A 576,716-nucleotide genomic window follows, 5' to 3' on the forward strand; every position below is an offset into this window, starting at 1 on the left:
TTCCAAATCAGTGCAGAAGACAAATCTGTGTTTACTTGTGATTTCAAGTCATTCTTCTATTTTCTTACATCTACTTTCTTCTCATCAATCCCCAACTCCTCTTTGTTAAAAGGGCATTGCTTCAGATTGTATCGTTTAGCACTGATGCAGCATGTGCTGTCTTGACTGCAGGAAGGTATTGTCAGAAAATTTCTCCTATAATTATCAGAAAGACTAGCAACCTCAGAGGATGTCCTCCGAAAAAATTTCATTTTTAATGAACACTGTATTACCAGCCTGTGCCTGCTTGCGTGTTCTGATTAAACATGGCATCTTGAGGCTCTGTTGTTAAAATTTTGATAGGAATTATTGCCTCTGAGGGTATACAGGTTTTTTCTTTAGCTATCCTGACTTCTTTAATAGTGTCAGCTTTTGTTACAGAAAAAAGCCAAGCAGTGTGGACCTTCTGTTCTCACCTAGTGGCTAAATTCTTTGCCATCCTCCACCACTTCCCACTTCATCACTAATATTCATTTTGGCCATCATTTTTTTTAAATACTAAAGACCCCTTCAAACCTAATTCAAGCAGGAATAAGAAAGGTGTCCAGCATAAAGCAATTCAACATACAGACTTTGTGGTTACTCATCAAAAGTAGACACGGCTCTGAAATAGCAGCAAGATCCACAGCTCCTGCTTCCAGAGGGTGCTTTCCCGTTCAAATTCCTGGCCCCATTTCAGGTGGGGGCCAGGAAATTTCATTTCGTCCCTTGAGGGGAAGAACCAGTTTTCCTCCCAAAGTGCTCAAAGCACTACACTCTGCAGAGCGTTCTGTACCTGTGTGGAGACCATTAGGAATATTCCAAGAGAATCCCAGGGAAGAATACTCCCTACAGCCTCACTTTCTTGCAAACTATTCTGTTTCTCTGCCCTAGACCCTTCTTAGCATATGCTTCAGGAATTTTCAGTGAGTAAATAATGGTCTACTGTCATCGGTGCTTGGCATCAAATACCTCAGCAGTGAGACAGATCTGCCAGAGAGCTGAAAGCTGTTAATCCTACACACAGATCCACCACCCATAACTTCAGTCAAGTGTCTTTTCAAGGATAGACTGACAGATTTAAATCCTAATGGAAGTCTATAAATTCTGCAAGACAGGCTTTTAATATCCTAGGCTATGGCTATACTTTCTAATTCTTGAGAATACTTCAATCTATTCCTCCTTCCTCATCCACTTTCTAAGAAATCATCACAGGATCTTGAAATCCTATCATTATTTTATCTAGGTGCTCTAAAATGGATCCCCTGTACCATTTGATGCAAATGAGTTTTCAGAAACTTCTCCCCAGTTAAGGGTAGAAAATGTTTTGAATTTTTTGATCAAAAACTTCTCATTTGGAACAGTGCTGCTTCTGTTGAAGAAACAAGTTAATTCTCAGGCTACAGGATATATATACATCTATATCTGCAACAGATCATTGCATTAATTCTCAGCAAGTCAAAACCAGTATCAGTCAGCTCAGAGCTCTGCTTTTCATTTTTCTTGTGGCCCATTTGTAGAGATTTTGCTTCCTGTTAACAGACACATTGGAAATCAGATGACATAGGACCTTCTTGATCTGGACAATTACTTGTTAACAAAGCACTGTTTCTGCCTTAGTGATGAACTCAGTATAATTTAGGGTGAAGTAAGATCATTGAAATTACACTGTACTCTTACCTTAGCATCTGGAAATTACAGGAGTATTCACCTCTCAGTGTCATTTCCAGGCCTCCTGAAACTCAGCAGGTAATTTTGACACCAAACATAAATTAAAACTCCCTCAAGATTACATCTCCAGGTGTTGTATGAGATGGGAACATGACATAGCCTGCCATGCTCCCCCCAGCCCTTGCAGAATAGCACTGATTTTCTCCTGTCAAAACAGAGAGATGTTAGCCAGTTATCCACGCGAAAGTCTCAGGGAACAAAGTCTTGAGCAAATAATTCAGTTTATTTTTGTGGTTATTCATTTGGATTTTAATCTAATTAATGTCGAGCGCTTTGAAATAATTCTGCATTTACTGTTCTTTTCTATCTGGGGAATCAATATCTCTCTTGTGAATTCTCACAAGTAGCCTGAGCAGGATCCAACTGTGAACTACAAAATGTGTAAATCAAAATTCCCACTGCTCTTTTTATCTAAACTACTCAGTAAGGAACAGAATACAATTTAATTTCACAAATGATTGCAAAGAACCTGTTTGTGAAGATAATTTCTGAATGTCTTATGCAAATTAATATTGATTAATAAATCTATTCAACAATTTTTCACAAGATGTGAATTTCATCACATTTATGAAATCATTCCTTTAGAATTCTAAGGTTTCCAGTAGGAATTGTGAATATGCCAAGAGAATTTGCTGTTAAGGCCATGAGCTAGAACTTTGACCTCAGTTTCCCCTGTATAAAATTGACTTTATCACTACAAGCTTTTTCTCAAGCTTCAAATCAGGGCCAGTCTTTTATTCTGTGTTCGTAAAATGCAACAGCAAAATACCTCTGTTTTCCAAATAATTCTTTTAATAACTGAAGAAAAAAAAAATTAAACAACAACAGACTGAAAAAGAATTATCTGTTTCCCCAGAATTAGTAAAAATGTTGTTTACAATAGATGCCTTCCCAAAACATCTTCACATTTAAGAATGACAAATCCTATTGAAAAGTCAATGGGAATTTAGAATACCAAATCTCTCACATAATTTTAAAAACTCCTTTAATATATACTTAGAGTTATATAATCATAATGAAATAATAATTTTATAATTATTATGTATTTGAGCAGTCTTGTGCTGAACCACTGTGTTCATTAGCAAGGACTTGGCTAAGTAAACTCCTGATCTGTTCCACTGCAATGTTCTTTGTCTTCTATCCAAAAGAGAAAACTCTTTGGTGTATTACACTCAGAAGTTCAGCAAGACATAAGAAGTTTATGAGGTGCCATGAGAAATACAGGGAGCTTTTATACACCATTACATGAAATAGGATTAAAAATTTTAAGGAAATAACCTACAATTAAGCAAAAATACAGAAAGCATGCTTGAGATCAATTGTTGAAGAAAGTACCCTCAACAAAAAAGCTGATTTTTTTTTGTTCAGGAAGCTGCTGCTTAAAGTAAAACACTTTGCTTCTAAAATTTATGCTTTCTTCGTGTTCACTGTAGCAGTAAATTGCAAATTCATTATAACTTATAGTTCAGAAAACAATTCACTTTTGAAGTATGGTAGAAAAGAGGCAATGAGAAAGAAAATAACTATATATGCATAACACAGAGATAACATTTTAATACGTGTCCATCAGCAATTTAGATAAACACTTTTATGTGATAAATCCTAGGGGTTTAAGGCCAGATATTGTAACTGTTCTATGTGGGACTGTCATGGCTTTACCCCAGCCAGCAGCTAAGCTGGTTCTAATTTTTAAAATAAATTCTAATTTTTTAATGATCTTTTTACTCTCGTACTGTCTCATCTCATCACACCAGCTCTGGTTGGGTCCAGCTTGCTGAAGTTCATCTTACAGAGCAAAGTTTTATGATAAAGAAAAAATTCGTGTAACTTCTTTTTGGTATTTCATGCTCTATGGAATTTAGGAACTGTAGCTTGAACTGTGCTGAAGTCAGAAACGGGGTGCTAGAAACCTTGTGGAATTCAACATGAGTAAATGCAGAGACCTAATAAACTGAAATAAGTTCAGAAATCCACCAGGATTGATCCAGTGCACCAGCATCTCTGGAAATCACTATGACATAATGGATGCTGGTCTAAGAGCACAGATATTATTTTTCATAGAATATTTAGGTGAGAGTTTTTCTCTTTTCTTCTGTCCGCTTCTAAATGTGTCTTTTACATTTTTGCACAAACCTCTTTATGCCTTGGTTTTACTCCATGGAATTTAGCAACTCTTCTTCTTTACATCAGCATCTAGAAACACATTTTTCATATGAGGAAGCTTTGAGATGTAAAAAAAAGAATATCAAAAACTAACCCTCCAAATGTATTCCGTTCTTTTTTAAACTGGTTAAAAGCACAGCAGTAAGAGTTAGCTGGCTGATAAGAAGAGCAACCATTAAGGGCTTTTTTAAGGGTTTTATAAAGTTGAAAGGATTTTTTAGATTAGAGTTTTCACTTAGACAAATCTGTAATTCACCTCCTCAAATCAAAATTCAAGGGGAAATAGATACACAGCTAAAAATATGCTCTTAAAAAACTAACTCTTAGAACTTCTAATTTTGCTTCAGGTGCACTTATAAAAGGAAAAAAATTAATTTGGAAGGACTGATGTTTAAATGTAAGTAGACTTAGGAGGCAGTGTGACAAATGGGCTGGTTGTCTGTGTGTCAGGCTGCCTTATGTTCTGTGCTGTAGGAACTGCCTCATCCAGCCCTATTCTTTTGTGCTAGGACAGCTTGGTTTTCCTGTTTATTTATACAAATCTTGTTCTTATTTATATAGGTGCCAGTACTTTTCTGTTTATCACAGACTTGCTGTTTAGCTTTCAATGTGATAGTTGAATATTCAAAGAGCTCTTGGTGTTTGGGATTACAGATACGGTGTTTTGGTAAAGCATTTTTGCTTGAATTCAATGCTTATACAAAAAATATACACTTAATCAGCAAATTTCTAAATTTAAGAGTGTCTTGGCTAGATCTCTTTCTAAGAATTGTAATATATTTTACTGTTTATTTTTATTGTTTAACTGGTCATAATTACAGTCCTCATTCTTAAATGGAGATTATCCTGTAAAATTTTAGCAGCTGATCATGGTTTTCAACCTAAATGTAGCAAACTATAAATGTGGCTCCTGCATATTCCTTCTCTAGCTCTCCTGTTTGATTGGACTGTTCCAAGGTGCCCTTTCTCTACTTGTTTCAGTGTTTTCCTTGTCATCATTATTACACCTGCAATTTTCTCCCAGCAGAGTGTGAGATTGTAATCTTAGATTCTTCATATCAACTGAACCTTTATTTCATGAATCCCATCTCTACTACCAACCAATTATATGATGCAAATCACAGGAGGAGATGAAGCACATTCAGGACAGATAGATGGGTAGACTTATGTATAAAGTACTTTTTTGTGTTATTTAAGTCAAACACAGGATAGTCATATCTCTTCACCAAACATAGAAAACAAAAAGGTAATTTCAATAAAATGTTAAACCCCAGTTAATCCTAATATGACCTAAAATCAGCATGGAGTCATGTTTTATGAGATGCTTGCCTATGAAAAAGGTTAGAATTACTTTTTCTTTGTGAGTGTTTCCATTTAACTGCTAACTGATTTTTTAAGTACTCTCAGAACACATACTCATACCTGCCAAAAAAAGACTGCTGTACAACATTTAGGATTATTTCCTCCCATTGACTTGGAGAATTATAACTTTCTATTGCAAAGAAGCAACTCCAGTTTTGCTTGTAATTTTTTAGAAATGCTGTCAGCCATTGCATTTTCTCTAGCTCTGAGATACTCTTGTTAATGTCAGCTAGTATTGTTAACAAAAGAAAGGCAGTATTCCTCTCAGTTTTTAAGCAGGGACTGAAATACTGCTAAAAACTATTCATACATTTTTTAAGAAACACACATTATACTCAGTAGCATTGCAGAAAACTGGTAATTCAGAACAGACTTTCCTCTGAAGACAAAGTGCTCCGAGCCTACAGTATAAAGCAGAAGATCACCTGATGGGAGTGGAGGCGGGGGAAGATATGAAATCAAGTCAGTCAGAGATCCTCTGATTAAACTGACAATAAACTTCTTTCCTGTTCAGTAACCACGAGCAAAAAGCCGAAGTCTTGCAGGAGAACCATAAGCATCTGCTCAACTCTGCTGAACAGTTTCCTGAAGTTCAGTGAGAACAGACACAGAAGTCAAAAATAATTTATGAAATGATCCTACTACTGACTAAAATGCTGAGCAGCTTGTCACAGGGAAAGATCCTTAAGGAAGGTTTACAGTGCTCCAGGTTAGGAAGGGTTGTAACAGATAAAGGTATTCTATGATTTTAAGGGGGGTTTTCTGTACTGATTTTGGTTTTTTTTTTTCAGTGATCCGTGTATTACATCAGTTACTTTACTTTTAGATCGTTATTTTAATATGATATTTAACAGAGTTTTATTTGGGCAGGAAGAAAAAAATCCCAGCATGAAAGGGAAGTGGAGAATGTATCCATAGTTCCCTTTAGAGGAATGGTGGAGATGCCACCCTTCTACTATGCACTCCCCTTTCTGTGTAACACAAAATTACCTGTTCCACAGGTCAGACAGTAGAAACGCAGCTGAAGTTTGTATGGCTCCCCAAAGCAGAAAGTTTAGAAGTCTTTCAGGACTCCCCTAAGGTGGAAAGCGGAAAACAACACATAGAAAGGTTAATCTAAAAACTATTCCAGAGCATATGTATTATTTAAGTATCTAAACCTGCATTTTTTTTTGGTCAGTCTGACACCAAAAAAACATACTGGAAGGAAACTGGGACTAGAAAATGCACAGATAAGACACATGTAAAAATTGAGTTTGCCTTACCAACAAAGAGTATGATTTGATTAGGAAGATTTAGTACATCATTATTAATGCTACATGTTGAAGGTTATATTGGTAATTAATTTGACAAGTAGGACGTGTTTCTTGCCCCTTGTTTGCAATGTGTTTATCAGTAATCTTTGATTCCAAACCATCTGAAAATCATTTTCTGACCATTCAAAAGAGTAGCTACTTATTTTTCCTGATCTTATTCTCTCTTTAATGACTGTTATGGAAGGAAACATTTTATTATCCAGCTGGTGACTCTAAATAGAGTTTCCTTTTTTTCTTGAATCAGACTTAGAATTAAAGCAAAGGATTACAAAAAAAAAAAGGTTTTGACTTCCGGTAAGCTTTCCATATTATGGGAATTTATTGCAACAATACATGAACCTTCATCCAGAATGCGGTAACTCAGGATATCCACTTGTGGTGGGTTGAGCCAGGCTGGACACCAGGTGCCCACCAAAGCCACTGTCACTGCCCTCCTCAGCTGGGCAGGGGAGAGAAACAGTGAAAGGCTCATGGGGAGATCAGGACAGAGATCGATCACTCAGCAGCTACTGTCACAGGCAAAACAGACTCAGCTTGGAAAAATCAGTTTAATTTATTACCAAGGTAGTAAATCCAAATCTTAAACCACTTTTCCCCCACCCCAGACTCAACTTCTCTTCTGAATTCTCCACCTCCTCCTCACCAGTGACACCGGGGGCAGGAATGGAGTTATGCTCAGTTAATCTAATGTTGTTTCTGCCACTCCTTCCTCCTTAGGGGAAAGACTCCTCATACTCTTTCCCTGTTCCAGTGGGGGGGGGTCTCTTCCATGGGGCACAGTCCTCCCTGAACTGCTCCAGTGCGAGTCCTTCCCACAAGCTGCAGTTGTTCATGAACTGCTCCAGTGTTGGTCACTTCCCACGGGGTGCACTCCTTCAGGAACAGGCTGCTCCACCATGGGATCCCTGCAGGAGCACAAGTCCCAGCGTGGGCTGCTCCTTCCACGGGGCTCCTGCCAGGACCCTGCTCCAGCACAGGCCTTCCATGGGGTCACAGCCTCCTTTGGGCTCCACCACGGGCTGCAGGGACACAGCTGCCTCACCACAGTCTTCATTCACCACAGGCTGCAGGGGAATCTGTTCCAGCAACTGGAGCACCTCCTCCTGCTCCTCCACTGACCCTGGTGTCTGCAGAGTTCTTTCCCAGTCTCCTCCACAGAGGCAAAACACTGAAAGCAAATCTTGTAGAGTAAAACTCTCGTATGCCAGTAGTCCCTAACAAGCAGAATTTGGATGGTGTACGTATGAGAGAAGAGAGAGAAAGTATAGAAGGCAGATTTAAAACTCTTCAAAAAGTATAATGTTACTTTTTTGCACAAATATTTATGTATTTATTTATTTCATCCTGCACTGGTATAATACTTGTAGCTGAGAACCCTTTAAAAGTTTAAGATTGACTATAAGAAATATTTAATAAGGCAACTTGTATGTAGAAGCTATGATTAAAAAAGCCCAGACTACTGCAATATTTTGAAAACTATTATGAAACAGAAAAGAGGGGTTTTTTTCTTACACTATTTCACACACTGAAGAGGGCAAGACAGTTAACTCCAAACTGTCTTTATAAGCATAGAATTTTAATGAGAAATCTAATGTAAACCAATAATCTAAGCAAGTATAAAAATCAACACTACACATTCTGTTCATGCTGGTCTTGAAAAAAAAAGAGTAGCCTGTTCTCTTTAGCTCAGTGTGAATTATAAGAGGCGTGTATGAATCACACCAGGCTGATCTACTCCAAAATTTATCGTTTCTATTTCCAGCAAAGACTTGCCCATGTAATACCAGGAGCCTTCACAGCCTCAAGACTCTCCATTTCCAAGACTGCTCCAAAATTCAGGACAGAGCTCCCTTCTGCTGCATTGAGACTGATGACCACACTACTCTCTGTTTCCTCACAGCTGTCCCATATTGTGTTAAAATAAACAATGAACGCCGTGACAGGGGCATGGCTTTTAATATCTGGATCCCTAGGGTGTGTTCTTATTCAAATTCTTTTCTCTGTGAGCCAGTAAATGTATACATTTGACCGTGGAATGTGGAGCAGCTCCCACAGATAAGCTTAACAGGTGGAAAGCTCAGACAAAAAAAGGCATAGGTTGCATGGACTATAAAACAGTGATTTTCCCAAAACTATACTGAAGAGATTTTCAAAAGAAAAAATTATTACTATTCTATAACTACTCCTCTGTTAAAAAGCATGTCCTACCCTGAGCTTTTTTATACTATTTATTGAATGGAAAAAAAGACTGAATGTAGCTAAAAGCAGCACGAGCAGAGTTGGCAAAAACCTAAGGTGATTGATATATAAGAAGGTAACTTCAAATTTCAGAAGGTAACTTCAGAAAACAAAAAGGTCTGACATACAAACATCCTATCACCCAGTGGAAAACATAACCCTAATCTAGCCCTGCATGTTCCCTGTGGATGAGTGTTTCAGTTGCCTTGCTGAGTTGACTCCTAATTCATGAGCATCTCTTCAGAAATAGCCCAAATAAAACCAGATTTTTTAATCTTCCTGATAAATTAACTTTTAATTTAATTTAAAGAAATTCAGTAGGTCGAATATCAGGTTTCAACCTCCTCTTTTTGACTGAGAACTTGTTTAAGACTGGAAATGGACTTAATTTGTTTCTGGTTATATAATTCCATGATTACAGCTCCTTATGTGTACTACTTATTAAAACAAGTCTTAGCAGAGCATCAGTACTCATAGTGAAATACTGCAGCACTGTCGATGTTATACCATGACCTTATGTAACTACAAACTAGAATGGTCAGCTACTCAATGACATCAAACCAAGAAACATTTCTGCTTTGTTTATAAATGAAAGCAGACATTTAAGATTTTGCTGCATTTTTACTGTTGTCTACATCAAAGAATAAAATTTCATAAACACTGGTGTAACTAAAATTTCTTTTAAGATGTAAAGCATTATTTCTTTTAATGTAAAGCACTACATAGATCAGAGCCTCTTATTGTATATTCAGACCAACTGAATATTCCAGCTCAACTGGGAAAACTTCCTTTTTAAATGTTTAAACTTTAAGAAATCTAAAAGCCAAATTACCTTGGACAGCCTGTAGTGCTTGTAGAACAGATTAATATATCTCAGAATGAATACATTAGCAATGAAGTCCCAGAATGCCTACAACATTTCATGGTATATTAAATAATTGGTGCCACAGAGTAAAGCAGAAACACAGAAGTGTATTTCCAGAAAGATAGAAATAATGCACATAAGTCTGTATTACATGTGCACTGCTGTGCATTTTAAAAATTCAGTGGATTGTGGAAGCACCATCCACTAAACTCAGTACATTCACTGTACCTCAAATATGGGAATTAAAACTGGAAGTCAGAGGTATGACATGACTCACAAAACCTCAAGAGCAGCCTGTGTGATCGAAACCTTTATTGTTCCTACCTCCAAACAGGTAACATGGTACCTGAGCAAGTCTACTTGGATGCTTGGTAACTTCTAGATACAAACTGCACATTGAAACAAATATTGATTCTGGACGTATATTGATTAACTTGATTAACAATACTGTTGAGACTTGGTTATAAGAGGGAAACATGAGAAACAAAAACAAACAAACAAGCCAAACAACACACACACTCAACAAATTCAAAATCTAAAAAGAACTCCACAGCTAAACTACGCATAATAACGTAAGGAAGCTCGAGAAGGAATAGCTGGGCAGCTGCCAAGGAAGGCCTGCAGAAGTACATTAAATCATGAGAGGACAGTGGAAAGGAACTGGAGGAAAAAAGATTAGGCATTAGAAGGAAAGAAGACAGACAGACTGACTTCTGGGTCATTGGTTAAAGACCTAAATAGGAAAGTGAGTGACTGAGGATGAACATCAGGGACTTGATTAGGAAAAGAATTCCATTCCTTTTCTTTCCATGTAGGGAAAGTAGCATTTTAAAAACAGAAGAATATAAGGAATTGACAAGGTAAAATAAAACACATCTGGGACAAGAAGGAACAATTAGTCAGTTGTTACCCCTGCGCAGATCAATCTAAATTTTCAGTTTGTAGGTTCTTAATATACATTTAAAAACTATGTAATGGAACATCATCTCTTTCTAGTGCCTGACTGCTTCTTTCTCTTCTCCCCTCCACCAACCCCTAAATAATAAAATCCAATGTCAATTGAAATCCATGTTAGTACACTGGATCCAAGACTCAGTATCTACAAATGGCAGGCACAGAGATGCACCGTTCCATCCTTTACCTTCTTCGTTCGAAGCTCTCTCTTCTCTTTCCAGAGCTCACAGAAAAGGTGATGGTCCTCTCCTGCTGTGTCAGGACAGAGTTGTATCAGCATCAATGCAACTGGAGCACAGAATTTCAGCTGAAAAGCAGCATTCCAAAGAATATTTGCAATAAGAGACAGTGACAGACGTAATTTCTGAGGAATGTTCTTTGTACCATGCCCATCTTCCAGCTGGTTATATGGATGTCAGCTGTAGCTACCTTTGCTTTAAATTCTTCTAGGTTTTTGCCATTCTCCCATCCTATTTCTTTTCTGTTCCTCTACCTTCTCTTTCTAACCATTCCCCATGATTTGTTTTATGTTATTTGCTTCCTCTCAAATATTACTTTTTTCCTTCCCAGATGATTTTTTCCAGATACTCTATTGCTCCTCATTCGGTGAGACAACCATGGAAGGTAATGTTTGCAAATGTTACCCTCCATATATCCTACAAGCCTCAAGTCCAACATATTTTAGTAAATCTCAGGGTCAATAATTGGTCAATCTTTTTTTTTTCCCTTTATACTTAAGACAGGGACAATCATCCACCACAGATAAAACAAGGCCTTGACAGCTCAAGTTTCTGAGTTACTTGAGTTGCATTTCCCTGAGCTATTTAGTGGCCAGCCTGAGAATTTCGTAACACTACAGAATTTCATCTGATTTTTAAACACATTGTGTGTGTGTGTATGTGTTACCTGTTATTTTGGCTTTCCAACAAAAGGTCCTAATTAATCATTTTGCCAGTATCAAATGTATTGCTCAATTGCTCAGAAATCAAAATTCATTTATGCTAGCATTAGCTATTGAAAATTGGCAGAAACACCATTAACAGATGAAGCATCATTTAAATTAAATGCTTCATTTGTATTTTTTTCCTATCAAAATTAATGCATAGGAAATGGGCATACCCAGCTTCAGAAATAATACTTCTTTTCTGGTGAGGAAGAAAGTGAAAATGAATTTCCCATTGGATTAAACTCAATTACATTTGTTTTGTTACATGTAATTTTAGAAACGGAAACGAATACTTGACCTACTAATTTTCAACATAAATGCAGACACTTTTGAAAGAAATGTAAGTGGTTTCCAAGATGAATTTAGATATCTAACTTTGGATATCTCAAGTTGAAAAGCTCTTACTAGCATTTTCTACTATAGTATGTATGATTCATAATTTGTATGATTCAGTATTTTATTATAATCTTGCCAAGTGACAGGTTAAAAATAAACAAAATGAAGGGGGTTTTATTCAGCTTATAATGTTGGAATTTACTGCCATGAAATGTCGTGGTAACTAAGAATATAAGTGGGTTAAAAAGGAAAAATATTGGAGGAATAATAAAAATAAAAAGGAGAAATAGGGTTGCCTCATAGATGTTAACATAATGGATGGGCAAATCCCTTGATCAGAATTAACTTCTTTCAGGGATATTTTCCCACTTTCCAGCAAAGAATCCTGTTATATATGTCCTGCTCATACACAAATTGCCTTTGAATTTGCTACTGCACACTTTCACAAGGTATGAGCCAGACGAACCTCTATTTAGTCAGAGCTGAATGGGGAAGTTTTATAATTAAACAATAATGTCCAGCAACTACAGTAGGACTAAGCTACCCTTGCAGAAGGCACAGATACAGGGAATTGCAACAGTTAGAATGTTCTGATAATCAAGAATAATGTTTTGTGTCCTTAAGGTAATGTAGGTAACGTAGCTGTTCGTATTTGTGTCACCCTCAGTGGCACTGAAGAGTTTCCTTCGTGTTGAACCTCTATAAAGCAGAAGCTGGGGATGTTTCAGAGGCATTGCAGAACTGTATCCTGCTCAGGGATTTCTGTAAGGGCTGTCAAAAACTGAGCTGCGAGATTATGTTCAATAATTAGCCAAGTAATAGACTATTTTCATTGCAGTTGTACAGATTCCCTTGGGGTTTTTTTCCTAGCGGGGAACAGGAGGGATTTATTGTAAGAAAAAATACCTACCATATTCTCAGGCAACTGTATATGAAAGAAATTAGATGCAATGTAAGTAAATTCTAATTATACTGGAGGGTTTTAAAATCTTAATAAAAACCTCAATATCAAGATCAAATAAGGGTCAAATTAATACATCAATAGGTTAGTTTTGATGTTGTTTGAATTAAATGAAATAAATTAGAGCAAAAGATTAATACCATGAGTAATCAAGCTCTGTAAACACTAAAGTTGACAATAAGCTAACTTAGTTGGCTGGTTATATACTCAGCTAAAGAATTTAATTTGTTTTGGTCATAACTCAGCTTAGGAGTTTATTAAATATCTTGAAACTGAAAGCAGAGTCTAAGCCAATAACAAAACCAACTCTTCTCAACTAACAGTGTTTTTGCTCTAGTCCCACAGTCTCCCTCCCCCAACAGGAGCAAAAAAAGTATTAAAAGTAGTCTCTAAAAAGCAAAAATGTTATAACCTTTGTGACTTAGGACATACCATAATAAGAACTTTTATGGCACACACTCTGTAGGAACTTTTCCCTATTTTCCTACATCAGTTTGAAGCCAGTTTCTGTAAGCTGTGTTCAAGTACCAGCACTCACATGCACATGACTACAGATTCCTATAGTAAAGTTGATGACTAAAAAAGGCTGGATTCTCTCTCACTGTTTATATTTTTAAAGAAGTTAAATAAAATAGCCATGAAATAGAAATAGCATGAAACTTCCTCAATCACTGACCTCTCACAGGCCTCTTGCCTGGGAGCACAAACTGCAGCTACAAAGCATATTCTCCTGGCACAGAGCATTCTGATCAAAGATTTTTTTTCCCCAGAAGGAGGGACACAGGTCAAATACTCAGGAATAAAGTTTCTAAATTTCTAAATTTTCACCACTACTTCCACCTAAGGCAGATTAGGTGTTCTGAGAGATTATGAAGTTTACCAGTATCACTTGACATTTTTAACTACTACAGAAGGCAACAAGGGAACTTTTCTGTTGTCAAAGTTTAACTTGCTCTCAATGATGCCAAGGGCTTCAGAGAAATCTGGTAAAATCTCTGGAACCACAGAACTTGGTACAAACTGGAATCAGATCAGCTGCTGAACTTCTCAGCTGTCTTGAAAGTAGATTATTAGTGTCTATCTCTTCCTTCCAGTTGTATCTTTGGCAGTCTCATATAGGAAGGTGGATGATTCATGTGCTTGTTCAACTATTTGCTGAAAAAACTATCAAAATGAAAATAACATGGAAAATACAGACCAAAAAATGGGTCAAATTATGGAAACTCAGGTGCAAGTTCCACCTTAGAACCTCTAGCCACTAGAGACATCCCTAAAAATCATTTATTCCCCTACTGGATTTTGGATTTTAAAGCAAAATCCAAACATATCACTTTCAATTAGCTTACCAAAAGTTCTGGTTACATATGGTACAAAATGAGCATTTTAAAATCCTCTAACCATGTATTTACGTTACAGGAGTTATTTTGCTTTTTGTGTCATCAAGTGAAAAAAGACCAACCAAAAAATGAAGACAGTTTTCGCTAGTGATATGAAACCGACAGCTGTGTAAATAGAAAAAACACCACTCATTTCCATGTCTGTAACAAAAATACTGTTTGCAGCGTGTCTTGCTTGGTGGGAGGTTTGGTGTCAACAAGCCCGCTAACAATGGACAAATATTTGAATAATTATCTCCCTTCCTGCCTACCCAGAGAGAAAGGAGGAGCTTCAACCTGAGCTTTATAGGACAAACTCATCACTGGGGCTCAGCCAAGCCAGAAGTATGACCCCGTGGTTTTGTCTGTTTTTATAAAAATACTCCAGATACATCAGTGAGAAGGGACAAAAAAGAAAAAAGGCAATATTGGAACTAAGATCCCATAGTAAATAAAGGCATGAAACAATACTGTAGTCATTAATGTAATTCATGTATTGATTACATGAAGCTTAACATTGTAACTCACTGATTTTTTGGTAGATGTCAAGCCAGCACTTCGAAGTTCTTAGTCTGTTTTTATAAAAATATCCCAGATTTACAGGGGTAGGAAAGGTCACAGGGCAAATCAATTTGTTTTTGAAAACTATATAATAAAACAAGCCAAGAAGGAATCACCAAAACCAAACAGATGTTTCATATACATATTTGGCTTAACATCCAAAACTGAACAAAAGCAGTTCTACACAGAAAGGCACCCTGGAGTTACCCATATTTCACTGACTGCTTTATCAAAGCAACAATATGTATTTATAAGTAGAAAAGCATTTATTTGAAATTTATATTTGGCAATGTGATCTGGATTTGAACTTTCTATGAAACATGTCAAAGGACACTGAAACCATATGGTAACCTTCCAATAAGCTGGTTTTGTACATCTGCTGGTTTCTGCGTGTCAAGTGTTCCAAATAACTTTACTTGTGTCTCTTAATCACACACAAAATTAGTGTAAAAAAACAATTCAATGGGTACATGTAACAACACCTGGCATATATCCAAAGTTGCCCAATAGAGAGCTCCTACATTTATTTTTATTTTCATTTTTCACTGAGTGTATCTTCACTGCAAGGATCGGTTACACATTATTTTATATGTAAATATATAGCATATCATATATCACATTTCATATTTCATATATCATATATAATTAGTACCTAATTTAATATAATCACCTTGCAGGCTGTTTTAAATTGACAATTTAGTAATGTTCTTTTTTGATATCAAGAAATTATAAACATAGAGCTGTAAGTATCCTACAGGCTGAGAGAGACAAACCAATCTCCTTTTGAAAACAGGGGTTTTGGACAAGCTGCTATGCCAAACATCAGTTTTCACATCAAAATGGCTGCCATGTTTTCCCCCACTCTGTTCTTGTTAGAATGCAGGAAAACTCCAGAAGCACCTTTTGAGTTTTAAGACTTGAATGTTTTAGCACTGAGGCTCCTATAGGAGACTCTCACAAGAGCATTGCCTCAGAAGGGAGAAGGAAAAGACTCAGAGGTAACTGAAAGGAGGGCTGGGAACAGTGTATTTTTAATAATAAAAAGTTCAGAAAATTATAGGGTAAGTGTGCAAAATCCAATGTATTTTTTAAAACTGTAGGCTGTCCAATCTGATTTTTTTAAAAAAATGAGCATCCCATTCCTGAAACTATACAAGTTTGTAAACAGCTCTGCAACGTACCTGAAAATTTTGTCATGGTTCTGATTCGAAGGCTAAAGAGAGAAATCTCAAAGCTGCAATGTTTCCCTCTAGAGAGCACAGTATTTCCATTGAAATTACCATCACACATGAGAGCACACATGCTATGCACATGCTATAAGAAACCAACTAGGCCCCATAAAGGAATAAAGGCCAAGACAACTTGAAAGCAAAATTTAGCAAATACCACAGCAATGAAAATAAAAACACCCAAAACCAAAAAAACCCTTCCAGCTCAGACAGCAGATGAAATGAAGGTGTGTCATATTTTCTACCCATTTAATGACTGAATGGTGCATGAGACAGAGGCTAAGAAATCATCCAGGTGAAGTAAAAAATCACACAATCAACAGTTCTGGCATAGATATTCCTTAAGTGTGATGCACATACAAACAATAACCTGAAAGAGAATTTCTGAAAACAATCAGAGGGATAGTGGGATACCTCCAGGACTAGCTTCAGGCTGACTGAAGGCAAATACATGCTTTTCCCTCTGGACTGCAACACTGCCTCAAAACTGCCATTATCATCCCTCTACTGTTGGAATTAATTTTATCTGGACTTCAAATGCTGGTATGAATCTTGTATTTGATTTCTGTTTCAGAAGCAGAACCACGAGGTAGATCAAAAGCATCAGTTAGTGATACATAATTATTTAAGTACTATTTTTTTGAACTTTCTAACTGAATGTGGACTCAAGCTGACTTAGGAAGTTAGAAGTTGGATTCAAGTCCAAATCTCAAAACCCTGTAAGTTAAATCCTCTCTGGAGCCAGTGCTCTGGTTTGCAGGTCTCAGAGTCTGTGAGCCTTGTTTTGAAGGATGTCTTTGTTGTTTCAGATAGCTGCTGCCACCAACCTTCACAGCATAAAGCTCTCAGCGTGAGAGATCAGATATAGTGTGGCATTCTACTTGGAAGAGTAGGTATCAGGCTAGATAGCATTATTTTTGAGGTCCATGTTATCCATTTTTACATCATCATCAACACTAATCCCTGCTCCTATAAGTAAGCAGGAGGGAAAAATGAGTATAAACTGCACTTCAAATCACTGTAGTGGCATTTTCTGTTGTAGGCAGAGCTCATTCTGATACGTAATCAATGCAGCTTCTTCTTCGACTAGAAAAAATATTTCTTGGTGACAAATAGAAATTTTGGTCTTTAGATCCTGGCTACATTCATTATTCTATTGACATCAATGATTCAGTGAACACTTGTGTTGCCAATACTCTTTAAAATTAAAGCACACTTTTGAAGCAGTGGTTTCGTAACTATAGGTTTTTCAGTTCTGTGTTTAAAAAAAAAAATAAAAAAGTATTCAAGAGCCTTTATCCAAACACTTTGCACATGTAGTAAAAAGGAATAAACATTTTTGTCTTATTTGACATCTCAAGGATATTCCCAACATTTGTAATAAGAGTAAACCAGGTGGAACAAATCTCTGAAGAGTATAAAACAGAATATCCAATCTCTCCTAATTACTTTACAAAATCTTTATGTCTACTTCGCATCTGCCTCCTCCATGCAAGCTGAATTTTCCCCCAAGTAAACCTTGAAGCAGTTGTTGCATTCTCTGACTACTAAGAACTGTGACATATGGATCCGAAGTCAGCCAGATGGCAGTTATTCATTGAGGACAAAATTTCACTTCCCACTTGACCTGCTTTAATCCATGATGCCAACCCCAGCAATAAGGGATGTTTGGCTCTCCTGTGCTCTTTCAGTTCTCCTCTTTTTTGTCCCTTATGCCTCAAAGAAAACCGAATTGTAACGCTGGTTCTCTGCTTCACACAGTCTTGCTCAGGAGACTGGATAAACTCTAATGTAGAGGAGTGGTGATTCAGAAAGAGAAAAGCTATGAAAATAAAACCAGATTTCTGGTACTTAAAACCTTTCATCACTCACATTCAGGTTTTAAATAAATATGTTCCTAGAGAAAATAATTATACTCATTAAAGAATCTATGCATAACTGCCCACAATAGAAGCAGAAGCAAGTTCTTTGCCTTTCCCAATGTTCAGGAAGTCAATATTCTGTTAGGGCAGACTGAAATGCTTTACCTGATAGACTCAAAGAAGAGCAGAACTCACTGAGATTTCCCTCAATCCTGTCCTTCTCTCATTGAAGTATGAAAGCAGCAGTATAATGATGGAAGATTAGGGTTAGGCTTTGAGAAAGCATTTTTGCTTTATGATGTAGTAACTTGGACAAATTCAGCTGTAGTGGCTATTGAGTAAAGAAAAATCAAAAATAGAGCAAATTTAAGAAAACACACTAATGGGTGAAACTCTTAAGTATCTTGCACTGCAGTAACTGCATTAACTGTAAAAGAATTAAAATTAAAGATAGCAGATATGTCAGGAAATGTGGCCATGAGTCACATCAAAATAATTTAAACACATCAGTAAAGAACACTGATATTTTATACCACTGCAGGGAGTCATAACCTACATGGCTACTTCTGCATTATGAATGAATGAAGGAATGAGTTAAACAGTTATATTTTCAAAGGGAGAGGTTGTTGTGTTTTACCGCGATGAATGCCAAAGTTGGGAAAGATGAAGAAAAAAAAAGTCAAAAATGAAAGAAAAATGAAAGGAAAGGCTAGTAACTACTGGAATGCTGTATTGGAAGCCTGTCCAAGCAAAGCATTTATAACCTGACACAACCAAACCTGGTACAGTTCATGATTCTTTAGCTGTACTTGAGATTCAGAAGGTAGAAGGAAGAGAAGTCCTTGATATTATAAATTTCAACTTCATGTATGTAACAGAACACAGACTCTAAAACCTGCTTTTAAGCACTGTTGAGACTGAAATAAAATCGAAATCCAACATAAAGTAGCAGACCAAATTTTAGTAAGAAAATATTGCTAATGTTCTTGACATACATGACATTAGAACATTACTGAGAAAAAGGGCTCCCTCCAAAATAAGCTACTAAACGTTGTTTAGTTTTAAAAAAATATAATTAGAGAATAATTCATAGAAGCTCGACAATAATTTGAAAAATCTGCAATGAGTAGATCAAAAGGCATATGAAGAATCAGATGTCATAGCAGTTGACTCGGGATACTTTTAGCACTGTCTATGTAGTGTTGCTGAAAACCTCCCATCATAGGTACTCAGTCAAAGGTGACAGGATCCGGGTAGAAGAAAAGCAAGTAATCACAGATAGAAAGGATATTGGCAGAAACTGTGTAAAAAAAAGAGCAGATGGGTGATATCAATTGAGCAGGTAAAGCTGAACCACCACCGTTACAGTCTAAAGCAGCACATGCTACTTAAAGAATGAAGAATGGAAAAGTTCAAAGACAAGATGATGCACCAATAAAGCTTCTTGGGCAGCAACAGTAGCAAAGTTCCTTTCTATACTCCTGTGGTTGTGAGAAACTGGAGGGCAGCCAGATTCCTGGAAAAGATCAATGTACATTCCAGGACCTAAGAAAGAGTACTGAAAGAAACATACAATTACAAATCAATCCCGTTGATACTGCATGAAAGCAAGGTCATGATTCTGGAAAGGATTCAAAAGTTAAAAAACCAGCTCAGACTATCAATGTGAATTGGTATGACATACACTGGGACAAGGCACAAGGGACAAACCTGAAGCTCATGATCAGTCACATTCAAAGATTTCAGTAATCATCTCTTGTTTGTTGACTTCACTAAGGCATTTGACTCACTGAGAAATGATTGGCTGTGACTGACGATGCTTGAAATGGGTTTTCTATCACACCTAGACAAGCTACTTTTTCTCTCTTTGTTATTTTCTTTTTCACTACTATTTGTATTATCATTATACTATTTTATTACCATTGTTAAACTCTTCTTTTCTAAACACACATTTTTTCTCACTTTTGCCCTTCCACTTCTCTTCCCCCACCCTGCTGGCCTGGAGTGAGCCAGCAGCTGTGAGGGGCTCAGTTCCTTGCTGGGCACAACAAGAAGAGATCATTCTATGGTTCTGATGGAGGAGAAAGAGCATCAGCAGGTTGAAGAGTTTTCACATCTAGGCTCAAGCGCTGACCAAAATGATTCCCACATAAATACTATTTGAATAAATCAAGTACAAGAGAACCAAAAAAAGACAAATGTATGCGGAAAAAATAGGGGCCAGTATGTAAAACAGAAATCTACGCTTTCTGAGGACAATAGACTGCTAAAAAACATACCTATAAGAATTGGAGTCTGAGACAAAGGGTCCTTCAGGGATTGCATTTTGAATGTTGTTTGTTTTATAGAAAAAATAACAGAGAGAGATACTTAGGGGAGAAATAGTAATTTTAGCTAGATCAGGTAAGATTGATTTCAGATCCCAGACTTCAGAGCTGCTGTAACTACAGTTTCAGCAACAATTTTATAACCGGATTTTAAAAAAAAGAGTGTCATGACAACAGACCCTGTTAGTATGATTAGCAGAGAAATTACAGAGATCATGTGATCAGGAGGGGGAAAAAAGGCAACAGCCAAAAGAGGTAACCATTCAAGAACAAATTGCACTGAGGAAGAAGAGAGGAAGAGCACAGATAAAAGATATAGAGTGCTGGACTAAACTGCAAATCAATCAAGTAAAAAAACTAGCAAGAGGAAGACTGTGGAAACTACTGGTTTTCATGACCAAGTTAAGGAGAAATCATATGGATAAGAAAATTCCTCAAAGAGAGTGCACACAGAAGCCTCACCGAATTCCAAGGTCTTAAATAAGAAGTCCCTTTTCTTCTATCTGCTTAATGAGATACAAACCCCAATGTCAGCTCTTCATCCAGGTGACCTGATTGCACGGCTGCAATGCTGTGCAGAGGTACCAGTGCTGCCTGGACCCTCCCAGCAGGAATGCTGGGGTGCCCAAGGAGGCCTATTTGGGTTAATGTGTCTTGACAGACCCAGAAAGCCAGTGTGGACAGGATGCCAATTTTCTCTTTTATAGGCACTGCTCTTGATTTTACTTTCTAACTAGCTTTTCCCTGTCGGTTCTTCACCTCATTGGTGCACTCTACACGGACAAATAGCAGTTTTAAAATAGAGAAAATAGTGATGCCTTAAGCCCCTAATGTTTTTTTTTGTTTTTCTAATATTGGTAAGCCTTATAAGTTTTATAAGTAGATTTTAAAAGCAGCAACCCTCCCTCCTTTGTCCCTTGTTCCTTTCCTTTCCCTCTAACACCCTTAGTTTACACATTCCTTAACCCTCTTTCCCCATTCTATGCTCCCTATATCACTCATACCCCTGAATACAGCAGAAATGTTTAGTCTTTTGTCAAGGCAAGGCCTAGATTGTTGACAGAACAGTATATCAGGGCCTAAACCACAGAACACGGTCAAGAATTGGGTGACTATGTACCCTTTGTGCTCTGATGAAGATGAAGATGGGATGAACGGAGGGTCCCGAAATGCATCCCAGACCCATTTTCAGGGGGTGGACCCGGGGCGGGCCAGAGTAAAGGCCACAGGGTGGACACATCTGGGATTGGATGGATGGTATTATAAAATGGAACATCTCAGGCACCGCCTGTGTGCGTCTTGTAACATCTTAGCCTTGGCAAAATAAACCCTTTCTTATCTCACCCCTAATTAACTGCTCCTGGAGATTTTTTTCAGCACCTAATTCCCACGGCAACATAGTATATGCAATGAAACAGCATAGTGATATTGGGACTTCAGTGAGAAGTCCCAATAGTTCAGTGACAGTAGTTAAGTCCTAAAGCCTGCCACCCTGCCATGCAGCTTCAACTAATCTCACTAAGAGCTAGGACTGGATATCATTGGACCTTTTAAATCTCCACATTTTATGATCCTTGAAATTTTTAAGTATCCTGCAAGTTGTTGAAGATTGATTAGTTGAACACTATGATTTCATTGACGAGATGAATTTTATGATGCTATTCTACATGTATATGTATATGAAAGATGAATTTTATGATGCTACACGTACTATACTTTGCCTTTAACTGTAAAGCTCAATTAAATAATCTGTTTCCCTCTGTCCAGTGACGGTGCTACTTAGACATTCTGACTCACACTTAAATTTGAACATCGAAACAATCACTGCTCATGTGAATATAAATACAGAAGACAACAAAGTTAGAGGCCTGTGTGTTTAACCATGTCAGATTGCAAGTCCTCATAAAAGAAACAAACCAAAAATTGCAATGCATAGGTTTTCTTTCAAACCCACAGAATATTTTTCTGTTTGTTTATGGATGCATCCCATAATGCACGTATGAATTCTATATGCATCCATGTATATTTAAAATTTATAATATTTACATAACCTTATGATTGCATTATAGGAAATCCATTTCCATGACTTAGACTTACCAACTGAAGTCCTAAATAACATTTAATTCACTGAAATAAACAGTGTTTTACAGTGATCATAAGCAGGTCCAAAGCAGTTCATATTTCCTTCATTACAAGTGGCACTTCTGAGGTTGTTCTTCCTTCCTTACCTTCACCTGTAACAGAATTGCACCAGGCATTTGGAACAAGCACCGTCCCAGCTCTACTATGGACAGAATTCCTGTTAATGTTTATGGACACTTTGCTATTAGAGTACTAATTTGCCTGAGTTTTAGCCATTCTTTGCACTTAGCGTGGCTATTCAATCTCCTCATACCTGGATGAATAAGCTCTAACCTCATTTCCATCAGTATCTGGAATAGCTCCAACAAAGCAAAAAATAGTTACCCTTTTTTATGTACCAGTGTAATGAAGTAGAATGTATGCCAGGAACGTGCCCATAAACCATGCCAAAGGTCTCTTAGCATTACAGAATGTACGCCATGGAAACAACTTTCAGCATACCTTCAATAGCATGTTTGAACGGAGTCACATGAAAAGATCACATGCAGCAAGTCTCAAGCTGAGCTATAAGGAATTAATAACATGCTGTCACGGCCACAGGTCTCGAGGTCAAAAGAAAAAACACCAGGCTAATTGCATCTTAATGATCTATTAATACAGTCCTTTATTTTGTTAGTTCTGCATTCAGAAATGTATTTAAGCAATTATTTGAATTTGTTAATAGCCTCATTAAATTCTCTGGGGCTCCTCTGATACTGGTCATTTAAACCTCTCTGGGTTAAATCTCTTTGGATCTGGGACCCGAGACAAGTGGAGAGGTGAAGAATTCAGCAGAGAGAAGGTTATGACACTGCAACACTTTAAGAATGCTTTTATCATCCATTGGGTGCAAAATATTCAGCAACATGAGTGAGTCACAGGTGGGGAGTGAAGCTCTAGTGGACCTCGATTAGATTCCAGGAAGTACAACTCTGTCAAAGTAATAACACAGGAAATATCTAAACCAAAATTATACAGGTAAAGACATCTTTGCACTACAAGAAATTTGTGTGTAATATACACATGTAACATCCTTTCTCCCTCAAACAGAAATTGATGCAATTTGCCAATTATTTCAGATGAAAGTCTCGTTCCTTAAGTATCCTGCAGCAACAATCTGAGAAGCTAATCTGATAAGAAAGCAGAAAATAAAAAGGGCATCTTCAACTCCTAAAATTAAAATGAGCAAATGTGACAAGTCAAGTGTGAGACCAAAGAGCAAACATTAAGAGAATGAAGAAGTTTAATAAATAAAAAGCAACATAACTGAGTAAAGAGAGAAGGATTATTTAATTAATTTTTTAGAATGAATGAGGGGGAAAATGCATCATAGTAACTAATTGTATGACTTTTTTATGTTTTTTACCTATTCTTCTAAAATAAATTTGCCTTCCTCTCTCTTACTGAAACATCCCTGCTTCTGAGAATGCAGAAATTTTATATATTTAAAGAAAAATTATTCAAACAAGACCAATGATCCTTATCATCATATTTATATATTTCCATGTAGCAATCCCCCCAAAATGCAGTAGACATGATATGTCTTCTAAGCGGCAGCTGCTTGGGTGAAAATAGAATTGTCCACCAAGGGTTTTATAGTGATCAAAAATATCAAGAAATTCTTTGTGATGCACAGTTTGTCAATACATTCATGCCATAGGTGAGCACAAGCAAAACAAGTTCCATTTTACTGCTACATTTTAGCCCTATCACAGTACCTGAACGGTGTGCTTATCTTATTATCACAAGTGCACTCTTGTATGAGCAGAGATCAATCCCAGACCAGTAAAACAGAAAGATTCCAGGACTGAAAAAAAAAAAAAAAAAAGTGTGTAGAAAGAGTAATTTTAAGAAAATGTCAGGGTAAGTCAAAGTAACCCATTTCCATTTTCACAGTGACTGTTCATATGCACATCTTGGTGACTGTTACCAGTGTAAACCCAACCTGCGGATGTTACAAACAGGAAAATTTCCTTAGGAAAACAGTAGCTGGAAAGTCTCCTTCAGAAAGTTGTGTCAGGCCTGGTAGCTTCCACAAAGCACGGCAAAGGTTTGCACAAAGCTTCAGACAAGTCTTGGGAATGAAGACATTCATCAGAGGCGCTCTAAGGCTGCCTGTATTCTCCTGAACAATGTTCAGGTCATGGATGTAGCTTGACTTTTCCAGAAAAGACTTGATATAGTCCTGCTGTTCAGTGGAACAGCCTGTGACCCTGGTTAACTGAATGTTACAGACACCAGAAGTTAAGCCTCTCCCAAAATGGCTTCCTTCTATAGGGATAGAAATGGAAAGTATCACCAAATATACTATAATTCTATAATTTTTTTGGTAGTCAGGCAGCATAAGGTTTAGGGACACAGGGAGTTGAAGAGTTTTTTCACTTCAGTGATAGTTTGAGAAATGATCTGGTGTTGGCAGAAAAGAACAGGTAAAGAAGATGTATTGTTATAATACCCTTCAGTGTCTCATATTTACAATGTTTGGTGATAGTAAACTGGAGGGAATGGAAAGTATCTACTCATTCTCCTCCACAGGATTACTTTTGAAATAAAAACAGGTACACAAAACATTACTTGTTTAGTTTTGGATCTTAAGAAACCTTGTCCCTGTAGGCTCATTTGGGGGTATTTAATTGGAAATCTACTGGTTTTACTCAAAACAGTTTTAGGTAAGTATTAACTTTATTCTACAACATTTATGTACAAGATACTCATCACTGAATATAGAACTTTGTCATTTTCTTGGGAGTCAAAACCTCCTGGATCTGCCACAGAATTAATGTGTGACTAGGTGAGCTGTTTAAACTACATGTCCTCGCGTTCAGAACTTAAAACTAGGGCTTCTATCAAATCTCAGATGTGTTGGGGAAGGATTTAATTAACCTTTATGGGAAACACTCCAACATCCTGTATAGAGAACAAGCGATATTCTTGAACAAGCCCCAGGAAAAAAGCAGGACATGCCCTGTGTAGGCACCGAAGATAAAGCCCCTGACCTAAATGCGCAAATATGCTCAAACCAAATATGCCCAAATATGAGAACATGGACCACCAAAGCTAGTGGACCATCTTCTAAAGCTAATTTTTATTAAGACATAAACCAAACTCAAATCTGTTTAATACCAGAGCACCTATGAGTGACTTGCTGGTCTAATAAATCCATTATTTTAATCTCTTTAAAAAAAAAGAGGGAGAGGAGTAGAAATAGAGCAATGAAAGTAGTGCCTAAGCAAAACTCTACAACCAGTAATTTCCACTTACCTGTGTAAAAATGCTTTAAATTCTGATAAGACATTCCAAGTTAATACAGTTTGACAGAAATTCAGGATGTATTTTAGCAGGTCAGTTGAGTGGATGAGGTTGCAAGATGCCAATGGTTAGAAAACAAGCCAGATCACAACATTTCTGTTCAAAAAACACGTCATAGTGAGTCCTCTCCATCTCGGACAGGTAAGTATTTCAATCCCTGGGGCCCCTAAGACTTGCTTTTGTAATAAATCTTACCTAAGCTGGCATACAGAAGGGACCCAAACTCCTCTGACAGTAGCAGCTGCAAAATGAGAATGGAAGTATAACATCAGAAAAGCAGTACTGTTGTGAGAGCCAATATCCTGCCTCCAAGAGTGACAATGAGCACTTTAAGGCGAAACTCCTATAACTCATTTAGCTTTTAAAGTAGAACTCTCCTAAAAGTCAACTATTTTTGGCCTGGGGACTTCCTGACTTGGATGGTGTTTTTATAAATTTAGCATCCCTTCTCAGACATATCTTCCATTAATTCATTTATTGAATTCATCCAAAATTTTAGAATCCACAACTTCTTTGCTCAGGCTATCCACAGCTCAATTACTTTGGGTATAGGAAACCCTGGCTGCCTCTGTTTTGAACCTGGCTCTTACCACCTTCACTTGATCCACTTCACTCTCGTACTGAAATTAGAGCAGCAACAACTGATCCCTGTTCACACTCTTCTTTTGGTTTCATGCATCAGCACCAAATCACCATTGAGTTCTCTTAGTATATTCAGGAACCCAGAGAAAGGAATATGCAAGTCACCTGTAGTACTCAAAGGAAATGAGGCACCACTGTGTCAGTGATTTAATTTATTCCTAAGCTCTCAGTGCCAGCACAGCCAGAGCTGGCCACGTGCTATAACCCCAGCACAGTAATTGCTTTCACAGCCCGTGGGAGTGACCCCTTCCTTCATCAGAAGCCCTCATTATTTGATGCATTTATAATGAACTTTTGAACCACTACTCTGTTGATTTTTGGTTTTCAGATTGCTTTCTGACAGATGAAATATGAATAAACTTGGGTTGCTTCTCCATTTTTCTAATTATAAGACAGTTGTTAATGATTTATTTGATCCAGCTGTCTATTTGCATTCCTTACTGTATTTGGAAGCTTTGATTTAAAGAGGGATTCAGACAAAACAAAGTGTGCAAGCCCGTCAGTGTTTTATCACTTACTGGGAAAATTTGTACTCCCTTCGTGCAAAATAACTAAATGCACTGAATTTGTGCTGCAATTTTATAAAACACAAATAAGACAAAGGCATAATAGCCAGTTCCTCAAGTACTGAACAGAAAACTGCTCTTTAGGCTGTATAAGGCAAAGCTCTGGTCCATGTCTGTTGCTGTCTGTAATACAGAGTATCACAGACACTGTGCTGGTGATGTGGAAAAAGCTTTCCTGAAAGGGCAACTTCCTTGAATTCATAATGTCAGAGATATGCCTATGCAATAAGTGGTTTTTAACAATGCACATAATGAAATAAGACTGTTTTTAGCCAAGTTTAAAATATCTGTTAAGTTTCATGATATTATTTTTTCTGATTTTACAGGGTAACACATCCCTTAACTGAAAACTGAGATTTACAAAAACATTTCAATAAAGACTGGCATTGTATTTCCATTGGAAATTTCTCCTACGTAATTCATTCCTCAATAAATAACCTACAAATTCTGAAAACCAGTTTTGTATGCTCACCAGCAGACTTGCAAATACATACATGAGATATTTCCTCCATTCAAAGGATTTCAAATCACTTAACTGCTTATTCAGAAAAAAACAACTCCTAACCCATCGCCATGGCATTCACAAGCCAAATACATTTAATTAAAAAAGAGTGTAATTGCTATTAATGGAGAGCCAAAAAATATCTTCCCTAAAGGGGGCTGTGTTTCCACAGAAACAACCTACATGTTGTTACATACACCCCCACCTGCAGAGTGTCTCTGCATCTTCTGCTGAAGCTAATACACCTCCTACTTCCACCTTTTCCAAAACTCATAAAAAATGCAATTTTCAAAATCAAATTATACAGGAAGATGAATCTCAAAGGACAGAAAAAGACACCACTCCTAAAATTGTATCAGTTACTGCACTGATTTGAGTGTGGCATGTAAAAGAATCATGTAAAAATGCCAACCCCATACTTTTCAGGAGGAGACTATTCATTGTCTTCTTGTTTGTCAGTGAGCAATAAAATACAAAGGTAAGAGTGACTGTAACATTTGTTTGAGAAAAAACCCACAACCACAGCAGATACAATTATTGTTATCTATAAACACGAGAGAAGTACTGGGGTCTGAAAAATGAGCACTGTGAGGTTGCCTGCTTTTCTCATCTGTCTCTGCTCATCATTGCAGCTACTACAACTCTTGACTTTTTCATGGCCTTTTGGCAGAAATCATAGTGACCAGTATCTACAAGTTTCTCTGATTCAGGAACCATGAGGAAGTCCCAGATTCTTACAAGTTAAAAATAAATGAAACAACACCAAAAACATTTGCTTGCTCAAAGGATAATTTGCTTGACTTCAGTACTATGAGTGGAAATTAAAATGGCTAAAGCTATGAAATGAACCAAATACACTATGAATACTTTCAAGCTTTCAAATATCAGCTTTGGACAACCAGATTCTAGAAATACATAAAAACATTTAAGACCAGAAAAGACTGGCTCTTACACTAGCTGGCCCAAAGTCACTTCATGGTGGGTGTGAACCATGAATTGATCACAGCACACTGAAAATACATTACTGCAGTCACTGCACCTGAGACAGCCAGAAAAATGCCCCTGACATCTCAAACCTACGAATTTACTTGAACTCTAAAGAGAGGGAAGTCACTGGTGAATATCATTAAAGCTCAGATTAATAAAAAGTCACATCTCCTGTACAGGTAAAGAGCTGAAAGGTATTGTATGGACCGTACCAGGTATCTAATGCTCAGTCTGCAGTGACAATGCCTGTCCCTGGGCTTTGTCTCTGCACTGTACTGCTACTGTTCTAATTAAGTGTGACAGAGTGGTTTTCTTTGCTCAGGCACTCCCCAAACTGCAGTGAGCTCCTGCAGGAGCTGTCTCCATTCTCACGGCTCTGATGCCATGCTGTCTGTAATGCTCTCTTGTCCAGTTTATTTCATAAAGCCATCTGCCAACAACTGAGCATGAATAACAAGATTCAGTCCATCTCTAATAGAAGTGTAGTGCTCATCTGTACCATTTCCACTCATTTGCTTTCCTTCCATTTCTGTTCAGCATGGGAAGGATTACAAACACATATATTATTTCAAAATTCAGCCTAATCTAAACATAATCTCTTTTATTTACTTCAGCTGAGTAAGACACAAGAAAGGCTGTGGGCTGTGCCACCTACTGAGAAGTGAACTGGGACATGGTGAGTTGGAATAAATCTTACAGCCCAATCTTTTGTTTGACACACACTACACCTGGCAAGTCCATATTCCAGGGTCCAAGATACTATTCACTTCCTGTTTTTCCAACCTAAATTGCAGGAGGAGATGAATAACGTTCATCAGAAGAGATAACTTAAGTTTTTGGGCAGGTTGACAGTATGGTTATAGGAGGAATCCCAGGAAAACCTATTCCACACAAACATCACTGTGTGCTGATCCAGTATTTTACCCTATTTTATTAAAAGATTTTGAATCTGACCATGAAGATTCAGGATCTAGAGAAGCACTAACAATAGCAGTAAGAAAAAACATTAGGCCAGTCCTTCAAAGCAGCATGATCTGAAAAACCCACTGTCAGGGTTCTGAAGATGAAGCACTTCCTCTCAGTGGGAATCCCAGTGCAGGGGCTGGGTGCTCCTACCAAAGAGTATAAATTACACCTTCAGCCATGGGTCAGCTCTTGGCACTCCTGAAGCAATTTAAAGATATCTTAGTATGAATAAGAATCAGAACGTGTGAGACATTTCTGATATAGATTCTGTTGGAAAACTGTGTTCTGCTGTTCTAGCTGCTTGGACACACTATTTTCACATTTTCTGCTACTTGTATGTCAGGACAGTCTAGCGTGAATATAAGACACACATCGGCTTCTCCACTGTAAAGAAGAGAAAAGTTAATTTTCTGCTTCACAAAACAGAACTGCTGGTTCAGGAGGTCATCAAATACCATTCTCACTCCTCTCTTCCCTCTGCTGTTGTGTAGTTTTCTTCTTCCTCTTCTTAACTGCTTTATCACAGAGGCACTACCACTGTCACTGACGGGCACAGCCTCAGCCAGCAGTGGATCCATCCCAAAGCTGGCCAGCATTGGCTCCATCGGAGATGGGGGAAGCTTCCAGCAGCTTCTCATAGAAGCCACCCTGCCACTCAAACCTTGTCATGCAAACCCAGTGCACCGATTCTTTGCAGTCAAGACAATTTATCCAACTTTTTTTAGATCTCAACATCCAGGAGTTAAAGATAACATATTTAGGAATATTTTACTCTTTCCTTATTCTGTCCTATTTCCTGCATTCTGTCCAAGCTATTTGATGATGATGATTATCTATACGTAGACAGACATTGATCAGAAAGTTTTGTCTTTTTATTCTAGGAGAGAATTCCTAGATCTCTCGTGCATCAAAGTAAAATAATCAATTACTGTAAAAACTTGAGGAAAAACAATATTTTTAAAATATCTTCAATGTAAATTAATAACAAGATTTTGAGTAATTGGTTATAAATTATGCTAGGGAGCATGTACATATGGAGTTGGTTGTTTGAGGCAAACAGGGCTTTGATTTGGTTGTGCTGGCAGTGAAGATCCCTGCAGCCCATACTGCAGAGGAGCTGGGGCTGGCTGTGTCAGGCTGGTGTTCACTGCAGCCCCTGAGCCCTCCCGAGAGGCAGAAGGTGTGAGCACAGGCACAGCACACCACGAGCACGTGGGCACTGTGCTGTGCATGGGTACCCATCTGCACTGCCATGGCCTCTCTGCACTGCCATGTGCACTCGGCTTTGATTTGAGTTTTCAAAGTGAATTCCGAGTGGATTTGGGTTACAAAGAGACTTCAAGAAGTGGTGACTGAGACAGATGTCTAAATCTGGAACAACAGCTTGAAGAGCTGTGACCTACTTGTCCTTTTCATTGCAGAGTGGTGCTGGCTCTGCTGCAGTGACAAAGGCAGTACCATATAGTACTATTCCTTACAGAAGGAAATAGTGAATGAAAGAATCGTGTCCTTGCTTGAGGCTTTGTTTAGGAACAGAAAAGTCCTCACAACAGTTTTACGACTGTCCAGCTCCTGGTTGTAAGCAAGGTTAGATGGGAGAGAGGTGATTTAAGCCTCCTGTTCAGTCTGCTAGTGGTCCTGTATCAAGATATATCACAGAAATATTTCACATCTAAAACACTCTGTAAAAGTGTGTAGAAGAACTAGAGGAACTGGAACTGGAGAGACCATGAGCAGCTATTTTACAAGAAACTTGTCTTTTAGTTGATATCTGATAATACTTATAATTTTTTATAGTGTAAATGCCTGATCTATATAACAAATGTCTGGCAGAAAAGGTGAAGTGTGTAGCAGTTTGCAAGAAGTACCAGCAATACAAGCAGGATAGATTTCAAAGGTTAGAAATGCGTGGGTAGGACAGGAATTACCAAGAATCTTTAGTCCTTGATGATAAAGACAGCTTTCTCAAGCATTCCTTCCAGCCCCATCCAAACTACTTCCTCACAGAGGGGAGCAGAGGGTGTGTCTTTTGAATCAGCTTAACCAGAAGTTACAGTTTTGATGGAGGAATTGTCAGTGAAGTTCAGCAGATGACTTGTGAAGAAGGTCAGGCAAACTATCTAGCCATCCAATTCTGCCATTCAAGTGTCTTGTGCAAAACTCTCCATAGCTGTTAAGGTTTTCTTGGAGAGGGGATCATTTCCAGTGAAATTTCAGTAGTTAAGTACTCATTACACATCTGATCAGGCTTTAAATTTTGTTTTAGCTTTACTGTTGCCAGTAGGCAAAGGGTGGCAAAGAACCCTGCCATCTCCGAGGGTAAGCTCAGTGTGAGTCAGGATGTGGAAATCTCACATTTCTGCTGCACTGAGCAGAAATATCCTACACTGGAGAGTTTGAGGTGTTGTGTGTCTACTCAGGACACTCATATTTTGAATGAAATGAATATGACCATATTTACCTATGTCTGTTTTTTTCCCATCCACTCCATCTAGGGCTATTCATCTTATTCACCTCTTGAAAGACTTTGACCTACAAGTGCTTCTAATGTTCGTGCAGCATCAGTCACTTCTGTACAGCTCTGTCTGCAGAAAATATCCCCTTAAATTGCCTTCCATTCGCTCACTGAAAGCCACATTCTGTTGGAGAAAGATTTGGACTGATTTGAATAGAGAAGAATGGTAAAACTGTGAAAATGGATTAGTAATTAGACTTTGCAAGGTGTGTGCATTGAAGTAGTAAGTCAGAGCTGTATTCAAGTAATACTACAATCAGAAATATATCTTGACTTCGAAATAACTATTTCTGCTGTAAAAACTGCTACTCTGTGTGTATTTATACGTGCACTCTCTCCCCTCTCCCTGTGTCTTCTCAACCTTCAAATTTTCTAGGTCATTCTTTGTCTTTTTGCTGGTTTAAGTATAGGTAGTTTGAAAGTTTTATGTTTCTAAAATTTCCATTTAATGTAGAGCTCAAAGGCTAACTGGAATTATCTTAGACTGTATTATGGGCAAAATACACTTCAAAGTAATTTTCATATAGGTTAGCTCAATAAAAATGACTCTTGCACTTTAAAAAGGAGTGCATGTTCCATCATAACTCCTTATTTCTCTCAGGATTTAGGTTTATCAGCCAAATAAGGTAAAGCAAGTGCTTCTGGAGACACAAATTTATCATTGTTTATATGGTTTTGTTGCATATGACAATTACTAAAATTTCCAAGGTTCATAATTAATAATGCTGGCACTGAGAAAGAGGGAGAAAAGTAATCAGGAGAGGTAACATTGAAACCAAGTAAGACTGGTAAGGAGAAAGGCTACTTGAGGAAGAGTCATTAAAAATAGCCAGCACGGAGACATTTTCATATTAATCTCAATAAAAATAAATCTTGAAGATGACAGCTGAGAATTGAAGCATTGGAGTCAAGAAAATGTCTCAGGAATAACTAAGTTGGAAAAAAAAAGGAGGGGATATGTTTAAAAATCTTAACAGCTGAGAATCAGTAAGTTAATATATTATACAAAGTTTTTTCACAACCTCAGTTGCTATTATGGGATTAAATCAAGACTGCTTACAACAGATAAAGTGTTGTATAATTTTATTTATAAGAAACCCTCGGCCTCTTTCTCACCATCTGTAAAAGATATATATTAAAGGATTTACAGTTTTGTATAAATTTAAGAGACAACAGGACATCATCTTTTTACAACTTGTTAATAATATGGGTGGTTTACAGTTTTTCAAAAAAGCAACATTATTTTCATCAGCAGTCTGCCTCCTCAGACACTGTCTGTCCAACTCTTAGGACAGCAGTGGGAATGCTTAGTTCTGTTTTAAACCAGAATTTCTAAAATACTGACCATTAGAACAGGCATGGTAGATATATTTTATTCTTCAATATAACGTAAGTTGGCTACAGCTACTTCGATAGATAGGGGCAACCATATTAATATTGAATATTAACAGGATGCCAGTTGTCACTCACTGTTTGGTCTCTTCAAGACCAAAGGCACAGGACTTCCTTAACAAGTCTTTCAAAGCAGTTGGACAAGCACACATTCAGCAATGTTCTCCGTGGGGCACAATAGCATTGTAAGCACTGGCACCATGATTTTTTAAAGGCAACTTTGTATTTTGCTCTTTTGTTTTCTGATTGTCATGCAATTGGTCAGCCTTCAGTGTATCCACTTCATTCACAAAAATACCAAATGTTGCACAACTGGCAGGTACCCAAGATCTTGGATGTCCCTGGAAGCTAAAATAGCTCTTCTTCTTACAGCTTAATTTAAGAGCCCTCACATACTGTCATGTGTATCCTACCTTTCTTCTCACTGAGAGAATTCAACTCTTCCATTTTAAAAATATTTTGCATATATTTTAATTATCATAGATGAGTCATGTACTTTTCCTCTGCTTCACAATGCAGCAAAACTCCACATGCTTTCACTAAGAATTTACCTTGATGAAGCAAATCACAAGTTGCCGAAAGACATTTTAAGTTTGCAATATCATAGAGAAGTTTCTTCCATACATTTATCTATGTATGACTTGCAAAGTCTTTTTTTAAAAATTTATTAATTAATTTCTTTATGATATTAAGAAACCTGCTTTTTCTAATCTTAATTCAATCTTTCTTATGTTGCAGTGCCTTTTCAATTCCAGCTTTGGTGTTGCTGAATATTTTGTTTGCTAATTGTAGTGCTGAAGGTATGGAATCTTTAACCAATAGGGCATTTCCTCAGTATGTTTAACAAGCAAATTCAAAGCTCTTTCTAAACACTAAGTACTTTGAATTTCTGCCATCTTGCTCTGCTTCTTCTCCCTCAAAACAGGTAAGAGTTTCATTTTTTTTATTGCAGTCTATTCTATACTGCTCAGAATTTATTCTTTACTGCAAGAACATCTCATTTGTTGTCCAGTCATCAGAGAATCATCAGAGAATGAAGACCTGCCACGTCACATTAAGGCACATTCCTTTTACCTTACCTTCTCTTATGAGGGATTTCATCTGAACTTTTGGTTTATATGTGGCTGGTTTTCAGCTGAAATATGTTCTCCATGGCTTTATTTTGGTTTTTGTATGTGTGTGAAACAATGTATTGAATAAAGTTCATTTAACTTCGGAGACAGTTGGAAAAATGAGCATGGTGATATTATAATTTCCTAATACTTAGTTACAGCAATTAAGGCATCCCAGCAATGGTGGAGTGACTGTTTACTTTCATGAGGAACTATATATAGTTCTTGTATATATATATATATATATATATTGCCTATATATTCCTAAAAAGAGAGAGAAAAATTATTTAAGGTGCAGACATATGGAGTAAAAATAACCCGTACAAATGGTTGCAATGTCAAAATTACTATTTTTGCTTTACTCTTTAAATTTAATTTTAATGACTTTACAGAAATCAATTATATACATTTTATAATCACATCACTTGTGTTGCCTTATAATAAATCTCAGAAAGGCCAAGTGGCTTTCCTAAGGTCATATGTAAAAAAAAAATGAGACAAGAGTGTCAAATTATACCTCATTTTCTGGACAAAAAATAAGGAGCTTAATTGGAAAAACCTTGCTACAGAATAAAACTTAGATAAATTGTGTGCATATTAAAAATTAAGCATAAAATCTAACACAGATCTGGTTATTCTTTGTATAGTCTTGTTAACGTGAAAATAAGTGCATGTGGGCAGAACAGACAGACAAGGACTCATTTATTCCAATGTCTCCCTCCTCCAACAGTATTAAACAGAATAGGGTGAAAAATTCTTCTACTGTACTGCAATGTTAGCACAAAAATCAATTTCTTTTGCTTGGGAGATGCCAGGTGCTTTCTGAATATGGTACTAAGTGATCCTGCAAAGATAGTGGAAAAACTGAAAGGGATGTCAGGAGAAAATCCATCTTTAGAGGAAAAATCAATGGGTTTAGTTCATTTCAATTTCTTATTTTGCAAACTTCATTATGTCCAATTCTATTATAAAAATCCAGTCTCTCAATCTAGCAAATAATTGGAAGAAGAAAGTTCAACTGGGTTAGATAATTAATTTATCTAAGTCTTCAAATGTTGCCATCATGTTTCAGTAAAATATAACAAAATTACAGAAGCTGATATTATCAGTCCAGATAAAGTCTTGTGTGGAAAAGACTTATCCAAGTCAGTCATTCTTGCCTGTACTTTGTATAAATTCATACTAGACTAATTTGTCACCACCAAAACAATTTAAATGTTTGCAGGAGTTCACACAGTTCCAATATACTTCCAGTCTAGCTGTTCCTAATCCGTTCCTCTGTTGGAATAATGCACACTACACCTTAGGAGGCAAGACATGGCCTGCTGCTTATGTGGCCCAACAAAACATGCAGTAAAATTATCTTAATTTTGAGACAGAGTACACAAATCCTGGCTTTGTTTTGCTGCCATGCATTTAGTAGGAATCCTTGTTATGTCCATATTTTGCTCTCCTGCAACAAAATGTCCACAGTTGTCCCGTTCCTACCCAATTATTCTACTCCTGTGAGATAATACAAAGTTGTTTTGGTGTGCCTGAAAGCTGGGAACACAGTCCCCTCGGGTGCCTTCCTGCTCCTGGAAACTGGAGCAGCATGAGGTCAGTTGGGCAGGAGTGGGAGGCTGGGTGGAAGCTCACAGACCACTCCCGAGCTGCAGGAGGAGACGCTCTTCCAGTCATCTCCCTTCTCCTGCTCACTTCAGGCAGGCACTAACATTTTGAAAGCTCCTTTAAGTCTTCCTTAACATGTGTTAGAGAAACATGGTAAGATTACCAAATATGCTAGAGGAAGGACTTTCCCTTCTTCTCAGGAAGCAAATGGTTTCTGCTCACAGTTGGTTGCTTGGCACGGGAGATCTTGGGAGGATTGCCTATGTCCTACTGGCATTGTGACGAAGAGCAATAGGCAATGGCCCTTTTCCTATGCCAGGTGTTTCTTAGAACTGCCCTGCAATGTTGCATATCTGTTACATCCTTACTTATCTGGCTAAGAGAGAAATAAAGTGGCTCCCTCAGAGAGGTAGAAGGAATGAAATAAAAAATAATTTTAAAAATAAAAATAATAATAATAATAATATAATTAAAAACAAACAAAAACCAAACAACCAACCAAACAAAGTAAAACTCTGTTCTGGAAAGAGTTAAACTTTCAGTGATCACAGAATACTGAAACTCAGAGACAGCTACAGAAGTAAGCACTGACAGAGAGGTGGTCGAAGTCTTTTAGAAATTTCTTATTATCCCCTTGTTGCTGTAACTCTCAGGTTCCTTTGAGACCTTGTTGTGTTAGCTTATCTAACAAGGGGTTGCAGTGCAGTGGCTTCAGGGGTCCAGTGAAGAATTCCTATTTTTAAAGGAGAAATCTTATTTTTATCCTCTCTTTCTAAAATTCTTCTTTTGTTTTTTGACACGTGGTTTGCCATCTGTTCTCAGAGCACACAAGTTTAGGGATGGGAGATTAAAGACAATAACCTTTTTCTAAAGAAGGGATTGCTGTTGCCAAATTACAGATCAGAGGGAGAGAAGTTTTTGGCCACTGCAGTTAGTTTGTTGACTTTGCAAGTGGAGCCTGCCCTCTTTGCAGTCTAAGGTTATGAGTGTTTTGTAAGGTCTTCTGTATGTGCTGCTTTAATTCTTTATTATTTTGCTGCTAATCCCTCTTTTATCCTCCCTTTAGATATCAGAATCTTTAGGCTTTCCAGTGGGCAATTAACACAGCTTGCCAAAACAGCTTGCCACTTCAGTAAAAAAACAAAAGTTGGAGTCTTACTGCCGGGGAGGCTGTGCTGTGAATGATTAAAATTAGGCTGAAGCTGGTCAGTGGATCTTTTATTTATTTATGGAGACCTATTTGTAAGGGAAAAAAGATCTCTTGAAGAAATATGGGGAGTTTACATCTACCTGCTTCTGCCAGGTTAGAAAAGCAGGAGGGCATGAGCAGGGCAGGATCATATGGATTTGACAAGAGGTAGAAAGACCTTTCACTCCATAGGCAGGGAGAGGTTTCAGGTAAATATTGGAGCTGTATAAATAACAGCAGCACTAAAAGCAGACCAAAGTGCTCTGACTGCTGTCCCAGCTCACCTGCTTCTGGTAGGTTTGCTCATTAGGTTACTTTTTGTCCAGTACTTAAGGATGTGACAGTCCTAACACTGCCTTTTTCCTTGGTGAAAAAGCAAAGTGTCCCTTGAATCCCTTCTTTACAGAGCAATTCAGTTAAAGTGAATTTAGGAAGGAGATTGGTGGTTACTTTCAAAATCTTTACTCTGTGCTGATAATTGGTGGCCTCGAAACGCTGAGTACAAGGTGGGCTCATGTAGGAGACTCCATACAGAGATGGGTTTTTTCAGAGGCATTTCTGGAGGAAAATAGCACTTTGCTTCCTTGGGAAACGCTGATTTAACTTCTGGTTTGTAATTCCATTGTTTTCATGTTATGTCATTACATGTCCAGCTCCAAGGGGTCTTACTGATCCTGAGTCTGGTTAGGGACTGAATTTCCAAAAAAACAAACTTCTGTTTTGATAAGAAGCTGAACCCATTTTATTCTGAGAACTATATCTAGGAATATCCAGTGATAGGCAGTGTCTTACATACAAACTGAAAAGGCAAAATAGAATATAGAATGTCTGGGACAAGAAGAGCGAATACAGAATAGTTTGGCAGTTTTGAGTCTTGAATGTCATTCCAGTGACAAGGTTGCCTACACTCTATTTTTAGCCAAGATTTTGGTTTTAATTCATAGTAACTGTTTCAGATGAAACATCTTGAACGGATAAACTTGCTGAAATGTTAGTACATTTGTACAGGTTGTATTCCTTCCAGAGCCCTGAGAACAAGAGGTTCTTCTGGGAGGAAGATAAGGAAGAATAGTCGGGGGACAGGATGCTGGGAGAAGTCATGGAGTCACAGAATATGCTGAGTTGGAAGAGACCCAAAAGGATCATGGAGTTCAACCCTTGGCCCTGCACAGGACCATTCCCAAGAGTCACAGCATGTGCCTGGGAGTATCATCCAAATGCCTCTTGAACTGTCACTTGGTGCCATGACCCCTGCCCTGGGGAGCCTGTTTCAGTGCCCAACCACCCTCTAAGCTGGACCTTCTTTGTAATATCCAACCTAAACCTCCTCTGACACAACTTCAGGCCATTCCCTCAGATCCTGTCACTGATCCCCACAGAGCAGAGCTCAGTGCCTGCCCCTCCTCATCCCCTCACAAGGAAGTTGTAACTGCAGTGAGGTCTCCCCTCAGCCTCATCTTCTCCAGCTGAACACACCAAGTGCCCTCAGCTGCTTCTCATATGGCTTCCCCTCCAGGCCCTTCACCATCTTCATTGCCCTGCTTTATACACTCTCTAATGTCTTAATATCTTTCTTATATACTACCTGTGCCCAAAACTGCCCCAGTGTTGCAGGTGAGGCCTCCCCAGATCAGAGCAGAGCAGGACAATCCCCTCCCTGGCCAGCTGGCGATGCTTTGCCCGATGCCCCCCAGGACAGGGTTGGCCCTCCCGGCTGCCAGGGCACTGCTGACTCATGGACAACTGGCCATCAACCAGGACCCCCAGGGCCCTTTCCTGGCACTGTTTTCCAGCCTCTCATTCCCCAGTCTGTCCGTCCATCCAGGGTTGGCCCATCCCAGGGCGGAATCCGGCACTTCCCTTGTTGAGCTTCCTCTGGTTGGTGATTGCCCAGTTCTGGGATCTGTCCAGGTCTCTCTGCAGGGCCTCCCTGCCCTCAAGGGAGTCAACAGCTCCTCCCAGTTTTGTGTTATCTGCCGACTTGCTCATTGTCCCTTCCAGTCCTGCATCCAAGTCACTGATGAAGACGTTGGAGAGCACAGGGCCCAACATGGAGCCCTGTGGAAGCCCACTAGTGACGGGTCACCAGTCCGGTGTTAAGCATCTTAGTCACTCTCATTTTCATAACAACTCCTTGTCTTGAAATTGCATTGGCTTGTGTAATGTTTGCAGTTAGGCAAAGATGATTACAGTGGAATTAGAGTTCATCATTAGCCAGAAGGTTGTCTTGTTTCACTTTTTTATATTTTACTAAATATGAATATTCTATTCAAACTCTTCAAAGGTTTGTAGACATATTTCGTCTGTGTTGTCTTTAAGTACTGTGGGTTTAAGTTCCAGTTTACTTTCTGACTGACTAGGCGTAGTTGCTATACTTTTGCCATAAGTTGCATTTTTTTTCCTGTCAGAAAACTAAGGTTACATTCACATACTTCTGATAATCCTGGTTATGAATTTTAACCAATTTTGTTTATCAATAGCTAAATATTACATAATTACATAAATATGTTATTCATATTTTAAAAATGTATTATAGTATGAATGCATTACTAATGTGTTTTGCAATAGATATAAAGTATATAATAAATAAGTAAATTATATCATTATATAAATAAGTTAAATGATAGAGAAAGAGTTATTTTTCAGTCAGGTCAGGGCAAAGATCAGCTAAGCATTAAGGCAACCAGATCAAGGGCAAATAGTGTGCATGTGGTCTTCCTCTGTTTGTATTTACTTTATTTGTATATGAAATTTGTATAGTCCACATAGAATCACACAATGTTAAAGGGTTGGAATGGACCTTAAAGATCATCTAGTCCCAACCCCCCTGCCATGGTAGGGACCCCTCCCACTGGGTTGTTCAAGGCCTTATCCAGTCTGGCTTTGAACACTGCCAGGGTTGGGCCTGTTCCCTGTCTCACCACTCTCACAGCAAAATATTTCTTCCTAATATCTAACCTAAATTTCCTCTCTTTAAATTTGTACCCAACATGTAAAGTAGCAGAGCTTCCCACTCTGGTGAGATTGCTCACCAGGAGTGAAATCTTAGTCATAAGATCCCACTTTATTTTGACACATTTTCTGTACTGACCCCTATAACTTGCGGGTAATGGATGTTTCTCTTGGTAACTGCTGATTCCTGGGACAAGTTGTTACCTAAACATGCCTAGCTTTGCAGCATGGCCTTGATTCAGCAAAGCACTTACACACAATCTTCAGGCCAGGCCTGCTGAACAGATCATTTAAGCACAGGTTTAATTATATTGTTTGCAGTGCTGGCAGACCCATGAGAGTTCTTCTCAGTGGGATTCATCGCTCAGGCTCGCTATGATGAAATGAGGTATTATATGTTGGAAGGTGAAGAAGGTTTACATACACCTACCTAACATTTCACCTAAAGTTTGCATGTTGGAGGGAATAATACATCTGAAGTGTCTAATTCCTTTTTTCATTACAACAAACTACATGAGTCTGTTAAAAAAAAAAAATCAAACCAACAAAGAAGTGAGGAGTCTAGAATATGTTATCCAGTAACTTGGCACGATGCCTGTTTAACTAAGTCTGTATCCATTGTCTAGGCAGAATATTCCTTTTGAGTTTTTGTGAAGTCTGCTTATATTAAAGTCAAATACGGATGATAATAAGATTTAATTAGTACTCCAAAAGTGTAGTCTTTAAGTCTTGAGTGCCTTTTTCAGTCTTCCTTCATTGGAAATAAGTTTTGGAAAGTTTAGATACTTGGTGAAAAATTTGATGCCAAAGTGTGGGTCTCATAGCTAAATGTGTTTGGATAACCAGTCCTGTTTAGATGAAAAGGAGGACTTTATACCCTGCTACTTTTTAGGAAAAAGTAGCAGGGTATAAAGTTTCTGGATGAGGAATTAAGATTTGGCCAGAAAAGGGGCTATATAAAAAACCTCTCGCAAATTGTTCCATTTAAAATATGGCTGAACCTGCTTTTGTTAACAAAAGAGACATACTGTTTCACCCAATAAGTAGCCAGCCAGAATTAATTGGCAGAAAACCCTTTGCAGAATGACACACATCTCTTAATGCCCAAGTCACAAGTGGAGGATGTATTCCATGTGATAAGTACCTTAAGCAAAAACACAGGAAGAGTTGCTCACATTCTCTGCTTTCTACCTTGGAAAATCAAAGCACATGAATTTATTTTAGCACATTCAGACTCTAACAATCCACTTAGCAGTGAAAAAGAGAGCTGCTTGGGAGTGGTAATACTGTGTTAATGAAAAACAATATTGTAAGGGCTCTTACACTCAGGAACAATTTTCTTTGTATTCCTTCTTTTGTTGTGTATTTTCTATCTGTTCTATTCTGCTGTTAATATTTTAGGAGGTGATGGGAAGGTTTGTTTGTCATATATTTTGCTTGCAGTGGACTCATGTATTATTGGCTGTCAGTTTTGGTGCTCAGCTGCTGGTGATGCAGAAAATTAATAGAGTCTTCAGCCCAGGCAGGATGATAACAGAGTGCTGGGGGATGTGCCATCCCCACCCATGTGACTCAATAGCTCACACTACCAATAAGCTGTTTGCCCTTTGGAGTGCTGTATTAATAACCTTCATATTTTGTATGTTGGTATTTTAAAGTTGGCCCTGACATGCCTAAATAAAGACAAGTTGCTAAAAATGCAGCAAAAGGAAAGGGCAAGGAAGACATATTTTCTTTTGGGGAGCATATCTCTTTACTGATGGTGTGCTTGTTACCTGTTCAAAAGCAAACTTCAAGGTGATGAATCAGTTTTAGCCCGTCTGAATGAGGGACAACATTTTTAGAGAGCTGCTGCAGAAGAAGGACTACAGTAACTACTGTCAAGGGGATATTTTCCCACTGAACTCAGAATAGCTGTGCTGATTTAACTGGCTGCTGAGCTGGCCACACACCATTTGTCCTTGTTCTTCTGTTGTAGTGTTTTGAGAAGAAGAAATAGTGAAATGGGATCTTGGGTGATGGGGGTGGGGGTGCTGAAAACTTTCATGCTGTTAAAAAAATTGCAGAGTCCAGGACAGAAGACAGGAAGTTAATGCTGAGGGACAGCACAGATATCACAGTGATATGAGAATAGGATAGAGGGAAACTAAAAGGTGGATCAGAAGGGAACAGGACAGGTGGGTACAAAAAATGCCGGGAAGTTGTGGGGAATTGATTTTTTTTTTTGGCTAATCTTTCATACCAGCCAGCCAAGTACCTCTGTGGAGCCATTGAGGACCCACTCTCAATTAAATTCCTGAACATCATATGAGCTCTGGCTTCTCTGAAGGACACAGAGTCTGCACCGTGTAGGTACGGTGTGTCAGATGATGAACACTTATAAAAGGTGTTAGTCCAAGAAAATCCATTCCCACACCTGACCGTAAGGGGCAAAATACAGAAAGCTGGGAAAGCAGCCGCCTCCCAGATGTGTAGGGCTTCAGCTGCTGGTGCTTAGAGAGAAACCCTGCCAAGACAGTTTGAATATTTGTGTGACTAGATAATATCTACACAGAACGTTCCATCTGCAGGGCCGTTTCCTTTCCTTTAGAAGAGGGCTTAGCTATGGCTGTGAAACAGTCACTGCTGAGCAGAGGAATATGGTACAAACCATGCAACATTTTTGCACCCAATATTTGCACAAGAAGCAGTGGAAATGGTTAACTCCCTGTTTCTCCTGGTTGCTGCTTGGTCAAGCTCTGAGAGACCTCAGTGAGGGTTTGGGCTTTGCAGCTTGCCAGGAGTGAGGTCCTTAGTACCTCAAAAAAAAGTAAGTAAGTTAAAATAATAACTTGCAACTTGCTCTTAGGAAGGTTAGCAGTGTGTGCATCAGTTTCTGTAAGGTAACATCTGGGTGGATAATGCAAAATTTATATTTAGCTCAGCTGCACTTAGGAGCAAGTTTAGGACAGAGAAAAGAGAGGACTAAATTGGATTTGTAGAGGGAATGGAAAGCAGAGAAGAGCCTTTTCTTTGCTCCTTGTAAAGCCTTCGCTCCGGAGAATTTCTGCTTTCCTGGACAAATCGTTCCTTTGAATGATTTTAGCTTCTGCATCAGAGAAGCTAAAAAACTCCACCAAAAACCTTAGTTTTCTTCCTTTCGCCCATCCTCTCAGCTCAGAACAGAGTACCGTGCTGGCTGGTTGGGCATGGTACTCTGTTCTGCATTTTGGAAGACTGGGAGTCATTTCCTATCCTGTTTCCATCTAATGAGGGAGCTCTGGGAACTAAGCAGCCCAAGCACATACCAGCAGGCCTGCTGGAGCACTTAGCACCAGCTCCTTTAACATCCTGCCTCCCTGAGAGAGCAGTGCCAGAAAGCCAGGCTGCCCCACAGCTCATGAGCTGCCGGACTGTTTTTGGCTGCTGTTGAGTCATTTGCTGTCTTCTGTGAAAACAGAGAATCACAGCAGAAAAATCAATGGCTGTAAAATGACCAGGCTGATAAAAGACTTGAGAGTCCAGAGGAAACATCATCCTGCACGACAAGGCATCTCTGAAGTGTCCATCCTGCTGAAACACGGTTGTTTTCATCATCAGGAAGTACAACATGAATATTTCCTATCCTGTAAAAACTCCTTAAACATAAAATTGCTAGATACACCTCTTGAAGTGCAAGCTTTCATCTTAACTATTGCTTGTATGCCGGAGTCAAAAATTGGTCCCTCAGCTTTCAGTTCCTTGTACAATAGCAGCACATTTCTCCTGTTGAACACAGACAACAGGGGCTTTAAAGCATTTTCATGGTTTGTTTGCCATTTCTGCTTTGGGTGTATTTTCTTTTTCTTTATGCCAAAAAGAGTTTCCACAAAATTGTAGTTTATTATTTGAAAGGTGATATTTTTCAGTGAAGCAACACAACACAAAATCCACGACTTTTTAATCAACAGTGTTGGTGTATTTTCTTCCCTTTAAGAATTAGTTCTGCAAAAAAACAAGCCCAGTAACCACCTTAGGAGAAAGAGTAAACCAGTTCTAATGATCTCCCAGGGAAACCAAAAATGAAGTGCATAGCATCATTTGCTTGATCTTCAATTATTATTTAATTATCCTGCTGATGGGCTCCTAAATTGTCTCTATTGGACAATTTCAGATGACTGCTTTTGTTATTCACTTTTTCTCAAATGCTTCAACTGTGGACTCGCAGAAAAAAAAAAAAGAACACAAACCACCTTTCAAAAAGAGATACAGACCTGTAAAAACCCTGTTAAAACATCATGATCCTAAGCTGCTTGGTTGTGTTCTTCAGCAGAGATGCAGCTTTAGGGCTTCCTAAGTGGTATCAAAGTTAATTTGGGGGGAAAAGTACATTGGTGTGAGTGCACCTTCCCTTCAAAGCCCAGCCAGTTTCCCTTACGCACCAGGAATGGCTCACTAAGTTGAGGCAATAATGAAGTACTGAGCTATGCTCAGCACAGTCTGCAATGTCAGAAGCTGTTGTTTGCAGATTAGAATTGCTAAATACTAAAGGAAGCGAGAACAGCAGTAATAAGAGCAGAGTGACACAACTAAGCTGTTTATTAAAAAGAAAATAAAAAATTCATCAGCTTTGAGATTCATGGAAATGATGCGAGTGTGTCCTCTTGTACTAATGTGCTTCAACAACAACAGTCTGTCTCATTTTTTAGTGCTCTAGCGAAATTTTTTATATCAAATTGCCTTCAATGATCCATCATTACTTCATAATGTGGTAATGGTAAGAGACCAAAGCAGGCTAATGAAATAATCCAAGCTGCTGAGGTGGGAAAGCCTCTCAAAGCTGCAGCTGAGAGCAGAATTTTCAAGGCTGATACACCACGGACAAACACAGAGGCAAGGCAGGAACAACAGAGTGAAAAGCTACGCTCTGGAACCTGGGGCTAGGAAGGAATGAGTAGGTTGCAGGATGAATTGACTAGCTGCTTTTGAATAAAACTTACTGAGCAGTACATCCCCCTTCAGAATTACCAGTAGTGGCAGGGAAGTGGTGGTTCCCTGCTTCCCTGAGTGGGTCATAAGCTCATACACTGGGCTTTCTACAGCTCCAGGACTTCTTATCCCTCTGCCTCCTTAGCCAGGAATAAACTTTATGTTTTCATTTGGTATTGAACTTTACCCAAGAGAAAAAGCCTGGATATAATTAACTTATCATTCTTTTGTCTCTTTTCCAAAACCAGCAGTGTTTTTTTGATTTTTGTGTTCATTTAGAGGTGGGTTTTTTTTGCCTAATATATTCCTATGTTGAGATCAAACTGGCGACCGAGTATGGCCAGGAGAAAAGTGGCATTGCAGGAAGGAGCATTAAATTAAGCAGTAAAGTGTACTTTAGTGATACTAATGCTAGAAAAACTCTCACTTAAAGCAGACTAATAGAGTACATGTGGTGCGCTGGAAGGCTGGTGCTCCTATTAGTAAACCTGACAGGCTTCTGAACTGGGTTTTGGAGACCAAAGATAAGACACATTGGAAAAAAAAAATCCCACAAGACTAAAGACCTTTTATCAGTGGTGCATGTGCTTTTTTATTAATAATACAATAACAAGGCATTAGTTACAAATGTTTGGTATCAAGGTGACCTGTATCCTGACAGACATGAGGGTTTAAAGACAGTAACACCTGCTGGCTCTGTCACCCTAAGAGTATTAGCAAAGCCCAATACATATTACTAAGAGCTTCATGCAAACACACTGGAGGGAACTTTAGTTGGCAAGAGGTGATTTTCTTTCAAACTTCTCCTTTGGTTTCATTTAACAGACAGCAAAGTTTGGGAAGGTGGAATCATCACCTAGAACATTTTTAATTCATGAGCACTATAGGTTTCATGGAGTTCCTTAATTAACAGCCTAGAAATTGTACTGCCCCACCATCCTGAGCTTAGAAACAGAGCAGCCCCCAAGAGGAAAGGCACCATTTATGGTTATTTTTGCTGCCCACACTGTGCCAGGTCAGGGCACTGATGTGCAAAGCATGGTAATAAATGACATGGAGCAGCAGCCCATAGTCTGGAGCTGCCTCACAAAGGCAGTGAGTGACACATCATGAAGTTCTGGCCTTTTAGGGAGCCCTTTCACCTTAGCAAATGCAAAAAAAAACCATAGCAAGGGATTTACTGAATTGCCAGGCAAAGACATTCTGAGTAACAAGGGTAGCGTGGGAGAACTTCATGACATGGCAGGGAAGGCAAGTTAGATTCTTCAGAAAAAAAATTGTCCAAGTGGATTTCAGATTCAAATGGATTTAGAAACATTATATTTCTCTTAAGTTGCAGAGGTCTGGACTAACAGCTTTTACCTTCATTATGTAGTTTGAGACAAGAGTGCAGCCATTCAGCAGGTCACTTACCAGCACAGTCCTGCATTTAGGACTCTACTGTCATAAGAAAAGTAGCTTAAATCCCTACAGTTACCTTGCAAAAATCTCACCATTCTTAAGATCCAAGATGTGTATTTCACACACTGATCTCATTTCATGTTTGTTCTTTTGTGCAGCAATTAGAAAAGTTTTGTTGTTAATGTCTGATTTATCTGAACTACCGAATACAACAGCCAGCAGATTTCTTAGGGCTCACAGGGAGCAGAACACAGATCCATGTTAATGCTTCCTAAGGCCCTTTAAAGAGCTGTCATTATTGCTGTGTTGCAGTCAGTGCTTTTTTTATTACATTAGTACATCCACATTGTTATAATACTTTGTGTGTTTCATCAAACATTTTCAGACTTAGATTTCCAAGGCTCAGCCTTAGCCAAGGGGATGTCTTTAGATGTTTCAGTGTAGACCCCAGTTTAGGGCCCAGACTCTCAGTTCACATCAAATCATGACTTGATCATGGTGTAATGATGCCGAGCAAGGATCTGGCCCTGTGGCACTGTGTTTAAAAAGCTGTATGTCATAAAATACATACTGTTTAGTAGTGGCCACACTCATCCCTGGCACAGGAACACCTAAAGCCTCATGAATGCAGTATGATTCTGGGCATGTTGGCACATTGCTTCCTCCTTTCCAGCTACAGCACAGTCCCAAAGTGCATCACTAAAAGTGCTCTGTTGAAAACAGGCCAGTGCAAAAACATGAGAGTTTGTCACTGCAAGAAAATGGTTTTTGTTTGTCTTTTTTTTTTTCAACTGTGTGCTTTTAATTAATCCAACAGCATTTTCAAATAATTTAAGCAAGTGTTATCTTACAGAATTAGAGAAAAGCAAAACATTAACATATATAATTATTAAATAAGTGGAGGAAAAGATGAAAAATCATCAACAATTCAAGATAGGAACACACAAAGTGGCAAAATATTAGACTATTTCTCTGCCTCTAAATTCACTCATGACTTGAACAGGATGGATTCTCTTCTTTGCAGAACCTTTTCTGACAGCGGCATAGATTTCTTCTGGCTTCTCTCTTTTAATGAGGGGCTTCTTCTCTGGAGCCTTCATTCTCCACATGACAACTGGATGTCGTGGGCCAGTGGGACTCTGAATCTTGATAATCTTTGTGGATGCAATATAGGACATCTTCACTGTCTGCACCACAGCATTCATTAGATTTTTAGCGGCCTGAATTAGCGAAGTGACGCTGTCCAACTGTAACAAGGAAAGGACACATCAACCTGGGAAATTGGTGTGCTTTTAATCACAGCATCAGCAGGAATAAACAACAATTAAAAAATAAGGCTACCATACTAAATCCTAATTTCCTTACTTTCCCTTGGTGTGTTTGATCACTATATCCATGTTCCCCCGCTCAGATTTAAAGTGATATACAGAAATTTGTGCTGGTGGAATATATGAAGGCTTATGTAGACAATGTTAATAGTTTTCTTGGTTTTTAATGTGAATTCACCATGCTTGTCCACAGAGTTTCACTGCAATTACTACTGGTGGTTAATGAAACCAATTCAAAGAAGAGCTGTGAAAATCTAACCCATTACTTCCACACATGCTCATGAGCAATGCTGGGATACTACAAAGTGCCTGGATTTGTCAGGAGCCAAGTCAGCAGCCAAGAGCTGTAAGGGTAATTAAGAGTAGGATAGCACACAGAAATCACAGTGACTGTGTGGCCTCTCCAGCTGCTTACAGAGTGCCAACCTAAGAGGCAGAATGTAGAACAAACTAATCCCCATCACTGCTACCACCTTCAGCAGCACACAACACAGGCATGCAAGAGGTACAGCAAAGGTATTTTCCATCAGTACTCATGGAAACACAAAACAGTAACACAGAGGAAGCTCTCTATGGTTTGGATGTTAAAAATAGCAGGACTAATCTATATAAATGGAGAGCCTACAATTCACCTTCTAAACATCTCATTTGTTGAAGCATTTGCCTTCTGTAAAAGCACTGAGGCCAGTTCTCTAAAGGGCCATGAGTTTGTGCTTTGCCATCCAACCCAAGCCCACAGCCTAAGGCAACATAGCTTTGCAAACTGAGTCATTAGGAAAGGTTAAAGGGCTTCTCCCCTTTGCCAGGTCAACTGAATTGATCACGTTCTCAACTGGAGCATGCTATTGTCTGTCTTCATTGTCTTTGGGTAACACTTAGGAACACATGCTGGTTGTGTAACACAAATGCAAATAAGGCAGAAATAAAAAATACAGCCAAGTGTCTGGATTCAGTTGCAATTTGGAATCACAGGAAAACCCTCCAGTTAACACAACACTTACTGCTCCTCTCTGGAAGTGCCAAAAAAAAATACCCCTTGCTACTCCCACCCCACCTCACAGTTAAAACAGTTAGAGGCCTGGTTGAATGCACACCTATGTGTGATGGCAAACTGAAATTACCTCTGTGCTCCAAGAAAAGGTGTTAAATTTACCAGATGGTTGCTAAAGTTCACTCCTTGTTGGAGCGTGGGAGCTTTCTACAAAGGACAGTCTGTAAGAGCCCTGTGATCTGTGCAGGGCAGTGTGTGGCCATCACATTGTGGGGGTTGTGGGTTATAAACTGAATTAGGGAAGCCACTCAGCTCAGCTTGGCAGGACAGCACAGCTCCTATGAAACCATTTGACATGAAGTTCAAAGCACATGCTGACCCCCAAGCCTAATTTCAAATACTGCCTTTAAACCTAACATTTTACAAACTTCCAGGCTGTCAGTAAGGTTTCTGCTCACAGGCCCTGTCCTTACACTCCTGACAAGTCTGCAGTTCCCAGCACATCCATTTTTCTAGGGATGCTGACTGGGGTGTAGCAGTAGCTCTGTGGCAGATGAACTCAAGTCCTGGCCAAATTTCACACTGCTGAATACTGTCACAATAAATTTACTTGATGAGAAGGAGAGAGACAAAAGTTCACATGAACTTCTTTCTTTCCTGCTAACCAGAGGATTAATTATAACAGACACACCCATGCATACACACACAAAATTTTTTTATTAATTGAATTAACACTGACAACACTGACAACACTGTAGTCTTCACAGTTTCTTAAAAGCTTTGAATAATCTTTTTGCCTCCCTAAACAGTCAATATGTACACACTCACTTTTCTAGCACTGGCAGTATAGCAACACCAAGGTGAAACTGTTGGGTGAAAGGAAAAGATAGCTTTGGTTCTATTGTAGACTTAAAAGGCAGTTTTTCACCTTGAAGTTTGTCAGTGGTTGTAAGTGTTCCACCTTTTTAAAGCCGTGTTAGAGGCACACGAGGAGAATGACAGGCTGGGCAGCAAGATGGGCTGGGGTGTCAGTGGCAGGTCCAGTGAAAGCTGCTCCAGGAGTAGGGAAAAAAAAAATCTGTTTGCATGGAAGGGAAAAGGCTTCTAGAAGAAATTGGCAGCATCCAGGCAGGATAAAGGTCATCACAAAACTTCAGTTGTTTTTTTATTGTGACTTCAGTGTAACTGTGAAACATGGATAATGAAATGGGATCCTTTCAGGTGAGCATTACAATTTACTTGGCCTTTCCTCTCCTGTGGAAACTGAACAGTTACCACCTTGTTCTGGCATCTGGGGCTCCTTTAACCAAATGCTTGTGGTTCTGAAACAGTCCACAGCTCCCTCACCCCACCACCGTGATCAAGAAATTTTTATGTCTTAAACTATAATCATATATATCTACTATAAACAACAAATAAACTTCATGGGCCCCTAATTTTGATGAGGTTATAACTGGAAACCAATATGTGGAATGTCAGCCTCACAGTCTGACACGGGCTCTGGGAGTGCACACCTGCCAAGTCCAGCATTTTAAACGCTAAAGCTCCAAAGACTGACTTCCAAACCCAATTGTACCGAACTGAGGTGGCTGAGTTCCACTTGTCATGCCAGAGGAACCAAACTCTTTAAGCTCTACAAAAGATGCCCTGAGATACAAACAGGCTTGCAGATACCTAAACCAAAGATATAAGAAATAGCTGCTGAAGGGCAGATGACCTACAGACTACTAAGGATGTTTAAATAAGGGGAGTGCAGTTTAAATTAGGGTGCTGCAGCTACCACAGGGATGGAGTGGGTGGGTGTGTAGGTGGTGTATGTCAGGACAGGCAGCAATCCACATTAATTCTACTTTCCTCTTGGCGTAGGCAGTGAGACACAGGGAGATTCAGTTAATGCTACCCTTCAGGCTCTGTCCACATTACTTGCAGCATCCTACTGCCCATATTTTCCCCTCAGCTTCCTGGATGCATCTCACACTTGTCTTCTAAACAGGAAGGCGGTGGCGGTGGTGGTGGGGATATTAATGGCATCCAATATTTTGGAGAAGCTTTTAAAAGATGTTCTTGGACATGTACTATGGATTACAAGAATCAAGCCATACATTGAATCTTTTTTTCTGTCTCTAGAGAGCAGCTGTTTTTATACCTCAATGCCAGTAGCATTATAGAATTTGGTGGAAACCTGTTGTTCTTCTGTAAAACTGATGTACTCAAGGGCTGTCTTCGCTTGGATGCTTTTATCTCAGATATTCAGCAGGCTCTTCAAGGTCTCATATCCAGGAAAATTGATGAAATGAAACTTGGCATAAATGAAAGACTGATAAAATATTCATTGAACGTTTAAATTCATTTCATTTACAGAAATGTAGCTGCAAACTCCTCAATGCACAGCAAGTGGTACATAAAGATTCAGTAGCAAAACAAACAAAACAACCCCAAACGAAAAGCTGTTTTATTTTTGCCTGACTCCACTTTTACTCTTTCAGCATTTTCCATGGAGATGCAACATTCCAGCCTCCACATTTCACAGGTCTGACTCTGTCAGTTAAGATAGTAATTCATTAAAGGCTTTAGGAAAAACATCCTTTGCCATATCTTTACTCACCTGTCCTGTTATTTTCCATTGCAAAACAAACACAGAATGATTCTATAACAGTGATTATAGAACCACACTGGGGTGAAACACAGAAGATATAGACCTGATCATATTTTTTTACCCAAGCCCCACCACCACTACCAAAAATCCTACTGGTAACCCTCCTGCTGAAATGGACTCTCATCTCCAGCACTTTTACTCTTCCTCTGCAATGAGTCCTGAATGCAAGTAAGCAAAGTCTCCAATGAGTAATAAAGCTGAAGAAAAGGGAGTTTAGGGGGAAAAAAAGTAATTTTTAAAGTTTATTTTCAATTTGTTTACATGCATTGTATTTTTCTCATTTTTGGTAAAATAATTTCATGTCTTGGCAGTAGTAGCAACCCATTACTGTAATAAAATATTGAACAGTATAATAACTGGTATGGCCAGTTATTTTTAATATTCAGAGTGACTAGGAGAATTGTGACTTAGAATTTGAAGAAACTCTTTTGCTGTTGAAATATTTTCTGTTCAGTGCACTAAGAAATGCTTGCCTTGTCATGCGTCACCAGGAGTCGTTTCTGTAGCAGTTAAATACAAAATTTCCCTACTCCCAAAGCACCTAAATAAGCCAGTGTCCCACTCCCATTCTTCGCATAGATTTCAGGTGCTGCCTCTTTGCCATAAAGAAGTGACAGCCTTTATTCCTTCCTTCTGGAATAAAGCTGTGAGGGACTGCACAAAACAGTCCTCACAAAGCATTGGACATGTACAGTACCAGTGTTTGGAGCCCCAGTTGGGACACCCCGACTGCTGTGCTCTGAGCATTCTTGTTTTCTTTACAGGGAACTAAGGTTTTGCTATTTGAGAACAGATTATCAGTTGGCTGTTTACCATCTCCCAAGTTGTTTTTGCAGTTCAACCAGACTTTTGGATTTTGTACAGGTGGGAGCTGAGAACTGAATATGAAATACACAGTTCTTTTGTCAGCATTTGAAGCCTGAACTTAAAATTCTTTTGGAAGCAAGGTCAGTTATTAAAAATTAATCTTAATTGAACCACAAGGTTCATTAAATACATTCCTAGAAGCAAATTTCCTTTGTTACACTATACTGAGAGACTAAGACTGAATTTTTAATTCTTTGACAGCTCAAAAATAACACGAATTCTACATTTCTGTAAAGAGCAGTGAGTGTCTGAGTAGTGCTCCATTTAAGGTAAGGAGTACTTACTACACTGTGCTTTTGATTTTAGTCCTGCTTTTTTTACTATGCTTTTACTATTTGATTTTGTGAATTTCTTTCTTGTGCTTTCACTAAGGTTGCTATATAAAATAAAGTGATTTAATCCCTTAAGATTAAAAGTAGAAGAAAATCCAAATAGGTTAATTATTAAGAGTGAAATCTTGACTGTTGAAGACATCAGAGTTTTTCCTTGTCCTTGGCCAGGATTTGAACACAAGTTACTCGACCTGTTTTCTGAGCCACACTAGTGATAATTTCATTTTAACGGAGATCTTGATGTAGCAGCGACACTAAGAGATGGGTGTTCAAGGAAGCACAGAAAAAAGTTAAAAGAGTCGGAAGCACATCATTTCTTCACACAACTTCATTCAACATACCACTTCATAGATTCAATCCCAGTTCAGGTTGTATAGAAAATAAGCCAAAGGGAGACTTGCCATCGTGATTTTTTTTTTTAATCTGGAAACTGTTCACCTCTGCTTTGCCATGTTCTCCCTTGGGATATTGGAGAGATTTCATCCCCATTCATGGAACTGGCCTCAGGAAATCTGCTTCACCCTTTGGGTTGTTTATTTTCAATGAACTGAGTTTTCCTAAAAATGCAGCAATCCTGTTGGTTATCTATGTCTGTTTGTCCATCCAATGATTGCATTTTATACCTCAAGAGTTTCTGGGGTTTGATCTGTGTTTTACTCATTTTTCAGGTGGGGAAATTGAATATAATGAACTAAATAACCAACCATGACCAGAATCTGCTTCAGGCTAAGTAGGATTCAAAGAACTGAAACTGAGTCCTGTAATTAGACCAGGCCTGTGGCCAAGTTAAATGATAAACAACTTACATTAAGGGCTGTAAAACTGTTCCTATGCAACACCATAATGGAGTAGATGCTTAGCCAGGCAGTTATCTCAGTCCCTCCCAAGTACTCACTTCCAGGGAGGTTTTAAAAAAAAGGGTTCTATCTTTTTTTGAAAACAGGTCTTGAGAAAAATCCTTTATAAAGGATAATATAAATCCTTTCCTTGCTGTTTATGAAGAAATCGAGTGCTTGTCACAATATATTTTACATGCATTGAGGTTCAGAACTATAAAACACATCCAGATTTTTGGTAATTACCAAAGTAATTATTATTAGGAAAAGTAAACTGGCTTGTAGTGTACCTCACCAGCAATACTTGCTACTCCTTTGAATTAGTTCTTCTCAGTAGATGCAGTTAAGAAAGGAACAGTAAATGAGATGCCCGGAATTGACAGGAAAACCTGCTTTGCTTTGCTTCCAAAGGCCAGGAGTTCTATATACACACACCTGCCAGCACATACTAGGCAAAAGTAGAGAAAACTGTAGTGTTATTACATTAAAAAAAACCAACCAAACAGTGAAACATTTCTTCACTTCTCAGTAGAAGAAAATTTTAATATATCAGCTCTTGAGGGCTAACATCAGCTTTTAGAAAATGGATGTTTTAGTATTTTCAGGGTCAGACATCAAAATAAGAAGTCATTTTAAGCATGGTGTAAGGCCCTATAAGTAACCTTCCACCATCCTTTCAAACAAACTGAACTACACGTTCCAATGACGTGGAGGAATACCAACCAGGAGAAACAAACTGGCTGAACAGGGAGCAGTGGACACTCCCCTGATGCACAGAGGCATCAGCTTTGCCAGAACAGCTGCTGTGGACCTAAAGCAAGGCAGAAGGAACGTTTTTCCACTGAAGGTCACGCAGCAGTGAAAGCAGGACAGCAGCACTGAAGGCGGTGGAACAAACCATCTATGTGTAGTAAATGCAGTGGGCTGTAACAGCAGCCCATATTTCAGCAGGACTGCCAGCATGCTGCTTAGTCCTTCATTCCCTCTCTTCAGTCCTACCGGGGCTGCAGCTGAGAAGAGGTTCTGCCCATCTCGACTTCTCTTTTAGGGGGGAAAAGAACGTCTAGAAACCCTAAAAGGAACGGAAATGCACTGCTCCCATCTCCCTTGCCAAAGGAGCAGCTCTTCAGGAGTTGAGCACAGTGCCAGCTCTTCTCCAGCAGCAGCTGAAACCCTCCAAGTGGAGCGAAGGCGTGGAGCCACTTGCCAGCTGCCACAGCGCTCACACATTGGCCAAGACATCACTCTCCTGGGGTATGGATATCCAAGGATTGGGACTGCGTCAGCCAAAGGCCTGGTGGCAGACACCCTGCCTTGTATTTTGCTACCTGCTGCCTTATATTTATAGCTCTGACTGTGTTTTCACCTGCAGCACAGCCTTCAAAGCTGAAGGCCGTTCATAGCGATGCAGGGAACTTTTGATTTAACAGCCATGGGAACTCAGTGGTAACTCAGGAAGTAGAGCAGACATTTAAATCCAGCCTCGAGGCATGAAGTTGGAAGTATTAAAGCACTTACATTTGGCACAAAAGCTGACTTACGTCACTGTTTAAGGTAAAGTCTGGCTCTTGAGATACCAAGAGGAAGAGCTGAAGATAAATGAGACATTTGGAGAAAAACTAGAGTGACAAAGCCTTCAGTGCACAGGTAAGGCTGGCTAACCTGAGAGGGCTTTTCTGTGCCAGTTAGCAAATGTAACTCTGTAACTCTGGATACTGTAACTCTTGAGAACTCTCTCTTCACACATTTCCTTGTTAAGGTCAAAAAGCTCTATCTCCCTTGCCAAATACAATATAAAATGAAATACAGGAAGATAATGAGTATAAACAGCACAAAACAGAATTGCCTGGCATAAGTCAGGGAGAATGATATTAATATGTAAGGATCTGTTAATTTTCTGCTCTGTGATATAATTTGCTTTACTTAAAGCCACTGCTGGGGAAAAAACCCAGCAAACTGGTAGGTAAGGTGCAAGCCTATCACTGTGCAGTACTTGAGAATGAATTATCAGCTTATCTATATAAATGAATGCAATTATTGTCAATCTGCATACTGCAAATGTTACCCCATTATTTTGTGCCTGAAGAGGCACAAATTTATTCCAATTAATAGAAAGAAGTGTCCGTTTCCTGTTTAATCACTCCTAATGAAGATGCAGTGAATCCTTACCATTTTTTCTTGTGCAGCTCACAAACAGGAAATGTAAGCTGCATTATTGAAAAATGTAAGTATTTTATGGGAGCATGAAAGACTAAACACTGATCAAGGAATTATTAATGAGTGATAATAACAAAACTGCAGTGAGTGGAGAATTAGAAGCTAATGATCTACATCTCCTCTTTTTCTGTACATGACCTTTATAACCTCCATAACTGGGGCTCTGACTAGAATGAAGTTACTGGAGCTTGGGGAAGGACAGTGAGAAAGGTGGACTACAAGATTATATGGCCTGAAGTAAAAAAAGCCACTAAATGAGGAGAGAATTCTTAGTTCTCTCCTAAGAGAGAACTTTTAGTTAAGAGAACTCTCAGCTGGATACTCCCCAAAGCATCCCAACTGGCCCAGGCAAACTGGCCTATTTAACCTACGCTAATGATATGGGGGGAGTTATTAATTTTGGGCAAGAAACCCTCCAGGGGAAGTTGTTAGAGGAATGTTACACGGAAGACAAGGTTACAGGGGACACAGCTGAAAAGCAGCTGAAGAAGGTAATGTGGTACCAAGAATTAATGACTATGAACTGTGTTCATGGATTTAAACATACTTTTTCCTATGCATAATGTTTGCTCTTTTTTGTCATGCAGTAAGTCCCAAACTGAGCTGTGCTGGCAGTCAGCAGTACCTCCCCAGCTACAGTGCTTATATAGGTGAGAATACAGAGACATAGGTGCCCTTATACCATGGCACTGCTGACCACTGTTATATCGTCCTAAACAATGTTCATCTGTAATGCCATTTATACCTACTTTACTTGCTCTGCCATAGCATCATCCAGAAGCAGATACTGGTAAGACAGATGATGTGACTTAACACTTAACTCTATTTCAAGCAGATAGATCTACAAATATGGGATAATATATCCTTCATCATTTCCTCCTGACCTGGAAGTACATCTCTGGGGGATTTCTTTTTGTGTTCAGACACACGTATGTGCATATTCCATGTGTGTAAGTAAATGAACCACCATCTTAAAGTGTGTTACAGTACTTAAAACCAAACTACTTCAGAATAACAGTGATAATACATAATATGTTTTGAGAATTAAAAAGAAAAAAAAACAAACAAGTGATTGCTATTCCTTCTAAGCAATTGGTCTTATGCTTCACTGTCTTAGATTCTCTGTATTGTGTATAAAAAACACGAAAAAAAATGAGATTTGAGGCTACATTGGAACATTTCTTGTGGGTCCCTTCCAACTCAGTATATTCTGTGATTCCATGATATTACAAGTACAGGAAAGTCCAAATGAAATGCAACACTTATGTCAATCAAGAGAGTAATTTATACCATTTTTCTACTTACAGCAGACATGATAAGCTCTCCACCAAGATTCTGGATTTCTGCTTTAACTTGACTGCAGATTTTGAGCTGGTGGGAGTAGAGCTTGATCTGTTCTAGGTAAGCCAATAAATCCTGTTTGCACGACTGGTCTGGACACTGAAAAGAACAATTAATAAAGCATTTCAGCAATTGCTGATTCAAACATGTCTCAGGAATCATGTCAATACTTCACTGAGGAGTATTCAAATTGTACATTAATTTAGGCTTGTCTTTCACTGCAGCTGTATCAGGCTGCACAGTTCATTCCTCTTGTGAAGGTTTTTAATGTAATAATTGGAGGATCAGAATAATCTTAGAATTCCTCATATTCCCTTTTAACACTGCTGCACTTGCCTTAGCAATATTTCTAAACACATTCTTTACTGTATGGAATAATTACTTTTCCTTCAATTCCACAGAGGCTGTGTTTTTTATTTAAGAAAATACCTACATTAACAGTGATGTGGGGAATATAAACATGCATTTTGTGGGCAAATGTAAACATAGACGCAGAGACAAGTTAACATTTATATATTATGCTTTATCTTGTAATATGAACTATGGGGGTTTTTTGTGTTCCATCCAGAGTGAATTCAACTCAATCCACAGATCATCTGTATCAGTGGGAACAGGATCATCTGTATCAGTGGGAACAGGAAAATAAAGTCTTACAGAAAACTCATTGATTGCAATACTTCTAACACCACAGATTTTTTTCCCTAATATTATTTTTTTAAATAAAAGTAGGGTCTTTCCAACCTCATTTTTGTGAACTGCCAAAATACAGGGAGTACTTGGAGGGGAAATATTGCTTTGAGGTACCAAAGGCCATGTACGTGTTTGTTCTGAAGCTGCTTCTCACTGCTCTGGCAGAATAAAGGCATCTTCAGGGGAATAGTGAGTCCCTATTTTGCTACCACAGCTGTAAAAATTAAGTGTGATAAATAAGCAATGGATCCCTACAGTTTTTCAGAGATGTGTTTTTAGCCTGTGTGCTGTACTTACATAATAAATACAGTCACTTTTTTCTGATAGGAAACTGTGTTCAGCTTTGTATATTAAAAAAACAAATATACATTCCCACCAACCACTGTGTTGACTGTCAATGATCAGTCAACAATCTATGCTTTTATATTTATGGTTTTATTTAAACTTTTGACCTTATGGAATTGTGGTCAATGGACTTAAATCAAAAACCTGCCAGAAGTCAGCAAAAGCACCAATTCTACTTAATTCATAAAATGTTTTATCTACTGGCTTTGCTGAAGAAACCTGGTATATGTTTAAAGGGGTAGCGTGACAATGCTATCTTCGTGGCTATGCAATATGTTTGCTTAAGCAAACAAGGTCATGCTTTAGACTTAGGAAAACATAAGAGTAAATAAGGAAGGCCAGACTGAACAATTTAAAATTAAGTAATACAACTTGGGTATCAGTCCTTACAGTGTGTTCTGCTACATCTGTTACTAAAATGTTTTCTGTGCTTTGACACAGAACAAAACTTGTTTTGTTCTTTGTTTTTAGAACAAAAACAGAAGTCTTTCTTGACATCTTCTCTTGCTGCGTGTGACATTTTCAAAGTGTTAGCATGTATACTAAAATATGTCTTTGTTTCTTCCTTACTCAGCACTGCTTTAAGAACTGTCCAAATCAATATTTAAATACTGGTATTTCATTGACTGCTTAGAAAACACTAATTGTGTATTTTATTTTAATTAGTAAAAATTTATACTTCCAGTCAAATACTACGGTAATACCTCTAAGCATCAGAATTAATTATATCAACATGAAGTGTATTCCTGGAAAGATATTCTTTCTCCTCCCTTTTTTTCTTTCCTTAACTACACTGTGACTTTGTCCTCTCAGCCAGAAAAACTCAATATATAGGGTGGTAGGGTGGTAATATGCCAATATAGTGTCTCATGCACTTAAAACAGTGACAATGTCAATTAGAGAAGTTCAGTGACAAGAATAATTATTATATAGTACTCTTTTATATAATAATATTGTCAGGCTTGTCACATTTACTATCTTCCTTACATAGCATTAGAGAAGAAATGTGTACCATTTTAGGAATTCTAAAGATGATATGAACCAAAGTCTGGGAAATGGCCACTCAAGAACAAGACCTTGAGGTCAAAATAGTTCTATGAGAACACTGTTTCAAGGCCAGGAGCATTCAAAACAACAAATGCTTGGCCTTAAATAGGAAAAGTCTTCTGAAACGTAATAATGCAACTGTACAACTCTGTGGCATACCCACAGCTTTACCACCCTGAGTAGATACAGTGCATCTTTCCCCTCCAATGCCCACACCAAGGCACATAAGAAGGACAAGAAAGATTTTAATGGATACAGGTATTCTTTCCTCCATTACAAATCCAAGGGGTTATTGAAAGTAATTAGACTGTGTTCAAAACAAAGGAAACGGTTTTTAACACTGGGTGTTAAGTTGCAGAAATTTTTGGTACAGAATGATTATATGAAAAGCTTAAGTGGCTTAAAGAAGTTACTGGACAAATTAATGGACTATTCTGTGTGCCTGGTTTTATAGGTTTGGTTAAGTAAATTCTGGAGTGGCTGCTGAGTGCTGGGAGACCTTATTGTGTGAGTATCGTGCCATTATCCCACAGAGTTCTGTAAGTATTCTCTATTAACTGTAAGTATTCACTATTAACTGTGTCAGCAACAGGGTACTGGCCTGAACGTACCTGTGGTCTGGCCAAATGGGCTCATTTTTGTTATTCACCCATAAAACTTCACCAGATGAGATGACAAAGACAGGGACTAACACAACAGAAGAGCAGGCATTTGCAAGGGTAAAGATAACATTCTGCACTACTTTAAGCAGGATAAAATATTACAAAAAAACCTAAAGCCTTATAGCATATCTAAATCAACCATGGACAGATGTTAGGAAGAAATGTACTGTGTAGGACATTCCATAAGGAATCTTCTACATATTGCTCAGAAGCATCTGGTACAAGCAACACTTGCTCACTAGTGAAACCAAAATCTGGGCTGCAACAGAAGGACAACTAATAAATTCTGCATTTAATCAACTCACAGGCCACTGATGATTACCAGTTTAATGCCTCACATTCTTAGCTAGAAATGCAAACACATTATGAGAGGGTTTTTTTCCCATACATATCACAGGGATCAGAGCAGACCCACATCCAAAAAACGCAGTGGCATTTTACCTAATAGAAAGAATATCCACAGGAACCTTGAAGTGATTTGATAAATTCAAATTACGCAGTGATTAAAACCATATTGAAATCAAGATTCACAATTGCAAGTGAAGAAGCCACTGGCACAGTAGTGGCACAAGAGGTCTAGACAAACAATTCTGCTGGAAATTCTGATTGTAGACAATACTGTTCTTGCTTTAATTTCATCCCTTTGCTAAAAAGCCAGTAGCATTTCTCTAGAATCCAAATCTGTCTTCATGGTGATTAATATGGGGTATAATCACCCACAGACCCACTACTATAAATGTTTGTTGTGCCTTTTGGGTGCTGTACCACGTGGGGTTCCCTTCACTGACAGGGATGTAAGATTATTTACACTGTGCTTTCCTTACTGTGTTAATTAGGTCTGGCAAACAACATATTAAATGACACCTCACAGTCCAAGTGCCTGTCTTACTGGGATAGTAGTGGATGCAAAACAACTGGAACACCAAGGAGGCTCTTAATAAAACCTTAATCTTCAGCACATTCCATCAAACCAGGATGTACTAACCAACAGCCTTAATTATCTCATGGCTTCCAGGTCACAAATTTGACAATGAATTTATAAAATCTTATTTTAAACTACATTTATTATCAATGTACTTGTGATTCATTTGCCTAGGCTGATGTTGATGCTGTACTGTGATTATTTTCACAGTTGTTAACTCTAAGCCATTTTAAAAGTGCCGTGAGCACAGACTGAAATATAACTGAATTCTGCCAATTGTACCACACTGTATCCCTTTCCTTCAAACACAGGAAGAGAGAATCATAAAAAAATATGAAATCAAAGAAAAATGATATCAGAGAGGTTCTATTGTGGCTGATGAGTTATAAAAAGACTGCAAATACAGTTACAGGGTAGAGTTTACTGTGGAGTTTTTCCTTTTTTCCTAACAGAAAAACAGTAAGAATGATGTAATTACACAGTTCTCTGAAATTACATGGAGTATGAATCAAAATTATTCATTTGAAAATGTTTCAATGACAGGAAAAGTCCAAAGAGACACAACAGTGATTCTTCATTATGCAGAGGTTGCTTCTGTTGGGTCTGAGCAAGATGGAGGAAGCAGAGTGATGGTTTTGCTTTTCTTCCTTTTGTGTAGCTTTGAACACTGAAAATCCTGTCACACATTACTGTGGTCCTGGTAACTCCAAAGGCAGAGGAAGAGCTGTCATGGAAGCTGAACACTAAAGTGATGCACCCTAATAAAATGACAGTATCAGAGGTGGTAACAAAGACTTAGATGGAAGCCTAAGCTTGATAGCAAGTGGTGGGACAGCATCCAGAAGAGTATGTGCAGGAATAATGGAAGGACCTATATCTTGAAAGATCAGCTAATTGAAAATTGAAGCAAATAACACAAATCCATTTTTTTCCATGTAATAGAAATTCCACATAATTTAAATGTTACTAAAAGGCGCCATGTGAAAAATTCCACTAAAAAGTCTAAATGCTGCTAAGGAAGGCATTAGTAAAAACCTTATTGACATTCATGTTCTACTCTGGGCACTAAATTCTTGAAGGGTTCCTCCAGTTTGGCTGAAATTCAGAGAAGGACTAGAGAAAAAAGCCCAGGGGATTGTAAAGTTTATTTTATTTTAAGACCCCGAGATAGAAGAGCATAGGAAATTCGCCAAAATAACAGCTGTCTTTGAAAATACTTTTGAGATTAGAAAAACACCACAGTGAGAAAATAGCTTTCTAAGTTAAAGGATGACTTGGCACAGGCAAAAAGAGGTTATAGAAGTTAAAAGATTTCTAGCCATCTGAGGAATGAGAGGATCATATGGTTGTAATAGGAGGAATAAAATGGGAGGATTCCCTTTTTTTACTAAGTTTGACACATATCTAACAATGACTTGTAGTTGTGTTCACCACAGCTGGAAGGGCTGCTTTGGTTCATGTTTTGATTTGTGTTTGGGTTTTTTAATTGCCTGTGTTCCTTTGCTTCTAGTGCTTGTAACCTGAAATTGCATCTAAAATACAAACACCACTCATAAGTAACGAGTGTCCTTCAGATGCACACAAGATGCCACAGGAATAAATACCAGGGCTCAGGTGGCTCATGAGTATCAACTGTGTAAGCTCTGAGCGAGGACAAATGGAAATAATTTGAGTGAATTCAGTAAAATGATTCCCATAACTTGAATGATGTCACATTTCCCAGCAACTATGAGGGTCCACACGAATTATTAGCACTTATGGTTCATGAATACTTTTTCCTCACACATGAGATTTGTTCATGTTTCTAGTCTAGAGTCACTGTAATAACACAGATGAAATATTTCTTCCCTAAAATTTTCCTTTATCTACAAGAAATATTTCAGCAAGAGTGGATTTTCTGTTCTAAAACCGGCAAGGATTTATGACCCTTACTCATCTTTGCCTTTGATATCACAATGGTTTCTGCAATATATAAGTGACAGTCTTGAATTTTAATTTGTAATTGATAAAATCTTGAAAGGAGTTATTGTCCAATGCCCCTGAAAAGAGAGATGTGCTGGGAGAATATCTGTCAAGATCAGAAATGGGGACTCAAGACATTTTACCTAGTTTTTCCACAAATCTGATCACAACTGTAGAGATGCAAAATAGAAATTCTTCATCTTGTTATCTGGAATTCAGGGAGACACACGACAACAAGTAACAGACTGTTGCTGCTTCCTAGATACTAGAAGAGCAAGCCTTGTGTATGAAAATAAAAAGTGAAGGTAAAAAGATAGAGTACTTAAGGGTGTGGAAACAGTGACCATACCATGCTACACCAGGCCTAAAAGGCACAGGAAGAGAAATGTTTTAAATGTGATATTTGCACACTGCCATTTCCCTACACTGCTGGTAGTGCCTGGCCCTAAAACAACCAACCCCACCTAGTGAGGAGGTGTGTTCAGTTCCTAAGCCACCACTGCAGCTCTCAGCCAGGCTCTGTTACCCTGCTCCTGGTGAGGGGGTTCTGATGCGGGGTTTTCAGCCGTCGGATGTTCTAAAAATCCAGTGGAAATAAAGTAGACCTTGCGTTTGATGATGAGATATAATTCTTTTAAATGCTAAAAAAAAAAAAAAAATAAAATCACCTCAAGACTGCGAGTATTCAGAAGCTGGAACAGCCACTGCTGAGGGGCAGAGGTGGAAGGAAGATAATCCAAGTACAAGACAACCCAAGTTTTATTCCTCTCTCTCCCTCTCTTTCATTATTGTTATCATTGTTCTTATTACTACGACTTACATTTTATTTTGTTTAAATTATTAAGCTTTTTATCTCAACCCATGAGGTTTATTGTTTTTTCCAGGTGACTGAGAATGGTTCTTAGTTGCCAGCTGGGGTTAAACTGGGACAATAGTTCTTATGTATATATATTTGTATGTATGTATATGTATATTATATATAATATGTATTTTATATCTATTTGTATGTATGTATAATATATGTTATATATATTCGTAGGTATGTGTATGTATATTATATATATGTATTTATATATATTTGTATATATGTATAATATATGTTATATATATTCGTAGGTAAGTATATGTATACTATATATAATATGCATTTTATATCTATTTGTATGTATGTATAATATATGTTATATATATATGTAGGTATGTATATGTATATTATATATAATATGTATTTTATCTATATTCGTATGTATTTGTATGTATATTTTATATATATTAATATTTGTATGTATGTATACGTTCACTGTTGTTCCAATATATAAATATACACATATACATATATATATATGAATGCAGACACATTTATATATACATACATACATACAATATGTCTAAAATGTTGCATTCATAGCTTAAGGGAGCTCACAAACATTCACACATACATACAAATGCATCTGTAGATAAATATATGTCCATACATATTTGTGAATGTACACTTATATTTAAGAGTGTGTGTGTGTGTGTGTGTAAGTGTATATAAACATTAATATGTATGAAGAAGAGAATCCACACATATATTAAGACAGGATCTATATATCCACGGCTTCAGAAAGGGAGAACAGAAGGAAAATTAGAGAGCAGATCTAAAACTGTCACTTAAGTAAGTGACCTTCTTAGGTGTCAGAGGTTCTGTGGATGGATGGGTGTGGAACAAACTTTACTGCACTGCTGCCTGAACAACCCACCTGATCCGCAATGAGCCGCGCCAGGACGTCCATCCTGGAGCCTGACTCCGAGATCATCTTCGCTGCGTTGATCACATCGGATGTGTGCTTCAGTGGGCCTCTTCCCCTGCAAAGGAAACAAATGAAACTCTGCTATTCAACAACTGAGGATAAATCCTATCCATGCACACCAGGCACAGAAGAACTCAAAGCAGCTAATCCACACAAGCGACATTAATTAAATTTCCCCCCGGCCCCAACTGTTTTGTTTTCACATCCCACAAATTTGTATTGTTTGGCATCAACTGGATGCAGAAGTACCAGAAAGATGTCCCACAGTTTTTTTCATACTGGAAGCGCAACCTAGTCCAAATCAGGATTTTAAGAGATTTCTTGTGCAGTTTGGTTTTCCCAGGCTTATATGAAGTTCCTCAAATATGAAGTTCCTTCCACAAATTTTCTTGTAAATACGGTCAAAGGAAGTTCAGCACAGAGATGTATTCAGAGAGTCATTATGGATACCTGTTGTTTTCTGGGTTGTTTTTTTAATTTATTTGGTGCACCCAAGAGAAAATAGAGATAATGAACAGAGCTGCAAATCAACTGGCATACGCCACTCAAAATACAGATATGCCACATCTGAAAATACTTTCCAAACAATTTCACAATTTCTTCAGAATTTTCAGCCTAGGAAAACAGTAAAGTTCTTGCGAACAATTTGCCAAGAAGTGAATACCTTTAGTTTTATTATGTGCACATTTAATTCCTGAATGCCCACATCAATTTATAAGTTCTGCATTGGACAAAGGAAGTAGACAATATGAAAAAAATTAATATAGTTCTTTGTTCAAATGAGAAGACCCTTTTCCTCAAAGTCAGTATGGTTTCATGTATAAAGAAGATTTACCATTCATTCCAGTAAAAAATTCATTTAGACTAAAAGTATTATCATATACAACTATACAAACACTTCATTCAGTAAAAAGACAGTGATGACAACGTGGCAGACATGTTTAATCTCATCCTGATTAATCATGTTGCTTAGCAAAGAACTATTTTTTAATCCTTGGGAGTAAGGTGGACTAATTACAGTTCCTTATTCTCAACTTTTGAAGCTCACATTTGGAACAACCTAGAATCAGGTATTTTACACATTATTTTTTCTACAGAAAGGCATCTTCTTGTTATGAAAAACCTACTTAGCAAGTTGATTAATAGGGTTTAAAACAGATTAATAGGGTATGTGTCCAGGATGAAGTACTTCAACTTTTACCCTTACCCTTCATTTTCCTTTCCTGCTCTTTTCCCTTCGAACCCTTAGGTGCACAACTGAATCCTTACAACTGCATATTGGCCCTCCCCACCATATCAGGCCACTAATTAGTTTTTCATTATAATTTTCACTGTGGCAGGTTCCAAAGCCCAGAGGTCTGTCAGTCATCCATAGCAAGTCCCTCAGGTGCTCCACAAACTATCAGCAGTCCGGTACCCTCCTGGAAAGGTCCAACCCTGTCACCAGCAAGATAACATTAAAGGTGAACACAACCCAGAATTAAAGCAGCCAGGAAAGGAGAGATGTAACAATCCAAGGCTATTTCTGTTAAGGAAATTCTTGTGAGTATCAGCCAGCAGCTTTTTTGACATCTGAAGCTATGCTGAACGGGTATTTTGAAGGTGAAGTTCTTCAATTAAACTAGCAATTTCTTGAACCTGTGCAAGTCCCTCAGAGATCTAATGAGAATGAAGCAATTCTACCCAAGAAAGGTTATTTCAACCAAATGAACAGGAAGTATTTCCTTTCCCCACAAATACGGCCACCAGGAGAGCCATTAGAGGAACCTCAGCAAGGACTGTTCTGGACACTTCTGCTCCACTTGCCACCTAATTGCACCAATGGTTCAAGTTCTCTATTGGAGTCTTTAAACAATGTGGGGCAGGATGCTTCTGAGCTCTAAGCCACAGCTCAGTCTTGAAATGAAGGTTTAGTGTTTAGGAATGCCTCAGCCTTGTAATAAAAATGCTGAAATCCCAGCATGCTAAATTACACATACAAGGAGGGCTCCTTTGCTATACAACCAAGAACTATCCGTACTCCTTTTTTTACCTTCAGGTAAAATGCAGAGCCTTTGACATAAAGCACAGGTGTAACTGCCTCAGAGTATGGCATAATGAGCCATTATGATGTTTGGCAATTCTAAGTACTTAGAAAAGAATACTTGGGAGAGTACACCAAGTCTGCTGAATCACCAGGCAAACAGAAGAAACAGAAAGAAAAAAGACAAATCAGGATGATACTTCAATGGGAACAGCTGCAAACATTAAATTTGGACATTACATATTAAGTGCTTAGAGAGAGAGAAAGAGAGAGCCTATATAGTAGTTTTTTACAGAGCCAGAGGGGCTAATACAGTGGGTTAGCCTGAACAGGAGTTTGTGAGGCGGTTGCTGTTATGAAAACAGCAGATGCCACACCCAAGGTGGACAAAGCAAGCTTTCCTTCTGCTTTCTCCATTTGGGTAAGACTGCAACTGCAGTTCAGGGAGGGGGGTTCCATGAAGAACGTTTTTGACATGATGAAAAATGTGCAAAAAGGATGATCAGACATGTCATAAACATAAGGAGAGACAGAAGGGTTCAGTGGGGCAAAGGAGGAAGCACGAGCAGGAGAAGCTGTAGGACACAGATGGTAACAGTCTTCAAAGGAGCTTCGTAGGGGATAGGGGAGGTGGGATGGAGCTCACATTCTGGAAAAGCAGGTTCAGGTGAGGTGCTGAGCTCGGGGGGGAACCAGAGCAGAGCAGCCAGGAGGCTTTGGCATCACTGCCAATGGACAAGACCAGACAGACATCTGTTGTGAGGGACAGGGTGGTGTCAGTCCCCTTCTGAGGTCTCTTCCAGCCCAATGATTTTATAATTTTAAATTTAACAAAGAAGTTGTATGTTTTTTGGTGAATGATTACCAGTTGCAATGCATGTTGCCTTCTAATGTTATCAATGCAGATGTGCACTTTTGAATTCCCAGTTTTCCTGATTTACCACCAGATCAGCAGATTCAGAATGCCACTTACTCAGATTAACTCCCTGGATCCAGATGTTAGAAACACAAAAAGTCCATTAAATCATCTAGGTTGTTTTCCCCAGCCATTACACAGCTCCCTACCAGTTTTATATTCACTTGCATTTTTTCTGGCAAGTTTGAAGTATGAAAAACACTTTGCTTGGAAGGCTGTTTCCCTGAGCTATCCATTTCACTCTCTGGAACATTTTTCCAGATATTTCACTTAGTTCTTTCTCCATGTCATTGTAACAGCATCCCTTTCCTTCTATAGATGTAGTCCCCGATCCTCCTCCACCACGTGCTGAAGCATCCCAAATTGTGGTAATAGTACAGACCTGCATGCATTAGCTTGGCTCATGCACCTACAGCCAATAAAGAAACTAGACAGATAAAAAAATCCTCCCACCAAGTACCATCTGCTGGTCAACAGCATCACAAAATTGCTCCTTCATAGAGTTTTCCACCTTTTCCTCTGCATAAATTTCTGTGCTATGGCAACCATGTAATTTATTTTGTTATTTTTGAGTCAGCCTTATCTTACTGTTTTTTCCCTGCTTCCAGTCTCTGAAATGTTTAAAGCCAAACCTCATCCACACACTCAGTTATTGAAATTGTTTCCCAATGATTTCACTAATTCATAGCCTATAGTAGACTCTAAATTCCTGATCTGGATCGATTGCATGGAAGATCTAATACACCTATTTTCCTCACACTTGACTATTTCCAAGCATGAAGCCTTACTGGCTAAGCAAGCTGATAACACAGTCAAGGTTGTGAAAACAAAGAGGAGACACAAAGTACTACATTTACAAGCAGTTACATCCCCAAGGTAGTGATGGATTGTTACTACAGCTCAAATCACTGCTCTATCCAACAAGAAAACTGGGAATAGGCCAAAAATAATATGAGAGAGAAACGTCCAGCTAAGTCTAACTAGAAGGAAAACAGTTGGATTGTGTACAAAGAAAGCAGTTTAGAATATCTTCAATAGGTATAGGAGAAAAAAACCCCAACAAACTTCACATAAATGTTTCTTGCAAGGTACAATCATAACAAGAAAAAAGTTGGACTGTGTTAATTAGTACAACACCAAGGGGTTTGGATAAATGTAAAAGACAGACTGAAGCTGCTCAATCTAATCATTCTTGCTCCAAGCCCTGAGAAACTGTGTGCCTGAAGAGAAACTCCATCCCCGTCTGCATAAACTTAACTGCAATGATTAGCAGACATCAGTTTTGGGCATTATTTCCTGTTGTCCTTCACACTGAAAAGCAATGATGCTCTCTCAATTCTTACTAAAAAAGAAACTTGTATTCTTATTTCAAATCCAAGAAGCTTTTGCCATCCATCACCTTTTCCAAGAAAAGCCTCCTGTCTTGGAGCAAAGCTGAGTGGCTTCTCCCTCCTCACTGTGTTCACCTCAGCAAATGTTTTGTACTTCCCCTGCATCAGAAACAGCAATGGGGAGCTCGACTGACTAGTCAGTCTCAAGAGAGAAACTCCTCCCTAACACACACCCACCACCACAAACCACCATCACACGTAAGGAGTGAGTTCAAAGCACTTCAAGGTGTGAACTCGAAGCTTCACGAGCACTGTCACAGGTCAGTGGCCACTGTCACATTAAAGTCTTGAGCTCCACACACTGACCACCCCATCATCGGTCCTAGTTTCTAGATCAGCAACTCCTGACAGCTCCCACTGGTTAGTTTTATAAGAAACATCCCTTACTTTACTCACAGAGACAGAATGATACTCCCAAACACAATTATTACATTTTATATATACTACTGTATTTAGTCAATTCACAAATCACTACATTCCAAGGTACCAACTTGTGCCTCCTGCAGTTCTTCTCCAAACATATCATGTGTTTCTCCTTTCTTCTGCCTTCCCACTGCTGCTCTGCCTGTAATACTGGCATGGTAAGAAATCTAGATTCCAGTCAGACATTCTGTTCCATGAGCTGTTTCTGAAGTTTGCTTTTTCTTTTATTAACCTACTGATTGTGTGCAGGCCTGGGAGCAGGGATAAGGAAGCAGGATTCACACCTCACTCGTTATAAATGCTCTATTAACTTACTGAGTGAATAATTTTTTCCTGTAAATTGCTTTGCCTGCCCCTCCCAGCTCTATGTGCACAGTTTTAGATGAAATCTGTGAAATGCTTGGTGTTAAAGGATGAAAAACTTTGCTTTTTAGAATCATGTCTATAAACAAAAACCCCTTTTATTACACCTGGCTGCACATCTCTACCAGTTACACCCAGAAAAACAGTAGACAGCAGAGCTCCTCAGGAAACCCACTTAGAGAAAAGGTAATTGTAGATTGTACAGGTGGATCACCAAACTAACCTTTGCCATTTCTTTATAGCTGTAGATATAAAGCAAGAAAGATTCTAGTTTCACTCATTTGCTATCCCTGTCTGAGTTTAAAGGTTTGGAAATCAGGAGAAATGAATTCTTAATGTCAGCAAAACTAACTGGCTAAGGCCAAATGCCCACTCAACATTTACAGATGCAACAGCTGAAGCAGGTCTACTCCCTAACAAAATAAATGTAATGCAAATAAAAGTGTAGCCACATAAGAAAAGGATGGTGTGAAGAAACATTAAAAGGCATGAAGTAAATGGCCATAAACTCTCTGCAATAAATAGTATTTTGCAGGTAGAAATACCTTTTTTGAGTAAAGGAATTTAAAACTTACAAAAATACCTGAATTATACGGACCCAGGAATGGGACAGTGAAGTTCCAGGTAACATGAACACAGCATATATATTGCTATCTGTTCTGTAATTCTGGAAATGAAAATGAGATTAATACAGAAGTTTCTTTTTCTTCTTCCTTTCTCCCCTCCTGCCCTGGCAATGTATCAGGTCCATGTCTCACTCGAAGAGCAGTAAGGGAGAGGAGGTCCAAAAGCACAGCTGGAGTGGGGCAAATACAAACTAAATCTGCTTTGTAAATGAGTATTACACGGGTTGATCTGAGTGGGACTGGATTTTATTGGGTACCTTTGATTGCACAGAAGCTGTCCCAGCCCCTGCTGTCCTGGGCAATGCTGGCACAGCAACTGGTCCCATTTTGTCTATCAGTTCCACACGGTGTCTGCTCAGGACCAATAAATCCTATCAATTTGTAACCAAAAAAGTTGGAAGCATCCAGAATATAACAATGAGATAAGCAAGAGCCCACGTGATTTTTCAAGCATAAATATTGTCAGAGCAATGGAAAATAAGCTTTTATAGCTTCTGGAAAGAACAGGAGCTGTAAATACCATGTATCTTCAGAGAGGCTTCTGAAACTGTCTTCTGTTGCATTTTCATTAACTGTCTGTAGAATACATGGAATATAGATAAAATAATTGCAAAGGAGATGCAAAACTTGGAAGAGCACACTCCAAGACAGACTGGTTATCAAAGGGTTGCTGTCACAGTGTAGGGAAAAATAGAAGGAACCTGGGTTATCTGAGATCTGCCCTGGTGTCTGAGCTGCTCAGTTCTTTATTTATGAATTGAATGAAGGGAAAAAAGAGAATGCTTAATGAGCTTAAACTTGATACTGATGTGGAAAAAGAAGGAAATAGGCTAAGAGGCCAGATATGGAACTAAGAATTACTTTGAGAAAAGTATGGAAGAAAAAGTAGGTACAATTAAAAAAGGATACATGCACTCAGGTAGGAAAATCAAATGCAGAGGTACAAACGGAGAGTCAGTCCCTACAGAAGAGGACAGTGAGAAGCAATGAGTTTTAGTGGATCACAAATCCATCAGGAATTGACACTAACATGCTGCAGAAGAAAAGGTATTGGGAAAGTCATAAACCCCAAGGAAAGGTAACATTTCTGCTCATTTTTACATTTGATTATACCTTTCTAGGCAGATGCCATCCATAAAATTCAAGTTTTGTTTAGTTCCAGAGGAAACAGTTTACAGATTTAGAGAGACGCTCCCCCAGACAGCTTTTTTCCTGTGCCACCACAAATCTCTCCCCAGATCTCCCTCTGCCCTGCTTCTCACAGCCATACCCAAACATTGTTAGTATAATGAGGGAATACCACAACATCCCAAGTGAGCAACTTCTGGTACCTAAACTAGGCATCAACTGTATGTATCTCAACCCTTTCTATTCTCATTATCTCTGAGATGCTTCTCCATCTCTTTCTGCTTCCAAATCCAGCTTTTCAAAGGACAGTTTCATTTTTTAGCACTAAGGTCAGCAGACCTCACCACTCATGGGCTTTAATTTGGCTGCCCACTATTTTTAATCACTATGTTACACACCTACAGTTACCGTTTCAGTGACTGCAGGAAATCTCTGCGATTTGCCTCATCAATCTCCCTTACTCTATTCTTTCTGTCTCGAGCAGAAATTACTCAGAGATTTTAACATCTCTAAAACCATCCAACAGCCTCCCAAACTGTGCATTTGAGGTAAAATCTTTCCATGAGCATAAACTATTTGCTTATGAATAAATAACGTTAAAATTGTATGCACACTTTGGCCTATAAATGCACAGCTCCCCTGTAGTGTGACCTGGATTGTGCAAAAGGGGGTGTCAAGTCTTGTCCTTTACTGACAGGCCAGGCACTGTGTGTGGTACTTCTGTGGGCACTGCCAGCCTGCCTGCAGGCAGGTTCTTCAGGTTGTCTCCTGCGCACACTGGCAGAGGTGTTTGGCTATGTGGAATGTGTTTCAAATGTAACCACACTGCAGCTCCAAACTGCACCTTCTCAAAGCACCAAGGTGAATTACAGCCCAGACAGAAAGTCAGCATTATCTCTAAGGACTTCCACTGCAGAGAGGCCCATCTGCTTCCCACTCTTGTGCATTACGTGTTGAATTTTCAACATGAGTTATAACTTGGTCTAGAAAAAGCAAGTCTTAACAGCCTGGAAGCAGAAAAAAGGCATGGGAGGGTTCGTAATGAAAGGAAATATGAATGTGAGCAGTACAGTGCAAACAGAGAGCAATGCCACTTAAGCATGCCAATATTGTCTTCTAAAATCCTCTTGCTATGCTGTAACCTTTAAAAAATGAAACATTCCCTTTGTTTTTCAAGGTGTATTTCTTCTAGTTGCCCAATAAGAGAAAGCAAATAGATCCTTCTGAAAATCACTGCTACCATTTAAAAGAATTCAGGCACATGTATACCCAGACTACTTCCTTAACCTTTCAGAACATGCCTTGCAGCAAGGCCTGTTACAGCAACTTAAACTTGGTGAATCTCAAAAGGTAGAGGTTATGGCTTCATGACCACTATACTATTATTTTTTTAGGATATTTATTCCTCATTTAATTGTGTCACTAAAAACAATTACATGAATGGCAGACCTTTTTAGCACAAAGCAGGGATGGAGTGCATGGTAGGATCTGACCCCACATATTTTAGCACTTAATGAATGAATGGCATATATGAAGGAGCAGAAAGCACTTCCTCCTCTTGCCTCAAGCAGGCATGAACATTTCTGGATGTAGAAAATAAACTAATACAAAGTATATCAATGCAATTTAAAAACACAAACTACTTGAAGAAGACCACTAGGTACTCTGGCAGATGCATAATTAAACACTTAATTTCAGAAAGGCCGAGCTAAAGGTTGAGGGTGCCAACCACCCTCTGCACAGGGAGCTGAAGAGAAGCTTTTAATTACACCATCATAAACCCTGAGTAAAATATACGATACCCTTTAAATAATCCTGGAAAAAAATGGATGGCAGCAAAAGAAGATGTAGACACTGTGAAGAACTGACTTCTAATGGATTTTTAGATTTTTGAACATGAAAGTAAACAAAGCAGATAGTAAACTGATTATCCGAAACCAGACATGGAAACCCCAAAATTTGGAGTTTAGAGAGCTCTTTTTTATGAACTATAGTAAGACAAAAACGTTGTCATGAATTTGAGTCACAGAATGAGACCTCCAGTTCAGGAATGTAGGGTAATAGTGCCAGCTTTTTGATATACCCAAATAGCTGTAATTATGCATTTATATGTGCTCTATGACCAATCTGTTGTTCTTGAGCTTGAACTTTTGATCTGGTTTTTCCAATTGACTGCAATCACACTAATCAGCCGACAGTAGAAATTGCAAAGGAAGGTAAATTAAGGATTTCAGTTTGATCTCAGCTATGTCATAACTCATTAAACACCACATAACATTTTGGGGCAAGACAACCACACTCACACATTTTGGAGCAACTGCTGGAGACTATCTCGCAAGTAAAGACAGTGTACCTGGGTTTAGAGGGTCACATGTTTCCTGAGATACATGTTCCCTTCAGAGGGTATGTCAGAGACTACCTGAAGACAGAAAAACAAGACTGACCCTGGCTGTGCAGTCCATGCAGGTGTGAACACTGCTGAGAAGTCTTTTAACACATTTAAGCTAAGAGCTGTATTAACAACACAGTTTTAATTCTGAACTCTTCTTATCTCAAATTTTCTCATTCCCCTTGACTGTCCCTTCAATCATAGTAATAAGAAAAACCTCATCCAGATCTCAAAAATCACAAAACTGGCCAAAAAATATGCTGTTTGAATTATTTTGGGGGGGTGGAGGGGTTTATTTCTAAAGCTCAAGGCTGCACACTAGTCATGACTTCAAGCTTTTAATGTCTAATCATGAAAGTCCAAACCACTTTGCAAGGTTATTGAACTGCCACGACTGCTGTCACTGGGGACCCCTCTGCAAGAACAGAGGGGAGAGACGGCAGCTGGAAGGAAAAAAATCATCTTCCCATGTGAAGCAGAGCCCTGGGAAGCTCACCTACCCACAGGTCTTCAGAAGTAGTTATTTTAGGGAAAAAGGAAAAGAAACTGCTATTCTTAGATGCAGCAGAAAATTGGGAGAACTGGCAAAACTGATTAATGGCAGTAATATCAAGGGCTAGAAAGGAGGCCACGCTGTGGTCACATCTGTCTCATGGCATTTAAAGCTCTACACAGTGAGCCTCTGCAAACCTCTTTTTCACCTTCCCTCTATCATTTTTCAAATTCTTTAAGTTGATTCACAGCTCAACAGTTTCACCTCTTTCATGCCAGTACTTCCTGTTGTTCTATATTTTACTGAAGAGTTTGTCATCCCCCTGAAATGTTGATTCCAAAAGGAATCTTTCTGAATGCCTTTGCCACACGTAACACCATCTTGCTGATGGCCAGCTGGGCTATTTTCAGAGTTTACATGTGCCATCCTACTTCTAGTGTTAACATGGGCTATTAATAATCATATTTTTCAACACTTGTGCCCACAAGCTATCATTAATAGCTTTTAAATGTTACTTGAAAAACAAGACCTCCCAGTGGTACAATTATAATTTCAACTACCCAGTATGTCACAATAAAGGAATCCGTCTTCTGAAAAATCCTTGAAAAATACAAATTAATATCAAAGTTTGATTAAAAAGCTCACCTGGGCTGCCAGTAAGTTGCTAACATTTTTAATCCAAAAGATGTGTTTGGCTAATGGTATATATAACATTACTGCAAAATTGTCTTTCTGAGTGCCCATCTAGTGTTTTGCAAAGAAAAAAAAAATCTCAATGATAAAAGCCTTTGCACATGTGATTAATGGATTTTAAATTGAATGAAGTTTAGGATACAGAAAATGGGAATCGAAGAATTTTTTGGAGCTAGGGAGTCAGCTTTCTGGTATTTAACTGCTGTAACCTTATAACTGCATTTATTAAGTTTTCAAGTTCCATCTTCAGAAAACAATGGCAATTTTTGCCCAATTGGGACATCTGCCATCTACAAAAGGGAGTCATGAAGCTGTACCCTTCTCATGCTCTGCATTACAAATTTAACAGCAATTGGAATTAAGGGTGTTATTGAACCTAAAGAGGAACCATATCAGGACTATCAAAATCAAAAGGCTCTAGGCTGGTAGTGGAAGACAATAAAATTCACCTTTCGAAATGAGTTCATTCCATTAGCAGAATCATATTTTAGAATTCATCAGAAAACTGTCCTCACACCATTGCTGGGTTTCTTTTTTAAAACCTACGTTTTTAGTGTTGCAAACTGAAATAAATGGCACGATCTAGATGTAATTAAAACATTTTATAGTAAAAAAAGAATGAAGTACTCATCAAAAATTTATATTTTATGTTATATATGCACCTAGCACATCTGCTATGCCATTGGGACAGATGTTTATTAATATGGATATCTGATCATATTGCTAGACTGCTAATGGCTCAGTCATCCATCTTCTAAATACCACACAAGTTTCTGACTATATGTTGAATCAATTATCAAAATATTTCCAAAAAAGTCCTTCTTTACTGCTATTGTCTCTGAAAAGCACCATTAACTCACAGTTTTGTTTCAACAACGATGTTACAACATATGGTGTTTATAACATGTATGTTGTACAAAAGACTCACTTTAAAGAAACTTCCTTTAATATGGTAACAGGTATGAAAATCAGCCAAAATTAATATAGATGTGTTTTGATAAGAGTGATCCCTTGAAATAATACACTCTCTGGTAAGGCTGGTGACCATGAAACAGGTGACTCAACTGGAAACTGGTCCTTTCAGTTATCTTCAGGAACACACAGATCCTAAATTCTGCTTCCTCATGCAACAGCACACCCTAAATTTGTTAGGCATTGCATGCTGCAATCTGTTTTTATTTCTCTGTTTAGTTCTGCTGTCTAGAGGAAACGATAAAAATAGGATATTCATATTCAAATTCCTTTTCTTGTTCAACTTCAAAATCTTTTGAGTAGAAAAATCTCACCTCTTCCTGCCAGAGTACTGCACTTGTCTTGAAATGCTGATTTTCTTAGTGGCAGTTTAGTCAGACAATTTGACAATTCAGTTAAATATTGAAATATTTGGCTACAGCCAAGCATCAGTGTTTTATGATTTCTCAAACTGTGTAAATAATAATGGTTTATTAAATTAAATATATCCTTTTCTGTCTATCCCAGCACTACTGATGTCCACTACACATTCGTACTCACCTTTACTGTGGACATATTCTCCTACCATCTCTCCTCCTGATTTCTAAGCCCTCATGCAGGTAGAGACAAAGCTTACCTTATTACAAGTTCACTGAAGATGAACAGGCTGGACTCAATGGGCTTGAATTTTTAAATTCCCTTCCCAGTATTTTTCTGATACTACTTTAGCCTCATTTATTTTCTCCTAGACTGACAAGTTGCAGTTTCATGTGGCACTGCCTCAGAATCAGACTACAAGGCCACAGAAGCTCTAGAAGGAGCTCAGACACCTGATATAATCAGAATCCTTCAGATTAAACTCCTGAGCTAAACCAGCACATGGTGTCACCCTATTTGTTGCATTTCAAGGGTTTAGGGGTTTGGGTTTGTTTGTGTTTTGTTTTGAGGGGTTTTTTGAGTGAAAACAATAAGGAAGTTTCTTACTTATCTTTACTCCATTTTACAATTGCCTAATGAACACGACCAGAAGAAGCAATTTCAGCCCTAGGCAGAAGTCTTCATCTCTGCACTATTTACTTGACTCTCACTGAAAAAGAACCTGGCTTTAAAATACTATGCAAAGAGGAAACTAATTTCAGATTTTCAGAATAAAAATATATACTTTGCATGATAAAAAAGAAAACTTTTAGAATGAAATGCATTTTCTTTGCACTTGATCAATTTGATATGTGCCTTCCTCACACTTTGGGAAAAAAAAAGTAAACTAATTCTCATTTACACTGTTGACTCACAGAGTTATCAACAACCCTACGGCACCAAAGGAAAAGTGTTATGATGTTTCCATCCTCTCAAATCTCCCGTATTTTTCACGGTGAGCTCTCCTTATTGCTCTACTTATGCAGACATAGTGTAACGTTGAGGCTGTGTGAATGAAATCTTTGTACTGTCAGCCTCAAGCACTCAAATACCATGAGTCAGGCTCCAAAATACCACAGAGCTGGAATAAATATCATGAGACTTGAAATAGTACATCTGCAGTTCTTCGTATTTACTTTTTTCTTCTTTTTTTTCCCAAGATTTCAGGGTCACATTTTCAAGATTTGCTCAGCAGCCATGAAAGTTAATTAAAAATGCTGGAGGTAAGTAAGTTTCTCCTACAATAACAAACCTCAAGTGCCAAGACACAAAGTAATAGACATGCAAAGATTTTTAATAACACTCTGAATTACCAACACTAACATATGAATGCAAGAAAAGAGCAGTTAAAACACGGGAAGTCTTAATTTCTGCCTGCTCATCAAATGTCAGTAAGAAAGTTCTCTTGCAGTCACACAGTGGTGAGAGGTAAGTGGGAATGAGAGAAGAGAACATGATCACTGGCTAGAATACATCACTGATGCCAAGAAAAATAAAGAACAGAGGAAAGACATGGGAAAAACTATTACCACAGGTGCTGTTTGCTAGCATGTGTAGCCTTTAGCAGACAGTACTGTCTGCTTGTAGTGCTGTACAAAGCTGCTTAACTCACTTTACTTTTGCCTCCCTCATTTTAAGAGTAAGGAATTTGCTACAGACTGGCATTAGAGAGCATTCCTCACTCCTGCTGCAGAACACCTGGGGTGAGGAAGGGATTTCCTTCCCCACAGTGATGCAAGAATTCACCTGCTGAAATGCCTGGCTGCAGAGACTGCAAACTAGAGCCAGAATCTGGGGCTTACATAGATCATTCCTTACTGTTTTGAACTTCCTGGTGTAACCTCAGCCATTCCTGATTACATTAATTATGCACTTTCAAGGTTTTCTTAACAACCAAGAAGGCAGGAAACTTTTCTTAAGTGGCACACAGTTTCTGCAGAAAACTGCATTCAACACACTTGACACAATTCAATCAGGCAAGTTACTTGTCATGAGCAAGTGTCATTGTCACTTTGCTGTGTCAAGATGAAAGCATTTGAAAATATGTTTGGCACAGGCTCTACAGTGAATGAAACTGTGTAATTGTATCATGGTGGGTGAAATCTCCTAGGACTGAAAAGAGAAAGTATCCTCTGAGAGTGTTTTAAGTTGAATACAACATTCCCCAAATATAATGTGATAGTCCTGAATAAAAACACCACTTTGTCTGATTTTTTATCTGTATTAAACCACATTTTAGTCCAAGGTCTGACTATAGCTGCAGCTTGCTTCCTCATCCAACAGTACTTAAAACTGAAGAGAACTCCTGGAACAAGTTACTGCCTTGGCAGGGAACACAGTACAGACAGCTGCTTGTTCACTGAAATACTGACAGAATTTTGAGGGTTTCTGCTCTGAGGCTTATGTTCTGTCCCAGCCCACAAGAAGTTCTCTTTCTGTGCTAATAACCCCGCTTTACTGATAGGAAAAGCTGCTTTTATCACAGTTCAGCAACCATTAAACAGCCACATTTACTTATATATTTATATCTTTACATTTATAACAGTCCTCTCATTATATCAGCAGTATCAAGGGGCTGTACAGCTTTATAGCATGGCTTGTCTTAGGACTGGTTGGGAAGAAAACTCTTCCAAATTTTGTGAAAATACTAGTAAAATTCACTCAGTCAAAACCACTGCCCAGCCTGACTGAAAAGGAAACACAAGATGAAGGCTCCACACTGCAGCAAGGGTGTAAAGAATGGCACTGTCAATGAGAAACTTAGTGAGGACTTCCCTCTAAAACATCCGCATAATCATTTTTCCTTGCACCCTCCTTCTGTTTGGTTTGCTTACTGTCAGAAGCCAAGGGGAGATGTTATCCGAGTGGTTCTCCCTTGGGAATGTGGGGGAACACGGAGGTGATGTGCATTCTCAATGAACTGTCTGTTCTTCAAACACCAACCAGACAGCACCTGAGCCCACTGAGAGCTTTATGATCAGGGGGAGGCCTCAGGGCCTGCCATCCTGACAAGAAACAGCTCTTGGAAAGAATTTGATGGACGAGTCTGAAGGTGCCCTTTGAAGAAAAAGTCCAAACAAATCCCACAGTCAGTTAAAAAAGATATGAGAAATGAAAGACTCATTCATTCTTATTAATCCAGGCTAAACTGCAAATCCCAAAAGCAAAATTATGGTTTGTGCAGAGAAAAGCTGCAAAAAAAACCCCATGTGAAAAACAGAACATTCCTAACACAGGTAAAGTGCAATGATTAATCTGGGTAGGACTGCACATTTATAGCCACTGAATACTTGGAAATGTAAACAACATTTTTTAGGCATAAAAGCAAAATTAAAGGCAGTACCGACTGAACACTTACAATACCCTTTCCAACAGCAGCAACTCGTTTGGCAGCAACTTTTTCCTGCTACATCCTGTGTTTCCCACACCATGCCAAACCCTTGGTGTAACACAGCACCAAGCTCTCACGGCTGCTGGTAACAGATGTCCAGCATCTGGTGCCTGCAGCTCGTGTCTTCCTGTACAAGAACTGAGAACTCTTTAAGGAAATCACTTTTAGAATACTCATGTTATCATCATCTGCTACCTCTGACTGGCCCACTTGAAAAGCAATATCGACAGAGACCAGCCAGCAATAAGGAAGACATTCCAGAGAGAGGAATGGAATCATGTATATTCCAGCACAGAAACCTTGAAGTGCTAAATTAACTGCGACCTATGATCTGTTTATAACTATTTAGCCAAAAAAAAAAAGTTATTTAAGAGCAGAGCATTACCATATGTCTAGCAATTACCACAGGCCTATACATACAGAAGAGGCTTCTAAGCCATTACTCACTGAAGAACATCCTGCTCTGCACAGATGATTCAGCCAACAGGAAAAAGATGCTAAAACCAATGAACAAAATTGAAAACAAACCACTGCTTAACGCTAAAAATAAATCAAAGGTGTTAGTGTAAATGGCCAAGTATTGTCTTAATTTTAGACCCAGCTTACACAGTTTACCTTCAGCTCTAGGAAAAAAAGAGACAGACACCTCAGGACAGCAACAGAACTAGTGATAAGTCATCCAGGTGGAAGTGGGAAGCTGACCTGAATAGTGAAAAGCAGAAACTACATTATTCTGCTTTCTCTTTCTCTGACACTGCACTAATCAGAAGCACACTATCTCCAGGACAGCACTCATTCCTGGGGTTAGGCCTGTGGGAAGAAGTGTGCTCACAACATCCCTTCCCTCCTCCTTTACAGCTCTGGTTGTATTTTTGGTTATTTCATTTCGCTTCTCAGTTTATTGAGGACCTGTGGCCTTTTCATCAATTTAAAGAAGACCTCAGTGTCAGCTACTTATTTTAGGGGAATAATAGAGGTGCCTATGTAGGGATGATCTCAATTGTCTGTGAAACAGGTATGACTACAGCAGGTATATTTAAACAGTAACTTTTCAATAAGTTTACAATGAAATGAAGAAAAAACCCTACTGACCTCTGAAACTCCTTCCATTAGCTCACACCCACCCCGGGTATACTGGAGAGTGTCACTCCTTCCCTCTGCCATCCCAGAGCACCCAGAACTATTGGAATTGTTTGATTCACTGCTTCCTAACAGTAAGAATAGACCTCAGATGACCTTAACAGTTCAGGACTGAGACAGGTATGAGAAAATACGGTGAAAAGGGATCTTATGTTTGCAGTCTGCCATGTAGATTCCTCTACATTTCTACCTTCAGCCGTCTTCTGAGCAGCTCAGGTAAGATCCATGGTGCAACCTTTCAGTGAAGACCTGTGGTGCAGGGAGGCAGCACTGTGCTGAGCAGGTATTTTTGGGAACATGCCTCAGCTGAACATCACTACCAGTGCCATTTGGAGGAGAAACACAGAGTTTGAATCCCCCAACAGGACCCAAACAGCAGCTGCCAAAGGTACTGAATAAAAAGCGTGTGTTAGAAAATGCTGTACAGTGTTGGAAGGAAAATAGTGTGAAAACCATTGGCAGGCTGTGTGAACCATGAAAGGTCCTGGTTTAATTAAAAAAGGCTGGAACAGACTCCAGTCATAATTTTAGCAGAAAACAGCAGTTCAGCACTGTTTCTATTGTTCACCATGCTCCCAAGGTGAGCATTTTCAAATAGTTTGTTCTCAGAAGTATGCATACTCCAAAAAGAAAACTAAACTAAAAGGTTACTAAATAAAATTAACTACATAGAAAATACAGTAAGGTTTCTTGCAACCCTGCAGCTTCTGGGAATAATTATATTTTGTTAGATGGCAACTCCATCCTAGATTGACTCTTGACCATAAAAAAATCAAAGGTTCAATTGAAATTAGTTCCTGTGGACTGATCACTCAGAGAGAAGAAAGCCAGACATTTGGTAGGGTGAAGACAAATAATACAGGAGCAGTGATTTGAGAAAGATGAAAGCCTTATCTCTCGGAAATAACCATGGCTTCATCTGCACAGAGAAGGGTGACCATAGCAAATGCTGCAGTGCTCTCAAACAACTGATCTGTAACCCGGTAGAGGGAAGAAGGGAAAATAAAAGTAAAATAATAATTTAGGAACAACTGAAGTAATATACTCCAGCAGAGAAAAATATAACCATACATCTTCTTCCCAGCCTATAATGTACTACTGGTATATCAAATGATCAAAGCCAGACACACAAATTTGGGAGCCTCTGGCTGATTTGGATATGTCTGGGTACCATAAAAACATGGGGTTTAGGCTGTGCTGTGCCTTCACCTCATCTACATGTTAAACAATGAGATACATCCACAACACAAAGGGACAAAACTTGATTTTTCTCCAATGCTTACGAATTACTGTACATGCGAATGTAAAAGAAGATAATTTGTTTTACAAAATCTCTTTGCTTTGGAAAATGTGTCTTATGGCCTCAAAAATTTTTCACGTTTTATACTCTGATAGAAAAGCCTTGATGTACGAAGTTAATAGCGTTGCTTCTAAGGGAAAAGAGCAGAGGAGAAGAGAGAAGTCCCTGACAATAAGTCTTCCTCAATCCCTTCTCCAGACTGCCCCCTTGCCTCCTCACCAAGATCAGAGTGACAGTCCCAAAAACAACATCCCTTTACTTGATTCATCTCCTCCTGGCAACCACAAGGAACCCTCTGAAGAGCAAATTCTGGTGACCAGCACTGCAAAGCCTGTACAGCATCAAAAGCACTCTCTTTTGCTTTATAAAACAACAACCCAGTGATCTGGTTCCCTTTTATTTCACTGTCTGCCTTCTTTCTTTTAACAGTTACTACTCATTTTTATGTACCCTTATTGGGTACTATCTGTCACTATCAAGTTCACAAACTCTGCCTTGACAATTACACTTCAGACTTCTATTTCATGAACACCAGCCAGGCCAACAGTCAGTAACTGCCATAAATCCATTTTTTTTTTTCACTCTTGGACCATAAATTGTCAAGAGAAATGTGGGTGTACATCATACTCTGAAAGCAACTGATCTCTTGTAGAAGTAAGCAAAACTTTCACTTGAATCAGCATTAAATTCACAGGAAAAAAAGTAACTAATATTTTATGTCGAATTTCTGGTCATAATTAATTCACTGCTGTGCCTACCCTTCCAATGAAGGGGCTGCAAAAGTTCCCAGTCTTATTTCCTGGAAACTCTCCAAAGGTTTAAGCTTCTAACTTCTGCTAATTAATTCAGGAGGAACCTGAACATATGGCGTTATAGCCAAAAATATATAGCACGTACAAAATATAGCAAATAAATTCCATAAAAATAGGCCTATATTTTAAAGGGAGGGGAAAAGCTGGGAGAGGTGCTTTGACTTTTTAATGACTGCTTCTTTATTTTCCTAGGAGACATTGCTGGGTGCTCTTACCCAACAACAGCTTGAGCGAAATAAACATAAAAACAAGTCTAGTGTCAAGGCAGTGAGGTTCAAAAGGCAGATTCAGTGATGTGCCAGTTGGAGAATGCTCCCAAAGCTGACACTTCCCTGAGCACTACCATAAGAACAGCAAATCATAACACGTTTCGCTGTGTAACCTCATATCCAGTTTGGACATTACCTTGGCTTCCCCTTCTGAGTGGAGCTGAGCCATCAGGATGGACTAAGAATCAGCTCCCTCTATTCCAGGTGCCATGGCCTGAGTGCACTAATGGGCCTTAATAATGCTGACCAGGCTCACCCTCCCACGGCCCTGCCCACTGGCCCAAGACCTTCATTTAAGATCTGGCCTGCACCCCACCCCAGTCCCTGATCTGACTCACACGCACACCTGTCTCCAGCCTTGCCCTCAGGTTGGATGTTGGACCTATTTTGCCAGTATCCTGTCTCCTGGATGGACTGCTCATGGACATACTGGAGTGTGACTTTGACCCCTTCTCCTTTTTGCCCCTCAATGGACCATAGAGCTGCTTGGCTGCTTACCTTGTCTGGGATGCCAGTGGTTATGGGCATCCTGTGCTCCTTTGAAATCCCAACACTGCTGAGCTGAGCAGTGCTCAGTGCAAGGGCTGTCTGCACTGGGATTACCCTTGGATCTTGGCTTGCCTCCCTTAGAGAGCAGCTGGCATTGCTGCTCCCTGACAATAGCTCATATCCTCACAGTCTTGGGATCTCACTCCTGCTGGCCCAAGGACAAGGAGGAAGATGCCCGTGGATGGAACCGGAGCAGCCCCAGTCAGAGTGTGGCTGACCCTGTGGAACCCCACAGTTGAGGGGTACCTGTCACCTCTGGGGGCTGAGGAGCTGACACGCCCTCTGGCCACCCCTGATAGGTGATGAAAGCACAACTTAAACTGCTGCAAGGCACACCTGCCTTCATGCTGGGCCTAATGCTGCTCTTACAGGTACTGCTATTCCTTGTTCCATCATGCTCTAAGGAGATCGTCCCACCACAGCCTTCCCAGCTGCCTAGGAAAACTGGCCTGGAAGCTGTTAAATTACTGCCTGAACTACTCTTGCTTTACACTCCTCATGTCTCTGCTGACAGGAGCTGTTATTTGGGAGTTCTGAACACACCTTGTCCTCCGAGTGTTGTAGTCCCTGAAGACAGAAGGCAAAAGACAGCTCTTTTTGGCACAGGAGATACAACTTGTCACTTAATTATGATTGTATTTGCTGTAAGGTATACTGGGACTTTATAGTTAACTTGCTTCTAGTCCTGGATGGATTCCTGCCAATGGATAGGTAGATCCATGTCTCTGCCTTATTTATGATTTCTTATGTCTGAATTTTACTAAGTTGTCTCTGACTTGCCCAACCAACAACCATCTCTTTATCTCTTCACTTTCTTACCTCAGCTTTTATGCTATTTTAGAACTGGGATCAAGAAGTGCTAGGTACTCTGAAATAAATGTTAGACTAATTCTAAGATTTCAATGAATTCCTTGCATTTTTTGCAATCTTATATGGGACTACAGGAAAAATAACAAAGCAACAACTGTTACTTCTCTGATTTTTTTGAGGACCAACTGTTTTTAAGGAAATACTAGTTACACCTAGAGATGCTCAGACAGGGAGGTTGTGTCAGTAGGTTGTTTTGCCCTATGTATACAATTTGTTTACACATACATGGGGTGCAACCATCAGCACAAACCAAGTATTTCCACAGAAACAGCAGAATTAAGAGGCTCATTGTTTCAAATGGAACACATTTTCTTGGACTTAAATTTATAAAATACTTTTAGGATGTGGAGCATGTAATTGCTCTATCAGAGGAATTAATCTTCACAGCTTCCATGACTATGAGGCATTCTGCAGGATGCAAGAAATGATTCAGAAGCGGCTTCGTACAGTCCAGCACTAAGTCAACTAAAAACATCAAAAAAGCAAACCACCACCAGAATTTTTAAGATGAGGACTTTTACATAAAATTTTAACTAGACAACTGGTAGAATTTTCTTTGTGATAATGGGTCTGAACTTCTAGCTGTATACATGAAATGTAGGAGTCATTTTCCATTGCAGCCGGGAAGTGACTGTTTGTTTCAACTCAATTAAAACATCATTCTAATGAACTTTATGTCTACACTGAAAAGGCTGCCTTTCTGAGTCCTGTTGCTTTTATCAATACCTGGTTTTCTTGCAGGAAATACAGGAATTAAAAAAACAGTTTGAAAGCATTGACAATATAGAAGTTGAAATTAGGAGGGTTGACTGTTAGGCTAAAGTAAGTTTTTATCACCTTTCTATTAAAAGTTTAAGTTCAATAATTGTTAAGCTCAATAATAGGAAAGTACTATGTTCACTTTCATTTCCGTTCCAAAGAAATGAAAGTTGCACAAATAACATGTCTTTTTTAAAAAAATAGTTTTTAAATGAAATGCCTCATCCTTCCAAGGAAAGGGGCAATTATATGAACAGTGAAATAATTACACATGCTTGTAGTGTAGATAGATATCCACAATGTAATTATGTCACTGAGAGAAGGAAGAGAGAGTAACAGAACCTCCTTCTGTCCTGATGTTTTGCTAAAGAGCTTGTATTTTCCCAGTATGACTGCTCTGAGGACATTTTCAGGGACTGGGAATCTATCCTGCCCATCCAGGGGCATTGTGAATGTCACGTGCTGACTGCAGCCAGCAGCAGTACCAAGAGATGGGAGAAAATGTGTCTTTTAGGGTTATGACAGTGAAGGCAGGTGCTTTACTTAATGCAGCAGAAGTGAGAATAGAAGTGGGTGAAATGGCTGTGGTTAAAGAACAACAGATGACACAAAAGGAACAGAAGACTGTAAAAACAAAGCCAATCCACACAGGCCTGTGTATTATCTGTCCTCTTCCTAGTTTGATGCTGACATGGAGCTTCAGTTTATCTATTCCCTTGAGTATTTCTAGACCAAGTTATGAGCAATAGTAAAAAAACTGTTAAGTGAATGCAGCTGTACATGAGTCAGCTGCATTTTGTCACAGTAATGTTGCAGAGGAAAGGAAGAAATGTTATGCTCATTATTTTGGTAATTAGCTGTTGGCTGTATTGGTTTACAAGTGTTTAACATGCTTTGTTAACCTGCAAAATAGCAAGGATCTGAAAGTTGTGCTTGTTTGTCTTATCACCCAACATCCTCTTCAGCTGCACACTGTCATCCATTTAGAACCTCCTTGTGTCACAGTCTGAGAGTAAATTCTGACCTTGGAATCCCTAACAGAAGTATCTGAACCAGACTAGGTGTCCATGATTTATTGTGTTTGTTTAATAAGAATACTATTGATGTTAATTATGCATACTACAGGAAAATAAATCCACTGAGCCTGAAGGCAAATTGGATATCTAAATACTTAGAGTAATACTGAGTCATAAAACCAAACTGTTAATGATTTTTGGGGTTTTTTGCCTGAAATGTTCCTCTTCTGGTTCTAAGACTTCAACTCACCAGGTGATTTTCACTTTGAAATACACGGTATTATAAAGTAACTAATATATTTGGATACTATAATTTCTTTTTAGAAATTTTACTATCAAAGGATATCTAGCACTTACCTTTTAGAGCTATATTGAGTAGCAATTGCCAATTATTATTAATTATTTGCTGATGTATGTATTTAGGAATCAGCTGAAACTATTTTTAGTATAGAAGTGGCAGAAGCATCCACAGGAGTATCGTATGAACTACCGTATTCTATGTAAGTATCATTAATCAAGACACAGTAGTACCATGAAGGAAATTCAGACTCAGTCAAAAGCTTTTGAGATGGACAGGAGGACACAAATACTTGATTTTTTTGCCTTCAAAATCCTCACTTATTTGTGAAAGTTGCATTTGTGCAAATTTTAGAAGCTCTGTGACATTCAGGAAGAATGAGCAGTACCAGCTGATTCTGTGTTACATGGTATGATTTAACCTGACACACTTCAACAATCCATCACAAACCTGAGAGCCCGTGTTTCTATTTGAGAGCAACAACTGCCTGAGGCTACTACACGTAGTTCTGGCAGGACAGTCAGTATCCTGAAGTACTGCAAAATCTTAAACAACATTTACAACTACTGTAGCTAATGCAATTCTGCTGCTCATTTTAACAGTAAAAGTTATCTGCTTCATCTACTGTGCTGTAACAAGTAAATCCTGCTGGTTCTGTTTGACAAGGCCTGTATGATAAAACACGTGCGAGTATGCACACACAACTAAACTGTACCTGCTCTATAAATTTACCTTAAATAACAACTTTATATACTTAACACAAGTAGAAGTTGCTGATAATATAGAATCCTAAGGAAGGTTCATCATCATCCTTGCCCAAAGTAATTTTCTCCAAAATAACTCTGTCCTTTCTGATGCCTCAGTTGTACAACACCCCTGTTGACAAAACTGTCACAGTCTTTGGGTGATTTGTCATGACATAATCTTACAGTGAAAGTTGTTTGTTCTCATATGCAGGTTACGATGCAAACACTGAGTAGATATGGACTCTCAAAAGCATCCCAATTGCTTAATGAAATAATGCCAATCAATGAATTCCCTGATAGGAGCAGGGAGGGGAGGGAAAGGGGAAATTCATGCTTGTATCTGAAGTTGAACTGTAGCTGTAATGGCAATTAATCAGTTCAGGGGGTTTAGTAATAAAGGTACCATTATCTTTTGTGGCAGTGACAAACTGGGTTGGTAACTGGGAAGAAGACAGAGTGGGAGAGCTGGGACACGTGATTTCCAGATGGGTGAGAGAAGCTGGATGCAACTGCTGGAAATCTGAGGGTTAGAAGGGGCCAAAAAAAAGGCAATAAGTCAGTGGATTTTAGGGTGCAATGAAAAAGCTCCACAGAATTTCAGAACCATCCGAAATGAGCTGAACGGGAAATAGTAGCATCCTGGGTAACTCTGAAGTGGAAAGGGGTACCAGGAAAAGCAAATCAAATAGTGAGTTATGGTGAGAAGTTTCATGGACAAACTTGACTAGGAATAGAATCCCTCCTTGGTCCTCTTTCTTCATTATCTTTTTGTCCCATAGTCTCTTCCAATCCCAGTAACTACATGACTGCCATCTTTGACCTCCCATCTTCTTTTTGGATCCCTCTTTTGCTTTCCCAAGCAAAGACTAGAAGACCAGATGAACTAAGGTTGCAGACTATTCTCTGGTGAGGAGACTTGCCTGATGGGGCAGCTGCACTTGGTCTTAAACAAGAGTGCAACAGAGAGAAAAGATTAGGTGAAGCTGCAATCCTTGGAACTAGAGGTAAAAGCAGAATTACATTTAGTCTTACTGTAAGAATAAAGGGGGACAGCTTTGGGAGGATGATTTTGCTAGATTTATTTTTTTTCAAGTCTTGCTGATTTGTTTTGCTATTTCTCATATTAACTCTGATATTGATGCCATTTTAGAAGCAAGCGTCAAGCAGCAAGAGCAAATATGAGACACTTTCTGAACAGTTTGCTAAGGGCTGAACTCTTTATTTAAAGGAAGTGTTTATACAGCCCCATTTGGAATCTAACAACCTACAAAATGGGTGAGGGGTAAAAAGCCCAGTGACTCTCATTTACTGCTTATACTAAAGAATACTGAGAGGGATTGTCACAGAGGCTTCAATCCTGAATCCATGGACTCCATGCCATTAGGACATGCTGTGAAACAGCCTGGCAAAGTCAGGTACCAGCACGAGTCTCTCCCTGGCGTATCTTCGAAATCACCTCTCACATGGCAGTGAGCTCTGCCTTGTACATCAGAATCTCACCTGAGTCCTGGTGGTACCTTTCCTATCACCAAAGTGTGTGAAAATCTTGCATGAGGACATCCTGCAGTTCTCTGTGTGAAGGAACTTTCCTTGGTGCACAACAGTCAAACACTGAGGCTGTCCACCAAAACTATTCTCAACAAGTTCTGACTCTCAGGAGCTCCCTTTATGCTTAAACCATCAACCCTTCTTGCTGCTTTCTCAAGGTGAATTAAAAATTCCAGTGTTGTGATCCTAAGCACTGCTTGAATTAGATACACATGTGAGCAAAGAAAACTTATGTCTAATTATTGGTAAATACCTTTTTAATTATAAATGTGCTGTGGCAATGGAAAACAAAAATCCTGTTCCATTTACACATAAAGCTTTGGGAAAAACAAACCAAACCAAACGCAACCCTATGATTTTTCTTGTACCTTTTTAGCCAATCAGCAGAGAATTTAGAATATTTTCACCACAATATTATCAAAACTGTTATGGCAGGTCAGGCAATTTTTTGATATTTACTTCTATAGAAAACACAGCAAAAGGACGGAACACTGATGTGTGATTGACCCATGTGACTAAATACATTTTCCTCATAAAATTAAAGGTTATAACTTCTCTTTAAACTTATGACTATTCTCTGATTGAAAATGTGTGTGTTTGCACTAGGAAAATGTAACAGGACACAAGGAAGAAACAAAAATTTGAATTATGTGAGCACACATGGCTGTTTATACATAACAAAATCCCTATTCTTTCACACCCCCCCTTCCTTTTACAGGTAATTCTGCCTGCTGTATGTTGAAAAACACCAGTGGAGTCTTCTTGATCAAATGCCAGTACTTTTCTAATCTCTCATTCAGATACCACCCATCAATACAATGTCACAGTGTCACATATGCTGAAGTCTAAGCAGTGAATTAAATTAACTGACTGTACTACATTTATACAGATTATTACCAGGAATTATGTTTGCTTAAAAGCTCAGTTTAAAGGAAGAAAACTCATTAATTGCCAAGACAGAAGCTATTCCTTAAAATTAGTATGTTCCCATACAGCAGGCCAGATATGCCACTGGAATAAGTGGAAGCTCAAAACCAGAAGGAACTTCCATTTTGAAACCAGTAGGTGTAATTTTTGTACTGAGTTTTCAAGTGTGTAATGGTCCTTGTACAGCTAAAACATTTCAGATGTTGGATGCCTCAGAGTACAAAGGTACTTGGTACTTTAGGTGCAAGCAAGTGAATCTCATAGCACTGAAATAACCTGCAGCAACCATCACATTGCACACACTGCACTGCCAGGGACACCCTGTCCCTGAGAATTCAGTAATCCAAAATGGGACCCACACTAAACACTCATCTTGAAGTCATCCAAGATGGCCAACAGGAAAAACTATGGACAAAGCAATCCTCATTAGCTCATTCTTGCCCAGGAAACTGAAATCCTTTCAAAAGCTGAACCAAGAACTGAAATCCTGTTTCCCTGCTCCATAACACAGATCAACACTCACAACGCTGACAGAGTTTGGGCCAAGACGGAGTTCCGTGGATAGAGATGTAAATCCATATCTATCACCTCCACCCACTCCTTGCTGGGCTACACAGTATGTGGTGTGAGGGATACAGACATGATGGCTTCGTGGAAAGAAGGAAGCATCTCCCATTCCTGATAATTTTTAGCCTAATACTCTTGAAGTTGAAAAGTAAGCCTAAAGCCCTTCCAGCTCAAGAAAACAAATGTCCTGCTATCCTGGGTGAATCCCAAGGTATCAGAAAACCAAACAAACCCTGTTGTGTACAGTTCTGCACAGTAGGTAGATTCGGAGGAGGTGCAGACAAGCACTTTGGATAGATCCTGACCCAGTAAGGTACCCTGGAAGCACCCAGCTCCTCTGAACAGAGAAGTGACAAAGCACTTCTGCACATTCAGAGGAAGATGAGAAGTGACAGTCACACAGGAACTATCTCCCAGGCTTTGCTCATGTTGGCACAAGGCCAGTGGTAGAAGTGCAGGTTTCTGATCAGCCATGGGGGGAGCCAGCAGAGCCGAGCTGAGATGGAATGCTGTGAGAAGGACAGGGATGTGGCTGCAGCTCCAGATTGAGGATAGAAAACATAATCAGACCCACTGATAGCTCATTTGTTTCTCAGCTTTGCTGAATGCCTTCACCGTTAAAGCCATGGCAACAGGAACATTTTGCCTCATTCACTGTAGCCCTCCTAAAGAAACTAAAACTACAATCCAGTTCATTTTCAGAAAAGTAAAATTCAGGAAAGAAACCTCTACCAAATTCTCTTATTTCTAGCAGCAATAACCTTCAGCAAGAGAATTAAATTGGCAGGAACTTTGTATGTTGTCCCCAACAAGCAAGTGTGCTGGATTCCAAAGGGAACAGAGAGCCACACTTTCAGCAGAGCAAATGCCTGGTGTCCACTGCCTCCACTTCTGCCCGTCAGGGCCAAAGCTTATTACTGCAAATATGATGTGGTTTTTACAGAAGTTTTAACAGATTAATAGATTCCAGTAATCAATATAACCAGTTTTCCATAATCAGGCCTCATTATCATGTCCATGCTACCGATGAGCAGCTGCTGCCAGCTGCTACAAACTTCCAACAATGCCTTTCTGCTCTTGTAAATTCCTTTTCCATCTGTCAAGCATAAGCTCACGATGACAATGATGTACAGTCATTGTGGTGAATGGATAGTTCACCACAGCAAAGTCCATCATCATCAAGTTTCAGTAAGCTTATGTCATGTATCACAAACAAAGTTTAAAAAAAAAAGCTGGAAAAATATGTATTACATATAATTACAGTTGTCTGCTCTAGTGTCTGCAGAGGACATGCTCAGGACTGTTCAGTAGGACAAGAATTGTTTCAAATGAGGTTCTGCAGGTCCCTTCTGCCAAGACTCAAAAAAATCAGAGGCATCTGCCCTATAATCAAATAAGGAAGTTAAGCCATAATGAGCTACTTCAGATGGTTACAATTTACCGCAGTCCTAACTTCCACTGAGTAATCACTGATTATAACTGGCCTTCACTGAAGTCATCCTGAAGTATTTTTGTTAATGATCCAAGCTATACACACCAACAATTTATGCCAACATCATTCCCAATTACCTTCTGTCTGAATAATGAGTTATTTTGATACCAACATTAACTTGGTTTTAGTTGAAAATATTACTGTTGCATAAATGGTCAAGGTAACACACAAATGCAAAAGGTGACCTTGAAAAACTAAAACTTTGAAAAGCTCTCATTGAGATTAAATAACAATGAATGCATGGTAATACCATTTGAAGAAAAACAGAAATCAGCTTATGTAACAAGTGACTCAAATACAGAAATTTACTATTTGTCTGAGTAGTTTCTGATGTTACAAATACAAAATGTCAGAATCTTTTATTTCTTCCATGTTCAAGAACTTGGAGTTACAGATTGGAGAGCTCAAACCCTAAGGGGAGCTGGTGCTTGCTGTACATGTACTTGCTGCAAATCTTCTGTGTGTCCAGAGAAGGGAACGGAGCTGGGGACGTTCAGCCTGGAGAAAAAGAGGCTCAGGGGGGATCTTCTCACTCACTACAACTCCTTGACAGGAGGATGTAGCCAGGTGGGGTTGGTCTCTTCTTCCAGGTTACAAGAGATAGGACGAGAGGAAAGGGCCCCAAGTTCCACCAGAAGAGGTTTATTTTAGATATTAGGAAAAAAATTCTCTTCTGAAAGGGTGGTCCAGCACTGGAACAGGCTGCCCAGGGAAGTGGGGGAATCCCTATCCCTGGAAGTGTTCAAAAAACACGTGGATATGGCACTTGAGGACACGGTTTAACTATGAACAAGGCAGTGCTGGGTTAATGGTTGGACTCGATGATCTTAAAGGACTTTTCCACCTTAAACAATTCTATGATTCTATTCCCAGATTTCTACAGAGCAGGAATTGAAAAAGCCAGCTGGCACTTAACTGCCACCTTTGGTAAACAAGAGGAAGAGCCAGAGGAGTTCACCTATTGCTCAGATAGACACAAAACTTGTAACCATATTACTAAAGGACATGTTCAAAACCAGCTTTATAAAGGTGTGAGACAAAGTTAGGTAAGATAGAAAGTATCTCATAAGACCATTTCTGTATTACAGGGTGACTTGATTTCTGTTACCAAGGGCCCTAGACACTGAAGAAAACACTTGGTAGGATAGTCCTCCCCCCAAGAAATAACAACTTGAGTATTAAACACATAACATAGGAATATATACTTGTATGTACTTGCACACCTCAAGTTATAATCTAAACATCTGTGAAGTAAAAAGATTAATACAATCCCTAAAATTTGGAAGAGAATAACAGACTCCATCTTCCAACAATGTACCATATTCCCTACCACACTCTGAAGTGCAGACTAGGATTTTCACTCTCTCTCCACAAAACATTTTAACTTTACCTTCAAGTAAATTATTGTACCAGAGTAATTTCAGAGTTCTCCATGGACTCTCTGGATATCAGCAGCACTTCATAAAGAGCTTCTCTTTGACTCAAAACTGCAGATTATGCCGTGTTCAACTGAGAGCCATATATATAAAATTAAGACTTTGAGCTCGCCTTTTTAATTTTGATTATCTAAAGCTGGTAATATAAAGAATTTTGGCGAGAGAGGTGACTTTAATTGTAAAGATTGACTTTATGGCATAGAATGTTCTTTTTCAAAGGTCTCCATACAAATCATATACTCTTAAAAAGAACAAGGTTGCAGAGTCCCCCATGCAGGTCTTTAAATCTTTCTCACACGAAGGGGAATTTGGAAGGTGCCAGTGTGATAAAATGCAACAGCTGTCTTCCCCAGAATGAGCCTAGAGCAGAGCCCAGCTTTGTTACCTGGTCCAGCTCTATGCAACGCTGCTCATTTACACACCTGAGGAATTTGTCTAAGAGGCTGAGATTTTTCTTCATACCTTGCATGAATGGACTTATTTTATGAGACATTAAGTGTTTTGCAGGAGTGGTTGTGTTTTAAGGCTTCCACCTGTCAGCGACTATTTTACTTCTAACCAGACTGGGGAGGGGGTAAGGAGGGCAGACAACACCATCACCATCTTCCTTTGGTATAATTACATTGATGAAATTTACTGAACATTTAATTCAGTGCATGGCAGAGAAAGCTCCTGAATTTAAGATTGTTTCCTGCTAAACGAGCATCATGGAACATATACTGGCAGCAGAAAAAACTGCCAGCTTTGACAGCTATTTGCTACAGGACACTTCATTCTTCAAAACTACATATAGCAGCATGATAGAGTTCTGATGAAAGCAAGAGCAGGTAATGTGATATAAAATATGCATGAGTATGAAAGTGCACTGCCACGGGTAGGCTCTGTATAGTGTTTTTCATGCTTGACAGCATGGTCTGATACAAGTAGAAAGGAAACAGATGAGACAAAACTACGGCCTAAAATCAAGATTATTTCGGGAGTTTTTTCCCTTTCAGTGAGAACAGAAATAGAGTGCTAAAAGATGTACAAAAACCCTACCAACCAAATTAATAAAAGAGGACAAACAAAAAAAAAAATAAGGACAAGCACAGTTCAAAAATTCAGATCTCCCCACACTTCAGTACCACTCCCTAGTGCATTACATTAGCTTATTCACTCAATTTTGTAAAGATGTTGTCACCTGATATTAAAAACTCAGTATTTGCTGCCTGAACAATATGACAGTGGTCTCCAACATTTATAAATATTGAAGACTCTTTTTTTGCATAATTACCTTGTGAAGTCAGTCATCTCCATCATAATCACACACATCCGCTTGGCCAGAACAATTATGTCATTGCTGGTATCATCCCATATTTCAATCTCTGCATCAAGCTTACTCTTGACTTTTTTGAAGTCAGCCACTTGCTCAGCTATCTTTTCCTTTTCAGCTTCTGGCAGTTGAGTCATCTTGGCCTAAAACATAGAATAAATTGATTTGTAAAACATCTACGTCAGAGTATTTTTCTTTTTTAAAATGAAACCGCTGTACATTATTAAATATATAGTTTAAAACCACTGTGGCCTGGGCCAACTGTTCAAGTTTGAGCACTTCTAAATTTCAAAATCTGTATGCTATCATCTGGTTGTGCCAAATAAATTATCTCAGTGTGATGGGGTCAGTGGTGTTTGTGAAACCATTAATATTAACATAGTGAGAGAAAGAATACATTCTTCCACAGAGCCTTTATGAAATATGACTAACAGTTGCTCCTATTTCTTAGGGTTAAGGAGCCTAAGTGTTTTTAAGTATGATATATGTGCAAGTTACAAAATGCAGTGTTGATTCGGGTAGGAAATAATGAAAAGGGTTAATTGTCCTAGAAATTTCAGGTATGCATGTTCTCTCTCCTGAGAAGGTTCTACATTACCATTTGAAGAGCCAAAAAAGACTTAATTGTTCAAATATGGATATTCTGTCTTTGCAGAAGATAAACAGATGAGCACGTCAGAAATCAGTATGTGAATAAGGTTACCAAAAACTCCTGAAAATGGCAAGAGAAATATTTTACTTAACGTTCTTCTTCATGACCAAGATCATCAGCCTTCTCCAGACAAGGGGTAGATAAACCTTCTGTGTCAGGAACAGGCCAGGAGGCAGACAGGGGCCAAGATATTATGTGGCCACATGGAAGTCCTGGCCCTTCATAATACCTCCTATCCCAGGAAGCAGGGAGACCTTTGGGCTTGTTGGTCTTGATGGCTCTACTGCCACTGTGGTTCTTATCCAGCACCTTCCCTGGAAAGCAGTCCCCTTCAGGCCACCAGGAACTCACAACTACATGCAGCAACTATTAACACACTGAAATTACTCTGCAATTAAACAGTAAATATTTTGTGACTTATTCTTGTTTATAAAACATTACCTACCATCAATAAAATAGAAAGTTAAGGCAGTGGCTGAATTACTTATAATTAACATAACAGGCAATCAGTCTTATACGTAATGCATATGTTTTTCAAGCCATGTCTTTTCAGAGATCTTATTTATGCTAGAATCACTCTGGCATAGGGTTAATTTTCTCTTTTATACAAATTACTGGAAATTACAGGTTTCCCAACATGTAACTATGTTATAATTTGCAGTCACAGAATCACAGAGAATCATAGAATGGTTAATGGTGGAAGGAATCACCATACAGTGGTCAGAATTACCCTATAGTCACAGACTTAGAAAGTGAAACTGTTTTGAGGACTACTTCTCTTGTTTTGTTAAAAAACCCCACAAAACTAAATAGACCAGAGAAGACCAAGACACACTTTCCCCATGGCTGTAGGATAAGCTTGCTGGGTGTGCTGTTTTTTGGCTGGGGTAGTTAATTTTCTCCACAGTAGTTAGCACAGGCTGTTTTGGATTTGTGCCGGAACACATGTTGGTAAAATAACCACGTTTTTGTTATTGTTGAGAAGAGCTCACACAGAGCCAAGGCCTCACCTGCCCCTCACCTCACCCCACCAGCAAGGAGGCTGTGGGGACACAAGCAGCTGGGAGAGGACACAGCTGAGACAGCTGATCCCAACTGACCCAAGGGATATCCCAGCACATAAAGCTGGGGGAAAAACAAGGAAGGGGACATTCAGAGGCATTTGCCTTCCCAAGTCACCACTGCACATGATGGAGCCCTGCTGTCCTGGGGATGGCTGAACACCTGCCTGCCCAGGGGAAGTGGGGAATGAATTCCTTGTTTTGCTTTGCTTATATGCACGGCTTTTGCTTTACCTACTTAACTGACTTTATCTCAAGTATTCCCACTGTTACTCTTCCTATTCCCTGCCCCTTACCAAGGTGGGGAGGTGAGCAAGCAGCTGTGTGGGGCTGAGTTGCCAGCTGGGGTTAAACCACAACAATGGGAAAGGTATGAAACATAAAAATAAAGAGCTGGGCTACAGAGGGAAGAGACCTTTTTATGCTCTGATGCATGTTTGCTGATTGGTGGATGTCTATGTTATTTCCCAGCCCCCAGCTTCCGTACTGGTTTGAGTTCAAGATCACAGGCCTGGATCTTGAAACCACAAGAAAGATGACATTTTAATGAGGGAGCTGTGACATACAGTATCCTGCTATCTGCCAACAATAATGAGCTTCAGGTGGAATGAGACACATTATCCACTGGAACAAAGGGGCAAAGGAGACTATAATTCTGACCTTGTCTTTTCTCTCCTTTCCCTCATAATGCTTTAAAACCATGCACAGCAACAAAATAAAACAATTGGATACACACCCTTTTAAGCACAGATTTGATTTTGTATCAAAAGAGGCAACATAATGGTAATTGTGAAATAAAGATCTAAATTGAATGACTGCTATTACATGACTACAGGTTTATTTTGTCCACCAGGAGAAAATTACTTTTTCATTACTTCCAAGACAAAAATGTTTTTATTGCAGTAGCAGATAACAGAATTAAGACTAGGTGAGAGGAGCAGTTTTATTTTTGATATTTTCTTTCTTCTATTACAAAAAAGGTATAGATTTTTGTCTTTAATTTCCCTGAATTAACTCCTCAGAAGGCTATTTATTTTAGCTGGATTCTCCAGCACTGGGTTTATGCTATTTGCATTCTTCCATTTGCAACTTGACTTACCCTGTGAGATTGGTGTTTCTTTTCATTCCAGCCCCTTTCAAGTTTCAGTCAATTCTCCATCAGAGAAACTGAACTTTTAAGGCCATTTAAGGACACATGTGGAGTAACTTCTTGGTGAAGATTTTGACTCTCCTCTCGCTGGTGCATTGCTTGCCAGTAAGATCCCAACCCAAAGAACTGGCCTTTTGCCTACCTTTGTCCCTGGCTTCCCTCTAAGGATGTGACTTCTATATAAATTTAAGATTATTGTCCCTAAGTCTCAGATTGACATGCCTTTTTTTTTTTTCTTTCCTGACCCCTAAAACCTGGCCAGATCCACCCCACCAAAATTCTTACCACTTACAGGAACCAGGAAGGAAAGAAAAGCAACCTAAAGTAGCACAATACATTAAAGCAAGAGCAAAGAACCTCTCTTTGAAAATTATTTAACACTACTTGCTTTGTAGGCTGCAATATGTCATGTAACTACAGAGAAGAAAAGAGGAAAACTCTGTTTTTCTGCAATTTTGTAGGATGCAGAGAAACAAACCCCACTCTCCTGACTGAGCATGTGAAAAACTCTTCAGAGCTTGTAGAAGCAAAAACACAAAATAACCTGCTTTTCACATAGTGTGGTTATAAGATAATGGCAGAGATCCCAAAAGACCTGATTCATGTCCCTGCCTTGCCTTATTTGAGAGCTAAGCTTTTCCTTCCACCACAGACTCAGCAGCCACAAGGAGCCACCTCACCTCTGTCCCTGTTCTCCTGCTGCAGCCAGCTGAATATCTGGTGGAAGTGAACAGGATCCCTCCAAGTCACTCAAAGGACAGCAACATATTTCAATCAAATTGTTGCAAAACAGTTCCAGTCATGACCTTAAATTGCTTTTTTTCTTGAACAAACCTGGCATTCCTGCCTGTGGCAGGGTTTAGAACTAGATGGTCTTTAAGGTCCCTTCCAATCCAAAGCATTCTGTGATTCGATGATTCCATTTTATCAGGAAAGTGAGCATGAGACCAAAACTAATCTAAGGAATCCTACTTTTTCTCCTGATAGAATAATTTTTTTGAGTTTGGATAAAGAAGTGAAAAAGAGAATGGTGGATATTCAGCAATTTATAGCAAAGGGAACACATGTCCCAGAAGATGAAGTCTGTGGGTGTGTGACACTGACAGCAGGGAGAGGCTGTGTTTCTTTTGATAAGTTTACTACCTGCTGTCCCCAGTTGTCTTCTCCCAGTTTTAAGACTTGTAGCAAGCCTGTTGAAGTCCAGCATTCTTTGAACAAGTTCAGAGAATGCCTCATTTGTGCTGCCATGACAGTCCCCCTCTATATTTAGATAGAATATAATTGGATAAATTGATAGGGAGATAACAGAAAAAAACCATTTAATACCATTTTTGCATCAGCCTCTGCTAAAAAGGTGGACTAAGATGATGCAACTGTGTCATATTAATCTCATTTCTCTTTGTCCCAGGTCTAACAGGGCTACACATGAAAAAACAACACGTCATAAATCTGGACTTCACTAGAGTTTTGCCACCGGTTCTCATGTCATCCTTATAAATAATCTAGGGAAATACGATCTAGATGGAGTTGCCATTGGTTGGACGTGATACTGGTCAGAAAATTGCTCACAGAATACTTATGAAGAACAGACACCAAACCAGAGGGCAAAGTCCTGAAGGGAATGCCCTGACTCTGGCATTAGTCAGTATTTTCACTAATGGCGTGGATGACCCAGAATACACACCACACCTTTGCAGGGGAAGAGGCCTGGTTTACAATTCAAAGCAGTCTTGAGAAACTTGAGAACTGACCTGAAAAAAATCATGGGACGTATTTCAGCTGAGAAAAGCACGAGGCTTCACACCTAAGAAAGTTGCCAAAACGCACAGACCTGAGACAAAACCAGTTATTGGCAGTTCTGTGGGTGGGGATCTGTAGTCGGTAAAAAGGCAAACCTCGTCCAAAACTCTCCTACAGAAGAAAACAGTGTAAACCTTACACTAGTGCTTGTTGCTGAGACCACTGCTGGCTGAATGAGTTCAGCAATATAAACAGTCTGGACACCAAATTTAAGAAGTTATTAAGAAGCTGCAGAGCATCCAGAGGAAAGAAAAAACAGACCAAAAGGACACAGAGAAACCACTATCTTAAAGGATAAGTTAAGGTTATTGGAGTTATTTAACCTGGAGTTTTCAAAAGAGAGAGGACATAGGAAAAGGATGTACAAGTACAAAAAAAAAATTATACATGCAGAAAAGAAATGTCACATATCTGTGTCCATTGCAGATAAGACTAGTACTAACATGCCTAATTGCCACATATGAAGTATAAAGAAAAAAACTTTGTAATAGTATATAATATACTACAACCTTGAGACCTTAACTTAATCTCTCCCCTTTACTGAAATTGGGTTAAAAATTGGCTAGAAAATTAAATACTTTTGATAGATCATGACTACTTTTGCTATGTATGAAGTGCCAAAATTACTACTCATAGAACCTACTCAAAATTACAGTAGTTATTTTCATTATGTTTGAATTCTTATTATTAGTATTTCATGCTTGTGAGTGGCTTTGTTAAAAATTAAACCAATTAAATATTCTAAAATTGGCTTTTTTATTTACAAAATAGCACATGCTTCCTGTTAATGTATACCAGCATTTCTACTAATGCAGGAACTTAGATGTAAAGTATTTGCTACTTGAATAAGAATAGCTAATTCATTTGATGGCAAACTTAACTTCCCCTCTAACTATTTTTTATGCAAGTATCAACAGTTCTTGGTGTTTGCTTTTATATATCTTCTCTCTTCTTAGAGTTCGGTATATTTTTAGACATATATAATTGATCACTGTATTTAAAATGCAATGCAAACAAAACAGTGAAATAATTCAGCCTGGATTTTCTCACTCACAATACACACTGAGCCAATTTTTTATCAGCCCAGAATTGTTGCACAAACATAGTATGGAACAAACCTGTACAAAACATGATCCTACTCTCAGATGTTTTTGTCAGTGCATTCAACAAAACTGCCTGCAGAACTCTGAAAAAAACAATGTGGGTGGGTGGTTGCCTGAAAGCAGTTCTGCTCTTGTCATCCCTAAGTGGATTATGTTATGAGGTAAAACATTTCGCCTCTTCTTCAATATGATCACCTCATCCTGCAGCAGTAACTCTGAAATGAAGCTATGCTGTTCTCTTCACTAATTTAGTAACTTTAAACACTAAGAATATTTTTTCTCTGACCATTAACATGTACATTGTCTTCTAAGCCTGAAAATGAATGGGGCAAATTCTGAGTTGACCTTCCCTTCAACACAAAAATCATATGATAATAAGACAGTAACTACCTCAGTGGAATTACTCTGATCATGATGGCATGAATTTCCTCAGGCAAAATTAGTGTGTGATAAGCCTGCAGAGCTGACTACACAAATTAGACACAACAACCAGAGGGAGGTCTAACTTTCAGCTGAGAAAAACTGCATTAGCCCCTGGATCCATAAGCAGTACCTGTTTTTATAGTAGCTAAGGATTTGATCCTAAGGATCTTCCTCAAGAATATAAAATCACCCTACAAAAAACAATGAGTATTTCTATGCAGTTTAAACACTGAGAGATCTCACAGCACATTGCCCAAGTTAACTTGTATCCCACAGAGTGAGCCGGTGCCACAGGCACTATCATATTCATCTCAGAAAAATGGAATTATCTGAGGGAAGAGATCAAGGAAGTAACATTTTCAAGATGAGTCAGGTACATAAATACAAGGTCAAATCTCAGTTCTGATATCTCACCACTAACCTATACTCTCTCTTTATAGACATAGATTCTGAAGAAGATGTGATTAATAATACATGACTGTTTCCTGCATAAGGGAAATGAGATTTGCTAGTTAAGATGTAGCCTTTGTTACAATTGGCATACACACATCACATCTGGTTTTATATGTTGTGATAAAAACAGAAAGAAAAAAGGCACTAGTTCCCTGTTGGAGCAGTGAGAGATGTGACACAGAAGAAATTACAACACTCTTGACAAAGCAAGAGGAATCAAGAGTGCTGTTATGCAGAACTAGTATGGAGTCAGATATGTATAAATAAAATTGAATTATTGTAGTTGAAATGCCCAAGAGAAAGAAACTCAAGGAGGAAAAAAGGTTACTCTGCGATCCTGCCAAACCACTTCTGGAACACAGTCATTCCTGGTGTCAGCCCTGCATGGAACAGCTTCCCAACAGCACAGAAATCTGCTGCAGAACACAAAATGGCACAAACTCTGTCTAAACCTCAAAATCTATCTTCTCTATACAGACTCTTCATATTGCTAAACAGGTTCTAGGTATAAATCTTCAAATATCAATATCAATATCAAATAGGAGTCCAAATAAAGAGGCCTTAAATCATTGTTCTTATTTGCTGCAGCAGCAAAAGGATTTGTTCAAACATCTGTCAAAAAAAAAGTGTATGCAGGTTTCTGTCAATATGTTGATTTAGGCTGAGTGGGTATGTATGTAATTTAGCCAAAGCTATAATTTTCTATTACTCTGGGAGGTAATGTGCCATTTATGGCCCTGATAGCTTGGAAATTTAGGAAAACTTTTTCCAAGATGCAGAATCAGGCTTTAAGTCATGACTGCTATCTAGATCCCACAAAAAAAGAACACTCACAGCAATTGCATTACTTTAGGGAGAAATGGAAGAAAAAATAGTACATACTATAATGTTATAATAAAGGTTCTTTTCAGATATATTAACCATAGTTTATCTGTAACAGTCCCTTCCACCTCCCCACCAAATTCACTGACACTGCAGACTAAACAAATACCCCGTGGCAGCACAAGGAAAAGCACATCCCAGAGATATCTCTCCACAGCAGTAACTCTGCCATAGCTCTGGTTCTGGACAGCCACCTCCCTACCTACAACTGTCTTCAGCACTTTGTGCAGTTGTCTGGAATGTGTTATTTATGGCTTTCTTTTCACAAAAAGCATTCCCTTTGAAATCCGTTTTATTTGAGAAGTAGAAGACCGAGTATGAAAATGTGATCCTTAAAGTTTTAGTGGATCTTTTGTTACTACATTTTGATAGTAAATATCTACAAACTACTACTTCTGCTTTCCCAGTGAGAAAAAACCTTCAACTGCATTCATTACGGGATATTTATGAAAATATGCAAGCACACCCTCTGTACCTGTTCCAAAAAAATTCATGACGTTCTGTATGGATGACATTTTGATGGAAAACCCTGCCTTTTTTAACTACAATACAAATTTTAGCCTTTAATTTGGGGAAAATGTGCTAACATTCACAAAGATTGATTTAAATTGCAAAGGGCAGCTAGTATAATTTAATTGCCAGTTAAGTTTATTGAAAAATAAGACTGTATGAGGTGGTCTTTCACACAGTTATTACACTTCTCACAACGTTTTAAGAATTAACTGACAGTTAATTAAAAAATGATATGCACAAGTGCAACACAAGTGAACTGCATTCATTTTGGTTAATGTTTTTTCATTAGTATCTAGAGTGTTAACAAAGAAAATATTTGTTGAATAAAAAAATGTGTTTGCTGAAAAGCAGACATGAATTAAACCACCATTTTTTGACATAATTCTTTTCATGCGGAAAAGTTTGCCTTTTTCCCAACTAGTTCTATCATTTATAATTTCCATTACAGGAGTAATACTAGAATCAATCAAGAGTGAGAGATCCATTACTGCTCTAGGTATTGAGCAAACAAGTAATGAAGTAGACACTTCTGGCCCCATGGATCTTTCCATGTCAGAAAGCTGTGAATAGAGAACAGTTTTGCTGAAACATTATTTAAAATGGAAACATAAAGAAGACGAATGTTTGCTAAATACTTTGACTTTGTACTAAGAAAACTATAGCTGTCTCAAAAATGTTCTCAAGCTCTTCAAAATGTTTTAGTGTAAACAACAAACAAAACCAAGCAATGCAGTCGAGTCCTGAGGTTAAATGATGCTACAACAGGAATGCCAGATTTTGAACCTCTAGAAATACAGACATTGTCCAATGCTGTAGGAAGTTCTTCATACCTCCTCATGAATTCCCTAGTTAAGCAATAAACTACAGAACAGGTGCACACATGAACACAGCAGGAAATGTCTGTAACTCACATACTGCAGTGGTTCAGGTTCCAGATATATCCCTTTCTCTTCTGTGCATGTGAAGTCTCTCATATGCAGAGCTTATTTTTGGTTAACACACACTGCAGGTTTCAGTAAGACCCTTGTAAAAACCATTCCTTATTAATTCAGCCTCTATTAGACCAAGCCACATTTATGAAACTGTAACCTGCTGGAATTTTATTCAGTAACTTTCGGTTTAATTGTACGTTCACAAAGTATTTCCAACTTAATTGCAGTCTCTTTCTGTTTCAGGTCATACACATCAGCTTTATGTCCTCCACACACTTTCAGAAATCTATTAAGAGCTGAAAAAGATTTTAATGATTCACTGGATGACTTTAAATGGCTTCACAGGAACAGTAACACAGTAGCATTTTTCCCTGGTCCCAGCTCTTTGAGCATCAGCTGGTGTGATACGTACCCTGTCAGTCTTCCCTTCAGTCTGGATACTGGTACGACTACGTGCATCATGGTCTTCTTCCAGGTCAGACACATCTTCCAGTTCCTCAGGTGTCTGCAGAAAAAATGCAGAAATGGGTTATTTTCCTTTGTGGTTGGTAACTTTGCTACTCGTGTCGAACTAAGATAACGTCTGACAAACAAAAACCAACCCCCTTCCAGCAGCTACCAAACTTTGTGTTTCAATATCGTGCTGTTGCTGCTAGAAACTTAAATGACTTACATGTCTTACAAGAAACCTTTACATGGCAAAAAGGGATTCTGAATGTGTCACTTATCAATTCCATCAAGCAGCACAAGTTCCTGCACTACAGGAAAAATTAAGTGGCCCTAATTTGCTATTTGTATACGTGGCATTATTTCATATGTCACTGTCTGTTCCTCCTAGCCACCTAAAGTGCCATTTAATCCTGTGAGTCTGTTTAATTTATGCAAGAGCATTTTTCTATACAATCAAGATCTTCAGATTTATTTACTCCTTCCCACTTATCAAAAAATATTAAAAGAAAGGGGGGTTATGCAGAATTCTGACATTTTATCATAAATAATATAGTAAGAAAATCACAATGACCATGACTTTATAAAGGACAATAAATAAAACATTAAAAGCAAGTTTACTTACATTAAAAAAACACAGCACAATAAAGCACACAAAAATTTCCAGGATTATGAACTATTTAAAGCATAATATTGGTTCTGCCAATGCAACAGGGCACTGAAGAAATTTTCCTTTATCAAGTAACTTCACATTTTTAAGAACCAAAAATACATAGAACCAAATTCTACTTAAGTAGTGAGAAATCTACTACTGAATGATCTACTATCAGCTTGAGATCTAGAAGATCCAGGTGTTCTTAGCACCCCAAAAGTCTGACGTGCCAAGAGAAACATGCCAAGGGCAGGACTAACCTTACCAAAAGACAGGCAGAAAGAAACTCAGTCATTACTTTTACCCAATTATCAAAAAAGTCGAATATAATTTTTTTAATCCGGAATTGCTTTATGTTCTCACCTTCATATTTTTACTGTCAAGTTATATACAAAGAAGATCTGTTGTGAGGGGCACTGTAGGGTTCTGTCATTTTATTTCTGGGTCCACAGAATGGTAATTATATTAAATATATTAAACTGAATAAATCCACCTGCGTGCATGTGTACCATTTGGGAAAGAACTGTGAGGTAACACTGTAAGAAATAAAGAACCCCAAGCTGGTGCACAAGGTGGTAGAAATAATAAAAGACACCTACCACTTTACCAAGGTGGTAAAAAAGACACCTAAACTTCCTCAAGAAAACAGACCACCAATTTTTGGGGTGAAGATGAGCGTGGCGCTACACTGGTGAAGTGGGAAAAGGAACATCTTATTTTCAGGCAAAGACTACCAGTGTTGTGAAGTCTCAATTTTAAACCTGGAATTAGACATGGTAAGAATTCCACAGTATCCAAAGGCTGTTACTAGACAAAAGTTGTTTGAAAAATTTGCAGTGTGGAAGCAAAATAAGATTTTGTTGTGGGTGGATGTCCCTGCAATAAAAAAAAAAATCACAAACTCACTTGAATTGAAACACATACAGACACTTATTAGAGGACCAATAACAGAAAGGTTATTAAAACAGAGTAACTTCAGCTTCTCAGGATTACACTGACCAGGGCCCTCAGGCAGATAATAGCCTTGATTCAGCTTCTATATAAAAAAGTCACTTTCTTTTAAAGCTACACTATACTTGGGTCATTATTTAAAAAAAAAAAAAATTAGACTATTGTCATTCTTAGGTTTTAATAAATTAGTTACAATTTTTTTCCCCCAGTGATTATAAAGCTGGATTCAGGATAGCAGAGCACCATTTCTTCCTAGGTGAACAGACACCTTGGGAATCTTTGACAATCCCACATTTCCAGGATAGGGTTTCTTCTGTAAAACATGGAATATAAAATGTTGGGACAGGGCAGAATGGTTAATCATTTAAAGACAGTCACATTAATACTATTTTTCTGTGAAGTTGAGCTGTGTAAATATTACCAGCCTCATCATGGAAACCTTGAAAGCAAAGAGGTCAGCAAAATGACTCTGGTATAATACACCTATAAACAAGTCTCAGGAAAGCTTCCCAAAGAAAAAATCATCATTATATTGATCTGATCTGGCACTTTCAAAACTGCAGATCATAGAACAGAGATCTCTTTCCAGCTGCACTGGCACAGGGATTCCCTCTCCAACTCTTTATTCATCTGCAGAATGATGGCTCAGGGTCTAAGTGCAAGTGTGCTCACCTAACCCCCTCCTGTTATATATGTTGTCAGAAAACTAATTTTTTTTTAAAACAATGTATATGCGCTTTTCAGGTTAGTAAAATTTATTTGCGGATGGGACAAGAAGTTCTTCGCAGAAAGCCCATTTTTCCAGCCAGAAGAGTGGACTCCCATTGAATCTCTTCTCTCCAAAGTCCAGATCTCCCAGGTTTTGAATTATTGCTACTACAGAATTCAGAAAAAAAACCCAAACCTATCCAGTTATTAAAGACTAAGGACAAAATTTCAACCAGAAAGAAACGTGATTTATCAAACTTTCAATCACAAACCACAAACTATCATCATTTTCAGATACAAAGCACCAAAAACTGAAAAAAAACACCACCATAATAATGAGAACAGAAGTAGTTACTCAATTGTTTTCTCTCCTTAAAAGCTGTTTTATGTAATTTTCATGTTGCTCTCATGATTATTTATTAAATACCTGAGTCAGACATGTAACTGTTTTTATGAATATCCATTTGCAAACATGTGGATATTCAACAGGAATGTTTGATGATTGCATGTTTGAACAGGTGTGAACTGTGAGGGCTTGCAACACAAAATAGGGTGCTACCATCAATAATCAGAAATCTTGCCCAGAGAGAATAGCAGAGCTTGAGGACTGCAGTTAGAATCATGGAAGGAAGTTGGAAATATTGTTTAAGGTTGAGTATTTAGGGCTCTGACATACAGTGCAGATAACCTTCCTAAGAGGAGCCTCAGCAACAGCAAGGGACAGAAGAGGAAGAGAGTTGGGTGTTGTAGGTGGTGACAGGATGAACACAAGACAGCAAATTCCCTATTAAGACATACAAAGTATGGAATTTACAGTAAATGTTAGGAAGAACACTGAGGTAAAATGAAATCCTGCACAAGACTCCAGCCAGTAACAACCCACAAACTCATGTGTGCAGCACACTGGGAAACAGAGTTTAGAAATAAATTTAAACAGGAAAAATGTTGGCTCCAGCAGCCAAAGGAGCAGAACTCTTGAACAGTCTTCCCTTGGGGTGCTGGAGGAGGGGAGGAATTCATTAGAAAATGAAGCCTGAGCAGCCTCCAAACAAGGTAATGTAACAGTTGGCTGCAAGGGCAGAGGTGTGAGAGGGGACAGGACACTGCCACAGGCTCCTGGCACAGGGGTCCAAGAGAGATTTCCATCATTTGTGAAAAGCCTTTGTTGATCCTGACAAAAACGCATTCAAGGATATCCCTACACACACATTTAAGGCTGTAATTACATTACTACTGCTGCTGCAACTACATACAAGTTGCATGTATTCTTTTTCACATTTCAGTGATCCTAATAAATCTGCACTCTCAATGCTTTTGTTACTGAAGGCTCAGGCTGAGGACACAAAGTCATATTTATAGCAAAGTCTAATACTGACGAATTTTGCACTTTCCTGGTATTCAACTTCAAGCTGCAACAGCAAGTCATTACTACTGCACCTGGGTGATTTCAAGATATGAATTACCTTTTCATCTACGAAATGAAAAACACTCTCTGATGACAAACCTTTTCATTTGCTTTTCTACTAGGATTTTAAAGAGAATAATTAATAAAACCAAGGTCTGGCCTCAGTCTTTAGAACTCTGCCAGTTTTTCCAAACTGGTTGCAAATGGGCTTTTTGGCATGTTTGCTTTATAATCCAAGCTTTGTAGAACAACGTGCTTGACTAGGTTTCACAGCATTTTCTCTGACACAATTTTTTTAATGAAAACCCTCCTCAAAAGTGATTATGCAAACAACTTCAACTAGATCATTCTTTTTTAATATTCACATGTATCCACAAAACCATCAATCCTGCAAATAAAGGTTGTTGGAAAATAATGCAGAGCCAAGTCTAAAATCTCAAGATACACAATGCAAATGTGGAAAAAGAGGCACCATGAGGTGAAAGGGAGCTATCTACTTTTATCTAACATTCAATTAAATGCTGACCTTTAAAATGTCATTATATGCTCTTATGCTTTATCTTATGTTGGTTTCAACAGCCTCATCACTCATTGTTTTTCTCAAATCAATACTAAAATGCAGAGCAGACTAACACCTTCAGAGGAGCTGAGTTGATGAGTGATGTCTTTATTATACTCCTGCAAATGCAGCTATTTGTGTTGTGTAAATACCACAGCAGCAACAGAAATGCTTGTATGCACTCCAGGAGGATCAGAGTTCGTCTATTATGTTCTCCACTGAGCACACAATGGGTTTAAAGAGATTATCTATTCTACTGTGGGCATTTGTCTAATGCCCGCATTTTGAAAATTCCATCATGTCAAGCTGCATGTCACTCAGTGTAACAAACTATGGTACATGTATCACAACTGCTCAAATACTGTGCTCTGCAATTATTTAGCTAGTGGCTGATATTTTTGTGTGTTAGTCACAACACCACCATTATCCCACACTTAATTCTGCCAGATGACAGACTGCCAGAGCAAGAGTTTTCAAGCATCAGAAAGAGAACAAGAAAGTGCAAGTGTTATTTATTTTTGATGACTAATTTAGTAAGAACCTCATATAATTGTTGCTGTCTAGTCATTAAAAGTACTTTTCAGGTTTTCACTAAAAGCAATTACTTTGAGTGTTGAGAACAATAAACCCCACATTCTAAAGGGCAAATTAAAATCCTATGTTCTTAATCTGTCAATATTGTGACACCTCAATGCTATGGCAAATACCATCCCCTCTATTAAAAATTATCATATTGATCATTCTTGAAATCCATTCTTGGCACTCCCCTTAAAATGACATCTTTTGCATACCACATTACATGTGATATTATTAATGTAAAGCTAACAAATGATTAATTAAACCAGAGATCAGAACTCTGCCTTTGACAGCAGTATTGTCAGCAAGCTGGCAAGGAATTTGTCATCAAGTAATAGTAAAATCATTCTCCTGACGTAGCCTGTAGACATTACAAATAGTTCATTTGTAAATGTAGGGGATAAATATTTCTTGTTATTAAAGGAGAAAATTTTGCAAAATATTTTTTTTATGTTTAAGCTGTAATTCCAGGTAAGATTAGTGAGAATGTAAACTCTGGTGAAGACCAAAGAACTTTATTACTTATGAGATTAAATAACAACCTTCAACACTGAAAGATGAAAGTATTTTCAATAATAAAAGATTACATTATACAGTAAAGAGCTGAGGTTTTAAAAATAATAAATGCTGTGAACTCACAGTGTGGGACAGAAGTTGCTTTGTTATTACTGGATGCCAGGAGATTTTGTTTGCCCGTTTAACAGCAAGACAACTTACAACATTCTGCTTCAGGAGGTTAAGACAAGAAAAGTAAAGATTAGAAACAGCTAGATTTGATTCCATGTGACAATTCCTGTGCTTTTAGTCCTCACTGAGCACACATTAGGATAATAGCCTTCTCAATAAATGGCCAGGAGATCGGAAAGATCTGAGCTGAGGAGTGTAACTGAAAAGTTTAAAGTGAAATTTTTGAGTACTGCCTTCTGAAAATCCTTTTAAATAAAAACTGTGAAGTTGGCACAGCTGAGTAAATTGACACAGAGAGTTTTAGCACCCATTTTCTATCCTAAGCTACACTTTTTTTTGCTGGAAATGTGCATTTCAGCCCTGCTTTCATTCCTTCCCCTTTCCTTTCCCCGATGGTACTGTAGGCATTATGTGAGAGTGTGGCATTGCCTACAGCCATTCAAAGGGAGACTTATTCCTGAAAATACTGACCTAGTTATGCTGTGCAAAAGCTCTGAACACATATTTAAGTCCAAAAAGTTGGGCAAAACTTGAAAGCTGCCTAAAAATCCCAACTAGTAATGGTACTGTAGCCATAAGGGTCAAAAGGTACAAGAAGGGTAAAGTTATAAACAAAAAAGCAGTTTTTATAAAACCAATAGAGTGACCAGAAAAGAGGCTAAGATTTCAGGGGTACAAATCCTTGATCAGGTACCTGAGGACTCACATAGGAACCTGAAAGCTTCTTTACTTTTTTCCATTTCAAGGAAGCACTTTTTTCAGTATGACTTTTAGAAAAGAATTTCAAATCTCAAATAACAACAGCAGAAAATATGATCAAACACAGCTATTACAATCATACACCTCTTGTAACCCAAGTCCCTGCCTTCATTCCATGAAAACCATGACAACTGATACACAGTTCCATGCAAAGTGTATCCTTTGCTTATGCTTATGAAGTGGGAAACTTCACCACATGGTTTAGAAGCTTCCATTTTAAACTCAGAAAACGAATAATTAACAAGAACAGTAGTTTTTAATAGAAGTGATTTGTTGTTCTGCTGATCTAAAATGTATTCCCTGATTCCTCTGCTGGGTTGACATACATTTGCTCCATCTAGTGGGAAGTTAATTAAGACATTTCCTTCAGAATGGAAATACTTCTTAAGTTATTTGAAAACAGATAGTGAAAAGCCAATTGAGCCATTGTTCTTTTGCTAGTAAGCGTTATAAAGTAAATTATATATGGCCTACCAGTTTTATAGTTGTGTTTGAAAGAGAAGACTTCATTTCTAAACTTTACTCCAACATTTGACAACGAGAAGAGAATAAACCTTGTTTGTCTATCTCATCTGTGTGTATTAAAGGTAGCCTAAAACATCATTACTGTAGGCCTCCAAAGGCAAGCAGAGAGATGCTTTGCATTTTGACTCTGCAAAAATTCCTTATGGTTCCCATTTCTAATAAAGGACAGAAGAACAAACAGGCAAAGCATGGGTTGCTCACCCTCCTATCAGTCCTTGGGAATGTCATGGACTGATTCCTCTTGGAACACGCTTCCAGGTACATGAAGGACACGGTGGTGACTAGGAGTAGTTATCATGGATTTCCCAAGGGTAAATCATGCCTCTTCAACCTGACTGCTTCCTCCCACATTTCTAGGTGAGGGGAGAACAGTGACTATCATTTAGAAAGGCTCTCCACACCATCTCCCTGTTTCTGTAACCAAGCTGGGACATCAGACTTCAGATGGTTAACAACTGCATGGATGAAAACTGGTCGGATGGTCAGGCTCAGAGGGCAGTGGTTCAGGGGTTGTATCCCTCCTGGTGCCTGGGAACAACACCAGTCCCACAGATGTCTATCTTAAGACCAGTCCTGTATGACATTCCTACCAAGGGTCTGCAGGAGGTGATGGAGTGCACACTCAGCAGGTTTTCAGATGACACCAGATGGGGGAACACTCAAGGGCAGGGCAGCCATTGGGATGAATTTATGCACGCTGGAGGAACGGGCTGACAGGAAACTTCTAAAATTCACCACAGAAAAATACAAATACTGGCACTTAGGAAGGTAGAAGCTACAAACAAAACAAGCTGGGGCTGTCTGAGTTGGGAGCAGACCAACTGAAAAGGACTTGGGGCTCTTGGCACACAGAATACTGGGCATGAGCCAAAGTGTGTCTTGGCAGCAACGCACACAAACAGCATCCTGGGCTGTGTGAACCACAGCAGAGTGAGCACACTGAGGGACACCACTATCTGCCTCTACCTGGCTCTGGTTAGACAGACCCTGAATGCTGCTGCCAGTTTTGGCCCCCACTCAAAGCACAAGGTCAGCAAAGGACCATCAGGGCAGTTGGTGGCTGGAACACTGGTCTTACAAGGAGAGGCTGAGGCAACTGCACTTGTTCTGCCTTCTGTGGAAGGATGAAAGGTAAGAGGTGTAAGTGGGAATAAGAGTGCTTCAGCCTGGCCATAAGGAGAATGTTCACCCTGTGAGGACAGCCCAGCGTGGAGAAGGCTGCTCAGAGAGGTTGTGTGGTCTCCATCCTGAGAGGCTTTGGTGACACAGCCAGTTAACCCCCTGTTCGTGGAAACCCCTAAAGCAGAGGGAATGGTTACAATGAAGATCCCCTTAGTGAGATTGTTACTTTAAACAAAAATCTTTTCTTTCTTCCTCATCTTTCAGGCTTGTTTGCCTTTTCTTTTAATTTTAACATTTCCTTTGCATTTTCATCTCACTTTCCACAATGTTTCTTCCATGGGACAGGGAGGAGTGAGGTGTGGTAAGATAAACCTACTTCTGTGAACCAGAGATTTGAAATTACAGTTTAAAACCACCTGATACAGCCTCTGCCTTCCCACAGAAACTCCCTCTCCTATCTAGAAAACTCCTTTTTTTTTTTTTTTTTTTTTTTGGAGACAGACAGTATATCCCAAAACCTCATTCCCAAAGTCAAAACAAAAAACACTGTTTCAAGACAGACTGGCCAATGAAATGCAGATAAGAAACTGCTTTTGGAATATATCAATATGTTAAATAAAAAAGGTGCAGTGAATACCTCAAAGTTTGACTGTCTCAAATAGACATTTTGATGCTCAGAAAGGACAAGAAACAAGACAAATACCAGACAATTCATAATTCCACAAGAAATGCAGGTTTATCAGATGAATAAAGTCTGAGCAATGGTAGCTCCTTCAGCAAAGATTTTGCTCCAACACGCCAAATCAATCTGTTTCTCTTAAACGAATTATGCTAAATGATCACACTTAAAAAAAAAATTCCTTGAATAGATTAATATATCCCTTAGCAAGAGGTTGCCAATGATAAGCACATTTCTCAAACTGGAGTAGATGAAATTATTACCTACAACCTCAAGATATGTTCAAGTCTCTTCATTCTCAACTGACCCTCTCATCTGACCTGCCAGTAAAACAGATCATCTTTAAAAAAGATACACAGAATAGTCCTGTCCATCAAAAACTAATGCATAATTCAAAAATGCACAGTGTAATGCACAGCCCATTTCTCAGAGTGCAGGTACTGCTGCCGTCGTCCTTCCCACATATGACTTATTATTAAGTGGAAGTTTCTCAGTTTTAGCAGCTATTCCTCCCAGACATTAAGACAATGGAAATAAAACCACCCTAGCAATGAATCCTATATCCATTACCTTCATTCCTGCTTTTAATTATCAAGAGGCTTCAGATGCCCAGAACACTCATCCACCCACATTAAGTCACTCAGTAACCAATAATGTTCAACTGAATGATCAGTGCCAGCTGACGTGGAACTAAGTAACCCATTAGGGCCATCACTGTGCAAACCAGCCTTCATGTCACAAATCACTAATTTGATTCTGCTTTAAGAGGCTGATAGCCCTCATTCCCAAGTAGGCTCCCCAAGCAAAGTGGAATTAAACACACACACGACACACACACAACTGCCCCTCAAAGAACACTGTTTCAGGTATTGCTTCTGAACAAATTATTTATTACATTGCATTAGAATTTTTGTACATGCTGAAGAGAATCATACAACAGCTTTTCTAGTTCTATGTAAACTGCCTGTTATTACATTCAACAGGCCATGGAAAATTCTTGGATTTATATGTGAATGAATTCTTTAATCTGGGAGGGTTTTGTGACCAAATCGTGTAAAAGGCAGTAAGGAATATTCTTCTCAAAGACACCAAGTGAGAAATTTATTCAGATCAGTCCCTTCCCTTTGCACATTTTTTCACAATATGCAGCTTTGACAGCCTCTGCTGCCCAGTGAAATGAAAGGGAAGTTATTCAACACAACTCTGCAATTTGCTAACAGACTGACACAGATAAAAATGGTTCAAAGACTCACACAAGATCTGTGAAAATCAAACACAATCTTACATAGGAAATTTGGCTTTCTTCATGTCTAAACTGAGTCTTCCACATGTAGCCAGGGTTTATTCTCTTTGTAGCCACTATGAATTTGTAACACAGATTTTCTCCACTCTTGTGCAACTTTTTATACCAATGAAAACACCTCTCCTAACTTTCCCTTCTCTCTCCCCTTTGGTTCTCTGTTCCCTGGGCTAATTATGACTAACCTATTCAGTGTTTTTCTCATAGGTCACATTGTCTAATGCTCTGGTTATAGCTGCAATAAATTAGAGTGCACATGCTTAAACAACCAGGGAATTACAGGTTCTCACTGCTCATTTTGGGACCATAAAACCCCAATTCCTCTATTTTTAACTAAGTTTCCTATGAAGCAGAGTAACTGCAACCAATTGTGACTCAATAAAATCTTTCTTCGTTTCAAAGGGAGAAATCGGTCTTTAAGAGATCTCCAGTATTATCTGACTTGCACAGTAAGTGAATAGGCAAGAACTAATGAATCTAAACACAAATTAACCATAACCAGCCTAAATTCAATCAGTAACTGCACTGATAGCATATGCCATAGCAATGGATTTAGAAAAGAAAAATATAAGTCTTCCTTGATAGAACAGAATACAGGGACATTTTAAAATGCAAAATAAGTACTTGTTAGAAAAGTATTAATGAGATTTGTTCGATTTGTCATTGATGCTGCCAACCTATATTTTTAAGTTTTTGTGGAAACTGCTCAGGCACATGAGCAATTTTAGTAAAACCTTTTCAGCCAGTTAAGTGTTAAAACTAGATCTGGCTTCACATCTCCTGAAAAGGTTTAGTTTTGGCAATGAGAACAAACTTGTCTGATAAACTAACATGGGTTGAGGCATTGCAGAATGTAGTTGGAGTGATGGCCAAGGTATCTCAGTAGAGGAATGGTCTGCAAGGCATGTGAATTCCAGCTTGTACATATGTGCATAATCACACCAACTTCACTGGGGTCTGAATTACTGGTCCCCAAAAGCTGGGGTGGGAATATGGCCCTGGTGAGCGTCCTCCTGTCTACATGAACTCCCTCTGTGGGACAGCAAGGATGAAGCCAAACTCCTTCCATGAATAAACTAAGCACTTCAAAGCTTAGTGGTTTGTTAATTTATATTAACCTGCAACTCATAAAATGTAAGGCAGCAGAAAACAGAGATGTCCTGGGAACTGGGTGAACCAGAGATTATGCTTCTACAAAAGGGTAGAAGCCATAAAGAGCATCCTCCTCATCAGTGCTCAGCTTTACACAGAAAGAACACACAGTGTGGTTTAATGACACTTGCAGTTAAAAGAAAGGAAAACTTGAAAGGAAAAAAAACTGAGAAACAGCAAATATGGATTTATCAAGGTTAAATCGTGGCAAAACAATCAAACTTGCTTCTTTGATAGGATAATACCCTTTTGTGGATAATACCCTTTTGTGGATAAAAAAGCAGAAGTTTTTGTAGTGGGACCGAGGTGGAGTACAGCCATGGTGCCACTTACTTTTGTCTAGCTCAAATGACATCCCTGGCATGCAGAAACTACCAAGTACATAGACTGAGAGAGACTTCAGGGCACGTGAACATGGGCCTCTGGCCTTCAACTTTGTATTCAAGCATCCATCTTCTAACCTACATGATATGCCAAGGTAGCTTTTAGTGCAGATGTCCTCCCTTCTAACAAGATTTTTGAAGGGGATTACTGTGTTATGCAACTCCTGCACATAGTTCAGTATCTTTGAAGTTTGCAGTTGATTACAGTATTTATTTTAGCTAAGATAAAAATCAGAATTTATGCACTAGTTACCCTTTTCCAAAGAGACTGGCACCCTGTGGGAATTCCAGTTTCTGTGCTTTACAAAAGACAATTCTTACACTGTCTTAGTATCAGGCAGGAGAAGAAAATCTGCATATAAACAACACAAGACAAACTGTAAGGCAACAGGAGAGAAAATGGAAAAGGAATGAAAAAAGGAGAGGAAGGAAAAGAAATTAAGAGGACACAAAGAAACACCACAATTCCTCAAAGAATACTATCCCACATCTTCGTGGTAAGCTATTCGTGAGGGTTGCTGAATGGTCCCTGACACGAATTTCAATTGTTCCTCTTACTTCCTCTTTGTGGAGGATGGTATTTTTTGGCAATTAATAACGCTCAACTTTTTTTCTTCCCCAGGCAGCGGATAAATCTCAGAGCTCATCAACATACCCAAGAATAAACAAAAAAAAGGAGCAGAGATGTATCACAGCCTAAACCCAAACTATGCCTGATAAAAGCTGCCTGCCAAACCCTTGAGCTATCTGGCAATCCCGCAGACTGTATAAGACTGAACCATTACATCTCTAAATATCCAGGCTGCAGGTAATAGTTGCGATTGAGTTTTCTGGAACAGAAAATACCAGGAGAAAAAGAACCTATTTATTGATGAACTAAGCACAACCTAAAATTTCATCTGAATTTTACTCTACTGGGTGAGAAACATGAGATAATTTTATAGGGAGAAAACAAACCTGTAAATTACAAAGCTAGTATGTTCTACAAATGCATGGTGCCATTTGCCATTTAATAACCCAAACACAGAAACAAAACCAACAATACAGCAGCAACACTATCAGACAGGATGATCTTTTCAGTCAGGAAAAAATAACTCCCTTCATGAGGATACTTTCTGCAGGTAAAAGGCAACTAGAGCAAGTCACCTGCTTTCTGACCTGTGAGTTTCCTCTAAACAGCAAGAGCAAATCAAGCAGCCAAGCCTGAGATGGTGGAAGCTGTAAGATGCAAGGCTTAAGGCTCTGTTAATGGAATGGAACAGCCATGTGGAAAGAGAAGCCTAAGTTTAGGCAGACACAAATTTAGGTTTCATCTCTGTTGGGGACTGGCTACATTTCAGCAATAAGTGATTAATCACAAACCTCAAAACTGGTAAATTAATTCACAGCTTCCACTGGTGCTGCTCAGCTTAAAATCAGGGTAAGTTCTACTTCTGGCTTCGTTTACCAAAGTGACAAGTAAATGTTTATTTGTTACCCACTGACCAGCCAGACTGAGCTCCACACTTGCATGGGTGTGATCTTGCATCACTTCAAGCACATAACCCTTGCTTGCTGTGTTTAGCATTTCCTAAGTGAAAAAGCGAACCGTTATTCATGTCTGTTCTTTATTTCCTAAATAGTAATTAAGTCTCATACTTGGTTTTTTTACACATTTGGAATCTGACTTCTCCAAGCCCACACACCTTTTCAGAGTGTATTTGACAGCACATCCCTGTGGGGTCAGCAAAGCTCACAGCCATGCTCAGGTGGGATGCCCGATTGGTTTCTCACCAAGTCAGAAGGGACTGATTCTCTTTCTGGTAACACATCAACAGCAAATGCAGAGCTGTCTGACACCTGCTTATCTGATTTCCTCAATGAACAAACTACACGCTGACCATAAAGTAGGCAAAAGGCATGCACTGCTGTGATTAATACAGTATATATAGGGGGAAGAACAAGGGATGGTAGTTATCCAGCTGCCTCTGACCTCAATTACTGCGGCCAAGTATGTGCCTGCCCTGCAAGGCCTACACACAGTCAGCCAGTGAACTCCAGTGTCTCTGAATAACCATGATATTCCCCTGCGTGTGCTGGCCATGACCCCAACAGAGGGAACTTGATAACACTGTAATAGGGGGATGAGATTGCTGGAATGGGAGCCACAGCTGCTCTGGGTGCACAGGGGCTGAGGTGAGCATGAGCTGACAAAGCCATTCTCAGGGACACAGAATTGTACCTATGTGCATCCCCAAGCTGCCACTGCCTCACACTGAATAGTCACCAGCAGTTCTTTATTCTTTCTACTTCACATGCATATGCTTTGCTGTATCATAACATGAGAGTTATGATTATTTTTGTGGGTGAATTTAACACTGTAACAACCTGTACGATCATTTCTTATGCTCTATTTCATGCTGGGCCACATTCAGGAAAAAGGCTTCTACTTTCCGAAATAATTCTGTCCAACTTGCTGAACAACTGAGTTTTCTTATATTTTCTACAATCATTGTAAGCAGACTACTTCATGAAGGAAGTTGGAGGCACAACAAGGCACTTGGAGTAACAAACTGATCTGATGTTAATGTTACTGCTCCAATTTCCTAATAACTAAAGTACTTAGTATAACAATTACCTCTGAGGCCTCTTGCTGTTTGCTAAGTTATACTGAAGGAACGGTGCTCTAAAACGGCAATTCCAACACAATCCATGTGCTAGATGATGCACAGTACTCCCTTGCTGCAACACACTTCAGTACTCATATACACTGACTTTGTTGATAATATAATGAAGGGTCTCTTTCCTCTCTATTTTAAGACCAGGCTCTAAGTCCCAGAGTTTCTCAGGTAATTAGGTAGTATCTGTTTTGTCAACCTCCACAGAATCTTTTCAGGTAAACAATACTTTAAAATACTGTCTTTCATTTGTCAAGCTCAGTGGAAGATTTTTTTTTTTTTTTTGAATCCTCCAAAGAATTTTCTTTCAGTTTCTGGTTTTTCTGAGTCAGTTTTCCCTGTTATCACAATGCCTCCTTGCCCACCTGCCTCCAGCAACTCTGCACCCCAACTCTGAGCACACTGTCAGGAAAATAACCTGGAGCGATTCAAGTTCACAAAAGATGTTAAAAACAAAAACAAAGAAAAAAATAAAAAAAGGGCAGGAAGGTACCATTAACAGCAGAACCCGAACTCAAGCATACCCATGGAATGCTAAGGAATTATAAGAACACAAACCAAAAGAACTCAGAGTTAAATAAAGACGTCATTAATCCGAAACCTTTCTTACTGTCACAGTGCTTTTTCAGCAAGGACACGCATGACAGGAGGAGCAGATCTTACACTGCTACCCCCACGTCAGAGCACAGAATGACACAGACCACGGCACTGCGACTCCTGTGCCAGCAAAACCGAGATCTCCGTCTAACACACACAGAACCACTACTAGTTTTTTGAAGTCCAATTACATACTGAACACATTTGTAATGTACCTCATTGCTTTCCTGCATCCTGCTAAAAAAATCCATCCTACCAGATACATTGATTCCACGGGGAAAATAATGGCATTTGAGAAATTCCAACTAGGCCATGGACCTTAGAGATGGCTGTGATCAGTAAAGGGATCTGTGGCCAGATTTATACTGAGCAACAAAGAACTCTGAGCCAGAACTGGCACTAGCACTGAAAGGGCTGATATCAGAACCAGCACTACAGCCTGAGCTATTAACACTACTGAGAGCCTGCAGTCTCCATTTCCAGGCCTGCATTTCTTATACTCCAGTGAACCAGGTGGCAGGATGCATAGGAGTATCTACGATTTGTAACACTTTAGCTGTGCCCCCCAGTTTCAGTTCTGGTAATTCAGTCTTTCCCTTTTAACAGAATAATATTAATTCCATTTCTCTGGGAATATAATTTATATTAGACAGTAAGCACCAAGTGGCAAGGAAGGAATACATATCACTTTTTCTTGCTATAAGAAAAAAAAAAAAAAACACAGAAAAGATTTTAATGTTCCAGAAAAAATACTGTTATGTGCTTAAGTTTCCAATGAGCCACTTAACCAGAGCTATCAAATAATTCTGGAAAGTTCTGTTTTCTTGAAAGAGAGGGATAATTTTGTGAACAATTAAAAGCATAATCATGTGTGACAGTTGCAATGTAATTTAATCCCTAGACGGGGAAGAATTGACATTTAAAGTAGTATTAAGTCAAAACCATTCATGCCATCCATTTCTGTACAAAGCATATTGACTTCTCTGTCTGAACCAGTAATCCCAGCACTAGGAGATTCCGATGGTAAGCCATGTAGCAATTTGCTGCTGAGAAGTTCTTAATTCACAGCCTTGCATGACGCCTAAGGCTGTGTAGTTTGGGCAGAAGACAACACCAATTTGCCAGGATGGATAATTGCACACATGCCTTGCAATGGATACAGTCTGCAGCTGATGCTTCTACCACTGGTCTCTGTATGAGCATTTCTGAAATCATTTACTATTTTTATCTGTGATGTATCCATAAAGCTTTTCTTTTTTCCTTTCTTTCTTTTTTTTAAAAACCAACACAACACGACATCTTTTCCATTGGCTGACACTTTACAAAATGGAAACCTCAAACAGATTTAAGAAAATTCCATTTTTTACTGGGAGAAGATGGGTCATACATTCACGTACAGAATGTAAGCAAGGAAGCATCAACACAGCAAACAGTGGTAAAAGTATTAGAGATAGTAGTTGCATGCGATGTAGCAAGCACCTTGCTTTTATAAGTAAGATTTAACATAAACTATCACTTTGTTTGACCCATCAGTTCTCCATTACTGTCTTAACATTACAATACAAAATTAAAAAACAAACAGTAGTCAGACTTGGCTCGACAGGGCCCTGGGTAACATTGCTTTCAACAGGAGGTTGGACCAGATGATCTCCTGAGGTCCTTTCCTTCCGTGATCCTCTATGCACACTTTTCTTTCCCCTCACTGACAAGAGCGCGACATGAGTCAAATGTGTGACAGTGAAAAGTAAGGTGGGGTTCAAAGGATACTGCAGTATTTCTGTCTTAGAAAGAAGGCTCCATTAACCACAATATTTGGATAAAAATAAAACCCAACCAAATAGTATTAAAAGAATTTCTAGTAACAGGGAGAAAAAACTAATACATGTTAACATACAGTAATGATGGGTTTGAACATGGTACTAACCGAGTGGTGAGTTCCTGGCACTGATTCAAAATACCCATTTCCATTCAGTCATATCTAGAGTCACCTGGATGGTGCACATGAAATGCTGCTTTGGAGGGGAAAAAAACATCTTCCCCATCAGACCTGCATGCAAGATCTGGCCTGACAACATCAAGTGCTTTCTCATAAACTTATTAGACATGCAATTAGAGAAAGACTGCTCCTCCAGCATAGACATAAAACAACATGAGAGCTCTGCATATGCCTGCTCAGAAGGGGGCAACTCCTTTTGACATTCCTATACTAATGGATGATTTCTATGTGCAGAAATAATGTAGCGTATGGACGTAAAAGGACCATTTTGGAATTGCATATATGAGGATAAAGGGGGCACTTACAATCTTAGTTTTATATGTAAAAAGAACCCAGAATCTAAAATCCAAAATTTCCCTGTAAAACCTGAGCAACTGCCTGGAGTGTGGGAACAGGGGCAGCAACCAGAAGGACGTACAACAAACCGAAAAGTTAAAACCTGCTAGTCTGAAAGAGCAGGAACACAGAAGCACAAGCACAGGGTGTTTCTCTTATTTTTTCTTAACAAAACCAAAACCAAACCAAACATTCCACCATTTCCTAACTATGGAAATAATACTCTGTCTGTGCTCTGGCTTTCATTCCCATGCCTGTGAGGGGAAGGGTGAGCATTTGATTTTTCCTCTTCTGTCTCCCTCCCTTCTACCTAAGATGTGAACACATCATTTGTTTTAAAAATCAATAAATTATTTGTATTTCTACTAACAAAGGTTCTTTTTGTGGAAACACCTCAGCTCTTAAGAAAAGATGCTTGTGATGGCAACTGTGGCAACCCTAAACTAAAGATATTTCTTAGAGTAACATCCTGCCCACATTTTAAAGAAAAAAAAGATACAATTTCCAAGGGAAACAAGAGATGGGTTTTCTTTACAGAATCACTGCTGAGCAGCTTTTTGCTCTGTAAAGCAACAAAGTCAGCAACACTACCACAGAGAACCAGAACAGTCATTTGATTTGTCAAAGATATTAAAGGGCTTAAACTAATGAAACTTTGAGGCCTTTGAGAGTTTGTTACATGGTACATTACCATGAAATACAAGCAAATTTATATGTATAGTTGTTAGCCAGAAAAGAGGGATTGGCTTTATTCATTTGGGAACACAAACTCCCCCAGTACTAAATGGAGATTAGCATTTTAAAAAATGTCAGCATGTTAAATTGAAATGTATGCTGATTGTCCCCCAAAACTGTTGCAGTGAAAGGAACTTTGATAAGACTTCTGCAAGGTAAAGTAATAATAACAATGACTGAGTTTATGATGCTAATGCAGACGTAAATTTAAACAAGTAAGTAATTGTACAGTATGAGATGGTTTCCCAGGTAGGATAAAGAAAACAGACATTTTTTTGGAAAATATGTATGTACATGAATCAAGATATGAAATATAACCTATGTGGGATAGTACTTTGAGTTAAGTTTTCCCAATAATGGTACATCAAGGTTGGTGATCCTGACTTGAGATGTTAAAAAGCCAAGTAATATGGCAGGGACAAGTAGCTGTCAGAAGCTTTTACTTGCAAGTATGCATATTTGATCTTGGCACTAAACAGTCTTAACTCACCTCTATTTAGGGTTCTGCACCACAAATGTAACATTCCCCACTAATACCTTTTATGTGACTCAGGATAAAAATCTGAAAAAGGAACAGGTGCCCAACTATCCCTAACAGAGAACAGGTATTTCTTCTACACTATTTTTTAAAGACATCACATACTATATTTTTTTTCAGTCACACTGTTTCTAGATGTATCAATCTCTGGATGACAGGACTTAAGCTGACAAGTAGCTGAGGAAGGAAAGGTCAGCTCTGACCTACTTAGGTCACAAATGACCAGAAAGTGCTGAGAGGTGCAGGTCCAAGTGGAAAACTATTGCTGCAGAAGTTCTGCCCCTTGTGCAATTGGTGTAGGATAGGAAAAAAAAAATGAAGAAAAGGACATTTATCAAACTTCCCAATATATATTTGTAATGGGTTAGCATCACTCACAAATTTCAGACCAACCACAATGAAGTTTACCAAGGCTGTTTGAACTGTTCCTTGTCCTTCTCTCCCATGAGGCCTCAGGGCTTTCTTGGAAAAACAAACTATTAAAAGATGCAGTAAATGTCTTTTTTCCCTCAAATGCTTCCCTGCTTTGCTTTGTTTTCTCTAACTTTTAAACAGAGATCCGATTCGTGGCTGCTATTGCCTGCATCTGACAGGATCTAACTCGTTTGTACTACAGAAGTGAAAACAGGTAGAAAACTCTGCATGTGTAGGATAATTCTGGCATTAATAAAAGCCAAGGTAGAATTTAAACTAGACACTGGTTGAAGGGCTTTCACCACTTGCTGTCTTCCTTTCCAAGAGGTCCATGTTCTGAAAATTCCTCTGATTCTGCTGGGTATAAGAGAATGTAGTCTGCTGTGATGTCTCTTACTGAGAGAAATCAAATGTATCAAAGAGCTCAAAACCTCTACTAAGGATGAACTCTTACATTTCTTTAAAGCAGAATGAAAAACCACAAAGAATTTGCAACCAAAAAAAAAAGAAGAAAAAGGGAACCCCCTCCAAGAGTGTTCTCAGGAAGCCAAAACATTTTGAAAAGCATTACACTGTAGACACATGAACGTGTAGCTAAACTGAGCTTGAGTTTTCAAAGGAAATGAAAAACTACAGTAGAAGACTATCAGCTAAAGAAATAGACATACAGGGAATGGGTTGCGGATGCAGTGAAGATCTAGTTGAAATGAAAGTATCTAGGTAAGACAGAAAAGCAAAATGAATGCTTTGCCTCAGTTTTCAGGGGGGTGGAGATCATGCACAAACGGTGAAGAGAATGGCTGTGCAAAACAAACTCAGAAAATCTGACACCATAAACTCTCGAGGGAACCTACAGTCCCCAGGGCAGAATTCTGAAGGAAACAGTAGATGGAATACACATTCAGTAGATAAGATTTTTAAGAAATGCATCAAAATGATGCACTGTATCAGATAAGAACTGCAGTCTCAACATGCATTTTCCATCTCTCCTAAAAATACAGAACATGGGTTCCTCATTCACTGCTTCCATGAACATAAGTGTAGTAAAAGCATTTTGCAGAGAGTATACAAACCTTTTGCCCTCTTCTTTGTCTCTGAAAAACTTACAGCTGTTCACTTCTTTATCCTCCAATAAAAACAAAGAATTTGGTGAAACTTTTGACTCGGTGAATTCTTTTCCACTGTTCTTGGTATATTTCTGTTAGGATGACTTTATTACTGCTTCACCTATGAGTAGTTGTTATTCATTTGAAGTCACTACTTTCCACTGTGTTTAATATCCTAATGGGATATTACTAGCTGTTACTACAATCCAGCTGTCTCATATTCTTCAACTAAAAACAACTTCATACAGAAGCTCTTTTTTTTCTTTAAGACATTCTAGGATTAATCTTTAATTATGCAGCATTTAGTATGTATTGCCTCAAAAACTGTCAACCTGTTTCCTTTGACTTTGCTATATATTTCACATGGCAGAATTCTTGTCTTTAATAGTACTAATTATCTTAATCTATGTCCATAACATCAATATCCTGACTAAAACGCTATCCAGACAGAGTCCAAATGTTCCTGTGCAAAATCAAGCTGACAAAGTCTCTATAATCTAACAAAAATCAGATGTCTAATGAGTCAAAAAATGACTGAGGAATGTGGATATGTCCTGGATCACCTATCCAGTGGTTTCAAATCAACAGCTACCCTTGAATTAAGTAATCCTTGCTAGTGAAACAATGAAAACATCTTAAGGGAAGCATTGTGCAGTTCCAGAGGCATTCCTATTACAGCTCAGCAGTACAACACACCCTCCACTATTTAGCTGCTCTCAAGTGTTACTCACATTATACCTGCAGGACCAAAATGAATGTTTTATGTACCTATGGTTAAGCTTGAACATAGCAATGCATAGCTGATAATCTGCATTAACACCAGTACTGGGCAGCATTTTACAGTTAGGAACTCTATTTTTAAAAACATTCTCTCTGTGTAATTACATGCTTGAAATGCTTCCTGAGCAACTGATCTAGAGTGTTTCTGCTTTTACTTTGATGTTGAAAAATTGCCCCCCGCCCCGTGAATGAGTGGCCTTGGTTCATTTACATTTCTCAATTATATTTTGATCAACAATTTCTTATCCTGATTCAGCTTTGTAATCCCCTGTAATCAGCGACCCGTTGTTCTCTGGCACCGCCGGCAAGTCCCCGTAAGTTGGCCACAGAACACTTCTATTTCCTCACCTTGGCTGCTGTGCCAACAGCGTATGTCTGAATAACCATCAGACTTACTAAAGCTTCTTACAAGCACTGAAAGGAAACTGGCATTGTCTGGAATGTATCTAATTAGGAATGCAAATACATCCTCACTCAGAAAACGAATGCCAGGGTTTCCTCCACGCTTTCTCTGCACTGGCAGTCAGTGCCTCTAAGGGGTGGTGGAGGAGCCAGCTAACATTTCACCAAACCTCAAAAAAACGCTCTCATGACTGTGCCTGAATAATGGTATTCATTAAGCACAAAGCTGCACATGTCCCTTTTAATGATTTTTCTTTTTTTTTAGCCTCCTGAGCTTTTGTCAGGACTTGCAAAGCAGAAGCACAAGATGGTACTGACAGAAATCTTCATATTAATAGTGTCCATTTTGGTGCGCAGTGAACCCGTGATTTTAGGAATGCACTCTGCATTCACACAGTGCATGTGCACTGGGCACTGTGACTATCTACAGTTTCTTCAGAGCTCACTATTAACCCTCATGCTTCAGAAAGAAGTACAGGGGATACAATATCCTTTTCCGAGTTCACACACACACATCACAAAGGACTAAGAAAATACAGTTTCCTGCAGAGCTGTGCCTGCGTCTTCATAGAAGCTGACTGAAGCTTTGTTATGCTCCTCAGTGCATTTCCCAATTTCCCAAAAATTAAAAAATCCATAAAGGAATCAGCTGACAATCAGCTGGAGGTCAAGCCCAAGAAGACTGAACATACAGAAGATTCAGATCTCACTGAGGAACAGACAGAAGCAACTCTGCAATCATAAAAAAAAAGCAGGAGTCCCTGATTCACTAAGGGAAGGTGGGATGAGCATGTTTGTTTTGCCATGTAAATCCAGCTCACATAAACTTTTACTAGTATGGGCAAGATGTTGGATGTTTCAGGATCTTTCCTTAGTATATAAACAATTTCCTAATTGACAACTGCAATAAAGATGACACATTTTAATCATTTTGCACATCGAAATTCCTAGTGAAACATTTCAACTTATGCAATATGTTAAGACTAATATTTTTCACATCAGAACCCCAACTCTCAGTCAGCCTTTTCTCACAGGAGAAGTGCTCCATCCCTCAGATCTTTTTTGTGGCCCTCCTCTGGACTAGTCCAACAGGTCCATGTCTCTCCTGTGCTGAGGACCCCAGAGCTGGATGCAGCACTGCACGTGGGGTCTCACCAAAGTAGAGCAGAAGGGCAGGCCCACCTCCCATGACATGCTGGTCATGCCAGCCTGGAATGTTTTTGGATTTAAAGGAAAAGAAATGAGTAATAACTTTGTTCTCAACTGAAAAGTCAAGGCAGAAGACAAACCTCCTCTGAAAAAAGTCTATATATATTTTTATTAACGCTTAATTTCATTTAAAAACAAAATTGCCGAACCTCCATATATTACAGCTCAGTTTTTTTATCACTTGAAGTGAAATTTATGAACTGAAGATGTTTGGGAGAAATTCTGCGCCTGACAAAATTCTGTTTTGGATTTTAAAAATAAGTGGTTCTGAAGCAGTTTCTCAAACTGCAGGAAAAACACCAGAGTAAGTGCAGTGATTGTAATTGTGTAAGATTGACAGAAATCAGGTTGTGAAGTCATGTGATGGGAAGCTGAAAAAACTCCAAGAAGGGATTATCAGAATCACCTGAATAGACTCTCAAGTTCCTACATTCCACAGGTTGAAGCTGGAGAACTGCAGATTTGGGGTTGTAGCTGCAAGTTGATAATTAATGAAGAAAACGAAGATTTTTATCAACCAAACATAACTAATTACTTTTAAAGAACAAAAGACATTTTTATGCAACATTCTGGTTTTGTACTCAATGCAATTCTACACTTCTAGAGTTACAATCATGTGTGTTTCGGGGTAATCCAAATTTCCCAGATCAGTTCAACCTGGATATGAGCTTAGGGGCACTGATCACATACACAGTTCTAAATTCTCCTCAGAATGCCCTGATATCCTGAACTGTCTCAGAAATGAATACTAAAAGAACAAATTAAAAACTCACCCGAATCATCATGACTGAGCACCTGATGTTGTGAATCGCATCATACACCTTCTTAGAAATGTCCACAAACCGGTTATCATCAAACAGATGGACTGTGTTCTTACTTAAGCTCTCTAATGCAATATTTACTTGACTAATAAACTCTGGAATCACTGTTAAAAAAAAACAAAACAACAAAATCAAAGTTCAGTGAGCGCAAAAAAGATAGAACATAAATTTTTTTTCTTTCTGGCAAATCACATCACATTGATTAAAACCTTACTTTTAAAAAACATTATAGTAATAGCACGATTACTTTAAAGTGGGAACCCATTTGTAATTTTTATCACAGTGATAAAAGTGCCCATGGTGAGCACATAAGCTCTGGATGATTATACACTACTACAAAGAAGAAAGAAGTTTTAAAATGGGAGCTGGGGAAGCAGTTGTAAAAATTTGTTGGTAATTTCAATAGTAATTTTACCCAAAGAATCAGGATGAATAACTTGGCTTTAATTTGGAACTTCTACCAGTTCAGAATCTGCTTTCAGTCTTAATGGAGACATAACCACTAAAAGATTGATGCTTATTCTTCAAATTAAGAAGTCCCATGATTGTAACCTGAATTTACCAAGGCAGTTTACCTTGTTTGATTGAATCACACAAACAGTTTATTTTGAGCCAGTCGGATATTAACCTGTGCTTTACCCAGAATGCCCTGGGAATTTCCTTCTGATGCTCCATGGCCTTACTCTGCATAGTGACCCCGTACAACTGTATCTGCCTTGGTCCTTCCCATCAATTTGAAGCAAAGGAAACCCAATAGAGAGTGCAAAAAGAATGCAGATAGAAAATCCGTCACACACAGAAGGACCTCAAACAAGCACAGATCAAACTCATTTGCAGCAACTTATTTCCTGTCAATTGAAGTCTGAAGACAGAGAAGAAATCAAAAGTAAAGGATCAAACTGAATGTCTGTAACATTCAATATGAATAACGGAGGTACCTCGTGGTGCTAAAGCTATTTTCAGGCAATGTGTTGGTTTCAAACACAAGTATAATATGTGTTCCATCCCTTAGTCCACAATTACACACTGTGTAATTCACAAATTCATACCACATAAAAGCAACACTATTAATACCATAAGTGTGCAACATTTCAGGCAAATTTTGAAGTACATAATAAATTTGTGTGCAGACCAAGCTTCAGCTGAAGACAAATGGATTTCTAAATCAGAAAACCTGGCAACATATACTTTAAGTATTAGGAAAGATGCTCCAATCCCTAATTCTAATTCTTCAGTCCCTAATTCTAATGGAGAAACCCACATAACCCTTGGAAACATTTAAATTAATTCTTAAATTACAGTAACTTCACTGTCTTTGGTCTCAGCTGTTTGTCTCTGGAGTGGAGAACAGATACTTGATGTGCCAGTTCTCAGAAATAACAAACTTCAGTTAATTCAGTGGTAGTGGGAAGGTTCACTTTCTTCTGCAGAATAGGTCCCCACAAGTGTGAGACAAGTAGCTGCCATTTGATTTGAAAAACAGGGTCTTTAAAAATCAATGCTTCCCTCTTCAGATTATCACTTGAATTATCTTGCCTTCTGAAAAGGTCAATGGAAAGAAGATTTCTTAAATGGTACCAAAAAAAGACATGGTACATTTTTCATTAGCAACCAAATGAAGGAATAATGAAGGAGAGCAAGTTCCTATTTATTTAGTGCTTTTGGGGGGGAAAAAAAATCATGGAAACACACACACTGTTTCAGGACTTTTTTTTCTGTCAAGCAAAGATCCTGACCAACAGACTATCAAAATAATTACAAGTGTGGAGGTTTTGAACTAAACAGTCACCTCATACATCTACAAAAAGCTATTTGTATCTTCATATCTGTTGTAAAAATACACAAAGGAGAACATGAGAAGTTCCCAGGAATTCAGGATTTCCACTGGTATAGTCAGCTAGCTATTCAGGCTGCGTCCTGCACTTGATCCATATTCCATATGCTTATTAATGGCCTTTTTACAGTTCCTCCTGAGGCCAAACTCATTATCACAGTGTATTTGTTTGTCTGAATAAATACATCACTTACGAAAAAGAATTAAATGCAAATATGTGCCCTATAGCTCATATGCTACTGGCAGAGTCAGCACTAAAACACAGGCTGCACTTCGTTGCAGAAATATCATCTCAGTGCCTTCCCTTGATTTGAGATGGTTGCTTTTCATCAAATCACTTTTAGACAGACAATTAAAACAAGATTAAGCTGTAATTTTAAAATACATACACACCAATCTGCTAATGAAGTGTAAAAATATGCTTCGGCTATTATAAGGTTATCCACCAGCTCTTATTTCTTGGTCATTTTCCCTGATAATTCTCCCAAATCCAGGACTCCTTGACTGTGATTTATCTAAGTTTTGAGTTCCCAACAAAATGACTTGGGGGGGGGGGAAAAAAAAAGAAAAAAAAAGAAAAAAAAAGGAAGTAAAAACACATATGTGAGTTATTATCCATGGATCACTGGCATAAAAAAACCCCTTATTTCATAAACCTCAAATGGTTCAGGCATCCCTCTGAAATACTGCATTAAGTGGACTAGAATTACATTAATAATGTGCATTTGCTGTACTCTGCTTTGTTTTTCTATGCAGACTAAATATAGTGTAGAAGTGGATATGAGTGATAACAGGCGGAAGAGATTTATTTTTTCAGTCTTTCAAAAGCAAAGAATAATTACACAAGTTGCACATAAAATGAAAAATATCAACTGTTAGACAATTAAGAAGTATTATTATATTTTTGTGATTTTAATATTAAAATATTTTGAAGAAAACATAATTTGTTTTAAAATTTTTGTGGGGATTTTTTGCCTTTTTTTTGTTGTTATTATTGTTTTATTTGGATGTTTTATTTTTGTTCTATTTTGTTTCTCCCTCAACAACAAATGAAGGGCAAATTTCAATATGAACATCTGTAATTTTGCCTCTTGAGGGGTGAGATGTAGAAAGGAGGACATCTTGGAAAACACCAATACTGTTCATAATCATAATGTTCAAAGTCCCCAAACTAATCTACAGATTTCACGCTACCAAAAACACACTCTGTGCTCTTCTTGAAATGAAGTTTGTTTATTTTAAAATTCATCATGTATTCCCTAATTCCTCTCTTTTCTTAAATAATACTATCCACCTTTCCTTGTAGGCCATGTCTTCTTAGTTCTCTAATATTATTTGCTCGATTTTGTCATCTCCAATCAAAACCAACTAATGAATCCTGTCTCTTGTTTAATAGCAGTCAGGGCCCAGCCTTTAGCTCACAGGCTACATCTGGATGTCACTATCACATCAGGCAATACAGAGAATTAAACTTCACTAATCACTTTATTCCAATTAGCAACTCTGTGCCTGTTATTTTTAATAACAAACTGATCAGAAAAGCAGATTCCCAGCTTTGCGGAAGGCCACTGACAACAGATGAGAGCAGAAGCCACTGTGCTTGCACCTTTTAATTAGGTTAAGTGATTAATATCCCTTCAGCAGCCACCAAGACAGCTTGATACTGAAAAAGCAACAGTCTCCACAACTAAACAGTCCACGTGTGTGCAACAATCACCTAAAGAATGTTTCAATAAAAAGAACACACCTTAACAGACCTCCTAGAACTGATGAGAAAATAATTCAAAATATTTACAGTTTTTATGGGGGGAAAAAGGGGGAAAAAAAACAACAACAAAAAACCTGTTTTTTCTGTTTGACAAAGGGAAAAAAAACAAGAATCGCCTTCATAAAAAATGAAACACGGATTGCATATTTTTCATCATTCTTATACTCAGTTACTGAAAATACGGTTATTTGGTACTGTGTCACCTCTGGGGACATTTGGGTTTCGTGGGTTAAAACCAATTGTTTGTCTGTATAATCGTACTTATTGTATTATTTTATTAAATTGTTATTCTGACTTATAATCTCTCTTTTGAGTTGGGTTCATTTCCCCTGCCAGTTTACCTTTAAACCAGCACAGGAAGGATCTCAGGATCACTCATTGTGCCCACTCCCCACCTTGACTATTTAGAACATAAAGGTCTATAAATTATCCTTGTGGAAGTTTTTGCATAATGAAAGTGTAATACAACACAAAGTAGCCAAGGCAGAGGCCTGATGCACACACACACAAAAAAGAAGTTTCATAGTAAAAACAAGATATAATTAGTATCTGCTTCTCTAACTCAGACATATGCATACTGCAACTGTGTATGGGCATTTGGCAACTTGCAAGGCTGTCAGATTGGTGGCATAACCAACAAGCACACAGCTGAGCATGTACATATCTATAAAAAAAAGCATTTAGAGAATTATCAAGCTATATATGAATGTACAGAATATTCATTTATATGGATACGTTTACATTTGTATTTCTATGTAAGCTATGCCGGATACACAAGAGCACTTTTGTGGTATTGGATCTTCCCAGCTAATAGGGGTAAGGTTTTTAAGAGTTAACTGCCCTGAATATGAAAAAAGACTGATAATGAGTGAGATCTAATTATTGGTAGTGTGTATTATTAATGAATGGCAATCCAGTAAATTGTTGCATTTAAGTTAGAGAAGGTTCTAATTTATTTCTCATTTAAACACACCCATGACAGCGATTCAACTCCCTACCTGGAAAACATAGAGTTATTTTCATTTGCCCCAAGACAGCTCAGATGTACACAAAGCTGCTGTTACTCTGTAATGTACAGGTGATTGCTTATCACTTTGGAATCTCTAGACTTTCCCAATGGGGGACTTTTCCCCTCTGGACTCTCCCCACAGTCCCTGCACAGCCTGGCAAATACCTGTAACACTGCACCTGGGAATTAAGGTAGTGCCTGCAATTAAACATCAGGGGTCAAGATGCCAGTGGTGACTTAATGGGATCTTTTTTGGGTTTGGATTTGAAGGACCCCTGCATGAGGTATTTATCAGAGGCAGGTCACAGCATTCAAAAGAGAAGAAAGATAATTTAAATAATTTACATAATCCTCCTTTTCTGAAGTCTTCTACCTAATGCACTTTGCTGCCATGCTCAAGGACAGACTGACCACGAGATCTCAGATGAAAATGACATTTCCCCCTAGGACAGACTTGGGAAGAACTTCAGAACGTTTCTCTCATTTCTTAGCAGACAGTGTGGACCATGTGGGCCTGTCTCATCTCATCAGTTCCCTCCTATTTATGAGCTGTGGAAACATCCACTACTCCTGACCTACTCCTGAACTCAGTTCACAGTTCAGAACAACATGACCTTCTTTAGTCTAACTAAAGTCACTGGTCTTCATTTAGAGGCATCTGCACAAAATAGAATGTCATACGGCTACATATGATAAAATAGATGCATATAAGCTAAGACTAGCAAATAACCTAAGTCTGTACCTAAAAAAAACAAAAACCCCAAAGCTCAGCCAGCAAGAACAAGGAGACCACTACCACATGAGGCAGTTCCTACAGGCTGCTGACCAAACACTACCAGATTGGGATTTTTCAAATGTACTGAACAGGACACGGAAAATGCCATTAAAAAAACATTAAGAGGAAATTGAGGTCTTCCTGGGGGGAGTGACTTCATTATATGTAAGAGAGACTATCTGAACAGAGAACAGCTTTTCAGTAATTTAGATGGGGAAGAGAAATCCTGAGAGTTTAATAAAAACTAAAATTAAAACCACCCCAAACCCCTTTCTCTGTGAAAGTTGTTTGGTTGTATTGTGTAAGCATTATGCTATATTAAGCTAGAGAATGGTGTGAATTAGCAAAAAACTTAAACCAATCAGGCCACTGAGTATTATTATATTATTTTTTCTGTTAATTTTATGTTTATTACTAATTCCTATGAACTTTGAAGCAGTAAGAACGTTTGACAAAGCATATAAAGGGATATTTTGAGGTAACACTATTTCAGTCTTTAAAAAGACTCACCTGTGAAAAGCTCATCTAGCAGATATTTAAAGTCATTTAGGAGCATTCTAAAAGAATTACCTGTTTTGAACTGAAATAGAAAACTTATGAAGGCTGATTTGGAGAGAAGTATTGACAAGACAACAGAATTCACTGCATGCAATAAATTCACCATTGCATTAATTTACCTGTTTTGGAAACAGGCACCCTGGACCACGGAATAAACTCTACTCTGTGTGCAATCCCCAGTTTTGGCTGAGGTTTTGTACAGGAGCATTGCCATGACTGCAGTGGGGGTTTCCTCAACACTCAGGAATGCCTGGACTCACTTACTGTGTATAAACATACCAGACACATTCCATATAAGCATTTTATCTGTAAACACGATTACAAAAAAAATAGTGCAAAATTACTTTTTTGCCTTCCCTCTCACATTTTTGAAGACTGGTTTAATTTATTTTATTTTTTTTATGACTGTAACACTTTACCATTTCCAACTCCATCTCTGTAACTTTATATTCAACTGCATGAACACTGTATGTACTCAAATACACACCCTGGTATCCACTAAAGACAAGATAAAAAAATATTTGAAAGATAATACAATCACTTTGTCTCATCACTTGCAACTGCAAAAATGAAAAATGAAACCTGTTTGAAAGCAGTGGGAAGAGAATCAGCAGTCCACAGAAATGGAGAATCATCTGGAAGGATGTTAAGAATTCCTGAATTAACCTGTTTCTACCACTTGATTCTATTATCAAACAATATCAATGTGATAGCAGCCTTCTTTCAATGATTATTATTGCTGATTTTATGTCAGGATAGTCTGAGTTTTAATACTTAGTATCTGATTTCAATTCCAATTAAAAACTGTTAGAGTGAATGAATTGTGGCAAGTTACTGTTTTCATTTGAAGGCTAACTTAAGCATGTAGAAGTACTGAGGAAAGCTACCTACAACAATAAAATCAATGGACAAACACTAAATATATGTCACTAAGTATTTCTAAGTATCTATGAGCTCTGCTTAGTGAGAAGTCACAGTAAATCTACTGTATTTTTAAGTGCAGTTATATTCTTATCCTATAATCTTTCCCAAAACACAGCTTATGCTGCATGAACATACTGACTTCTCTGGAAGTGAATCCACAAGTGGAATGTGTGGCAATTCATTCTGGGAAAGGGACTTTTTTTTACAAACAAACCTGCTGTAAGATCATTCCTTAACGTCAGATATATGGATTACACCTTGTGTTTATGCAGCAAAATAGTGTTCACTGCAGACATGAGCATGTTTGTCTACAAAGTCTTTCTGTAAGCTCTTCCTAAGGCTGTACTGATCACTGTGCTAAAAGACTCTGATTATTTCATAACTATAAGCTAAACTTAAAGAATCAAACCAAAATCTGAATGTTGCCATTGTCACAGTAGGCCACAAGGCACAGTTATTTAAACTGGCATTAAATGAAGCAACCATCCTATAGGGACAGAAAAAGTAGGTTTCCAAGTGGTGAGTGTTTCACAAGCAAAGGCAAGTTGAATCTGCAGGTACACAGAGAGAGAACTGCAGCAATGCCATTCTTCAAATTTCTCTCTCTATTTACCACCCTAACCAGAGGAAACAAATGGTGCACCACAAAATGGAAATGAATGGCTACAATTAGGGTTGTGGAAGAGAGCCTTCAAAGACACCTCAAGAGATGCTGGCTCCTCTTTGCACCTTGCCTGCTTGCAGACAACCTGACACAACAGGAGCACACCTAACTTTTGGGGCTAGAACGTGTTCCAATAGCACGTTTCTGAGCATGTGGGGTCCAACTGTGGCAAGTTGTATCTTGAGAAATAGCTTTTTCACTGTATCATCAAACCGCACTGTGCAGGGCACATGCAGACAGGGCTCACACAGCTGAGGAACTCTTGGTCTCATTAAAACCCCCAAATTAAAAGCTAAATTTGCAAAGCTTGGATTTTTTTTTCTTAATGGTTTCCAGATCTGAAACATCTTGAGGAAAATAGTTCCATTCAGATACCTCCAGAGATGTGTGCACACATTACAGATCTGCTGCTCATGAGGTACTTATTCCTGTGGTGCTAATACTGGCATAAAATTAATTTATTTAGGTGCTGTTCCATATTATTTTAAGCACGATACTGAAAGGTTAGATATAATTCAGTTGTCTTGCCTAACTAATTGGTTATCTTAATAAAAATCTCATCCAAAACCAATCACTCACGAGGAAAGAGACAACAAGAAAGAAAAGCCTCACCCAAGTCCCCGACCTTGAGACCAAGAATTATAGAACGACAGGGAGAACTTCCATAATGTTTAAATTCCAAGTGACATAAAGTTTCAAAGTCTCAACAAAACTGAGGCTGCAAATGAAACAAAAACTGCCATGGGGCTGATGGGCAACAGATTTAGCAAAGTAGCAGGAAAATGGAATGCCTAAATTTCATTTAACTCCAGTCATCCTGTAAGTTAGAAAAGAAGGAAAAAACAGCTGAGCCACTTTCAGAAGTTCAGAGCATGTAACTGAGCCATATTTTCCCAGTATCACAGCCAGGCAGAATATTAGTTGGTCTTTGAAACACTAGCAGTAGATAACAATCTAAACATTTAATTTTGAAATACAGCCAGTTATTTTTGTAAATAACTAGAAATACTGCCTTTTTTATAAATCTGGTTCCCAGTGGGTGTAGCATCAACTTACAAAACCTGAACAAAATTGAATCAGCAAAAGATAAAAGATTCCAAGCTTTTTTTGGCCCGAAGACAAAAAAAAATTGCATATTCCACTGGGGAACATCAGAAATTAATACCATTTCTTAGGTAGAATAATTTTTGACATACATGTTAGCAAGCAACAAAAGCACAGAAGACAAAATGTCCTTTGGTAAAATGTATTTGGGAAAAGGATCACGCTACATTTTAGTTCTATATCTACTATAATAGTAACTTGGAATAACTGAAATAATTTAATCAAGAAGAATTGTATTTCATGGAAGACTGCTGACATATCAGAAGCAAGCACAAGACAACTACAGCTTGGTAGCCAAAATCCTCAAGTTCTTAGTTACAGTGAAATACCAGTAAACACTGTCAACTGCAGAAAAGATATTTTTCTGAATGGTGCCAGAAAAATACTGTCTCCAAATTTAAAATTAATAGCATGCCTCAAAATGACTCAGAAAACACTGCCTTGTGACAGAGACTATCTCTATGTGTGCTTCCTGCCTTTACTGGGAGCCCCCAGTGCACTGGTCCCCTGCCTGCTCTCTCCTGTCCCGTAGGACCATGAACACCAGTAACACCCAGTAAGAAAGAATAGGGACATGGGTTGTACAACCATCAGCAGAGTGAGTGGCAGTTGTTCCAGGAGTTCCAGTGGATTTGAAATTAGGTTCTAAATGCTGAAGCTGTTTAAGGAGACCACACAAGCTTTCATTATTAGAACACGGTATTCCTGAAATTGCTTTAAACCAAGAGTGATAAGGGGATGCTGGTATATTTAATGAGTATGTTCAATTATAGTATATAATCATTTGAGAGCAATAAACCTGCTAGTTGCAGGAAGTGAAGTACCATTGGACAGCTTGTTTGTGGCCATGGTGACAAAAACTCAAGAGGTTCTTCTCTCTAAGGATTTGAAGCAAGAACGTGAACGGGCTGCTGGCACTCAGTACCCTGACCATCACTGCATCCTGCATTACGTGTTTTGCCCTATAAAAGGAACCTTGTCTTACCCAACTGGCTACCAACAACATGAAAAAGAACATTCTTCAGTATTCACCTGAAACCTCTAATCAACTAGTGACTAATTAAATTAGCAACATTTACAGATACGAGTGCTAAGACTAGTATTACCAGCAGGGAAAAGTCCTTTAGGTGAAGAAAGTTCTGTGCAAGAACCCAGAGAGAAAGTGAGAATGATTAATTATAACAGGTACTGACTGTTCTGCACATACAGTCAGGGTGAACTCCAACTGCAGTGGACTGCTGACAGACAAGAAAGTGATTGTTCATTGCATCCCCTGCTAAATTCAATTCTATGCAGAGAGTACAGAAAGGCTGAAAAGGTTCTAGAAGATTTTTTTTTTGTTGTTCTTTACTTGTGGTTTAGAGTTTATGAGGGCCAACTACAAGAATAAGTCCTCCCAATCCGCAATGCAGAAACATTAACTTTTCTCCAACACACAGAATAACAGATTTTATTAAAGATTCAGGAAGTCAGTTATCAGTTAACAATGGTTAGAAACTGAATAAACTATAATGAATAAAACTAACATTTATTAAAAACTGAATAAAACTATACTGAATAGACCAGATATTTCTTCTAACACCATTAAGATACTTTTATGAAGGTGTTCTTAGGTGCAGGTACTTATTTGCCTTACTTGTCTCAGAGAATAATATATAAGCAAGACAAGTGAAGAAATTAAGCAAACACAAGATGACTGTGTTGTTATTTAAAAGAAATCTGGAGCACTGCTGAAAATTTTACTACTGGCTCTCTGGAAAAAAAGAAGTCAACATAGTTTTAAAAGAGCACACCAAAGAGTAAACAGGCACTTTGAAAAACAGGGTACCAAGAGGTTTTAAATATGCTTTTCTGCCTATCTGGAAACGCATGAGACTAAATCACAGAGATTGATTGCATGCATTGGCAATGTTGGTATGTTTGACCTCCATTTAATACACAATACTTCATATAAGAAGCCTGTATTAGCATTCAGGAGAAATTTGCAGAATCAGAATGAAGTATACGCAACCATTTTGACACTAAAAATGGTTTTCAAATACCAACACCACATATTTCTAATAACAAACAATGAAAGTACTCTTCTCGAGGAATTTGAGATTGCTACAGCAGAGTACGAATGCACATGTTAAAACATTTAATTACCCAGGAAAGATGAATAATATGAATGCAGCTGTAGTCTAACAAAAGGGAAAAAAAATCCTAAACACATTATTTGAAAAGCACTTTTGTATATCACCTGGATCGGTCTCCTCCTTAAAAAAAAAGACCAACATGACATCAGGCCAGTCACAGTTTTGTCTAGTTAAGTCTTCAAAGCCAGAAACTTCATTGCATCTCCAAAATCTACCCTTCCTAAAAAACAAGCATCTCTAAAACAATGGTCTGTTCCTTGCAGCTATATTCTAGAATCACTCACTAAACGCTTCTGACTTCAAACCAAGGAATTAGTTTTGGGGAATCATTTTAAACCTCCCTCCACACCAAAAACAAAGTTACCGGGAAAACACTAATATCCTGGTACAAGGAATGTTAACTTGAAGCCTCAGGTCAGGAAAGAAATTATAAAATCAATTCATAAGGAAAAACAAACAAACAAACAAACCCTAAACCAGCTGTTGAAACATCCATGTTTTTTCCCCGATCATTTCTGTTGATTAGGAGGGTTGTCATACAGTTTATTGCCTAACCCAGCTGTCAAGGTGTCAAGGTGTGAGTATTTCTTAAGCAAAGCATGGCTGCTACTTCATATTGCTTGGGAAGGGTGAAGAATTCTGCAATGACTTATTTGCACAACACCCAGGGTGTACAGATCTTCTCATCTCCTGGCTGAAGCCACCTGCCTTTTAATTTTTAATGCCTAACAGCAATTGCAAAGGGGAGTGAGTGACAGACAGCTGTATATTCCTGCACGAAATTCCATGACAAATGTTCAAATTCCGATGGATGCATTAATTATACATCTTCTGCTGAATTATTCCAAAATTACTCTAGCTGCAGCTGTTTAATAGCACTGGGTAAACTGAGGAGACAGTGTGGTGTTCTCAAAAACTGTGACACAAAACAGAGCATATAGTAAACAAAATGAGCTTCAGAGGTGACCTTGCCCAGCAGTGGAATTCTGGTAGGAAACAGAATAAGGTCCCCAGAAAGTAAGGAGAAGCCCTGTTTACAGAAATATTTATTTGTCATATAATGGATTCAATTCCACCTCTCCAAATACTGCAGTGGCAGACTTACTGAGACATGAGGTGAACAAAATGACCACAAGCCCATCATTTATGATTTCAGCAAGAATCAATTTTACTATGCTAACGGATTTATAATCCATACACACATACAGAGGCATACATAAATCCTACAGAATTATGCATATGCTCCCCACATCAAGATCTATGGCATCATTTCCAGGTCTAACAGTTGATAGTTACTAAGGAGGGAAGTACAAAGAGCTGAGAGCACGTTACCAGAAACGAATCACCATGAAAATCTTCAGCAGAGTTGAGTTAGCTGAATGTAGTTGGAAATATTATTGGAGGGAGAGAGGGGACACTGTATAATTTTATGATTAATATATGACATGTTATGAATTTTATTATAAAACAAAAATCTATGCCATGCAAAAATGAAAATTGTAAAAGGTGCTTTTTTTAAGTTCAGGTTGGAAAACAACAAATGATCTCTATGAAGAACTTAAGAGTGATCTAAAGCTGCAGAACAAGGAGTTACTGCAATTTTTCAGATCTAAAGAAATCCTTAATGAGACTGGGTTAACATTGAAGATTTAAACAAAAAATCCTCATAGACCATGAAATAGAGAATCAACTCTTAAGCACTAATGAGTTATAAAATAAAGCTACTCAGCCCACAATCCTGCTTAGGAGGCAGATCATGTTCTGACACGTAAATATAACTAAAGCAAATGGTTAGAAGAGTGGTAAATCCCAAAGTATTCAAAATACTTTGGTCTCTATTTGGAAAAACACGGCAGATACATCTGACCAGCTGTCTCCAGGAAGCATCAGATGAAGCCAAAGGTGCTCATTAAGAACTAAAATGTTCCTATTACAAAGAACTTACAAAATAGAGAAAAACTTCAGTTTCTGTAAGAAAAATGTATTTTCCAATGCATTACACTGTTCTAATAGACAACAGGATTCTTTGAATGTGGGATGGCAAAGGAAATAATTATTAAAGTGGTGCCTGAGACACAGCAAGTTAATCATGGACAAATGCAACAGGCACAGCATGTTTGTTTTAACTCCCCCCCAAAAAATGTAAAATAACAATAGAATCAGGGTTTGTAGGTACAAGACCACAAGGAAAACCTTAGGAAAAGAGTAAGGGGAAGAAACAGTGCTGCAGAGGCTCTGGGAAATACATTCAAAATAACTGGAAAGGTTACAAAGCTTCAAGTGAAAGGCAGACTACAGAATTGCAAATGAAATGTCCATAACATGACAAAGGTTAAGGCACTTCAGACCCTGAGCAAGAAAGTCATAGCTGAAATGAAGGTAATGGTTTTGATATGAGCATAGAGATAAAAACTGTCCAAGTTAGAGAGTCTGCTTCAGCTTAAGAATATAAAGAGCAGCAGTAGTTCCCTGATCTTGTTATAGGATTAAAGAAGGGACTCTACTGAACAAGACCAGTACAGTGGTTCTTAGGATCTAAAAGAGAAAAATATACAAAAGTTATACAGACATTGGAAAGTCATGAGTCATTGCTTAAAGCAGCCTCAAGTGAGGGAAGATTTATCCCAAAATGTCACATACAATGAACACAGAATTCTACTGAAAAAAAACCCAACAACAAAACAAATAAACAAAACTGGCTGGAGTTAAAAAAAGCAAAGACAACACCGATGTTCATTGGTGTTCCTGCTTTAAGGAAGGCTTACCCAAGTGTACTCTGCTTCAAAGTCCAGGTAAACTGGGCTTCACCAATGAACATGGCAAATCTGTTATCATGGGAGCCAGATTCAGAATTCACACATCCTCCCTATTTTGGTTTCTTCCACCAACGCCACTTAAACTGAGAGACCCTTCCCCTGACTCCCCCTCTCCCCATATAATGAGCTGGAGCAAGACCATGTGTATCAAACCCATGCAGGTAACAGAAGGGTATTTACAACCCTAACGCAGCTGCAAAAGTATCAAAACTGAATTGTGAACACTGTGAAAATAAAGTTATTGCATTCATAAACAGAAATCTATTTTATGTTAATTCCGGGTTTTAAATGCTCCTCCTATTGATTTTTCTCTTGAGAAGGAAGTTCTTGGAGACTGTGTCCAAGGACTACCCTACAGGGCGAGTGTGTGCTGGGCACTCTGAAGCTGGTACTGAGCAAGGCAGTGGCAATAGTGCACTGAAGAGCAGCTTCTTCTCCGTGCTTTAAATGATCACTAAGTGCAACAGCATTTTAAAGCAAGCAAATGTGTAGCTAAAGCCATCTTTAACACCTACACAGTGTTTATAATCAACATGAAAATTACAGTGAAGCAAAGCTATTTTTGAGGTAGAGGAAAGGAAAAAAAAATTATTATGGTCAGGGTGATTTTCTGATTACCTAGAACACAAAAAAATATTGGCATTTCCTCCTGTTTTTTAGAATGTTCTTCAAATCAGAAGCAAAACACGGTTTTAAAGCCAACATTTTTAACAGAATTTCACAGAGGGATCAGAACAGAGCCTTACAGAGAAAAAAGCTGCATACTCAACTAAATGGATGTTGTTGACTCTGTAATAAAGTAGCAGCCACAAGAATTAAGGGTTATTGCTTAATTTAGAGTCCTACAATCATCATAGAAATAAAAATGTTTTAGGCTCAGTCATGCAGACACCCTCAGCATTTTTCTTGGCTAACGTTTTTTTTCCTCCTAGTTCCTACAATAATTGTCTGTCGAAGAATTTCTTAGAAGTTATTCCTTATCTGAGTTGTGCACCTATTGCACAAGTTCACCATTTCCATAAGCTTGCACAGTAAGCCTCTCTCCAGTTCCTCTCTCAAATGTTTTGGGATTTTATTTTTTTAAAATATATTTTGAAGTAAAAAGACTCAGTCCTCTTTTAGCAGTCTTTGAGCTTCACAAGCAAGGGTAAAAACCTCTGAATACTAAACAGCAAATATTATCTTTAAATCTCATTCTGAAAGTGAGCGGTGAAAAATATTTTTTCATTAAAAACACTTGTCTTTCTAAATTAATAAAAACTTCCAATTTTTGTATGCACCCCCAAATAAATCACTTAAAATAAATTTGTCATCTTTACTACTACAAGAGGTAAGGAGCTTCAACAGCTAATTCATCCTAAGGATCCTATCTGGAGATGCACCTTAGGAAAAGTCAGTGAAGTCTCTGGAGGTGCTCCTCTCTCCCCATTCTGGGAATGCCAAAAGACAACAAAATAAGTACCAAAGGTCAGAGTGGGCAGGAGAAAACAGACCAAAAAGCTCTCCTGCATTTCCTCTTTGGAGGGTGTCTTTTGGGTGAAAGACATTCTTGAGCTGCAAAAGCAGACAATCCCTGCTGCAGAAGACTCAAGGCAGTGGACACAGGAAACTGTCAGCAATTTTGCATAAGCTGTCGTGACAAAGCTGTAAACTGTATTTGGAAAAGGCAAGTGAAGCAGCCAGGAAAATACAGTCATTAGCTTGTGCACACAGGCATGCAAAAATGGAAAAGCTGAATAAAAAGCACAAGATGGAAGGAAGCTCGTATCAGATAACATCGCTGCTTTTTTATTGCTAAGATAAATTACCTTTTCCCAGAGAAAAGCAATGCAGTAGATTTAATCCACCCTACAGAATCATTTAATAAAGTACTGTACAGGAAAGCTCTGTTTCAGGTGTAGTAGATCAGTATTAATTTGGAGGCTATACAACTGATCACATTGAAAGGGCTGGGAAGGGAGAGGAGAGACTGGAAGGTGGCCAAAATAGCAATCCTGGGACTGAGAAATAAGCAAATAAATAAATTCATTAGTGTAAATAAATTCATTCATACTGGCACACAATATGATGTTAAAACATGCTGCCAAAAAACATAACTGAACCTTGTAAAGGTTTTAAAGGAAATCACTGAACACTCCAAGGAAGGTCTAAAAGTTTTATGTCTTTGGCCCACTGGGGCCAAGTGTCTCCATCCATGGATGGAGACAAAAGAATTGTTCACATTGACACAGTAACAAAATGTACAAATAGGCCATGAATAAATGCTGGAAATTGGAGGGAAATCTTTCCTGAGAAGCAACAGGCCTACATAGCTCTCAAGGAGATCACAGGATAACAAATTCCCTTGGTATCCCCTTGATATACCAAACAATTAAGACTATGTGTGTTGGTTTTGGCCGGGGTAGAGAGAATTTTTTTCCACAGCAGCTTGCATGGGGCTGTTTTGGCTTTGTACTGGAAACACTGTTGATAATTCAGGGATGCTTTTGTTATTGCTGAGCAGAGCTCACACAGAGCTAAGGCTCCATGTTAAACTTCACATTTGACATCACCATTCTGCCTCAGAGATTAAACTCTACCTTCAGCTATACTTCCGAGGAAGCAAGAATAGTACTTGTGTCATAGCAGTATCTATCTCACAAAAATGCCTACAGCTGACCTTGAGATCAGCCAAATTCGGTTTTAGTTCCAAATGGAACTTTGTTACTATTCCTAAACTTAAGAGTTAAGATCTATCCCCATGTGAATTACAAGGTATTTCATAATCCTAGTCATAAGAAGTTGTGGACAATGGTTTGCTGTAATTCCATCAGCACTACTGGAATAAAAAATCACGGACTCAAAACTTGTGATTCAGAGAAAGATACTTCCACTAGTTCCTTGAGATAGTTAAAATATTTACAATCTTTGTCTCCACCCTTTTCCTTGTTTTTTACTAGATCTTTAGATCTCAATAACTAAAGATTTATATGTGTGTTTACACATATGTTTATGTCATTATACTTTGGCATGAAAGCACAACTGCAGAACAAATTTACAATACAGGCATTTTACTTATATCAACAGATACCTGCCATAATGTAAATTGCTGACTTAAATTTAACCACTGCGGATTCTGGCAGGCAGTAAAATAGCAGAGTAGACTGATATTTAAAGACACGGTACAAGGTTACCCTTCCAGTTTTTAAGTGGAAAGACCTTAGGGTTTTATAAACAGTGTTGTTTCTAAAGGTTTCGTTTTGCTGTCATGCAGCAGTACACCAACCCCATCAAAATGCAACAATCTATTTCAATCTAATCAACAGTGTCAGACATAAGGAATGGCAGCGAGGTATCAGTATTAATGTTTTCACAGTCTTAACCAGACCAGAATACAGCCTCAAGCTCCACTACCTTTGCACTCGTAAAATGAAATAGGAAATGCTGGTTTAAACCCAGTGACTTCACAGAGTATATACAGACCACAGGACTGAACACTGTTTTCTCCAGTAGTCAGTAAAGGTTTCATACAGACCTGTGGCATGACAGACTCACCCTGATAAGATCTAAAATCCAATCAGAGAATCCATACAATGCAAAGCCCTCATGCATTCTATCAAGCTATCATGCAAGATCAACTGCTGGTGCCAGGGTGTTGTTTCAGTAAAACCATCCTGGTTCACCAGACTTGGAATCAGATAAGCTGATAGCTGGTCTGTAAATATGTGACTAGCAGTCAGTCACTTTATACTATAAAAGTACAGTCTCCTCTCATGCAGTCAGGTTCTTCTAACATAACCCTCTTGGGCTGTATGTGTGGAGATTCCTTCCTTGGCTGGGGACACTCTCCAAGGACAGTCCTCAAGGCTGAGAGAAAGAGATCTCTCCACAAGCGTTGGTCTGGGTGAGTCACATCACATCTCTACTTTTCTATTTTCTTTTTTGCTAGCTTTAATATAATTGTTTCTATAGTTGCTTCAATATAGTACACTATCCTATCTTATGCTATACAAGTAGTTTTAGCTTTTGTATTGTGTAGTAAATAATTGTGATTAAGACCTTTTGTCTGGTCATCTGTAGTAATAAATGATTCATTTTATATAATTATTCTCATTTTGCCAGTCGTTTAAACCTGCGGGACAAAGGTGGTTCAATCACACCTCTGTAATCCCTTAAATTTAAACCACTGACATAATCCAAGGCTAAGATTGGATTCCTCTCTGAGAAGGGGTTTAGAAAACAAAGGAATCCTTTCTGCACCTTGGGACTCAATGGTGGGGCTTGTTTGATAAATTTTGTCTAAGCCTTCCACTCTCACCTGTGACAGAACCCTGGGGCAACAACATTTCCAGGGCATGACTGTCAAGGCTGACTTCCAGATGCCTAGACCAGGGATGTGGCTGGAATGCTCTGCTACTCTCTCTCCAACCCACTCCCTCTTCCCACCAAAACCTGAGACCAAGAAGGGACAGAGTATGTCCCAGTCTCATGGTGCTGTAGAACAAGGACACTGCCAGTGTGGTGCTCACTCAGAGCAGGAGCTGGGGGCACCCCTGCACCCCCCAAAGAGCTGTAGCTTCACGAACTCAGCACCATGCAGGAACTCTGTACAGACCTGGGCAGTGCCAATGAACTGCAGAATCAGAGAATCATTTAGGTTTAAAAAGACCAAGATCATCAAGTCCATCCATAACTATCCTTAATATGAGATCATATATTCTCCTCCTGCAGTCTTCTGCCTCATTACTTTCCAAATTTAGCCTGTGGACACCAGCCTCCTCCTCTAAAATGTGACCCCAGCATATGTCTAAAGCAGGTCCATCCAGTGACCTGAATAAAGCAGCTGGTTTGTAACATAACTGTGTGTGATCACATAACCACAATGTCATAATGCACGTCATGTACACAGAATGCAAATCAAAGAAAATGAAGGCTGCAAATTCAACTTCACTTCTGGTAGTATCCAGCTTCTAAAAGCTCAACTCCACACCTTAAACGGTGCTTTTGCAGAGCCTTGTTGTTAGTTGGCTTGGGGTCTGTCTTCTTGTTCAGGGAAAGGGAAGGGGTAAAACGGAGGAACAGCATAAATAAGCCTGAGAAAGCAGACACTCCATTGTATGGTGCTGTAGAGATCCATTTGGCTGTTAACAGCTCATATGTAAACAGCACTACACAACTAGGAAATTAAGCTCCAGCTTTAAATACTTATGGTACAGCAGTATTATGATATTACTGTTGAATAGCTCACTTTATCTCAAATATGTCTGATGCCATCCATCTGAAGAGACAGATTCAGTGATCTTATGCTCTTTTATTTCATACTGCAATGCAGAGAATTAAACCTCTTTCTTTTCTTATAAACTACCTCAACATATGTTCTACAATTTAACCTCAATCTTTGTTTTAACAAACAGTAAATATATCTGCTCCTCTTTATGCACATTCTCTCTTTCCTGTTACCTCCAATTTGCATCCTTCTTATTTCTGCTCCCATTCTCTCTTTTATTTTTGTTTTTATTTCTCTGCTATTTCCGTGTCTGCTACTAGTCTGTAATTTCGTTTTCAGTAATTCTATACTCTGCCTGCAATAATTTCTCTTCAGTAACACTTCACCTTTTTACTAGGCATGAAGGATGCACTTCACTGCCCCAGGTTACTTATGTAAGCTCACTGAGGAGGTGATGGCACAGCTCTGTCCTGGTGAAGTGTCACCTTGCAATCAGCTGGCACATGAAAGACTCAGCTGTGACAGAATGGTTGAGGTTACACCTCAGGGCTGCAACCTACCTGCATTTTACCTGTCAGCTGAAAAAGTTACAGCAAACCAATGAAATAAGGTCATCAAAACCAAAAAGCCCTCACCTGACTTGCTGTCTATTCATTCCAGATCATATAAACACAGGTGAAAATGAAAGGTACACGTTTGTTTTTTCTGCTCCTATTGAACAACATAAAGACAGTGGATTCTTTGGTCTGAAGTACTGCAAAGTCATTTGAGATGTCACACGCTTGATGTCTCTTGACATAGGCAAGCATTCCAACCAAAACCAGTTTTATGTCTCCCTGTCTTATGACAGGTTTAGGTACATTATATATATTACTGTTGAAGCAAGGCAACAGAACAGAAGTCAGTGTCAACTCCTAATGTCTTGAAACACTATTGGTTTCAAGAAAGATAGGCTCAGCTTTTACAATATAATCAAAACTATGCTTTTCTATGCTGCTTCCCTTGGTAGTTGTCAGAGTACTTTCAGAAGTCATGAAAAATTAATGTAATGGTGAAAATATTCAGATTTTCTCATCAAAATATCAGAAAACAAAAACAGGCAAGCCTATTTCAAACTCTTCTCACTATTCTGTCCCTTTAGCCACTTCCCTGCAACGTCAGTTTATTCTTGTTCACATGAAGACAGTTCTGCCCTGGACATATCTGAACTTATTAAGAAAGAGCTCAAACAACATTTCTGTCTTTTGTGGAGGTAAAATAAAGCAAATGTCAGTCAAATGTAAGGTACCAGACATTTGTTTAGACTGAGAGAGCTAGGATTTAGACTTCTGAGTTCATGAAGCTAAATCCTATATTTCAGACTATATGTACAGACTTTTTTAAGAGCAGTTTAACTGCCCAACCACTGAAACCACTGAAAACATGGAAGTCTTGGGAGCTCCACAGGTAATTTCTTTTTATTATTGTTAGTAAGCATACACTATGAAAGGTCAAAGATTCATTTATGTAAATAACAGGAACTATCTATAGTACAATACAGTTACATCCCTGTGGCCAGCACAGGCACTTTCCAAGATATGATACCCACTTTTTTAATATTATGAAAAAGTAAATGGAGACTACAAACCATTTCAGGTAGTTTCAAATTTGTTTAGCAGAACTGAAGATATTTTGGGATATCTGACCACTGCCCAATAGTTTTTTAAGTGGAAGTAGACACAAGTCATGCACTTGCTTCTCTCTATCTGAGTTTGCCTTTCATCTGCTGAGAACAAGTGGGGTGAGGCCACTGCAACAAAGTGAAAATCTGCTGCTTCATTAGTTACAAGTCTCCAAACATTGTTACTTGCATTGACAACTCCAGGAAAAGTCTTCCATAATTTAAACAACCTTAAGCAGACCATGTAATTAAAAAAAAAATAAATAAAAAAAAATTAAAAATTAGTTTTGAATTGAATGGCATCACCGGATTGAACAAGATGCTGACAGGAGAGTAGAGACCACAGAGTGAATTGTTAGTGAATGTAGTGAGTTCGTTTCTTGGATTATCAAGCCTTCCTTTAGCAACAGGGTCAGGAATCTATGGAAGTATTCCATATCATTCCTTTCCATAACACAGTATATAAAAAGGTGTAGATTAGAGCGTTCACTCTTTTCTCTGTTCCAGGTAGATAATTTTTGGTTGGTTTTGGTTTTACAATGATTGATTTTCTCTTTTAGTTTGCTTTTCTGTGTGTGCTTTAATCATGTATGAAGCAGCATGTATGAACCTTGCCAATGAACTTGGTCACACTTCCACTGTTCCATGAAACCTGCTTTTGCTGGGCATTCTTTGAATGGGTATATCACATTCCATATCATGCACCCACTGCAGGAAAAGTAGAAAGATGTAATGGACTGTTGAAGACAACTCTAAAGGCACTAGGTGAGGGAACTTACAAAAATTGGGATAAGCACTTAGCCAAGGCCACCTGGCTAGTCAACACTAGAGGCTCTGTCAATCGAGCTGGTCCTGCCCAAGCAGAATCTTTCCACACTGCAGATGGAGACAAAGTTCCAGCGATCCATCTAAGAGGTATGTTAGGTAAGGCCATTTGGATTACTCCTCCCTCAGGCCAAGACAGTGCAGCACATCAGAGAACCACAGGATTCACTTTAAGTGTGGCATATAAAGGAAAGGTTACAGCACTGTAAAAACTGTAGAAATCAGACTTACCATTCTTGGTCAGATCCTGAACATTTGCCATCACCCCTTCAGTGTAAGCTCCTGGTTCGTAATTGTCCATCTCGCCCGAAACAATGTGAGCGACTCTGGAAGCGCGTCCTCGGATGGCACCTGCGGCACGATCCAAACCATCCCCATCCTGCTCCCTCAAGGCAATGATGCACTTGTTCACATCCTCGAGAATGTGGCTTTCTGCAAACAGAACAACACTGCTCTCAGGGTGGCACCTCTCCCATGACCACACACCGTTTAGACACAGAGCTGGCTGCATTTTTGAATTCCCCCATTGAAAGGCCAACACAACTCAGGTGAAAAACCTACAGTAGGAAACCTCCACTGAGCTTTCTTGAAATTCTTACAGCAATTTATTGATTCCTAGCGTTCAAAGGTGCAGAAATACTCTCCTATAAGCAATAGCAACAAGAATATAGTGGGGTAGAAAGTGTTACAAAGATAGGAGAACCACAAACCCTTACATATGAAGTGAATATTTGCAGAATGAAGGAAAATTTCTAAGTATTAAGGCTGCTACTTTATTGTTGAAACCCTCTTAAGCCACTGTGACAACAGTTTCCATAAAGCAATGAGCCTCCAATGACAAACAGTTGCCCCAACAACTAAACGAACTTCTTTGACATCAATGTGTTAGGATGTTCATGCTAAATCAAACTCTTACGTGAATAGAAAAAGATGTATTTTTGCCTGGTGTTAAAATTACACTACTAATAATTAAATTTTTGCAATATTCATCGCCTTTACAAAATATATACTTCTTATATATCTTCCACACAATTTATATTTCTGTTGCAGTTCGAGGGGTTTCTGGGGGTCACAGCCAGCCGCTCTGCGAAGGTTTTCAGGGCTGGAATCACCCCCTGCCACCCGTCCCTCGTGGCAGGGACAGGTGGTGGAGGTACTTAAGCCAGGAGACAGAGACCACACAGGGAATCCAGCAGCAAATAAGAGACTTTATTCAAATTTCCCGCAGCTTATAAGGGCTGCTTGGTCAAGGATGGATTGGCCACTTGGCTAGCCAATGCAAGGAGACAATATAATAACTATGGCAACACAGAAACCAATGGTAGACAAATGAGTTAACAACTTCCAAACCCTGGCATATTTCTTCTTATTTATAGTAATACACTTGCTGTATTGCTGCATACAATTCTTGGTTTATATGCTATGACATGAGCATTTCTAAGTCTTCCATGAAAATCTGAAACGTTGAAAAAGAGCAAAGATTTCTCTAGAGGAAAGCACCAGGAGAAAATGGTTGCTTAGAGACTGATGGAAGCAACTGTTGGGTTGACATGGTGAGAAATGAAAAGGCAGACAAATGGAGAAGGGTGCCACTCAAAAGAGAATTACAAAATTCTTCTTTTAAAATAAATTATCTCCCCTTTGTCTTTCTGAACACATAATTTTCCTCAGCATTTTTCAAATGGCAATAGTAAAGTTGTATATGTGCTTAACAAACCATTTTTTGATACTCGAATATATCATAATGGGGAAAAAACAAACAAACAACAAAACACCAAAACATTAGCAGAAAGGGCAGAGATAAAGGAGAAAATACTGTGCTAAAGTAGGTAGGATTGGTCCTAAAACCAAAGAGTGACAGACATGAATAAGGGTTCAGATCAAGCTAGAAGACAGTAATGTCAACACTTGGAGAGGGAGCAGTTATGTGCTTTGTTACTATTCCCATCTATACCACAAATATGAAAGGGCATATTGCTTTTTTTCAGGCAAAATAATATAAATATAAAATTTAATTTATGGTACAAAGGGTAATACCATAAAATATAATTTAAAAATATAGCTTGTTTAGAGCTTTAAAGCTTAAACACTTCTTAAAAGCTTTCATATAAGTGTTGGTATTGAATTTCCTTTTCTATACAGATCTGCAGTCTGCTTTGTCTCTCAAGAGAACGTAATACAAGAATATTAGAAATGCATGATGTGAAAGCAATAGATTTGCTCCATCTTCAGAAATACCACTGTGATACTTCCCTTGCACTAAGCCAGGAATTAATTCAGAGCTTACATGGCTCTTGTTAATTCATGTGACTGCCATTTGGTACATCAGTATTAAATTCCATTTTATGTTACACAATAAATGGGACAATCACAGTAACTCAGACAGATAAAACACACAGTTAGGTAATCCTAAATTACATACTGGGTCTCACATGAGTATCTTGAGACTGTGTCTATGCAAAATTCTAGTTCAGTTTATGAAAGTGCTACATTACAGAATGCCTCTGTGAACATGGAATGTCCATGTCACCAATCTCCAAGGTCAGCAGGAAACAAGAAGTTTAATAATGGTGACTTCGTCAGCACTGTTGGCTCAGTCTGTGTGTATTTGGTAACTGTGCCCATGAACTGACACCTCCATGGAAACAGGACATCTTCTTCAGTTCCACCCACACCAAACACTCCACACCCAACTGGGAAAGAAAGGGGCAAGTAAGAAAGTGATCCAGGCACTAACCTGTAGCTTATCTCCCATTTTCCAGGCATCTCTTCCTGTGGGCTTCCACACGAACCAGTTTGTGAATGCGCACAAGGCTGAAGCACTGATGGAAAGAGAGGGCTGATGTGCACAGAATGCAGGAGAAAGGACTAACAAAACCCCACTTCTGCTGCCACAGTTATGTCTAAAATGAAGTAGTATGTCACCATTGTATTGAGTTTAATGTTGTTCAAGCATTGACAGAGATAACTACAGAAGTGGACAGCACGACCTCCACTTGAAGGGCTTTTGTGTGAAGAATACACTGCTCTTTGCTGTTCAGCAAAGACAGCCATTAAAGGGTTTAGTCCTGTGTAAATAGAAAGGCAGGGCTCTTCTGAGATCTACCAAGAAAAATCTCCATAATGGAAAAACACAGTTAACAGGTTATTTTGTATGATAGGAATCTCAAGTGAATTGAGAAAAAAACTTGCACACGGCTTAATGGAAATACTGTATGAATGGAACACATGGTGGAAAAGCTCCCAGTTTCCAAACCCTTCTAAGAGATGCCACAAACAACATTTTTATGGAATAGCAAGCACAGGCCCAGATGCTCAACAGAAATGCAGTCAGACCTTTATGTTGTGGCCTGAGATTCCAACCAGCAATTTTCTTCCAAAAGCCCAAAATAATATCAGGGAATATAAATTAGAATGTGGTGTTATCCTTCCAGATACTGAGTTTCAAAGAAGACAAAGATGGAAGCAGATTTTATTAACTTTATATTGTCCACCCACCTTATACTAGAAAAGCTGTGCAGCATCTTTGCCTGCTACGTCCATACACGGCCACACGTAAGGGGTCACTTGAGAACTTGAGGAACACCATAAATACACCAGAAACTCCCAAGCTCTTGTCAGTGTGACAGAATGCACAGACAATATGCCCACACAACGAGCATAAATGATCTTGTCCCCACACACAAGTACTGCACTGCAGACCTTCTGAATACCACAGCCAACACACAGCCTCTCAACTATGTTCTGAAGCTCTTCCCAGATGAAGCACTTCACAATCAATAAAACCTTGCTTAATTTCATTTTCCCAAAGCACAAACAAGCTTATATATTTGCCTTAGGAGATCTAATGGAAAAGAAAAGAAATCAGCACCGATCACAGTCCAGCTGAGGTGGTTTTAATCTCTCTCTTTCTTACAGATGCTTCCTCCTCCTATACAAAATGCATTAGGTCAGCTTCTGATTTTCATCCAAGTATCCTACTTCCCAGAGCAGAAAAGGATGATGACCCATCTCTTTGTCATGAGTCAATGTCCAATGTAAGAGTTAATTGTAACAGTGGATTGATAGATGCTTAAAGAAATTGTCAGATTGCCATGGTCACCACAGCAATTACCGTGAGTGGTGCACTGTACCTTCTGATTTTCCTTTGGGATATTGGTGTTATTCATAATGGCCAAAAATCATATCTGAGCTGAGCTAACCAATGGATAATAAAGCAGTCTGACAAAGCCATGACTCAGACTGTCTCTGGGACAAAATCAATAGCTCTTCCTTTGAATGTCATCTAAGAAAAAGACAGGTGATGCCCTTCCACTCCACTTGGCACTGATAAGGTCTCAGTTGAAGCACTTTAATTAAAGTTTATCTGCTCAGTTTAAGAAAAAAAGTGAACCAAGTGGAGACACTATAAAAAAAAAAAAAAAAAAGAAAAGAAAAATAGTTACTAGAAATTTAAAAAATATAGTATGTGAAGAAGCAATAGAAAACTCAGTTTGGTCTCCCAAAGAAAAGATGGAAAATAAAACACACTTTGCTGCAAGCCCTAAACCTAAGAATGCATGCAGTGATAGTTTAGCCTGACCAAGATGATTTTTATCTTTTACCCTCTGTTGGCATGATAGGATGGGAAACCAAGAAACTTTGTACAAGAAGTCAGCTTCCTTTCAGAAGACTCCTATTCCCTGGATGTGTTACTCAGAAAAGGATTCCAAGTTTTCCAATAATGGCACTACCCAGTATGGCAAAAGACACATGCCCACAGACTCATAATGCTTTGATGAACACCAAAAAGATGTCTGACAGCAAATAATTGTTAATAATTTAGATTTAGCAAGTTCCAGTGCCAAGTTAAGAGAACGAGATGACTAAGTGGAAAGTGCAAGTCCCAGTATACAATTCTCTGCTGTCACTCCTCCTGCATTCAGATTCAAAAAAAAAGTTACATTTAATTCCCACCTTTTTGCTGCATACTGAAGTTCAGACAATACTCAAGGCCAAATCTCCATGAGCAATCTTATGAAATAGATTTTCTTGGCACCTGTGGCTTTTTTAATAGAATATCTACATTCTACAAGCATGACAGTGTTTTAGTCACTATTCAAAAATGAAACCACTGGTAATCACTTAATGTTCAGAGTCCCTGGCAATTTCAAGAGAAGAATTTTTAAGTTAATAGAAAAGTGGAGAAAAATTACTCAGAGCAAGGAAAATGCACATCCTTCCTTCTCTGATTGCATTAACTAAATATACTTTATCTGCCAAAACTCAGTAACTAGATGATAATTGCTAATATTGTTTGTTGCTAATCCATCTGACAACACTGCCATTCTGTCTCACACTAAGAGTGGCATTGACAGGCAGGGCTCCCAGTCACCTGGTATTTACTCAAATGCATTAATGTTTCCCAAATGCTCCGGTGTTAGACACATAACATACAGGGTGCATAAATGTCTACTCTTATGTCCATCTAAAAAAAAGGCAAGGAGGATCCAGAAGGCTAGAGGTTAAAGCTTCACCTCAGTTCCTGAGAAAATTATGGATCAAGGAATGCTCCAGAAAAGCAAAGGAAACTTAGGACTTAATGTGAGAGAAAAAAAAATATTCTCTTCAAAACACTTGAACAAATCGCCTGTGGAGGCCAGAAATTAATTGATGCAGACAAGTGGATGCAAGTGATGTTGTTTTCAGGTGCTAGCTAAAATAAAATATTATTACTTTTGTGGCAGACTTTTTCAGTGCTGTTGAACTACAAAATGTCCCTCTGAAAGGGGAATTGTGATGTCAAGAGAGATCAAATACGGAAGACACATAGATGAGGAGTCTCCTGAGTTAACAGGTATGTCTCCTGTTAATGGGTACTAGGCTACAAGGACAGATGTTTCTGAAAGAAGAACACATCTACAAAATGTGCCAGAGTGTTCCAGGAAGCAGTAGGTTGACTTGGGAAAAAAGTGCAATCTAAGAATCTCCAGTATTGTGGGACATCAGCGCAGAAATCCAGTGTCTATCACAAGCAGGGAGCTGGAGGCTGCAAGACAAAAGCTACAAGACAACAGAAGAATAAAGATAGAAGATGGCTGTGGGCAGTGAAAAGAGGGAATAGCATAAAGGCATCCCCTTAGGCAAGGTTCTTCAGGACCTACCATTATCTGTGCAAGTCCTTATAGACTACTTTCGAGAGAAAAGAGACGCAATGCTTTATGTTTTTAGGAACTTGTAGTCTGAAACACTGGCTTCAGTTCTGTTCCCAGAAAATACTAACTGAAGTGTGTATTTCTTTTGGATTTTACCTTAGGGTGAACAAAGTATTGACAGAGCTGGCAGCTTCTCCTTAAGGTTCATTTTCATTTACACATGCATGAATGATTCCAAGATGTTAGTATTTAAACTCAAGAAAGCTAAGGAAAAAAAAACCAAACAACCCACACAATAAAACCAAATGCACCTAAAACCCCCTGCCACCTCACCACCAAAACAGACTCTGGAAACTAGAATATTTCCTAAAGGGAGTATCTATTAATTACGGAGTTAGCAGTCCAAAATTATCAGTTTAACCAGTTGATGAAGGTTTCAAATTACAGAAAATTTCTCTCCCTGCATGAGTGAGAATCATACAGCAATATGAATCCCTTCCAGAGTTTAATTTCTTTCCCTCATTCATTTTAACATGATTACAATAAGATTTGGTTGGTTTGAGATGCTAACTGCTTATACTTCAATCCTTACCCTCCATTTCCTGGGCACAAAATTCAGCCTACAGACAGGTTCCTGGATTGTCAGCTTCCCCATTCGGCTGATGTACTCCAGGATCTTAGGGAAAGGAAGGAATCATGATCTTAGACTCTCAGCATGTTTCAGTTTCTCTCCTTACCTAAAGCTTTACACAAGCCAAGTTTGGAGAGCTCTGCAGACAGAGCACTGCAGAAGCACAGAGGCCAACCTGATATCTAGGTAATACTCTTCAATAGTCTGTAATGTGCTGCTGACTTTGTAGGACCAGGAGGGAAAAATAAGGAATTGGAAGTGGTAGCAGGACAGGAAAGAGGAGACAATGGGGAAGTAAACGAAACAGAGCATTCTTGCTTAATCCTTGGAAATCACCATAACCACAAATCGTGTTTGCAATATGCCCCCTCTCCCTTTTCTACTGCTGCTAAGTTCCAGAATGCACATAGCAAATTTCACTCAGATTAGCCATGTCTCAGCTATGAACCCAGGTAATTATAATGTTAATAACCTAGGTAATTATTACGTTAATACCATTCTTTCCTAAAAGAGCATTCTCTTCACTGAAGCAGCTATAACCAAAATACAATGTAATTTGCCTTCCAAACAAATTCAACAACTTCAGCTTCTTGAAGTGCAGTGGAATACACCCTTTCAACCTTAATCTGACCACGCTAACCCCTCATCACAATGACCAGAATGCCATTTGGCCCAGGCAAGGCAACAATGGCCTAGAAGACCTTTTTGCATCTCAGCTACTGCAGAGAGACTGATCCTTCAAAGTGAAGTTATGTTGGAATTCTCATGGTACGTGTACATCCCGGCCTAGTGGAGCGTGTTCCTGCCTGCGGCACGGGGGGCTGGAACTAGATGAGTTTTGGACCACTCTATGATTCCATGATCTCTTACATCTGATCACAAATATGGGGACTGATGCACAGTCCCCCTTTCCTCTTCCACAGCCAGTAGTACTTGAACAGACGTGCTTTGTACACCCAGCTTTGCTAAACTGTTCTAAAAAGTAGCTCATACATTTTGAATACATTTACACCTAATACAGCAAGAGCTTCCAGACAGATCCTAGAAACCATGAGTTAATCAGCACACATCCCTCACCCCCTACTTAAATTATAGGAATTTAAGTTTTAGTGAGCATGGCATGCTGGAAGAACATTCCCAGACAACCTCAGCTGTGCATTAACAGGTTAATTGACTGTGGTCTTGCACTTCTTTACTGAGGTGTGAGGATGGTAAATAAGTGACAACAGTCAAAATGAAACAGTTGAGGATCAGGGCAGGAGGGGCAGGGAATCACTGCAAGGATAATGAGAGTCACCAGAATAAAGAACCTCAGAGAGGTTGTTCTTGGTCTCAGTGCAATATGGACCCAGCTGCGAGCAGCAGGTTGGACCAGACCTTCATGTCCCTTCCTACCACAATGATTTTGATTCTGTGATACAGAGGGAAAAAACCAGTAAGAATTGCCAGCCAAAAGGGGCATGGGCTAAGGCTGATGTATCAGGTTCCCCAGATTACTGAAATACACCTCTTTTGCATCAGCAAGGCCTTTCACAGATTTTGTCATAAAATTGTTCAGAACATTTGCCACCAACTGTCAGCTTTAACTTAGACTTTTCTTTTGAGCTAGTTATCTTAGACATAATAATTACTTTTCACTCTTCACTTTAGCTACTGGATAATGGAGAATTATTTGCCTTACAAAATAATCCTGTCACATTTTTTCTTAGTATGTGGCTGTCAGTTTAAAAAATACCAGGATAACCATTTTCTTTATACTCATCTGGGCCCGTTTCCTTCATTTCCACTGCAATGCACAACCAGAGCATTCATTACTCTCCTCAGAACATTCCCTCCCAAAAAATACAGGAGACACTTTCCCTTTCATCCTCCTTTATAAACCTCAGGTAAAAATTCTGGGAAGCTTTTTTTTTCCAGTAGATGAACTGCAAAAGGGGAGAGACTTTTCTTGGCAACTTGTTCATTTGTTTCTTCATTCCCATTAGCTTTTCAGCAGCCTGCTAGAACTGAATTCTCTGTAGGAGAATTCTTAACTACAAGAGAGGATTTTCCTCTCTTATATGAGCAGAAGAGCAGACGACTGTGTCACATGAAGAATGCTCCACAAGCTTTTGCTTGGTGTTTTGTGTGCTGCCTGCCCATTTTGAATGCAGAGTTGCCTACACACCTGATTAATTAAAGCAAATAAAAGCTACCATAACAAACCAAAACCAAAACAAAGCAAAAAACAACAGCAAAAAACCCCCAACCAACCAAAAAGAGTTGTATTCTTACTGCCTTGGAAGTTGAGATTCAATTTTCCATATCATTTGCTCTGCCAAAGGAGAAGAACTGAAGCCTGCATTTTTATTGCCTCAGGTGAAATATGAGTTGACCCTAAACAGGGAATAAATAAATTTGTTTTCTGCCCTTCTGTGGCTGGGAAATGGAAAATTTATCGGTGCTTTCTAAATTCTGCATTCAAAATCCAAATCTAGCTAAAATATTACCTAACTTCATGAAAATATCTCTTAAAAACCCAGAAAGGCCTCGATAAATCATAAATCTTTAAGACTAAAATGGCAAAGGCAATGTTTTCAGAGTAACAGATTATCTAAAGGAATTAGTTTATGCCAGAAATTACACAGAGTCTTGTCTCATTGGAAATGAAAGTCTTTCAAACAGAGAAATAACTAGCCAGGTTAGAGGGAAATAATTCACAGCATGCATCTTAAAAATCAATGCATAGCTGATATCCTGGTTCATAATTTCAGGGCGGATTCTACAGAATGAAGAGCTGGCAATCTTCCCATTTTGGACCAAACAGCATCAAAAGAAATTTGCAGTTATTGGGGAATACTCAGTGTCTTGTTTTGTATCAGTTGGAAGATCTGGTCAATTTGTCACCTTCAAAAGATTTCATTTCCTCAGTTGGAGAGAGAGGGGGAATTAAAAAATGGGAAAATGTATCAACTATTTCCTTTTGCTAGATTAGTCATGCAAAACTGGGAGATTTTTGCATTACCTGTTTTACAGTGTGTGCAACAAAGCAGAACCTATTATGTTAAATGGTGGCTACTTTATGGCTATAAAATATTGTCAAAAGATAATAACCATCTGCCACTCCTAGATAATTGTTCAGGTGAAAACACTGACTTTATGATAATATTATCTTGTAACAGCTTTATATCTGCTACAGTGAGAATCTGATGAACACATAATAATGCTGTTTGACACAACAGCCAACCCCCAGACAGGGTAAGTGTTAACAGGCACTGACAAGAAACAATTTGGGGTAGGAAACTCTGAAGTCTCCCTACAAAAATGGCAACTTCTAAGCTGTGATAAATTTGTCAGTTTTCCTGGTGGATACTCCTCTGCAAATTGTGTTGTTTACTGTTGAAAATAGTTACCTCTCCCTTGCAGAGGGGACAGCTGCCTTTTCACTAGACCAGCTTTTTCACTGAAGTCTAAGCTGGTATAATTTTTGTTGATGGTGAGGGGGGCTGGTGTTGCTGTTTTGTTTTTGACTTTTGGGGGTTTTATAAGAGTTAAAGTTTGGGGGGTTTAGTTTTAAGTTTATTTACACTACCATGAACCAAATTTATGGGACCAAATTGGAAGTATCTGCTAAACTTACAGACAAGAGAAGTCCGGACACTTAAGTCAGACCTTGTGCACCCCACAATTTCAATTAGACGCTCTCTTTTATGTCAAACTTTTTTTTTCCTCCCATGCCATGCTAATAGGCCTACATCCTGTCCAGCTGCTGGAGGTTCCAAAGGGTAGGCTGCCTTTGGATTATCAAGAAAACCTCCTTAGTATCCTACTGCTTGCAATCAAGTGCTCAAGAGGGGACCTTAAGGGAACACATTACGTTTGACAATCAGCCTTTGCTTATCTTGTGCACATAAGTAAGTCTGTTTTCTCAAGTTCCATTTTAAAGAACACATGGATTTGACAAGATGCACACAGCCAGCCTGGGTCACCAACTTCCAATAGTAAAAGCATAATTAGAAGTTACTACAACACAGTTTGAGCCTGCTCTCCCAGATAAACATTTTGTATCTTATCCTTGAAACAGAGAGTGGGGCATTCTGCACCACAGGAGCACTGTCACCATGAACTCTGTCATTGACCAAAATCTTCCCTTAACATTTGGTTGTGCTTATTTTCAAAACATTTTTTGAGACACTTGTAGATGTTTCCAGTAGGCCTCATTACAACAAGCAAACAAATCAGTTCCTGCAAAGCTGCACAAAACCATGAAAAGTTACCACCACAGCTGCAGCTGGAAAGCCATTAGCAACCAGGTTGTTAAGGAATAAATACAAAAAATTAATCCCAGTCTGCATCAAACCCATGCATCTTAGACCATGCTCCAAAGGCTGCCAAATCTCAACTCAGCCAGATCACATCCAAAGGCATCAGCCTTCAAAACTCTTGAAGAAGATGCCAGGAGTTTGCAAAGCTTGTGATGAGAAACAAATCTCACCACTAACTAGGCCTCAGCAACAACTTACTGATGATCAGTAAGAAGTGAGCTGGAATTCCACATGAAATTTCCATTTCTGAATTGGAAACAAATATTAATTTGAAACAGCAGGTTTTCACAGGACAACACTTGACAAAACTTGACAATATTTCCCAAAATCAGCCTGTGATGCGTGGTCAAAACTGGTGGCTAGGACATGGCACACCTAAACAACAGTCCCTGAGAACACATCAATACCTAAGAAGTGTAACACCATTAAAATGTTTGCCCCTGAACCTAAGTCATCAATGTGGCAAGAGCAATTTGCATTTAGATCAGTGCATCTTCTCGGACAAGGAAATGGATCCCAAAGGGAGGTAGGAGACAGCCCTAGATTTTTGATTAAACCAAAATGAATACCATGAGCATCAACAAATTTCCAGGAAGAAGACATTCCTTTAAAGGGAAGTGAAAATGAATTGTTGAGTTGTTAGTTGTGATGTGTAGCATAAATCAAGTTTGATAATAGGGTAGAAACAATTGATTACCATGGTGATAAATCTGGGGGATTTGGTAGGAATCGGTGGAAACAGAAACCTGCATATAGTATTTCTACTGGACAGACTTGTACAAATTTTTACATAAAACAGAACTGAGAGAGACTGGAATATGACATAATTAAGGAAAGTCTGAATAGCTCTGTAGAGTAGAAAGCCCTGTACCACAGACTGGAGGCACCAGCAAAGAGTGAGATAAGTAATTCATTTGACAACTGAAGACTGAATTTCCAAAAGGCTTTCAAACCACTTGTTGCCTAAAGAAATTCAGGGAGAAAAAAAAACTCCGAGACAATTAGTTTTGGAGGTGAGATAAGGAAAGGATTTTAATTTGTGCCTAGACACAAAGATTACAACCCCTCCCTCTGTAGAGATGTTACAATTTATAATATTGTCTGTCCAATCCCAGATGTTTCCACCCTCGGTCCGCCCCTGGGGAATTGGGGTTGGGGACTTTTCAAGACCTCCTTTTCATCAACCATCATCTTCTTCAGAGTATAAGGGGCATATATTCACCCAGTTCTTGACTGTACTTTTGTGGTTTAGGCCAAGGTACAAGTGTTCTCTAAACAAAATAGGCCTACTTTGACAAGAGACTAAACATTTCTACTGGAATTCAGGGGTAGAATTGATATGGGGAGCATGGAATGGGGTGATAGGGTTGGGGAATGTGTGTAGTTATTATGCTAAGGGTAAAGGAATAAATGCTGCTGCTGCTTCTAAATCTACTTCTACTATATAACTACTTATAGAGCTTATAAAAAAATAGGAAAATCAAAAAACCAGATGGACCTTAAGGCATCACACTCTGGAAAACTCCAAGATGGTACGGGATAAGATGACAGATTTTCCAGTGTTACTTCTTACAAAACAAAACAAGGGGTAGAAATAAGCAGACAGTTTTCCCAACTTCATAAGCCAGGGATCAGCTCTGAAATAGTGCAATGCAATAATTTCAAAAATAAAATTAAAAGAGAGTATTGAAGTAACAAAGGACAGAATCTTTTTCTTTTGTCTTTTGTCATTTCAGGTATTCAAAGTTGACAACAAAGAATTGAAGATGGTATCACAGTACCAAGTGATCAGTCAATAAAGCAGACCAGTTCAATGCCAACAAACGTTAAATATATATAGTGAAAAAACAGTCTATATGCCATACTGAGCTATAAATTAGTTACTAGTGTTAAGAATAGATATTTCTGAAGTTAATTAAGAAAACACTAGAGGTACACTAGTTCAACAATAACTAAAAGGCAAATAGTAAGGGTAGGATTTCTCAAGACCTGACAGTAAAGAAACATCTAAGATGCTGCATATAGTTCTTGTCCTTACTTCCATCTAAAAATATCCATTTAGATATCAGTTTAGCAGGATAAAACCCCTACTTCTTCACAAGATACATCTCTACATTGTTGAAATAATGGTTATTATAATGTTATGGAAGACAAAGTGTTTAAAAGAAAGAGGAGGGAAAGGTAGAGGATGTTCCCAGCAAGAGCAAAAATGGTATGATGTTTCTGACAGAACTTCCAGGTGGGTCATTAAACTGCTAAAAGCTATTCCAGCAGAAGCAAACTTTGCATGCTCAGTGACACACATCCAGCCTTTAGTCTTGATCAGAAAGGGAAAAATTCAAAGTCATGGTTCTCAATCCAGGTGAGAATCAGGAAGAGGAAGCTTGACCCTTTTAAGTTTTGTGAATTTATATTTATCCAGAAGCACATTACAGTCAGGCCGAACAATCTTGATATAAAAGGTATTGAAACCCACCACTTAATTTACCTTCCTGTTTGAATGCCATTTCACCCTAAGCAAGTGCAAACATCTCTACTTAGATTCTTACGTTTAATCTCTTCCAAAAAGCATGACATGTATTTTGCTGTTGCAGGTGCCAAAAAGCCAACATGAAAAGCTTATAATCTTAAGTCTCTGAATAGCATCTTGTTTTTTTTTTCCCTGATCTCCATAGCTATGCTAGGGGTCAACCTGTAATTGGCAATTTTTGTGATGCATTCATCTGTAAACATGCTACATGGACTGGAAAAGTGGTAATAAACTGAATCAGAACTTTAAACCATTGATGGAAAACAAATTGTATCAACAGAGATAAGCAAGACAGAAATCTGAATCATTCCCTTACTCCTTGCTCAAGTATTGGCAGTACATTTTGCAGTTTACCTTGAGTGACTTCAACTGTTCAGATTGCCATCTTAATAACTGCAGCTGTCCAAAGTGACTTGAAACATGAGCCTGATCAAAATCTAAAATTTAATGCTATAAGTACTTACATGCCTTATGATACATTGAAGTGCTATTCATCAAGTGCTGTTTTTTTAACATAATACAAGATGTAGTAATGTTACAAAGTAAAAAGAAGGGTGATCTCAGCTCTCCAAACAAGCACTAGGGAGCACCTTAGATCTCTTAATCCCAGAGTCTTGACTAAGAGCATTTCAGTATCCAAAAAGGAGAAAATTATTGTATTAGTAAATGGGCATTATTACAGTGTTTTTCTTTGTAAGCAGTAAACAGAATGTTCTCCCACCCAGAAATAATGTTTGGTTATTGGGGTTTGGGATTTATTTTTATTTTTTTTTTGCGGGGGGGGGACATAAACTAAAAGCATTTCTTAAGGAATGCCTGTCTCTCTTTTGCATTCTAGAACATGAAAAACATTCTAGTGTGATTGTAGTTTAAAAAACAGTTCAACAGGAACCAGAGCACGAGCTCCACCTTCCTCCAGGAAAACCTCAGGGCTATCCACTATGATCCAAATCACATTCACCAAGTAACACATAAGAGGCAGTGGGCAACAAATTCCACTGCTTACCCATGACCTGGGCACTAATACCAGGACCCATGAGGCTCCACTGACCCTCAGAACTCATCCAGGAACAGACCCTCCAACCCAGGCCTAAAAACCTCCCACACTGTCCAGCAGCAGAAACCAGCAGGGACAAGGAACAAGGTGAATTTTCCATGGTAACAGAATCAACAGGCCCAAGATTTTGCGACTCATGCTTACGTGTGTACTCACAAAAACAAAGCAGGATGTCTTTGTGTAGGTAAGTGGTACGCAAACATAGGTACAATTTGCACAAGATTTTTAAATAAAACCTTCACGTGGAATTTAAAGAAGAACATCCATGTTCCAACAGTGCATTGGTCTCTGCCGGCTTTGGCAAAGGAAGGAAATCTTAGAAGGCAACTGCTTAATCTGGCTATAGCAGTAGAGATGGCCACAGGTGACCCTCCCATGTGGACTTCATTCCACTGTGTCACACAGCTCAGTACTTCAAGCTGAAGACAAACAGTCACTTATTACATTTGATACGAAACGGACTCATTCTATGCTTTTGGAGATCTGAAGTTTTAAAAGCTGGTATTCCATAATCAGCCTTGGTTTTGTTTTCCTTCAGGGGTTAACAAAAAAGCAACCACTTAATAGAAACAATCTCACCAAAACAGAGTTCTGGGTTCATATAATCTGCTCAACTGTAACAGTCACAGGTGAAGTCATACTGCATAAAATAAAAATTACTATTGTAAAAACATATTATAAAATAGTAAAAATTGAGATGGTAGATCTTTACCCAGTCATTCAAACCCAGTTCAGGCATTCAATCCCACACATACAAATACACAACCACACAATCACTCCTATAAGTGCAGTGATGCGTGACTTGAAGTGAACAGCCTTAACATTGTGTTCACAGCTCTGATGAATTCACAGTACTTGTTATAGAGTACTACAACAGCAAAGTTACTGCAAATATCTGAAGTAGCTAAGTTTGAGGTGTTCAAACAGTCCTAGCTCTCCCGGCAACATAGCAATTTGCTGGGAGATACAGGTAGGAGATCTCACACTCATTAAAATCTGCTGGGTGATTCTCCCAGTGCAACGGAGGAAAATTTTCACTCCCCAGACTTGCTCCTCTAACACAACAGTTGGTGCTCACTGACAAATATTTTAAATGGAAGAAAAAAAAAGCCTAAGAGGCAAAAGGTGAAGCACCCAAGATAACGAAATAAAGTTCTAATCTGCTTAGCTCAGATTGCATCCAACACTTCGTATCTGACTTAAACACAACTATGTATTTTGACAAAAACCAAGTGATCAGTAAAGCATAAAAAGTTTTGCCTGTAGAAACACCTGAACTGCAATAACCTCAGACTGGTACCTTCCATAATGCAGGCTAAGTGTAGCTGTTCAGCAAGATGAAAACTAACATACATTCCTAAGTCACTGAATAAAACCACAACAGAATAAAGTGCATCCAAAAAAAAAAATAAAAGGAGAGATGTCATACACTGTTTCTGTTTGCAAATGGTTCCCCTAAATTAGCAGACAAAGCATTGAAGTTTTATAGCCTTACCCACATGCACTGGCGTGTTAGGAAGGCTTTTCTGTTTGGTTTTAATGACAATATGAGGACAGAAGGAAATTCTATAAGTTTTAGAATATAATCTTCAAACGAAAGAAATTGGAAGATTTCAGGGTGGGAGTGGAAGAAAAAGGGATTTTTTCAGTGGAAATGCACAGTAATAGAGAAGTGAGGAAATTTAGGAATAAAATGCAAAAAAATCACATATAAAATGGTTCCTAAACTTTGAAATGCTACAACACTGGATACAACCTTCAGAATTTTTAACCTGAGTTTCAGCAGTTGGCATTAAATAATTTTCTGAACGTACCTAAAACTTCCAGTGTAATATCAGTAGGGATGATCAGGCTTTCACAGAACTGCAGCAGTAATTTTCAAAGGGCACCTAGACAATGTAGAGATTGTCTTCCACCTCTTCCACTAAACTTTAACAACAGTTTCAGCACTTCTGAATGTTCTGCCATTTGCATCTATCCATGTTATTTACAGTGACCATGATTATCAATGGCACCTGTACAAAGAGCTCTTGCCCTGTTTAGCCTCATACCTGTAGCAATTTTTAACATGTAAAAATGCCTATTGATCATCAAAGGAGACAGTAGAAGGAAGAACTCAATAAATAGGTCACTGATTTTCAAAATTTTTGGTAAGATCAGAATCACAATTCAACAACACTGATGCCATCAGTATATTGCAATAACTAGTTGCACAAGTTCCCAGTTAGCAGAGGATGACAACACTCCATGTGACACATGTCACACTCTCTAGTACTGTCACAAAAGCACAAAATACAGTGTCTCCAAACACTGCTTTAGTGCAGTGAAGGACAGGGGATGCCACAAGAACTAGAACCTGTGTTTTGGCAAGTGAGCATGATAAACAATGAGCTGAAAAACTATCCAGATCTAATGTTCATTCCCCTTCCAGTCGTCATCTATCCAGAATTTATCACTCTATACAAACCAAAGGGGCAGCCAACAGTTCTTTTGATCACCCAAACCTTCTGACAATGAAGCTGAGGAAAATAAAATCAGTCATTACAGTAAAAAAAATAAAAATCTACATGTCTGAGTGTTCATATTAAAAAAAAAATCTAAGCACAAGGCAATTTAAGAACATGCAAATGAATACACATCAGACATGAACACTGTTAACAAGTTTTTTTCTCTGATATTAACTAACTTGTTTATGGTACAATGTTTCCCTACCCCACCACCAACTTACTTATGGAACTTCATTATTTACCAATTCCTGCAGTTATGAAATAATTGATACATATCAAAAATTAAGAATTCACTCAATGTTATTCCAGCACAACATGACCCCAACACAAAGAATAACCCATGTTTTAACACCTCCTTTCCTCTCACCCCTCCATCCACAAGCAGAATGTCAGGAGCTGGAACAGAGACTGCCATTTTAGGGATGCCATTTTCAGTGCTGGTCTGTGCCCATCAGTGTGAGCCATCACAGATCCTAAAAGAACCACGACCTCCTGGTAGCACAGAGGAGAACACACTGAATTATGTTAATTACTTGTGGTGCTCAGCATCCTTCTCTCTCAAAAAGTCATAAATTAAGTTAGTTTTAGCTGGAAGTTTGCTGCTTTGTTTCATACAAGAAAAAGGGAGTTTATACCAAAAGCCCAAAGTTTTCTCCTCCCTTCAAATTTAACAAAGACATTAACAACCCCTTCTCATCTTGGCCTGTTTCCATCCTCTGACTCTAATGGTAAGTATAAATTATTGTTTCAGATTATCTGAGGTTCCAAAATAATATATATATATATATATAAAAGAAAAAAGCAGCACTGGGTAGTCTACAACACCATGAATATGATATGAATATGATAACATTAAAAGCACAGGCAGCATAAAGAAAGTTATTTCTTAAGAATACCTTGATACAGAATGTCACACTGAATAATAAAGAACAACAGTTCAAGAGCAGGGTAACTACTAAAGGGCAGAGATAAGGAAGAATGTGTAGCATTCAGAGAATATTACAAAAACTGAAAGTGTAGCTGCATATAATTGCATTAAGGGATGTTAAAAGGCAAAAGAACCAAAAGGACAGCAGTTTGTTTTTTTTTAATGTATGACTGATTTCAAGTAATTTTGAAGAAATAAAGGAAAGGTCTGCCTTTATTATATGAAATTGGATAATGCTAGAGATCTACAGATTTTAAAAACCGAGCTACCAACAGGAAATATATCAGTCTGGAATATCAAGGGGAGAATTAATAAAATTTATATTAGTCTAATCTCAAAAAGGTTTTTCTGTATTTAGGAGAGAATGACTGCATCGTCCAGAACAAGCACTGACACTCTCCCAAATACCTCTAAAATGAGCCTATCTCTGCCCACTGAGTACTGAAGAAAAACAAGGGAGTCTAGGCTTAATAATCTATTCAGCTGTATGTTGAAGAATAAATGCTCATCAGGCTTTGAAAAAAAAAAAAAAAAACAGAGAGAATTATATAAAAAGGCTGTAAATCCATAACTTAAGTTCTGATAAGGATAAACTGTCATAAGATTAACTGAACTGCTCAGTGCAATCAATTGTACCCATGAGTCAAGGGGAGTAAGAGAAAAAACAGCTGTACCAAACTTAAATCAGCAATTTTATGCAATCAATTATAAACAAACATTAACAGACAGCCTACAAGGAACACCAACAATGTACACAGAAATAGCTGAGACAAAAGCTCATCTCACACAGCTCTTCCAAAGGATGCAAAAAATCCCAAACTAACCATTAAAAACCCATAACAGCTTGGAGAAGAACATTACCAACCAGAAACGGAGCTGCTGAGCAATCCAGCCAAGGATGAGTCTAACAACCCAAGAGGTTTCTGCCAGGGACCTCTTCTAAAAGTATTCAACAACTGGTTTAGTACTACATAGAAATCATAAAGCACAGGGTCCCCATTCCCCACTACTCCCCAAAAATATCTTACAGAAATACACTTACATGAAGCTACTGTTAATTGCTCTGATTCAGATCAACTGCATTCTTCTTCCAGAGACACAACTGAGAGAAGGGATTTGCCAGGCAGAGTTTCTTTAACATTTCATTGCAGTAGATTAATACTACTTAAGTGTTGCATTGCTCAAGCTTTGCTATACAATACTTAAGACCAAATTAAAGATTTGGATCACATAAACTGAAGAAGTTTCAAGTGAAATTTCTGTAGGAAATAGTTTGTACTCTGCTGTAGTAGACAATCTCTAGATTTTCCTTCTAATTTCTGTTGGTCTTTGTGTTCTTCTATTCTGTCATTTTGTACATGTTATCTCCCATGCTAATAAAGTCCATCTGACCCCCTGCTTCCTAATCAGTTACTGAAGATCTCTCACAACTGTACAAACTGCAGCAGCAGCTGGGGCTCCAGACCTGCAACTATAAATGTGAGGGAAAGAAGTGAAGGCGCATATTTGTTCCCTCTGTGTTATCAGTAAATTACTTCCCTAGAACCAGGCCTGTGGACAAAATAAAGAGGGTAGGTTCTTTTTTCCTGTTTATTTTTGCTGGTGTTCAACTGAGGAAGCTTTGCTGAAATCAAATAAAAGCTACAAAAAAAAAGCAGAAAAAAAAATGTGGTCTCTTAGCTCTTGTTGGTGGCAATAAGACTACTGGCACCCACAAAAACTGCTTTCTTCAACAGCTTTACAGAAACATCCAACCTTCTACTGCTTTCCATTAACTAAAAAGAGTTTCTTATGGCACACACTAACACTGCAGTATCACAGTTTACCATTATGCTTGAAAGACTTAACAAATTCTTAGATTTCAAGGGAAGGATTATGAGACTGGAAACAAATTTCTAGACTGCACAATTTCAGACTTTTAGGGAATTCCTTGCACATTCCACACTTGGAGTGTAATCTTCTCAACTTCATTCAGTGGAAGAGACCTGCAACGTTTCCCTGGATCTCCCCTGAAAGTCTGTACATCACATCACACTTGAACAAGAGAACTATAGGAAGGTGGATTATGGCTCTTCTCCCTCTTTCCAGAAGTCACTGATTTGTGCCGATTCTTCACTTAAAGCATTATTCCCTTTTGTCTACTCAGGTTAGTTTGAATGATGTTTAGCCTCACCAAAGAACTTCCTTAGCAGTCGCACAAGTCTTCATCTATATAAGACACTTCAGTCCAATTCTTGTAAGAAGCTGAATTGTGGGGCACCCGTGTCCACATTACAGAATATTTTTCTGCTCACAAGGCTACAAGTGGCAGATTCTCCAGATTCTACTGCAGATTGATTTGCCCATGTCCACGTTTACCATTATCAGTTTAGCAGTGGAAAACTGCACAGGGGAGTCACACAAACCCTTACCTGAGGCAGACATGTAAGTCATTGCACTCCCTGTATCACTCCATCAGGTAAATGGCAAGGAACAGAATTTCTGGTAGAGAGACAGCAAACTGGACAAAACAATCCCAGCACCTAATGACTTATTACACATTTACCTTTAAAGAAATTACAATTCAAGGTGTTGAGGAGATGACAAGAGACGAAATGCACTTTAGAAAAATTGTTTTTTAAGAAGGTATGTGAAAGGGCAGAGAGTAGAGATGTAACTACACAACAGGAAAGGCTCTCTGTTATTTGCATACACTTGCATACATTTCAGGATGGGGATTTAGTCACAAATGAGGAGGAATGAGAAAAGAAATGAACAGGGAAATGTTTTTATGAAAATATGGAACTTCCATTTAGGCAGAAGAGGAGTTACTATTATAAGGATTTAAGCATAGTGATATTAGGAATATGACAGACCAAAACTCAAGGCAGCATAGGGGAGGTTGGAGAGAAGGCCCAGCAAATGAAATAATTACAGTTTGGGCAAGGACATTAAGACTAGGACAGCAAAGCAGCACAGGGGTCTGCCATGCAAGCTTTTCAAGAAGACAACAGAAAGGAAAAAAAACCACAGGTCCTGAGAATTTGGTATATATAAACACACTTTTGATGCTTTTCTTACCTGTACCATCCTTGTAAGAATTAACTCAGGGACTAAAAGATCTAAGTCTTCTCTTACTGGTTTTCTCACATGTGATAGTACTAAAATTGACTGCAATTAACATGTCACTGCAATTACACACCATTATCAGGAGCAGAAAACATCCATACAAAAGAAGGAAATACCAACATTTCAGATTTTCCATCTATATCCAGCAGGTTTATTAAGGCACTTAATTATTAAAATAACACAGAAGAATCAACATCATAAACTATGTTTCCAGCCTAAGTGTAGGAGCAGACAATAAAGAGTCAGTTTATGAGAGCAGAGCTGAGGATAAAACTTAGGATTTACAAACATAAACGAAATTACAAGCATAACAGAACTAGTTTCCTGGAAATTCATGCATCAAATGCAACAGCACATTTTAATTTATGAATCTGGAGATTTCACATCGTCGTGATAAATGGATGACAGTAATTTTTAAACCTAATGTCAGTGGGTTGTAAAGATTAATACCCACATTCTTCCTTGCATAAATTAACTATCCAAAACCGATAGGCTGAGACTGATTCTCTGTTCTTACGAGGTGTAACAAATCTACAAACAGCAGTATCATCATTTATAATGTCTCATAATTGCAATGACATTTTCTATACAAGTCATTAACTCTTGCTCTCCCTTATAAGGAGTAGACCTCCACTTAAGCTATTTGCAATCAGACCACTTTTTCACTTGTAAAGGCCTGATTTCATTGTTTTTTTTCTTCTGTAGTTCTAGTTCTCCTTTGAACACACATATGAATAAACAGCAAGAATAGAACACGATTAAAACAAAACAGAAAACCCGATTCCATGAAGATAGGTGAATGTGAAAAGGAAAGACTAATACACTTCAAAAAGTAAGAACAGCATTATTACCATATACATTTTATTATTATTAAATGTAATTTATAAGCATTTAAAAAAAAGGGAGGGGACCCAAAAATTGATGAATTAACAAGAACAAAAAAAAAAAACCCAACCTTCCACATGCTCACAATTTACTCTTTTTGATCTGCTACAGAATTCTCCTTTCCCCAGTGCTACACCAGAGAAGTACATGTATCACAGTGGGGCAGAACTGTCCATACACAAACATCCTGTTTTGGCAACCACACAAGTGGCTTGGAAAACAGCACAAGGAGATCTTTTCAGAGGGAGCTCAGTTCCTTCCCATCCTCTACCCACAGCTCCCTTCCTCAGCTTATTTTAAGCACAGAAACATAAAAGTCTGGATTCAAGAAACATAGGGACTAACCCACTTGCTACTTAGCTCAGTGCAAAATTTTTGTGGTGACACTAAAGGGAGTCACACTGTACCTTGGAAATGCCCACAGGAGAAACTCAGCCAAAAGTAACCCAGAACAACTCATCTCAATAACATCGTTTTACAGAATTACTTGTCCTCCAAAGCTCAGATGACACTGTGTGAAAAGTTCATACAAAATGTACGTTCCAAACCTGTTTAAAGTTAGGAATATGTATTTTGTGGTTTACATGATGCATCTGGTAGAAAAATTTGACATATCAATCTGTCAGAGATGCAATTTAACATAAACTTGAAAAGTAGGCAATTCTGTTGTACGATTTAGAGTTCTGAGTCACCAGAATTACTAGGGAAGGTGTGTTTACTGTATTTACAAAGAAGTTAACTATAATTTTGAATACAGTTTTAGTATTCCAGTATTAATCACTTCCCTCGCCAACCTGAAAGATGTAAAGTCAGTCAGGGCTGCAAACTCAGCCATCCAACTCAAATGTGAAGAGCTGCCCAAAAGAGCTCAGTATCCATTTTGAAAGAAGTATGTTATTTTAAAACTATTTTTCTCCCATGTTGCCATGTGGCATAGAATACTATATTCTGCAGAAAGAACAGACCCATTACGAACCAGTTCTGGTATTCCTTTCATCTCAAGCGTGACACAAAACACTCAATGTACATTATCTTTCCTAATCACTTTTCTGGAAAAGGTAGATACTATCTTCTATTACACTTAACTTTGCTGTTTGGACACTTTTAACTTTTCTATTTAGACAACTCTTCTATCTATTCAGAGCAATGTGAATGCTTTGCTTCCTCAGAACACAGTAATGGTGCTAACACCCTGAGGAGTAGACCAAGAGTGGCTTGCACTTACAATTACTCATTACTTCTTTGTATGCGAAGGTAATAAAAATTAAAAAAAGAAGTCTTCCCAAAGCAGGAAGGTGATTCTGCCATAGGGAAACATCTACTCAGCAGATCCCCTAAGAACGAGCCTGACACTTGAAGTTCAAACAAATTAAATTAACATGTGCCAGAAGGTTCTACCAAAGCTTACAAAAGATGTTCTGCACACAGTTTAAAGAAAATACATGACTATTTACTTTTTCTGGACCCCATCACATTTAGGCCTACACATCAGTGCTACCTGAGTTACAGGTTCTGCTTTTACTGACTGTGAAATGTTGTCAATCATTCAACTGTGTTCAACCAAAGAATGTAAAATACAGCAAAAAGCTAGGAGTCTACTCTGCAATGAGCAACCACCTGATGACTGATTTTTTTTTCCACAATTATTATTGGAATGCCTAATTTTATTCTTTGAGTCAAGGAAATGTTGAAAAAAAATATCTGAAATGTGCCATTTAAATGAATCATAGCTGCACAGTTTAAAAGAGATGCTTTGCTCAATGAATTTCAAAGAAGAATTTTAAAACTCAGGAGATTTCATAGTAAGTTAAAGAAATTCATGTATTAAATTCATTAGCAATTGATTTGTTTCATCTCTTCATTGACAGCTCCAGCAACACCTGCAGAAATTTCAGTTTTACCCTAACAGGAAAGATTTGCCCTATAAGCAACAGTGTCATGGTTTGAATCTTGTTTTCCCCCAGAGGTTAGAAAAGTGGTAGACCCCAAGGGGTGGAAACCCCTGGAAGTTTTGGAATTCTGTCCAATGGGCGCTCCTGCAAAAATGTCAACATATCACAAGCTCACCGGAAGAGAGGAGTTGTAGTTTTGGTTGTTGGTTGTTGGAGAGGTGGCCATGTTGTAGAGCCACGAGGAAGGGGCTCTGAGCCCCTTGGGCCCTCTGGGGCCTCCCAGCCCCTGGCTGGGGGCTGCGGGGACCTGGAACAGCATAAAGCTGGGCTAGGTGCCTGTAGTTATGCCGGGAGATGTTTTCTCCATGGGCGCAGAGCAGCAGCCGGCACTGACCAGAGAAACAGTGGCAGAGAGCCAGAGATAAGAACCTGAACTGAAGGAGCAGCAGAAACAACATGCAGCACCAGAGAAAGGACTCCTGGAAGGAGAGCCGGGAGAAAGAGAGCCAGCAGCCTGAGAGACAGAGTTCTGGGGGTAAGACTGTACCAGCCCCCAAACTCCTTTGAGATCCCTCTGAGAAAAGAGGGAGATGGACTCCTATTTGAGAGGAGCCTTGGAGTACAGCAGTACCGGAGAGAGAGGAGCTGAGAAGCTCAGAGCGTCCCGGAGCTGGACCGGGACGGCCAGAGGAATGCGGGGGGAGTTGACCTTGGCTCCCCCCCTTGCACTGCTGCCACGGTGGCAGCCTGAGAGACAGGGCACAGAGGCCCTGCAAGGAGCTGAGTCTCCTGGAGATACCAGACCGTCACGAAGACCCCCCTGTGTCTTCGTGATATGACGTGGTGATACGACCTTGTCTGGGGTTACGAAGCCCACGGAAGACCCCTCGGTTGGAGGCGATGGGGCCGAGAGAGGCTTGAATACCTCCCTCGTGAGTGCTGGCAGAAAGCCAGCTATCAGCTGCTGCATGCATGTGAAGAAGACAGACTGCTGCCTCAGAAGATGCTGCTGCTCAGAGACTGGAAGGGATCTGTCCTTCTTTCCCTCCTGGACTTTTATTTGGAGGGGAGAAGAGATCTGATCCACTGTAAATACATATGTCATGGTAGAGATAGTTTGTGATCATGTGTATAATGTGATATGGTATTTATTTGTACAGTCATTGTAATATATTCCCTTTCCCCCACTTTGAGTCTGGTGTGTTTTGTCTGGAAAAACCCATCTCACATTAGGTTGAGATGTGGGAGGGGGGATGGAGCTAGGGAATTGGATTTTGGGGCTATCTCAAACCATGACAAACAGGAAGGTTCGTAAGTGGAAAAAGTAATCCTCAGGTTATGTTTTTGTGTACTAAGATGTTGAGATACCTGTAGGAGAGTAACTCAGTGGATAATCAAATAGCACTATTTGCAGTAAATTCTTCTCCAGTGAAACCTAAATCACTTGCCAGGTACTTTTACCACTGTAAAGGAAGGAGAACTTCCATGCCCTGAGGAAAAGTCTGCATCCACATCAGCAGACCCAGAAAGGGCCTGAACAGGCATCTCTGCTTATGGTTTCTGCACTGTAATATCCACACCCTGATCACAAGAAAAAAACCACCACTCAAGTTTTTGGGACTCCAGTCCAGCAGCTTCCAGTCACCACAGTAGAGGTGATATTTTTGAAGATACCCAAATAAACTTCAGAGCAATAAATACCCAAGCTCTGTCTCCCTTTAAGGACAGTCTACCCCCATGTTTAACGAGCGAAACATAACTTGTACTCAGTTCTGACTTTATTTACAATGTTTTCCAACTATTGACATCTGCAGTCATTTTCCGTATTGCTGCATAAACTAAATAATCCTAAAAAATGGAACTAAGCCCAAAGGACGTGCCCAGAGAGAAATGGGCAAGCACAGGGCCCACTGACCATAAAGAAACACTGAAGTTAAACCGCATTTAATGAACATGAGGCAAATTTTTCCTTCCTTCCCAGTTTACGCTACTTTAAGAGAAGTCAAAAAGGTAGAATTATACAGATTTACAAGTGCTTCAGAATTAAAGATTTCTAGGCTATGCACATGAAGGTGTATGTTAGCAGGAGCAACACAGAAAAACAGTGCAACTGAAATGCTTTTGTTGAATACTTTTCATCACTGAGGGAGGAAACTTCCTTCAGAACTGGGATCTTTCAACTGTAAGAAATGAAGCAACTGTTTTCTATCTTCTGTTTAAATGCTGAAGACACTCACTGCTTCAGTAACTACAGTTTACTATCAAGGGTCTCTTCACTGAAGAGATCTGTAAGTACAGTTTGTGTGACAAATATTTGTAACACGGAAAATTCCACAAATTCTACTGTGCATTCCACAGTAACACGAGAGTGTCCTGTTTAAGGTGTATGCACACTCGTCTGTACTTCTTCTCTTAGAAGGAGATTCTCACAGCTCCAGAGAGGATTTTGAATCTGAAGAGGTAGATGAATCCCTTGTGAGGATGCACAAATGTGCCCCTGTCACACCCATTGCACTCCCTGCAGCTGATCTGCTCAAGGAACTTCCACCCAGCTCTACATTGTGCAGAGCAGAAATATCCACTGTGTGGGGACATTTTAAACACAAGCAACGGCTTCACAAAACCTCACACAATCTAATCTTCCCCTGGTTTCCTACTGACAAGTGATGAAAAGTTTTCAAAGCACGTAAAGGAATAATTAGATTCTGAAAATTATCATACCTGATACAGCAAGAAAATCATCAATACTTGTTATATCATCCACAGCTTCAGTAAGAACATGGATGTGATTCTCCCATGTACTCCTATACATCTCCATGTTGTTTTTCACAACTTGACTTTTTGGTCTGGCAGCAAGAGCTAAAGCAGCATTAATGACCTGTACCAAAAATAAAAACAAAACCCAACTAAATAATTTTGTCTTCAGAAATCAAATGTTATGTTTTACTTAGCATTGTAGAGCAGCATTCCTGTTCTCCATGCAACACCTTTGCTCAGCTTTTGTTTCTGTTCTCAAGTAGAAATATCAGTCAGATGTTGCTTAGGCCAACTTTCATTATGGCTTCAAAAAGCTCAATGGAACAGGACAGCAAAAATCCCAACAATTTATTTTTGGTTGGAGAATTCATATTGTTCCAAGTTTGTAGAATACTAATACAAGGAGGTTTTTACTTACTCACACTTCAGGCACACACTCAGCAGTACAGCAAACATCACCACTTCAGTTTTGAGTTAAATTCTTTTACATCAAGAGCCTATTATGGAGTACCTTCACTGAAAGGTATTATCAGCCTCTGTCATGGAAAAGTGGGAGGTTTTGCCAGGCCAACAGGTATCTTTAGGATTAGAGGCATGGGACATAACACAAACTACATCTATATAAAAGCAGCAGACTGCTATTGCTAAATCAACCTGGCCTAAAAACAGGAACTATATTCACATGAAGAGGGTAGAGTTCATCTCTCCCAAGAAAGACTAACTGAATATGCAAATACTGGATTACTTCTGCAGATACTTCAGTCAGTTAATTACCTACAGAGGTTTTTTCCTAGTATTGTTTTTTTGTTGATGTTGTATCTATAAACATTTTTTAATTAAACTAACACATATCCCAGGTAGAAGCTGAACATTAACCTTTTTTCCTCTTCCCAATATTGCTTATTTATCAAGGGGAGAATGATTTTAAGACTACAAAACACAACGTAAAGCAAAATACAGGAAGAATAAAACCAACATGCCCCACCAATCCTCAGTGCTGACAGTACACATTCATGAAATATTCCTGCATATTGTGCCACTATAATCAAGTCTTGGCACCAACTAGAAAAATCCTCTTCTAAGGCCATCTGATGTGTCCTTACAATAATAACAATCCTCTTGACCCTGTTCTGGATAATAAGCTAAATCTGTAATCAGTTTTGTTTGGTCGGTATTTTTACAAACCACATGAACTTACAGAGCTAGTGAAATTTAAACAAATGACAAAATTACTAATATTTGCGCTCTCATAATGAAGGAACATACACAGTTAGGTTTTCACAAGACTACTACTGGGACGGAGTCTTTTTTGCTAATGATTTTGATGAGGAAGAATAGACCACCTCATTATTTTATCAGGCATGGAGAAGGCAGAGAGAATGTAACTACAATAAAGAAAAGGATAAGATACCTTCACCAATTTCACAGGAGATAAAAAAAAAAACCAAACAACAGAATTCTGTCCCAGAAGTACAAACATAAAAGCTTAAAAATATTTTATTCTCCAAGAAAGGAAAAAAATCCAATAGGCAAAACAAATTTGAAATTGGAAAAAAGTGGACAGGTTGTTTTAAAAATACCTGATAATAAGATCATAGGGAATGCTCTTTAAAACAAGAAAACATTTTAAAAAAAATCAAAAGCACCTCAAAATCCATGACTGCCAGCGAAGATTTTGGCAGTTTGGCTATGAAACAATCTTTTTACCAAGTACAGCTCACCAAGCCATGCAGCACACACCTAATAAAGTCTAAAGGCTCATTTCAAACAAGTCTGATTTCAGGCAGAATCCTTTAAACAAAACCACTGACTTTTGAAACAGCAGATGTTAGAAGTGGGTGATGATACTGCTCCAGCCAGGCCTATTAAGGGCTTAGACCTGACTACTCTTTTTCCTTTTTTAATTTGGTTTGTGCTAAACACAGGGTTTGCCCCATCATTTTCAGACATCCTTTTACTACAGACTTTCAGTACGTTTCATAAAACCTCATTTTATCCATACTTCAGATCTACAAAATCTTCAGCAAAAGCATTTATTGGCTGTATCATCTGGCACAAGATCTGTCTTGATCATTTATGGTTCTGCCACCTGAAAAACAGCAACAGCAATGCTGACACAGATGACATGGGGGATCACTGACATCTTATCAGAATGTTGAGATTAAAAACAAGTCACCAGGGACTTTGAAGCCCAAAAGACACCAACAAAAGGTGCCCACATCCTTGGCATAAGCAAACTACTGTCATAAACCTTCTGCCTGCGTCCCCACAGGCACTATTCAGTTGCAGCACCACTTCGGAAACAGGGGCTCTTCCTGCAGACACTTATGCTTGGATAGCTAATTGCTTCTGGCTTCTCACATCAGTCTACAGACCACACAAGCTGCTGAAGGCTTTAATTTCCATTTACATGCATTGCTTCAACTGAAGGCTGTGCAAGGACCAATTTGTTTTTGTTTTCATGAGAGTTAGAGCAAGAAATAAAAGAGATCATAGGGGTCCCTTTCTATAAAGATAAATGTTCAGCATTTTCCTGTTAGAGCATTACCTTGGTCACTAAATACACCCTTTGAATAAAAACTTCAAGGTAGGCAATAACATGCAGTGCTAAAATCAGTCTTGCATGACTTGCCATTTCACCACTAACACAAACTACTTCCTCTGTTTATTAAAACAAATGCTGGAAATTCAAAAGATGTAACTAAGCAGTTTACAAGCAGCTTTTCAATTTTGTTACCAGGAGCTGTGGTGATGGAGTCCACCGCTGAAGATTTCTACTGGGTTGAAGGTGCTTCACCAACAGGATAAAACACTTTTGTTTCTAATCTCTGAGTAACTGCAGACTGTGGCTATTGCAACTCACTTGGTAAAACTAATAAAAAAATGTACAAATGAACAAACTAAAGTAGGAAAGGGCCTGCACTAACACTTTCCCTTTCCTTTATCCCATTTAAAACAAACTGGAAGCTCACTTCCTAAACATTGTTCTCCCAGGTGTAGACTAGAGGCACAATGGCTTCTCATTAATGCCCAGTTTTAGCTCCCAGGGATGGCAAACGAGGAAGAAAACATGGTGACTCCAGACTTGCCCAAAGACCACATTTTTAAAACAATTGTTCATTTAGTACTTCAGGAGTACCACTGCTGGGAACAGCACATACCACATCCTTCAAGTCCCCACGGAAACTTGCCCAGGACAAAAGCAACCCAAAAAGTTTCAGCCCAGTGCCCAAATCTCTTGGGTCGAGAGATGTGATGTTGTTTCTATATGAAGTGTAGAATACAAACACAGAAAATTCAGTGTAGTAATAGTGCTCTTCCATATATTTTTTAAAATAACATAAGTGGTTTAACCACTTTAGGAATTAGTAATTTTAGAAATCAGCAGAAAACTGTTCCCTTTGTCCCTGAGAAAAGATTCGTTGTTTTTCAAGGTACAAGGCACACTGATAAGCATTTACACTTCAGTAATTTATTCTACTCTATCTTAGCTTTGCTTTCATCAACCAGAACACAGCATATCATCAGGGAAAAACAAACAAACAAACAAATTTTGGTAAACACAAAGAACAATTTATAAAGCAAGCAACTCTCTTAATGTCACTACTTGTCACTACTCCAAAACTATACCCAGAAAACATGCAGTAGAGCAACAACAGGACAATGTCTATGTGCACAAATATATGGAAAAGGATTAGAAAGCAGAAGAAAAACAGCATATCAGGGCATTTTTGTTATGATGTGAAACACACCCAAAAACCCAATCCAATGCCAAACCCTGTATATGTCAGGCATTTTGCAACAAATATTTTGAGCTTCCATCAAGTGGAGATCCAGCCCAGATTTTGTTTTTTAAGGTGTGAACTGCATAAATCTGCAGCAGGCAGGAAAAAATACTACTCATTTAATACAGAAGGAGAACTGCTCTGCCTCTGTTACTCTGAACATTTGAGTATTCCACAGTTGCACAGAAGAAATCACCTCCAGTTTCTCTATTTCAGTATCAATATCAAAGATACAATAACTTTCCACATGCAATGCAATATATTAAAGCCCATTTCTGTTTGTCTCTACAGCAGCTCCCCCAATCTTCTCCTAAAAGTAAGACATTTGCAGGAGTTGAGAACTTCACTGTTTTCATTCCTATCACACTTAATCCAATTTCACAGGATCAATTTTCTAAGCCAGGGGCTCAAAATTTCACCTCAATAATTCTCAGGTCACACTGGTCCTGTTTTCATTCACCACACTAACTAGTTTAGGTTTTAAAATGTGTCCAACAAGACTGGAATACTAAACAGGTAATTTCTAACTTTTCTGTTTAAACCTCTAATAAGATATATGAAAGTCAAACACTATTTCTGGTTGAATACAATAAAGTCTTTTTCTTACTCTATTTTCTTCTTTGTTTTGGTAGATTTATCAGGTTGGCCCTGCCAAAAGTCACAATGAGACTGTGTAAAAAGCTGTTTCAGTATCAGAACCAACATTTTTTATGTTGCCAAATCAACTTTTATCTTGTCAAATGCAATAAAGAGGTAAACTGCCTGGGAAGATTACCAAAACTGTTAAAGAATGTAGTCAACTTTATTAAATGGGTGAATTTAGAAAACAAGATGACCCCAGATATCTCTGGAAATGAAGTCCCAAAATCTTCAGTAAATGCAAAAGCTACAGCACAGGTAGACAGCACCCTCATCTAACAGTACAGAGACTGCACTGGTTCACAGTCTGATGGGCTGAGGGTGCACGAGAAGCCCCAAACCATCAGTCTAACCACCTAAATAACACAAACCAGAGAATTCACCTAAGGCCTCCCTCAGCAAATTTACAGCTAGAAGTTAAATCAGTTATATTATACACAAAGGTAGTTAATCCTGAATTAAGTATTTCAGGTGACACTGTTCCTCATGGTTCCTGAGGTAAATGGCTCTGATGTTAAATATCCTATGAAGAGAAGACTTCGCTCCACTTTGAATAAACATGGCTTCCATAAGCGTGACAACACCTACATTCCATAGAACAATTCAGATTGACAGTAATGAAACCAAACTCCTGTCATATCTAAGTTGGAGAGCACACTATAGACCACATCTTCGTTTTGCCTGGGAACCATGTCAAGGTGAGGGATTAAGAGTCAAGCAAGGTTCCTAAAGCTTGGCTAAGCCCAGCTGTCCTGCTGCCTTTGTCCTATCTGGAGCTGTCCCAAAAGCCATGATCCACAACACATATGATTTAGACTAGGTATTTTTAATGTGGTCTAAGAAACTTGAAGAGATACCTTATCACATAAGTAGAATGGAGATTTTAAACCTCCTTTTCCTGTAAAAAGAAGAAAAATCAGAAAAAGAAAAAAAAAAAACAACACGAGGCCTTTCACAGTCTCACCAACAGGAAACTAAGCTGAAAAAAGTTTTAGCCAGTTCCTTAGGCTTCGTGGGGCTTAGGTTTTCTACCTCATTCCAACTATCAGTCATGGAGTAAATTTACCATCTGAACTGACCACAAGAAACAATGAAAGCAAAACTAATCTGACATCACTGCTTCATCACTGCATCCCAATCTAAAACTGAGTTACAATTTGTCACTGGCCAATTAAAAACAGCCTTCCTGTACCTTATTACAGCATATTAGGCTGTTCCAATTCCATCATTACTTTTTCCCCATTTTTATTTCTGTACTGCAGATTTCAAAATTCAGGTAAATGTTCCCAGAAAGCTGGTACTCCTCCTGCTCACTGCTTGGGCATAACACTAGTTGCTAAACTAACAGTTCTCAAATATATCCTTGGACTTCTGAGCAGAAGTTAGATGAGGACTGCATTTACTATTATTAGTTGTACAGCAGTAACACACATACGTCCTCATCAAGGACAGGATACACCATATTCTACACACTCCATTGAATGCAAGCCACTCTCAAAAAGTTAACAGAGCAGTGGCAGAGGATTCTATAAATTGAGGGAATCTTGAGGACAGAGCAACATGATGACAGTTCTAAGATATCCTACACACCTCCTACTATCCAGCTTCTGAACAGCTGGTTGTTACATAAAAATACAGGTAAGTTAAAATGAAATCTGAGGCATACACAGTACAAGAAGCTTTCAGGGACCTACTCCTGTGCATGATGGGTTAAAAGGGGAGCAAGGGTGGGGAACAAAACAAAACCAAAGCAAAGCCCCAACAATCTTACAAAACATTCATGCAGCATTCATGCAGTCAGCTTAAGACTACGGCACAATTACTCCTTTACTGTAGAAATAATTTGGAGCCCAACAGACATCCACCCTGTCACACGAGGGAGGGAGGTGAAGTTCAGTGAGATGGTGCCTTTAGGTAAGGATGAATCATCCAGCTTAAGGTCAGGCAAAAGGGGACAACACAAGAGTACAAAGTTCATATGCAGGGTGTGAGTAACATTACAAGAGAAAACTTTTGTAGTGTTTTAATTAAATAAGGGAAGAAGCAATTGCAGTGATATGGCAGTGACTACAGCAGAAGAAAACTAGAAATTCATTAGAAATAAAGTAAAAGAAGATTCTGAAAACTGTTAGCCTCTCTACCCAAATCAATAAAAAGTCTTAATTAATAGCTTGAGTTTTGTTTGATGATTATCTTTTTTGCAGATTAACAGGAGCTGGCTGCCCAGATTTACATTCATCTGCACCTCCAGCAGATTAATTTCCAACAAAATTAAGAGGGCAAATACATCAACTTGACACAGTAACAGCAGAGCCCAGTTCAGTCAAATATTTCACAGATGCTAGACAAATTTACCTCCAAGAAAAGAAGGGTCAGTTCTGCCCTAGTGTAAGCTGCTACAGCAAAGTTGAAAGAGCTCACCCCAGGATATCCCCATTTAGCAATCAAATCAAAACAAGAACTTGTACACCCGTGTTTGGGAATAAGTATTCTCAAACCATTTTATCCACCTGGGTGAGTGATAATAACTCAGAAGTCTACATGTAATCACGATCTACGTGTAACAGTGTACAATTCCAGGTGATGGGGGAGAGAGCGTATTTAAGCTCCCTCTCATTCTGAGCTGAATTCTCAAACAACTCTCTCATTCATCTCACTTTTCGCAACATGTGGAACCTGCCTTTCAGTCACCTGCACCTTCATACGCCTATGCCATCGATTTTCTTACAATCCTGCCCCTACAGGAGGCTGCTACAAAGGTCAGGGTGCCACAATTCCCCTGCTCTACTGACAAACTGAAGTTAATAGTCATTAAGAAATATCCTACCACAATCAATGCACTGTGTTTTCTGCATGCAGTATCATCTCCAATTACATGCAACAACACCCCAAAAGCAGCTACCACATCACAAACAAGAACTTCAGAAACCTGTTTCTGAAACAACAGTCTTTTCTATGTAGAACTCAATTCAGCCTTAAGATCTTGTTTTGAAAAGTGTGGGGTGCCCAATAAAAAGAGGCTTCTGACACTGAATTTACATTTCTGGTTGTTTCACATTCAGCCTCTCATTTTCTTTTCTCCACTGGCCATGCTGTGCCCCCTTCACTCACCCTGAGCAGTAAACAAACCTAGAGGGACTAATATTTCAAAGAGATTTACATGAAAAGCACAATTTCTACAAGCACAGGCAACTTTGTTCTTCAGTTTTTACTGTCAAGTGGTCATCTACTTCACCCTGACCTTCAGAATACTGACACGTTCATTTGCTCTGCATGGATGGGGTGTTCATCTCTGAGAGAAAGACATGGATAACGACACAGAAAAATAACATCCAAACAATAGTATGTGTATGGAAAATGGATTGTACTCAACCTAGAGTTGAGGAAAAGCAGACTTTTAGCCACACCTACCAAAAGTTCACCACTTATGCATAGATTACAAAGCTTTAGTACCAACCTCTAGTGCAGGAATGTTAAAAACAGGCTCACAAGGCAAAGTCCGGATGAGGACTCTGCTTGTCTCTAGTTTCACCAAATTGCCAAAGAGAACAGTCTGCAAAGCTGATGTTCCTGAAGAACTGCTCGTGTTCATGGAGGATGTAAAATGACACAAAACACTCTTCATTTGCATGCAGGGTTAATGTCTCCAAGATCTGATACATGACTGAGAATCCTGGCATCAAACATAAAACTAACTCGTGTTTCTTAGCATTAAAACTGCACATCTATCATATATACGTTAATAAAATCTCTTAGGAATAAGAATTATTTTGTACCTTATTATAGGATCACTAAACGTAGTTAAAACTGGTAGGTTTAACTGCCACCCTGCTCCCTGAAAAACAGTAACAATCCATACTTGCTCCAGTGCAAAATCACCCAGAGATTTTGGAGTGAAAAGTTTTGAGCTGAATGTAGGCTGGAATTCCTTGGGAGCCAAAAGCAAAGAAATTATTTCCACTCTGTTTTTCCAGTGTATAGGATAGTGGGCTCTACATTCACATAAATAAACAGAAAAGTAATTCAAAGCATCGGACTTGACCACAGATTTTTGCTACTGGAAGATGAAACTTAGAGGGTCCATATTTTTATAGCTAAAGAAACTACAGTGGGATGTTGTGAGACACTGGATCAGTAAAAGTATTGTTTTACTGTTGGGGCAGAACCAACTCAGGGCAGCGGAAGGAAGGGCCTTCCACAGGATTCTTTGGTGGTAGCTATTTTTCTCTTAATATCTTTTCCTGATCTCTTTTCTCTCTCCAGCTATTTACTCCTGTTTCTTCTCTTAATCTCTTTCTTTCTTTACTCTTTTCTTAATCTCTTCTGGGTAACTTAAAACCAGTGGGCTGTATTCTGCTAAGTTGTGTGGGTGCTTTGTGGAATGCTCTATGTTGGTTGTAGGTCACCCCTTTTAAACCTTCGCCAAAAGCCTTATTTCCTCCTGAAATTAAAAGTGTCTCCTGGGAAATGTGTGGAGGCTTTCTCTCTTTCGGCTATCTCAACATATTAAGAACCAAATGCTCTGCAAAAGTTTGGTGGGCGAGCTCTTGGAGTCTTAAATGTAATTTTTAATCCCAATTCATTTATGTAATGTGAACAGTTTCTAAGCATACCTCAAGAAGATTAACTGGGGTATGTGCACAAGTAACACAACAAAAGAACACAGAAAACTGATTTCTGAGCTTTTAAAAGTTGGATTTTTTCCCAAGCTATTACTAAATTTATCATCTCACACCACTTCAGAAAAGAAATTGCACTGCTTGGGACCGTAAGGAAGAAAACTCGTGTCCAACTGGTTTTGATGCAAGAGAACCTGAGGTTTTTCTTCCTTCTTTCAAAAACGATCATCTGAATGTCTAAAAACCAATCTTGCAGGTGGGATGGAGTAAGTTACTTGACATGACACGGTCTGGGAACCACCTGGCTGGGGGGGCAGTTCCCCTGGAAAAGGACCTGCCTTGAGAAGAAGGCTGTACACATCCCAAGGTCCCTTCCAACCTGAACTGTTACTGTTTTCAAATGCAGTTACAAAACAACTATATGATACTTACTTAATTACTGACACTGATTCCTTCAGGGGCAAGAATGACTCACTTCTCGGGGATACTCTAAGACAGGTAATAGAAATGCAAACAGAATGCAGCAACATCATGAAATATTATTTCCTGACACAAGAGTTACTACAAAAGAAACCACAGAAACATGCTGGTAGTCTGCTATTTTTGTTCTTTAAAAAAAAAACCCAAACACACAAACATTTTGTGGAGTTTATTTCTGTCAAGCTGTGCCTTGTACTTCTCTTAAAACAGTGGGGGAGCTTAAATATCCAGATATGCCCAAGCTCTGTAAGAAAGCATATGTATTTACTACTAACTCTAGAAACAAACTTGCAAGCCAAAAAATCCCACTATAATAATAAAAAGGCACAAGATTATGTGACACTGTTGCTTTGGCATCTGCCATAAAAAGCTATTAAAATAACAAAGATATGAAAGAAACCCATAACAATTTAAAAGCTTTGAAAACTGAGTATCTTGTATACAAAATATTTAAGCATAAAATATATTTCAGTCAATATAATTAAATAAAATTGAGATCGTGTTGATAACAGCCCAAGACAATACAGACAAATTCTACCCAAGAGCTAAATGCATTCCAAGAGGAAATAAATTACTGGCTATATTTATTACTAAAATCAACTTTAATTGTTCTGTAAATTTAAAAGATGAAATCTACCTCCACAGAAAATGTCTAAAAGGAGATGCAGAGTTAAGGAATACTCTTTAATCATTATCTCAAAAGTGACATACAAGACAAAGCAAGACTGTACTTCCACAAGAAACACTTCTGAACATAGGAAAAGTTCCATCCACAGCACACTTCTCTCTTTCACAACATCCTGAAAAACTTCTACCACAGCAGCATTATCCAGTACTGATAGTTATGAGGATTTAGGTGTACACGTGTTATGTGACCATAAGGTTTCACATTATATTCAGAACAGATAAGACACCTACTGCTTCAGACAGACTCAAAAAATCCAACAAGAAACAATGATGCAATAATAAGAACACTGCAATCCCTAGAATACTATCTGCAGTGGTAAAAACACTTAGGGCAAATTACGATCCAAGACAAAATGTCAAAGTCCTATTTGCAATCTCTTTCTACCTTGGCAGAAATAGGATTTAAAGAACTTACTCTATGTTTCTCTTTCTTTCTCTTATCCCACAGTTTAAAGCAGGAAGGACGGATTGCACCGGAGGCACTTGGTTTGACTGTGACATAATTGACTATGTTTGGTAATAAGCTTTAGAAGTTATATATGGGTTTATTTGTTCTGAGATTATGAGGCAACTTTAAGCTTTGAGAACACATAACTGAACAAAGTAGAGATATATTAACCCACTGTTCAAATCTAGCAAAGGCCTTCTTGTTACCCACCATTGAGGGAAGATTTAATTTCTACATTGTTATTACAAGCTGCTGATCATGGAACTTGCGAATAAATTAAGAGCGCACAGGTAAAGCAACCCCTCAAGAACAAACAGACTTGTGGGGTAGGGGGTAAGCCAAAAATTCTACAAACATTATTGATCTGATACTCCAGGCAAGAAATTAAATAAAATCCTGCCTGGCTTTTATCTCTGATGTCTGGGCAGTGGTTGCCAGCAATACGCAGAAATATGTTCTTATTACATCGGGATAAAGTTTTTGTACTTTATTAAAAAAAAAAAAACTGTGTAATTTCACTCAAAAGCATACCTTCTAACTGCTGAGAGGCATGGTGAACTCTTGAGAAAGAAAATAAAAGCAAACACAAATCCAGCCAAACCAAAACCACACGCACCAAACAACCCTCTAAAGCTCCCCCTACCCTGCACACACCTATGCCTTGGTTTCATACAGGGACTACACACGTATTTCTGAATGCACGTTGAACCCTCCTACAGAAAAAGCACACGAGTTATCTTTAACAAAAGAGACATTGCCATTATTTTAGTTTAAAGTGTTACGGAAGTGGGATAAAACTGAAAATGCAGTAAAGTATTCAGGATTCACATTTGGGTGGACAGTTACTTTGTTTTTCAGAGACAGATGACAGAATAGGCTGAACACTTAAAGACTGCTTCTTAAACCAATCTGATGGCACCCCCCACCCAGAACTAATTCACTTGACCTGACAAGTGAAACAGACAACAAATTCCAAAATATGTTGGGCTTTTTTGCATGGAATTCCTCATTTCAGTTCTGTACCTTCACTTTCTCTATCTTGCACTACTGAAACCAAAGCAGCAAGAATAAACAAACATTTCTGTTTCTGCCTTGTGGAGTACAGCATCTGTAAATGACCTAGGGGACGTTTTGGATACGATATTCAAACCTACAGGGATGAATTTCACAAATCCCCTATTTTATTTCAAGAATAAAAAGTCCATTTTTTGACCCAAACAAAAAAAAAATTGCTATTCCTCAAACTGTATTTTCTGTATTAGATATACACCCATTATCCAGGATATAATTTAGGATCCAGCAAATCGTAACACTGGTAAACTACTTCCAGTAATTTTAGCTGCAGTCTTAACATGCTAACCAAACAATTACTTTCTTGTATCCATAGTTTGCCTACATGGGGGACAACGAGATTCTGCTCAGAAAGCATAAAACAATTCACCCAACTTCATCAAGCCTTGAGCAATGCATTCTAGAATAAAATTCTAATTTCAAGATATAGATTCTTGAAATGGATGGCTAAAATAATCCTCAAGACTTACTGATACATCAACCACAGACTATGCTGAGTTGGAAGGGACCCACAAGGATCATCGAGTCCAACCCTCAGCCCTGCACAGGACCTTCCCCAAGAGTCACATCCTGTGCCCAGGAGTATCATCCCAATGCTTCTAGAACTCTGGCAGGAAAGAGGAAACAAAAAAATATTCAAAACTGAGTTCTGCTAATAATTTTTTCCTTTGTTATTTTATACTCAAAAGCACACTGGAAGTCCTATTTCAGCAGTGCTGCATCCAGAACTGGAGCTCAGCTCCCTGCAGTTTGCTATAAACAGATTGAACTGAGAACACAAAGTCTCTTCATGGAGCAAAGCTTTTTAAGGATGACTTTTCTACATTTCTACATTTTTCTTAAGCCGTGTAAATGTTCTGTCACAGTATACCAACACTGCCCATTATAGTGGTATAAAACTTATCAGCACCAGAGATAGCTGGGTTTGCTGATCAAACTGGGATAAGGCATACTGTCAACAGCACAAGCTACAGTACAGCTTCCCAGAGGATGCAGGCATTAAGAAAAATCTCCATGGGAGTTTACAGTCTCAGGACTTAATCTCAAAAGGAGTTCAACAGAAAAAAAATCCCTGTGTTTGAATACAACAGCCATAATTATCAATTAAATTAATTGCATACTCAAATTACAACGTAAAACTGAAGTTTATATCATTTACCTTCTATGTATTGGATTTCATATCCAAGTAAACCTTTAGTCCGATTTATAATGGAATGCATATAAAATAGAAAGGTCCTTATGGATTATTCATTCATGCACCGAACTTTATAGAGATGAAATAAAACTGTATGAGACCTGGCACAATTACAGTGTAACTACACTGCAGCTACAGTCTTTGAATACATGGTAATATGAACACACATATGGATTACATTTATATACTGGGGAGGAAAGGACAGCAGTAAAGCTCAACATTTATGCCACAGTTGTTGCTTCACGTACAGTTTGAATTATATTATGCCAAATCCAAACCAAACAGCAATAATACAAATAACCTACTGAAAACGTATTAATTAGTTCCTCATTCCCTCTTGGCATTTCTAACAAAACCAGCACCATGACAAATCAGGTATATTCTATATATTCAGAAACAAGGAAGACTTTAAAATAAGAAAATTATTTTTAGTAATGTACTTCACATGAATGGAATTAGCATCGTTTGATTCTGTCATAGAAATGTAGTAAGATTTCAGTTACATTCCTATACATAAAATGGAACGTATCTTAAATGACATAAGCATTTGCTCAGGGACATACATGTCCATATACAGGAGCATCAAACTATCACTAACACCTTGAGGATTTTACAAGTTCCTCCAGAACAAATGTCATGTCACACCACTGGATGTGTTACAATGAAGCGGTTGGAAAGTGAAGCAAATATAACACAATGTTTCTTTGCCCCCTCGGTAAACAAATGTAGTAACTAAAGATCATCCCCGCTTGCTTTTCAGGGGGTTGTATTGCTGCCTCCAACAGAAAGCTGTACCACTAAGGAAATGAGAAATGGGGTAATTTTTGAAGTGTCTCTAATTATTTATACACACCATGATTTAGAAACAGGTAAAACAAATGTTGGAAGGATGCAGTGCATTACCCAGAAAAAAATTTCCTTATAAAATCATCTTTCCCAGAAAACTATGCACATATGGCTAAAATTCTGCCTTAGAGATACGGATCAGGCATCAAAAGTCTGCATTCTTAAATAATTTCAGGGATTCTACAGTAGAACACAAAGTTCATGTGAATGCAGTTATTAACTTAGAATTGTCCTGGTTTCATTTTGTATTTTTCCAGAAAAAGTGCAGAGGAGACAGAAGAAATGGTATAATGCAAACACACAGACCTGTGTTTCATGCACAAATGTGAACACATGTCACATCACACAGCAAGTTTCAAGGACATTAGAAAGAAAGCTTCCCTTGAAATTATTCTATTTTCAATAGTAGTGAGAGCTTTAGGGCAGTAAACTCAGAGGAGCAAATTAGACTCTGCATCTATATCAACAATATTGCACAATCATCTGAGAGAGACAGGAAGCAAACTGGTGTACTTGCTATTTTTATATCCAAAGCTGCTCTTACGGACACAATTCCTAATTACTTTTAATTTGGAGTTTAGTAAAGTAGATAGTCAAATTTCCAGACGTATTTTGCATTTATATTTGAAAATATAACACAGAAAACCCCCTTGCAGATCACGTTACCCCTCTTTGCCATCTTTAATGACTTTATAGCATTGTAGTTTCCAGGAAGAAATCACTAAAACACAAGAAGGGAGCACATGACCACAGTAAGTCTCCAACATTGATTTTTAATTGCTTTTCCTTCCTTCTCCAGCATTTTGCTGTGGGTCTGTCACCATAAAATGTGGAATCTCAGGAAAACTTACAAATTTAGATGAAAAAAAAGTTGAAGAGATAAAAAAAAACAAAAATACCTTTCTGGGAAACGTACTTTAAAGTTTTAAAGGTGAAAGGAAAAATAAATTGCTTTTAAAACATTCACAGCACTTTTGTGCAGTGTGAACCCCTAGCAAATGCCCTCCAGCAACTTTAAGTAACTCAATCATTCTCATGTCTTATGTCCACTAACTACAGGTGGGGCAAGAAGAGGATAAAACAGAACAGCTTCTGTATTGCTCAGGGTAGGTATTTTTGTTTAATACTACAAATTGAGAGTTTGTGAGGATTCTATTCTAACACAACAGATGCTGGAAGATGAAAGTTAAGATTGAAAACCTCAAGGCATTTTGTAGTTAATTATTCTCTCTCCAACTACTATCACAAAAGAGCCAAGCAGCCAGCATGAGGCTTTCAGGGGAATCCAAGAGTCACAGTAGGGTTTTTTCCCCTCCTTCAAACTGTTTATTGAAGAAGTTCAAGCCAAAGCAAACATCTAGCTAAGTCTATTTGAACCAAAGAATAAAGCACTATGCCTTCCAATACATTTTGGTGTCCCACAGCCTTAGCATTCCATAGCATCCCAATCACCTGAAACTGCCCCAGGCTTCATCAGCTTTTTGAAACAGCAAACCTCAATCTCCATGAACAGAGAGAACAAACTGCAACTCCTAATGTCTGGATCAGAAAACTGATGCAGCTGAGAATTACCCTGGGAAGCAAGAAGGTTAGTTTTCATTCGAGTCAGCTCCTGGTGTTGTTGTTGTGTGGATGCATGAACACTCTTGGCTGGCTCAAGGGAAGGGATAGCAGGAGTCTAGAGGAGGAGCAGCCGCTGCTCTTGGTGGCACTGCAGACTAATGCCATGAATGCCAGGTTGAGCTGACAGTGGCATTAATTAAAAGTATGTATTGTGCCTTAGTAATCTCTCAACTGAAAGGCTGGAGATGGTACCTAATAAAATGTCTGATACTGTTGGATATTAACATCCAGTTTCTGTCTTTTAAAGCAGATGGTAGAGAACACACTGATTTACCATGTTCTCCTCCATTACTTTTCCCCCATACTTTCCCAGAAAATAGGCTTAAGACAGATAAAAGGAGATGCCATGCAGGCAGTTCAACCAAGATGATGAAACTGTGGTTATTGAAGTGATATTGGTGAAGAGTTTTTATGAAACTAATAAAAAAATTCTTCAGTGTCCCCCACTATTTCATGTACCAGAGGAAATAACAAAATGGATGATTGATTTTTCTCTCATGAAAAAGTAAATATATAGGAAATGTGAATTGCTAGCTTCAAAAATCCACAGCATCATAAAACACATAATTAAACTTCAATACCTAAAAAATGCAATAGCTATCAAGTCTCATTTTTGCGAACAAGAATTTCAGGTTTGTTCGGCACATACTTTCTAGAAAATAACACAGAAGCAAATAATATCCATTTATCTGTATCAACACGAAAGGGCTAAACAATTTTAGTGCAAATCAAAACATAGCTCAAAGGAAAGACTCAATTCCTTCACTCATTTTTATAATGGAAAAACACATACAATGTTTAATTCACAGCAAAAAAAAAATAATAGGACATTCACATTTAAAGCTTGAGCAAAAACTTACAGGAAGCATAACACAGTTATGACAAATTTTTGAGAAAGAAAGCAGAGAACACACAAGCCCTGCTTGGAAAGGTGGATACTCAGGGTAGACTCTGGCATGTGTGGGGCATGTTGCTGTCACTGTTTGGGCTGCTGAAGGCACCAAATTGCAGGTGTAATCAATGTAATGTACTTTTCCTGGAAGAGGAGAGAGTACAAGCAGCTGGTGGACTGGAATGGAGATGCTTTGCCTGGATCTCTTCTACAGACAAACATACACACACTCTCTGAAAAGCACTGTCAGCTCCTCAGCTCTTTGTTCTTTCATATTTCTGAATTTAATGACAAACAGACCATTTCATATGATCCTAAAAAATATGTGATATGCTTATTATTGTCTGCTGGAGAGACACAACTTCAACAATGCTGAAATTATTAAAATTCAAAGAAAGGAAATCTGCAGGGTCTGGTTTCTTGCAAGGAATCTGGGCAGTTTTTGCCATTCTCCTCCCTGCAGGTACCGGTGTGTCAATAAACAGACCTGTAACACCAAAATACAGCAGGCAGTTCCAGACTGTCATGTTGGCACTGAAGAAACAGATGGATTATGCTGGACAAGCCAAATACAAAACGTTCAACACAGCTGTCAGATCAGTATTTCAATGGCCTAGAAATATGATATGTATAAATATATTCCCACTGATCAGCTCAGCATCTTGCTTATCCTAATACCTCTCTCAATGTTACCTGAAAAACCACACTGATTTATTTACAAACTCCCACAGTCAAAAAATCAGCTTCTATATTTAGTGGTTTATCACACAGCAAGCAGTATTAAAAATTACTAGCAGCATATTAAGTTCTAAGCAGCAAGGAAAGATGGCAATGAAAATTAGAGCTGTATCTTCCACAAATGTGCCAAGTGTTACGTGCTTTTCATTAGTTACTTGATCCATAGAATTGCTTCTCACCTAATATTATAATCAGGTGATTTCCATCTCTCTTTCTCAATACTTAAGAGAAAAACAGAACTCAGGTGAAAAGACTAATATCCAAGGTTCTGCTTATATCAGTCCATACCTCGTCTTTTTAAAATATCTGATAAAAATACTGCATGGAATTGAATGACTTCTAAATATTTTTTTATCATCATATAAAGGTTAAGCTAAGCCATGAACATTCATGTGCTTTTCCTGCATTTTCCATCCTTTTATGACACTCCAGAATTGACACTAATCACCCTGCAGCACTTTGGTAACCATCAGCAAGCTCCAGCGAGATCCCACCTTCAAAGGAAGTGAGCCTAAAATTCACATATCTAAGGCCTGATGTGCCAAGCATACATGTTGGACCATCTGGAAGCTGATCAGACTCAGACTATAAAAATGTAAAAAACCCTATAATTTAGATAGAGAAGCCAGATGCTTGACAGCTAATCTCTGGTTTCCTACATTTTGGATCATTTTCCATCTCTATATTTACCATCTATCAGGTATTCCAGAGGACTAACTGTTAGAGGAACCAGAGTCTTCTTCAAACATGCCACTGAACTGAAGCATAAATGGATATTAGCAAAACAGCTCTACAGATTAATATTCTTGCTGTTTGCTTTTGTGGGTTCTTTTTCTTCTCTTTCTTTCTCAAGCCAAGATGTTGTTTGCACACCAGGAAAGTAATATGGGGTCCCAGTTACAACAAGTGACATCATAGATTTTACCTACCTGACAAAACTGAAGAAAATTCTCCCAGTCAAAAGTGAGTTAAACGGAGAGAAATAATTCTTCCTTCATCAATTCCTATGCTAGCAGCTCTTTATTTCTTTATTCTATGATTATTGATGTAAGATTAATATTAAACTCATTTCTCATGAAGCATTCATGAAATTCCAGGAACAGGCATTACGTGTTTTGCATTGGCTCTAACACATACACTAGCTTATTTCATTTATTGAACAGTCAAATATTCACTAAGAATTTCACTTGAGAAAAAAAAATACAGTAAAGTACCAAATCAACTCTCTCCATTTTATCTACAGTAGAATCTGATTAGTGTAACAAAAGCAACAAGGCTTTCCTCCAAGGTTTGCCAGTTCTGCATCTGCCTTTCCCCCTGTGTTCCATGGGGCCTTTTGCTGGTCAAATCTGCAGAACTCCCAAGACTCTCAGATGTTTTCCGTAGGTGTTGATTTTTTTTTGGTTGGTATGTTTGGGGTGGGGAGGTTCTGTTTTAATTCTACTATTTCAGATTTCAATCCCAACCACATGTTCCTCTTCAAGAAATATATCTTTCAGAGCACATAAAATACCAAGTTTTTGACTCTAAAGATTTAAGAACATTGGGGAGTTCTACACATGAATTTCCCCATTCTGAACTCTGATTGATAAGCCTCACAGGCAACTTAAGAGATAATTATTTTCCCTATGGAAGGTTTTTAACTGATATGGTATAATCTGATTTATTGAAAAATGCTGGAGCCCGAATCTGTTATTTCTTACTTAGGTAAAATATGAATTGCTTTCACAGGGCATGGTCCTTATCTAAGAAAGCAGCAAATCCTGCACAATGAACACACCATTAGTAGCTACATAATCTTATCATGTGCATACCACATTCTCTTTTTAGACAGATCTATAATCATCAACTAATTCATCCCTGGTTTACCTCTAGGTTAAACAAAAAAAAAAAAAAAGAAATAAAACCAAGAAACTTCCATTTTACCACAGGAAATTAAAAGCCCAGAAACTTAAATGGCTGTGGAGAAAAATCAATATTTTAGTCAAAATTAGATTTTAGGAGTTTCTAGTATCAGATGTGATACCCTGAAACTGTAGGTTTCCATTTCAATTAAAAAACTGAATTGGATGCATAATAATCCATTGCAAAGGTGCACCTGAACCCCTGGACAAACAAGAAGCTGGCATGTGAAACACAGAATGGTTCAAGTTTAAGAACAGGCACTGAACCTGAATGACTCAAGAGAAAACACCGGTCTGTGGTTTTTTCAGAACATCTCATTTCCTCGATAGAACCTCCTTTCTCCAAGACTTGCAGTTATTCAACAGGATAAAATGGACTTCTCAAGTTTGCTATTGAACATATTATTAATATTTACTCTTCATCTTTTATTTCCACCACATTTAGGACAAAAGGGTGAGAAGACTTAGGCCACCGTGTAAACCACAGTGTTCTCCAAAGAACTAAAACACACAGATCAGATCCACAGAAACCCCTAAAATCTTTGCCTCAAACAGATCTAACTGCAGAGGGTTTTATACCTCTATAATACTGAACATGACAAACCAAGAGTGAATAAATTTTGTAGAATAAATCTGTAGCTGTGCCTTTTTTTCATTCATTTCCTTAAGACAAAGGTTTGATCTTTTAAATTGGTGATAATCAGAATAATTCATCCTTTGCTGTTCACATACTATTACCACTTGATTGGGATTTTGTATATTTTAAGTTAAAGGTCAAAACAGGTATTGTTTTCTAAGTGTAAAAACGTTCCAAATCTGCCTATCACATTACAGTGTTCATTCAAACAGGTTTGATTCAGAAAGAGAACAGCATATTTCTGCAATTGTAACTTTTACAGCTTTTTTGAACTCCCAATCAATACAGACTATCAACCATTCCTATGTTAAGCACAAAGAGAAAACAAATTGAGTATTTGCCCTGGATTTGCCATTTGGTCTCCATTTGCTACACTGAACTGTATAAATGGAATGTGAATTTAGACTAAAGGAGCACAGCTAAACATCTACGTTGTGTGACAATACACTGTATGGTCAGTGAGCTGTAATGGGAATTAATTGAAAAAGTCCTACCTGTGGGCACAAGGTCTCTATGTGATTAGCTGCCATCTGGACAATTTTCGTTCCATCTTCATTTGTTGACAATGAACAAGCAAGATTAGCAACCTTAAACAAAAGAAACAAACTTCAATAAACAAGGAGCCTTTTAAGCAAGCATGAATCCCCAAACCCTCAAACTTGCCAAAAACCATCTCTGCTAGAAAGCTAAAAAGGACATACTTGAACAAGGAAACACTGGGGTGAAAAAAGAGCAGTGGAAAGGGGTGACAATGACATGAAATCTCATGATCTCATCCCAGTTGAGGTTCACCAGGTAACAGCTGCAGGGTGTTGTTTAGATTACATGAGAAAATTTCAAAGTAAGAACCTAAGGCTTCAGCTAAGGTTGCTTGTGATCTCACTTGTGAGACCACAATTTTTCAGAGCCCTTCAAATCAGGTCCAGCTTTTTAACTTTTTTTTTAAAACTTATTTTTAAGACCCTAAAGCTCAAACAACATTTACCTTTATTTGTTGTAACGAAACACAGAGTAATTTCTGCCCTGAGCTATCCACAGATCATTCCTTTAATTAGAGGTACAGTTTTCTACTGAAATAGTCACATCAGTGCAGCTGACACTGTAAATGCAGATGGAAACTTGAAATCTGTGAAAGAACAAGTCTGTCTTCTGGTTTATTTTACTATACACTATGGAGATCCAGCTTCCTTTAGAGTAAAAACCTCTTCCATGATGCTCCACAGTTCCACAAGTTTAAATAGATTAAGAAAAAACAGCACTTGCTTCACTCACTGCAACTGAACATCAACAGGCTTTAGGATACTACTACTAGTTCAACCATGACCTATTGCCAAAGGCTTTTATTATTCTTACTTAATTGATGTAAAGTAATTACAAGGTATTATTTAGCACACAGACAAATTAATTACTTGTCCTACTGCAAAGTCAGAAGAGACTAAGACCCTTTGTGAAGTGGATGAGGGCCAGAATGCAGGGCCTTCCATGGTCACCTCTGCCTACATATAAATACTCCATACACCTATCCCTGGTATTCCAACAGAACTCACTGATTCCCTATGGTTAAGACTGAAGGAATCCAGTTTGCATAGATGCATTGACACTGTATTCCCTCGTTTTTGAAGCAAACCGCCATGGGTTGGTTTTTTAATGCAGTATCTGAAAAAAACACGGGTTTGATTCTATGCTTCCCCTCCTGACTCTTCACCCTAAACTACCAATAGATGATTTGGTGTCATCACAATACAACTCTAGAAGATGCTATTCCCTCCCCTCCAAAAAAAAAATCAGTTATTTTTCTTTGGATTGAAGGTCAGAGGTTTTCACTATTGGTCCCCAAAAACTAATTCATGTTGGTTTGAATATTTTCATTCCTTTGCCCTAGTCACTGAGCTGCTTCTGTATCCCTAATGTCACACTGTATTCATTCACACTCCCCTAAACAAACAAAGAACAAGGCTCAGTGCAAATATTATTGATCTATTTCTGAAAGAGCTTCTCTATGCCTAAAGCAGTAACAATTCAACGGTTAAAAAAAAAAAAGGCAATAACAGCCATTCCACCAGGACAAAATAAACCCTCAGCAGTCTTTTTTCTCTTTAGCATAAGGTTCCTCAGGTTTTTCAAATTTCATTTCACAGTTCCCAGACAAGCTACTTTTCATTCCTTAGGATCCACTGCAAACATGTGAGATACACAGCTCCTGTTTATCAGCAAGAACAGTTTTAAGACTGAGTTCTCTGCTGTAAGCAATAACTGTTTTATCCCAGTCTTGATCAGCAAGGCAGATACAGAGACAGTTTAGAACAACTTTTTATCCTGTTTCCCAGTTGCACTGGCTCCAACATTTCAGTACAAATGCAGCCCCTGATTTAAATTGTGTCACAGAGTCACAGAATAATAAATTAGGTTAAAAGAGGCTTGCAGAGATCATGCAGTTCTTCAAAATATGAGAATAAACTCTAAACCAATCCATGTTCAAAATACAAACCCCTGTTCAAAATACGAGAATGAACTCTAAACCAATCTATGTTCAAAATGCAAAGCCCTGTTCAAAATATGAGAATGAACTCTAAACAAATCCATGCCAATGGCTCTATAGAGCCCATCAGCATCTGGGGACAAACTATGTGTATGTTACCAGATCATGTTGAAAATCAGAAGGGTAAAAAAGCATGGCTCTTTTCTGACAAAGCACACTCAGGTTGGGATGGATCTCTTAGTCCACACGTATTCCCTTTTATTTGAAGTCAACAGCCATGATGCTCTTTTATAGAGAGAGGAAAAACTCTTTCTGATCTTATGCTCCCCCTCCTGATTCTTCAGCTCAGCTGTAGGTGTTCCTTGGTGATGACCCAATTCATAATACCATTCTCAAAGCACAAGCAGCCAACTAAGGATTATAAGCATTAGGAATTTATGCCAGGCAACTTTCCAACAGCAAACAGAGGTTCGTATTATTTACAACAAATGTCACAAATGCACGACAGTGGTTCAGAGTTAACTCCAAGGTGAGAACACAAATGCAAAGCCAAATGCAAAAGTGAGATTTTAAAGTAGTAAAAGTGTAAATAATCACTGCATTGCCTCACCACCTGTTTCATTCTCAGCTGAGAACAGCTTTACTGTTCTATTGTTCACACTTCACAGTAAGAACTAAATGTACCCCCAAGGATTTTTTTCTGTCAAATTCACTGCATTAACTCCCAAAAATAAGTATTTGCTTGGGAACAGACTGTCTGCCAACGAACTAAATTCCTCTTCTATAAATTGTACTAAATGAAGCAACATGTTCTTTGGATGTGATCCCTCTTGCTCCACCCACAGGAGCTCAGTTTCTTTACATTATTTTATCCTAATTCACTTATACTGTAAATTGCTAAGGATAACTAAGTTGTTAAGTTCCTCTTCTTCATAGTAAATCCTTCCTGTCAAGAAAATCTTTTGCTGAGGAGAGACCCTCCAAAGCTCTGTCTAACCTGAAGTTTACTGGGTCCTTCACCACTCTGCAGGGAAGCCCAAAGTCTGTTCTTTGTAATATTTTTAGCATACTTAAAGAACTCTCTGGCAACCCAATCCCTCCCATTGGTAATCCTATGGAAATTCTCAGTACCATACTGGGAGACTCTATAGCCTTGGATAAAAAATGCTCTGTTGATATTTAAGTGGATTTGTAATATACTCTAAATCAAAGCAAGGAAAACCAGTGATATGTCTAAAATAAAAACTGCCATGCTTCCAATTTCAAGAAAATTTAAATTGTTTGTCACAAGATTTCAAATGTAGTCTTTACTAGAAGGTTTTAAATACTGATCTGATAATTTTGCGGGTTTTTTTTTTGGTGGTTTTTGTTTGTTTGTTTTGTTGTTGTTGTTATGTTGCTGTTGTTTTGTTGTGGTTTGTTTTGTTTGGTTAATCCTGAATAATCACAATTCGGAAGGTATTTCATTTGTAGGAGAGCAACTGAATACTGAGCTGAGATATAACATTTAAATTTCAGCATTATAGCAGTCAACTTAGCTGTGGATATAAATTATGTACTCTCTGTAAACTGATTGTAACTCCCTGCTCTCCTCAAACTGCAAGTGAAAAAGCTACTTCCATATTCTTTGCTTCCAGTTTTGTGGTATGCAGAAATACCTTCTGCAAGTTTATGATGCATTCAAAGTTTCTACCACTGGCTTTACTAATGAAGCCTTAGAAAGTCTTCTGAGGAAAATGACTGTTCATACAAAAAAAGAGCCATGAAAAAACTATAAAGGGCAACATTAAATATTGACTCTATACTTTTTCAAGGGAACAGCTATATTGATGTATGTATGTCTTCTAGTCATTGCTGCATTTTTATATGCATTTATGATTACTAAATGCATTTTTATGAGCTTGATAAAACCTACATTGACTAGAATATTTGTTTATAGTGAAAAAATACATTGCTCTAGACTGAAAACTTACCTCCAGTGGGCAATAAAGTAATATCACAATGTTGCTTATTTTCCAGTCCATTTTCTACCATAAAACTTAATTTCTTTCCAGATCAACTCAAATAGTAATACTTTAGGTCAAAATTTACACTCTCAACTTTTATTAGTTTTTACTTTTGTGGAGATGAAGCTAAAAACTCTACTCAACAATCTATTTAACATACATTATGTTGCTTTCCCTGTCTCTCTTAGCTTTTCCCCTTGCACTTTTCCAGAAGGATTCTTGAGTCTGCTAAATTAACTAGTCTGGGACAGCTGCAAGTCTCTTCACTCCTTTGGCTCCTTTTGTACTTCTCTTAATTGTGCACATCTCTATCTCCTTCCATTTTCTGCAGAACTGAATCACCCAGTATTCCACTAATGCCATAATCACTCCTGATTTAACAAAATCAGCTCCACCTGGTACACCTGAGGCTTATCACTGCCCCCCTTGAGGACTAACCAACCACCTGGTTAAGATGTTACTTCTCAGAGTATTACATAACTTAAAATATTTCCCGTTAAACGTGACAATGATTCTGCTTCTGCAATTAATCAATAAAAGGGTTTTGAATACTAGCAGACCAGATTGTTGGGTTTGGGGTTCGTTTTGTTTTTTAGCAACATAACTGTAACAGGTTTACTTCAAGTTCCACGTTCTCAGACAAGTCTTCTCTCACACAAGCTCATTTAGATTTGATGAATTGGGCCTCAACAAAAATAAAAATGGGAAAAAACCACACACAATACTCTGCAGCAAATACCACACATTAGTAAGGAAGAATTCTACCCAATAACATTTTAGAAATAATTTCCTTTTCAATAAAGGTGTCAGGCTAGATGCCCCATTAAGCTCACTGCTTTGGGTCACAGTTTACAGCTGAAGAACTCAGTTAAGGATTCCCTCTCTAGACCTCGGTATGCAGAGCCCTTGTTACTACCAAGAACAGACACTCTATTTGGATTTTATCTGTGCCCTGGCAACCCAGGTTAGCTGAAGACTCCACTAAACAGAAACTGCCTGTAGCTGTGACCTGTGTCTCACTAATGGTCTCTCCAAAAAACGTACCATCCACACCAGCACCAGACTTAATCCACTGGAATAAGTGGGAAGCAGCCTCTGATACCTGGACAAAGGTCCTTCCACAGGCCCAAACACAACAGCAAGTGAAAGATCTAAAGGTAAACTGCTTGATGAAACCTCCCCTTAGCACCATTTGCTGAATGTTAACAACAGAGGGCAGTCCAGCAGTGTCATGTGAGCACAGCAATATAAAGAAAACTGCTTGAAAAGGAGAATAGGAGAGGCAAAGAACTGACTAAAACCCAGCCATTTTTACTGCCTTGTCCATGGGTCTTTTTTCATGCAGACAGAAAAAAAATAAATGTCAGTATCGAGAATAAAAAACATTTTAGCAGTAGAAAGATGCTGTGTATTGAATTAAACCAGAAAAAGGCAGGGTTTACAAAAGGACGAAGTGACTATCCAGTTCTGTAATCACGTAATTAATAACAAACCTTCTCATTTTCCTTAGCTCAGCATCACAACAAACATGGTAAATAAGACAGCAGTTACCCTGAGCAAGAGGACTCAGTCATGCACAGAATTAGCCAATTCCATAAAATATCTAAGGGAAGGAGTGATCAAAACTCCCTGTCACAGTTCTTGAGGGAAAGGGGCACACAGAAGTGCTTATAAACAGATTAGTGAACTGGCCTTAACTGTCTGACACCAGTGGGATCTGAGAAACATCACTCACCAGTGAAAGTCAGTAAAGATCGACCAGTTCTCAAAACTGCACGAAACCCTCCATCTCCTGCACTTAAATAATAAATACAGCATATATAATAAACTGTCAATACAACAGCCAAGATCTCAGGCCCATTTATTCTTTAAAACACAGGCAAGATTCAAAAATATGCATTAGTGCATCCTTAATTACTTTCTTATTACTGTTTATTCAAATATTCCACAAAACAATAAAAAAAATATAAAAACAAAGGTCATCCAACTTTATCAAGATTCTGCTTGTGGCAATATCTGAAATCCAGCACTTTGAAAGCCTTCCCAGGGAAAGTACAAGTCCATCCCCTAATTTAAAAGATGAAATTCACTGAAGAAAGCAGGTCAGAGCCCAAGGCAACTCATATTATATTCAACCACCAACCCCGCCTACCTCACGCAAGTGAACACATTAGATGTGTTTAAAGAATTCTTTCCAAGTATTGGCTTTTCAGAAAGAAGAGTCACCTCATTTCAGAACTTATCATGAGTTCATTCTCTTTTTCAGTATTCTTGGAATCTTTCTCCAACCCAACAGTCTCCCTCCAACGTCTGGGACAGCTCAGCACTAATTCAGTGCTGAATGGTATGCAACACACAGCACATTTGCAGGCAGAAAAAAAAAAAAGAAAAACCTTATTTTCAAAAAAAAAATTTGGTTTTACACTTCACAATTTATTGTGACAACTTTTTTCCCCTAGGCTTTCCAGCAGCTGAAATGCAGGAAACTGCTGTTTCCTCGACTTAAACTAAAGGAGAGTAACTCTGAGAAATCCTTGCAGAGAAGACTTAATGACTACCAGAAAGCAAAGTACAGCCCTTCACAGAGCCTCACTGAAAACAGGAAACAATGACAGAACGCAGATGTATAAATTTGTACCTACCACAAACAAAAAATGCATTCATTTCAGAGGGACAGAGGATACAATACACCATCATGATTTCTGCATGATTACAAAGACCTTTAATCTATTCTTGTCCTACTTCCACTCAACGGGAATTGAAAAGGTGATAACCAGAGGAGGATTACTGTAACACTCACCAAACAGCTTTAAGAATAACACATAATAACTAAGTCCCAACACTGATTCAAAGATCACTCCGGACTGGGTTGTACATCCCTCATCCACACCTGTGCTCCCAGAATCTCATTATCACTTAGTTGCACTCCTTCATCTCAAAAGAGGCCATTTTGTCTCCAACAAGTGAGATCGAAAATCTCCGAACCCGGGAAAATATTTCTTAACATGTTGTTTTCTGTTGTTGCCTCATGGATTGGTATTTTAGAATTTACGTGGCATGAAATTATGCCTTAAAGCAGCAAGGCAACCAAACCTCACTGCTTACAAAAGCAAAATAGTATCTCTTAAAGCAGACAATAAAGCAGAAAATACACAGCTCTGGCTGGTTTTAGCAGCCTGACCTGCCCAGCCCGTGCCATCTGCCCTCAGCACCCAGTGGCTGGAATGGTGGGATCCCCCTGCCAGGAGATCAAAAGACACCTTCAGCACTTACCATAAAAGCTCCACACGGTGCAGCCAAACCCACCTGCTCCAGAGACACAGAGCCCCCCTGCACCCACGGCGTGCCCCGAGCATCTGCACCTACAGAGCGGGTGGGGCAGGCGCTGAGCTGGTGCAGCCTGAGCCTCATCAAACACAGCTGTGTGTGAGTGTGGGGAGTCTGTGTGTGTGTGAATTTGTGTGTGTTTGTGAGTTTGTGTGTGTGAATGACTGTGTGAGTGACACTGTGTGTGACTGTGTGTGTGTGTTTGTGTGTGTGTGAGCTTGTGTGAGTTTGTGTGTGTGCGAGTGTTTGTGTGTGTTTGTGTGAATTTGTGTGTGTGTACATGAGTTTGTGTGTGTGTATGTGAGTTTGTGTGTGTGTGTATGTGAGTTTGTGTGTGTGTTTGTGAGTTTGTGTGCGCATGTGAGGTTGTGTGTGTGTGTGTGTGTGAGTTTGTGTCCATGTGTGTGTGTAGGTGAGTTTGTGTGTGTGAGTTTGTGTGTGTGAATCTGTGTGTGGGTGAGTTTGTGTGTGTGAGTTTGTGTGTGTGACTCTGTGTGTGGGTGTGGGGGTGTGTGTGTGTTTGTGTGTGTGTGTTTTTGTGTGTGTGTGTGTGAGTTTGTGTGTGTGTGCGTGTGTGTTTGTGTGTGTGTGCGTTTGTGAGTTTGTGTGTGTGTGAGTTTGTGTGCGTTTGTGAGTTTGTGTGCGTGTGCATTTGTGAGTTTGTGTGAGTTTGTGTGTGTGTGCATTTGTGAGCTTGTGTGAGTTTGTGTGTGTGTGTGTTTGTGAGTTTGTGTGCGTGAGGTTTTGTGTGTGTGACTCTGTGTGTGTTTGTGTGTGTGTTTTTGTGTGTTTGCATGTGTGTGTTTGTGAGTTTGTGTGCGCATGTGAGGTTGTGTGTGTGTGTGTGACTGTGCGTGTGACTGTGTGCGTGAGTTTGTGTGTGTGTTTGTTTCCATGTGTGTGTAAGTTTGTGTGTGAGTTTGTGTCTATGTGTGTGTGTGTTTGTATGTGTGTTTGTGTCTGTGTGTGTGTCTGTGTGTGTAAGTTTGTGTGTGTGTTTGTGTCTGTGTGTGCGTCTGTGTGTGTAAGTTTGTGTGTGTGTTTGTGAGTCTGTGTGTGTGTCTGTGAGTTTGTGTGCGCATGTGAGTGACTCTGTGCGTGTGTGTGTGTGTGTGTTTGAGCCCCGCACCACAGGAGCCGCTGCGTGTCCGCCCCGGGCCGGCAGCGCAGGGGAGAGCCCGAGCCCGGCCGGGTCTGACGGGTCCGTGCCTGGAAAGCTTTAACAGAGCCTCGTCCCGGCTGCGTGAGAAGCCGCTGTGAACACCGCGATTTCCCACCGCCCCGGGGGTTGTTTTCCTCTCGCTCACTGTCACTGACTCGCCGCACAGGGCAGGCAGGAGGTCTGCTGACTCCATTCAAAAAACTTTCCACGCCGAAGTGAATTGAAATGCGAAATTGAAATTTAAGGCTGTAAACACACTTAGGATGCTTTTTCTGAGTCGCTCAAGCCAATGGTATGTGCAGTGGCTAGGAAGTAATCCCTTACTCATTCATAATTAAGTACATACATGTGTACTGCATAACTAAATGTCTGTAAAACAAAATAAATGTTACATTGCTCCAGTGGTAAAAATCTAACCTGTGCCACAGACACATAGTATATTCTTATGCATTACATTCTTATTGCACCACAGCATATTTTTATGCATTCACTATAGGCTACATTTCAAATATCTTGTAAAAATATAATTAACCCTCTCATTAATTTTTACCCTTCCTTTATCCCTTAAATGAATAAGTAATTTTTCTCAGGTTTATTACTTTTTATTCTCCTCTTTGTGAATGGTGCATGAAAGCCATGTACAGACAGCCAATTCCAGCTGCAGTGGAGCTGGAAGTAGGCTCGTAGCTACTTCAGTTTGTATGGAATAAACGTTGTACTAGCATAAAATGTTTCTGTGCCAGTGGAAGTCTCAACTTCTGTTAACAGAGTTTAAGGGTTCATAAAACACCTTATAAGAAAGCCTTGATGAGTTTTTGGTATGTGATCTTTGGTATGTGAGACTGGTCACAAAGAAAACACTTAAAACTGTCCATCAGCCTTGCAACCAAAACTTGCATACAAAATCATATGTGATATCAGATTTCCAAGCTGCAGATCACAGTGCTGTCTGAAGCATCATGTGTGGGCTCACCCTTAAGCATGTGGATAGAATTCAAAACTGTAGGATTGTGATCCTACTAAATGCACAGAAAAACTCCTATCTTGTTTACAGTACACTGGCCTTGAAAAGGGGCAAATGAATTGACTGTTATTCACTGTAAAGTGATGCACTGATGAGGAACAATCCTCACACACAGACGTGTCCAACAACAATGGAGAAAGAGATGCAGGAGTTATGTTCCAAAGGAAAAAACAGGTGATTTACTTTCTGGTGAGGGAAACAACAAACAAATCCCTCTCATCTCTCACTCAAAATCTCCCTTCTTACATAAAATGGGAAAAAGAAGACAAAACATAGCGAACTGAAACTTTATTAACTGTTCGGTCACACCACTGTGAGGGAGAAAAATTCTCTTTGTTGCCTAAAAGCCTTTACAATTGCATTTCACTACATAAATTGGTGTCATTTTAACTAAGACTGTTTATCTCCACAAAACCAGAACACTAAAGCTTTAGAAATTTTTCCCTATTTTTTCATTAATTTCCCAGTGGCTTTATTTGAATTATTAAAGATAAAAGCTGTTAGAAGTTATTAGAATTATTAGATTCTCAAATACATCCACATACATGCAATTATTGTAACAATGTTATTCAAATAACGAGTTTTGAATTTTAAACATCCCCATTTTTGTTAATTAATACAGTCAAACATTCTCAAAATATTTTGCTATCACAAAACAGTATACATAATGTCAACAAAAGTGCAAAATAGCTGCTTGTAAGCCACAACTACCAAGAGATTGAATTAAATCTGGTTATAGTTACTCTAACTGATATTATTAAGAAATAAGGACTGTAAAATGTTCCAGAAAAAAGTCAACAAGCTCAACAATAAAATCTCTGATAGAAAGAAGACTACACAACGAAAGATCATCCCTAAAAACTTCAACTTAGAGGTAAAAGACACTATAACCTAAAATGACTCACCGCTATTGCTTCAAAAACTACAGATTCACCTGATCCTCACATCTGTTCCTGCCCACTTTTCATCTGAAATCGACTGAACTGTTATTAAAATGTTTGCCAAGATTGTTTTTAAAGGTAAAGAACAACTACAAGAAATAAATAAACAGGACACTGAGAACATCTGCATCTGGACCAACAAAAAAGGACAACTGAACAATAAGGTACAAACCTTGGACCAGGGTTCTGTACAAGTTTTACAACTTACTCATGTACGTAGCACATTTAAGTTGTTTTGTAATTAACCTATGAATATTATAACTAATTCATGCAATGCTGTAGAGTTACTTTCACATCTCAAAGCCTCCTTCCTTCAAGATTTCACTAACCCTCATTTACCTGGAAAAATACACACCATATAATTCCTTGTTAGTCACACAAAATCTAACTTTTACATAATACATATCCATTCACACACATTCCAAATAGAGTAATACAACAACACACACTAGAAAAAGGCAAAAGATGTTACCAAATACTAACTTAATTGTTTTGCAATTTCAGAAATTCCAAAAACCATAAACACAAACAATGTATATTATTCAACAAAAGCTTAAATATATCTCACAAATCTGAAGATATTCCATTCCACAGCATACTGCACTCACTCACAAAACCAACAATAATAAAAAGAACACACCACACATTAGAAAAAATGCTATAAAAATACACAAAGAAAAGGGGGAAAAGATATGGGTCTGTTCCCTATATGTGTAAATCTACATTAACACTTCTTCAGAACAGGAAGCAATCACAAAGAAGCAATAAATGATACAAGAGAACCAAAAGAAACACACAAACAGTAACCAATATAAAATCAAAATTTCATGATTTAAATAGAAACACAATAAAAGGTTTAAGAATGCATGTGTGAGGAGAGAATGAAATGGGGGCCACTGAGGCGTGAATGAGAAAGTCAAGGGGAGATATGTATGTGTGTGTGAACCCAAATACACTGCATGGAAAGATACTTTACACTCTCATTCAACAACACTACCTCAACCAGCACTACTCCAAACACAACATACAACCTAACATATTTCCCTTTCAAATAAAGATGATGCCTTTACCCAATCACACAAAAATCACCCTCAGATAAAAGGTTTTACACATCTACAAACCCTGGGTAATTTAAAGTCGCTTGGAATATGGCACGAACCAATAAAGTTGTCAACAGTTCAATAAAGGCCTTATGAGGATAGGTCCTGGTTTTTATAAATGGTTAAGATAAGACTGGTCACGATAAGAATGTTTAAAGAATGCATTGTATTACAACTTGTTAATTATATAGAGAAGGGGGAAATGCGGCAGGAAGAACATAATAAGGAACTATGGGATTTGTAGTTTTCTGGGCTCTCACACATTCTCAATGAAATACTTGATTGTCATTGGTTGAGAGATCATGTGACATGTTTAAGCGCTGTATTTAAACCAAAGTGCTTTGTAATAAACCTTAATCTCACTCCAGCACTCGGCCAGAGTGCAGAGTGGGGTTCGTGCCTTACACAACACTCCACCTGATGGTGTGTGCCTTTTGTTTCAGCCAAGCTGTCATAAACAAAAAAATACCCAACTTCCCTGCTAAAGAAAGATCACTCGCCTTCCTTGTGATCAGAAATTCCAGTCCCTGGCTTCCCACAGTGTGTTTCCTGATAATTTCCTTAGTTCTTTTTTATTTCTTCCAGCTACTCTTCTTTTAATTTATGCTGTGAAGTCTGTATTATGAAAGCATTTGCCCTACTTTTTGCTTTCTTGTCTCTAATACAAGGTATTAGATAGCTTCTCTAGGTATTGTGTACAAACTGCATTTCAGAACAAGAACATTTCTCAGTTACTCCAATGTATCCAAGAATATACATGTTATAAGGTACAATCTTAGAAAAAGCATCACCCGGGCAGCAACGGAGAAAAATACTGGTTCAAAAGCCATTTGCCAGTGGTAAAATACCACTATTGTTTGCTCTAATTGAGCAAACAAACATCTTGCCTGATCCTTTGGAAAATACTCTTAAAATCACAGAATGCTTTGGATTGGAAGGAATCATCTTGTTCCATCCCCCTGCCATGGGCAGGGACACCTTCCACTATTCCGGGTTTCTCCAAGCCCCATTCAACCTGGCCTTGGACACTTCCAGGAATGGGGCAGCCACAGCTTCTCTGAGCAACCTGTGCCAGGGCCTCATCACCCTCAGAGAGAAGAATTTTTTACTCTTACCTAATCTAAATCTACCCTCCTTCAGTGTAAAACCATTCCGAGTAAACCTCCACCTTTAACAGATATCACAGCATCCATATTCCAAGGGAAAAAAACCCAAAATGCCAGCAAACCCTAACAAGTGCACACACTCATAGACTTATTTGGTATTTAAGAAGCACAAGCTTTAGTAAAAATGATGGTAATACTTTGATGACGTGTTCCTTTTTTAGCACCTTTGCAATTATTCTGTTAAAAGTGACTGGCTCATTACAGGCCAATATATCAAAATGATGAGACTTTTGGGGATGTAATGGAATCAAAATTACCTCAATTTCTAATATTCTGAGGAAGTTCTTAGTCTGATTTTTGCAGTAATGCAAGAAAAAAAAGTCACTGCCAATGCATTTGTGTTAGCTCTCTGTAAACTATCACCAAAATCATTACCCACGTGTATCATGACGGGGAGTCCACTTCCCTTTTGGAGCCCCCATAACTTCTGGCACACCCTGTCTCACTGTACTTGGTGCCTGACATTTCTAGCTGTTGAAATATGCCCCTTACACACTGGAAGTCTGATAAATCTTTGGGTTGTTTATCTTTTGTTCCCTTGCTTCACACTTATGCAATAAAGGCTGTGATTAAGAGGATTAATGAAAATGTCACCATTTATCACCCGAAGCTCAATCAGTAATAGGAAAGTTGGACCTTATTTGATTAATTACATAAAGGTACAAAAATTCCCACATTATTAATTCAGGACTTGGCTGCAAAACGCTAGAACTCTCTGAGGCCCTAAATAGCAAGGTTCAATGTCTTAAAGTTTACATATGCTTAGAAGTATATGCTTGACTTTAAGCTAATTTATTGAATTAATTTTCTTAATTCACTGGTTTGACCCCATTAACTCTCCATTAAACACCCATCTACCAGCTCCAATACATCCAGGGAAAGTCACCTGCCCTTAAAGGCCTCCTTCCTGCCCGTCACCTCTCAGTGGCTGTTGGCAGACTGTTTCTATTAGAACATAAAGCATTTGTGCATCATTCCTGTGTTACCTTCAACTTTAGTAATAATTCCAAATGTCCCTCCCCCCAAATGCCACTTACCACCTTTAGGTAAATCATCTTTACCTGCTGCATGCTATCTGAAAAAAACCAACCCACTGGAGAAACCCCTGGCAGCAGAGGGCTTGTAAGGTGTAACCAGGAAGGCTGTCACATCCTCTTGCCAAGCAGGTCACTTTGCCTTCAGCACAGAAATGAATTCTAACTGAAATGGGAAAGCAGGGGTTTAGACCTAACTCTCGGGTCTACCAGCATTAGATTTGTGCTTCACAGAATCACATATTCTGAGTTGGAAGGGACCCACAAGGATCATCAACTCCAGCTCTTAAATTAATGGCCCCTACAGGGATCAAACCCTATTATTAGCACCGTGCTCTAACCAGTTTCAGGCATTAAAAGTTTGATTTTTAAACAGTTGCAGGAAAAAAAAGTATCTCTAAGTAAAACGAGGACGTGTATTTTTTGATTTGGTAGTTAGATTAGTACTGCTTGCTACAGAACTATCTCACCTCAGATTTGCTAAAATCAGCAAAGTCAGCAATTGGATTGTTAAAATGGATCCATTAAGATCTTTGGGTTTAACTCAACTGCAGCAATGAAGAACCTACTAAAAAGGAATCTCCACTGCCCAGATCTCATGGATGTGCCACTAATTAAACCCTGCCTGAACAGGCAGGCTGCATGCTGGGCTCTCTTGAAAGTGAGAAAGCCAGACAGGAACAGGGGAGTACTGAATGGGAATTCTGAATCACACAAAGTGAGGATGCATAGAAATTGGGTAAGTTTCCTCTCAAAAACAAAGTATTAACTCATTAATTAAGAGCTAATAAAAATTTTTAAAAGTGTGATAAGACAGGAGAGTTAATTTGTCAAGGGCAGACTGATTATAGAAATTAGTATGGTAATGTAATGAAAATCCACTTCCCATTCATAAATATTGATTGTGCTTAAAAGAGTTTATCTTATTTACAAAAATGTCATTCCAATCTGCTGATAGGTACATTTTATTCCCAAAATGCTGACCAATAGTCTACATCCATATCTCTATATGCCAACTGCTTCACAGTTAGATATATGCTCCTGGAAGCAGAAAACCACCCTCCAGTTCTGTGTCAGCAGATCTCATCTTCCAACAGGATCCTGCATCCCAGGGATGTGTTTGCTTATGGACACAGCTAACAGACACTAAACTGGAACACAAAAACAGTTGTGAAGATATACTCTCAGTTTTAGGGTCTTTAATTGGTATTTTGACACAGACGTGATTATATGATGATACCATATGATCATATGATGGGTTGAAGAAGAAGAATAACAGCAAACGTGCCAGTGAAAAAGTGACAAGCCCTTGACTGGGATCTTACATCTGGGGATGAAACTCCTTAGCATTGAACTACCTGAAACAAAAAACTTCCACAGAAGAGAATTCACGTTTCTTGCCTTCTGATTATGCTCTGAAGAAGAATGATAAAAGATTCTGCTCTCTTCTGACATCCCAAAAATTAATAAAGATGTTCCGGTAATCTGTCAGCATGACCTCTACACATGCAGTAGGGAAGCTTTGCCACTGTCAGAAGCAGTTTTGTTTTTCTATAGTTCAGTAAAATCAATATTAAAAAACAGGTAATGAAGGATTAAAATGTTATATTTATTTGGTGTTTACCAGCCTGAGATTAAAACTGATAGAAATAGAAGCAGTGCTGAGAATACTCAATTCCTTCTCTTTGAAGGTGGTTGAAAGAAATCAGGATCTTCCAGTTGACAGGACTTTGTAAATGCAATACTTTGATATGTAAAGCAAAACGAAATGATTGGTAAATACCATTTTAGATTAAGTTGCTATCAGACAGGAAACTATGGAAATGTGACTTTGGATATCAAATCGGGGGGGGGGTTGTTGGTTTTCAGAGTTCAAGTAGTTTTTTGCCATGAGCCTTAGCTCCAAGTAAAAGATAAGAAATGTTAAACAATGTAGTCCTTATGTACTGGATGTTCAGATTTGATTACCAAATACTTACTGTTATTTCCACTGTGCTGGGTTTTACAAAAATTTTGCAAACAAAATGAAAAACCTAAAAAAAAATACACTTTTAAGTGAAATTCATATTGTTCTTTCACACTGTTAGCCAAAATGGCATTGTAATTCCAATGGCATTAAATGAAAAATTATTTTTAACATATGTATATCTTAAGCCCCAATTTCCTTATGAAAATGGCACCAACTGGTTTTGAAAACCAATGGTTTTCTAAACAGAAGGAGTTAATTCAGATAAAATTTACATAGGCATTCTTAACTGAGTTTATGGTCACTGATTTTGAGTTAGCTAAATTCACTTATCTCCATTTTAATCCAGGCTCTGTCATTGACTCACGTGACAGAATGATTCTTTCTTTTTCTCTCCTTCTACAGTTTATCAGCGCCATATATTTTCCCAACTCTATGGACCCAGATATTTCTTGGACTCTCCAAAGTGCTACTGAAACACAGCTGAAATAAATGCTACCTTTGAAGCACCTAATTTCTGTGATGGATTAGGAATTCCATAAATTGGGCTGACATCCATTCAAACACATTTTCTAGGTCCAGCTCTTGGGTAAATAGGAAAGGTTCTAAATCAACAAACTAAGAAAATATTTATACTTATATTTAAAATAACAAAGGTGCCAATCCCAGACTGCTGTCATTCCCACTCACAGTAGTTTCATCACATTAAAGTGGCAAAAAGCTATGAACTCTTCAGTGAAGGTGGTTTAAGTGCATTTCCCTTACCCTTACTGTTGTGCAATGCTATCCAGAGATAGGCACAGCCTCTCTGGGAAGGGTGCAGAAACCCTATATTAAGCAAGGAATGCCTGGACCCAAATTACCACCTATTCAAGGTTTTTTTCTCCCTTATAGCTTTTAACTTCATTTAAAAAGAGTGATCTCCTAGGGAGAATTCATCTTCAATAGATGTGAATTTCCTGCACTGGAAATCTTTGTATTAACTTGCACACCTGTTTTTTGAACAACACTCTATGTCCTGCATGCCTTTGCTGTTCTGTATCAACACCTCACAACACTGATGTGCTGTCTGGAACTGTTCATTGTTCATAGCAGATTCAACCTTAGAAATCCTAATTCCTAGAAGCCAGCACTCTCATATTGCAATATAATCAAAACTGAAAAACACAAGGGCAAGAATTAGGCAATAGGCCAAACCATCAAATGTATGTATCAGTAGATCTGCAGTCAGTGTTATCAGATCAAACCACAGAGAATATGATATATTTGTGCACAGAGAGAAGAGATGAAGCACACAAAGTTCATTTCATCGTTGCCTCCACTTCTCCTATTAAATCTCTCAGCCTCTGCTTGGAACAGCTGACCTTTAAACACTGCAGTGGGAGATTTGCATCTGTGCCAAAAGACAAGATAATCAGAGGATTCTTCCCTGCTCCCATCAAATTCATTTTTTAATCTCAAGTTCACCCAGCCTATCACTCCTCCTCTCAGAAAGCATTACACCTCTGTGAGAGATCAGCTCAGAACAGTTGTCAGCTTTCCCAAACACAGAATTTCTAGTTACACAGGCCTTGCTTTTCTCCCCATGTAGATGAGACATTTCAGTCTCCCTTGTTACCTCTCTTTTGTTCACTTTTACATATGTGTTATCTCAACAGCAGAATTTGGGTTTGTCTTCAGTAGAAGTGAACCACAGGCTAGAACAATCTATTCTCTGAAAACAGACATGTCTTACAGGGAACCATAAGGTCCAACTGAGTCCCTGAAGGCTTTTCGTTATTATTTTGTCTAATTTCCATATTTTAAAATAGTGTTTCTATTCAAAGCTAATTTTAAAATGTCTTAGAAGTCAAGACTCTTAGAAAATGTTTCCATATAATCACATATGTCAACTAGATTTCCAATACAATTGTAACATTTTAAATGAAATGGTATTTCAAAGCAAAACCTAAGTATGTCAAATCTCAAAGCACTTAATTTTCATATTCTGAAATTTTTTTTTTTCAAAATTGCTGCTTCATAATAAGGAATTCCCACTAATACCAAGCATTTTCTAACAAAAACATATCTTTGGGGAATTTGTTTTAGTCAAGGTTCACAAAAAAAGACTTAGAGTAGAGACAGAGTCTTAACCCAAATCTAGTTGCCTTTTTCATCCTGCAATATATTCTAGTTTTTCAATGTCACAAAATCAATATGCAGACTTAGAAATATTTGATGCAGTAGATGAGCAATATAAGGCACTGTAGCCTAGAACAACCTCCATCTGAAGAATGTTTAACGTCACCCTTGGTACTCATGAAAATATTTCAGCAGCTGAGTGTTCATTCCATATGTGGAAATGTCCAATATCACAGCCAAAGTGGGCAGATTAACATGGGTGGTTTGGGGATTTTTTTTTTTACTTTGTAACTAGGACTGTTTCACTTCCTCCATATACCTGAACACACTATTCCCATTTACAGCTAAGAGATTCTGGTTTGTGCATTTCTTGTGTAGTCATGACAGTGCAAAGATGTTGACCAAGGTATCTCAAACACTTTGCCACTATTTGAGCTTTTTCAATACTAGTGCTGTCCACGAGGCACCAGCTGATATCGCTGCTAAGTGTGGCTCACATCCCAAGTCTGTGCACTTTCTAACAGTAGCCAGAACCTCAAGGGTAAGAGCAGAGAGCAGTTAATAAACTCAGGAGAGAGAAAAAAAAACAAAACAAAACAAAACAAAAAAACCTCCAAAACTACAAGAAAACAAGGAAGAAGATATTATCTTTAGTTGCTACTATTTCCGGAAATATTATTGCCCCAGACCTGGTGTGGTCTTCAGTCTTCCCATTGCTCTGTTTTATACCTCACTGAATTTACACACACACTTCTGAACTGTATTACTCTGCTATGTCTTAAACCAATTTTTAAAGGAAGGAATGTAGCTTCCAAATGCTAATTCAGAAGAGAGGTTTTTGTAACAGATATTACTCCTCAAGCCGATTTACAAAGGTCACTGGCCTATGAGGGTACTGTTTGTTTCTTAAATTACAATATGAGCAGCGAGTCAGAGTAGTGAGTGATTTAGCTTAGCACAATTAACATTTCATATTCAAAGAGGGGGAAAAACAGTATCTTCTTTCTCAAGACCTACTGTTTCCATTAGAGAAGTTTTCATTTTCAGATTAAAATAGAAACCACAGAAAATATGTCTTGACATTTCAAGTAGTACTTCTAATTTCCATATCAAATACACTGTTGGATTAACCTTTGTGAGAAAATGAACTTTTGTTTTTATAATATCCAACTCAGTTTATTGTGTTTATATACAAAACACTATCATAACCTATTCTTCAAACATCCTTGATCTTTCAAAAACAGATTCAAAAACTGCACCAAAAACCAGGATATGCCTGATTAAAACTGCTATATGAAGTGTTAAGAAAATGCAATATATTGTAGATCTCAAAACAGACCAACAGTCATCTCTCAAGGTACAAATCATCTCACCTCACTTCAGCTGCCTAGAAATTAGACATCCAGACTTGACTGATCATTTAGTCAAAGAAAAGACAAGCAGTAAATGTAAGCAAGAGAAATCTTTGGGAATTCTTTACCTTGGATTAAGAAAGAGTAAATGGGGTAAATAAAGTTTGAAATTGAAAAAAGACCTACACAACCAAATCCCAGAATATCTATCTGAATTTTTCAATTTTGAAAAAAGACAACATAAGCAAAATGATGAGAGGAGTGATCCTGGTGGGTGGGGGGACAGGCCAGCACTCTCAGTACAGGTTCTAACCTGAGCAGACAATTAAATGCTCAAACTGGAAACAACACAAATATCAATGGTTTGGTTTAATTAAAAATGGACTTACAACCTCATCTTGTAACATCAAAATCATTGCATCACCTGTCTTACCTATCACTGTTGGACTTGCTGGCTGCAGTACTAAAATGGGGTTTTATGTGACTGGAGCTCTGACTACACAAGTACACAGGTGTTTGTGGCCCACATTCAGAATCTTATTTCATAAATCCCTGCAATCAGGTAAAATACCATGAAAGGAAAATTAAACACAGATGGTTTTATCAAAATGGCAACAGCAGCATATTTATAACTGAGCCACAGAACAACAGTATAGGGAATACCACTATGCTGATTCAATTTATTGCTCGCTGATTATTTTGAGAATGCAGCATTATCTCTTTATTACAACATGTTGTCCTGACTCCACTTTTAAATCAGCATTATCAAATTCATCCTTGGTGCAACACTAAAATCATCAGCCCAGCTCAACAGGGTTGCTCTGAAGCCTTGTGTGTGGAACAAATTCAGCTGAACGGGATAAAGTTGAGACACTGCTTTTTATAAGAGCAAACTTACTGAACTTGAACTCATGACTGGATTCGGGAAAAGCTACATTTTTTTAAACACACTCTTTCCTTCGTTTGGAGAGCATTAAACTTCAGCAGTCATTACATACAGGTGATTTCACAGCACTTATCTTCAAGTGCCAAAACTTGCCTTTATGTGATGAAAAGGAAATAGTCATAAATCTTCCTTATGCCATAAATATCTTTTAGAACAGCAATGCTAAAATAAGCAGAAATGGACAGCCCTATTTTCATACATGGAAGCAATGGAAGAATAACCTCCCTGAGGCTGCCAAGACAGAGCTGGACTGTTGATTGTACCGCACATGGAGTACTGAGATCTGGGCATGTAGATCTCATGACTCCTCCAGGCACTGAGGTGCCTGAGTAACCAGTAATTCTCAGATGATTCAGGTAGATTAGCACCACTTTTTTCAACCCCAGGAACGAATCAGCAGGAAACTGGGAGAAAGCTGAGAACCATAAATTTCCTTGTGGTCACAGTGTCTGTATTAACTTTTCATAAATTTTTATTTACGCATTTTTTACCAAGTTGTTCACTGTACTAAATAAAAGAACTAACGAAGATTTGCAAAGGATGTCACAGTATGTGACAGACCTCAAGAGACTAGTACTAATCGGGAGTAAGATTTTGGGATTGTCATATAAACTTTCTGTGAAAATTGCAGTTTAGTGTCTGGCACCATCTCAGAAGACACACTGTCAGGAATTTATGGATGTGGAAATGGAGTACATAAAGAAAGGGAGCCTACAAGAAAGATGGAGAGTGCCTGTTTACAAGGGGGAATGGCTTCACACTAACAGAGGGCAGGATTAGACTGGATATTAGGAAGAAATTTTTCCCTTTGAGGGTGGTGAGGCCCTGGCTCAGGTTTCTCAGAGAAGCTGTGGATGCTCCATCCCTGGAAGTGTCCAAGGCCAGGTTGGATGAAGCTCTGAGTAACCTGTTCTAGTGGAAGATGTCTCTGCCCATGGCAGGGGAGTGGAATGAGGTAATATTTAAGGTCCCTTCCAACCCAAACCATTCTGGGATTCTAAGATTCTAGGAAATATCTTGAATGTATTGAATAGCATGCACAGTTCTGCCTTACCACCTCACGGGCTGCAAGGTGCTGGAAAAGGCAGAGGGAAGGTAGCAGGGGGATCCTTTTACAGCTTCCAAGTAAGGAAAATTTTAAAAGACCAGAAATACTTAACTTTGAAAGCAGACTTTGAAAGAGTAAGTGGCATGGAGAAGGAAAATAGGGACTGGTGCTCATTGTCTCTTCCAATACAGGAATTCAGGGACAGCAAAGGAAACCATGTGGGGGTTTCACTTCTCTACACAACACATAGGCTGTGAAATTCTCTACCATGGGGTGCTAGAGATGTCAAAGGTTTACAGTGGGCTCACACCCACATCTAGGGTGTTTTACAGCCAGAAAAAAAAAAGACAGTCAGAATGTAAATGGGTTTTTCTTTCAGCTTTTGTTCCCCAAGACAAAACCTAGGGATTGCCAACGTCTGAGCTGGTTTTCACCCCTCAGTGCTTGCAAGCAGCTCCACTACATCCCATGTTCCATAAAGGCTACTTCCAGCTTACAAAAGAAAAAAAAAACACCTTTTTTATTCTGATAAACAAGGTATGTTGCATTTAACAACATGGGCAGTCTTGCTTGCATCACTGGCCTTTGCCCTATCACTAGGTGCCCACAAACCATCCAACTCCTTGGATGTCACAACTACATGTAGATGGTAAAACTGATTTTACAGTTATACTACAACTTCCTGTCTCCTCTACCTCACCTACCAGCCTTCTCTGGCACAGTTAGTCCTCTATGCCATTTTTGCAACATTTCTTTCCTAAGCTATTTAGCTTTTAAAATGTTTTACCTACACTTGTTGTCTCTTAGTATTCCACAGCCAGGTACATGCCACTCATGGTCCTGCACTTCAATACCAAACACTTCCCTGGCAAAAGGCTGGGCAGCTGCCCCAAAGGGGACAAGTGCTGTTTATATATTACCATCATAACCAAAAAAATTAAATTCCTTGATAAATAAAAGGATAATAGAAATGACAAGGATTCAAAGCCAGCTCATCCCCTTTTCGACCTGCCCTTGATTCTTGCAGAATCAGGCTCCCTGATTTGGGGAGCACTTTCAGCTAGACCTGATTTCTACAGCATATCCATTTCCCATGGCACCATGTTCAGCTGGAAACCAAGCCACAGATATATCTGCCACTTCTCAGTTCTGAAATATGTGTGTATTTCTGAAGGATGTCCACTTGTGAAAACCACAATTAGTCAGATCTATCTATCCATTATATTCCTTGACAAATTAAAGCAACAGTGCAGTTCTCTAGTGCAAGAACTTATATTCCCAGCTTAACAGGTTTTAGGCCACTAAAAACCATAATATGCTTCCAATTTACTGCTTTAATGTATTTAAATGCTATTCCATTTATATCAATTTAATTGGTGTTACACTTTCCACAAAACAGCTACCATAACTCCTTCTCTTAGAGGATGCTGCATGAGATTACTGAATTTTTCTTAAAAATCAGATAAATCTGTTTATCTGTACAAAGCCCCTTGTGGCCACTTGCTTAGTTGTTTATTTTTTTCCTTTTTGTTTTGTTTTACCTCTGATAGGCTCACAGTTGATGGATGCAGTACAACTACCATCTAATTAAATTGCTGGAGAGTTTAGCAGTTGATAAATACAGTTTATCAAAAAACCATCACTCAAGCTCTCACTCAGAGATACTGGTAAGTGCATTAAACCAATGTAAGCAACTTTTAAATAAGACAGTTCAGTTTTAGTACATATCCAGAAGATAACTTCCATTTTACTTTATGATAATTTTCAATAGCAGAATATGATATAAGCACCAGTAAAGTAACATTTGGAACAACTAATTCAACAATAGGAGTTGGCACTGTGTACAGTCTCTCTGAAAGCCAGGTACTTAAAGCATTTTTAAAAGTATGTTTTCTTCAGTGTAGGCAGCACGTTGAGTCACAGCATAAATATAACTATGCACACATCCACACTGTGTATTTACACACACAGCAAGATCAGGCTGTGAGGTAAGAGAATTCCTTTTTTCACAAGAGCACTAAGGATATTTCTCTTCTGGGCAGTCTCATGTTCACAGGCAGCTGCCCCATGGCCTTGTAGATTATCTAGGCAGAGGATCTGTGCAGCCACTGCTCCCTTTAACCACAAACTGGCCCCAGCTATTCCAGCATTTGTGAAACAAATTCAAACCCACAAAGGGAAATGAATATTCCATTTTTTATAGGCTCACATCTTCTAAAATGAATAATGATTTGGGTATTTCAGCTGACCTGGATTTGGGTAGAAATTCAGTAACATTATCTGATCTTCAGAGATCACCTGTTCTTTTGATGGTTTAGCTTCAGTATTAAAAATCTGTAAAACTGACAATTTTGGGTTTGTGTTTTAACTTTCATTTGATTTTGCAGCATGGTCAAAATGAGACACTCTTGTAAATCAAAGAATAACAACCAGTCTTATTCTGTAATTACACGACTATGAAGAGAAACATAAATGCAATACCATACTTCTACTTTAGCTTCTACCTATTTGTCTTTCATTATCTGTAGATCATTCAAGACTAATTAATTTTGAGCCAAACATTTTTCATAAGTAAATTTTTAGCCACAAAGTGAATTCATTGATTTTTCCCATTTTTGCATTACTGCACACAAAAGCACCAAAAGCTCACAAAACCCCACAAAAATTACGAATGCATTCCTTACATGTTCTTGAGATAATATTACTGCAAATTCCTGACTTCAGTATTCCAGTAATGTTTCAGGCTCCAGTTTGAATGAGTTTCTCAAATTACAATTCCACACCATCAAATTTCTATGTAATGAAATCCTATATAACCACAAAGCCCTCTGTCTTACTGCAGCCATTATATAAAAAAATGGAGAATAAATAAATGGAGGCCATTTATTTATTCTTTCCTAAAATACCAGCTTTAAATGTTTTATGATATCAGCCAGCAAAGGAAGTGTTTGGTGGCAAGTCATTTACACCATATACTCAAACAAAAAAAAGTGCAGTTCCATCAAACATACCTCCACAAGCCTGCTGGTATGTTCTCGAAATATAGCAGCATATTCCTTTATTTCTTTCTCTCTTCCATTTTTAGCAGCTTCAATGAGAACTAGAAGTGGAACAGTGGTATCTAAGAAGGAGTCTGAGATGTGATCTATAATGGCTTTACGGAGCTGCAAAAGAAAGCATTACATTAGTACCTGCTAACTGGGCTATTTGTTAAAGTCTACTATAATTACTGGCCATTAATATTTTATAACATAAACATCTACACACTGTATTCCTGCATTATTTGCAAGATTGGGTGTCTGAAACCTACTGCAGCTGCAATTTATCTGTTACACAGAAAGCTGTATTTAATTTTAGGGACAATTTTAATATGCCACTACCTAAATACGCATGTTTGTAAGTGCAAATGTCTGTGTGTGTGTGTAAAGACACACGAAACACTTACAACATATACTAGTTTTGTTGAAATCAAGGGAGCCAAACAAATATTCTCCTTCCTTGATGACAAAATCGACTACTTACATGATTTCACACGTGAAAAATTAGTTAGATCAGATCTCATGTCTCCTGGGTACTGTCCCTTGTAACTCAGATGCCAAGGGAGAAATCTATTTAATTTTACAGAGAAAATATTAATTTAATTATGTTTGCACTCCCAAAATAGTCTTCATCACAGGTTTTCATAATTGTAAAATTACCCAAATATTTTCTTGTTGGGAAATCCAACAGCAGACTCTGATTTGCAAGATGGTCGCCTTCGTGGTAATTATGTCATCGAGATTACTGATTATGCCATCTGATAATGTATTAATAGAGCAAGGAGAACTATAAATGAGTCTGAAGTTCAATTTTCTCTGCTAAAATTAATTGTTCTTGAACTTCTTACTTATATTATTAATGAAGTGTAACATTCTGCTACAAATTATCCCTTTTAAATTAGGTTTCATATAAGTTTATAACTGATCTCCAGGACGTTACAGAACTTAAGGGGTTATTCTGCATGTTATAAACCCATACATGACAATTACTCAATTTAATCATGGAACACACAACAAACATACCAGTTGTAGCAATACATGCAATGTAACTAAATTATCAAGTTTGCTGAATTTCCTACTGCAAAAATGTTACTTTTACAATATACAGAAAAGATATTGATTGGGACAGAAAAGGAAACAAAGTGTTTGGAAGCGCTGACAGGGTTGTTGCCAAAGAAGATGTTTTCACTCAGAATTTTGCCCCAGTGCACCTGTGTGAAAACTAGAAGTAAAGGCTCCTACCAATAGAAAAATGCAAAAATCCACAGTCTTTTTGATGCTGCTGTGCTTGTAGGTAGGGCAGTGACCATGCACAGCAAGAACAATAGCAGAGAAATCTGTTGATTATCACGACAGGATTTGGATATGAATTTCACCACTACCTTTGAGATAGCCTCACCATCTAAAGCCAGCTCTCATTGACTCACCAAGGGGACAGACAAATCTTCCAAAAAACACACATGTTTGGAATGATTTCTTTGTCTTCTAACTTGCTGCAGCCTATCCCACTGGGATATACTATCTGGACACACTGTGTGTTCTGAAAGGAACTTAGAAAGACAAAGGCTATGCAATTCCAATAATTGGATTTTTTACATTCTCAGCTTCATTCAGGCTGGAATTAAAAAAAAAAAAAAAAGTTATTAAAAAGTTTTGAAAACTTTCACTAGTAGGAAAAAATATGTTGAACCTCAGTCCTGATAAGTTACCTGTTAAAATTTTTCTGCTGGAAAGGCCCAGCTGAAGAAAACAGACATTTTTTTCCTATTTAAAATTAAGCACATGAATGTGACCTTGAAGAATCACAGTTTAAAACTTAAGATTTCAATTTACAACAAAAAGCAACAAAAACCTGTGGAACCATTATATCCATGGCTGATGATTCATTGTCTCCAAGAGAAATATTTTTGGGTTCTGCACAGCCCAGGCTGTAGGACTCTCACAGCCTTAGTGTATTATCTGAGGACCAGTGACTGTAATAACCTCAGTCACGTTTGTGGTGAGCTTGAGGCATCCAATTTCAAACCAGCAGCCTAATTTTATCTCTCATTGCATAATTCTTTGCTATAGCTTTTTACTGGTTTGCCTGGTTTAATTAACCTCTCACATATAAATTATCACTATTATTTTGTTCTAAGAAATCCACTATCCTGCAATTAAACAGCAGATCATGCCTTCTTAAAAGAAAAAAAAAAAAAAAAAAAAAAAGAAGGATAATGCTGTGTCTTTACTGAATACAAACAAGTTTGAAATTATGTTCCAGTTTCAGGTCTTCAAAAGAAATACACGAAGCTGAGATTTTTCAAAGGATGGCTCACGTAGCATTAAAGAACGAAGAAATGCAATGTAGAACAAAAGAGGGGAAAGACAAAAGAAAAAAAGGAATATCTGAAGCAATATCTTATTTCTTTTCATCCTAAGCATAACTGTTTTCATGACTCAGTAAGTCTGACTCTGGTCACCTCTAGAGCAAAATCCTAACAGCAAACCACATAGGGAGGCTTACAAACAGACACAGGACAGCAGCAGCAGTGCTGGCAGGCAATGCTAGGGAAGTTATTGTGCTATAATTAAAACTTTTCTCATATTTTAAGTGAAAGAGACACCATCACAAGAGGGAAAGCAGGGGAGGATGATGCCTGACAAACTGTTTTATTTTTAAGATGCAAGGTCTTGTTCTTACCCTTTGAGCAGACTGTTACAGAAGCAGAAGCATGGGGAATTTTTGTTTTGATATCAAAGTGCATTAAAAAATAATACAGAAAGATGTTGTTTATAAAACATGGGGCATAAGGTTGTTAAAAACAGTGGAAGGTAGAGAAGAAAATGCCAGCAGCTGTTTACAACACTATTAAACATCAGTATTCTGATGAGTACAGAAAACTGTGTTTGCCTCTATTTGCCTCTTGCCTCAAAAGACTACCCTGGCAAAAGTCCCTGACAAACCACAGATCAGTTATTATTGAGGGATCTCTCTTTCCTGTCTCAAAGGGATGCCAGCAAGGCAATCTCCTTTGTGTTCAGGAAAAGCTATCCATGATGAAGAAGGAACATTGAAATATAAGAACATCATGAGGAATAACATTTATAAAAACAACCAACCAGCCAAAACTGCAGCAAACCATAGGAGAAACATCTGTGCAGTCCATTCACGCTACACTGGGAAACAACTGGGAGGCAAGAACCGAGTATGGTAATTTTCCATAATTAGAAATTAGAATGAATAGGCAATTCCTTCTTAAATATTCATACAGCTCTACCAGGAAGGAACAGTGACCTAGGCAAAGCTGCACACCCAGAAAAGGCATGCATATCTCTGGCACAAAGCAAGTAAAAATCAAAACAAAGCAGAATAGCTTAAAATCTCCACAAGTAGTAGTAAAGTTCTTGAAGTGAATGCAAATAACTTCCCTTGAAAAGCCAGAGACCTTTCACAACTTCCAGGATACACTATTACTGAGGTGGCTGCCTTTGCCTTCAGGTCTTGTCAGACACGAGCCCTCTTTCACCCCACTTCCTGAGGCCTACAAAGGTGTTCCAAAGGGGGCCATGGCACAGCCCACAGTCAGGCTGGTGCCTGGGCCAGCATCTGTGTGACAGTTCTCTTTACTGGGTACTACTGAAGAGACTCCCAAAATGCAAGTTCAAAAGGTTTGGTGTTTAACCCCAATTTTGCAGAGGCAATGCCAGCAATGGCTGAAAGCAGAGCACATACCATAGGCCCAAATCCACTGTGAGTGACTGATGGAACACCAAAGAGGATACACAGTATCATTTTTTTAAAAAAAAAGGTATTATAAAAGCTATAAAGAGTAGAGCAAACAACAATTTTCATGTTTCTTGTATAATTGCTGGGAGACAAAATAATGAATGTTCATAAGTGAAAGCAAATAAGGCTCTATTGCAATATCTGCTGGCACAGAACTCACAATTTCATGTTTCCCAGATCAGGAATTAGGCATGCAGTAAGCACCCTTCCTAAAACAATTCTTATGCAATTCACATGTATGAACATAAAACAGGAGACAGATGAAATATTTCTCATAAATACTTTCCAGTGGAAAATGTCAAGAAGCCACAGAGCTATTCTGGTTAGAGAAAATTACTGGTTCTAGATTGGCTATAAATTGGGCATAATTACATTCAGCCTGAACATTTTCCAAAGGTTTACAGAAAGACACAAATTGACTTAGTTAACAGCTTTTAACCACTGTAACAGAGTCAATAAACTGTTATAAGCTGGAGTTTAATTAACTCATGGAAGAGATTGTAGGGCAGAATGGGATTGTTCCTAGACACACTGAGCTCGTGATGCAAGTTCCCAGGTCTCTGCACTGAACATATTTTTGACAGAACGTAACCAGAAATTGGATAGCTAGTTAGTAACAAATATATACATATACCTATAATATATATTTATTTGATATTCATCTCATCTTTCAAGGCTTCCCCTGGCTGATTATGGGAGCAGGAAGGAATTTATTCATCATTTTGAAGCACAGGCTGGCTTGTAAGACTGTACACGAAGTCAGGAGGGATATTCTTCCACCAGAGGGTTGTTAAATAGCCACAGCTAGAGGCAGGACCAAAACAGCGTGTGCTCATGTTATGTGCAGCCATGAACTTTCCTATAGGTGGGGTAGCCTGGCTGAAATAACTACTGGTTTTCCAGCTTTCTTTTCTAAACTGGCACATGATAAACCTTCAACAAAATTTACAATTTTTCTCAAAGAAGTTTCTGGCAGAGAAATATGCTATGGATTTTGGTCCATGTCTCACACTAGTTTTAGGATGCTAGGATGCAAAACAGGTGGGTGGACTGTGGACCAGGTATTCCAAGGACCCTTTGTGCTGTAAGAGTTCTCACTGTAAAGACCTTTGACATAGTGACTCCATAGTTCCTTCATGGTGTCTGTTCCAACAACCAATAATAATTTAAGTTTATTTAAAATAAAAAGAATCTTGATGTCCAGAGTACATTACTAATATATATCTATAGAAAATATATATTTAGACATGTATACATGCAGAGATTTGCCTGTGTACAAATATATCTTCAGCCAGTATAATTTGGATTTTTCCCAGAGTTTCAAAAACTCGTATGTGTATATCCCCTGGAGTAGTGTAACTATCTTCAATATTTTTTTAATATGGTAAAAAAAACCCTCTTTGTTTTCAAAATGCATAAACTGAAAATAGCAATTTTGAAAGGGATCCTTCAAGACCCTTTTCTACCTCTTCCTTTCCCCAGATTGCTCACCTGTCTGCGGAGATCTCTTGTCTTCTTGCACATACTGTCTATTGCCACGTTCAAGGCATTACTTCTCACTTTCTTGTCAGTCTGTAATAAATGTGACAGAAAACACAAAGATGGTTAATTGTGATTTCTCAGCAAGCATGTTCTTTTTGTCCTCAGTTCAGCAGAGCATTTGGTAAATCGTATATGTGTACAGATTTTTCAGATTTTAATACGTTTCAAGAGCCAATATGCACAGAATGCCAATTTGTGGTGATAAGCGTAATTTGCTGAATGAAAACATATGCTTTAGTAGCAGTCTATAGGAACAAAATTAAAAACTTTTCAACTTCTGAATTGCTGTAATACTCTTAGTGTAATCCGGGGTTACTTGTGGAAGAACATTAATAGAATTATTATTATTACTATTGATGTCAATCCATTATCACCATATTCGTGTGAAAAATAATGTTATCTGTCTACAAACAAGTCATAAATTCAGATGCCCACAATGCAGTTTGGTAATGCTTTAGTTTGCAGCACTCATTATTTAATTCCTGGAAAACAGAATGGGGGAGTTTCAAAATGTCCAAGCTGTTGCAATGAAATGATGTTGTTTCATTGCTCATGAAATGGTACCTCTTCATTTAACAGCACATTCATTCTCAGCATCCAGAAGACTGAGTTCTTGTGATACTGGAGAGGTCTTAAGAGAATCAGTTGTACACTTTCTAAACAATGTTATTTTTTTTCATTTCTACCTGTAGGCAAAGTGCTTATATCATTGTTAGCTATTTGAAAAGTGTAGTTAACACTTTTATTGGACTGCCCAGCATTTTTTCTGTACAATGTCACCATAATAGCTCTGTGTCTTATAGCTGGTTGGGATATTTTTTTTCCCTGTTAGCAAAGAAACTACAGGAAAAACCAAAATGCCTGATGAAGTTTGTTTCCCTAAAGCAAACAATCATTACTCACTACCTTTGGACTCCCCTGGTCTGAAGGAAAGAACCACAAACACTGAAAGTGTCTTTACACAAAGTCTTAAGTCAGCGCTCAACATTTACAGCAAAAAGAACCAGATTCTCATAAATGTTGAAGAAATAGCTGTGTATACTGACCACAACATCTGGACTTCAGGGAGAGTACACCAGGATGTCTGTATTATGAACATGACTCTCCTGTTTTGTAAATAATATTAAAATTAATATAGAATTTGTAATATCTCAGTAGGCACCTAGGTGTAGCTACTAGATAACAAGGTACCTTGTTATCTACAATAAATCATATATCAGTCAGAGTTATTTCCTTGCTAAAAAAAAAATAAAATAAAAATAATCTGTGAACAGAGCAATATGCTTAATAATAATAAAGCAAAGACTAGAGATGATCAGGAAAAAACCTTTATATTAAAACTGAAAGAGCAATGTAATAAAATGAATGCCTTGAAATTATTAGTCTAAAGGGAACAATTACTTTAAAAATTGAGCTTATATATTCAGGGGGACTTAGAAATTCTCCTGTGATTTGTCTATTTCTGAAATTGCTTACGGGTCTTGGAGAAAGGTCTGAACTTCACCTTAAACTTCACTTCAAGGAATCCCTAAAGGTAAACATTCACTTTTTGTATCACGGTAATGCAATCAGTTCTCATACCAAAGCTGGCACGGGAACCAAAGCAAATAATGTCTCCTCTACTATGTTTTGTAAGTTACTGTAAAACTTGACAAGAAAACTTATCCCTTCAAAAAACTACCAGGTAAACAGGGCCAGTAAAAGCACTGTGGATACAACTCAGCTTATGCCTATGCATTTTCAGACTACAAAGATGGCACATCCTTTGAAAGCTTTATAGTCAGAGCCTATTTTCCACTAAGACAGAATCAACGTAAAATACTGGGATTTTTTTTTTTTTTTTTAGTTCTCTAATAATGTCTAACTTCAAAGGTGGTAACTAATGATACAACTGGCTCTAAACAAACCTAAACCTAAACCACTCAGTCAGTGAGTGGCATATATTGAACTGAAAACAAGGAAAAAATACTTTATTTGCAAATTCTTAACATTGTCAATAGTCAATGTCTAGAAAGCAAATCTAACTTTAATCGAAGTTATTCTTCACCTTGTGTTTTCCCCAAGAGCCAAATAAGCTGTAAAATGCAGCTTCAGGCTGTAGAATGTGGACATTTCCAGAATGCAGGTAACCTCAGAACTGCAGACTCTCTTTCTTCTTCAAAGAAATTTAAACAGCAAAACCCCCACACTGCTGTTCACATAAATCCTGCTTATAAAGACTTTAGAATTTCTAAACTGTGTACAGTCCTTTCAAGTCAGAGGGACACCTGACTACAGAGTCTCCCGTGGGAACACTCCCAAACATCAGTGGCCTCGTGCTGAGGCTCTCCAGTCACCCATTGGTCCCATGTACCTTTAGATGCTGAATTACTCCTTCAAGTTTTTATTCCTCTGCACACTTCCACCTCAGATCTGTACATGACAGTTACAGTTCAAGATCTAGACTAGATGATTACACTTTTTAGGAACTGAAAAAGACCAGATTTAATATTTTAAAAGTGTCTATTAAAATGATGGCACAGTGAAACTAAAGGTGATCCAAACACCCCTACACTGCTCCACTCTCCAGTGATAGAGCTCACAGGTCTGTATTTGCAACACTCTGCTTCTGCTTGTCTATTAACATTCTTATAACTGCTGTACTTCAAAACAAACAAGCCTATCCTGAAATAGTTCCTTCTTGTACAGGGTGACTGAATCAGGATAAGGGGTAGGAAAAATATGCAAACTATTCTGGGCCTGGATTTCAAAAATCAGGCAGTTGAGTTCTCTCCTTTCAGTGTTCCTGCATTCACCTTCTGTTTTTTTCTGTTAAATATAAGTAATAGCAGTGATATGGCTCCCTTGTAAAGATTCTAAAAGCAATATCCCACTCCTATTTCAATGCATTTTTAAAATTTGAAACATTTTACAAGCACTAAGTCACACTGTTATTAATACTCCACTAAGTGAAAATAAGTATTTTTAATTAACACTGGATAGCCTGAAATAAATGCTGAGTATTGCCAATAATAACACAGGTCTACCTATTTCACACACTGGAAAACAACAGAAGTTGAATGACTCAAAAACCACGTGAGCAGAAAATCTTTCCTGCTGGATTTTCATTTAAAACAATCCATATCTAAGGGCAGATTCTCATCTGAACACAGGACTATCTCCCCACTGGTTTTAATGGACTTCATTTAAATCACACTTTGGGCAGGACTACTTAAATGATCATCTAATTTCTTCTAGTACTCAGGTTAATAGACATGAGCTAAATTTATAAACATTTATATAAAAAAGGGTATATAAGAGGATACAATCAGCCATAAGTATTAAAACAGCAAATACTATTAATTACATCAGTCAGTGAACACTCCCACTTTAACCATAATCCAGAATTCAGTTACAACAGAGAACTGAAGTACTCTCATTAGCAGGACTAAACCAAACAAGCGAAATGGAGCCAGTTTATTTGGGTATGTACTGGTGATAAAGTAGTCACAAAGATTTACTTAAACCTTGCAAGGCTGCGCTCCTTACAGAAATCACTTCTGCATCCCCTCTGAAGGTCCTGAACCTCTACTCGATATAGAGGGTGGGGAGAGAGAATTAATTTGGTAGGTTGAGGGTTTGTCTTGTAAATAGTCCCTCAAAGTACTCATATTTAAAAACAAAAACAAACAAACCAACCACAAGAACTCCAAACAAACAAAAAGCAAAAAGCAAAACACAAACTTCTAAAAGTAAATTGTAACAAAGCACCCTGGAAATTTTGGACATACACACCTGAAGGAGATACTGGGATTTCAAATATAAAATCAATATTTTTCAGAACTAGTCATACATGTTCTAAACCACATCTGTAGTCTCTATCCTCTCCATGTTGTGGAGTAAAAAGGAGCAATTCCATGATGAGAACAGATACCTGCTGAATTCCATATTCCGGAACTGCTGGAGTCTTAGCTATAAACTTAAAAACTACTTTACTTTCATCCTATTCAGATATATTCATATATATATATATATATATATATATATATATATATATATATATACACATATTCATATATATTCACATATTCAGATGGAACTTCATTTTGCTTTCCTGGATTTACACATTAATCTAAACAAATATAAGCTGAAACAAAGCAGTGATACTTCACTGGAATGTTTAAAATTACATAGATTTTTAAAACCAAATACATAACTTTAAGCCATATTGTTCTCAAAGACTCTCCTGGAAATAGATTTCCATACTTAAAGACCTATGGCCCCAAAACACGTTTTGTTTCATGGGATGTGTCTGTTCCCAAATACTCATTGTACAATCCTGGGAGGAATGAATAGAAAAAAGAAATACAATCTGCTGCCAGGACTTCCTTTGTTTATCACAGAATCACAGAATGGTTGGTTTGGAAAGGACTTCAAAGATCATCTCATTGCAATCCCCTGCCATGGGCAGGGACACCTTCCACTAGCCCAGGTTGCTCCAAGCCCCGTCCAGCCTGGCCTTGGACACTTCCAGGGATGGGGCAGCCACAGATTTTCTGGGAACATGTACCAGGGCCTCTCCACCCTCACAGGGAAGAAGTTCTCCCCAATATCCAATCTAAATCTGCCTTCTGTCAACTGTCTCCAGCAGCGTACCATGACTCTGGGATAAACATATTTTGATTTAGTTCCACGTTTCCCATGACAATTCTATTTTAAAAAAGACTAGCACATTTATCGAAATCAGTTCTCTATGGAAATACTTTTCAAAAAAAAGTCAAGCTAAAAGGTAAACACCAATCAATACTACAATAAGTTAAGAAATGTCAGAGCTCTAATTAAATGACTGATTATTTGGGGCTATATGTAGACTAACAATAACACTATACTCAGTAATTATACGCTCCTGTACATTGTACCTTAATTAAAAAAAAAAAACCAAAGAAATGAACCATCATACAACTTAAGACATTAAAGCAAAGTCAGAGCCTCTATAGAGATACCCAGCATTTTATGTCTGTTGCTACAATTTAGCATTTAACATTTAAAGGTTTTTTGTATATGGAGCTTATAAACGGTTCTTCTTTTGGGTTGCAAAGTCATTGCGAATTCTAAACAAAAAAAATTGTCTAAAAAGCAGTGACACAATTTATTTTGCATATTGAAACAATGTTGTCATTACTTGGGAAATTTCCACACCTGAATTTGCTCTGCAAAGACAAAAACATTTTTTTTTGTACCCAGCTCACAGAAAGCCTGATCTTTCAAATCCTAATTCACAAAGTAAAGACACCTGCAAGCACCTGCATCAAAAAAAACCCCAGCCTTATAAGCCTTTGTAAGGGAAGATCCAGTTCAAACCTGTTGCAGTCTTTATTAGTTCACATGTTTTAATATAAATGGAGAGGAGTCAAGAGGTTTGTCACCTTGATTACAGTTGGTTTCCTTCTGCCAAAATTAGTTAACACAGTGCTTCAGCCATCAGTAACTAAAACTAATATCACTTCTTACATTCTTTGCTGGGAGGAGACAAAGGATTTGGCATCTTGAAGGTCACACAGAGAGACAAAACATCCAAGATTAGTGTTTGGCTACGACACACCTGCGAGAAGTGCCAAGTCTGGGTAGAACGTCTTTGGACCAATCTGGATATCACTAGGCCCCAGGAATATTTGCCCCTTAAATGCAGAATTCATGTAAATATTGTTTTACCCTTCAAATTTCCAGCTAGCTCCACAAAGTGCAATGTCCAAGTAAAAAACAAGATCCCTTTTAAAGGTCACATGTCTAGTTCAATAAACCAAAATGATCTTCTCCAAACCTGTAGATCTCAACGGACAAGTTTGTGTCAGATTTGAACACAAAAGGAAGCCAGTTCTTTACAGTTCTAGTTTCCAAGTCTGTCCCACACTTTCAAACAAACTTTTTTTTCAAGACCGCTCTTTATTCTGCATCCTGGAAGGGGATGGGAATAACTTTTTGAGCGTAGATAACCTCATTGAAACTATTTCGATGCAGGAACAGTCATACACACAGGATTCACAGCAGTGACACATTACTAAATTCTGCCTGAGAAATCTCTTAAATGAACATTTTAGAAGTTACTCAAGGAATCCACTGACAACACAGCAAAGGCAGAACTTGACATTTCTGACATTTTAAAGGACAAAAATTCTTTTGAAAAGACAAAAGCTCTCAGGCCTTTCCATAAAGCATTTCAAACCCTATATTTACTGTGCATCAAAAGCCTGCAAGGGGGAATTAATATATGAGGACAGTCATTACCTTTCTTTTTTAATGGAGGAAGCACAAAGAATGAATAACCCACCTGTTATTCAGGTGGGTTAAACCTGTGATTTTAAGTTCAAAATCACCATATTCACTGAGTGACACAGATTTCCTACTCTAATACACCCACGCTAGTGCACTTCCTTAAAGACACCTGACTTAAGAAAACATATTTCTGTGGTAAACATTTAAGTATATTTAAAAAAAAAAAAAAAACAGGACGAGGGCGGGAAACCAAACCCTACAAGGGCATAGAAAATCATATGCAAACAGAGCAAATAGGGATTCTTTCATGTGGAACTGTTTCTCATCTGTTTCTCATTATATATAGGGTTTTTTTTTTTCCTCAACAGCTTCAATATGAGATTGTCAATTTTCTCCTTTTCAAGCCAGCATGGAATACTCCCTCTGAATCTAATGCAGTGAGATGTGAAGTACCTCATAAGAAATTAATTACCTCAACCTCTGCTGGTATCAGCTGTAGTACCAAGGGCTCTCCTCACTGTTTGAATTACCCTTTCCCAATCAATATGCAGGAAAAGCCTCAAATTTAAAGCCTCCCAGTGTAACTCTCTACAAGCTTTCAGTTACATATAGTTTGTAATGCCACAAAACAAATTTAATTCTAAAGAAGCACGCATAAAACAGCCTAAAAACCCAGAAACAAAGATTCAGAATGCATAACCCTTCAATTATTAAAAAAAACCAAAAACCAACACACTGAAATTTTCAGGTCCTAATTAATCCAAAAATCTCAGAAAGAATTATGGTGGTGAAATATGCTTAATATTGCACATTTTAATCCACTCTCCAAAACATTGGTGTCAGTCAACTGAAGCTGGGGAAGGTGGCCAGGCTGTCTCAAAGGACAGAGCTGGATTCCTGGGATACTAAATCCTCTTGAAAGTGACTGTGATCCAGTCAAAGGATGAAAGGAGGAACTTGTGCTGTCTTCAATTTTTATTCAATTACACATAAAACAAATATCTCATTATATCATGTGTCTTCCTACTTTTTCACACTGGGAATATCAGAAGAATTCAGCACAATTCCAAGGTGATCCTAAAAAACACCCATATTTTTCTGGGGGGGAAAGTGTCCCAGGAAGTGAATGTGTCATAACTACTCTCTTGCAAAGCAAATACAACCATCACTTACCACTTCTAATGCAAAAACCAAAAACCACAGGCATTTCTTATTCAAAATACGACAGTCTTAACACTTGACAGAGAAACCTGAAGGGTCAGTGGTACTCTGGGCTTGTATTTACACTTTAAGCCTGGTGGAGGAATCAGCAGGGAGTAAAAAAGATGTTAGATTTCTTTTAATCAGATGTTACTGTCACTGACAGATGATGCAGGAGGGACAGGCAAACATAAATAGAAATAAAGCAGCATCCAAACTATTTAGTGACAGCAAGAAGCAGACTTCAGGTTAATCTGCTTTTTACTAAGAAGCAATTTTCTAAGCTCCTAGTACAGAAGTTTTTAATTGAATATCCATCTACCTTTCACCAAAGTGTCCTGGCACTTTTACAGCAGGAAAATAGAAAATTAGTTGGAGAGAATTTCAGCCTACAACAGCAGCATAAGACTTTCCTATGATAAACTATCATATAAATTGCTTGGAGATTATATGCTGCTATGAGAGGGAGGAAGGGGATGGAGGCAGAAGAAAATTCAAAGTAAAATAGAGTGGAGCTGCTGAGACAGTCTTTCTCATCCAGATTGTTTAAAAGTCTTAGATGCACTCTAAATCAAAAAGTTATGTTCTTAAACAGCAGTCATAAATAGGAAAAAATGTCCAGCACTAAGCTGCCTGACTTCTGCCACACCCAGGGTCTGCCTGAGTTACTCCAGGTTCCAAAGTGTTGTTTCTCCAGCACAGCAAAGGCACAGCCTGCATTTCTCAAGAAAACAAAACCAATTTTACTGTGGTTTTAGATGTGCTGTTTTAATGCACAGTGTACTGTGTACACAGATTCCAATAGACTTAAGAAGAGTGTAACAATGTTTAAATCAAACCGCATTATAAATATACATATAAATACTTAAAAATATATAAAGTTATTATAAACATAGCTCTAAAAAAAAGATCTTTCAAGTCCTCGTAGCCACTCCATACCACACAATAACATCACACTTTCTCCTTATTTTCCCACAACATCCAGGAGTACCATGAAGAGGTAGAACAGTAAAACTGAGAAGGTGATTTCTTTTTTCCTTTATGAAGTTTGCTACGTTTACAGACATTATTCTGAGAAGATCTCTATGATGCTATTCCTGATCTCCGATAGGACAGACTTGCTATGATACTTCTTTTAACAGAAAACCAAGCACATTTTTGTACCACATTGGATTGGTAATGAAGATTGATCTCCCTGATTCCCTTGATCTGAGATTTCAGCTGTGCCTGTATCAATAAAGGCATTTGCGTTTGTAATTATTCTAGAAACACCTTTATTTTCACTCACACATAACTTATATTCTATAACATTTCTGTGGAATGATTTGAAGGAAGCTGTTTTGAGATAAACCCATGATAGAACTTAGCCTACAGACAGAAACCTTATGAAAATAGCTACTTGTCAGACTCTCAGCTCTAAACCAGGCAAAGGCTGGCCATTTCAAATAATATACATGGATTTGGCTCAGTTCAAAACTGTACTTTTAAAGAAAAGTCACTAAACAGCAAAAAATGTAATTCCATTTAATTATGTATTAATTGTATTAGTTAATCCCTTTACAATCCAGAGTAATGAATTTAATTTAACACCACACTGTGATGTAACACGTGAATCTAGGAGGCTGGCAGTCACTTAAGCACATGCAGTGAATGAAAATCCAGATTTTAGAGAGAGGACTATGGTAAATCTCAGATTTACAAATACTTCAGCTAAACCCTCACCAGCACCCTGTATGTATAATGAGTCCAGACTGTATGAATTCCTGTCCTGTCCATACAGAGCACCACAAGGTAAGAAGTATCAACACAAGAATTTCTGGGGACTGTCAGAGCAAATAATAGTCGATGCAATCGCTTCACCAGCTGAATTCAGTCACTTCGGAACAAAACATCCCACTCTCAATAGCAAGGCAATGAAATGGCTCCCAGGTGTTTTTCCTAGAAGCTCATGACTAAATGTTTCAAACACTCAAATGTTATTTCAAAAAAATCACTGCTGTTAACTAGAGAAGATCTATTTTACTTCAGGTAAATTCTCTTAGCATTTCAGGAGGAACGAACACGAAAGAGGTTGATAAAAGAGCACCAGAATGATCCTTTAACACCAACAACTGCCAGAAAAGAGGCCATTGCACAGCCATTTATTTACCAGATTGATTTGGACAGTGAGAAATCGGTGCATTACTTGGGCTGTTGGATCATACTCTCAGCACAAGCTTGAAGATCCTGGGTTTCTGTGCTACAAGAGAGAAAAAAAAACCCCAATTGTTAAAAGCTGCAGTTAACAAACAGAACGAGGGAGGCTGTGTGTGACAGCATGCAGGGAAGACAACTGAACATTGCAGTCTCCTACAGGGCAGGGATCTGCAGAATCCTGCAGGAGATCAGGGAAGTCTGCTATTCAGGGCATATTCCTCTGCAGTTCTATGCAGAAGTTCTCTGCTGCATTTCTGTTTTCACACAGAAATAAACAAATACACCTGCGGAAAGTTCAAGCTCAGAATGCAACGTTTTTGACATTCTAATAAAGCAATCATGCCTCATGTTGGAAGTTCCTTTTCTGCAGGAATTTTTACCTTAAACATTGTAGAGAATTTTTGTTTAAATTTCCAAGTTTCATTTTAATTTTTTAATTATTTACATCTCTAATTGGCCAAAGAATTGATGGATTATAAATTAACCTAAATCTGCCTACAACTGTCATCAGCTCCATGGAAGAATACAGTAAAAAAAGGAAAGGAAAAGCATCTAACTAGAACAGAATCAGTAGAAAAGGAACTAGGAATTATGTTGAGTAAAGCAAAAATATTATAGAACTCAAAGACCTTTTTCCTTTATGATTTATACTAATTCCTTCACTATCAATGAAATAAATAAAATACTTGACTGAAATCTAATGAGTAACCTGTTCTTGCTATAAATATGTGCTACTGAATTATACGTAAAGTTTAAAGAATGTTAAAAATGCACAAACTCAGAAGATTAAAAGCAGAAAGCTAAGTAGGATCTTTGTAAACATCCTTCACTAGCCGTAATGCACACCAAAAATTCATTTAGAGTTTGCATTTTTTAATAAATGCATATAAGATGCATTTATATTAAAGAAATATTCAGATTGTGTTATAATGACCTGTAATCCGGGTCTTTAAAAGATCTGCTGTTTGCACACCCTAAAAGGGGCCACGTAATGTAAGATTTGAAACTTTTCCTTAATAAAATGACAGTTTGCCCTCAGATCTCCCTTCTTGCTCCTCAAGACAGTGTATGGAGGTCAGAGGAAGTTCAGCCAACTCTCAGCCACATGATGGATGCCTAAATAAGAATCACAGAATCACAGAATCAGCCAGGTTGGAAGGGACCTCTGAGATCATCAAGTCCAACCCTTGATCCACTCCCGCCGTGGTTCCCAGCCCATGGCACTGAGTGGCACTAAGATAAGCCAGGCTGGAGCCAGATGTCCATCCAGACTGCAAACTTTACTGCTAAGGAAATCTTCTTTGTCCTTTGCAAGTACTTTCTTTGTTCTAACAGGTGAAGCCACTGATCATTTGCATTTACTAGCTGGCAGAGTTCTGAAGCTTCTCACGCACTTACTGATGGAGGTGCCACCAAGCCAAAAGCCACCTCAGCTCCTGGTTCTTCCAAGATGCTGCAGCATTTGCTGCTACTGACTATGTATCTCTGCATTTCATGACACACAGAGACGCATTATTCAAACACATGGCAATAATCACACATACTATGCAAATATAAATACAGATAAATATGCCAGACTGACTGGTTTACTTTATAAACTGCCAATACTGCAGGCTTATCTGAGGGAAGGCTGGAAACAGCACATGCACAAAGCTCTCAATTTGCCATATTTGAGAGCCTCGTTTAAGCATAGCAAGTTAAAGAAAATCAAATTTTATGTTAATTTGGGAAATAAATACTCAGAGATACCTTAGAAAATACTGCTAATAAGTGCCATGGAAAGAGAGTTTAGCATAAAGTAAAACTGTGAGATTCTGAGAATGAAGATAGTGTGACATTTATTATTTATCTTACTTCAGACTTCCATGAATAAAATATTTGCTATCGTACTATGAACACTATGGCATAATGTAAGCTCTTGTGTAATCCCTCCCACTCCAATCTCGTTGCACCAAAAGATATCCTGGCATCCCTATTCCAGAGTCACCAAAAAAACTGTATATCTGGTATTGAGGGAAAAAATGTGGAATCAGTTCAGATATCAACTGTTTATAAAAGTATAAAACATATTAAAAGACTCAGTACTGAAAGTGTAGCTTCAATTTGGCATCATCTTTTGTATGTAAATAAATATATTTCATAATGCACTTGTTATATCAAACACACCTCAGGGTGCTGCACTTCCAGACTGCAACAAGCACTACCTTAAAAAAAAAAAAAGTTTCTGGATATCTCCTTTCTTAAACTACTAAAATTTTCACTCTGAAAGTTTACATTTAAAAGTCCCTTTTTCAGGGATATTCAATGGTGCCATATGTTCATTTTTAACTAGAGCATGTTTTGTAGGCAAAACACCTCTACAGTCACGTAACAATATTATACATGAAAAGCAAGTAAAAATAATAATTGAACAAAACCACATTAATGGGATCCAAGAAAATATAAGAGCAATTGTACATGAAAAGGGTCTATGCCAGACTCTGCTGACAGTATAAGAGAAAATGGATGCTGTAGTAAACCACATTCCACAAAGCACAAAACTCACGTGACAGTGTGTCTGCAGAGAATGTTAATAACAGCCAAATCAAAATCATAAAAAAAAAAAAGAAAATACGAAAACTAAGCAGAAAAGGTAAAGAAAATATCCCAGGCAAGGTTTCTTCTTTCTTCTGTGATTACAAAAAAGAAATTAAATTATAAATTATGGAAGAGTTGCTTCCTACTCACAAGGCATGAGTGAGAAGGATACTTGGAAATGAAACAAGTTTGTAGAACCAGGGCTCAGTTTTTCTTGCTTAAGACTATCAGACTCAGACTCATGCTTATTTTAAGTGCTTATATTAAGTCTTAGCAGAGCAGGTGCCAACTGATTCTCTGGCTTTGGGGGAATCCCATCAAACCTCTCAGGGCAACTGCTTGTCCCCCCCCAAGCGATCAAGAGAAGAGAACAGCAGACAGAGCTACAGGGCACAGGAGCTATGTCTGATTTACACTGCCCTGAGAATCCACTCCAAGAAAAAAGAAAAAGGGCCTTTGTACTATTAATTATGTAGTCAAACAGGATCCCTTCACATATTCCACATCAGCCAAGTCCAAACCCAAAGCTGAGAGACAGCCAACAAAACAGTGCTTCCATTAAATCATCATGGTAATCCCATAGCACTTTCAAGCATGTAAAACAAATAAAGTATTCTCTTTCTCAAATTAGTGACATTTTAAGCAAAACCGATAGATGGAGGCTATAGGGACTGGGACATAACAGCTTTTAAAACATTCCAGTTCAATCTACCACAAGCAGCTCTGAAAAGTCCCTAACAATATACAGGCAATGTGTACTTGGAGTCTCTGGGTATTCTCACCCAGGTTTCAAGAAATTTCCAGAGGGAAGGAAGTTGTAGTGCTTGCAAACACATTAAGTGCAGGTTTTGTTTAGAATACACAAGTACACACATACTCTACCAAAGCTCAAGAAAGGATGCTTATAGCTGTATTTGCTTTGTTGCTGTTTTTGCAGTAAGCAGCCAACAAGTGCAGGAATTACATGCATAGGGTTGATCAAATAGGCTAAACAAAATACACAGTAATATCCACTTATTCCTCATGCAAAAAAGACATAAAGATCCCATGATATACAAAATATCTTTAACCACTTACCACAATATATATTAAGTATGGCATTTACTGAAAATGTTGCACTTTTCATTTAGCATTATGAACAGTTCTAACAGTAGCTTGCTGGCAATCACAAGGTTGTGAAATGTGCAATGCACAAATGCTATGCTTTTAACAAATATCATCCACTAAAAAGTGATCCCCCCTAATGGTATCCAATATCATTTTGAAAGATAAATACACTCAAGTTTTTTTCTGTAACCTGAGCCTAAACAAAAGCAAGACAACAAAACTGAAAGGTTCTGTGCATTAGTTGAAGGAGCTGGTAAACCTAAGTACACTGTAGGCAACTTTGCTGATAAAGCTAAAAAAAGAAAATAAGAACAAGCTTCTAAGCAGCACAAACAACACTTTGCTTTTATTTTCACATATAACTGATATACCAAAGAATAGTATGCTCAGGGGCTCTAAATGATATATGATGGAAATCAGTGAAGAAACAAAAATCAGGCAACTCAATTCCAGCATCAACGAACATTCAACATAGGGCAGAGAACGACAGGAGTTGCCAGTTCTTGCCAACTTTAAATTCTGGAGGTTGTTCCATGCAACCCTCCCATCCCTGAACTTACAAAGTACTAATTAGACATTGTCACTTAGAAGGTGGGTCCTCCTGCATTTCAAGGCTGACGCAAAGAGACATTGCCATAAAATGAAGGCACGGACTGGCTGTGGCTGAAAACAAACAGCTTCCGACCTCAGGAATAAGTTTAGTAATGGAGAACGGAGAATTGAGCATGAACACACCAGGTGACAGAATGGCATCTTGGAAAAGCTAACACAAGCAACTCTGAAAACAAATCTGTAATTTTCAATAGGTTTACTTGTTGACTTACGAGGCAGCAATTTGGAATTGCAAGGCAGGGTTTTATCAAGTAGTTTTTCTTCAGTCTTTTGAAAGAGAAACTAAAGTTCGAGAAACAAAATCTTTGTCACAAATATGTTTCTATTATTACAGAAGCAGTTAGCATCCTCTCTAGTTAGCAATAGTTAGTCGTCTGTAATTAGCAATTAGCATCTTCTGACTGTCACCTACCACAACACAGCTTTCATAAAATATGGGTCATGCTCCTTGCTGCATAATGATATACACTGTTAAAACAAGTAAAGTATTGTAAGAAAAGACTGATCCAATGTTTAAATGAGACAAAAATTTGATTCAATGCACTGATTAATAAGCCAGAAAATATCATAAATTATATGGGTGCACAACATGCACTTATTTAGAGTACAAACAGCGTTGATACCACTCTTGGAATTTAAATTAACAGGAAATGTTGCTAAACTGAAAAATGCTTCTAAATTATTTTCCCCCCATTAGCACCTGTACTGCAGCCACTGAGGCCAGCACAGAAGACTCAGACTGAAACTCTAAAAGCTGGTGGTTCCTATAAAGGATGCTAAGTACCATCTGTGACCTCATGAAGAATTTAACCTCCACAAGTTTCTGGACCATTCACGTTTCTAACACAATTCAAAAATATCTTCAGTTTTTGAGCATATGCCAGAACAAAATTAAAACCTTTTTTACTTTGTTTTGCTAACTGCAGAGCCTCATTCACCTGAGGCTCAATGATGACATCTCAACTGAATTGCAAATCAAGACCCAGTAAGGTTGTAAAACACATTTCCTGGCTGCAGACTACAAAACACTATGCTAAAAAATATCTGAGTCCCACTTGTAGTTTAACAATACAAAAGGTGTAAACATTTTCAGATTCTGCTACAAGATTATGTTTAGATTCTGTCTCTCTTATTCTTTATACTCTAACTAAAACCTGGGTAAGTCAAAAGATTTTGAAAACTACACCTTGTCACTGCTCAGTCCCTCACTAATATACATCTCACATGACACGGCCCTAGAAGTGCAGTGATGCCTGTTATCTGTGTCATGTTAGCTAATAATTTCTTGCCAGATTCACACAGAGATTAAGGTAACTCTCCATAACAGGAATGCCGAAGAACAGCTACCCCTAGTGATGAGAGAGACCGAGATGAAGTTCAAAGCCTGTCTTGGTTTACAGTTATTTCTCATTTTTCTCAATGAGCTTGTAGCCAGACACAGAACGAACACTGAACAAAGACAACACCTCAGGATGTATACACACATTTTAACTGCAAATAATTTTACCAGAAAGAGCTTTGTGGATAGGTTTGTGTCACGTTGTTACAGCCAGGCCAGAACTCCAGCTTCAAACACTAATGTACCAACATTGAAAGAGTTAAAGCCCAATTTAAATCTCTCTGGTCTGCCTCCTGCAACCTAGAATGGCAGATGGATCCTTCCCTGGGTCTCTGTGCAACGATGGGAATACCCAGACAGTGCAAGGGAGAGGACACCAATTGCTCAGAGTGCAGCTGGCAGAGTCCCAGTTTACAAATCTAGATGCCAGCACAGGACAAATACAGAATCCCAGGTTTAGGTTGGAAAACACCTTTAAGATCCCTGAGTCCAAACGTAAAGCCTGTACTGCCCCATGCCCCAAAGTGCCACATTTTAGATACCTTCAGGGATGGTGGCAGGCCAGGTGCCATTGGTCTTGCCCACCTGGGCACACCTGTGCTCATGTTCACCCAGCTCAGCACTGCCCATGACTATGTACTCCTGATGGATAATTCAGTACAAGCAATACAGACATTTTTACCTGGAGTTTTCTGAGCACTGTATTGGCTCTTAAGTTACACAATTGTATTGTAGAACTGGGAGTTCTAAATATGTCCATAAATACTATACAGTTACTGTAAAATATGCATAAAACATTCTTTATACACTCAAAACACAGATACAGAACTAGGAAAACAATTTTTACAAGAAAGTAAAGGAAAAAAAAGTCAGCATAAAGAGTATTCAAGTGGCAGGAAATTTAGAGTACATAAGTTGTAACAGCAAGAAGAGATAAGAGTCAGGAAGAAATGAAAACTTTAGTGAAGGGAAACAAAACAGACAAATTAGAAATATCATTATTTTCTATAAAGTAGAAGTCAAAATCATCACAGTCCTTGCTTGAAACACTGCAACTTACTATACATTATTCACTCATCTTCTATACACATATCAAATCCTTCTCCATATCAACTTGCCTGTGAGTGGTGGTGTTATCTTATGGTGTTAGGCATGGACTGTGAGTCTGATTCTATGAGTAAACTGAGAAATCATTGAGGAAATTATGAAATGCTTGTCCCTTTTAAAATAAGTCTTTTTGAGAATTATTTCCATTCTGAAAGGGAAAAGAGATAAAGTGTGCTGGCCTATTACAAAACAAGGAGGTATATTTTAATCTTTATCACTTGAAATTAGAGAAATAAATTTAAAGCATGGTTTCCCCATGCATTTTTCACCAGCAAATATTAACTGGGCATATTTTAACATGTAAAAGACAATATATGGATGGAGAAAGACTCTTACAAGTTCACTTTGGGTGGGAAAATTGAAATCAAGGATTATTACTTCTAGTGCCAAGGAAATGTGTCTGTCAGGAAACAAAAGCAAGGGCAAGCCACAGATACAATTAAAAAAAAAAAAAAAAAAGCTACTCAGATATAACACTGAAGGTAATTTGGAAGCTGACACAGGTAACCACAGAATGAGTAGAATTACCATCCTGCTTTGATCTGCAGGATCTGAAGGTTTGGTGCTATTGTAGCAAGAAAATTTTGCTGCTGAGTATTATCAAGGCTGATGGACAAAACACAGTTGCAGTTTATGTAACAAAGAGCCAACACTGTATTATTAAGACAGGATCAGCTGTCATATTAATCATGCTACCACACTGTGTTCTAATCTTCATCTGCATGTATTCTAAAGTCTGGAAACCCTTTTCATATCCTGAGACACAATCAAATACAATGAGGCCCCTGTTGGAAACAAGTAAGTGCACTGAAAACAGTCATAATTACAGTAGTGGAGGACTGGTATAAAACTGTTCTCATCAGCCTTTATCCCACTGTTTAGATTTTCATTATATGTTCGTCTTTACTGTAAAATATGAATTATGATACCCATCTGGAAACAGTGAAGACTAGGCAAGAAAACATCTACAACTTACAACATCTTCAAAAAGCAGTTCTTCTCTGATATACCAAATATGTTATAATAATATGAATAAGACTCTACACTGAGTACTAGGTTTACTTTGAAATATTTATGCTTCAGCATCACAGTTAGGTATTTCTTTGTAACTGTGCATTAAAACAGCTTTGTAGGATGCACTACAAGTTTTTTTTATGTTAATGGGTAGAAAAGAACATTTATATATTCAAGCTGTATTTAGCAAGTTCTTTTACATCCTTGAAAACTTGACTGGGTAATATTGGGCTGAAGAGACAGGCTGCCAAAACTCAGTGGGCCAGACTGTTAAACACAGGAAGAAAATGTGGCAATCAAAAAAATAGCCTACACGATAACAATAATAATAATAATAATAGTTTTCTGTGACAGCAGATGAGGTTGTGGTACATCTATAAATGCATTAATAGATTTGGGCTCAACATTTTGATAATACAGGAGTATCTGAGGGCAAAAGAGCAAATAGGACTTGAAACCACGTCACATGAAAAAAGTCCCAATGCCTTGTTATATAAAACACTATGCAGTCTATTGAGCTTACCTGTTCAGTGCCTTACACCATTGTTTAACAGCAAACAGGACTGTCACTAAAACTCTTCAGATCAACATCCCTCCTGCCCTGATGCTGTTTATCATATGGCACTAGGAGTTTACATGACAGATGTAGAAACAGCAGGAGCAGCGCTCTGATACAGAAGCACTTTTTAGCGTGACTACACACCACAGCCAGAAGTTTGGCAAACACCTCTAGTGGAAAGAAGAACACAGGGTTCTGAAGACTTACTGCTATTCATTCTGCCAGTTTTTCTATGACTTCTTCACCTGTGTTCATGAGGATGATCTCTGATGTCCATAAGAATCCTACCAACTCCTTACTAATGATGACGGACGAATCTGCACTCACTGAGCACTCTTAAAAATATTTCAGTCATATCACAGACGTTTTTAAGACTTGCTGGACCTGACCTGTTTGAAAAAGGGTTCTCTTCATGCAATTCTTGCCAGCCCTTCTGCATACTATTTGTTTAAAGTCACTGTGATTTAACTGTATTAGTTTGTATTCGATTCACATTACTGTTGACCCATTTGAATGTTCTGAGGCCGTTTCAAAGTCTTCTCTGATATGTACTGTGTATTTGCTCTGGGCCTCTAATATGGTTATTCAAACTTTGAAAGAGTTCACTTGTAACTGACTTTTTCAGTTCCTTTGTCTTGTTTAATGTAATTGCTGTGTTCCAAATCAAGCACTAGCACTTCAGATGTTTTTACTTTTGCTACTTCTGAAAAGCTGTTAAATCTTTGTGCTACAAAGTAGTTCTTAGAAAAAGGAACATTTTGAACTAAGTTCAGTGTGGCATTCTGGAACAACTGAGGGGTGTCTCCTTATTTCACAATTAAGAAGTAACTTCGAGAAGGGCAAGCAACAAAGTAGCCTGTAGTCAAAGAGCTACAGACTGCAATTCTAGAAATACCCCAGCCAGTTCTTGTCCCCTCTACCGGAAAAAAAGGTGTAAGGGAGGGAGGAAGGAATTTGTGATATATCCTCAGGTCTGAGTTATGCTACAGCCTTCTGCCTAAGCGTACTTTGGTTCCATCAGACATATGTAACTACGAGATTCTATATCCATATAAGAAACCTCTTCACAAGTGAACATGAGTTCATTCATGGCTTCTCAACAGAAGGTAGATTAGTACAGAAACTGCCTGGGTTGCAATGTCTCTGCATTCCTTTTTCAGTTTAAATCAAAAGAAGGAAACAAATGTCATTTCAGATGACAGATCATATTGTACCTATACCTTACTCTGAAGTGCTGTCCACTTTGGCATTTCATTTTTGCAGTAGCTGTGAAAAAAGTCAGTGGCTTATTGTGCATGCTGAAGTTGAAATTGGTTGTGTTCTCTTCCACTTCCTTTTTTCTTTTTAAATAAGTGTTCCTGGGATTCAGTCATATTGTAGTGCTTCTACATTAAAGACCTGACAAATGTGCATACTTCATGAAAGAACTGGATGTTAAAGGAAGCCAGTGAAAGTTGCTCATGAAGGAGTAATTCAATTTCTGCTCAAAGTTTTTTATCATTTGGTTGGTTTGTTGAAACTGTCAATCAGTGTCTGATTTAAAAGTTTCATAAGATGGGCACTGTCACTGATTTCTGATCATTAAACAATTGGTATATATATCTTTAAAGAGGACTCAAATTCTGACATGGGCAGCTTGATCAGATAAGAGCCAAAACTGTGTGTCTTTAATAGCTACATTTCATATACAAAATCTAACTGGTCCTTCTTGTTCCTCCCTGGTGTGTTGCTTCTCATCTGATGTGAATTCATTTAAGATGTACTACTCCCATTTCTGCACTTTCTTTATTGTTTTAGACACTGTGATTTAACCTGAAGTTTTAACTGAGAATTTAAGCAGGTAGATAACGATGCCAAAAAATGATCATAGGCTTTTTTTTCTTATCCTAGGTAAAACTTCAGAGTACAATGAAATCTAACTTCAAAGGACTCAAGAAATTTTTTAATAAACAATCTTCTGGGTATCTTAACTAAATCTGACTAGAACATAACATTCCCATACAATCTGAAACAAGAACTTGGCCAGACTGGAACTGTTTTTCACTATAGCTCTAATTATGAACCTTATTCAGTGGAGAATTTTATCATATGAATAATTCCATCTTTTTTTGTTCTCTAAACCATGATAAAAATAGGCCTTTAAAATGAGCACACGTTTTGAGAGCATGAAAAAAGACAATAGGATCCTTTACATGGACTTCAATGGACAGATAGTAGAAAAGAACTACAAAGTTCACCAATAAATAAGGTGAGATTGGCCACATTAAGCATGGACATATAAGGCACTGCTGGATGGCAATGAATGCCATTATGGTGTTTGACTCAGATGCTTCTCACTTTCCCTGTAGGTGAGCATGTGTACATATAAAATGGTATTTCCCCTACAGAATGCTTTCCTTGATGGATCTTTTATGTTAAAATAAATCCATTAGCTTGCTGAAAAAAACCCCATCCCAAATCAACTAAAATCCACAGGATGTAAATCCGTAAGTGAATTTCTACATGAATTCCTTTCATTTTCTAAAGCAATAGCTAATCCCATTTTAAAGGTATAAATGCTTTTTCAAGTGTATTTCTGTGATAGGCAATTTTGTAACATTACTTTCAAAGAAAAATATTTTGAAAGGCAAAAAGTAAAAAAAAACGAGGTACTTGGAGATTCAGAGGCAATTATATGAACTGCGTGATTTTGGCTGGGTCATTCTTTACAATGAGAAAACAGTTTAAGGAGGTAAATGGCATGTTATCACTGGAATAGAAACCCTCTTTGAGACAGATACAAATCCACACAACATACGTTTGTTCAGCGATAACAAAATATACAGGTACCACCTGCTACACAACTGCCCAGGCTGTAATAATCATGAAAATTGAAAATTTAAAGCAGCTTAGTCTAACACAAAGGCAGACCACTGTAGCTAGGAAGTTTATAATCAAAAGAGTAAGTCTGGTTGTACAGCACACCACCTCAGAAATACAGGAGGGAGACTCACACACAATTTTACTATCACTGTTAAACCCCACTCATTAAAACCTCTGTAAACAGAGAGGAGAATAAAATCTTATTATCTGCCTTGCTCCCGTGTCTCTAAAGTAAATAATCAACCTGAGCATAATCCCACTAACTAGGTGTTCAGCAGCACAAGATCAATGGTAGTTTTTCCCCAACTATATCTTCCGATGCTTTTAAGCACAGAAATGAGACCATTTTAAACACTTACCATCTGACAGACCAAATACACACACTCCAAACTTCTCAGTAAACCCTCGCAGAGGGTTCTGCCCAGAGTCTACAAAATGCACAGAGACACTGCTGAGAGACACTTTGAGCTCAGCCACCCATATACTGCTTTGTTGCTTTATTTTACACTTCAAAAGAATCTGGTGTATAGCCAAAAGGTCTTTGGGGACTTGGGGGACACACACTGACTCAGCAATTATTATGCTTAAACTATTACATCAATACAATCAGTCCAACGTAATGTATCGTTCACACTGCAGTGAGAGCCCTGCAGAACTGTAAAACACAAGAGCAATTGTTAACTCTTCCACTAAGCTTTCCTCAAAGTGTTGCTTGAGGAAAGCAAGTACTCTTCCCTTATTTTCCCAGGAGAAAGCAGAGGCACAGAATGGTGATGTTACACCGTCATTGCCACCTTCAGGCCAATAGCAAATAAACAGAATAGAAAATATAACTCAAAGGGTCACACCTGAAAACATTATTGGGTAACCCACAGTGCAGACAATGGGATAATACTTGTTTCCTGGGACAAGAATCCCATTGCAGGTCAGGATTTCACAACACAAATTCAGTACCCACTGACACCAGCTGTTACTGTAACTTACTGCTGTGAAGAGAATGAAATACAGCATCATATAAAAATCTGCCAATATCCAGCTAACAATCTTACATTGACAAGGCAGACATGGGAGACAGGATAGACAGCCTCTATTTACCACAAGCTGAATCATTTCACCTTTGAATCTCCCTGCTTTTGTGCTTGCAAAGTCATGTCTTCATCTTCTAATCATTTCCCCCCCTTCATAACAGCAGAAGACTCCAACATCTACTTTTGCCAGTCTGACTTGCTGAGTAATGGAAAAGTACCTTCCATCAGCTCAAGACAAGGTTAAGAAGAAGGGAATCCCAATCTTGGTTTTTTTAATCAAAAATCCATCTGGGACAATAATCAGTACAAACCTATCCTATTTCCCGGCAGCAATAAAAATTTTCAAAGGAATAAAAAACAAACCAAACAAATAACCAAGACAAATAAACAAAAAAATCCCCCCCCCCTCAAAAAAAACATATGTGTAGAGATCTGGTTTTACAGCTTAGGGATAACAGGCAAATGGAAAGCAAGAGCAGGATAACTGTGGAATGAACTTGCTATTGAAGAACAAAATAATTTGCAGGTCATGCAAATTAGAACAATTAGAATCCATTTATTCTGCTTAACCTGTGTCTTACTGTGTGCAGCACTAGAAGAATGAAATAATTGTTTCATTACTCATCCTAACAAGGACCCACAAATTAGATATACCTTTCCTGAACTAACCCCTACAAATTCCAGAAATGTACTCTGCAAATGTTATAGAGTTGAGGCTATAAAAGAACCTGAGCTAGCCAGAGTACTGCTGCACATTACAAAGACACAAATTAAACATTACAGCCAAAGTTTAAATTTATCACTTCCAAGATGAATGAGTCTCTGCAAGTGGTTTCAGTGTGCATCACATAACCTTACGGGCAGTGTCATCCCTGTCTGTCTTGGTCATCATTAACAAGCAGTAGTGAAAAGCACTTTCTTTTATTGTTTTCTTCCATGGATTTAGGGATGGATAAATCTTATTTAAGTTTTCTAAAGTGACAGTTCAGAGTGTTTTGGATGAACGGCTCTTTGTTTAGCTATGAAACTACAGTCAAAAGGCAGGTCAGGGTACAGCAAGCTATCATTCATGATTTCTTCTTCTCTTACATTAGGAAATAACTCTCAGAATGAAATCAATTTATTTTACATGTCAACACAGTCCTTCCCTTTGGGGTTAAGATAATAAGCAAGGATGCCAGTAAATAAAACTAAGTACTGCCCTTCTGACTGCACTTGATATACCCTTTTTTCAGCAGACCAAACACAACTGCATGTTTTCAAGTTTAAGTTTGCCTCCTAGTTTCCAAGGACACAGAACTTGACCCCAGAAGCTCTTTTCCTCATCACTCACATTCTCAGGTGCTGTTGTTCCAGCGTTTCTACAGTGCACTGCTGAATCCCCACAGTGAAAATGGGCACGTATTTCCACTAAGGGAAAGGATGCATGTGCTTCCCACAGCACAGCAAAGCTCTCCCATCCTTGCAAGCTCTCCCTACACAGTGGAATGGCATGGAGGAGGTTTACTAGCCATTCTGGGGCAGTTCCCCGTGGGTCTGTACCCAGAAGGCTGTCCCAGCACCAGCCTCCATCCCACAGGGAACAGGCCCACAGCATTCACAGATAACAAACACGGTTGGAGGAGAGTGTGCAGAGGTCTCCCGTTAGTCTGGAGGGAAAAAGAGAACAATGAAGCTCTAAAGCTCTTCAGCTCTCAGAGGGTTTAGGAATCAACAGTACCCCTGAAATACAGCATCAACACAAAAGCTGTCTGAAGACAGAGAATAGGGAAGTACTTTGTATCTTATAGTGACTGATAAGAAGTGTTAACACAGGATGCATTAAGTATAAAAGTGTATCAAGTCAAAAGATGACAGGATGGAAGAGCCAGAAACATGCAGCCCAGGGCTGAAGCAGCAGCCCCTTGTGCACATCTATTCACTACTGCAACAGTTAATCCATCCAGATTCTGACAGATTACGAATCAATGTTTTAGAAAGTCCACACTGTGATCATTGCTGCACATGGACCAATGCTGAGCCTTCACAGAGGAGACACTTTTTGGTCACTAACAACTTCAGGATTCAAGCTACACCTCCAAGAAAGCTGAGCAGTAAAAAAATCCTATTAACTGTACTGTCAAGTCAATACCTTCCCTAATTGAAAACATTTCATCAGGTGGGCTATTCAGTACAAGGACATCTCCTCTCCTGCTACAGATCACCTGGCAGAAAAAGAGATATAAATCCATTATGACAAGACCAAAACTGGGGGTTGCAACTTCAGTGCATTGTGGCCTGCTGACCATCAGCAGTCAAAGGGGCCATGTGGATCCAGAAATGGAGCCACGAGACTGCCATGTCTTCATTTTCCAAGAAGAAGCTGAACACTGAGGCTGTGTAACCTGCTGTCACATCAAGACTGTAGAAGAAACAGCCACAGCAGCTTTAAGGTCTGTCCACAGGGATGTCTTTCCTCCTGTGTGCCTCTCTGGCTTTGCTATCCACAGAGTAGCTTGGCCACACAGGAGTACAGTCACAGACATAACAAGCCAACTTTTACTGCATTTAGTCATGACTAAAGGGCTGTTAGTATTACCCACTTTGCAAAGTGTACTTTGCAGTTGTGAAACATTTACGACCATCCCAGTCTTTGATAATAACTCAGCAGGACAACCCTATAATGCAGGATCTCATATGATGGGAAAGGCACAGTCTCAAAGCTGTTCATACTTTGCCGTTGCATTCCTTTCATGAGACGTGCACATGAAATACTGTTTATCACCATTAAGGGAACGCAATTATTTGTTACGGACAGAGAAATACCTCTGGACAAGATTTTGACTGGCTTCAGCATGGAAAATAAAAAGATTCTCAGACACCCAGAAGAAATTACTTCGAAAGCAGTAGCCATGTAAATAAAATATAAAAACAAGCACTGTCAAACTGTTCAGATTGCAAGGAAATACAGGGACTAATTCTGTACTGATATAAGCCTAGAAGGAATTTACTGGTGTGTGTGTCAAGTAGATTTGCTTAAAGTAATTATTACGAATGAGAAATATTTTTGTGGTTTACTTGCACTGTCCCATGGGATAAGGGTTTTTTTAAAAAAATCTTTTTTAAGGTCTTTTTTATTGTTCCTACAAAATGGACTTAACATTACGATTGCATTACACTTCACTATGATACAGTACCTTTACTACAGCCAAATTCCCTTTAATTTTCTCAGCCTTTAGGCCACCAATCTTATAGTGCTGCATAGTGGTTATTATTTTTTTATTTGTTCTGTTTCTAACCTGGTATTCATTTTCCTCCACAGTCATTTCAATTTGGATGACAGAAAAAACCTCAAGCGCTCCCAATTTTGCACTTGACCACCACAAAACTTAAATTTATTTGTTTTCTATTTACTTTAAAATGATTTGTGTAGTGTTTGGGATTTACACCCATATGGGCCTAGCTGACTGATAGATCTTGGAAATATCAATTTCCTTTGAATGGCTTAAAAGCTGCACAGAATGTAAAATAGAAAGGGAATATATAAGCTGGCTGGACATCTAGCATCACATTCAGAACTGCAAATTCATCTTTCTAAAACAACCTATTTTGTTTAGGATAGCCTCAAACAACTCACACCTACTTCCCTGCTAGTTTATGAGATCTCAGAATTTCCTGCTTGCATTATGTTGACAATACAGTGTTCGGCAGCTGGTGGGATGGAGTCAGAAAGCATACACACAGGAATTTATGCTTCTGATCTTCAAGGTCAGTTATTCTCTGAATTCTATTCCAATCTCTCATATTTTCATGAAGCTCATTGATCTATAAGAGCATAAATTAACAGATTTAAAGTACTGATCTATTTTCTACTTATTGGTAGTCAATATTTGAAAGACCCCAGTGTATTAAACGCTCAGTACTTTAAATTTCAAGTCATCTGTTTTTAATAGGTCTATTGATTTGTCAACTCTTGGCAACACGACAGTGAGAAAAGTCACATATTTTCACACATGGGTTTATTGGGGTTTTTTTGCAAAGAAACGTAAAAGGCATGTCACCTGAGTCAAAATTTTTACAACTTCCTTAGGCACTAAAGTAAAACACCTGAAATTTTCTATCAGGAAACCCAGATGAAAACTTCTAGAATATACAAAAAATATTTCCAAAAATTGATAGAAAACAGCAGAAGACATAATGCTGCACCCACGGAAAGCAGCAGAAACACTACCAGCCATTTAAATAGAAACATAACTGAACATGAACATTTTTTTCGCAAGAAAGCTTTGAACTATTTTCAAACTGAAACATCTACTTTAAAAAAAAAATACATATTTTGTGGAATTATACATTCAATTTAACTACATTTTTTTTCCTGGGACTTTTTTTCATTTTAAAAACTCCAGAAAAATGTAAAAAACCAAACTGAAATGAAAACTGCCACTTCTGCTTGAACAATTTTCAAACAAAAAGGGAAGTCTTGAGAGAAATGCTATTAAAAAATCTAGATTTTCCCTACATAGAATTAACACAAACATATCCTCTTTCAGTGGTTCAAGCAAAATGGGCAGATGCAATGCTAAGAAGAGTTTTGCTTGAACTTAGCACACAAAAAACCCTAACATTTCCTTTTCTTTTCAGTGCATTCAATAACTAGAACTACAGCTGGGATCCCTTAGAGGCCCTAAGCATCTCCCTCACAATAAGAAAACCTGTGCAGTGCATGAGGGCAAGCTGGTGATCCACCAGCTCCCTCCTTCCACACCATTCACCTCAGCAGGTCACTCACACAGACTGAAAGATGTGCTTTTCATTCCAAGAGGTAAAATCTTTCTATTCCAGTCAGAAACACTGTGACAAAATGCCCACATTTCCACTGCCTTGGTCAACACTGTAGTCCCTTTTCAGAACAAGAACAACGACTCGAAGTTAGAATTTTTCAGAAGACTGAAATTGCAAATTCAAACAGAAACGTTTTGCCTGGAATGTGCTCCAGGAAAACAGACGTTCCAGCCGGGAATGGCATTTCCCAGCGCCTGGGGCAGGTGCCCGGGGCTGAGGGCTGTGAGGGGAGGCTGGGGCTGGGCCCGGGCCCTGCACACAGCTGAGCCCTCAGCCACCTCGGGAAATGGATTCTACAAGGGAGAAAACCACCAGGAAGGAGAGGAAATGGGAAAAGCAGCGTGAGGAACAGCCCAGCAAGCACCTGTGGGCAGCTGGGAGGGGTGGGGAAGGTGCTGGTGCTTCAGGAACCAGGACAGAGACTTGTTTTTTTTTTTAACACTGGTTCCCCGAGACAGATTTCTGCACAAGGTTTACAAATAAAACCTTCCCTTGCAGCTGTATATTCACTGACAGATATGGCATACTGTGAAACTTCGAGATAATTTAATATAACTACACCACAGGTACAGTTTGTAACACTAGCCAAAAAAAAAGAATAATATGGCAAGAGAGAGAAAATGTTAGCTAAGGGAAAGCAGCAAATACTGTTCACCTGATAAAAAACCAAAGATGAATGAACAGGACAGAGGTTGATGCTTCATATAGTGCTTAAATTCTGCTCACAAAGCTAATTCTAATTTGATTTTCTATCATAAATGCATTCACTTTAAATCTCCATTACTGCCTGTGATTAGTTTAGAGACATAAGCATTTTTTTTTTGCCAAAGAAAAGCCCATGCTATACACTGGACCAAGTCTAAACTAGAAATTTTAGCAATATACAGATATCAATTAGATGTGTATACTTTAAAAACATTTTGCTGTTTTACTGCAAAAAAACGGGAGGTTTGGTGTAACTTAATTCAAAGACCTAATTTAATGCTCATTCTCTTTTTGTTGTTATAGCTAAATTCTCTATAATATATCTTACAGTATTTTTATAGATATTACCCTGATCAGTGTAGCTTAATGAAGAGCAGCTGGCCTAGATAGTTGGAGTTATTTTTTCATCTCCTTGGTTTTCACTGCTCCTTTTGTAATATTTTTTTCCTTCCAGCAAAAAAAAAAAAAAAATATGATAAAGAGCTTGGACTTTGATTACAATTAAAAATGTGGGATAAAAATAGGCGTTAAAATTACATGAAATTCTTTAACATATATCCTGTATTCTATATGCTGATTTTTAAAGATAAAATTCCTGGTTTAAAGTTTTTCTTTGCCTGTCCTAAGTTTGGCTCTTCGGTTGTTTTAGATACAAAGTATGAGAGAGAGAGAGAAAGTCCTGAGTGTCCTGGTACCTCCAGAGAACACCTCCACTTGCATCCCCAGCGAGAGCTGCGAGGATACAGGTGGGCAAAAGGCATTTCCTCGGAGCTGAACTGAGGATGCCTCAAGACAGACAGCTCAGTGCTCAGAAGCTGCACTAAATAATCACCAGCACACACGTGGCTGTTTGGATCCAACAAGACACAATACTACAGTTCCCTTAAGGCCTGAGCTAGTTCATTCTAAACCAGCATAAATAACGTGGTTTTCTACACAATTAAGTTAATTTTGCTTATTATTCAGAGCAAGAGCCTGGTGTACACCACAAGTCACTCATGTACAGCTCCTCAACTGAACAATCTGAAGGAAGGTGTGCGTATTTATGCAGAGACTATAAAAATGGGGAAAAGTGTAACATGATAGCATGTGCAGCCTTTGTTTGCAATACATTTTACATTGATGGGTTTCAAATAAAGTAGCTATCGCTTCACCACTCACAGGAATAAAAGAAAATGGCACATTACAGAGAAATGCTATCTCAAAACAACAGCTGTATGCGTTCTTTGGCAACGAATGCAACTGGCACACAGACTCAGCAGCACTGCCTATTCTGTCCCTCCCCAAAGGGAATCAGGGCCTGATTACATTTAGCATGGCCTCTCTTTTGCTACCTTCACTACATCTGCTACAAAATCACTATTCTCTGTTTGCGTTTCCTCCCCAAGCTTTCTTTGTCTCTGAATTCCTCATTACTAATCCCCTGTTCACAGTCTTTGTACATCTTTTAAGAGCTATACCGGTGGTCTTTTATACAGGGTTCTCCCCTCCAGACATGAACCTGCATCCCTTCATCTCAGGGACTGCAAAAGATCTCAGAGTACATAGTTCAGGGCCATTCCACTGCCTTAAGACTGTCATATGTGAAAAAGGACAATCAAAGTTTACTGTCCTGCCTTCCTCTCTCTTTATGGAAAGCAATCATAGTAGCCCCTGCATATCCCTCTGTGAAGAAGCTGAATGAGCCCTCCAAATTTGGTGACCCTGATCCCATTCGATGATTTCAGGGTAGTTTCCTGTCAACCAAAATGCTTCTTGAGGGCATCTGACAAACTCTGCCCATTCAAAGTCATTCTAGATGCATCACTGTCATTTTTGCATACCTCAAAGGGTCTCAGATACCTCTCAGATATCTCTATAGTGCCATCAGAGGTGAGAATTAGGTAGGATATCAGGTTTTAGAAGTTCTGTATCCATGAAAGCCACTAAAGTTAGGTAACACTGTAACCTGAAAACACTCCCTCTCCCTTGCCCTCCCCTCCCCTTCCCTTCCAAGTAAAAAGCTGTACCCTGCAGCAAAGAACTTACCCAGGGGTGGCAGAAACATGGCCAAGCCTCCCAACAGCACTTACATGTTGCTGAGGTGGAGGCAGAGGGTGTCTGCTGCTTACCCACTGACTTTATTTAAAGTAATATGGAAAGATTCATATTATGTGAAAGAAAGAAAGCAGCACACTCCTCCAGGTGAAGTGTGCTCTCAAATCAATATTCTTACCTTTGAGATTATAACCCAGCTGACTGGTGTTCTAAGAACATAATGACACTGCTGCAATGAATGTAGAAGGATTTCTTGTTTACTGAATACAAAGCAATTCATCATAACAATAGCAATGCTGAATACCTTGAAGAATAAATGTATTTGGTGAAGTTTCTAGAATGTCCTCAAGCCTCATCTGCTAACCCTCCATGAACACCCATTAGTATATTGAGCATTGCAAGAATGTTTCTCACATTATTGTCAGGGGTTTTTTCTTTACTACAGCATATATTCAACACACTACAGAGTAAGACATGAATAAATCCGCAGGAGACAACAAAACACAATGTGAAATTCAAAACCTATTGAGAGTAAAACCAACCCATATGTAGGACACATGATCTATTTCTTTTTTTTAATCATTACCACAGTGACTTCAACACACAGACAGATTTGGCTGAAACCAGCCAAAAGTTCAAAAATTATCAAGGGGGAGCCCACAGTCAGCAAAGTAATCACTTAAGCCTCATTTTCCTAAGAAACCAAACTAAACAGCAATTCCTTTATAAAAGCCTCAATCCAGTTAAACACATTAAATAAGTTTCCAATTTTAAGTATGAAGCAATCCAATCAAATAAGCAGTTGCATAGCAGAGGGGTTTTGAGTGCAGTAAAACTTTGCAAACCAGCAAATAAGAGATTCCTCATACCAGTCTCACCTTCTCCCACCAGCAAGTGAAACCAGCACCAGAAACCAATGGGAAAGGCTTAATTTAGGCAGATTTAATGAGGTCATGTCAGTTCCTGCTCTGATTACGTATTTATCTCCTTGTCTTTAAAAGGTTTTCTTTCTTTTTGCATATAGATTCTTTATAACCAAAACCCAAAACAATGTGTACAGTATTGCTGTAGCATCCATTGTAATCTATATACATATAATTTTCATCTGAAACTGTAACACAATTACAAGATGGGGCAAAATTAGTTTTGAGAGAGTTTTCTTACTGATGAATAAACAGCAAAATATGGTTTTACATTGCTCAATAGTAGTAGCTAGAGTTGCGTTAATGGTATTGCCTACAAGAGTAAGCTATAAAATGTAAACAGTAGCATATAAAAAATACCAATTACTCATAGTGCATATGAATAGATAAACAAATTTAATGTACCATTAAAATGGCACTGTATTTTTACTGTATTTCACCTCCCTTTTCCTCTCAATTTTAAACCACAATAGAAAATCTAATGTAATGCAGAGAAGTTTACCATTTCTGTATAGGACAAGATATTGCAGAAATAGACTGGTTTGAGGAAGCCCTTAAAAGGAGGGAGGAATGCTCTTAAAGAATAAATATGAAAGGAAAGATTCAAATGAATAAAATTCAAACCTTTAGTTTGTTGCTTTTCCTAAGTTTCTTCTTTCTATTCAGCTACTCCAAACTATACTGAAAATTATTAAAAAATACAAAACATTCTTATTAGTCTGTATTCCGCAAACTTCCAAGTCACTGAATAAGGTCCGCTAAGAATCACTCACTTATTTTTAAAAATTCTCTTTCCCATAGTTCAGCAGTATGTTCCAACACAACAGCAACCCACAGAAATGACCCCAGAGATGATGTTTGTGCTTATGGGCAACACTTTTTCAGATGGTTCCCAAAAGATGAGTCCCAGTTAATTGAGTGCTACGTTAGACCCAACCACATCAAAAAAGATCCATACACAAGTTTTTGGGATTTCATATGAATACAAGAACAGGTGTAAGGGATCAGGCCACAGGTCCCCACTGCTCAGTACCCTCTCTCTGACAGTGATCAGTCAGGAAGGGATGAGAAAAATAGATAGAAAAAAAAAATACACACTGATAATTTCTAAATTATATGCTCCCACCTATTGGCAATATGCAGCACAGCTTCCTGACCTTGGGAGTTGGTAAACCAGAGGTGGTATCCACCTCTTAGTACAAATCCACAGCTGAACTGAATAAAAATGTGTTTTACTGCTACCTACACATAATTCATTACTCTTCAGTCACTGAACCTAAAAGTAGAAACAATCCTCTGTGACCTAGGTGAGCAACTGCACACCATGAACAATAAATTGCAAATAATTCAAGCAAACAGTTTATGCCCAAGGGCTAACATTTGTTCACAAACTATGTCAACATTTGTGAATAATATATAAGTGAAGAGGAATGTCTGCTCATGAACAATTCCCCAACAAATGCTGCTTTAGCCAGACAGTTTGTTTGTGATTAAGTGTTTGGCCAACTCCCATGCTCTGAGAATTGCTAATCTGCTGTGCTTTGCTTCTCTTCACCCCTCCACATCACATCAGGGACAGTCATTGGCATTAGCCATTAGGTCATACCCCCACTAGGATAATGCCAATGACTGAGGGACGAGGACATTAATGTTCACTATGTGCCAAACAGTGGAAGCCCCTTCTAAATATTTGTCCCAAATTCCATGTACATCTTGTTAGTCTCCTTCAATTTTCAGCATTTTCAAACCAGATTTCAAAACAGCTAGAGGGTTTAAACTAAGAATTCCCACTGAGTGGAGGCACAACTGAATTCATCCTTAAAACCAGTATTTTCTGCTGTACTGGAAATTTCAAGCTGAACCTCTCCAAGTGACTTCAATGCACAAAATTGGATGCCATCTAGAAGATAGAACTCTACATTCCCTATATAATCAATTAATAGGGAGAGACAGTTAGTTTCCCAAGGGCAATTCAGAAGATTATACACAAAAATAACAGCTAGCAAGAGGTAGTTAGGAGAAAGTAACAGTGCATCCAATTCCCTTCCTCACTCCAGAGATTAGACACCTGTCTCAGGACATCACCCAACTCAGCCTGACATAGTTGCAGCCTATGCCTCTCACTTCCAGGTCTCACTACCAGGCTACAGAATAGGTCAGGTAGGGCAGAGTTTCATCCCCCACACCGAAGGAGGGTGACCAAGGACAGTGTGCTACTCACAGACTTCAGGGCAGACCACCTGGTCCCTGCTCACAGGACTGGGCATCAGTCCCAAGGGGAAGTGCCCAAAAAAAAATCATTGGGAAGGAATCAGAACTCGGATGCCTCCTTCTGAAGTGAGTGCCCAGAGATTCTCACTCCTGCAGACACTCCTCAGAGTGGTGCACCTGCTTCACCCAGCACTGCTTCCAAAAGCATTCTCCATGCAGAGGGCAACTGGATGCTTGGGAGATCAGACCTACAATGGATTTATCTGGATTTCTGATTTAACTACAGGCTGCAGTCTGAGCAGGAATCCCCCTCTCTGAAACACAAGTGTACAGCTGTTCCAAAAGAGAGCTTTCAATTACTAAAGCTTCTGGTGTGGCCTCCAGCCTCCCCAGACTGCTGCTGTTCTGTGAGGGCCTAGTCTAGAGAGGTGGGGAATAAATCTTGGCTTTTAGCATCAGATTTTGCATTCAATTTCTAAACAACTCGATTTTATTTATCACCAGATAAATAAAGTTTCTTCTTTCTATTCAGCTACTCCAAACTATACTGAAAATTATTAAAAAATACAAAACATTCTTATTAGTCTGTATTCCTCAAACTTCCAAGTCACTGAATAAGGTCCGCTAAGAATCACTCACTTATTTTTAAAAATTCTCTTTCCCATAGTTCAGCAGAATGTTCCAACACAACAGCAACCCACAGAAATGACCCCACAGATGATGTTTGTGCTTATGGGCAACACTTCTTCAGATGGTGATTTTTTGTTTGTTTGCCTTTCAGATATTAACAGGGGAAGCATGGACTCTGTCCCTGAGATACATTCTCTGTGCAGTATACACATCACTGCAGCATTCACATCACTGCAGTACTCATCAGAGATCTCAGTTCTGCTTTGCACCAAGCATGAAAAACAACCCCCCTGCTTATTTCACTAATCCCAACTGAGTATTTTAATTTTTATATTCCTTGGTAGAGTTCCATTTTCTTCCCTGTTTGTACAAGTCCAGAACAAAATCAAAGCATGTTCTCCTCTAGAAAGCCAAAATAATACTGGACTTAAAAAACCGCAAAATAAAAACTCCCTTTTGTTGGTTTTGTTTGTTTAGGGTGTCATGGACATTGTTAGATGATTAAAATACAAGAGGAAGAGGGATTGATCCAATACTATTCAAGTTATCCAAATAAACTCCGTGATAATAAGCCTTAGCTGATAGATTTGTCATCACAGTCCATAAATTGTGTTTCTAAATCACCTGCACTGCTTTGAAAATTTCATATTGAAATATTGAAAATTACTACAAAACTCTCCTCTATTATGAAGGACTAAATGATAACAAAGCATACTAAAATAAATATATATATAAAAATATATATAAAAATAAAATAGTCCATAGTAAAGTAAGCCAGAGAAAAAGCATACTTTCAACAGCTGTGCCAGTTACTAAAGAAATTATACATATTTTCATTCTTCTGAATCTTGTTCATCAAAATAAACTTAGTAGGTTGTCCTCTTCATTTCACTGTTCATAAAACACACATGCCACTATAGAAGTTTTCACTGTACATAACACTATCATTTTCAACCTTTGCCCCATGAATTCATATGAGTGTCAGCAGACAGCACATATTTCTAGATACCACTTAAAATTATGTCTTAGTTCAATAGCAAACATACTCTCACACATCAGAATTCCTCACTGTTTTGAACAGCAACGAAGACAGAATAGACCAGTGATTTTGCCATCAGACCAACCATATCATGCCATGCATGCTGAAAAAGTATATTTTCCCTGGCCTTTCAAATGCCAATCCAAAATGTGTGTGAAACACACATCTCAAAAATGTGATTCTTTTTTTCTACTAAAGCAGAAAAAACCCATAAAGTAGTTATTTATTCCATTTCCCTTACAGCCTATTAAAGATACCAGCATATACCCAGTATGAACTGAACAGAGAAGTCTGCTCGACACAATAGCTCTGCCTACACTGATATTCACCAGCTGCAGGAGGAGTTGGGATTTTAGAACAGTGGAAGAAGCATAAAGCTCGGCATACCTCCTTCCCCTAATCAGCTTTTTAAATACCCTAAAACCACAGCATACCTTCAGGGAAAGAGTATTTGTCCAGCCCCCCAGGCACACTGTGAGTTAAAAAAAAAATGTGCTTCCGAAGCAACCACAAGCAAGCCCAGGGTGATTGCTACCAGTTATACTCAGGTGAACCAATCTGAAAAATTTTGCTAGCACTAGAGGTATTTAAAGCTATATTTTTTACCATCAGTAAGTTAATTTGATTTATATTTATGCCATCTTCCTTGAAAGAAAAATAAACCTCTCAGCACAGAACCTTTTCTAAAGCACCCTCGCTTCAGCATTAAACCATTTGGCTGTTATTAACTGAGTCACACTAAGGCAAATGAGGAATTTACCAATAAAATCTATGAATATCTTGTTACTCATCTCTGATTTTTGGAATCTAAACAAAGCAATAAAATCACTGGTTCCTTTTTGTGTTATCAGCCTGTCATATTTTGCAATAGTGTTTAGCTGCTTGCCATCTCAGGGGATGTATTTTATTTCCACATTATATGGTTTAAAATGCAATGTCATTTAAAAGCGCTAATACTGTATAATAAATTAAGACTGTTCTGTATACGCATTAGTTTTTATTAATTGTGTTTATTAGCTGTTAGTTAAATCCAATTTGCCAACTGATTTTAAAATAAATACCTTTCTATAATCTTGAGCAATGAATTGCCTTTTTCTACAATAGCAAAACCCTGTGACCAACAGAACTTCTCTAATTATTTCAATTCAAATACCTTCCACTGCGGGAGGCAATTTGGCTGCAGTCTGAGAGTTACATCACCACAAGTGTCCAAAGATATCACTTTAATACACACTCAGAAATGAACAAATGCTGTTTCTACAAGGTGTCATTCCCACTGAGACCAGGCTGGCAGGCAAGTCTCTGTGTCCCTATAATTCCATTCTTCCCCAGGGAACAATTTTTGCCATAGAAGTTTTATTTCCATTGAACAATTTTAACTTCCCTTAAAGAGAGAAACCTTTTCTCGCTGCAGGATAAACAGAATTTTAAAGATTCAGGATTGAAGTTTAACTGTTTCCCTACAGTGTCCAATACTTTCAGCCTGACTACGTTACACTCCAGACAGGCAATTTATCTTGCTGGAATCTATTCACTGCATCTTTCTGTCTCCCAAGTTGTCTTTTCACATAAGCCTAGGAAGTGGGGAAGAAGAAAAATGTGCTGTTGTGTAGGACACCCCTAGAGATGTACATTCCATACCCAGTACAAGAAATAGGCCAACATCCTTACATAGCACCATTTAGCAAAGCAGTGAGGGTTGAGAGAAATGCTGAATTCCTTCCATAAATACACCTACAACTCTGAAAAGAGAAGTATTAATAACAACACTACTAAATATTTAGTGAATCCCGAGAAATCTCTCAAAAACCCTGTCATCACAGAATGTGGACAGCAGTCTGAGTCAAAGATGTAAATACACCGAGACTGAGATCCAAACTACAGTTAGGTTTTCTTCTCCCTCTGTCTAATTGTGGGTCTGTTGTCTAATGTGCTTCTCCTGTGCTAAGGCCCACCCCTCAGGTAAAGCTGGCAGGTTACCCTGATTCACCAGCATTCATAAAATGCTATGAAATGGAAGCATTATGATTCTGACAGCACTGAAGCTGCTGGATATGCTTTCTGTCTATCAAAATAGTTTCAATCATCGACGAAATAATGGCAGCAACGACTACAAACTTTGCAGTGGAGTCAATACGGGTCAATGATGTCAAACCATCGAGCTGCACGGAAAACTGGTCCATGAGCAGCTCTGAAAAGAACTATCACATCTGTCATTCTTTCTGTGTTATCTTTTTCTCAGTCAGATCATAAACTGCCAGGGCTGGGATTAACCCTTTCTGTAACTTGTCCACTGAGTCTGCTCCAGCTAATGATTTATACATTAAAGACCTAAAGAGAATTTGTGTTATCATTTAAAATTCCGTTCCCACGTGTTGAAGATTGATAAAACCAGAACCATTCCACCCCTTAACACTCTTCATTCAGTGGTCCGAAACGCAGGGAGCCAGCTACTGTTGCCTAAACCAGCATTTCATTCTCTGTTTCATGATCCTGATCCACAATGAGCAGCCAAGCCTAATACTTAATACCTAGCTGAACAGAGTATTAAGCCAGAGACTCCAAGATCAAGCATTATACTTGACCTTTTGAATTTTTTTCCAATCAATATCTCAGAAATTGATTTTCTCTTATTCAGTATACCCAAATGGTTTCATTAAACTGAAAGATTACATGACCTCCCAATAGGGAAAGGTCACCAAAACCCATTCTGTAGTCTGTATTATATAAAAGCCCTAATCAGCAACCAGTATCTGAGAATCTCAAACACATCCCCCTCAATCATTATACAACAATCATCCTAGCAGTGGCATTCAGAAGAAATTATGAATATCAATTTCAAAATATCAATTTCAGAAGAAATTATGAGTATCAAACTGTCAAATTTTCAGACTTGGTTAAATGTCTGGCAGCAGAACATACATCTGGATTTGGGCTGCATCAAAGTGTAACTTCTGCCACCGACAGTTCGTTGTAGCAACCATGTCAGAATGTTTCCTGACTCAAATGCATTCAGGAACTTTGATACACCTACAGGTTACTCCCTATGAAATGACAACTGCCCCCAGCTGCACTTTCAATCCAGAATAAATGAGGGAACCACCTTACTGTGACTGCCTGTCCCAATCAGCTTGTAAATGCTTTACTCCTGAGAGGTGGTGAGGTCTAAAGGATAAACCCCCAGGTCCCTTTGCCCTGGGCAGCTTTTCCAGCCACTCTCCCCCAAGCCTGTTGTGGTGTGTGGGGTTGTTGTGACCCAAGGGCAGGACCTGGCACTAATAGTTCTGTACTATCTGGGTCCTGGCACTGGTCTAATAAATGGAGAGTCTTGCTATTAAAATATCAGAGATCCTGTGGGCATACATAAAATAAAATAAAAAGAGAATTAGGGAGTGCCTTGAGCCTTTAAGAAGTGTGCAAACACCTTTCTGTTAGTGATGACAGTGAAAATAGGGTCTTAGTTTAAGATGACCGGACACCATTTTCTGTAATCTATCCCCTGTCCCAAACCCACTTGTTCTGTACAAACTCTTGTTTTCCTGTTCTAATATCCAAGAAATCTCCAAGCCAATTCAACACCACAACCTTCTTCACAGCTTTCAACCCCTCCTGCCTGGTGCCTATTGCAGAGTTACTAAAATTCTAATCCTTGCAGAAACTTTCCCCTCTTACCCCAAATCCTGTCCAAAGGAGTTCCCTTCTAACCTTCTGCCCTAAACTTCCCCAGTTTCTCATTTACAAGAACTCGGCTTGTCATTAAAGCTCATTACAATTAAAGCAATCGTGACCTTTGTGCTAAAGAAGTAGGTCATATATTTACATTTCTGTTTTTACAAGCAGAGGTCCTGCTTTTGCTTGCTTCCAAAAATACTCTCTAGATCCAGTAGGCTCCTTTCTCCTATCCTTTTGCCTTCAGAGTATCTGGATTTATGTTCTTCTACCCTAATTCCACAATGACTGTAATGCAGCATTGCATTTATGTTCTGATTCCTTTCAGTACAGCTGTTGGAGGCCACCATATGCCTGTTCTTTACCACAACTAAGAAAATTAAGGTTTGTAGGGCGGGGTTGGTTTGGGTGCAGGCATGAGGAAGGAAGAGAATGAAAAAGCAACTTCAAAAAACTCTACCCAAGACAACAAAACCAGTAAAAACCAAGTAGAGGAAAGGAACATTAGAAACATTCCATGGTAAACTCACAACATTTTTTAAACTTGTGCTTCTTTCAGTAAAATTAATTGTAGAAAATCCGAGTTAGGGATAGCCTGGTAAAAAAACCCAAAAACGTGGACTTTTTCAAGCAGCCCACAGAATACCAAGCGTAGAAAAATAATGAACAGTAATTTAGAAAGTGCAGTTTAACAAATGCTCAATCTCAGTGAATCATCAAGCAAAAGAGGGGGAAAAAAAACCAATAAAAAAAATTTATTGCATGGCAACACTGAAGTGGTGGGAGTTTTATCTGGCAGAGAAGAAATAAGACAAGGAATATTAATGATTCTGCGCCTTAAATCAAAGCTGTTTTGTTTTGATTTTTTTAAATTCATTCAAAACACATTTGTCTGATCATAAAGCTATGTAAGATGCTAGACATGAAAATAGGTACATAATCATAATCCTAGATTGGTTTCAGTTGGAAAAGACCTTAAAGACCATCTCATTCCAACCCCCTGCCATGGGCAGGGACACCTTCCACTAGACCAAGTTGCTCCAAGGCCCATCCAACCTGGCCTTGGACACTTCCAGGGATGGAGCAGCCACAGCTTCTCTGGGCATCCTGTGCCAGGGCCTCACAACCTGATCTTTACTCTGTCAGTACTGTTCAGATCAACCCCAGAATGGAAAGCTCCCATCTTTCCCTAACCCCATGAACTTCCATATAGCTTTAGTAAATAATGAAATATCTATAAATTATGAAATGCCTCCTTAGTAAGAGCAGTGATCCTCCTTGCCCAACTCTACTACAACTCTGCTCCTGAGGACCTCACTTAACACAAAAATCTGTTACTGTCATCCTCAGCACAGCCCTCCATTTGGCACATCCACTGCAGGCCCAGGGACAACAGCCTGAGTAAATCCCAACCTCAGTCAAAACTCTAAAAAATAGTTTATTGAAAATAACCTCCACTTTCATGGAATCAGTCAAATAACAGCTGCAGAAGCTTTCTCTGGATAAAAGACAAGTGTACATCAGTGTCACACACAAAAAATAGCTCAAGACATGCAAAACTGGACAGAAATTAGATCATATTGTTCCAGATGTAATGGTTGCTTTGTAGAGGCTCGTCCAGGAGGGAAAAGCAGGGAGAAACAGCACAGAAACTGAGCCTTCCTGTCCTCCAGCAGGTCAGCAATCCCACCCTGCTGGGTGTTGGCTGCAGAGTGACTGAGGGTGCCCTTGATCCCCTCACCCAGGTCATCAGTAAAGATATTAAACAGGACTGGCCCAAACCCTGAGCCCTGGGGAACACCCTTGGTGTCCAGCTGCTGCATGGATGTAGCTCCATGCCCCACCACTCTCTGGCCTGGCCACCCAGGCAGTTTCTACCCAGCAAAGTGTGCACTTGTCCAAGCCATGAGCAGCCAATTTCTCCAGGAAAACTGTGTGGGAAACAGTGTCAAAGCCTTTACTGAAGGCCAGGTAGGTAACATGCACAGCCTTTCCCTCATTCACTCAGTGGGTCACCCTGTCTTAGAAGGACATCAGGTTGCCCAAGCAGGACCTGCCCTTCAGGAGCCCAGGCTGGGTCTGGTTCCCTGGTTGTCCTGCATGTGCCATGTGATGGCACACAAGATGATCTGTCCTGTGGTCTTCCCTGGCACTGGGATCAGGTGAACAGGCCTTTAGTTCCCTGGATCCTCCTCCTGGCCCTTCTTGCAGTTGGGTACCACAACAGCCAACCCCCAGTGCCCTGGGAGCTCCCCGGTTAGCCAGGACTGCTGGTAAATGATGGGAAGTGGCCCAGTGGGCATCTTTGCCAGCTCCCTCAGTACCCTGGGGTGGATCCCATGAACCTGTGTCAGAAGTGTCCATTATTGTTTCAGCTATTGCTAACTGGGAATGACAAGTGCCTTGATAAAAGGATCATTGCATTTCCCTTTTAATTTTTTCCAGAGTAATAACATGTTGCAGCAGTCTTCAAAAAAAAATCAAAACACATCCCTTGTCTGTTATAGCAAAATTCCTTTATGTAAATATCAAATGGATATTTATCAGGACCTCTTCTTTGTGCATTAGAAAGTGATATAACTTAGATTTATATATTGATTAATGGGAGTAGCAGAGAGAAAGAAAACAGCTCAAGTCACAGAATGCCACTGTCACCAGGCTGATACCTTACAAACTGGTACCAGTACATGGGCACACACACAGACTCACAGCAACTACCCACACTTGGGTGTAATGTGGATGAATATGCAGGACTTAAACTGACCTTTAGTTGTAGGTACAAGAAGAGGCTGAGAACGGTGAAACACGACATCCTATATTTTCATACTACTTGGCAGAAATGAGCCTTGCAAACGAGACTTTTCATCAGTACCCAGGGAACTGTTCACTAGCACCTGGGGACTTCTCACAAGGTGGTGATAATCTCATTATCTCAGCCTCTTTCCCAATGGAATACCAATCCTGAATAACTGGACACAAAAGCTCACCTTTAGAATGTCAAATAAGTTATCTGCCTCAGTTCAAAGTTAATTAAGATGCAAATTGAAGACCCAACGTTAGAGCATAGCTCCCTAACCCTACATGAAGACATCCAACTGTAGCAGGGACAGCTACTTGCAATAGAAGAACATTTTTCATGCCAGAATGTTTAGACTAAATGGTCTATACCTCTATACAATTTTAATACCTCTATACAATTTTAATTGTATGGTGTTTACATGGCTTCTGACTCCAGAAGGCAGACTCCATCTAACAGATAGATTTCTACTGCTTTTTCATCACATTAAATAATTCCCTTTCTGGGGGAAGTAAAGAGAATGGGAGTCCAGTACAGCTGCCTGATGAATGTCAAAACCTATTCCATTAAGTAAAGGTAATGGCAAAACTCAGGAGAAGCAGTAGTGCTTTATACTGAGTTTCCATTTATTCATTTTGTTTCAAGCAAAAACTCCTATATCCTACAGATAGAGTCCAAGGGAACAGAATATTTACATTTCAGGTTTTATCAATCTTCTAAAGACACTACCTACAGCACAGACAAGCATGTCTAACACATACAAGTCCTGTAAGACTTATTATGCTCAAATTAAAAATGCATAAATGGAATCAGTAAAAAATATGACAGATGAATCACCCTGAACATCGGAAATAAAACTACCCAGTGACTCTATATAGAAGATTTACCTCTGATTTACAAATAAGAGACAAATAGAGAGAGTAACTAATTCCATAGGAAACAGAAATCAGCAAAACATACTCCCAGTAACTGTAATGCTAAACCATGAAACTAAGTTCCTAATAATGACCTCTGACAGACATATCAAAACAGGTGCTGAAGGACACTGTTGCTCTCACATACACACTCATATCCAACTCACTGCTATGCCTATTCATTAGCACTCCTGGAAAACATTTAAAAAGTGTATCACTCCATATAATGAGGCATAAAACTCTCCAGAATCTTAAAATCCTTTTTTGTTTGAGAACATGAGACACCCTCTAATGAATTCATAAATGCTTTCACATGTGGTTTCTGCCTTTCCTGAACGAGAACAACGGAAAAGAATGGGAACTGAAACAGAGTAGATTCCTTTGCTGCTCCTGACGGCTTTTGCAGCCAACTGTGGCAAGTAAAATAAGGCAGCCCTACCACACACGACACTTCCAGCCAACCTCTGACAAGGCAGCAGCTCTGGTGCCAAGCAAATTGTGCAGAAAGCAAAAGACAAACACTAGCAAAGGGTGGCAGAGGCTGCAAACTTGTAAAGCACTAAAAGCACTTATTCTTTTTGCAATACATTCTAGGCACAGTGGGACATAAAGCATTTCATACATTTTTGCTGCAAGTGGCCTAAAGTAAAAAATACCAGGTAAGTGGCAACCTAAGCAAAGAATACAAATGTACTAGAGAAACACTTCAAATAAAGACATAAAATAGTCATCAAGCTTCCAGTAGCTGAGAAAAAAAGAACAGCAACAGAAGAAAGGTCACTGGCATACCCATTAAATTATATGCTGAACATTTAAGAGGCTAATTTTGCCAGATTTAAAAAGATCAGTGATTCCCCCATCCTTAATTTTTGGGTGCAATTTATTGTGTTAGTTCATGACATGATATGGGATGAAATATTCAAAAAGAGAGAGAGAAATATACCAATGGAGAATTCTCTCCCCTCGTGAAATTCTGCAGGTGACCCACACTCATTATGTGATAATTAATACAGTCATCAGTTAAGTCTTTGAACTGAAAAAAAAAATACAAAACCTGTGCTACAAAGAGTAGGAATTATCTCTTTCTCAGTGCCCTGATGTGATTTACAACAATCTATTTTAAGAAGCAGATGCAAGTTGGAAGTTTATCAGTACTATGGCAATTCCCACTCTGTCAGTAATGGGAAATGACAGAAGGAGGCTGCTGCAGTTCTCACTAAAGGTACAACGTTCACCACAGGCAGATCTGGACTTTGTGCAGACACGAATAACCCAAGTAGTAACTGTCACTGGAAACCTCTTCTAAATCTGGCTTTGAATAAAACTTGGTTTTATCAAAATTAAAGAGCTCTGCAACACCAAGTCTGCAGTTCAACTGTTACAGAGCCTGGCATATTCACTCACTGTTCCTCTCATGTTTCCGTGTTTACGAAAGGGTGGAATATAAAATCTTGGTCTTTACATGAACGTATGAATTATCGACTTGCATAAAATGTTAATCTTTTGATCAGCGAATATCTGATGCAGAATTCCAAATACTGTGGCATTTATTTAAGGAGCAAATATATCCAAGGACATTTCTAGTTCTCTTTTTGGAGATGCTCTCATGCAGTGGTGTTCTGATCCAGCTCCAAGACTTTTATCCGTTTACAAATATCTCTATTCTAACAGCGTATTTCTACTTGACTTTAAATCGCACAGAGAAGAACATTGAAATTGCTATGTCAGATAAGAGCACTGGATCTCTTCCAGTTTTCTGTCTTGGAGTGGCAAGCACTGGGTATTTTAAGGGAAACTGCAAAGATCTTCTTAAGACACAGCCCTTATAAGACACAGCCCTACAGCACCTTGTTTGTTGGGTTTTTTTCCCTAACACTCCTTAGTTACTTTCTGGCTTTTACATTGAAACATGAGACTTTTATGACTTTTAACTTTTACTAACTACCCTATGTGAATTCTTTATGCACCAGGCACATCACCTGAGAAGGAATCCCACAGAAATTGCATTGGGGGGTTCAATTGTCACAGTATAAACTAAACTATACAGCTAAAATGAGACATATTGATGATGCAAAAAAACCAAACCAAAACAAGAAACCAAAGGTATATTTGGCTTTCCCTCAAAAGCCCTTCTTTCCTACTTTTCCTAAGAATTTCAAATTAAATAACATTTTAACTCAAAATAAATAACACTTTAGCATCACTCTATTTGCGATTGTTCTGTGTATTAGATTTGTACGTAGTCACCTTAAGATTCGGGTTCTTTTTAGTCTTACATTGATAGAATAAAGCACATCCCTTTCCTAGGAGCTTACGGTCTTACAAAGGAACGTGGGAAACTGCTCAACCCACAGAAGCAGTAATCCTCACAGGAAGCATTTTTGTTGTGTTGATTATATTGGTACATGTCTATTCATGCTCTGGATTTCAGTCCATTCAATCTGTCCAAATGACAAATAAATAATGGTACAAACACATGCTGGAAGATCAAACCAGCAAGGCACTGTGACACAGACAGAAGGTTCTCCTGTCACATATTCATGACAAAAGAAGTTCCCCGTAAGAATGAGTGGACGGAGATGCACCTCCTTGTCTGGAGGCAAAAGGGTGGGTTTTGAAATGGAGTTCATGTTTGTAAGCCTTACTATTTTCTCCCAATTCCTGTTACCATTTAGGGACACAGAAACGAAGCTGGTGGCTCACTCAGGCTCAGCTCTCCTGTGTCCCCCCTGCATGGGCTGACCACAGTCTCTACTTGGTTTATCGGCTGCAGCATTTCTTGCTTTCTAACCATTTCTGTATGCAAAGAAGCTGCCACAGAAAAGGTGCTTCTAAGCCTCTTACCTACTTAGGAGATACAGAATGCTGGGTAGAAAGACTTACAAACTACAAAAATATAACATGCCTGCTACTGTTACAAGAAGGAGAAGAAAGGTAGAAAACTTCCAATCCTCTCTTGATGCCATCTTCCTCTCCTCCTCCCTATGCCTGCAGCACTCTGCAGCATTTCAGTCCACCAGAAATGAATATTTTTCAGATATTTGTTGTTTTACACTGTGACAATGCAGGCAAACACCATGTATAATATTTGAGTTGGTTTGTCGTTTGTTTGCTGTACTGTCCACTGGGTGAAAGACAAAGTTTTAATAAATAGTAGAGTATACTGTCACAGAATCCAGAACAGACCTGCAGGAACCAAGATTATTTTTTTTAATTAATTATATGGGAGTCTGCTGTACACTCAAACATGCTCTGGTTTGGTTGTATGTTTATTTTTTTATTTAATCACATTTAATTTCAGACAATTTTCTTGGGTAGACATGAAAAGATAACCTAATAAGTCATTTAAATCACACGTGTTTTCTTCAGAGCTCTGTTTGCCAGACACTCCAGTGGGAAAAGACAAAGAAGGCTGCCAAAGACAGAATGGAATAGTCAAAACATACCTGCAACAATACACATTTTGTATTTTATTTTCTTTTAAACCATGAAGCTCTAATCCATCATTCCTGGGCATGGGCAAGTGACCTCTGCCTAAGCAGAAGCAGATTCCAGGCTGGGTAACTAACCAAGACTGTCAGTGTAATTAAGATTGTGAGCCTTCCCAGGAACACCAGCTACCAAAGCTCAAATATCTAAAAACTGCTGCAGCTTGCTTAATTGAAAGAGACTTGATTGAATTATTAAAAGCTACCAAAATCTGAAACTTTTAATGAAAAAGAGAACAAACATTTTTTTGCAGGAAAATGGCAGCAAACAACGTTAGGCTGAAGCCAGGGAAGGAAGTGACTAAGCATGTAACTGCAACCATTTGGAATAAATCATTCCTATGCTACTCACAGTGGGAATGAGCACAATTATATGCTTCTGAACTTTGTTCATGTTTATCTCTCTCAGTTGCAAAATCTGCTCAACTGTCATGTCTAGTTTTCTCTTCAGAATGTTACTGATGCTGTAAAATAGCACATCACTGACTGTGTTTGGATTGGAAGTCACAGCCCCAGAATAACACGCTGAAGTCCAAGCAGGAGTCCTAAGAGAGGTAAGCTGGAATGCTTTTTTATCTCTGTGGAGTTTTTCATACATAAGCAAGTGAAAGGAGAGATCGGTAATATTTTAGGGTATTTCAACAAGTCAAACGAAATCAAGTCACTCTGCCCTCTTGCCCTCTGTATGCCTGTTTGTGATGAAGAGCAGTAAGACCAGGAAGTACAAGAATAAAAGTAAGGGAGTTCAGGGAGCTAGAAAATTAGAATGTCAAATAAGTTATCTGCCTCAGTTCAAAGTTAATTAGTTAGTCACAATTTTATACAGAAAATTAATGGTGATATTCAGTAGATATTTAAATAGTTTTCAAAATAGTAATCTTATAACATCAAAAAGGTTCTACAAGAGAACAGATGTTGACAAACTTATTAACCAAAGATATGAGATAATTCTGCATTTTAAAAAAGAAGTCTCTGTTTCTGTATTTGATGACTATGCCATCCTCACATGGAATTTTGCTATTAGGCCATTCTAGTTAAAAAAAAAAAAGGCATCAAAATAAATTATACCCATAATTTATCCATGTGTGAACATGGATTATATATTTGTGCTCTATGCCAAGCAAATGAAAAATAGTAATTCCTTAAAGGTGTATACACAGGGTAGGAATTGAAAAGCAGAAGTTACAGGGAAAAGCATGAGGGCAGAGGGAAGAGCTGAGGAGGAAAGGCTGGTCCAGAGAGTTTTAACTACGCAGTAACATGTAACACTGAAAAGGTCTAGGGTTTGGAGGAAAATAAAGCTCTATCAAAACACCCATATTGCTGACACTGCCACCACCTCATTAGTCTTTAATCTAACATTACTGTTCCTGTTCCTACCAATATGAGCAGGCACATTCAGAGCTCCCTCCTTTCCCTCTGGTCAGAACTGGACACTATCAGGGTTATTTCTTTTCCCCAGGCTGCAGAGTCCAGGACCAGGCTGCAACTTTGCTTGGACTCAGTTCTGCAGTGCCTCTAGACTGATGTCCCAGCAACAGTAGAGTTCTTCATGAACAAAACTTTTCAATGAGATGTCCATGTTAATCTGGCTCCCCAGGAAATAAATTCATTACCTTTGCCACCTATCACGGTCTGCCACTGATGCACATGCAGAATTGTTACAGCAAGGCAGAAGTCCCCTAAGAGAACACATCATTCTTCATAGACAGGCCCACTTCATGGTGACACCTAAGGGTTTCTGAATACTCAGGCTACATAAACTCCCTAAGTGCTGACAATCAGACAATAGGCAGTCTTCCAGCAACGGCATCCTGGCCCGTAAAAGACTGGGAAGCATTTGAGAAATAAATACAATAAAGCTTGGGTTTATTCTAACCTAATATCTCTAGCATCTTCACAGAGACTACAGGCAGAATCACAAGCAGAGGCCACTGCCACTGCCTTGCATTTCACACCTACACATCTCCAGGGCACTTATGGGGGGTACAGTTCATACTCTGCAGGTTGAATGTAGCACTACATGTAAGATGTAATTCATTTCTTTTACTCCAGTGATGATCACTTACCTTCTGTTGCTTCCACTCGTATTCACCTTCCAGCAAGATGCCGGAGGATAAACCTGAATGGATCAACACTAAATCCACTGAAACAGAAGCACTGGTATCAGCTTCAGAGAGCAAGTAAAATGATAGCTTTGCATCTCATGTCATGTCTCTGGAGAATGAGACTGAAGCACATCTTGCCCTCACACAGCTTCAAAATCATAGGGCAAAAAGTCAATTGGGGAACAGCAGAGTGTCCAATGCCTCATTAAGGATATGGGACTCATGACAGGGTCTAGGAAGATCTATCCACTGGCTGCCATGAAGAAAGGTTTGTGTGCAGCGTTACCTCCCCCAGTAGAGGCCCATGTGACCTATGCACAATGCTCAGATTTAAACCAAACTGTCCAGCTGGAAAGGCTTTGTTATCCAGCAGTGTGTGAGGGAAGCCACAGCCCACATGGCCCTGTGACAGCGGCACCGAGGAGATCCTGCGGGTACACCCTCTGCCAGACGTGTCCCTGGTGCCCTCTGCCAGCAACCCAACATTACAGAGGGCACTGACTCCTAGAAAGGGGGCACAGCTCCTGTTCTCCTTCAGCTTATCAGAGAATGTGCAGCACCAGGATCCTTTCACCCTCACCAAGGCCGGGAGAGGCCTTGCAAAGCTAATTGTTGCCAGCAGAAGAGTAAGGGGATATTTTCATTTATCCACCTCCCCCCTACCTCTTACCACCACGGTCCACTCGGACTGTACTGATCAGCTGCTGGGATAAGATCCTCTCTACTCCTAATGCTCTTTCCCTATTTCTTCAGAGCATTTTCTGTTGCCTCGATTTCCCTTGCCCACATGTTCCTCAAACCCGGCTTTCCCACACTTCCCTTTCCTTATGTCTGCCTTTGGCAAACCCTGCATCCTGAGTTTCTCTCTGTCTTCCCACGCTCTGATATTTACACTGGCAGTTATACACCCCAACTCTAATCTGATCCTCGTGGAACAGCAGGTTCATTTAATCACCGGCTCAAAATTGCAAACACATTTTATTAGACTTATCTCTCTTAACGGTTCAGCGATAGCACACCGCAGCACCATTTAGAACGAGCTGCTTCTGCTAACCCAGCTGACTCCTGGTTTCTTCACAGTCAAATAAAGTTAAGGGAAAGACACACATTGTCCCTCCATAAACCCAAAAAGTGAGGCACTTGCTAACTACAGTTCCCCAGAGGGACGTGTGATTCACACAAAAAGGCACTCCCAGACCCCTCTGTCTGTGAGCAGGAAAATGCTGTGTTCTGTCCTGGTCTAAATTCCCAAGTCTATGCATTACAAACACAATCCAATGTGTTTAGAAAGGATCATACAGCTTTTCTGAATGGGTTTCTTATAGAAGCAACAAACATTTTTCAGATTATTTTCTTTTTTTTAAAATTTTGGTGGGTTATTTTGTAACAACATCATTAAACGAGAACTGGATTTTAAAGAGTAAGCATGGAATGTCCTAAGGAAGGCTAATGTGAACCATGTGACAGAACAGGGGAAGGCTTCTGATCGATTTGGAAACCACCAGCACCCGGTTCCTTACACTTTGGGAATTTTACATCCCTTCTCTGCCCCACTCACCCCCATTCTACGGAAGCTGATAGTTCTGTCGTCCCTCTTTTCAAATATACTTAGCAAACAGATGTACCTGGCCATTACAGGTGCCTTCTCATAACACTGAAAAATGCAAGATTTGCTGTTTCCCCTTTTCTCTGCAAAATGTTTCAGTTCCAAACTAGCTCTGTAGAGGAACAGGCTTTCACACTCGATGTCACTTTTTGATTCACCATTTACTATTTTGGCTGTAATTCACATTAAGCTTTCCATAGGGAAGTTGCAGCTAGGTACAGAGAACTCAGCCAGAATGAATGGAAAAAGAAAATACACTCAAATTTAACTAGATAAGGAAAAACAAAACCAAACATGAAATTAAACTGAAGCAAATTACTGAAAAAAATCAGATAGCAGGGAAATCCATCCAGAACAATTTCCACACAGAAAACCTATTGAAAGTTTAGCACCAAGAGAAAAATCTGGACCCTGTGATAGTGCATAATTTCCAAATAAGTCTGAATTTTTCCATCATGATGATGAAGAAAACTGTGTTCATCACAGGCTCTGCCCAACACACCTCTTTTCATCTGGATGAAGGTTAAAGCATATCTAGCAATACATTTGCCAATGTATTTTCTGATGTATGCCATTCCTCCCCCCCAGAATAACAAAGTGGAGCGATCACAGAGTCACAAAACTGAAAACTGCTCAAAAAGCACTCCAGGTTCTGTGGTATCTCAATCTGTGTCTAAGGCTGAACTTCCAAAACACAGACTGTGTTCAAGAGTATAAAAATAAAGGAAATCATTTGCTTAAGAGTTTCAGCTCTGCAGACTTGGCTAAAACACCGTTTTCATAGGCAGAAGAGAAAGGATAACACTGTTTCTGAGCGCTAGTTTTCAATCAGCATCAAGTTATGGAGACTTCTGTCACTTGTTCCTTTTCCTTCCTGTCCCTGACTGGAGTTAAACTCATACCAAGGCGTCAACACACTCCTGGATTTTGGGCACCCAGCAGATATGGTATTAGTTCTAATGGAAATAGCTTATCCATAAGAGAAGTTAACCAGCTGGGCTTCAGGTTCTTTTCTCCTGGTTACAGGAGTCAAAGGGTAATGCAACAGGGCTGCACTGATATACAAGGTGTAGTCGATAAAAGGGAAAGGTATCTTCTTATCTAAAATGCAGCTTTAACTTAATTCTCTATCTTTCATTGTTTATAATATGGCCAGCCTGGTCTGAAATTTTATATGAAATGTTTCAGACCGGGAGCAGCTCTGTTTCCACAACTGGAAGAGAACCCATTCTGCTGTATGAAGATACAGAAATGTAATTTAAGAAAACTGTTTATCAGACACTGGCACTTTTCCTGCTTATGTAATTCAAAAAGGATCTCAGTAAAGAAAATTGAATTTGGCAATCCATTAACATAGATTTGATGGTCTCTCTCTGTTCATCTCTTGATGTCTCACCCCTTTCAGAAAAATGAAAATAACTCTTGGTAAAAGAGTGGCTGTTCCCTCTTATTAGTGCCATATATTGGCAATTATTAAAACCCTGGGAAAGCTGCTGAGGCTCTGCTGACTCATGGTGGCCAAGAAGCTACTTGTTAACTCCACAACCAATATGGAGGAGGGAGAAAAGTAAAAAAAGGAACAGGCAAAGTTTGGGAAGAAGGCTGAGTGCGAGCTGGTATGCTAAGTAGCACCAATTCTTCAGGAGAAAGGATTTGGATGCTATCTGAAGCTTTAAATGCTGTGTTTGAACCAGGTGAAGATTCAAACCTAACTTCATGCCATCTAAGTTTATGAACCTAAAAGAACCATTTCAATAAAGTTTCCCTCTCACAGGCATCTACTATCAACAGAGGAAGAGTAGCAGTTCCAAGAGGCAAATTGACTTACCAAAGGTCTGAACTGTCTCCTTCCTGCTCCATCAAGCACAGAGAGACCCCCAGGCCGTGATGGAAAGCCTACACCAGCACAGCAGGGCTGGCACGTGACACTGCTGTCAGCAGAACAGCTCCTCAGACTCTCACAGTTCCCAGGGCAGCCTTCAGTTTGTCGCTGGCTCCTCGACCCTACGGATCAGACTGAAGAGCCAGGAACAAGCTGCAGCAGAGAATGGGAGATGGTGACACTGACAGAGATCAATGGAGGAATTAACCCTTTCCCACTCCACAAATCTCACCCAAAGGCAAGAGTTTTCACAGAACTCATCTTGATGCAGGATGTATTTCTGATGTGAAAGGTGCTCACAGCTGTTAGCTGGGAGTGACCATGCTCCTAAATTAGACACTAGAGCTTGATGCCCTAGTGGGATTACTAGTGGGATTACTATAAACCTGAACTCATTCACAGACTAAGTACTAGGCAAAGCTGGCATTTCAATGCCTGGAAAAATTTGGGTTTCACCTCATTTTAAGTTATTCTATGCCCACAGCAGTGAATAATAAGAGAAAAGTCAAAGCATATTATTCCAAGGGGTAAGGATTCTGCCTCAGAAAGGAAAAATGGTTTTCAGCACCGTCTAGGTGCATTTGAGGACTGCACTCTGTACTCCTCTTTTAAGGAGCAGCACACTACTCTTCAGGTTCCAGGCCATTCTCACACAAAGAGCCATGATTTTCCACTTCCCCGCTATTATCTTTGATCACATATTTCTTGGTGAAGGAAGACTGCCAGCATGGTGCATTTACTGTACCATCATCTTACCTTTGCTCTGCCCAGATAAGAGGATGTGTTCTTTCCCTACAGCACGCAGGAAAGAAAGGAAGGCTGAGGAAAGACAAGGCAGCTCTTTAGGTGATATATGAGGACTGTCCAGCGTCCCACATCTAAAAAAACTCAGCAGAGTTTACCTCCACATAAAATCCCATCCCTGTCCCGAATTACAGTAAAATCTATGCACCTCATTAAGGTACCACACCAAGCTGCTTAGTTGTTATATTCTGAGGGTTAGGGAAGCCTGTGGTTGGAGTATTAGTGTTGTGGAACAAAGTGACAGCAAGTTGGGAAATAAATGAGCGCAGTACTCTCTTCTAACCTCCTGGCACCGTGCCGTTTAACAGAGAAGAAAAAGCAAAAAGGCAAAATGTCAGCTCCAAAACATTCTTCATGTTGTAAAATATAGTGTCCACGCTGAAACACTTGATAAGGGACACACTGAGGGGGTTGAAACTTCACTGAAAAATAGTGAGTGACTGTAAAAAGGTTACGTGAACACACATCTAAAGCAGTAAGAAAAAAAAAAAATCCTTGGGACCAAAAATTGTATCCATGTCCTATAAATGTCATATCAGCCCTTCAGACCGAAGTCTCAGCAGCTCACTGCTGCCAAGTTCAAGGATGCAGAGCAGCTTTCCCAAACAGCCGGAGAGACTGAGAGGATTCGGGTATTCGACACACCTCGCTGCTTTACGCCGCAGTTGACCATTCCGCCGGTCTCAGGGACTCGGAGCAATCCCTGTTTTCCCGGGAGAGCTCGCTCATTTGCAAGGGAAAGGCAGGGTCTGCACATGCCCGCGGTGTTCCTGCCGCTGGGGGCAGCTTTACATAAGGCAGCGCCCGCCGCCAGCCCGGCGACAGTCGGACGGAGCTCTCGGCAGGAGAGAGCGGGACTGCGCCGAGCGGGATCCTGGCGGGAGCTCATCCCACCTCCTGCGCTTCCAGAGCAGCTGCCCAGCCGGATCGGGTGCTCAGGGAGGGAACCGCTGGGCTATGGAATACAGATGTGTGAATTCAGATAGCTAAACGGTGCTTGGAGAAGGAATCTAACATGCTTCCCTATAAAGCAACATTTTAAAAGCCAGGTGCCTAACTATAAAGATGCAAAAACGTAATATCCATGAAGATCCTATTACCTAGGAAGAATTTGACATTTTGCTGCGAATGCTGTGTTGGGATTGATTTATTCTTGGAGTGTTCTGCACGGCTGGCAAAGAATAATGTTTCAAAATCGGTCCATCTCCCAAGGGGTCCAATTTTTCTTCCTGGGTGTCAGCAAGCCCTGACTCACTCCAGTGCAGCTGACAGGGGCTGCCATGCTTGTGGCACACTAAGCAAAAAACAAAAGACCTAAGGACGACCTTTGAACAACACAAAGGATGGGTATGTTTTTCATATTATCTTTTTTTAATTTATAGTTCATAATTACTGCATAGCCTGTGCTTTAATTACTCCATAGACTTACCTTGATGTGATTTGTTATTATACTTAAATGGTTTAGGGATTACATCTTTTACCCAACTGCTTTTCAGTATTTATATCAAGGTATTCTTAAAAAAAAAAAAAAAAGCTGAGTAAAAAAAAAAACAAACTGTGAAAATTAGTTGAGTCTGGCTAGGGGTTTTTAAAAGATTGTTGAAGTAAAAGATTTTAGCATGATTGAAAGAAATGACTGATGTGTGGGGGGATAACTTTTCTAAGTTGTTTTTATTTCCAGGTTTCAATGTAATTAGGCTACTGAGCGGATCAGCTGTAGCTCTGGTAATAGCCCCTACTGTATTACTGACAATGCTTTCTTCTGCTGAACGAGGATGCCCTAAGGGCTGTAGGTGTGAAGGCAAAATGGTTTATTGTGAATCTCAGAAATTGCAGGAGATTCCCTCGAGTATATCTGCTGGTTGTTTAGGTTTGTCCCTTCGATATAACAGCCTCCAAAAACTAAAATACAATCAATTTAAAGGTCTTAATCAACTCACCTGGCTCTATTTAGACCATAACCACATCAGCAATATTGACGAAAATGCTTTCAGTGGAATACGCAGACTAAAAGAGTTGATCTTGAGTTCCAACAGAATCTCCTATTTTCTTAATAATACCTTCAGACCTGTGACAAATCTCCGGAATTTGGATCTGTCATACAATCAGCTGCAGTCTCTGGGATCTGAACAGTTCAGGGGCTTAAGGAAGCTGCTGAGTTTACATTTGCGGTCCAATTCCCTAAGAACCATCCCTGTTCGAATATTTCAAGATTGTAGGAACCTTGAACTGTTGGACCTGGGTTATAATCGCATCCGAAGTTTAGCAAGGAATGTCTTTGCAGGTATGATCAGACTGAAAGAGCTTCACCTGGAGCACAATCAATTTTCTAAGCTCAACCTGGCACTTTTTCCAAGGCTAGTCAGCCTTCAGAACCTTTACTTACAGTGGAATAAAATCAGTGTGATAGGACAAACTATGTCCTGGACCTGGAGCTCACTACAAAGACTTGATTTATCTGGCAATGAAATAGAAGCTTTCAGTGGACCTAGTGTTTTTCAGTGTGTGCCCAATTTACAGCGCCTCAACCTGGATTCAAACAAGCTCACATTTATTGGTCAAGAAATTTTGGATTCTTGGATATCCCTCAATGACATCAGCCTTGCCGGCAATATATGGGAATGCAGCAGAAACATTTGCTCCCTGGTAAACTGGCTTAAAAGTTTTAGAGGGCTGAGGGAAAACACCATTATTTGTGCCAGCCCCAAAGAGCTGCAAGGGGTGAATGTTATTGATGCAGTGAAAAACTACAGCATCTGTGGCAAAAGTACCACAGAAAGGTTTGAACTAGCCCGAGCTCTCCCAAAGCCAACATTTAAACCAAAACTCACCAGGCCTAAACACGACAGCAAGCCCCCTCTGCCCCCGACTATCGGAGCCACCGAGTCGAGCTCCGAGCCCGAGCACGACACAGAACACATCTCCTTCCACAAAATCATAGCAGGCAGCGTGGCTCTTTTCCTGTCTGTGCTTGTGATCCTGCTGGTGATCTATGTGTCATGGAAGCGCTACCCTGCCAGTATGAAGCAGCTACAGCAGCGCTCGCTCATGCGAAGGCACAGGAAAAAGAAAAGACAGTCGCTGAAGCAAATGACTCCCAGCACGCAGGAATTTTATGTAGATTACAAACCCACCAACACTGAGACCAGCGAGATGCTGCTGAACGGAACGGGACCCTGCACGTATAACAAATCAGGCTCCAGGGAATGCGAGGTATGAACCATTGTGATAAAAGAGCTTTTAAAAGCTGGGAAATAGTGGTGCTTTATTGAACTCTAGGGACTATAAAGGGAACGTTTTTCTCACTTTTCTGGCACAGCTCTTCCATGTCTCTTTTTTGTACATTCATAATACTGGTCATTTTACTCTCATACATAATCAACTCATTGAAATTTAAATACCGCAATCAATGTGAAGCCTGAGCTCTGGTTTAATACAATACCTATTGTACAAACCCTCTACTGATTTCATTAAAGTCTCTCTTGTTTTTAAATAGAAAACTTCTTTCATAAGTAATCCACTGCACCTGCAGCAACTGTGCCTCTGTTTAGGGAGAAAAATGACAACAATGAAAAAAAAAATCAAACTCAGTGTGTGTGTCCCCCCCTTGCCTCCCCAATCCCCTCCCCACCCCCAGTCCTTGCTCTAAAAGTCACTTTTTGAACCCAGAACAAACTAAAGACCCAGGTGCTGTAGCATCATATGAATTTTGAGGTGTCTGAGGAGAGAGATGGTGCAGGAACAGCTCTGAAAGAATGTCTAAGTGCTGCCCAACACAAGAGAGACTATAAAGCCATTGAGGAGTTAAAGCAGCCTTAGGACATGAGGTATCACTAAAAAGCAAAGCTGAGGGAAACCAAGGCTTAATAAAAGTTTAAAAATAAAGAGCTACAATGGGATTTATTGTACTGCATTATAATAGTGTTTCTATAGGGCTGATAACTAGTAATTGAAACCTATTTATGTGACTTCATATAAAAGGTGCCAGTGTTTATCCCTACATCCAGTTGCCTTTCAGAAAGTAGTCAAAAGGCATTCATTAGATGAGGAGCAGAAATTCCTTATTGATGCAATTAGAGGAACTCAAATGTGTGGCAGCAGAAGCAAGACCACTTCCTGCACACATTTGTTTCAGTGCTCATTAGAAATTCTCTTTTCAAGGCTGTCAAAGGCATTAATGTAGCTGAGGAAATCATTAAAATCCATCATTTTCTTCTATTTCTGTTTATTTGCTGGGCTAGGCTTGTTAAGGTCGTGTGATGTGTTTTGCACACTGACCCTCTAATAAGTAAATAAAGCTTCATTACTTAAAAAGCCAAACACTGTACATTTTAGACAGACTACAGCTGCAAAGAGCTTTCAGAGAAAATTGGTTACCCACTGATCTGAGTGCATCCAAAAATCCTTACATAAATCAGTGACAAATTATTCTTCTCTCTTAGCAAAACCATAATGACATTACAAGAATTCACAGATACTCAGTTTTAATGTCTAGCCATTCTTCAGTAGTTCTGGGCAAAATACAGATTTGTAACCCAGCTATTCCCTGCCTTCCTTCTCCCAAAGTCATGTATGCTGTTGGTTGCAGAAGAATATAATACCCCCCATATTTGCAAATAAATCATAACTCTAATTTTGATTATCAGGAAGGGAAGCTATTAAATAATACAGCAGCACCTTTACAGAAGCAAGTCAGTAATTTAATTATGTCTATTTTGTAACTTGATTTGGCTTAGTAAACTGCACGTCTTCAGTGGGAGGGGATGTTTCTACAAAGCAGTTTCACTGCAGCAGATTAGAAAAAGCAAAACCTTAGCAGAATGTGCTCCTGAATTGTTACTGGAAAAAAACCAATCCCAGGCAATCACCTTGAAACCTGCTAGATACAATGACAACAAAGCTAGAAAGCACCTCTTAAAAGCAACTAATACACTCGGAGGGGTTTGGGTTGGGTTTTTTTTCATGTAATGGAACCATTCTCATTTCCAAGGACTGTAGTGAGGAAAGAGCCAAGGGTAGAAGCTTGAGCCTATAGTGAACCCTGCAACAGAGAACCTGTTTTCCTGAGTAGAGGAAGGATCCCACACCATTAATAATGCAAGTGCTCGAGAGGCTTCAGCAGCACAGCACAGTTGTACCTGAGTTGTACCTTGAAAGTTGCTATTAAAAAGTCAATACACATTTAATTATCTTGGCTATTATGGGATTCAGCTTTCTACCAGGAGGCCTCTGTTATCTCTGCACTGAAGGATTAGAGTTTGCTGTAAACTTCATGTTAAGAACCATCCCTGTACTTCCCCAGGCTTTAATCTCTGCAGTGGTGACTGGTATTAGGCACAGCCAAAGAAAGAAAGATTTGGTACAAAACATACATATGTTCATATATATATATACATACACACACACGTGTGTGTATGTGTATACATATATAAATCCATATAAAAATAAAATAAAATTTTGATATTTAGTTTTAGGAATGCTAACTGCAATCAGAAATTAATTTCATACTATTGCTTTAGAATTTTTGCTATTCAAAAATATTTAATACACCTTCTAAAACTTCTTAATGGACTGTGATTGTGGATGAGTTGTCCATAACTGAGCTGAACTTTATATGCTTCCTTTTATGTTTCTTTAATGCCTCGTTCTAACCATAACAATACTCAGAAAGAATCAATCCATAACCTCCTTCAGAAAGCAATGCCTGTAAAATTTTCACCAGTTCCCTTTGAAAAATATTTTATTATGGGCATGAAATATAAAACAAGGCCAGTATGCCATTAACCATGGAGGGGTCACAACAATAATTGTAAAAAACCAGCATGTCTATATTCATGCACAGACATGCTCAGATCAATTAATTCATACGAATTCCCAAACACGCCCCACGCACAGATGAACGTGTAATTGCTGCTATCATCACTGATAATGAAAACACTGTTTGATTACACAAAAAAGATGCCCAGTGTAACTCTCTGAACCTTCTTGCACGGCCTGGGACCTGTGAGCCAAGGTGTTAAATCCCCCTCCAGTGCCTATGGCTTAGAAAACACTTTAAACCCACATCACAGCATGTTAAAACACATTACAAAATCCATGCTTTCACCTGGGCAAAGACTACATGAACTAAGCTCAACTCAGCCTCACCACTGTCAAATGAAACGCTCTGGAAGTGGCTTGTTTTGGGTGGCACAGCCACCAGAGCCACAAATTCTAATAATCTTCTAGCAATGATTTGGTCTTAGCTGAGCAACTTTCAGTCCCTGTGAAAGGCTGCCCCTCTCCTGAATAAAAATGAAGTGTTGAAGCCTCCAAGGTTCCAGAGAAGAAATTTCTCCTTCGTTTCTCTCCAGTATCTAAAATTCTGACCCCACTTTGTGTAGAGTTTTGGATATTTTGGTGCCAGCCTGTGACAAAACTGTTAAAACCTTGCTGAGGTGATGCCAAGGAATCCTCAGAGGATGTGCAGGAGCTATGATGCCTCTTAGAAATCTGTGAGCCTTCACACAAGCATTTTAGGCACTACCTTGAGGAAGGAGATGTGACTGAGTGCCTCTAGTGACCTAGCTCTCCCTTAATGGAGCTGATACTACCCACACATTCCAAGTTTAGGAGAGCAAAAATGGGGTTTCAAAGTGTTTGGAGTTTGTTTTGTTGGTGGTTTTTAGGATTTTTAGTCATCTGCTATTCCTTTTCCTGAGTCATATATGGAGTTCTGGGGCTATCACTGGAACACCAGAGCTTTACAAGCCACAGACAAAGTGCAGCACTCTTCCATGCCCATTGGCATTTGCACTGTTTTTGCAGCCTACATTTATTTAAACAATGTTGAGAGAAATGTTGGTGGAATCACCAGACTGTTTCATTTTATTGCAGCACCCCCAAAAAATTTTAAGGCAAGTCAGGACTTTCTCTGTGAGACACTGTAGAAACACCTTCCAACAATCTCTTACCATTAAATTGTTTACAAGGAATGTTGAAAAGACAGACAGACCATGGCAAATGGACAGATTTGAGGGAATTTGCTTGATCACAAACCAGTTGAGTACTGGGAGCATAATCCAGTCTCCTCACACCAAGACATCATCCTAGCCAGTGGATTACTCAGCCTCTCAACGACTTAGCTCTTGGAATATTCAAACGCTATTTCAGAATAATAAACCACACAAAATGCACCTCTTCGGAAAAAGAAAATAACTGATGTTCTAAGCAAATTCGAGGAGACTGGTAATGTTCATTCACTGTGTTGAGATTACCTCCAGCAATTGCAGAGTAAGAGAATAACAATGAGAACAAGTGGCTTGAGTATAATGACTGCAAACTCCTCTGCTGGCTGGTTTCCCTGACTCACTATCTGCACTCACACAGCCATCACAGCTGAAGCTTTGGCAGTGCCCTCTGTTTTTTTACTATCACGAAATGGTGAACCTTGATATAAAATCCAATTGCAAAATGAACATGAATGTACAATATTCCTGCAAACACAATTAGAAATGTTCAGTTTGCTGCAAGCAAATGGTCTTTGCTGTCAGCCACTCAACGCTAGATAAATATTCTCCTGGATGAATTTCTGTGGAACAATAGTGACATCCAGTGGGAGCGAGTTTAATCACAGGTATCTCTAGTATATATCAATTCACACAGAGATGTGTTTTCCTTCTCACTTCGTGTCTTTCTTTATCACATGGCAGAAGCATCAAACTCTTTCAGCATACTAAGTACTCAACTGTATCTGTGTATTGAATTCATAACCTGAATGTAAGGAATATATGGAAAAAATAAGAGTAGATAAATGCCAGCAAGAAACAGTTTATCCAGTGTGTAAATCACTACTGCCAGTAAAAGGCAAATAGTATATAAGTAAGCAAGGACAGGAGCTCTAACAAGTTTGTGGCCACTGATTTGGAACTTACTACTTATAAAACATCGCCAAGTGACTTTAATAGATTATAAAATAAACTCAGGTTACAAACAACTCATTTGACTTCATAACAGTAGAGGTTGAAAAAAATATTTTTTTTGTTTATTTTTAAAATAATGAGAGAAAGATATTATTAGACATCAAAAGGAAGGGCACTCACCATCTGGGAACAAATCAAAGTAACAGCTTCCTCTCAAAAACACACAATGTACAAAGAGACAAGAAGCAAATGATGAAAGATCAAATTTACAAACAACAATAGTGTCACACAATGGGAAACTCAGAGATGGCATGAACGTGCACCATATCTGTTTGGGCTCACAGCAACCTCTGCATGTTCTGCAGCAGCTACTTTATGCCTCAGTAACCCTGTGCCAGTGTTACTGGTATGATTTTAAACCACGGTGAATGAGATAAGCCAATGAAGTCAGGATTATAGCTGATAACAGTCAGATTTCATTTCCCTCAGGAAGATGCACAAGAACTCATTTTGCTCCCCACTGAATGAAGTACAGTTGTATTTCTAATTTTTAATGTTCTCAGGTGCATGGGGAGGTCACCTGTCAGTCCATGATCCCATCCCTTATTTTTCATGCCTAGCAAGCCTTTTGAGAATGGGTGTCACTGCAGTGGTACTGAATGGGATTTTGATGTGATTCTCAGGGTTATAGTCAAACTATGTCCTGGTATTCCTGCCAATGGAACACAGTAGGGCACAAAAAGAGCAAAAAGTGACTGAGCTCAACAGCTATGAATAGATCACCAAGGAGGTCATAAAGTAATAAAAGGGAGTTTATCCAGGACACTCTGGGAAGACTAGTGGGAGTTGATGGCCAATGGTTTACCTACCAGGGAATTTCCAAATCTCATTTAGAATGAGCAAAACCACCATAAAAGCAAGAATGAAAAAAAATTTGGAAGTAGGCAGCATCTTTTTTATCTAACCAGTCCATCATAGAAATCACATTTCCCTACAATTCTTGTCTTGCTCCCACTGTTAGGCTATCATGACCACAGCACTAGCATTCTAGTGTAAGAATAAGCACTGTTTACTGAGAAGGGACCAAAGGGCAGGTAATCCCTATTCATTAACTTCTTTATAAAGTGCTTAATGAAACCTACTGATGTTATTACAGGAAATATGACATGCTCATGTGAAAAATCACATTCTTCATCACCAAAATCAACCAAACCCTTTAACCAAACAAAGCATTTCATTCTTTTCTTACAGTTTGTTACTGTTGCCCACAAATTCTTTCATTTGCCAAGAAGCAACTGAACGACTGGAGGTGTAATCTTGAAGGGGAGTTCTCCAAAAAGCCCTCACGTGTGTCACTTTAACCACTAAACCCATTCCCTTGTTGTGTTGCTGTGCCACTGATACCCTGCCCACGTGTCACAGCTCTTGCCTGAAGGTTGAATTTCTATTACTTCAACACCAGCAGTAGCACTGAGACCATGTACAACTTCATAGTTACAGTTCAGCCTTGCAAATTCTCCAAGTGTTTTACAACAGCCAGACTCAACCAATACATCACGAGCACATGTGAAAATAAAACATCTTAATTACTCATCTCCTGACACTCCAAACGAGGACACAAACGCATTACAAGTTCATTGCTTCACACCACTGAGGAACTCACCTGCTCAGTTGTGTGCAAATCCTTTTCTACTTCAAACTAACAAAGCATCTAACTAGCCAGCTCAATCTCTCAGGAACCCAGCTGCTTACTGCCAGAAGAAAGCAAACCTTACCATGGTGACATTGGCACAGCCTGCAGGAGCTGTCACCACGAGCTCAGTCTTTATTAGTTATTCTCACTTGAAATGCAACAGTACCCCCAATACTTGCCATGGATTATACTGGCATTATATCCCATAGTGTGATGTAGTAGCTGTAAGAAAACATTGCATTTTCATGGGCACTAGTTCATCCATAACTATACTGAGAGAGAAAAAGCAGAAAAAAAACTCAGGGAAAAACTCACATGGCTTACAGTGAGAGCAAAAAATTAGGAAGGATCACTCAGCTTTTCCAGAACAAGCAACTGGTTTTAAAAGATTTAAAAATCACATTCTAAAGAAAAACTGGAATGCCAAATAAACATTTGTGCATTTCTTAGAAATATTTTAAACATCTATTTTTTAAAAAAATTTGCTACTGTCAGATTGTGGACATCTTAAAACATCAAATAAAAAAATTCTCTTTTATTTCACACCTTCCTAAATGAAAGGGAGAAAATACCTTCTTATAATGTAAGATGTTCTTTCTGAAACTGTGGGACTGAGCTGGTATGGGAAAAATCAGAATATATTTCATCTTACTATTTCGTTGGGGTTTATATGAATGATAAGCTACTGGTAACAGGCAACACGTGCTCTAGCTGAGCACATCCTCCTGGCACTTATTTTGTGCTTCAAGGCAAATCACAGGTGGTGGGTCTTGCATGTGCCCTTTGTGGCCAGCAATGACTTACTGCATGTTTGAATACCAGCTCTTTAACTTGTGTCTATAAAAATTAGAACTCATGGTTCTGATTTTTAAATTGGGCACTTAGATTTTCCAGTTCCCTAAAGGCTGCAAAACTCATCAAATAGACTCCCAAATAATGCAATGAGATTACCATCCCCCTCCTGATCCATCCGGAACTCAGGGGAGGAAAAGTGCACAAAACACTCAAAGGTACAAAACAAGATCTCCAATGAAAGCTGGGCATCCTAATTACCTTGGTAATTCTTCCCTTCATTGCCCTCAAGATTAAAAAGTAGCTTTAGATGAGGGAAATGTGAAGACTGAACATGTGTTTTGCTGAAGTGTAGATAATAAGCAATAGTAATACATTAGTCATACAAATCACTGAACCACTGCAAACACAACCATCATAAATGGATTCCTTGTCCCAGAAATCCAGACTTTATGATATATATTCTAGAATACACACTGTTCTTTGTTTGCTTTTCTTTATTAAAACACATTGTGCAGAAGCGTCTATTTGGCTTTTGGTAAGTTGTGTAAAAGCTGCAGGTGATAAAAGCAGAAGAAAAGGAACACAGTTTACAAAATGCAAACTGGAGTTTGCACTTCAGACTTCATCTTAACTAGTTTCCTGTAACTACTTTTTCAGTTTCCTATAGATTATCCTGTTTATTTTAAAACAGACTGTAGGAAAGATTTTCAAACCTGCAAATGGGACCTCAGTGAGGTACAGACAGGCTACCTGAGTAACAGTGGGTGGGCTGCATGTTGAAAAAGAGCACGTCCTGAGGAATTGCCTTCTGATCTGCTACAGAAAGGACTGCCACTGATTCCTGGCACACAGTTAAAATTAACTCACCTCAGAAAAATAATTAACTATAGTTCACTTTAGAAAACAGTTACAGGTTCTGAAGTCGGGGGTTTTTTTAGCCAGAGGAGTTTATCCCCCACATTCCTCACTAAAAACAATCATAGTAAATCTCGTATAAAACTCTTTAGCCAAGGTATTAGAAAAGGATCATCTTTTTCTCTTCAAAAAAAAGGAATAAACCATCAAATAACCATTCCAGCACATCAGAGTTCTGTTAGCAGTGTGATATTAGTCGTAATGCAACACTTTCATATCATAGTATTAGCCTTGCAGCCATCTGTGATATGAGTCATACCCTCGGAGCAGTGCAGGCTCCATTCTCCACTGCTTCATCCCAGCCAGCTTCTCCTGACACACACTGTACTGCCCAGAGCACACACACGCTGCACAGCACAGCAATTTCCAATTCAAAAATTCATTTTGTGTGTTATTACAGCTGTGACTCACAGTGGAACACACTTACCATCCACCTGCCAACAGAGGATCACTACACACAGGGATGGCAACCCGCCTGTGGGAATTTTTCCTATTGCAAACAGTCTCTCTATTTCTGAACCTAAATGTTTAGTTTTCCCTACTTTAATTTATCTTTAACAACAGTTTCCAGGCTACACTACTGATACAAAATGTGGGCCTGCAGTAAAACACAGCAATACTATTTTACGAGTTTAGGAGCCTCAATTACTAGCCAGAAACTCGTCCTTCATTAAGGAGCAAATTTACTTCAGGCACACACGATACTGGACAGCATCTTCTATCCATCCCTACTGATGCTGCCAACACAAACGAGTTCTTCATTTTTATCAGTAAGCAAGTCACAACCACAGAGAACATGGGGGGAAATTCTCATTCTAAATGAGAATCCTGTACATTTAGTCAGGTTGAGCAGAAAGCAGGAACAGTGACTGGGAAAAGGGACTGAGTGGTGTGCAGTTGCCCTTAGTTTGCATGCACTAAAGCCCAGCAGGATTCATGGAAGTCTCCTTTTATGAAAGTTTAATAAAGCACAGTAACTTAAACAATTATGCACAATTCCTTGCTATCCAAAGGATAGCAGTTTGTCTGTAGCCATGGCATGTAATGTTAAGTTCTGATCTGCAACAGCTATCATGTAGCACCACAAAATAATTTGAATTACACTCTCAAAATCTGAAAGCATGCTGTACCAGTATCATAAATCACTAATACTAATGAAATGCATTTCTTCCAAAGCCACAGAACTACTGATACATATGCTTTGGCTTCATGTATAAACTGACATGGCAAATTCTAAATTTAACCAAGCCAACTTCTTTTAAAGCTTCATCACACTAATTACATCCATCAAGTGTGTAAAATACATTTTGTCAGCTAAGAACAGAGGACTTCAATTAAATGTAAATCCTTATTCAGCACTTTAAGCTGTTAATGGCTCAAACTCGTTAATGAGATGATGAAAAGAAAATGCTCCTACATAGAGACTCTGTAGTAAGAATTTATTACAAGGACTCATTATTTCCAACTAGTTCATACACTGAAAGTATCCCACACATATGTCAACACCCCAGTATCAACAGAGAAAGGTACCAAAATAATCTTGTTTGTTTGTAAATGTGCTTGTACTCATATTCAGGGCTTGACAGTCACTTCCAAGGGAGATGGATGACCTTCTTCCCTAACCTAGAGAGCTCCAAGAAGAGCTGGTGAGGTGGCCTTAAGTAGGGGGTACTGTCAGAATGGTATTTTAGTCTAACTTTCCAGCACTTTAATTTGTCAAATAATATGAACACTAATGGTCGACTGCACAGCATGCTTGGGCTTACACATTTTTATAATGATTATGGATAGATCCTCTATTTGAATTAATTCAGAAGAACAGTGGAAAGCGATTTGCAGAACTAAGGATGAACTACTCCATCAGGATGGGAGAAGACATGAGAGTCAGAGAAATACCCTGTTATCCAAAACTTGCAAATTTAATTTCAATTTAGCAACATCAGGATTTATGAACTTTCATCCTTGTCATAGACTACAGGATTTTCTGTCTGTGCCTATAACCTCAAGGAGGGTTATTAAGGGGCTTTCCCAATTGCAGGAAACCCCTAGTCATAGATACTCTCATAGAAAGGAAAAGTATCATTACTTTCATTTCTTTTTCAGATTTCTCTGTCCCTCTCCACTTCCTTTCTTTCCTCCAGTCTGAGCTCCTCTTCTCTTTGATTAGCTATTTCACACAAATAAAAAGAGAATCCAAGGGCTACCTGCCCTATACCAAATGCCCTCGAATTTCTACCAAGGCATGCCCCTGCAAAGCCTTCTTTAGAACCTCAGCTCCAGCAGCAAAGAAATGTTAGAGACATTTTCATGACTGTTTTAAATTACTCCCCCTGGTAGAGAAGACTCATTGATCAAATAACAAGTAAAATGAGAGACAGGGAAGTGACTCATGCTCAAATACTACGAAAAACAAACCAAAAAAAAAGATAAAATAAAGCAGTTTGGAATATTTGTGCCTTCTGCAGGAACCCCATCCTATCAATTTTAAGTGAAAATTAACATAACCTTGAAACATTGCTACGCATGAGAAAACAAAAGCCATCTCAAATGCTGGCCCTTGCTGTAACAGGAAGCTGATTAGCTACAAAGAACTGAATTTTTTTTGTATCACTGCTTTATTGGGGCACTGCATGAAAGACAGGCCACGTCTCTGCAAAGAGGAAGCAGATTTGCCTAAGGTTAATTCCGCACCAGCTTAATTATTAATTAATCTCTCCCAAATGGATTTTTTTAATGCACTTAAAAAGGACCTTTGCAAATAGAAGTGCTCTGTTTATCGATAGGATAGTTTTCCAGGCAGGCAGCTATGCTGCAGTGTATAGACAGCATTCCTTGAGCTGATGTGCTTCATTAAAATGCATGGTTATAACAGGCTCTTAGAACTGCAGCTGAATAACCCATGATCCCCTTTTCTTCAGTTCCACAGAACATTTGCGTCTCTTTAATAGGGCTGTTTCAGGATTTAATCAAAGATTTACAATCTATACTCAGGAACAAGGACTCTACCTCCTTTTAAAAGGTTTCAAATAAAACACTCATTTTTTTAGAGATCCCTTCTGAAAAATCTATAGCCTTTGTCCCTTATCTGCACCTTCATTCCATTTAATGTCTGTTTTATACAATTTAATACTTTCTCTCCCATTTCTCTGCATGCCCAACACAATGAAAACACAGAGACTATCGCATGTTCTTTCCAGCATAAATCTGGGAGTCCAATTTTGTTGAATGAATTAACAGCTTTGAAGGGGGTAGGTAACTGAGGAACTGCAGAAGCCGATGGAAAACCTGTGTTAGGCAGTAGATGGAGCAAGACAGAAATTCTGTGGAAATCCACCTGCTATGTAGCATTTGCTAACACTGCAGTGGTGCTGCATGCTAATGTCAGTAAGAGAAAGAAGGGGATTGGCAAATCTGTGAAGATGTATAGGCATTAAACTGTTCGCAAAACAGCCTGGAATAAAGGAATGTCTCAAAGTCAAACACTCAACGTTACTCAGAATCACAGCCCCTCTCTATTTGTTAATACATTCCAAAAATCACTGTGATAATTACAAGGCTCATTTAGTCAATAAGGGCAAAACACGGGGACCCATGAAAATTAATCCTCTTCAGTTGGATTTCAGTTCTGACTGTACCTGACCCAGTTCCTTCACAAGTGAGACCACTCGGTCATTCACTCAGATCACTTGTGACAGTACTCTAAAGTGATCCTCCATTTCAAGGCCAGGTTGGATGGGGCAGTGAGCAACCTTTCAATCCCCTGACTCAAGACCTCTACTCAAATACCTTCACTGGGTTGGCCTATGCATCTTTTCCAAGCAGTACTGGAAGTGTCCAGTAAGTTGATGAACTTCAGAGATCAGAGATCCTTCAGAGAAAGATTAGGTATTAGTTCTCATCTGCTTCACATCCAGCTGGCCAATGAGCCTCCTAAAATGCCTGAAAAGCAGCTGTTCTCTAAGCCATATTTTCCTTTCTAAGGGGCAAGTTCAAGTACAGCTCCACAGTGCAGGCTGCAAAAGGGTATTGGCAAAACCCTACTGAGTGTCCAGGGCAGCCCAATAACTTCAGCAAACACCTTCGAATTCTTTTTATGCCTCTGAAGCAACATAGGTCAGTGAAGAGTCACTGCACATCCCTTCTCTGCTGGTTTGTTTAATGGACAAAACTGTGCACTTCCCAGGGTCTCCACCAGCAGCATCAGCTGCCTCAGGTTAGCTGTCGGCTCCAGTGTGGTGTTTTTTAAGGAAGTGTTGTTTTGCTTGACAGTAATAACACTGACTATAAGAACAACAATATATATAACTGCCTTGTGCTTTCATCTTCTGTTACTGTTCCAGACAGCAAAGTTTGCAGAGCCTGTGGGAAAGAAGCCAGTGACCATTAACCTTCACTTTATTTTACGCTTTTATAATTTTAGGAGTTTAGTTTCAGACTCACAGTCTTCAGGGCTGCAGAGCTGAGACTGGAGTGAAATACTGCAAAGCAGCAAATGCATGGCACAAGCTAAAAGACCCTTTTCCTGAGACCTCTGGTTATTTCCCCCAGCCCTGGTGGAAAATTTATGTGAAATTTATTTCAAGGCACTTTGCGAATTTTTCTCTAGTTGGAGTAAGTGTGATAGAGTTTTGATTTCAAACGTACAAGGGAGAGAGTTTTTCAAATATTCAAGAAGAATCCCATGAAATTTCCACTAACTTTGCAGCACAGATGCTTTCTGCTTTTGTAACAAAGAAATACCTCCTGGTTTGATAGTGGCCAGTTCAGAAGTCACATTGAGTAGGAAATACCTGACTGTCTTTCAAAGTCTGAATTTCTTGCCAGTGGACTAGATGAATCAAGGTTGGAGAGATGGCATACTCATCTCTTTGTTTTTTCCATCTATATGAATCCAGCAGAAAATTCTACTGCTGTTAAAAAGCAGGAAATTCCTCTTATACCCTCATGCTCTCCTTTTCTTCAACTCAGATTGGTCCCCTGAAACCCAAGTTATGACTTTTTCAAATAAGTTATGACTTTTCCAGATAAGTGTCCCATGAAACACAAAGACAGAGCTTAGTAAGAACGCACTGGCCTGAGGACTTTGAGGATATGGTTACGATAAAATCACAAAGGTGTTTCACAGAGTTTAACCTTCATGACTAATTCCTGCATCAAAGCATTCCAAAAGGTTAGCTGAGTTTTATGGAACATTCCCATATGCTGCAGTTTGCAAATCAGTGGTATGAAAGTAGGACAGTGGTACCGTGCTGACAAGAGGCCTTAGCATTTAACAATTTCCTCACTAAATAAGCGTGACTTCTGATGACTGCAACAAATCCTCTCGTCTCAGCTTTCCAGCACAACACACAGCAGTTCAAGTGTGCCCTCCCACAGCATCCACATCCCTCTGAGGGCCAGCCTGCAGAAGCTCAAACACAATGGTGCTCTCCCTGAGGAACAGCACCAGACACATAAACAGCCTACACTTGACTTAGATCTTCCCAGACGTCTGTTACTCTAAGACATGCAATGTTATTCCTGTTGAAATTGTGATCCCCTTGTGTAAATTTACAGAATTATTTCATTTAAGGTTTATAAAACAAGGTACGAGGTAAGCCAGCATCACAGTGAAGAATTATTTCATCATAAACAGCCCTTTTTGCATTCTATTTTTCAAAGGTTTGACTCCTTAAATTAGCTATTAGTTCCTGTTACACACAAAAACTGTAGGAGACAGTAAACAGGCTTTCATTGGAAAAGAAGGTGGCACCATTGATTCTTTACATTTTCTAGAAATCAGGGTCAGGGGGTTCAGGCCATCTTGACCTGTAGGTGGAAAACAGCTAATAATGCACTTTGTGTCTTGTCCCAAATGCTCCTCAGGGAGGAGAATCTTGAGCCCACACACACTGTAAAAAGGGTTGGGTTTTTCTGAGTTTTACAGGTTGATGGCTTTCAGTAACAGACTCTGTAAATCTTTTATAACACTGTCATTCCTGCACTTAATATTCCAGGTGGGAAGGGATGTTCCCAGATGCAGGGAATGTTCTGACATGCTGTGCTGTGCTGCTGCAGAGGAGTCAGGCTACTGCCCACCAGCCCACAATTACTCCCAAACCAAGGGAAGGCAAAACCCATCATATTATTTTCACTTTTACAAGTCAAGTCAGTCCCCCAGTGAGCCAAATATCTGTTGTGAACTTCACTAACCTTCATATTTGTTTAAGTTTTGGGATGTTAGCAGATAAGAACATAAAGATTTCTTCTAAGTAATACCCCCAGTAGGAGGAGTACATCTCTTGTTTCGTTTCTTTGCTTGGTGTACACAGAAATCAAAGCCATGAATCTGGAAAGTATTTTCCTTACTTGGAGTTTTAACATCATGTATTAAAAAAAAATCTAATTTTCCAGGAACTCCAAGCTCGTCAAGTCAGTTATCTATCACTTAATAAATTAAACATTTTAACATTCCTTCCTAACTGCTTCAATAACAGAATTATTTCTAATTAGAAATAAATATCACACCTTAAAGTAATCTTAACAACAAAAATATTGAAGCACCTTTCATTAGAGAGTCTTGAAACACTTTGCAAAACATTATTAATCTCATTTATACAGACAAGACACCTGCTCTGGCTTCCTTTCAGGCTGTGGCAGCACTGGGAACAGATGCTCAGCCTCCCATGGCTGTGGCACCCTGACCATGTCACCCGTGTTCCACACAATTAAGGGCAACCCTGCTTAATCAAGCCAGAGTGGATTTCCATTTCTCTTTAGACATTAAAACTAGTACTCAAAAAGATGTCCCACCTACCAAAAGGGGCTATTCCTCACTGCACTTTAAGACTCTGTTCAAGCAGTGACCTCTTTGTGAGATTTGTGGGAAGAACTCTCACCACACACACTCACAGGTACCTCACAGCCCTCAGAGGGGCTTCACCAGATTTTCCCAAAGGCAGGGATGCTGTAACTCTCAGATGGGACCAACAGCTTTAAATGGGCAAGGGAGTCTGGAGCTCCTCAACTCTGTCTGTTCAGAAAACTCTAACAGGAATTGCCTTTGTGTGGTAAAAATTAATTTTGTCATCTTGGCTACAGTCTGGCCTCTATTTCAGCAGCAGTGCTGATCACATTTTGGCTTATCCAATTAACATAATCCCATTTTATACAGCCAAAATTATGTATCATCTTCTCTATAGCCTTTCTCCATTTTTAAGAGTTTAATCATTAATATTACTTTATTGGTTGTTTTCTTACTCACTTTCTAAAATGTTGCTTGAAATCTAGCCTGTCAACCCATAAAATGAAGTTACTCAGTGCCTGTAATCAGCATGGAGGCCTGTTGAGGTTTGGCAGACCTTCCTCCTTCAGGGACAGCAGATGATGTTGGCCTACTGAACTCCAGGGAAACACAATGCTTGACAGCAGAGCAACACTGCATTGAAAAGTACTGTATATCCTCCAACAAAGTAAACAAACCAGAACTCTCTCAACATTTATACCAGCAATTATCATCACCATAAAAAAATCCAGGGTTTCATTTTGTTCATTTTAAAAGACTTATTCCACTTGGTGAACTGTGGCTATTTTTTCTAAAGTGGCTCATAATCCAATTGCTCACAGATTTATGTGCACTCACATAGTAAAATTATTACTGGGAATGTCTATTCAGATGAGAACTTTCTGAAAATTGAAAAAGGGACTAAAATCAAATTTTGTACTTATCATTTAATAATCTAGAATTAATGAACTTTTTAATTGATGTCAGTGGAAATCACAACTTTGTATTTATAGCGCCAGACAAAATTCAGTTTTATTGATAACCTCTATACTGATTTCTAGTATTGGTCCTACCCAATATGACTTAGTAAAAACATGCTGATGCTGTAGCTATCATTCCCTCTAAAAAATTTTTAAAAATAACCCATGTTTATACTAGAACCAGTAAGTAGCATCGAAACACAGCTGTCTATGATAAACTGATGAAATCCAGCTTAAATGGACAGGCAGCGACACAACCTGGCAACAACCACATGGCAGTACTTCACTTCACTGCTAATACCACAGACAGAAACGAGAGATGTGTCCAAAAACCAGACAACTCAAAAGAAATAGTCCTTTTTTATTTTTTAATATAAGAAATATTAAAATCAAGTGACCCTTGCTGAGCACAAAGCCAGGCTTGCCCAGGCAGAAAGAACAGGGGATTATTGAGAAGGAATGTGCTACCCCACCCTGCATCCCACATCCTCTACAACAGCAGCAGCTCAGGAGCATTCTGTGACATTCCTAAACAGGGTCCAAACTGCCAAAGGCTGCTTTTCTCCATCTTGTCCTGTAAAACATGATGGCAGGTGAGGAGGGGGTATAAATTGCATTTTACAGGTTGAAAATTCTGACCCAGCTTCCGATGACTACATTAACATCACAAAGGAGTTGGAATTCTAATGAGATGGCACCGGAAACACTCAGAATCAAACTGAAACAAATGCCAACAGGAAAACTGTTTTAATTCCATTGTGCCTCTGTTTAGAAAGCGCAGATCACAATGATATATGATATAATAATCTACCTTAACTGCAATGATGCATTTGCTGGAGCACAGACAATTGCAACGCCTCAAAAACTGTGGAATTCATGTACAGGGCACTGAACTGTTTGTGCTTGCTCCTGAGCTAAGAACATCACAAGCACAGTAGGAAATGTCACATTAGACCTGCCTAGCAGGCTTTCTAACTGTGAGTAACCTGTGTATAACAGGTAGAAACAAACATGTACAAAAAAAAAGAGACAGGTTACAAGAGTTAGAAAATGCTGCTAACATATCCCTGCAGGCAGGTGAATCACATATTACACTTTAAATAACATACTTGTAAGTGTTCTCATTATACACTTAGAAATGGAACCTTGTTTATACAGAATTTTTACTGAAACCTTAACATCACTGAGTTCTGGCAGCAAGTTCCATAGATGAATTATGGACGATGGATAAAAAGATTTTAATAGGCCATTTTAAAACCAATTCCCTGTCCCTTGAATCAAATGCTCCTAAACATTTTCCTCAGCAAACTCCAAACCATTTCTTCTTCAGTTAATCTTGCTTGGTAATATATAATTAGAATTGACCATAGACTCAAGAAAAAAAAAAGCATAATATTGACACAGAGGTATTATTAATTTTCAGTGTATTTTCTAGTCTATCACATACATACCAATTTACATCATCGCTGTACTCTGAACCAGCCTTTGAACAGTGTCCAAAAGGACACCACATACTCTTTTCTCTCACTCCCAACACTTTGCTTAAATACTAACAAGCAGATAGTTCAAAGTATTCCTACCATTGCCATTGCCAATGATAGTATTCCTATCATTGCCAGTGAGGTATTACCTCACATTTGTGAATTATAGAATCAAAGAATCATAGAATCAACCAGGTTGGAAAAGACCTCCCAGATCATCAAGTCCCACCCTTGATCCAACCCCGCCGTGGTTCCCAGACCATTGCACTGATGCCACATCCAGTCTCACCTTAAACACCTCCAGGAACGGAGAATCCACTCCCTCCCTGGGCAGCCCATTCCAGTGCCTGATTACTCTCTCTGTAAAAAATTTCTTCCTAATATCCAACCTAAACCCCCCCTGGCAGAGCTTAAGACCAAGCCCTCTTGTCTTGCTGATCACTGTCTGGGAAAAGAGATCAACCCCCAACTGGCTACAACCTCCTTTCAGGCAGTTGTAGAGAGTGAGGAGGTCTCCCCTAAGCCTCCTCTTCTCCAGGCTGAACAACCCCAGCTCCCTCAGCCTCTCCTCATGGGAATTGTGCTCCAGACCCTTCCCCAGCCTCGTTGCTCTTCTCTGCACCTGCTCCAGCCCCTCCATGTCCTTCCTGAACTGAGGGGCCCAGAACTGGACACAGCACTCCAGGTGAGGCCTCACCAGTACTGAGTCCAGGGGAAGAATCACTTCCCTGGTCCTGCTGGCCACACTGTTCCTGATCCAGGCCAGGATGCCATTGGCCTTCTTGGCCACCTGGGCACACTGCTGGCTCATGTTCAGCCTCCTGTCAATCAGCACTCCCAGGTCCCTCTCTGCCTGGTTGCTCTCCAGCCACTCTGTCCCCAGCCTGCAGCGATGCAGGGGGTTGTTGTGGCCAAAGTGCAGGACCCGGCAGTTGGCCTTGTTGAACCTCATCCTGTTGGAATCAGCCCAACTCTCCAGCTTGTCTAGGTCCCTCTGAAGAGCCCTCCTGCCTTAACTTTGTTTGATATGCTAGTGCTCATTCATCCAGCTCAGCTGAGTTCTGGAAGGTCCTGATTGCATTTCCCAGGTTTGACCGACCCAGACAAATGTGTATTATCTGCACATTTTGCCATTTTCCCTTTCACAGGCACTTCAAATTGTAGCACATGAATCTAACCTGAATACCTGAGGGCTCTCTGCTGTTAACCTCTTGCCATGTGGAAAATTGACACCTCATTGCCTCTGTTTTCATTTCCAGACAGTTCCTACCAGAGAACAGAAGCTCCCCTTTCACCTCAGGAATATTTAGCTGCCTATATAGCCTCTTATGATGAACCCTAGCAAAGGCTGTCTGAGAGCCCAATAAATTCCGTCTCTTCTTTACCCTGTCAGACAGTACTGAGCAGCTGTTGTGGTACAGCTGCTCTAGAAAAAAAATATTTTCTGGGTCGGTGCTACTTTTAAGCACCTAAGACAGCAGTAGTTAACACCCCCACTTACCACAGCTACTTGACACGACATTGAGGAGACAGAAAAAGCAGCTACATGCTGTATTTCAAATATCTACCACACCATCTCCCAGGAAACACATATGGGCTTCCCAGCAGTGGTTCTGAATTTTTCTCTATAGTGAGTTCAGGTAACTCCCATAATGTCACCCTTAATTTAGTTGTTTTCTGATTTAGTTACACTTAGCGGTAGTTTACAGCAGGAGGTGCTTATATTAGGCTAGACACTCTACAAAACATGAAGGCTTTGTAGGGTGTAAACGTGTAACTGTTTTCTTCAGTCACATGCCCTGGATTAAATCTAGTAGAGTTTATTACAAAGCTATCAATCTGCAGGGAGAATTCAGACCACAGTTCTTTCACTTTCCCTTTAGAAAGCAGTGAGATGAATATAAAAATCAAGGCTTATTATGCTAAAAACTACCATTCAGTAATGGGTGTAGAATTAAATTTGATTAGTGTCTTACTGATGTACAATGCAAAAGGCATGTAAATTGCAAAAATTAAAATCTATTTATTTACGGTTGGCAAATAGAAGTGTATGTAATAGGAGACACAAATAGCATGCAAGTTTAAAAGCATAGCAAATGTTCAGAGAAAGGCATATTTACTTGAAGTAATTTCTGTTATTCTAACAATCCATGCATGAATGCCTCCACAGTACGGTAAAAAAAGAAAAATAACATTATATAAACTATTTGATTATAAAACACACATGAGATCAGTTGCATTTTGTATTTATCCTATTAAAACACCATCTTACAAAAACTAATACAGGCTCATCTGAGCTATTTTTCATCAAAAAGACAATTGGCCCTCTTTATCCCACAAATAAATACACCACAGATTAACGCATTCCAAGTAAACATATTCGTATACGTCTTACATATATAAACCCAGGAGCTCTGTTTATTAACAACAATAATTAAATACCCTTAAATGATATCTCCAGATATATTTCTGCCACTGTAATCCAAACAGAATTTTATTAGAGGGGTTTTTTTTCAGACTCAGGTCTCCATCAGCAATTTCCCTTTAGGTTCCTAGGACAGAGGTTTAAAAGTTTAGCTCTGGTTTGAACATTGTTCACCTTTATTTTCCCTTCACAGTTCCATCCAGTGTTCATTTTTAATGTACTTCAAAATATTTGTAGATATATACTTAGAAAAGGCAAAACCTTTCAAAATACAAAGCCATTATAACACATCTGTTGAGATGGAAGCTTCCATTTGTGTAAAAGTAGAAATACAGCAATTTTCATAGTAATGAAATGCAGACCCTTATTTACAAAAAGAAAAGAGCAATATCTACCTTGCAGGTGCTAACAGAGCAGGGTTTATTTTTACTTTCTGCAATAAACTTAAGCAAACAAAATTTAAATAAAAAAAACATTTGCAACAAGGCTACAGAAATTTCAATGTAATATGGAATCTTCTGAGTTCCATGCCTGCTATTACATCTGGATTAGATGTATTTGTACTAAGGTTGTCCTTACAGCCCTGTAGAAGGTTAAATATTCTTTCATTTCTGTAATAAATCAGCTGTTCTCTGCTTGCATGTAAAATGTTACGTGCTTATAAAACAGTATCTGGTGGTGAGAGAAAGGAGGGGACAAGACTGACATACGAGTCCAAAATTTGCTGTGGTTCAAAATCCTATTTCATTATACAGCTTTATGCATCTCACTGCAAAAATAAGACTAAAGATTTTCTCACATTATTGTCTCCATGATACATTATTGATGATAATTAAGATCACCATAGGAAGTGATTTGGACAAATTTCAAGAGCAAAGTAGTATGGAAAAACATTTAACCCTAATTGTTTGGGGCTTATTCTTCACAAGTCAATGTATATAATGACACAAACATTCTCTTTCCTCACTAAATATATTGCAGCTCCAGCTTGTCCTTGTTTCATTTGCCTCATATTTCTAAAGTGAAACTGGAACAGTACAGAAAAATTTATCAAATGCTGTCAATAAAGAGCATTCCTCACAATGGCCGTGGCCTTTTAGGGATTTCAGGGCAAGTCTTCAGTTTCAGCATCTGCACCTGTGCTCAAAATTCATCCCCAAAAAACATTAACTAAGGCTGACTCAGGAATGGATGTAACAGCCAACTGAAATTCATGAATTTCATTCACCCACTCCCATAAACTTAAACCCACAACAAAGCACGGACACTCATCAGTCTGCCTGCAGAATTCATCTGAGTATTGACATTTGTAAAACAAGCAGAGAATCCCCAGAGGGAGACACACTCATGGTTACACTTTTATCTCCTTTCCCTCATAATGCAGCCTTTCCCAAAAGAGACAAAAAAACTAACCAAATATCCATGACTTTCTATAAAAATGCTGAGAAGGTTAAAAAAGAGATGAGTAAACTAGAACACCTGACTTGTAAGTACCTTTTAAAGCATGTCAAACACATAGAGGGAAGAGATAATTATTGGTACATAAGTATTTGGACATAAAGAATAAAGAAAAGATGTGATAACTCATGTCAATAGAGCGACCACGTTAAGAAATCATATTACACATAGCTTAGAATCAAATCAGAGCTTGGTGAAATGAAACAATGAATAAAACAGAATCTCTACAAAACCAAGTCCATATCCAAATACAGGAAAAATATATTAAGAACAATCTTATCTCTCACATTTGGCAACAGTGACCCTGTTATGCCCAGAGAAACTAGAATGATTGCTAGCACAGGACAAAAAAACCCAGCAGTAATGGCAGGGTTTAGTTGTTTCAGACACGCTGTGGTGCCAAGTCTAATATGCAGATTGTACTTCATGGAGTGACCAGGCAGGGAACTCACTAAAACAAAGCCATCCTATGACAGTCACAGCAATGCTGAGCCCCTCAGCGAGAATATTACTACCAAGAGACAATCTGTAAGATGGACACTGATATAGGAAGATTCAACATGACTAAAGTAGACAAAATTAAAAAAAAAAATCCACTTGATTTCAAAAAGGTGATCTGACTAAAAATGAAAGCTTATCAAAATAAACAAAATATTAAAAGTTAAGTGTTGGCAAGTATGTGAAGGCTGGGTAAGCACAGCATATTAGAAGGTGAGAGCGAGCATATACACCTGACCTCAAAAAAAACTAACAGCAAAAAAGCCACTGTGTTGAAATGGCAGGGTAAGAGGGGGGATTAGAAACAACAGCACCCAAAAAGATTGTGGCATATGCATATCAGTATAACAGAGAGGAATACAAATCATGGCAGGTTACTTGCAAGAAACACAGTATGACAGGCCACAGAAGAGTTTAAGGAGCAAATTGCAGCATTACAATAATGCTTCACACACCTTTTTTATCATTACATCGAGAGCAGGATATCTGTCAAAGTCTGTGGGATCAAGCTGGACTATCCACAGAAGACATAGTGACTGTATAAAAAAATAGACGAATCTTTTCAGTACAGAAAATAGCTGGGATGGTTTCATAAATGAAAGAGTGATGCACCTGAAAATCTGGCCAAAAATGAAATGACATTTTATTGCAGAATAAATTGAAAAAGTAAACTGTAAGAACTCACCATGGCCAGTCAGCATTCACCCATCAACTCAAAAGAAATTCAAGGATAAAATAATTAAACTAATCACTATGACATGCTATCTAATACTTTGAAACCTTGTCGGCATCAAAAGAACAGATGACAGCACAAATGGTCCTTGAAGAAAGGACCAGTACAGATAACGTCCCTCTAATATGAACTGGTAGGCAGAAGCAAAAATAAAAGACCAAAGTAACAGGCAAATAGACAATTACCATGCCATTTCCCCTGGGTAAAGGGTTAAGGAGACTTTTTAAAAGAAAATTCATACCTCAGAAAGCTATTGAAACTTTATGTAGGACTCCAGTAACATCTGGGAGAGCTTTACAACTAGTTCTTAATTTAAAAAATCTAGAAATCTATTAAAATTATATCCATGGAGAGACTGATTTCTAAAATGTAAATTGGCACACATAGAGAATAAAATCCAGCCTGCTAGACTCTCAATCTCCACTCTCTTAGCTGGGATTTTCAAAAGTTAACAGAACTGGGCACCAACGGGTAATTCTTTAAATACTGGAAGTGAACATTTTCTGACGTGGCTCTATGACAAAGTCGGCTCCAGCCATCCCACTAACAACTTCCTCCAAGTCACTTTGTGTGTCAAGGTAAAATTGATTCCTGGAGTGCTGTTATTTTTCTGCTTGAACACTGTAATTATACAAACCCCAAGTTGCTATTCAAGTTTAAAATAGACACATTGTTTTTCTTTCGCCACTGCTGTTCCCTTACCTTCAAAACCCTCTCAGCCCTGATTCATCACACTCCAATAGGTATTTCATAGCTGACAACATGACAGACACCTCACACAAACACACTTTTAAAGTTTATGATGTGAGAGACAGTCTCCAGGCAGTGAAGGTCTATGAACTCACCCTTTCCCCTAGCAAAGGGCAGACTGTATGTTAGCAGGTGCCCCCAAGGAATATTGAAGCAGGAGCTCACCAAAGGAGGAAGGACACGGGCGGGGGGACACCCTGTTAAAAAGCCCTCTTGGAAGCTCTGCTTCTCTCTCTCACTGCTCCTGCCCCTCTACAGCCAAGCTGCCTGTGCCCAATTCAGAAAGCAGCTCTTCTCCCCTTAAAGCTTCCCCATCAATCCATGCTTGGGGCCCAAGGTCCAGGACCTCAAGGAAGCTTCTGGCTTTGTACAGCATGTCCCCGTGAGCTTTTAAAGCAGAAGTGAAAGGAAGAATAAAGTCATGAGTGAGGAGAGAGAGCAGGGAGCAAGTGGGAAAGTAGGATAATGAAGAGAGGAAATCAAGCACTTCTGGAGACACAAAGGAATTAAAAGAACCAGACAACTGCAGCTGTGCAGTTTAACGTGGCAGTGTGAAATACTGCACTGAAACACAGGTACGGTGGCTTATTTCTGCTTCTGCCTTATAGCAGTTTCTCCTTTGGAAGGGCAGCACGTTAATCAAGATCAGGTACAAAAGCCTTGGAGACTCACTAAAGCACTGCAGTTTTATAAATCTAAACAAAAGTGCACAGTGTGTCCTGCATACACTTCAAAGGAAAAAGAAATTACAAATGGATCTTGAAAGCCATTCTAAAGACCAAGAGTGTAGAAAACAAGTGATATACTCACTCTTTCCAAAACCAAGGCTTCACAGCCACCATCCCTACTTCCATCACTATTTCCTTAAACAGGCCCTTAGGAGAGATGAAACAAACTGATTTAGGTTGGTTTGAAAGCTGCACTCTAAATACCTGACTCCGAGTTGGAGCAATGCTTCCTGTCAGTGGGTGTCAGCGCCCCACGGCCCTGCCTGTGCACAGCCCCTTTCTGCAGCAGTCTGCACCTCCTCCTGCACAGGGTTTAGTGTAAATCCCTTTTCCTGGCCAGCTGGCTTTGCTATGCTGCCCACTGCCTCAGGGCTCATGAGATGGAGAGCTCCAACCCTCTCCCTAGCCACTCCTGCCCAGTCTTCAGCCTCAGACACAGTCCTGGCAGAAGGAATCTCCCCACTGTTGAAGCTGTTCAGGACATCGAAGGCATGGCAGGCAGCGCATTCATTTCCTGCCCAGGCATGTTAGGCAGCTCATAATTAAACCTTCTGCTGCAAAGCTTTCAAACATTTTCCCATTAACTTCTACAAGATAGTTTTGGAACAGCTCTACTTACATAATACCATTGTGACTTCTAGAAATATTAATTTAATCCGCTATGCCACCACTTCTATTACAACAGTAAGAGCAAAGGAGAAGCTTTATAATACAGAAGAGAGCTGGATTTAGCAATTAAACCTTCATTTGTATTTTATTTAGCCATATGAGAATTCTGCCAACATCTTCAAAATACTTTTAACATATCTGCATTAATGCACTGCCCATAAACCACCAGTGCTTCCATTCACTAAGCACTCTAGCACAGCTATACTTGCCAGATCAGCTGGTGCATGGGGGAAACATTTCCTTGGTTTGACCAGATTCTCCAGTCAGCTCCAATGAAACAAAACAGAAGCAGCTCCAAATTGCAGCTTCAAAAGAGCTCTAATACATCGCACTTGATGTTAATGGGAAGCATATGGTCTTTCAAATAACATGCAGCCTTCAGTGACCCAACACTACTATTCAGAGAAGAAAGAGCAGTATGTCAAGGAATTCTTACGTGAAAACAAGAGTCTTATACAGGGATGACTAATTCATCTGTTTCTAATGCTTTAAAAATTACTTGGAATGTAAGAAGGAATGATGCAGCGTTCCCTTTAAAGCAGAAAGGCAGCGTGACAGATCCTATCAGCCAACTTCACAAAGGGCCCCATGTCCAAGTCTCTGAACAAGCCAAATGAATAAGTAAAAAAAAATCTGAGGGAGAATTTTGCTCAGAAAGACATTCCACAAGGTTTATATTGCATCATTATACAAACATAAATTCAAGGATGCATAATATAAAGATTATGTGCTCCCTGACAATGATGCAATAGGAATTCATCCTGCTTGCAGAGATGCAGGGACAAACCTGTTGTTTAGGAGCTCTGCACATAGACACAATCTGCATTTTAGTGTAACAACTAGGACTGCCCAAATCATGCAGATTTTCTAGAACAGCCTCTTAAAACTGATTCCTTATTACCAACTCTTCTTCTGTCGACTTCCCATACATTTATGAGCGATAATGCTTTCCTGGTTGAGTCACAAACCTATTCTACTAAAACATTTTACATCTCTATGCAAGCCAAACTGATTACCCTCCTGAGCAGTCAGGAAACTTGAGTTCTCCCACAAGACTCATCCAGCTAACAGTAATAAAATAACATCCCTCTTTATTTTATTCAGAATTAAACATCAAGAAAGAGCAGTTACATTATTGATCAACAATACTGAAAACAATAATATAAATGAAAATTTTATTTATTTGGCATTAGGACCCACGGTCCAACATTGCAAGATCAGTAATTAAAGTCCAGGGCAAACTATTTGCTGTGAAGAAATTTCCCACATCTATAATTAGCCAGGGCTAATGTCTTCTCAAATGTGTTATAAGTTGTTATAGGAAGAAAAAGCTTACGGGCCAGACTGTGATCTCCTCATTTACACTGGTTAATGATAATCAGTGGTGTTTCCTTAAATTCCCATGAGTAATTTGCCTCCACAGGAGCTAAGGACATCACCATCTTGGTCTAAAAACATAGAAGACTGGGAATATAATAGAAAAAAATAACCCTTTCAGATAAGCCAAGTCCTTCCCATTCAAGTCTCTTCCTCCTGCCTGGAGAACAAAGCATAAGGGTATTTCATGAAGGAGAAGCAGCACATGTTAGCCAGCAGCTGGAACAGCAGAGACCCCCACGAGACACACAGAGACTTGGCACTTTAGGAGGGTTCTCTGAGGTAACACTGTGAGGTCTGTCAGCACCAGTGAGTGCTGCTAATGATTCCCTTCTCCACAGGGAATTTGTACTCAGGCTGACAAAGCACCGGTGAGGCTTTGATGCCCTTTTTGTTCTAGGAAAGGATGAAAACAGACCATTTAGGTATTTTCTCTGTGTCTGGGAGACTGTTCTAAAAACATTTCTTAGAAAATTAGCTCTTAAGCCCTAGGCTCTGCCTGAGAGAGATAACTAGAGAGAGACAGACTGTTAGGTGGCTTTGGCTGGGTCTTGTTGTATTAAATCTGTCATTTTCAAAGTAGGTAGAGCTGTGATTTGAAGTTTATCACTGCTGTCCCAAAACAGTGTCTGAACTACCCGCTCCTTTTTGAAATCATTTGGTTGATTTGTTTCATCCAGCTGATGAAATGTTTCAATTTCAGCATGACACAAAGCAAACACATTTCTGTGATCCTGGTTTGCTTGTTTGTTGTTAAATACCTCAGCTTCCAAAAGCAACCACAGTGCAAAGCTGCTCTCCAAGGCCCCTGACAACAACAATACTTCTGCCTGCAAACTACAGGAACAGTGAGATGCAGGGATAAATCCTGAGGAGCAACAGGGGAGCTGACAGGAGACAAGAGGTGAGGAGAAAGGTGGTACTGAGCGGTATCAGGAGGCTTGAAGTTTCAGGGAAAGTGGACTGAGCCTTCAGCCAGACCCTGCTGCTGACATAAGACAATCAGAAGTCCATGTACTGTCTGCAAGGCCTTCAGGAAAATTAGCACAGTAGATAATGAGAGAGAAACCCTTATCAAGGAGGAGAATTTACTGATCTTTTCCACCCCAGGCTGCAGCTCCACAGTTCCTTTAAACTGACCTAATTTCAGGCTGTTGAGTAAGACAGTCCGGATTTTCTCTCCCTCACTTGCCCTGGTGCTAGACCTGGTACTGAGCACACTGGGCAGGGTTTGGGGTTTCACACAGGGCTGTGATTCAACTGAAAAGTAGTTTTTCTGCTCGTTTTAGATTCTTATAAAGTTACTTCTAGGCTGGCTCGGTTTCCTCCTTTGGCTCAGCCCAAGCACCTCAAGGAAACATTAGATTAAACGAGGTATGAAACCCCATCTGGAAAAGAACTCGGCTCCACCTTGAGAGACAGAAGATACTCACGGTCCTGGGCAACTCTCCCACCTTTACAGCAACTCCCTGTGGTTCTTAAGAAGTCCCATCCACCACGACTTTACAAGCACTTCCATCCAGCTCAGGTTTTTTATTCACAGCAGTAGGCTCCAAGACAGAAAGCCCCTGTGTGCCTACCAGACTGCAAACAAGCACTTACAACGTATGCAACGAGTAGTGGTGACATATTTTAGACTTCCAGTAACATGGCACAGTTCAGCGAGACACCAGGAAAGAACATTTGGCTATCAGTATTCCATAAATAGCCAATTTGCAAAAAAGCTGTTCAAGTTCTAGAAATCTGTCACTTTCCTATTTTTAGTTCTTTATCTCATTATTTCATACAAATGTTTGGAACAGACTTTATACTTCTAAGATTTAAAATGGATGTCTTTGTGGTTTTTGGCTAGAAGACCACATGCTTCATGGATGCAAATGGTCAGAAATTAATCTGTGTGATAAACGAAAAGAGGGATCAAATGGCAGCACAGCTCCAGTTCTGCAAATCAATGAGCAATCATTCAAAAATTAAAGAACTATACCTTTATAAGTAGAATTGACATTTATATTTATCTGCAAATAAGCAATTGATTTATTTTCAGAACCTGCTGAGATAAGTCATCTTTGAAGCTCCTCTTTGATGTTTCTCAGTGACACTAAATAGATGCAAGAATCACCTTTTGGCAATTCTCTAGGCACTTGCCCTTGCTTAGCTATTTAAAAGTCACTCCTTCTTTAGGAAGAAATCCTTCCCTGTGAAGGTGGTGAGGCCCTGGCACAGGTTGCCCAGAGAAGCTGTGGCTGCCCCATCCCTGGAAGTGCCCAAGACCAGGTTGGAGGGGGCTTGGAGCAACCTGGGATAGCAGAAGGTGTCTCTGCCCATGGCCCGGGGGTTGGAATGAGATGGTCTTTTAAGGTCTCTTCCAAACCAAACCACACCATTCTGTGATTTCCATGATTCTACAATTCATTCTATGATTCTTCTAGCTCATCAGTAGCTCCACACCTACCAACATTTCCTTCTGGGGCTTTTTGTTAGTTTTCATCCTCTTCCAGACTTGTCTCTCTCATTCCAAACTGAAAATGCACAGAGATACCAAGACAATAATTTAGAGGTCCTGCTGAAACAACGTGGCTTCAGTCAGCTGTAGGGCCTTTTAGGAAGTGCATCATAGCTCATTTCATCTGGAAGGAGAGGAGAGCAGAAGGAAAAGGAAGCAGAGAAATTATATCGAGGGCTCTTGGAACCAAGACTGCAGAAGTAATTACATGGCAAAGGCAAATCTGGGAAAGTCACCACTGCCAAAAATTCACATGAAATTCTCTTTGTGAAAGTCACCATTTAGCAGATGGGTCTAACTGTCAAATTTTTCCACTGCTGTGCTTCAGAAATATCAGTGAAATCTGAGAGGAACAGAATGACTGAAACAGAGAAGCAAGGCCCATGTGAGTCGGAGTGAGCATTACAGCAACGGGCACAGATTGTCTTTGAGAGATCTGCCCTCCAAACCCTGTATCTGCCTTCACTCTCACATTAAGAGTTTTTATAAAACTCTTAGTTGAACTTAATAGTGCAATTTAGTATGTTCACTGCCCATCCATACATGAGCTAAAACCGCTAGGGATGTGCCACTGAATACTGAGAGTTCATCCTGGCAGAGAAAAGCTTAGGAACTTACTTACTTTAGACCAATTTTGCAGAGTTTATTTATTAATTTCCTAAGCCATAAGTCTGACAACTATTACCTTACTTGTATTTCCCAAGAACACTGAAATAACTGAAAATATTTCAGCATTTTCTTGGGTCATTGTTGCCATAAATATGCCATACCATTCAGGTTCACTCAAACCTAGTTTGAGCTCCTCAGTGCTCTCACAAAGTATTGCAGATAGCAAGAGAAAGTAGGCATAGAATACTTTATAAACAAAGCCTGTATGAAAGATGACTTTTCACTTTATTAATTCCAGTACAATTTGGTGTAGGATTGTGAATAATAGAAGTAATTATAGCACGACCTAATCTCATCTAAACCAGCTTCTTGGGCTTCACAGAGAACAAATGAAAAAGTTACAGAAGACCATTTAATGAAATGGGTTTTGAGAGTTGATAACGTACAGTCCCTAACACAGCTGCTTTACTGAGAAGTGGAATAGGATTACTCTTAAAGAATGGAAGAGAAAGTAATACTTTCCCACATTTCTTAACCACCAGGAATTATTCCTGTCCTTTTCATTTCCTATTACAATAAAGGTCAAGTTAGTGACTCAAAAAAAACTAATGCTGTAAATATTGACCTCCATAGGTCTGAAATGATGGCTGGTACTACTGAATCCTTGAAACATGGTTGGAAGAAGTAAGTGGAAAAGTTTTGTACACTACTGTAGAATTTTCTAGCGCTGTGTACACCCTGTGAACTCTTATATATCTGCCAGACAGTATAGACAGAAGCAATTTACAGCCAACAAGTTCTGTTCACAACTGTCTTGCACTGAGCTGACTGATCTTCACTTACAATGATTATTTAGCCATGAATTAAAATAAGAACTCTCTGCCTTTTCAACGGGTAACTCGATTTATCACAGTGTCTCTTTTACACTTGATGACAAATGACAGGATCATTTCTTTCTGGTTTTTTTAATGTAATGCAACCAGTGTTAACAGATACTTACTGCAACATTTCATTGCCCAGGTTAAACACGCCCCATGGAATATCCTAGAAGTATGTTCATAGAAAATGGAACTTTTTAAATGTCACTGAGCTGAAAAAGATAACTGCAATAATATGAGTGAAAAATTCATTTGTTCCTTCGCTGTGAGAAGAAAGCCATTCTTTTCTTCAATGAGGAGGAAAGCGTGCAAACAGCTTTGCACATGAAGATGTGTATAGAGGCCTAATTTACAAAAATAATGCAAAACATTCATTCCATTAACCTCTGCCAAAAAGCAGCTTAGGTAGGATTCTTCCACATCCTTCACAGAAACCCAGAGCTTCCAAGAAGGCTGGATGAGAAACCCTAAACTGCCTGTAAACAGTATATTCCCCAGCGGAACTCTTAGCAGCCTAAAAGCACCCCTGGGGAGCCTGGAATTGATCCTGCTGCCAGGGGCTGGATAAACAAACAGAGGAGCAGACACGGTCACAGCTTCATTTCTCATGCTTTAAAATTCCACGCTGTCATATTTGCCCAATTAGTAAGTGAGTACACAGAGTAATCTTTCTCCTGTAGAGACGAAAGCGAAGGAGCGATATCTATTTGTACTCAAGTCAGGGACACAGCATTCCTGCTGCTGCCCAAAGGTCACAGAATTCTTATGCCACCACAAGAGAAAGGCAAGCAAAATGAACCTCAAGGACACATTCAAGAAGTGGTTCGAATTTGTCATGCAAGTAAGCCTTTTGTTCATACAAAAAGAAATGTGACTTTATTTTAAAATACTACTAAATTTGAGCAGTGCAAACCAGCAGAGTTAAGAGGTATTTATTGATAACATGCCGATTAACCCTCAACCATAAAAAAATCCCCAAGTCTGTAATATAGTACAATAAATGCAATTAATTTCGGTGGGAAATCTTGGATAAAATCTAATACTGGGTCTAGTTCAAGCTGTTAGTCTAGAGAAATAGTATTCCTGATATTACTTGAGAAAACTGTTTTCACTCTGAAATAACTTCCATGAAAGTTAATTAAAGACTTGCCAGTGTTTTATCATGGGAATTGGATGGTGCCTTAGCTTTGCTTCACTGTCAGAGACCCTTACTCCTCTCTCCATGGGATTTCTAATGAGCCAGGAAAGAGCAGTGGGGAAAGGAAGGGAGGAATTCTGATTAGCCAAAGAAAATAACTATCTGAAAAGCTGATTTCCCATTACAAATAGCTCTGAAATTCTATGTTTCCCACTAATAATTCACCCAGAAGAATTTTAAAACATCTGAAAACAGGTCGGAATAAGGGTTAGTGATATCAAAACTAACTAATTCATGGTGCATGAGTACTATGGACATGGGTCACTAAACTTTTTATGTATAAGGCACTGTAACATTTGTTACTTAATTACATTTCAGTAGAACTGTGGATGAATGGGAGCATCTTCTTTAAAATTCTGCCCCACAGTTCTAATTAACCTGGCACACCTACATTTAAGAATAAAAAAAATTTTCAAGAATGCCTGAAAATAACGCTGATGGGAATGATTATACAAAAAATGGAATTGGAGGAGTAAAGAACAGAGACCACAGTTACCTTCAAATAGGACAAGCAATTAATACTGGCTCCAGGATATTTGATACAAAGCACTGGAAGTCTAGCAGAATTATTTCACTCAACTGACCTGAGCTGATACACTGCATTCAGCTGCAGATACTGCATATTCAGGAAATTAAAGAAAAAGGTAAAATAATCTGGAGAAAAGAAAATTAGAAGAAACATTGTTAAAAAATTAGCTATGATGTGCTGAATCAGTTGAATTTGGAAAAGATTGAGGGAAACCACAGAACAATCCCCCACTTGATAAAAATTTGTGGCAAAAGAAGTAATAATCAACATCATTAGTAACAAAACATGGGGGGAAAAAATAAAAACAACAAAGGAAAAAAATCCAGTAATTTGCAATCAAAACTTTAGGCTGGATAGCAGAAAGCACTTCTTCAAACTCCATTTGCAGTTTTCTCTGCAGCCTTCTCTCACAGCAATAGTATTTACTGCCTCTTTCCTACCCAGGGAAGAAAGCCCGATCTGTAGAAAGAACACTGTGTAAAAGCACACTGGTAGGCACTGAAGCAAGCACAGCTTGTAGCTAAGAGCAACTTCCATTTGGTTCCACCCAGGCTTCTGAGTTGCCAGATGTTGGCAAAGAATACATAAGCTTCTTACAAGCCACAGATAAAAAACACAATTTATCCCAGGGTCTATGCAACTTTAATACTTCCTACATTAGGCTACCAAAAATATGAAGTGGTCGTAGGCTAAAGCAATGTAAGGGATTACAAATTTGACTGTGTAAGTAGAAAACCAGGCTTTAAAAATGAAAACAAAAACAAAAACTAAAAAAAAAACACCAAACAAAAAAAAACCCCACACAAAACAAAACAAACAAAAAAAAAAAATCACAGATTTGCACAACACAAACAGTAGTTGTATAAATGATACAGAGGAAGATGCAAAAGAAGTGAATAATGAGGTTCCATGATCAAGTAATGACAAAACGTCCTAGAAGTTTCTCTCCCCTGGATCAAACAGTGAAATCATCATGTATTCCAGTAAAGAGAGATTCTAAGCCACTAAATATAGAAACTACAAATCACATATTGAGCATAATGAGTAATAAAGATGCCTCAGAAATACAGGAAAAGCAGAAGTAGCCAGATATGATGTCATCAAGCTCATTTAAAATCTACCTAAAGCTAATTACGAAAGGTCAAGCTCCTCCACCTTTCAGGATAAATCAAGACTGTGTGCTCACTGCAGGGGAAAGAAACACGGCCAAGGGATAACACAGACTCTTCCTAACTTGCATCTCCCTGAAACCAGGTATAAATTCCATTTTTAAGGCCCACCCTTCTCTGTAAAAATGGCAGTGTTCAGTGGCAGCTAGTATGGTGTGGAATTTGGCAGCAATATTAATGAATCCAGTATCAAGTGCTTTAGGCATGCAGAGCTGTTCAGAGATGACTATGACCTTTTATTGTGTACAAATACATATGGCTGGAAGGTATTTAGCTTCTGGAAGCTACAAAAGGACAACATTTCGCACAAGTGATATGTGTGGCACTTAGTTGTGGAGTCCACTTTGATAGCCTGTATGGTAAAGAGATCTCAGGGGAAAAAAAAAATTGGTTAACATCACGGAGTTCTGAGGTCCTAAAACTTACAATAACCTTACCTTTTTTCCATTTCCCACCCCCACAAGTCGCTAAAGCAGATGGAATCAGACTGGTTCCTCATGTCCCCAATATAAAGCACAGGCTCCAGACATAATGGGCAGATTTTAAACCTGATCATTACAATGAAAAATGAAGTTAAGGCTTGTTATTTAACCGAACCTTTCTGATGTTCTCACCTTCCTTTCACCTGCTGCCAGTCAGTGGAATTAATTCAGCAAGCAGATTGTGTAAAAGCAATAGATTATATGAGTTTAGTTTTCCTCCCTTGTTCCATATACTATTTCTGTTACCAGCTGGTTGGAAATGCCACCTCGGGGCCCCGCTGAAATCACGGAACTCGCCAGCACTTTGGTACTCAAAAATTGCAGAACATGAATATAAAACATGATTAGAAATACAAAAACTGTGAAAGAAAATAGAGAAGAATTTTCAAAACAAGGGATTTAAACAAGTATATTGGATTAAAAGAAACATGAATAGACAGTATTTGTCTGAATGAAACATGGCTCCGCAGCGTACGGACAGGACAGCCCACCTTATACGGTTCTTAGGTTATTCCAGCAGCATTCCATGTTGCTCTTCCACAGCCCAAAGGTCTTAGAAATGCTCTGAGAAGAACAGTCTTTGTTGTAGTGCATGTATGTAGATTCTACAATGCTGGTTTTTGCCTGGACTAGTACGCAAACAGGGCTAGTAATTTAGGATTTTTTCCTATATCAAGACAAAACTCCGGTTCTCCACTTGTCCATATCATGAGGTACTGCAGCCAAAACTGCTATAACTGTTTTATTCACAATGTCTGAATGGTTCCACTTCTTGTTCCTTACCTAAATTCTCACTTCACAAGCCAACAGCCACAGGTCTTGCTAGAACCACACTCTGTTTTATGTAATGGGGAAAATAAATTGTAGTAGAGAACTGGCCTCGATCAGTCCTGTAAGTCTTTCTCCTGCACCTAAACCAGGAGAAAAGGGAAGGCTTGGCTAATCCCAGCCCAGCAGCTCCTGAGACTCTGCCAAATGCTCCCGGAGAAGCTGTCACTGGAAAGCTCAGGTCCCACAGAACAGCGCTGTGCCTGCGCAGGCTTCCCAGCGCAAACAGGAATCCACATGGCAGCCAGGCTGCTCTAATGCTGCGGCTGAGTAAAACATTTCAGATCAAAGCAGCAGCAGAAAACCTAAATACGAGCCAGAGTAGCTCTGAAATCAATGCAGAAATGAATGAGGCCAGAGGATGGTAGAAGACACAATCCCCTGAGAGTCTCTCCCCTGTGTTTGACATATCCCTGTAACTTCAAGCACTGAAAGCCCAAAAGAAAGCCTCCCTAGAGCCCCCAAAGGTGTCCTTTTCTTTCCTAATGCAATTTAAAAGTACATCAAAACTACCTCAATCTTATGACAGGCATATTTATCCAGAAATATTACAGGTAATCACTATCCCCTTGGTATTTCTCATATAACTCATTGCTTTTGACTTGCAAAATAAACACAAGATTAAGATTGATTTTTCTGATAATTACAGTACAGTTCTGATAATTACAGTACTTTTATCAGACATTTAACGCATTTTTAGCTGCAAGTTACTCACAAAAGGTCTTATTCTGCTGCCATTATTTCTATCAAGGAGTTCAATCAAATTTAATGCCATAATTTGTTTAATAAGATAGTACCCAAGACCGGAATGAATGGATGAATCCAGCTCCCAATAAGGTTTCTGTCTCATTGCAGCTGGAATTATGCTTCTGCTAACCACACACACGTTACATGGTAATTTTCTCCCATCTTTCCCCTGTGCTAGCTTTTTGAGTGGTTCTTAATTAGCTCTGGCTTATTTATGAAAGCATATTTTGCTAGACTTTCCCCAAGAGTTTTAGTAAACAGCTATATTAAGCTTGTATTTACTTATCACATCCCCTCTAATACTTCCAAAAAGGAGAGGGGGAAGGGGAGAATGTTTAGAGGGGCAGAGCTGTGTTTGGACTGTGAAGGTTTCTCCAACTTACAGTCCATCTCTTAAGCCTAATTTCCTTCAGAAGTCGTGTTTTTCCAGCCTTGGATATGTGCAAGTGTCAATTTGTCTCCTTTCTCCTTAGCTTTTAACCTATTTTGGCCTAATCTAGTAGACGGTAAAGCTCTTAAAAACATAAAATTCTTACAAATTCTGTGAACTCTGGGAACAGAATATGAGAGCCTGCATGAATATTGCCATCAACACTGAACATCTGGTAATGATGTTTTCCACACATACTTCAGTAGTAGTTGCTAAGTTTGCAAAGATAAGGAGGTGGCACAACAATTTGTGCCATTAGAAGCGTCAGTGCTACAGGACAGGCTTAAAACCTTTGAATCTTACAATGCTTCCCATTAAAGCAATTTGAAATGAAATGAAATTTAACTGCTAGAAAAGCAGAGCTGTGAAAATATTTTCACCCTATTTTAGATCCCTAAAAACTTCAGAAACTGGCCACAAGTAGGTTAAAAGTGAAAAAATTTAAAAGGATTCAATATTTTCTTATTTTAAAAATATTCTTAGAATTACAAATTAATTTTTTGCATTGAAGAAGATATTAAGGAAATTTAAAAAAAACCCATGTTGACTAAAATAAAGTTTTTAGATCAGTATATATTAAAAAAATGTCCTGTAATTAGATGGCACTTCTATTCAACTGTGCCAAGTTCTAGTTAAGAGAATGGAGTAAATAAGCTTTCTCCTATTTTTTTGACCTTTTATGAATTGTCTTCTATGAATAACACATATTTTTGATAGGCATCGGGGGTTTCTAAACAAATATCAATGGTTTCAATTCTTGAATTCCCTGTCAGACTCCCCCCTGCATCAAAAGAAACCTCCTGAATGTGCAGCCTTCAGTTGTATTTCTGTTTCACATTATATAAAAGTTAAAAACAATGGCTGGCAGACAAAAACAAAACAAATTTTTTTTTTTTTAAATTCTGCAAGTCTACCTTCAAGATTTTCATTTTAGTTCACTGAACTAATGGAAAAATCACAGTAATGAATTGAGTAGGATTTCATCCGAGTGGTCACATCACTTCTTTCCTGTGGTTGAAGGACTCTTGAAGATTTCTTTGTGTCTCCCAGTGAGTGAACCACTTAATATCTCCTGTAACCACTTAAATATCCCATGATTACATTAAGGACCATTCAGGAACATTTGTCACAAGTTTTTAAATTCTTAGCTTAGGAATTTCTAAAAAATGTCCCAGAGCAATTATTTGCTTATTCTAATAGTCAGCACCCCCTCTGACACTGCATAGTAAATACAGTCCTTTACACTTGGAAACAGTGGGATAAACACAAGCATTTGAGAAAAAAAAGGGACACATAGTCGAGGCACAGGATTGAAATTTACTCCCATGAATTTTTCCAAAGTCTTGGGAAGTTATCTAACTTCTTTCCTTCAATTTCTCTCCTCTATAAAATGGGAATACTAATAAATATTTAACAACTTTTGCAGGATATGATGAACATTAAGGCACACTTGTAAACTTCTTGAGGGCTAAAAACACTATGTAAAGGCTAAGTACCATTCCCATCATCAGAAATTCATGGTGTATCCTTTCCTCCTCCATATATATGACGGCAGGAAATTATCTTACCAAGGAGATTGATGGCACCTGGAAATTGTAGGCAGCCACCCTCTAAATTACTGTGCATGAGTCACTTTAAAGTATTACAGTTCTTGACTCAGTGGGACTGGATTGACTCAGGCATATATTGTCAGCAAGTCATTCTGGAGATGTTTGTGAGGGAGGACTTGTCACTGAAGATGACCTGTAACCAGCACGGAAAGCACCCGGGGCAAACTTCCCAACGATGGCAGAGGCACTGGCCATATTTCAGTATCCCCATCCCAAAACATGCATTTCTGATCATGTCAGATGGAAACTGTGCTGATGTATCACACTACCAGCACCAGCAAAGCTGGATCCAGATCCAAATTCAGCCCCGTGACATCGAGCTGCCTGCAGCTCTCCGTGACTTTTTTCCCCACGGACATCATTACTGGTACATGCCCTTGTGAAAAAAGGAGGAAAGGGGCCAAGAAATGCCACTGAGGTTCAAGGCACCCAGCACATCAGATGAGGAACTGCTCACACAACAGATATTTTAATCAAAAGCAAGTTTAGAATAAGACCTATTTCTGACTCTTTCAAACAATTCACAGCCATATCCTCAGCACATTTACATTAAGGCAGTTTCCTTAGTATTAGTAGAGCTCTGCTGCTAGACAGGGGATGAAGATTGGTTATTCATTTCTTGGACTTTAAATTAAGCAACACTTGAGGCATCTGAAGATGAACCTCCATTGGAATTTCATTCACAGCTTCATCTTTTGATGGTCTGTATCTGTCAGTCTTTGTAGGAAGCAACTTTGCTCTGTTAACTCTATGACAGCCACAGTATAAGGCCATGAGCTCTTTGGGTGTAAATGAGGTAATATTGACTGACATTCCATGTGGCAGTGACAGCACATGCACTGAAGTTTAGAAGACTAAATTGCAGCCTTCAGGCTATCTCGACACCCATCTTGCCTGCCCAAACTCTCCATCATTATTTTGGAATCCAGCATGAGACAATCAAGGGTTTGCCCAAAGACCGAGGACTTTTAGTTAAAAATATTCTCATCCTTTCAGTTAAAAATATTAGCATTAACAACCTCAAAACATGGTCTTATGCATCTCAGAAACAGAATACTAAAATGGAAACAACCAAATATGTAATTCTTTTTCCTACCCCACCTGCATAAGGCTGCAAAGAGTCTCATATCTTAGTTTGAGGTTTGAAGTCTGGCACTTTGAGTTCAAGGGTTAAATTCAAACTGCTAGAACACATCTTCTTCTGAAGGCAATGAGCAAGTTCAGTGGTATTTTATGGACTGAAAAACTGTTTCATTGCTTTTCATCTTCTTGTTTCCAGACTTAGCAAGTCCAACTCTTTCAATCTTTCCTCACAGCTATTATTTTCTAGGCCTCTTATTTCTCCAGTGTATTTACATCCTAAGAGTGATGCCCAAACCCAACACAATATAGTTCCTTTTCCATAACTAAGCAGCATCCAAACTGCCCTTATCCTAAGCATGAGTATTGCAAACATTTCAGCAATATCTGTTATCTTTGCAAAACCAGAATCAAGCCTCCCACCTCTTGTGATTTTGCTGTGTGCGTTTTCCCAGCATATAATGGTGAGAAAAGTGAGTTTCATGGTATTAAAAACAAAAAAAAAACCTCAAAAAAAAAAAAAATCAAACAAACAAACAAAACACACACACACACAAAAAAAAAAAAAAAAAAACCAAAACGCAAAAAAAATCCCAATCTTGCTCTCTTGGCTGTGAGGAAGAGACTGAAAATCTGAAATGAGCAAACAGTAAAGATCCCAAAATTGAGGTGAAAAAAATAAATTTTAAATGTATTCATTTCTCATCTCCTTTTCCCAAACTTATACTGTGATTTTGTACAGTCTGGTTCATGACTTCCAAACATTTCCAACAAATTGTCAGAGCTTCATACAAGCAACAAAGCAAAAGGCATCCCTGAAAATTCTTTTCTCTGCTACATTTAGGATAACAAGATGTCTACTGATCTGGTGTTCTCTCAGCACTAGAGTAATGGAAATCATAATCATAAGTCATGAGTAACTCAGTCTCTACTGTGAATTTTATAATTTGGTCCTTAACATCACTTTGCATTTCCTGTTTCCAAAGAAAAATGAATACTGTCACACAAAGCTCATTAGAAAGGGTACTAGACCAGTATTTTCAGCCTTACACATCATGATTGATGTTGGGAAGAATACTCTGGAAAAACTGAAGCTGAAAATCTCATTTGGATTAAGTTCTTTCACATGATCTCAAAAAATGAAAAATGGCTTAAGGTCAGAGAAAGCAATTTCTACACGTATTTTCATTGTGCACAAAAGACACATGAAGTTCTGTCTTCGATGGATATAATTCTTCAATTTAACGTTCATTTTGACATGATAATTTTAGGAGTGACACGAGAAAAGTAATGTAAGAAAGTAGAGATACGTGGAATTATGCCAGTAAGAAGTTAAAGGCTCAAAACACTTCTGAAGAGCATGAGGTTAAGAAAACCTTTCTATTCATTTTATTTAACACTGCATAAAAAGAGGTGCCAACTTATTCCTAGCAGGCCTTTTTTCTTCAGTTATGCTCATTTCCATGGGTGATAAAAATCAAATATATTTTAAGCCAACAGACAACTCAGCATTAAAAGACTGCAAAAAAAAAGGTAAGAAACCACTTAATTCTCAACCTATTGCAGAGAAGCATAAATTTAACTTCTATCAGGAAAAAAAAACAGGTTTCCTGCAGCTCATACCCTCTGCACTGGACTGGCCAAACTCAGAAATCCCACAAGCTTTACTGACCCTTTGTAAACCCAGGCAATGGTGTGAAAAAGGAAACGTGTCCCTTCACCTAAACAAATTGTTTCCCTGTTTATGATAATGTAACTCAATATAAAGAGTCACCTGAACTGCCACTTTCTTTGATTAGTTGAGATTTTATAGCTAAATTCCAGGATAATATAGGTGTAGGATTGTATGCCACATCAACCACTAAACACCAGACCAGCTCATCTGCAATAATTCCACCTTTGAAGTGAGAGTTTGAAAGACTCAGTGCTGGCAGCATATCACTAGTAGAAGAACAGCTTTGGTGCATAGCAAATGGGGATATAAAACATGGTCTTTATCAAACCGAAGCAGTGATACCAATGAACAGGGGCGGGCAGGTCTCGTTCATACATTCCATAAAGCTCAGTGAATACTCAGGAGTCTTAACCTCTGATGTTGTGGCGTGTGTTTTCCAAAAATGCCTCTCCAGTGGATCCTAAATGTTTCACCATTCATGAATAAATTATTGCTATTCATGCTATTTCTTAAGACTGCTGTTGATCCAGAAAAGTTAAAATGGAAAAAAAAAAAATGACAGGAAACAATTTCAGAACGAGCAGTGCTGCCAGACTTTTATTAGCACTGTTCATGGGCAGTAAATATTAGGGCTAGCAGGAGGATGGACACAGGAACATTAATTCTGATTAAACCTCTCTGTCCATTTAGTCCAGAAAGTACAACCTGGCAATGCTGCTTTTTCTCCCTCTCAAACAGCACCCGAACACGAGGGGTTTTCAACAGCTGGAGCTTCCTTTGCACCAGCAGACTCACTCCAGGGAACAAATCCCTGCTCATATCTCATTCTGGGCCTGTTTGCAGTACGAGCAATCACTGCCTTGCTGAGCATCACAGGTTTAAAAGGTGTTAGATTTGGGAATACAGCAAGAGATAAATAAAAAGGTGTTGTTGTCTAGATGTACCAGATAACTCTACAACCAAGTTCCCCAGGGCCAAGCAAGTCCCTCAGCACTAGAGTAATGGAAATCATAACCATAAGTCATAAGTAACTCAGTCCCTACAACGAATTTTATAATTGATTCTTAATAGGGCCAAGCAAGTCATTGCAGCAAACTCTAAAATTAGGAGATGATAAAATAAAATACAGCACCTGCGCCTTCATTTTCTTCCAAAACCAGTTATAACATTTAGCGCTACTCTTTTCTTGACCACTCCAAAAAAACCCCACAATGTAAGCCCAAAGAATTCAAGGCAAGTATCCAAGACTAACCAATGCAATTAAGCAGAAAATGCGAGACAGAAATGCTGGAAGCTAAAAAGGCCCAAAGTCTTTGCTGCCCAAAGAAAATACCAGGCCAAACACTTTCTATGCTGTAAGCAGAATTAGCAGCATTTTCAAAGTAATCAGTTTAATCCATCATTCCGCAATTTTTAGCACTGTCCTATTTCAGTTCTTTAGGATCTTAATTAGGGCAGTAGTCCATTAGTACTTTATGCTACCTCCATCTGATAACAGCAAAAGACACTGTAAGCCTTGGTAAGTACTACCTGTTTCAGATTACTGACTGGATTTTACTAGTCACTTCTTTGTCTTCTTACCCAATACTTCCCTCATTATAGCAATCACTAGTTTTCAATGATATTAAAATAATTCTGAGATTGAATAGGTATCTATCAGTATTTCCTTATAATAAAGTTCTGTATTTCGGTGTCTTAGTCTCCCAAATAAATTATAGTGCCAACACAAGAAATTAAATCCTAAGAAACTCACAAATAACAGGCCAAATCTTTGGATGCTGTAAATGTCATCAGTGGAATTTTTACACTGGGAGAAAACTTGGCCCTAGAGATTTAATAATGCATCAGCAGACACATTTCAGCATTTTTGTGGTGGCACAAATTGGAATTCACCAAGTTTTTGCCTAATGGAAGTAGCTGACAGCCAAGAAACTCATTGTGAGTATTTGAAAATCAACTTTACTAATACCCTTTATGCATTCTTAGTGTGCTTCCTTCTCCTCCAGTTGTTGGAAGTCATGCTTTCTGTAGGAGACATGGAAACCAGAACAAAGGAATGGCTAAGCCAGCCAGGATGCATTTAGGACATGACAATGTGTTAAAAGCTCAGTCTTATGTCACATTTCTCTCTAATGTTACAACGGTTAAGTATTTTTATACAGGAAGGATAGGTTTGATATGTCAAAATGTTATACAGCTTGTTCATGTTCCCACTAAAGTTCAAAGAGGATAAATTACAGTATTTATAATTTTCTTTTGGATTCTTACTGTCCTATTCGTATCTAAATGCACTGTCTCTATTTAATAAATGTAATCAGGGTACAGCTTCTGCCCTCATCTGTGTAATTAATGTTATAAAATAAGCTCAGCCTTCCAATATGGAGGTTTCTTACCAACTGTGTAAGAAATAGGACGAGCAGAAGACAGAAGGAAGGTACAGCTCATGGCCACTCAGTGTGATCTGGGGATGCAGTGAGCCACCAGACTGAGACAGTTTCAGGAATAAAAAGTTGCATCATTTCTTGATATGATGTTAACAGTCAGATAAAAAGCCCAGTGACTTGAGGTTTAGACCATTACATCAGATTTATCACAAAGATAGGACGAGCAAGGGAGGATCATAGATTTAGATACTATTACATTCAGACACATGTAAGTGCTCACCTGGACCAAAACCTATACTTAAGGATGCTGGTTCATCATAAAATTAGCATCTGGTTATTTTTTTATAACACCAACTTTTGAAATGAATGGGTAAAGCCATAAAATAAATCCAACCTCCTGTATGCTACACACACACACACATGCTGTGTGCCCACTGAGGTTCTGGCAGAGGGAGGGAGACCTGCGTGAAGGCTTCCAGCTGGAAGGATATTTTTAGGTGCTATTTACAACTCCCTGCAAGCAAGAGGAGCTCTTAAAACTGCAAAGCAGCTCTGGGAGCCCCTGCCAGCTGTGACATTTGCTGGGGCTGGGGAAACCTTTTGAACTGATGCGAGCATGCTGCTTTGGGGTGGGAAAAGAAAGGAGTAAAGAAATAATGACCAAAAAAAAAAACATTCTAGAAGCAGGTGCCTGAGACAGATTGCTGAGACATGGCCACTAACAATAAGAATCCCACCCACTGGATTTCAAAGAGCTTCTTATGCATTTAAATTTTCCAAGCTTTCTAAAACCTACAGTTTCATAATTCAAATGGCCTTTTGCCAGCTTTCTTCCCTCGGATTATCCCAACATTTACCTTGGCCAGGATGCCTGTATATACATTGAAATGTGACTATGATCTTGTGCTTCCCTTAATTGAATTATAATGCAGCTACTTCTAATTACTTAAATACTCCCAGTATAAAAGAGTCATTTTCACACTGAATATAGTTATAGCACTTAGACCTGCTTTAACTGCACAACATCAAAGACAAGAGAACTAAGTCAGTCATTAGCAACGACTTTGTTGCATTTTCCAAGAAAAGAAGCAGTTCTGATTCCTGAACTCTGTGATTCCAAGACAATTAGCTTCTTTTCAGCCTGATTTCCTATCAGAGGTATCAGTTAAGAGCAAAGGGTTTAACGAAGTACAATTGCAAAAGCAGTACCCATAACCGAACTTTATCAGCCACTCTAAAGATGCGGTGCTGGCTCCTGAATCACAGAAAACATAAATCAATTTTGTGGGAAAATTGCATTCCCTGTGTGTCAGCTGATTCCCTCTTCAAGGGATTGTATTACTCCCCTTGCCCCAAACATATATGCACTTATAATTTCTTCTAAAATGTTCCCTGAGTCTATCAAACTCACTCTGATGACACTGTTGCCTTGTCATGTTCCAGAATTAACTTCCTAATTTCTGATCCTCATTCTTGTGAAAGACTTCTACTCTTCCATTCCACATTTCAGCTCTGAAACTTCTTCCCCTCAAAGATACACCACTTCAACTTTGATAAAACAAGAAACTAGAGAAACTACTAGTTTTGATGAAGAGATGGCAATTAGCAACAAGAATTCTATGGTGGATAAGGAGCTAGTTAAAAGAGAAGAAAAAATTCAGTGTTTGAAGAGAAAGTAAAGGCCTGGTGAGAGATTATAAACGAATTCTCTCAGCATTTTCATTAATGATCTTAACAAAAAAAAGTAAAATTATACCAACGAAATTTGATGATACACAAATTTATGCAGTATCATCAACAGAGAGGGACTAAAGTATTACACTGAAAGAGGGAGATGTCAGAGAAGACTGCAGTAGAAGGAGAAATATTAAAATTGATGGGAAATAATACAGTCATGCATTTAGAGACAATTTTTTTCTGTAAACAATGGGCTTATTCACTGGAAATAACAACAGGGGAAAAAATACTAATGTATTCATCAATTCCAACTTTAATATGAAGGAGTAAGGCAATATGGCTTGCAAAAAGGTGAACCTGATTCTAAACATGTCAATTGAGTCATTTTCAGTGAAGAAAGAGAGGTGTCAACATTATTATAAAAGGTACAAGTAATTTCTCTTGGATAATACATGAGGTTGTTCAGCAATACTCGAGAAAGAGACTCATAGTGAGTCTCTGATGGAGAGAAGAACCTTTACGACAAACAATAGGTGGTTGAAAGGAAAAGAACAGTTTGGATTTTTAGGATACAAAAATTAAGGACAAAGGAGAAAATTAGGTATATCTCAGTAAATAAACCCCAGAGAAAAAGAAGGTTAATTTAAACTGAAAGGCAGCAAAATGTGTTTATTTTGACCCTACAACATTATAATCAGAAACTAAAGTACTTCTAACAGCAGGAAGATGAGGTCCTACAACAAAATTAGTAAAAGAAAAGGGAAGAAACATGGGTTTCAACAATAACCTGAAGTGGGGTGGGGAAAAAAAAAGGAACCTCCAGATTTATATTGTGTTTATCCCAAAGCACCACATCGTACAGAACCCTTCCTGAGACTTGTCTGGTGTGGCTCTGTATCAACACAGCCCTGACAGGATCACAAGAACAGACACTGTCTTCTGTTGGCAACTTCTACATGTCTGGGCATACAGGGAATAAAAGGGAGTCAGGTAACAAAGGAGGAGGACATCTCAGAAATACCCAAGTCATTCTAACACACTGTATTCTGAAGGAACCCCTAAAAATTATCAGTGTAGGTTACTCGGTTGGTAGAAGCAGGTCTAGAGCTCTTTGTATGGGAATCAAAAGCTGGACTCAGCAAAGCGACATTCCACAAGTCTTTATCCTTAGATAAAGTATTTTTTTGCCCAGGCAACATTTGAGAGTATCAACTCTGGATTAACCATGCAGGATTTTAGGCTGACCTACTTCCCCATGTTTGCTTAATTAACCTCATATTCACACCAAACAGCATTCGGGTTACATGTTCTGGATTATGGGAAACGTCAAAGCTCTGACAGATGCTGTGCCAAATTTCACTTTGATACATACAGGAAATGCTTACTGAGTTATTTTTAAGGCATCTCTCCTAAGATACCAGAAGCAGAGCTCTTTGGCCATCACAAGATTTAACCAACCAACTACCAAGGGGTAGATATACAGACCCTTTTCTTGTCCCGAAAAGGTTCCCTTCTAACAGAAACCAAGAGCAGAGCTAACAAGAGAGCCCAGCAAACTTGTGACAGTCCTGCAGTGAGACACTGCCTTTGGCACACATTTGTTCTACATTCCCTTTTGGACACGGAATGCTTAAGGTCACCGTTACGCTTTCTACAGTGGATCATTGATTACCAGAGAAGAGTCAGAATAGATTTTATGGCCCTCCTTTCATTTACCAAACTCCCTAAAGGTGAAATGTGCCCCAGCTGCTTTCTTGACTGTGTTGTTAAAGAAGTTATGCTAACACGAAATTTGTTTTTATTCTCAGGGATTTCAGGAGATGAATGACAAGCCTTTGTCATTATATATTCCTAAGGCAATGTGGAAGCCAAATATCCCACTCTGTAATGCTTTAACACTTCTCCAGGGAGCTTCAGGATTATATAGAAGCCTGAAAGCAGGAGAACTGATGGCTTTCCTGAATTCACTGAGTTTTAAACTCTCTTGTTTATAGAAGGTGTTGTAACTTTCAGATAGGTCACAGTAAATACTTAAGGCACTTAAGGTACTCCCATTTAAAAAAAAACCCAGTGGCAAACCAGAAGCCAAGGGAATCATGAAGCTTATTCATTACCAGCAATACAGCCACTTTGCATTATTTGTAGTCCCTGCACCTCCCATCTGTGCCGACTCTACATCTACTGAGAGGTTGCCATCCCCACATCCACTGAACTGTAACTGTGGACTACTGGACTGCTTGAGGAAAAATAATTTTAGTACATCTGACAAAATGAACAGTTTGAATGCTTGGGAATCTCCACCTTACTCATTTGAACATATCCATCTCCCAGTGCATTCAGACAGGCACTCGAGGAACATATCCCATTTTGGCAGGCATTGCATAAGGGTCTCAAAGCAAACTGCACTTCTTTTGCATCAAAGCAAACCAGAGGATGTGCTCCAGGAACGTTTCAACTGCTCAGGTGTAGCCAGGGCCTTCTCCAGGAGCTCCTCTAACAAAAGCAGTACTGGCCTGCAACTGTGCCCATTAGCTGGGACAGTTTCTGGCACGGTGGAAGCTGAGTGAAGTCAATAATTAGCCATATCTCTTCTTGCCTCATGAAAGATAAAAGTAATAGTAATTTAATCTGGTACCATATTGCAAGCTTCTGTAAAGCAGAGGAGACCCTGGAACAAGGTTAACAAGTAGAAAGAAAGAGGTCATTTTCTCCCAGAGGCACCATCCTCATAGGCAGAGCCACTCTCCTCATGAAACAAGTCTAAACCATCGAACTACCCAGTGCACACCCAGCCATTTTATAGAAACAACAGGCCTATCTTCAATTTTTTACCTGTTCCAGAGCGAGTGTGAGGACTAAAAGGTATGAGAGGCTATAAAATCAGGCCACATCAATACTTTCAATAAAATTTGACATTTGAATCAACTACATTAAACAATTTGAGTCCTAACATCAGCAAAGGTACATAAATAAAACCTATTTACAATTTCCAAAAATTTCATTTGGCAGATTAAGGAACACTTTGTTTTTCCTGTCACATCAATTGCAGACTTTTTTATAATAAAAATCAAACATACATCAATATGCAGATGCTTAGACCACCTACTAGTATTTTAGAAATTTTAGAAGAGAATTATTCTACTGGTAACTTTCTTTGCAAAACATTGCCTCTGCAGTAAAAGCAAACTTTTCCTACGTTCTTGACAAAATTGCCTCCACAATATTTCTTGTCACCATAGTTTCAGACTGGTATTAATGGAAGCCATTGGTGGTGCTGCTTGCAGAAGGCAATGAAAATCCAGAGGGAGTGCTGTGCCATGGCCAAATGATGTCACTGCCAGTCTGAGGAGGTGACCTCAGAGTAGTCACCGGCCATCAGAGTCTTTGGGGATGGCACCATGACGACAGCACCACACTGCAGTTTTAGTGAAGTCGTAATACTCTGAAAATTTAATGTCATTGCTTGGCATCTCAATAAATTACTCACACAGGACCAGCTGGAAACTCATCAAGCATTGACTCAGCAGCACTTACTCACCAGTGCCATAAAATGACAAAGAGCCACTTTCAAAGGAGGTGAGGTACAAGGAGGTAACAAGCAAATTATTTTGTCCGCAGCTGCTGTTAGAGACCTCCCTAGGAAATCAACTCTGCATCCATCATAATTACAAACAGGCACAGAAATATGTTTACTTTGTTGACATTTGAATTCTGGGCCCATTTGCAGATCCCAAGCACTGTTTCTAAAAAGTTACAATACAAATAACAAAATAACAAATAACAAAAAGTTACGGAACTCTGAGATGTAAGATATTATGATCTGGATGCAGATTTTGCAAATCAAGTCTAATTCTACTAATATTAAATACATGTTTAAATTTCCTGAAAGCACGATTAGCAAGTACCCATCTTTTGGGGGGCACAGGAAGTAAGAAAGAAAGAAAGAAAGAAAGAAAGAAAAAAAGAAAAAAAAAAAATAAAAAAGCAAAAGAAGGTAACTGAAGCAGGTAGCAAAAATATCTCCCCTCTACAATGCTATTACCTGATACAAACCCCTTCAAGTCAGGATTTATCCTGTTCTTATCTACAGAATGAACAAGTCTTGTTTTCCAACCTTTCTGGTGATATGAAGTAACATTTTCTGCAATTGTGAAATTAAGAAAAACTCTCCATCACCAAGATGTTGTGTAAGCACCAAGCAGGATTATCTAAACAAGTGGGCAGGGGAGAAATCTCCCCCTGATCTCTGCCTGAGGCTCTTACAGAAGCTCCTCTGGCAGTTCTGGACACCCTCCTGGTTTGTCGTTCCACCTGTCCCAGTGTGCTTTATGTGCTTCTTTGGGATTAACTGCCAACACCATTAGACTAGATAAATTGGATTTTGGTGGGATGTATTATCCAGGAATGCGTGATAATTCATATTGCTGGAGCCTTTCAAACTCACTTTCTCCTCAAAAGGCATGTCCTGTTTCCCTCCTAAAAGCTCCTTTGGTAATTATTTGAAATTGTACTTTTCCCAGACTTTTTTATTGCTCTATTTTTGTGTTAGACTTCACAGGCTTGGTTCTTGCCCCTTTTAGAGCAGAGAAATGCAACATCCTTAATGGTCTGTGCTTATATGTGAACTCAGAACATAAATTTACAGCAATGACTTTACAGCTCTAGTTTTATTAAAAGTGTGTGACAAAAATGATGACTTTATTAGAGAATAGGGAAGTAAACATTTTTAGGCATAAAAATTATTCTGGAGTGATAAGGATTATTCTTTCAACATAAGGGACAATATACTACGTAAATATATAAGTGCTCTCAAGATTTGCTGGGCCTGTCACTCCTGAATTTACATGTTCCCTGTCCACACAACTTCTTTTAGATGGGTTGATCAGATTTTAACTCAAAATTCATTGCATAGTTTGTTTGATGGAACACACAATGTAAAAGTGACGCTAAATATTAACCCTTATAATAAAAGGAAATATTTTCTCCCTTGTGTTTAAGCTAATGACCTGGAAAAGCCCCACTCCCCATCCTCATGTAAACCTTCCTTTTAACACTGGAACAAACCCAAAATACCACACAGAAGGTAAATTTATGGAGGTCCCCATGATTTTCAAATGACATTTGTTAGCCAGAGCTTTGACCAACTGTTACCCTTTTTTCCCCTTTGTTTTACAGTCCTTCCAATCCTACCTCAGTATCTGAAAAAAATGTGTTTTTTTCAAATACATACTGCCCATTCTCCAGGTAATACACATTAAACAACTGGGAAAAATGTGGCACAATTTAGAAAAAAAACCCACAAACCTTTTTGTTATGCCTAAATGATACATATTTCAGAATATGGAAAATATTAAAAAAGACAATGATAAATCCCTTAACTCAAGACTACTCTTATTAGGTTAGTTTTTCTCTGAATAAATGTTGTCTTAACGAAAACTGTCACTGTAAAATGGAATGTAATCATTAGATAAACTACTGAATTACAAATTCCACCCACATGTGAATGGGTATATAAGGTTGCACAATATTATGAGAGCATATTTCTGCACCAGCATTACTAAGGAGCAGAGATGATTGCTTTTGCCTTCCCAACAGTTTATTCACCATAAAAGGTAACAACAATTTCCTGAAACTACTTGACAAATAAAATTCAAATCTACCATTGTGCTTTTGGCCAAAACACTTAAAAATAAAAAAAAAAAAAGGGGGGGGGAGGGGACTATCAATGATGCTAACATAACTCAAACCTTTTTTCCTTTATTTAGGTTTTTCAACTCTTCCCATAGCTAGTTAGAATGGCTAAGGAAAGGCTGTGGTGAGATTTCAGTAAATACAGTTTAAAAAAAATGGACTGACAGGTAGCAAGTTTTTTTTAATATATCTACGACATTTTCACACATCACGCAGGTTTTCTAATTAACATCAGGGAAAAACTGTACTCCTACAAGAGGCCAAAAATGTCAAGACCCATACTGAATAAGTATCAGCAGCCTTGATGTTGATTATATTTATCACCTGTGCTTATTTCTTTGCAAACTTCCATTGCAAATTCTGTTCTGGATTGCTCCTTGACCTAATGACCGGCCTAATTTCTTTCTGTGGGCTTCAGACTGAAGAAAAGAGCAAATGCTAACTATTCAAAATGGCAAATTTATCTTTTTTAGTAAATGCATGAGAGTTCAACCTTCTTATCCTGAATGACTTCAGGTTCATCCTATTTCTCTTAGTTCAAATACAAAACATCTGCTTATGAAGATACTGGTGTGACTTCTATTCACATTTAATTTACTGTATTGCTGTGACTCTATCATAAACACAGCCATGCATGACATTAAATGCAGTTTATGAAACAAGAACGTCACTCGTTTAATTTGTTTCAAGTAATTTGGCCCTAGTGCACTTAACAACATAATTAACACCAGTGCTGGTCTCTACTGCATTGTGGCAGGAAGTGCTGCACTTAAACCTGTGTCAAGGTCACCTTCCCCCATAACTCTTGTAATCCCAAATCACCACACAATAAAACACCTGCTGTCAGTGACTGAACAGATTGGTATTATTTTCAACAGCCTAACAGAATTAAAGAGCTGTGCCACCTCGAACAGAGGCCAGATTTTAAGCTACCAGGTACGTAGGAATATTAGACATGCACTTAAAATGAGCCACGACACTTCTGACATTCCATAAAAATCCGTTTCCTCAGAGGCTCTTACAGGCCTTTAGAATTGCACAAAACCTTGCAGGGAAAGAGAAGAAGTTGCTCGTTATACTAAAACTACCTCACCTAAATATATTTTCTTTGGCCTGTTTTAAATACTGTCAAAGGGCGTTTCCGAGGCACTGCAGTGCTCTGGGTACCACCACAGCAGACAGTAAAGCTCGACATGTATAAAATAGGGCAGGTTCTAACACTGCAATTAGCTTCACACTGGTAGATTAGCAGGCCTGCAGAGACCTCTCTCAGTCAGTTAAGTTCCAAAATGACTGTGTGTCTAGCAGATCAAAATCCATTAAATAGGACATTTCATAATTTCCTTGTTTGTATTTCCAGTATATATGGCATATATGGAAATACATACATGGAAAACATTTGTACTTATGTCCCCTAAATTGGCTTTTATTAGATTTTAAAAGACTGTGAAATTATCAGAGTCCCAGAACAGTACTTGCTACATGAAAGGTCACAGTCCCACAGATTTTCTGTCCTCATCAATCTTCAGCCAACACTGTTCCACCTTGGGACCTACATTATACTTTCAAGTCTTGATTCCTTAAATTAAGGCTTCCAGAGACTAGATATGCTAAGAATGGTACCAGGGCATTTGCCTCTACCCTGATTTTTCAGTTTAGCTGATTAAGAAGCACCTGTTCCTGCCAGTTGTAATGAGTTGCTCCTGAAGAACCCACAGTCTGTTTATTCTGGGACACTCAGATCTCAGCCCACAAACATCCTGTACTGCTCCTGAACTCCTCCTGCTGCAGAGCCCTGCTAGCAGGATCATCAAAAGGTTCTGCAGGTAATAACTCTCCATTTCACAGAAACAAAATAATAAATCACAATATAAAATAAGTAGACTGTTACAGATCACACTACATTTTACTATTTCATTCCCCAAGTCTGTCATAAAGGTAAATGGAAACTATTAAGTAATATTTTTACTGACTTAGCATTTCTGCAGCTTACACTGCAGGAGAGCAGCTCCCACGAACTGGTAACTTGAGCAGATGATAAAGAACATAATCTTTTCACTGTGCATGTTCATTTTTTTTTTCACTGTACAATTAGTATAGAAAAGCTGGAAGAGAAATCCTTTGATCCAGCAGGATAATACTTTGCAGAAGACCACATGATATTTTTCTAAATTCCATCGCTGGGTAAGAAAGATTGACTTAATCAATCTGGATTTCTGGAACTACTCCATTTCAGCTTTTCTTTTGATCAAGCTCCATGTGTTAAGATGCAATAACTCTAGGCAGGCCAAATTTATGCACCAGCTTCTTTGAACTTCAAACAAGCTTGCTGGACCCTTTAAATTCAATTTTATCTGCAACTCAATTATGGAGTTGTTCTCTCTCCTCTCCCCAAGAAAGTATTTTTCCATTTGCATCATCTCATCATTTCATACAACCTCCTGTGGAATCCTATTTCCCTTGTCAAATACGATCAGCTTCCCTAGGAAAGTTACAGACTGGAGTTATCCATGTATTCACACACCTTTCGATAGTCTTTGCCCCAGTAAAGATGATTTCACATTTAAAATAATTCCATTCTTGTCATACATGAAAAACTAGAAATGTACTTCCCAAGTTTTGTACTACGATCAGTTTAGTTCTCACTGAGATTCCATAGGAAAATCAACAGCTTTAGAAATAAAATGGCCTGCTAGAACTTGTGGGCAGCTAATCGTGGGAGGATTTTGTGACAAGACCCAGGGTGCCATCATTCAGCTCTGCCTAAGAACAGGTGTGGTACCTGCACTGAACCCCTGAGTGCAGCACAGGAAAGAAAGGCACAGCAAACTCTGGATGCTGATGCTGCACAGATACTGTGCACCTTGAGCACGTGGGAAACTGCTGTTCCAGTGGGATATAGTGGCAAGTAAAATACTTACTGAGTTGTCTTTTAATTAACACAGACCCCAGGTTTCTTCTACTGCAGGCCAAGATGGTAAAAAACCTCCCTTTACTGCAGCACACAGCTCTGTTGTCAAGTCACCTCGTGCACCGTCAACCTCAGGACACAATCAACTAGAAGGTGTCCCCTTGACAGAGAATCCTCACCTTCCCTACACAAACTGCTCCAACTGTTTGCTACTGTTAGTATTAAAACAAATGACACTGTTGCTGCTTGTCCTACCAAACTCAGCCCAGGAGAGCAAGCCCCTTCCCACAAAGCAGCTTTCAAGCCCCCCGTGTGGTATCCCCCAGGACTGCTATCAGATCACTACCATTTCAGTTAATAATGCTGCTGATACAGAAATAGAGATGGAAACTTCCTACATTATTGTGCTTGGAGAGGCGACTCAAGATAACTGTGCTGCACACAGGCTCTACCTCCACCCTCATTCTCTCTCACACCACACCGTGCCATTCAGTCGCACTGACGAGGCCAAAACTGTGAATCTGCTTTGTTTCATTACCTGAACAACAAAATACCAGTAAATCTTTTCCGATACAACCTCGGTGTCTTTGTCAATAACTTGGCACTCTAAAAGCCTGGGCAAAACTGTTACAGCAAGATGAAGATAAATCTTGAGGCCAATTAACAGCTCCCGAACTTCAAGCTGAATTTTTGCAATTGTATGGACGTGAGTTCTCAGGAGAAAGTAGATGGAACAGAGAGCAATTACAGACACTCCCCACTGCTTTATAGCCAATTACAGATATCCTCCTAGCAACTGAATAACTGTCTTTACCAATAGCTCTGTGAGAACTTTTTAATCTATTTTGAATTTGTCCTTAAGCAAGTAGCTTGTGCCAACTCTGCACTGCTCTGACACTCGTTTTGCCACAGCACTGCAGCTTGTTGCCTTGTGTGGTATGAAAACAAGGCCTGGCCAGGAACACATTGCCAGAGTTAAGGGTTCTGAAAAGCCAAGAGATGCCAAGCTTCCAAGGAAAAACTCTGTAGCCTTGAAGACACACATTTAATTTTGCAAATTACCCAAGAGTGATTTTGATAATTGTGGTGAATTTATTAAGCCCCAGTGAAATATATGAACAGATTAACCCCCTGATTTCCTTCTACATCTACTGTGCTATTAGCATAAACCCAGTCAAATCAGTCCTGATTTATGATGCTTTAAGTAGGAGAATAATTAAATCCATTATCCCACTCCCCAAGAAATAAAATGTGATACATAGCATTCTAGAGTAGGTTGATGAGGGGAAAAATATTCCATCTAGCCCAGATCTTTTGTAATTCAAACATGAAAGCCCCTGTGCTGTCCATCCCACAGGGCTGTCTCTCCCAATTACTGCTATCACTTCTATCCTCTTTCTTCAGGATAGGGGAAGAGAGAAACTCTGTTAGAACTTCTGTAGAGAACAGACAGAAATGGCAGACACCTCTTTTGAGCAAAATATTACCGCATCCAAACCCGTTCAAGACAAAACAGAAATAACCTCTTCTGCTGGGAGTGCCTCTCTCAAGAGGAAATATTCTCCCATATCTCCAATGAGCCACTAACAACCAACACAAAAATATTCCTCAGACTTAGGGGCCACGCACGAGAGTGCTGCAGTAACGTGTAAATGCAGCATTGCCAACGTTTTAAACGTGCTGCAAGTAGGTGCTACTCTTCAATCACTCAGCCTCTAAAGACATTTCCAGGCTACCCAGGGTTTCCTTATGCCAGAGCTCTTCCATATGCTATAAGCCACATCCTTACAACAGAGGATCCAGCCCTCGGTTTTCAGGTACATCTTTTCCCTTAAGTTCCATTAAGGTGTGATTTTCCCGTTTCACAGTTCAACTCCAGGAGGAACATCATGGGTGTGATCACCACACACACACACCCCTCAACACAGACTTTGCCAATACAGTTTCTCGGTCAGTCACAAAAAATCTTAGGGATCCTGGTCGTTATCTGTGTCCAGAATAGCATAATCATTCCTTTACTTGCTCCCCATTTGCTGAAGACAGCTTCTTAAGCTCTCCTGAATCAGATTACTCCTTAATCAGATGACTACCACCAATGAAAATTCGGCCACTACTTGTGATACCTGCATTTGGAGAGACAACCAGCACAACTTCAGCACTTAACTTCAGCCAGACAGTTATGTCTCCATTTGTGCTTACCATGCAAGCACAACAGAGAGGTGAGAAGAAAACAGAGCTGAATAAAAGCTGAACAGATGGCAGCTTAGCAAGAATGTCCCCGATCCCACACAAAACACAGATCCCTCCAAATTCTCTTTTAACCTACTTGTTGGTTCTATTTCTCTAATTAACAAGGACTATCCTCATTCAAAAGGGTATGTCTTTGATCTACACCTTCTAATCCTGGAAACAATCAACAGCTTTTACTTATGTACGAACTTTTCAAGACTAAAAAGTGGTTTGCCTTGTTTTGTGTGTGTGTGTGTGTGTGTGTGGAGTGACCATGGAATGGCAATGCCAACTTCCAGTAAACAAGAAGCCTTTTATCTAGAAGCTTATTGTGACAATGTTTACACCCAACCATCCTCTGCAAACACAATAATGGAAATATTTTTGTTCAGATTCAAAACACCTTTGAAAACTTGTATTTCGGAATGGGGTTAAAGGACATGGGGAGACCCCCCTTTTCTATCACTTGCCACAGCAGGAATGGCCATGATGTATCCTTGACAGAAGTCTGGCTAATCTACTTGCTCCTTGTGAAGTACACTTTACTATTTCCCCTATCAGCCTATTACAGCACTTAATTATCCCTAACATGAGAAGTTTAATCCAATTTAATCCTGTCTAAGACCTGCTGCTTCTTTTGCCCACCACTATGGAGATGGAGAACAGATCATCCCTTCTTTCCAGCAGCATTTTATACACCTGAAGGGTTTTATCACATGTTACTTCACGTTCTCTTAACTAAAGTCTCCAAATCACTGTCCTAAGTCATCATCTCTAGATTCTGATTTCTCCCAATGCTCTCCTTCAGGCAGTTTCTTATTATTTTGTATCTTTCTCCAACCACACAATTCAATATTGGATGTTATTCCTCCCCAGCCAAGGCCTCACCAGCACTGGCCAGAGTAAAACAATTACAAGACATGCTACCATGCCCTCTTTCACTTCCAGGTCTTTCCTACAGCATCATAGTCAAATTAACATACATGAACAGGTCTATGTACAGTACTCATTTTATCACTGTCTTTTTCAATTTAAATCTATGCAATGTGTAAATAACTAGAAAGACAGGCAATGCTACAAATACATCAAAACCCTACTTTCTAAACACACAATTAAAGGTATATAATACACCAAAGAGATACTCGGGTTTCTTCTACAGTGTCTGTAGCTTGTATGGCTCCCAGCTAGAAAACTGGGATAAAAACTGTGTACCCTAAGTGCCACAAGCAGCCTCAAACACACAGGATATTCTGGTGTTGCAGCACATGCCCTAAGAAAAAAAAGAAGAGCTCTGCTCTTCATGTGTGCAGCTCAGGAGCACAGAGACCTCACAGTAAATATTCATGCACACAGCTTTGAAATCACCTCTCTCCAATTTTAATATAGTTAAATTTGAGAATTTGCACAAGAACATGTGGAAATCAAATAGAAAAGAGAAGTCACTGTGATTATAATAAAAGCTAATTTACTTATCATGCATTTGTCTATAGCTACTGTGAAAATTGCTTTAACCAGTTGTAGCTGTGGGCTGAGAATGAACTACACTCTTTCTAAAGCTTATCAGAAGCAATAGGCATTAATGGAACACTTTGATTTTAAAAGTAAATAAGAAAATTGGAAATTAAAGTTCCCAAAGCAACTAGAACTCTGTCATATTGAATATGTGTACTGAAGTGAAAAATTAAAATACACATATGCACAAATGGAGAGAATTAAAGAACTGCCATGAAACAGCGTAACAGTACTTCTTCAAGGGCAGGATTCATCAGACTTCTGTTTCCCTCCCTGCCTGGAAACACAGCACACCCCAAGACCACTGAGAGACAAATCCAGGAATATAAAGGATTTCCCTGGGGGAAAAAAAAAAAAAGTCTAAAGTCTAAGGACCTTTCACCTGGACAGGTTTGAAATCACCATTATTATTGTTACACTATCCAAACACACCCTGGATGTACACAGAGGAAAACTGCCTCACAACTGGGCCAATTCTGATAATTATTAATGTCCAATTCAGCTTAAAGTGCTGATCTTGATTAAAAGTGGCATCAATTCTGGCAGAAGCAGATGTTCCTTGTAACACTTTTACATACTTAACAGGCACCATCACAACCACTTAACAAATACTTGAAAGCCAGGCTATTATACACACCCACCTACAGTGTCACTCAGCACATTCATTTTAAAAAGGTGTGACTTGCAACTGGGAATCAAATGCAACTGTGCAGGGTGGACACACATTTCTGGGATGTCAGAAATTACAGCCAGTTCACATCCTGACTGCAGCTTTGAAAAATTCCCTCACAATAAAGGGGCACCCAGTGCCAGGTATAAAACTGGGATTTTGTACGTGATACCCCACTATCATGTCACAAGTAACTGGGAGATCTCTGAAAGGACATCAAATTATATACCTTTTCAGTGCTCTGAAATACCAAATTATATACCTTTTCAATACTCTGAAATCTTGATTGAGTAAATCCTCTCGCCCTGATTTAGAACAAAGGAGTGATTTCAACCTGTATATAACAAGAGGCCAGACTATGATACAAAGCCTGTTTTTGTGGGATTATTCAAGGACTAATAATATCTTTGTCAATGAGAGTGAATATATCTGTTAGTCTCTCACTGCTAACGCAGGACTCAGGAGAAAATATTATTTGACCAAAATACCCATATGCTTCAAAGGTCAGTAACAGATCAGATAAAATAATGAGATGAGACATTGATCTTCAATTCTTATCATTTATTTGAACAGAGACCTCTCTATCTCTACTACTATATCACATGTAAGCAGATGCCACAAAAAAGGGAAATATCTAGCAAATTGATAAGACACTAACAACTGAAGGAGAAAAGGAATGTTTTACAGTAACTAGTTTAAAGACCCCTATCATGTAACTGAAGCAAGATAATTTGACAATAAGCACCCAGCAACATTAGGAATAAATATCTATACAGTTCTCCTGCTGCTTAAACAAAACTAGTCTAAACAGCCTTTTCATTCCAAAGTCCATTTGTGCATACTACAGACAACACAAGCAATTGTTTAAACTTCAGCCAAAAAACCCAAACAAAGTATAGTAGGAAGGTTTTTGTTTAAATCTTTCTGCAAAAAGACTTTCACTTAAAAAAAAAAGAAGTAAATTAAATGGAATTTCTGTTATTGCAGTCCAGATTTATCTGGACTGGCAGTTCCTTAGTTGACACTACAAAGGCTGAACTGTACTGAGGACCCCAATTCCTCCTTTGGTGGCAAACCACATTAGATCTGCTCTGAACAAAGCACTTTGGGATCCCTTTTCAGACATCTGTTAAAAAAACTCTTTGCATACACTATCAACAGGTACATGAGAAAAGAACACCCAGAAAAATAGAGAGATAATATGTTATAATGTGAGTGTATCAGACTTCTTTTATATTTGCCACATCTACATGAACAGTATGGCAGTAGCAGTACTGCATCTTTTCTAAGTAGGTCCCCATAAATACTTGTAATTATATTACATTTGTCAAACCTGAAAACTAGGATTGCAGATGGTAACCATCTCACTTTGCCAGTTATGCATCTTGCCACAATTATCTACCTTATACCCGCAGCAAATACTTCTACAAATAAACAAGAACCAACACAGAATACAGACTAAGGGAATACAGGCCCTGTAGTTATGCTGTTGACATGATGAACAGTTGTGCCATTCCACAGTGTTCTCCTGTGGATAGTGGAGCAGTCTGCCTGCTTGGGTGATGGAGGAGCCCATTTATTTGGCTGCAAACTAAAACTGACTCTCTCATCCAGAAAGTCAATAACGGCTTATATGCTAAAAATCTCCTAAGAATTAGCCACTGGGTTGCTGGGTTTGACAATTACTTGCCCAGAGTAAGTATCCTAGAGGTTCTGAGTATGCCCGAAATTACTGAGGACAAAAATGGACATTATCTGCACACTTGCCCTCTTGCCCATACAGATAAACATTTCCCTTCCCTGCCAGCCACAGCCTCTGAGTAGGAACAAGGAGGGCCAGTCTTTGAGGAGCCAGGACATATATATATATATATGCAAGAAAAGTTTGGGTGATTTGGATGAAACAGGGTTAACATTGGAGATATTCTTTATTTTACTGTGGCACAGTCTGTCCAAAACGGTGGTGCAACGCTGAGCAAGGGAAAAGATGACTGGCAGGAGCGGTATTAAATTCTTTTAATTAAAAGAAGCTACTTCCTGGCTGGGGCTTTATGTTAAACAATTTGCTGGTTAAGCAACCACCTGTTCCATCAAGTTAGAGTTGGCCCTGATTGAAGAAAAACATTTAGAGAGGAAGCTCAGAAGTATTATTAATCCTCCAAAACTGGGGGGGGGAAGTAAAAAATTAAAAAGGACATACAGTTCTAGCCATCAAAGCAGAAGATTCCACAAAATTTAGTAAAAATCACATTTGCTGCATGTATTTTAAATGTCAGAACAATCCACTGAGCAGGCATATTGCCGATGACAAAATAAAATAGAGACAGATCTGTGGTGACAGATCCTCATGTCACCACATCCATTTATTTAATAGAGCTCTCAGGAGTTAGTGAGGTGCTGTGCCCCCCTCACACACAGGGACACCCAGAGAGCTGCTAACGAGCACAGCTTCATCAGAAGGAGCACTGTGTTACCTCAGGTAAAGGAGAAACAGGAATGAAAAAGCAGCTATCTGAACATCTACCATGATTTTGCACAGAACTCAACAGTGAGATTAAAAGGGACTCCTGAACTACACTGGAGACATACATCAATAAATTATATTATGCTTTAAAGCAAAAAAATAAACCAGCCAATACTCGTCAGGAAAAACTTCTTCACTGATGGAGAATTTCTCTTCAAAAGGATGTTTCACAAGAAAATTAACAAAGATACACAGCTCGATGGCAAAGACTCCCATAACTCTGACCACCTACCATTAAGGCTCCCAAATACTATTGCTCTTGCTGCACTAGCTTTTTTCCCAATGAGATAGCTAGACAAGCTTAGCTTTTTAAAACCACCTTCTTGTAACACATGCATTTGTGCTGCTTTTCAGTGGAGATCCTGTCCCAGCAATATCATCATGCTTCACATCTTCTGGCTAAGTTGCAATTTCCTTCCCTTCTTTTATTTATGCCAACAAGCTCCACAAGCTAATGATACCCTTGCCCCAGCCATGAGATTTCTGTACAGCTCACGTGGGCTTTCCTCCTGGGCTGGCAGCTCAGTGGCACACAGAGCTCGGGGGCAGCAGGGCAGGAGCAGTGCCGAGGGCACAGGACATGCAGCAAGAATAACAAGCTGGTTTCTCAGCTGCTGCAAAAAGGCTACAGTCCAGAGACTCTGTGTTTGCTGCAGGGAAGCCAAGAAGTGATACAAAGCAGCAGCACACATTGCTCAAACATCTCCAGGGTGGAAAGGAACACAAAGGACAGGTAGATTAAGGATTGAGCCCAGAATGCTTTCAGGATTTTTTCTTGGTTTGTTTGTGTCTCCTCATCTTTTAGTCAAACAACACGTGTGAAAGCACCACATGCTAACTGAATAAAATCAGGACATAAAGAATCTGAGAAACTGAAAATCCCATTAGGGTCTAGGTACTGCTCTTACAGAATAAAACATAATTTGTTAATGAATAACAAATGAACATATCAACAATGCAATGCAAATCACCAGCCCGAGCAATGCAAGAGCTTCTCTGAATTGCAAGCAACAACTTTTCTCATTTGTGCTTGTTAAAGCTTTTCTTTTTAAACATAAAATCCATCAAGTAATGTGTATTATTTATTCAAAGCACATAACTACTCTCCAGAAAATGAATTTATAAGAATGTTTTGAAAGCTCTGCTGCAATTTTCATATTTACTCCATAAACTGAATGATGGTATGTAGTGAAAAAGCTGCCTATCTAGAATGCTGAGTGGTTTATCTTACAGGTACCACCAGAGTTTAAAATTAATTATTCCTCCTTTCCCTACTGCACTCTTCTCCAGTTGCCACTTTATTTCTGGAGTAGGTTGCAAAAGTATCTTTGCATCCCTTTTCTCAGGAACATCAAGACAACTCTGAACACAGTGTTCTTCACCATTTTGCTTTCTTTCAAACCATAAGTTATTATCTCTATGTAAGCCAACTTTAAGCTAATACTGTTATAAGATTTAAAAGGCAATGCACATAAATCTGCACTGCAGGACATAGAGCGATGGAGAAAGTAAATCCAGCCCTGCCTGGGTTTGCTTGTAAACAAAGGCAAAGGGCTGGCAGTGCTACCCAGGCACACAGACCTCCTGGCACTGTCGCTTCTGGAATCTGAGTTAGCAGCTCTGTAGCACAGTGTGCTGGGTAGGAACTCCCTTAAGTTCCTAAGAGATTTACTTGCTTGTGTAGAGTACCTTTGCTCAGCGTTTGCAGATATCTACAAGTCCAATCCATGCATTTCACTGTACTGCCAAGGATACCATCTTCAGGTATGACCTGCCTTTGATACCTTAGGGAATGGTGAAAACACTACTAGAGAAAATGCAAGGTAGGAGCTCAACTGGCAGGAAAACTAAAGGATTACTTTGTGCTGACAGTGAAGCGACAGCATTTTCTGGGGCAATCACTGCAGCATAAATCAATCTACACACCAATTCACTTTAAAGTAACTTCCTTTTCAAGACAGCCTTCACTTACTACAGAAATTCATAGAAGTGAAATCTGTGCATTTGCCTTCAACAATCAATAAAAGGCTGTACCTTTCCCAAAGCATGACAACTCAATTATTTTATCACCTCTCTCTTCCAACAGAGTGCCAAACTGAAAGCTTCCACCAAGTCCTCAAACAGCCCTAGGAAAAAGCAATCTTTTCTGGGCAGCACTTCACCTTCCCCAGACCCATTTCCTATCACTGCCAGATGCAGAGTGCAGATACAGTCAAAAACTGTGGCTACCCGGATGGCTTTGTGAAAGGCAAATTCCAAGTAAGGACCAGCCTCTGTGGCCAGACCATAAAGCCCTTCCAGAGGCAAAGTCTTCCAATAAACTCCTAGGTGACCAAAGCCAGCTACCTGATTCAGGAGCAGGTGCCACAGCCTCAGGGCATAATGGGATGAGCTACCTATTACGTGTTTATAAAATAAAGTGGGATTTATGTGTTGCTAATGTTCATGAGGTTGGAGAATTTTTTTCCATACAACTGTAAAATCCATTGCTAGGAAACAAACATGATCCATTCCATTTAACTTCACTAGCTTCGAGGTAAAAGTCTTTCATCAAGAAATTTTCCAATATAGTTTTGAGAGACTGGCAGATTTCTGTCCTAGCCATCTGCACCTTTGGGTAGCTCAGCTGAATAGTTCTCTGTTCATCTATTTTTAATGTGCAAAGCACATTACCAAAAGGAACAAAATGATAAATAGCTAACTATTCTTTACAAAGGCAGAAAGCATCTCTGTCACATTAAGTTATACAAAGTATTTCTCTCTTTATTCTAAAATCAAGCTAAAGAAATTCTGCCCAAATATTTACAAATTTATTTTGTAAATTAGACATTACCTGTGACATCTTATCGTGAAATTTGGCTGGATTTCCAGCCCACCTGGTGTGCATATTAAAGCATGCAAAACCAGATATTGAAAAAGATGTTTTAGTCATTCCCATGCAAATTCTTGTAAGGAAAGTTTTACATAAAGAAAAAAGTACATTTTTTGAAGAAAATGGACTTAGAGGGGGTTTTGTAAGAGGTAAAGTTAGCTAAGACAATTCTCTGTGGGATCACAGAGTGGACATTGGCTCATCCAGCACCTATGCTGGCCCTGTTCAGCATCCCTGGATGAAATGCTGTGAGCACACAGAACCAGTGTTGTAAGCAAACATATGCCTTCCACTTCTGCGCTGTTCAGCACCACTGAATCCAGCTTCCAGACCCAAACACTGCTCAGCACAGCTGATGGACTCCCTGGTGGTCAAATTAGGATGGATATTAGCCCACATGTACCACTGAACTGCAGCAGCCCAGCCCGCATGACTTCCAAAATCCAATCTGTGAACAGTCCTTTGAACAGGCACATTTCACAGGGGATGGTCCAAACACATGCCAGCATCCTCTAAAGGAAAAATAGTTTTTCAGAAGTGATCTTGTATTGCCCAGTACTGTAGAACCACAAGAGCACTCCATGGTGACTCATCAAATGGGGGAAAATCCAGCTCTTCCTTCACTGACAAAATCCCACTTCGAGCTGTGAACCAAAGTCAAGGAAAATAAGCTGGGACTGTTCTTTTGCCAGCAATCCTATGCAGAGAGCAGCATTCCAAACAAGTGGCACACCCCGACTGACCTTTTGTTCTTTATGGCTGGCAAATATTAAAACAGAAATTTATGATTGCACATAGCCACACCAGTCATAACAACTTTGCCTTGAGACTCCTAGCACTATAGAGGTGGCACTGGAGCCCTTCATGTGAGGCGAGTCAAAGTCTCTGCACCTATTTTTTTTCTGGCTGTATATTGAGAGAATGCAGAAATGCCCATGCAAATTGGAAGGAAATTAAAAAAAGTGGATCCCCACTACATCCCAGTGTCTGACACACACCAGACAACAGTCTGCTCAAGCAGCCAGATGAGAAAGAGCAACTCATACAGTGATTAGCTACATTCTTCCGGGACAACTTGCCTTAACTAAGTCATTTAATTAGCAACAGCCACTCAGTATTGCTTTGGTGCTGTTAGTAACTCCATCTATGGTTGCCAGATTGCCTTTTGGGTCTGTGTCTGATGTCTCAGATGAGATGTGATGGTACTTCATGAACACCACCATGCTCATGGCATGGTCTGGCTTCAGCAAAGGAACCGGTCTTTGAAATTATTCTCAGGGTACTCACAACTGGGCAAAAACACACGGATGGATTTTTTTCCAACAGAAAATTCCGAAAAATGAAATTTGTTTAAACCAAACAAACAAACCAAACCAAAACAAAACAAAAAGAAAGGGAGAAATATATACATAATTACTAAAAATTCTGGAACATTTGGATTAGACCAAAATGTTCTCATTGTGATTTTGATACACCATTGCCACTTTAAAACTCTAATCGACATTTCAAATATCAATTTTGATAACCCGTATTGTCAAAAGTTTAATTATTAATACAGCCTCTCTAATTCAAAATTAAAATACTCCAGTGATGTCAAAAATGTCAAAAGTCCTCAACTGTTTTTTCACTCTAATTCAATGTGTATCCAAAATCTCTCCTATTTCTGAATTTCCATCTCGGAGGAAGTTCCCGTTCTGTCATCAGAAGCTGCCCAGAGCTGGTGCAGACAGAGCACTCTGCCCTCAGAATATAAATTTCTCATCAAAGTAGCCAATTTTATTAACGTGAATGGTTCACACACCACCTTACTTTTCTCAGGTACAGAGGGTAATTTCCCTCATTACCAGCACAGTCTTCCCTCTCTTGCCCCTGCAGGCAGAAAACACCCCCAAGCCAAGCAGAGTGAGGAACACCCACTGCACATCCATTTCCCTTTTCCCTGCACACAGCTGGGCCTCGCTTTGGAGCCCTCCAAATTTGCCCTGTTTTCCACAGATTTTCCTCACTTGTTTGAACAGCAAACGAGCCAGAATGAAAACACGTCCTCCCTTGTTAACTCTGCAGAAGTTTTCATATAAAAGTAGATAAATTGAATATATTTATTACATTTTTCTGCTATATTTTCAGTTGTTTCTGAAGTACTGAGGCAGTGTTAGGAGCACTGGCAGAGCTGTTCATGACCCATTTTGTGTGTTCCCTCAAATCATGCTGGTCTCCTGCCATACATGTGGGGAGCCCTGAATGCTGTTCAATACTTTAATAAAGTAAACTTATTTCTATGACTGGGTACTAGCAAACTAACTAATTAGTGCAGAATTAAAGAGGGAAAAGGATAGACTAGTTATCAACAGACTGTCACTTTATACTTGGAATGTCTGACCTGGATTTTCAAAGAGTTAATAATAAATTGGCCAAATAATGCTTTCCTGCCCTGAAAAAAATGTGTAGTCCTACATTGAAGAATTTTATAGTTATGAACAGTTCAATATGCAAACATCCAGCCTGAGTGCCATACAAATACCACAGCAGCAGCACAACTGATGTACATGACATAAATATTTTAACCAGTGCAAATATTAATATATTTTAGCAATAGAAATAATCTAGCATATAACTGTTTGGGAATGTAACAGAGCTTTTTCTCTCTAGAATTACACAGTGATATAATATCTATAATATATATGAAGGCCACTTACAGAGGGAAAGAAGTTCAAAGAAGAAAATTATTTCATTAGCACAAGTATGAAGCAATATATGTACAGGATGCATTGGTAAAGGAAAAGAAATGCTCTATCAATCCTTCTGTCACATCAGACAATAATAGTTTTACATTTGTCAGGTAAATACAGGGACCTAATTAAGAGCCTTTACTGAAAACAGAAGGAACAATATAACCCCTGCTCCCCATCCATGAGATATATAAATTGTATTAAGCCCCGCTCTTGCTTTTCCAGATGCATCTGGTATTAGCCTTCTGTTATAATATCATTCAAGTTTTAATGAACATCTTTCTTTAATTTACTTAAATAATTACACAGAGCTTATTCACTAATGTAATTAGAAATACTTCACTCAGAAGAGTTTTATGAAATTATACCCTTCTGCAGAAACAAACAGAACATTGAACACTGCATGATAAAGTCTAACAACTGAGTCTGTTAAAGCAGTATTTTATCTAAACATTAAATATAAATTTCATCTTTTTTTCCCTTTAGATATAATCATCCCTATTAATAAGTTTCCAGGTAGAAATTTGACTTTTGGGTTGAATTCTTCTGTGTTCTGAGTTTTCTCCCCCAGTATCCATTAGGAAGTCCTTTCCTCTGGGTGAAGATGTCAATTCTCGTACCACTAACAAAAAAATAGAGGACTGGATCCCAGGAGAGCCCCTGCCAAAACTGCACTAGCATTTTGGCATCATTCAAAAGGTTTTTTTAAGATATATGAAAATGCTCTTGTTCAAACAATTAGAAAATATCAATATGCCAGTTATTCAACTGAAGTGCAATGGTAGCTATACGGAGAATTGGTAATTTGCCTATTTTAGTTATTCTTTGAATAGATATATTATGATCCACTCCTCTCTGAGCAACAGAAACCCATCTCCCAGAACAAAGAAAGGACGAACAGGGAAAAAAAACCCTGGAATTCTGTGCAGCATGTACTAAGCTTTCAATGAGAACAGCTGCAGAAAAGTGCAAAATAGAATTCAAATATAAAGCACTTCCTATAATAAACAAACCATTTAAGTTTCAGCAAATTATTGAATCTCAAGGGATGTGACTGTGCCTTTCAACTAATTTAAAGATCTACACGCAAAAAAATTGCATGCACACTTGGATTTCAATCAGGTACTTCAAGGGTCTTGGAGACTAGAAAAAAATCAGCAAAGGGATTAAAGCAGTCTCAGTACAGCCTTCCATCTCTGACAGGTATGTCTGGATTAGTCATTGGAATAATATTACTCATATCATAAGCTGATGCAGGCTGTGAACATCAGATTTTAAAATTTTGTTTATTAATTTGTTTGAGAACACTGTGCACGAAACAACACCATTCCATGGGAACAGGCTGTTTGAAATGTAAAAAGTGGAATTTATATTGCAACGTGCTTGAGAATGAAATAAAAAACACATGCTTAACATTCTCATTCACTAAGTAGTTTCCAATACCCAATACTATTATGATATGCCTTTCAAATGATGCACACGTGCCATAAACATTGTTGCACAGCATGGCCTCACAAAATCCTTGCTCTCCAGCACAGTGCAAGTTCTTTCCCATTCAGGCCTATAAATTTTGTGGCCCTCACTTACGATATCCTACACAAGTCCAATCTCTGCAGACACTGCGTGGACGTCTCAGCAGCTCATTCCATGGGCTTGTCACAGCTGCAGGATCAGCCTCTGGACACCAAAACCCTCCACTCAGTCCATGCAGCAGCAGAACTTTAAGCATCAAGGGCTGACAGCTCAAAATTCCCCACTGCAGCTGGGGGGTTTCACTGCTTGTCTCGGCACCCCCAGGCTATCCTGGGATATAGCACTTAAGGGAAGAGAGCATTAGGGCAATCTTACTGAAAAGAAGCCAAAGAGATACAATAAAATACAAAGAAAAGAAAAGGTGAATGAGATAATAGGCTAATGGCAGCCAACAACAATATAACTGGAAGATGGAGAGGTTACACAAATGATTAATATGGTTAATAATAATAATAATAATAATAAGGATGCTTCCTCTTAAAGACAGAAATAGAGGGAAAACAATAAAGCAAAGGAAGTAAGAAAGGTTAACATTTGGAAGATAACAGGGCAAAGTAGAAAAAGGAAGACATCTGTACCATCAGATTATCAAGCTCCTTGTCATTTTTTAAACCCTCTATTACTGGGGTTGTAAGAACTTCAGCTTTCACTAAATTTAGAACCTAGTTTTCATAGTTAGATTTAAAAATAATAACAACACTATATAATATTCCCCAACTTCTCACACACTGAAAACTAAAGAAGAACAAGCTAAAGATTATATCTACAAAAATACCCTCCTTCTCTTAAGGGAGGCTCATGATCCTTGGAATCTTACCACCGCTACTACCTCAGAGCAGGTAATACTTCAACTTCTGGTTCACTCAGTGTTGTTTATTTTGTTGCTGTTCTATTTTTCTGTAAACAAACCTGATGATAAGTAATGAGATTAACTATTACAGCACTTAGAATATATTAAAATTGCTTGTTACATTAAATTAATTAGAGAAGGAAAAGAGAATTAAGATCACATTAATCACACTCTACAGAAGCCTATCTGATGCATGAGAATATGAGGATTACAGTCCGCCAAGAAAAACTACTTATACCCCAATGACAGCCCAGAAAGTTCAACTATCAACCAAAACAAGAAAACTTAATGAAAATCTGTGAAAATAACTGCAGCCTGTGTCATACCTGGTTAGATATTGCGTACAGTCAGTCTGCAGTGATTTTTTCTCCTGACGAGGAATACCACTGGTTACCACACACAGACCTGACTTCCCACAGAGCTCTCCAAAACAAAAAGTTTCTGCAAGAAAACTGCATGACCAGGCCTTGGACTATTTGACTAAATAAGGCACTCTAATATTCAACTAAGTCTAGCTTGGACAAGCTTTTCTAAACTTAACTCCAATCTGTTGCTTCTTCTAGTTTGTGATACAATAGGTTTCGGTTGAAGGGACACTTGACACAAATCTATATTATAAATCAAACTCATCTCACTGGTTTCTTTCGTTCAGCTCCATTTGCTCCTACACACATCAGTAAAGTCTTGTTTCCTTCTTAGTATTCTAAGACTTTCACAGGAAAAGGGAAGGAGGTGCGCTGACCTATTTGAGAGCTTGTCAACATGACTTAAAAGTGTACAGGTACAATATAAATCCATTATCCAAATATGTGTGGCTTACAGACACATACCCTGAGACATCTCTAGAAATATATGATTCACTTTTCAAAGGTGCTTTTAATGTGCTTTTATTCATGCATTTTCTTCATATTTTAAGATTGATTGCTAAATAGTGAATTAAAACTAAGATACAGTATGATGGTCAGGTTCTCCAAACTGCAACAAACTTTACTAAGACAAAAAAGAACTCCCTTTCTCTATATGTAACAAAGGCAATAGTTTGATCTGAATCCATCATTTTTTCAGCATGTAAAGTAAAAGCTTTACCTATGTTGATTTACTTTTAGTCCCATAAAGTTCAGAGCTGCCTTTTTTGAACAATACTCAGTAATTATGCCTTCAGTGCCTATCCAATAAACAGCAAGTTTTGCATAAAAATTAAAAACAAATGAGGACCCTAAAAAGGTTTATGTTTAACTAGATATAGATGTAACTGTAATAAAATTTTAGAACTACCTTACCATAATATACACTTCATTATTAAATATTATGAAGCATATTTCAAACAATGCAGCAACTGAAAGGATCAAATTCTATTCCTAGACTCTCACACCTGCTTCCCTAATTCACTTCACTACATTGCTGCTTGTTATTAGAAAAAAGAAACAGAAATACCAAACTGTAGGCTATTAAAAAAAACCCAACCAAACAAACAAAAAAAACCAAACAAAATACCCCACACAACCGAAAGAATCCACATCAACACAAATTGAGAAGAAAAGCAGAGGAGATATTTACCTTCCCAGGCAGAACAGTATTTACATCTTGTTCATTTGTTTAATATTAATAGCTAGCATAGTTGTCTAACCAAAATAAAATGTAAAACACACTTCTTTCAAAGTCAAGCCAGCAATTAAAGCTAATCAACTCACAAGTTCTTCTCATCCCATGAATGTCACATTATTTGCAGGAAGGAAAAATCTTAAGCAAATGTCACGCTGTTCAAATTTTAAGAAAATTAACAACATGCAAGACAAAAAGTCCAGCAACTAGGAAACCACAGTTCACTATGTCTTAGCCTGAACCCCAATGAACTGAATGAGAATGAAAAACAAAACCTTTTAATTCTGCTTTCTCTTCTTCCTTATCTTCTTCTTAAAAATAAGAAAGGGGTGATATTCTGTAGCAGTTGTTAGCAGCTCTTCACTTTGGCATTTCCAAAACTGGTAAAGGTCATTGTCAAAATTAGCATATTCAACTTGCTGAAAATATTTTCTTCTACTAAAATTAAGATGCCAAATCTACATTGACATAACTAAAAAAAATTTGCCTGGTTTCCTCACAGAACCCAGCAGCAGTTTAATACTCTCTGCACTCTCTCCCATCCCTCAGAAAATACTTATTGTTTAGGTGTCCAGCATTCAAAGCAAAGGTTCCAAAGGTCTGGTCTCTGTTTTTCAAGGTGATTTTTACTTTTTAACACCACCCTCCTCTCCTGCATCATAAATTACTAAAAATTCATGCTCAACATTGAACAGATAAGAATACTGTTACTGATGGACTATAATTCTAATCATGCACTTACTAAGGCTTTTCCTTTTTCAGTATCAATGTGAACCTAGGGCATTCAGCCACGAAAACAAGCCTAGAAACAGGAGCTCTTTTTTGTTTCTTATATCACCATGGAGACAACTGGTCCTCACATTGAGAGTGGCAGAATCCATGGTTTTAAAGGCTTAAAACACAGATGTGGCTCAGGCCTCCCACCTGCCCTTTGCTTCCTCACTCTTGTCTTTCTCTGTCACGAGGAACGTGCAGCTATCACACGTGTTTAGTCTGACACAGCAGTGAAGGCTGGGCACAAAACAGATGCCCAGTAACACCTGGTTGCATTATTTCTATAGGGGAATGTAGAATGTGGGACCCCAAAGGTAACCAGAGATGAACAAGCTGAAATAAAAACATGACCAAACCCAAGCAGAGCACATGAAAATACCACTACTGTGCAGCAGAAGAAAAGCAAGAGTTCTTGAGTGTTGGAATTATGTACAACACCTGGACAGGTGTGCCCTTTGGATAGAAAACACAATTCTCCCTCACCAAGAGGGCACTAACTTAATGTTTGTGTGAAGAACAATTCTGCTGTTCAATGAAAGCTATTCTTGCTGCTTACACTTTTGGTAGGTTTTTAATTACAGCCTGAACTGAGTAGAAAATTATTTTGAGAGAAGCAGGAAAAAGCTTAAAAACATCTTTCCCTTTGCATTTAACTCTTCTCTGCCATTCACAAGGAAAACTTGGTGAGTTCATACCTATTCCTTGTAACATTTCACACCCAAGTTCTCCCCAGCTGATCTAACAACGTATTGCCCTTTGTCAGGCCTTTAGAATTTGGACTTTGAAAGGTTGCAATGTGCAAACACAAAAGAAGAGCAACCTCAGAATTTAGAAGTTTGAAGGAAAACTAAGATGTTCAAAGTGAGTAGCAATCTCTGCAGCAATCTCTGTCCCTATTTCAACACTTGAAAGGGACAACAATTCAATCCAAGGCACTCGTTGCCTTCTGGTGTGGCCTCCTCATAGTGTGTGCAAATACCACCACCAACAAAAAGCTACTTCTGGTACTCTTACCCCCATGGCTGAGTTACATTTTGGTAGAAGAGCTAGAAGGAGCTCAACTGTAAATCCATGACCGTCAAAAATTGGCTATAGCAGGTTTATCTATGCCTTTAACAGAAGTTTGAGTTTAATTATCTCCCCTGTTTCACAGCACAGCACTTTTAAGTAAATACATGCTTAAATACAAAGAAAGAAACGGGACAAGATGATAATCAGATAGGTGTTTTCTTTTCATAAAAACCTATCAGACAGCTCCAGGGCCTTCTAGAGAGAAAATAAGATACTTATCACATGCAAGCCCTGCCTAAATCACAGAGATAATTTAAATGCAGGGGTGCAGAGGCAGAAGATGTAGACGTAGGTACAGAACAATCTTACTACAGTCCTGTCCTAAGACTTCATGAGAAAAAAAAGTCACAAACTAATGGATGGTAAAGTATCAGGTTTGTTTTGAGGTTCATTTGATATAACAGGATTCTTCATATGGTCACGAATGAAGCATTTAATTTTGCTTCATGCCAATAATACCTGTATGGTTCCCTGTTATATAATACAAGAGCTTGTTCCTTTTTTTTTATTGAAAACAACCACAAAACTTCTGTATGTAATAGATTTAACTCTCATATGTTGACCATATGCTGATATATTATATTCCCATGCCATGCTGTACAGGGCATTGCCATTACACTGTAATTCTGTACATTTTCAGAATGATCTATCACAGCTCCATCACTTACTTCTATTGATTCTATACTTCAGATCATTTTTCTCTATTCAGTGTGAAGCCTGGTTTACTTATTTTCATTCCTCCTTCTTATGAGCATCTATTTTCAGCCCTTATTGCTGTCATCCCCATGGGTAATATTCCATTGCCCTATCCTAATTTCCCATGCCTACATTCTCAAGCCACTCCAAACCTGTGGCTGTGCTCTTATGCCTTAATTTTCCAAGCTTTCATTTTCAGGATTCTGTGGCCGAGTCTCAAAATCACCCCAGGAGGTTTGAACACCTCACAGCCATGAAATTTAACAAAATACCAAAATCCTTATGCTGAAAATATTGTCTCTGGTTCTAAATACAATACATTCAGAAAAAAAAGAATGCTGTTTCTCACAAAGGCCCAGCCAAGGTCAAGTAATCAGATAAGAACACAGCCACAACACCAGAAGCTTAATAAATGCTCCAAGCCTTTGCAAGAACCCTTCCCATCTTTGCTGACTGCTGAGATATTCATCTGTAGCTCGAAGCATTCCCCTCCCCAACCAGTTCACATCTGCTTAGCAGTAAATACACTTCTGCAGGCTGGATAAAAGAACCTATTTCCTGCAGAGGTCTCTGTAACTGCAACAGAGAAACCAGAACCAAATTATCTCTCTTCTTTTTTTTTTTTTTCCCTTTAAGAAAAGCTTTCTTTTTAATCTGTGGTAACTTTTCAACTGCCAGTGATGACTGAAACAGAAATGCAAAGAAATCAACATTCCAAACACTGGACTACATTCTTTTCAGGACTGAATAGAATTATTTTTTTAAAAAATTTGAGGTTGTTATACAGATTTGTAAATACAAACTTTTAGCTATGCTTTCTGTGTAAAATAAGTCTGGAGTTTTAAACTTCCTCCCTGAAAAGACAGGGTTGCTGGAACTTCCCCCCTCACTGTACAGAAATTTAATACTATGCAATGAAACACAGCTTCCTTGAATAGAAACTGCAATTTTAAGGCTTCTGAACTGTAAATCTGAGATAAGCTGGGGCTTTTTGATGCTTATCTGAACTCCAAACAATATGAAATTCCCACATCACTAATAATTACACAATGCAGGGATTTTTACTCCAGAACTGTTGTCGAAGAGGAGAGCTATCATCACAAATGCTGTGATAGTACTTATTTGAATAAGCTGAAAGAACAGGAGGTTTCTAGAACTAGAACTTTTTACTGAGACATAGCACTACCAGATGGAAAAGAGGAAAGAAGGCGGCAAAGGAGGAGATACAAATAGGGATGTTCCCTGTTTAGTTGCCACGCCAGGAGGGTTGAAGTCTCCTTCCCCAGACACACTAAAAGAAACACGGCAGGTGATCAGATCCTGACCATTCCAGGAAACAGAGACAGAAGGGGACACATTTAAGGAGGAAAATAAGATTCAGCAAGAAAAAAAGGAGCAGGTCAGAAGAAACTATCTGTAAGGTTTTACAACAGGTCTGCACATCACTAATTTTCTAAAAGGCACGGATTTTGCATTCTACAGGAATGACCTGGTTACAGGAGAACCAGCCCAGGCTCTTCTGCAGAGTGCAATCATTCCTGGCTCTTGCTTGCCCAGAGTAAGGTAGAATTGCCAACATGACTTCACATATCACTTCAAAAAATAGCAAAGGAGAACCACATAAGCTTTTTTTTTTTTTTTCAGAACGTAAACTTGACCAGCCTAAGGAAAATGCCATTAATTCCAAAGTTGTTCTGTTTCATCTCAGCTGGGCCTTTGGTCTCCTCTTCTGTGCCTTCCCACACAAGCCTCTCTCTCTATATATATATGCATGATAGAATGCATGTATGCAGCTGTCTGCATTCCATAGCAACTCCACATGGAGCTCCCTTAGCCCTCCCTGAATTGCTGCCCAAGCTCCCGTCCTGCTGCTTTACTGCAAGGTTGTCACGGCAGCTTCAGAAAGAAATTAGAACAAGCCCACACCCATAATTAGCTTGTTTCTGACTACAGGTCTGCAGCAGCTAAAGTGCTCCTTTCCTCCCTTCTGCTTTCCTTCTATGCTGATACTCCTGGAAACAGAACATGATCCAATGCCAGCAACTTACACACATTACATGAAAAATATATGAAAAAAGGCCATGGGGAATATGACCAATTAATAAGGTCATAACACACACACACTGTCTGCAGTGTGTACACGTTCACTGCATTGCAGCTCTAGAAGTAATCCATGTCCATGGTGACCCCAGCCAGTACCATGCCATGTCCATGAAATTAGGTTAGAAAATACATTTGGAGCTGTAAAAGTACAAATATATACACTTCAAAATCTGTATGAATTTCATCTCTGATTCTACAGTGTATTGTATGTCATTCTACGCTGAAGTGCATTCAAAGCCCCCAAGAAAATAGTAAAGAAAAATTCCTATGCTTTTCAGCTGAAGCATTTGAATTAAACTTGCAACAGGGAAGCTTCCAGAAGTACCACAAGATAACAGTCTAACAGGATATTGGACCATATTTATTGAAAGCTGTTAAATTTAAATTGATGCTTATGCTCTAAATAATAGGAACCATCTCATCTGTATTTCCAAGCAGATGGTATCACACCCACTGACATACTCCAGCAAGATTCACCAGCCACTCTTGAACTTGAACAGGCATTCCCATTTCATTTGAAATATTTCCTGATAGGTGGATTTTAGCTGAGGCTAATCACACTCTAAAGATAATTCAAGTTCAATCACATCTTAACCCTCACAAACACATTCAAGCACATACAAGCGCTGGGCCACAAGACCAAAGGTGGTAGAGGTCAGATTTAAAACATCCTAGTGAAGACCAGGGTTTGAGTGGAGAGGAGGGGGTAGAAGGATAGAGAAAAGGAAGACAATTTTTTTTTTTTTCACGTGCAGTCAGTCTGGTTTTTCAACATCAAATTCAGGCTGGTACAATTTGCTTCTGTCTTCTTGTAACTGGCTGTTTTTCATCTTTGTTTTTCCCCTAGATACCATTGTCTATGAATGTGTCAACATTTCTTGCCTATGATCAGCCCACGCTCAGTTACTGTGGAGTGCATCATGAACTGCTTGCTCACAAGCCCTATGACTCAAATAACCAGGAAGAAACAGTGGAAACACACCTAGAGACTGATCTGGACCTGAGCACAATAACCACAGCAGCCCGGATCAAGGACCACAGTCAGCAGTTGGCTTGAATGGGGGCCGGGAGGTTTTTTTGTTGTCGGGGTTTTTTTCCTGTAGCAGAGGCTGCAACCAAATTCTATGTAACATTATGGACAGAAGTGAGAAGACATAATACTATGGATTCTAAGATTCCTGTTCAAATTAAAAACCAATCACAAAGATTAATTGTTTCAAGTCTACAATTTGTAATTAGTTAAGTTGTGCAGTATTTTTTGACTTCAGAGTCTGACCCTTGAAGTGAATCTTTTTCAAAACTCATCCTACCTACCTGTATAAACTGTACAGATGTAATGTATTTTTCATATTGTAAAGTTTCAATTACCAAGAACAGCTGGTATGTACAGTGTCATAATTTAATTACATCTTATTTTACAAGTTTCAGTTTCTAAAGTTTCAAATTAACAAGTTATTTCTTGTGTTATTCAGTTACTCTGTTTTGTAGGGATCATTTTGTTACTGCTTTTGTGCCCAGAAAACTTTAACCTAAAATTCTGTCCTTTGCAGAATATGCACCATTTTTACCGTGTTTAATGTGTAGAATTTTATCTACTGGTTCCAGAGGGAGGGTTTAACTATTCACTTCTAAGAAATTCTTGAAATATATAGCCAAGTTTTCCTAGAAATGATAATTTAAAAAAAAAACATTTAAATTCTCCTCAAACTTACCTGTTGCCTTGAAATACAGCCTGATTTCTAAGTCACAAAAATGTATCAATACATTTTAACAACAAAGTTTATGTATGCAACTCTTAGCTAGGGCTGGTGATGTCTTGTAAAGTCTCAGTGTTCTGCAAGACAATGTGGACAGGGGACTTCCATAAGCAGCTACAAAATCTACTGTGAAAGTAGAGTCTGCCAGATCAGGCACTTGCACTTCTTCTTAAAGACAAATGGGTCCAAAATCTACTTATGCCATAGACAGCTGCTGACAGAAGTGGCAACAGAAACAAGCCCTTACACCACTCAGAAAATGTAAAATATTAATCACAAGTAAGAAACATCTATTTGTTGAAAAATATAGTAATTTGGAACAAATGGTATAGGTTAATAGGCCCTTAGCATTGTGATACAGCAAGCTAAGGAAAAAAAACCACCAAAACCTTTAAATAATAAAAAAAAATTAATTCATTATTACGTCTTTACCAATTACTACATTACCTTTTTGTCTATCATTTAATATCTGGGTCAAAGCATTCTTATATCCCATTCTTTGGTTTTAAGTCCTCAAGGCTTCTCAATACTGTATGAGAGTAACTTTTATACCAATACCCTCATGTCGTAATCATAAAAGATTACAGAGATTAGGTACACGTTATATCATGCCAACTTGGTGAAATTCAAAAGGGAACGTGAGCCTTCCAAAATATAGGAGAAAAACGTTTCATATGGTGAAGCAACTTTTTTATAATAAAGAGAAATTATATAACCACAAATCTATTTTTCTGGATATTTATCCCAACTTATTTTCATGTAGCTTCAAGGCAGAAGACTGAAATTTAAAATTACAGTAAAATTGGTTGTACAGAACAAAGTGAATAGAGTGAAAATACCTTCAAAAAATTGTTAACAAACCAGTCTGCATTCACTACCTCTCAAGTGGAAACAAAGTGTCAAAACAGAATACATTATATTGGTTATTTATTTGGCATCTTAGATTTTGTAACATATTTTGCATAAATCATTTGCTATTCAAAACATCACTTGTCTTTTAAAGATTCATCTTAAAAAGTTCCACACTTCAATTTCTTATTTCTTTACTACATGGGTTCTTGAATTTGTGGTCACCTTCTCCAGTGCTGGAATTTTACTACCCACAGTTTGAAAATCTATTTTGGTAATGGTAACTGAAACCAAAAAGGCAGGTGTCACTCCAGAGTAAAGTGACTTCTGTACTGCAGGAAGAAGTCAACTGCATCCTTCCACAGTTCCTTCTGAGGTTTAATGTTTAGGCATTCTGGCACTGGAGCAGGCCTGAGCTGTCAGGATCAAACACCATGCTCCCAAAAGATCATCTCAGTTACTCTGTAATTCCTATTATTTACTTTGGCCAACTGTCCTCAAGTATTTACAGTGTGGGAACAAGGTCCTGGCACTGTTGCAGTTACTCAAAACACCCAAATGTTCAGTGGCTCCACGTACTCCTGATTTCTGGAGGACTGTACAACATGAGTATTTCCAGTGTTAGACACTAATGAATTTAGGCTAATATGAGAAAACGTCTTCTTATGCCAAGAACAAAACCTTTTTAGTGTATCTGGTTAAAGAAGCACGACTGGGTAGATATTCACATACACACAAACAGTTCTCCTTTTCTTGATGAATCCCAAGACTTGCAGCCCCAGACCAACATATCACTAGGCAAATGGTAGAAGCAGAGTCACAAAAGTAGCAATGACTCTCCAACCACACTGATCTGTTACACTCTCACAATCAACTTCCCAGGCATATGAAATACCAGGCTCTCTGTAACCCCCACAGGCCCCTCTAGTTCTCTGGAAGTTGGATACAACATCCCAGGGCCCAAGGCAGCAGCTCACCCCAAACCTAGGCTGTTAAAACATACATTTCTGGATATATCAAGTAGATAGTACTTTTTCAATGGACTACATTAACCTGAAACCTGCTATTCTCAACAAGGTGGATGTCCTCGAGAAAGCCAGATGGCAGGTAGATACCTTCTCTAAAAAATCTTCATCATGAAAAAAAATCCAGGTTAAGCTAATCCAAACAAGAACCCATTCCTAAATTCCCATGTTAGTGTGTGTACACCTGCTTTCCAACATATTCTTGCCAGTGCTGAGTGCACAGAAATACCAATTGCTGTGGTTAACGTGGACAAACCAAAAACCTAGCACCTCACAAAGCCCCAGCCTTCTAAGCTAAGTTAGCAAGAAGAAAGTAGGCTGAGTGTATGGGTGCAAATATTTATTACCAGGGGGTCACTTTCATGTATCATTTCCCTTTGCAATAAAGATCCATAAACCAGAAATAGAAGTAGCCAACAGCATCAATCTCTGTCTCACAGTTAAGTGACACTGCCAGACCCTGGTAGATCTTTTCACCAAGAAAAAGCTGGGTGAATTCATTATGCTTGCAAAGTACAAACTGATAGAGAGTATAACCTCTAGCAGTAAAAAAACCAAGACAATTTGAAAAATAAATCTAGCTACAAGCAACAATTCCCACCATCCATCAGTGTATCAGGAGGTACAGCAATGCACAGGGCTGAAACACCCACTAGGAAACCAAGCCCGAGTATCTGAATGGAGGTCCTGTCTAGAGAAGAAGGTACATAGGAAGATAAATGATTAATTTGAAAAATTCCTGCATGTCTCAAGACAGTTAAAAAAAAAAAATAAACACCAGAATAACATCTAGAGAAGAAAGCAAATGACTGCTTTAATTAACAAGAAAATTTGTAGTACAAACTATTCTCAAGGGCTCTGAGAGCTACGACTAACAAACCAAAAAAAAACCAAAAAACCTCAGAAATATACACAATTTTCAGAGATACGTCGTAAATATCAGCGCAAATATCAGATTTCTTTTAGCAATACACAACAAATGGAAAATGGCAGCCTCAGAAGTTGTGTACTAACTTGCTTTACTGATAGACTCTCATTTTCTCTCCCTCTCTCTCAAGACATTTATCATCTCCTGCTTTTATTTCCAAGCCTCAGATTTGACATGAAAAGAGAAACTGTGCAAAAAGCAAAACATAAATGGTAAAAAAAAAATAAAATAAAACTGCAAGGGCAACACCATGACCTGAAAACCAAAGCCACAAATCCAGTGCCAATGGAACTGTAACAAATTCTGGAAATTGCTGTATTAGCAGTGAAGATACTCAAAGATGGTTAATGCAAACTAATTACATGATCACGTATCATGGCAGATACAAGCAGCTGTATTCAGCTCCCAGCTGGTCTAGCAAAAAGGGGCAGTTGAACAGGTGAAAAAGAACAGCTTAGCTCCTGTTCTACTCTCCTGAGGGAGAGGCCTTTTTGCTCTGGAGTTTTGCCTGGGTCACAGGGGCCTGGCTTCCTGAAGGTAAATCTTACCAGTAAAGGCTGAATATAATAATGGTTTTACTTGGTCAGATCACAGGTCCACCTGGCTTGATAATCTGTCTCAAACAGCAGCTGAGAGATGAAACCCAAAGAACCAAAGATTGGGGCAGGCACAAAGCAGTATTTCCCCAGAGAGCCCCCACAGATCTCAAGGATTTGCAGGTCAGGGACTTACTGAGCCAAGCGTGGCATCTTACCAGTCCCTCTCTGAACATGTACACAGCTTCTTTGAGTCTTACAAACTGGTAACATTCACAACTGTTGCAGAAAGTAAATCTACTTTGACAAGAAGAGCTGCCTCTTCTCTTTGTTCCAGTAGAAATGAAGGATTTCCATTTTCAGCACAGAAATACAAGTATCACAGAACTGATAATGACAGCTTGACAACTGCCAGGGAGCACGAACAGCATCCATTCAGTCACCTGAAGTGCAGACAGCACCTGAAACCCTGTGGCATAAATTATCAGATTTCCCCCGGGGGGAGGGGGGGGCTGGGGGGACTTAAAATCAAGATTCAGCTCACCAGAAAGGTGAATTTATTTTTTTGCCAGCTTTCTCAAGTCCAGCACAATAGTAACAAAAGAATAGGCCCACTTCTCCCAAAGCACTGCAAACACTTCTCAACATAGAAAGAGACACACAAAACTCTATTAGATACAACTTTGACTGTATGATCCATATTTAAAAGCAGATGTTCGTTAAATTCCTCAGAAAAAATTCTAACATCTCAGTGAAATAATAGCTCTATTATAAAGTAACAAGGCCAAATTTCATTATCCTGCTCTGCTTCATTATGGAATCTGATTAATTTTAATTATAAAGTTTCAGAATAAATTAAGGTGAACATAATCAGAGTTCATGATTAATGTTACTTTAATGAACACCCAAAAATTAAAATTTTACCACTAGAACCTTGCCAAGAATTTTTATGTAAGCTGAAGTGCAGTGTGTACAGCTGTGAAAATCCCACATGGCATGGAGTTTATAATCTACTTGATCAACATCAATTTTATATGTAAATAACTCATTCTTAAAACTGTCTCTTTTGATGGTTAAGTACAAAGAGGTGTCTGCTGTGTAACAGCAAATGAACCTGCAACAAAGAACTCATTACACCCAGCCCTGTTACATTAAAGCTCTAATACATTCATAACAGCGGACACTGTTCCACCACTATAGACATGATGCATGTAAGGGTAATATTATATAAATGAGCATTAATTAATGTCACATTAGTACAGAATTTCTTTGGATTAACATTAATGTTTGATGATTGCCTTATCAATTGCCTTAAGTCAACTGACAGGAACAGGATGGATGGTATTGTAATGAACACCAAAGGGATTAAAACTGTGCAGTTTTACGAGAATATGGCTTCTCCAGCTTTCACAGAGAGTACTTTCCACTTTGTATTCCATTAGAAACAAACTTTTAAGGTGGATGCAATTCAGCAATAGTTCTATCTGCAATCTAATCATAAGTGATTGCACCAATGAAACATACTTCAAAGTCCAATAATTTAAACATTGCTATACACTAATTCTGTGTTTCTTAGAGAAGAAAACCTCATCAACTAGGGCTGAGAATGCTCATTAAAAGAAAACAATGTGTCTCTGCAGCACTGTGCACTTCAGTAATTCCAGGAGTTTTATACAAGAGTGTGTCATAAATGAGGCATGGGAAGCCATTAACTCAACCATTCATACTGAATATTTTCTTATAATTTATTCCTTCAAAAGAAATAATGAAACTGATTTATTTTTCTAGTAATAACGATGCACCTCTCTTTCATGTCTTGCTGTTGGTAACTTTATTTTTAAAGAACCTGTAAACTCACACAATTAGTCTAGACTTTGCCATCCAAAAGCCTTATTTCTCATTTTCAGGAAAGGAAAAAATATCAACGGTATATCTGAATATGCAAATAAGATTCACAAACAAAATTTATTTTTCTTGTCTTCTGCTCTAGTATTATCTAGACAGCTCATACTTCTCTTTGCACTTCTGCAACTTACCTCTTCCTGCATGTTCTAACTGTCACAACTGAGAATGACAAAAGTACAATATAATAATTCCAGTCGATATATCGGAAGGAAATGCCTCCCCAGGTATCCTTCTCCAGAGCTGAGCAGGTTTGCTGCCTACCAAGCACATGATAAAGCTTGTCTGACTCCTCTTCTTCATCACTAGATCTTGCAAATATACATTCATAAGTACAATATAACATGTTAATAAAAATATGCTTCTTTTTTTTTCATTCTACCACTACACAAGGTGATGTCAGGATTTGGTTTTCTTTTTTTTTAATCTCTTTGCACCCTAAAGTCTTGAATCTATATGATTAATAGATGTCAGTATCAACTGTTCTAATTCCACTTCCATCAAGTGATTACAACAGAAACTTCAGAAGTTTCTGGAAGAAGCACACATGACGTTGTCCCCATCTCAAACCAAAACCAACATTACTAAGACAGGTGCTTCTCTAGTGTCTTAGAAACCCTCAGTCTCCAGGGAGCACAGTATCTACAATCAATCTGTATCCATGCTTAACTTGTCTTCTTATTAGATTATTTTCCTTATGCTTAACTTAAGTGCCCCTTAGAGGTCTGCACCCATAAATGCCATGGCCACCTTGAAAAAATGCCATACAGGCTACCAGAGACTGAGAGTCTCATGATGTTTTAAGAGAAGAAAGTAAGACATTTTCCAAAACTTGAGCTTTCAGAAAGACTGCTTGTGAAGATGACCAGTACATTTTAAAAAAAGAAATTAATCTTTTAAAAATTATATACTTAAATGGGAATGGAATTAGTGAACCTGATTGGGAATAAGCATTATTGTTTAAATTTGCTTGGTAATCCTATCTACTGTTTGGCTTGAATATAGTCACTTCAATGCTACCTTTTTCCTTAAGCTTTCTTCCATTTCTTTATTTCTCTGAATAACTCCTTGAATTTAGAAAGAATCTTGCACAAGATACCTGAACCCCAAACAGGCATAAAGATCTGCTTCTGCTCTGCAGGATCAATCTCATGCTTTAAATTTCAAATGACAACTCAAATGGAAAGTGCTGCCAGTCTCCCCTCCCATCTTCACAAGCTTTGGCACTTGTTCATTCTTCCCTTCCCTACCTGCATGCATTCTGCCTCGGGATTTTGGAAGCTCTACCTTTTCTTTAGCAAGAAATTAAGTTCCCTGTCTAACTGAAGAGATAAACACGTCAGCAATGAAGAATGAGGGTGAAATGTGATAACTACCAATAACAACCCCTGAGAACCTTACAGTTATTTCTCACCCAAAGCCAGTATCTCCATTAAAGCTGTCCAAATATAAATCATCCCTTCACTGAAAAACACTTTCTCCTATGAGAAAAACTTTAGGAAAAACATACAACTAGGGAAAAAATTAATCTTATCTTTACAGGAAAAGGGGTATGTGTGCAAAATGGAGAAAGAAAGGAGAGAAAACCATAGGAGAAGCCAACATAAAAGAAAAACCAAAATGATTGAGCTATGAAGGACTTGACAAAACTGTGTAGCTGGTCATTAGGGGAATGGATTAAGAAAAACAAGTGAACAGCAAGTAATAAAAATGGGAGTGCACAAAATAAGCTGCTCATTTAAAATGATTGGTTCCAAATCAAATCTGATCCTCTGGGGAAAGGGAGTGAACACAACACCACCTACTTTCAACAAGCTGTCTACCTCTTCATCTGCCAAGGCTGTAAAAATTGGTGAATAAGATGTTCTGTTACGTCAGAAGGATGGGACAGTAACCCAATATATAGAGACAATATCATCTGAATTGATGCTATCATTTGAGCTTGAATACCTCACTCTGTTTGGACATCTCAAGGTAAATCCATTATTTTCCTTCTGACTAAAAGGGCTTTTACTTTGCAGCAATAACTCTCAAAAAAAATTAGTTTAAAAAAAAATGCATTTTTCACCTTTAGTAAAAGCACACCAAAACCCATAAAATATTCTGCTCCTGAAATTCTTATAAAAATAAGAGCTTTGCAATCAGATATATTTGATTTAAGGATAATGAAGCAGGTTTTATGGGCTGCAGAATCTTATAAATGTTTTCTGATTTCGTTTGGGGTAGAGGGAAAAGAGGAATTTTTGAAGGAAAAGATGATAGATTACATCTGCCTGTGGGTAATAAGGCTTCCTACAAGGAGAAACAGCATAGTCTGAATAATTACATGCAGTCTGAGGCCAAAAGAGACATTGAACCTAGTCCTGGTCAGAAATTTTGGCTGCCACAAAATACTCGTAAAAAATGCATGAGGAAAATAGCATGAATTCTTGCTGGTTATCCACATTTTTTCTTAACCAGTAGGTCTAAGTGCAATTCCTTCCTTCTGCTTTGCAGAAATTGTTCTATTCTGCATCATGAATGTCAGCAGAAAATCAAAGTAATAGCCAAACTGCATGGAGAGTGTGTCAAAACATCAAAACCACAAATTAAAAAAAAAAATATATAAGTAGGGCTGTATTTTAGCAGAAATATTGAGCATATTTTTCAAATAATATCTGTAAGACACTACAATAAACACGGGTGTCTGGAAATATAGGCAAAGTCAAAAAAGCAGAGCCTGTAACATTCACAGACCACACTGTTTAGAAGATCAGTAAGACCCCCTCCCCGAGCTGAGCTTAACCCCTTCAAACAAGATGATATTCTGGGTCCATTAAAGTCAGTCACAGTTCCACCATTTGACCTTTTAAAGTAGTGGGATCTTTGCACTTGTACAGATGATAATTAGGAGTCAGCAACAGAGATAAGAATGAGTGTTTTGCAGAGCACAGCTGGACCCAGGCAATAACCACAACACACTAGTTAATCTCACAATTAAATACTCATCTGCAGTCTTTTGAGGTATTTCCTATATTAGAAAGAATACTTGATTAGAGGGTAACTCCTTCCTTCTCACACTGAAGAAACCAACTCATCCCTATAGTGATTTAAGAATTTAAATTTTATGTGTCACTGGGAAGCCTCCCAGAGACCACCCCCCTCCTGACCAGAACCTCCTCCACCTTTTCCTTAAGAGAATCAAAAGATATGGAGTCAAAGCTGTGCTTTACTGCAACACAATTCTGAAAGAGTGACAAAGTTGACCTGATGGATAAAAGAAACTAAAAATCAAAGTGTTAGTCAGCCAACCCCTCTCTTGCTCATCACGTACCCTTCTTTTCCTGCAAACTTGTTCTCAGGCTAAGAATTCTCAGCAGGGGTTTCTGAGATGCTATAACTTTATAAAACTCCCTCAGGATCCACAGAAATATTACCTTCTTTCTCCAAAATCTTCTCCAAGAGCAACTAGTTTGTGGCTTAAGAAGCTCCAGAAATTTCTCTCAGATGAGCATGCTCAGCTGTTCTCAATGGAAGTGCATTCTCCCTTGCTCCTAAAAAGCTCTACCTGAACAAGGGCTACAGTGGCTAACAAGGAAATTAAGTGACCTTTTCTCCCTGCCTCTGAGTCAAAATATAATATACTGTAACATTCAGTGAAGAGTAAACAATTTAATAACAAAAATTATGCTATCGATCACACCATCCCAGAACATCAAAAGTCACAGTTCATAGATCAAAAGCACCAGAATAACTTACATTTTTCTTCTTTGTAGTTTCAGGAACTTCAGGCTATTTTCTAGGTTGCCTTATGTATGACTTCAGCACAAGCTAATGAGATATTGAGTGAGAAATCATCAGCAGCTGGTCAAGTAAAAACAGTCCATCAATCATTTTCATTTCCTTAATGTCAGCAATTCTAATTTCAACTCTGGGAAAAAAATGTGTTTTAAACTCTGAAATGCATCATATGAAATAGTGACATTTGATAGCATGTTTTTAGATTCTCAGGTTTATTGGGAAGAAGACAGTTCAACACATAATGAAGTCATTCTTCCTTTATAACCATGAAACCCAACTATACGGGGAAAAAAAATAAATAAAAAAAAGAAGGCTGCTTCAACTAAAGCAGATGAACAAACTACCATCTATTCCAGAATAAATCCATTCATACATAAAGCACCAGTAAAAATCCTGGAAGAATTGCAAAGAATCTTTTTCTAATATCCAACCTAAACCTCCCCTGACGCAACTCCAGGCCATTCCCTGGGTCCTGTCCCTGGTCCCCCCAGAGCAGAGCTCAGGGCCTGCCCCTGCCCAGGGAGTTGGGACTGCAGGGAGGTCTCCCCTCAGACTCCTCCTCTCCAGCTGAGCACACCAAGAGCCCTCAGTGTCCTCACACAGCTTCGCTTCCCCGCAAGGCCTTCACCATCTCTGTTGCCCTCCTTCGGACGCTCTCTAACGCCTTAATATCTTTCTTATATTGCTGGGCCCAAAACTGCCCCAATACTGCAGGTGAGGCCACCCCAGTGCAGAGCAGAGCTGACAAAATTACCAACTTGAACACAGTTTTCTGAAAAAGAAATCTCAGATGACCAGGTGACTCCAGTGACGGTGTCCCCCTTACCTTTATCCTGACACCGTGAGTAGCTTACTCTTGCTTCCTAGTCCAACACCTTGCAGCAGCACCCTGGTTTGCATTAATCCTGGAGAGCTTGGGAAGCCTAAACACTGAACAACACAACCGCACCTGGACTGTCAAACTGGACATCTCCCTGGTGACAGATAACAAAGTTATATCTGCCTGACAAAACACTGAGTAAATCACCCCTCAACCAGAGTCAAAAGGAAGCAAAGTGATGTTCTCTCTTACATAAAAGCACTAAGAGCAGTGATATTGACATTCCTTAAGTTAATAAATAATTATTAAGATAATTAAAAGCGACAGTAAGTACAAAGAGTAATGCTAAATATTAAACATTATTAGATTTTATATTAACACTAGGAAATTATTGTGGATTTCTGCCAAACAACCAAATTACAAAAAGGTATGTTTTGTTGGTTGGTTGGGTTTTTTTACAGTGTATATCCATTTTCAGAGAAAAATGTTCATATGAGAGAACAGCTCCCATATTACATTACACAAATGCAATTTGGTTGCTTAAGTTTTAATCTTGTACAGCAAAATTCCAATTTTCTATCTCTTGTACTTAAGTTCTAGTTCATGAACAGATTATAGAATGCAAAATAGGTAGATTCTAAAATATTAAATTTATATAAATCTTTCTAATAAATTTGCCAGAATACAAAAAAATCCTGCTGACATGATAAGGTGAATCATTGTTAAATGTACTATTTTCATGCTAATAGCTCACAAGGAAATAAACTCCTAGTATGCTTACTATCAATAGCTTGTTTTGTTAACCAGCCTGCCCCAGATCCTTGAAGGGACAAAGCTATCTGGAGTTATCTGAAGATAACCTGGAAGTCTAAAGGCCCCACCAAACTTCAGTCCAGTTTTGATCCCTGCATATAAAAAGCAGGGATTAATTTGTAGTAAGAAAAGTCAATATGAAGACTGGGAATATTACTTCAATAAAACTGTAAGCCAATAATCCATGGGGTTGGAAGAGACCTCATTGTCCCTCTGCGCATCCTGACCACTCCGAAGCAGCACACGTTCCTCGTGATGGGCAGTCTGCCCAGCCTGAAATGTGTGCATAAAGAGACACTGTGGCCTCCCAAGGTAACCTGTTCCAGTGATTACTCATCTATAGGGTGGATTTTTTAACCCAGTATTGCACATATTGTGCCTTTTGCCAATCACATTTGTCTTTCTCTGGACAGATATGGAGAATAATTTAACAACACACACCTTATGAAAACCTCTTCCATATATGAAAGTATTAGCAGGTTCCTCTGCTCCTCCACGTTTTCCTTTCTACCTCACACACTCAGTTCAGCTGCTTCTTACTTCTTGCATGTTCTAAAATCCTTGCTTCCTTTGTTCCTCTTATCAGTCCATGTTATTCTTAAGCTGTGATGGCCAAAAGAGCCCTACTGACAATTCATGTCACCTGCAATTCTATATAGCTCCCAACACCATGTGAACAGTACCAGTGCTAGGCCAGAAATCCTGGTATTTTTATGTATACAGTGAACTTCTTCCCAAGGGTAATTGTTTGCACTTAACATTTCAACTTGCAGATTTCAGACCATTTCTCCAACCTTAAAAAAAAAAAAAGAGAGAGAAAGAAAAAAAAAGGCAGGAGAATGCTTTTATTGACCTATAAAATCCTTTGAAGTCACACCAGGGTAGCATCATTCAAACTCTCAGTAATTCCACTCTTCATTCCCTCAGCCACCTTATTAATGAAAATACATCATTTTGATGGTCCCAGGCCAGTCCTTGCAGAATCACACTTCATTAAACTCCCCCACCCTGACCCACAGCAGTATAAATAACAATTCACTAGGAACATTATTTTTCAGTGACCCTTATTTTCCCTCAGTACTCACATAACTGCTTCTCAAGTTTCCTCATGGAAACGTCCTCTCAGTGTGCAAGTTACACATTTACTCCTTCCCTCGTGATCTCTTCCCAGCTATCCTGTCAAAGACCTCCATGTATTTGACAAAACGTATTTTGAATATACATGCTTGTGGTTTATTACCACCTTATGCTGAAGATTTTTAGGAAATGAACATGTAAGGATTTCCTGAAGCTTCTTCACACCTATCCAAGTCAAAGGGACTGACCTATAAATTCCCTAGTTTTAAGATAAGTCTTGCTTTCCTACTACTTTTTTAATACTCATTCCTCACAGATTTTTAGAGTCAAGGCCAATGGTTCAGAAACTCCTTTCTTAAGTATTGTTAAACCTTTTTCTGGCATATATTTCACTTTGTCTTATTAACTGCATTAAGCACTTACTCCCAGATAACTATTTACATGAAGCCTGAAACAGGTAGAAAAGATGTAGTATTTTTCAATTACTGTCCCCCATTTAAAAAGGTCTTCCCTTCTTCTTATTTCCTTCTAAATTACTTCCAATGCTCAGATTTCCATCCTCTTCTTCACCATTAAAATTTGCAAGTTACTTTTTTCTTCTAACTGAAAGTCTTTGATGCTGTTCAAAACCTTATCAGACTTATCCCTATTTTAATTAAGCTATTTAGGTTTGTAATAGCACTCTACCAGATCTACATCTAAATAAATGCCGGGGAAATAATATGAATATCTGACCTTTACCAAACATCGCTTTTCCTCCAGACATGGAAAAGCTTACTTTTCCATGAGGAAAAATATGTTCTATCAGACATTTAAAATGGCACTGACAATGACAGAGACTAAATGGAAAACAGAGCAAGACTTGAAGCACAACATCAGAAATCAGGAATACAGCTGCCTGAAAATTCTCCAGAGGAATCTCTCTTCTATTGAATTTTGCCAGTTTATCAAAAGCAGGATATTCCATGGAAACAGAGAAAGCACAGCAGCAGCAAGTATCACAAATGCCATTATGAACTTACCTCCTCAGGAAGTGGCTCCAAGCTGTCACCCAGCATTTCATGTTCCCTTCACCTACTCACTGGTTGGTCTCATTTAGGTCACACTTTTTACTGGAACTTCATAAAGTTTCACTTCCTTATTAGTGCAAACAGAAGACTGGAAATATCATTATGGAACCAAAGTGGTTCCAGCTTATGTGCATATGCTCTCTCATGTATACATGATCCATTTGTGCAGTGCCCAGTTAGTAAAGACACATTAAGAATGTATATTAAAAAAAAAAGTACTAACCAAGTTTCCAGAGAAAATTTACCTTGAGCTCCAGTTTTGTTTTCCATTAACTGCTTCGAGGGTATATGTAATTATTATATTTCTTATTTTCTCCTAATTACGTGGAATTCAAAATGATTCTTCTTCATTTCTCTTCCAAAGAGCTAAATATATTCAGTAATATTCACTTATCTTTTACAGACTGACAATTCCTCCCATAAATATTAGGGTCTTGAAAAAATTAGAAGCTCACTACTTAATAGAAAAGAAAATCCTAGATTATTCCTGAGTACAGCCTCGAGTCAAGTAGTTGACTTATCCTTTCTTTCCATCTTTGTACAAATTTTCTTTAATTTTTGCTACTGATAGTGAAAAAAATGGTTAAAAATAATTACAATAACTTAAGATAGGAAAGATTTTCCTGTAAATAGAGCAAGTAGAATAATTTATTGAATGTATTCTACTAATCATTGCAGCTGTCTGATTTTAGACATTTATTTTCTTTGCCTACTCAAAGAGAAAGAAAACGTGCCAACTGGCAACACAGGCTTAGAAAACAACCACAAGAAGCAGTTCTTGAGAAAAGCTGATCTTGAAAGGACTAAAGGACTTCTGTTTTTTATTAATATGATGGTGGAGGGTGGTTTGATTGTTTCATTTGCCAGCCTTCTGATCGTACGCATTCATCATAAACACAATTATACAAAATATTATTCTTCCTTTTTATTTTACTTGATTAGGAACGAGTAGAACATCAGACAGAAATAACAGACAACAACTGGAAATTAATCCACTGAAAGGAAAGTTAAAATAAAAAGGAAATGCCAATAAACGCTGTTGATGACCACAGACAAAGATCTGGTCTTGATTTTTAAGCCATGTTTGGTTTTCTTTTCAGAAAGTAATTGGATATGGGGAATTTAGATTTAGATCTCCAGGTCTCCAATCTCTTTTAAGTCACTGCTTTAAGATCTGGCTGAATAGTAATGACAAAGCACTGGAATTTTTCATGCAATATGATGCATTACTGATTTCATCAAAAGTGATCATAAGCTATTCCACATAAAACCCCATTGTTAATTCCTCATTAGGAAAAGATCAAGAGAAGTTAGGCAAGACATTCAGTCAAAAAGACAGTTGACAGCTATGCCAATATCTCCATTTCTATCAAAGAGAAGTCACATCTCGTTCTATAAATTAAGAACTGCAGCATCTCACAGGTTGCTGGCACACAAATACCTTAAATCCGAGTAACTACAAGAAAAAGCACTTGTTTTTAGCCACACAGTAGACCTCAACACTCAGGCTGATGAAATTCATAGGGAGAGCCTTTAATCAACCCCTTCCCAAATGACTTCTGCAAGGAATTCAAGGAGTCATTCTAACCTTTGTTTTACACAGAGGATTCACTACCACAGAATTTAACTTAGTAACTACTCTCCCTTTCACCACCTCAAGAGTGTCAGAGATTTTTCAAATGAAACTTTCTTTTTACTACTTTACTCCACATAATTTCTTGTCCTACCCTCATTACCCGAGTATCTTTTAATCTTCCATTAGCAAATAATGGGATTTACTTTACATTAAAAGAACCTGGCAGGGACATCCAGGAATTTGCACGGACATTGGAATTTATTCAAATCTTTAGCATCAGACTCCACACAGTGGAGTCAGCAGGAATGTCTGGACAGTATCCAAGTCCAACTAACTGCTCAAAGCACTTTCAACTACAGCCAAGTTCCTTTGGGTTTTGGATGGGAACTCCACAACCTCCCTGAAAAACCCATTCCAGCAAAACCAGCTGGTGCATCAAGCCTTCCTTGCAGGTCCATGTAAGGTGAAAGCGTGCTGACAGTGCCCTCTCCCGTCAGCCAGGGCATTAATGGGCTGAACAGGACTGCACCCAGGGCTGCCACCAGCTCTTGGCCTTCAGCTGAACTTGGTGCTGATGATCCCAATCCTTTAAGCACAACACTTCACCCAGTTCTCAGCCCTGTCACTGACAGTTTATCCAGCCCATCCTTCCCCAGTCCGTGTCATGGGACACGGTGTCAGGAGTCAGACTAAAGTCAACATCAAGCATATTATCCCACTGAACATGTTTTTAAAGAACGCACAGAGATACTTGGGGTTGTGTGGGTTAAAAAAACCTTCATTGCTAAGTATGTAAGAGAAGAATTTAAAGCATTTTGAATTTGTTTCAAAAAAATATTCTTTCTTTTAAAAGCTGGATTTGGTATTCCTTTGTCAGTCATATCAACACTATCACGAGTTGCCTGAACTATCAATTAGGATTGATCTTTTTAATAAGAATTGTTACATATGGAAAAAGTAAATACCTTTTAACCTGAAACAGAATGCAATGTAGAAATGTATTTGGACAACAAAAATCAGCTGCCTCATACAGAGGATAAAACCCAAGATAAATGCATCTGAAAAACCAGCCTTCAGCAGTGTTCCTAGAAATGCCATCCTGACATTTAGAAAAATGACCAGCCTTTAACATCCTCCAGAAAATAGGAAACTGGTTGAGAAAAAACTCACATTGTAAAAACCATTTCCAATGAACTGTAAGAATTGGAAAATTCTTTTAAACTGAACAGCTAGCTAGATGTTGAGTTAATAAATACACGATTATTTATTTTTAATACTTGTCTATCACCATGATCAAGGATTTATTTCATCTTGGGGACAGAAAATGCTGCTTTATGGCAGGTTCCCCCCCAAAAAAAAATTAATCTTCAGCAACCCAATGTATTTCCAGTTCTGTCAGGTATACTAAATGCAAATTACTGACTATTGTACTGAATCATCCTCTACAGAGCCATGAGCTGCTCCTCACGCTACATTACTTCAACACAGGTCTCATGTTCAGATCCGATTAATCCTGGAATAGCTTCGCTCAGAACTGTTAAATTAAAAACAGGGCTTAAAGAGAGAAAATCTTTCATTATCTTTCTCCAGCTCATGTGCATAGATCCCAGATTACTGCAAATTCCATGAAAATACCTGTAATCAGGTAAATTTAACTGCAGCTTATTTTTCAACTGTAAATCTATTTGGGGAATTCAGTAGACTAGTTTTGGCTTTTAAGTAGACTGAAGATCCTCCTCCTTAACAATTCGTATCTCATCATCATCATGGCTGGGCTTCGTGAACAAAGATTTAGGAAGGCTCTATCCACATTTATTACAGGCACGCTGGTGGCTTATGAGGCCAATACGAGACAGACATGTCTGGTTGCAAAAGGCACAGCAGAAAGACTCCTTAGATGGTGTATTCTGCAAGACACGATTCTTTCTGCGTTGCCTTTTCTCCTCAAGGGTGATCCTGCGGGCATTTTCAAAGGCATCAGCAGCATTATAGATGGTGTGTCTCCAGGCCTCCCAGTTGGAGGCCAGAGTAGACCAGTTATGATGATCAATATGGCCAAGGCTGAGATGTTGTTTCAGAGAGTCCTTGTATCTTCACTTTGGGGCTCCTCTCTTGCAGCAGCCAGTGGCAAGTTCACCATAGAGCAGGATCTTAGGGAGGGGGTGGTTGGTCCTTCATCCTGGAGACGTGCCCTGCCCATCGCAGCTGTGTTCTCAGCAACATGGCCTCTATACTTGTGACTGCTGCTTGCTCTAGAACAGATGGATTGGTCACATAATCTGACCAGTGGATGTTTAAGACTGAACGGAGGCAGCGTTGATGGAAGCGTTCTAGGAGACGCAGGTGGTGGTTGTAGATGACCCATGATTCAGATCCATATAAGAGAGTAGAACAGCACTATGGCTCTGTAAACACTGATCTTTGTACTTTTCTTCAGGTGTTTATTTTACCAAACTCTTTTATGAAGCTTTCCAAAGGCACTGTATGCCTTTGCTAACCTGTTGTCTATCTCCCCGTCAATCTTACCATCCGAGGAGATGAGGCTACCAAGGTAATTAAACTGCTGGACTGATTTGAGCTCTGATTGGCCAATGGTGATGTGGGGATGAGGGGGGACTTCCTGAGGTGCAGGTTGATGGAGGACCTCTGTCTTCTTTAAGCTGACTTCCAGCCCAAAGAGCTCAGCAGCATCTGCAAAGCAGGATGTTAAACGCTGCAGAGCTGCTTCTGTGTGGGCAACAAGGGCAGCGTCATCAGCATAAAGCACCTCCCGGACAAGATGGTTTAAGGTCTTGGTGTGGGCCTTCAGACGCCTTAGATTGAATAGACTTCCATCAGTACGATATCGAATGTAAATACCGTCCTGATCATTGAGATCTGCTGTGGCCCTTTGGAGCATCCTGCTAAAAAAGACTGTGAATAGGGTAGGAGCAAGAACGCAGCCTTGTTTCACACCATTGCTAATTAGAAAGGGCTCACAAAGTGCATCGCCATATCTGACTTGGCCATGCTGAACTTGGGGGGACAACCTAAATGTTCCAAAATCTGCCACAGACCTTTTCTGCTCGCAGTATCAAAAGCCTTGGTGAGGTCGACAAAGGTTACATAGAGACCTTTGTTCTGTTCCCTACACTTCTCTTGCAGTTGTCTGAGAACAAATACCATGTCTGTGGTGCTCCTGTTGGCTCTGAAACCACACTGACTTTCAGGAAGGATTCCTTCTGCTATAGTGGGTATTAGTCTGTTCAAGAGTATTCTTGCCAGGATTTTGCCAGCAATGGAGAGCAGAGTAATACCACGGTAGTTTGAGCAATCTGATTTAATACCTTTCTTCTTATACAAAGTGATGATGACTGCATCACCAAGGTCTGATGGTAGTTTGCCTAGTTCCCAACAGCGCACCACAAACTCATGAAATTTGGTATGGAGTGCAAGGCCCCCATGTTTCCAGACTTCGGGTGGAAACAATTCGTATCTAATTCTCCTATAAAACGTTTGACAAGAGTTAACATTTAGAAAAATAATTTTCAATTACACATACTGCATATAAAAGAAAGTCCTCTGTAGGAGTGCTTGAAGTCAACTCAACCAACTCCTCAGGCTATGTCAACAACAGAATCATGAAAAGTATATATTTTCTTGCATAAATGCCAGCATAATATGCCATGTGGTCATAGCAATTTTACTAGAATAAATCCTTTTTCTGAAAATCTAATACTCAATAAAGTCATAAGAATAATAAAAAAAAATACGAATAAAAAAAAGAACTGAGTGACACTTTCTGCCCACTCCTGGAATTTTTTCTAGTTTACATCTTGATATACCACAATTCCAAACTTCTCTGGAACAGCAGCTTTTTTAAGATGTTTGAATATGAAAAGGACAGTAAAGTAAGAGTGTTCAATCCAGTCTTTTTACAAAAAGACATGAACACAAGCTCTGTTTGTTCATGCCCCTTTGTAGAAATCGAAAATAATTTTTTAAAAAAAAAGGATTTCAGGAAGTCAGCTATTTCAACCCCTTGCATGAATGAACAACAGCCATTCTGTTCCCAAAGATTTTAGCAAGGAATTTATGCAAAGTCCCTGGTTAGTTTAGGCTCAGTTATTCAAACAGAGAGCAACTACACAGATCTAACAAAGATGACCAGGTAATTCCTAAAATTAAAAATACGAAACATTTCCTTTTTAAGTTGAACAAACTGTTTTCTTCAATCTGAAATCACTCTTTTGGAGGAACTCTTGCAGATCTATCTAAAATGTTGCCCCGGAGCATCAAAATGAAAAATCCACTTCTCAGAGCAAGATTATGTAGCTAAAATGCGAGATACACTGCATCACTGTGATGAGAAACCAAAGTGTCCTTTCTTCCTTCTACCCAAGGAAGTGTTAAAAGTCTTCATCAGGAAACCATAAAGTACAAATAACGTCAAGTTTGAGGTATTTGTATGCTTGAGGTATCTATATGTCCTTCCACCCTAAAAGAGTAAGAATGGCAATAAAATACCACACAAACCCTTATCAATCACAGACTCCACAGTGAGACAGTGGGTCAAACCCTAAAGCTGTTGTTGAAGAGTACTCAATGCAGGGGCAGAGCAAGGCATTAGCACTCCACAGCACTCAAATTTAAGAGCTGAGACAAAGGACAAGGCCCAGAACCATACCATCAATAAATAAAGACTGCTGGTTTTCCATCCATTTTCTGAGTTTGAATTCCCAATGCTCAGGTTCCAGTAAGTGAACAATCAGAATTTGAAATGTAGACAGACACAATGGCACATGTCCCAGCTCTCCACTGTATCTCCCTTCCCAAAGCTGGACCTTCCCCATGGATACAGAAGGCTCTTTACTGCACCCCTTCTCCTTAGAGGGCACAGCACAGTCCAGCTCTCTCCCTGTCTCAGGTGTCCCCCTATTTTCAGGGATTCCAGCTCCTAACCTCATCCTCACAGCACTTCAGCTGGTGCACTCAGACCCCAAAATGCTTGAAACCCAAATGTGGTGTGGACACAAGCCTGTGGTGTGTCCAGCCTTTGATGAAGACCAGGAGCTGCATTCCCAGCAAGGTTCAACTATTCCTGACATGCAATGTGGGTGCTTCACTGTCTGCCACCACCCACTTCCCCTCCCTCGCAGCATCATTCCTGGAGCAGTCCCACGCTGTCTGACACAGAGCAGGGCAGGTTTATGGTCAGGCTCAGCTTGGCCTGCCCTTGGGCTACACAGATGGTCAGGGCTGGATTATCAGTACACCAGACATGTAACATAAATACACACCGTGTGGTCAATTCAGTTCCCTTCCTGATCTGGCCTCAAGGTAAAATTAGTCATTAGTCTCCTCCCATTTTTCAAATGTCTCAGTAAAAGACTGAACACAAGAGCCACAGGCATGCCCAGAACAGCAGGCTAAATTACCAAGTTGCTGCTGGTTCACAGAGCTTTGGTGCCTAGTTCACTTTGAAAATCCAAATGAAAATGCCAGCTACTGCATTGACATTATTTGACCCCAAAATTTAGGTAATCTTAACATAAAAACCCAGTTAAGAAACAGAAATCTTTGAAATGCACAAGAAGAAAGTGAAATCACAACTGATCAGAAGAGACAAAATACACCTTCCCAATATGAATTTTATACACACAGATATATCCAACCAATAGCCAGAACAAGATGAGAAACTAATGAAGCTCAAATATCATGAAACAACATTCCAGAAGTAAGGAAATTTTAATTCAAGAGAGCAGCTCTCCTCTCGTCAGTGTATCTGACCCTTCTTTACCAACCTTTAACAATCTAGGTAGTGATTTTATTCAAACCCACAGGAGGATGAAGAACAAATATTCAGGCATACCTTCCCTACTTAATGAAGGCAGAGACAGCAGTGCCTGCAATCATCCTAATTGCTGCTCACAACAGCCACTTCAGCTCCCACTCAATCACAACTCTGTTATCCCTTTTGACCACCCAGGTAAGTGCACACCTTTATTGTGACTGAGTAAAAGCAGAACCTGAGAAACATGAAATTAGTATTGCTACACTCCAATGATTTCAATAACTTTTCATTGTAAAGGATGAAGAGAGAAGACAAGAGTTTATCGTTAGGAAGATGCAAGTGCTTATTACCAGAAGAAAATGATTGCTCCTCTGGATACATTATTACATTCATAGCCATGCTATAGCATGATTCTGCCATTGATAAGCTATCCAAAGCCACAGTAGTAATTCCTGTTATTTGATGTCTTAAAATGCAAATATATCCCCTAACAATGTATGTCTATGAGTAAAATTCAGAAAGGACAAAGATAGGACACAAATAATTCCAAAGAATTTTTTTAAAAAATTCAGAACAAAAGTTGCTGACTTTCTGAGGAATTATAAATGTATTTGCAATTTTCTGTGTGCCTGAATTATTTTGTGAACAGAAAAACTTGAAGGTTCTTGGAGACTGAGTAGGTCTTTATTAGTGTAGAGACCATTTTGCATCACCTCACTGTGATAAAGTGTCTGTGAAAAACAGACATTTACATAAAAGCAAGTATCTGCTGAAAAGATGTTTCTCCCAGCTTGCATTAAAAACTCTTTAAAGAAAAGATTTTTAGTAATTTTTCACTGACATCAACAGGCTCTTAATTCCACTTGAGGTCCTTAAGGCTTATAAGACACTTCAAAGAACTGAGGAAAATAAAAAAAAGATAAATTTAGGAACCACAAAAGCTATAGTCTTCATACCATTTCAAATATTGGGGCTAAATCCTAAGTTCCTGTACATTTGTTCAGACACTGAGGCCTAGTTTCAAAAAAAAGACAATGCAGAACCTACCTACAATTTAGGCACACAAGTCCTTGGCAATGACCCTCTTTAAGCTCAATGCTCTGTATTGAAAAACTTGTTTAATGCAGTCTCAGTAATAGCCATAAAGTATTCTTGGTGTTTTTCCATTCAGTTCAATAATAAATGTATAAGCAGATCAAGAGTTCTAAAAGAAACTAAGAACTTTACATTCACTCCTGTCATTTAACCATAGTATAACACCTCATAACTTTAAATCTTCTGTATTTTTTCCTTTCTGCTCCCTCATCTTTGCCACCTTATGCAGTCACTGTGTTCTGCAGCAAATTATATGACACTTTCCCTTACTGACATATTTAAATAGCTGCTTTCTGACTTTCCCAAGTCAGTGGGGTGGGATACGTATTCTTCTTTTTCCCTTAGTCTGCATTATGTAACCCTAAAACCATGATTGCTTCTGAAATAAAAAACATAACCCCGATTTTGTTTCAAGAGTCTAAGAATTTAGGACCATTTGACTTACAATCTTGTACTTTTATGCCAGCAAGACATAAAAAACTGTTCTTGGGACAAACCCACCATGGTCTTTTGGACTCAGGGGATGCTGTTCACCACATCTGCATCCTTCCACGTGCTCTGGGCTACTAAAAGCTGGAATCACAGAATCAGCTAGACCTTCAAGATCATCGAGTCCAACCATTAAAGGTGGATGGTCTAACCCTTATTATACTTTCAGCCACTTAACAGCAAACCTGACCCACTCTAGAGCAGATATTGCTACAGACATCTGCTACAAGAGAGTATCAAAGACTAATATGCCAAGCTGAAGAGATAACACACAGCCAACCCACATGTAAAGCACCACCAGAGAAGTTCAGGAATTAATGCTGCATTCAACAGAAACTGCAGCTAAATTCTGAGTAAAAATATTACAGCACCTTTATCTGGTAGAGGGACTGGAAGAGCAACTGGAATAAAGCACCTGTAAATTTCACTTGCTGCCCATTAAATAAAGAGAAAATATCAAAAAGTACAATATCTGTGTAATGAAAAAGACATCTGATATGCTTAGATTACACAACACTACACAACACTACACAACACTATCCTAATAACAAGAGAATAAGAAAATAGTCTCATTAGAACAGCTTTGGACTGCATTAACTGGTATGATTTACAGAATAGAAAGGAATTTCAGCTTCCCAAAAAGGAAACAAATAGTTGTATCATACAATTGCCCTCTCAATGTGCTTGATGAATCATCTTGAGTTATCTTTAGATAAGAACAGTATGTCTACAGAAAATGTTTACAGACAAAAGGCATGGAATTAACACTGTGTAGCCATATTAACACTACCCATCTCCATAGTCTCAGGAATTAACTGCCAGACATAACAAATGCCAAATCCATTTGTCAAATCTAAAAGAAAAGTTATTTTTAAAACACAAACTATATTCCTTTTCAAAAAATTCACAGCTGAATTAGCCTATAAGCACGCCAGACAACCAGATTTCTGGATTTATCCAACAGTACTGTCTTCCCAACCTAGCAATTCAGTAATTTTTACATTTGTAACTTGGTGCTCTTACACTCCATGCTGTTAACACTCTACTTGAAAACAATACTAACAGAATACCTACATTTTAACAAATTATTAATTAAATTGTTGCTTTCTACAGGAACAGAGATTACAATTTCAAACTCTGCTCTAGGAAGTGGCATTAGGAAAAAACTCTTGTTGCTGGCACAGGAAGGATTATGTCTGTCCTGAACTAGTGATGGTTCACAATAAGCATAAAATAATCTAAATATGTACATTGTATCTGTGATAGAGCACTTGCTACAGACTTTAGACACAAGCTATGATAAAATACAATACCTACTCATTCTGGGAACATGTATTTAGTTTTTACTTAGATTTAAGTAGAAAAATGTCCTTTTCAGCCTTTTAAAGAGTATGTCAAGAAATACAGGTTAAACTCTAACTGACACTAATTATGGCTTAAACTCAAATATACTCTAACAATAGGCTTTGAGACAGACATTTCAAAAAGGAAAAAGTCTGGTGCCTCACGTTGTTGATGTACTCTGAGAGCAGGTCCTGCAGGGCCTGGCGGATGGCGTTGCACTCGGCGATGATGCGCTCCCGATGGACGTCCCGCGTGCACGAGGAGTCGGCCAGCAGAGCTGCTCCACTGATAATGGCTTCCAGACGTTTCTCTAGGGAGGGCCTTATTGTCTCCTCATTCACTACAAGAGGATCCAGGACAATTAAGTTCTGGGAAAAAAAAAAAGGAGTCTAGTTAAGAAAAGTCAGCCCAGTTAGGTTACTGCTCTATTTTTTACTTGCATGAACCACAGGGACATCGTGCTTCCTAGACTTGCAACCAGCCCTTCCCACTGGAAGGTCAAAAAACTTTTGACCATGGCAGATTCTGTTTTCCCTAGTGGGGCTGTGCATAGAGATCATTTGTAGACAAACCCAAATTCTCTCTGCCATTCAGATCTCACTACTTTCCAAGCCAGTTATCCATGTTATCAAATCCTCAGACCAGAGTCTCGGCTTCCTTTGAAAGAGGGGTTCAACACCTCCAAACTTTAGTCTTTTACAGATCAGGAGAACCTCTGGATTTACCTCAAAAACAGCAGTGCTAGCTCACAGCTGGGAATGCCACATCAGATTACATGAGCAGTCTCATTCTGCTGATTTTTAGCCTGATACAATCCCACACTTCGACAAAGTCACTGCTGCCACCTTTAACAGGCTGAATATGTGCAAAGATAAAAACCAGAAACTTTTGTTTAACAATTGCTTTTTTGCAAAGGACCTAGATATGTGTCCTTTGCTTTTCAGTAGGTAGTGTAAACCAAAGCAGACAACTCCTTTGGCTTGATAAAATTAATAACATTTGTGCGTCAAGCAAATAAAGAAGAGAGGATATTTTCATGAAATGTGAAAGTAAGTATATTTGAGCTGCAGCATTTAAAGAAGTACAAACTAGTAATTTTTAATGTAACTGAATACGTGAAACAGTGTCATCATAGTTCTGACCACCAAACCTCTACTCCACATACACCCATTCACCTCTTACACTCGCAGGTAGTTCAAACATTTCAGAAGTATTGAACAAGAAAACTATGCCATGTACCCTGAAGTGGAATTTTTCTGTTACCTATTCTGAGATACTATAAAAAGTCTAAAACTGAGATCATGGATTTGTTCCAGGAAGTGAAAGGATAGACCATTAAAATGGTTTATGAGTCTATGTCAGGTGTTCCTGTGTATCCAGCCGATGTAACCACAGATTAAGTTAAAGCAATAACTATGTATTTCCAAGTTCCTGGATTTTCTCAAAACAAGGTTCACCTATCCAGATACAACAACAGTGAAAAGGAATTTATGTGCAAGCAGGAAGGAAAGAACCTCGTTATTCTGAAGATGAAAAACATAGCTATTTGTATATCCATAAAGCAACATAATAACCTAATAAATTAATTCCTAATTCAAAGATGTAAAAAATATGCTGATCATGGAAATCTGAATTTTACATACAGCTATGGAACCAAAGTCAAACTGGGATAGAACAGTTTGCCCGCTCACAAAGACGGAGGAAAGCAAACAGGCAGTTCACTGCTTTCATCCTCTTTTGCAGAAGTAGGAGCCAGTTAAGAACCACTCAACATTTAAAAAAAAAATAGCTGACTTTTGCCTTCTCCAAACAAGAGAGAAGAAAAGCTGAAATTTTGCCAGGGCCTGGCAGACCCTGCCATGAAGGCCAAAATACAAAGGAAGGAAAGAGCCCTTGGACAGAATAAAGGAGGCTTGCTCTTCTGCTCTGAATACCTCTACATTCCCTAACCTCTTGCTGGCAGTGGATGGAAGCCGCAGCACAGGAAGTCATTTTGCTTTTGCAGGCAACTTCCTAATTGCCAACGTCCAGAGTCAGGCCCGATGGGAGCAGCAATCCAGCTCTCAGTGTTGTCACCAAAAGCCTTCCTTTCCTGGAGCTGCTGTTTCCACAGAAGGAAGGAAATGCACCTGAGGACACTTTTCTGGAAGGGTGAAGGCAGTACGACACCATTCGTCCACAAGGAGAACTGAGAGACAGATTAAAAGTATTAGCATAGGGCACCCATTTTTTTGTTCTTTACTTTTCTTTGCTGAGCTTCCTTACAGCAGTGAGAGAAGGGCTGGAAGCAAAGAAAAGCTGCACCCTGTTTACCTGGAGGCAAGCTGAGCTACTACACATCTCAAACGCAACAGGCGCGGCAGGAAATTAGGGAAATGCAGTATGAGGAATTGTAAGAAAGTGGTATGGAGTGCCATTAAGAAGTCTGAAATGCAAGGGAAATTAATCCCTTTCAGCTGTCACCTCGGTAAGTAAGACTACGTAACTTTAAAAGCAGAATCAAATAGTTCTCAGCAGTAGGAAATGTGTTTTCCTGCCTAACAAGCATCGAACAACTCCATTATTCAGATCTTTGTTACTTTGTTACTATATCCAGGCATAGCAAAATTAAAAATGAAGCAGCTTCGACTTTTATAACTAGCACATTTATATATATATATTTGGAAAACTGCATAAAACTAATGTGTTTAAATATTTACATTTTAAAATTATATATAATTAACTTGCACCCAAGAGACAAGTTCACATTAATCTTATGCAGAAAAGACTAATCCATAACGATCTTCTAAGAATGACAAGGGAAGATCATCTAAGATATAGTCAGTTCCAGAGGTCAGGACATTCATTTCTGATGTGGAAGAAGGTGTTGGAGATTTGAAACTCTGCCTCCCTCAATCACAATTAGATCCTTAATACCAAAGTGTTCTGTGGTACTTCACATCAGCTGAATTTTTGCCACTTGGTCCTGGAGCAGCAACTTTCCTGTCAAGCTCCCAGGTAAGTCCCCTCATGCCAGGCTATACTTACAGTGTCCATTGTAATGCAAAACACACCTGCCAAGTACAATATTGAAATGTTACTGCATTGAAAAACAGCTTCATTGATTGTGGAAGATTAAGACACACCTAAAGGCTACAGTCAGTTAGCCATTTAACTTGAAAAATGACTGCCTTCAAATCTCAGATGAAACAGAGGCAGAAACGTCTTCCTTTGGGAGACAGTTTGTAGAAAGTTCATGCCAAGATGGACCAACAGCACTGGCAAAAAAGCTACTGTGGTCCATCACTAAATAATCAGAAACACCTAGGCAGCAGTAAACAGGAAAATACGAGTTAAGACTCTGCCCACAGATTAAATTCTTCAAACAATTTCACCAGCTATCTATAAGTAAATCTATGCAGAAAAGACCCAAGGAGGAGACACCAGCCATGCCACAGGCAGTCCTGCAGTTCTGCTTTAAGAGGCTAAAGAGTGCTCAGCTACCTGAGTTCTTAAGCGTAAGTGAGCATTTAAGAGGAGTTATTAGATCCCTGTTTTCTCCCTCATTGGACTTCTGATGCATGAAAAAAGAGGGATCACAGGTATCCAGAAACCTGGTTCTGTTTCCTGAAGTTTTGGACTGATTTACAGCCTTTGGACATCATTAAAGGACCACAGAGCAGAACACGCTGACAGAGTCAGGCATGCGACACCTGGATCATTTTGTGACAAATCTCTTTACATTCAGAAGATGCAAGAGCAGGGAAAGGCATCAGTTAACCTGCACCCACACACTCTTCTCACAGGTCTTAATATGCAATTAAATTTTAAAGTTCCAATTTTGCGTTTATTTATAAATGGCGCGGGAGTTATTTGGAGCCTTTCAGAGGAATTGTTGAGAATCTACTGATTTAAGGGTTAGCTGCTCTAATTTTACTGGTGGTTTCCTCACCTCTAAATCTTTAATAACTTCCACACTGCCAGCACTGGCAAAGGAAGAATGACATTGCAGAACATGTAGATACTAGATCGTTGGGTAGGCTCTGTGATACATTTCCACACTATAAACATTTAATGAGATTTGTTCCCAACAGACTATTTACTACATCAATCTATTTCATGGCACTGGATTTGCAACAAGAAGATAGAGCAAAGGTTATTTCAGGTCCTTAGCCAATAGAACTGCCTGTAAAGAGAGAAGAGTGCAACTATGTAATTCCTAAAATCATTTTAAGTTAAATGCTCTATAAATTTTGTTTTATCTAACTCACACAGCTTCAATTCCCATTTGTGGTACTTAGGTAAAAATACATTTAAAACTCCATAAACAAATGGCTTTTTACAACAGTTAGACTTCTATGTTCTTATGTTTCCAAATAAAAATAAATTCAATGAAAAATACTATTTTTCCATTTTCTGATTATCACAAATCTCATATTTTAGAACTATAATAAATTTTATTACATTTTTAAATTATTTAAATGGTACTGCTCACAGTACTGATGAATTCATCTGTGGTCAGAAAATGCAACCTTTTCGTCAAATTTTTTTAAAAATTTGTAAGTAAACCAGGTTAATAATACCTCTCATTTAAAGTATACATTTGTCATTCAGAGTTTCATTGTAACAAATGATGTATTACTCTTAAATGTTTCTTTTTTTCTTCTATTTGTTAAGAAAATAGGTTAGAAACTATAATTTTAAAACCCAGTATGAGAAGCAAGGAGGGATAACAGGTAATGTGCTATTGTAGCCTGTTCCTTTATGGGGAAAAAACTTCAAGCACAACTGAGAGGTCTGTTTTTGTCAATAAACTGCCACCATCAAATCTGTGTGATATTTCAGTGATTTCTTTAATCTGCCACTGAAAATTTTAGGCAAAGTCTGTTACCATCAGTCATAACACCAATTCTTCTGAAAACCTATCAACATTATTGGAGTTCAGAGACTGAGATTTGCTAAGCCCAAGAATTTACAATCAAAACCACAAATATTTGCAAATGTGTTCAGAAACATTCATTGCTTTTGTTGGTCTGGGCCTACATGAGTTACAGCACATGAGGATCATGGTCTGTAATCCCATCTACAGGAGATCTTTTACCAGTTTTGGCAGGACAATGGAAAATGACACTGGTAAGAGCCAGAGCAGCCACAAGAAAAGGGAGAAGCTCCATACAAAAGCTTAGGATGAGATCAGGAGTAGAGAAAGAGCTGCCCTTCTCCAAGTATTCACTTAAATAATGGAAGCAGAAACACAGAATTTGTGAAAGCATATTGGTTATGTCACTTTATTTCATAATAAGCAGATGAGGTTTCTAAATTGTTCAGTGATATAAATTACAGAGGAAAGGACTTCAGCTCGTGTGGTACTGGTTCAAATGCAGTCAAGGCAGCAGTGATCACTGCCAGCTCATAATCACTGATTAGTAAACTCAGCTCATGGCTTCTACCCACTTACCAAGGACCCACCTGCCTCCAGCACTAGCAACACACTTGGAACTAACTCTTCCCCTTCCATTTCAGCCAAATGTTGAACATACTGGAGACTTAATTCCAAATTCTTCTGAAGGGAGCGATCCCTCTCAATGAAACAATTCCGAGTGATAGTATTTAGACTCAGACTAAGCAGAGCATCAATTTCTAATGCCCTTAAGCCCATCACTTATGTCATCAATAGTTATTAAAAAAAAAAAACCAACATTTTTCCAAAAACATTGTAGTCTCACAGGTTTACATACCTCAAGCTCATCAAGTGCACTTCCAAGAGTAGCTGTGCGAGACGTAGGTTGTTCCATTTTATTTCCAACTCCTTGGGAAGCATTAGAAATTGCATTGAGAGCATTCTGTATTTCATTGCAAATTGAATCCTTGCTGGCTGTAAGGGATGCAACATCTGAATGTTCCAAACAAGCTGAACATATTGAATGTAGGAAAGAGGAATTTTCCTTCAGGGATGCACGTGCTGCAGCAATCTCATCTCGCTGACTGCTGGATTTCAAATCCTGTCAGCAAAAGAACATGCTGTTTATTTCCAAAAGCACTTCAAAACTGACAAGTAATGTACAAACAATTTCTTTCCTACCTCTACTCTGTTTTAGGAAACATCAAGTTAAATTCATCAAAGATTGTGAAAATGGGCTATAACAGTACTTACAACTGAATCATCTTTATGCCGTGAGAAATGAACCAAGTCTGGGTAAAACAACCACAATTTTTATTGTGGCTTACAACCAGCACCATGAACTGTCTGTGTCTTGCTTGTTTTTAAGCAGTTCTTCTCTGAGAAAAGTGGCCTGGAAATTTGTTGTCTTTCCTCCCAGACAAGTCTTTCTTCATAAGCAATGGAGAAGGACAGAGGTGCAGACAGAGTGAAGCAAGGCATTGTGTAATTGTTGCATTTAAACAAATTTCCTGGGTTTTCTTCCCTGCCCCACCAGCCCAAGCACACTGTAGAAAGGAACAATGGGTCAGGGATAAGAATCCTGCACTCCTGGGAAATGGGAAGCCTGGAAAATGTGGAAATTAAAAATGTGCTTGAGACAAGCCATATCTGAAGTATTACTGCCTGTTTCTCCTTCTTCCTGCTGTGTACACACTTAAAGCATTCGGGGATCCTACCACACTCATCTTATTCCTCCCTTCTCCACCTATATCTTCTTGAAACCCTACTGCCTCCCACCAGCCCAGACAACAAAGGACACACAGCTGGACAGAGCTACCGAGGCAAATTTAACTGGGTCCAGGAATCAAGCTTGGGAGCTGTTATTTGGAAAGCTGAAAGTTATGGACTTCGGGACAACCACACAGTCAACATCAGGATTGTAAGGAGCCTCCTTTTCCATTCTATTTTATTCTAGACATTCTCCCACTCTCCTTCTGCATCTTGTCTCTTTGAGAAACACTAGTAGATATTTGCAAAATGGCTTGGGTGAAGGAGATAATTAAACTCAGGGGGAAAATAAAAAATGAAGGAAAATAGCATAAGAGCCTGTGGCACCAGCTTCAAACAATGAGAAGAAGCACAAGGAAGAATGAACAACACAATGCATACAAAACTTCTCCAAAGGCTACCCTAAAGCAAGCTGAAGTCCAATTATTTTCCTTTGCATTGCATCAGTCTCTATATGCATTATTTACAAAAGCATCACAGTACCCACTTCTCACTGCATAAAGTTTGTAAGTTTATGGCTGAAGAAAAGAGCATTCAATATTAAATGAACCAGTCCTATGTTTTTAAAACCTCATTTACTCCAAGATATGCATTGGACATTGGATTGCATCTTACTTCCCCAGGCTAACTTGGAAATCTCAGGCATACAGTAAAAGCCAAACAAACAAATGAGAGAGAGAGCTGGAGCCTTAAACAGAGTCAGAGAATGGTTTAACCAGATGATATCTGAATCATAAAACAGAGTTTTCTTGAGTGTATTAACACACAACAGATTTTAACATTTTTAATAAACCAATACATCAATGAATCACCAGTCTGCAAGAATGACTTCATTGCCCAGTGTGTTCAAATCCAAATACTACTGCACCTCCAAACACAGTAAAGCATCTGCAACTTTTCCAGAGCACTGGACTTTTTCAGCAAAATGTTATTTATTTTTAAACACAGGCTCTTGCTCTAAGTAGTGAATCTATCCTTCCTACAATTATATTACAACACAGCACACTAATCTCATTTCTCCTGGTGCTGCAAGGAAGCCACAGACCTCGAGATACAATGGGAAATCACCACAATACTTCAGTCTAGCCACCTTCTATTTATTAACCATTTCTTACTCTGCTGCATCATATACAGTCAAACCTGAAAGTCCTTCAAAGTGACTGTTTCCCTCTAAAACAGTACTGTCTAACCAGGATCAGGGGGTTCATAAGAAATCCCAAACTGATAAGCCAGTAGCACAAAGCTAGAGACAGCAGTCAGTAACACAGCACCTGGAAACACAGATGGAAACAGTCAAATAGGTTCAAAAAGTTCATGTTTTTAAGTAAACACAGAATACTTTCTTTCACACAATACTGTGTAGAGATTTAGAGTCGTGGCACTGGTAAGTTCACTTGTGAACAGCCTCACTTTGTTCAATAACATGTTTAAAATTTAAAAAAAAGCTTAGACCCACCACTACTTTGTTGTTCAGCTCTGAGCCTTGGGCAGCCCCAAACAAAGCTGTAGGGCCATGGTTCCTTTCCATCTTGAGGAAGAATTAGTTCCTCAAGACTTTTCACGTGAAAAGGAAGAAACAGATGATAATCTAGATTGATCTTCTCCATAAATGGACCAAAAATACCTAAAATTGAGCGATTTCTCTACCAAACCTTTGCATATGTGGGTTATCAGAGTAATGTAACTAGTTCTTTGAAGAAGGAAGTTAGTCTCTACAAAAATCTGCAGTTCACCCAGCTACTTCACTGAACTTTAGGCTATTTTACTTTTTATTTTCATAGTTTACCACTTTCTTCTTATTCCAACTTCTTTTTAGACTAGTAGACTATGCCCACTGGTCTGACACAAGTTTTTCCATACTAAGTCAGATATGTCATGTAAGACCAGCTGAGATCACAAATAATGCCCTCTCGAACCACTGCTGACCTAAGAGGCCCAGTACAGTACAGTGACACTTCCCAGGTTGCTGCCCCAGCCCTACCAGGACATACTTCTATGTCTTTCTTATACCTGATTGTCCCTGGCAAGAATGGAAAATGAATGGAGAGTCTCAGATTCTCAGCTGTGGATTGTTCCAGCTAAACATGGTAAATGGACAAGAAGACTTCGAATGGAAAATTTGAAAACTACATTCACAGTTAAGCATTGGTTGCACTACTTCAACAAGAAGAAAAAAAAAGGGGGAAAATAAAAACCCTGTTCCTTATCACACATAATATATCTAAGGTTTGACAGCACAAAACACCAGGAAGCCAGCTCTTTTTCCCTGAACAACTCATGGGGTCTGAGCATCACTGTGGGTACAAATCAAAGAGCCCTATTCTGCACCAGCTGCAGTCAACACCAGCTTCACACAGACAGCCTCAAACAAAGTGCACTGCACTTCCCCAGCTTGCTCTCTTCAGAGACAGATGTTATTGAATCAAATTCTGATTCCAGAAAAAACACAGGCATACAAACCCCCACAATTTCATACTACTATAGAACTAGGAGACAAAAGCATCAGTTTTTATCACAGTTTAAACCTGGGCTTTAGCATTCAGCTTTCAGTCAAAACTAACTGCCAAATTGTGTGCAGTTGGTGAATCAAAGACAATAACAGAGCTCAAACTCTTCCAAGTGCATTCATGCGCTGTTTATCTGGGCAAGGCTCCAGTTTACATATTTCATAAGCACTGTGTTGTCCTATTCAGTGGAAGAAAGTATCTCACAGACAAGAAAGTGAAAAAGATCTGGGGCTGACACCGAGTGCCAGGGCTCTCTCAGCTTGGCAGTTTGCCAAGAGAATGGTTTCACATGGGTTTTAGGTCTTACACCCACCCCTCAGGGCCAGCCTCGCCCGGGCGCTGCAGCCACGCTCATCCCTGGGCCCTGCAGCCCCAGTTCCACACACCCTGGCACCCTCAGTCCCTCTCCAAACTGTGCCATGAGGCTGCTGGGCTCCAGCTCAGCCACAGCTGCCCCTGCCTGGCCATGGACCCAGCCCACAGACTGACCTCCTGAGTTCCACCTGGCCCTGTCACCACGGGGCTTCTGAGATACCACAGGGCTGTCTCTCACCTGGATGCACGGACTGACCTCACAGCTTGTCCCCCCAACCTGCCTCATCACTCAAACTTTCCTGAGACATTACTAGATCATAGAATTGTGCTACACTGACTACCCAAGTTCCCCTTACAGGCATTCACAGTGACTTGACTGTGACAGTTTGCCAGTAAATTCAGAACTGCACGGAATCACAGGAATTTGTTTTAACACACCTCTCTGCATTTCTCCCTGACTGAATCAAAATCGTGCCATTACCTCTAGAAATTGTAGAAATGGAAACTCACAGAAAACTCTTCCTAAAGACATCATCTGCTTCTTCACAGAGAATACCTGTGTTCCCAAAGCCAGTTCATTTGCATTTTGTTTGTCTGTTTTAAATACATGGGTTTCCAGAGATTATTCCAGTCCAAACAGGTGGATGAAATAAATTAATACTGTTACACTTCAGAACCATAAAAACGTTTCCTTTCTCATTTCTCTTTTCTGATAGACAGGCAATCCAGAAAGACAATCCCCAAAACAACAGCATTTGCAGGCACCACAGAAGGAAGCCATTTTCAGAACTGTATCTTACAGACTGACCAAGTCTGGAGATGAAAATAGGAGCCTATGCTTACAAAGCATCACCATAGTATAAGCTTGGTTGTGAGGAATTCCAAGCTAACCTTCTACTAAAAAAGTCTTACCAGCTTCTAGATTCATTTTTTTCTGACTTCAGAAGTCAGCAGCAGTTCTTAGTGTCTCATGTAGTATAGTGGTATCATGTATACAGAGTACAGAAATACCATATAAACACACAAAAAATACATATACTCTGTATGGTTAAAACTGTAGGCAGTTCATTTGCATCAGCCATATGCAGGAATACACAAAATGTGAAGTGTTAAAGTGCAAATCCATGCCAATGTTATCATAAGACTAAGCAATACCCTCTGCCTCTGAGATGACTCAGCAGTCTTTGTAAATCCATATCTTTCAGTCAACTTAGAGCAAGCAGGAAATGGATTTACAGGACTGAGGTTCCCAGTAGAACTTTGTATCTATACCTTCACATCTTAAAGTCAGCCAAAGAGTCTGCCCACTGCTACAAGGAAAAAGAAGCAAACATTAAGTATAAATAACTGAGTATTCCTTTTCTCTGCTTTAACTTGGTCAAGAGGAGAGTCAGGATGAGTTCACCAAATTTTCAACAGTGCAAATGGGAAGCCAAATCATAAAATACTTCAGATAAAAGTCTTAACCACGAAACCTTCCCCTGGCAGAGCTTAAGACAGAGCCCTCTTGTCCTACTGCTGGTTCCTCGGAGAAGAGCCCGACCTCCACCTGGCTACACCCTCCTGTCAGGGAGTTTTAGAGAGTGAGGAGGTCTCTCCTGAGCCTCCTCTTCTCCAGGCTGAGCTCCCCCAGCTCCCTCCGCCTCCCCTCATAGGACTTGCGCTCCAGTCCCTTCCCCAGCCTCGTTGCTCTCCTTTGGACCTGCTCCAGGACCTCAATGTCCTTCCTGAACTGAGGGGCCCAGAACTGGACACAGCACTCCAGGTGAGGCCTCACCAGTGCTGAGTACAGGGGAAGAATCACTTCCCTGGCCCTGTTGGCCACCCTGTTCCTGATCCAGGCCAGGATGCCATTGGCCTTCTTGGCCACCTGGGCACACTGCTGGCTCATGTTCAGCCTCCTGTCAATCCAAACTCCCAGGTCTCTTCCTTCCTGGCTGCTCTCCAGCCTGGAGCTGCAGGGGGATGTTGTGGCCAAGGTGCAGGATCCGGCACTCAGCCCTGTGGAACCTCATCCCATTGGAATCAGAACAGATTCTCTCTGAGGAGCCTTCCTGCCTTCCAGCTGATCAACACTCCCCCCCAGCTTGGTGTCATCTGCAAATTTGCTAATAGCACACTCAAACCCCTCATCCACATCATCAATAAAGATATTAAACAGGACTGGGCCCAACACTGATCCCTGGGGGACACCACTAGTGACCAGACACCAACTGGATGCAGCACCGTTCCCCACCACTCTCTGGACCCAGCCATACAGCCAGTTCTTTACCCAGCAGAGAGTACTGAAAACTCTCTTATTTCATGGTCACTGTGCCCAAGACGGCCTCCGACCACCACATCTCCCACCAGCCCCTCTCTCTTTGTGAACAGCAGGTCTAGCAGGGCCCCACCCCTGGTAGGTTATTTACCAGCTGGAGTAGGAAATCATCCTCTATACGCTCCAGGAATGTCCCAGACTGCCTCTTCTCTGCTGTGCGGAGTTCCCAGCAGACATCCGGCAGGTTAAAGTCACCCACGAGAACAAGAGCTGGCGATTTTGAGACATCCTTCAGCTGCTTGTAGAATAATTCATCACCCTCATCATCCTGGTTGGGTGGTCTGTAACAGACTCCCACCAGGATATCAGCTTTGTTGGCCTTCCCCCTGATTCTGGCCCACAGGCACTCAACCTTATTGTTACTGACTTCAACTTCTACAGAGTCAAGAGACTCTCTAACATACAGAGCTACCCCTCCGCCTCTCCTCCCCTGCCTGTCCCTTCTGAAGAGCTTGTAGCCACCCATGGCAGCACTCCAGTCATGTAAGTCATCCCACCACGTTTCCAGGACGGTGACTCCATCACAGCTTTCCTGCTGCACGATGGCTCCCAGCTCCTCTCATTTGTTACCCATGCTGGGTGCATTGGTGGACATTCAGCTGGGCTGCTGATTTCATTTCTAACTCTGGCTTTCCACCCTTAGGCTCATCTCTGGAGAGCCTGGTTTTAATCCCTTCCCCCTTCAAACCTAGTTTAAAGCCCTCCTGATCAGCCCCGACAACTTATGGGCTAGAGTCCTTTTGCCCTTGCTCGATAGGTGAAGCCCATCTGACTCTGGCAGGCTGGGTACCACAGACTTTGCCCCATGGTTGAAAAAACCAAAATTCCACAGGTGGCACCAATTCCTTAGCCACCTATTGATAAGATGGGTCTTCCTAATCCTCTCCTCATTCACCCCTGCTACTGCAGGAACTGAGGCGAACACCACCTGTGCCCCTGTCCCATTAACTAATTGACCCAGCGCCTTGAAGTCCTTTTTAATTACCCTGGCACCTCTGTCATTAATGTCATCACTGCCAGCCTGGACAACCAGCAGTGGATAATAATCAGAGGGCCAGATTAGCTCAGGGAGTCTCCTACTAATATCCCTCACCCAGGCCCCAGGAAGGCAGCAGACCTCCCTGTAGGATGGGTCTGGTCAGCATATAGGGTCTGGATTTTGTTTCAGTGGAAATAATTTCCTTTGGTCCTCATGGGGCCAGGGGCCATTGTGACACTGCAGTGCCTCTGGTGCCCAGGGGCCATTGTGACATCACAGGCTGTGGAAGAGCAAGAATCAGAATGGGAACGATTCCAGGAGTGAAAAAAGATATACAGCAATTGAAAAGACTTTATTATATGGACTTTACAGTTATTAGTGTTTACAAATATGTACATTGTGTGATTCCCCGACAGTTGTAATACCCGGGCTTGCCCAGGTATGCCTCGTGGTGCCTGTTCCCTGCTTCCCTGCTTCTCCCTCTGACTGGCTGAGAAAGCTGCAAAGAGGAGAGCTACCATTCGTCCTTTCCTTCCCCAGTTCCTCCCTCTTTGCCTGAGCCCCTATTCCTATTTGTTCCCTGGTTGTCTGTCTCATGCTCCACCCCATTTTCTGGTGCATTCCACACCCCAGCTTATATAACCCAGCACACCCTCATTAAAGCAGCATTGCACCTCACACCTCACTTGACCCGCTTTGTGCAGTGCCCCACTCCTTCACCCCTCCCTGTGGACCATGGCAAAGGCCTCGCCCTGCCCGTGGGGTATTTAAGGAGCACCCCAGACGGAGCTCCTCCCTCTCCCAGGTCCTCCACACGGCGACACCTACACAGAAAACAAACACTAATCCTCAGCGGTTTGGTTTTTTTAAATAAAAGCTGAATAAAATAAAATACTTTAGTTGTCTAATGTTGCTTGTCTGTGACTGGCCCATTGGGAGAAAGATGGGACCCGGCCCCCACCCTGTGTCCCCACAGGCTGGCTTTGCCCACAGCTGAGAGCATGGAGTGCCTGGTGAGAAAGCTGGTGCCGTGGGCGTCCTTCACAGCAACCACGTCAAATACCCTGGGGTGGCTACCAATAGACTCAAGGAGTCATTTTCAGAATGGACAGAAACATAATGATGTTTGAAGTTCCACCAGAGGCACCACAACGGACAACAAGTAGGATTTAAAAAAAAAAAAACCTCAAACCAAAGAGTTCGAGTTTTAAAGAGAAAAGTCAGCAATAGTTGCATCAGGCTGCAACTATTCCCCAGTATTCTGTGCCTCAGATTTTGGCAAATTCTGGCCCAGTTACAGATAACCGAGCAACTCCTTGCTGTCACTTCCATATCCTTATTTCAGGATTTGGTCCCTGCACTCCAATATCCTGCTGCTAACTTTCAGTCTCCTAGATGAAGTAGTTGATTTGGGAAGGTAGCACAGCAATTTTTCCCTCTAAAAATTAATATATTAGCTCACAAAAGTTTTATCCGAGTACCGGTACAGTCACATTTTTCATCAATGAGTTTGCCTAGAACTAGAGCAGGAACCATTCATCATGGAAAGGGCTCGAAGTTAGGAACTTCCAGAAGGTCTTATATCAAAGAGAAAGAGAAAAGTTAACATAGATGTGAGGGAGAGGAAGGGAGGAAAAAGAGAGGGAGGAAATGCAGCAGAAATACAGATTCATTTAGAGAGAGAAAAACAGGGAACGGGGGAGATACAACACAAAAGAGTGAAAAGGGACAATTAAGATGAAGAAATAATGGATGGGAAGGAGTCCACAATATACCAACCTCACTTAATTCCAGGCACTTGAAAACAGGATAGCCAATGCAGAGGCATTCAAAAGTAGGGCAGCAGCAGCCTAGAGTCCTCTCATGTAATTTAATGAGTAAAGCAGCAATTTTTTTCTTTGTTAACATTTCTACCCAAGGAATACTTTCTCTTTATGCTGCTGTCAAATACAGTTAAAAATGTTCAGAAGTCCAGTGTTTTCATGGCATAATTTTCTTTTCCTATCGAAACCTGCTTGGTTTTCAGTGCTTGGTTTTTAACATGGCTTGGAGATAGATCTCTTTCCAGAGAGCTGAAGAGGTGGTAGGTGTAACCATTTGTTTCAAAGGCCTACTGTATCTGTCGGTCATAGCTTGACCTATGCTGTTTCAAATTCCATTTTACACCTTAAGCAAAATAATCTGCTGGTTTACATCCATCCTTGTGAGAAAAGAGTTCAGAAAATGACACATCTCTCCAGCAGTCAAGATAATTCATAATTTAATGTAAAACTTCATATTAGAGCAACCTATCACGGTTTTCAAAAGACAAGGAATTTGTGCAAATACACTTAAGAAATAAAAGGCAAACAGTGCAGAGCTTGCAGATGAACCAGGCAGTTCAAAAGATGCACCAAAGGAGGACCTAACTTCTTTCACAGGAGTAAAGATGTCTGAAAACTGGCATTTGTGAGAAACAAAAGGTTAAAACTATTTTATAAACATTTGTAGAAAAAAAAATCAAAGTAAAACACATTGAGCAAAACTCAATAACGTAATTATTTCAAAGGTAGGGGAAACATAAAGACCAACATTCATATAGAGTACAATGCACAGACGAGATGTTAAAGCTTTCCAAAAATGTTTTGGCCTGCATTTTTTTCAGTGGAAGTTGACTCATTGAAAAATGCAGCAGAATGGCATTTATCCACAAGTATTTATTTCCACCATTTTATTAAACTCTCATAATACCATATGTGATTATTTTTTACTTGCTTCTTATTTGAGGTTTTAAAATCAGAAGGATCTGTAGCTATTTATTAGATTGAAAACTTGCTTCATTCTCTGCCTTAGTGGTACTCAGCTATGTAGAAATAACCTCAGTAAAACTCTCAGTGCTGGATTATCATGTTATATGTGCTCCACGAGCACTTTCACTGATACACAGTTTCACAGACAACAAGCAAACAGATCTTTCACATTTGGCCTGTTCTGGTTTAGTCTTCTTTTTATACAAGTAATCATGTCAGAACATACTCTGTCTGCCACAAGAGTTCAGGATCTCTTTCTCCCCTAGGTACAAGTTTCTGCTCAGAAATATTCCTACATTTAATATCTCAGTATTACAGATGGAAAATCGTCAACAATAAACAGATACAGGATCCACATCAGGCAGCTTGTTCCAACCCTTATTTTCTCACAGATTACATACTCAATTCATGGCCCTGGCCTCTATTCTTCTGTCAAACTCCAGATAGAGTTTAACACTAGTTACAAATATTTCCTAAATATTTAAAATACTCTAATTTCCTTCTTTCTGATCAGAAAAAATCCCAGACTAAAACAAGCTGAATCAAGTAAATCAATGACAGCCTCACACTCTATTAAGATGCACACAATTCAAACACTGCAGGGAATATTAAGTTTCTGTACCTTGAAGACACGTCCAATTGACATGCAAAAAGAGTGGCACTCAAGCAAATGGTACTGAAGTGCTAATCCATCAAAACAAGCTTATTAGTATTACCAATTTCAGAACTGTTAACAGTAGGTTTTGGTTTTGCTGTTCAGCTTAAACTGTAAAAAGAGCTGGTTTCAAGCATTTATCATGGACAATCCTCTCTTTTGTTTTTTCCCCCCCCTTGTATATCAATTTAAGTTTTTAAATTTTGTTTTCTGCATATGTTGCAAATATTTCCACCAGGACAGCAACTCAGAGCAAGAAGGAAACTGCCATAAGCCCTTGAGCTCTGTACTGAATGTTAATGCATTTATATGTGATAGATTTAATACAGAACTGAGAATAAATGACTTCCAGCAGCTGCACTCTGGACCTATAAATTGCTGTGAGTACTACAGAATCCATACAGAGGAAGAACAACTGTATAATTTACAGTATCAGTATCTGTCAAGAAATGCTGCAAATACAGAACTTGATTTCTTCCTTTTAACATTCCTATTAAAATTAGAAATTACCCTTACTTAGATTCTATTTAGATTAGGAATTTTATTCATCTTCCCTGATGGCACGTCAGTGCAGAACACTATTGAATTCTTACCACTGTTAAACTAAGTTCAAAAAGCATAAACACCAAAAGAGTTTTAAAAAATAACTATGTAACAATATAATGATTAGCACGTTCTATTTCACATAGCACATGCTTTGAGAAGATGAGAAAAGGACAGTACTCTAATGAGATTATTCCTACTACACCACAGGCCTATGCTACACAAATCCACAGGAAGCAGATCTCAGGTGCAAAGGTTTCCACAGCTGGGTTTTTCTCAGGATGCATCCCGACCAACAGGACTGACAGCCACCATGGCACACACTCTATTCTACTTGATGCTTGAGAGAGTTCTGCATCACCTTCACAGCACAGTGTGACCAGCCCAAGAGTATGACCCAATATACTAGAAAAATACGTAGTGTAACACAGTAGCTATAAAAATGGCTATAATACTGTAATCAATATCTAAAAACTGCACAATGTTTTCCATTTTATGGAAAAGTTCGAAAATTTGCATCCCACAGTCACATGTCCACTCAAGAGATATATGTAATTGTTTATTTGTGAACACCAAGAAATGGATTTTTAAGGTATGAACCAGACCTGAATTTTTCACTTTTGAGGAAGTACCTCTAATAAGCCTGTGGCTTCAATTCAGAAAATGAGAAAAACTTCTGATTTTTTTTTTTGGACAACAGATATTTTAACACTTGTATTTATTAAAAAAAAAAAACAACACTCTAATAGAATCTTTATTAACACAAGTAATTTCAAAATCCGTGGAACCAGATGGATTTTGTTTTGCTGAAGGTATTACAAACAGCTTGTTCAATAGTGAGAACAGTATGGAAGAGCATTGCCTAGTATGTCTACTACCTTAAGAGACTGATGAATCAGAACATACAGAGATTCACCTAATTAAACTGCTTGAGAAGTTTTTGAGTTCATAGGTTGGTTTTTTCTCCATAGTATCAAATTCTTGCTTTGAAGCAACTCACTATTTTTCCTATAAATCCCTCAGGAAAATAAGCTTCAATAGAATACATTCATTTCTCTGACCAGTGGTTTTACACAAGTAATAATGAGGTCCTACTAGTAAGGATATGCAAAAGTTCTCATGGTAAAAGGCTAACTATCCATATTCTACAAATCTGACAGATCTGAGAGGAAGAAATATTTTAATACATCTCTCCTCTACTCCCTTTCCACATAGAACTTAACTTCCAGTTAAGTCTGGAGAAACTTAGAAAAAAATAAACCACAAATTGCAGGTGAGATACAAAGTGTGGGGAAAAAAATTGGCTCATTTTGCATTGGCTTGTGTAACATTTTCCATTGTAAAACTCCTGCTTTCAGCTGTTCATGACTTTGACAAACGAATAGCCTGGGCTAGAACTTCTCACCTCAGATATCTGAAGAGGGCTGTTTATTTTTTCTTATTTGATGTTTTGTTTGTTTTCAGGAAAGATAGGTTCAGGCACTTTCAACCTAAAGGCCAAGGAAAGCATTCTTCCCCATGTTAATATAGCCCCAGCAGTATTTTCTGGAGAAAATAAAGTATTTGCATTTCTTTGAAGAACTGACTTAAAATTTGCTTCCCTTACTATCATGTAAAGTTGCAGCAATAAATACCAAGTACAAAACACTATAGCATAATTGTTGGGGCACTTTCTTCAGAGAGAAGAAAACTCAGGGTCCATGGTCCTTGGAGACTGTTCTGGCAAAGGAGCCCCAGCATGGAAATGCCACAGTGCACAAGGTGAAGGAGCAGAAACAGCGTCCCCAGATCTTCCCTATTTGTTTTGTCACACTGAAAATACTTTTTAACTTTAACTCTCTGTTACAAACTCAATGTGAAAAAGCAATTTTCTCTAAATTGGTTTTAAAAACTATTCTTTAAGCAAGTAAGTTATTCCTCCCTACCAATTATAAGATATCACATTGAAGCAATCTTGTGCTATTCTTCCAGTTAGTCACTCAGTGAAAAGCTTGGCTATTTAGCACAGAATAGAAGCAAAACTCTACAGAATTAAAGCAATTACCTGTAATTGCCACATTAGGCTTTGGAGGCCTGATGGTTTGCTGCCTGTAGGCTCTTCTGTTTTTTCTGTCTGTATCCACCAAAGACTCCACACTGATATGGCTTCCTATCACACAGCACATGCTTGTTGATTTTCACCACACAATATATAAATCAATTATTTCCTCCAGTCCTCACATATTCTCCTCATGCTCTTGAGAATAAGAAGGACTGTATGTCAGACTCTGTATCCTAATCACATTAGAGAAGGCAAAAATCAGGGGAAAAATACACGTAGATAAGCAAATAAGGAGGAAGAAAATATGGACGAGAAAAAAGTTAAGAGAGCAGGAACACTAAATGAAGGGAAAAGGTGGGGGACTACCTAAAGGCAACAAGCAGAAGTAACAGCACATAGAGCAGACTAGTTCACATGGCCATCAGGCCTTCGTATTACATGTCTTGTGAGGCCTGAGATCTTCTCAGGGCCTGTGCTGTAAGCACAGCAGTCCCTCCTGAGAAAGGGGGGAAATGGATTCCAACATCCCAAGTGTCACAGAACACAGAAACCTCAGCTGCTCTGTCCCCTGCCCTCCTTTGCTCCAGACTGGGATCAAAGGTTAGCACCCATCACTGAAACTAAGCCCACAGACACAACCTGGTGGTTTAGATTTCATCTCTAAAGGCCTCATTAGTAAATCGAGGCTAAGCAAACCACTCTATGCAACACTACATTTCCTGTGTCCAAATAATTTATCCAGCTGAAACCAACTTGACACATGTAGGATTTAAATACTTATATTTTCAGATTTCATGCAGAAACCTTAGCTTCATGTGCCCAGCAAGTGCTGAACAGTTAAGCATCAGGACCTTGTGCCACTGGGCACTTTTCACAAGCAATCGCTCCTCTGAGATGAATCCCATGTTACTAATGAACCTATAGTTTTCCATTGTCTTTGCAAAATAAATGTGAATAAAATACCATAGCATAAACATCAACAGTCTTCTCTTGTATTTCTGTATCAGTTTTTTTAAGAGTTGACTTAGGCATTTCTTCCACTGACTAGCTAAGTATTGCCCAATTAATTTCAATTTAATTACTTTCATCTCATTACAGTATCAGTCTTTTGTTTGCAGCATGCTTACAAATTCCAAGATTTAAAAGTATCCATAGTGCTTTTCATTTATAATTCTGGATGAGTGGTATAATTTCCTAGGTTGCTGAGACATATCATCTTATAATTTAAGGACTGTGAATTCCATTTATATAGAAATTGCAGTAGAGTTCTTTTGTCTTGGAAAGTTTATTTAACATGAAAATAACCTTTCTGAAATCTTTCCTTTCTTGTGATATATTAATGCAGCATTAAAACTTTTTTCATAAGACAGTACCTCACTGTTAAAATGATAAATCATGCTCAATGACTATCTAATCAATTTACTTTTTAGATTATTATTAGAACATCATTTCTGAAAAGTGAACAGAATTTTTAAAAAGTGTAATTCTTCAGAGACCTGATCTTCAAAACTAAGAAGCATAACTGCCACCTGAAAGGGAACAACTCCTTTGTATTCCATTATGATAGTGAAATTTTGCTCAATATTGCCAACGTTACTCTAGCTTAGGGAAAAAGTTCCAACATTTCTAATAAAAATTTCTTTTGGCATGAATGTGAGGTGCAGTGCATTTTAAAATTGAGTTTCATAGGTGTCCTCCCTACAATGGATTTTAAGTTTGTGACCCATACAGAGCTAATGTTGCAGAACCAGAGTAAGAGAAGAGGTAAAGGATGTCCATTCCTCTGCTGGACCAACTGGCTGTATGGACTGCAGCAACCTTTGGAAGGCTTCCTAAGTGGACATGACATTCTCAGGATGTCAATAATGATAATAATAATAATAATAATTAAAAAAAAAGAAATCTCATTCCTTTTAACCACTATAGAAATGGAAAGAATAGCACGTGGCACAGGAGTCACCTAATGGAGAACAAAGGTCCCAAAGAGAACAGCAGCCACCCGGACCACTGCAAGCCCCCAGACTGGTTGGGGCTCCAAAAGGGCCAGCAGGGCTGGGAGCTCACCCCACAGCTTGGGACACGGAGTGAAGAACGTTCTGCACATGGAGTCCCACAGCACCTCACAGTCAGATTCTTCCAAAGCTAAACAATCCTTCCCTTCAACCATTTTTCACACTAATCAAATATCAGTAAAAAACTACTGCTATCTCATTCTAAGCCCTGTATTTCCTGGGTTTGGGGGTTCTTTCTGTGGCGGGGTTTCTTTGGTGAGTTTGTTTGAGGTTATTCTGTTCTTTCGATTTTGGTTTGGGTTGTTTGGTGTTGTTTTTTTTTTTAGAAACCATCCCCTGAAACCAAGAAATCTGTTTCAAAATTGCCCAAGCCTTCAACATAATTTAAATGTTCTTCATCCCTCGTTCTCTCGACAGAATTGTGACCAAACTGGAAACTGTATTAGGAAACTGTAGCATGGAAAATATTCTTCTGTTAAAGTGGTATTCATACACTAACACCAACAAGAAGAACCAAAAAAACATCCCAAAAAGCTATTTAACAAGCATAAATACCTGCATTCTGTATACTTACTCAACTCACAACACCCACACAGCAGCTGTGGCATGTCTGTTATTAACTATTTTTCCTGCTTTTTAGACACTCTTCTTCTAACTTAGACAAAAATAATTTGTCCTTGTTAAGCAGTCACAGAATGACAACTTCTAAATTTAAAATTAGTCTCATCAATCAGTTCAGCATAGAAAAATGTCCCAAATGTAAAACATTTGAAATTCTTTTGAGCACTCCATTAAACAGCTAGCCCAGAAAACTCAGGTTTATGAAAGTCACTGAAATGTGTTCACCTCTGTTGCTGACTCAGCCTGTTAATGCCACAGTAAGAATAGGGAATCCAACCACATTATAATAATTCCCCTGGAAAAGAATTTTGAAAATTACAGTCTCCTCAGATAATCAAGGAGAAAGCAATTTAAAATCTCTGTAAGGACATGATTTTTTCTATCATACTAAATTCTTTCTATAGCGTTTGGATGTTGCATTCAATGGGTGCTACACTGCATGGAAAATTCCTGATCATTCATGATCATTTACAGTAATTACACAACAACTAGCAAAACCAAAATACACATTTTATCTGACCTGGCTAAACTTGCAGTTCCAGTAAATTGCAAAAATAATAGTATAAATGGATATACATGCCAGAGAAAAAGCAACCAGTATGAGAAAACTACACAGCCAACTAGCAATGTATTACAAGATAAGGGGAACAAATGTTCATTATCTGTACAATTAAAGTGGCTAGGCACCTTTTCCCTCCCTGGTTGCAGCATGGACAGCATTGCTGCAGGAGTGTGGTGCTTTGCAGACTACCTGAATAAAGATACACACCCCCCCAAGTGAAAATTCTGGGTCAAACTGGTTGTGCAGGAGAGGTTAGGATCAGACTTGCTGTCAGCTTGGAGGAACTGCAACACTCCTTACTCCCCTCTGGAAATAGCAGGACAATTATCCTTACTTCCAAATGAGGCTGCTTAACTACTCCAACACAGATGGAAGATTTCCTCCTCCCTCCCCTGAGAGCTTGCACCCGAGAGTACCACAGTGTGCAAAACCTTGCTAACATGACTACTCAGCACTTCAGGGGGACCTGCAGGGACTAATTAGAAGTTTTTGGAAAGCTTTGCAAAGGTGCAGCTTCAAGCAGCCTCATATTCTATCTAAACTATGCCTTTCTGTTGTCCCCTCAATGAAAAATCATATGGAATGGAATTTCACTGGGCTCCAGCCTGCTCCATGTGGGACACAGATGAAGTTAATACAATGCTGGAAAACCAGGGAGAGCTGTGACCTACAACAACTAAACACATTTCTCCAGGAGGAGAGAGTGAAGGAACCTCACAGAACTCTTCTGTGCATCTGCAACCCAGACAGAAATCATGCCTGCCCAGGTCCATGTTTCCCTAAGCTTTCACTTCTCCATGTTTTTTCTTGTTATAAAACAGATTAAGAAAAAAAAAGGATTTCAGAGGATCGATCAGTAAAGTAAATTTTAGCTACTTCTGATGTGCAAAGAAAAATTGCTTCAAAAATATAGTCTTAAAGAGAAAAAAACCTCAAAAGATGAACATTATCACTGTGATGCTCTTTATAAAGGCTCCTTATCAACACACAGACTAATGGACTGGCCTGTTGGTCCCTGCCAAGCTCAGGCTCAGTTCCTACACACAGGGCAGCAATCCAGGAGAAACTGGAGAGGATGACAAAGCTTTTAATCATTGAGCTGGAAACAACACCAGCCACAGCACGACCTTCAAATGAGGAATAATTCATTTCCAAAGAACTGACCCAAACTTTACTGTTAGGTTAAGTAATAATTTATTCTGCAGTTTCTCTCCAGGGAGAAGTACAGAATTTTCCAACTGACTATCCATCTATCCATTAACACTGGGAAAAACTGTTTCAAAGCCATTAAAACTCATTCTTTTTTCTGCAAGGAGCATTTTTTAGAAATAACTATTTTAAGATAACAGAGCAACCTGACTCACCAGACACTTCAAGCTTATTCACTGCTGAGGTCCTTCTCTTACTCAGGTTCTGATCCAGCAGACATAAATCTGCCTGAAAACATGAGTGACATCACCAGCCTCCATGGGATTAGAGACATAAAATTTTTGTTTCATTTAAAATAACTATGATGTGGGCACTGTAGCCTAATAAATGGACAGAGGTGATTGTCAGTAGGACAGAGAACAGTTGTAACATGTCATCTCTAATCATCAGAAAAAAATCAGATTTGAACCTCTGGACTTCAAATGAAGGCCTCATACAGTGGTTTCAAATACTTGGGCCATACAGTTCATCCAATACCATATGTCAAAAATCAAATACTCTAATCAAGTCTTCCTAATCAGTAATGAATCCTAAAAGAAAAATCATTCTGTCACTTAGATGGATTTCTCAGAATTTGCCAGATTCTTCTATTTTAGAAAAGGTTTAGCTTTTAAAAGGAATGTAAGACTTTAAATTGATAGTTTGCACAAACCGCAAAGCAAGACAGCTCATTAGAAAAACCACAACCAATGAGTTTATCATCTTTCTGTTGTCCAGTCAATAAAGAAAAACAGACCATTCACTCTGAAATGAATTGAAGGCATTCAGCTTTTCACCAGCAGACAATTCATGATGGTAGTTATGAGAAAGCCAAGAGCCATATGCTCACAATATGGTGTAGTTAACATAGCCAACAGATCAAAGCAGCCTGTCTTGTACATAAAAAATGCAGAAATATTCTGAATTAAACTCCCCTATTTTCCACTTTCTACCTTAGTACACTGGATCTGCAGTTCTTACAGACAAAGATACCTTTTTTGTTCAGGATTATGGGTCTATATACTAGCACAAATAGATTAACTTCTATAGGACTCAATGCTGCACTCAAACGCTGCAAACCTTTTTGAAACTTCTTTGCTTGCAGTTCTTTGGTGAAACTTTCACTCAAAGGAGAATAAGAGTAATTAGAGTAAAAACTATAGAGAACTACTTTATGTCAGCTGCAATTCTCTAAATCACATGCATGTGCTTTGAAGATTATACTTTTGCATTTACAGTTTACTATCCCAATAAAGGTCAAATGGATATGCTACAGCAACTAAATTACATTATCCTACTGCTTCATTAAGAAGCTTTATGCACAGTCACGTTGCAATGAACTACTCACAATATTTAAATCTCGAAAGGAAAAAAAAGCCCTTACCATATTCAAAAGTACTTCAGTGGGTACCAAGCTGAAAAAATCAGATTCAGTAACTCATTTTGACTTCATTTTAAGTCAGAAAATTTCTGAGCAGATCCATTTCCTCAATTTTATTATCAAAAATATTTGCTCAGGACAGCCAGCAAAAATATTTCATTTGTTGCAGCAGTGTCAGTGACAAGCAAAACCAAATATGAATGAATAAACAAGTAAACCCACAGAGGAAGAGTGCCATTATAAATTACAAATAAGGCTAAGTTCAAAGAAAGAAGTTACTACAACCAGGAGATACCAAAACTTGGTTATACAGAGACATACCACTCTTCTGTACTGCTTTTGGTGTACAGTGGTTGGGATTATATGGAAAAACAGAAGTTGCTTGGTCAGCAGAAGAGCTGGAACATGGACACCAGAACTGCACCACTCACTACTCAACAAGCTCCTGTTGCTAACAAGGAGCTGGAGCTTTCCATTAAATCATTCCCAGGTGGATCCATCATCAACCAGCCCAAGAGCTGAGTGTGCTGCACCTTGGAGCCTGATCCTACTCCAGCAGCTGCCACCTTGGAGTGAAACACCTGGGGGTTCCAGGCTGTGGCTGCTTTCTGTGTCTGGGTTACACCACCCCATGCCCTCAGGATGCCACTGCGCTCATACATTTTACTCTGCCATGAAAAATTGTTGATTACTCTTTTCCTTCAGCAAAATAAAATGGATGGACTTGAAGAAAGCTGACTTGGACAAACACAGAGCGACCTGTGACAAACAGTCACGCTGTGGGGAATGGAGAGAAAAAGACCAAACAGATTAATCCTCAAATATTGCTTTACCTTCTCAGGAGGAGGCAGGCAGCCTAATCAAAACAGAAACTAGGTCAGATTAATACAATCGAATTGAAAAGAATAACACAAACACAGAAAGCACAAAAATAAACACTGGCAAAACTAAAATGAACTTGAATTACCCAGGGACCCCGAACATGGTAAGAAGAGGTTTCAGATTACATTGTGAAAGACAAAATGTTCACTGTTTTGTTTTGGTTTTCTTCAGACATGACTTGAAAAATCAGTTGCAATCATTGCTTAAAATCAGAAAAGAATAATAAGAGTCAGATTAATATTGAAAAAAACCCCACATTAAAGAATACTTCAGATAACCTGTTATCTTTCACATTGCCTCAACCTGTTTAGTGTCATCCCATCGGACCCCAATGAAGCCTGAGAGTCATAAGTGATTCAACTGAGACCCTGCTAGAGTATTGATGAGGTAACTGGAGAAGTAGGGGAAAAAATGTATCCTTAAAAGTGAGGATTCCTTAAAAAGATGAAAACAAGGAAGAGTAATGCAACAGAAATCTAAGTGTATTCCTGGGAAAAAAAAAAAAACACTGTAAGCACAGAAAAAGAAAACTGACAAGTGAATTGAGCTAATTTGGGTTGGCTCAAACAATCTCATTTCTTTCTCTGACAGGACCATGGGTGTGCTACTAAAAGAAGCACACAACAATAACATATTCCATTTCTCTAGCATGGCTTTTAACCCCATGACAAATCAGGTTCAGAAAGCAGGTTCAAAAAACATGCTCTAAATGAAACTGGTGTAAGGACAGACACATCAGCAGGGCAAACATCCTGGCATAGATAATGAAGGACCACTATCAAATGGAAATATGTATTAAATAAGGCTCGTCAGAATTTTTTTCTGCATCTGGAAAATAACTAAATGTTCTCAACTGAGGTTATGGATAACAGAGAAAGCTGAAAGAGAAAAATATCACAAAGGGCAAGATTAAAACTGAAACAGTCTCGATAACTAGCAGAAGCAGACCTAAACCTAAAAGCAATGTAAAAAGCACACATTTCAACATACATAAATGTATGTAATCAAATTGGAAAAAATAAACTGCTGTCTGTATTACACTCCTACCAAAAAGAATCACAACAGGGAATTCACAAGCCTAGTGCAACAGAAACACACTGCCCTGCTGTAAATCCATCTCCAATCCTGCCTGGAACAGGACCATATTGAAGAGAAGTGAATGAATAGAATAGCCTGTAGAAACATCTGGTTACCTCTCATCATCTTTAACAATGATAAATCCAGAACTGAAGTGATGGGAATAGTTGTGGGCAACTAGCAACAAGTTCTGCAGGGATCCCCATCCACCCTGCCCAAACCTCTTTTCTAAACCAGAGGGGAGGAGAGCACTGGGCATACACAAGAGCCCTCAAAAAACCCACCTGAATTTAGAGAAATAACTGAGGAAACTGAGGTTGCAAAAAGAAAAGTTACAGAAATTATGGATCATTTTAAATACATAAAAAAGAACTGAATCCTCTGTTCTCTGCGCTCACTGTGGACAGTACATAAGAAAAAACAAATATATTTAAATGACAGCAAGGAAAGCAATTAAATAAAAGGGGAAACATTTTAACAGTAAGGATAGTGAAAGACCAGGATAGATTGTACTGAGAGGTTGCAGCACAGATACTTTTGGAAATCCTCTGTTATATGTAATTCTGGTTTGGGATGGACAGATATTGGATGATTTCCTGTGCTCCTTTCCCACCTAGTTTACTGATTCTATGAACACACATTTTGCAACAGATAACAAGTGCCACAGCTCTCTACCAGACTAAGCAAAGAGAGATTTCACATCCAATACAGAAGGAAATGTGTCTGACTAACAGAAGAGAGATACAAAGGCATAAAGAGGTTTTCATCATGACCAAAATAATTGTCCTGTACAGACTTATGTCAAAATATCAGGCATGTTGTCATAACGAGCCAGAAGCAAGCAGGGCCTGTGCTCCTGCTCCGCTGGCCCTGTGGCTGAACAGACCTGAGCCTGTGAGTTTTGCTCAATGCAGCGACTTGCACAGTCACTACATTAAATGCTACAAAGCACACAGCAATTATAACTAGTCTAATGAGTGAGCTGCATGTGAAGCACAATAATCTAAAAAGAAGACATTAAAAACAACACACATACATGTTCTTTTCATTCACTGTGTCTGAACAAGCTCCTAAACTGCAGAATAACCTAACGTGGACTGTAATGCTTGTGGTTTGGTTCCAGGTTTTTAGCATCTCGTTTCTGTAGCGTTCGCATCTCAAAGCTGCTTATGAAGTAGGTTTGAAATTATTCCAGAGAGCACGTGAAATGATTCCTGCTGCACCTGAAAAGCATTACCTGAAAGTGCAGCAAAGCAGGGTGCAGAGATCCCTGTACCAGCACTGAGCCAGGGTGATACATCTCCACAGCACAGGGACAACACTCTCAATCCAGAAGAATCTTCAAAAGTACACTTAGCACATTGCTGTGCCATGCCAATGCCACGGTATAATTTCACTGTCCCAGAATAACCCCTCCACATACAGAGGATTCATATTGTGGGCTGTCTTCCGAAGATCAGTACAGCACAGTGAAAGGAAATCCAATTTTATTACCCTTGTGCGAAGCTGTGCTGATGCAGCTGGACATCTTCAGGATTCTTGACCATCTCTGTACAACTGTACACAAACACAACAGTTTGAACTAGAACTCATTCAGGGAGGGGTGTGCCAACCACATCCCTTTGTTTAGCTGTAATTAAATCTCTTATTTCGTCGCTACATGTCACAACCATTCCATACACTTTGTGTCCCTGATATATGAATGCCAGAAATTTTACCAAACATACACACAGCAGTGTTTGCTGAGAATTATATTCCTTTTTTTTCACAGAACCTTTGAAAGATAATTAATGAGTCATAGTAATATTCACTTCATTAGTAATAGTAATAATTCAGTGATGTATCTTTCACATAAGATACTCAAAAGCCTAAGAGCTTCTCACAGACTCCTGAACATACCTCAAAACTTTTAACTGAAAAATCTCTCAGCAAACACTGCTCACAACAGTTCCATGAATCAGGCACATGTCCTGGCACAGGTTTGCAAACCACTAACCCAGAGGATCTTTATACATCACGAGAGTGCTGTACTCAGTGCTGTACAAACTGACAGGTAGCAGAGAGACCTGGTTAAACATAAGCAGGGAAATTATTTTTTTAAATGTTAAAGATTGCATAGAATTCAACAGACATCCCATCAAGTGGTGCCCTTCTCCCCCCCTCCTCGATTAAAATGATGTGCCTCTGCCATCATCACCTGCCATCATCCCTCCTCTCCAATTGCCTCATCTAAGAGCCCTTTCTTTGCTTGCTTTATTGGTCTTGTGAGTGAGCAGGCAAATTACACACATCACATTAATCTGTTCTAAGGGCAATGCAGGTTTCACAGCCTTGTTCTTCTCTCCCTGCAAGCCTCTAACACATAATGTTTACAGTCATCTGTTATTATTGGTTTAGACCACCCTGGGCCTTTCTTAACTACTCCAAACCAGTAATCACCCTGAAATATCTTCTCTCACAGCATGCTTAGGTCATACTCAGGGCAGTTCTGCATTTAGTGATTGTGAGACCTCTCACAATTCCTCACTTAAAAACAATGTCATTCAACAGAGTTGTAGGCTCAGGAACTGCTATAATGAAACCAATGAGCCTTCTGAAACAAGAAGCCAGGCCCAAAAGAGTTAATTGAGAAATCTGGGCCTGCTAAGGAGCTACCAACATCTAAACGATCTGCGTTCGTTCTGTTCTACCTACTGGACCAAAACTTAAAAGAATGGTAAAAGAAACATAGAATAGGCCTAGAGGTAATAAATTACCACCAAAACTGAGGGCCAAGAGAAGCACCACCCCAAGCCCTGCCTGAGCTCCACCTATACCCTGCCTGTTGTTAATATGTATAGATAGATGTTGTAATCACATGAATATACATTTAATCATATATGAAAATTGTATAAAAACTACTGATTTTGTGTGCAACCTTTGAGCAAGTTCTTTGTGGTGCAAACCACACTTGTTCCCAGTGCTGTCAATAAATACCTTTGCTGCTCAAAGATCCAAAAGACTGTGAGCAGTTCTTTATACCGGATTTTTCGGATTCACTTCGAAAATCAGGTTGTTGGTAATGGGTAGCAATGATCAGGGCCTGCCTTGGAAAAGCAATGGACCTCAGGTCAGTCCTGCCAGGTCAGCCACAGGCTTTGCTGGGGTCACCCCCAGAGAAGTCCAGCAGGAAGTACTCATGGCCAAGGAAGAGAAGGGCATCCCTCCCACAAAAGCTCTGGGTCAGCTCTTTCCATTCACGGTCCAGTACACAAGAAAACAAGAGAATCATGCTTTGTTTTACAAAACAACTCAACTTATATATACCATCTCTATTTTAAAACCATTTTTTGCACATCCCTAGTCATAATGCATGACACTTTACAGTGCTCAGAAACAACATTTTTCAAGTATTTTCCTGCTCCCCAGTTTCACATCCATCCAAACAGCCTTATCATTCCATATACAGCCACTTATCTCACACCTTACACTGCTGCAACAAACTGAAAGAAGACAAAGGGGAAAGTTAAATCATTTAACATATTATTTCTTCACTATGTGTTTGAATAAATCAGCTTGAGAATATCAAAATGATTGCTTTTTCAAAAGCACATGTGGAAGAATAAAGGGTGAAGACTCAAAGCATTTAATGTATTTTGTTTCCAATTCAATGTTTACAGTGAATGAGTCGCCTTTCATTTTCATTTCTTGGAAACTCTGGGTAGGTTACTGAATTAACAAAACTATTAACATACCTTCTGCACTAAGATCTGACAAGTTGTTATACTCCTTTTCTCCTAATTTGGTTGTACAGCAATTGGTTTTGTGAATCCCATGCTAAATGTGAAAACCTGTCTTTTCTGTTTGAACATCTCACATTCCTGAACTTAACTGATTTTCAAATAGCTTTTCACAGTTCCAGAGTCAGCTCTCCAACCTCAGATTTCCATGTCAGTCATTTCACACTTATTTCCTTAATTTTTTACCTCCTTAATTTTTTTTTAATAATAAAAAAATTATTTCTTTTATTTCCTTAACAGCTCCACACAGAGATAAGGAACACCTTTAATGAAACGTATTTAAACTATTTGTGTTGGCATCCTGGCCCCATCAGATCTTTAGCACTGACTTTAATAAAAAATGTACTTTAGATGTCTTAAGTCATTTATAAAGAAAAATACTTGTTGGTCAAAAAGACATTTTACAGAAGAAAAGAAAAGGGTCAAGATTACTTTCTTCTACCTGACCACAAGAAAGAAATTCCAACATTTGTGAAATCTGTCCATTTAAACAAAAAGCAATATCTGCAGCACTACTGAGACCGACTACAACTAAAAATATTACTCCTACAAATATTACAAAATCAAAAGAATCTCTAGAAAATAGAGAATGATTCCAGTAGATCAGTTCACCCATACACAATTTCAGACCAACCCTTACAGTTATGACACAACACAATTTTAAATCCCACAATAGGCCTTACTTTGGCAATACAGCTCAAGCTAAAAAGAGTATGGAACAGCAGCAGAATAAAGTAAATGTTACACTCCATCATGACTGCTAAAAATGATCAAGAATTAGGAAAACTTATGGAAAATTTTTGACATTGCTTTAGAAATTATTCAGTAAATAACAGGAAATATATCTACTGATTAGTTTACTAAATGTCAGATCACTTGAAAACTGGGTGACTATGACAAAACTTTATGTTCAGTAAGGTAGCCAAAAAAGCCTATTTAATCAGTGCCCATTCTTTGACAAACTGTAAAGCTAAGCAATTTTTGAACATTATACAACTATTAATGTTAAAATATGTTTTACTGAACACACAGACAAGCAAGTCTGTATGAAATCCAGTGAGTGGTAAGTAATAAACCATGGCATTCTTCCTGAGGTACTGTCACAAACACAGCCTGTCAGCATATAGTATGTCCACTCATTAGTAAGTAGTGGCAAGGTTTAAGAAATAGTACAGACTCCAGCTCTATGATTTACAATCAACTTAATTCAGACATGCTAAAATTTTCCAAGGCATCCATTCTCCCACAGAGATCTCTATCACACCCAGCAGTTTCTCCATGGAGCAGTGTAACCACTTCTCCTGTAGCCCTGCTTTCTCCTCATTCTGCTCATTCAGCAACTCTGAGGTAAAAAAAACTAAAAGAAAAGGGGGGAAGTAACTGTCCTTTTGAGTATTAGATGAGGAGATTCCCTTGCAGGGACAAAGGAAAATCCCTGTAGTCCCAACTGTGACAGTTGGGAAACTATCAGGGGTTCCCTGACAAACACACATGAAGGATGACTGAGCTTTATTTCCCTACAGTTACTTGGTCCTAGTTACTGCACCAAGGTTTAAAAAAGGAACGTAGGCTACAGGGGAGGCAAACCATCTTCCATTTCAATCCTGTTCAGACTCCTGTAGGAAGCAGGAAAGGTACACTTGTCCAGCTCCCCAGCCAACACAAAGGGAGGCGGCGGGTTCACCGCCCTCTGCCCACCTAACATTCCCCAAGGTCACAATGCCACCCAAAAACCAAGACATCCAGGGAGGATCCCTGCATAAACAGCTGCGTAAACACCCAGTGCTCTTGTACAAGTGCAAAAATAATGAGACATTTAAGATTCAAATATTTATGTATTTCATCATGGCTGGGCTTCGCAAATGAAGATTTGGGAAGGGCTCTACCCACGTTTGTCACAAGCGTGTTGGTGGCTAAAAAGGCCAATACGAGACAGACACGTCCGGTTGCAAAAGGCACAGCAGAAAGACTCCTTAGGTGGTAAATCCTGCAAGACACGATTCTTTCTGCGTTGTCTTTTCTCCCCAAGGGTGATCCTGCGTGTGTTCTCAAAGGCATCAGCTGCGTTATAGCTGGTGTGTCTCCAGGCCTCCCGACTGGAGGCCAGAGTAGACCAGTTATGGTGATCAATATGGTCAAGGCTGAGATGTTGCTTCAGGGAGTCCTTGTATCTTTTCTTCGGGGCTCCTCTCTTGCGGCAGCCAGTGGCAGGTTCACCATAAAGCAGGATCTTAGGGAGGGGGTGGTTGGTCCTTCATCCTGGAGACGTGCCCTGCCCATCGCAGCTGTGTTCTCAGCAACATGGCCTCTATACTTGTGACAGCTGCTTGTTCTAGAACAGATGGATTGGTCACATAATCTGACCAGTGGATGTTTAAGACTGAACGGAGGCAGCGTTGATGGAAGCATTCCAGGAGTCGCAGGTGGTGGCGGTAGATGACCCATGATTCAGATCCATATAAAAGAGTAGAACAGCACTATGGCTCTGTAAACACTGATCTTGGTACTTTTCTTCAGGTGTTTATTTTGCCAAACTCTTTTATGAAGCTTTCCAAAAGCACTGTATGCCTTTGCCAACCTGTTGTCTGTCTCTCTGTCAATCTTACCATCCGAGGAGATGAGGCTACCTAGGTAATTAAACTGCTGGACTGATTTGAGCTCTGATTGGCCAATGGTGATGTGGGGATGATGGGGGACTTCCTGAGGTGCAGGTTGATGGAGAACTTCTGTCTTCTTTAAGCTGACTTCCAGCCCAAAGAGCTCAGCAGCGTCTGCAAAGCAGGATGTTAAACGCTGCAGAGCTGCTTCTGTGTGTGCAACAAGGGCAGTGTCATCAGCATAAAGCAGCTCCCGGACAAGATGGTTTAAGGTCTTGTTGTGGGCCTTCAGTCGCCTTAGATTGAAAAGGCTTCCATCAGTACGATATCAAATGTAGATCCCGTCCTGATCATTGAGATCTGCCGTGGCCCTTTGGAGCATCCTGCTGAAAAAGACTGTGAATAGGGTAGGAGCGAGAACGCAGCCTTGTTTCACACCATTGGTTATTAGAAAGGGCTCAGAAAGTGCATTGCCATATCTGACTTGGCCGTGCTGATCCTCATGGAGTGAGATGATCATTTTAAGGAACTTGGGGGGACAACCTAAACGTTCCAAAATCTGCCACAGACCTTTTCTGCTCACAGTGTCGAAAGCCTTGGTGAGGTCGACAAAGGTTACATAGAGACCTTTGTTCTGTTCCCTACACTTCTCTTGCAGTTGTATTTACATAATGTGAAAAGAACTCTAGGAAAGGCACAGTTATACCACTTTTTCGGAATAAGTTATGCAGACAGAAAGGATATAAAAAGATTTGATCAATGTGTATTATCTTTTATAGTCACACTAATTTAACAAGAAAATTGGAAATGTATATAGCAATACATTAAAAAGAGTTTCTGTTACTTCACGCAGCCAAGGAAAAACCTGGGAGGTTATTCACAAGAATTTAAATCCATGTCTCCATTTGATTCATAAAATCATCTATGATATTGAAAATACTTCTAAGACTGCAAAAATACGTGAGCCAAAAAGAGATCTATAAATATACTTAAACACTACAAGTGCTAGGTTACATAATAAAGTTAGAACAAAAATTTTAGCAGGGTCTATTCTTCTAACATTTAGACTTTACTTGAATCTGCAGGTTAAAGTTCTTAACAGTCAAAACATCACTGCTCATCATACTTTTTATTTTCAGTTTGTCATTGAAAACAATCTGGAATAATGTTGTCTCACTACCTTTTTGTTCCCAAATCCTGTAACCTTACCTCTCTAATGGCTGCTATGATCAATCATGTGAAAATCATTGCAGCAAATGTTGAAACTGGAAAAAAAGTAAGATTTACTGAGGTTGTACAAAAGAATATGTAAAGCACATCACTCTGCCACTCAGTTTTAAATAGGTCAGGAGCTGGAAGGGAAATGAACACCTCTCATGCACCAGGGAGCTGTATGATGTTAAAATCTTACATTTTCCCTGACACTCTAGGATGAACAGAAATCTGCTCAATTCTGTATTACTGCAGCAATACTGAAGCAGTGTCATTTTTGTAAAATTTATTCATTAAAAAAATTAAAGACTGTGAAAGCCAAAATAATCTCTCCTAACAAAATGGAAGACAGCCACATTCCATGGTACACAGGAACAGACTTTTATTCACATAAAACCAGATACTGTGTAGTTCAACTCTCAGATTTTTATCACACTGGATTTCATCTGAAGCCCTGCAAGATTTATACCCACTGCACATCATGTATTGACTGAATGGCTCTCATTTACTTTTTGAGACTTTTTTTGGAAAGAATGGGTCATGTTCCCACTCTTCATGAGTTTGTGAAATGATGTCCATGAGGATTTAGGCCAGTACAAACAGGAATGTGGCAACTTCCTGTTAAATCCAGTTGGATCCAAACCCCAACAAAGAGACCCTTCTCTAATAGCAACAGACTCTGCATTAGTCCCCTGGTTATAGAGCTGCCCTATTTTTGTATTTTTCAAGCACATTAAATAATGCACAGCCATTTAACAGTAAATAGGTTTTTCAGAGGAGGTCAAAGGTCCTAATGTTCATAAATCTCCAAGATCTTTTCTCTTTGCAAAAGATTATAATGTAACTATATCATCTGCCATCACACTGAGCTCTTTTCACTGATTACTGAATTCTTGCCAGGATAAGCTGCATGCCATTCCCTTCGTTATCACATGACTACCAGAAGCATTAAAAACAGTTCTTAAAAAGAGTAAGTGTGGATATAATTTTTCATCACAGATGCCTGCCCTCTTCCGCACTTCTTCTACATGGTTATTGCAAACAGTTTTAGCTTTTTTACTGGGTTCTAGACACTGCTGCCACTGCTGAGTAAACTCCCATGAAGGTCTCAAGTATTTTCATTACCGAGAACATTTCCAATATCTTCTTCAAAGTTGTTGTCACAAGCCAGCACATCTCTCAAACAATTAAAACAGCTACTATTACCACTAAATAGAATTTGTGTTCCTAGATCTAGGATCTTATTTCCATCTAATCCCAGCTGTCATGTCTATTCGAAATGCAAAAGGTCCCTTTCAACCCAAACCATTCTGTGATTCAAAGATTCTGTGATCATCAGCTGAGGAGCTGCCCCTGGGAAAACAATGCAAAACACTGCAAAAACAATGCACAGAATTTATGCAGATTTACAAATATACTTACATCAAATCCTACTAACCAATAATGCTGCTCTGATTCTCAGTCTAAACTACTTTCCTAAATAAAATATGTTAAGTGCCAAAGTAAAGTTGAAGTCTCATAATTAGAGAAGTTACCAAACACATTCTGTTCTACCTAAGTAAAACTGAACAAGCAAAGGAATTATTTAGGCATATGTTTCAAACACACCTGTAGATAACACCTCTGGATTATTTCTTACATTTCCTGGGCTGTTCCAAAAGCTTTGGGTTACAATACCTGAAAGAATACTTAGGTCTGGTTTTGTTGATGAATGTACTCCTTAAGTACCGACAGAGCAGAGTTGAATTATTTTCGCTTGATTGTTTATTATTTAATTGGAAGTGATGAAGTTGAATCTGCAGCAGTTTGTCTGCTCTACCCTGTCTGTTATTACCTATTTTCAGACACAAAGTGACTCTAGATAGACAGCACACAATCTGCTGCAAAAAGATTATTCAATAATTCACTTTTATTTGTATGTGAGCATTGATTTTGTCTCCACACCACTCCCATGAGAAAAGCACAATGTCTGAAAAGTCTGAAGCAGCATAAGCCAGAAGCAACAGTGACAAGAAAAAGCTCATGTTTGATCCTTCTCTGCAGATTTAGAATTGGCTGCTTAAAATTCTGGCAGATGGACAATGGCAAAATTGCTCAGCGATGTCTTCCCCTCCCTGATCATAGTCAAAAATTGTGAAGCATTAACAGCTACCTGAGTAGCAGGTCAAAATTTGGCAGCAGTCATCAGCATAGAGCATGATGGAGGATTAAAAAGGATTGCTACAGTATCTGCAGTCTTGGACAGCAGGAAATACTCAGGTAACTGAAGAAGTAGGATGTAGGCAAAAAAAAATTTCTATCTCAATTTACTGCTTCTCCACATTGCTACTTCCAACTTGGCAAAGCTACCTGGCAACAGACTTGGAGAGTCCCATCTTTTCAGTGCCACACTGTGCTCAAGTTGAGACTTGACTGGTGTTCTTTTACCTAAGCCAGGAATGGTTGTTCAATCCTTTGATTTTATTCTATGGGAGGAAACAACCCCTCATATCCAAAACACAAATTCAGCTCCCAAATCTCACCATCAGTCAAAACTCACTGCATTTTGTTGCAGCTAATAAAGTTTCTGCTGATTTCACTAACAAACCAGAAACTAAAGAACCATGTAAATCAAAGCTTTTGATTTTACAGCTTGCAGGCTGTTTTAAATTTGCATCTAATGGAAACATCTCGATTTCTTGCCATAATTTTTTAGTAATTGCAAGTATGCCAGCACATCAAAAGTAGGTAATGCTGACCAGATACACGAGGTGTCTAGGTCAGCATCCAGCACTACTGCTCAGCACAAGAAAGGGTTGCAGAACAGGTCACCAAGGATGAAAAATCATCTCACTGTAAACCTGTGCAGCAAAGCATTACAATTAGCACCATGGACAGATAAACACAGTTATCTTCATGCAGATGTCACCCAGCATGGTTTTTTAAAATCCACTTTAAAAAAACATCCCACTTTCCCCTTCATCACCTTCCTGGAACACAGTTAGTTTGGAATGTTCAGCAATTGCTGCCTGAACATCCAAAAGTGGTTTTGCAGCAACTTTATGAACTCTTGCTGCTGATAATGTTTCAGAAGGCCCATTATGCATGGGGTTTAAGTCAGTGAGATACATTTTCAACAATCTTTTGGCGTGTAACACCAACCACTCGGTGAGAACAAAGCTGTGACTAGATCTGTGTGAGTGACACAAGGACCAGAACGGAAAATGCCTAATCCCACACCAAGACCTGGGCAACTTGAATTGCTCAGCAAGTTTATCAAGTGCAGGATGAAGACATCTGCAGAGAGAACTCAGAAAGCAAGTCAAGAAAAAAGGTCAGGGTAAAGAAAAAGGATAAAAAAAATCTGTAGAAGAGAACTGTTGCCATGGGAGTTAGGTGCTGAAAAAATCTCCAGGAGCAGTTAATTAGGGGTGAGATAAGAAAGGGTTTATTTGCCAAGGCTAAGATGTTACAAGACGCACACAGGCGGTGCCTGAGATGTTCCATTTTATAATACCATCCATCCAATCCCAAATGTGTCCACCCTGTGGCCTTTACTCTGGCCCGCCCTGGGTCCACCCCCTGAAAATGGGTCTGGGGTGCATTTCGGGACCCTCCGTTCATCCCATCTTCATCTTCATCAGAGCACAAAGGGTACATAGTCACCCAATTCTTGACCGCGTTCTGTGGTTTAGGCCCTGATATGCAGTTCTGTCAACAATCTAGGCCTTGCCTTGACAAAAGACTAAACATTTCTGCTGTATTCAGGGGTATGAGTGATATAGGGAGCATAGAATGGGGTAAGAGGGTTGAGGAATGTGTAAACAAGGGTGCTAGAGAGAAAGGGAAAGGGACAAGGGACAAAGGAGGGAAGGTTGTTGCTTTTAAAATCTACTTCCACTACTTATAAAACTTATAAGGCTTACCAATAAAAGAAAAATAAAAAAAACATTAGGCATCAGAACCAACGAAAACCAACCCACTTTTAGAATATGCCTGGACTTTTCTCCCCAAGAAACTCCTTACAAAACTTCCAAAGTCCCGTCTTCCAATGCACACCACATACCTGGAACTCACTGCCCAGCTGGAAAGCCAGATCTGGGTGTCTTTACACAGGAAGTTAACAGTTTCAAAGGAAAAAATATTTAAGGCATAACCCGAAAGCACCATTGTGCTCCTGGAAATTTCAGACTCTTAAGTAGGTTTCTACCAAATGCTCCTCTTTTATCACTGTTTTCTTGTTCATTACTTCATCATCATTTCCTACCATTTCAGTTCTGAGGAAAAGGGGAGGGGGGGGGATACTGGTTTGCAATAGCAAAGCTGTCAAGGACACGATATAGGGATCAGCTGGAATACCTGCCTATTTGTGGTTAAAAAGGTACCCAGTTGGTTGGTCCAGTAGTTTCAAAGAATAAACAAATGTTAACAACAGTTTCCACATTTCCAGGTTGTATAGATAAATAATGACCTTTTCCTTTTGCTTTGAGGGAATTTATTTAAAAGGAAAACTATATCCACCTGCCTGCAGAAGCTGCTGTGATTAAAATTTTAGGACTACATGAGTCAGTCAGGAGGAAAAACTGTAGCAGACAATTCTTTAGAGGTTACCTTCAAATTATGTCCAAATGTGGATGTTATGGTTCCTTAAGAACTCAGGGATTGTTTAAAATCATATCAGAAGGAGTAATACAGAATCCCAAAGTATGTATTGTCTGCCATTCTAAAAATAAATTTTAATCCTAAAAGCACCAAAGCACAAATCATGACTCTATAGTTAGAGTACAGGATATACTCAACATAAAGCTAATTTTTAACTATCTCCCAGAGTGGATTAAATTTCTGTGTCTTCCCAAAAACTTTATGAGTAAAGGGACTAGGCAGTGTTTTCTCCTGCATTCAGAAATAGGTTCACCTCTGCGAATAGGTCACCCATGAAAAATTGCAGCCTTAAGGATGAATATTTCGACAGCTTTGAGCATAGAAAACAGAATGTCAACAGAAAAATATTATTGCAACTCAAACCACGGACCGGTGTTTTGAACCAGTAAACTTGGAAGGAGAAATATATTCTCCTGCTACTGCAATTTTTTATTTCCTTGCTAAAAATAGTGACCAAATGAAAATTATTTTCCTTGAAAAGCTGCCCATTTTGAAAAATGGAATATTTTTGTTTAAATAATTGTATCAAAGATGTATTAATTCCCCTCTTTGAGATAAACTGTATGTAATAAAGAAAAATATCTATAGTTATTATTGGATTTATTTCTAGAATGAATAATAATAGCCTGTGGGTAGGTTTTTTTCCCCCCATAGAGAGTTACATCCTTGTCTGGTTTGTACTTTCTTTTAATAACACAGAGCAGAGACCAGGAAATCTTTCTCTCCCACTTTACTTTCTAAAAGATCATAGCCTGAAAGTTCACTCTGTATGGGGAAGTAAAGTGGAAAACCTACATAGAGTGCAATTTTATTTAATTTACTTAAAACATTTTTATACCATTTCAGGTTTACTATTTCCCATTCTAATGCTGCAATTAAATGAAACAAAATATTCCAAACCTAGACTAATTAAAGCTGTAGTTTCTCAATTACAAAGTAAGTATACACAGATATCTATCTACGTTTGCCTGTATTTTCATCATATATATTTTCAGTTTCACTGCTGGTGGTAAATAAACCACAACTACATTATATACATTAAAAACAAACATGGTTAAAACTCCTTCTGCTCAGGCATTTTCAGGGATGATCTGCAGGAAGAGCAGGTCAAGAAAAGGTCAAATATTTTTCATTTCAGTGTGCATTTTAAATAAGGTATTTGCTCCGTTGTTTGCACTGACAACTGCTAACCCACTTGGTTCTTGTAAAAATTTATACATAATTACATGCACTGCATACAGTTCACCAAAGAAAGATCTTTACTGTAGATTGTATGTTCAAAAGTAGTTTCAGACACTTATGTGAGCCCCTACGTATGCCACATTTTGGCCACTCTGGACATGACTTTGTGGTTTCACTGGTTTTCGGGCAACCTGAACCCCAGAAGACTGTAAAATGCAGCTCTGCTAACATTTAGATATAAAGATTCAGTCAGGACTATAACGGAGAGCAAAATAAAACAATATATTGTAAATGTCTGTTGGAAAGACTGTAAATAACTGCAAGTGAAAAGAACTGTGAGGAGCAGCAGTATGTTGTTTTCTATCCACCAGCAGTAAAGAAAAAAGCAGGACTGACAAAAAGACGACGACTTCAGAAGTCTCTGGAGCTCATCCATTTTGAACACACCTTGATAAGTTGTCTCCAAAATGTTTCACATTCATCCATGTTTTGATTAGGAACAGGAAAACCACACCAAACACAGGCAGGCTCACATTGCTTTCATATGAACTGTTACCGTTTGATGTATTAAGGGGACAGGACACGTCCTGGCCAGCAGTGCCAGGAAGAGATCCTCCCAAGCAGCATCCTGAACTGCAGAGCCTGCTGCTGCTGCTTAAGGGACATAAACCCATACACTTGGTCCTGAGGCTGGGAATCCCTGAGGGACTGGCCAAGGCAGAGATTAAAACACTCACAGCCACTAATGCTCAAAGGAAGTGAAATAAATAATCTGCTCTGTTTATTGACTGGGTGATTATATTTGCTACTGATTGGCACCTTTTCCATCACACAAAAAAGACAAGAGAGTAGTAGCCCTTCGGTAAAGCTGTGATTTAATGTTGTGCAAAACGGCAGCTTAGGAAAAAGGAAAGAAAAATCCAAATAAATCCCAGAGCTGTGCAAGGGTTAGCAGAGAGCTCCTGTATGAGATCCGAGAACCTCACAGCTCTCCAGCCACACTGCCCCTGAGCTCAGGGCATTGTTTAGTGTCCCACTCACCACTGGTCCCTCAGGAAAGCACCCCCATCAGCTCACCTTTGTCCTTTCCAGGTGCCCACCCCATGCTGCTGTATCCCACTGTCTCCTGCTGCACTCTGAACCCAAGTCATGAGCCCAGCACGGGCTGTGCTTTCTGCTTTCTCTCCTAGAGAGTGTCACCCCTGTTTTATGGCAACAGCATTTGAAACAGATTTGAACACATGCACAAAGACAAGTCCTATTGGCTACTTCATACTGGGTCAAGAAGCAGGCAAAAATTGAGATCCTTGGCAGAGTCTTTAAGCTGCAAAAATTCAGCTGCAAATTGGAGTAAAATGGGAAAGGGCACACCTGACAGCACTCCACGGATTTCATTCACAGCAGAGAAGCACTCCATGGATGCACAAGGAAATTACAGACCCTGAAGTCTAAGATGATGGTGTGAAAAAGAATCTGCTGGAGTTCTTTGAGGAGGCAACTGCTGAGACAGGTAAGGGAGATATACTGGTTGTCAGAGCTTAAAAATATGTTTTGGTGTCTACCTACAGTACAGCAATCCTTCAGACCTCTATAGAAATCTCACTGTCTATTACTGAAGTTTAAAACTCTCGAATTTAAAAAGAAAGAAGGTTAGTGAAGCTTCAGTTTGTTGTCTGGCAAGAGAGGGCACAAGGTGCTCTGCATTATATTCAGAGTAACTCTGTGTTACCTTACAACTCCAGCAGTGCTGAAGGCAGTAGCGTAAAGGGATTATGGTTAAACACGTTTAAAAGTGAGGAACATGAAGGTGCAGCTGCTGTTGATAATGTGCACCCAATATCCTTGGTTGAGGCCTGAGGCCCTGCTGGTTCTTTTACTAAAAGCAAGCCAGAGCACAGCACTGAACACAGCCCCTGCTGCAGCCCCCATGCCCTGGTTGGAGGGGAACAATGATATTTCTAAAAATCACCTTTCCCTGACTGCTCTTCTTGCAAGCCATCCTGTCAGAGACCACCTTCATTTCAGAGCTGGAGTCGTTGCCAATCACCAGAATTTCGTTTTCCATAGTTAAAGTGGAACCCAAAAACAAACGCTGTCCCAAAAGGCTTTTCAGAGCCCCTTTGCAGGGGAGGGAGAAACAAAAGAGCAGGAACCCACTAATGGCAGTAGTTGCAAGCACCAAAACAAAACCCATCTGATTTTTGAGATACAAGTTTGTAGGCTGTTTTTTTTTTTACTTATTCACTTACCATTAGTGTGATTTATAATTAGATCTAATTCATGTGGATTAAAATTTGTCAGTCACACTGTGGTGTATTTTTATTACTCTAATACCATCTAAAGGTCCAAGTTCTAATCAAATGTCAATTTAAAGACTGGAGATTATTTTGATGAATTTTCTACTTTTGTAGTAAGGATATTCAGTGCAGAAGCCAGAGACAAATGTACACCTGTACTGCTCCATTGTTACCAAACCACTTTGCAGAGAACCACACTGTGTGGTTCTTCTAAAACTCCTTTCCAGTGGAGTTTTAGAGCTCAGAACAGTGGCATCCTGTGACAAACCCCAACATCTGTGCTGAAGAACAACAGGAGGCACTTGTCACAGTCTACGTGCTTTCAAAAAAGTCCAAATAAACAACAAATACAAAATATACAAGCATTACACACTATAAACTAGTTCTACAATAACTGGCTTTAAATTTAATGATAAAAAATAATACCACTGCATTTCTACCACCTATAATCTTATATCCTTTCACTTATTATAAGCAAGTCTAGCAAATCTAACAGCTGTTGAAACCTCTGTTTTCTCCATCTAACCAACTGCCGACCCAGAAGTGCAAAATATTTCCGTTTTCTATAATTAAAGGATATAGTTTAACATAGTTAAGAGGAATTTTCTCAGAGTTGTCACTGTGTGTGCACGTGTACTGACAGTAGTAATTTCCTGCTCAAGTCCTTAATAATCTTACAGAAGTTCTTTAAGATAATCTGATGGAGATATCTGGACAAGTCTTCAGAGGCAGGGTCACTGGAAAGACTGTGCAGCAGGGCTCAGATGTCAAGGTGACAGGTACATGGGGACATCAGAGGCAGAGTACTCTTTACACTTTCTTTCACTTGCTGGACATCAACAGAGGAGGAAAATGCTTTTAGCATAGCACATACAAGCCAGGAGAAGCCAGATCAACTTCTGTGCCACTATTACTTGTTGCCAGAAATATTATGGATGAAGAAATAGCATTTTGCAACGCATTTCAAGAAACTCCTTCCTACGCCCTAGAAATAATTCTGGAAAACTTCTGTTTTCTTCTAGTGTTAATCTTTACATAAAGAATTGAGACACTTTAAAAAAAAATGTTGAAAACGAGGGCTCAAAGTATTACATTTCAAAATGGTTTTTTATGGACTTTAACTTGTGTTTTAATGAATTCAGTCTAGAATCTCAAGCTGTGTTGTGAACCTCACTTCCATAAAATGCTGTCACCATTGAAAGGATTAGTTAGACTTGTTTTAATCTCACAGACTAATAATCTGTTTGATCGGACAACATGGTTGTTAGGATTAATTTTTTATGACTATGATTTTATTATTTACCATTTATTTAAATCCTGCAATCTCCATTCTTTCTGCTCCCCTTTGTTTCCAAGTGGATGTATCAAGATCACAAAGTGACCCATATAATCCATAAATCCACATAAGGCCGTATTTGCCGTTCAATGCATGAAAAAACAAACAAAATACAGCAATTCTCTCCAGTCAAAACTCTTTCCTTCTCCTCCCCTGCTTCTTTTTTTTCTCTCTTCTAAAAAGTTTCTCAGAGGTGGACTGTTGACAGAGTTAAAATAATTTTGTGTAAGCACTTAAAAAAACAGAATTATTTTCCAATTTTTTCAAGGTAAAAACAAGTGGTAAAACTTTAAGAGAGCTGACTGCTTTCTGAAAGCGATTTTCCAAGACATAAATGTGTTCTTGCTTATGCACCACTCCACGTCTGTGAATCTACTTACACCTTTAAACAGCTTTATTGGATTATGGCCATGAAGACTGATGCTTTAAGTCTCTCTACACAGAAGTCTCACTCAACTCAACAGGATATTTATCCACTAAAAAATAGCAGAACCAAAGCCATATGGCCTTTTGGCTTGGATTACAGAATCATATGAATATTGACTTTTTCCTCTCCTAAGAGTGAATTAACATAGTCATGGGATATGCAGTTCCCTAAGGAAATATCTGTGCCCAAAAGCTGGTGCTGACATTAAAGTCACATGGCCTGTTCTTTCACAAGTGTTTCTGAAGTAAAGCACTGGACTTCAGCCCAACAGTAAAAATTGTTAAATAATTTACAATGTAAATATTTAATGTGCTTATAGTGGTTTGCTTCGTTTTCTTTATCACAGAATTATAGAATATCCCAAGTTGGAAGGGACCCACAGGGACCATCAAAGTCCAAATACACACCAATAAATTTAGACATAAATGTGAAAAGAATCTTGTTACTTAAAGAAACCAGTTCAGAGATCAGCTGTTCCATTATGTTGAGGTGGCTCATATGGGACCCCAGTAAAACTACTTGTGTATGCAATGATTTAACTAACAAACCACTGCCACACTGTACGTTTCACAGGCAGACGAAAAGAAATAACAGTTCATGTTTCTAAATTGTTGGTCTGATTTCTGTCATAAATAAGTATATATCATTTCTATCCCTATGACTATCCAACTCTGTGGAAAGCCCACAGTTTACCTCTCCCCCAGTCTTCCCCAGTGCACTGGAACCCAGTGAGTGCCCTGTTACGAGCTGGCAGTGGAGTTCTTTCAGTTCTCATTACGGAATGTTTTCAGAATGAAGATGAATGTTGACTTGTGTAACCCTCCTGCTGCTCTGGGCACCTGCAGGCTGCCTTGGGCAGCCCTCCTATTGTCTGCAGCATCTGCTCACATTTTACCTTCAAAATGACTGCTTCCTCACATTTTGATTTCTGCTACAACTCCTTCATAAAATCTCCATAGAGTCAAATGGTGAAAAATTATAAGTCCGACAAACTGACTTTTTTGCAATGGAAGATTTTGCAGTACCTGAAAAACTGCTCCACTTCATCCCTGGGTTTTTTGTTTATTAATATTTGTCCAACGCAATTAGGGGCCACTAAAACAACTTATTTCCCAGATGATGAGCACATAACCTGAAAACACCAAATGCTTGTCATCTAAGATTTATTCTGCCACCGTCTTCTAATTCCTTTCTGAATTACTTACAAGAGCGCCATCCACGTAATTAAATTCCCAAGAACATACGAGCCATTAAAATATGAATACAAGATATTTATAAGGCGCTAAATAGTCACACTGAAGACTGTTGAGTTTTACCATTATTGCAAAAAAATACAAGCCGTCACACTAAATTTTGTTGAGTTTTACCAAAAAAAAAAAAAAATACAAGTCATAAAAAGGTCACTTGAACAAAGATTATCCTATTCAAATTATTCCAGATGAAAAAATATGGTTTTCCCCAGATAGAAATGCACCTGCAACTGCATGTTCTCTTCAATCACAGGATAAAGCTAATATCTGGTTTAGTGGTTTGCTATGAAAATTAAGTATTTTCTAACCATTCTCAATGGAGAAATACCCTAATCTTAAGGGAAAAGCTCTGTGGCCAGAAATTTCAAATATTGTGTGCTACAAGATTAATATAACATGAAAAATTAAAGGAACACTGTATGTTTAGCATTTATGCAATGTAATTACATCTTATCATGGAGATGTGCAGTATCTGACAACAAGCTAACATAATGCAATGCTTCTGTAGGGTTGGGGAGGGTGGAGGGATGGGTATTAAGTTTTCAACAGTGCTATCCCATATATCATACAAACTTACAGAAGCCCAGGCTCGGCAGGAAATTTAAACTGATTTTCTGTCCCCTGTTGTACATCCAGTTCTTGTGCACATCAGCAACGCTACTAACAGCAAACTGAGGCTACTAAAATGGAACAGCAAGGAAATTTCCTCAATCATATGATAGCAAATTGGTAGTCCCCCAGAAGAGTGCATACAGTAGGCAGATGAGAAATAAACTAGATTTTTTTCTTTTTTTTTTTAATAAGATTTGTGTTTCTGTTTCAAAAAATAACATCTTTGGACTAGAAAAAAAACCCACTTATTTTATATTTTCCTCGGAAGACAAAAGAAAAGAAAAAGCACTCATATAAGCAGTGGGATTCCTCAGGGACCATTAATGTATTTTACTAGAACAATTCATGGATCTGGAGACAAAAGGAGATGTGCTTTTGTTCAAAAGCACTGGCTATTAGCCTAATAAAAGCATTAGCTCTTCTACACCTGGACAAGGTTTTATCTTCAGACTGCTACAGCTACAACCACTGGCAGTAAACCCCCATGCTAAGACACAACTTTGTCCTAGGAAAGGACCAGGTTTTGTACTTCATGTAGGTTTAACTTACCCAAAGAACAAGAGTGTCCCTGCCCGTGGCAGGGGGGTTGGATCTTTAAGGTCCCTCCCAACCTAAGCCATGATTCTATGATATAAGTTTTCCTGGGCACATTAATTGGTATTTTAGAAGAAACCTTTATAAAAAAAAAAACAGGCAGGAAGAGTTGCCAAGCTGCAGAAGCTAACATTAAGCAAATATCAAATCATTACCTCATATTCTGATTTAATGCCAGAACATCTCAAGGAATACACCATGTACATAACCAAACTGAAATTTTATGTATATATATATAAAGGTATTATAGAAAATTTTGATGATGTTCAGGTAATGCTAACTGGGATTAGGTGAATCCCAGATAAATGGGAAAGTGAAGAGAAAAAGTCCAATGAGGGAAGCACAAACATACATCCATGAAAGAACATTGAGTTTAGTAGGACCTTATCTATGCTAAAATTATTCATTTTGATTGGAAAAACTAAAATATAATCATAGCCACAGATGACTGGGCTAAAGTAAAATGATCTAAGTAAAATATTCCAAAGGCTGCTTTTAAGAGCATATAAAAGGGAAATGAAAGAGAATTAAAGAGAATTAAAGAGAAAAACAAGCCTTAATTTGTTCCAGTTACGTAGTTACATGTCCTTTGTTTTTGCTGGGCTTTGGTTTTTGTTTACTAGTTTGCATCTGAAGAGACCTTTCTATAGGATTAGAATTATTCAATACCACAAAAATAAATATAATAAATAATGTACATGACAGGTAGTGTAAGACATGAAACAGAAAAGGTACACATTTATTTGGGTTGTCTCTGTCTTTAAATTTAAAATTAACAGTATGTGCCTATAACACAGCATCTGTCTCTCACAAAAAAGCACAATTGTTAAAATGTACTCAACAATACCATTTTACTAAGCCACATATGTCCAGTTTACGGAGTAAAAAGCTTATGGAAAGCAGGTGTGATGACTACTAGAGCTGTTCCAAAATCCTGTTCATAAAGTACACCTAAAATTTCTGATTTGTTCCTTAAAACTGTATTAAAAAAAGCAACATTGAATAATTCTGTGTTGCAGGGAGACATTGCCATTCATTCTTCTGCTACTAGTGCAGCAGCTGCATTTGTCTCTTCCTGTCATGACAGCCTTGCACGGCATGGACACGATATGAAAATACAATTTTACATTTTCTATTACTTTCTTTCCTATTACTTTTCCTCAGTGCCACATGGAAATTCGCATCAATGTCTAAATGAATTACAGCCTACAGGTAAAACCTGCCAATCCACAAACTTCTCTGAGTATCTACCCACATCTACAGAATGATTTAGCAGTGGAGGTGGCAGAAACCCTGTCTTATGACAACTCCATTATTTTCACAAGGTATTTATTAGTGCAGCATGAATAGATCCACAAGCACATAGCTATGAGTTCTACAGTTCTGTCAAACATCTACACAGACAATCTTTGCAGCAAAAGAGTAGAGGCACCAACGTAGGAACACCTGGTAAAAATGTTAATAGCAGTAATTCTCCTGGATAAAGGGGCTGACACAATGTTTGAATGCCTATCAGAACCCACAGGAAGTGCAAACAGGCAACAGAAAGTATTAAAACTGAAGTTTCAGAAAGGGGTTTAAAAATAGATGGCTTCCTAGTAGGACTAAGGACTCCTCAAAAGTGTCTGAAGTGTCAGAGGTTGTCAAGGAAACAAACTCCTTCCAGAAAGAAGTTCTCCCATCCAAAGAAGCTGTGGATGCCAGCATCCCTGGAAGTGTTCAAGGCCAGGCTGGACAGGGCTTGGAGCAGCCTGATCTAGGGAAAGGTGTCCCTGCCCACAGCAGGGGAGTGGAACTCGATCTTTAAGGTCCCTTCTGACCCAAACCATTCCAGGATTCCATGATTCTAGATAAGGGAATCATCTGGAATCAGCAGACAGCCTTTCCCCTTCCCACGTCACCCTGATTACAATCACTACATGTCCAATACCACAGTGTATTATGGAAGTAACCAATGCAGAGTAGTCATCTATGTGAAACACTGTCATGCATTGCCATCCAGGAGTTCCCAGTCCCACTGTAGCAGGAGAAAACACTACTGATTCATTCATTTAGGATTCTTCTTAAGAGTTGCAAAACATGATCCAGGAGACGGCATTTCTTTCCAGCCAAGCAAGTCTTTGCTTCCTTTGGTTTTGAGACCACTCTCCTGTACTCAAAAAAACCTATGGATTAGACATACTGGAAAATAATAAATCTTCTAAGACAACTGCAAAACAATTGTAAAGTAAGATTAAAGTCTTTCCACTCAAGACAACTATATGTTGGACTGAAAACTGATTCTAAAAACTGAATTTTAAGTCATTTGTTCTGCCACTGCTGCAAGTAACAAAAGGAAGTAGTGTTTAGAGTTGTAGGAAAAAGTTTCTTCAAGTGTAAAGGAATTCAGAAAACAGCTTTGTGTGACTGCCTTTGACAATACCTGAACCATGAACAGATATCCCATTCTATTTATAGAGTAGAATTTACAGTGTCTGTGCACTATAATCTGTCTAAATGCACATTCCACAGGAAAGAGATGTGCTGTTTAGTTTGCACACACAAGGTATTTATGAGGCCGTGACCCTTCAAGTGCACACTCCACGTGCCCCTCATCGTGCCAACAAAGACAGGAGCTTGCATGTACAGTGCCAAAGTGATTCTCTGCAAAGATGCTGAAGGAACTAAGGGATCAGAAGTAGCCTGGGCTGTATTAACAGAGTCCTTGCCAGCAGGTCGAGGGAAGTGAGTATTGCTCTTTACTTGGAGCTTGCTGAAGCACATCTAGATAACTGTGGCTAGTTTGGGGCCCCCTGATGCAGGAAGGACACCATTAAGCTGTGGAGATGTAAGTGGAGAGCCATCAGATTGCCAGGGGGGTGCAGCACTGCCCCTTAAGGACAGCTGAGAGAACAGGGCTTGCTCAGCCTGGGGCAGATGCAGCTCTGGGGGCACCTCCAGTGGCTGCAAGGAGGTCACCAACAACAAGAGCCAAGGTCTGCACAGCAGTGCATGGTGGGAGGACAGAGCCAACAAGCATAAATTGAAAAAGAAAGGTACAGGTTAGGTAAAAGTAAAATGTTTTTCCCCAGGAGGACCCCCCAGCAGTGGAACAGATTGCCCAGAGAGACTGTGCAGTCTCCATCCTCAAAATATTCCAAGCCACAACTTCATCCAGCTTTATCTGGCCCTGAGCAACCTCATCTGACCCCCAAGCTGATCCAAGCTGAGCAGTAGGTCGTACTAGGACCCTCATGAGGTGTCTTACAGAATTATTCTGTAATTCTGTTTATCACAAAGAGAAAAAAGGAGGACCTGGTAGTAATAAATAAATCATTGTGACATTTTTGTGACATATAAAATAATATTGCAGCAAAATTATTATACAAGGGTATAAAGTCTTTATATGAAGGTTCATAAACCATTCTTATAGTATGTATAAACACAATAAAATTCATATGCATGGTAAAAAGTATAATTTAAAAATTTTAAGATCTAACTAGTTCCATTTTATTAACACTACTTCTTTCCAAAAAAGGATTAAGTATCACAATTAAGCACATCTTGATAAAAGGCAACTATGCATTTTATTATTTAAGTAATGGACATGCTTCAGCTTTTAACTTTGATTTTCTAACTAAATAAATCTTGTACATGCCAGAAAATTTTATAGAACAATTCCCACCAGTGCTAGTACTGCCTCTACTGAACTCACATTAACAATCCCAAAGGAAGCTCTAATTCAAACTAGATTCTTTAACTAGGAGCACTTTTCATTTTGGTCCCTGAGTCCATCATTCCAATTTAACTACTAGAACAGCAAATGTGCTGCAGTAACCTGAAATCTTGTTTTCACTACAGCAAACTTCAATCACCTAAACCCACCAGAAAAGGGCTAATTCCTTGTGTTATTTTTTCTTTAAATGGTGTGAGGTGTGTGTGCCTGAATGTTTTTATATCTGACCACTTGAAAACTGGTTCAGTTCCATCCCCAAAGCAGCTTTTTGAGAGCACAGTCATGTTTCCACATATATTTCCCACATTTGCCAAACTCTGTATCAGAGCAGACTCGAAAAAAAAAAGGTCTTGGCAGAACACTTCACTTTCAGAGGACACATGCACAGGGCAATATCCATAAAGGACAAAAGAATAACCTGTATGGATCAGACTAAATGTATATTTAGTCAAGCATCCTTGAGGGATGGAGCACATCTCCCAGGAGGAAAGGCTGAAAGAGTTGAGATTGCTCTGCCTAGAGAAGAGAAGGTTCCCAGGACGACCTTGATGAAGCCTTTTAGTACCTAAAGGGGCCCTACAAGAACGACAGGGACAAAGGTTTTAGCAGGGCCTGTGGCAGCAGAACAAGCGGCGATGGTTTTAGACTAGAAGAGGGTGGAGTCAGACTGGATATAAGGAAGACATTTTGTATGAAAGTGGTGAAACACTGGCACGGGTTGTCCAGAGAGGCAGTAGATACCAATCCCTCTGCTCTGCTTCCTCTGGGGGGACTGGTTCCTACAGGAACCTACAGGGAAGAGTACCAGCACTCAGTGGAAAGGTAACAGCTCCCTGCAGAAATACTTGAAAGTGTCACCTCTCATAACATTTTTAACAATCTCCCTCCTAGTAACACCACTTGCAAGAGTCCTGTAAGATGGGTTAAGGTTTACCTCTACTTACAAAGACTTTAAGAGCTGTTTTACTGCGACTACTAAAAGCAGTGAAGAAAGGAGCTACTAAAGGCAGAAGAAAACATATAGAAAGAATGCATTGAAGTTATTTTGAATTATCTTAAAACATTTTTTCTGCATCTTCTATGGAGGACTCTAAAATTGCTCACATCTTTTTTTACATTATTACTGTCTATATCTTATTTTTAGAATTGTCTTCTTTCCTCCCTCCCCAACAACCATTTTAATTTTGCAACTATGTCAGAGGCTTCTGTCATTCCTCCCCTGAACTACTAAGGACACTTAGAAAGGGAATACATTGCATTTCTGAACTATCCCTACCACTGACAATAGTGGTAGAGAGAGGTTAGGTAAGATTCAGGCAGCATGCAGAGGTACACACACTTTAAATTAATCTTCATTTGTTCTAATCTTTTCAAGATTCTTAACAGCTTTTCAGCTAGCTCTTTGCAATCCTAATGAATCACTTTCCAGAACAAATAAAAACCTTCCCATTTCATTTTCAGTTAAGTCAAGAAAGTGGCCAAGGCCACAATCAAGAACTCTCTAGTATGCTTTCAGTTATTGTTCTCACTAACTGCTTTCCCTGATCTTCCAAGTTCAACTCTATACACACCACAGCACAGAATCTACCCACCCTTCTCCAACAAACACCTACCAGAGAGGTCAGAGAGGATAAGCTCAAGTGTAGCAGAACACTTTGCTATTATTCTACTTCTGTTTAAAAAATATACCCTACCTGTAAAATAGGGGGGGGGGGGAAAGAAGTATTACCCCTTATATTGTCCCTATCCTCTCTAATCCTATCTATTAATTTAGCAATAAAACACAATCAGCACCTTCCAAGTTTTGGTCTGCAATCAAATTTTAGTTCCATGGAATTGAGCTCTTTGTTTTGGTTCAAATCCTTGATGTACAGAGTACTGCTCTAAGAATGCTGGTTTTTAGTGAAGTGTAACCTTTGCCAGGAATCTTACCCAGAGACCTGGCACAGCTGTTATTTGTCTATAAACTAATAACTAGTTAGCAACTTAAAAGTAATGCTGCATACTCTCTTCAGATCCTGAGATAATTTATTGGCCTCTACTAACCTAGCAGAAGAGGAAAAATGCTGCAGCATTTTCTCAAGATGCTCAAGCAAAGACTGACTTAACATTAGCTGACTCATCTGAATGTATGAAGAAAGGTGTAATACTTCTCTCTAGTATCTGTATAATACCTGTATCAGTCAGTAAAGAAATTCAACAACTAAATAAAACATCAAGCTACTACTCAAAATGTATGTCAGATTTATTGACACCATCATCTCCAAGCACTTGTGCCTCAGACTTTCCCTATGTCACCTCCTGCAATGGTTTGTGAGTGTGTGAACAGTGCAGAGGAGGAAAGCAGCATTTCTGAGCACAGCAAGGTATGGGCTGGAGCAGACGAGACACTCAGCAGCAGCTTTGCTTAGTTACAGAAGAGACCAGAGAATATCAATCACCACCACCACCAAACATGGCTGTGGCACTCATTTATAGCCCTAGGCATTGCAAAAGTTACTTTAAGTCTGTAAAATCACTAAAAGACATGTTCAGAGAATATCCTGCAGACAGAGTCTGACAGTGAAATGGCTGCTGTGTAAATAGAATTGCTTTCTCTTTCTCAACACGGTATTTTCGTGGTTAGCATTTCCTCAGTACAGCAGCATACAGAAAGATCTGGAAGACAGTAACAAGGCTCTGCCTTCTCTTAGTTTGTTTTGAGGTTTTTCAGTTCTTTATTAGAAATCATATACTAAAACTGAATCACTATGCCTCAAACACCTGATTTCTCCAAGCTTTAATTTTCAACCAGCACTTGCAACAGCCACTTTATTCTCAAATCCTTCCAGAACTGACTGTGCCTAAACTCACTGTTCCAAGTTAGATTTAGTACTGATTGTATTATAGTACCATCTCAAGTACTTTCACAATAATATGTCTGAATAGCAACTTTTCATATGTTCAGTACAGTTTGTACTTGTCTTCTACAAATCAAAGAGGATCATCTTTCTTTCAGTGTTAACCAACAAAGTTGCAGCTAAAATTAATATAATTGTTGTTGCATATGTAAATCTAGACTGAAGTAAGACCTTATTGCATATTTTGTTCTTAGGATGTAAAGTTAGATTCATGGTTAAATTCATGCAGAAAAAAGAAAACTTTCTTACTCAAGGAGCCAAACGTTTTCACTATTCCACTGCCAGTGGAATTTATTATTATTAGTTATAAAAGTGCTGTTACAGGGATCAAAATCTTACCTACAGTTTTGTTCCATAATGACCATCTATAAAGCCCCCATTTGACTTAATCACAAGAAGGCAGACTTTAAGAGAGATAACTGTACTGAAGGTCTGTACTGAAAAGTAACCACCTGTAGCACACTCTCAAAACACAAAGAACTTAGAATACAGACTCATGTTGTAACAAAAGCTGGGTAACAGATAAAAGAAAATATTAGAGCCTCATGAGCCTCATCAAGCAAGGCAAAGGTCTAATTGATGAGAAAGTCAGTGAAGACAGGCCTATATATCCCAAACAATTAGATGTGTTTTGGCTGGGTTGCAACAACCACCTGGAATTCTAGAGGGATGAGAAGGGGGAATTCAAGATCAGGAAGGTCAAAACTAGGTGGGGGCAGTGACCTCTGCCATGACTCTTCCTGGTAACCCTTCAGACCCTCCGTAAAAACACACCCGACATCTCCCTGTCTTTTGTGCGTGGATAGACAAGAAAACAGGAAACGGTGCCTGTGGGGGTGGGATTGGTATGTTGGTTTGGATCTAATGCAATAAATATCTTCCTGGGAGCAAAATGAGCGAGTCAATACATTCAGAATGCACAAACAGAAATGAGGTGTGGATGACAGATGACAAAGGCTTGGAGGAGGAAGAAGACAGACTGAACAAAAATTGATGCAGAATGACTCGATAAGAAATTTAAGTGCTAAATGACTATGGTGAGTTAATTTAGGGGGAAGCTGCACATGGGTAGCATCATGCAAATGCAAAATATAGACTGCAGCTTGATGCAGAACACGTGCTGGGGAAGGGGAGGGTATGTGTGCAGGGGAGACAATACAAAAAGAACTAAGAGCCCAACTTGATACCATCGCACAGACTACAGAGCAAGAATATTGCCTCGGATTCGAGACAAGTCCAACAAGTAATCTGTTAGTGTATGCAACACTGATTTCTATCTTGAGGGTTTTGTCTCAGCTCAGCAGTACCCTCAAACAGCTGGAATCCAAAGGCTACTATTCAAGTGACAGAAACCTCTTGAAAAGGCCTTTCAAGCTCTTCTCTCAAAGCAAGGTTTTAAGCCAGGGGTGAGCGTTGAAGCTCACCTGGTACATAACCCTAACTGGTTACAGAGCTGGAGTTTCAGAGGGGACACAGAGATCCCCACCTCTACCTCCTAACCTGTCATCACATGAGAAAAAAAACCCTACATCCTGCATTAACTGTATTTGGAGAGCAGCAAATACCAGTTTTCTATTCCCTGTGTGAATGTTCCATCTCCTAAGACACTGGAGTATGGGCAGGTAGTATGGGCATAGGAACTGCAGTACAAGCTGAGCCTTTAGAGAAAGACAGCAAGAAAACACAGCTGCTCCTGACAGAGCCTGCTTTGGCTGCTGTCTGCAAGAGCTCCTGGAGCAAGCGTGCCAGGAACAGTGTTCCTGCAGGATTTCTCCATCATTCCCAAACATTATGCTCTCAAACCACTCTCCACTCACAGCTCAGTCATTTTGCAAAGCTTTGCATTTCACCTAATCTGATTTTGATGAAGTGCCAAGGCAGAGAGACATTTTATAAAAGAATTTATTTTTCCATGAGAAACCAGTATATGTCTGTCAGGCTTGGATCAATACAGTAAAACATTCCCTTCAGATAACTCACCTACTATAACTGCCATTTTCACCATGACATAACATCGCTCATTAGCCACTTGTTAGTAATCAGAGCTCTACATTCCAAACTGTTATTGCACTTCCAGCTTGCATTAGTTCAGCATCTAAAAAGCACGTTATTCTCATATTAAATTTAAAAAACAAAAAACAAACAAAAAAAAACCACCCCAAACCTCCCACCACGAACAAAAACAGTAGCTCAGACTAATATGCTATATACTGACCCTGATCCTGTAAAAATATGTCAGTTGTGCTCAGACTGAACCTTTTACCTAGTCTGACATAAATCTGTCATAGTCTGACAAAAGGAACATCAAATATCCATAGAATCTCACCTGCAAGTCCTGATACACCTATAAATTTTCACCTCTCAGATGGAGGCATGTAGGGTTGTCCTCCAGTAGACCCTGTACTAAGAGGTTTGCTCAAGGTCACAACAGAAAGCTGTGAGAAAGCAAATTTGAAAATGCTTACAAGACATCTGTATGACTAGTTCTTTGATTTCCTTCACTATTCAGTAAGGAAAATTTTATTATAATCCCCACTCCCTACTGCTCCAAACTATTTTACTTTGAAAGAAATCAAAGAAAAGAATGTCAAATTAAAATAGCACATACATCACTTTTTTATAGTGTTCAACAGAGGAAGCATCCTCTATAATTCTCGCTTTTTCTGTAGAATATGCAGATGTGTTACATTCCAGAAAATCAGGGAATGTATTTTCTCCTTCAATTATGGCTAAGAATCATGCATCACTTCACTCAGTGATGATTCCAACCAATAAAAACATACAAAGCTCTACATCTAGAAGAGAGCAAATAGCTGCATCTTGAACTACACAGCTGGTACTGAAAAGAGTCTGAAAGTGTTCAGACCATCGATTCAGAGTGGAGGTTTTATCGGGCAGAAGTGTTTGACTGTCTGTGCTGAGTAGAGGGCTTTGGACCTGGGATGTAGGCCCGTATGCTGTTTTCAGGGCCTCATAGAATCCTCTGTGGTCACCCATGTCTGGGCATAATGGAATATTTCCTGCTAGATCGATCCACCACTTGTTCTGGATGTCACGGAGTTTCTGCTGGAGCTTGCTGCATGCCAGACGAAAGGCTGCTTTTCTTACGTGACAGATTGGCAGTGCAAGGTGTGCTTGGTGGGCGGTTCTCTTCTTCCTCAACAAGTCCTGGATCTCTTGATTGTTTTCATCAAACCAGTCCTTGTTCTTCTCGAAGGAGAACCTTCCCAAATCTTCGTTCACGAAGCCTAGCCATGATAAGAGAGCGACAAAGAACTTGTCACACTCTTTGAAAATAATGCTCCTTAACTTTTATTGTTCCAGAGATATGAAGTCAGCACTTAGACCTAGTCCAAACACAAATATTGCTTCTCATGTACAAACATGAAAGTGTTATGTTTTATAATATTTATAAGATTTTATTTAATCAATGAGGAGGAACTATGTGAAGCTCTGAAAGCCACTTTAGTTTAATGATGGCACTCATTACTCTTGGAAAGGAACATCAAAAACCTGCAAAATAAACAGCAACATGTTTCATTCAGGCAGTAGGTTGAATGAACGTCACCCTGTGATGACAAAGAACTCGTGGGTTGGTGACAGCACTCCTTGCTGTCAATGATACAGTGTGAGGGAGAGGAGATCTGCATGGCAGTGGAAGACTGAAGGGGACCAAACTTAACTAGCCTTTTCCAAAGACAGAAACCAAGCAATTAGACCAGCCAGCTACACTTAGACTCCTGAAGAAAAAAAATAGAACAAATAATGAAGGACAGTATTTATTTATCTAGAAATAAATACAGGAATGAGTAATAGCCACCAGGTTGGTTTTTTGTCCAAAGCCAGTCTCACCAAATCAGCCTAATTTCTTTATGCTTCTGTTCTTGTATTCATAGCATTAGTAGCAAATATCTCATAATAGGACTAGATTTTGATAGTCTCATATCACTTTTGTATAAATACATGGGAGAAAAATAGACTAAATTTCTCTGGAATCAATAGAGATTTCTTTAAAGCAATTACCAATGATTCTCTGCAACTACAGACATGCATTAAATGATTTTCTGCAGGGGTCTGTTTTGGTTGCCTCACTATGGAACATAACTGGGATAAGAAAATAGAAAGGGATTTCCTGGGGAGGGGAGGCCAAGGAACCATTAGTGCACTGGAGGGCAGGATTTGAACTCACAGTGATGTTTATAAATAGGCATTTGCTGCTCTCAGGTAGGACGGAGTTCAGGAAGGGCAGCACAAGTCATCACACAGGCAGGAACAGTCAGCTGCACAAGGGATGATTGTTAACAACCCATTAGGCAACACTTCACAGGAACTGCCTAAAAAAGTCACAAAGATGGCTGTGCTACCAAGAGAAGTCAAATCACATATGTGTAAACAGAAGACATTGGAAGAAATCCTTCCATTCTACTTATCAACAGCATCCTTTAATAATGGGGTAGAAGCATTTGAGCCACAGGATATAACAGAAGATGTCAAAAGCATGACTTAGCAGGAAAGATGAGCAACTTGCAGAGAAACCTGAGAGACAGGCACAATCATGATAATACACACAAGAGCACAGCACAGTAAAAAGGAATAATCTGATTCTTATTTTTATAGTAGGAAGTACAAGATGCCATGATCACGAATGTATTAAAGAGGGATTCAGACTAAACACTAGCAAAAAGAATTTGAAATGTAAGAAGGGTCAGGGATGTTGTGGAATCTGTCACTGGAGGTTTTAACATTTTAGATAAAGACAACGGTCAGCGTGGCTGGGGAGCACAGTATGCAGCTTCATCTAGAATAAACATGAAAGAGCTTACTAAACTCAGCTTTTTCAGTGATGGCATCTGTTAAAATACACTTGACAAATACTTTGCACTACCTTTTTTTTGTTGTTTTCTTTTAATAAACTGTCCCGAGAAATCAAAAACTATCAACTCTAAATGATTTTGTCCTTTTAAGGCTCACCTCACTCCTGCTGTATAAAAGTATAGTTTTGTTTGTTCCTTGAGTGGACATTGCTGCCTGGCAGAATACTCTGTCAGATTGTCAGTTATTGCTGCATCATTAAGTATTATTCTCCTTAGACTCTGATCCTGTTTACATTCCACAAATTGTGGGTTTGTCCCACCTTAGAATAAACATACCATCTGAATTAACAGTCTATTTCATTTGGGGGAAAAATCTGGTTTCTAGTCTACTGAAAGTATGGAGTTCTAAGCTGAGCCCCTGTTTACCACTGAAATAAACTACCCACACATCACATTTCCTATAGGAGACATATATGGCACCAAAGCAAATGTCCAGGTACAAAATCAGTGGTGTTTGCAAGTCCCCCATGGAATCATTCAATATTCTTTATCAGCTTTTTAAAGTCATGCCCTTTTAATATTACTTACTTAGTTGGTTTTGTAACTTAATTCCAGCTGAAGACCTCATTTCCTTCCCAGTGTCACACTCTATTTGGTATTGTTTGTTTTTAAATGACCTGGGGACTCCATGGTTGAACTTGAAGCATCATCCATCCTTGGCTCCTAAGACATTTTAGCTACATTTATCAGAGGCAAGACTAGACAGGAACCTTTTATCCAAACTCAGGACATTTTGGGCACAGCTAAAAGTAACTGTTTCATAGAAACAGCAACAGTCTGAGCTTTGAAAAGACTGGGGGGGAGCTTTTTTAGCCCTCTGCTCAACTCCCAGGCTCCCGACAGGTCCCCTTCTGTTTTCTCAGGAAAGTGAGAGGCAGGTTTAAAGAAATCACACATGTCTATCTCAACCTCTTTACAGTATCACTGGTTTTATTTCTGAAAATAGATCACTGTTTCAGAACTCCTCCCTTCTAATATCAAAGTTTTGAAGGGGTTTTGCTATGGGCACCTCAGATAATAGTTTGAGTCTTCTTATCTTGGAGGCTGAAGACTTTACATACTAACTACTTAGATCCTTCACAGGCTATATAAAAAGGGGGAAGATATTATTTCTCATATATCTCATTCTAGATGCAAAAATAAACCAGAATTCTGTCCATTTCCCCCAAATTCCAAAACATACTAACTCACAGGAGAACATTTCAAAGACGTTTGAGACAGCAAGACCTTCATGACTGCATTGTTGGTAGGATTTGAGCAACTACTTCACTCCTTGTACATTTGGAAGACAAAAATATACTTCCTTGTGTCTTTAAATTTCATCCATTTATCACAGCTGCAGAAAAAGCAATTAAGTGCAAATTGTTCCTCCGAGTTTTGGATACACCTTCATTGGTCCGAAGAGGAATCCCATGCACTCTTCAGTTTGCCAGTGTTTATACTTTCAGCAGCACTTTCAATACATTTTTAGAATTGGAGTGCTCCTTTATAATAACACTTTTAATTACTTGGTAAAAATCAACTTCTTGTTATTCCCTCAGCACACTAAGGTCAGGCTGGATGAAGCCATCAGCATCAAGCAGCTTTGGCATTAACAACAGAACAGTTATCAGACACATGGATGCAAATGTGACCAACTGTACAACTACACTTTCTGGGTTTCCCCCTGAAGTTTCTTGTATATTTTACCTAATTTTGATGCTCAGATTTTTAAAAGTAAAAACTCTATATATGAGAAGACCAGAAAAACCCTCCCCCTGCTCCCTGAGCAGCTGTACAGTGAGCTCACCAATTCTCCATATCATGGGCCACACACACCAAAATAAAATCCACACCAAACACAGAAGCTGCCAAACCATTGTTTTTAAAAAATAAGTTCTCTGTTTTATTTTTCCAGAAAAGTTTTTTTTTTCCCCTCAGAGGTCTAGCTTCCATGCAGAGACAGAAAAACTGCACACAGTGAGATACAAATTGTTTGCAAATTAAAATCGTGCAAGACTGGCACTACAGGCAGGCACGTCCAACTGAAAAGCCGAGCTGCAAAACGATGGCACACACTGTGGCAAATGTGGAGGGGGGATACAGAAGTCTTCCTCCCTACCACCCTGACTATGTATAAAAAAATATAAACAGGGGAATTTCAGCACTTTCAGGTGGGCAGGGAGAAGGAAATCCTCTTCACCCATTAAGGAGGCCACACAGATACACAGGACAGACAGAAGCAATGGCCGAACAACAGAACTATAATCACGGAATTACTAAAACACGTCAGGTGCCTCAAAACAGAACTGTCATAATTTTTCACTCTCTTAGACACTGAGACTGATTTGTTGTTTGCTTTTTTTAAAATGAATGTATAAATCGACTACTTTAATTACACAACAACATGATAGATAGTTGTTCTTACGTCAAGGGATAATAAGCAGCTAGAATACTGGAAATACAACCTATACTCTCATTTTATAATCAATATTGTGTGACTAAATATTAAAGGAGGAAAGGAGAAAAGGCGTTTTCAGAAAACTAATGGGAATCAAATGCCTGTATGTCCTTAAAATTACTCAAGAGTGAAGTCCTAGGCTTCTTTGAAAAATCCTAAACAAGACTTCACTACATCCAACCCTGCAAATGTTTCTACAGTGGTAGAGTGGTAAAAACAAAAGTAAATAAATTCACCCATTTATTAATCCAAGATAGCAATTCAAAAGACATAATTCTGCCTTTACCCTCAAGTACACAACCAAATGCACTGTCATTCCTAAGTCTAGAGAAAAAAAAGAAGTGAATTCTCATTCAAATTCATTAAATAGCACAAGCCATAAAAATTTCCTAATTCCTGCCCTTTGATTTGCATCTCAGTTACTCCATATCTTTTAGAAAGGCATGGATAATGGATATAAAGGCTACAAGCAATGATTAATGTACTGCACCTCTTAACTAAGCCATCTCTGTAGTTAATTGTCAATTGCTTTCTTGTTTGAATTTTTCTGACTTCCATCCATTGGATTTTGTCATATTTCTGTGTACTAGAACAGAGTTTTAATCAAGTACCTCTATTTCTGACATTTCTAAGCCATAACTTTTTCCAGATAAGCCCCACGACTGAGTTCTTCATGTTTTCTATCATTATGCTTGTTTTCTTAACAACAAATAATTCCCCCTGAACTCCCTCCAAATTTCAGCATGCTTTGTAAACCGTTTGCCCCACGAGTCTTCACACGTTCACCCTCTCAATTCTCTCCCCCCAAAGTTTTGAACAATCAAAGGCAGAGAATAAAAGTGCACTCGGTCCATTTTAACAAAAAGAAATATCATTTGACTGTAGGAGCAAGTCTGCATTCAAAATTAAAACTTTTAAAATGCAAACTTGGCCTGTATGGTCACGAAGACAGGTAACAATGAGCTAATGTGAAGTAAAACAGGCAATGGTTCTGCTCCATCTCCTGGAAACATTATTTCCCATAAACATCTTTGATACAGCCCTTAACTTCTTGAATTTCTAACACAACAGTCATCAGAAAGCAATCCTAAAAGGATTGTAAAATGGAATAACGAAAAGAGTTTCACATAGATTCAGAATTTTAACACACAATTACCTTGAGGGAATACAACCAAAACCAAAATCTAATCAAATAAGGAAGCTTTAAATTAGCATAGTTTTACAACAGGATACTGCTTTTGTGTGTGTACACATACTGAAGTCCTGTTGCCAACAGTTAGATGACCACACCGATGGAGAATTATAGGCAAAAACTAAGTTCTGGATTACAGCCAGCAGCACCCTAAAGGCACTGTTAACACTGAAACCAGCAGCAACTGTGATATTTTTTCAGTTTGACAGGTGCTAAATACCATTGGATTTGATTATAATTCCATTTTTATTGTAGCTATTGCCCAATATTCCTGAAATGACCTTACAGTAAGATAATTATAATGAATAGCCTTAAACCAGTACTGTTCCAGCTGAACAATATATGGACCATTTCCCTTCAACAGGAACAAAGACACACACAAGAAAAAAGGAAGCCTGCACCTACTACAGTATTCCAAGAGCAGTGCTGGGATCAGAGTCCTCTCTTATCCCCAAGTGCTTTACCATTTTGTCCTATCTCATTTCCCCTGTAATTATTCATATTGCAGATGTGTTAATATTTAGGTTAATCCAAACCCATGTAAAGCTGACTTAGCTCTTATTGGAAACATTCCAAAAAGTCACAGAGCAAGAGAATAGTTCTACTGCTCACTGTGGCATGGAGCTATTCTTTTTTAGTCAAATCTCAGAGATGAGACAGTATCAAAGAAATCAAAAGCTTGTTTTAGTTCAAAGGAGTTGCCAGACTATCTCCTGGACAAGAAAGAAAAACATTTCTGAGAGACAAGAATCTCCTGGCAGGCTTCAAAATGGCAACCTGGCTATAAACTGATGTTCCCAACCCAAAGGAATTTCTCTGGCACATGCAACACAACTCTGGAAGCACACAGAAAGATTAGGTCACCATAAGTTTCATGGATGAAGGGACATCCATCTGGATTGAGGAGAGAGAGCAATAAGCAAGCAACTGAGCAACAAAATATTGAGATCACCGAAAAGCAAGGAATTTTAAGTCAGTTTAACACACTGAAGCAGATTTAAGCACACTGGGAGTCCTCTACAGACAGCAACAGTAACAAGACATGACATATAGAAGTGGTTTGATACTTCATATCATGTTTGGGACACAGAAGAATGGCAAAGAGCATTGTTCAGGCTTCTTGACCAAAATACTAGATGTCATCCACATCATTCTGCTTTCCAACACGATGTCTCCAACTCCGAGAACTTCCCATCTTCCTACTCTGTAACCACTGAAGAATTTCGCCACCCTGACCACTTCCACACCAGCTCAACTCAACCACATGCAAAATTAGAACCTGAAGTTTTGAAAGGCTGACCAACATCTGCTAACAACTTTGGGGGTTAGTATAAAGAAAGGCAGAACTGCATTCTTGACCTCACTGAGCATTTTAAAGAGACATTTCTGTTGGCAATCTGCTGGCTATCTGAAAATTTGGGATGATCTACCACATTCTGAATATTGCCAGTTAAAAACAGCTTAATATAAACTACCATTCCAAACAAGTTTGCCTCTTGTATACTGCTACCACTCATCGGCGTGTGGTCTGTGCTTATAAATCAGAGTCAATGTGGGTCATTTGAAGCAACATTTAAAAGGCACAGTTTCAATTTCCCATCTGTCCTGTAAATTTTACCACTGAAGAATCACATTGCTATATTCCACTTCATGCCTTATGTCTGAAGAAAAAGGACAGAAGCGGATAACTGTGTTTCATTCAAAAGCAATATTCGTTACTTTTAGTCCATAAACCACTTATTTTACCCTGAATGGATTCATATTCATATTATATATAATTGTTTGTCTCCAAACAGATGGCAGTTACTCAACATTTTGACAGTGGGGCTATGAATATACCCTTAAGCTAATATGAGAGTATATAAATTGTTATCAATTAAATGCCCATACTCCACAAACATGTCACAAACTCACAATAGCTTCAGTCCCAAACCAGGGCTGTGATTTTTGCACAGTACTCAAAACAATTGTCTATCTTTTCACAGAAAAATCACTTCCTTATCCCAGCAGGACAAAATTCAAAGCATCTTCTATACTAAATAGATACAGCAGCTTTTCAAATCCCTCACTGTAGATTCTGCAGCAAGTTCTATTGAGATATATTGAGAAAATCTTGGTATCAACAAGCAGATAAAATACTACTCAGCATAACCATATAACTACTGCTCAGGTATACAGTGCAAATTAACTAAGACCCAGGTAATCTAATCAATTATATTGATAGAAACAGCTGCAAGTGATTTGCTCCCAAGCAAATGAACTGTTTGACAACACTGACACCAAGCGACTGATTTAAGGAAAATACAAACCACAACAAGAAGTGTCACAGCATTTCTCCTGCACACTGAAAGAGGCAAAGTCTTATGTTATCAAGACAAAAAAAATGTGAATTCTTATTATGAGAGCTGACATTTTCACATAAGCTATGTATAAGTGACAGAATATCCAACATTAAATACATGTTAATAATTCAATTTAACTTGATCTTGCAAGCACAAGTCAAAGACTGTGTATGCTTCAAAGTCTTACGCAATCTAACCTCAGAAATTCATTTCTAAAGAAGAAACAATTAGTGGTTTGAATGTACAGTCAGTATCAAATTACATTAACTTATGGATTTAGCTCATTTTTCAAGTAAAAGAATGCAAACAGTACTTCTAGGCACTTCAATAGAAGTGCAACAGTAAACTGTTACATGTTAATGCAAAATTCAACAGTCTGCTAAGCCTCACTTACTTGTTTTGCCTGTCCTCCTCTCTGCTGAGAAATCACAACACAGGCAGTCCAACATCATATGCATTAAACAGCCTTGTCACCCCTCCTGCTGCCTCACCTGACAACCCTGCACAAAGCACAGAACCCTACTGACAGGACAGGGAACTCCATCAAACACACCCCTTTTACCATCCACCGGGTTTATGTCCAGTATTCTATGTCTTCTTACCAAGCTGCCGTGTTCTTACCTGCTGACGTTTGTATGCCAAATAATCCAGATTTTCCAGATCTTTTCGAAACTTCTGGTAGGTTTTCTGTAGCTCAGATTTACTGGATACATTTCTTAAAGATTCAAATGTTCTTTGAAACTGTGATGGTTAAAAAAAAAAAGAAAAAAGAAAAAATTGTAATTCACACAGTTGCTGTGTTTTACTTTGTATTAGGATTTTATTCTACTAAATGCTAATGTTATGGAGCTGTGTCACTTCTAACCTTTTAGATATCTCTGTAGTTTTGTTTTGAAACTAATCACAGAATGCAAAGCAATATGCCCTGTTCAGTTAAATGAAGTCCTCTAACTTCATAGGTCAGGCTTGCATAAGACAAAACACTGGAAATCAACACAACCTCTACAGGTGAGTTCTTTCTCTATGCCACGTTACAGGATATAACATATATTGGTATATATTTAAATACTTTTTTTTCAACTAAGAAAAGCATATTAAACTTTATACAGGCCGTGAACTCCTCATTATATCAAGCCTACAAGTAGAATGTATATATTATATTATAAATATATTATATTTATATATTATGAAAGGGTGTTTCTTATCAACAGTAATTTGAAAGACCGGATAATCACTGCGGGCAGTGTGCTCACATTCTGCACAAAAGCTGTGACAACTTTAATTATACTTCATTACAGATCTTACTTTTAGAAGTTAAAACTTCTTTCATATCACAGAATATGCTAAGTTGGAAGGGACCCACAAGGATCAAGTCCAACCCTGCACAGGACCATCCCCAAGAGTCACACCCTGTGCCTGAGAGCATCATGCAAACACTTCTTGAACTCTGTCACTTGGTGCCGTGACCCCTGCCCAAGGGAGCCTGTTCCAGTGCCCAACCACCCTCTGGGGGAAGACCCTCTTTCCAATATCCAACCTAAACCTCCTCTGACACAACTTCAGGCCATTCCCTCAGATCCTGTTACTGGTCATCACAGAGCAGAGCCCAGTGTCTTCCCCTCACAAGGAAGTTGTAACTGCAGTGAGGTCTCCCCTCAGCCTCATCTTCTCCAGCTGAACACACCAAGTGCCCTCAGCTGCTCCTCATATGGCTTCCCCTCCAGGCCCTTCACCATCTTCATTGTCCACCTTTATACACTCTCTAATGTCTTAATATCTTTCTTATATACTACCTGTGCCCAAAACTGCCCCAGTATTCCAGGTGAGGTCTCCCCAGATCAGAGCAGAGCAGGACAATCCCCTCCCTGGCCCAGCTGGCGATGCTTTGCCCGATGCCCCCCAGGACAGGGTTGGCCCTCCCGGCTGCCAGGGCACTGCTGACTCATGGACAACTGGCCATCAACCAGGACCCCCAGGGCCCTTTCCTGGCACTGCTTTCCAGCCTCCCATTCCCCAGTCTGTTCGTCCATCCAGGGTTGGCCCATCCCAGGGCAGAATCCGGCACTTCCCTTGTTGAGCTTCCTCTGGTTGGTGATTGCCCAGTTCTGGGATCTGTCCAGGTCTCTCTGCAGGGCCTCCCTGCCCTCAAGGGAGTCAACAGCTCCTCCCAGTTTTGTGTTATCTGCAGACTTGCTCAGTGTCCCTTCCAGTCCTGCATCCAAGTCACTGATGAAGATATTGGAGAGCACAGGGCCCAACATGGAGCCTTGTGGAACCCTACCAGTGACAGGTCACCAGTCTGGTGTCCCCCCAGTGACTGTCACCTTCTGTGCTCAACCCATGAGCCAATTGCTCACCCACCACACGATGTGTTTATCCAGCTGTGGGCTGGACAGTTTGTCCAGAAGGATCCTGGGAGAGACAGGATCAAAAGCTTTACTCAAATCCAGCTGGCTTCTCTTGATCGGCTAGGTGGGTTACCTTGCCATAGAAGGAAATCAGGTTGGATAAGCAGGACTTTCCCCTCATGAAGCTGTGCTGGCTGTGAACAATGACTGTCTTTCAGGTGTTTTTCAATACTTCCCAGAATAATCTTCTCCATAACTTTTCCAGGTACTGAAGTGAGACTGACAGGCCTCAATAGCAGTAGCAGTAGTTTCTGGGGTCCTGCTTCTTGTCCTTTGAAGAAAATCAGGACAACGTTTGCCAGCTTCCAGTCATCTGAGACCTCTCTGGATTCCCAAGACCACTCCAAAATCATCAAGAGAGGTTTTCTGATGACATCAGCAGCTATTTGACGAATCTGGGACGAATCCCAGCAGGCCACATAGATTTTCAGGGATCCAGCTGGAGCAGCAGGTCCCGCACAATTTCAGGGTCGACTGGAAGTTGCTTGTTCTCGCACTTGTGGTCCTCCAGCTCAGGGCACTGAGACCCCCTTGGTCCATCATCTATGTTGAAGACAGAGGCAAAGAAAACACTAAACTCCTCTGCTGTCTGGGAGGTGAACATCCTGATCCTGGAACAGGCCAATGATATTTCTATACTGCCTATTTCCATTAATATATATGAAAAAACTCTTTTTATTGTCTCCCACATTTCTGCTCACATACACTATTGTTAAAAATAGGACTGGTATTTTTCAAAGAGATGCACAATATCAGCCCAGCTGTAGGACCTGTAACAGAGAGGCAAAGATTTGTGTGGGAAGAGAACTGGAGGTCCAGCTTCCTTGCTACCTTCAAGGAAATCATGAACCTTCTCCTCTGACTTTCTGTTTCCCTATCTGTAAATAGTCTTTTTCACCTCACAAGCATGTGACAGCTGCAAAGCTCTAAGCAGTTTAGAAATATTTTGTTATCACAGTGATTACCATCAGGAGCAAGTCTATAAACATTTATTTATTTACATTTATATAATCAAGAAGAACTACATATCTTGTAAATCCTCCAAAACAGTGACTTAGCTTACTGGTTACAGGCCCTGTAGATGAATTACCCACTGTAAGCTCACATGTGGTACTGATATCCAGGGAATGAGGCAAAAGACCAAAAGTAATGGACTGCTTTCCAGTCAGTTCTGGAAAACCAAGCACTTCAGAAGTAACTACAGCAACCACTTCTCTATACCTTTGCTAAAACTACAGTCACTGAATTGGAAAAATGAACAACAGCAGCAGAAGGGAAAGAAAAAAACCAAAGCCAAACCTCTACTCATCTTCAGTCCCTTCAGTCCCCCCCTTCAGTCAGCAAGCTGACTACAGAACTGACAGCTAGTGCTGATCATAGATGTAGAGTGCTCCGGTGTGACCCATTCCATGGGCATTTGACTGAGCTCAAGCCCAAGCTGTATATGCTGTTGACCAGCCACTAGGTAATTCCTCTTTGAGGATAATAAGCAGCTGCAGTAGATTTTCACTGATGATTTACAACACACACCCTGGAATCATCAGGCAAGGTAGCATTTCATGTTTGCCACACTGCAGCCTTCATTTCAGTCTCACTGCTCTCATAACCAAAAATCAATTTAAGGCAGTGTTTATAGCTATTTGTAATTTATTTTACTCTACCTCCTTCAGCACCACTAGAGGTTAACTGGAGACTTTCTAGTTGCATTTGAAGTGTTTGCTGCCAAAAAATGAAAGAAAGCTTTCTCACCCAAAGTATACGTTCCTGAATTCTGTAACAATAGGGGTGACAGAACAGAAACGCCAACACAAAACTGCAAGACTCTCTACTCTTTTCCATTTGGCTTCATTATCTTCCACTTTTTGTATGATTTGTTGTTTTCAGATTTTCTCTCTGCCCCAGAGTTGATTTCCAAGCCTCGCATTTGCAGTGCTTGCTTTCATCAATTCCCACTCCTGGCTATTCCCTTAGGTCAAAGTAAATTTAATTACAATGTGTGCAAACAAGAGCTGAGTACAGTTTAAGGTGACCAAAAGCTATCCATAGTGCTCCACAGTGCTCCCATTTTATAAGTGTGTAAGAAGCTACTCAAAATATACCTGTAAAGTTTGTCATACACCCTCTGCTTCAAACTATGACATGTTTCTCCAGAACTTAGCCCAAAGCTGCTGCACCCTCTTGTGGGGTTGAATAAAACAGGGATAATGTCTCCAATTATTCCCAAACTCACTAAATTGATGTATGGTCCAGGTTTTTTTGGAGGTTTCTTCCTTTTTTTATATATAATCATCAACATGTTAGACAACAACACAGCTGTAGAATCATCATCATCATCATCCTTTTAAGAATGTACTTAATCCTATAGCTTCAATTCTTCATTTGGCAGGAGTTCTACTAGCAAGCTCACTCACTTTCTTATGCCCTGAAGCAACCTAAGTATTAATAATGCATTTGGCTCTCTGGAAAGAGACGTAAGAACCAGCACGAGCAAATACAAACCAAATGTGTAACTCCAAGGGCAACACTCTTCAAAAAAATAGAAGGGTAACTGCCAGGACATCCACTGAGAAGTCTGTCTTTAGATGAAAGGGAAAAACTCTTTTTTTACTCAAAAGTAAATAAAAAACCAAGCCATTTTCAGAAAACACGCATATGCTCTTTTCACTGCCACCAACAAGAAATCAAAAAAGGGCCTTGGGCATACAAAGGTTATCAGCACCTGTTAAACTTAAAACCACATCTGGATCTTTCTGCGTCATTCTTCTATCAGTGTGCACCACCACTGGTGGGGTGAATGGCAAGAAAACCTCTCTTATCTCTATTGTCTAGAGGTGAAAGGAAATACTAGTTTGGTTTTTTTCCTCTCACCAATAACCAAATGTAAATAACCATAAGAGATTCACTCACACCCTTTTTCGCCTGTCACTTTTTCAAAGTGCTTTGACAGTTTCTGAAAGCTGAGAAGTAGCAGTCCTTTACTACTTTTGCTCTCTGTGGCACTACTGGGTAACCACCTGGACTGATTTTATCTCTATGATTTAATCAGAGCTGCTTCTGTTTGTGAAGTTACCATAGATAACTTCGTAGCACAGATACTGCACACACAATTTCATAACTTAAACAGAAGAACATTATATTCCATTCACAAACATTACAGCATTCCTTTCACACAAAAAAAAAAAACAAAACCAAAAAGTGTAGGACTAGAGCAAGTACCCTGGCACTTCCTGTAGTCTCACAACTCACTGTGATGTCAAAAAACAGACATGAGCTCTGACTGCAGTTTCTCCTACAGTAAAGCCAACTAAGAGCTGAGAATCCTCTGTTGTCTTTACGAGCTCCTGATGTAGTCATTTTGATTTTTTTCTCCACTATCCCTCCACATACATTCAGGAACCCTGGAACTTCTTCTCTTCTGTCATATGTAACAAAAATGAGGCAATGAGTTCAAAGAGAAGAGGTTTCTGCACTACCCAGGTTGGAGCTTGTTTGGTCTCAGGTGGACAAAATTCTCTAATGGCATTCCCTTGGTAATCCTGAGAACCTCAACATGGGCCATGAAAATTAATGGCTTCCTAGCTAAAGAAGAGGCCAGGCCACAAAAATGTGAGATTAGAAACATGCAGTGCAAAGTGTTTCATTGCTTACAATTCAGAAAGGCGGGAGGAGACATCGTTAAATACAGAATACGAAGTCATATTCCCGGCAAAAACTTTACAATCTCCACATCAACAGCAAGAGGTGTGGGAGGCAGCAGACACTGTTTCTGCAGTCTGTGCAAGATGCTGTTTGACAAACCACACACCTTTAATGTCACCTGCCTGGGAGTCCAGCTAAGTTACAAGGACGATGTAACCAAATGGCCTGCTGCACATCCTTTACTTAGAGCCCTTCTACATACTTGGTTCACATTTAGGGCCAATGCTACAAAACGCCAATCTGTTATTCAAGAATAAGGAGAAATTACTCTTTTCTGCTTTGTCTAGAGCTGCAGAAGTGAAAGAGTACTTATATTTCAGAATATCAGTGCTATCATCTTCCACTGTGCGATTGCACTGAACTATTTTTTCTATTGGTGAAATATTTCTCTTCATTTTCACATGGATTAATACAAGTTGAATTAAGGACAAAAAGCAACTTTTACTTCCATTCTGACATAAGGAAGCTGTTCGTTGAAAAATACCTTCCTGTTTTAATAATGTACTGGTTCTTTAAAAGACTAAATTATACAAAATGTACTATTTTAAATTATTCAGAGATGTGGTTGAAAAAAAAACATTCAAAACCTCTCAAACTCCAATTACAGAACACACATACTTATGAGAAAATAGTTGCTCTCCCCATATTTTGCTGTAATGGAATGGGCAATGTGCCTCCTTTGTAGAGATTTGTGGAGAGCAGTTCACATAGCTTTTTCCATTCAGAAAATATCAGATGATTTTGCTCTCATTTTAAGCAGGTCTGAAGACATGCATTTTGATGATAAAGCAGACACTGTTTGTTCTGCATGCATTTCCTCATTTCTGCCTCCCAAAGCAAGAACAAGTTACAAAATAAATTTCTCTAGATCAGAATGATCTGTGCAGGCTTGAGATACAAATAATTGTTGATCAGACAAGCCATTCTACTGACTTCATTGCCATACTACCAATAAATAATGTGCCAAGATGATTTCCCGAGACTACTTTCCCAGCCTAGAATTTGCCTTCCAATATTAGCACTCTATAGAAGGAAATTTCAGAACATCACTTCCACATTATTCTCTTATAAGCACCACGCTTCAGTGGTAACTGTTGCTGCAGAAGCAAAACACAGTAATAAACGCTCAAGGAAGCCATTTAGCAATGTCCTTTCCTCGATTGCTTCCAAGAGTCGACTGCAGTGGGGTCCTAGTCACTGGCTGGAGCACGCAGGCATTTGCACAGTCCAAGTAATTATTTCAAATAGGCCTCTGCTTGTCCAATATCCCACCTTCCAACTCTCTCAAAATAATTTTCAAACTTCATCACCAGACACAATATGGATTTCTCACACTCAGTCGTGCTCCTGATGACTTCAAGTCTTCCATGTTAACCTGTGACACAATCACCTTTGTGTCATAGCTGCTTATAATTTATTTCATCTGGAATTTATCTTCTTGCAGCTTGACAATGATTTATTTTTATGAGTTACAAAGCAGCAGCCAAGAGGCTCCTATAGCAAGCACAGAAGTGGATCCAGGTTCTTGTTGTACTCAAAAGGACACTCTGAAAAGCCTAACTCTTAAAAGTAATTCTTTGGAAGCTGCTTTTCCTCTGTTATTTACTCCGCATTTCAGAGAGCCACAGAATTTGCAAAGTGCAATGATAAACACTGCAGCCCTGATTAAAAACAACTGCATCCCATGTACCATAGACCAACATCCAATTAGTACCAAGAATCCATTTCTGTTGATTAATGAGAAAATAAATAGGAGTATAAACCAAAGGAGAAACCAGATCTTCTCCAGAAAGACTCCTGTCACCTTCTTAACACTCCTTATGTTCAGAGATTTCTCTTGCCATGGTACTGGGAAGGCAGGAAGAAGGTAGAATTTAATCTGGCTACTGCCATAAAAGACAATAATAAAGGTTTCTGTAAATACATTAGCAAAAAAAAGGAAGGGTAAAGAGAAGCTCCATCCTCTGTTGGGTGCAGAGGAAAACAGTGACAAAGTACAAGGAAAAGTCTGAGGTACTTAACACTTTCCTTGCCTCAGTCTTTAAAAGAAAGACCAGTTGTTTTCCAGACAACCCAGGCCCCTGAACTGGAAGGCTGGGATGGGGAGCAGAATGAAGTCCCCACAATCCAAGGGGAAGTGTTTAGCAACCTGCTCCACCACTCAGACACACACAGGTCTATGGGCCAAGCTGATCTGCTGCAGGTTGGAAGGCTCTACAGAGGGATCTGGACAGGCTAAATCAATTAATCACAGTCATGGGAGTTGAACCAAGTCCCTACACCTGAAGTCTCTGTAGGCCTGAGATGACTTACCTCTCTTCTTCTATGTAATCATACTGCGTTCTGCTCAAAAAATGTTTAATGCTGATGAATACTCTGCAGAAAAGGGAGGAACAGACAGCACTGGGCTCACAGGGTCAAAGTTCACAAGTTGCTTCTTATCTGTAATCATTCTCTTTTTTTTATTTCCTGGCAAGAGTTTTAAGTAACTCTAAGCAAGCATTTTATAAAGATCACGCTGTCTGAGGCTTTAATGAAAAATATGAAGACTTAAATAGTAAATCTACAAGCATGACAAGAAGAGGAAAGAGGCAGATAAAACATGTTGGCTCAGCATGATCTGAAACCAATTAGAGAAAGACAGACTGCCAATGCTCCTTGAATTAAATTCTCAAAACTTGTTATCTTCTTGTGTGCTCTCCTGATCAATAAATTCAAGCAATTCCATTAGTCTGTTAATTCACTTAATTAAACAATATCGAGCATTACTAACCATAATGAATGAGCTGTAATACAGCTCTGAATCCAAGGGCATGAGATAGCCCTTTGTCTGACTACATTTTTCACAATGCAGTTGTTTTATTAGAGATTTCAAACTCTAAAATAGGTATGGAAACTCAGATACAAACAGCTATTTATTTAAACACTTCCCTGGTTAAAAAAAAAAAAAAAGTTGTTTAAAGAAGCAAAACCTTTCTTATTGGTGTGATGTATTTTTATTTCTTCAGTGTACTCTAAAAGGATCTTGCTGTTTGCACTGCATTCTCATACTCTTAAAAGGCTCTAAATTCCACAAATGGCCAAAAGTGGACTGTGCCAGAATGTGATCAGTCACACAGAGTTTGTACTGGCGTCTAAGATGCATCATTTACACACATTTATTCACACTTTGCTTGGTGAAGATTCCATAGAATTCCTAAAACAACCAAAATTCTCTCTGCTTTTTTAATGAAACTGCTACAAAAGGCTCAGTTCTTGTTAACAAATGTATGTTTATGAACATGCGGAATGAAATTCCCTCCAGGATTACCAAAATCTTTCAAACTGACTGACCTGTTATTTCTACTTTTAAAATGTCACATTTCAGTATTTTTGTGACAAAAATATTCAGCATTTTCAGCATCATATTCTGTTTCATATAAAGACTTTATCACACAGATGTCAAAACCCACCCAAAGTCCAAGTCAAATGCACAGAAAACAATCCTCTTAGAGGCTACATAAACTGGCAGGAGGTACCTGACATTCCATACATAAGCAGATAACAAACAGACTATTAAATAAATAAAAGACATTAGATAGATAAATAGATAATGCCCCTCAAAATACTTTATACTGAATAAGATCTAATTAATACTTTACAGGGTTCTTTCATGATGCTGAACCACTTTCTTCCATTTTATACATGCAAGCAAAAGTTCCTTGGTTAGAATTTTTATGTCTTTTATTCTACTATTATTTCATTTATTTACTTTAATAATTTAAAATTAACTTTAGCTCAGTCCTTTATAATGTCATTTTACTCTATGAAAATTATAGAGCTCAGAGATATAGAAATAAAAGGCAATGAAATTTCTCATCTCTTAAATGATAACAGCCATAACACTCACATCTGAAGAAGAGGATAATGTGGTTAGAAGTATTAAAATTTTAGAACAAATGTGAAGAAAAACAGCTAATGACTTTTAAAGAGAGTTGATTTTCAAGGCATGTGAACATGCAAAAATCAAGAGTATTAGAGCTGATACAGCAAAGACAAGGTCTCCTTTCACACTGCAGTCACTGTGAATACAATGTCTTTTGGTTGGAGCAAGTCCACATTGAAGACAATTTGAATTCCTAAGGGAGTTTTAAAGTATAATGATCTAAGTTAAGGCTTTAGAAAAGAGCCAGGTTGAAATTCATTAAAATATTTAATTGCGTTCAAATCTGGCCGAGTGAGCCATGACCAAAAGTCGTTAGAAACAGAAGGATGGTCAATAGCACACGTTGAAATTCTCTTCTAAGGCGAGTTCCTAATTAGATGTCAACATAAAAAGACACCATTGCAGCCAACACCACTGTTGGCAAGTTCAACAGCCAGGGCAGAGACTTAATAAACATGGAAAATGTAACAGCTCCAAGAACTAGAGTGAGTCTTTTTTACACAGGCATTATGGAGAGTGTTACGCCACACTAATTTATTCTAAGAGGTCATTGACAAATTCAGTTCTCACTCCTATTAGGAGAACTGAATTAAAGTATGGGAGAAGATGACAATTTAACTGCACTCTTTGCAGTGCTGGAGTTTTTTCTGCATGATACTTTGCATTCTTTCATAATTTTCAGTTATTGTTTGTTTTCATTTTCAAATGGGAAGCCTGACGTGAATTATACAGCTGTTTGGAAATACTGGAACTCTAGCAAAGAAAACTACCTAATTTTAGTTCTCTCATGTAAAACATACTGGGTGCATCTAGGATTATGAAAATATGTATGGAAAATGTGATAGGCTACCAATGAAAAATATCATAATTAGGAAAATTTACCACAAAGAATACAAGAGACACTGGCCACCTCTCTTACAGTTGTCAAATTTAATACATATACAACATGTAAGCTGCTGCAAGGCAGTGTTTATTTAGCCTGTACTGCATCTCTAACAATTGTCAGCAGTGGATCTTTCAAACACGGTATTGAAATCCACACAACGTTGGTTTATCAGGAAATACTTTTCCTACTCTGATTTGGAGCCAAATTTTCATTCTCTTGCCCTCACTAAACTGAACTTGTTCAACATGGCCACCTTTAAGCCAGTGGGTCCTCTTGTGGCATGAGGCATTATTAGAGATAGCACTAATTATTCACCTCTGCCCTGAAATATTAGGAAGTCAACAGAAATCTGTACTTTTATCAGTCTGTCAGACATTACTGAAGGTGTTGGGGGTAAAAAAAAAAAGAAAAGGAAAACGAAAAACAGGGCAATTCCTTATTCTTCCCAGCAAAGACACACACCAGGTGGAATGGAATAAGCAGCCAGAGAAGAAACTCATCTCTGTTCAGATGCATGATGCTGGCAAGATGAAAATCAGTGTTCAAAAAAGGAAGGAAGCCTGCTGGACACGACCACTGGTAAGTTTTATATGGAATAGAAGACAGAAGACATCCCTTCTGTATAAAAGGGAGCCAGGTGGATAAAATACGACCCAAAACATCACTGTTGTGATATGTAGTTGTGAAACACGTTATTCCTTTGAGCTATGACTTTTAGTGAATGTTTTCTACTGCACAAATTTTAAAGCTTTGCCAACATTAGGATTTTCTAGTCTTCTGTCTGCAGTATACAAATACATATCTGGAGCTGGGGAGTTGTCAGACAAGCTTCTCACCCGTCATCTCTCTCTCCTTTCAGCTGATCTCTGGCACAAAGTGACAGTCTCTGTCACAGAGACAGACCCTTACATACTCAGTTCTTTCCCTCTGTAAATATCCACATAAAATTCCCACCTTTAAGATTCTCTACAAATAAATTATTCCCTAGCTCTGCTAGGCTTTGTGCATCGAAAGGAAATAGGAAATAAGAAATAAAACAAGAACTAAAACAAAGTTAAAATACAACTGTATGGATAACTACAGTTGGGGATATGTATCCATATAGTATGGATACTTCCCCAGATCAAGTATGTTGAGTTACATGCAGAAGACTTTTTTTTTTGGTCCATTCCACAAATTTCATCAGGAATCTACATTTGCCCCAAGTGCCAAAGTGTTACGTGCATGAGACCTGCAATTCTCAAGCACAAAAGGAATTTTCAGTGCAGGAAGAACCATCAGCAGACCTGTGGCTAAAGGGTTAAGCCAGCCTTTACTCACCACAGTCAAATGCTGCAGTAAATACACCACATCAACCATGTCGGCCAGAACGAGCAGCCTTGTGACAGCCGCGAGCAGGGAGCGCGCTGCCGGGACAACAGCCTGCCTGCGGGGCAGGGAGCAGGGATCGCTGGTGAACGCCTCTGCTGACACCTTCAGGGCTTGACCTGCAAAAGGAACGCAGACACATAGGCTGCATTGCAACACTCAGGGGGAAAGAAATCGTTTAAGCTCCGTCAGGTACCTGGCAAGTCACTTGGCATCTCCTTGTTGCCCTAATGCCTTGAAATGAAGGCCAATTATTACAGATCATGCAGGATGTTCCACATTTTGAATGGTGTTCCCTTTTTGTTCTACTGAATCATTTAATTCTGAAATAATTCCCTTGGCCTCCACACTACTACTCTTAACCATATACAACAAAGCCAGGGGCAATACGTTAAACTTCTCTAGTCACTGCTTGTTATATTACTGTGTACCTTGGTGTCTGTACTTTAGTGTCCTTGCTGTTAAATAATTCCTGGTCACAGAAGGGAATCAAATATTGTTCTCCTCATTACAAATATAAGTTAATGGAATGAAAACTTCATAGACTCAAACATCTGACTGACATGAAATACGTGAAATCGATGCCATGCAGCTACTGACTGTGCCAGTGGACAGCAATATACTGCTCCCCAACGTGAAGTTTTAATTAAATTTAACTAAATTTAACAATAACAACAGTGACAAACACCCAAGTTTAATAAATACATTCACACCTTGTTCAGTCATGCATTAGCCTCAACTATCATTAGCCAGTATACATTAGCCAATAACCCACTATTACTGACTCAGAATAACCAGCCAGGAGTGTCTCTGTGCACAGTAAAAGTGGTCCAAACAAAGCTGACCAGGAAAGCAGAGCTACAGATTGGAAAGGAATTGCCTAATTAGGAAGGAGTGAAAGTGCTCAGTTGTGAGAAGCCCAGACAGGAGTGAATGGTAAGCCTGTGAGTTAGCAATTGAATGGATCAGGAAAGAAGTGAGATATAGCTCAGCTGAGGACAGGAAACAGTGCTATTGCCAGGAATATTTAATAAAAGTTGGGAACAAAAAACAAAATTCTGACAGCACAGCAGCTCCTCAGAAACCTCTAATGTAATGTTTTCCCCCTCCCACAAACACGAGGCTGAACTGCATATTCACAGGCCACACATGTGATTATTTGCCCAGGTCTCTGCTATTGTGCCTTCCAGAAGACAATGGCTGTAAGGATTTGCATGTCTCTCAAGCACCTGAGACACTTCAAAAGTGCAAATAGTCCCAAAATCTGAAAATAGTACCCTTTCAACATGGATACCCTTAGCCACAAAGCTGATTCAGGGACCAGAGCACCTGTCATATGAGGGAAGGCTGAGGGAGCTGGGACTGTTGAGGGCAGAGAAAACTCAGGGGGATCTCACCAGCCTGCACAAACACCAGAAGGAAGGTGAAAAGAAGATGTTATCAGACTGTTCTCAGTGGTGCTCAGGGACAGGGCAAGAGGCAACGAGCACACACTGACACACAGGAGACATTCCATCTAAACATCAGAAAATGATTTGTCACTGTGAGTGACTCAGCAGGGGCACAGGCTGACCAGGAAGGTTGTGGAGTCTCCATCCTGGGAGATATTCAAAACCTGACCGGGCATGGTCCTGGGCAGACTGCGGGCCCTGCCTGAGCCAGGGCATTGGACCACCTGACCTCCAGAGCTCCCTTCCACCCTCAACCATCCCGTGATTCTGTGAGCAAAGACAAAACCAGAAGGGTCTGAATATGACCAGCCCCTTAGAAATGAGTTGGATGCAAACTGGGATGGCCAGTAGAACAAGTATAAAAATCACAACCCTAAAACAGAGCTATGAGATGTAGGCTAGGCAGATAGGAGCCAGAAGTGCAAACAGCAGAAAATGACAGCTCCAACAACAACATGACAAGAACTTTCTTAAAACACAGTGAACAGCATGACAGTCTGATGCAATTTCATCTATTTTTATGGTAATTCCCATCAAATGAATATTATTCCATAATTACATTTGTCACAAACAACGACGCACAAAAAATGCCCTTTTAGTGACACAAATAGGGAATTGGAAAGGTGGCAGTATTTATAATATTTCAACTATTTTAGACAATCAAATGAAAAGCAATTCAAAGAATCAAAGACAGGTTATATCATAACTACACAATTATTGGCAGGCAGATATTTCCAAGACTCTTTTCAGCACACACACATAGATGACTCCCAAAGTAAATGGTGTTCTACCATTAGCTAATCAGCTATTGACAGCTACTGCTGTGCCAAATGACTGCCACTTACACACATGCTCACAAAAATCTCTGCTTAGGCACGAGGAAAGGTAAAATCATGGTTCAGCCACAGGTAGAAAACAGTTGGAGGATTCATGCACTTTATCCATGTCCTGGGTTACACAAAAATTCTAGTATCAGCCTTTCCTTCTCTCTCTTCTCCAAATAGGCCTCTTTGGTTTTTTGGTGTTCTGCCTTCTTTAAAGAGAGTGAACTGCTAATGATTAATGACTCCAACACTCGGTCACCTGCAGTGACTGCCCAGGTACTTGTAAGAGACTGGACTCTTGTTGCTAAAGGCTCAATCAGCCCTGTGCTTTGCTAACAATTTGCAGAGTGGCCATCCAGGCCAGGAGTTGAAGCTGCACATCCGAAACCTGAGGCTATAAACTGGGTGTTAAACAAGATAAGGAAAGCAACAAACTTGGACTTGATCATCTTAGAGGTCTTTTCCAACCCTGTTGGTTCCATGAAACTCTGCAAGGTGGGGTAGTGCGTCTTTTTCCTTACACAGATGACTCAGCTGAGATAACTCCCCAGAACATTCACACCTGGCCTGAAGGGATTCATCTCTTGTTGATAAGCCATAATCAGCCAAAATGGACTCAGCTGCACTGAAAGACGAGACAGCTGCAACATCTTAGAAGGGTCAAAGACTCCTGAAGTATCCCTGACTCACAGTATTATATGATCCAGTGTAAAACTCCCCAGCCCAGGGCAGATACTGGAGGTGCTCCCACCTGAACCTGAGCACGTGTAACTCTGAGTTTTCGGGCTTCCCTGCCCACCCGGGGCTTCCACACCACCGTGATGGATCTGGACTGCGAGCGACACTTTGAGCAAAGAACATGGAAATTGCACCAACAAAGTTTCACCGCTGGATCCAACGGGTGTCTTGCAGGTCCTTCCAGTCACTTGGGTGTTCCCAGCCCTGTGCTGACTCCTGTCCCAGTTTCTCCTTATCAATTGGTTTAACCCAGTTTTATCAGTATTGTTATCAGCATTCTTCTTGGTGAAGAGTTATTGTTTCACTTACAGCCATATTTGGTGTCTCTCTTCAACCAGGGGTATTGAATCTTAGGGAGGAGACTAATGTCTGAGGTCTCCACCCCCTCCAAATTATCGCCAACCAAGACAACCCAGCACCAAAAACATCCGGAAACTTCCACAGAAATTCCTTCCAAAACAAGTCAACCCTAATCCTGCTGGCAGTCAGCTGACAGCTTGTGCCGGGCCGGCAGCCGGTGGCAGGCATTGTGTCCGTACTGAGACTGCAGCCACATGCTCTTGGTTTAGGCAAGATCAACAGAATGATGCTTTCTTATTTCTTTGAATAGATTGTCTTTTTCGTGCTAAATCTAACCATCACATTACTCTCTCTTCTATTTGTATTTACAACTGGCTTCCTCCTCTCGTTTTTTTGGTTATTATTTTTAGCTGCAGCAGTGTGAAATCCACACGGAATGCAGCGAATTTTATGCCATTCTTGTGTCCTCCCACAAGGAGGTATTGTTGCCAAGAAAGTCCAGTCACCCACTCCTGTGAACTGCACCATTAGAGGCTGGTGGATTTACAGTTCCAGAGAAACACAGTTGTCAAAAGGAGCTCATTTACTAAGGGAGGGAGGGACATACCAGAGTCAGTAAAAAGAGAGTATTTCAAATGTCCCAGTCTCAAACTTGAGAGAAAAAAAAATACAAACAAACAAGAAAAAAACCCACAATGGTTTATAATACAAAATCATAGAATGGTTTGGGTTGGAAGGGACCTTAAAAAGATCATCTAGTTCCAACTCTCCTGCCATGGGCAGGGACACCTTCCACTAGCCCAGGTTGCTCCAAGCCCCACCCAACCCAGCCTTGAACACTTCCAGGGATGGGGCAGCTACAGCTTCTCTGGACAGCCTGTGCCAGTGCCTCACCATCTACATAGTGAAGAATGTCTTCCTTACATCCCATCTAAATCATCCTCTTTCAGTTTAAAGCTTTTCTCCCTTGTCAAAAGTCCCTTTCCAGCTCTCTTGTAGGTCCCCTTTAGGTGCTGAAAGGCTGCAATAAGGTCTCCCCAGAGCCTTCTCTTCTCCAAGCTGAACAACCCTAGCTCTCTCAGTCTGTCTTAACAGGAGGTGTTCCATCCCTCTGATCATCTTTGTGACCTTCCCTGGACTGGCTCCAACAGGTCCATGTCCTTCTCATGCTGGAGGCCCCAGAGCTGAATACAGTATTCCAGGTGGGGTCTCACCACCTGGTTAACAGAACAGTTAATAGAACACTTACTAACTGTGGTAACTCAGATTGCCACAATAGCTCTCTGTAGATGTTACAGGACATTTTTCTCCTGCCACAGAGTCTTACCTCACTCAGACATCACTGTATTCTGTTGCATTGCAATTATTTCAGTGCTGCATACCAGGAAGTTCCACTTCCACATCTCATACAGTTCTTCCTAATGTGCAATCAGAGCCACCACATCCCCCCATCATGCCTTACATCCACCTCTTCATTCCCCCTTTCCCACTCAGGGACACCTGATCCAGTGATGGTGACGTCAGAAGCTTTTCTACAAGGCATCTGTTCTTGGTTTGATGAAAAGCATGTACAGCACAGGTTATTTTAAGCCATTTGAATATCTAAGTTCTGTCTCTAACAGAATTAAAGTCCCTTAGATGCAGAACACACACATGTACCTCTTGATGTGGGATGAGAAAGTTAAGTTTACTTTTAAGATGAGGGGAGGGACAAATAAGAATATAGTATAATACAAAAGATCACTTTACCCTTCCTTTAGTAAATGTCCTTAAACTCCCCATTTCTTGTCAGTGAATGGTAGTTTCTTCCATGCCATAAAAGTCTTGCCTCCCCTGTTTAATGTCAAAAGACAGTAAATATGGACATTCAAAATATCAAAGTATTTTTTATCATTTCAAAGAGCTGAAGGCTCAAAATGTAACTCCAGCCAGTAACTTGCTTTCAGTTCACTGCTAAGTGTGATGAAAGGCTTATCTAGGAACACACTTGAGTATGGTAATAGCCAAAGGCAAGAAACACTGACATTGCAAGAGAGAGAAACAACACAGACAACAACTGTTGTGTTTCTGACTATATATAGTCAGTAAGCAATGGCATTTCAGCTATGCCCACACAACTGTTTGAAAACCATAAACCATCACACCTTCACACAAATGCAAAAAATCATTATCCTAAGTATAATGCTAGACTTTAATTCAGATTTCTCAGACAACATTTCACCACACAAACTATAGAACTGTTTTGTCTTAAAACTGATTAAATCTCAGAATCAGGACATTCATTAGAAGCTGATGTTTAGTGTCAAAAGCATTCATGGTTGAACAATGCTTCTTACCCCCTTTGCATTGGGGTCACTTATTTCACAGTACATTGAGTCAGAAGGGAATCTTTTGAAATTCTGTACACATACGAAATCTGTCAGTGAGAATTTTTAAATATACTTATTTTGGGGTTTATTACACTATTTTAGAATAAAAATGTGAGCATGAGTACCCTTTAACAAAGCTTCACCAAATCCATTCAACAGGCAAATGTGGCAGTTCCTCAGTTACTGGGCTAGGGCGTTTCTGGGTGATGACAGTCCCACACCCACACACCTTCCTGCTGACCCACTGAGCTGAGTTCCAGAAGAAGGGGAATCAAGATGGGGATAGAGATAGGCCTGAAAAGTAGTTTCTTGACAGGAAACAAAGAAAAATGCAGCGGACCTCTGTATTAAAATGATCAGCTCAAAGACTGTGGTAAAACTTTGCAGATGTCAAGGAAGCAGACATGAGATTTCTTCAGGTTATGTTCATCTGCCATTCATTAGAGCAACACCTTCTTTCAGAGGTCACTAACAGAATTCAACTAAATTTGAGTTACCAAAATCTCATCTACTGAGTGTCAAGACCAAACTGTAATCAGCAAAGCCATACCCATGTCCAGATTTCTGAAGACCATGAATCACTCGTGCATCAGATGAATTAAATATGACAAATCTTATCACTGCTGTTCATTTTAATCCTACTAATTTTCTCCTTTATTCTCCAAAATTATGTACAGGATTATCAGAAGCAGCTTGAAAATAGTCCCTTAAAAGGAACTTCTATTAAAGAGCTCCAAAAGTAACAAAGCAGCATTTTCACACTGGTGACTGACATTCCAAAGAAGTAAGGCTTCGATTCTTATGTTGCATCCTCAACTCACCAAGTTCAGTGAGTACACAAGCTAAAACTCACGAGGAGGGGAGAGAGGATTTATTCTTTCCAGATGTCGGTGTGCGGCTCTGGGTCACATGGGAGTGACATCATCTACAGCAACGTTTCAGGATGCCATTAGACAGTAAACACGAGCTGGAACCATGTGCAAAAACTCCTAATTTATTTTAAATTGTATTAATAAAGATACACCTGCCAGTCACCACAGAAAAGTATGCCCCTAGAAAATTCAATATGATATGCTATGACGTGAATGGCAGGTGACTGCACACAACCACACGCACGCAATAGTTGACGACCCACATCCTTTCAAAGAGCTGGAAGTAAATAACAGGAGACATTTAACAGCAGCAGAATGTGGCTTGAATAACAGGCAATGAAGTTGCATGTGATGTGGCACACCACAAATTAAAAATAACACACAGCTTCAAAGGCTACAGGTATCTGCAAAATTAATGAACTGCTATTTTTTTTTTTACAGTTGTTCAACAATTTCTTAAAATTGACTTGTGCAGTTTGGTAAATCCTTAGAGAGAGATGGGTTGTGAACACTCAATTTGTCACTGCATAATGACAGGTGATAACACGGATTTAACATTCTTTTAAAATGTATGAGGTGTATATAATCTACTTTATGTATTATTTATTTTTGTATTTATCTCTGGCCTTGGCTGAGAATCAATAAGTAATATAAAAATATTTCACATTTTCAATTTATCCATGTATAAAAATCAATATAAAGCTATATATTGTATTCTTGCCTTGTGTTATCGGCCTGTAATGGATGGGCTAACATTTTAAGAGTACTCCAAAGTGACTGATTTTTCAAGAGCCTCAGCTGATCAGTGTGACAGATAACAGTGACACATGCTGGTCATAATGCTTTTAATCACAAAGGACCTTAAGGTATCTCAGACACCACATGCATATATCAAACTCTAAAGCACAGCCATCTCTGGAGCCAGGAATCACTACCCTGAACAACAGCACAGATTCAGAAACCAGCCCAGCTGCACGGAGAGGAAGACTAAATGAAATAAAATAAATTTTAAAAATAAATTGATTAAATCACATCTTTAGTAAGAGCAGGGTGATACAATTAAAACATGGATGAAGTTGAACTTGTGATTTTCTGCAGGAACACATTTAGGATGTTGATTATCTGACTTATTTGAGCCTGGCTTTCATATTCTCCCAGATATTTTGAGCATTCATGGGGAAAGTAAAAATCAATAAAGCCTGAAAGAAAATTCTCAGCAGATCACAAAACCTAGTCCTGTTCCATGAATCTCATTGGAAATGGGGAGACAAGCCACGACAAAATGGAATATGGCAAAACTCACCAAAGAGGAGCTGCTCTATCATGAGGGGATGACTTACAGTAGGCTACAGAATCCATCTTCCTCCTACTGAGGTCCCAAAACACACCTTCCAACAGGACTATTACCCTTTCCCAAAGGAAATCCTTACTACTGCACAAAAGAGGGAAGATTTTCAGGTTTAGATTTTTCACTAAAAGGCCTTAATCCCGCATTTGGGTGAACAGCCTCTTTGCAAGAAGAGCATTAAAGCAAATATTAACTTCAACTTGTGCTTAACAGCCACTAAAATTGCCAAGGGGCATCCTGTATTCATTGAAAAAAAAATTTCCAACAACATAACTTCCACTGATATAAGTCTTTTTCCACAATGGGGCACAGCTTGCACACTTTACCTCCTTATAAGTGGTATCTGAGAATACACAATTAGACAACACAAAGTTCAGACATTTGCACATCAAAACACATTTCTCCTGGATATCCTACCTTCACTTTGACACCAGTGTTACATGGTTAAACTAATTCCTTGTGGGGCCTACACTGTTTGTCACATACTTACTCTCTTTCCTGACATCAGCAAGAGCTGCATGAAGTTCCTCTTTAAACACAGCTGCTTCTTTGGCAATTTTTTCTCCCTTGTCCAACAGATTCCAAGTGGCTTCTTCCACAGAAGCCAGCAAGACACGAGCTCTTTTGGAACGACCCTTTTTCTTACTAGAAGGATTCTGTGGACAGTTCACTAGTGTTGTAACCTACAATTAAAGGAAACAAAAAACACAATAATGGTGTAAGTTCTACAATAAGTGAATTTATATTGTTCTCAAATTAAAAAAAATATATAGTTGAGAATAAGCAGATTCCCACTGCTTTAGAGACAGGTAAGTTCAGCACACATGCTGAGAATGGACAAACTACTGAATAAAATCTGACATTTTACTCAATATGCCTCATTTTCATGTTCTTCCTGTATGATCAAAGCAAAGTCATTAGAAATCTCATCTATGAAATCTCTCATCTCATCTAATAGAAATCTCTGATGCCGACTCCTGACACTGCTTATTTTAAAATTTGCTCATAATAGTAACAACAAATTACTAGTGCTATCCAAGGAGGGTTCAGCAAGGAATCATTAAGGTTGGAAAAGATCTCCAAAATCAGAGTCCAATCATAAAGCTAACATTGCCAAGTCCACCACCAAACCATGTTCCTAAGCACCACATTCACATGTTTTTTGAATATTTCAAGGGATGGTGACCCCACAACTTCCCTTGGCAGCCTGTTCCAATGACACTCCTGTCAGGGGCAGAATTTTTCTTAATATCCAAGCTAAACCTCCCTTGGTGCAACTTGAGGCCATTTCCTCTTCTTCAATCACTTGTTATCTGGGAGAAGAGACCAACCCCCATCTGCCCACAACCTCCTTTCAGGGAATTGAGAGCAATAAGGTCCCCCCAAGCCTCCTTTTCTCCAGGCTAAACACCCACAGCTGCTCCTCCTCAGACTTGTGCTCCAGACCCTTCCCCATGTCCATTGCCCTTCTCTGGACACTCTCCAGCATCTCAATGTCTTTCTTGTCATGAGGGGCCTAAAACTGAACACAGTATTCAAGGTGTGACCTCACCAGTGCACAATCACTGCCCTAGTCCTGTGGCCACACTATTTCTGATCCAGGCCAGGATCCCACTGGCCTTCTGGCCACCTGGGCACATGCTGGCTTATGTTCAGCTGCTGTCCAACAGCACCCCCAGGTCCTTTTCCCCCCAAAGTGCTGAATCTTCCATATTTCCAACTTAAGACTCCCAAGGTATCTCAGAAACAAATACTCAAAATGAGTACAGACACCTTTCCAAACGCCTTCTCTTCTTACAAGGGAGTATCACAGTGGCCAGAACTCAGCACCTCTGAAATCTTTGGTATGCTCTCAACATTAAAATTGTACATCATTTTGCCCAGAATGTAGTTATAGTGCAGCTTTGTCCAAATTATATTTTTTAACAACACATTTCAACGTCCATAAAGAACTTATTTTCATAGAGCATCCCACTCAACATTCCTCATCATCTGAGCACAGCCTCCACACTCCAACAGAAAGTTTCTGAACAACTATGCTCTAAAGGCATTGCTTGAGCTGCCACACTATGGAAAGACTCCAAAAGGATTTTTTCATTAAGTTCACTGACGTTTTTTAATCCTCTGTTCTGTTCTCTGTGCTGAAGCATGGATAGTATAATATTAAGTACAGATCTAACCCTGGAGCTTCATTTTATTAATGGCATTCCAACCACCAGCAGTATTGGATAGGCAAAGCAAGAGAACTGACTCTGAATTTCTCAGGCCAGCAGGCAAACTCAGCTAAGTGCTGCAGTGGAGTTGTAGTTTGAGCTGGTCTGTGAAGGAGGGCTCCACACACAGACACAAAATGAGAAGTGTGCTCTCTGTGCCTCAGCTCACCTTTAGATCTTGTCCATGAATTCATGCACTCGAGTGCTTTTCATGAATCAGTACTTTTAAAAGTCACTGACAAACATCCTCTGGGAACATTTCTATAAACACATCTTTGAAAGATAAAAGCCCTGCCCCCTATATCATTCATGTGAAATTTGGGGAGAAAAAGGACCATCCACTTGACATAGACCGCTTCAGCAGGTCCCAAGGGAGACAGCAACATTAATAACTCTGGCTCAGATTGTTAGAGAGGGCTCATGTATTTTTCTGACTGTGGCTCAAAGGAAGAAAATGAAATTATTTATTGCACATAAATCAGCCAGCTGGTAAGAGAATGCACTGGGAATAAGAATCGTTCTACCTTTTATTTTTACGAACCCTCTAACATCAGTTCTAAAGCCTTTAATGCAGTTTCAATGATCATATTTTTAAGAATGAGTTAAAGAGATTATAGGCTGATACTTCCAACAAGAAAGGCATCAAACACCATCAAAAATTGCAAGCTGCCCCAAAAATCTATCATGTAAAAAATACTTTTTATGTGTCTTAGGTATTTAATCACATTTCCCAGAGAATAATATATTCTATTTCTCAGATTTTTACTGCAGTCTTTTTTATGTAAAATGTCATTCTATGCACTGTTCATTCATATGTTGAGGAGGAATAAAACAAATGGGAAAGCATGGAAAAAATAATCATTCCTGCAGGTGAAAACTCTTGACTACGAGACCCTTCATCTTCAGCATCACCTTCAGGAAATATCAGAGGCAGCTTCTGATTTGATAGACAGTTCTTTGTTCATGGAGATTACAGAAAACAGAAAAACTACTCTGCATTCTCTAACACAGAATCCCAATGAGGAATGCAAAAACTTTATGCAGATCCCGTACAGAAAGAATTGAACCACACAGTAGCTCACACAGTGTGCCATTGTCAACACAGCTTGCACTGTAGTGGCAGAATACACAGTCAAAATGATATCATTACAAGAAAAAGGGAAAACATAACCCCATTAATCCTGCTCATGCATGACTACATTTCCCAGTCACTAACACCTTGTTGTCACACACAGCAAGTCCCCAGCACATCTCTGGTGGGAACAAAAGCTGTGCTAGAGGCACAAGGGGATTTTAAGTCGTTTTCAAGCCCATGTGCCATCACAGTTGCAAAGCTGAATCTTGTTGCTCTTGCCTGTTATTGCCATTACTTATTAGGCTGAAGGGGTGTGGGGGGGTTGTCATAGTTATCCCAAATACTGAGTTCCTAAGGAACTGTGCAGAGGCTCTGTCAGGCTGTATTCAGTTCCAGGCAGCACTTAGAGACAATCTTTTAATACTGCAGTAGTTCAAGAAACAATGTCTTGGTACCCTGCGTATAAAATATTTAGTTCACCTTTACCTTAATATAAAAGTGTTTCTAAGCATCAATCATAAACCATCATTTTTGTTAAAAATTTAATTCAGTGTAACTGCAATCCCTAGTCATTTGAAAATGAACTCAAGTGATCTAATGACAACAGTAGAACCCCTGCCCACTGTTTCCAATCTGAAGTACTGCCCATACAAACACACCCTGGTTCATCCCTTTCAGCACACAGAAAGAAAACTCCCCATACCTAGAATAAAAACCACCAGCGTGAGCTCTCTGGGTGAGCAAACTTCTAGGGCATGGCTGACAGGGGAGAATACAAGCCTTTCAACTCCCTGGCCTTCACCAGTGATCCAAGGGACTCCAAAGGGCATGGATAGAGAAGTTGCCACGTCCGAGGGGGTTTTATACAAAATAATGTGTCCTACTATTTTCACAGTTTCAAAGTGATCACCACTGCCAACTGCAGATTGCAGGGGTGAAAGTCAATCTAACAAAGTAATTTGCAAAGTTACTTCCACAACTACATCCTAGTGACTTCCTAGGTTGAGGTTGGCTTGATTTTCTCCAAGATTGATGCTGTTAACCTAAAGATTGCTCCAACATTTAGCATAAGTGGCTAGGGCAGACTTCGGGGAACCTCAAACACTTCCACTGCTTCTTTCCTGCTACAGCATTACAAGACAAATTTATTTATTAAATAAATAAATTACAACATAAATCTCAAAGTTAAACTGTATTCCAGCAGCAGTTGCTAAGTGAATCTAGCAAGAACATAATTTTTATCTGTGACTGGTCTGATTCTCTTTCTAATCACAGACCAGTTTTCATTTATTACCCTTCTAGCATCTCAATCAGCCTTCACTGAGTATTAGTTTTAGCCTGTTTTTGCATTTTCAGCACATTTTTGTCTCCTTCCACTCAAAATTCGAGTTTTCCTTCCACAGTTCTGTTCTGAAACAAAGCATTAATGTTGAAAGGGGGAAAAGACAGCCCAAAACATATTCTCCTAGAATCAAAGCACTTCCATTTTTAACAGACTCAAGCTTTTCTAAGATTGAGAAGAGCATAGAAAAGGGCAGAGGTAAGATGGCTTCCTTGGGCTGTGTGTGACTAATTACATGCAGGTAACCCAATATCTTTGTTCTACACACAGGGGAGAGAAAATTCAAAATAGCTGAAGTTTCAAAACAGATTTCCTTTCTGTTCTTCATCCTGTAACATATTGCTACAGAGGTCTCCTAACACTTTCTTAGTTATACACATTATTTGCAAAAGGAGGTCAGGTCTTTGAGTAGGTCCTCTCCATTGTATTAAAGACCCTAAAATGTCCCAGAATGCCATTCTTCTCAAAATTCAGATAAAGAAACTCACCTACAGATTTTCAAGGCTCTTTTCTACTCTGTCCACTACTTCAAATATGAAACTCTTCCTGCACTGGAAATCCATTTGCTGTGTAGTCTACATTGAAACATCTACTAGATAGCACTGTACAAGAGAACATGTAACATTTACTATGATATATTGTGTGGCAAAAATGGAAGTGACTGAACAAGTGACTAAATCTAGAAGAAGGCAGATCCCCCTGGACAGGTTCTGAGCCAGAATAAACTACAAGTGCAGAAGAGTTGTGTCCTTAGTCAAAGTTCTTCAGCCTTCTTCCCTTCCCCCCTATTTTCTGCAATCCTAAAATACCTGAATTATCAACGGTTCCAGTAATTTCTCCACTGTAAACGTCTGGATCTGCAGATCCCGAGGATCAATTTTCAGCTTAATGTTTGGCACTTTGGTTGACATTTCACCTAGGTACAAAACAACAAAAAAAAGTGCAGTAAGTAATTATTAGCCATGACTGCAAGTCTCATTGCCCTCTGTCAGAGCAGAGAGACTGCCTATGGGAATATGGACTTGTTTCACAACAGCCTTGGGATTTCAAGAAAAAAAAGTAATTTTTACGATTCTTCATTGTGAAAAAAATATGCTAATGCTTACATGGACTGTGAAATCATAGATTTAAAGTACATATAATTTCTTGTCTTCTCACACAGATTTCTACATTGACCACATATTAAAAAATACACAAGGATAATTGCATTAGAATACCATTAAATGTAAGTTCTCTAGTAGTCTAAAAAGGAGCTTTAAAGTAAAAATATTATATTACATTACTGAATTTATCACAAAAACATGTGATACATGTGCACAGTACTTGTTATCTCACTCCATGTGCCAAATTACAGTGGTCATAATGAACACCTTAAGAACAAAAACATACAGTAGACTTTAGAGCTACTGGAAATTAATAGCAGGAGAAAGTGAAATATTTTGTCATTTTACAACATGCAATAACAAACCTTTTCTAAGTATCAAGACAGATTAAGTCAAGACTGCCTATTACTGAAGTCAATAAGATGGAAGTAAAGCTAAGTAAGGTCTTTAAAGTGAACAAATCATTCATTAGGAACTTGATCCAAAGTCTATTGATGTTAATTTAAGGGTTTTCACCAAGTTCACTGGGCTATGGTTCAGGCCATTAGCCTGAAATGTGTGTGTACCACCAGAGAATTATAACTGTGCTTTAGTTGGAATGCAACTTATTATTGTCCCAAAATAAAAGACATTTTAAATTTTGCAGTAATTTAACGTCCCATAAAACATAGCTCAGCAAAGCCTTTTTAGCCAATAAAGACTTCAAACACACAAATAATGGGTATCTGTCATTTTTAAGCAAGACTTATTACAACCATTGCTGCTGTATAATAAACTAATAAAGTACTGCAACTGTGCAGGCTAAAGAGATATATTGTTACCTTCCAGTAAACCTAGCATTGATTTAATACAACACAATAGGTTTAGGGTTTCTATAGCACATTGTGTAGAAATGGATCTGAAGAGTTATTCACATTTCACTTACAAGCAAAGATAATATCAACAATACCTAAAGAATTACAGTTAAAAGCAATTTACGGGTTTGCCATTCTTAATAAAGGTTACAGAAGTGCCAAGTTTATTCTTTTATTACAAGCTGCACTAGTGGCAAACCTAAGTTCCCACAGATTCAGCTGCATTCAGCCAGGTGATACCATATGTAGAGAAGGGATTTTTCCATTTTAATTCCAAGCCAAAAGATAAAGAGAAGAGAAGTTTGAGATCAGATTGACCTCAATGACACTTTTCCTTCCATGGAAATGAATAATGGAAAGAGAACTCTAGAAAATGTCAAAGCAAATTATATGGTTGGATTTTACACATTCAGCATTTAGATACTTGTAACAAACCCCAGTGAGATAAAATCTGAGACTCCCAAAATCACCAGCGTCAGTGGTTCTCTTTCTGTCCAATAAATCAGTAGGCAGGATATTCCAATAGTTTTGAAATACTCCTTATCCCTCTGTTTGAAGGGAACTGAGCCCCCTCATAATTCACTGCTTCAGAAACAAGTGGTGGGAAAGGTCTGCAGCCCTTCTGCCAGATCCAATTGCTGTGCCTTCTCCCCCACAGGATGCAGTGGGAGCTGTGCAAGTGCACAGAGCACCCCTCTTACTCACACAGCCTCACTGCAGCTGCTACAAAGCGCCTTGCAACGGATGGATGACTCGCTATCTTCTGTTCTACTCCTTGGAAAATACTGATTTACTCATTGAGCTCAGAACAAAACACTGCAAACACGGAACAGCTGTAGAGACTGGTGGTTAGGCATGCTCGCAGCAGGCAAAACACTTTGTTTCCAAAGTAAGTAATGTTTTCAGAATCTCAGACCACTAGAGACAGGAGACATCAAAAATCAACAAGCACATTCAACATGTCCTGCAGAACCAGATCAACAGCCCATCCAGCCCAGCAGGTTAGCTATGGGTCAGGCTGCCACTTCTTGACAATACACTGTACATGCAACAAAGCAAGAAATAAGGCAGGCTCTTTCCATCTACCGCTTAGTGGAACAATTGCTATAAGACAAATTTAGAATCACTCAGAGTGTTCCATACAGCTACAGCTTGGGTCATCATGGAAGTGCAACACCTCCTGGCTTCTTCACATTGTGCACATAACACCCTTGGTGTGCTGACCTCTGTAACAAGGGCTTATTCTTACAGCTCAGGCCAAAGATATGCCACACTGTATTCACGCAAGCAAGACTTTTTTTAAAAGCTTTTTATTTTATCTTTAGTGATTCTTACTGTTAGACCCATTGGTTCTTTATGTTTGGAAAATAAAAACAAAAGCAAAACCAACTTCTCAATCATATAATTCTTTGGAAATACTCTCAATATATAATGATGCAAGCGAAGTCTGTCTACCTCAATAGCGAGAGGACTAGTATAAAATGCAGTCTCAAAGGACTAACATCTATTAATTGCATCATTTCATTGAACAATGAATATTCAGAAAGGTTCCATGCCTGCCAAGTAGATTAAAATTCTAGACAAAGATAGTTATTTCTAGCAGCATTTGCTATGATAGCAAGGGAGCCATGAGTAACCTGGAAGTCAGGTTCCCACCAACATTCAGACCTCCACACAATCACTGGAATTAAAGACAGCAAATTTGAGCGAGAGATTCTTTTGAACCCGTTTAAGTAAGCTCTCCCCTACAGTACTAATAACTTGCTCTGAAAGTCAAAAATGTCTGTCACTCACACCCTTGCTCTCCCCTCAGCTTCAGTTCCAAACTGCATTGGTATTTATTTGCCTCTCCCCTAACAAAACCATAGTGAGTGCACCTTGGATTGTCCTGCAGTGTTGGCAAACACTGGGTCACATCTGTGCCCACTTGCCAGCATGTTGGTGCAGTCTCTGAACATACAGCAGAGAAGCATCTGTGCTTTTTCTGCTATGTCCACCCCTGTGGGATGATAGGCAGGGTTAGAATTTAGGGGAGACTAAGAATTCTTAGAGTGAAATGCAGCTGCGAGTCCGTGGATGGAATGCAGTCGACACGCTCCCCATACAACGACAATCGTGTGCTCAGAGGGATGGAACAGAGAGCGGAGCAAAGTGAAGTCTACGTGGCCTCCCTCCATGGAAATCCTGGCAGAAAGCTGAAACACTGTGCTACTTGGAAGATCATGAGACCATACAGTACCTGTCAGCCAAGGGAGAAACAAGGGGTTCTGCTGCTGAGCCAACAACCACGTCAAACCCCCCCCCAGACAACCACCCCCATCCCATTAGGCAAGAGAACTTTATACCAATCAGAAATAAAAGGTATTTATGACTAGAGCTACTCAAGCTCCACCTAAACATAAAGAAATAGTATAAAAGTAAGTTGGGGATAGGGGGAAGATTGCAGAAGACTCCACTGAAACTGCTGGGGTCAGCTGACAGGCTGAGCCCATCTTCTCCCCCCACAGGGATGCCCTGGGTAAGAATTATACTCTACACAAGTTAAATGCTGTTATTAGTACTAGAGCTTGTGCTTTCTTAATATATATCTCAGTAGATTGCTCTAAAAGTCTCCACACTGTTGGCTGAGCCCCTCTGACAGGGGTAGTCAAATCCCCCTCTGATCTTGTGACTGTTGGGGAAGGGTCTCATTACGAGACGGTGACTGGTGGGACAGGAGGGCCTCGACTTTCCCGGGGGCACCAACAGGTAAAATCTAAACTCCCCCCTTTCACGTGACAACCCCTGAATCCAAAAGCATTTTAATTCAACAAGACACTCTCCTCCAGCTTCATGGGATTGTTTCAAAGGCAGACTCTTTTGTACAATCTGCAATTCACTGGTTTTCTAAATCTTTGGCCTACATTTCAAACCGCCTTTTATTCACGTTAGAAAAAAATAAATCTTTATGATACTGCTGGTTACCAAGCCTTATCTTTGACATTTTTAGGAGCCTCCCAGTAAATGGACACTTCTGGAAATCCATCACAACAGTTGCAAATAGATAGTATTGATTGTGCTGTGAATTTTCATATATCAGTTGCAAGGAGACACGTAAGAAATCGTTGGAGACAGTACTTCGTGCTTCTACTGAGATCTGAAGACATTACTAGATGATTTTCAGATTAGTTTTTCTGCAGATGCACTCATGCTTTAACTTTGCAGTGGCTTCCTCTCAATTCCTTGATAGAAGGGTGTTAGCAACTGCTTTACTCAAAATCCAGAAATAAAACCTTTGCTGCTTGCAGCAGAGCTGCTCTCTGTTCTCTCAGCACAACTTCCCATGCTACAGGTCATCTACAACAATCAGATCTTTTATAAAATTTGGCAGATAAAAATATAGTTGCAATTACAGTCAATTCCTCTTACTAGAGATCACTGTGCTCCAGAATTCCACCCCTGAGCAGTCTCAGACTTGGAAAGTGTTACAAATCCAACCTCATTTTTGCAGGTCAGAAAAATGTGAATCCACATGCCATGACTCTTCCTTTTCTGGGTTGTGCTGGGGTTTTGTTTGTTTGCTTGGTTTTGAACCTCAGCATATTGTCTAATATCAGCATTTCTATTCTTTGCTTGAACCCTGAGTTCAAAAGCCAGCTGAGCCAATAATATCTTTTAGCCTTGAGTCAGGTCCATAACTCATCATTAACTGAAAGTCAATTGCAAAAACTATTGTCTCTGAAAATTTCAATTATATTCTAAGGTATAAATAACTCATTTAAGGACTCACTTGCTGATTCCAGTAACATTTTTTAAGTAACATTCTAATGTTTTCTGAAACTTCCTTAGAGTAGCCCAAAAGATGGAAACAACCTTGCAAGCCAGTGCAGGGAAAACTACAAAATCTTAAATTATTTTGATACCTTGACTACATACTTTTAACCTATGAGGCTCTCCTTACTGTTATATACCATACTATATGGTAACCAATATTTAATTTTGATTTTTAATTCATCTTTTTTTTTAATCAAGGCAAGTATCATAGGTGATAGAAAGAAAAATATGCAGCCAGTAAAGATCATTCTGAGATATTTTCTGATACTTCCACTTAGTAAGGGAACTTCTGTCCTTCCAGATCACACTCACTAAGATGACAAAATCTGGTGTTTGCCTCAGGAAAAAAATGAGAATCACAGTCCATTTTCTTTTTTTTGGAAATGCATATGTCTAGTCCAGTATAATATGCCTCCTAATTACAGCAGGAGTCTTGACTGTGAGATATTTTGGCAGAAGGCTGCTATAACCTCACACTCGCTTAGATTAACCTTTACAGTGGGCGATTTCAGCACTGGAGACGAGCTGCTCTTACAACACTTAGGATGTTAAGCATGTGTCACAAGATACACTTGTGTCCCAGAACAGCCAGAAAAGCAACCACCTGCACGCTCCTACCAAGTGCTACAAACTTCAATATCAGGAGAATTTTGCCTTTTCATCAGACATAGCCAAAGACACTGGAAAAATGGCCAAAGGCACTGGAAAAACAGCCAGAGTCTGTATCCATCTGCAGCACAATGTGAACACAGCACCTGCAGCTTTTAAACCATCTGCATACAGATACAGTAAGTGTCAGAAAGCAGAGCCAAAGATATTCTGCATAAATTAGAAAATCTGAACTTTAAAATCCATTTCCTGCTAGAGCATAAAAAAGCCAACAGCGTATCACTCACCTATCCTAGAAAACACATGGTCCATATTCAGCACTAAGGCAACTACGTAATTTCCTTGGGTTAGGAACTTCAGTGCAACTGCTGTGGCTCACTATGGGGCTCCTGAGGCATCTGCAAGGCACTGCCTGACAAGCTCTCCAGTGTATTTCAGGATGACTGACGGGACACAGTGGCTGCTGGAGGGCTGGCAGGGGGATGGGCATCCTTAAAGCTATATCCGAGGGCACAAGCATGGCAACAAAAATCAGAGTTAACAAGCTTTCGAACAATTAGATGACATGAAACATGTCATACTTCTAGTGATTGTTCTTGGAATTTTCAGCACAGCTACTGTTTTCCCATATATTCCAGTTGTATGCCAACTTCTGTCTGGAGGCAATGACTCACTCTCAGCCTCCTGAGCTGGACAGCAAAGGGATTCATAAGGCTCTCACCCAGTCACTTGGCACCAAATTTGTTTTCTCTGTTGTTTTTTTTCTATTGTGTAGTACTCTATAATGACATAAAACACAATATCCTATCAATCTCACAAAATGCATAGGCCTATTGGCTTCTGAAAAGCGGGGAAGACTAGAAAAAAATATTAAGACAAAGTAGTCTTGATTTGTTTTTTAACAAGATACACACGGACAGGGCACCAGAGGATTTCCAAGATGTGAGAATATGTAATAGAATGCTTTTTATTATTTGGTCTTAATTTCAATATTTCTTATACCGCTTAATCAATTGGTACCAACAGCACTCCGGGAATAAAATTTATTGGTCTTTTTGCTAATGAGCCAGTACAGTGAGAGCTAATCAGACTTCAGAGAAGTCACAAAAACAATTGCTGCATTTCTCTTTAATTCTCTAGGTGACATATGAAATAAGATATTCAGAATGTTAAAATGTTCTAGTTCTGTTCCCAATACAACAATTCTTTTGCTTGAAGACCTGCTGTACTTTGTGGGCCAGACCAAGGCCCAGAATGGAGCACTATCGGCCCATTTAGTACCTGGGAAAACCTACAATGCACCTGCCAAATTATTTAGATTTCCAGACAAAGCTGTCAGGTTACACCCTAACCATCTCAGACTTTCTCACTTCTTACCACTGGCAACAAGAAACACACATGTTATTCCCATGTTAATGCAGAGACATCACAAAGGAAAGAAGAGCTGGAGAATTTAAGAAGGTGACAAGATTCAGATCCATTAATAACATTTAATAGCTGAAAGCTACTTTATTTAAACAGGCTTTGCATTTAGGTGTAAATTTGCAGTGAAGTAACTGGAAAATAAAAACCACAGCACTTCTTTTTATACTCCCTTTCACTTCTGCCTGTGTCTACTTTCTCCCTAGAGCACTTTATCAATCCACATCTGAAAAGCAGCTGAAATTCCCAAGGACATAAGATTTCCAAGTTCTTCAACACAGTTCTCAGCATAAACAGTGTTACATATCATCCCTTAAAGTCAAGCTACCAAGGAAAAGAAACTAGCTTGAATCTAGTTCTGTATGGATACTGGAGAATCCACATGACAAGCAACAGGTCACGACTGACCTCATGGCGTGAAAAAGTTTAATTATGGGTTATGGAAAAATAACATTTGAGATGGGAGAAAGCATTACACCTCAACAGTCTTGTCTCACGCAAACCTTCTGATATTTAGTGAGATAAAAAATTAAGATTTTTCCCAGGGTTATAACATTCAGAACATGCTCTCTTTTCCTTGTTTAACACTCAGGCATAGTTTTCCACAGTGCATTCCATCAAAGCACTTTTCCAAGCAGAGGTTGTGTTTCGATATCACATAAGGAAATAGAATCACAAAGGAAAAATTATTTACTCGGGATCACAGAGAATGCCAGTGGCAGAATCAGGGACAGAGTACTGGGATAAAACCATCATAGTCACTGGAGCACCTTACTTCCACTTTCTTTAACTGAGACCAATAAGCAGGCTAAGGAGAGTAAAACATTTCCAAATATAATTTACACTATAAATCTAAAGTATATAGTATCTTCTTCCATACTCACATGTTAAGTTTACCCAGATACTAGTATTCTTATTCCTAGGTCAGCTAATCCCTTCATGTCCCTTTAACACAGCACCAGAATTCCTGCCTTTGGTGAATGCACACACTTCCAGCTGCAACACAGTGACAAATTCTAGGAGTCACTCCAGCAGAAGTGTGAATCCTACAGCCTGACCAGCTACACAACTTTTGGCTTTGCACTGGCATGCCAGGCTGTTTTTCAACCATCCAAAAAAATGTGTGTCATGGTCCTGAGCCTACAGCCACAGCGAGAAAACTTCTCCACTGCAACCCAACCACAGGAACTTGGGAACTTGCCAACAGCCTCACCACCTTCCCAGTCAACTAAATCATTGCCCTGCTCAGCAGAGTTCTAGTGGATATACAGCACTGAGTGACAGCAGAATTAAAAGAATACTGCTCAGTTTAGAAATACTTTAAGAATCTTATGTTTGTAAGATTTCTTCCAGGTACAGTTTCACAAGGACCAAGTTTTTGGTCTAGGAACTACACTTGTAATATTTAAGGTACTGAAATAAATATTTACTTTATAAAAAAAAAACCAACCATTTTTTGGATCCGTTTCAAATTCTTAAAGAAAAAAATTCCTTTCACATGAGTCTCAGTGCTATTTTCACTGCACGCACTTTGAGCCCAGAACAAGGACCCCTCTCTATTTAAGTGGCATACAGTTCTTACATGGATGGCTATCCTGTGCTCCTAAGGATAGGTCAAGAAGGTCTGGCTCCAATCCCTCCCTTTTCTTATCACATTTAAAGTGTTCCTATCTCTATTCAGAACCAGAGGCTCTGTTTAAATAAAGTTCAAGTTGACCTTCCACTAAAAATAGGATATTGTTCAACTCATTAAAAAAAAAAATAGCTAACAAAAAAATTCCATGATGTGCTACTAAAAGGTTTTAAAATTTTATTTGTAAAATTCTATTTTTTATGTGCAATTCCCCATTTCCCCTTTTTGCTGACAATTATCTATTCCCACATTACACTCTACTGCTTTGCTTAACAAATGTCTTTGTCTTGCTCAGTTGCAATGACATAAAAAAATGTGGGTTTTTATTCTTTGTAAAGCTGCTACTGATTTTGCCAATGGATTTGGTTGTTTCATACCCATGCATTACCCCAGGATGCTTCACCATCACGTACTAGTTTATGTAACTATTTTCAAACTGACATAAAAGTTTGCATTATTTGTTTTGTCCACTGACCCAAATAGTAGTCTAGTATTCTAGAATAGTATCCTTCTTCCCCATCACCTACAGACACGCACAAAACAATCCCAGAACAAAGGGTAGCAAATGTGACTGATACTTCTGAAGTACATATATTGATTTTGAGATATGCTTGCAAATCACTTTGGATGCAGGCAGGCAGCTACCTAGCACTACCTAGCACATAGGAAAGCATAATCCAATAAACAGGGACAGAAAAACAGTATTCAAGCGAAACCACAATCCCACCATGCCATGCCTGAATAAATGGATAGACCTTGACATGCACATTTACTCCTCCAATGGGGTTCCCAGTGCTGCATGGCACTCTATTTCCTTTATCAACTCAGATAACCAGCCTCAAATCAAAACTTGGCTCAGAAAAAAACCTCTATATAGCTGATACAGTGTTTCTGGTGAAACAGTTTCAGAAATGAAGACTGAAGACATTCCTGCCCATTTTGACCTTTGCTCTCATTTCAACTCAAAATGATTTGGGTGAAGAGCAACCAAAAAGAAAAAGGCAAAAAACCCCAAACCTTTTTCCAAGGTGGATTAGTTTTCCAACATCAACCAACTGATTGGGAATAGGAGAAAACATTAACAGTTCAACATGCATTTTTCCTAAATGTCTGTCACGAGGCCTAATTCTTTGCTGTTGGATATCTTTTGGGCTTCACGAGGTCTGAACACAGCTCTTGCCTTTAATAAGAGAAATTCAAATGGATTTTACTTGACAGAAAATTGTGCACATAAAGGTTTTGAAATATGCAGAAAGTTGTACTGAACGTAACAGCCCCTCATTACCCCTCACTTATAAACAAGTGTCTTCTATATTTTAAAATCAAAAACAAAGTTATAAAATCATGCAGTAAGTCAGTATTTTCACACTGAGGCGTGATAAATATACATTTACATAAACCTTTCTTGCATGAGATGCCTAATCCAGCAAAGTGCAAGGGGGTAAGTTAAACTTTTTTAAATAGCAGCATCTATGCAACATTTTATTCTTCTTTTTCCATTATTTCAATACGGTTTCTCATGTCTGGAAGATAAGCAAACACATCACACAACTTTGGCTACTGGCTTAAAGCAACATGACCACGATGATTTAAAATATTAATAACACTTTTAAAACAGTCATGTTTACAGTTCTTTTTTTAGCAAGTTGGTAAAGAAAACCAGCATTTTAACTCTTTTTAACTTTTGAACTCGTTATTTTATTAAACAACTAGAACAGTTCCATTTACAGCTCCATGTACTTCCACTAACATGGAAAATTGCCTACATTCCTCTTCAATCTTACCTTTTGATTCAAGAATCTAACTAAAGAGTTCCTAGAAACAGCTCTGTGAAGAACTCTCTTGATGCAGCTTGACTCCTGAGGCACCGACAGTGAGACAGCAAATGGTTGCCTGTCATTCCCAGTCTATGCGAAACAAAACAGGAGGGGAAGAGTCAAAACTGGGAGGGCAGTACTCAACTGGAACTCCTCCCAAAGTGGCAGTGCCCGACTGAAAACACCACTTAGAGACACCCAAGCTCATTCCTAGTCTTGCAAACGTAGTCTGACACCGAGCTTTTAGACCCTAAATCAGACACCAGTGAAGTAAACGGCAAAGCCCCCTCAAAAATCAGGGAGGTTTAGGTGGAACATGAGAAGGGAAAGGGGAAGAAAGCAAGCAAAGACCATTACTGTAAATTCCAGCCCAAATACGGATGCAATATACAAATCATAAATGTCCATGGTTTGTATGAACAGTCTTCTCCATTTACCTTCAAAAAACAACCAAAACATACTTCCAGATTCATAATCCCACATTTATAAGATTTTCCATCAAGAGAGACATTTAGGAAATGGACATGAGTGAAGTTTTGCTAATTTGCTGTTATAGCAAATCTCAGTACCCTGAAACGCAGTTTGAAATAGCACTCATGAACAAAAAACCTCTGGAAATTCTAAACAGGCAAAGGTTGCTCAATATTTGCATCTATTCTGCTAGAGACTCTATTCTGCTGCTTAAGATCGTAGCAGTCTTAAACCATTCAGTCTGAAAATTTGTATGATGTCCATGTGTCATGGGCTGAATTTTCATTTTGGAAAACTTCTACCAAAGCAGTTTTGCTATTTTTAGTTTATTTGGAGGTAAAAAGGGCACAGACAGCCCAAAGGTTGAGATAATCTGACACCATCTAATAGCACTGGAGAGGCTAGACTAGGAGGAAAAAAAAATAACCAGCTAAGGAAGGAGCACATATTGTGATTACTCAGAAGAGAGAAAGAGAAAAAAACCCACAAATACTTGGACATACATAAGAGACAGTACGGAAACAGCTGCAAGGAATAGGGAGAAAAAAATAAATCAATCACCTTGGCCAACTGATTTCAATAGTGGCTTCTGCACTTAAAGCTGCATAGAAAGAATGCAGTAAAATGGATTATGGATGCAAAAGCATCAAATATTACTCATATAAACTAAGCAGACTTTCCTAGATGGTACAATAATTTATTACAGGGAAATGTACCTGCTATTGCCATATTAAACTTACAATTTTATTCATAATTCATTCCTCTCAGGTTTATATTTCAAGCTTGAACCTTGGAAAAAATCCTTCTTTGCTCACTTGTTATTCATGAATTTAGGAGGCATGAACAACAATAAACAGAGAAGAAAGGTGCTGGACTAAAAAAGATTTAATTTTCTGAGTACTGTATTTAAACTATGGGATGCAACGAAAGTATAAATCTTACTAACTGCAGTTAGTATTTCTCAGCATTTGTTAGCTCTCTTAGTTCATGAATGTTAGTTTAAAGTTAAGAACAAACAAAACCACAATTCACTTCATTGCAAAATTCCATATAGACAAATGAAGTTATGTAGATGATCCCTATTGCATCTTTTTAATCATTAGATCTTTGTAACCACATCAGTGTTTTATTTATGAAGCAAATTACTACAGTGGTGAACAGCAATCCTCTTTGTTTTGATTGGAAAATTTGTCTTTCAACCATTAAATGGGTGTTAGCCCATCAAGTTCTGTATATACCCGAATGTCCCGTGCCATTACTAGGAAGAGATGTATTGAGTCAATAAAATGCAGAAATTACATATGAAAAATAAAAAAAATCCCAGTTCCCTTTCCTGAAGAAAAGACCTTGGGGGCCCAAGTCTTTGTGTTACAGAATCCTGAAACTCAAGGAGAAACACCACAGGAAATGAACACCACAGTCACCCCGCTGCTATGGGCCACTGGAATTCCAGGGTGAGCACGGTCACTGGCTCCTGCCCCACTCCTTACCACAGGCAGGGAAACACACCTTGACTGAGGGTGGACCTGAGGGGAGGGGGCTGACCTGAGGGGATGGGGGACCTGAGGGAGGGGGGCTGACCTGAGGGAGGGGGGGCTGACCTGAGGGGAGGGGGGCTGACCTGACGGGATTGGGGTTGACCTGGGGGAAGGGAAGTGACCTGAGGGGAGGGAGCTGCCTCTGAGGGGAGGGGAAGTGACCTGAGGGGAGGGGGGCTGACCTGAGGGAAGGGAAGTGACCTGAGGGGATGGGGGCTGACCTGAGGGGATGGGGGACTGACCTGAGGGGGGCGGGACTGACCTGAGGGGAGGGGGGACTGACCTGAGGGAGGGGGGACTGACTGACGGGGAGCTGAGGGGAGGGGGGACTGACTTTGAGGGAGGGGGGACGACCTGAGGGGAGGGGGGCCAGCTGAGGGGAGGGGGGCTGGCGGCTGACCTGAGGGGAGGGGGGCTGACCTGAGGGGGCCCTAGCCCCTGCTCCTCTGCCTGCCACTCTCCCTTCACATCGCGACAGGTAGTCCATAAGCACTGAGCCTATTTGTTGGGGTTCATTTAAAATCATTTCATGTCAGTGTTCACTTATCCTTCCTTCCAACACACGCATTTTTTTTCAGGTAGTAGGTTTTCCAGTCTCTTTTGCTAACTCCCGTGATTTTTTCTCCCCTTTGCCCCAAGACAAGGTTCTGCTTTTGTGTGTTCTGCCCTAACACTCTGGATAGGATTTCATAGCTTTGAGTGAGAGCTAGACCTAGTTAGACCCAACACTTCTGGAAAACACATTGAAAATTTAATAAATCAAGTAAAGTAACCATAAAAAATTAATAAAATTTCAAATCAAACAAAGTATCCATATCTGCATTGGGTGAACACAATCTGTAGTACATCCCAGTCTTGCCTGTGATCACCAAGGTAAGGAAATTGGTTGATTCACATCAGGGTTTTATGTGTCTCATGTACCTGGATTTCATTCCCACAGAAGGTAAGTCAAAAATTCCTAACTGGTGAGTGGCTAAATCTAACCCCAGCATGGCATCAGGGCATGGACAGACCAGACACAGGACCTTGGACATAACCCTGTGTCCACCAGTAGAGATGTCATCATGTTTTCTTAAATAATTTAGACTAAACTAGGCCAAAGGAAATTTTCAAATCAAACTCTTTAACGAAATTTCACATTGCTGCAATAACTAACTTGAGACAGTTCAGAAATAGAACTCCTCCCCTGTGGTTATGGCCTGTGTGACCCCCCCTGCAGGGGCCCCCAGGCACGGCTGTGACAATTTTATCACTTGTGGCAAGGGAGTCACCTCTCAGCAGCCAGATAAAGGGAGCATACACAGCATCCTGCACGAGGACGAATTCTTTCCCACGTTACAGCTTCTCCCTGGCAGCAAAATCTTCTTTGAGCAGGTGTCCACCTCTCCCTCCTCACCATTTCTTCCGAAGGTCTCCACACCTACAAGCACATTCCAACATTCTGACTCTCCATTTGCCTTCAGCTATCAAAAGTAAATCTAGTAATTAGTCATTTCTATTTTCAGTTGCTTTACTGATTTATTTACTTTTAATAGAAGCACTGAACAGAGCTAATACACTTCACATTTGTACATTATTATTTAATCAAGCTTGTCAGAACTATATTGAATCCGTAAGATATAATTCTATACAAACAGTAAATAATATTATTTCAAGGGACAACTCTTTAAAAACATTCTGCTGACAAGGTACTAATTCCCCCTACTACTGAGAAAGCATGCAGTATGAAATTAGCAGTTTAGAAGCTTAAATTGCAAAATTATTCATATCATCGTAAGTGTAAGAAATGAAACAGCAGTGCCTGAAGTTCCTAAACTCATCCTTAGTTCTTCTTGGGATCCACATATGGACACAAATCTCAAGATCTCCATTGCTCTAGGTTTGTTTCTTCAAACTATCTTTTGGAATTTTCACTGGGAATGTCTTTCTTGAGTAGGAAATGTAGCCTATAAAGGAGAGAATAACCAAAGATTAAAAAAGATTAATCATGAAGATCACAAGGTTCTCAGACAATTCAACAAAAGCACATTGTAACTGTGTTTCTTTGCATGCAGCCCATCAGTGACAGAAATCAGCAACAATATAGACCTATAAAAATCAAACTTCTAACTGTGAGTGCTAACATTGTATACCATAGATTTCTCCACAAGTAAAATTGTAACAGTAGGTGTGTAATTGTTAAATATTCCAATATTGTATAACAATGTATATGTAGAAGCTGCATTTGGAAAAGGGGGCTATTTATCTGAAAGACCCAAAGTACATTGATTCTACAGGACAATCAAAGTTGTATTTATTTATTCTCTTTATTACTGAGTTTTACCTTTCCTTCATTCGAGGTCTTGCAATTCAAAATGCACATGTTTGATTTCCAATGTATAAGGAATTGAAAAAGTTTATTGCTACAATCCATCATTGAGGCTTAACAGGAATTAAAGGTAGAGTGGTCTTTTGCCCAGGATAATTGCAACCTGTCAATACTACAATTAGATTTAGTGTTTAGGCACAAATGTGACTAAGCTAACCACTGACTAACAGGGAGACTTTTTGATGAAGGGGTTTTTTTCATAACTGACTTAAACTTTCTAAAGCTTCTGCTAATCTGGAGGTACTAAACACAAGGTGCACCTGCTGGTGTTACCCATTATCACAATGGGGAAAGAATCTCTCAAAGTGGAAAACGTGATGAAATGAAAAATAAATTTTAGAAAGTCATGTATTTTAAGATTTGAAGCATACAGAAGTGAAGTAAATCAGGGCCTCCAAACTCACACAGGGATCTGTGCTCAGAAAGGAGACCAAAGTCAAGCAATACAGAACGGGAGCCAGAAGCATATTTTATTTTTGTACAGGTGGATGATATGTCCCTCTTTATTTATGGTGTTGCAGATGCCTTGTGAAAGCCAAGCCTAATTAATAAACCTACCATGAGGACATTTTTGGTAAAGATTAGCATTTTCACATGATATTTAGTACAGTTGTATTTTGAAAGCATATCTGCTTACCTTCTTTCTGTTTTCATAAAAATGTAGTAAATGTATGTATAAAACACACAAGCTGCAAGAAGGAAAATGGTACATTCATTTTGTTTAAAAGTCAGTAAATCTGGTAAAAATGTATTAAGGAAAAAGGGTCTAATCTAGTAGTGCATACATGCCTAAATTTACTAGGATTATTTATTTAAAAATAAGAATGCAACTAAACATTTGGTTGCATTGACACCACCAACAACATTCAGTTATATAATTTGATAATCTTGTAACACTGAGCCAGTAATTTCATTAAAATGAAATTCTAGTGGTGCTAGACTACATCAGCTGTTCTAATACAATAATTGGTGTTGGGGTCATTAATTCATTCACATCCTTCAAGGGAGATGTAAAATTTACTCTTGTATATTCCAAGTTCCACATAAGCACAAAGTTCTGTTCTACTTGTTAGCTTGGGCAGAATCTAATCTATTTTTTCTGTTGTAAGCATCACAGATTTCTAACAGGAATAAATGTTGAAACTATTGAATTGGTAAAGCTGATAGAGAATGATTAAATAAAAGGTCACAGACCAAATAGGTGAGAAGGGATACAACAGGCATCACAAAATTAACATTGCACTTAAGGGGTCAAGAAAGACAAGAAAAATGAAGGATTGAAGGGCTTGGGGCTTCATATTTCTAAAGAAAACATTTGTGCATTTTTTCTACTGGTTGGTTAATCTGTCCATATCCTACTGAAGATTTTTCAGTATCTGTCCTCTTTACTTGTAAAAATTAAAAACATGAAAAAAATATAGGCAATTCTATCCCAGCACTATTATTTTATATAACAGTCCTAAACCAGATTTTTATCTCTGTTATCTATTACAGTGTTAAGCTCTTGCTAGTTTTAAGGGAGTAAGAAATAAAACTTTTAAGATCCCTTTGGGAGATAAATTCACTTTCAAAATACACTTACCATTGAGAAATTTTATTTCTTATCGTGTCCATTTTGGATCAGTTAAGTCTTCATTAAATGCCCATGAGATACACTAAAGCTTTTTTTTTTTAGTGTTTACTTCACGTTTCTTACTGCCATAAAGCAAAATTCTAAGCATTGATGGCTTTAATTTAGTTTGCATTTCCAAAGCAAGTGCATTAGAATTTTATGAAAACTTTCTAATCCCACAATCCTTCATGAAGGCTGTCAGCTGTAATTTATATTTCCATTTAAAAACAGGTGCCATAGGTTCAAAAATGCAAAAATTCTGGAACAATACATTCAAAAAGCAATGTCACATGCACGAATTCTGATAATTAACTAATCCTCTGACAGTATAACTGCATACAAATTAGCAATGTTTATGCATACACATGATTAACTTTAGCCTGTGGCATGCCAAATGCTTTAGTTAGGCTTTTAGCCTATCTTATTACCTTCAGGGCTGCTTAATGGCTACAGGACAGTACTCCTGGAGAACGTCCCACACCATTCTGAAACAGGTACGCTGACGTGCCCACCGGGAACAAGGACCGTCCTCTTCGACGCCTGGGAAAGGACCCACGCAGATTGGGAAGCTCTATCCTACCCAAGCTGCCTCAGGCTCTTAAAGGCAGCCAAGTATCTCAGGCTTTAAGGTCTTCAAAACTAGGATTATGTACAGCAGATAGTATGCTTTATTAATTAAACGCTTGGACATGCAGAGGCTCTCCAGCACTTGGCAACAGGCATTATTCCGGTTCAGAAACCTCAGTGTTTTACTTTAGGCTCGTATGCCTGGGGTTTAGTGTCTTTTTTAGATACTGTTGAGATTCCCTAGCTCAGTATCCAGGCTGAAGGCTGCGAGCCCTTTTGGATCACTGCTCATCTTCAAAAATTGATGTAGCAAAGTACTCAGAGCCGCACCTTTTGCACGAGGTACCTGCAAGAGGTACTGTGAGCTCTTTACTTGCAGCCTGCACAAAGAACACTGGAGGTCACTCCAGAGTTGCTCAAGTAACAACTTTTTCCAAAGAGGGACAGACACCAATTTTTTTTCAACATTCGGTTGCACGTAGCTGGTTAAACATAACACCCTGTGTGCCTTCTACGCAGTCAACTCTCACTATTTATTATTTTACTGAAATTGCACGCTTATCCCGAGTCCTAGACTAATGTAAATGCAAAACAAAGGCAACTACCATTTAAAGAGAAAAAAACCAAGTTTCTTAGTTCTGCTATGAAACAAAGGCTCCTAAATTCAAACCACAGAAGTCAGATACTGCTGTGAGGAAGCAGCGTGTGTGTGTGGGAGCACAGGGGTGACCTGCCGTGCTGTCCCCAGTGGTCCCCCCCGGGGGCACAGACAGGCAGCCCTGGCTCTCTCTTGCTTTCAGGTAAATAAGTCCTTTGTTAATGAGACCACACTGTCATGTATTCTGGCTGTGTCTTATTTGGCTTTTCTGTATTTTGCATAGTTCCAGAATATAACTGTCTTTTCAGCATAATTTTCAGTAGATTCAAAACATGTCTTGACAAGGAGATCAAATCCAAAAAAACCTCCAAAACACAAGCCCATAGTTTAGTAGTGATGCTGGTTAACTTCATTCCTGAGACAAAGGAATTGTGCTATTATAGTTTCAGGCAGCTGTTAGAATGTAAGTCAAACAGCAAGAGACCTCTGGTGAGGTGAATACCTGTGTGGGACAGAAGTTAATGACACCACTCTCACTGATTTTGCTTGCTCTCAAACCCACGTAAAATAGTAAAAAACATAATGATTCTTCATTTTCTCTTGAACATTTTCCCTAAGCAGCTCGAAACCGCTCTGTAGATAAGTACCAATCTCCATATTTTCTCAGCTTACAGAAGAATTGTCCTAACAACAACAACAAAAAGCTATAAAAAATTCTTCACTAAAAAATGTATTTAACATTTCAATCAAGAAAGGGAGTGTTTAAAAAAGACTTTCCTTTCAAAAAGTAAAAAGGAAAACGTGGTCTAGAGTTCTCAGAGAAGTAAGTACTACTTAGTGCTACTTCACTAGAATTAAAAGCAAAAATTGGTTCTGTAGCCTAAAACAAGAGTATTTTAAGTTAGACTTTAAGGACACTTTAAATGTAGGACTCCCAGTAATAGAATGGATTCCCCTCCCAGGTTCCTTCAATGAAAATAACAAAACAAGGCATCTGGAAAAGCAGGAAAGGTATATTTTATGTTTCATATAGATAAGGGGAATTTTTCCCTCTTAGCAACTGTCCTTAATAAGTGGGCAAAATTCAAGACGTAGAGCATTTGAAAGTTTTCTGTTAATCTTTTCTGAATAAAATAACTTTGTGCAAATAACCTAAAAGACTCAGGTGGTAACATTCCAAATATTGCATGGATCTCCAGGTTATTAAACAACTTTAAGTGTCAAAAGGCATTCATTTAAAATAAAAAAAAAGAATCAACCCAAAAAAACAAGAGTTGTGGTTCAATCCCTTCAGGAAGTGTTAGAACAAATACCCTTCCTGGAAGGGCTCTTACCAAAACTGAACTTCGGTGTGGTTTTATAATTTGGTTTCCTTTTGCTTTGAATAGTGAAAGTGCTCTTGCATTGCCTAAGATCTTCCTAAAAAAATTACCTGTACACAGATTTCAAAAGTCTGTATTCTGTAAAGAAAATTAATCTTGCAGCATATCCATCAGTGTAGAAGGAAACAACTGCTCTTTGTCCTCAGGTAAATAAAAAATAAACAAATAAATAAAAGCAGCAACAGCTTTGTACTAGAAGCCCCAACAAGTCTTTTCTGGCACTGAGACATGACAAATACTTGTTTTCCCAACAGCAAACATGATCTGACAGTCTCCACTTCTTTAAGAAGTTCCCATCAGCTATAATACACTGCACTGAAGGCACTACTTTTTTTCACTCTTTTAAATTCCTTTAAACTACGGATACATCTTGTGCTTTCTAATATCTGTCTGTTCTCTACATTACCCAGGTCAAGTTTCCAGAGAAAAGTCCTAAAAGACTGTTTTCATGAGCCTATTTTAAGATCTTTACTAATTCAGCAATATTTTTGCTACTAAGGCAAAGATTTATCATGAGTGCTTCTTGATCAATAATTCATACCAAAAAAAATAAAATAGAAGTAGGGAAGCACAGTTATCAATATCACTTCAGCTACTCGTTAAAAAAAAAAAAAGTATTAACAAGAGCTCTGACTATAGGAGAGAAAATGAGGCAAAATTATTATTTTTACCCACTGCAGCACAGGTACGAAGTCAAGTTAGATTTCCATTGCACTACTGCTGGCACAATTAACTGCTGCTAGGGTAAAAAAAATATATCTACTGTTAATTAAATTACATATAAAAGCCACATGATAGAGACATTTTGTAATAACTGAAAGAAACAGCAAAAACGAGAAAAATTAACGTCACTGCGGGAGCTGACGCAATGCCTGATCGTTACTGTATTTTGTCACAGTTCCTGGCTGCCCTCTCTCTACCACGTTCGGGTGCGCACATTTAACCCGCGGGAGCAGACACAGCCCTCACGTTCCAGGCTGGGGCGCTCCAAAGCGCACGGAGCTGTTCGTGTTCCCAGCGCGGTCCCCGCGCCGCGGGTCCGCCATGGCGGCGGCTCCCCTCAGAGAGCGGGGCGGGGCCCGCACCGCCCATTGGCTCCGCAGGGCTGGGGGCGTGGCCTCCCGCGGCGGAACGCCCTATAAGGAGGCAGCCGGGCCCCACTGTCGCCAGCAGCAGCGATGGCCGAGTGGTTAAGGCGTTGGACTTGAAATCCAATGGGGTCTCCCCGCGCAGGTTCGAACCCTGCTCGCTGCGGTCGGTGATGATCACCTTTTACCTTCCGCCGTGTCCTTTTATTTCTTGTAACACACAAGTTTTACTCTTCACGTCTTCTCTCGCTGCTAAACCTCCGCAGCACAATGAGAGACTACCCGGTATTTCACGGGATCGGCAAGACTGAAGGGACCACAGCGCATCATCTGGTCCAACCTCCCTGCACCCCGCACAGAACTGCATCCAGACAGTCCTGGGATATCCCCAGTGAGGGAGACCCCACACCCTCTCTGGGCAACCTATTCCAGTGCTCAGTCACTGCACAGGAACAAAGTTCTTCCCCATGCTCAGGTGGAACACCCTGGGCATCAGTTTCTGCCCGTTGCCTCTCGTCCTATTGCTTGGCACCACCAAGAACAGCCTGGCTCCATTCTCTTGGCACCTGCCCTTTAGATATTTAGACACATTAAGGAGATCCTCTCTCACTCCTCTCCTCTCCTCTCGAGGCTGAACAGGCCCAGCTCCCTCAGCCTTTCCTCACAGGAGAGATGCTCCAGTCCCTTATAGTTTTTGTTGCCCCTATAATATTTATCCTATTGCAGCTCATTAGGCCAGGCCTACACACTCCTCCCCTACTTCTGACACCAAATAACAGCAATAGGTCCCAGGGCAAGTTTCTGGCATTGCATCTGAAGCACCTGTGATAAGAGCACTCAGTGGAGGTGAGAGAAGGGCACATGGGGATCAGTGTTCTTTTAACAGCTCACTGTCCAGGCTCTGGGGACAGGACAGGCAGTGTCCAAGTGCAAAGCTCAGGATTAATGCAATGCCTTACACAAAAACATTGTACTGACCTGCCCAAAGGACTGTTGTCCTGCCCCCACGTCCAACAGCTGATACAAAACAAATAAAACCCTGTCAGCAGCAGGCTACTCTGTATGGAATGCATTTGCTCCATAGAATCTTCAGTTTCGTAAAGGAAGCTGGTCCGATTCCTCCTAGACCTCCACGGAGGGGGTCCTAGATCATCTTTTCCAGCCCTTTATGACCTTCTGCACATGCATGACATGCACACATACACATGCAAAATCTGGCAATGATGGGGAAAAAAGCCCCATGGAAGTTATTTCGCAACTAAGAACCAAGAAAAACAAAAGAAGGCCCCCTCAATCCCCTCTTTCTGACTGGCTTAAACTGACTTGCACCACTCAGATGTGTTAGTCTCCTCCTCTGTGTGGCTCCTGCATTAGTGAAGGGCTGAAAAATTCACCAAGTCATGTAAGAAAAGGCTGGAAATAAGGAAAAGACCATTTTCACAGAGGCCAAAATAGGCCAGAGCAGGAACGACCACTTTTCACTCCTCTCTCTCTCTGAAAGACAAGAGAAGAAAACCCAACACAAACACACATGCAAACCCATTTATTCTAGGATCATGTTTTGTTAATGCAACTTAATTTAATCAAAAATAGAGACGGGGAAGAACAGGAAACAGTGATTTATCCCCGCTCAGAACAAAATAAAACAGGGAACAAACAAACAATTGTTTAAGCTGGCAGCAAAATATGAACATTTCAAAAAGCTCCCTAACCAGGCTTTCCAGGGATTTCAGGTTTTGGTGTTTGTTCCTGTTAGGGCACACCTAAGTTAGAAGGTACACTTTAGAGGGAATCTTAAACTGCTAAATAACTGACAATGGGACTGTGTAATATATGACCATAATATAAGGCATTTCTCTTAAGTTCTCACAGGTGAAAGAACATGTCAGTGGATACTGGAATTGCACATCTTATCTCAGATATTGCAGAGGAGGCAGTTTTTAAATTCAATACCAACTTATATATCCTTTGCCAAGGTGCAGTACATGTGCTACTTTCTCCTTAGCATATTTATATTCTCACGGCAGCTTAAAATTTTGTGTTAAGAACAGTACAACATGTTAGTCACTCTGCAGAATATCACAATTTTGAGGGAGTGTGCACATTTCAGATAACTTTAAAAAAACTACCCTATTTTCCACATATAAGGCCTGATTTTGTTTAATCAGCCAAGAATTTAAATTATTTTTTTTCCTTTATAATTTGAAGATTCTTCCCACCTCTGTAATCTCAAACAGAAGAGAGAAACACTATTTTGTGTAACGCAGTTTTGGGGGGCTTTCCAAATTAATAAAGAGATAGTATTAAAAGACTCAAATTCCTAAACAGTGGCCAAGCTAATCCTTCTTTTTCACTGTATCATTGAAGAAGTTGACAGGTTTTTTTCTGACCAGTTTTAGGGTCTTATTTCCAAAAGATATGTCATTGTTTTCATAAATCTGAAGACAAAGCACCAACCCAAATAAACATTTGTTAGGAAGTTTACTTCAGGATGTCCTTGCTGGGGTTGGAAATATCAAATGACTGACCCCAAAATATGTCGTTATTTTAAATTTTATATTGAAAAACAAGAGGCCAGTCTGTCAGAAAAACAACAAAACTCTGCTCAATGTAAGGAAGTATTTGCATTCAGTGAACCTTTTCAACTTGAAAGAGATTTTCCCCCAAACTTTGCAGTTGAAAAAAGAGCAGCAGCAAACACCCAAGTTCTTTCCCACTCTCACCCATCAGTGAGGGTTATGAAAATGTTCCCATCAAGGCACTAAGGGGGAAGAACCATATGGTTTTAATTGCAGTTATTTTTTGTAATTACAGAAGAAAATAAGCAAGGAGTGCCAAGCAGCCTACTAAAGCTCCAGACACAGCACCAGTGTCCTGGGCTCAGGACCTCAGGGAGCAGAAGACACCAAAGGCACCCAGACCCAACGAGCTGCAACAGTCTCTTACTCCTCTGGGCCTTTCTGCTCATTCTCCTGCCCACCACCCACCCAGAGACATCATTCACACAAAGGCTGTGAGGAAGAGGAGGAGCTGACAGTCCTCTCTCCACCCAGCCAGAACCTGGGGGCTCCATGGAAATGAATGACCAGCTCTGACAATCCTAACAAAGTCGTTTCTGTCAGGACTGACGCCCAAGAGTCGAACTGCATCTCCCTAGAAAAGCTGTCTGCCTTTGGTGCCAAGAGTCCTGCCGTATTTTAAGGGAAGCACTTTTGACAAAGCAGCAGGCAAATCATTTTGTCCAAAGCACTGAGTACCACAACACATATCAGAGCTGGAAACCTTCTGAACTTTGGCAAAAAACTTCATTTTTTAGAAGTAGCCCCTCTCCCTTACTGCTCCACCAGAAGAAGGGAGAAAGAGCAAACCAGTGTGAAGTTGGAATAGAGGAAAGAAAAATCATTTTCTCCAGCATCCATCACCTGTGACAGGTTAGAATATCCATCAGAGACCTGAAACATTTAAAAGCTCCAAGTTTATCCCGTGTACCACCGTAATAACTCAGACACCAGCCCTTCAAAGCTGGGACAAATAGAGCACCTGAAGAGTCTCATCTTCATTAACACGAGAGGGAGATGAGACTAAACACAGTGAAGGTGAAAGCACAAACAGACCCAGTGCCTGCCATCATGGGGAGGCTTGGCAACTCCTGGAACAGCAGGAGGAGTGTGTACACTGGGCTGCCACAAAAATACCCAGCATGAACTAACTGATAAACGTCTCCCCATCTGACAGTGACAGAGCCTGACAACTTACTGAGGTGCTTTATCTTTAGCTGTGTAATTTCATCAGCTTTACAACAGTCTCACTGCTTACACTTTCATATCCTGAAATGAGAGATGAGCCTGCTGGGAAGGTAAGATAGCAATGTTCATGCTCAGGAAATTAAAGCTACCCAGTATCTATTTTAATCATCATCAGGATACTTGCTTCTACTATAAAACTTATAAACTACTTTTTTTTTTTTTTTAAATCTCATTTAAAGAGGAAAAGAACATTCAGGAAACAACCTTACCTATCATTCAGCATTACTCAGCCTGAGATTTTAAGTCATATACTGTCTGTATTCATCATCCAAACTTTAACTCTTACATTGCTACTTGGGAAGTGTTGGCAAAACAACCCAGCAAATACTGGCAAAACAATAAGTTTGTCAAGAACTAGAACATTCTTGGTCTTATATATTCCGCATTTGCACAACAAGTATGACAGCAGTAAATAAAATTATAATAATTTTACATAATTCAAGGGTCCCCCCCAGCTGCTCAATTACACTGTAAACAACTGGCTAAATAGTTGCTTAATTTCTGATCTTACAAATGCAGTCTCAAACACGTAGAAACACAGCATTCAACAACATGCCCCATTCTCTGTATTTTATTGTCATCATCCACCTGCACCCCCATCTGCTATCTCATAACTTCCACATTGAAGTTTTTCAGCCCTCACAAGTGCAGTAATGGCCAAGCTTTATTAACACTTCTGACTGGACTCCAGAGGAGCTGGGCTCACCTCTCAGTTTATTCTCAGCCAAGTCATTCAGAGCTGTAGCACTCCAGCACGGTAATGCTCAGTTGTTGTGATGGAAGCACACACCAAGTCAGACCCCTCAGGTACCCAGAACATTCAGAGCCCCTTGTTACCCACCTAAACAACTCACAAGAAGTGCTGAAAAAGCAAATGAGACCTTACCATCACTTGCAGAGAACTGCCCTCTTCCTCCAGCTTGAGACTCGAGGGCCCTAATCTAACATGTCGTGTCTGGGTTTGTCGCTGTTGTTCCCCACCCCCACAACCAACCTCTTGCAGCTGTTTCCACTTTGTAAAGCAAGTTAAATTCTCTGTGTGCCACTGAAAACCACGTACACCTGACCATTGGCTCGTTATCACATCCTCTCAGAGCCTGAGATCCACCTCACAACTCCCGACCCAGTCAAAATTTAAGCATGTGGAGTGTGTAATGTGCTCACCACTGCCCAGGCCGAGGCACCACACTGTAGATAAAAATGTCATGGGGAATATTTGCTGGGTCTTTTCATGCTACTAGCAGAAAAACTTCTAAAAAAAAAAAAAAGGCAAAGAAGCAGCTTACCCTCAGAGGGTGGACCCTGAGTCATCTAACACAGACTAATTTGTCAGGTGTTTATTTCTTTACTTTCTTACATGATGAAGAACTAGGCTGCCCACTTATTCCAGCTAACTATTGCTACTGGCCAACAGGTCAGGTCCCACCTGTTTTTTGGGGGGAAAAAAAGCAAAAAGCTGCACAAATTCCTCTGGCCTTCCAGTATCCCTGGGTCTGCTCTGCTAGGAATAGGTTAATTCAACTCTAGTTGAGAAATACAGAACCATTTCAAGTTTAACACACAGAAAAATAGAAAAAGAAAAAAAGGCTGTATTGATGGTATTGGTGTTCTGGAGCACCAGTTATAACCTGCCCTCTTCAGAGGGCAAATACAAATTACAGTACTGATCTCTAGCAGGCACGTTGCAAAACACAAGTTTTGCCATCAGCTTTCACTAGGCTAAGAGTCTTCCAAATATCTGCAACTATTCACCCAGAACAAACACCCAAAGGTTCTTTGCCAAAACAAACCGTGCAGTAATTGGCTAATCAGGACATCAGTTTTAATGACAACAACAATGAGCCTGCTGTTCAAAGGTCCATTGTGTACTCACTTCTCAAGAGAAACCAGCTCATTAAGTGCTAAATCATCCATCCAACTACCCCCTTTCACTTTTACTGGCAAGCGAAATGGTGAGAGGAGAATCTGAGCTGCCACCTGATTCAAAGTGCTCCAGCTGGCTGCATTCCCATTTTTTTGTTAGAGGGAAAATTGTTCCCTATTACTGTATATCCTTCAAATGAACCAGAGTTTCTTCTATTACTGCTGTTTGACACTGTTTACAATCCCTCTTTATAATGTGGACTGAAAGTCTTTCTTGAGCAAATACCTTTGTATGAAGTAAAGCAGCACATGCACTAAAAAAAAAACTGATTACATTTACCAGATATTAGAGAATTATTAATCTCATCTCCATAATGTTTCTAGCTGCAAAGTATGCAAGGAGAAGCACAGTAGGTCAGTCAGCACATCAGCCCTGCATGAGGGAGACAGACATCATAGCATTGTTTCCATGTTGGCAGAACACTGTACTTTTCAGGTTATACTTCCCAGTGAGATGCCCAAGATGCATAACTTAAGCTCTCTTAAGCTTTTACCCACTGAGGGTACAAATAAGAAGAAATTCTAAAGGGATCTCTGTGGTGGGTGAAAGATTTAATTAAAAAGATGAAAGCAACCCCTTTTCTGTATGCAGGCAGTTTTATTTGCTGCTGATGGAATTCTCTGCCTACACAAAACCACAAAGTCTGACATATTAGCCAGATTTGCAAAGAAGAAAGCAAATACAAAATAAATAAACAACTATGTAGAATTTGAGAAGCTGCCCAAAATATCAAAAACCTAGCATGTGAGATTTTGTACACATTAGTGCTGACTTCTCTGATTCTTCATTCCTACCATACAAAACCCTGATAAAACCATGTCTATCCCACCTGAGCAGGGTGGGAAATTGCTGTGAAGCCAAAGGACAATGCTGGCACGCATAACAAGGAGGATCAGTTGTCCACCAATAAATCTTAATTAAAAAACATTGCTACCTGGACAAGTAAAGTTTTGGAACTGCCTTCCAAAATAAACAGCTGGCGCAAATAGCTGTACTCGTTAGGGTAGAAATTAAGAGATATTTTAGGAGTGTTTGATCTTTCACAGTGACCTTCTTGGATAATAAGAGCCTTCTTTTTTCATCTCTATCATAAGATCACAATTCTCCAAGTTAAGTTTGTGATTGCCTGCATTATAAATCACTGCAGTGAGTACAGTGCCATGGAGAAGTGAACCAGAGCACAGAGTTCAGAAATAAGCACAGTTTTGTTTACAGTTCATTGTCAAAGAGCTTTAGGATGGTCATCTCTGAACAGAATGATACCCTGAAGTCCAACATTGGCTTTTGGTTCTACTGAGAGTATGTTCTTTATAACATCGCAGCACTCAGAGAAATATTAACCACTACACAGTATTTCAGAATACAAGAAACAATATATAAGATACTAGATAACTTCACAAAATCATTTCATGTTAATACTGAAAAGGCTTTGCTTGTTAAACAAAAAGACCTCCACCTGCAGTGCTCACAGCACGTGTGTTAAACCAGCATTTAGACAGTGATTGGAACAACGTTCACGTTACAAGGAGTGAATACAAAACACAAATAACTTATAACTGCTGACAAACAAAAATACTGCACTGTCGAACACGTGATCTCCTGCTCTGGTGTATTCTGCATTTTAGATCTCATAGTTTCTGAATTTCCTCAGCAGGTCTGATGGAGCATCACCTGACCAGCGGAAACGCAAGTGCCAGTAATTTCCCTCGGAAAATCCTGAGAAAGAAAAAGAGAAAGGCAAGTAAGGTATCATAAATTAAGTAAAAAATTAAGTTGTCTGAAATAATACTTGATAGTCTTCCCCAAAAAAAAGTAAATAAAAAATTGGTCACTTCCAGTGCTCCTGACCAGCAGGGTCAGGATTCTTGACACGTTTGAACAAGAACTCAAACACCAAACTTCAAAGTATAGATCAGCTGGGAAGAGTCCAAAAGAGAACAGCAAGAACAACAGCAGTCTACAAAAGAGGATTCACAAAATTAAACTGAACCAATTGCATTGGCTTAATCTAAAGAAGAAGAGACAGATGGTGACATGATAAATCTGCCAGTTAATACTAAAATGTGATTTTCTTATATCAGGAAAATGAAACCTATTAGCAGAATTAGTGTTAAAATCTCTTATTCAGGGTGAAAGAGCTATGTTGAGTTGTAGTCTGTAATTTGTACAGACCAGCAGACAGGAACTGAAAATATCACAGTTTAAAAGTGGAATCCAATGCAGCAATTTTTCCTGGATCAAAACAAAATCATTATCAACATTCTAACATTAAGTATAAACACTGAAGTACATATAGACCCTCTCAAATAAATATAATATCAACATTTATTAATGTAAATATATGCCTATTGGATAAATTAAGTAGGTGCTTGATGGGTTTGATATTTTTCCCATTCAAATATCTGGACATTAAATTAAAACTTAAAAAAAAAAAACAACAACCCTGAGAAAGAAGATGCCTGCAAAGAAAATTCACCATTACAAGAAACAGGATGATTTTTTCTTTACTTCAAAATTTTCCTGTTCTACAAGGGATATAGTGATGATTTAATTACCAAAAAAGGGCAAATAGTGTGAAGTTATAGAGCATAATTTTTCAATATCAAGTTTTCGGTCAGGCCTGACATACATTTGTTTGCATAATTTTCTCATCTATTTTCTGCATTCCACAAGTGGTTGGGATTGCTATCCTCACAGCTGAACTTAATCTCCTGTTTGATCAAATTGGGAAAAAAAAATGACAGGACTTTGTTTAATAATAGTTCTCTGATAATATAAACCTAAGATTATGAAACTCCTGAAGGATCAGGCAGAACAGAGGGTGGCTGTTGTGGTAAGTAAACTTTGATCAGGCACACTGACCTAAACAACAGACAGAAGTACTGACTGGGTAGGTGACACTTTTGAAATACACATTTATTCTGGTTGCATGCACTATTTTAAACCTGTTTGAATACAAAAAGTCTCAAATTTTAGACCTCATTAACTCATCAGATGCAAACTGCTCAAAAGGAATAAATACTGGATAGAAAACAAAACCTAAATATTTTACTCAATAGTTTTAAAAGTTATTTTTTTTAAAAAAAGTCACTGAAAATAACAGCCTTTTTTTAAATTTTTCCTTTTCATATAGCAGCAAAACTAAACTTTCCATTTTGGTTAAAGCTTTTTTTTTCTTCTTCCTCTCCAGTTTTCTGGCTTTACTAGAAAACAAGTAAGGAAACATGGGGTAAGGAAGAAGAAAGGTCTGAAAACTTCGGAATAAATATTAAAAAGCATAAACCCCCAAACCAAAACTCCAACCCAAAATCATGAAAAAACCTACCAGTTAAACATATTATTCTGAAGGAGAATTGCTCATGATTAAAAGCCCCCATTTCAGGCCAATCCCTGGAAACCACAATTTTCTGTAACTGCTGTTTTCACTTACTTGGGGAGTCTGGATTCTTTGAAGACTGTGGTTTCACATCAGGAATTGCAACATCATCCTGCTCTCTGTTCCCTCCCAACAATCCATCTTCATTGTTTTCCGTCTGGTGGGTCCAAATCTCATTAGTTATGTTGGTATTACTGAAGTCAGGGGCCTCCAGCATTTGGTCCTTCTTACTTTGGACAGCCCAGTGCATTGACTAAAGGAATAAATAACAAGTAACTAATTCCTGTGCTGTAAAAAAGAAGTAATGAACTTTCCTTTCTTATATTGTTGTAATTAATGGTTAAACAAAGCACATATTAAGAGAAGCCTGCAGGTGAATGGACAGGGGAAAGCATGGTTACATGTCACAGCATTGGAGAGGACAGTTTATGTCACATGGGGATGAAGAACAAATGCATCAGATAATTCTAAGGACCTTTCTTCCAGTTTCTTCTGCCAGGAATTCAGACATAAAATTTTTTGAGTGACTTCAGAAATGTTCTTCTTCAAAGCTGAACTGAACTCAGTTACATGGCATGCTAACAGCAAACACTGAAGCTCAGGCATAAAGCTTTAGTTGAAGAGGCTCAAACTTCTCTCCTAAGCAGAACTGAGGTGGGCAGAATTGACCAAGGAAACTTCTATTCACCTGTCTTAAAATATGACTGTATAGACTTGTAACTATCATTCACTCTAATAAGGCAGAAAAAAAATCAAATATTATGGAATTAAGATCTGCTAGGAACACACTAGCAAAATTATGAGGGAAAACAACCCTCAGAACATCTGCCTCTGTCACAAGTCATCCCACTAGCCCAGCAGAGTCCCTCCAAAGCCCTGTGTGAAGCCCAGGGTTTAAAGGAACCTATCTTCTGGATTTTTCAATGAGCTCTTTCTTTAATCAGATAGCATGAAAACCTATCTGATAAGCAATATACCAAAAGAGAATATATTATAAAAAGGTCCCAGCTTTAATCTAACTTTGAAAAGAAATAAAAGTTTCCCACAAAAACAAGGCACGCTGAAGCATTTGGAAACAGCCCTCCAGTTACTCAAACTTCCTGTGCTTAGTGTGCTTAGTATGGCCAGTCTTCGTGAATGAAGATTTGGGAAAGGTCTTTACCCTTTGAGCCTGTGCAGTGGATTTTTTAGGTGAGACACAGTGTGTGCTGAACTGAGCCCACCCTTTAATGCTGAGGTTCATCTGCTGGGGCTGAGCAAGCTCGGACAGTGGCAGCGAGGTCCTCAGTGGCAGCGAGGTCCTCGTCCTGAGCGAGGTCCTCAGGACGTAGGTTTGTTTAGAGTGACCTTCTCTTAGATGGATGGCCTTACAGGGCTGACGGGCTCCATCTGCCCTGGGGGAGTTTCCCTGACCGGGAATCGAACCTGGGCCGCAGCGGTGAGAGTGCTGCATCCTAACCACCAGACCACCAGGGGCCCCCTGAACTCCCTGTAACACACACACAAAAGCAGCAACTTGATAAATTCCCTCTAAAACTACTGGCCTAACGCCCTTCTGTGAAGGGGTTTCTAGAGCCCTGCAATTTTCCCTGCACATCCACAGGGAAGGAATCACTCCATGCTATTGCCATCCCCGGGCCCCACCGCTGCTGGAACTCGTCCCCTCACTCGCTGCACCCTTTTGTCTGGCCCAGCCCTACCTTCCCTTCCTCCTGAAGGCCCAACTTAGACAGCACCAACCGTTTTCACGGAGCTGCTCAGGGCCTCCCACTGCTGGAAGGGGATGGTGATGTGGCTTCGTCGCCAGTAATCGTAGCGCGCCCGGCTCTCTTCGTTAGTGAGAATCTCCTTAGCTTGCTGCAGCTTCTGGAAACTCTCCACTAGAACACAAACCAAAAGGATGCTAAAGCCTGTATTTGTTTGCAAAGCACTGAATTCAGATGCCAACAACAGCCCAGAGCAAACAGAACAGAGGAGGCAGAAGGAGAAGCCAGTCAACGAGGGATGTGGTTGTTCTGCTCCCAGCTTGCACAGGTGCTGGGAACACCTTTGGTGGACAGCTGATACCCTTTCAAATGAGGAATAAAATGCTGCTTAGTCTATTGGCTTCAAAAGCTCCTAAATTTAAGCTGAGAGAACCTTATAGAGTACACAGGCAAAAGGCACAAGTCAGCCCTTGCAGACAACCTTAGAAAGGGAAATTAGAGCAACACTCCTTAGAAGGAACACACTTGGATCCACAGAAGCAAGGATGTCAGAGAAAGGTATACCACCAGGAAAACATGAAAAGGGGAAAAACAGACAAGCAGACATTGACAAGCAAGAAGAATAATCCAAAGACAGTTCAAATTAATTAACTTGTGCATTTTGTTAGGTGTGTCCTCTACATATGCTAAAATGTCATCCTGAATACCAGACTGTACGAATGAGAGCTCTCCTTCTTCCCTACAGGGTCATTTCTCATGAAACGGTTACTAAGGATGCAGCTGCATGTTACTATTTGTAGAAGGGTTATAAAGATTTAGACCTTATCTATGACTCACCTATTTACAGTGATCTATTATTCATTTATTCCAGTCTACAAATTAGAGAGATTTCTTTTGAAATACACTATGACCAAACACTAATCAAAATTGGTAACTACAAATCAAACAAGAGACAACAGGTTGAGGGGCCAGTTCTATTAGGTTTCCTTATAGTGTTACTAGTTTTCAACAAAGAAAAGATCTACTTTAATTACTCTTTATTGAGCTTTAAGCCAATGAAATAAAATATATAAACTTTTACCAGTAGCATAAAAAGGTATTTAAAGTAAATACAGCATATTCAGTTAAATAGAGCATAAAACACTTCTTGACAAACAAAGCTGGTTTGATATTTGGCATTTGGCCTCTCTTTTTTGAGCTACTTAGTTTCAATTGATTAGGAGGGAGAGATATGACACAGACCGGGGGTACACAGATAGAACAGGACACTGGAATAATCTCATTTCCCTGCTGCAGTAGCCAGAATTTTCTGCAGGCAAAGTTGATTTCATTGGTACTTGCGCTACCATTTTGAATAAATATTAGTGATCAGGTTACTGTTCATAGGTGGTAGATTGTCTGTCAAACAGCAAATCTCAGGGGGTTTCAAAGTCAAAAATGCCACCTACTTTACTTTTTAAACACCCACAGCCCCCTCCTCTCCTGTGAACTCACTAAGGAAAGGAAAGCCCTGCTTTATAGTTTATAGTTAAACTAATAGGAAGAATCCAAAGAAAAAGTTCCGTGTGATATTTAAAATGAGAAGCATATTAAATTATTCAACAACCAAATTTTGGTGGGGGATCAAAATCATGATCAGAACATAAGAATATAAACTCCTCAGACGTGGGTGAGCACTGACCAGACCTGTCTGTGGTTATGAATGGGTAAGACTGGATCCAAGTAACTCAGGTGCTGCTTAGTCCTCACAGCTCAGGTCCCTGCTCTTGGGGGAAAAACAAGCCATGGGGAAAAAAAAATCCTAAAAAACAAAAAAATCCAACATGTGTCTTCCTGCACTATCACCTAGATGTGTGCAAGTCTTAGAAAAGAATATTAAAAGCTTACTATTTAAGTAGAATATGCTCAGTACACATGATGATTAAAATATATTGAGGGGAAGGAACATTTAACAAAGTTTTAAGGCTGAATTTAGTATCTTGGACATGTTAATTGTTTTTAAACAGGATATGATACATACCTGCTTTGGGGTTTCCAGGATGCTTGTCAGGATGACATTCAAGAGCTTTAATCTTATATTCTGCAAGAATTTGTTCAACCTAAACAGAATATTGAGATTTAAAGTAGTTAAATAGGTAGACACAGAAAAGGTTTTCAAATTTGATTCTTGAAAGGGGCTGGGAAAATTAACTAAGAATGCTGAAAGATTTTGTCCTATTCATTTTTACAACCTTTAGTACAAGCAAAGTAAGTAACAACAACCATCTGCCAGTGACACTGCTTACTTAATTTCATTTTCCATGCACTCAGTCTTCTTTTTATGAAGCTCAGTCATCCAATATGGCAAGTTGGCTCTAAGAAAAATGTGTAAAGGCATTTGACCACCCAGGCAAAATGCCTCACTTCAGCTGCTCTTTACTTTGTTTAATCAACTCTAACTCCTTCTGTACTTCTGAAGATCAAATTGTGGGATTAGGTGGCTTTCTCCATATCCTCTTCATAGGAAATTCAGCCAGCACCACGTGGTTTTTCCACCTTGGATACCCCGTTGCTAGATAACCAGCAGTTCACATTCTTTCTGTCAAGTTAATTTTCTGTGCAAAACGGTTGGCTTGGAATAGATTTATAATCAATATTAGCACATTTATTAGTGAATTACAAGTTCCCACACAGTTTGTAGTACCGTAAAGTATCACAACCACTGGAAAAACAAAGACATAGCAACAGTTAACAAAATACAGGAAACCACTGGAGTGGACATCAGCTTAGATTTTCAAATGTTTCGTGCTTTTCCAAGTATCTTTCTGCTTATTGCAATTTAGAAGCCAAAACTTCTTTATATCCTTCCAGCACAGCTTAAGCTTTCACAACAATTCACCCTGAGGTATCAATTAGTTACTATTCTTTCCCATACAAGAAAGGCTGTTTGTATAAATTCCTCATCCTTCAAACCATGAGAGCCACATACAATTTAAATTATTTCTTTCAAAATTAAGGCTCATAACATTTTTCCTTTAGAATAAAATCACAGTTCGCTCAACTAGCTGGCCAAATTTTGTTGGCATATGCTGGGAAAAAATGTGGTCTGTGGTGGTATCTTAAGAATTCTACATTTTCCCTCTTCTCAGTGGCTTCTTCTTGAGGAGCAGATGTAATGTGGTGTATTTCCAGTCAGTACAACACTTAAGAACACATATATGCTACAGAGAACTTGATGAAGCTGGTTACTGTATAGCCAGCTACCATCTCAAAAGTTACTTAAAGGGGAACTTCACAGTTAAAATCTGTACAGTAGCAGAGGAAGTCTGTGCTGCTACAAATACTTGACTGCAGGTACAAAGGAGCGTGGCTGCAAAACACTTGTAATGCTCCACATTTCTGTTAGACCTTAGCAGTGCTGTGCAGCATCCCGAGGGGAGCTGATCCCGGGGCTCAGTCAGCCTGTGACCTCACCAGGGCAAAAACAAGGCAGCAACATCTGCTGCTTCTCTCAACAAACAGTACTTGACAGCTTGTTCTTCAGGGCCCACTAGCATTTATTCCAGCTTTTTAATTTCATTTTAAGCAACTCGAAAAATCGTTATCAGATGTACTTGAACCGCTCGTTAATTGCTAAGATCTTAAGGAACTGGTGTGAGGTAGAAAATGAGAAACAGCATCTGCGAAACAAGCCTGCACGGAGACCTGAGCACTGCCCTCTGCTGGGATCCCTTCTGGGAGTTTCCTCAGGAAAAGCTTTACATTTCCTCCTGAGACACAACGAAGATGTCTCCTCTTGACCTTTACACTTGACCACTAGGACAGGCGAGAGCTTAAATTTAGTGGGCAAAATACAGCTTTTACTCCCACTGAATACATCTTTCATTACAGCAGAGTAATCAAAGCTCCTTTTCCAAAACAGAAAGACAATTCCAGTTAATAGAACAGTTAGATTTAAAAAAAAAAAATTAGCATACCAGACTTTCAAAAAAATGTTATACAGACACCTTTAGAATGAAGCACACTTGTTTTACCTACAAATCACTCAACAATTGCTTAGCTAGATGTCTCATTATAAAGAACACATCTGCTACCGAAACAAATTAGTAAAGCTGGTATTTTAATGTCATTAAAAATAGCACTTAAAACCAGTAACATGATGAACAAAAAAGAGATATTGTTTTTGGTTTTCCTCTGAACCAATGAATACGGTTTAAAAAACGTGAAATATGTACAGGGCCTGAGAAACTCAGCAGTGTTATCAGTGCCCTATAGCTATATAAACATTCATCGTATTAGCAGCACATAAATAGCTTCTTTTCATTTTTCAGAACCGGTAACATATTCCAAAATATTATTTGAATGCTGTCACATGTATGCAGTTGGCTCGTGATTCGTAACCATACCACTCGTTGATCCACACTAATAAATAAACCATTATTTCGGCTGTATCCGTAGCACACTCCTGTTCTACAGGGTACTTTTAACCTCATTCTGGGCTCTTCACGTCGGTGCACACATCAGAAAACGGAGCTTTCCTAGGGAGATGCTACAAGTGGCAAGAAAGAAGGTTCGCCAGGCATTTCAGCCCGTCCTGCCCGCAAATCCCCCGCGGACACATCCAAACTGTGATTAACCGGGGGGGCGAGGGAAGGTTCTTACCGTCGACAGCTCGTCGCATCCCAGCAAGTTGTAGTAATCCTCCAAATCCTCCGCGCTGCAGTTCAGAATCGCATCCATCGGCACTGCTCCCGCGGGCTTTTTCCAGCCGGCACAGAGGCTGGAGAACGCAATATCAATTCAGAGCTCACACGGGACTTTAAATCAGCCCAGGGCAACAGGCAGCTCCCTCGCCGCTCTCCAGCTCTCTCCGGCGCTGTGGAGCGCTGGCAGCTGACACGCAGGATCACGGGAGTTCTCGGCTGCCATTGGGCCCTGCACGATGCCAACCCTCCTGCACAACCTGCTCCCAGCAATGCTCCCTGGGATTTGTAGTTGCCAGAGTCACCTCAACGCTAAACTGAGGATCCCGCCCAGCCCAGAGTTCTAGGCACTGACCGAGTCCTGGGCACTGACCGAGTCCTGGCCGAGATTGCGCTCACGCCAGTACCCGTGTGACACCTGCACACCGTGCACAGGCTTAAAGGCTTCCCTGCCCCTCAGCCTACTCAAATACATCTGCTGCTCGATTTTTAATTGCAACTTTTGCCACAGTTTTTGACAAGGGGATTAAATGGGTAATTATAGAAAAGAGTATGGAATACATCCAAAACAATGATTATAGGGTACTGACCTTGCCAGTCTGTCAGTCACCTCAACAAAAATGGGGCAATCGACTCTCCAAGGCTTCCTCGGGTACATAGACACCACTCCTCAAAACCAAATAGCTCCCGTGTATCTGACAAAATTAAAACTATCCAAAGGCATTATACTATTATCAAATTAAACAGGGACTCTTCCTCATGCTAAATTACTTTCAAATTGTGTATTGAAGGTCTGTACTGCATGCAAACATGTTCCTTGTAAAACTCATTTTACACTGAAGTGAAACACCTTTAATTTTGAACTATGATTAGTGACCAAGGCCTCAGCCCAGCAAAGACTACAGACACAACTGGTGTCTTCCATGATCTGTTATTTCAGAAGATTACTTCCCAGGTGTAATACCAACCACGTGCTGAAGCATTTCCTCCGGAGTCTCAGCAACTCTGTTTATACTTTTCCCATCCCTGCAGGAGCTTTGTAATCCAAGATGCTTCATGTCATTAAATATTGCTGATTGTTTAAACTAATACTTAAAACAGATGCCTTCAGTAGGTACACAATTGTAGATGCAGTGACTTTGCAGGGCAGCCTGTGCAGAACAGATCCCCAGGGTGTGACCAAGGCTGGGACAGGTATGTGTGAATCAATGAAGGACCCAGTGGCCATTCAGAGCTGTTTATGAATAACAAATATATAATTTTTGCATTTACAAGTGCTTTCCTTTATTATCTACATTATTACTGTTCTGCATTTATTATTAGTCTTCCACTGCTTTCTCTTCAAGGTAGTATTGTCTCAAGTTTTCTAGTTTTACTGGATGTTTAGATAGCTTACTGAGATTACAAACTATATAAAGTACATGAAAACAAGCAATAATATTAAAAGACAAAGCACAAGCCTCGATGAAACCATTTAAATCTGTTATAAAATTCTACCATCATATTTCTCTGAGTGAAAAAAATGACAGAAATGCTTTTTCAACTTGAAGTAGAAGAATTAGCAGTTACAAATCTGTCTCCACCCATTAAATTAAATTCATAACTTAATAATAAATCAGAAAAGTATAGAAAATAAATTAAAGCCTTTCAGCAAGAGAATATGTAAATATTTAAATAGAATGTACTTTGGGGAGGACAAAAAACAAACAGCTGTCCCTCCTCCCAACAGCATTCCTGACATCCCTTTCTTTTCCAAGTATTCCTTGCATATTTGCCAAAGGTGAAAGGGAAGGCTCTTTAACCCTTTTCCAGTCCAGCTTTCAGGGGCTATTTTTGTGGAGCTGCAGGCCCAAGAGCTGGATTCCAGTGACAAACCCCCAAGACTTGGAAGTTGCTCGTTCCCAGGGAATGTGCTCGCTGAAGCCCTGGTCCCATCTGTACTCACCTGCTGAGGCCAAACAAAAAAGGGCTTTGATCCAAACTGCAGCAGTGCCCACAGCTGTGCCCCTGCCCCCTGGACACCCCCAGGCCTTGGGGCACAAAGGGCCTGAAGGTTTGTGTACAGAGGACACAAAACACTGACACCGAATATCAACTCAGCCTTCTACTGCTCCTCCTGACTGCAGTGGGGCAACTCCCACAGCACCATCAAAAAGGAGAACAAGAGAACCTGTACGTAATACACAGGAAAAAAACCCAAAGATTAGCCCCAGGACATAAAGTTTATTTGAAATGGAATCACAGCACAGGACATGGCACATATTATTGCCTGCACACGCTGTGGTTAGTGTTGCTCAGGAGGTACAAACAGTTCTGGAAGTGAGGAAATCTCGTATTTGTTCTCTGTACCCAACCACCACCAAACCACACCTATTCAGTCCTAGCACAGACCAACAGTTTTGCTCGTTTAGAGCCAAGTGCGGAACTAAATTCTGGTTCAGTATAACAGGACGTTTACCAACACCTTGTAAAAGTCAAAAATGGCCCTTTAAATAAAGCAGCAAGATCTGGAAATCGATTTGAATTTATTCCTCTAAATACACCAGATCTTCCAGGACCACTTCTTCTCAACTGACTTCAGTGGTTTTGCTTCCTCAGGGCAGAGTGCACATTTACAAGTTCAAGGTACAACATAACTCATTTGAGTTTTGCATTTCATGCTCCATCCCTGTCCCCACACAAGCTCAGAGAAGCAGAAATAAAAGAGGACCCAAGCACTGCCAAACAGACTTCCCAAACTAAGGGTAACTACTGCAACACCAGTATTACTGTGATAAATATCTGCAATATCAGAGGCAGCTTTAGGATCCTCAAGTCACTCCCTCACCAATACCTTCAGATGCTATATCTACATAACTTACAGATTTTCTTCCTTAGAACGCAGTCTTCACATAAATAACCACCAAAACAAGAACATTAAAGCCCCACCTCTCCTTTATATGCTGACAAAACCACCTTGCATGTGCTTCTTAAGAAATCTGATTCTTGCCTCAGCTTCAGTAAGGAAGAAGAATGCTTGCATATAAATTTGAACAGAATAATAAAAACTATCTGATTCACATCTGGTTTCTCAGCAGCTTGTTTTGAGACAGTGTGGAAAATGGCAGGTATGTATTTTTCAGGGTTGTTAATACCTGAAAGAACCACACAAAAAAAAATAATTCCCTCCCCTACAAATACATAGACCACCCATAAAGTCAGTTATCTATAAAATAATGCCTTTCAAAGCCAAAACCCATGTGACAACAATCTCAAGCCAGATCTTTTAAAAGCTGTCAGCTATCAAGGCCTGAAAGGAGGAAATTCTACCTGTGTAATCTGGGTCTTGTCACTAAACCTAGGGATTCCATTGTACTAAATTCACTAAAACTCCTGCAAACAGCTTGTGATGTTGAGCAGCAACATTAAAAATACTTAAATTTGTAGCCGAGTTGCCTCCAGCCCAGCCCCAGGGGCAGAAAGCGGCGCTCCACCACGGGCAGCCCAGGCGCGGTACCTCCGTGTCTGCCGCGCGGTGACGGCCCCGCTTCGGCATCACGGTACGGCCCCGAGGACCGCCCCTACAGATCACAGAACGAGAGAGATCGCTAGAAAACCAGCGGGCACCACAGAGACCAGCACCCCTCCAGGGCACGTGGGAACGAATGAACTTGGGGCTGCTATTAGAGCAAGTCCAGGAGCCGTTGTTCAGACGGGCGCTGACCCCACAGAAGGCTCCTGCAGCTCGGGAGCACCGCGGCACAAAATCCCAGAGGACAGGGGGCTAAGGTGTTATCCCAGAGGACAGGAGTCTAAGGTGTTATCCCAGAAGACAGGGGGCTAAGGTGTTATCCCAGAGGACAGGGGGCTAAGGTGTTGTGTTATCCCAGAAGACAAGGGGCAGTACCTTCGAGCATGCCGACCGTGAGCCCGAGGTGCCGGCGCACACCGTCCCCGGGCAGGCACACGGCACGGACGGCAGGGAGAAGCAGGGGAAGGCAGGGGGAGGCAGGGACAGGCAGGGAACAGCAAGGGACGGCAGAGGGAAGCAGGGGACGGCAGAGGGCAGCCGGAGCGGCCCCGCGCCGAGCCGTCCTTGGGCGGCCCCTCAGGGCCGCGGTTCAGCAGCGCCTGTGGGGAAGGGGGGAAGCCTCAGCAGCGCGCGCGGTCACGTGCCCCGGTGTGTTGTTTGCCGCGGTCACGGTGCCGCGGTCACGTGCCGCGCGCTGCCCGCGGCGGGCGGGGGACGAGGGGGGGGCCAGGCGCGAAGGGGGCGGCGGCTGCGGCGGCGCCAAGATGGCGGACGGGGACGCTGCGCCGCTCCGCCCGCGCGGGCCCCGGCCCGCCGCAGCGACAGCGCCGAGGCCCGCGGCAAGCGGCACCGCCGCGGGTCGGGCACCGCCCGAACCGCCCGCGCCCCGACCGCGCCGCCGAGATACGCGCTTTCGCGCCCGCCGCCGTGCCGGCCGAGCCGCCGGGCGAGGCGGCGGCCGCGGCGGCCGATGGCGGCCGGGCGGAGCAGGAGGACGGCGGCGGGCGGCGGCGGCGCCGAGCGGCGCGGACAGCGGGGCCTGCCGCCGGGCCTGCCCGAGCGGAGCCGCCTCCGCGGCGGGAACGGGGGCAGGGCGCGGAGGCGGCGCCCTGGCGAAAGCGCGGCGGAGGCGGCCCGCGGCTGCGGGCGGGCGCAGTGGTTCGAAACGGGGCGGCGCGGCGCCGGCCCCCGATCCCGGTGAGGACCGACCCCTCCCTCCTCCTCTCCCTCCTCCGCGGGTCCCTTCCCCCGCCCAGCGCCCGCCCGGGTGTCGCACGGCTTTGGGCTCATCATCGCCCGAGCCCGGCGAGCTGCTGCATCCATCGCTTCCCTACCCCTTCATCCCTGTCAGCTCCGATCTGTCGCTGTCAGCGCCTGCTGCTCCCTGTGCCGGGCTCCGCAGGGGCAGAGCGGCTCCGCTCCCATTCCTGAAAACATTTGTTTTGCTGTGTCGCTGGCAACGAATCATTAAAAACGAAAAACCATAAGCCCGGCTTCCTTTTCGTAATCTCTGCCGTGATAATAATTCTATTTCTGTTCCTTGGAAACTCGCACAGAAAGCACAGGAGCAGCAGTCTTGACCGGCTCTTTAAATAACTTTGAGTGACACTCTTGGTTAAGATTTCAGTGACTGTGACACGAAACTAAACTATAATCTTTCTAAAAAGTTTTCTTTCAGATAACGTTTTTAAGCGTACTGGTGGGGAGCATCAGTGTGAAAGCACCTCACATTGCAAACAGATTAGGTTTTGTTGTTGATGTTCATCTTGGCTTTTTTTTTTTTAGCAGTGCTTTGGAAAGACTTATTAAAAGGTATCAGACACTGCATTCTGCCAGTAAAGTCTTTACATTTTATCCTGGAATGCAGTTAAAGATATTTTTCCTTTAATTCGATAGTAAAACTCTACAGAAAAACTTCTGCCTTTGCAAGAGGAATGGACCTATAGGATAAATGAGGAACAGCCTCAGTATTTAAAAACTCCATTGGAACAGCGCAGACCAAAGCTGATGATCTCTTACCCGTGCCTTATGTGAAGCCTTTTTGCTCAGGTCTCTCTGATTCTCAGGCGTGCTTTGCTGTGGCTGGCTTAGTTCTGGCCAGCATTATTCCCTCTCGCCCTTTGAGGAATCAAATTAATACACAGGGATTGTTACAAGTTAAACTTATGTTAGCCTGCTTGTATCTGTCACTGTTTCTTAAATCCCAGATACTGTGGCCTGTATGTGACAAGTCTTTCACAATGTAGCTTTGATTCTTTATACAGAAACCATAAAGGTCATTTTAGTTAAACTTGCACCTCACAGTTATTGATGTGTACTAATCCACTTTTTCCTTTTCCATAATGCTTAACGTGTTCACTGACATCATGCATAAGGAGGTGGAAGTGAAATGCTGTAAATTAGGTAGATTAATAATACAGTAATGTCCAAGAGCACCTGTGGCCTCAGAAGAATAAGACAGCAAGAACACATAGCAAATTTATGTCCTTGACCTCTTTCTGTTCTAATCAGAATAAAGTATTTATGCCAAGAAGGAAAGGACAACATGACCTCTGAATAAAAAGATGTTGGTGTTTTGTGGTGTTCTTTATTTAAGAATCACATGAAGTAACAGCTAGTGTGGGGGGTTCTTAGATAGAGACTGAAAACTGTTATAGTGATGCTTTGCTTGGAAGAGCATGACTGAAATTTGTTGTTCTTTGTTCATATCTTAGATTTTCAAAAAACTAAGCTACAGGTGCTGTGGCTATTTCTAATAAAGGAAATAATAAAAAGGTTTAGTAATCTAAATTCTAGTAAGCTGCTCAGGTTAGAATTCAGATTTCCTCTCCGATGTGGGCTCAGTAGCACATGCTGCGAGACAAGTGTCTCGTTCTCCTTTGGACTCCATGGAGATCCAGGATGGAGTTAGATTGAGTTACTCTGGCTTAAGGCCATAGGCTGAGCTGAGCTGACTCTGGCACTCTTAGCCAAACCCAGCTGCAGGGGCAAATGGATAAGATAAAATTAATGAAGGTGGTCCAAGGGAGCACATTTTGTATCATAACTGAAATAAAGTGGATATGTGGTCACCTGCAGCTCAGCTGCAAAGTAACACCCTCACAAAATTATGTAACTTGATTGCATCAAATGTGTATTTGTGGGTTTCTTTCAAAATGCCGTTAAAATGCTCTTAAAACCTAGTCAAAGATCAGTCTATACCCAATTTTTCAATGACCTGAATGCAGTGAGAATTGTAAGAGAAAAGGATTTTTAATTATACTTTTGAAACATTTGGATTTTTTCTAAGATGCAATATCCATAATGCCCAACACTTTACAGAATGAAGTTTCACCAAGGTCAGCACCCAGCCCACCTTAGCCCAGCGTTAAGACGGCAAATCCTGCTGTGGCTTGAAAAGCATTTTCAGTGCCTGAGCAGCGACAGTGCTCATTGCAACCACATTTAAGGGCATCCAGTTCGAATTCCTGTGCTGTGTTTAGTGATATACCTGTGCCCTTTGGTGGGGTGTAACCCTCCTGGCTGTGCTGTCTTGCAGATAACTTCCTCCTCAGCGATGAAATCATAGCCAACGGCTTTCACTCCTGCGACAGCGACGAAGACGACAGAGCCTCGCACGCAAGTTCTAGTGACTGGACCCCAAGACCACGTATAGGTAGATGCCTGTATGATGTTCTTAGATGCTCTCTGCCTCTGAACAGTTACTTAATTCTCCCCAGAATGCAAACAATTTGATCTGTTGCAAAAAAAAATTGGCAATTAGCGCTTCTGAGCAGCTTAGTGTTGTTTACTGTATCTGTATGCTATTTAAGGAGTTTAAAAATGAACCTGTTGAAACGTGCTGTATTTTGATTAAAATTGTTTTTTTACCTTGAGTAGAAATCCCACCATGATCCCTATTAAAAGCATACACAGACTCACTAAATTGAACTGATTTATGGCATACTCCTACCCTATTTATTTAGTATTCTTTAAGGAACAAGAAGAAGATTCCTCTGTGATTTTAGGAGAGTGAGCCCTGCAGATTGACTGTGACATCAGTTTGGGAATTATTAGCCTGCATATATTTTGCACATTAGCAATAGAGAAATGTGGCCACTGGGAACTCTGTACAAAGTTCCTGCCTTGCACAGGGGCCAGATCTGTGAGGAACAGTGGTTTGCAGGGGGCAGTGGGGTTGGAACTTAGAGGTGTGATAATACCCACAGCGTTGGTTCTGCCAGTATTGACAAGAATAGCTGCAAGGAAACACATTGTGAGAATACAATATTCCACTTAAAACCTGCCCATGTGTTGCCTTTGCTGATCCCTCCTTATGGGATCACTGTTGGTACCTTTTGGGTAAATATTGTATAACATTTGTTTTCTTTATATGTAACTTGCCTTAGTGATGGCTATTTGAGTCCTGTCAGTTTAGGCTTTTAAGATGTACCTATTTTCCTTCTACAGCCCTAATCTTGAGTGTTTCTGGAAGGATTGATTTGATGGTGTTAGGAGGTCATGTCTGAAATAATTACTGTTAGATGATCAAAAGAAAAACAAATTCCATGGATTGCTGGGTCCTATTTGCCTATTAAAGTGATGGTTTATGGTACCACTGGAAGGTTATATCTATGTTTGTCATCTCTTCAACTTATTCCTGTAAATACCAAATGTTGGGAAAATACAGATGAAGTCATAAAATGGAGATGCAGTGTGAAAACCCTATTGCTACATAAGTGTACCTCTAAAAGCCATTAAGTTTGCTCTGAAATGGGATTTCTACCTTGACTGACTTTCTATGAAATCCTTCATGGATTAACACAAAATAATGGTAAATAAATAAAATTCTTAGCTGCCCTATCACTTCAGAATTTAGACCAAAATATACAGGAATTTAGATGAGTGGAGCATTAAATTGGATTCATAAAACTGTAGTAGCAAGCATTAATAAATGTAACAATGACCATAATGCTCTGAGTTACTTGAATCAGTTTTAAATTTTATTTTTTTTAATTTTTTAGGTCCCTACACTTTTGTTCAGCAGCACCTCATGTTGGGTACAGACCCACGGACGATTCTGAAGGACCTGCTGCCAGAAACGATCCCCCCGCCTGAACTGGATGATATGACTCTGTGGCAAATTGTGATAAACATCCTTTCAGAGCCACCAAAAAGGAAAAAAAGGAAAGATATTAATACCATTGATGATGCTGTGAAACTTCTACAGGAGTGCAAAAAGATAATGGTCTTGACTGGAGCTGGGGTATGTATTCCTGCAATGGCAGTGTGGGTTAAATACTTCCCTGCAGCATGCAGATGATGGGACTGTATCCCTGTGCTGGGGGGGAAGAGGAGGCACAGCTGGCCATGGGAAGGACTGGAGCTCAAGCTGGGAATTACACCATTTCTCCTAACAAAAAATTACTGGACATTTAAACTCTTAAACAGTTGCTTTCATGCAAAATAGTTATGGAATAAGAACCTGTCCAGAACATTTTCTATCTAGTCATTTTTTCATTTCAAACAAAGGTAATGATTTTTTAAATAAAATCTCAGTGGATCTCTTAAAATACCAGGTGGAACTCGAGGGAATAGAAGAACAGGACTTGAAAATTAAAAAAAGAGTTGGCAGGGGGAGGATCATAAGGAGAGTTTGATCAGATTTCAGTAGACTGTTACTTTTAGTATGTGCTGCTCTATGATGGGAACAAGGTTTCTCACTGTTTTACTAAAGAATGCTTCTGAACTATTGCACATTTGCAGCTCTTACCTGTGTACCAGATCATTTTTTGCTTCTGTTGTTCACACACACATGGTATGACACGATTCAGATCAGTTTTTCAAAGAGCACTGCTGTTCTTGTTACCCAGTCTTGCTGTCTTGCTCTCTGTACTTTCATACACCTGTTTCTCCTCCTCTTCCCATGGTATTTTGAGGTAGTCTGAGACAATAATATTAGTCCTTATTGACTACTACAATGCTTTGATAAACAATATTTATTAATAAACAATTTTTATCAAAAGAGGTTTATCCTTCAAAAGTAAGAATCTATTGTGTTACTGTGTTAGCACGAAAAAAAAATAAAAAATATCAACCACCTTGTGTAAGCCTGAGCTGGCAGATGAGTGAATGCTTACTAAAGAAATTTAATGCAACAATATTCAAAACTTTTGTTCACATTTTACAAAACTTCCAGTGGTAAACGCAAGTGGTAAACAAACTTTGTTTCTGTGCTGCTTCTCCTGCTTCTGGTTTGGGAATTGTTATACTGTCCCCCCACTCTCCAAAAAAAAAAAAGAAAAAAAAGGAAAGAAAAATAAATACAGAGAACCCAGAGTGGTTTTGTTCTTAATGTCTCTGAGCATACAGAAGTGTGGTTTCCCAGAGTTTCTATCACAGCAGCTCTTTATAGCCCTATGTGTAGTTTCACTTACTTCAGATTGCAAAACTGTGTTTCAGGTGTCTGTGTCTTGTGGAATACCTGACTTTAGATCCAGAGATGGCATCTATGCACGCCTTGCCGTAGACTTCCCAGACCTTCCAGATCCTCAAGCAATGTTTGATATAGAATACTTCAGAAAGGATCCCAGACCCTTCTTTAAGTTCGCAAAGGTATGGTTTTCCAACAGTTCTTGGCCAGCAAAGACGGATAACAAGATTAAAATGCATAAAGCAGATATAAAACTAGAAGTATTTAGCAACATTCTCTTTTTTTTATTATTCTTTAAGCTTATTTTTGCTGTTCCTGTTGGAAGTTCATGATACACACAGCCATTCTAGATAGTTGAAAAGATATTAGTGATATTAAACACTTTCAAAAGCAGCAAGTACATCTCCTAGACAAGAAGGAATTGTAGAAGCTGTAGTCATATGTGAAACAAAAAAACCCCATTGCATAAAGTCTGCAATTTCCTTGGAACAAAACAAAATCAAACCCAAAATACAAGAATTTCTACAGGACCAGTAAGGACTTGTGAAAATCAGTCACCACTAGTTGTGCTCACTCGTCCTTCCCTTTGCTCACAATTTTTACTACTGCTCTGTTACATTACCAAGATTGAAAAAGAAAACCCAATGCATTCTCTGCAGGCTTCCTATCCAGATAACCATATTTTGATGCTCATTAATATAATCAGTTCCTTCATTTTTTAATATTAAAAAGCACACACACACACCTAGAACCACGAAAAAGCCCCCCCAAAGACCACAAAACAAAAAAATGCCATAGCAAGCAAAAATATCAACATACTTGAAGCCTGTCTATACATAGGTTTTGCCAGAAAAGCCCAAATCCAATTAAGCTGATAATTTCTTTTTTAAACTTTTTAAATCCTCCTTCTCCTGTCCATCAGAATATGTGTTTCTGTTTACAAACATTGATGTTACTTGACACTTCAAAAGGAAAACAAAGCTTTCCTATTCCAGAATTATCAAAACCAGAAAGAGATCTAAACGTTGCTTTTATGCTGTGTAAAGAACAAAATACCAACTTGCAAGGAGCAGTTCATCTCGATGTGATCAGGAGCTGAGCTGTGGAAAGAGGGGTGGGATCCAGAGCAATGGGAAGGTGCCCAGGGAGTGACAGCATGAACTGCTGACGTGATCAGTGGTGGCAGGTTTAGCTCAGTGTGAAATGCTGCCGTTAAAATAAAGACACCGTGTATCTCTCTGCACTTCTCTAATGTGCTTCTGAATTCCCTAGGAAATCTATCCGGGACAATTCCAGCCGTCTCTCTGTCACAAGTTCATAGCTTTGATGGATAAAGAAGGAAAACTACTTCGCAACTATACTCAGAACATAGACACACTGGAACAGGTTGCAGGAATCCAAAGGATAATACAGTGTCATGGTTAGTGGGTTTAGTTTCACTTATTGTACATGTAGGAATGGTTCTGACTGGTGCATGTGACAAGGTAACTGCTGTTGGAATTTAACTTTTTTTCCCTTGAATTCCTGTCTCTATTCTGCTTTTAAAATGTTGAAATTTCTTTTTGGGTAGCTGAAGTATTTAAATCAGAAGCGTTTCAAATGGGAATACTTCTTTCAGAAGTTGAGCTTGGTAAACAGTGGTCTCTGTGTATCAGTGAAGATCCACATTCTGTTTGCACAAGCTTAGACCCCATAACTTCTAAACTGCATTTGGTGCTTCTTGATCTGTATAAGAACATAGCGTGGAAATCAGTCTTGTCACGGGTCCCTCTCACTGCCTGTCAATGAAATGGGAGTCTGGCTGTTACCTGACTCTTTATTTAGGTTACATTCCACTGAAATCTTGAAATATCCTGACACTTCAGTGACTTCACCTCATGTATAAAACACTGTGAATTAATCACCAGTTCAGGTGAACTGAAGATCATCTTGTTTCAGTGTCACCCACACTGTAACTATGATGCCAAATGAAGTGGAGTCGCTTCAGTTGCTCAATAGGCTTTCCATTTCCAAGGACTTGCATATGTCAGGCTGAAAGTCCAAAGATTCATTTTTAAGGAAAGGATGCAGAAAATTAGTTGTTAAAGGGCATGTTTGGATCATTTAGTAAACTTCTGGCAGATGAATTGTCTAAAAACAGTGTTGTCCTGTTTGTAAGGCACATCACTGCTCAAGCTCCTCATTTTTCTGGTTGCACACTGCAGTGATGAGATTGCAGACCATCTTTAGTGTATGTCCTCTGTAAGGTGACTTTAAATTAAATAGATTCTTTAAAAACATGCTATGCACTTTGAGATTTTGAGGCCTTTGGAAATTAGTAAAGGTTGTTTCGAGCACATCAAGCTTTATCAGACATACAGTTGCTGCTCTTTACCAAATGATCTTTGACTAAGTGTTTCAGAGAAACTGAAACACTTATGTAAGGGTTAATACACTTAATACTGCTGTATTTATTCTGCCTTTTTTCTCTGCCTGTGGCAATGGCAAGTTAATCGTGAGTAGTTAAAAAGGAACCTTGCAGTGATTTGGGGACTTCACACATGAACCTTTGGACCCATTTCTCACTGCCGACGTACAGTAAAGTTTCTGCTATGAAAATTGGTGTCTGAGATGCATTTTCTGAATTTAAAATGGCTCTTGCATTCAACCAATACATCTGGAATTAGACTGTATTCCTTGCCACTGCTGTAGCTGAGCATTTGGAGGCCATGGCCTGCTGGCTATGCATGGCTTGTGCATGGGGCAGCAAACTTGTTGGTCAAGTCCTTCTGATGTGAAAAGTAATTCACAAGTGGGTAGCAACAGATGCCTCAGAGAGGGTTAGGTCTGCTAGCCTGACAAGCATGTCCCTAACATGCTGTATAAAGGTCTGAATTATTACTTTAAGCTACTCTTAAAACAAGAGTTCTGCTGATTAACATCTAGAAGAATAAATTTTAGTGTTACAAGTATCTCCATAACTTTACATTCCTTTTTTTAATGCTTGATTTCTGTAGCACTGCAATATAACAGCCTTTGTGTCAAAACAGCTTGGGCAAAAAGACCAAATCCGAATGACTGAAAACCCTGATTCTACCATACTGTTTTTTTCCTTCAGGTTCCTTTGCAACAGCTTCCTGCCTGATCTGTAAATACAAAGTTGATTGTGAAGTTGTTCGAGGAGATATTTTTAATCAGGTAAAAAATTCACTTTAACTCACTGCATCTTTCTAATAAGTAAGTAAAACTTACTTTTCTCTCAAAACACCAAACCCCAAAATATCACACTGGGATTGCTTAAAAGATCTGCTTCTGGAAGGCTCCATATCTTTGCATATTCAGAGAATTTTAGCATTTCCTCTGGTATTTAAAAGTACGCTAAAATACTGTACTGCAAAAATCAGAACAAACCTTAAGAGTCTGTTTTTAATGGCACCTCTGAGAAAAGCAGAGGCTAAATGGTAAGTAGTAGAAACTTGGATTTATATTTGTTTTGTGTTAACCTGAACTCACAGTCACACAGAGAAAGCAATCTTAGCCTTTTATAATATTGGCTGCTCTTTGAGCATTTACCTGTGTTAAAAATGTGTTTAAACAGCAGCTGATGCATGGAGAGATTGCTAAGCACAGAGCAGGTGCTGAGCAAGGATGAAATGAGGTGCTGGATGTTGCTTTCTGGGACTCCTGGATTGTTCCATAGTCCGAACTCCCCCTGTGTGGGTGTGAAGTGCCCTGGAGCCATGCAGGAGTTGGTTCTGTTCTGTCAGAGCAGATGAACCTTTGACTTGGCAAAACCCTCTTTGCCTTCCTTCCTCTTCTTTTGAAGGAACAGAGGTGATGGTTCTGTGATCAAAAAGATCTTGTTTATACAAATGAAAGGGGACTCTTCCTGCAGGCTTGTATGTTTTTGATAAATGCTCTAGAGTCCACATTTGCAACTTTAGATGAGAAACGTGGAAGGGATGTAAATCCTTCAGGTATTACATTTAAAATGGAGCTCAATGAAAGCATTTCAGAAGAGTTGTTTGAGTTAAAGCTTTGAGAAAGGTGAATCTCATAAGCCTGAAGCCTTTTAACACTGAAATATTGGATGTGAAATATAGTTTTCTTTGTTATTAAGAATATTATTTTTGAGAACTTTTTATCTTACAGAAAAAAAGGCTTTGCCTTCAAAGCCAGCTGGCTGGAGTTTAGGTTTTCTTCCTCTTAAGCATGTTGTAATTTTCTGTTTGGATTGTTAGTCTACTTTTCCAAGCACCACTTGAACCATTGGGTGTTCCTCTGCTGAACCAAACTTGTGCCAGGGGTCAGGAATGGCAGTGCCAGGCAGTGGAGAGGAGCAGCCTGTAGCAATTCTTCTGCCTGATGGGCCCAAAGAGGGTTCTCTCTCGCAAGATGAGCCTCAAGGAGCTTCTTACACTCAGTCTCTCAGCCCTAATCTTGCAGTACTGTTGCCAGGTACATCTTCCCAGGGCAGGCCCTGGCTGTGATACTGAACTATTTTCATAATGCAAATAAATATGGGTATTGCTAAATACAATTTCACAAAATAAGAAATAGAGCAATTGAAAGAAAACATGTCTTTCCTCCTTTATGCCTGAAAAAAAATTCCATTTACCATCATTATCTTTATTCCATAGCCCGCATTTCTCAAAGTGCTATGCAGCATCTTTGTCTGTTGCCTCTCTAAAATGCAGAATTTGGTTCCTGATGTATCAAAGGAAGCCTTTTCTGTACTTAGGAAACAAAACACTGTTCATTTCAACAGCTCTGTTCTCTAACAAATCCTCCTTGACAAAAACGGTTTTGGCTCCTGGCTCCCAATGGATAGTCCAGGTTCTAGTCTCTGCTGTCCTCCACAACTTGGAAGTTCAGCTATATATGGCCCTAGGTCCTTAGTTTTCCCTAGAAATACTTGTCCTTTGCTCTGGTCCATCCCCTGATGGCCATAACTGCTTCACAAGTCTGGCCAACATCTTTCTGCCAGGAGAATTGTTTGAGATCATCTGTTTAGACAAATGCTGCTCTTCTTTCATTTGCCCCTTTGGAGATACAGTGCTGTAGAATGATTCCCTCTCATCCTTCTGGATGAGAAACAGCAGCAGAACATCCAAGGAAAACAACTGTCAGTCACTTCCAAAAATATCACTTTTACTTTTGGCTATTTTTGGCAGCTTCAAGAACTGGTAAAAGGGTCTCAGATTTAGGAGGAAAGGGCCCAAGAAGTGGAAAGCACGCACCAGTTTTTGGCTATTCTTAAGCCAGTGTAATCTTTATTAATCTCACTTTTGATATATGGGTAACATCAACAGTGAGAAACTCCATTTCTCTTCAGTTAGAGAAATGCATCAGCAGAGATGGTGGGGGTTTGGGGGAGCTGCTTCTGCATGAAAAGAGGACCCTATTAGAGGCAACTGAATGGCCAGTTTTGTAGCTTTAACTTCTTGGTATCAATTTCAGCTCTTGGAATAAATCTCCCCCTTTACTGATGACCTCTTGAGGATTAGCAGAGAAAAGCTGGTGAGTAGTGTAGTGTTGAAATGCATTTAGGGGTCATTACAGCGACTCGGATGATTTCAATAGGGACAGAGATCCACTAAGTCTCAAGTCACTGGACTTGCTGTGAGAAATGATGGAAACAGAGTTAGTATTACTTGGTCTTTTTAAATCAGAAGTCAGAGGTCTTCATTTTATCTTCCTCCTAACACAGAGCAAATTATTTACCCTCCGTAACCTTCCGAAAGTGCAAAGGCATCACTGACATCAACAAAAGAGATAGCAGGGGAAAAGCTTAAGAAAAGTATAAGCTGTTTGTATAAGCTTTTTTCCTAATATGTAAAGATCTGAGGAAAAAGTTCAATATTCATTCTAGCCATCTGCTCCTTTTGGGGGAATTCTTTAGTTGGTTTCCCTTAAGTGTGGGGTTACTGGATGCTATTTAGCTTGGGTACAGGGTGAAGGTTTCCTCTAGCTCTTGTGCCATATTGCTTCTTAGACATCCCTCCCACAAGGTTTCTTTGTTCAAAGACTTAAATTTTGGGAAAGGTCCTTTGACACTAGAGAAAGGCCTTCTACTTGTGATGTTTTCTCATTTGGAGAGTATTGTCTTCTGTCCCACTGCAGGCATCCATAGAACTAATTCTTTGATTTAAATTTTCTACATTCTATATTATTTTTTTCTGCAGCTGTTCTCTGTACAAGAGGGACTTCTTGTGCAATTAAATGTCAGTTATCAGATATTTTCCTATTACAGTAGGTAATATACATCTCTTTACACCTTTATAGCTCTAATTTATAGGTTGTGGTGATTGCTATAGGATTGCAGCTATATTTAGCTCCTTAGATTTATTCTGGAGCATCATATTTTAACACTATAGCTGAGAAGACTTGAACTATTAAAAGGGAAATTGCTGAGTAGTAATTGAAGTATTGTCTGTAGCAGATCTATCACTCACCTTCTTGCTTCTCTTCTCTCTGAAAAAGTCTTAAGATAAGAAAGAGTTGAAAGAGGTCCCAAAGATCAGAAAACCCTCTGCTTTCAGGAGGAAAGGGAGTCTATTCTCCACAAACATAACTCTCATCCACTTCTGTCAGCAAATGAGGATTCTGCTCTGTTTTTGGAGGAATTGGAAAAGTTTTAAATGGAGACCAAAGAAAAGTTCTGTCCTGTTCTCATCCTGTCTGCTTTTAGCCAGCTGCCTGTCCTCTTCTTGTCCTGTCTGCTTTTAGCCAGCTGCCTGCCACAGTACCCTGTTGCTTTGTGTGTATAACACTCATGCCCCTTTGGAGGAGAAACTAGAGATAAAACTCTACAATAGACTGAGAAGGAAGGGCTTTGTTTTGAATGGAAAGTGACAGGGAAACCTAAGTTTTTGCTCTGATTAAACCAAGGAAAACACATTCCTATCAAATGGGAGGGGATTGCCTGTTGGTGCTGAGCATGACTTCTGGACTTCGGCTTAATTGTCAGATAAGACCCGTGCTGTAGATCTGCCTGGTTTCTCCCTCTTTATTCCTGCTGTAGCTTTGTTTCCCTCTGCAGTTGCTGCAGGCTAGAGTAAGGAATGTACTTGTCTGTACATCCACAGAAAAACGGGATGAGGAAATATCACTGAAACTTCCCTGTCTTTTGCCAAGTCTCTGTGAAATGCCTAAACCTGACATTTTCCAAGGCACAGCCTCGTCCTGCAGTAACAGGTGGTGTTGTGGTGCAGGTTGTGCCCCGATGCCCCAGGTGCCCCCCCGACGAACCCCTCGCCATCATGAAGCCCGATATCGTGTTCTTCGGGGAGAACTTACCCGAGCAGTTCCACCGGGCCATGAAGTACGACAAAAATGAAGTTGATCTCCTCATTGTCATTGGGTCTTCGCTGAAAGTAAGACCAGTAGCATTGATTCCAAGTAAGTGACTATCTCTGGTAGTATTTTCTTCCAAAAATTTGAATCAAAAGTGAAATTCTCAGTTAGGAGCTGAGAAGCTAAGGAACACATTCGGCTCGATTCAGTGAGGGAACTTGATTAAGCATCAAGTAAGATGAAAGCTGCTTGCCTATGTAAAGCTGAAATGCAGAATAGAGAAAGTAGCAAATTCTAAGTGCTTTTGCTATACTCCAGGTAGATCTCAAGGTAATGAAATGATAATCTGAAAAAGTACTCTTCTGAAACTTGAATGACTTTGTTCTAAGACTCAATTAATTTTTCTCCCTGCTTGCAATATGCTTCCATAGTTACTTGAAAGATTTAGAAAGGAGTCATCTCAAAAGACCTAAATGGAGTATCAAAAAAATCAGATCAGGCACATTAGGTATGTGAGTTGTAGCTTATTTTAAAGTCACTATTAAGTGGCACACAGTGGGCATAGTATAGCGTGTCACCACTTGCGTCCTTAGCTTTTAAAGTGATGTGGAAAAACATCTCTGCTAATATATGTTACAGGAAAATGCCTTTCAGGAAGGCTGAGAAATTACCATTACAGGTGATTTATTTGTCTACTCAGTGAAAGACTTACTGGTACTAAAGAAATTCTCTTCACATGTAAGCCTGAGAAGGACATGTGCTTAGCATCTGCTAACTGGGACCAGTAACTCACCCATGGCCTTTGCAGGAACAGCCTTTTCACTGTACAAGAGGCAGAGCCCAGTGTTTAGGCTGATGGGAATTGCATAAGGACTGGAAAGTTTCCCTCTGCTATACAAACCACTGCTCTTTCTGTGCCTTAGAAGTGGATTTCATTAGTTTGGTCTATGAGGAGTCCATGCTAGGTCATCAAACCTCATGGGTTTGGGAAGCCTAAATGTCAGAAATGGGTTGAACAACCCTGTACAACCTGGAAATATTTTGACTTAATTAAGGGGGTGTAATTTACCATTGGTATATTCCTCATGTTCACTTAAGTAATAAAGCAAATGCACGAAATCAACATAATTGTAAGAGATTATGGTACTAATTTTAATCTTTAACTCTTGACCAAACATTACTAGAGTCATTATTTCTGTGCATGTGTTTCTCAATGATTGAGGAATATTAACTGGAAAAAACAGGAAGAAAAATATTGTCTAAGCAGGCTACAGTGGGCACTGGACCTCAGACTGCTGCTGTTAAATTTGGGATTTGCTTGGCTTCTTCCTCATCTGGCTATTTTGGTCCTGTTTCAAGGGAAGGTAAAGAGAAGCCTGAGGAATCAAGCTTTCTAAGATCTCTGCTGAAAGTAAAACTGGAGTGACTCCCTTTGAATTCTCTTTTCTGTGCATAGGTTCCATCCCCCATGAAGTGCCTCAGATCTTGATTAATAGGGAACCTTTGCCTCACCTACACTTCGACGTGGAGCTTCTCGGAGACTGTGACGTTATTATTAATGAATTATGTCAAAGGCTGGGTAGTGAGTACACAAAACTTTGCTACAACTCGGTAAAACTTTCAGAAATAACAGAAAAGCCTCCACGACCGCACAAGGAGCTCGAAGTGCTCTCGGCTGAGCTACCGCCTACCCCTCTGAACATTTCCGAAGGTTCCAGCTCACCAGGAACTCCACCAGATACTTCAGTGGGGTCTTCAGAACACCCACCTGAATGTAAGGTAGAAAACTGTGAGCTTGCCTCCGAAACTAAAGGGACCTGCTCAGAGGAGAAGCTTCAGGACACACAGACGTCGTCAGAAAACCCCGAAAATCCTGCTAGCGAGCAAATGAACTCTGAAACAATGAAGGAAAATGGATCTAACAACGGAGAAAATAAGGAAAAGAATGAAATATTGAAGAAGTGCTGGGTAAACAGATCTGCAAAAGAACAGATTAGCAAAAGGCTGGATGGTAAGTGTTAAGTCATTTCAGTATTTTGCATTTTTTTGGAAGAGATGTTTACGCTAGACTTACTTCAAAAATAAGTTACTCTTGAGGGAGTAAGTGGGTGGTTAGTTTTGTTCAGACAAGTGTCTACATAACTCTCATTGTACCATTTATTTCTTTTGGAGAAGCCGATAGGAAATGGTTTTTGTATTTCATAATAGGTTTTACAATCAGTGATTACATTCTTACCTAAAAGATCAAAGTTTAGGAGGCTGAAGGTAAGTATCAAAAAATAAATCCATTTCTAGCACTTTGAAACACATTTTCAGAAAAACTGGTTTTGATCCTTGGGTGTTCAGAAGCTGCTCACAGCAGGTCATGATTTGGTATGGCAGTAGAGCTGACAGATGAAGCCATGACAGCAGCTGAAAGCAAGTCTCACAGCTGGAGCGACGCACATTTTGAAGGAAACTTTAGGCTTTCCAGGAAAGCCCTCCAATCTCTTAACTGATGTGAGGGGTTAGGTATGAAATTGCAATGTTCCAGAGCAAAGGCTGGTTTCAGACTTTGTCACATATTCTGTGCAGGGGGTTCCCATTCTGTCATGGGTAATGGAAATCTAGCTGTGAATATTTCCCATGAAAAAACACTGTCTGACACTTGTTGTTAATGTAATAATTTTGAGGTGGAGTGGTGTCACCTGGGCTAACGTTAAGCAAGTAACAGTTTGCTATCTGCCCCAAGGTTCATTCCACAGTCAGTGGAGGGATGTCTGCCCTCCAGCAGCTGAATCATCTCCTCTGTGTTAGACATCTCTCTTACAGTGGGATGATTCCTGCTTGCAGTGCCTGTTCTGATGAAAAAAGCTGCTAAACATTAAGTATAAATGCTCTTTGGTGTCAAAAGGATGGGGGAGAAGGAACACTGAGCTTTCCAGTGAAGCACTTGTTTTGTGCTTTGTAATAAACACACATACATTGACATAAATGCTTTTCTCGTGTCATCCCATCTGTCAGTTAAGCTTCACTGTGGAAAATGAAAACACATATATGCAGATACCTTCTAAGCAGAAGTCTGCCAGATCCCGTGTGAATCATTTACCTGAGCCTTTTGTTGAGTGTTGGAATTCTGTTTCAGGTACTCAGTATCTGTTCCTGGCACCCAACCGCTACATTTTCCACGGTGCTGAGGTTTACTCCGATTCCGAGGACGACATCATATCTTCCAGCTCCTGTGGGAGCAGCAGCGAGAGCGGCTCGTGTCGCAGTCAGAGCTTGGATGTGGAGGACGAGAGCGAGATGGAGGAGTTCTATAACGGCATTGAGGACGAGGATGCTCCCGACAGGGAGGAGGAACCTGGCTTTGGGGAAGAGGGAGCCGAGCAGGATGAATCGGCAGCCGATGGATCAGCCTATACAAATGAAGCTGCAGGGACTGAACATCCAAGCAACGCGTTGTAAAGTGATCATTGACTGGTTACAGGAACTTTCCACCAGCATTAGGAGCTTTGGCATGTCAGAATGAATGTTTACGTCTGAATTTAGAGCAACAAAACCATAAGGATGTAGTGTTTATAAATAACTAAAACAGATTTTCATGCTTAGTTTTTTACCTTTTTCAATAAAAATCTATTACTGCGCACTCAACACTAACTCATCTTTTTTTTAAGGTACCAGGATTATCTAAACAACTGTCACTGTTCACTTTTAAGTTCATCTGTCCAATCAGGCATCCATGTATATAATACATATTTTTGCTTAATAAATTTCAGCTCATATTATTTTTAAACCGTTTTGAAAAAGCCATTGGAATGTTAAACTAATATAAAGGGAACAGCTAATTTAGACCAAAGAATGGTATTTTCACACCTCTTGCTTTGTAACACTTTGGTTTATTTAAAACCTTCTTATGCTTCTGCTAAACCTTTCATTCACGCCTAGTCTGTCATTAAACACTGGCATTTTCTAAGACCTACTGTGGCAGCTAATTTTTTTTTTTGCTTTTGCAGTTACTTTGTATGTTTGAGACATACTTAAATGCGAGCAGATAGTGAAATGGAAACAAGACAGGGAGTATTTGAGGAATCCAATGTTTTTTAGACTGATCAAGAAGTGCTGTGAAAATGCTTAGGTTGCTGAATTAATACTTCCTGTGGACACGAAGCGATGTTGACACTGGCTCCTTAGCAATTAGAATCTGGCATTTAAACAAAAAGGATCCCCCCAGTAGGAGTCTGTCACGCTGGGTACAGCAGTCACATCTAGGGTAGCTTGCATTATAAATAGCATTTGATAAATTGCCAAGGCTCTAATGTGGAAGCAGAGTTCAGAACAGCGTTTCTACCAGCACGTGAGAAGGCACAAAAAATTAAGCTTTTCCTTTGTACTTGATGCAACAAAACCAGGAGAAACTGCCTCAACTACCCAGAGCCTCCATTTACCTGCCAAGTGGCTCAGCATGGATTAACAACCTGCTGGTCTGAGGTCTCAGGCTGGGAAAGTCATTTCCCAGCTGCTGTAGCTCCACCTTGCATATGGAAAGCAAAGCAGCTTCTCCCATTCTGATGTCTCAAGTGCTAGGCTGCCTTAAAACTGGGTGTTGCAAATGTTCATGTGCTGATTGTTTCCAAGCCTTTAGAGCTACTTTGTAAAGTTGCACAGTGCAGTAGTAAATGAAACAGGATTTTTCTATAAACCACTTTTTCAACATTGGCCCAAATGAACTCTAAAATGTAGATTATTCATATACTTTGCTTTAATATTTATTACATTTTGGAAGATGTATAGTAGCTGTTCTTGGAACATAAGATACATCAGTTAATAAATATTTAAGAACAGCCTCCTGTATTCATCGGGAAATGCTGGCATGTTGTCTCATTGTCCAAATTTAACACAGCTCTTATTTGGCTACACTAAAGAATGCAATATGTTTAGTTTTCACTTGCATGTCACAATGTATTAGTTTGTGCTCTAGGAGATATTTTAAATTGAAATACTTTGTTTTAAATTATTTTTACAGTGAGGATTGTTTTCTGCTCTTTTATATTGTATATAGTGTCTTTTATGTAATCTACTGGCATATGTTTTGTAGAAGACTGTTTAAAATGACTGGCTATCTTCCTGCAACTTTTGGAAATACAAAACCAGTGTTTTATACTTGTACACTCTGTTCTAAAGTCTATTAAAACTGTCATTTGATTCCTGGTTTCTGGTAATTTCTAGTTATATCTTAAAAACAAAGATGCCCTATAAAGTCAAGGTATAATCCCAGCTAATGGAAGGCATTAGAGAGGAAATGCTTTTCCCATCTGGCCCATGAGCAAAGAAAAAGCCTGAATGAAGTTCTGCATTTTGTTCTGGCTTGTGTCTTTGCCAATGTTATCTGAACAGTAGAGGAACCCTAAACTGTAATCACAGTCACAGAATATTCTGAGTTGGAAGGGACCCACAGAGATCATCGAGTCCAAATCTCAGGGTACAGTATGTTCCCTTACTCCTCCATTTCACACATTGCCCTTTCCCCTCGGTGAAGATGTTGTCTTTCAATAATACTTACAACAATAACAAGATAAGTGCTGGGAATGAGGAAACATTTGCTATCACAGGTTTTTGTCATTCCTAAGTACTCAACACCTCACATGAAATTCATCTGGAAGCATGGAAGAGCATGTTCAGGTACAGCTGTGATTTGTATAATCTCAATAAAGAAGATAACTTATTTTTCTCATAATTTGCATTACTACTATAGAAAAGCATCTTAGCCCTTATTATTTATATTAAACAGATGCACTAAAAAAAAACAAAGTACAAGCATTTGTTTAATAAGTCATTCCCTAGTCCCCTTCCAGTCTATTTCGATACATTAGACACAGTAATGACCTTGCAAAAGTATTTCAAGTGACGGAAAAGAAGTCCATATTTTAAAATCTTGTCATAATTATTTCTTTATAGCCATTTATTCTCTAGGAGTCTGTCTTGAATCCAGTAAATTTTTAATTAGTATTTTCGATTATGGAAAATACATAATGTTTTTAAATGCATGTGACAGCAAAGGGTCAGAAAACATCCAATTAAGAGGGGCTATAAAAGTACAAAATTAGGGTGCTCTGTGAGCACGGGACTGTTTTTACTCTCTCAGAGCACGGCAGACTCGCCTTCCCGCACACCCCAGTTCCACAGCCCCAGAGCCACAGCCCGGGCTCTCCCCGAGCAACCCCCGCGCCGCAATCCCTGTGACGGAGCCTCTGACAAAGCAAACACGCGCCAACTACAAATTAAGTTACAGATTTCAGATGTTCCTCGGACGCTTTTGAAAGGCACAAACCCCCACAGCTCCAGCCCCCGCACTCCCGGCCCGGCCCGCAGCCCCACTCACCGCGGGGCAGCGGATCCGGCGGCAAGGAGGGACCGGGGCGGGCACGAGGGAGCCCCGCGGGGCTCGGGGCCAGGACGGGACCGAGGGGATCCCCGGCCCCGGCCGGCCTTAGCGGGACGCTGCAGGACCGGCGAGGCTGCCCGCCCAGGCAGCCCTCCACGCGCACCCCCTGCCCTCCGCCCCAGCAGCCGCCGAGGTCGCTCTTGCCTCTGCGGCGGCTCCAGCTGAAGCTGCTCCGCATCCCCGCCGGCTCCAGGCAGGAGGACTGGCCTCAGTCCCAGGGGGGCATCACCACCCTCTTGCCCCAAACTTGAAAGTTCTCCGAGCGTTCACTACTGTAGGGCACTGAGAAATCCCCAATTCCCTGTAGAGCCTGAGCGCTGCATTACCACACCAGCCCGCGGGCCAGAGAACCCCTCCCACCTGCCGTAGGCCTATTCCAAGGACTCCCTCAGCTGAAGGTGGTGCTGATGGCCCCAATCTCCTCAGCTGCCCACTCCCTTTGTTAGGATAATGATCTCTCGCCAGGGGAAAGCCTCGGGCTTGTGGAGATACCACAGGCAGCTCCCAGGTATGGAGCTCTCGCAGGTACAGAGCCTCTCTGCAGAACTGAGTCACAACAAACGAAATTAGTTTCATCTCTGAAATTTTTTAAAGACATGACAAATAAAATTTCTACAGGAAGGTGTTTTTAGCTACAGTCTGCCAGGTCTGTTCCTTCTAATGGTCAAGCTGCTGTATTTGCTAAAAAAAGGGAAAGAAACTTGACTTTTGCATTCTACTCAAACTGAAGCCTTCACTAAGCTTTTGTTTCCTCATATAATCAATCAGGCACGTGGGGGGAAGCAGTAAATACCTGCAGACATTCACTGCACAGTGCAGGATTCAGGTGCTCTGGGTTACCTGAAATTAGTAACTCCCAAACATCATTTTCCCAATAATCTGAAACTGATGTATGTGCCTTTGGCTGGAGAAAAAAAATAATGCTGACTGCTGCCCTAGCTCATGTCAGAGGGCTTTGATGACCCCCCAGGCAACACATTATTTTGGTTTTTCGCAAAAGATCGATAAAATACATTCAAACCCAGGGGATATGCAGGAACTCAGACAGTTCAGTTCACTGGTAATAAGAAGCCAGTAGGTCTGGACATACAGTACTTCTGCACAGTTCTAGTGTGCCCATGCTAATTGCTAGTTGGGTTTGTGTGCCTTCATCCCACCCCAGGATGTCTTGTGGTCAGAAGACAAAACATTTTTCTTGTTCACCAGCTCTGCATCAGTGCAGAAATGGGCAGGCAAAGGTTTGCAGTTAGAAGGTTTTACGATACTCGCACAAAGGAAGTCAGTGTAACAAGTAGCACAGCACAAAATAATGTGTATAGGTACAAACAGGTTCCTTTACCCAAGAAAATAGAATGAGACTCAGTCTCATGCTCAGGCAACTCCGGTGCACAGAAATGATGGCTGGTGGTGTTATTTTGTTGATTAGGTGTCCACACAGACCAGGCCCAGGGAATTTCCTGGTTATGGCAGGTGACAGAAGATGTTCTACAGCTTTCAAGGTCCAGGTAGAGTTTTTGAAGTCATAGCTCCAGACTGGACCAACACAAACATGAACAGCAGACCAAAACAGCAGGGTGATAATTAGTCCATCCAAACCCCACCCTGACCTGGCAATTACGAAATACCCATGTGGTAGTGGGTATTGATAAGTGTCACTTATCAGAGGAAAGAAATGTTTTGTTCTTCCTCTTTTTCGTCTCCCCTGCAATAACTGAGTCAGGCAGTTGTCCATAGTACACACAAATACATAGTTCTGGTTGCACATGGAAAGTCAACACAGCCATTCTTGAGGTGCTTACTGTACACCAGTCCATCATGCTGAAAACTGTATTTACCTGTATTTATCTTAACTGCAGAACCTCACGTGCCTTTGAAGAGCTCTCTTTTATAGTGGTATTTGATTACATTAAGCTTCATTTGTTACTGATAAATCAAGTTTACTGCAGCAGAGAGAGACGCAATGAATTACAATCCTTTTTGAAGTAGCTTATGAACATTCTTAAAGGGAACACCATGGCTTCATGCTCTATGATTAGTAACAACCTCATTAACAGTAACTGCCATGAAGTGCCAAAGGAGACAAGTCGTTGTGCTTGAGCAGGGCTCACTGCTTTAACAGCTCTGCACTGCGTTCTTAGTTTTGCCCTGGAAAATGGGGGACAAATGTCTGTAGTTCTGCCACAGAAATTCAGTCTTCATTCACCCCTGCACTAACATGACAGGTGCAATAAATCCAGTTCATGACTGCACTGCTATGACAACAGCAAGCCTCCTTCAGTAACCATAGTGGAGACGGATTCAAATTTGACATGCAACTGGCCTCCTGCAGTGATAATTCTGAATCTTTATCAAATGCTGATCTAATTATCAAATAAAAATACCTTATAAAAAAAATTTAATTACTGTAAAATGCTCCCACCACGGCCCAAACTACTACCATTCCCCAGCTGCTTCCATTATCCTTTTAAAAAGAGGTACACAAGCTTACCTGATTACCTGAAGATTTGAAGAGAAGGAAAGCTTTACTCTTTCTTCATTAACACCATGGTTATTTTAGCTCAGCATAGAAGGGATTGGTTTTTTCCCCCTTACATGATGCACAGCATCAAATATTGTATGCAAAATGATACTTGATCCAAGCAAGAGAAAGCACCTCCTGCTGCCCTCCTTCTTCCAGGCTGAGGAAACCTAAGTGTACAGCGTCAGCAGATCTCCTTCCCAGGGCTGTCATGATGTTAAATGAACTAAGGGCAACATAAGCACTGCAGAAAGTATTGAACTGCTTGACAGAAGTAATACAATGACTATTAATTGTTCTAGTACTACATAAAAGTCCTTTACCTTGTTATGTAGATAATGTCTGTGTTGTGACTGGGCTCCTGCCTCCCTGCATGGAATAAACTGACACCTGCAAGATAGTCAGGAACGTTTTGCACTGTAGGACCCAACTCCATTTCTTGCAGAAGTGAATAAAACCAAGGCCAAAACTGCAGAAAGAATTCTCAGGTGAATGAAAAGTCCTGAGGAAAGTGACCCTAACCCTGCTCTGCCAGTGGATTCTTAAGGCGACGTTTAACCAACCATTCAAGACCCCCCACCCTCCAATGCCTACTCATATCCCACTAATGTTCCAAGAGAGGAAGAAATGGATCTAGATGACAAGCACTAAATCAGACTTGGACCTGCACAACTGAAGATAAACCCCCTACTATTTAGTGAACACCAACCATGTATAACAAATGAAGCAAGACTCCCACAGAAAAAGAAACAACAGCATTTGCATATGTAATAATACACAAGGGGGGAAAGGAGTAAGACAGTTTTACATTTGCCACTTTCTAATTTTTGAGCATTTGCCTTCACAATCTTGGTGTTTCATGATTTTAAAATGGGGTTTTAATATTACCTGGTAAAATGACAGTATATTATCTTTTTCCCCCCCTTTTCTTTTCTCTTTTTGTTTCTTCAATATATAATAAGATTAAGCTGCTTTAGTATTTGCTGGTTTCTTGTTTTTAACAAGAGGGAGCATTTCCTAGCCAGGAAAAGAAATATGGGCTGCATACAAGAAATTACTGAGGTTAAACTTCATGAGAAAGCTGTAAAAACACAGTTTAAGGAAAAAAAGTGATTTTAAGTGTACTGACCTGTTTGGTTTCATATGTACATCTACTGCCAGGAAATGCATGTTATATAATTTATTACAATGAATGGATTTCCCTGCTTTTCAAGTGAGATCTTGGTATCCTAGTTGTACTCTCAATGTAATGCATGCAAAAGTTGCCCTCCACTCGAAGACATATGCAGGCTGCAAGCATCTGTACACATCAACCAACAAAGGCTTTCATTCAAGTCTTTTATTATAGCTTGAATTTTTTCACTGCATTTAAAAATCTAAAAAAAATAAATATTTGTTTCACAGCTGCAAGTCACATATGCATTAACACCACAAAATCTGGAATTTAACCAGAGAAGGAAAAGTCAAATCCGAAAGTGTCCAGCTAAGCACAATCGTCTCAGGGCAATTATACTAAAAATAAAATCTTAAGAAAAGGGGAGAGGGGTGTTAAAGGTTATTTCAAATGCATTTATCTGGAAAAAAGTGAAAATTCTATTAGAAACCATAAACTACGCTTTCAGCATTTAAAAATAAACGTTTAACCTCTTGACAGCAACAATCAGCTGGTGCATCTTTTTCTTTTAAGCTGTATTCTTGACACATGACTGCAGAGGTTGCAACTGATAAATTAACCTCTTTTATAATTGTGTCCACTTAATTACAGAATCAGTCCTTAAAAATAAAACAGTGTATTAAGTCAGCTTGTCCATCCACATATTAAAGATGCCATTGTATGCAGCTGGGTTTTGTATCGGCACTAAGTGACTGCTTCATGGATTGTACATCGTGAAGATGAATGTCTCTTAAACAATCACTTCCGTTATTAAGGTTCTTAAAACAAACCAGAAAAATATATATCTTCAGAAATCAGAGTAGTCACCTTTTTTTCTTTTTTGTTAAAAGCCATAAAAGAAGCTCATATTCAATTACAAGCAATAGAAACCATACTGCTATCGGAACATAACTACTTTATCACAAAAATTTATTATTTACAAAATGAAAAGTTACCAAGTGAATTTAATCAGGGAAAAAAAGTTAAATGTCCTTACTAAGTGATTTGAAAAACCGAAGCAAGTCTCTCATGCACTCACACGCCAAATTGTTTGCATAAGGTGAAATGTTAATTCATGTTAGTGAAACTTGACTCCCGTAATACTCTCATTTTTATTGTAAGATGGCAAAATCCACATGGCTTTGTACAAGAAGGTATGTATTAAGACAGTTCCTCAGTTTTGGAAATGCTTTTTTGGCTCCCATGAATATCCGTACCACTGAACATTTCTGCAAATAATCCATTATATTATCAACTGCATCATTTAATCCACTGAATTTACCATCACAAGAAAGACACAACAACTTAATGATCCCACATTACACAGAACTCTCATCTCTGAACTTATACTAAACTGAAACCTTCATAGTGATCTATAGCCTGGATCAACTTAGATTTTAGGGTTTCTTTATCTGTGTATTTTGGAAGATCAAGAAGATTAAAGCAAGTGTGAGCTACCGGAAGATAATCTTCTCCTCCTCCCGTTGGCTGGATGACCAGTTTAAGACACTTCATTCCAAGAATTGGGATACGGTCACTGCCTGTCAGAAACACTGCCAAGAAAAAACAAAGTCTTGTGATCAGTTTAAGACTAACATTACATATGCCACATATGCACTTCTAATCATTGTTGGCCTTTCTAATAATTCCAGCAATGGTTGGCTTTTCACATTAAAGTTCTGTTGAGTTTGAAAAACAGGGAATAATGCCTTAACCTGGTCTCTGCCTTACAGATACAAACTCACAACTGTAACACAACAACTAACACATAAAGGAAAGCATTTCATGTTAGCACATGAAGCCAAATAGTCCTTAAAAAAAAGACAGGGAGAGAAATACTATAAAGTTTTTCATGCAACAGAACTTTTTAATTCAAAATCCATTGGCTGTACCTTTGCTGAGCACTTGCAAGTATCTTGTAAACACACAGAATTAGTTTGTTCAATAAGCAATTCATCTGAATTGGAAACTAATCTATGATCTATTCTCAACAAAACCTCATTTACAGGAAGCTTTGATTGCTTTGTTGTCTGTACATTTTTGTCCATATAAGTACCTTCACATATTTCCAATCAGTTACAACTCCAAAATTCCATCTATGTGCAATTAAAAACCTAGAGGATGTGAACTTTATGTCAAAACACAGGAAGAAAAAATCCTAGCCATCAGATAAATGACAGCAGTGGTTTAGGTTACTGTGTTTTGGGAGGATTGGGTTTTCTTTTTTTTTTTAATGCTGCTCTGAGCTGTTGTGATCTGTAACTACTCATCACCCAGAATTACCCAGGACAACCCCAGCAAAACTGGAGACAAGCTCATAATGAATTTCTTTCACTATGATTTTTTTCTTCCAAATAAAGATAATCACACCCTTACAGACAAGTCTGCCCTCTTACAGCAAGAGCCTGAAACCCCAGCAACCCTGGTCAGCCAGGAACTTCTGTGAAGTCATTTCAAATACTTACACAAAAACTGTTTCTTCTTCTCCAGAGACAACTCATGAAAAACCTCCCAGAAAATTTTAATTGTAGGATGGTCTGCCCAGTATTCTCCTTTGTATTCTGTATTCTGAAATGAGCAGGAAATGGGGTTATTGTTCACTCACAGGATAACATGACACTGAAGTAGAACGAATGCAGTTTGTGTAAACAAATACAGCAAGTGAGGGATTACTACTTTCCTCAGTCTATTTTCTTCAGCTGTTCAGTCTGACTTCACCTATATAGACAGATGCCTGTACTACAAAGCATTTTCAATGCCAATAGAAACAAGGTCTCACTGAGTTCTGGCAATCAAGAATATTTACTTTCAGTAACTCTGTGTATTCTGTTCACCTTCCCCTTTCTAACACAATACATTGTACACAGCTGCCTTTGGGTTCTGTGGATTTTTCTTCCTCTCTCTTCTGATTTCCTTCAGAAATTAGATGGAAAAGCTTAAGGCCTTTTTTTTTTTTAAAGCTAAAGGTAGGTAAATAATATTTTAGGGTCTTAATTCACTGATGTTTTAAGATGTCAGTCAATCCAATAAAGATCAGAAGTCAGGTTAATTAAAACAGAGCTCAAAAGGACACTTTTGCACCCTGAAATTAAAACTGCATGAAACCAACAGCTAAGTATGGTTCTTACCTTTTCCAGTTCTTTCCAGTCATAGTTTGTGTTCCCAATCACCATTGCCTGCAACTCGCTGGGCTGGAAGAGCTGGAGAACTTTGCCTCCACATACTTTGTGGAAGCCTTCATGGAATGCACTGTACAAGGAAGCCACAGATCTATTGAAGATGTAATCCACATATGCATCTACAAAATCTTGCCTGTATGAAGAAGAATTATGTGAGAAAATAAAGAGGCAGCCATTTCTGTATAAACACAGTATAGAAAATGAAGCAAAAAAAGAGCCTAATATATTGCACTCTCTGCTTTGTCTTCACCACAGTGAAGACAAAATGGGGCATAAATGTATTTGCCCACGACACCCCCCAGGGCAGGGTCCCTAATGTGCCCCAGAAAAGCAGTATCATTCAGTGTGATTTATTTCAAACACTGTTAACATTATCTGTATGCACTGCAGTGAACTGGACCCCGTGGCAACAAGCTGAGAGGCCTCAATTCCATGCAGTGCCCTGAAACCGACTGGTTACACTCATTTTTCTTAATTAAACTCTGTATTTTTCTTAATTAAAAAGATTACCGTATTAGCACTAAAAATGTTAATCAACTTCAAATGGACATTTGAGTCTTATCCAGCAGAAAGATCAGTGCCAAGGAGCCAGGACACAGAAAACAGATGGCCTGTTATCTGTGCTTTGGTACGAGGAGTTCTCCCATCTTGCTGGAAACATCTTCTGCAGCATTTAGGGGAGAACTAAAATTCCTTGATGTGATAATTCAACATTATGGGGTTTTTTTTTAATCAAGCCCAGTGAACACTGTTAGTTTCTACAGTGGCAGAGTGTATATTCTATGTTAATAATTATTAAAATCAATGAAAGCATCATGGAAAATTTAGATCTTGAGAAAGAGGAATTCTTCACTGTTGCAAGACAATGTGTGATGACAAAGTCCAGCAGGCATTCCATGGGCACCTGGAAACTTTTCTCATAATTCAACTCCAATTTTACTGTCACTTTGTGACAGAACATCAAACCTATACTAGAGAACTGCAAAGCTATCATGTTTTACATGTGCATGCAGTTATCATAAAGTATGCTCTTTCCATGCCATCCTCCCTTTAATCTGGGAAAAGTACAAGCACAGAGAATTCATGAAGATTAAAGAACAGACTGGAACACATGACAGGAATTGACAGAGAGGAAATGGTAGTATTCTGCAAAAAGAGACAAAAGCACCACCAGATATATTCTGCCTATTCTCCAGGAGCAGAAAGGGAACAAAGGGTGGGAGAAGCTGCTTTTATAAATCAAAGTTACAGAGTCATCAACCAAGGAAAAAACCCACCTGCCACATATTCTTCTGACAGTAACACCAGATTAGTTTATCTAATGTTATCTTGCTCTACAAAGGGAAGACTTCACTGAAATAATATTCATATATGAATAGCTGCCACATAATGACACTTAGGTCAAAGTTCTTGTTATTACTCACTGAATTTCAATGATATATAACCTCCTGCAGAACCATAAACATTTTTAATCTTATAAAATGGTTTTGGTTTGACTTGGAGGGGACCTCTGAAGATCTAGTCCAACCCTGGTCAATGAACAGGGACACTTTCCACTATCCCAGGTTGCTCCAAGCCCTGTCCAACCTGGCCTTGGACACTTCCAGGGATGGGGCAGCCACAGCTTCTCTGGGAAGCCTGTGCCCGTGTCAACACAAGACAACAGCTGTTTTAATAATACACAGGAGAACAGCTTGGGAAAATACCCCAAGTAGTTTTGCCCTCCAACAGTAGTGCAAGAGCTTAGCAAAGGGTATTTATAGCCCAGTTACATTCCCAAGGCAGACAGTAACACCAAACCAACCCCACGACCCACAGAACTCACCTATTTTGTTTCACTACAGGAATGTCAGCACCTTTAGGAACAAGCTCCTTAATTTCTGTTGTACCAAAATTTTCCACAGTGATCTATTTGAAATAAAGATAGTATAAATCTTATTTACTGCATAAAGTACTTCTTCCCACCACTTAGCTAACAGCAACATGAATGGCAGACACAGAACTAACTCGTAGGAATCAGCAGCTGATGCTTTTGCTCAAACGCTCCATCAGAGGCAATTATAACAGAAGGTATGAGCTTGATAAGACATACTTCAAACACCATATAAAACTTACAGTAAAATTAAGACAAAATGCTTCTTCTATGTCATCCTCTGGATAGTCCAATAGCTGTTGCATTCCCCTGAAAAATAAGGTACAAAGTATTCGTACCAGAGGAAAGAAAGAAGAAGGTATTTTCCTGAAGTGTTCTTTATGCTTTGATAATTCAAGTTTTGAAAATATCTTTCTACTGTGATTTCATTTATTAGCTCATTGACTTGCACCTTGTGCAGTGCTGGGAAATCTCAAGCATTCGTTTTACTATTACTTGTAGTGTTATTTCCTTTTGATTCCTATCTTAGACATCAGTTAAGGGATTCCCAAACTAGAGGTAGTAAGTACATAATAACCATTGACTGGCTCTTCCATTGACATCTTTGATTTCTCCTTGAATCTATGAAAACTTCAGCATTACAATACACTGTGGCAAATTCAAACACCCTTTTCCACTCACTTGAACCTGCTCAAATCCCTAGTCAAAGGCAAATATTTAACACATATTTGTTCCTAAGCAAAAATATTTTCTCGATCAACTTAAGCCATTTGGAACTAAAACTGTGTTCACACTTAGCCTTATAAAATTAATGACTAAAACTTAAGGGGTTTGAATATTTTTCCCCTGAATTTCTTGTAGAACAGTAAAAGGCACAAACACTAACATCAAGCACTTAGAAGCAGGTGTTTCACAACACTGTGTCTCCTTGCCCAAATGACATGATGGCTGCAAGTTACTCTGAGCTGTTTATCCAGTTAGTGTGGAAACAAGAAAAAAACATCCTGTTGTATTCTTAAAGGCAAATGTTGACTTCAAAATTAATTTCTACTAGCATCCATTTTTTTTCTTGCTTACCTGCCAACATCTGGCATCAATTCTTTTAAGTCATCCAGGGATGGTTTCTTATTCAATAGCTTTTTGTACAAAGCCAGAGGAAAATGAAGGTCTACAATAGTAAAATTATATATTGCTAGCCCACAGACAACACCAATCAAATGAAACAAGTCACTGTCTTCAAAGGTCTAAGAACAGAAAACAGACAACATGGTTTAAAATAAAGAAGTTACTTTAATCTTGCAGAGTCCAGGAAAAAGTGTACAGTGCAGTATAATCTGAGGTTCATTTCTATTTTCTTTAAATATGTAGGTATCCCTAAGTACCAATGAGAAGAGGATAAAGTTTAACCAGCTGAGAAGGAAATCCAAGGAAACAGAATCCTTTCTACTCAGAAAAAAAAAAGGGGGGTAGCTACAACATATTCTGTGTTACAGGTGACACATACTGCTCAAACACTGCATTAAGATTCTGGCTTTGTCAGTGACTTCCTATTGCACTGTTCAGTGCTTAAAGATATGCCAATTTTTAAAAAAATTATCACTGGGAAGAAGAGGGAGGAGCTCCCTCTTGACCTCCTTGGAGTTAATAGCCAAGGCTTAAAACAAAACTGGAAATGTCACCATCTGGGATACAGCCACCCTAGTCAGTGCTTTTCTATGAAGGAGGACTAAAAAGTCAGTGATCAAACCTTTTGAAAGTACAACTAGGTGTCCACCTATCACTCATAAATGGGACTGAACACAGGAGGACCTGTTCAACAGGCCACTTTGGGAATTTTTTCTCTGCCACCCTGATTGACTGACTCTGCTCTTGGAATCAGTTTGTTCTGGCTGGTACTTCTCCCTAATATGTCTGGGCTGGGGCTGGCTGGTAAGGAGTAAGCAAGGAATGGGGAAAACAGAAGGGGAAGGTTTTATCTAACAATGACAACAATAACCATTTTATGAGAATATTTGCTTCAGCTTCCCCTCTTGAAACAGAACTACCACAAACTACCACGTTCATGTATTATTAATATAGATATTGTAAGTTAAAATAAAATTACTGAACACAGATCACACCCTACCTTGTCAGAGAACCAGATCAGCCTGGACTCTTCATAATACCTGAACATTCCGTACTTGGGATCTAGCAACTCCCTCATGATGAGCAAGAAAAACTCTTTGCGAACACCTCCAGCATCAACAGCTTCTTCCCCTACAAAAATAACCTGAAAGACACAACTCAGTCAGCACTGAATTGCAAATAGACTGTACAACAAGGTTTGCCCCAAAATAATTCTCAATTATTTGCAGTGAAAGACACTTTGAGGTACTTTTAATACCTTGAGTGGCTTCTTGTAGTCTACATTCTTTGTTTTCCTCAGGACCTCCACAGCATCTCCTACAATATTGTCTCTCCGCACCATGAGTATCAGGCATGGATTGACAGATTCAAATACTGGCAGAAAGAGAGAAGACAAATTCTGCCTGTGAGCCTGATCAACAGCCATCTGGAAAAAAACAAAGTCAAAGTGTCAGGAGGCAATAAAAGATACCTCTCAATATTAATTTTCCATCAGTCTTGCCTTTAAAAGTGCAGAAGACATGAATGGGAATAGGTATTACAAGAGCTACTGAATTTGCCCAAGTTTTCTTTGTATTTCTTTTGTCTCAGGAAATATTTAGTTTCAGGAAATGTTTTTCCTTTACCCATTGGTCTCATCAATGCTAATGCTCAGGGAAGTCTTAGAACACAGTTTTCGATATTCTAGTCCAAATACTTCGGATACCAAAGGGAAGCAAAAAAATCCTACATTTTACCTAATGAAGACTAAGCTGTTTAATATAAATCTGACATGAAAACGTCAGTTAAAAGCTAATTCCCAGAATGAAAAGCAATTTATTTAGTTTGTATTATAATTTTTGCATTAAAATGGTTTGCAAAACAAAATGTTCTTGCAAACGTCCCGAATAGGGTGAACTCTTGAAAGTTTGTGTGTTTTAATACCAGTCAATATTTTTATTAGAAACATTCAGTGTGAACCTTTCCATGAATCCATCAAATGTTCCTACTGACTGTGCCTATACATTTTTAAAGGCACATGAAACTACATTTATTATGAATTACAAAAGCAAGCTTGTATTTTCCTATTTGAGCCTATTACTTGAGTATGACTTAAGTTTTCTGTTTATTTTCAGACATGGATCAATGAGCCTGGCATCATTCAAAGTCTGCTCATATGGGATGGGGAGTTGTTTTTTGGTAGGGGGTGGTGTTTGGGGTTTTTTTTGTTTGTTGGGGTTGTGGGGGTTTTTTTATTGTTATTTGTTCGGGTTTTTTATACCTGTACTATGGGTTGTTAACACTAAAAAGCCATCTCATTACTGAAAAGAAGTTCCTTGGAAATGTATGTAACTATGAAATAATCTAATTTCAGTGAGATCACAAAACCTTCTATCATGAACATACCCTGAGATTAAAGCCAGACCCTTCATTCTTATGGAGTTACACAGTGTTTAAAAAAAACCACAACCAAAAGTGCCCAAACAAACAAAAAACCTCCAAGAGGAGCCCCCTCAAGGCTCACAACTAAGGAAAAAAATAATAAATTAATAACATTAAAAACTACCATTAACTCTTACCTGCATCTGTATGATTGCATCTGTTTGCAAGAGAGTTGTCTTTGCCTGGGCATCAAATACAAACGGGTATGTGCAAATTATAACAGGAATATCTGTTAACTGGAACGGAAACAACCACGTCATAGCACTGCTGATTTCAAAGCCACCATCGTGGCTGACAAAACCACTGCAACAGGACTCACTTCATACGTCTGTTTTACTGGAAAGAGAACTCAAACTTCACTCGTTATCAGTACAAGACCAAAGTGTCTTAGGAATACTAAATAAATTTCCAATCGTTTATTACTTCAGAAAAAAAAAAAAACAAAAACAACAAAAAACCAACAAAACCCAATCAAACCCAAACAGATACAAACAACACTCTCACTTAGCATATTTCAATTTCAGAACTTTTATTGCAGCTAGTGGACCTAAAAGCAGCCCTTTTTTTCCAGCTGCTGCTCCAAATTTGCAATCCAGAGAATTACGTATTTTTGCCCCACAAAGATCTTTTCACGTTACAGCCATGGCTGACTTAAAGCTTTACTCCCAACAGAACACAGCAGACAACCCCTGACATTCACATCTCTGATTTCCTTACACTCTGCCAAAGAAACCAGATTGCAACCAATCTTACCTCAGTTAATCCATGGTTGACATCCTATGACAGCATTTGCACAAAGGTAGCAATAATTAAGATGAAAAAGCAGCATTAGTGTCTGCATTAATTATTAATCTCTGATGTAGAATTTAAAGAATATTTGTTTACAGCTCCCCCCCCAAGAGAAGGTTTACTGAGAAATAAATATTAACCATAAACATTTTAATTCATCCACCAAATACAAGCTTGTCTTTCAACACCCTGTTTATCAGTCTTTAAAAAAATAGGAACCATTAAAGTATAATATTTTCTTGGATGCAAAAAATCAAACATTTTAAATGTTTACTTCTGCACATTAATAAATGACATCTGTTTTTAACCCACGTATTTTCATTCTCAAATGACTGCAGCATGTCAAATTAAATGCAGAACATTTTTATGAGCAAAAATTAAAAAATACAGAAGAATCCCACTACCATACCATAAAGCCTCAAGAATCATTTGGGTCTGTAAGATATGACATGAGAAAAGCAACTGACTCCTGAAATTTAACATCAGATTTAAGCATCCCATTCATCACAGGCAGATTTATTCAATTTTGTACTCCTCCTGTATCTACCATTATTTATTCCTAATTCAAATGGTCTTTCATGTCTCCTATTAAGCTGTATCTCAAGAACATCTATTCAAATCAATAGTTCATTATTAGTACTTTCAATTTTTCCCCCACTCATTTTTTCTTATTGTTGAAAGAATGGAAGTTTTTTCTTCCAAGTTTCTGAGAATACTCTGTACACTTCCCAGATTCTCTTTTCTTCTATATTTCAGTTAAGGAACTGAATAAACACTTTTGCCACAAGTTATTGGCAGTAAGAGTTACACTGGCAAAAGAAATTTTGATTCATTTCTACTGACTCGACAGGCAAGTAGGGTGTCTTATAGTTTTAAGAGGAGGAACACAAGAAACTGGTGGATATGCAGGCAGGAAAAGACCATCAAAACTATGTACAAAGGAGATCTGCATAAGACCACGGAATTTCTTTCAGTCCTATAATAAGTAAGGTTTTCTGCTCAACCTGAAACTGCACAAATGATTACAGGACAATGCCGTACCTTGTACATTGACAGTAACTCAAAGGTACTGCTCAATCTTCTGATTTAGTTAACAAATGAAGCTTAAGACTTTACAAAGCAGTTTTCCAGCTCTCATTTTCCCACACTCAGTATTGTCCTCTCCAATCATGACATCTGCACTTTGTGTTTATGGCCATTGAAAGAACTGTTGCAATGGTTATTAAAATCCCACCACTTCCGTACCCTCCTGTTCCAAACACACAGCCTGTCCCTAGTTCCAAGGCCCTGCAGTGTTCACCCCTGGCTTCTCCATGACATTTAGAATACCACCCCTCTGAGCTGCCAACCTCAGCCTCCTCACACACTGGTTATTTTGTCAGCCCAGCCAGTGCTGACTCACTGCTTCCCTACGCTCCCCAGCGGCCCCACTGTTATTATTTTACATTGCAATTTTAATTCTTTGGGACACAGCATCACTTCCTTTGCATTCATAAAACACAGCAAAAGTAGGTCTCCCATGTTCAGGACCTTTCAGGTGCTGTTGCAAAAAACTTAAATTTAGGTTGGTAGAAAAAGCACAGTCAGAAGAACCTGACTCAAGTCAAAGAACCGTGGCAAAAACCTATCCAACTCCCTAATTTTTTGTACAGTCAGTAATTTACTCCCATTTATTACTCTTCTGTTTACAGATCCAGGAATTAATTACCTCAGTTCTTGTTGCCATACTCAGAATACATCAGTTGTCTGCCCCTGCAACTCCCTACTACACTTCTTGCCTTCATTATCCAGACAGTTTCAGCTTTCTCATACAGCAATGCAGATTATTCTGGACATCTTCCTATCATGAATTACTACTCTCCTAACTTTCCTGACATGGCAAGTCTCAAGTGACAGCATTCTAAATCACTGTTTAATTGACAGATTCAAATGTTGAGCAGTGTTAGTCCTAAAAATGACACCCTAGAAGAAGCACTGCTACTTCACAATTCTTCCTTAGCTCGTACCTGACATGAGTCTGTTCAGCACCAGTGAACTGTGAAGTGCCCATGTTTAGAGAATCTACAGACCTCTCTAAAGGGATAAAACAAAAACAAAACGTGGGAGGAAAACCCCACAAAACCCCAGATAAAAACCAACACAACTTACCATTCCCAACACCTGCTGCTGGAACCAGTTGGCATAGTCATTTCTGATATCTATCAAATCTTGTATCTCATGAATGTAAAATCTGTCATACTGTATAACTTGTCCTCTTTCATTTACCTAAAGAAGTGCAATTTATTTTTTTATTAGCTTTCAGAGGGATATTTTCCATGTTTTTCAAGCATTTGATACATCAGCCACAGATACCCAGCTACTACAAAAATTCTAGAAAAACAACAGTGCCTACGAGAAAGCAAAAAACAATGGACACGTGGATTATTCACAATCCCATCAAAGATTCAAAGAAAAATAAAATTAACTGTGCACACAGTATCACATAACAACGCTGCCACTTTGAAACACTGTATCATCTCACAGGAACATTGAAAATATACATATACACTATACAATGCAATAAATACTTGCTCCTGGATTTGCACAAGTTTAAGAACTATGATTCAATAACTCTATTCTTAATTACAGTATGAACACTATCTCCATTACCTGTGAGAAGAGGGACAGTTTTCATTTAAAAGCATTAAGCTTTAAAAAAAAAAAAAAAAAAGAGACATGGAAAAATAACTTTATACAAGCCTTATACGAAGGCTTGTCTCTACAGTATAATTTTAATCCAGAAGCATCCTAACAAAATCCAAATCCCAATGGTTCATAGGTCCAGACAGAACAACTACAGGTATTTCTGTAGATGAAATGCTAAGTATTTTAACTCTTTAGTAACTTAACTTTTAACTACTACACAGGACACAGACGCTGACAAACAGTGAAGTAATTGCTTAAAAATGACATAAACATACTCTGTGCAGTATTTCCAGAACTCTGAAAGCTGTGTGCAGGAAATTAGTAAGTATTCTTCTATCAGAAGGCGGAAGGCCAATCTTGCACAGCTTCAAAAGGTGGACTACAACATCCTTGTAGAGTTCCACTATCTTGAGGAACAGTGGAGGTTCAAGTAGAGACCACCAATTTTCTGTCAACACACAGTGAACACAAATTTTGTACTGCCACTGCAATGCCAGGATATCCTTTTAACAAAAAAACAGGTCTGGCTAGAAAGCATAATTATCAATTACTCAAAAAAAAAAAGTTTTAACACATCATTGTTACACATCAGCCCTTTAAAAAAAATTATCAGTTTGCTTTTCTTTACAGCAGACAAGCTCTTTACTCTCACCAAAAACTACTGAAAAGCACAAGGGACAGGTTACAAGGCAAAAAATAACTGAGGAAGAAGAAAGGACCCTCTCAAAAAGGTATCAATTAAAAAGGAAATATTCTAAAATCTCGGTTCTTTAAGTTGAATTTCAGCTGACAGGAGTCACAACAAGAAGGTGCAAGGAAGTAGAGCCAAAAAACAGAGCTACTCTCAGTTGCATATTTGAAGACCATGTCTTAGCATCAGTGAGAGAAGATGAACTGCTCAGAAGCAACAGAACAGGTGCTGAAGGCAGAACCAAGCCAACTGAACATCTGCTCTGCAACACTTCAGCGAGCTGCTCAGAGCCTGCTGGCTGTCTGACCACATCACTGTCACTTTAAAGGGCAAAGACACATAGCAAATACATGGAACTGCACAGTTTAACTCCTCCCAAATGGAATCCCTCCAGAACTTAAAATACCACATGCATTCATAGGGATGGCCTGTTAACTCACCCAGAAGCAACAGAATAAGTGTTTTCTTACACCAAGCAGTGTTAAGCCTTAACTTTCTCACTGGGGAATTCTACTGAACTGTAAATACACAGCAGGTGTTGCCACGACCAAGTCTTTATTGATGGAACTTCTTTATACTTTCATCTAGAGATCCTTAGTTTCAACAGTAGAAATTCAGTTTCTTACCAAGAACTTTCAAAGGAGCTTTTTCTAGGTTCAGAATAGCTGCTCCAAAAGGAATAGCTAATGTTGTGAAATTGTTTTCATCACTCATCAGTGGGCACTCTGGTAGAGTGAGATACAGCCTCAAAGCTTCAACATCTGGTAAGGAGCTGGTCAATTTGGGAATAAGGTTCTTTTCCAAACTAGCTGCCACCTACAGCACATCACAAAATTCTGTTTATTTTGATGCAGTTGAGAATTCAAACAAATGCTCACCTATATAAAAACTGATCTAGAAAACAATAATTAAGAGTTATAAATTAAGACTATTATACATTTAGAGACAAGACAGTACGGTAAATATTAAAATAGAGCATGCCAATGTGTAACTTAATTGTTAGAACACAATACATTTTTACACATTTGCAGTTGATATATTATTGAGTAAATAAATATATTTAAAGGGTTGGAGCAAGCACAAGAGTAGTATTGCTGGAGACTTGTAATGTAGAAAGAGAGTCCCAAACATAAGGAAAATATGCAGCACAAACCTGTTGAGATATGTGAGCATGCTCAGGTTGTATGAGTTTGTGAAATAGTAGTCTAGCAGCATTCATGTCAACCCCTGAGAATCTAGTGCTGGTTTTGTAATGATCATCATTGCTGCACAAAGAAAAAAAATACAGAAAGACTGAATTCTGTGTTCTCAACAACTCAAGATTCCCCCCCCTTGAATTTTAGACCTACTAACTAAGGAATGAAAATGTCTCAGACTTCCATTGCTTGTATGACTTTAGAAGCAACTGGAAAAAAGTCTTCTCTAACTGTAAGACAACACTTGGCAGTAAAGGAGCTGGAAGTTTAACCTGTGGGTTCAGTGCAGCCCCCAGGAAGGCATTCCCTCTCAAACAAGAGACACTGAGACAGCTGCCACCTCTAATGCTGACCACAGCAATACTTGTTTAAAACCAGGAGCACTTACCTCAAAGCCAAAAAGCTCCCATTCAGGCACCCAGCTGAGGAGAATGTTCCATCGATTTCACTGAAATTGTTCACAGGAATGTTACATTTTGTTTGCCTCTTACAAATTAGCATTTGCTAAGAAAACTGTAATCCCTAATAAATTACATTGTATAAAGGATGGGACTCTGACTTGAATGGGACTAAACAATACAAGATAAAACCTTCCATTCAAGAAAATGCTTAAGACAGCTAAATCATAGCAAGTATTGCAATTTAATTGCTTTGTATCCTCTTTTATTAAAGTAGAAGCAATAAACTGAGATGTTGTTTTCATATTCCTTTACATGTACTGCTATTTTTCAGTGAGCAATTAGATAATTTAATCTTGCATAGTCATCTAAACTGGTACAGAGAGACACAGTCTAAAGGATTTAAACTACTCAACAAGCACAACAATGAAAGCACAGCAAAAGCTCTGCACATCATAAAATCAGTAACTAAAAACAGCCTTGTCTATGTATGCCCAAAGCCCTATTAATACTCAGTTCATAAGTAAAATTATGAAAGACAACTTCTTTCCTCAACATCACTTACTTAGCTATTTCTACAGGAAGTCTTCCAGATGGGAAAGTCAGCAATTTTTGAATAAACGTTTCATTCACAGTCCAGATCTGCTTCAAAAGGTCAGGGTACCTAAAATCATCTGGTGGCACCATATTCTAAATAAATGTTAAGAGAAAGCATAAAGAATCAGGCATACAAAATTGATTTCCAGAAAAATCAGCCTTGTGGTCCAGCAGCTCCTTTCTCCACTGAGTGACAATTTGCCTACCCAGACTATTACTGTGAGATACACCCAAGGAAAAATTTACTGTATTCAAGCCCTTCTGCATTCATTGTGAAAGCAGTGGTGTGCTAATTCCCAGCACAGCTTACTGAACAGCAAACTCCTTAACCATACAGTACTCTCCTATACAGGGAGCACTGAACAAGCTTCAGACATGAGCAGCAAGCATCTCCTCTCCAGCCACTGAGCCACTCAGCTCCCAGCCCAGCTGTGAGCACACAGAAAAGGAGCCATTCAATTTTTCAGACAGCTGTTCTTCTACCCCACTTCCATCAGGTTCCCCTGAGAATGACTCATGTTTCTCTGAATGTGCACTGCATCATCAGACGAGCTGCATCTTGAAGTGCTGCTCATGTAAAATGAACTCCGTTAAGACTTCTAATTGTAAAGAGGAGAACCAAGATCATTGTTTTGAGTAGGAGCATTGGTTCAAAAAGAGATGGTAAATAGCACAAAAAATAAGATTAAGCTAGTAAAAGGAAATATTCCTCCTGATGGTGCAGTCTGAGTATGACTGCTGAGTACGACACAGCTGACTTAGTATGACAACTATCTGCTGCCAAAAATTAGCACTTCTGATCCCATCCTACAGCATCAGGATGAGGAAGCCTCTTGCCATTTCCCTTGTGTCCAGCCAAAGTGTCACTTAACTCACAATGACACAACTCAGGGAACTGAGCTGCCCAAACACTGACTTGGGAAAACAAACAGATTTTGGCTGTGCCCCCTCAACTGGCAAGGCCACACAAGTCCCAGGGGTACAGTGCTCAACGTAACTTGGAAAGAATTCAGTACAAATTACCAAACTAAAGAGTACTAGGAGGGATACTTTTTCAGCATCAAAGATCATCTATTGCTAATACTTTTCGTACAGAACAAGCCACAATGCCTGCATTCACAGTCTCCAGTTCATCTCAATTAGTCAGTCAGAAACTACTCCAGTAATTACGAAAACTGCACACAAGGAAGTTTTTGAGGGAGTTATAATAGAGAAGTTTCAAGCCTATACTGTAAGTAATTTTTCCAGTCTACACCTGCTAGACAAGTTTCTCTCAAATACAGTAATAGTTAAAACTCAATCAGAATTAAGAAAAAAACCCAACCAAACAATCCTAGAAAAACTGCTGTTTCTGTACAACCAGAACAGGCTCTGAGCACAAGGGGCTGTTGCAAGTCTGACTTCCCCACTAAAATACATTTTCCCTTCTGTCCAAATTAGTTTTCACCCTACACACTCAACTCTTGATGCTTCATTAATCCCTGTGATCTAATATCTGCTGAGCTGTATTGGAAACAGTCCCACGTAACTTCATCTTGTTTTTTCCTCCCAACTCATCCTCCAATAGCATTTCCTTTCCATCACACTTCCACACTGCCATTTTTACTGTAAAGTCCTTCTAGACATTTTTTTCCCTTTTAAAATACTAGAATTTAAACTAATTAATTCTTGTTCTTTTAATACCCGAGTTTTTAAGATTAGCATAAAACTATCATGTAACAAACCACCTGCAATTTTTAGCAAAAAGCTTCATTTGTTTCCTTTGTGGAAATGTTGTGGTAAGTTAAAATGGCTACAGAGTAGAAGACAGAATAGCTGCAGTCAGGAGTTACTGAGGAGGACTGGGCAGGAGTAAAGAGCTCAAATATTTCATCGGTTTTTCCTTTATGACATGAAAAGAAGTGCATTCATCCATCAAGAAAAAAGGTTATGCCAGACAGTCTCAAGAGCTTCCTGACAGCTCTAACACTCACTAACTGGATCCAAGTCCTCCAATTGCTACATTCCCTTAGGACCTTTTGCTTCCACACTGCTCCAACAAACTTTACAATATGGTCACCTTCAAAATCTTTTAAAATGCACAAGAAAAACTAAAATTCAACTTTGACAAGCTTTGGAACCAAAGTATATTTAATTTGTTACCTGAGGACAAAAGTAGTGTGCAAAACTTTGGTCCCCACCAGAGAAAATTCTCTTGACACAGTAACACTCCTCACTTTCTGCAATAGCAATAAAAAACAGGGCACTGTGAAAATGTGAAATTGAAAAATAATTAAGACACTGCAATCAACACTTGGTTAGAAAAAGGTTCCTTTGTTGCAGAACCTCACTGAAGCATATCTTTGCAATACAATAGTTGAGACCATCTTTACCTGAGGTTAAGTTTTAGCTGTAGTGCTACCAGAGGACCTAACCCAACAGAAGTAAGCATGTATTTCCTACAGCAGGAGTGGACTGTAAGGAACACAGTGGAAACAAACTGCTTGGAAAAAAGTGGTGATAGCCCATACTTAGTTTAAATCTCAACAATTTTAAGACACTATGAAGAAACAGGAAACCAAGAAGTGTTGCTTACCTGTGGTCATGGGACACTGAGTACTGTAGGGAATCCAGTTTCCTTTCACTGTGAAGGGACTTTTCCTGTTACTGGTTGTTCCTGTCCCTAACTGCCCATTTCCTCCGAGTCCAAAAGAATAAATTCTTCCAGAGGAAGGAACGAAGGCAGTCGTGTGCTGCCTAGGGCAAACAGAAGTCAGCAACAAAACCCCAAGCATTATAATGTGCTTTGTGCAGGCCACTCTAAGAACTCTGTTAAACACTCTGGTAAAGGTCCTGTCACATCCAATGCTCCACTTCTCTCCTGGCAATACACTGGCATGTACTCCAACAGGCAATATCCCATTGCCATGGAAGAGTTCATGGAATGGAAATGCCAGTGCTTAGCCCCCATCTGACCTTTAGAGCACATCTCTAGACATTCAGAAATATCCAGTTTCTACCAGACTGCCTCCATCCCCTTTCACCTCCCATCCTTCTCAACTCCAGATGTCCTCTCTCCAATCACAAGCCTGAGAAGAACCAGCATTGAATTTCTGTAAACTGTGGAAAGGGAGTGAATGCACACGATGTCAACTAAACCTTTACATTTATATATTCTTTAACCCAAATAATGGTGAGCCCCTGTCTTAAAAAACTTATGCTGCTTCCCTCATTTTTTTTTCTTAGAGTGCAATTCTTTGTATTTTCATGTGTGCTGGGAATTTTTTCCATTTCTTGGGTGCTACTGTAATATAAAGAATAAAAAACCCATGAGGAACTGAACTGCCATACAGTATTACAGGTACTTCATAAAACAGGTTATGTTTTCAAATTTTACACTTATTCTCAGTGCTGCTCATGTACCTTCCCAAACACATTTGTTCTTTAATAGGAAAAGATGAAGTGACAGCAACAAACACCTTCACACTTCACACTATTGCTCACACTTTCAGTTCAGAGAATCAGAGCCTCTCAAACACATAACTTCCTTTAGTTCTTCTACTGAATGCTTTTAAAATCCCAGTAACATCTTTAAATACCTTTTGTTAGGGATCAGCTTGTTCTCCCTAACTGTGAAGGGTAAGGAAAACCCCATCATATTGCAATAGATATGAAGTTTCACACAAACCAAGTTACCCTTAAGATTCACAGTGCTAGCACAGAATAGGCCTTACCTGCCACAAGTGATCTGTGTGACAACACTTCCCATAAGTTCAAAAACTTTCCTTGGGTTTATCTCATGGCTGGTAGAGTTATGACCCAACTGACCATAGCCTCCAGCTCCAAATGTAAAAACCCCACCTTCCTAAACAAAGAAATTATTTGCATTAAAATTATAGGACATCTCACAACAAGAAACTTAACAGAAATTATGGATTTAATAATAAATCTCCTTGTCTGATGATTTTGTGACTGTAGGGAAAGGACAGAAAACACATATGCATAAGAGGGCCCTGAGACACAAAAGGGTCATAAGTTAACTGGAGTTATGAAAATGTGGCACAGCTATGAAGTATTACCTTATTCATGTTACATCACGCTCGTGTCATTTCCATATCACTGTACAACAGTCCTGCCATCAACCTGTGTCATTCACAGACACTAATCCTCGTTTTTCTTTCCTCTTTTCCAATTTTCTTGATAAACTACAACAGTATATAAACTCTCACTCCTACTTTGGCTTTGAAACTCTGAATACAAATTCTAATGCAATTAGCAAGCAGGAAGCTGCTCTCCTCAGGCAGATGATGCAGAGCCTGACTGAAACAGCCTCCTTATTTTAAAGCATAAGAAATCAGAATATTTCAACAGTGTTGTAAGGCAAGTAATCATGCAACTTACCTCACAACAACTTTGAAACTTTACAGTTTCAAAGCATTTGAAAATGAAAAGCTGTTTCTTTCAATTCTACTCTGCATCAGCCTGGACCTCAGCTGGAAATCATCACATCTGCTGAGCAAATCAGGCTCCGTCACTGAGTCAGGATAACAAACAGTGACAGGGTTTTCTGCAGCTCAGAAGGACTTGCACAATGCTCACAAATATACACAGTGCTGTCTACAGCAGGTGCATCAAAACCCCTGGTTCTGCAAGGCCTCTCATGCAAAGGACAACAGAGTTATCCACTGAGTCCACCAGCTTTAAAGCAAGTTTGAAGTTAACTTCTATACATGAAAAAGGAAAATAAGCATTTAGAATGCAAGTTACAGACTGCTGCTTGCTTTACATTCTGTATTTCCCAAAGCTCAACGTCAATATAAATTTCAGGATAAGGAAGTTGACAAGTTTTAACTTGCTGCAGTATAAAAATTCAAACTAACATGTTTTAAAAAGCCATACATTTACCCAAAGTAAATAAACACAGGTGTTTTTTTTCCCCCTCCAGAAATAAAACATTAAAAATAATTACTTCCAAAATCCTAATGCCTTCTATAACAACACTCTGAACTCAAGAGATTTGGACATGAACTGGCTATTTAGTCACTTTTCCAAATCTTGAACAGGCAAAATTGTTTTCTACTCCTCTCAGTGGTAAGCTCAAAATATTCTGTTTATAAATTGTTACTTTTTACTGAGAGTGGCAAGCAGGAAATGCCTAAACATTAACACATAAAGATTTAAATACTCAAGTCTAATTCAACTATTAAACCCAAAAAGTCCAAGAGTAAATCATTTAAGACATGTATGTATCGTTTTACCCACTACAAAATAAAGGCACTTACCATAACTTGATGCTTGAAATAAAATATTCATCACTAAAATGACTGTAAGAATGAGCAGCAGCATTATATATTCTATGCTGCTGCCAAATATTTCCAAATAAGTTTAAAAGTTTAAAAGGAAGGCTTCAAATACTGCATTTAGCCAACAGTTCTGCATCAGGCAATTTGACATATATCACCTCTCTATTTTAATCATCAATAATTAATTTTAATTCCTACGTCTCTGTACAAACACACTGCACTGACACAGAACACGTTCTTTTTTTCCCAAATCCATTTTGAAATAAGTGACCCATTTTTCACAGAACCTCACACAATAATACCTGCAATATGTAATTCCTCATTAACTGTACTCTCACTTATGACTGGCAATAAATGAACTTCCCCAAGGAGGAGTCTGTTTTCTCCATGATCCTACTTGGTGAGTGATTTGGTCTGATCATGAACACAGCAATGCCAGAGACATTACAGTCAGAAAAGAGCTCCTCCCTTTAGGATACACTAAAGTAAATTCAATACCTGCATAATTTTAATAATGCAACATAGAGTTTCCTATCAAAAATGCTATATTTTGTATGCTCAATTTCACCAACTCTGACAAAAAGACTGCTGAAAAATTTCCTGTATTGGGGATTTTTTTCAAATATTTAACGACTGTTTCCTCAACTTTATCCAATAAACTTAGAAGCCATTTATTCAGAATTTAGTTTATTATTTCCTATTCAGACAGCACCTTTTCCTGGAAACATTAAAAAAACTGAAGCAGAAACATATCTTTAAGTATTGTACCTTCGTAAGGGCAGCAGTATGATCTTCTCCACAACATATATGAACAACCTTCTGACTTCTCAGTGACTTTAGCAGTGTAGGAACATACCTGTCTGAACAGTTTAATAAAGCAGTAGGTCACCTATTTTTGAAGTAAAAACCAAAACCCAAACAGTTTTGCTCATTTATTCTAATTTTGTTCTAGTCAAACAAGCACTCTGAAATTGTTGGCACACAATGCAAATCACTGTGACCGAGTTTCAGATCTTGGAGATGAAGTGTTACTGCAGCAAAAACAGGGGCTACTGCACTGAAACACTTTGGAGCCCATGTTTTTAAAGTGTCCCTGTAAGTCAGTGTCAGTAGGTATTCTTTGGAACGTGTGTTCACACACACACAGCTTGATATTAATAAATGTATAACAGACCCGAGCACCCAAGGATCAGGAAGCACAACTTCCTTCCATCATCAGAACAAATCAACTTTGTCATCCACCTGAACAAAGGCAACTTTTTAATGCTAATGTCTTCAAATCTGTTAGGTGTGCTAACATGTCTGCAAGAAACTGTACCAGCACACAAAAAAGGGATTTTATTGAGAAGTGATGCTACATAAAAAACTGGGGTTCTACACATTCCAAAGAATATGGAGAAGCAACTGAAGTCTCATGTGAGATCTTCTTATTATATGAGTGTGACCAGAATTAAGGCATTAATTCAGATGTGCATTTTCTTTACAACACACTTTTCTTATTTTAAACAGTGTTGACAACAAGGAACCGGTGAGAAAATCTGAACTCATGAAACCATCTATAGATTATTCATTACTAAACTGTTCAGAATTTCAACACAACACTGTCAGAATTCTCACTACAAAACTGAGGAAAGAAGACACCTTTGTGTCTTCTTCAGGAATCCCACGTGACACCAGCACTCTCTGACAACATTCAACAATGGTTTGTCCTGTCTGCTTGTTTTCTTGTATTGCTGTCCCTGCATTCACAACCCAAACCCTCCAGCATGGAATTTTACTGCAGCAATGTTTACCTACCATTATCATCATTTAGACCCAGCTGCCCAAATTTGTTGCGTCCCCATCCAAAAATGGCTCCAGAAAGAGTTAGTACAAAACTATGAGCTCCTCCTGCTGCAATCTGTGCAAAAGGGATTCCCAGCAGAGATTTAATCATATGTGGTGAGGTTTGTTTTTTATACTCGTAACCTAAGCCCAGCTGGCCATATTTGTTTTGTCCCCAGGAAAACACTTCACTTCCTGTTGGAAGGAAAAAATAAACAACCAAGAAACACAGTAAATACAATTTAATTATACCATGTTTATCCACTGTAAGAAAAGCTAAAAGTTATGTTTGAGTTTCAAAATGCTTACAAATTACTGACTTCTGAAGCTAAGCATTCTTGTGTAATTTGCAGGCATTCAACTCAAATATTTCACCAGACAAAGTATTTAAATTGTATTCAAACCCCTCAAAATTTCTCTTAACATTCCTGTTTCAACAGTGTTAGATAAACTGAGTTTGATTATTACAAAGCAAGATACTGTTCCACTGGAAGCTGCACTACTACATAGATTTTTATGGAGAGATCTGCCAATACTGGACGTGCAAAATTTTCCAATTTCCCATCAAAAGCCTCATTTAAGCTTTTCTAAGGTAACACACTGAATTTCCACACACAGTTTAAGAGACACACATTTCAAAACAACGTCTTCATCATATGATCAACGAAGCACAAAGTTTATAAGGTCATTTGATGCCTTACAAAGAAAAAATCATTTTAAAGAATGACAAGTCAAAGAGCTATTTACGTTAAGATTGCCTCCAAACATTCTACTGAACACCCACTGTTTTGCTGAGGTATTTACTATCCTAAAGATCAACACCTCATCACAAAACACTTTGCTTTTGCTGATGTGATACATTTCCAAGAGCAGTGTTCCCTTCACAATGCTTCCTATGTCTCTCCTATCTCCATCTTTCCCATAAGAGTTTTATCAAGATGGGAAAACAATGAAACCCATCTCCTGGGGTACAGGTCTCTCAGATTTTATTTATTTAACAACAAAACTCAAAAAAACCCCCCAACAGTGCATGAACAGAAACAGAGCTGCAGATCTATGAATTGGCAATAGGACAGTGATGTTGTACGTGAAGCTTGCAATTATTTAAAACACTGAGTTAATTTTAAATTACAAATCTAAAATTTATGACATTCTTGTACCTTTGACCAACAGAATGTTTAACAGCACAACTCTAATACTCCCCACATTCTACTGCTGATCTTAACTCAGGCAAAGGGTTATTTGTAAACCTCTGCTTGCCTGCCCTGGAAACAAAAAGAAATAAAAGCAGAACAAATATGACATTTGTCTGTACATTTATTTTTTAAAGTCAGGCTTCCATCATTAAATTACACTGCCCATACCAACTTGAAATCCCACCTGTGTTAAGCGGTACCATGTTTTATAAAAACATTTCCTTTTAGAAATTAAAAATAAATGTTGGAAACTTGAACTACCTGGTAAGAAATTACACAAAACTTCAGAATAATCTGGCTTACCTTTTGAGAGTGCTAGGGAGTGATAGTAACCACAAGCAACTTGAACAATTTGGACCTCTGATAAGCTTTTAATGTTTCTATTGGGGTAAGAAAACAGAGAAAGAATTAAGCTACTAGATCGTGGTATGGAATATAAAGTCATATCAAAAGATAATATACAAAAAGTGAACCTTTTCACTCAAGCACACATGAAACTAATTCAAACATCCTAACTTTAACTAGGAGGTATTTAGTAAAGCCTTAAGTCAAAACAGCTGCTTTTCTAACGCTTTTAAGGACAGGTTTGGTCTTATTTTCAAATTAAGTCTGTAAAAGGCCATAATGAAGAATTAGGGAGGTTCATGTGCTAGAGGGAGATGTCATACAGCTGAATGGAGGAACTAATAAAGAATGCAAGAAGAAATCAATTCTTACTTCCCAGTTTCCAAAAGAAGAAAGGTTTTACAGTCTTCGTTATGTCAATATTAGATATAAAAAATGTAATTACTCTCTGGTAAAAACTGAACACTATTTTTCATCTCTACCAACATTAACGTCAATCAAAACTTCAGTTTACAGAGCTATTAAATTTTGCACAATATTATAAAGAAGCTGCAAATACATCCAAATGTGCATTAAAACTAGTATGCTTTCCATTTTCGATGGAAAACCAGAAGTTTCTAAAGGGCCTGTTGGCTTTTAAATTTGATGCAGAAATAACATCTTTGGTATTTGTTGTTTATATTTTTCATATTTATACACGTGTTAGAGATAGTCATGAATTACTAAAGCTCCAAGGAATTGTCACTTTTGTGTGTCTTTTCCCTAGGCAAAAAAATAAGTTAATAATTAGAAAACATCCAGCTTGCAAACATACAAACTCACTGCTACAGACAGTCACACTGGTTTCTGAAAATGTGGACTTCAGGTAGCTAGAATGCTTGTTCTGGGAACAAGCAAGTGAACCTGGACAGCGTTCATTTTTAAAATTAGGTTTGATCACAGCTGTAAAACTTTGGGGAGAAAGCTGAAGTACAAAGATCAGACAGCAAATGTACTTTCTTCAAATGTACTCCCACAACCAGTTTTGGAAGTTTAACACTTTACTTCTCTTCACCTTCTCTTAAATGGCAGTTATCAACCCCCATTTACATTCTTAAAATACCTATCCTACTTTTCCAACATAACTCTCACTCTTAATAGAGGACTATTAAAAAAAAAAAAAAAACAAATAAAAGCACCCCAAAAAGCAACAAACCAAACCAAGCAAACCCATAACACACTTCCCACATAAGCTGACTTTTTGAGAAAGGAAACTGCCTACAGAATGCAAGTGTCATAGCTAATATACACCTTCTAATGTGTGCTTTTAACTATAACAGCAGAATAGATTAACCAATGTGACTTAAGCACATTATTTAAGAAAAAAAAAAAAAAGGCAACTTATTATCTGCTATTTTTAACCTGGGCACTCTGATGCATTCCTCTGTTCCTGGCAAGCCAAGCTGTCCATCAGTAGCCAGACCCCAAGCATATACCTGACCCTTGTCATTTAATGCAAGGGTGTGGGCTTCTCCACATGATACAGCTACAATATTTTGGGCATCCAGTGCACCAACATGCTCTAAAAAAGAAACAAACAAATAAAGTTAGTTGTTTAAAAAAAAAAAAAACTCCTAACAAGCTAGGGCAGTTACAGACACTTTTATTCAGCACTATGATATGAATCGAAATTACACTGCAGTAAGCCCAGGAGCCTGCTGAAACACCCTCTATTTAAAATTGTAAGCATGCTGTTCTAGGAGAAAAAAGTTAAATTTGACACCCCAAAGTAGCCAAATAACAACTGCATCTGAACAACACACCGACGTGCACAAAACCTGCAGCTTGATCATAATGGTTCCTTCTAACCTTGCCATCTGAAAATGAGGGCAGAAACCCAGTTAACATTAAGGTCAAATAGATTATTGTCAAATGACTACACGTGTAGATATTATGTAAGAGGAAAACATTCCACCACAGCAAATTAAATTCACCTATTCACTATTAAGAAAAAAGCCTGCAAAACAAGGCAGGGCAAATTACAGACTAAAGCTACTGATTTTGCAATGAGCTGCACAATGTCCTCTTTATAATGCAAAATACTGTAGAAACAGATCCTAAAGAGTAATTTTTCTAGCCATACAGTGCATGCCTCTGAAAAGCACACACTAAAATATCTGTCACTTTTTTTTTCCAGTAGCCTGCATCAAAACCCTTAAATATACTTAGAAAGGAGGTTTTTGGGGGGTTATGATTTGTGATCAGAAGTCTAACATTTTTATTTCAGCAATAATAACATGGGGAAATACCTTAGGGCCTGTCACTAAAGCTGGAATTTTTAATAGTCCCCTTAGATAAGAGCCTGCTTGGACATTCTCACCACTGAAAAAGCCAGTGGTATCATCAATGTAACGTGCTCTCCAAACACAGGCTAGAACAGCCTAAGTCAACTTCAAAACAATAGCTAATGTTATCTGCAACATGACAGGCGCTCAGGTTCCAAAATAAACTAACACAGGCAGCAGATATAAGTTCTTTCATACAGCTGGTCTGACTAAAGAGGTTACCACCCCAGTTCAGCCACGAGTCTCCCACAGCTCTGCCAGTGAAGAGGTCATGGAAGCGCTCTCCAGTTTGGGCACCAGCACAAAGATTAGCTCAGGCTATCTTCACCAGCTGCTGAACTAGCCAGCCTCACTCTGCCTAATATGGATTAAGGAACATTCACACAATCCCTGTGGCAAGCAGAGCTCTGTGGGGAGCAAAGAGGGAAGGCACGGCTAAATAATACCAGTGGTGACATGGAGGTGGCAAAGACATGCAGTCAGCAACAAAATTATCTTCAGTGAGCAGAAGTGCATTCAAAAGAGAACATCCACCCATCTGTAAAGATACTGAGCCTCTTTAGACTAATGCCCTGACTTCATAGTACAACACTCAGCAGTATAATCAGCAACCTGTAGGTGAAAGGAAAATTAGGGAGGAGGAGGTTACAATCCTCATGACTGGTGTGTCTGAGCGTGTTAAAAAAAAATTATAGCAGGTCCATTACATATGAAAGGTCATACAAACTAGAAGTCAGATATTTTTGTTTTAACTTTTAAAGACGATTCAGCATAATTTTCAAAGGGGGCAACAAGCAGTCAGAGTAAGTGACAAGCTGAGTTCTCAGTTTCTCTATGTTCATGAAGCACAGGATTAAAGTCTATCAGTTTTAATATCCACATACTGCTTCCCAACAGAAGACCAAATTAGTTCAAAAAAGTTACATCTCAATTACATAAAAAAACCAAGAATCTTTAACTGGTATCAAAGCCAAAACTCTGAGTAAAGGTGAACCACTAAAATTTCGCATGACACTTTATTTCCATTTGAAAAATTTGTGTCAATTATTGAGCCAAGTAAGCTGTAAAATTGCTATAGGAGTAATTAGAATAAACTCTTACTAAGCCTTTCCAGTTTGTTATGTTCTGCTGTGAGTAGTGTGAGCAGCACTGTTCCCTGGCTCTCAGCAGCACCAGCTATGACTCACAAGCAAGCTCTGGAGAGAGCCCATGTGCACACTCCTCTGCAGTCCCTGCAAGATGTTTACCCACTTCTGCTCTAGAACTGCACTAGCAGGGAGCAGAAACACACAGAGGACAAAGGCAGGAAGAAGAAAAAAGCCCTAAGAAGTTTCACATGGCACCTTTTAGGCTTTTCCAAATATTCTTCCTGTAGTGCTGCATATGCTGATACGTCTTTTATCAAAAGTTTTATTTTTAGTTCTTAAAAAAAAAGAACATTGCTTTAATCAGACCAGCTCTACATCACATATTAGACAACTAAAAAAACACACAGTAAGTTTCTCGACTGTGAATATGTCAAATACTCATATTTCAGTAGCCAAACCCATACATATAGTACAATACTAATCCATGTCTTGCAGCAGGTCACCTCCCCTTGAGATTTAGAACAGCCACTGAGTCTCCCACAGCCTTCAATGAAGTGATTCCATGCCAGAAACAAAAACAGTGGCACTGTCCAGCTGCACAGCAGACACAAATAGGACGGACTTCCATGTTTCACAGTCGGTTGTTTCCAACTATCACAAGAAGCAATCCAAGCAAAGGAATGCTTTTCCAGTGAAAAATATGTCCAATTCTTGGAAGAACTACTGTGCCTGAATTCAGCACATGCACAGACACTGGCAATCTTGGGTTTGATGTAGCATAATAAAACAAAAACCACAAGCACAACCACAAGTAACCTCCACAATTCGTTACTTACAAACTTACCGGGTCTTTTCCTGGCTTTTTCATGCCCTAGTTGTCCTAGATCATTGCATCCACATGTATAAACAGTCCCATCAACCAGGACAAAAACAGTATGTCTCAGTCCACATCCTACATCTCTGACACTCTTATTTAAGAAAAAGTCACTTTTTCTGGGTTCTAAAACAATCTCTTCATCAATTCCACCCAATCCAAGCTGTCCAAAAGACGCATTTCCCCAGCACAACATGTTTATGCTTCTCTTGATCAGAGAACTTCCAACTTCAGTTTTCTAGAATATCCCTTCTCCGTAGCTGTTAAAAAAAAAAAAAAAGGAAAATGTACATTTTTCAGTATTGTCCCCAACATTTACATTATTTTCTATACAGCATGTAATCCATGAGCTCACTTTGATATACCAATATACATGTGATTTACTTTCTTGGACAGGATTTGCATTAACTCTGCAGTAAATTGCTTTGCTTCCCATTTCAGATACAACTTTTAAAATGTGCAGGTTCTTGGTTTTACAAAACTTTGCTTCAAAAATTTAAAATACCGTTCTTCATAGAACTTCTTTAAACAGCAGTCACAACCAATTCCAGCCAGGGGAAACGACCTCAGACATCTTCCAAGGAAACAGTACTGGCTACTTTCTTTACTCAAGGAGCTGCATGACTCCATAAAGCACTGTGTATGGCCTCAAGATCATCTCCAAAAACAACACTTGACTCATAGCTTGGAAAAAATTGGTCAGCTCTGATCAATCCAGTTATGCAATTCGAAGTACAATATGCTGTGTCAATCATTACGTTTGAACAACTATGAGTCAACTGAACTTACGATTTAAAAGAAAATAAAGAGCTGAAATTCAAGTCCCCAGCCTTTCACTGCAATCAACAGCAGCTACAGCTTCAGCTACTCTGCAGTAAAAGAGGCCACAACTCCCCCAAGCAAACCTCCATCCCTAATCTCTAAATTGCAATTAGCAGTATTTGTGCTGACAGACTCTCCATCTGTTTGGAAAGGATACAAAGCTACACTTTCATTTTCAGTATTGTATACCAGGAAGAATTTATGACAGTGTTTTCACTATTACTCATACTGTACTTTCAGGACAGTAATTTTCCCCATACTTTTAGAGCAATTTAAAAATCAATGCAATCCAATGTGAGATTACTATAAATTTTCATATGCACCATTACTTGGAAGACATTCTTCAGGATCATAACACACATAAACCACCTAAATACAAAACTGCTCAGGGAAGCGAGACACCAGTTAGCATCTAAGCATTACACACCCCAAAGGGCAGAATTCTTGCCAGCACAGCAGATAAACTATTTTTCTCTGCAAAAGTCAAAATACAGTAAACAAGATGCTTATTTTTGTGGCTTCACTGAGAAAAAAAAAAAATAACAAAACAACAAAAACCAACCAAACCAAAACAGCCAAACAGCTCAAAATATATTGCATTCTGTTTACCTATCTCAGGCGGTGAGGCATGATCAAATATTTCCCTAGCTATATCCTACCACAATCAGAAGGGGACATCGAAAGGAAGACTGCAGTTAAGACATGGCTGTGCAACAGCACGTGTCACACATCTGCAGCAGTGACTGCAAGGCAAGCTTCAACCTGCAACACAAGAAGTTAGAAAAGACGTATTATTATAGTCCTTGAAGACTTCTATAACCAAGATTTATCTCTGTTTCCAGCAGGGAAAAAAAAATAAGAAAAGCGCTCTTTTCTCTTGAAACGTATATGTATTTCCATGGAAGGTGGGGCTGGATTGTTTTGGTTTTTATCTTTTGGGAGTCAGTGCCCCAAGTTTTGTACTTTGGTCTCGAATCACGGCACTTTCACCCTGTCCGTGGCCAGCCCGAGTGTCGGCTCCGGGCACCGCGGCACTGACGTCAGAGCGGCCCGAGCCCACACCCGGCCGGAGCGCGGGGAAGCCCCGCATCGCTCCGGGCCGGCGGGGAGCGCCGAGCGGCGCCGGGGAAGCGCCTGGACGCTTCGCGCAGGCTGTGACCGCCACGCCCGGGCACTGACGCGCGTCCAGGCCGAGCCCCGAGCGCGGGACCCGCCCGCCCGCCGCACACAGCCCGCGTTCCCGCGCGGGGCTCGGCCCGGGCCCCGCCGCGCTGGGGCGCGCAGGGCGCTGGGGCGCGGCCCGGCGGCGGAGCGGGGGCGGCGGACGGTCCCCTCCGCGCCGTCGCGAGTGCCCCGGCGGCCGCGCCATTCCCGGCTGTCCCGGGCCCGGCCGCACCTGCCCCGGCGGGCCGCGCCGCCCGGCCGGCCCGGCCCCCCCGCCCCGCGGCCACTTCGCCGTCCGCCCCGCGGGGGCCGGAGGGCAGCAGCGCCCGGCTCCGGAGAGGCCCGGCGGGACTCACCGGCGGCGGCGAGGCGCTGCGCTCCGGTCCCCAACCCGCCCCGCTGGCACCGCCGGGGCGTGGAGCAGCGTGAGCAGCACCCGCGGCCGGTGACACCCGGTCGCCGCTGCCGCGCAGGCGCCGGCTCGGCAGAGCGGGACCGCAGCGCCCGCTCCCGCCCGGCCCGTGGGCAGGGCCGGGGCCGCGGCAACAGGCGGCGGCGGGGTGCGGAGCCGGGACTGCCGGAGTCCGGGACTGCGGGCGCCGGAAGGGACGCGGCGCTCGGGGCCGCCGCGTGTGTCGGTTCCTGCCGTTGGGCTGCGGGAGGCGGAGCGAGGAGCTGACGGCAAACATGAGATGGACGAGGGGCCCGCGAAGCCAGGGGTGCCGGAGTGCCGCCGCCGCGCTGCCGGGGTGCCCGCCGGAGCGCAGGGCTGGGCGGGGTGTTCGCTCCGGTGGCTGCAGCTGGGCGCGTTCTGGGCTCGGCAACAAGGGAGCGCTGTAAAGCAGATCTTCGCTGTGCTACATCAGTGTTTTTAAACTGAGAATTAAAAAAACTGGAGTACGTTCTGGGGCAAAGCGCTCCCTGAGAAGAGGTCCTCGCGTGGCGCGTTCCTCCTGCTCCAGAGACTTGGGCGCGTGTTGCTGTTCCTTGAGCGTGATCTGCAGAAGCCTCTGCTTGATCTCTGAGGGCACGAAAAGAACGAGATCAGTGAGTGGGAAGGAACTGGATCCGCCTGGGAGTTGCAGGAACAAAGTGTTCTTCATACTCCAATTACCTGTCATTAAGCTCTGCGGGCGCAGGATCCCTCCCCGAGGGCGATGGCGGTGCCATCACCAGCCCTGCGTGGCCCTCCTGCTCCGGGAGCAGGGGGGTTTGGGGGTTTGCTGTGTCCCTCCCGCAGAAATAAATGCAGTTTTCCGAATTCTGCATTCCGGTTACCAGCTTTCCTGAGTATACCCAAGGTGGGCATGGTAAAACTTTTTTTTTTCCACTGAACACTTATCTCTAGTGAGCCACTAAAGAGAAGTTTACACTTCCCCTCCCCCAGTATTTCGCTTAGTTCTGGGAGGAAAATCCATTGCAATTTATGTAATTGGACCGGGCCGGGAATCCAAATCAGGCTTCCTTATTTAGTAGCCTCTTTATAGTGGTTTTGGGATCCACCTTTATGTAGGTCAGGAAGTGAAAAACGGTCAGGACCAGGCATACTTGACAGCAAGTTATTTTGCAGACTGGGGCTGAGGAAGGTTCTGTGTTTGGTGTCCTTTTGCCCTGTAATGGAAAGCATTTAACAAAATCTCAACACACAGCATGTCTTGGTCCAGCCATCACTCCTTTGTGTATGTAAATAGGTGAGATTTTACAGGACTTCTCGGGATTTGTGGTTGTAGGTTTATCACTAAATATCAAAACCAGAAATACTAAATTCATACATAGAGAAAATGAGACGGCTGCATGGCTGCCAGGCTAAAAGATGCAGCACTTTTCAGGGCAGCAAATCCCTAGTTTTGCTATTTAAAGGAGAAATGTGAGTGATTCGCCTTTTGCCGTTCTGCATTTAGGAACAGAAGGTTGGCAGGAGCTGTGACACAGCAAATGGAGGAAAACATTTAGTTCGTTGCCTTCTAAGCTTCCTTTTCCCCTTATTTGGGAGCCCACCGGAACAGTAACCGTGAATAACTACACAGTGGATTTTAAATACTGTCATTCATTGTGCAGTGTGTCCTCTGACCAGCGTGTGGGGATATGCCCATGTACTTGAAGAGAACATTATATGCCCAATACATTTTTTACACAGAAAAGTCACTTGATATAACTGGCTTAATGCATTAAATAAAAAGTATATAAAGCATGAAACAACGTACAGTGTTGCACAGATGTCAGCTTCCTTCTGTAATAGACACAGCTATTTTATTTACAAGAATTATTTTAATCCTAAAATCAAATTATTGTAAATTGCATAATTCAAATGTGTCTTCAAATAAAGTATAAGCCATATTTTTATTCCACTTATCACCTACTTTAGCAGATTTTCTTTTCTGTGCCAGAGAAGCCATATCCTACCTGCCTTACTGCCTTGAGGGAGCACCTTCCTTCTTGGGGCAAAAGACACACAGGCAGTGGGGTGAAGAGAGTACATGCTCTGATGCCCCAGAACTGCTTGGGCTCCCTGGCACTCAGTACAACCCACCCTACATCCACTGGCACTAAACCTGCCCAAATGGGGTCCTGTAGTTGCAGTCACAAGAACCGTGGGCTCGTTGCCCCTCAAAATTCCCACTGTCCATTCTAGTACTTGCCAAAGAACTCAGAGATGCAAAATCCAGGGAAAAGAAGAAATGTAAATCTGGTTAACTTCAGGGATGGGATTTATTTCCTTCTAGGTGCCTTAGCACAGAGGGTTTCCTGTTACCATTGCACAGTCTTCTTATTGATGGTCATAACAAGCAGGAAACTATTTTCAGTTGCTCTGCCATTATTAAAATAGCAATGCTTGGCTACTGCCTAGTGATAGCTGTCAGCACAGTTGGGGTTTTTAAATTGTACCTCAGTTAATCCCCCACTGAGATAACACAAAAATGGGGGGAAATCATATATAGGGTTAACTAATGTATACTTTATGCTTAATTACTGTAAAATATCTTTCAGTTAATACCCATGTTTCTGTAAACTACAGTGTTACAGCACAAAACTGTATAGCTATAACAGGGATGGACTCTGCTATCCGCCTCCATATTCTCCTGGCAACAGTCAGAACATACTTAATAAACTTTAATTCCACATTTCAAACCCCTTTGCTTTATACTTTGATGTGTCACAGACTACAGAAAATAGAAATGGGTGTCCAGAACAGCTGATAACAGGAAATTAGAGATGTCAGCATTTTGCTGTGAGAAATTACCAACCTTTGTGTGAAGCCTTTGTGTAGAATATTCTTGATTAAGACAAAGAAAAGGCTTTAAAATGCAAATAGCCTTACAAACAAGGGACAGTGGAACCCTTTTATGCCGTTTCAGTTTTACATTTCATCCTTATATTCTTCACATTACCAACATTTGGACATTAGGAGGTGCCTATGTAGACAGACAGACATAACACACACACAGAGTACATGTTTTATAGTCTCTGCTACTTTATAGCTGAGTGTGTTTTGGTTCTCTGCCCACCCTGCTCACAAACAATTCTGGTTAGCTCAAATGCAAATGTGCTTACCAAAGGCCAATTATTTATTAACTGATGGCAATATGGTGAAACAACCTGAACGGTTTTTGACCTGTTTGTGAAGGTAAACCACTATTTAAATATTAAATTGACAATACTGTGAGTTCTGCAGCTAACTCGAGGCCTCTAATAAAGGGAGCTGGTTCAGGGTAAGAGGAGTCATACCTTCAAATGAAGAAAAGCAAAACCAAAAACCTGCAACACCCCATTCACCTCATCCTCTCAGGTCCCAAAATATAGCTGAGATAGCCAAAGGAATGCTATGCATAGGATGACAATGCAAAGAAAACGAAAAAGCAGTGAAGGACAAGGATGGATCCTGGACACGAAGTCTGTAATGAAGGAAGCCAGCTGACCTTTGTGCTGGGTATGAAGCTCTTGTGCCCATGAACTCTCGTGTGGGTTCAGTGTCCCCAGGCCCACACACATCACAGCTGGCACTGAGTGACTGCCCCATGGCCAGCATGGCAGAACCACACAAGTGCCCAGGCCCCTGCAGGCTGGGACTGACGATGCTGAACATTCTCCAGCATCCTACACAGAGGGTTGGGAGTGCAGCCTCTTCCCACATGTGCCATATTTTCTTCCTATTGAAGTGATGTTTCGCACTATTACATTAATTTCTCTGTTATAAATAGATCAGAAGGCCAAGTGCTGACTGAACACCAGGGAATTCCTGTGTAATCTTTTGGGTTGTTTGGCTTAAGAGCTGGACACTAGTGCTGAGACACCAGTTCCCATGTCATTAAACTGGGCTTTTGGTCAGGCTAAAACTCAGCTTTGCTTTTTAAGATGCAATCTTACAGGAATACAATATCAATAACTGAACCAGTTCTGCCCCGCAGAGAGCAATTTGGGAACACACTGAACCTCAGCTTATAAAATAGCAGCTCCAAGTGGTGCCACATGCTGCTGATTCTGACATGACACTGTGTCTTTGCACGGCAGCATGATGAAGCACCCTAAAATTAGCCTTCTTACTATTTCGTAAAGAGCAGGCAGAAAGGTAGCAGCCTGCACTGAGGAGAACAAAGAGGCACAGGACAGGACCAGAACTGAAGCTCACACACAGCCTGGTCACAACACTTCATGGTGAGCACTCTTGTCTTCTTTGCAGATTTCCATATTGGATTGTTTAGTGTAATTTCTTAACCCAAGACCAGGCTGACCTGACTGTGAAGGAAGAAAGGTGCTCATGTAAACAGAGGTAGGGAGGAGGGATCTGTTCTTCCAGGGGGCTTGGGATTCAGTGGAAAGAAAAACTAACTGAAAATTACGTGGATGGTCTCTTTTCTTAGGGGTATGGTAGGAGCTGGTACTTAATTCACAGAATTAAGTTTGTTGTTACTGGAATAGAACTGGGAGTGGAAGAAAAAAAAAGTGCTGATATGGAAATCAGAAACACCACAATAAAGCCCCCTTCTGTTGAGTCAGACTAATTTTTTTCCTGATGCTCAGTTCTATCTCTACCCCATTTATTGGGTGATAAAGTCCTTAGCTTTATAAGGAGTGAGATTTGAGAGCAAAAAAAAAAAAAAACTTCCAGGCAATAGGAAGACAGGCATGAATCATGAATGTGCTTGGGTATGGGAACAGAAACAGTGAAGGAAAAGATCCCAGACCTGAGTAACACTTGCAGATGAGGAGAAAAAAGAAACTGTAAAGAAACATTTGAATATCAGGGGGCACAACAGGCATGCCATGAAGGGGATGTCAGGACTGATTGCTAGGAGGGAAGGAGGCACAGCACACATCTCTAGGAAGTAGAGGACCCTGCCATCAGCTCGGTGTAACAGCCTGTGGCCCTGTGCCTAAACAACTGGGACTACAAGCTGTTTTCTCTATTCCTGTGATAGGACTCTGTGAAGTCCTATTTTCCTGGAAGAAAATAGGCTGGGAAGAAAATAACACTGAGGCATAAACTGTGACTGGTACATTCAAACTACATACAGCTGTTACTGCTATTAGTTATTGCTCAAAAATACAGGACTATTTTACAACAGATATTTTTGTTCGGTAAAGATGATTGTACAGTACTCTGCAGCTTTTGTGATTTATTTCAGGAGAAGACTCATGATTTCATATGTATTACCGAAACCCAGGGGGGTATGATATGATAAGATCTATTTTGGTGCAGTTAGCAACCGATACTTTGTGGAGGACAGACTGAAATGTGGTGTCAAAGTGGTAGTGAATCATTTGAATCAACTACAGTACAGGACACCTCTGTTCAAAAGGTGGATAAAATATTCACAGTGGTCAAAGACTCTTGGGCAGATGGAAAATTAGATTTCTCTTGCAGAGGTTGTTAAGAAGCTCCACAGAAATTATATGTGAGCAGACAGAGCTCGGAGTCCTTGGAGGATTGTAATTCTTAATTTCCTATGACATAAGTCTCACTCTTGTCATTAGAATAGAAGATTTTAAAAAATAATATCTCGTTTTGGAGACAGAAGGTAAGTGAGCTGTTTGAACTGAGAATCAAATCCTCATAACTGTGAAAAATGGAATCACTGCTGGTACCTACACACAATTCTGATGGAGAGAAACCTGGTAACTTCTTGTGTTCCCAGAGATCTCCTAAAGCCAGTATTTACTAATCTCACATTTCGGAAAGAAAAATTGCCACAAATTTGTAATCTTTTGTTTCTGTTTCCTGACACTGGAGTGGTGCAAAACTGCTGACACTTCTGTTGTTGATTTTTTACTATGAGTGATTTAGATGGTCTTATATCACCGCAGGAGACTTTTGGGGATAGCATTTCTTTGTTTACTTGGTCCACCAGCCTACAACAAACTGCTTCCATTTAAAACTTCGAGCTTGAAAGGGGAAGCCAAAGCAACTGTGTATCATTTGGAAACAGAAACAGTAGAGCAGCCACATGTGCCAAGCCTCCCCTGCATGTAGCTGTCTTTTTTCCTGGGACAGAGAAGGTGATAGCAGTGATTCATCACCGATATCTGCCTGATGAAGGCTTTCTTGTCAGTAATGTCAGCAAGTCACTAAGACACCACTAAATACAGTCGCTGATCCCAATCAGAAATGATCCTTTGAGGGATCCTAGATATTCCCCACTTTACACACATATATTTACTTTTATAAAAGAAGAATACAGGGCTATTTTCAGCTTCTGGGCAAGGTTCTAGAACAGCAAAATTACTCCTAAACATACATAGACATAAATTTCAGAGTAGTCCTTGGGCATGGGTCCCTGGAGATTTAAGAGAGACTGTTCCTGAGGCTGTCTCAAGAAAAGAAACAGCATTTCCAGAGTACCCAACTGAGCCAGCAGCTTCTGTTCACCCCATGACCCAGTGGAGACACCCAAAACCAGACAGACTACCAGCAGGGAAGTCAGCTTGAAACACCAATTTCATCAGAAAACACACAAATTTTTTTAGCCAGCAGACTTGTACAAAAATATTGTGCCCAAATGCAGTAAAACTCTTGCAAATACAAACAATTCAATACAAACACTGTTATATGCTTCTATCTCGTAGCAAACTCAGCCAGGCAAACTGGCTCTTTAACAGACAGTTTCAATATTACAAATTAAATTCCTCTGAGTATAAATTCAACTTCTTTTTGCTTAATAAAATGAAGGAAACAAATGCTTACTTGTCTTACGAAGAAGTCATTGCTTTGTAATAAACAGCATTGGGATTACAAATTACTTTTCTGAGAGGCAAATGACATGTGATCTTTATAATTTTTCCTGACCTCTTGCTCAAGTTTGAGCCTCTAAATAGCTCATCACCATTATAAACCTGTTTGTGTTGTCTTCTGTGTTTTTAATAACCATAAGCATTAAAGTAGTCTGTTCATAACTACAATAATCCCTACTGGCTTCCCTGCAGAATTAAAACAGGCAAGAACCCAGAAGTGTTCCATTTATAGCCACTAGAAATAGTGGTAATTTCCAGTGAGTTATATCAGCAATGACCCCTTAAGAATCTAGGATTTGGTCTTACAGTGTCTGCACATTTTCAAGTCAGATTTATGAGCATTATTATCTTTTGGCTAAGTTTTAGTTCAGAATAGTTAATGACAACATATACAATTGTAAAATCTTCATTTTAAAACTTCCCACACTATTAGTTTTACAGCTAATTTTAACTGGATACAGAACTCACTATTTGCCCAAGTGACAACAAAACAGATACTGTTATTATATTGATTTTCCTGATGTTTTCTAACAAAACCACAGCAAGTTAAAAGAAATACCATTTGACAAGTAGAATTAAAATGTTTTTTAAAGCACAATTTAAACAGACATATTTTGAAGTGAGATTTAAAAGCTCAAGAATTACCAACTAAATTTATGTTTATAGCTATATTTCAGGAACCTTGTAAATTTTTTTAATTTTTGAGAAATTAAAGATTCAAATACTATGCTTGACTTTGCCATAATTACTTTGAACATATACTGGACAATAAGTCAAAACTATTACTTTCTCTTCTTCCCTTTCCACCAGGTCAAACCCTCAGATGAGTAAATTGGTTCCCAGTGGAAGTCAATGGCCAATATAAGCATATACTTTAAGAGCATAACGTCTAAAATTTAGTTCAAATATCGAATTTTCGCAGCCCCACGCCAGCAACTAAACACGCCAAAAGGGTTTTGTTGTGCTTCAAGAGGCCTTTACTAATCAGATTCCATAATATTTGCATTTTCTTTCTAAGTATCGTAGCCTGAAGTCTTCCAATATTCTTCCTTTTCTAAAGCAAAAAAGAAGAGAGACATTTAAAAAAGGATTTTCAAAGGCACCCTAAGCAGAAAGAAAATTCCTTTTATAACTTGTGGGATAGCACATGGCATTACTGTATGTCACTGATATACCAGTTTATCTAAACTTGGTTTGTCATAGGTGTGGTTTATGAGATCACAATGTATTTTAAATTCTGTGATAGATCTTTTGACTCCTTCCATTGAGTAAATTAATGTTTTGACTGTTAGGAAATTAGATGGTTCTGGAGACTGACAACTGAATAAGCAGAACCACTGGCTTAAATGTGGCCTGGGAAAGTATTCATCAATATTTTCGATTATGGGGTGATTTATTTGAAAAAAATTAGAGGTCTCATTTAGATTCCTAATAGAAAAGGCATATCCTCCTGTCATTTTCTTTCTCTCTCTTTCTCTGTTTTATATACTTGTGAAAAAGTCACTTTTGGCATAGCTAACAATCTGCATGGCTAGACAGAATGGCCAGTACCTCCTGCTGCTGTTGTTGTGAGGTGATTTTCTGGGTCACGATCTTTACTTACTTAAGTGAGCTTTACATCGCCTGCATGTCGCTTGGTCTTCAGGTAAACAGAGTGATTCTGATACTGATGGTGTTTAATAAGCTGGTATAACAAATTACTTTAATTCTTACCTGTGTCCCTTCTGAAAGGTTGCTTGTGTTTTGACATAAAAGACCCTTATTTTAAAATTAATTCTGTCAGTAAACCTGAATCCTAAAAAAACCCTGGTGTTTTAAAGCTTCATCCGTATCTATAGATAAAATTTTGCAGTACATCTTCACATACATTTTTACAAATTATGTTCTAATACAAGTCAGTTTAGTATTCAAATGAAAATGCAACATTTAAAGTGGGAAGGTGACTCAGTGGCCTGAGGGAAGGCGTTCCAGACAGATGAGGCAGCGTAAGGGGAAGAGTGCCAAAATCGTCCGGAGGGGCTGGTAAGCTGATCTCAAGCGTGCAGAGTAAGGTGACACACTAAAGTGCTGGGAAAACAGCAACTAATTCCCAATCCAGTCACCTCCTGGGACTCAGGGTTTGGGGATGATATCGTAGCTGTGTTTTCATTACAACCCGGCCCTGTTTGAATACAAAGGAGGGACATTTTAAGATCCCTGGAACTGCAGCAGAAGGTTTTTCCCCTGTCCGTGCCGGGGGATCCAGCGCTTTGGGCACACACACTGCCCGAGGTGCGCCCCGGCCACACGGGCTCCCGAACCCCGCCGACCGTTCCGGTCTCGTTTGTTGGCACAGAGGCTGCCGTGCTTTTCTGCTGCCCCCGTGTGTCGAGATGACAGGCTCCGTGTGGGTGCGGATACACTCCGCCTGCCCCAGCTCCGGCCCTTCGCGCTGACCGCTTCTCACCTCATCCTGTTGCACCACTGGAATACGCTGTACCCACCCTCTCCTCTCCAGCGAGTTTGCTTCTGTCATATTTTAGCACACTGTTATCAAACTATACTCACCTGCTACCTAAGCCACGCATTCCTAGGCAATCTGCCTCCCAAGCTCTCATCTTTAGTTCCTCTCGTTACCTCACTGAACAATCCCGTTGCTGTCCTCCAAAGAGCTCACCCAGCTGAGGTGAGCTGATGACCACAGGTTCAGAGATGAGCTGACTGCCATGTCACTACTGATAAACACTGACACCCTCATCTGAGCGTGCCTGGAGAGCAAGAGGTCTCAAGAAATTATTTTTAAAATGTACCCTATCCATGAATGCCCTCTCCTTATTCTGTTCTGCCAACAATTTAAGACATTCTGACTAGGGGTGTATCTCAGGAAGTATAATTTTGGCAACTGAGTTATTGAATGTTTTGTCGTATTAAACATCTGACTTGAGCTGTTATTTTTTACAGTTCTCATAGTCTAGAACAGATTTCAAAAGCCTCTGATGCTCAAAACAACAGCCATTCATCCTGGTTTGGGCTTCTCTAGAATCCTAAGAGTCCTAATCTACATTGCCATCAGGCTGAGCTGCTGAAGGCTCCTGCCACCTGCCTGAACTTTGGGGGTAATTTGCTGTAGGCCTTAGGGCCTCTAATAGAAACCAAAGAAACACACTGGACAGTCACTATGCCTAATTAAAGACACTGAAGGTACCTATATTTTATATATATAGTACACGTGTTCTTAGGTCAGACTGAAGTCTTTACCTTTGAGTACATTCTCCTCACTACCATGCAATTCACATTAATCAGGTTTCCACAAATAATAGCCACATTTTTTTTTTCTTCTGTGTTCAACGAATTTCCAAACAGACTCTCAGTGAAATCTCTCTGTTCTTTAAGGGGTTTTAATTTCTTTGCAAGCAGTCTGGATGAAATTCTGCTCTCTGTTCTAGATGTACAATGCCATTTAAGTGATAAGAATAAGGAGTGAACTGTAAATCTCTGTTTGACGAATGTGTAATTGGAAATAGAGACTGTGGTTACAAAATACACCTCCCTAGACTAACCCTTAATCAACTTTTAAAAACACAATTCATAATGTGTTGCTGTGTTAATCTCAATTCCAGGTCAAAACAATTCATGCCCCTGTCTCTGGACAACAGTAAGTGGTTAAAAAAGGCAGACAGTGTAGATGTCGGATCTACTAAGAATCAACCCCAGACACAGCTACTGGGGGAAAAAAATTAAACTTTTATACAAGTAAAAGGAGAAAAAGTTCAAATAATCAAATTATAAGTATATAACATGGCTTTCACTTTAGTAACATTTCTGTATTTCCTTTCCCTCTAGGTTTAAGCAAGCAGCTACTCCACTCTTTGTACCATTAATCACGCTGTGAATGTCCTGATTGGACGTTTTGGAGGTGTATGTCCTGCAGAAAGGGAAAGCCAGTTGAAATTCATGGATCTGTAGCTGCTAGGGTCTAATCCTCTTCTATCTGAATAACAATTTAGACAAGAAAGAGGAGGGCAAACCCCATAAAAAAACAGCAGAAGTACAAACAGTGTGCTGGGCTTAGTGCCCCCTCTTAGGTGTAATCCAAGGAAAACAAGTCCATGGCAGTGTCAGCTACAGCAAGATGTTGCTCACCTACACCATCCTCAGGCTGAGGCAGCACCAGCCAGGGCTGCCTTAGCTGGAGACCTGAAACAACAGAGCAAAATTAGCCTTGTCTGCTACACCAGGTTCTTATCAACAAGAGGCAGAAAGACAGAAAAGACAAGAAATAAAGTAAGGAAGGAAAAGAAGACAGGGAAGGAGAGGGGTCATAGTAGGAATGCAAATTTCACCTATCACAGAGTGTTCCAAATTAGATGAAGACAGTAGAACTGGCATTATCAGATCCCCTTTTATGGTCTCTTTTGGACTGGTCATGCCTTGCAATCAGGGCAGTGAAATCCTATCGTGTCCAAGTGGATCCCGTCGTCTCTGACGGTGCTGGGAGCAGTAACCCTGACTGTAAATCTCACGCCTTTCAATTAAGCTGGTTTTTTGGCATCAGTGTCAAATCAAATTTCCTCCTGCTTAACTTGCCCAAAGAAAGTCATGACTGGAACAGCACATACCCTTCATATTTTGTCTGGTATTCAAACCCAGCTTCTCAGTTATTAATTTTAATCCACTGATTTCTGATCTTGGGTTTCTGTTGATTACCAGACATAGTCTCCACATCATTGAATCCTATAGATAGGAGTCCTCATTCATTTTATCTCAAGTTTTTAGTTATTTTTAAAAACAATGTGATATAAGAGGTTGAATAAAACTTTTGTATTGTACAGTGGATAATACTGCACAAGAAAAAAATATCACAATTTAAAATAAGGACACAGTGTCCTCCATGGGTTTTAGGCAGGGAATGTATCTTAAAGAATCTGACACTTTTACAATTGAGTAAAAGTTTTTACAACTGAGTAAAAGTTTTTTTATGAAAAAGGGATTTTACAAATCCACTTTTACTATTGCCACCCCTAACATCAATTATTTCATGTTCTGGGGATTATCTCTGTGATTTCTAGAAATCTTTACAACATTTTTCAGCTGCATCTTTTCTACTGCAACAAATCAAACTACTGGTATACTCCTTTTGAGAAGCAAATAGATGGAACGTTGAGGTACAAGAGATTTTGGCTCTGTGTGGATGACTGGAAGACTGCTTTCATTACTGTGGTTATAACTAACTTTTTGGAAAGGTCTGACTCCTCTCCTATTGATGCTAGGGACAGAACAAACTCTGATTTCATTGGAAACAGCATCAGGCCCCATAAATCACTAGTACATTTCATCAAAAAAATTAATGAGACTGAAAAATTCTCCAGTAACACTTGGGAAATCCTCACAGCAGCACTTCCCTGTTAAATGATAAAGCCTGTTTTGGGCTGGGTGACAAAAATAGGACTCAAGGAACATTTTAACATTATTATTTGTACTTTCTATAGAAAAAAAGCTGCCATTTCTTTCATGCTTCTGATATGTCTCTACTTCTAAATTAGAATCTGAATTAGAATTACACAACACCTGGCATGCTCAGGATGAGAGATGCACTACACATTGATATGAACAGAAAATATCCAACTCATATTATCTTATACAAAGTTTGTAAATCACTATTGAAATAGCTTTAACAGAAACACCAAGAAATTTGCTATTAACATTTTTCTTACCAAAAGAAAAGGTAATTCATTAAGTTCTATAATCTAAAAGAGAAAGAGGACTTGCCACTGCTGTTCAAATCTGAAAATGGCACATCTCGTTTCTCGTTTATTGTTTTGGCACATGCCATGAATAGAATAGTACTAATTTCATCCTAATATCTCAAAAATCAAGAATTTTCCATTTATTATAAATCCATAGGTTTACAAATACAGCCTGATAATCCTACTGTGGAATGACAGCCAACCAGCCATGACAAAGTTCCATTTTAAACTCCTTCCTGCTTGTGAAGGTAGTTTGAACTTTGACAGACACGATCTAGAGAGAATTAGTGCTCACATAATTTACTCTGGGATGCTATGCCTTATTCTTCTGCCAGCCAGCAAAGACAAAAGGACATGAAGCTGGAGATAATGATACTCCGAAATGCTATTTTTTAGCGCTCAGCAGTCAAAAGCCTGAATTCACTGTCTTCTAAAAATGCAGAGAGAGGAGCAACAGTATTTTCATAGGCTTTGTGCTGTTATTTGCAAACTGGTGAATCTGAAATTCTCTGGTGTTGCTCCATTAAAATGCCAGCTCTGAAAGACCTGGCACATTACTGTGTGTGCTCCAACTTTCCGTGGTTCCTGGAAGTTTTGGCCTTGTACCACCTGCTGTTACAATGGTCAGTTTGTTTGCCACAGTAAAGGCTCATAACTTTTGTGGTTTCTCAATGCTATATTTTTCTACAGACACCTTAGCTTATGTCTTGCTCAGATTATTCAGTGATTTTGCAATTCCAGCATCTTATATAAATCTCTCTCTATTTTTTGTATTTTTCTCAATCAACTTGGATAATCACTTTGCATTGCCTAATTTTGCAATATCATGCACATACAGCAGCTCACAAACAGCACACAAGCAGCAAGATTCCATGAGCATTTGGTAATAACTGAAAGTCAGTAGAAGTCCCCATAGGTTTACAATTACTTTATCAGACACATCAGACTTTATTTTCAGCCTTCAGACTTTGTATCCTCCCCATCTCCTGTAATGTCAAGGCACAGCAGCGTGTGGTACAATTCCAACATGCAGTTCCTGTCAGCACTGCATGGCTCACATCTACTGTTACAGATACTATAAAAAATACATTAGATCTTTATTCCCAATATAAAGTTATGTTAGACATCACCCAACCCATAAAATGCCTCAGTTGTACCCAAAAGAAGGGCTGACTTCACTATATAGCCTTTCCATCTCATCAAAGAAACCATGCCATGAACAATGCTCATATGCTATTCTGACAATGGCATTTTGCTGGTTTTGGCTGGGGTAGAGTTAATTGTTTTCCATAGTACCTGCTGTGGGGCTGTGGTTTGGGTTTGTGCTGAACAGTGTTGATAATTCAGGAATGTTTTTGTTATTGCTGAGCAGAGCTTACACAGGGACAAGGCCTTTTCTGCCTCTCACCCCACCCCGGCAGCGAGGAGCTGGGGGGGCACAAAGAGTTGAGAGGGGACACAGCTGGGACAGCTGATCCCAACTGACCCAGGGGATATCCCAGCACATAAAGCTGGGGGAAGGAGAAGGGAGGGGGGACATTCAGAGTGATGGTATTTGCCTTCCCACGTCACTGTTGCACGTGATGGAGCCCTGCTGTCCTGGGGATGGCTGAACACCTGCCTGCCCAGGGGATTGGGGAATGAATTCCTTGGTTTGATTTGTGTATGTGCACGGCTTTGCTTCACTTATTAAACCACTTTTATCTCAGTCCATGAGTTCCCTCCCTTTCACTCTTCTGATTGTCTCCCCCATCCCACCAGGGGGCCATAAGCAAGTGGTTGTGTGGGGCTTTGTTGCCAGCTGGGGTTAAACCATCACAGTATTTAACAAAAAGAGACAGAAGTAAAAGAAAAGTACCTCCAATGCATCAGGAAATTTTTCATGGAAGAACTGCTTTACCTCTGACTTTTCATACTGTTATGACTCATAAAGTAACTTTCTGAAGGACTACACTCCACGGGAGAACCTCTTCTCTAGCACAGGTGCTCAGTTGATAACATTTTGAGAGAACTGGTAGAAGGTCAAGAAGCCAGTTATAACTCTGTTAGATATGAAAAGGGCTGTATATAAATTCCCCAACATAAATGCATAACATTTTAGTAATCTTTTAAAATTGCAATTGTGACAGGCATTTTAAATAAAATATCAACAATCAAGCAGCATTTTTGGTAAGATGAACTGTTTAAAGTACCAGACAACTTTCTGTTGCTGGTGTATAGGATGAGTAGAAAAGAAAATCTAGTCTCTACGTTTACCAGGTGACGTGGTAAGTTTTAGTCAGTCAAAGTTTTAAGCAATGAAATTCTATACAGTAATAGGGTTTTTCTGCGTACTGGTTAAAATATGTTGAAATTATTCCACCTATGTTTATTTCTCGGTTTTATTTATGGCTTAGTTTCAATTGCCTCTTTCAATTACTCTTCCCCCAACAGCTTATTTCTGTGCATTCAATAACAAGTTTAGGAGTTCTGTCTTTTTGAGGATCTGTAGTTACAGGTCATCCTGAAGGATTTCTGCACTATTTCACTGTGCTTACTAAACTTAAAAATGAACACTTCAAAGAAGTCAGGAATATTTTACTATTAAATCACACGTGTTTACTGAGTTTGCCTTTGGAATTGCAAAACCTTTACGTTGTTACCAGCTGATGGGTTCCCCAGTGACTGCAATCTTCGAGTTTTGATCACAACTTAAAGAAAGATCAATAACTAGTAATTTTAGAAAGTGTAAAGCAGCTGACAAGAGTGATTCAATGCCACTGCAGCCCCTCTTGGATGAAGCAGCGAAACCCACATAAGCATCTCTGGGGGCCGCTCCGCGAGCGAGGAGCGAGCGCTCGGTGCCGAAGGTGCTGTGGGAGCAGCAGCTCCCGGCCAATGGGCTGGAATGCTCCACGGGCACATGGTTTGCGCCGCTCAAAATAACTTGGGACCTGCACACTGACAAACGCGATCGCCCCGGCGGTGACAGGTCGTCCGGCTCCTCACAGCCATCCTCACAATAACCAAGGTTAACTTCCTTCGCTCCATGGACTCCCAACTGCTTCTGTTCCTGAGGACCTGAAGAATTCCCTCGCTTCCGTAGCTTTAACCTCACACTTCTGGATAACTGTCGCCGCTGCTGACTGCCAGGGTTGGGCAGCAACATCTGGAGGAACTGAAAAAGGTAATCCCTCAACTTTAGATCGGGATACATTTTGATTTTGCAGCAGCGTAGAAGAGTTTGATGAGCATGTATATTTGAATGCTAATTACAGCTGGTAAGGCATACACAGGGGACAAATAATTTTTAAAGTGACTGGTTTAAATTATGCTGGGGCATGTGCATTGCAGTGAAAGAGAAACAGTGTTCTGCAGCATTATAAAGGACTTGAATAGCGCTGGTGGGCTTCCCAAAATCCCTCGGAGCCAGTCTGACTGCTCCAAAGAGTCAACGAGATTCTAGTGACCTGAAAAGTTCCTTGTGGGACTGTGTTCTTCATCCTGCTTATCTTGCCTCCACATATTGAAATATTTGTGTTCTGGTATTCAGCCTTAAACAAAATTGCCATAATCTGGAATTCCTTCTTAAGCAAAATCAAACCTAATTTAATGAGGTCCCCATAGTTAAATGCTTTCTATTTATTTATTTATTTATTCTGTCATGTAAAATGACCCCTGTGCTATATTTAGTGCAGGGAGATCTGCTCTCTGG

The 576,716-nt window shown here is 39.2% G+C and overlaps 6 protein-coding genes, 2 long non-coding RNA genes and 1 other non-coding gene across 14 annotated transcripts in view; 4 read left to right on the forward strand and 5 right to left on the reverse strand.

Annotated features, from left to right (window-relative positions):
- Positions 1 to 45,648: 45,648 nt before the first annotated feature.
- On the reverse strand, positions 45,649 to 473,308 carry CTNNA3 (catenin alpha 3). The gene is made up of 18 exons (XM_018079955.1): positions 473,201 to 473,308; positions 467,344 to 467,450; positions 462,395 to 462,587; positions 453,955 to 454,121; positions 442,338 to 442,457; positions 383,523 to 383,786; positions 377,970 to 378,173; positions 224,702 to 224,782; positions 219,415 to 219,567; positions 195,226 to 195,318; positions 175,132 to 175,288; positions 148,666 to 148,866; positions 127,109 to 127,260; positions 104,073 to 104,165; positions 94,653 to 94,834; positions 64,396 to 64,501; positions 56,990 to 57,124; positions 45,649 to 47,704 (listed from the first exon to the last, which is right to left on the reverse strand). Exons 1-18 carry the CDS (start codon positions 473,223 to 473,225, stop codon positions 47,417 to 47,419), a joined length of 2,721 nt encoding a protein of 906 aa, XP_017935444.1. The 5' UTR covers positions 473,226 to 473,308; the 3' UTR covers positions 45,649 to 47,416.
- On the forward strand, positions 277,076 to 355,445 carry LRRTM3 (leucine rich repeat transmembrane neuronal 3). Of its 2 annotated transcripts, XM_008926105.2 has the most exons (3): positions 277,076 to 277,586; positions 277,921 to 279,452; positions 353,819 to 355,445. In XM_008926105.2, the coding sequence occupies exons 1-3, from the start codon at positions 277,583 to 277,585 to the stop codon at positions 354,026 to 354,028; spliced, it is 1,746 nt and encodes a 581-aa protein (XP_008924353.1). In that variant the 5' UTR covers positions 277,076 to 277,582; the 3' UTR covers positions 354,029 to 355,445. The 2 variants fall into 2 exon arrangements, with proteins under 2 accessions (XP_008924353.1, XP_017935443.1); XM_018079954.1 differs by lacking the exon at positions 277,076 to 277,586 and having other exon boundaries at positions 277,872 to 279,452; positions 353,819 to 355,040.
- A 7,984-nt stretch (positions 473,309 to 481,292) lies between the features above and the next one.
- On the reverse strand, positions 481,293 to 484,954 carry LOC108640921. Its single transcript, XR_001921590.2, has 3 exons — positions 484,203 to 484,954; positions 482,800 to 482,851; positions 481,293 to 481,740 (listed from the first exon to the last, which is right to left on the reverse strand). It is a non-coding gene; the product is annotated as an uncharacterized LOC108640921 (long non-coding RNA).
- A 2,539-nt stretch (positions 484,955 to 487,493) lies between these two features.
- On the forward strand, positions 487,494 to 487,575 carry TRNAS-UGA. The gene has a single exon. It is a non-coding gene; the product is annotated as a tRNA-Ser (tRNA).
- A 2,603-nt stretch (positions 487,576 to 490,178) lies between these two features.
- Positions 490,179 to 503,514, reverse strand: DNAJC12 (DnaJ heat shock protein family (Hsp40) member C12). 2 transcript variants are annotated; one of them, XM_008926094.3, is made up of 6 exons: positions 503,494 to 503,514; positions 502,863 to 502,980; positions 500,242 to 500,320; positions 498,256 to 498,395; positions 496,570 to 496,768; positions 490,179 to 494,855 (listed from the first exon to the last, which is right to left on the reverse strand). In XM_008926094.3, exons 2-6 carry the CDS (start codon positions 502,938 to 502,940, stop codon positions 494,761 to 494,763), a joined length of 591 nt encoding a protein of 196 aa, XP_008924342.1. In that variant the 5' UTR covers positions 502,941 to 502,980; positions 503,494 to 503,514; the 3' UTR covers positions 490,179 to 494,760. The 2 variants fall into 2 exon arrangements, with proteins under 2 accessions (XP_008924342.1, XP_017935434.1); XM_018079945.1 differs by lacking the exons at positions 490,179 to 494,855; positions 503,494 to 503,514 and having other exon boundaries at positions 496,656 to 496,768; positions 498,216 to 498,395.
- A 6,123-nt stretch (positions 503,515 to 509,637) lies between these two features.
- On the reverse strand, positions 509,638 to 522,449 carry LOC108640937. Its single transcript, XR_001921606.2, has 6 exons — positions 521,870 to 522,449; positions 520,105 to 520,364; positions 519,261 to 519,416; positions 512,878 to 513,027; positions 512,167 to 512,337; positions 509,638 to 510,150 (listed from the first exon to the last, which is right to left on the reverse strand). It is a non-coding gene; the product is annotated as an uncharacterized LOC108640937 (long non-coding RNA).
- On the forward strand, positions 509,939 to 525,294 carry SIRT1 (sirtuin 1). The gene is made up of 8 exons (XM_018079939.3): positions 509,939 to 510,069; positions 511,418 to 511,659; positions 512,856 to 513,008; positions 514,099 to 514,246; positions 515,924 to 516,003; positions 520,020 to 520,206; positions 521,558 to 522,112; positions 523,226 to 525,294. The coding sequence occupies exons 2-8, from the start codon at positions 511,447 to 511,449 to the stop codon at positions 523,546 to 523,548; spliced, it is 1,659 nt and encodes a 552-aa protein (XP_017935428.1). The 5' UTR covers positions 509,939 to 510,069; positions 511,418 to 511,446; the 3' UTR covers positions 523,549 to 525,294.
- A 5,073-nt stretch (positions 525,295 to 530,367) lies between these two features.
- Positions 530,368 to 560,520, reverse strand: HERC4 (HECT and RLD domain containing E3 ubiquitin protein ligase 4). 3 transcript variants are annotated; one of them, XM_018079929.2, is made up of 26 exons: positions 560,426 to 560,520; positions 559,565 to 559,667; positions 558,054 to 558,343; positions 555,199 to 555,358; positions 553,756 to 553,832; positions 552,230 to 552,451; positions 551,201 to 551,292; positions 548,864 to 548,994; positions 547,726 to 547,886; positions 547,293 to 547,369; positions 545,119 to 545,243; positions 544,544 to 544,603; positions 544,113 to 544,224; positions 543,586 to 543,775; positions 542,544 to 542,716; positions 541,732 to 541,848; positions 539,548 to 539,571; positions 538,932 to 539,030; positions 537,632 to 537,799; positions 537,374 to 537,517; positions 536,326 to 536,492; positions 535,491 to 535,557; positions 535,201 to 535,283; positions 533,325 to 533,508; positions 532,662 to 532,764; positions 530,368 to 531,749 (listed from the first exon to the last, which is right to left on the reverse strand). In XM_018079929.2, exons 3-26 carry the CDS (start codon positions 558,277 to 558,279, stop codon positions 531,541 to 531,543), a joined length of 3,171 nt encoding a protein of 1,056 aa, XP_017935418.1. In that variant the 5' UTR covers positions 558,280 to 558,343; positions 559,565 to 559,667; positions 560,426 to 560,520; the 3' UTR covers positions 530,368 to 531,540. The 3 variants fall into 3 exon arrangements, with proteins under 3 accessions (XP_017935418.1, XP_017935417.1, XP_017935419.1); XM_018079928.2 differs by having other exon boundaries at positions 559,515 to 559,667; XM_018079930.2 differs by lacking the exon at positions 539,548 to 539,571 and having other exon boundaries at positions 559,515 to 559,667.
- Positions 560,521 to 564,702: 4,182 nt separating this feature from the next.
- MYPN (myopalladin) overlaps positions 564,703 to 576,716 on the forward strand; it is a 66,623-nt gene continuing 54,609 nt past the window's right edge. The window contains exon 1 of one of the 2 annotated variants that reach the window (XM_018079909.3): positions 564,703 to 564,722. In XM_018079909.3, coding sequence (XP_017935398.2) covers positions 564,720 to 564,722 — 3 coding nt within the window. In that variant the 5' untranslated portion in view covers positions 564,703 to 564,719. Of the gene's footprint in view, positions 564,723 to 575,923; positions 576,189 to 576,716 lie in introns of those variants that run through there. The other variant, XM_018079908.3, reaches the window with a different exon arrangement.

The sequence above is a fragment of the Manacus vitellinus genome, unplaced genomic scaffold, assembly GCF_001715985.3.
Source record: "Manacus vitellinus isolate BGI_N305 unplaced genomic scaffold, ASM171598v3 scaffold_48_pilon, whole genome shotgun sequence".
NCBI lineage: Eukaryota > Metazoa > Chordata > Aves > Passeriformes > Pipridae > Manacus > Manacus vitellinus.

Excerpts from the sequence above, each read along its gene's own strand:
- LRRTM3 (XM_018079954.1), top strand. The coding sequence starts at position 277,872 with ATGACTGATGTGTGGGGGGATAACTTTTCTAAGTTGTTTTTATTTCCA. Across the intron at positions 279,453-353,818 it reads CAGGCTCCAGGGAATGCGAG|ATACCATTGTCTATGAATGT; the intron begins GTATGAACCATT and ends TTTTTCCCCTAG.
- CTNNA3 (XM_018079955.1), bottom strand. The coding sequence starts at position 473,225 with ATGGACCATGTGTTTTCTAGGATAG. Across the intron at positions 127,261-148,665 it reads TCAGGATCTGACCAAGAATG|TGATTCCAGAGTTTATTAGT; the intron begins GTAAGTCTGATT and ends TTTTTTTAACAG. Across the intron at positions 94,835-104,072 it reads CTGAAGGGAAGACTGACAGG|GCCAAGATGACTCAACTGCC; the intron begins GTACGTATCACA and ends TCTATGTTTTAG.
- DNAJC12 (XM_008926094.3), bottom strand. The coding sequence starts at position 502,940 with ATGGATGCGATTCTGAACTGCAGCGCGGAGGATTTGGAGGATTACTAC. Across the intron at positions 500,321-502,862 it reads GATGCGACGAGCTGTCGACG|GTTGAACAAATTCTTGCAGA; the intron begins GTAAGAACCTTC and ends TATTCTGTTTAG. Across the intron at positions 498,396-500,241 it reads TCCTGGAAACCCCAAAGCAG|TGGAGAGTTTCCAGAAGCTG; the intron begins GTATGTATCATA and ends TTTGTGTTCTAG.
- SIRT1 (XM_018079939.3), top strand. The coding sequence starts at position 511,447 with ATGTTGGGTACAGACCCACGGACGATTCTGAAGGACCTGCTGCCAGAA. Across the intron at positions 511,660-512,855 it reads TGGTCTTGACTGGAGCTGGG|GTGTCTGTGTCTTGTGGAAT; the intron begins GTATGTATTCCT and ends ACTGTGTTTCAG. Across the intron at positions 522,113-523,225 it reads GATTAGCAAAAGGCTGGATG|GTACTCAGTATCTGTTCCTG; the intron begins GTAAGTGTTAAG and ends ATTCTGTTTCAG.
- HERC4 (XM_018079929.2), bottom strand. The coding sequence starts at position 558,279 with ATGTTGTGCTGGGGAAATGCGTCTTTTGGACAGCTTGGATTGGGTGGA. Across the intron at positions 533,509-535,200 it reads CCTGTAGTGAAACAAAATAG|GCAAGATTTTGTAGATGCAT; the intron begins GTGAGTTCTGTG and ends TTCTTCATACAG. Across the intron at positions 531,750-532,661 it reads GAAGAAGAAACAGTTTTTGT|TGTTTCTGACAGGCAGTGAC; the intron begins GTAAGTATTTGA and ends TTTTCTTGGCAG.